General features: G+C 36.8%; 10 protein-coding genes, 2 long non-coding RNA genes and 2 other non-coding genes across 25 annotated transcripts; 9 read left to right on the forward strand and 5 right to left on the reverse strand.

The window, feature by feature from the left end:
* Nucleotides 1-3,540: 3,540 nt before the first annotated feature.
* Nucleotides 3,541-3,622, reverse strand: TRNAL-UAG (transfer RNA leucine (anticodon UAG)). Its single transcript has one exon. It is a non-coding gene; the product is annotated as a tRNA-Leu (tRNA).
* A 147-nt stretch (nucleotides 3,623-3,769) lies between these two features.
* On the forward strand, nucleotides 3,770-10,701 carry LOC141498313 (uncharacterized). Its single transcript, XR_012471604.1, has 2 exons — nucleotides 3,770-4,529; nucleotides 4,906-10,701. It is a non-coding gene; the product is annotated as an uncharacterized LOC141498313 (long non-coding RNA).
* A 15,597-nt stretch (nucleotides 10,702-26,298) lies between these two features.
* On the forward strand, nucleotides 26,299-110,674 carry EEF2K (eukaryotic elongation factor 2 kinase). The gene is made up of 18 exons (XM_074206153.1): nucleotides 26,299-26,452; nucleotides 40,972-41,290; nucleotides 55,181-55,281; nucleotides 67,429-67,489; nucleotides 67,929-67,966; nucleotides 69,820-69,991; nucleotides 70,908-71,057; nucleotides 71,672-71,804; nucleotides 73,509-73,636; nucleotides 74,600-74,798; nucleotides 75,822-75,889; nucleotides 78,246-78,323; nucleotides 82,702-82,767; nucleotides 84,101-84,235; nucleotides 84,495-84,683; nucleotides 88,096-88,220; nucleotides 98,061-98,239; nucleotides 108,517-110,674. Exons 2-18 carry the CDS (start codon nucleotides 41,045-41,047, stop codon nucleotides 108,624-108,626), a joined length of 2,178 nt encoding a protein of 725 aa, XP_074062254.1. The 5' UTR covers nucleotides 26,299-26,452; nucleotides 40,972-41,044; the 3' UTR covers nucleotides 108,627-110,674.
* Nucleotides 110,675-124,930: 14,256 nt separating this feature from the next.
* Nucleotides 124,931-125,012, forward strand: TRNAL-AAG (transfer RNA leucine (anticodon AAG)). The gene has a single exon. It is a non-coding gene; the product is annotated as a tRNA-Leu (tRNA).
* Nucleotides 125,013-125,348: 336 nt separating this feature from the next.
* On the forward strand, nucleotides 125,349-156,345 carry POLR3E (RNA polymerase III subunit E). 3 transcript variants are annotated; one of them, XM_074206187.1, is made up of 22 exons: nucleotides 125,352-125,423; nucleotides 128,140-128,223; nucleotides 132,876-132,954; nucleotides 133,234-133,284; nucleotides 134,336-134,413; nucleotides 137,451-137,566; nucleotides 138,067-138,149; nucleotides 138,896-139,003; nucleotides 139,923-139,972; nucleotides 141,303-141,422; nucleotides 142,650-142,735; nucleotides 143,104-143,148; nucleotides 143,262-143,353; nucleotides 143,884-144,004; nucleotides 144,445-144,526; nucleotides 145,946-146,005; nucleotides 147,058-147,215; nucleotides 147,797-147,858; nucleotides 148,777-149,297; nucleotides 151,324-151,401; nucleotides 152,309-152,434; nucleotides 153,137-156,345. In XM_074206187.1, the coding sequence occupies exons 3-22, from the start codon at nucleotides 132,919-132,921 to the stop codon at nucleotides 153,191-153,193; spliced, it is 2,130 nt and encodes a 709-aa protein (XP_074062288.1). In that variant the 5' UTR covers nucleotides 125,352-125,423; nucleotides 128,140-128,223; nucleotides 132,876-132,918; the 3' UTR covers nucleotides 153,194-156,345. The 3 variants fall into 3 exon arrangements, with proteins under 3 accessions (XP_074062289.1, XP_074062288.1, XP_074062286.1); XM_074206188.1 differs by lacking the exon at nucleotides 128,140-128,223 and having other exon boundaries at nucleotides 125,349-125,423; XM_074206185.1 differs by lacking the exon at nucleotides 125,352-125,423 and having other exon boundaries at nucleotides 127,139-128,223.
* Nucleotides 156,346-156,361: 16 nt separating this feature from the next.
* On the reverse strand, nucleotides 156,362-192,384 carry CDR2 (cerebellar degeneration related protein 2). 2 transcript variants are annotated; one of them, XM_074206190.1, is made up of 5 exons: nucleotides 192,154-192,384; nucleotides 180,467-180,579; nucleotides 161,877-162,025; nucleotides 161,480-161,599; nucleotides 156,362-158,300 (listed from the first exon to the last, which is right to left on the reverse strand). In XM_074206190.1, the coding sequence occupies exons 1-5, from the start codon at nucleotides 192,230-192,232 to the stop codon at nucleotides 157,439-157,441; spliced, it is 1,323 nt and encodes a 440-aa protein (XP_074062291.1). In that variant the 5' UTR covers nucleotides 192,233-192,384; the 3' UTR covers nucleotides 156,362-157,438. The 2 variants fall into 2 exon arrangements, with proteins under 2 accessions (XP_074062291.1, XP_074062290.1); XM_074206189.1 differs by having other exon boundaries at nucleotides 161,432-161,599; nucleotides 192,154-192,382.
* A 683-nt stretch (nucleotides 192,385-193,067) lies between these two features.
* On the forward strand, nucleotides 193,068-259,165 carry LOC141500025 (transmembrane protein 180-like). Of its 2 annotated transcripts, none has more exons than XM_074202885.1 (7): nucleotides 193,068-193,174; nucleotides 211,437-211,606; nucleotides 214,720-215,451; nucleotides 219,945-220,099; nucleotides 224,833-224,916; nucleotides 226,930-227,073; nucleotides 259,087-259,165. In XM_074202885.1, the coding sequence occupies exons 2-7, from the start codon at nucleotides 211,457-211,459 to the stop codon at nucleotides 259,127-259,129; spliced, it is 1,308 nt and encodes a 435-aa protein (XP_074058986.1). In that variant the 5' UTR covers nucleotides 193,068-193,174; nucleotides 211,437-211,456; the 3' UTR covers nucleotides 259,130-259,165. The 2 variants fall into 2 exon arrangements, with proteins under 2 accessions (XP_074058986.1, XP_074058984.1); XM_074202883.1 differs by lacking the exon at nucleotides 259,087-259,165 and adding an exon at nucleotides 242,777-244,725.
* LOC141500028 (uncharacterized) lies at nucleotides 219,278-273,878 on the reverse strand. The gene is made up of 5 exons (XR_012471825.1): nucleotides 273,705-273,878; nucleotides 246,286-246,401; nucleotides 236,368-236,470; nucleotides 221,096-221,187; nucleotides 219,278-219,481 (listed from the first exon to the last, which is right to left on the reverse strand). It is a non-coding gene; the product is annotated as an uncharacterized LOC141500028 (long non-coding RNA).
* On the forward strand, nucleotides 262,489-329,273 carry METTL9 (methyltransferase 9, His-X-His N1(pi)-histidine). Of its 5 annotated transcripts, none has more exons than XM_074202888.1 (5): nucleotides 262,489-262,592; nucleotides 287,591-287,781; nucleotides 295,099-295,308; nucleotides 301,444-301,628; nucleotides 328,544-329,273. In XM_074202888.1, exons 1-5 carry the CDS (start codon nucleotides 262,539-262,541, stop codon nucleotides 328,747-328,749), a joined length of 846 nt encoding a protein of 281 aa, XP_074058989.1. In that variant the 5' UTR covers nucleotides 262,489-262,538; the 3' UTR covers nucleotides 328,750-329,273. The 5 variants fall into 5 exon arrangements, with proteins under 5 accessions (XP_074058989.1, XP_074058987.1, XP_074058988.1 ...); XM_074202886.1 differs by lacking the exon at nucleotides 262,489-262,592 and adding an exon at nucleotides 273,108-273,370; XM_074202887.1 differs by lacking the exon at nucleotides 262,489-262,592 and adding an exon at nucleotides 273,108-273,370 and having other exon boundaries at nucleotides 328,547-329,273.
* Nucleotides 304,742-324,712, reverse strand: IGSF6 (immunoglobulin superfamily member 6). The gene is made up of 6 exons (XM_074202891.1): nucleotides 324,618-324,712; nucleotides 322,717-323,079; nucleotides 318,983-319,089; nucleotides 317,691-317,741; nucleotides 317,216-317,293; nucleotides 304,742-312,391 (listed from the first exon to the last, which is right to left on the reverse strand). Exons 1-6 carry the CDS (start codon nucleotides 324,679-324,681, stop codon nucleotides 312,332-312,334), a joined length of 723 nt encoding a protein of 240 aa, XP_074058992.1. The 5' UTR covers nucleotides 324,682-324,712; the 3' UTR covers nucleotides 304,742-312,331.
* A 4,118-nt stretch (nucleotides 329,274-333,391) lies between the features above and the next one.
* Nucleotides 333,392-413,791, forward strand: OTOA (otoancorin). 2 transcript variants are annotated; one of them, XM_074201276.1, is made up of 31 exons: nucleotides 333,392-333,462; nucleotides 338,870-339,040; nucleotides 339,541-339,588; nucleotides 339,841-339,942; nucleotides 340,257-340,285; nucleotides 340,380-340,410; nucleotides 340,532-340,559; nucleotides 341,019-341,106; nucleotides 343,153-343,284; nucleotides 347,911-348,146; nucleotides 351,045-351,148; nucleotides 352,463-352,563; nucleotides 353,343-353,482; nucleotides 355,887-356,010; nucleotides 361,932-362,147; nucleotides 363,808-363,975; nucleotides 364,918-365,058; nucleotides 367,648-367,706; nucleotides 367,858-367,975; nucleotides 369,009-369,082; nucleotides 370,247-370,382; nucleotides 373,055-373,245; nucleotides 374,794-374,887; nucleotides 376,520-376,649; nucleotides 384,597-384,784; nucleotides 386,172-386,327; nucleotides 392,905-393,047; nucleotides 396,371-396,507; nucleotides 397,752-397,849; nucleotides 400,616-400,811; nucleotides 412,690-413,791. In XM_074201276.1, the coding sequence occupies exons 4-31, from the start codon at nucleotides 339,855-339,857 to the stop codon at nucleotides 412,761-412,763; spliced, it is 3,420 nt and encodes a 1,139-aa protein (XP_074057377.1). In that variant the 5' UTR covers nucleotides 333,392-333,462; nucleotides 338,870-339,040; nucleotides 339,541-339,588; nucleotides 339,841-339,854; the 3' UTR covers nucleotides 412,764-413,791. The 2 variants fall into 2 exon arrangements, with proteins under 2 accessions (XP_074057377.1, XP_074057378.1); XM_074201277.1 differs by lacking the exons at nucleotides 333,392-333,462; nucleotides 338,870-339,040; nucleotides 339,541-339,588; ... (4 more) ...; nucleotides 341,019-341,106; nucleotides 343,153-343,284 and adding an exon at nucleotides 347,160-347,495.
* Nucleotides 413,792-432,714: 18,923 nt separating this feature from the next.
* Nucleotides 432,715-450,539, forward strand: KDELR2 (KDEL endoplasmic reticulum protein retention receptor 2). Its single transcript, XM_074208113.1, has 5 exons — nucleotides 432,715-433,006; nucleotides 444,797-444,897; nucleotides 448,175-448,333; nucleotides 449,327-449,579; nucleotides 450,328-450,539. The coding sequence occupies exons 1-5, from the start codon at nucleotides 432,916-432,918 to the stop codon at nucleotides 450,360-450,362; spliced, it is 639 nt and encodes a 212-aa protein (XP_074064214.1). The 5' UTR covers nucleotides 432,715-432,915; the 3' UTR covers nucleotides 450,363-450,539.
* Nucleotides 450,540-467,194: 16,655 nt separating this feature from the next.
* DAGLB (diacylglycerol lipase beta) lies at nucleotides 467,195-508,356 on the forward strand. Its single transcript, XM_074201734.1, has 15 exons — nucleotides 467,195-467,318; nucleotides 476,506-476,657; nucleotides 489,804-489,978; nucleotides 491,678-491,936; nucleotides 495,006-495,122; nucleotides 496,845-496,972; nucleotides 499,027-499,153; nucleotides 501,220-501,303; nucleotides 502,118-502,195; nucleotides 503,876-503,956; nucleotides 504,094-504,221; nucleotides 504,896-504,964; nucleotides 505,064-505,136; nucleotides 506,422-506,672; nucleotides 506,963-508,356. The coding sequence occupies exons 1-15, from the start codon at nucleotides 467,224-467,226 to the stop codon at nucleotides 507,159-507,161; spliced, it is 2,016 nt and encodes a 671-aa protein (XP_074057835.1). The 5' UTR covers nucleotides 467,195-467,223; the 3' UTR covers nucleotides 507,162-508,356.
* Nucleotides 508,357-518,699: 10,343 nt separating this feature from the next.
* Nucleotides 518,700-566,242, reverse strand: RAC1 (Rac family small GTPase 1). 3 transcript variants are annotated; one of them, XM_074201738.1, is made up of 7 exons: nucleotides 565,869-566,242; nucleotides 544,908-544,979; nucleotides 541,675-541,792; nucleotides 522,553-522,609; nucleotides 520,582-520,644; nucleotides 519,672-519,831; nucleotides 518,700-519,509 (listed from the first exon to the last, which is right to left on the reverse strand). In XM_074201738.1, exons 1-7 carry the CDS (start codon nucleotides 565,901-565,903, stop codon nucleotides 519,379-519,381), a joined length of 636 nt encoding a protein of 211 aa, XP_074057839.1. In that variant the 5' UTR covers nucleotides 565,904-566,242; the 3' UTR covers nucleotides 518,700-519,378. The 3 variants fall into 3 exon arrangements, with proteins under 3 accessions (XP_074057839.1, XP_074057836.1, XP_074057837.1); XM_074201735.1 differs by lacking the exon at nucleotides 522,553-522,609; XM_074201736.1 differs by lacking the exons at nucleotides 522,553-522,609; nucleotides 565,869-566,242 and adding an exon at nucleotides 565,334-565,528.
* Between the last annotated feature and the right edge of the window lie 10,474 nt (nucleotides 566,243-576,716).

Consider the following 576,716-nt stretch of genomic DNA (forward strand, 5'->3'; position numbering starts at 1 on the left):
ACAAATTATTTTCATAAAGATTTAGTAGAAATGAAAGAGCAGATGTGTGGTAAGAGACAACCACAGCAGCAATAGCATCTCTAATAGTCCTGTTTCCTATCAGTTCCTATCAATTAGACCCTGTCCTTTGATCAGATATCTATGTAATTTGTTATCAGGTCTTTCATAGTTTTTTCCATTTTTCCAATCGTTTGATCATATTTCTGTCTAATATTTTTAGTGTCTTTTGTTTGTTGATCTATTTTTGCTTTCAATGAATCAATTACTTAGGTAAAGTTTACCATTTTTTTTCAAGCCATTAATTGTCCTAATTATTTTTTAATCTCTTGTGGTATCTCTTCTAGGTATTCATGCAATCTTCATGGAAAATTCATTTTTTCCTTTGACTCTCTGCTTTCAATTGTTTTAGAATTACTCCTTCTTTGAGGGGTGGAGGATTTCTAGGTCTATAAAAATTTTTTTATACTGGTCAGCGTTTTCTTTGATTTACTCATCTCTCCAGCTTTAGTTCCAGAATTGGAGTTTTGTAACTACCCTAGGGCTTTATTAGCTTCCACTCTTTCAGTCTCTAGTCATAGAGCTTTACAGGCTCTAAGTGTTCTCTGGCCTTTTTTTTTTTTAATCACACTGGAAGTCTATATTTTCTTGGTAATGGCTTTGCTGAAGGCTACCTTTCCTATTGCTCTCAGGTTTTTTGGCTGACCTCTTCTGTAGTTTTAATTTTTTAGTTTCTCATTGGATCTCCTGATCAATATTTGGTCTGGTGGGAACTTAAAGATTTTACTAGAATTGGGCAGGTTGTGACCTGTTCAGTCAGAAATCTTTCCTCTTCTTTTCATAGTCAAACTGCTAGGGGGAAAAAAAAGAATTATACTCATTTGCCTCCATTTTTCTCACTTCCAACTCCTCTTCTTCCTTGAAGTGTTCTGTATATTTACTATTTTATAGCAAAATGTTCAACACATGATAACTATCAATTATTCAGTTTTGCAAAACAGAATATCTGTTTAAATGGGGATCATGATTCTAGGTGGTGCAGTGGATAAAGCACTGGCCTTGGAGTCAGGAGTACCTGAGTTCAAATTCGACCTCAGACACTTATAATTACCTAGCTGTTAAGTGGCCTTGGGCAAGCCACTTAACCCCATTGCCTTGCAAAAAATAAAAATAAAAAAATAAAAAGTACTTAAACTGGGGTGGCTAGGTGGCACAGTGGATGGAGCACCAGCCCCAGAGTCAGGAGTACCTGGGTTCAAATCTGAGATCAGAGACTTAATAATTACCTAGTTGCATGGCCTTGGGCAAGCCACTTAACCCCATTTGCCTTGCAAAAGCCTAAAAAAAAAACTGTATGTAAAATATTTGGTCTAAGTTGAGGAAAGAGTCAGATCACCAAAAGCAAGATTATCAGTCAAAAAACCTCTAGGATTCTCTGTTCTGGTCCGATTCTCCTTAAAATACCTGCTTCTAATTTATCCTTAAACCCCAAAAGAGCCCAAGTGTTGAAATACCTATTAGCATTTGCTTAGTTACCCCACCAATTGACTCTAAAACAGCTACCTCTATTTTGCACATAGCAGCAAAGGTATCATTGACCAGGAAGTCCTTAACAAAAGTGATGGCTCATTTCATCATGGTAGCCGGTGAGATAGAGCACCTATATAACCTTGTTATAGCTTGGGCCCAGATTCTCACTTAGTTCTCAATTCACTGCTATATGGATTTTGACCTTTCTGTTTAACTGAAACTGCTTTCTCTCAGATGATGAAGGATCTCCTCCTTGCAAGATCTGATTCTGTAGTTTCTTCTCAGTCCCCATTTTCCTTGACTGTCTTTGGCTTTGTATTGTTGACCAATCTCTCTTCATCTCTCTCCTTTGACTATTTTCACCTGGTTCTCTCCTAGTTCTCTTCCTACCTTTTTTTCTTAGCCTTCTTTGCTAACTCAAGGAGAAGAAAAATGCAAGGGAGTCTTCGGTATTTTGTACACAAACAAGTCAGAAATTGTGTTATTAATTAAATGAGTCAAAGAATCATTGCTTAGAGAAAAATTCAAAGAGACAGCAATCCATCCTGCAGTGATTTACAAGCTATAATTATTTCATAGCATTCCCAGAGACAAAATTCCACAAGATAAAATTTATTCACAGAGCTCAAAGTAAAAGTTCAGATAAGTCTCATTCATCAAACAGAATAGTTGCTTAAAATAGCAACACATCCTAGAGAAAAATTTTTCTAAACTAAATCAGTTACAAATTCACTAATAATGCACCACCCTAATCCACTTTCCAAGAGTTTAGAGTTCCTTCTAAAACTTTGTCCTCAATGCCTCTCAGAAAGTAACTGCCATTAATTCAAATTCGACTCTTTGTGACCCCATTTGGGGTTTTTTTTTTTTGGCAAATGTACTTGACTGGTTTGCCATTTCCTTCTCCAATTCATTTTCCAGATGAGGAAACTGAGGCAGTCAGGGTTTAGTGACTTGCCCAGGATCACACAGTAAGTATCTGAGGCTACATTTGAATTTGGGTCTTCCTGACTCCAGATGCAGTGTTGTATCCACTGAACCATCTGTTCTCCCTGGAAAATAACTAGGCCTCTATCTCCAGTCATCCTGATCCCTATCCGGCCAACCCAGAGGGTTCCAGAGAAGCCTTCCTCACTTATTCACTTGTGTGTGTTGGCATCACATCCTCTTTGAGAACAGAGGTCAGAAAACCTTTGGTAATAATAGCATAAAAAAGACTTCAAGGCAGGATATTGCTTAGTAGCTGAGGGTTGAATGAATGAATAAAGTGTTGAAGCTTACTATGTGTAAAGCCCCGGGGATACAAAGAGAAAGTTAAGACAAGTCTGCTCTTGAGGGCTCCCACTGTAATCGGGAGAGACAACACCTATGGAAGGTTTCAGCTGCCAATGAGAAGGAGAGGTCCCCAAGGTCCTTAGGGTACAACAGCGACTCTTCCCTGCAGTTTCTGCTGCTCGGCTACTTGACAATGCCAAGGACTGTGGTGGCAAGCACTTTCCTTTCTGGGTCTTTGGAAGCAGGAGGCAGCTGCACAGCTTTTCTTCAGAGCGCAGGGCTGGCATCGCTCTTCTCCCAAGGCCTCCGAAGGGTATGAGAGGAGACGGCCCACAAGCCAGTGTCTGGCATGTGCCTGCTGCCTCTCCGGGCTGTGCTTGCATCACGCGGGAGCGCTGGCCTGCCCTGGGAGCGAGCGACAGCGCACAGGCGCTGAGAGAAAGCTTTCCTAGAGTTGGAACGTGCTATTTGTGGTCAGTGTGGACAAGCATCTGTTCAGGCCGTCACCCACCTTCTGCCCGCTAAGAAAAGGGGCATCCTTACTCAGGAAACCCGCGCGTCCCCGGGGGTCCCTTACCTGATCCCGAGGCCCCACCTGCGGGTCGGAGCTGGGCCCTGCAGCCCCGGCCACATGCAGGGGGCAGCCAGGGCCGAGTCACTCCTGGGTGGGGTGTGGAAGTCGGGAGAATGTCGGGGAGGCTGCCAAGAAAAAAGCCGGGGGGACGAAAACTCCGACTCTGGCAGCGGTGGGATTCGAACCCACGCCATCGAAATGACTGGAGCCTAAATCCAGCGCCTTAGACCACTCGGCCACGCTACCACCCGCTCGGAAGCGCCGCCTTCTGACTATAAGAAGATGACGACATCCCCGCCCTGCCCCGCGCGTACTCGCGGCCCTCTGACTCGGAGCGAGCCCCGGAAGTAGCCCCCCCGGAAGCCGCGCGCAGCGCCGCCGTGGAGCCAGCGCTTCTGTAGGTGCGAGCCACTGAAGAAAGCTGGACTAAACGTATTGGCTCGTACGGAGGAGGCTCTGCAGACGCAGAGTTCATCTCAAATGCTCATTTTTCTGTTCGCGAGCACGCTCGTTTGACTCGGACCAGCAGGTGGCGCCGCCGCTTTACCGCCGGCGCGAGGGGGTGGGCGAGCCACGTGGGAGGTGAGGCGCGGAGGCCCCTCCCTCCCCGGCGCCTGCGCGCTGGGTACCTCCGCGGGGCAAGTCGGAGACTCCGGAGACGGCGCCGCCACGTGCGCCGGGGGGCGTGGCTCCCCTCCCCTCCCCCTCCCGGGACGTGCCGGGAAGGCGCCGTGCGGGACCGCCTCTCCCGGAAGCACCCCAGAACAGCCACGTCCGTCAGTATTGGGGGTCCCCGGGCTCCCCCAGCCCTGGCTGCAGGAGCGCGCCCCGCCGACAGCGCTAGCTTCCGGATTGCCCCGGCGCAGCCAGAAGCGGGCCTCCCCGCCCGGGCCAGTCCCCCGCGCCCGGGCCCCGCGTCGGAGGACTCTTCCCAGACGCATGAGCGGCCACGGAAGTGGTGCGGCTCGACCCAGCGCGGAACGTGAGGGAAAGGGGCGGCGGGCGCCGGGCGGAACCGGGCCGAGAAGCGCCACCTGCGGCGGAGGAGCCCCGCGGCCCACAGCCCGGCCCGCCCGGCCCGGAACGGGAGAAGGCCTCGGGGCCGACCCGCAGGCGTGACCCCCCGCCCCCGGCTGGAAGGGAGGCGCCTCTGGTTTGTCGCCTTTTCTTCTCTCTCTCCCTCCCTCACCCTTTCCTCCCTCCTTTCTCTCTCATTTCTTTTCCTTTTGTCTTCTGAAAAGACCTTCAGCCACTTCTCGACACACAGTTTAGCGCATTTTGATTTTTAACCTAATCAGTGCAAGATTTTCTAATCACCACGGGTCCACACTAGAACTACAGAAATAACTTAATTTCACTGGCTTTTCTGGAATTTCCTTTTATCCCTGTAGGAACCAAGTCTGTAGGTAAACTCCAGGCGACCATCTATAAAATGCCAAAGGGACAATAGATAGACTATTGTATATAACCAACCAGAGTTAGTATTCTCTGCAAGGAGTCTTTTCTAAAAAGAATGTCCATTCCATCAGGGACAATTTGAGGCTATCGTCGATGGAGAATGCCATCTGTATCCTGAGAAAGAACTGAGGAGTTTGAACAAAGACCAAAGACTATTACCTTTAATTTTGAAAAAACAACTGATATTGTCTGATCTTGCTATCTCTTATACTTAATGTTTCTTCCTTAAGGATATGATTTCTCTATCATCACATTCAATGTGAATCAATGGAAACAATCCAAAAACTAGCAAATTGCCATCTGTGGGGGGTGCGGGGAGGGAAGTAAGATTAGGAGAAAAATTGTAAAACTCAAATAAAATCTTTAAAAATAAAAAAAAAGAATGAAGGAAAAAAATGCCACACATTGTTAACTTTCAGAGAAAGTAGTTTGGTAAACTACTTCATTAGGTCACTTTGATGTTTGGACAGAAAATCATGGCAATATCTGACCCAGAAAATGTGGAAATTATCTCATCTGCCCCATAAATATTTCTGAAGCCCCCAGTTGTCTGGATCAAAGCTGTAGTATTGCTGGTCTACAGCAATTTTGGCCAGTCTTGGCCAAATTTTATGACTTTCCATGGGTGAAACTGCTGAGACAATCTATTTCCAATCCAGCCCAAGCAAATGTAAGAAATACTAAAACCAAAACAAACCAAAAAAAACACAAGCCCTGAAAAGAGGTGGGTCTTAAAAAAACAACTTTATGGAAAAATCAAAGTTAAGGTTTTTTTAGATAAGACCCCAGAATATGCTCCTTCCCAGCAATCTGTGCTGGGGTCAAACCTGGGAATCAGAGTTTTGGGACATAAAGCAGAAAAAGGAGTTGATTCCTACCTGCATGCCTAGTGGCGGATGGTCTGGCTTTGGATGAAAGATAAATGGAAAATAAGTCTTGTTTAAATCCTTCAGCCTTGAAGGAGAATTAAACTAATTTTCTCTAGTACTTGTAAGGCATTTTATACCTTTTCCCTAGTTTCTTGAGTTCCAATTTATATCAGCAGAAGCTGGCAAGCCTGTATAGGAACAAATTCATTCTCTGCTGACTTGCTATTATTCACAGTGGGTAAGGGTTAAAGGGATAGCATTGGGTAAGACTATATAGGCAAATTAAAAAATACTATTTGGGAGCTCTAGAAAGGGGTAGAATTAAAACTATCCCAAGGGTATGGTGAATCAGATCACTGCAAATACAAAGGTAATTTCACCACCTCCCATCCCCAACCCACCACAGGAAGGACCAGCTAGCTGCAGGATGACTTTGAACTTTAAGGGGTAAAAAAAAAACTAGAAACACATAATTTTAGATTTGGAAAGTATCCTAGAGATCTTTGGAACTCAGTTTCAGCCAAGATCCCATTGTAAGTATTAAGTTGGGTACTCTGTTAGGTTAAGTCAATAGGATTTACTAAGTATCTACTTTGTGCTTGGCTCTGAGCTAAACTTTGGGGCAAAAGAAGGGCAAAAACCAGTTCCCCTCCTTAAGGAGCTCAAAAATCTAATGCTCTATGCTGGGAATCCCTTCCAACTTAATGAGTAAACTGCTTCAGAGCAGAGTGACTTGTCCAATGTTTCATAGCACAACTGATCCTCAAATCCAGGTCTTCTGAATCCAAGTCTAGTACTTTTTCCAATAAAACTTTCTTGCTTCTCTAAGAATCTTAGGAGTCATCTAGCCCAGAGTGTGGGGATCCTCTGCAAAGTCAAAATTATAATAATACTAAATTGTTTTAATTTCTAATACAGTATCTATCAATATTTACCACACTAGATATATGATAGCCATAACCCTGATGAACAAAAGCTATTTGAGGTCCTCAATCATTTTTAAGAATTTAAAGAATTTAAGAATTTAAAAATTTGAGATTGGATCTGACAAGTTATGAAAGGGAAAAGAAATAAGGATACTCCATGTCCGGCAAACTGGCAAACTATTATTATTATTCCCATTTTTTTTTTTTACAAACAGTAAAGGAAACCCAGTTAAGTGACTTGTCCAGGAACACCCAGCTAGTGTCTCAGGATGGATTTGAACTCGTGCCTTCCGGAGCTCAGGACCAGCCCCACCTATCTACTATGCCTCCAGCTGCCTCTGAAATGAATCTTAGCTGTTGCTTAGATTCTTGTGAACACACATACACACATACACACACATTGCCCAAAAAAATCATGTTGTAAAACTTTTCACCCCCACCAAAGCAAAATTTAAATATTGTTCTTTTTGTCTTCTAAACAGACCTGTAAGGTTGCAGAATTGGAGGACAGGGTGAAAAGGAGCACTACTACAATGTGATCTGCCTAACACCTTTTAGGAATAGTGCTAATTCAATATAAGATTAGATTATGCCATTTATTTAATCCTTTACCTCCTTCACCCTTCTTGGAGTCCTAAAGGTAATTACCACTCACATTTCTGCTATATCTTCCTCCTGCCTCTGAAGTCTTGCCTTTACCTAATTATCACCTTCCTTTTGGCCCTGGACCATCTACAGTCTTGGGCGAGTTATAAATTGATCCTTTGTTGAGTTTTGACCAACAATGATAACTCTACATAAATTAATTTTAGTAGAACCTGTACAAAACAATCTGTTCTGTTCAGGGAGTTGCAAAATACAAATGTATTCTTACTTCTGTCTCCTAGATTTCCCATTGCCGTCTCTCTCTATTCTCAGAATTACTATCCTGGAACAGACCCTACCAACCTGAGGCTCTACCAGCGTATCTAGAATACTGCAAAAAGTCTTAACGAATATTCATATTCCTATCACTTCTAATTTATTAGAATAAGTAAGAAAATTAATTCTAATTATAGAGCAGAGTGAGTTTCCTAAATTGTTTCTACCATGTTTCTTGTTTGTTCAAAAACCTACAGTGGCCATATAAAATTAGATCAGCAGAACAGACCACATAGATTAAGACCCAGGAGGAAATGAAGTAGCCTGGGGTTTGATTAACTGAAGAATGCAAATTACCAGAGGAAGAACTCCATATTCAAAAGGAACTGCTAGTAAATCAGAAAGAGCACAGACAGAGCTAATGACTAAATTTGCTTTGCATGACTATAATAGATTTTATTTTTCTTACCTTCTAATTAAGTAGGGAGGCAATAAGGAGGCTGCAGAGAATTTGGAATTGACAAAAAAAAATTTAAGTAAAAAAAATTGTACCCCAGACAACGAAGTAATATATCAATAATAAACATATGCACCAAATGTTAAAAATTTTTAAAAGAAAAGTTAAATGAGTTACAGGAGGAAATAGACAATAAAACTATATAAGTGGGGTACCTCAACTTCCCCCCTGTAAAAACTAAATAACTCTAACCAAAAAAATAAACAAGAAGTTATGAAGATGAATAGAATTTCAGAAACATTAGATTTGATAGATGTCTAGAGAAAATTGAATGAGAATTCTCCAATTGATAAATGATCAAAGGATATGAACAAGCATTTCTTCAAATGAAATTAAAACTATAATAAAAAAGTTCTAAATCACTATTGATTAGTGAAATGCAAATTTAAACAATTCTGAGGCATCTCCTTACACCTATCAGATTGACTAATATGACAGAAAATTAAAATAACAAATACTATAAGGAATGTAGGAAAATAGGGACACTGATGCACTGTTGATGGTTGTGAACTAATGCAATTATTCTGGAGAACAATTTGTAACTATGTCTAAAGGGCTATAATACTATGCATACTCTTTGAACCAGCAATACTGGTTCAAATTCAGAGAGATAAAACCAAAAGAAAAACAGATCTACATGAACAAAAATATGTATGGCATCTATTTTTTGTGGTGGCAAAGAATTGGAAATTAAAGGATGCTCCTTAATTGAGAAATAACTGAACAAGTTGTGGTGAATAATTATAAGGGACTATTATTGTGCAATGAGAAATGATAAGCAGCCTAATTTCAGAAAAATCTGGAAAGACAAACTGATGCAAAGTGAAGGAAGCAGAACTAGGGGGATTTTGTGCATAGTAATAGATTACTGTTGATGATCAACTATGAATGACTTAGCTATTCTCAGCAATGTAAAGATTCAAGACAATTCTGAAGGATCTATGTTGAAAAATACTATTCAGTTCCAGAAAGAGAACTGATGAAATTTGAAAGCAAATTGAAGCATAATCTTTTTTTTACTTTTTAATTTTCTTAATTTTTTTGTCTGCATTTTCATTTGTAAGGATGATTAATATGAAAGATATATTTTGCATGAAGGCATATCAAATTATGTGACAGAAGGATAGTAAAGGAGAGAAAGAATTTGTAACTCAAAATTGTAAAAAATGAAGGTAAAAAATCATTTTGTATGTAATTGGGAAAAATAAAATATAATTTTTTAAAAAGTTAAAAAAAATGGGAAGCAGTTTTGGCAGAAAATAGGTTTAGGATAGATTATTGTTACATACTCTCTTATACTATCAACTTATACCATACAACACGAAAAGCAGAGGGACCCCAAATAAGGGCTACAGGAGAGAACAAAACATGAAACTGACAATTTTATCATAATATTTAATTAAAAAGCTTTAGGACAAATATGTTAACTCAACTTTATTATGCACTGGTTTGTGTGTAAGCAATAAATCAAGGCAAAAATCTGACTCCATGAAATCTTTTTTGCTTCACTCCTTCACTCCTTCACCCCTAGTCAAAGTCAATTTAAAGAAAATTAAGCACCTAGTAAGTGCCAATAATTGTGCTTGGAGTTAGAAATAGAAATAAGAAAGTAACAGCCCCTGAGTTCAAGGAACTTGATTCTCTCCTTCTGTCCTTTCTCCCTTCCCTCCTCTTTTTGAATTGAAGAATTTAAGACTAGGCTCTGCCCCCCACCCCTATTTTGCCCTGGTTAGAAGTACAGGAGCCACTCATAGGCCCAATCCCCACTGTGAATCTGCCTAGAATCTGACCGGAGTAAATTCTTTCCTCTTAGGGCAACCTACTCCCAAGGGTTCATCATATTAATACTGAACTTAGTGTAAACACTTATTCAGTTTAGTCAACCAAACTCCTGAACTCAAGAGATCCATTAGCCTCAGTCCCTCCAGTGGCTGAGATAGCACTCCCTTCAACAGAAAATTTTTTTTCATTTTAATCACAGTACCTATGTGCTTATGCCTCACACATAAGTAGGAACTTAACAAATGTTGAATGAATGAACTAGAAAAAGAAGAGAAACATTGAAGTGGGGGGAAAATAATTTGTCAAAAAAAAATCATCAACAGTCATGTGGAAAAAATGACTCAAGTCACCAATAATGAAAGAAACACAACTCTGTGGTGTCCCCTCATATCCATCATACTGATGGAGATGTTAAAAGCTTGAAAGAATCTATTTTGGAGGAATTGTGGTATAACCAGGACACTAACGTGCTTTTGGAGATCTATGAATTTCTTTGTTCTAAAAAAAAAATTCAGAATTATTTAAGAAAAGGAATTAAATTGTTCATTCCCTTTGGTTCTTCTATTGGACATATGCCCAAGAATATTAAGAGAGAAAGAAAGATCTCATGCATATAAAATCTTCACTGGGAACAAAGTTGGCTCCCATCAATTAGTAATGCCTGAACAAACAATTTGCATTCTAAGAAATGACAAGTATAAGGAATCCATGGAAGTCTTCAAAGGAAGACATAGGAATTGGTGGTGAGGTGAAGAAAGCAGATCTAGGGGGCGGCTAGGTGGAGCAGTGGATAAAGTACCACCCCTGGAGTCAGGAGTGCCTGGGTTCAGGTCCAGTCTCAGACACTTGGTAATTGCCTAGCTGTGTGGCCTTGGGCAAGCCACTTGACCCCATTTGCCTTGCAAAAACCTAGGAAGGAAGGAAGGAAGGAAGGAAGGAAGAAAGAAAGAAAGAAAGAAAGAAAGAAAGAAAGAAAGAAAGAAAGAGAAAGGAAGCAAATCTAGGAGAACAATATGTAAGGTTTCAGATTAATTGAAGAAATCAATTTACCCTACTGATAGGATTGTTGTGAGGGTCAAATGAGATAACATATGTAACACATTTCACTTGGTCTATCTTTAAATCCTGCATAAATAGGATAAGATGCAAAGCCCTGATACTTTTCATCCGACAAAAACTCATCTTGATTGTTCACTTGTTTTGAACCAGCCTTGAAAGCCTTCCTAGATGTGAAAAATTGGAAGGGACTCAACCATGCCCTCTGGGGTCTGTAAAACACCGTGGAATCAGAAAGTTAAGGGCATTCAACAGAGAAGAAAAGAAAAAATGTTCCAGCTAAACTCTTTTTTTTTTATTTTTATTTTTTTAGGTTTTTACAAGGCAAATGGGGTCAAGTGGCTTGCCCAAGGCCACACAGTCAGGTAATTATTAAGTGTCTGAGACAGGATTTGAACCCAGGTACTTCTGACTCCAAGGCCAGTGCTTTATCCACTACGCCACCTAGCCGCCCTTTTTAAATTTTTTTTATTCTCATTTTGTACAAATTTATTTTACATTAATAAAATATTCTTGTTTACAAGTAAACAAAATACCCCTCCCCCCATGAATATAGATAGACTTGCTTGGGCGAAAAAAGTAAAGGGGAGAGAAAAAAATTAAAATAAAAAAAAAATAATAGTAATAATTGTAGGTATGGCCAGGTGGCGCAATGGACGAGGCACCAGCCCTGGAGCCATGAGCACGGGAGCCCACATCCAGCCCCATAGACCCAACAATCACCCAGCTGTGTGACATGCAAGCCACCCCAACCCCACTGCCCTGCAAAAACCAAAAAGAAGGGGAAAAAAAAGACCCAAAATAAAATAAAATAGTAATAATAGTAGGGGTGGCTGGGTGGCAGACAGATCACTGGCCCTTGAGCCAGGAGCACCCGGGTCCAAATCCGGCCCCAGACACCCAAAGATCACCCTGCTATGTGGCCCCAGGCAAGCCGCCCAGCCCCACTTGTCCTGCACCCTCCCCCAAATAATAATAATAACAAAAAATGTGCTTCAGTCTTTGTTCCAACACCAACAACTCTGTCATGGGTGGATCACATTCTTTATAAGTCCATCACAAAAGTTACTTCCATATTTTCCCAACGTTGCCATTGCTGATCGCAACTCCCTCCTTTCTTATTTCTCCACTACCATGTACTATATTTTCTCTCTCCTTTCACTCTGTCTCTGCTGTAGGATCGCTGAGTGGCACAGCAGACAGATTCCTGGTCCTGGGGCCAAGAAGCGAGCCCCCATACCACCCCTTAGGCCCAGAATCCACCTGACCCTATGGTCTTGGGCAGGCCTTCCAATCCCAGCCCCTTGCAAGAAGTGAAAAAGAAAATGTGTTATATCTGACCACTTTCCCCCCATGGTCCATCCTCTCCTCCTTTATTCACATCCCCACCCCTTCCCCCTGCTCCCCCCTCCTTCTTACTCCAGATGTCTATACCCCATTGAGTATATTTGCTGTTTCCTCTCCTAGCCATCTCTGATGAGAGCAAAGGTTCCCTCATTCCCCCTTGCCTCCCCCCTTCCATATCATTGCAATAGCTCATTGTAATAAAAAAAATCTTATTATGTGAAATATCTTGGACTATTCCCCCTCTCCTTTTTCTTTCTCCCATTCCATTTCCCTTTTTTTCTATTGACTCCATTTTTACACCATATTTTATCTTCGAATTCAGCTTTCTCCTGTGCTTCAACTATAAAAGTTCCCTCTACCTGCTCTATTAACTGAGAAGGTTCATATGAGTATTATCAGTGTCATTTTTCTATGCAGGAATACATGCAGTTCATCCTCATTAAGTCCCTCATATTTCCCCCCTCTCCTCCAATCTCCATGCTTCACCTGAGTCCTGTATCTGAAGATCAAACCTTCTGTTCAGCTCTGGCCATTCCAAAAGGAACATTTGAAATTCCCCTGGTTCACTGAAAATCCATCTTTTTCCCTGGAAGAGGACATTCCTGGGTCATTCATTCTTGGCTGCATTCTAAGCTCTTTTGCCTTCTGGTATATTATATTCCAAGCCCTACGAGCTTCCAATGTAGTTGCTGCTAAGTCCTGAGTGATCCTGACTACAGCTCCACGATATTTGAACTGTGTCCTTCTGGCTACTTGTAATATTTTCTCTTTGACTTGGGGGTTCTGGAACTTGGCTATAATATTCCTAGGGGTTGGTTTTTTGGGATCTCTTTCTCAGGGGGATCGGTGGATTCTCTCCATTTCTATTTTGCCCTCTGCTTCTAGAATATCAGGGCAATTTTCCTGTAGTAATTCTTTGAAAATGATGTCAAGGCTCTTTTCCTGATCATGACTTTCAGGTATTCCAATAATTTTCAAATTATCTTTCCTAAATCTGTTTTCCATATCAGTTGTTTTTTCACTGAGATATTTCACATTTTCTTCTAATTTTTCATTTTTTTGGTTTTGAAGTATTGATTCCTGATTTCTGGTAAATTCATCAATCTCCCTGAATTCTATTCTTTGTCTGAAGGATTTGTTCTCCTCAGAGAGTTTTCTTATCTCTTTTTCCATCTGGCCAATTTTGCTTTTTAAAGCATTCTTCTCCTCAATAACTTTTTGAACTGTTTTATCCATTTGACCTAAGCTGTTTTTTAGCATGCTATTTTCTTCAGCATTTTTTTGGATTTCCTTGACTAAGCTGCTGACTTCATTTTCATGTTTTTCCTGCATCTCTCTCCTTTCTTTTCCCAGTTTTTCTTCCAACTCCCTCATTTGATTTTCAAAGTCTTTTTTGAGCTCTATCATAGCCTAAGCCCAATTTCTGTTTTTCTTGGAGTCTTTAGATGCAGGAGCTTGTGCTTCCTCATCTTCAGACTGAGTATTTTGATCCTTCTTGGGCTCATTTGCAAAATATTTCTCAATAGTCTTCCTTTTGTTTCTCTGCTTGCTCATTTTCCCAGCCTGGGCCTGGTTTTGGGCTGCTTCCTGAGCTTTTGGGACACTCCCACAAGGGTCTCAGTGTGTGAGGCTCTGTCCTCCCTCCTGGTCTGTGAATGACCATAAGCACCCCCTCTGCCATGGGGCCGAGTTGGGGGGGGGCTGTTGTTCTATGGGGGGGCCTAGACTGGGATCAGGATCTGAATGTGGTCAGAGCCCCAAAGTACTGTTCCAGGGGCAGAGGACAGAACTCTGCAGTCTCTCTTCACTCCCCTCCCTCAGCTCAATGGGCTCATGCCCTGGGGGCTCCTGCTTACTGGCTCTACCTGCTTCTGCAGAAAGACCAAGCTGCTGGCTGTGTGCCCTGAGGGCTGGGCTCCACATGCTGGCTCTGGCAGAGGTCCCCCCACTGTTCCCCCACTTTGTGCTCAGTGCTCCTGGGGGTGCAGCTCAGGAGACTCCCCCGCTGCTGTGAGCTGTGACTGCCAGCACACTGGTGCTGCCTCCGGGGGGGCTGAAGTTCTTTGGCTCTGGCAGGCCACCCCTCTGGCGGGCCGCCCCTCCGATCCCCGGGGGAGCAGAGCCTTTCTGCTCTTTTCCAGGTTACCTTGAGTAGGAGAACTGCCTCACTGGGTCCCTTTGTGGGTTTTGTCTCTCGAAAGTTTAGTTAGAGTCCTTAGCTTATGAGCTTTATCAGAGAGCTCCTAAGACTCGATCCTTTCTTGTTGCCATCTTAGGAACCTACCCCAGCTAAACTCTTGAGAAGAACTGGGGAAGAGGAGCAGAACCCTGGCCACAACTGTAGCCTTGGTCTTTTCTCCCATACCTCCTGAACTGGAAGAGCCTCATGAACTTCTAACAGTCCAGAGGATTTGGAATTTTTTTCCCCCAGAGTCCTAGAATAAATATCCATAATGTCTGGATTGGAAGCCAAGGTCAGATTAGATTTGATGAGGAAAGCAGATTCATGACTACCAAAAAACTCATTCCATACCTGAGGAATACACTTTGAAAATTTGGACAAGAGGACTTCTAGGAGCTGAAAGTTACCCTTTTGACATATGAACAGTCTAAGCTTGAGCTCAGTTTCCTCTTGGAGTCTATTAGTATTGGAAAGAAAATGTGTTTTACAGTTTTGGGCAAGAGGAGAGCTATTTTGTACCAACTGCTCTTATTCTACCACCTTAGGAAAAAAGTGTAGAAGAGTAAAAGTATCAGACTGCCTCCCAAACTGAAGGTCTACAGAGCCATTAGGCTGATCTCATTGTTATGTCTGTGAAACTTGGATAGTATTATCAGCATCATGCCAGAAAACTAAATTGCTTCCTTTTGAATTATCTTAGGAAGAGTTTGAAGATCACCTAGCAGAATAAAATGCCAGATACTGAGATCCTTTCTGGAATTAAACTGCAAAGCATTCAAACTCTACTACAGAGAGCACAATTCTAATGGGCTAGTCTCATTGTTCAAATGCCAAATGTACTCTTGCCAATAAGAATATTTAATGGAGAACTCACACAGGGCAAGGGCTCCTAGTGGGGTAGAAAAATTGACATAAGGACACTCTCACTGTCTCTTGAGAATTTTGGAATTGATTTTGCAACATGGCAGACACAGGACTGCCCAGCATGGTGTGCCCTCATCAAAGAGGGTGCTGTGCTCTATGAGCAATAATGAAGTAGCTCAAAGAAAAAGTGAGATATGCAAGTTTAGAGAATCCATCCCAGGTGTTCACATGAACTATTTGTGCCCAACCTGTGGTAGAACATTCTATGCTGATCATCCAGTCAGACACACTGCAATACTTTTTTTTTTCTTTTTTAGGTTTTTGCAAGGCAAAATGGGGTTAAGTGGCTTGCCCAAGGCCACACGGCTAGGTAATTATCAAGTGTCTGAGGCCAGATTTGAACCTCAGGTACTCCTGACTCCAGGGCTGGTGCTCTATCCACTGCGCCACCTAGCCACCCCTAACACTAATACTCAACATGGTGATGTTGTTTTACTCCTATTTGAGAATGAAGGATGACAACTAACCAATCAGTAAATATTCTTTTCTAAAAGCTAATTGTTTTGAACAATTTATAATTACAGTAGGAAATATACTGATTAGGGCTCTTGATCTACATATAGTAGGGCACAACAAACTATGGTCAGAGGTTAAATCAGGCAAGCATCCTATTTTTGTCCACCCTCTAAGCTAAAAAATGATTTTTATAGTTTTAAATATAATGAAACTTTATTTTAAAAAACATTTTGAGGGGCGGCTAGGTGGCGCAGTGGATAGAGCACCAGACTTGGAGTCAGGAATACCTGGGTTCAAATCTGACCTCAGACACTTGATAATTACCTAGCCGTGTGGCCTTGGGCAAGCCACTTAACCCCATTGCCTTGAAAAATCTAAAACAAAAAAACATTTTAGAATACTAAAAAATGGACAGAGTCTGAGTTTGGCCCACAGGCCATAGTTTGCTTACTCCTGAGTTATAGCACCCAACCCTTCAGCAACCCTAGATCCCTAAGGAGATTTAATAGTCATGAGACCTGACATATCAGTACTTTCCGGAGTTGTTTTGTTTAATTATACATACTTATTGCAAGGATTTGTTTTGTTATGCCTATCCTTTCCCCAAGAGGGAAAATAAATATTTGTTTTGTTGTTTCAGCAGGAACTGATTCTCTGTTACTTCATTTGGGTTTTTCTTGGCAAAGATAAGTGTCATTACCTTTTCTAGCTCAATTTATAGATGAGAAAACTGAGGCAAACAGGGTTAAATGACTTGCCCAGGGTCACACAGCTAATAAATATCTGAAGCCAAATTTGAACTTGAAAATGAGTTTTTCTGACTCCAGAACCAGCACTATTTATTGTACCACCTAGTTGTCCTAAATGCTTATTATAATTTTAAAAATAATAAGTTGCCCCAAAATTTTGTCACAATTTAAAAAAGAAAACAGGGGCGGCTAGGTGGCACAGTGGATAAAGCACCAGCCCTGGAGTCAGGAGTACCTGGGTTCAAATCTGGTCTCAGACACTTAATAATTACCTAGCTGTGTGGCCTTGGGCAAGCCACTTAACCCCATTTGCCTGGCAAAAACCAAAATAAATAAATAAAATAGAATGTGAACAGTAGCCCTTTCCTACTAGAGGGAAGAACTTTTTCTCTCTTTTTTATTAAAAAAAAGTAGATTAACAAAAATATGATTTTCCAGTGGATATTGCCTCTCATTCTCTCTGCCTTAAGGAATCAGAAGGCTTTGTGGAAAAGTAAGTTCCACTATTAAGCCATCTTCCTCAGTAGTGTGTTAAATACCACCATCCCATCAAGAGCTAGTTAGTTTTAATACAGGGTTTAAAGTAGTGATCCGGGATATGTTTAGATAATTTGATTATAATTTGCCTTCGTCTAAATTGACTGCCATGTTTCCCTCAAAGAATTTTCCATATTGCTTCTCTAGAAGCTGTTTTTCTGTTCCTCCTTCAGTCTATTTTGCATTTATTGTTAATGTTTTTTCCCCCTTCCCCACTTCATAGATTAAAGACCTGAGATATAGAGAGGCCAAAGAAGTCTGCTCAGACACACAGCCGCAAAATTGGGATAGAACCTTGGGCTTCTATAAAATCAGGCAATGTTCCAGGCTTATTCTCCTCTGCCACTGAAATGTATAGCAAAGTGGGATGAATGAAGTTGCTCTTAAGTTATCCTCCTTCTCCTCCTCCTTTTTCTCCTTCTCCTACTTCTCCTTTTCTTTCTCCTCCTCCTCCTCCCCCTCCTCCTCTTTTATCTTCAAACTATTATCAACAATCCTTTGAGGTAAGTTTGGCAACTACTCTTCTTCCCCATTTTAAAGGTAAGTAAATAGGCTCAGTGAAATGAAATTACTTACTTAGGGGTCACATGGCAAGAGCAAATGTTTTTAGCTCAGTCATGGGTCTTCTGATTCTAGACACTGCCAACTTGCTAGTACTTGATTTATTTGTTGCCTGGTGTCTTATTTCAGAAACCAAACATTTCCCCATCCTCTCCTTCTCCTCCTTTCCTCTTTCTTCTCCTTCTCCTCTTCCCCCTCCTCCTCATTTTTCTTTCTTCTCCTCTTTCTTCTCCTCCTTCTTCTCCTCATCCTACTCCCTCTTACTTCTCCTTCTTCTCCTCTTTTTTCTCCTCTTTCTTTTCTTCTTCTCTTCTCCTTTTCCTCTTTCTCCTCCTTCTCCTTCTCTTTGTCCTTTCTTCTCTTCCTCCTCATCTTCTTTTATCTAAAATCTACTCCTCTATTATCAACAATCCTGTGAGATAGGTCTGGCAACTACTCTTTTGCCCATGTTAGAGGTAAGTAAATAGGCTCAGTAAAATGAAATTACTTGCTTAGAGGTCACATGGCCAAGAACAAGTGTTTTTAGCTCAAACATAAAATCTTCTGATTCTAGACATTGCCAGTTTGCTAGTACTTGACTTATTTATTGCTGCTTGGTACCTTATTTCAGAAACTAAATGCCTCTTGTTGCTCTTTCCTGTATAACATAAAGTTATGCTTGGTAATTACAGTAGCCTCTTTGAGGGCAGGAGCTGCTTATTTTTGTTTTTTCTCTTTTTGTATTCCCAGTACTTGGCACAGAGTAGTCATGTAATAAGTGTTTATTGAATTAAATTGAAACCGACCCTATCTGCCAGTCAAATGCTTTTTCCAAAAGGGTCTGATATTATTACTGAGTCATTCTAACAGTGGTGGTACTGAGTATCCTGAGCCCCCAGGCAGAGGTCAATAACTCCTCCCGTTCTCTTAATTCATTCTGCTGGAGCCTCCCCTTGAATAATGTCAAGGAAAATGACTCTAGTGTATAAAAATATTCATAGCAGTTTTTTTTGTAGAGACAAAGAATTGGAAATTGAGAGGATACCCAACAACTGGGAATGACTGAACAAATTTTGAATATGAATATGATTGTTCTGTAAGAAATCATGAGCTGCCAGACTTTAGAAAAGTCTGACCATTACTATTCAATACTGCATTAGAAATGTTAACTTCAGGGACAGCTAGGTGATGCAGTGGATAGAGCACTGGCCCTGGAGTCAGGAGTACCTGAGTTCAAATCCAGCCTCAGACACTCAATAATTACCTAGCTGTGTGGCCTTGGGCAAGCCACTTAAGCCCATTGCCTTGCAAAAACCTAAAAAAAAAAAAAAAAAAAAAAAAAAAGTTAGCTTCAGCAGTGAGAGAAGAAAAAAGAAATTGAAGGAACTAGAATTTGGAAGGAAGAAGCAAAACTCTCACTCTTTGCAGATGACATAATAGTATACCTAGAGAACCCTAAAAAATCAACTAAAAAAACTACTAGCAACTTTAGCAGTCGCAGGATAACCCACATAAATCCTCAGCATTCCTATATATTACTAGTAAGATATAGCAGCAAGAGACAGCAGCAAGAGCTAGAAAGAGAAATGCCATTTAAAGTAACATCAAGCAATATAAAACACTTGGGATCTACCTGCCAAGGCAGACTCAGAAACTCTGTGAAAACAACTATAAAACACTTCTCACACAAATAAAATCAGATTTAAATAACTGGGAAAATATCAACTGCTCATGGATAGGCTGAGCTAATATAACAAAAATAACAATTCTACCTAAATTAAACTACTTATTTATTGCCTTAACAATCAAATTTCCAAAAAGTTACTTTACTGAGCTAGAAAAAATTGTAACTAAATTCATATGGAGAAACAAAAAGTCAAGAATATCTAGGGATTTAATGGAAAAAAAGTGCCTTACCAAATCTAAAATTATATTATAAAGCATCAGTCATCAAAACTGTCTGGTACTGGCTATAGAGTAGTAGATCAGTGGAATACATTAGGGGCAAAGGAGACAGTAGGCAATGATTATAGTAATCTGCTGTTTGATAAACCCAAAGTGTCCAGCTTCTGGGATAAGAACTCTCCCTTCGATAAAAACTGTTGGGAAAATTGGAAGTTAGTATGGCAGAATCTTGAATAGATCAAAATCTCACACCCTACATCAAGATCAAAATGGGTAGAGGATTTAGACATAAAAGACAATATTATAAGCAAACTAGGAGATCAAGGAATAGTTCACCTGTCAGACCTATGGAAAGGGAAGCAGTTTATGACCAAGAAAGAGATGGAGAACATCATTAAAAACAAATTAGATAATTTTGATTACATTAAATTTAAAAGCTTTTGCACACACAAAACCACTGTAACCAAGATCAAAAGAAATGTAGTAAATTGGGAAACAATCTTTACAACTAGTATTTCTGACAAAGCACTCATTTCTTAAAATATACAGAGAACTGAGTCAAATTTATGGAAAAAAAAAACCAAGCCATTCCCCAATTGACAAATGGTCAAAGGATATGCAAAGGCAATTTGTAGTTGAGGAAATCAAAGTTATCCACAGTCATGTGAAAACTTGCTCTAAATTATTTCTGATTAGAGAAATGCAAATTAAAGCATCTCTGAGGTACCATCTCACACCTCTCAGACTGACCAATATGACCAGAAAGAATAATGCTCACTGTTGGAAGGGATGTGGGAAATCTGGGACACTAATACATTGTTAGTGGAACTGTGAACTCATCCAACCTTTCTGGAAAGCAATTTGGAATTATGCTCAAAGGACAATAAAAATGTGCATACCTTTTGATCCAACCATACCACTACTGGATCTGTCTCCTGAAGAGATCATGAAAAAGGGTAAAAACATCACTTGTACAGAAATATACGTAGTAGCTCTGTTTGTGGTGGCAAAGAATTGGAAATTGAATGAATGTCCATCAATTTGGGAATGGCTGAACAAGTTTTGTATATGTATGTTATTGTTCTCTTAGAAACCAGGAGGGGGGTGGCGTAGTGGCGTAGTGGATAAAGTACCAGCCTTGGAGTCAGGAGTACCTGGGTTCAAATCCAGTCTCAGACACTTAATAATTACCTAGCTTTGTGGCCTTCTTGGGCAAGCCAATTAACTCCATTTGCCTTGAAAAAAAAAACACCTAAAAAAAAAAGAAAGAAACCAGGAGGGACAGGAATTCAGAGAAGTCTGGAAAGACTTGCATGAACTGATGCTGAGTGAGATGAGCAGAACCAGAAGACCATTATGCACCTTAGCAGCAACATAGGGACGATGATCAACCTTAATGGACTTGCTCATTCCCATCAATGCAATAATCAAGGATGATTTTAGAGCATCTGCATCAGAGAATACCATCTGTATCCAGAGAAAGAACTGTGGAGTTTAAACAAAGACCAAAGACTACTACCTTCAAATATTTTTTAAAGTGTCTTATGTACTACATATTTTGCTATCTCTAATATTGTATTTTCTCCTCAAGGATATGATTTCTCGCTCAACATATTCAATTTTGATCAATGTATAGCATAGAAGAAATTTTAAAGATAATCAGACTGCCTTCTGTGGGGGGGGGGAGGGAAGGGAGGGTGGGGGAAATATGTAAAATTCAAAACCTTACAAAAAATGATAGATAGAAACTACAATTGTATATCATTGAAAAACAAAATATTAACAAAAAAAAAGAAAAGTTTGGAAAGACTTGCATGAAGTGATGCTGAATGAAGTGAGCAGAACCAGGAGAACATTGTACACAGTAACAGTGTCATTGTGTGACCATCAACTATGATGGACTCAGCTTCACTTGGCAGTTCAGTGATCAAGGAGATTTCTAAAAGACTTGTGATGAAAAAAAATGCCATCCACATCCAGAGAAAAAACTGAAGACCAAAGCATATGATTTTCCCTTTGTAAAACTTGTTTTATGTTTTTTTTCTTTCTCATGGTTTTTTCCCCTTTAGTTCTGATTCTTCTTTTACAAACTGATTAATATGGAAAATATGTTAAACATGATTGTACATGTATAGCCTATATCGAAATACTCACTGTCGGGGGGGGAGGGAAGGGAGGCAGGTAGAAAAATGTGAAATCAAATGCATACAACAAAAAGATGAATGATGAAAACTGTCTGTAAAAAATTAAATAAAATTACATTAAGAAAATAAAAAATAAAACAATAAGCACCTAGCCTAGAGATCAGCAAAATGGTGTAGCTTTAAATCTCACTGTCTCGTTTTCTCTCTCTCTCTCTCTCTCTCTCTCTCTCTCTCTCTCTCTCTCTCTCCCCCCCCCACCCCTTCCCTTCTCTTCCAGACCTCCCAATTGCCCCTCTCAACACTGTATTTGGTGGGGCAGTGGATAGAGTCCTGGCTCTGGAGTCAGGAGGACATGAGTTCAAATACAGACTCAGACACAATACTTACTTAGCTGTGTGTCCTTGGGCAAGCCACTTTACCCCATTGCCTTGCAAAAACCAAAAAATAAAATAAAATAAAATAAAAACCTCACTACATTTGAACAATAGTTCATAGTTTAGTAATATCACTGGTTAAAATCTTTATCATATTTGCAAGCTTGAGATAAAATATTTAAATCCAAAAAGAGTGAACAAACTTTTAAGAAATAAAGATAAGCCAGGTAAGAGGAGGAAGAAACCTCAGATTCAAAAGAAAGGGGAAAGGGAGCAAACACACTTATCAAATGCCTTGTGGACCAAGTACTTTGCAAATATATTTATTTGATTTTTGCAACAACCTGGGATGAAGGAGCTATTTAATTTTCATTTTAAAGCTGAGGCAAGTAGATTGACTTGCCCAAGGTCACACAGCTAGAAAGTATGTGAGATTGGACTTGAACTCCCGACTTCCTGCCTCCAGGCCTTTCAATTAATCAATAAACTCTTATTAAGTGTCTTACTGTGAGTGTTAGACACTATGTTTTTTGTGAAAGATTTTATTTACTTTGGGTTTTACAATTTTCCCCCCCCATTCTTGTTTCCCTCTGCCCACCCCCCACAGAAGGCATTCTGTTAGTTTTTGCATTGTTTCCATGGTATACATTGATCTCAGCTAAATGTGATGAGAGAGAGATCATATCCTTAAGTATAAGAGCAAAATTACATAATGAGATAACGTTTTTTTTTAATTGAAGGTAATAGTCTTTGGTCTTTGTTTAACTCCACAATTCTTGCTCTGGATACAGTTGGTATTCTCCATTGCAGATACCCCAAAATTGTCTCTGGTTGTTGCACTGATGGAATGAGCGGGTCTATCAAGGTTGATCATCACCCCCATGTTGCTGTTAGGGTGTACAATGTTTTTCTGGTTCTGCTCATCTTGTTCAGCATCAGTTCATGCAAGTCCTTCCTGGCTTCCCTGAATTCCCCATCCCTCCTGGTTTCTAATAGAACAATAGAGTTCCATGACACATACATATATATATCACAGTTTGTTATTCCCCAATTGAAGGACATTTACCCAATTTCCAACTCTTTGCTTCCACAAATAGGGCTGTTATGAATTATTTTTGTACAAGTGATGTTTTTACCCTTTTTCACGATCTCTTCAGGGTATAGACCCAGTAGTAGTATTGCTAGTTCAAAAGGTGTGCATATTTTTGTTGCCCTTTGGATGTAATTCCAAATTTCTCTCCAGAAAGGTTGGATGAGTTCACAGATCCACCAACAATGTAATAGTGTCCCAGATTTCCTACATCCCTTCCAACACTGATCATTGTCCTTTCTGGTCACATTGGCCAGTCTGAGAGGTGTGAGGTGGTATCTCAGAGATACTTTAATTTGTATTTCTCTAATAAGTAATGATTTAGAGCAATTTTTCATATGACTATGGATCATTTTGATTTCCTCATCTGTAAATTGCCTTTGCATATCCTTTGACCATTTGTCAACTGGGGAATGGCTTGTTTCTTTGAGAATTTGACTCAGTTCTCTGTATATTTTAGAAATGAGTGCTTTGTCAGAAATACTAGTTGTAAAGATTGTTTCCCGATTTACTACATTTCTTTTGATCTTGGTTACAGTGGTTTTTAGACACTATATTATTAATCCACTGTGCCATCTAAAAAAGAAAAGGAAAGAAGAGAAGGAAAATTAATCATTGCCTTATGTCTTCATTGTATATCAGTTTCAGAAACTGTGCAATCTCTTCAATATAGCTAGTATAAAACTCACCCACACTCATTTGGATCCAAAGCTGGCTCTGGTGACCTTCATGGCTGCAGCCCCTCTCTCACTTCCATGGCAACCAGTCCTTTATCTCTCTTGGCTCTGATTTTTTTTCTCCTCCATCCTACAATTCCCCCAAAAAAGACAGAATAATTTTAAATCCAAATTGACCCCTCTGCCAGCATTCTCTACAAACTTGCAGGAGGTAGAATTTAAGTGAGGATATGTGGGACAAAGGACACTTGGAGATTTCTGCCCCAAACCAACAGCACTCACCTGTAGCATTCTGCTTTTGGAACCCGGACCTGGCCATTTATCAGAATTTCTGTGATGAACATAGTTAAGCTTTTGTCTTTCTGGTGGAATCATCTTGTCTTAAAGTGTGTCCAATCGTTCACTCATTTGTCACTAATTTATTAAGCATTGATAGGTATTGTACTAGATGGTAAGGTTATAAAGATTAAAAACAAACAAAAAAAATAGCCCCTGCTGTTCTAGAAGTTTACATTCCGTTGAGGTAAAAATGGAAAACAAAATACAGTAAGTAATTACAAAATGCACACAGAGATGAGTGGGACAAAATAACAATCATTGGTTGGATCTAGAAAGGTTTCCTGTAAGATGTAGCACTTGGAAAGAAATGCTGGGGTGACAAAACATCCGACATCAGGAAGAAAAGCATTTGAGCTGTGGGGAACTGAGAGCTGGTTCAAGATCCCATGGATGGTGGATGAAATATATTTGAGGTGGTGCAGACAGACTATTTAGACCAGAACATAGAAAGGGATGATAATAAACCTGGAAAAGTTGTCTGGAGCTAGGTTGTCTTATCAAGGGTTTGAAATTTAACAACCCAAAAACACCACAGGAAAAGTAAATACACCCTTTAGATTTTTCACTCCAAGACCTTTCACTTGATAACCTACAGTCTCATCAGAGAAAAGCTGTGGACTTAATCTTCAGTACCCACATCTAAAGGACCCAAGTCCATTCAATTCCACAAATTTATTAATTAAGGTCTACTTTGGTTAAGAATCATAGGTACACAGGTCCAGCAAAGCTGTTAGCTTATTATTGGTTATAGCACAGATTTCCTCAGTGGTATAAAGCATTTATTAATGCAGTTCAATAAGCATTTAACACCAACTGTGCTCCAAGAGGCAGCCTAGGTGGCATGTGGATAGAACACCCACCCTGGAATCAGGAGGACCTGAGTTCAGATTTGGCCTCCGACACCTGATCTGTACTAGCTCTGTGACCTTGAGCAAATCACAGCCCCATTGCCTGGCCAAAAAAACAACAAAAACAAACCAAGTGCCAGGAACTGTGCTAAGGCTGGGTATATAAAAAAGAGACAAAGAGTCTTATTCTTCTCAGAAGTTTACAGTAGGGGGGGTGGGGAGGCAACATATAAATATCAATAAATTGAAATTTATAAACTTATAAAAAGGAAATAATTCAAAGAAAGAGGAGTTGGGGAAGGCTTCCTGTAGAAGGTGGGATTTTAGTTGGAATTTAAAAGAAGCCAGAGAGGTAACTAGTGAGATCAGAGGAGGGAGGACATTCCAGGCAGTGGAGGAGTGGGGGTTGGGGAACACTATTAATATATATGTATATTTATGTATTAATTATGTAAAATATATAGGAAAAATATCTAAAATATATAGGAAAAAATCTACAACTCTCAAGAAGTGAATGGTTGCCATACCCAGAGAAGGAACTGTGGAGTTTAATGCAGACCAAAGCATACTGTCTTCCATTTTCATAGGTTGTTTTAAGGAGTAGGGTTTTTTTTTCGGTTTCGATCTGATGCTCCTTTGCCAACACGGTTATACATCTATAGCCCATATTAGATTGCTTTCTGCCGGCGGGGGAGGGGGGGAGAAAAATGTAAAACCTTAAAACCTAGCGAAAAAAATGATTGTTGACAACTGCCATTGCAGTAGTTTGAAAAATAAATAATAAAATATAATATATATTTTTAAACCGTGAATAGTGGATTTTCAGACTGCCTGGGATAGTCCTCCTGGAATGGATATTTTTTAATAGCTGAAGTTCCTCCCGTCACACCTTCCCTCTTCCTCTCCGCCCCCCACACCCCCCCAAATTGCATCACAAAGTCAACGGCCCGGGGCTCCTACACAGCGGGAGGGAGCAGCCCGCGGGGCTGGCAGGGACGGAGCCTCGGGGAATTCCGAGGACTGGCAGAGGGGGAGGGCAAAGGGGGCGGGGAGGTGTGCGCGGTGGCTCCGCCCCGGAGCCCGTTGGCCCCGCCCCCGGAGGAGCGGCCAATCGGAGGCTGAGGGAGGGCGCGCACGTGACGGCCCCGGCCCCGCCCACCCCGTGGCTCGGGACCGGGCTGGCGGCCAGGCGGCGGCAGTGGCACTTCCCCGTGGGCCGGAGCTCTGCAGCAGCCGGCGCGGGCTCCAGCTTCCAGCCGGTCGCCGCCGCCCTCTCTCCAGGCGCCCCTCGCCGGGCCCCGGGGCTCGAGCCTTCCCGGGATCCTTCCATCCCGGCCGCGTGCTCCACGCGCGAGCGCCCGGTCTGCGCCCCCCGGCCCCGAGACGTTTGGGGGCCCACCTGCCTGCACCCTGGAGCCCCCGGGCAGGAGAAGCCGCACACTGCTCTGCTTCCCGGCCGGGGCCCGGGGCCGCGGCGGCGGTTGGCCTGCGGAAGGTAGGTGGGCAGAGCGGAGGGCGCGGGGCTCGGGGCGTGGCGTGGGGCCGGCCTCCCACGGTCCCGCTGCTGCCCCGTCGGAGCGCCCAGTGCGGACCCCACCGCGGGGACCCCCCGCACCTGCCCGGCTGCCGGGGGCCGGAGAGCCTCGGGGGCGTCGCCCGCGCCGCGGGATGCTGAACGCGTGGCTGTCCCGCGGCGGGGGCCGGCCCCGGCCCGAGGGGGAGCCCCGGGAGCACACCGGCCCGCCTCCGGTTCCCCGGAGCCATTCAGGTCCCCCAGAGAGGGGGCTCCCCGGAGAGGGGGATCCCCGCGGTCCTCTAGCTGATTCAGGCCGAGGAAGGATCGTTGTGCTTTTTTTTTTTTGAGCGATCTGGACGCGATGCGGCCTGTTATCGCGGGTCGGGGGTCTTTCGTCGCGGGCCGGGGGTCTTTCGTCGCGGGCCGGGGGTCTTTCTGCAGCTGTTTTGTTCCCGCAGCTGTACTTTTGAAGGGGAGGAGGTGCTGGGTCTGTGGAGGCGGCTAATGAGGTCATTAGCATGCATGCTGCCCGCCGTGGGCGGAGGCGCCGGGGCTGACAGCTGGGGGGTTGCCCCCGAGAAGCCCCGCTCCGCCCCGCAGGCCCCAGGGAATTCAGGCCTGGCGGCGGGCTTGCCCCCGGGGGACGCGCCGCTCACTTCGGGAGGGAAGGTCCGGGCTGCTGAAGTGCTCCTCGTATCCTTGCCACCCCTGGAAAGAAGGCTGGAAAGAAGAGTCTTTGAAAGAGGGAAGGCCTCCAGGCAAGAGGAGTCAAGCATCTTGGGCTGCACAGCTTACTTCAGACTCGGGGGGCTGGATAGGAACTCTGGAGATTTTAGAGAAACAGGGAGGGGAAGTGACTTGTGTTCAGAGTCACTCAGTGAGTTACTGGTCAAGGCTAGAACCCTGACTCTCAATCCTTTGTTCACCCCGCTACTTTGATTCAGTAAAAACAGGGAAGTGGCTATCATGTGAAAAACAACTTAGTGTATTGAATTATGGATAGTGAGCAACATATTGATATAAGACTTCTTGGTCGGTCTCCTTAACCACTGTGGACCTCAGTTTTCATGGTGTGATGCAAAGATTCATGGGATTTGGCTCATTTAACTTTTCCGGTCCTCAGTTTCCTCATCTGTAAAATAGGAACAACAGCAATAATAATAATAACCATCTGTCACCTGGTTATCGTGAAGAAAGTGTTTTGCAAATAATGGAACTTATTTCCTGATCAGTAAAATCAGGATGTTGGAACATGTCTTACACAGATTTTTATAAAGGGTTTCAAGGGCATCCAGTAAATATTTACTGAATTAATTAATTATTAGACTCCATAGATTGCATCTACTCTAGTCTTATGACTTGAAGGAGACTTTAGTACATAGTCTTGCTCCTAGGACCTGTTAACAGTATAACTCATACAAAGAAAAGCAACTTGGCATTGTGCAGTTAGAAGATCTGGGTTCAGAGAAGTCATTGACCTGTTACTATTAGCAGATCATTTAATCTACTTTTACCTCTAGTTTCAGCATTTGTAAAATGGGGATAAATTATAAGAGCTGTGCCTCAAACATAATTTTGTTGTAAGACAAATCAGAATTATATATATATATATATATATATATATATATATAACTCTTTTCAAGACTTCAAAGAGCTATGTGAATATCTTATTGATAACAGAAGAAAAATACAATAGAAAATAGAATATATTAAGTTCACAGTGACTGGATAATAAGATTTTAGAGTCATCTGGAGCCTTAGAAATAATTTTCTAAAGAAACTGGGGCTAATGAAAGGATCTGGCCAGGGGTCACTCAGTTAGTGATAGACTATGATTCACTTCCCAAACTTTTTTCACTTTGACTCTTTTCTCAGACTAAGTCCCCCTCAGTGGGGAAAGGGAGTGGGGGAGGGGAGAAGGCAGGAAGGAAATGTGGCTTAGGATTCTAACTGAGCCTGGAAGGATAAAACAAATAAATGTCTGGAGTGGATTCTAGCATAAAATTAGGTGTGGAAAATGGAAGAGTACACAGGGTTTTCAGGGAACTGTCTGTTGACTGAATTGGCTGGAGCTGATGGAATGATGTGATACATTGGAAATTAATAACTCACATTTACTCAGCACTCTGAAGTTTCCCAAATGGTTTTTTGCTTTAAAGTAGATGGTGTAAATATTATATATCTCCATTTTACAGATGAGGAAATTTGGTTTTCACATTGTCATATTTTCCTCCAAAACCCATTCTCCCTCTTTCATAGAACCATCCCATATAACAAATAATATTTTTAAAGGGAAAAAAAAGGAGATTGCAGAGAGGGGGGAAATCAACAAGAACTATAGCTGCCTCAGAGAAGTCTGAAAAAAATATGCTATGCATTACATTACAATATGAAGGGTTAGGAATGGTGATATCAGATTTAGGTTCTCACCTTAATTCTGCCACAAAAGCATTTGGTATCAGACAAGTCATTTCACATCTCATTTTAAATTCTCTTAGATAACATTAGATAACATCTGTTCTAGGAGCCTCCTCCAGCTCTGACATTCTAAGATTTTGTTTTGTTTTGTTTTGTTTTTGAGGTTTTGTCCTCCTTTCTGTGTCTTAACTTTCTAGGCCCAGTTCAGGATTCATCCTTTCTAGGAATCCTTTCCTAACCTCTTACATTATAGATGATGATTTTTAGAGCTGGAGGGAACCTTCAAAGCCCATGAAATCAGCTCCTATCATTTTAAAGTTTGAAAAAACTGAGGTACAAGTGGCTTGTTCATGTTTAGATAGTAAACACCTCAGCAAGATTAAAATCCCAGGCTTCCTGACTTCAAATGAAGTGCTACTATATCAGACTGCTTCCCCTTCTTTCACCTTCTAGTAGTTACTGGTCCCTCTTTGCATTACCTCTCCTATTTATTTGTATTATGCTGTACCTGGTAATTAAATGGTAAGTTCCTTGAGGGCATTTACTGTTTTGTTTTTATCTTTGTTAACTCACACCACCTAGCCTGGTGCTTAACTTTTGTGAATTGAATTGTCTAAAAGAATACTGGGGAAAAAGTTTATATAAGCATGTGGGTTAGCATGGAAACTGGAGTACAGGATGATGTTTGGGTGGGGTCTGCATAATGAAATATGTTCATAGTCTACTTCTACAATTTTCCAAATAACTTTGTTCCTTTTCCTTCTGGGTAGTTAACACAAACTGGCCTTTACTGAGTCATTAAGTTATATAAAAGACTTTGTCCTATTTTTATGGGTGTGAGAGAAGAGATCTCTTTGGATTTCTTTGCTAGTAAATGGCATTCCCTTATCTCTTCTCCTTTTGCTTATAACTTTCTGGTCTTTTTAGAAATTGAGGATTTCACTGGTCCACATCAGAAAGGGAGACCTAGTAAGTGGTTGCCATAGCTACTTTTGTATCAGGGAAGGAGTTCAAATGTTGCCTTTAAGTCTTCTTGTTGTAATGACTGACAGTCAAGTACTATCATCAGTAAATAAATAAACTGGCAACTTGAATGCACCAATCTCTTCCTTTAAGAATATTAGATCTGAGCAAGTCAGTCTGGAAGCTTTTGTAATCACACATCGTTTCTAGGCAGAGAGAAAGAAAGGCTCTTTGGAGTTTTCCATTGGAGAAGATACCAGAAGAAAAATGCTTGCCTATCTAGGAGTCAATGGGAAGTATATGATGATTTAAGGGCCATATGACTCATGCTTTTCTATCATGGTTTAGCAATTTTTGGCCCTTAGTCTTTTCTTTCCTGGTTTCTTCAGTGCTGGTGGAGATAGTATAGTCTTGGGAACTTCTCAATAATTAGGAGTCAACAAAATAAGATCTAGATGAGATTAGGAGTAAATTGGCACTGGACCCAAGCTTCTGCATTTCAGCAGCATCTTGATTAACTCCTTTCTTTACCTAAATGCTCCCCTGAATTTTTTTTAACTAAGAAGTAACTATGAACTCTAATGGCAAGAGTTTGTTGCAACTAATAATAATAACTGACTTTTGGAGGGGAATTTATTATGTATTTAAAGTATGAAATGGAGATTCACAATTTCATGCTTGATCCTCCCCCATGCTCTTCCTAGTATATGAAAATTTAACTTTAAAAAATTCATTTTAAATGATAAAAGACATTCCAAATGATCAAAAAAGACCCCTTCTTCAGTTTTGTAAAAATAGCTTTTATGAGATTCAGTTATTTTTCCCTTTATGAATTTGTATGCTATGCCATTTGGTTAATGCATATTTTTAATATTAATATTAATTTCCTTTAAGTATAGTTTCTCTATCTCCCTTTGAATTTTTTCCCCTAATAGCATATTACAACTCCTGCCCTTTTTGTTTTGTGGAGGGAGGGAGAGGAGGGTTGGGAATCATCTAATGTATAGCTAGCACTTTATAGTTCCAGCTTTCAAATTATACATGAATAATTGACAATTATATAGCACTTTAAATGCATCTTTAGATCCAGATCTTATAAGTCTTGTAAATAATATACTATAAACTAGACTTCCCAAGTCCTGACTTTCTTAATATCCAAAAGGCATTAGTTCCCCATTAGAAAGGTTGAATGCTTCTGTCATTGTGGTGTTCTCAAAGTTATCTCTGGTGCCTTACAGCATCAGTTTTACATGAATGGATGGTAGTGACATGATGGTCAGAATTATTAATTGAGCCTGTATCTTTGTTGTGAACAGTCAGCATTTATTCATCATGTGTGCCCAGGTGCCATGGTAGCCAGAAGAGTATCATAGGCCTTCAGTTAACAAGCATCACTAATGTGTGAGACACTGCTATTTGTGTATTGGAAAGAGTAGTGGATTCATTGAGGCAGGTCAGATACAACTTCTTACTGATAGGCTCTGTGTATTATATGCAGATCACAATCTCTTAGAGCCACAGTTTTCTTATTTCTAAATAGTGAATGAAATCACTTGCACTGCCTGCCTCAGAGAGTTTTTGCAAAGCTTTTGAAAACTCTAAAATGTTACATTTATATGAGATTACTATATTATTATTTTCCCAGAGGATATAGCATAAACGATAATTAAATACTAACAATGGGGGGGGGGGAAACGGGGGGGGGGGTAGTGCATGGTGCATGGTGGTTGGGGAGAATGAGGTAGAGGACATGAGCCTGGAAGGAAGAGAAGGATTTTGTGAGACATAAATGAAGGAGGAGTTTATTTCCAGTTTTATATAGATGACCAGAGGTAGAGAACAGCTGGCAGTTCAGTTTGCTTGGAACCTGGGAATAGTGCCTGAGGGGAAAATGATATAAAATAGCACTGGAAAGGTAGGTTGTTGAGGAGTTTAACTGCTAAATGGTAGAGTTTTGTATTTTATTCTAGACTGCTTAAGTACCTAATTTTTATTCCTAATTCTGGTCCCAACCAGATATTTGACAATGAGTCATCTCATTCTCTGGGCCTTAATTTACCATGTTAAAGTTTAAAGGCTAATACTTGTCTTTACAACCTTAAAGGAATGGTGTAAAGATATAATCATTTAATCGTACATGTGAAAAATATGCCAAAGTAGGGGATGGCTGGGAATTGGGAATGATGGATGAGGGAAGGTAGTATAGTGGGAAAAATTCAACATGAATTCAAGTCTCACTCCGGAGACTTGAATTAGAATCCCAGCTCTGATCCTAAAGAGCTGTGTTAACTTGGGCACATTATCCTATCTCTCTGAGGCTCAGTTTCCTCTTCTTTAACTGAATATTGACAGCACTGGCTGTGTATCACAGAACTATGAGTCAGTCAATAAGTATTTATTAAGTGCCTACTATGTACCTAAGCACTATTTATACAAAGAAAGGTCAAAGACAATCCATGCCCTCAATGACTTCACCTCTCATGAGTAAAGTACACATTAACCTTGGAGGATTATAGATGTGTGGAGTATTGTTATTGGTTTGCAAGATAGCAACCCAAGTTGAGTTTATTGGGTGGGAAAGAGAGGAAAGGAATCTTTGGTTGGAGAATCCTGTTAGACAGACTGATCTATTCTAGAATTGCACCTACATCCTTCTGGTTCATATCCTTGGAGTCAAATTTGAATCTTTTCTCTTTCTCTTCCTCCATATCTAATCAGATGCCAAATCTTTTTTTGTTCCTGCCTCCACAACTTCTTTCACATCTTCCCCTCCCTTCTTTGTCTCTACTAGTAAAGACAACTCCCTATTTCAGACCTTCATCTTCTCTTACTTGATATTGCAATGGATTTCTGATTAGTCTTCCTTCAATCTTTCCTCTCTAATCCATCTTTCATACAACTGTCAAATCAATATTCCTAAAAAGGCACTCCCTTCCAACTTAGAAATCTTTTTTGTAATTTCACTTTTATTTTATGTTCACTTTCAAATTATCTCTCTCCTCATCTTCCTTTCCCACCCAATGAGAAGGCAAGAAAAATAAAATTCATTACAAATATGAATAGTCGTGTAAAATAAATTCCCACATTGGTTTTGTGTCCCCCAAAAGAAAAAAAAAGAGAATACACATATGAGTTATGATTGGTCATTGCCTAATTCAGAAATCTCCAATGGCCCTCTGTTGCCCCTAGGACAGTATCCTTAGTCTGACATTTGGGGCCCTCCATAGTCAGGCTATCCACCTAACCTTCAATGGAAACTGGATTGCTTGCATAACATTCATCTTCTCCAACATACCTTTGCACAAGTGGTACCTCATGTCTGAAATGCAACTCTTCTCCTAACTTCTTGAACCTGAGCTTTCTTTAAAGCAGGGGAAGGAAATTTCCAACCACATTAGTCTGGTTTTTGTCATGGCAAGTGAAAGTGGGACTTGAAATAAATTCAATAAATCTAGGTGCTTTTTAATGGGTGAATTAATTAAATGTTTGGCCATATATAGCCAGAAGATGATGTTATAAATTTCCAAATGACCCTTGGCAGAAAAAAAGGTTCCCTAACCCTGCTTTTCTTCTACTTGAGGCCTTTCTTAATTGTTTCAGTTTTTAAGGCTCTTTCTCTTTGATTGAAATTAATTACTTTTGTGATGATCAACTATGGTGGACTTAGCTCCTCTCAGTAGTTCAGTAATCAAGAACAGTTCTAAGACTTGTGAAACTATCTACATCCAGAGGAAAACACTATAGAGTCTGAATGCAAACCAAAGCATAATATTTTCCCTTTTTTAAAAAATTTTATATATTTTTTCATTTTCTCATTTTTCCCTTTAGTTCTGATTCTTCTTTCAGAGAATGATAATTACAGAAATGTTGAACATGATTGTACATTTATAACCTATATCAGATTACTTGCTGTCATAGGGAAGGGGGAGAGGAGGGATGAATGAAAAATGTGGAGCTCAAAAGCTTATAAAAAAGATGAATATTGAAAATTATCTTTGCATGGAATTGAAAAAATAAAATAACATTTAAAAAATAAGTTAATTACTTTCAACCAAAACTAATGCAAAGTGAAATGAACAGAAAATGAAATACTGTACATACAACATTGTATGATGATCATCTATGAATGACTTAGCTATTCTTAGCAATACTGTGATCCAAGTAATCCAAAAGGCTCATGATAAAAATTACTATCTACATCCAGAGAAAGAACTGATAGAGTCTGAATGAATATTGAAGCATACTATTTTCATTCCCCCCCCCCCATGGTTTTTCTGTTTTGTTTTGTTTCTTCTTTTATAACATAATTAATATGGAAATATGTTTTATATGATTGCACATATATAACATATATCAAATGGCTTACTGTCATCTTAGGGAGGTAGTAAGTGAGAGTGGGATGGACAGCATTTGGAACTCAAAATTTAAAAAAAAAGAATGTTAAAAATTGTCCTTACATGAAATTAGAAAAATAAAAAGCTATTTTAAGAAAATAAAAATGACAATCAATATACTTTGTACAGACTTAATTAAATATTCATATCTCCCTTCTCTAGAAGTGAATTCCTTGAGGGAAGGGACATTTTTCTTTTTTTTTTCCTTTTTGGGGAGGAGTCTTTGTATCCCCAGTGTTTCATGCAATGCCTTGCCTTAGCAGTCACTTGACTTGTCACAAGATGCTACTATACCTACTGATTATGGGCTGAACCCCCTAAAATTTGTTCCAGTATTTCATTTTCTCTGTGTTTCAGTTGACCTGTATTACTAGTACTACAGACTGAGACAGAACCATCCCAGGATTTTCAGGATTTATTTGTTTAACTCAGAGTAGGCCTAACTGCAGAGAATGTGCTTCACCCCATTCTGGGCCACTCATAATTAGCTTTGTACCTGCTGTTTCCTTTTTTCAGGATAGGCCATAAAAATCCACCCAGGATCACAGCTAGTAAGTATCTGAAACAGTATTTGAACACAGATTCTTTTTTTTTAATTCAGTTGATTTTTTTCTTTTTATATAAATATTTTGTTAATTACCTAGCTGTGTGGCCTTGGGCAAGCCACTTAACCCCATTTGCCTTGCAAAAAAACCCTAAAAATAAATAAATAAATATTTTGTTTTCCAATTATATATAATAGTAGTTTCTACCTATCATTTTGGTAAGGTTTTGAATTTTACACATTTCCCCCCTTCTGCCCCCCCCCGAAGGCAATCTGATAATCATTCATTGTTTTCATGTTATACCTTGATCAAAATTGAATGTTGAGGGAAAAATCATATCCTTGAGGAAAAAGTAAAATATTAGAGATAGTAAAATTATGTAGTACATTAGACTTTTTTTTAAATTGAAGGTAATAGTCTTTGGTCTTTGTTTAAACTTGACGGTTCTGGGGGGGGCAGCTAGGTGGTACAGTGGATAAAGCACTGCCCCTGGAGTCAAGAGTACTTGGGTTCAAATCCAGTCTCAGACACTTAGTAATTACCTAGCCGTGTGGCCTTGGGCAAGCCATTTAACCCCACTTGCCTTGCAAAAATAAATAAATAAATACATACATACATACATACATAAATAAATAAACTTGACAGTTCTTTCACTGTATACAGATGGTATTCTCCATCGCAGATACCCTAAAATTGTCTGTGATTATTGCACTGATGGAATGAGCAAGCCCATCAAAGTTGATCATCACCCCTATGTTGTTGTTAGGGTGTACAGTGTTCTTCTGGTTCTGTAACATCTTGTTCAGCATCATGAACACAGATTCTTGACTCCAGATCCCATATATTCTCTAATGTATCACACTGCCTCTTAAAAGAATATAGAGACAAATCAAGAAATAAAATTCAAAAGATTCAGGGATGGGTCATTTTCACTGCCATTTCTCCAGTCTAGGCCATCCGACATCTTTGAATTTTTACAGTCAACCATCTGCTGTCTTGCCTCAGTTTCTCTTCCCTCTAATTCATCCTACACATTATCACCAGTTTCTTCTTTTTTTTAAAGTGTTTGCAAGGCCATTAATGAGGTTAAGTGCTTGCCCAAGGCCACACGGCTAGGTAATTACTAAGTGTCTGAGGCCCGATTTGAACTCAGGTACTCCTGACTCCAGGGCCAGTGCTCTATCCACTGTGCGGACCTAGCCTCCCCCCACCAGTTTATTCTTATTAGGTATCACCCTGCATAGATCACCCTCATATTTTGCACTCTAAAGAAATTTAGACTTCTTAGCCCAGCATTCAAGGATTGTTCAAAATTAAAACCCTCTGGCCTTTCCAACTTAACTTCCACTACTGCAACTCAAATCCCACCATTCTAAGCCTCGCTGGTCTATTCCCTGTTTCCAGTGGTCCCAAACCTGTTCCTAATTTTATTCATGCCATTATAGCACCCTGTCCCCTCCTCTACTTCTCAACCCCCCCCAGGAATGAAGTGATTTTCCTCACAACTTTTCCACTTAGCTCCATCTTTCTCCTTTAACAAGACCCTGCTCAAGCTCCTCCATGAAGCTTCTTTCAGGTACTCCAATCCCTTTCCTTTCTCAGAATTCCTGTGACACTGTTCATATTCCACTTGATCTTTACTGTCTTATGTTGTTACAATTCTTTCCAAGTATATATATATATATATATATATATATATATATATATACACACACACACACACACACACACACACACATATATATATGTTCTGTTTTCTGGAGAAAATTGTAAGATTCTTGAGAGCAGGGACCTTTTTCTTTTCTTTTTTTTGATTTTTTTTATTTTTCTAAAACCAATTATACTTTAACATTCATATTTAAAAATTTTAAATTCCCAATTCCCTCTTTCCCTTCAACCTGTCTCTCATCCATTGTGAATGTAAGCAATATGATACCAATTTTACATGTGGAGTCACAGCAAACCTATTTCCGTAGAAGCCTTGTTGCATCCCTGTCCAAAATAAAAAAGACAAGAAAAAGAAAATGAAAAACGTTTGCTTCAATCTGTGCTTCAGTTCATCAGTTCTTTGGATGTAGATAGCATTTTTCATTATGAGTCCTTTGGAATTCTTTTAGATTATTTTATTAATTACAGTAGTTAAATCTTTAAATTGGTCATCACTGCAGTATTGTTACTGTGTGCAATGTTCTCTTGGTTCTGTTCATTTCACTTTGTATCAGTTCATATAAGTGTTCCCAGATTCTTCTGAAACCATCCTCATCGTTTCTCATTTAAAAAAAAACCAAACTACTATCACAATCATATAGAAGACCTTGGCTTGCTATCTCTTTGCAATGTCCTGTCCCTAGACTTTCAGTATGTGTTTGGTGATCTTGGTGATGACCTATTTCTTTTAAAAAGAAAGAACAGGCTTTGGGCAAATGCTTTTGATAGTCCCTATCTTGGCCTACAGTTATATCAATCCACTGAGGTTAAGTAAAAGCTAGTGATGAATCTACTGCTTCATATTCATTTCCTTAAAAAAAAGAGAAATAATGTTCCTTGGAGACCAAATAATTGCTTTTGGGGAAAAGGGGCTCTTTTCATGATTGGGAGGGGGTGTTTGCTTTTCTTAGCTTTAAAATACCCTAGAATTTAGTGAGTCCTCTCACCCTATTAGTTAGTGGTCCCTTGAGGATAATTGAGATGTTTGTGACCCTGGACCTGAAGTTCAGTACCATAAATAGTACTGGATTTGTAATTATTCTTACATATCATTTGGTGGGAAAGGGAAAGAAATTAGGTCAAAAATCTAGCTGGTAGTATTTATTCATCTCATGCCATGTACCAGCCTTGATGATTTTTATCTTTTTCTGTACTCTAGTTCCCCTACAGAGAGTACAGCTTTGAGACAGAGAACCAGGGACTGTTGAAAAGGAACCCCTTTTTGGAAGCAGCTCTGAAATAATATGGTTGAGGACTCAGGATAGAGCAGACACATCTTTTCTCTTCCTTTACCTTCTTGGGTATGAGGAAAAGGAGTAATTAGGATTTTTTTTTTAAAGTATCCCCTATGTGTTTAGCACTGGGCAAGACAGGTTGATCTCATAGAAGTTATTTGAGGCTAGGAAGTTGTTTCCAGTTAATGCTGTGAATAGGGAGAAGTGAGGGAATCCATCTCCTTTCTCCAAATTTTCCCATCAGTGGTACCATGGCAAAACATGAGAACAAGACGTGTTTTGGCTTTGGCTGTGATGAGCTCTGGTTAATCCACAAGACTCACACATTTTGAACATAGTTTTCCCGCTGTGAAAGCTGTCAGACATAGTTGTATTTATAGTTCAATGGTGATGAGTTAAATGGCCCCAGAGACAGATCTGGCAATGGCATATTCTCCTGGGGGCTCTTTTTTAAAATTTTGCTACTTAACAGACATCCATGTTACTAACCTTGTCATGACCCCAAATCCCTAACTCTCCATGGTGCCCTCTCTGTCTCTCATGTTCTCAAATTGTTGTGTTAGAAGGCAGAGATTTTCCATTCTGCTCCATTTTTTAGTCACCAGTCCCATTCTACCTCTAAGAACAGTGATCCCATGTTAGCCAGAGATAATCTAAGCCTGAAGATGACCTCTCTGAAGCTTCTGCATTTTGGTGGTCTCCAGGACCCAGATCAGAAAAGATGGAGCTAAAGCATTTTCCTTAGGAATAGAGGCTTTTAACCTTGGTCCATGAACTTTTCTTTTTAATTTTGATAGTTATATTTCTTTTGTTTTTGCCAGGCCAGTGGGTTTAAGTGACTTGCCCAAGGTCACACAGCTAGGTAATTATTAAGTATTTGAGGCTGGATTTGAATTCAGGTCCTCCTGACTCCAGGGCTGGTGCTTTATCCACTGTACCACCTAGCTGCCCTGATAATTATATTTCAATATGATTAGTTTATTTTGTAATCTTGTATGTTTTATTTTATATATTTAAAAACATTATTCTGAGAAAAGGTTCAAGGTTTCACCAGATAAACAAAGAGGTCAATGACACACAAAAAAATTAAGAACCATTTCCATTTACCCCTACTGCCTGTAGCCATATTTCAAGCTAGACATGACATTATTAATCTTCTTTTGAAGAAATTATAGGATAATTTTCTTATAAGATGCAGTCACAGGCAGGCAGTTATTTCTTGTGTAACACCTAAATACTGCAACACTCTGTAACTTGTTTGGGTGTGTAAAGCAAATGTTGTTGGATGAGGAGGGAGTGAAAAGCTGGAAGCTACTTAAGAACACCTATTCTTCTTAGAGTCTGGGAAGAGCCTCCTTAAGAGCCAAATTTGGAAAACACCCAGTGGGGCTGTCCCCTTTCCATGATAAATGAGTTTGGAGAGGGTGAAATCTCCCAGGGTGCCTGGGAAGTTGAAACTGGTGTTCTGGGAAGGGAGCCAGAGAACTAAAAGGTCAGGCAGCTGAGGGGACCCCTTGGACACACCCTGGATTTGTGGGTAGGACCAGTGGTCTAGAGCAGCTGACTATGCCAAGAATTTAGGGCCATGTCTTACCTTGGATTGTCATAGTCCACTAAGCTTGGTGTTTAATGATAGACAACTGACTTCATGATGAAATTACAGGTTTGCAATTGGGACTCCTTTCGAGAAAATATTTTCTAGGAAAAGCCAAGCTTATGAACAAATAAATTAGGTTGTGATTATTTGAATTCTGAAAGTGTCAATAGCAATCTTGGTCTCACATTTTGGAACCTGGGACCAATTCCACTTCAGATATTTACTAGTTATGTGACCCTGGGCAAACCTGTGCCTCAACTAGAAAGTGGACGGGATGTATCTGATGATCTCTAAGGGGAAAATCAGTCCTAAATTCACCCCTGTTGTGAAATACTCAGCAACACAACAGATATGTAGGGGATGATTTATGCTGCTTTCTGGTTTAGGTTTTCCTTTAAGTCCAAGGACCATCCTGTCCTGGATGAAATGTCAGCCTGGGGTCAGAATGTCCAAGGTTTCAGAAAAGATCCTCTAGAAATTGGAAACTCAATTCAAGGCAAGGATCACATAGTCCTAAAGACTTGAGTCTTCTAAAAGAAAACTTATCTTTCTCCTTTTAAGGAAACTCCAGAAAATACTTGAAAATTATTTCCCTGCTGATAAGGGTCATAAGATTATCCTCAGTAATACTTGGTTTACATTTTGTATCATAAAAGTTTAAGGGAATTTCACAAGTACATGTATTTTGTCTTTTAAAAAAAAAGACAGAGTGGAATTGCAATGAGGTAGAACTGGGAGTATTCTTCCCTTTTATAGATAAGGTAAACTGAAACAGGAGGAGATTAAATTTTGCCTAGACTCACATTACTGAATAGTGACCACCCCAAGACTAAGGATATTGGTTTATGTCACTCTCATGCTAAGTTAAAACTATACCTGGAAGGTGTTTCCTCTTTCTGTCCTGGTCACACCCTTCTTGACCTAATTATTCATGATAGACCTGACCTCAAGATACAAAAATATGATTATACATTTGTGCCTGGCAGAGAGGAAGCTCAGAAGAAATTCCAGAGTCTATGAAAAAAAGCACACAAAAATGTCTCAAGTCTAAGGGACTTGAGTATTATAGATTGGGGGAGGAGGTCCCAAGTTCTAGAACTGCCAGGATCAGCACAAAAATACTGTTCTTCCACACATCCAAGAATATCTAAGTATGGTCATATGTGGAAATGATCGTTTTTGTAAAGTTCAAGTCAAAGTTAAAGTTAAAGTCAAGTTCAGAATAACAAATTTAATTTTAAATTAAAAAATACTACCTTGATATAGAGTGCTGCTTTAGAGTAGGGGATTCTTAGCTGTGTGTGTATGTGTGTATGTGTGGTATGTATGGACCCCTTTGACTGTCTGGTGAAGATATGGTTCACCTTCTCAGTGGATAGAACATTGGGCCAAGAGTCGAAAAGACCTGAATTCAAATCCAGCCTCAAATCCTTATTAGATGTTTTATCTAGGGCTACTTAGTCTCTGTTCGCTTTAATTTCTTCTTCTGTAAAATGAGGATTCATCAACTTGATTCCTTTCAGAGCATTCTGACTTAGTAGGTATTGTTTGGTTGCAATCTTTCCTGAATGAAATCCCTAGAAAATGTGTATGCCTTTGATTGAATGGCAATCTCTTCTTTGTCTTGGTCTCTTGGCAGGCACCTCATCAAATTTGCCCTGTCATTCTGGCTGCTTCCGTCACCACGTGGGTAAAACGGGCACCCTACAAACATGGCAGACGAAGACCTTATTTTCCGCCTGGAAGGCATTGACAATGGCAGGTCACCTCATTCCCATCATACTGACTTTTCTGATGATGACAGTGATGGGGAGGATGGCTACTACATCTGCCCCATCACAGATGACCCTGGCTGTGACAAGATTGCTAATTCCAAGGTCTCTAACTACTACAGCAACTTAAGCAAGAATGAACAATATGGATCCAGTTGTTCTCCTGCGAGTTCCTTCCATTTTAAGGTGAGTATCTAGCTGGGAATAACCCATGTGGGAGGCCCTTGAGGTTATAGTGAAAAGAATGCTGTATGTAGCATCTGTCTCTACTACTTATTAACTCTGTGACCTCAATTGAGATTGGAGATTTGGGGGATTCTCTGTGTTTTGGAACTAAAGCTGTAATTATAATGAGTCTTGAAGACAATTAAGGTAATTTTATTTCTGGGTATAGGGTTCTTTCTCTTAAACCAGTTTGAGAGCTCTCTTGAGACATACTATACTCTCTCCTGCCCAAGCTTCTTTGGCTCAAGTAATGGCACTATAACAGGATCCAGGTCTCAACTTGTCTAGAGTTGCAAAGGCCTCTTCAAGTATTGGTATTAAAAATTAAATGCAACTTTATGACTGATTGTTGAATTTGAGGGCCAACTGAAAAAAAACCTGTTAATGGAAGGGAACTTAGCTGCCAAGATTCATCCATAAAAGCAATTCTGCCTTAATGTACTCAACAAGTGATCATGCCTTGTGTACTGCTTAGTCATTCAGAATCAGAAGGAGGAGTCCATGACTTCTCGAGACAAGATCATTTCACTTTTGGACAAGTCTAGTTGTTAGGACAGCAAACTTAAATTTGCTTCTTTTCAATTTGTACTCATTGCCCCTGGATTTGCTATCTAAGTAGATTCCCCCCCCCTTTCCATTGATGGTGATGGGCAAAATTGTTTTTTTACTTATAAAATGTGGTTTTAAATTCCCTTCTGGGAAAATGTCTGATAGAACCATTTCTTGTTTATTTGGAAGCTAATGAGCCAATTGTGAATGGCCCTGTTTTCTAACCATTTGTGCTTGTTGTATTCCTTGAGCACCTTTTGTAAAAACGATCCTTACAAGTTCTATTTCATGGATGCTATTCAGGGGCAGAAAGAAATTGTAAAATTCACTGCATCTTCAAGTTGTTATGGTCAGCAAATGACTGAATCGGAAGAAAAGATAATTATAGCCAGAAAGCCCACAAAATTTATATTGATAACTCTTAACATACAATTTCTTGAATTCCAATTGGATCAATGAGTTAAAAAAAACTATTATTATAAGAAAAAAGAATAAGGAATACTTCTACTGTAGGGCACAATTCTCCTGTTCTTCGCCCCCTTTTCCTTCCATTGCCCTCATTCTCATCCCTCTGCCATTCATTCCTTCCCTTCTGCCATTTGTTTTGTATAAAATCAAGGTGATTTATATAATTGGTGGTTTTTTCATTTTATAATATTTATTTATTTTGCTCTATGCTTTTCTTTTCAAAATAATAACAGGGGGGCAGGGACAAGAGAATGATCTCTATTTTGATATTGCCTCTATTTGGACCATTATCTTAGTTATGAATAGAATGGATTTTCTAGTTATGATAGAAAATAAATTCTTGATAAAAGTTATGAAATAAAATATTGTGAACAAAATATTTTAATCACTGCTGACAAATTCTCTTAACAAAAACTAAATATAATCGAAAGAGAAGCAACAGATTAGGGGAAAAAAATCTCCATAGTAAATGAATTCAAAGAAAGGTTGCAATCCAGGAATTATAAGGACAACACCCAGTCCACAGTAGATTAGTGGTCAAAGAACTTGAGCAAACAATTTACAAAAGAGGAAACACAAGTTAAAAATAATCCCTTGAAAGAATGTTCATTTTCCCTTGTACTCAGAGAAATGAATGCTAAAGTAACTACTTCACTCACAATCACCAAAAATAGTTTTAAAATGGATAAATATTGGGCAGGAGTGTGTTACAGGTTTAAACTTATAGTGATGGTGGAGTTGCAAACTGGTGAATAGCTTTTCCCCAATAATTCCACTAAAGTAATTTATTTCTTCCTGAAAGGAAAAACAGTTATTTATGCAAAAATTTTTATAACTGTTGTTTATAACAGTGAAAAATCTAGGAGCAATCCAAATTTGCAATGTTTAATTATTAGTTGAATAAATTGTGGTGTTTTAATCTAATTAATGGGTACATTATAGTGCTGTTAAAATGACAAAGTATGTTTTGATGAATCCATGATTTCATTTAATGTGACCTGTTCAAGGAAGTAGGGATGTATTTTTATGTGAACTAATGCAAAGCAAATAGAGTAGAATTAGTGAAATGAGAGTCATATTGACTAAAACTATTTTTTAGAAAAACTACCCATATGTACAAAGTACATATTTAAAGAGATGGGAATGGGGCATGATGGGATAACTGATCAGCTGTAATTAGTATGTTACATTATATTTTGTTTTGTAAAAAGTTTTGAATGTGTGCATTTTTATATTTAGTTTATAATTAAAACTATTTTTAAAAAATGATGATTAGGGGCGGCTAGGTGGCGTAGTGGATAAAGCACCGGCCTTGGAGTCAGGAGTACCTGGGTTCAAATCTGGTCTCAGACACTTAATAATTACCTAGCTGTGTGGCCTTGGGCAAGCCACTTAACCCCATTTGCCTTGCAAAAAAAAAAAACCTAAAAAAAATGATGATTGAATGGAAAGAGAAAGTTGAGACTAACTACTAGGATTGGATTCAGTTGAACATGGAATTTTTGTCCATGATGTAACTAACTTGTGAATAAAAATCTCATCAGCTCCCATGTTCAATTATCACTCTGTAAGCAAGCTTCTCAAGATCTATTTATCCAGCCCTAACATCTCTCCTGACTTCCAATCTCAAATCTTTCTGACTGCCTACTGGAAATTTTGAACTGAATGTCCAGTAGACATATCCAAAACTAAAATTATAATCTCCCCCTCCCACATCTTTCCTTCTTCCTAACTTCCCTATTTTTGTAAAGTGTTCCAATATCTCTCAGTCACTCAGACTCAAAACAGGGGTCATCTTGAACTCCACTCTTGCCCCCCGTATCCATTCTACTGTCAAGTCATCTCTTTTCTACCTTTTATGTATGCCAGTTTTCTCTAACCTTAGCAACACCTGAAGGCAGGCCTTTATCACTTCATACCTAGACTACTGAAATAACCTTCAGTTTTACTCCTTGCAGTCAACTACCTACCCAACAAATCCCATCTTCCATTCAGCTGGTAAATTGATTTCCTTAAAATGTCACCAACCTATTCTCTCTCTAGGATCAAATATAAAATCCTCCATTTGGTGTTCAGAACTTCCCCCTACTCTCCAGTTTTTTTACATTTTACTCTCCTCCATATACTCTTCAATCTGAAACCTTGAAGTTGTTCAAACAAGACAATCCCTATCTCTCCACTCTACATTTTTCACTGTTTAACACCCCAAGTTTGAAACACTCTTCTCACCTTTACCTCCAGTTTCCTTGGCTCAAACACAACATGAGTTCAAGACTCAGCTAAAGTCTCATCTTCAGGGACCTTTTCCATCTTCCTTAATTTTAGTATCTTCCTTCTGAGATTATCCCCAATGTATCCTAGACATGTGATTTGTATATAATTGTTGCGATGGGACTTGGATCTCCTTAAGAGCATATCTGATTTTTTACCTTTCTTGTATCTACACCACTTAAGCATGGAGCATAATAGATACTTAATAAATGTTTGTTGGCTGACTTAACTTGAAAGTAAAATGGAAATAATAGTTATAGGACCAACCTCTAGGTTGTCTTTGGGAAAATACTTCAGAAACCTTAAAGCATTATATAAGTAGGGGTTATTATTATTGTTATTAATAATTATATAGCCATAATGGCAAACTGACTTCTCCTCACAACTTTTTTTTTTCCAGGGCAAATGGGGTTAAGTGAGTTGTCCAAGTCCACACAACTAGGCAATTAAGTGTCTGAGGTTGGCTTTGAACTCAGGTACTCCTGCGTCCAGGACCAGTGCTCCATATACTGTGCCACCTAGCTGTCCCCCTACTCACAACTTCTAAAGCAAATGAAACTTGGGTTAAAATGCAGTGGTGTACTGGTTAACAATCGGCTATCTTTCTATTTATTTGTTTTTTCCAACTACATGTGACAGTAGTTTTTACCAGTCTTTTTTTTTTTTTGCAAAGTTTTGAGTTTTACAATCCCCCCCCACCTTTGACTAAAAGCAATCTAATATAGGCTCTATATTCATCACCATGCTAAAACATAGATCATATTGAATATGTTGTGAGAGAAGAATAGGATCCAAATGGAGAAAGAAAACATTAGCGAGAAAAACATGACATAATACATATGACTTAAAATGACATAATACATATGACTTATAAAAATTGAAGATTAATAAGCTTTAATATTCATATAAATCCACAGTTCCTTCTCAAGATATGGATGGTATTTTCCATCACAAGTCCCTTAAAATTGTTTTTGATTATTGTGCTGCTGAAATGAACAAGTCCATTATAGTTAATTGTTTCCCTATGTTGTTTTTAGTGTGTATAATGTTCTTCCTGGTTCTGCTTATTTCACTCATCATCAATTCATTCAAGTCTTTTCAGGCTTTTTGGAAATCCCATTTCCTCATGATTTCTTCTAGAACAATAATGTTCCATCATATTCATATACCACAATTTGTTCATCTGCTTTCCAGTTGATGGGCATTCTCTCAATTTTCATTTCTTTACCACTACAAAAAGAGCTTCTATGAATATTTTTGTACATGTGGGATTTTTGCCCTTTTTCATGATCTCCAGTAGTGGTATTGCTGAATCAGAGGGTATGCATATTTTTATTGCCCTTTGGGCATAATTCCAGATTGCTTTCCAGAAAGGTTGGATTAGTTTACAACTCCACCATCAATGCATTAGTGCCCCAGTTTTCCCACATCCCCTCCAAAAGTGAATATTTTCCTTTCTAGTCATATTGACCAATCTGAGAGGTATGAGATAGTCCTCAGAATTGCTTTAATTTGCATTTCTGTAATCAGTAATGATTCTAAGCAACTATAGATAGCTTTGATTTCTTCATCTGAGAATTAACTTTCCCTATCTTTGACCATTTATCAATTGGGGAATTACTTGTTTTTTTGTAAATTTGACTCAGTTCTCTAAATTTCTTATTCTTCATTATCGAAGAAGACCAAAATGACATCACTATGTTTAAGACAAATTACAGTGTGTCTGACTGTGGCTGATCAAATCAATACAAGCTTGGAATGATCTACTACAGATCAGGCACAAATAGTCCATGTGAACACCTGAGGTCAGTACTCTAGACTTACATATATCACATTTCCTTTGAGATGCAGTTCTCTATATATGTCAGAAATACTAGAACAACCAACTTTCTTTTTAAAAAAATATTTGTTGCTCAGTCATGTTGGTCATGACCCCATTTTGGGTTTTTCTTAGCAAAGATACTGGACTGGTTTGCCATTTCCTTCTCCAGCTCATTTATAGATGAGGAAACTAAGACAACTAGGGTTAGGTGACTTGCCCAGGGTTACATAGTCTGTGTTTGAGGCTGGATTTGAACTCAGGTCTTCCTGATTCCAGGCCAGGATTCTATCCTGACACTCTGTCCACTGCACCACCTAACTGCTCTTGTGTGTTTATATTTGTTTATTATAAATTTTATTGATATAAAGGGTGTATAACACAATTTACAAATAAGAAAACGTAAAATGCTCTTTATTGTAAATTTCATAAAGTCACTTGATTCTTCTAGTATGCTTTTGCCAAACTCATATCCATAGCCAATCATCTGGTTGCAATTCAATCATGATTTGATAAATGGAGTTGCATCCCAAACTTTTCTCGTCCCAATAAATTTATTGTACTTAATTCTGACATTTAAAATCTTACATTGTGCTTAAATCTGATCTACTGTTTAGTCTACTTTCTCACCCTCATGATTGTTACATTCATAAAATGAAACCTCTTTCTACTTTAGCATGACCAAATACAGTAGTATGAATGTTTTTGGGGGGTAGTTGCAAGAATTGGAACATTGTTTGATTCTACCTTATTATCTATAAAAATCCTGAAAATTGTTCAAATCAACTTCATGTTTTACAGTTTAAATTAAATGATATTTATTTTTTATCCTCTTTTCATTGTGAAGATAGTTCATAAAGCCAAGTAGATTGTTCTAATAAATCCAAATAATTAAAAAATGCATTCACTGTTTTTGTCCAATAAAAGAGGTGTTTATGTGTTTATATATATATATATATATACATATATATATATATATATTCTAGTAACTTAAACCCAAGAAGAGCATTATATTTATTATTTTTATAAAATGGAATGTCTTTAAACTTATTTGAATTAATGAAAATTTCAACTCAAGGCTTAAGCTTTCCAGTACCAATTTTCAAATTTTTCTGAAGTTTTTCTGATTGGGTTTTATTAGTTTTGAACTTTCTGAATGTTACTTGATTTTAACTACAATACATTTGAAAGTAATGAAAATTCTTCAAATATGGCAATAATTCAAGCAAGGTCTTACAAGAAATTAATGTTAACCTAATCTCTTTGCCAAGCCAGAATAAGAATGAGTAAAATGCAGGATTTGCCCACCATATAGCAATAGTGTCTTTTAAAGGACATGGCATTTATCACAATTTATATTTTAATAGTTCTTTTTTACCTATGAAGAACTATAAATTTAAAGTTCTTTATATTTTCTAGTTTGGTTTGTTTTTTTAATTATATTACTGATAAATAAAATGAACTTTATCCAGAAATGTTTCAAAATCATGAACTTGTGTTATTTCAGACATTGAACCATCAAGGGATAATTACAGCTGATAATAAACAGTGCCAAATGATGATTTGAGGAAAATTTTCTTACAGCTTCATAACTACTAAAGATTTTCTTTCCCACACCATATTAGCACCATCAGAACAAAATACAATTTGTTTTCAAATGTTTAAAATCGCATCCATTTAAAATAGACAATGTATTGAAAACACCTTTCACTGGTTGACACCAATTCTTCTAAAGCAACAAACATTACTTGGTATAGGAGCTGTTTGAACTGTGCACTGGCTGTGTTTTCAGGAGTGCAGTTGCAATGTTTAATAATTGGCTCTCAGAATTCCTACAGATTTAACAACTAGCTCTAGTACACCACTAAACCTGATGTAATCCCAATCACACTGGTATGTTGTATAAGCTGCAAAATAAAATTGTCTTCCTCCTTAGGACAAAACACTTTTGTTTTCTGCTTTTTCAGTCCAGGAAGAAGCTTCTCTTTTGCTTCCCTTTCTTATTTGCTAGTTACCATACCCAAGATGTATATGACTACTTTTGGTCAGAGTAGACCTTAGATTCCAGAAACAGGAGGAGAGGGGGTTAGAAAACCATTAAGAAAATGGTACTATCCAATCAGTTTATTTCTTCCTTTCTTAAAAACAGAATCCTAAAGTTTAAGATGAAATAATATTTGGTTAAAGGTAAATGAGTGGTATCAAAGTGATGAAAATGAGGAAGAGAATGAGAATTCATAGGATCTGTAGCATTAGAACTGAAAAGGGCTGTAGAATTAGAGCTAAATAATCTCATGATTTTATAGATGAGGAAACTCAAACCCAAGAACTGATATGAATTACTCAAGTTCTCACAGGCAGTACCAAAAGAGGGTTAGAATTTGAATCCAAATCCTCTGACATCAGATTCAGAGCTTTTACCATTCAATGGTCTCAGCATAAAACTGAAAAGCTCAAGATTATTGACTATAATTAGAAAGCACATGTATTCCTTAACACCAGTAATGATGGTAACAGCTTTATAGTGTAGGAGTCACAGAGCTAGAAAGTATCAAATCTAAGACATAAAATCCAAGTCTTCCAATTCAAGTTAAATTATTCATTCTACTAGGCAGTCTCTCATTTTCTAGCAGAGTAGAAATGGGGTTTCTGCCCCAGGTTGAGAAGCATGGGAATATCTTGTTAGCAGACAGAGGCAGAGAAATTCTCAAAAATTAATTTTTATTTTCTTTAAATGTATGTCTTCTATAATAGGTTGGGGAGATAGAGAGAAGTTAAATTGAAGGATAAGGTGCTACTGCCCCCTCATCCCCCAAATAATGAGAATTATAGAATAGATCCAGTTTTGACTCTGGTCTTGGGAGAAAGTGGAGGTTTGACAATGGTATAGACTTGGGCATTTCCTGGACATTTTTATCAGCGACTAGAGAGGGAAAGAATAGTGACAAGCAGACATGTAATACCTTGTTAAGCACATACATATGGAGACTTGGATTTGTCAGAATTTTCCTAGAGAAGAGGCATTAGAAGTGCAGTGGAGGGCAGTTAGGTAGCATAGTAATTAGAATGTCAGGGCTGACTTGAGAAAGACTTAAGTTCAGACTTGACCTTAGTTTTTCTAGCTGTGTCACTCTAGGCAAATCACTTAACCCTGTTTGTCTCAGTTTCCTCATCTGTAAAATGAGTTGAAGAAGGAAATGGCAAACCATTCCATTATTCACCAAGAGAGTCCCAAATGAGATCTCTAAGATTCCAATGTGACTGAAAAAATGACTGATCAACCACAAGTTCTGTGGGAAAAAATATGACTCTAAAGTCAAAAGAAAATATGTCTATTTGTAAGAGAAGTGCTGAATTTATTCTCAAGAAATTATTTGTGACCTTCAGTAAGTACTTTACCTATCTAGCAGTTTCCACCCCCCACATCCACCTCAGGTCCTTTTCAGTTCCAAATCTGTGACCTGTGAAGTTATCACAATTTACTTTATGGTAATATTGAATATATTGTTCTTCTCATTTAGTTTTCTTTGCCCTACTTCTGTTCACACCATCCCACCTGTCTCTGAATTTTTCAGTTTGTTGCATCTACAAGCAATGCTATTTCATTATTTTCAGTTTGTTCAGCCTTTCCCCAGTTAATAAGCACCCATCTTCACCCTGTATTTCACAGCACTCAAGGTCTCCCCATGTCTTCATGTCTCCCCAGATTTTCAAAACAAAAATTAAATTGTGATTTGAGATTCTTGGTTGAAAGTACTTCAAAAACCTTGGAAGAAAGAGGAAGAGAATCTCTAAGAGATTCTTTTCTCACACCTGGCTATTGCTTTGGATCTAATCTGATAAATAAGAGACAGCAAAAGGCTTAATTCACTCCTACAAAATTGCTTTCATTCAATTTTGAGACATTATCCAGACTCCTTCTGGGCTGGTGGTCAACACTCATTAAAATGCTTCTAGGTTCAGTTGACTTGTTTTCATCTGTGGAGCAAAAACAAATGGTTTTCCTCAGAGGAGAGGGTGAATTCCTGCCAGCAAGCAGGGAGGAAGGAAAAAAGGAAAGAAGAGAGCATCTTAGGTTCAAATATTTTTTTTTTATTATCTGAAGAACCAAGAGAAGTAGATTAGCTTGTTTAATTCTATATTTTAAAATTTCATCAAAATGATTTTTGAAAATTGTCTTTTTTCTCTTTTCTTTTATTACTTTCCCCTTCCTTCCCCCCTCCCCCACTATTCCCTTGGTGGAAGTTACAGTAGGGACATTACCTCACTGGGAAGCATTTATTTGTTGCCACCTGGCTGAGAGCAAAAGGCATCTTTCCAGGGGGTAAAGAGATGGGCTATAAGCCCGGGTACCAGAAAAGGGGGTAGTGGATTAGCAGGGGGGAGTGGTATGTTCTAGCTAGGGGAGATTGGCTGGTAAAGCCAATTTGTGGATTAATCCATTTGTGGATTCAGTAATGCTGCTGTGAACTTCTGTTGAGTTCCATATAGCTTGGTACATTTGATTCAGTCAATACAGGATATGTTTGCTGGTTTAGTGTTCTGGAATCTTGCCCAAGGAACAAAACGTTCAGAGGCTCAGTGAATTCTTGGGAAGATAAGGGTTTTATTTCAATCTATGCCCATATATTTATCCATTTTTCAAAAAAGCAATTTATGGAAAACAGTAACTACTAGCTCTGGTTTGTTTTTTAATTATTATTTCTTAGTTTTATTTTTATACTTGTTTATTTACCACAATCTTTTATTGATACTCCCTTCCCCTTTCTAAGAATGTCGTAAAAGAGAAAAAACAAGCGAAATGAAGGGACCAAAACTCACTGCACTTGAAAATACAACCTTCATTATATCCCCATCCCTGCTTCTGTACTGAGAGAAATGTGTTTCATATTCAGTAACTTCATGGTGAAAGGAATGGTTTCAGAGAAATTTGTGACAATTTGTATGAACTGACACAGTGAAATAAACACAAGGGGATCCATTCAAATAATAACAAGAATATCATAATGGTAAAAAAAAAACTTTAAAAGACTCTAGAATTCTAAGAAAATGATCACCATGATTCCAGAGGACTGATTTTGAATCTCGCTACCTACTTCCAAGGAGAAAGATGATGAAACTTTAGGGTGTAGATTGAGACATACAGTTTTGGACATGAACAAAATGTTAATTTTTTTTTGACTAAACATTTCTTTCAGTGAGGAGGGGAGAAGGAGAGAGAGAGAGAGGAGTCTAATTTTTGTTGGTTGAAAAAATAAAATTTAATTTTAAAAAGAGAAGAAAGTCCATCTATCACAGGCAGGACCACTCTTTTTAGTCCAAACCTACATTTCACTTTTACTGATAATTGTAAAGTATCTTGGTAAAGACTGGCTTGTTTCCTTCCTCAGAATAGAGAGGGAGAGGTATTACTGTAGATATACAGAATATAAAGTGATCATTATCCTGTTAATTAAATTTTATTTTATTTTCAAATTCAAATTCTTTCCCTCCTTAACTCCTCTTCTTTTCTCTAACCCAAATGAGAAAACAAGAGAAACATAGACCCCCCATTAAAAACATATAATTAAGTTGTAGGGCAGCTAGGTGGCCCAGTGGATACAGCACCAGCCCTGGAGTCAGGAGTACCTGATTTCGAATTTGGCCTCAGACACTTAATTATTATTACCTAGTTGTGTGGCCTTGGGCAAGCCACTTAACCCCACTGCCTTGCAAAAACCTAAAAAACAAAACAAAAGACATATAGTTAAGCAAAACAAAATCCCTCATTGGTCATGTACAAAAAATTTATAAGTCTCTGTCCTCCAAGTCCTAAGTGGTTAACAGTTTTTCCCTTGAGTTTTCTAGAATCATCGTTGGTCATTTGTGCTGATGTTCCTAAAATTCAAAGCTTTTCATCCTGACAATATTGTTCCTGGTTTTACTCCCTTTACCCTGCATCAGTTCTTACAAATCTCCCCAGGTTTCTCTGAAACTACCCTTTTCATTATTTTTTACTGCATAATATGTGAGCATTCATATGTCATAACTTGTTTGACCATTCCAATATTGACAGGCATTCCCTAGGTTTCTTAATCCTTTGTCATCACTAAAACCTATCAGTATTTTTTCATAGAGTAAGAGTTTTAAACAAAAAATGCTAAATAGAATGGAGAATTGATACTTATTACCAGCTTTGGGGGGGGGGACTAATAAAGGGAAGTTATTAAAAAAATAATTCCTAGAAAGAACATGAAGGACTTTTTAAAAACAGACTGAGAGGTTTTTGTGGAATCGTATTTTTTTCTCTTCAGCTTTGGAAAGATGCAATCAACGAATATTTCTCTAAAACCAATATAACATTGCAAATTAATTTCAGATTTGTGAGTCCTGGCTGCACTTAGATTAGATAATTATCACTAGAATCTACCTGACAATAGGTAAGCCCTGTTGACTTTTCTCCTTACATGGTAAAGTTTTCTTTGTGTGTATGTGATTTTATTTTATTGTGTTTTTGTTTTTTCTACTTAGTAGTAGTTTATTCTTTTACATGTAAAGATAGTTTTCAACATTCATTTTTACAATATTTTGAGTTTAAATTTTTTTCTTAAAAAAAACAAAAGTTAAAAAAATTAGAAAAAAAATTTTTTCTTCTTTTCCCTCCTGCCTCCCAAGACAGCAGGCAATCTTACATTAATATACATGTACAATCTTATCAGTTATGTTTCCACATTACTGTTGTAAAAGAAGAATCAGAACAAAAGGGGAAAACCACAAGAAAGACAAAACAAAACAAAAATAACAAAAATGAAAATAGTACACTGCAATCTGCATTCAGACTCCATAGTTCTTTTTTCTGGATTTGGATAGCATTTTCCATCACTAGTCTTTTGGAATTGTCTTGGATCTTTGTGTTTCTGAGAAGAGCTAAGTTTATCATAGTTGATGGCACATAGGACTCAAAGAACTAAAATTACTCATGGTGTACAATGTTCTCTTGGTTCTGCTTACTTCACTCAACATCATTTCATGTTACTCTTTCTAGGAATTTCTGAAAATCTCATTTCTGAATTCTAAATAATTATGAAATCATTTCTTAAAGCACAATAGTATTTCATTTCATTCATATAATATGGTAAAGTTTTCTTTGAAATCAAGAAAGTTAACCTTCATCAGTTAAGATTTTTCTTTTTAAATGTTTTATTGATGCCCTTTTTTTACTTTGCTTTCATTTGCCAAGGAACACCTATTTACCTTCTTGTAACCTTCCTTTGTAATAAAACACTACAGTTAAGAAAACACATTCTGGCTTGAGCCACGGATGCTCAACAAATCTGTACCTATAATTCATTGAATATCTTGTCAGAAGTAAGGGAGACTTGTTTACTGTAATTTCTTCAAGAGTTGCTATATTTAATCAACATTCTCATGTTTTTGAGTGTCATTCTCCTTTATGTTATTGTGGTCATTGTGTAAATTGTTCTTTTGTCTTCCTTCTTTCTATGTCACCTTTATAAAGTCTTCTCAAATTCTATCTTGTCCAGACTAGAAGTTCAGAGGGGCTACCCAAGGACCCTATTCCTCCTTACTGATCAGTATGAGAGCTTTGATCAGTTCAATTTTTGACCTGGGCAAGTTCATGCGTCCTCTGCTGTCCCTCCCTGTCCCTGGTGTCTGCCATACTAATATCAAAACTTAATTCATACACCCATTGGGCTTAGTCTACTGCAACTCATAATTCTCAAACTCAAGATCCACCAGTTCCAGCCTCCCCAGTAACTGAGACTGCAGGTTTGCACTACCCTACCCAACCTGGATTTTGTTTGTTGGTTTGGTTTTGGTTTTTTTTTTTTGGGGGGGGGGGTGCAAGGCAAATAGGGTTATGTGATTTGCCCAAGGTCATACAGCTAGGTAATCATTAAGTGTCTGAGGTCAGATTTGAACCCAGATCCTCCTGACTCCAGGGCTGGTGCTCTATCCACTTATCTGTTTTAAAGTGAAGGTAAGCGGAGAATTCTGGGTTGAATTCTATACTGGAATCACAAGCTGAGAATCTTGAAGGCACAAGTTGGATCAAAAATTGTTATTTATCACACCATAGGAGCATAATTCAAGAACTTAGAGGCACCCATCTCAAAGGCCATCAACTTCAATCCCCTCATTTTACAAATGAGAATTCTCAAGCTCAAGGATGTAAAACAAATTACCCAAGGTCAACATAGATCATGAGTTTTAGTGGTAGAATTTGAAATCAAGTCCTCTGACATAGTCAGCACTTTTTAATTCTACATCAGAAGTCTTATTGACATTTGGATCATATTTACTCAAGGATCAAATTTTTTGGCAAATTTTGACAATACAGCATGGAGGGGTACAGCCAATTCATAACTATAGGGAGTGAGGGACAGATGTTAACTATGAGGCAGTCTATACCAAGCTGACTATGTAGGGTTAATCTTATTGAATCCTATATTAATTAGCCATTTCTAATCATACCAGGAAATGTAAATTACTGAACTTGAAGTCCTGCATCTTTGGGCACTTTTTCAAAAACCTCATTTCTCCATCCAGGATTTGAAGGTGCTTTATAGTGAACTGTTCTTGAAAAGCATAATGAGTGAGACTATTTTCTTTTCCTGAACTAACACCTGGCCCAGAGAGGAACTCTGGGGGAGTAAGAAGTTCAGAAGGACAAAGGGCTACTCTGATTAAATTGGGCTGTGGTTTGGTTCTTTTCCTAACTTGCTGGTGTATGACTTATACAGGAAACTTGGAAACATGCCATTGAGAAAGCAAAACACATGCCTGATCCATGGGCCGAATTTCATCTTGAAGACATTGAAACAGAATGCGCCACTCGTCACAGGTCGGTACATTGTGTTTTTTTTTCCAAATTGGTATCAGGTGAACCCCCAAAAGAAGACTGAGAGACCAGTGCCCAACTTTTCTTTGGTTGAAACCAGGCAGAGGTTCAAGTGGGTTGGCCATTTAGGTTTTGTAAATCCCATCTATCCCAGTGAGAATTGGAAGCCTAGTTTAGTAAAAGTTTCCTGGGGATCTAGAAACCTGGATTCTAGTCTGGTGCTACTGACTCTGTGTGATTTTAGTTGGCTTATTTTCCCTAATCTGAATCTCAGTTTTCCTCTTTATAAAAAATGAGTGTGAATCTACTAATGCAATGAAAAAAAAAATACTAGATTTGGAGTTCAGGGACCTGGTTTCAAATTATGGGTTTTTTTTTTTTTATCATTTTTACTAGCTATATGACTTTGATCAAGTCTTTCATTCTCTCTATGCTTTAGTTTTCTGAAGAGTAAATAGAGGAGTTTGGAATATTTGACCAGGAAAAAGGTCCCTTCCATCTTAACCTATTTTTCTTTGAGCACTAATTGCTTCTCTCTCCCAACTTCAACTCATCCTACCCTCAGCAGCCAAAGTGATTTTTCTAAAAATAGGTTTGACTTTCCAGCTTGTTGAGTTCCAGTGACTCAGTTACCTCTAGAATTAAATGTAAACTCCTCTTTTGAATACCAAAAGTTCTTCATAACCTAGCCCTTCCTATTTTTCCTAGTCTTCTTTCATCTTATGCCCACCAGGATATTCATCCTATAATCTAGCTATACTAGTCTATTCACAATTCCTAGGAGTCCAAGTTCCATCTTCTGTCTCTCTGTCTTTGCCCTGGCTGTTCCTCAGGCCACTTCTGAGTTTTCTTCATCTCTTGATCACCACCTCTGGATTTCCCTGTCTTCCTTCAAGATTTAGCTAAAATCCATTTTATAATCCACTAATACCCCCAACTTCTAGTGTCTTTCTTTCTTTCTCAGTTTGCTTTTCAGCTTCACTATATGTGTCATAGTAATCTGCATGTTGTCTTACCCCATTAGAATTCAAACTCTTTGAGTATAAGAATTCTGTTTGCCTTTCTTTATATCTCAACATTGTGCTTATTAAACATTGGTTGATTGACTAGTTCTCAATGGTGGGGGGGGGTTTAAACCAAACCACTTTGCAAATCAATCGTGGTATTCTTTGAAATAACCTTTCTCCTCATTAAATCAGTCTTCAAAAATATTATTGAGGACCTACAATGTGTCCGTGTGAAACTAATAAACAGTGGAAAGTGTTCAGGACCTGGATTCAGGAAGACTCCTCTTCATGAGCTCAGATCATGTTGTCTCCCATTAGTCTTGGAGTTCCTTGAAGGTAGAGTCTATTTTTTTTAACTTTTCTTTGTATTACCTATGCTTGGCATAGTGACTGACATATAGTAATACATATTTATTGGCTGACTTTACTTCAACATTTCAAGGATCCATAACTTCATTGATAAAGATCAAAAACCTTTCTATGACTTCAGCTAGTCCTCAAGTTATGCTTAATTCCCATTGTCTGACAAATACTAGTCACTATGTAGATGTTAGGTATTATTAATACTACCTAGTTATTTACATATTATCTCTCCACTAGTCTGTGAACTCCTTGAGGGCAAGGACAGTTTTTTTTGCCTTTCTTTGTAACCCCCCCCCCCCCAGTGTTTAGCACAATGACAATAAATACTTGTTGACTTTACTTCAATATTTCAAGGATCAGCTATAACCTTACTGATGAAGATCAAAATCCTTCTATGGGGGTGGCTAGATGGCACAGTGGATAGAGCACTGGCCTTGGAGTCAGGAGTACCTAAGTTCAAATTTGATCTTAGACACTTAATAATTACCAACCATGTGGCCTTGGACAAGTCACTTAACCCCATTGCCTTGAAAAAAATCTAAAAAACAAAATAAAAAAACTCTTCTATGACTTGAATATGGTCTTTAAGTGATGGCCATCCTCACTGCCCACATAAGGGTCTAGCACATAATAGGAACTTAATAAATTCTTATCACTTGACTGAATGATCAAAAAAAGCTCAACTCTTTGCAACCAACCTGGTGATGAACATTTCATAACTTAAGTAGACCTCCCCTCAAATGATACAGAAGACAGAAACATCAATAACTTTACTATAAGTTTGAAAGTGATCCATGCAAAGAGCAGATATAGAATACAATGAGAAATCCAAGGAAAGAGAGATGACTTCTGGTTGTGAAGACAGGGGGAGAGAGTGCCTGAGCCAACCCTTAAAGGAGAGGAAAGAAAGAATTTCAGATGTAGAGATTGGAGTGAGGGAATACAAAGCATATTGGAGAGAATGAAGGATGGTACAGGGAACATAGTGAGTGAAGAAAAGGAAATGATAAAAGCTGTAATAAGTCTGAAGAATGGTCCATGAATTCATAGGATCGAGCTAGAAGAGATCCCAGAAACTATGCAGTATATTCTCCACTTAATTGTCGACATGATCTTCCTAAATCACAAGTTTGACCATGTCCCTTCCTTATTCAGTAAACTTCAGGGACTTCCTCTCATCTCTAGAGTCAAATTCAAAATCCAGTTTGGTGTTCAAAGCCCTTTATAACCTATCCTCCCCCAGCTTTCCAGTCTTCTTATACCTTACACTTCCCACTAATTCAGTGACTGACTTCCTTGGTGTTCCTCCTACAAGATACTCCATCTTCTGACTACCAGGAAATTTTCATTGATTATCTCCCACATCTGAGAGCAGCTGCATAAAGTTTTAGACCTGGAGTCAGAAAGACTTAGCTTTCTCTGTGTGACATACTAGCATACTGTGCCTCAGAGGCATACTAGCTGTGTGACCCTAAGCAAATCAGTTAACCCTATTTACCTCAATTTCTTCGTCTATAAAATTAACGGGGGGGGGGGGGGGGGGGGCTAGGTGGTGCAGTGGATAGAGCGCCGGCCCTGGAGTCAGGAGTACCTGAATTCAAATCCAGCCTCAGACACTTAATAATTTAACCTAGCTGTATGGCTTTGGGCAAGCCACTTAACCCCACTGCCTTGCAAAAATTAAAAACTATAAAATTAACTGGAGGAGGAACTAGTAAGCCACTGCTATGTCTTTGTCAGGAAAACCCCAAATGGGGTCATAAAGATAAAAAACAAAAACAATCTCATGCCTGAAATACTGTCCCTCTTCATCTAGCTTCTTGGTTTCCTTCAAGTCCCAGATAAATTTCACTTTCCTTAGGAAGCCTTCCCCAATTCCTCTTAATTCTAGTGCCTTCCCTCTAATTGATAATATCCAGTTAAATTTGTATGTATCTTGTTTGTCCATAGCTTTTATTTTTCTCAATTATATGAAAAAAATTTTAGCAATTTTAAAATTTGTATTACAGATTCTTTCCATCTTTCCCCTCCTTAAGAACACAATTTTACAAGATTTTAATGTGAAGTCATACAAAATATATTTCCATGTTACCTGTATTGCTAAAAACACAGATAAAAAACCCAATAAAAATAAAATAAAAAAGTATGCTCCTCTGCATTCAAACTCCAATAATCCTTTCTCTGGAAGTGTATGACATTTTTCATCATAAGGCCTTTGTAATTGTCTTAGATCATTATATTGTTCAGAATAGGTAAGTCATTCACATGATGATGGTAAATATTGCTGATCCTGTTGTACAAAAGCTTTTTGCATGTGGTCTCTAACATACTGTTAACTCCTTGAGAGCAGGGACTTTCTTTGTATCCTAGGGCTTAGCACAACATTTAGCTTATAATATGTGATTGATATGCATTTATTGACTGATACTCTCATTTTACTGATGAGGAAACTGAGGCCCAGGAAACTGAAGTGACTTGCCAAGGTCAGCCTTTGGGTTTACAACCCAGAGTCACATAGGTTGTTAACATTACAGGTGGAATTTTAATTCAAGTCCTCTGACTCCAGAGCCAGGCTTTTTTTTTTTTTTTTGCAAGGCAGTGTGACTTGCTCAAGGTCACACACCTAGGTAATTATTAAGTATTTGAGGCCAAATTTGAACTCAGGTCCTCCTGACTCCAGGGTGGTGCTCTATCTTCTATGCCACCTACCTGTCCCCAGAGCCAGGCTTTTCCATTGTACTTCAATTAGTTCCATTTGGATAGATTGTCAAATGGTGATTAACAGGGCTGGAAAGGTAGATATCCAAAGCTATATTGTAAAAGGACTCAAGTTCTTTATTAGTTTTTCTAATATTAGAACTGGATAGCTTTGTGACCCTGGCCAAGTCACTTATCCTTGACTGCCTCAAAAAAAAAAAGGAAAGAAAACACTTGGTCAAATCCCACCATTTCACAGATGCAGAAACTGAAACTTAGAAACTACTTGAGGGTAGGGACTGTCTTTTTCCTCCTTTTATATCCCCAGCACACCTTGCACATAGTAGGTTGCTTAATAAATATTGAGTGATTGATTAATGTCTAAGAACTCACAGTGAGTGAAAGAGTTAGGATTGGAACCCAAGTTTCCTTATTTCCAAGAGTATTTTTCCTTATACCATCCTATCTCCTTATCTCAAATGAAGCTCAAGGGAAAAATATCTGTCCTTTGAACTGGATAGGCTGCAGATTGTACCTGAGATTACTACTGCCCTGTAAGGTCAGTTTCTAAAACACACACACACACACACACACACACACACACACACACACACACACACACACTCTCTCACACTCTCTCTCTCTCTCTCTCTCTCTCTCTCTCTCTCTCTCTCTCTCTCCTGTGAGGGCTAAGCTCAGATTGTACTTCTTTCTATCTGAAATAATTGTTACTTGCCTGGAAGGGCAGCTCTTTCAGGCCTGGAAGTTAAGACCCTGGAGCCAGATTCTTTTAAAAGACCAGCCTAGGAGAATGTGATAAATGTGCCATGGCAGGTCTGTATGTGTCCTTTCTCTGGCTAGCACTGTCTGTCTCCTCTCTGCTGGACCAGCAAATGTTTACTTATTTTGTCATTTGAATAGCTGATCTTCCCTGACTCTGGTTGCTCTGGGTGTTGATCCCCTTGGATTTCTAAATTGGACAGATACCTTCCTTAAAATAGTTCTAGTGGAAGCCAAAGCCTTTGTGTAAGAGTTAGGTTTCCTCCACCAAAGCTAAGCTGCTTTGGCTCCTGGCCCCTATGAACCTCAAGCTCCCTCTCTACTTTTAGCTTCTTCTACTTCCTGTTATAAAGTGAGATACCCTGTTTGAGAGGCATGTCCCTCTTCTATCAAACTGAAATCTCCTCACCCTGGGTTCCCTATTGTGGCTAAGTTTGAATTATTTTTCTGTTACTAGAAGCCATAGACAAAAGGGGAGGCAAAGAAAAGAAGGAAAATTTCCCCTCCCACATTCAGTCCATTAAACCCCCCCCCCCATTGAGAACAGTCATCCAATGTTTAATAAGCACAATGTTGAGATATAAAAAAAGGCAAACAGAATCCCTATAACTCAAAGAGTTTGAATTCTGATGGGGTAAAACAACATGGAGATTACTATGACAGATACAGTGAAGCTGAAAAGTAAACTGAGAAAGAAAGACACTAGAAGTTAGGGGTATTGGGAAAGACCTGCAAATGGATTTTCCCCAAGTTATTAGCATGCCTTTCATTCTTGCCCAAACTCTATTTTTCTTATTTTTACCCCCCTGTTAAGGGAGGCCTTAAAGCATAAAGCTTAAAGATCACTCCTTGAGGGGTGGCTAGGTGGCACAGTGGATAAAGCACCGGCCCTGGAGTCAGGAGTACCTGGGTTCAAATCCGGTCTCAGACACTTAATAATTACCTAGCTGTGTGGCCTTGGGCAAGCCACTTAACTCCATTGTCTTGCAAAAAAAAAAAAAAAGATCTACGGGAGTGTAGTCCTTGTTTTGCCACCATCTTCCTCTTTGACATTTCTCTTGTTCTCAGTTTCCTCATCTATAAAGAAAGTGTTAAGACTAGTTCTCTTCAATTCCTTCCAGGTCTAAATTTCTCTGAGCCTGTAAATGATCGCTGAAAGCACACAATTACTGCCTGTCCTTTTTATGACTTCCCATTATAAGTTAGCCTTGTAACTGTTAGACTCACCTATGTATTAGTTCTTCCGCTATGAGTATAATGCCATCGATTTTAAGTTTCAGGTATCATTTTTGTTATGGGACTCTGAAAATTAATTTTTCTTATCTGGGGTTGCCTTTTTTCCTTCTTTCATTTTTTGGGGGGTTTGCTGTCCTCCCTATGAGCATGTAGTTGTTCAATTGTGTCCAACTCTTTTTTTTTTTTGCAAGGCAAATGGGGTTAAGTGGCTTGCCCAAGGCCACACAGCTACGTAATTATTAAGTGTCTGAGGCCGGATTTGAACCCAGATACTCCTGACTCCAGGGCCGGTGCTTTATCCACTGCGCCACCTAGCCACCCCTGTGTCCAACTCTTGGTGACTCTATAGACCTGTGTTTTCTTAGTAAACAAACTGCAGTGGCTTGCCATCTCATTCTCCAGTGGATCACTTTTTGTCAGATCTCCCCACTATGACCTGTTCACCTTGTGTAGGGATCTACACAACATAGTGAGCTGTGTTTCACTGAATTACACAAGTGTCCACCCCACCCCCCACTACCAATACAGAGCAGAGATCCAACGAGGGTATGAGATGTGCTCAGGATTAAGTTTTTCTGACCATTTCATTTTAAATTCAGATGGTTGTTGGAATCTCAAGAGACTGTTCCTGATATGTTACATCAAAATAAAAACATAATTTTTACTTTTTAAAATTTTCCTGCTTAGATAGACCCTGTGCATGGCATGATGTGATCCTTTATAATTTCAGCATAGTTTATGTCTCTTAGGGGTTTTTTTCCCTCTAAAAAGCACTTCCAATCTGTCACTTTCCTTTTAATTAATCATCAAAGTAACTTACCCAACCTTCCAGATATTCTCTTCCCTTTTCGGATGTCATCATGTCCCCTTCCAAGGGATTTACAATACTTCTAACATGTTAAATAATAGTTTCCACTTACATAATGTTTTGCAAACTTTAATATGGTATCAATTTTGAGATGTAGTTGAGAGGTAGCTTGGTGTAATCAGGCTCTTCTAAAATGTATGTAGAAATGCTAATTTATTTGTTTTTAAAGTTCAGAATGGGATGGCTAGACAGTGCACTGGATAGAGTGCTGGACCTGAAGTCAGGAAGATTTCATCTTCCGGAGTTCAAATCAGGCCTCAGTCACACATTAGCTGTGTGACCCTGGGCAAGTCATTTAAGCTTGATTGCTTCAGTACCTCATCTGAAAAATGAGCCAGAGGGGCAATTAGGCGGTGGAGTGGATAGATCATCGGCCCTAGAGTCAGGAGGACCTGAGTTCAAATTCGGCCCCAAACACGTAATAATTGCCTAGCTGTGTGGTAAATCATTTAACCCCCACTGCCTTAAATAAATTTTTTTAAAATGAAAAATAAAAAAAGAACATTGAGCCAGAGAAGGAAATAACAAACCACTCCAGTATGTTTGCCAAATGAGCCCCAAATGTTGTCACAAAGAGTTAGGCAACTGAAATAAAGACTGAACAAGTAGTTCAGAATAAAAAAAAAAATCCCCAAAAGTGATTATGGACTTTGGAAGAGATCTATTTTTAACATGTTCAGAGTTCAGCAGTTTAAAAAGGAGAATGTCAGAATAGTGATAGGCATCCTGGGCAGTGTTGCTTTGTGGATAGATTCTAGACTTGTAATTTAATCTCTCAGGGGTCTAAGCTACTCACAGAGATCTTTATGTTTCAGAGAAGTTGCTGACCTACCCTGGCAGAAGTTTTCCTTATTAGAGAGAGTTCATTATGCCACTGAAATCATAAGTCTTTTCCTTTTACCTATCTGATTGAACCCACTGAAATAAGCACTTCTTGTGTTGCTATCCTAATTTTAAAAATGTGGAAACATTGAGTCCTGACCAACTGACTTGCCCCAGGTCACACTGCCTCTGGGTGAAAATAATCATTTCCATATTCATTGTAGAACAGTAGGAGAAAGCTCTGGCCATGAAACTGAATCTGTTATGGAGAGCTTGCTCTTTTCAAACACAATATAATCAATATGTAACTTTCAGTGAACAAAAATCAATTTTCTCTTTCTCACTTCCCATTTAAAAAAAAGAAAGAAACCCTTGTAAAAAATATACATAATTAAGCAAAATAAGTTCCTGTTATTGGCCATGAGCCCCTCCCAAATTTAAGTTTCATTCTGTACCCTGAACTCTTCATTTCTCCATAGGTTGATATTTCATCATCCATCCTCTAGGATCATGGTTTTCGTTGCTCCATATGTAATTTTCAAAGCTATCTGGAATTCTTTCTGGCCTTCCTTCTGAGAACAGGAATATTTCTTCAGGCATCCTTGAAATTTGTTCTGGGTTTCTAGTAGATCTTTTTCTGGGTCCTTCTTAATGATTCGGGGAGTTTTCTCTAAATATTGTCAACCAATTTTTGGCTAAAATGGAGAAACCTATTTTATTAAAGATTTTATTTATTTTGAGTTTTACAATTCCGCCCCCCCCAATCTTACTTCCCTCTCCCCACATCTCCACAGAAAGCAATTTGTCAGTCTTTACTTTGTTTTCATGTTGTAAAAGAAACCTATTAAAAAAAAAAAACCCTAACTTCCCCTCACCCTCTATACACAAATTCTTAAGCTCTAATTCTGGCTAGTAATTCTCAATAATCAGCTCTTATTTAAGTGAAGAAAGGGGTGTTGTGGGTCTTCCCTGAGGGAAACAAGGGTGTGGTTTTTGAACTAGGTTTGGGAACAGTGAGTTCCTGGGGTGGTATTAGATGTTGTGAAGTTCTTTTTTAACCTGATCAACCTGTCTGGATGAAGTCCACATCAGGTTCCCAGCCAAAGTTAATTAGCATTTGAGGACTGAAGACTCCCCCAAAATTTGAAGGACCTGAGTCAGTGAGGGAATGGAAAAACTAAGCCCAGGAGATATGTCCTAATAACAATAATGATAAAATAATGTTTCTATACTATTTTAAGGTTTGCAAAGCACTATTATTTTGATCATCATATCAGCTTTGTAAGGTTTAGAGCACTCCTTTTACAGATGAAATAACTTTAGACTGAGCAAACAAAATTGATTTGCTTGGAATCAAACAAATACTGAAATTCAAACCTGTCTTCCTCACTCTGAATGTCTAGAGTCCCAGTCATTAAGTCACTTAGCTGTTTCATGTGCCTCCATATGATGCTTGTTTCTTTGTAAAATGATTTAACATAAATTGCAAGTAAGCATACATTATGCCTTATTATTTATGAAAAGAATCAGTGGTTGTGTGTGTGTGTGTGTGTGTGTGTGTGTGTGTGTGTATATTGTATATGTTGTCTTGTGTATAGAGTTTATGTTCAGAAAGAAATGATTCCCCCAGTTCTAAGGGGGGAAATTGGATGCCTGCTGGACACTTTTAAGTTTTATCTGTATTATTAATACTTTCTTAAGTTTAGAGAATCAACATACTAATCAAACCCTGATCTATGGATTTGCCAGTTTTTGAGATGCAAATAAATGCTTGCTCACACTAAAAATTTCACAGTTGGGCTCTCAGCTGTTTGAACTGGTCTCATCACATCCTTGCATTAGATCTCCTGGAGACAGCCTGGTTTTGTGGAAGGAGAATTATTTAGAATCAAGGATCTGGACTCAGTAAATTTCAGGTTTGAAACGGTCAAACAGAAGCTCCCAAATCCAATCTAGACCTCATGAGAATCCCTTCTGTAGTATCCCCAACAAAAAGTCATCCAGTCTCTGTTTGAAGACCTCTATGAGGTTGACCTCTCAAGAGAGCCAGTAATTTTGGGAGAGAGACTCTAGTTGTTAGGAAGTTGTTCTTTTCTTCAAACCTAAAACCACCTTTCTCTAGCTTCTACCCATTGCTCCTAATTTTGCTGCCTGGGACAAAGATATTTGAACCAATCAGTCAGTCAACTAGAATTTTATCAAGCAATTCCTAGTCTGTAAAATGAGCTGGAGAAGGAAATGGCAAACCTCTCCAGTATCTTTAACAAGAAAACCTCAAATGGGGTCACCAGCTGAAACAACAACAAATGTGCCCAGCATTGGACTGGAGCTACAAAAACAAAAACAAAAACAAAAAAATCCCAAAAGAAACTTACTTTCTTCAGGGTGAAGACAAAAGCAAATATAAAAATTATACAGAATAAATTTAAAGTGAATCAGTACAAAAGTGATAGCTTTTGTGTCTCTCTTCCCGCTATCCTGTAATCTGATCTCAAGTGAGCCCATCATGATGTCCTCCTTCTGTTTCTTTTCTCCATCTTATCAATGCCCTTCTTAAAATGTGGAACCTAGAATTGAGCTTCCTGGTTCAGGTATTATCTTTCTTGGGCTCGGGAGACAGCAGCAGCAGGGCTACCACCTCTCATGCTCTGGTCCCTTTGCTATTATTTTGTCTGGCTGCCATATCTCGTTGTTGGCCTAAATTGAGCTTGTAATCCATGAAAATATTTAGATTTTTTTTTTAAGATGAACTGTTTTGTAGACACAGCTCTCCATCATATAATTGCAAAATTGATTTTTTTTTACCCCAAGTGTAGGATTTTATAACCATTAAGGACTTTATTTATAACCATTAAATTTTATGTGTAGATCAGCTTGACATTTAGCCTACTGGATATATTGGAACCACTTAGTCTAAACTAATTTTGTCTTTCAGCATCCTTCAGAACTTTGTATCGCCCATAAAGTGATAAGCTTTCTTTCCATTCAAGAAACCAAATATAAATGGTAAACAGCACAGTGCCAAGGATAGATCCATTAGCCAGGAGAGCCAGTAGAGTAGTCCCTCCCAGCATTGTTCCATTAGTGTTTTCTCTTTGGGACTTGCAGTTATTCAGACAAGCCCTTAATCTTACTCCTTACTGACATGTGAACACCTTGGGCAAGGTTGCTCCTCTTGAGCAGCAGAGTCTCATTTCTGAAATTTTTTCCATGTTCCTGAAGATAAAATGTAAATCTTTGTAAAGTACTTTGAAATCTTTTGTCTTTTAAGATTTATATTAGTGAAAATCAGATATTAATATGAACTAGTTCCTAACTTGAATCATATAGTTTCTTTTAAATATATATCAACATTAAGCAGCCATTTTACTTTATCTCATTTGATACATAAAAATTTTTTATAAAGTAGACTATGTAGATATCATTTCCCCAATTTTCCAGATGAAGACTCCAAGGCTCAGAGAGAACCACTAATTGCCACTTTATTTATTTATTTGCTTGTTTGTTTATTTATTTGTTTATTTATTTATTTTAGGTTTTTGCAAGGCAAATGGGGTTAAGTGGCTTGCCCAAGGCCACACAGCTAGGTAATTATTAAGTGTCTGAGACCAGATTTGAACCCAGGTACTCCTGACTCCAGGGCTAGTGCTTTATCCACTGCACTACCTAGCCGCCCTCTAATTGTCACTTTATTGAGGCAGCTGTGAGGTCTCACAGTGGACCTGGAGTCAGGAAACTCTGAGTTCAAATTGCCCTCAGACATTAGCTATGACCTTGACAAGTCACTTAACTTTGTTTTCCTTATTTTTCTCATAGGTGAATTGGAGATAATGACTGCACTTACCTTACAGGGTTGTTGGAAATATCAAATAAGATGAGATTTGTAAAATATTTTATAAATTTTAATATAGAAATAATTATATGTGTTAATTTTTATTATTAGTGATTTTTAGCCTAGACCATACTCATCTCTCAAGGATATACTGCAGACTAGGTACATAAGACAGATTTTCAGTTTTGATAAAAATTTTTGTAAAGTCTGATATATATATTTTTAGACATGACCACTGGGGAATTTGTTTTACTTGACTAAGCATATTTGTTTCAAAGACTTTGTTTTCTTTCTGTGTCAAGGGACAGGGCAAGTAGGAGAAGGAAAAATATATTTTTTTTAATTAAAAAATTAAATTATAGAGAGATTAAAAAGAAAGTTTTATAGCCTATGAGAGTCTGATTTTGTTGCACTTCTACGGGTCCAGGTTCGTTTGTCTGACTTGGCTGGGGAGGACAAAGAAGAGAACCTAATCAAAGGATGATATACTTCCTGATGCTCTTTTAGTGATAGTCACTAAAGACATGGATATTCTATGTTCATAGGTACAATGCAGTCACTGGAGAATGGGTCGAAGATGAAGTTTTAATCAAGATGGCATCACAGGTAAGAGCCTTCAAGTGTTTATCTCCTTGCCTTCTATGGGAGCAGGCCTGGTCCTGGGTATTCATTGCCTTTCCTCCTTTCAACCTTTCCTTAAAGTAAGCCAGTAATAGCCCCTCTCTGCTCTCCTGACCTTCTCCCCAGAACTTAGCCTTCTCTATACCTTCTCTTTAATCCTCTGTGGTAGAGGTCAGATATCCATCTTCTTTTTGGGGAACACTCTACTGTATAATCATCAGCCCTTGAATTGATGCAAATGGAGAGGAGAGGTGATCTCAAGGGATTCTAGAGTTGTGTGGGAGGGTCTTTAATTGGGGTGGGGAAGAAAGGATGTGGATGATACTGAATCTCAGATCCTCTAGCATGACACACCAGGATTGATCCTGGGAAGAGGATAGTTGCTCCCACAATTAATAATGAACCTACTCTCTTTTGTCTGCAGCCCTTTGGACGTGGTGCTATGCGGGAGTGCTTCAGGACGTAAGTGGCTCAAACCTGATAATCTGCAACCACAGCAAAGCTGGTCCCTCCTCCTCTTGCCCCCACCCTAAAGGGCTCAACTGTGTATTGTCAGATTTTTTTCCAGTTGATGAAGTCATAAGGGCAGGATGTCATCTAGCCAGATCTCTTTCAGATTAGAGTTCCTCAGTGAAACTTACTCTGGTTAGGGATGGAGCAGGGGGCATGGGAAAAGGGATGAGAGCTTTGGGATATTGTTCTGGTCTCAGACTTTGTCACTTTTAGAGGTGGGGGATGTGGGACCTGTAATTTTTCTCAAAACTCTTAGTAACCTGTTTCTGTCCTAGCTTTACAATCTTCTTATATTCTCCTCTCCTTGAATACAGCACCCTCTCTCTCTTTGCTTTTGTATTCCATGACTGGAATGTTCTACTTCTCCTTACTCTACTTGCTCTACTATTTACCTCCACCCTCACTTCTACCTCTGAATTTGCCCTGGCTTCCTTTAAAGCTCAAATCCTGTCTTTTTTTTTAAATTTATTTTTATTAAAGATATTATTTGAGTTTTACAATTTTCCCCTAATCTTGCTTCCCTCCCCCCACCCCCCACAGATAGCACTCTGTCAAATCCTGTCTTTTTTAAAGAGTTCTTTCTAGGTCTCTCTCTCTTCCCTTTCTCTTCCCCCCCTTCCTTCCCTCCCCCCCCTTCCCCTTCCAGACTTCCTTCCTCCAATTCCCTATACATCTTGTATACCTTTAGTTATTTACTTTTTTTTTTACTCTATTAGAATGTAAACTGCCTGAGGGCAGGGACTACGTGTAGGGCCTTATCTCCTCCATTAAAATGCATATCTCCAGAATTTAACACACTACTTTCTTGACTCTGACTAACCTCAGATATTCTGGAGAACTTTGTGTCAGTTCCTGAAAAGAAAGGAACCTTAACAAAAATTGCCAGCCTCATAAAATAGCTCCATAGGAAGAGTGGGAGTGGGATTCCTCATCAGTTGACTGTGGAAGGAGAATTGAGCAAATAGGAGCAAACTTAATTCTGAAGAGTAAAATGGGTGACTAGGTGGTGCAGTAGATAGAACACCTGCCCTGGAGTCCAAATCCAGCCTCAGACACTTAATAATTACCTAGCTGTGTGGCCTTGGGCAAGCCACTTGCCTTGCTAAAACCTAATAAATGAATGAATGAATGAATGAATGAATGAATGAATGAATGAAGAGAAAAACACTAGCTCCTCTCCTTTTGTTCTTGTTAGGAAGCCCTGGAATCCACACCTTTTGGCCTTAAAAGTATAGCCAAGCCCTCATAGCCAAAAAAAGCTAATAGCTTTCTAACTCAGGCCCACTCACAATGTGTTCAAACAATCACTGCCAATGACAAAATGACTGGGAAGTTATAGTTGTGTTAAATTAATGCAAATAAGAAGGATTTTTAATTTTCTTTTATTTTTGGCAGTTTGGGCATCTTTGATCACTTAACCGTGCATTTGTGGGTTTCCTTTTTTCTCTTTTTTGGGTACAGATGTAAACTATTTGGATACAGAAATTATGTTCTTTCAACCTTGATATTTAGGGTGGATGGTAAAATATAAATTGTGTGAGATTTCAAAGATTAAGATTATTTTGATAACCACAGTCTTATCACATGGGTCTGTATAAGGGGAAAAACTACTCCTTCAGAAACAACTATCTTGGAATAAATATTTTGTATCAGTTTGCCAAGAAAGAAAGAAAGAAAGTACAGCCAAACTGGGCTGCTGATCTCAGTTTGAGAAAAGTTTGGGAAATGGTCCCTTACCAAACCATGGATTCAGCCAGGCCCTGGGGCTCCAGGCCACTTCCTTATCTGTTATTTGCCCTTAGGAAAAAGCTGTCTAATTTCCTGCACACTCAGCACTGGAAAGGTGCCTCCAACTATGTGGCAAAGAGATATATTGAACCTGTGAACCGAGACGTGTACTTTGAGGATGTGCGCCTGCAGATGGAAGCCAAACTCTGGGGCGAGGAATATAATCGACACAAGCCCCCCAAGCAGGTGTGCCGACTTACCCCAAACCACCAACTTCAGTGTGGGACTAGTGAATAAATTAAAAAATGGGGAGGGGGGGTGGAACACAAGACAGAGGTGAGAAGAGAGTAAAGAATAGGAGTGTGTTGTAAAAGAAAGGAAGAAAGAAGCAAGTGAATATTAAGTAAATGTTATGTGACAGACACTGTATCAAGCACTTTAAAAATATCTCATCTGATCCTTATAACTATCCCCACATTACAACTGAGGAAACTGAGGCAGAGGTTAAGTGACTTGCTAGAGTCACATAGCTCAAAAGTATATGAGACTGAATTCGAACTTGGATCTTGTTGACTGCAGACCCCATAGCTCTATCTACTACATCATGTAGCTGGACATGGAAACATAGGCCAAGGTTTAAGTCTGATTTCTGCCAATTACTAATCAGGTCACCTTCAGTTTCCTCATCTGTAGAATTAAAGGATGAGAAAAAGGATTAGATAATCTCTGCAATCCCTTTCAGCTCTAAAGCCATGACCCCTGGTACTAGAGTAGTACTGAACCTAGAGTCAGGAAGACCCAAGCCCCAATTTAGTTTTAGATATTTACTATTTCTGTGAGCCTGGACAAGTCATTTAATTCCTGTCTGCCTCAGTTTCCTTGACTGTCCCATGAGAATGATAAAAATAACACCTACCTTCCAGGGTTGTAATGAGTTAATATCTATAAAGTGCTCTATTAATGCTTTGTTTCTTTAAGAGGAATAGGAGTAGGTTGAATGTAATATTCATTTGTTTATGGAGAAAGGGAGGTCCTAGAGACACTGAAACCATTTTCCATCCCTGTCAGTAGTAAAGGCAAACCTGAGAACTCAGGCCTTACTCTAACATTTGAGAAGTTGGAAGGATGCTGATTTGTCTCCTTTCTCCACTCTGATTGCCAGGTGGATATTATGCAAATGTGCATTATTGAATTGAAGGACCGGGCAGACAAGCCCCTTTTTCACCTGGAGCACTATATTGAGGGCAAATACATCAAATATAATTCCAATTCAGGATTCGTCCGGGATGACAACATCCGCCTAACCCCACAGGTGAGATCGAAGTACATCTGATGTTTTATGCTCTGAGGGTTCTGAAGGATTTCATTAGGTAGTGTCTCTTCAGGTTGACTTTTGGTCAGGGAAGAGTCAAATTCTGTTTTAAGTGAAGAGACTACTGAGGATGAAGTTCTGTTTTGTTTTTCATTCAAATACTAAATCTGAGCTTGCTCACTCATAAAAATCCATGTTTATTTGTTCTAATGAAATTCAACTGAATTTATTTTTCAAGGTTAATGAGTAAAATCCTCCAAGAGAACTCTCTTAACTAGATTATCATGTTGGGGTCTTTCAGCTTTCATCATAAACTCATATCTAATCATTTTAAATATAGTGCTTTTCTCCATTTATGATATTTGACAAGCCATCAAGGGCTAAATATCAGGTTTCTTCCAAAGAGGCCTTTTAAAGTTGATAAACCCATCTGAAGTTCAGGGAGAGAGACCTTTATAGATCAGAACATTGGCACCTCTTATTATATTAAATTGGGCTATTTTATTTAAATGAACCATTCTGCCAAGGGCAGAGCCAGAGGAAATGAACAGAAATGTCATTGTGCCTGACTGCTTCTTACTTTTTTGTGTTGAAATTTTGTTCCCCTTTCCTAGGCCTTCAGTCACTTCACCTTTGAACGTTCTGGCCATCAGCTGATTGTGGTGGATATTCAGGGAGTGGGAGATCTCTACACTGACCCACAGATCCATACAGAGACTGGTTCAGATTTCGGAGATGGCAACTTAGGTAATTCAGGAAACTGTGTTAATTTCCACCAAACTTGGACTTCCCTGAACACTGTATACTGGGTTTGAGGTAAGAATTGTAGAATGTGAGAGTTAGAAGGGACTTTTAAAAATATTCAGCCCAGGCCTCTGATTTTATAGATTATAAATCTGAGCCCCAGTGGGTAAACATAGCTAATTCCAGTTCAAAGACCTCACATCTGACTCCACTGTCTCTATTTCTCCCATTATATCCTGATTTATTTCAATAATAATAATAACAATAATAATTATTATTATTAATAGTAATTATATTATAAAATATAACTAATAGGTCATATATAATCTATAATTGATTATAAATTCAATATAATAATGAAACTAATTATTGAAATACTACTACTAATAATAATAGCTCACTTTTACATATTGTTTATTGGGTTCTAGGCACTATACAATTTTTTTTTAATTAATCCTCACCATAGCCCTAGGAAATAGGTTCTGTGGATAGAAAACTGAGACAAACAGAGCTTGCCCGAGGTTTCAGTGTCTGAGATTGAATTTGAACTCAGATCCTTTCTGATTTCAGATTTGGAACTCTCCTTCCATTTACCCCTTGTACTCCAATCATTCATAACAGTATTCTATTTTAGAAAACAAATCAATTCAATTTACTATGTATTTAAATACTGAGGGGATACAAGTATACACAGATATGTAAATGCAAAAAACATAAAGTCATTTCAAGGAGGAGGGCATAAGTCTAAAATGACTGACAGTTTATTAACAATGGAATAGGGATTCCAGAAGGCATAGTGAAAATCAAGCAAAGAGAATAAGAGGGTCACTATTGTGGATGAGACTAATGTGAGTGAGCTTGAGAGAATTAAAAGTTTTGGCCTAAACAATATATGTCTTGGAATCATAAGGTGTCAAAGTGGGGTCACAGAACAGTAAATTGTCCTATCCTTCACAGGAGTAAAGATAACATAAATATGATTTTTCTTTCACTGAGAAAAATGGAAAGAATGTAGGCAAGGCCAGAGGGCTGAGATATGGAAGGGTTCAATCTTTTTTTTAAATTAAATATTTTATTTACTTTTCCAAATATATGCAAAGATAGTTCTCAACAATCATTTTTTGCAAGGTTTTTGAGTTTCACATTTTTCTCCCTCTCTCCCTTCAATCTAATATAGGTTATATGTGTTTAACTAGGTTAAACATGCATCCATATTAATCATGCTGTGAAAGAAGCTAATCAAAAAGGGGAAAAAAATTAGAGAGAAAAAACATAATACATAAGACAACTTTTATTGGAAATTGTCTTCCAGTTCCTTCCTTTGGATATAGATGATATTTTCCATCACAAGTTTTTTAGAATTGTCTTTGATTATAAACTACTGAAATGAGCAAGTCCATCACAGTATTGCTGTCAGTATGTACACTGTTCTAGATCTGCTCACTTCACTCAGCATCAGTTCATGTAAATCTTTCTATGAATTACCGTCTCTTATAAATGTTTTTTGTACAAGTGGGTTTTCTACTGAAAGGGTTCACTCTTAGCCATGTCAGCTCTGCCCCAGGATGCACTCCAAATGGAGTAAATTATTTAACCAAGGGTTGAAAAGAGGGAAAAGGAATGGCCTGTATTTGGAGTATGGGTAAAGGGTGGGTGGTAGGCCAGTTTTCTCTTTGGGAATCATGACTGTGGGTTTCCTACTCATAGGTGTGCGAGGTATGGCCTTGTTCTTCCACTCTCATGCCTGCAACCGGATTTGCAAGAGCATGGGCCTCACTCCCTTTGACCTCTCACCAAAGGAGAAGGATTCTGTCAATCAGAACACAAAGTTGTTGGTAGGTGCCCTCCTTTATATAACTTCTGGGACATTGTCAGCATGCTAAGCTTTTGGTATGTCATAGATCTGAGATCTCCTTTGAATTCTGTGCCAGCCAATCTGAAATTCCCTATTCCTGAGCAGTTTTTGACTGCAGGGATGGTAGATTTGGAATAATTGGGGAGGAGAGAGTATATCTTGAGTATGTTCATGTTGTATGTTTATAGTAGGCATAGGGTGGCTTGAGTAAATGGAGAAGGATGTAGAATTCTATCTGGTCTAATACTTCTCTTTAAATTATTCACAAATTTTATATAGCCTAGAAAATGTTGGAGAATCTTGGCTCAAGATTCTTTTAAGAATTAATAACTGCCTCTCTTCATGAATAAGATATACCCAGGATAAGGTGGTTGAAAAGCATTTGTTGTAAAACTTCAAGAAATTTAATTTAGAAAATTAATTTGGAGGGGTGGCTAGGTGGTGCAGTGGATAAAGCACTGGCCCTGGAGTCAGGAGTACCTGGGTTCAAATCTGGCTGCAGACATTTAATAATTATCTAGCTGTGTGGCCTTGGGCAAGCCACTTAACCTCATTTGCCTTGCAAAAACCTAAAAAAAAAAGTAGTCATTAAAAAAATCATTTGGGGTGGCTAGGTTGCACAATGGATAGAGCCCTGGAGTCAGGTGTACCTGAGTTCAAATCCAGCCTCAGACACTTTAATGATTACCTAGCTGTGTGGCCTTGGGCAAGCCACTTAATCCCATTGCCTTGCAAAAACACTAAAAAAAAAAAAAAAAAATTAATTTGGGGTCATTTCCCAGAAGCCAAGAATGAATTGACTTTTAAATTTGTCAATCACATCAAATAAAGGGAGCATCTGGGGATGTCAGTTGTTAGGGTTTTTAGTGTCATAGGTTTAAAGACCTTGAAAGTATTTCCAATTTTGTATGTTGATTTCCCCCCATTTACCATTTTTGCCAAGCAATCAGCCCAGACCCTTGTTCGGGGCACAGAGGAAAAGTGTGGCAGCCCAAGGGTGAGGACCTTCTCAGGGAGCCGTCCACCACTGCTCTCTCGCCTTTCTGAGAACTCTGGAGATGAAAATATGAGTGATGTGACATTTGACTCCCTCCCTTCCTCCCCTTCATTCACACCGCACAGTCAGAGAATAGACCACCTCCGTAAGTTACAATTCTGGCTGTGGGCTGTCTCTGTTTTGGGGATTTCCAGGTAGTGAGGGTGGCTGGGATGAGGTATTAATACAGAGTTTATACTAAATGAGTCTTGAAGGCTTTATTTAGTTATATGATGAGATTTTTAAAACTCCTATAAATAAAGATCAGAATTTTTTTCCTTTAAGCTCCTACAGTATCTAAGGACTTTGGGAAGGGGTAGGGGAGAAGGAACAAGACCTATGTTTTTGGAGTAGGGAACCCCTAATATGAAAATACATTCCACAGATGAAGATTGTTAACTCCTTCTGTAATTTATGGTTTTAGAGAATTGTCTGAAGCCCTTAGAGGTTGAATGACTTGACCATTATTTCACAGCTAACTTATATTAGAGACAACATTGGGAGTCAGGTCTTCCTAACTCTAAGACTAGCTCTTTCTACTGCAACAAACTGTCTTTCAATTCCAGTCTTTATCTGTTAAGGATTATCATAGTTTAAAAATTCTTTCAGAAGTGTTCATTAGAATTTTGCACCCTTGTGTAGCCTCTTAACACCCTGATCTTATTCTGGTTTACCATCACCACTTCCATCACACATGTGATTTCTATAGGAAGCTTAACTCCAGTTACTTGTCACTGGAAAGACTCTTTGGCTTTTCTATTTAACTTACAGCTGGAATCCTTCTAAATTTTCTCTCCTATAAGGGAGAGAATGGGGGCAGCTAGGTAGTGCAGTGGACAGAGCACCAGTCCTGGAGTCCAGAGGACCTGAGTTCAAATTCAGCTTCAAACACTTAATAATTACCTAGCTGTGTGAACTTGGGCAAATCATTTAGCCCAACTGCCTTGCAAAGAGAGAGAGAGAGAGAGAGAGAGAGAGAGAGAGAGAGAGAGAGAGAGAGAGAATGTGAATTCCCATGAGAGCAATGGAAATTCTCTTATTTCTGTATTTGTTTATCCATCACTTATTACAGTACTTTGCATATACCCAGCACATAATATTTTATGCTTATTCATTCTTCCCTTCTTAGACTGGCCACAATTCAGTGATGTTGATAACCTGGGGCACAAAGACCATGAACACCTGGATAACCGTCGAGTGAGTATGATCACTTGGCAAACAAGCAGCCAGAAACTGAGTAGTCTGTGAGAGCCATTGGTTTGGGGTTTTAAGGAGCAAGATGTTATCAGAATTATACATTTTCAGTTTATAATATTTTCTGTCTCTTGTGTGGTCATAAATTCTCCCCTCTTCATGTATCTGACAGACTATTCCTTGTTCTCCTATTTGGTGTATAGTATCACCCTTTAAATCAAAATCCTTTATCAGTGTTGACCTTATCTTGGTATAGGATATGAGATGTTGGTCAAGGCCTACTTTCTGCCATTCTCTTTCCAGTTTTTGTCAAATGAGTTCTTATCTCAGAGCCAGCCTTTGGATTTATCAAATAGTAGATAGTCCTTTACTACTGTTTCTTTTGTCCCTAATCTATTCTGCTGCTCCTCTTCTCTGTCTACAGACTGTTATAATTTAGTTTTAGATCTGATGCAGCTAGGCCTATTAATTCCCTTGATAGTCTTTGCCTTTTTGGTGTTTTTTCCCCTTGGTTCTAATTCTTTTTGGACAACCTGACTAATATGTTAGACACTATTGTACTTATACAACTTATATTAGATTGTTCACTACCATGGGGAGGGGGAAGGGAAAAAAGGGTAGAAAAAAAGTGGAGAACTCAAAAGCTTGCAAAGGGATGAATGTTGAAAACTATCTTTGTATGTAATTGTAAAAAAATAAAATAAAAGCTTTGGTTAAAAAAAAATAAAGAAGCCAGATGTTGTCTGATACCAGAGGTAGTGAGGAGCAGGAGTGGAGTAGAGAATGGACAAGGAATGAGGATAGAATAAGTCAAGTGAATCAAGAAACAGGTTATAACTCTTTCAGATGCAAAATTGGGCAACCTAGGTCTCGAAATTGAGTCTGAAAGGTCAGTTTTTAACATAAAGCAATGAACATCCATGTTCCATTAATGTATATGTATATTTTACTTGCTGTATCTGTGTATAGTAGAGAGGGAAGAATTGTGAAGAGGGAAAAAGGGGAGCTAAATCACCTCAAATTCTTGCAAAAATGGTGAAGGGTCTTTGTTGTTTCTCTCCCCCCATCCCCCCACCAAAGCAAGGGAATGGCAGTTTTACTGTATTCTGTGTATAGCCAAGAGTGGAGAATTAAGCCCTTTAGAAAAGGGCCAAAGATATGCTTCAAATCAGTAACAGTCTTTTTTTTTAATGTGTAAGATTCATACATACTGTATTTCCCAGTGTTTAAGACACCTTAATATGAGGGCTTGAAATTTGAAAAAAAAATACATTATATAAAGTTATTGAACTCAAGTTTTATTCATCATAAAATTCATACAACTCCTCATCACTGTCAAAACTCGCATCTATTAACTCGTCCTCATCTATGTTTGATGACAAATCAGTCTCAGGAGAGGCTCTGCCTGTACTCTGGTCTGTGGTTGACCCCCAGCACTCCCTGGGCAAGTCTGGTGCATGTACACCTGCCTAGTCCATTCTGTTTCATGAACCAGAAGCACCAGTTGTGTCCTCCTTTGAAATCAGTTGCTTCTTTTTCATTAGCAGTTCTTCTTGCCTCCTGCGGAACTATCTTTGTGGACACAGGAATTCCAATGGCCCTTTGCTCTTCCATCCATCTCTTGAATCCTCAAGTCATCTGGCTGACTTCTCTCTCATTACCTTCTTCTACCTGGCATTTTTCAGGAGGGTTTCTTCTTCCTGAAGCCAGTCTGGATTGTTTTCTCAGTTGGAGGAAGACCAAGCTGATGTTCAGCAGCATGATTTTCATTTACTTTTGCAAACTGTTCACTTGGAACTTGAATTCAGCTTTGGAAAAAAATCTTTTCTGAGCCATTTCTGGGCAGAACATGACAAAAAATAACCTAATATACTGGTAACAAATGTGAAACAATGAGTAAAAAAATAACAAGTACAAAAAAAGTGGAAAATGCAAGTAAAAAAGTACTACAATGAGCACAAAAACAAGGATGAAAAAGTGAGAAATGCACATATAAAAATCAACAAGGAGTGCAAAAACAAGGACAAAAAAGTGGAAAATGCAAGTAAAAAAACTACAACCACTGTATGACGCTCCCAGTTTTTAGACCCCAAATTTTTTCAAAAAAGGGTGTGTTTTATCCATGGGGGAAATATGATAATTTTAATTCAACTAAATATTACTTGATAATAATAATAACTAGCAGTGGATAAAATGGATAAAGATGGCCTTACTGTGTCACATACCAAGCCTTACTAGTGATGTACCAAGAGGAAGTGCACAATGCTAAGCCTACCCGAGATAGACTGTGCCCTTGGGTGTTTCATGGGGTTCCACCCTGAGAAGACTCACATGAATGCTTACCTCCCTGTATCCACAGGATTCTGAGAATGGTGGGGACAGTGGATACCCCAGTGAAAAGAGGAATGAACTGGAAGACATAGATTCCCGAGACAAGGTAAGGTAACCTGTTGGGGAATGGAATCATATACCTCATGGATTGCTATTTCCTTCTTATTCTGTGAATGGGAATAGAGAAATGGCTGCTTTTAGACGTTTTTCCATTTCCTAAAAGATGAGATTTTTGATGTGATTGATTGATTTCTGTTTTGTTTGGGGTGTGTTGGGGTTTTTTTTAGTATTTTTAAAATTTTAAACTTAATGAAAAAAGGAAAAGAAATTGCCTGCAAACTGATGATGTTTGTCTTTCGCTCTCAAAGAACACCTTGGTATCAGTGTGAATGATGCCATGACAAGCACATGAATTGAATTTGAGTGAGGGGGAAGCTGTGCTAAGTCACCAGTCTCACTTTCTTCTCCTCCAGAGTCATCTGGGTCCAGTGGCCAGATATGAATCAGGATGACTAAAGAAAGCCCTGGATGAGGCAGTCAGGGTTAAGTACCTTGCCCAAAGTCACACAGCTAGTAAGTGTCAAGTGTCTGAGGCTGGATTCTAACTCCTGGCTAGTGCTCTATTCACTGTGCCACCTGACTGCCCTTGACAGCAGACTATAGGAGAGGATTCACTATAAAATAATAAATTTCCCTTTCAAGAAAACTTATATAATAAATACTAGACTTTTTTTTCCAAAGCTGCCCAACTTTTCTTTGCTTCCTTGTTGGTTTTCTTTTGTTCTCTGCTATGCACTGTTTCACTTTGTTTTTTTCTCCCTCCATCACCCTAAAGAAGGTACAATTAAGCTTTATCTCTCTCTCTCTCTCTCTCTCTCTCTCTCTCTCTATATATATATATATATATATATATATATATATATATATATAGCTTTAACTTGCACATACATACACATTATCACTCATACATATATATGTGTAAGACCGTTTTTGCTTCTTTCCTCTTATCCTTTGTTTCTCTGAAAGTGGATAGTATCTTCATAAGTCTGTCTTTTCATGTTTTTCTAAATCAGCTCTTCCTATTCCAACCCAGGTACATCCTCTTTGAGAGATTGACTCTGAAAATGTTTTCCTCAATTTCTGCATTCCTTCTATTCTTGGCTATATGGTTTTATTTATAGAAGAATATTTCATTTTAAAATAATTGAAATTATCCTTTTTACATTTCAGCAGTCCTCCCACATTATAGTTTAACATCTGATACAATTGCATCTGCTTCCTTTACACCTTTTTTCCCTGGTTTTTGTCTTTTGTTTTTCCAAATGAACTTTGTTACAATTACTTTTTAACTCAGCAAAATAATTTTTAGTAATTTAATTAAGATGGCATTGAATAAATAGACATTAGGTAAAATTGTCATTTTAAAAAATTATATTGACTTTACCTGTCCATGAATAATAAATATTTTTTCAAATATTTAGATCTGAGTTTATTTGTGTAAAAAATGTATTATGTTCATATAGTTCCTATGTCAGTTTTGTAAGGTATACAATCAGGTATTTTATACTGTGTAGGTATTTTAAATGCTATAAAATAATATTGAATAATTTTGCTGACATATAATTTAGTGACTCTATTTTTCACTTTTGATTAAATCTATTTTAAGTTGAACTTTCTCCGGGATGATAATTACTAGCCCTGCTTTTTTTTACGTATTAAAATCTATTCTTGATCTTTATTTTATCTTTCTGTATCTCATTTTTATAATGCAACATATTGTTGAATTTAAAATTTAAAATTTTAATCTATCTGTTTGCATTTTATGAATAAATTCATCCTATTCATATTCTAAGGTACAATCTTCCTTCTCAGTTGTCCCAGTCTCCCCCACACACACAAACACACACACACAAGATAAAGTTTCTAAGGTTGAGGCAGCCTCTTCCAGCCAGCTGCACCCCCCAGGGCTTCTTGTTTATTGTTTCTGGCTTGGAGATATTTTGGAGATATTCGCATTTCACTCAGGCTGAATATCTGCCCCAGGAGGTCAGATCTTTCCTGGGGTCTTCTCAAATTGACTTACTGCTTTAACCCAAGGTTGATTTCTTCAGCTCTAGAATAACGTTCTGGCTTTTTTTGTGGAGGAAATTTGAAAAGCAGAAAATTTTCTGATTTACTCCATCATCTCCCTTAAACTAAAAAAAAATCTTAATGTTCTAGAAGAAACAATATCAATAGGTGGAGAGTTCCTTGCCCACCACTTTTTATAGATGGGAATATAATGCCTCTCCTTCATTAATCAGAACCTCCCTGTTCAAATACTCTTCTGACAAAACACTATCCTCTTCTCTTCTAGTGATGCATCTCTGTTACCGCACATAATGGGTAGAGACTAGGAAAAGGGACTATTTATTTCAGACTTAGCTTGCAGATCCATTTCCCTCTGAAATCTTTTGCTGACCCCAGTCAGAACACCTGGGAGCTTATGCTTTCAGCCTTTGTGTTTGAAGCATTAGGTCTGAGGACATGGAGGAGTGGTAGAAAGTGGCAGAAAGATAACAGGGGACTGAGGGTCAAGGGAACAACAGACTGCCATTCAGTCAGTGCAACTCAAAAAAAGGTTTTGATTAAATGGTCTCTGAGATTCCCTTTTAGTTTTAGGAGTTTGGGGTTTGAGTCACAGAAATGAGCAAGGCTATGGAAAGAAAAAGTTGGGAGTTATGTATATCAGTAGAGTTGCTGATATTCTGTCCCCTTATTTCCTAGTATATTTCGTTGCTTCCTCTTTTGGTAGGAAAATAAAAAATAGTGTCTTACGGGGGGGGGGGGGGGGGGCGGTGAGTAGATGTTTTTGTCCCAGGTAAAAGTTAAGTTTTGTGTTACAAATGGAGAACAGAGTGTAGAATCCAGAAGTCATTTATCTTTAGGCCTTGTTTTAGGATCTTGTTTTCACATAAAAAAAAAGCATTCTGAACTTAAACACCAAGTAAAACTAGCCTCTCCAAATGCATTGTTTGTATTTATTTTTTAATTTTTTTTTAGTTATCAAGTATTTATTTTTTTCTCTTCCCCATCTGCCCCCACTTCACTGAAAGAAAGAAAACCCAAAACTCTCATATCAAATACAGTCAAGCAAAATAAAATCCTATTTTGGTCATTTCCAAAAATACGTCTCATTATGTATTTTTAGTCAATCACCTCTCTGTCAAAAGATAAATAGCCTTTTTTCACTGCCTTATGCTTTGAAATTATGGTTGAGCATTGCATTGATTGTCCTCAAATCTTTCAAAACTGTTTGCTTTATGATACTTTTACAAATATTTGTAGATAGCTGTATGGTATGTACATTTATCTATATTTATCCATTTATATTTGGTTTTGGGTTTTTTTGTTTGTTTTTTTAGGGTTTTTTTGTAAGGCAAATGGGGTTAAGTGGTTTGCCCAAGGCCACACAGCTGGGTAATTATTAAGTGTCTGAGACCAGATTTGAACCCAGGTACTCCTGACTCCAGGGCCGGTGCTTTATCTACTGCGCCACCTAGCCACCCTATCCACTTATATTTATAAAGAGAGCAAAAAACAAAAGGAGAATATTTTATGAATATAAATCTCTATTATGTGAAGCTTGTTTTTTGGATCTGAGCTAGAACTAGAAGAGGGACCTCAGGTCTCTATCCCCTCCTTTTGCAACTGAGATCATCCAGAAAAGTTGGGCAGCTAAGCACAGTGGTTAGAGCACTGTAACTGGAGTCAGGAAGATTTATCTTTTAAGTTCAAATCGAGCCTCAGATACTTATTCCTGGTCAAACCACTTCACTCTGTTTGCTTCAGTTTCCTCATCTGTAAAATGATCTGGAAAAGAAAATGACAAACACTCCAGTATCTTTGCCAAGTAAATCACAAATGGGGTCAAGAAGAGTCAGACACAATTAGAAAAAATTGAACAGAGAAATCAAGTGACTTGCCTGAGGTCACACAAGTACTAATAAGTATCAATTATGATTTGAAACTAGATTCTCTGTAGAGTTGGTATTATTTGTACTGCACCATCCAATCCTATAAGTCCCTTCCAGATCTTATCTACAAACCTAGGTTGGCTATGCTAGCTTCTTATTACAATTCCAGAGGCATCCTGATAATAGGGCTTTGTCCTAGAATGGTTGCCATCTTGAGGGCAGTATCATTAGATGGGCCTGGGTTTCCAAGGTCTCACTTTAGAACTATGGGTGTGAGTTAAAACAATAACATAATGTTAGCCCTGGGTCAAGGAATAAATGTAGTTTACCTAGGGATGGTTTAGACAGAGTACCAGCTAATCTAGCTTTTTGAGGGATGGGAAGAAGTAAAAGGTATGACTTTTTTGAATAAGCCTCAGTCACGGATAGTTAATCCAATTCTAGGCCAAGTGGAACATTGAGGTTGGGAGGCAGGAGGGGGAGAAGAGATGTATGTTTTGATTTATTAAAATCTTTGCCTTTATCTAGGCCCATTCAAATGGCAACCGGAAACAGTATGAATCCGATGAAGATAGTCTGGGCAGTTATGGAAGGGTAAATAATAATATTTCTTCATAAAGAATTGTTCATTGTTATATATTGAAAAGTGCTTTGTAAACTGGAAGCTGCTATGTATCTGCTATGGTTATCCACTGGCCACTCCCTTTCACATGACCAGAATCATCTGGTTTACAGGGGCACCTTTCTGTCCTTTGGGTCTTTTTTCCTCCCATTAGTTCTTTTTCTGGAAGAAAAGGTACTATAACAAGTTTCTATTCATGCTTGCAGAGCGAGGCTCTGTGAAGGATACAAAGAGTTGTGACATGTTTGCTGTCCTCAAGGATGATAAGTCTAATTGGAGGAAGCAAGATAGATGGAAAAAATAACAGTACTGGACAGTAAATGCCTAAGAACTATGGGAGTTCAGAAGAGTTTAAGATGGTTTTCCACTTTGGAAAGAAAGGAAGGAGAGGTGAATTTTGAGGAATGGGTAGGATCTGAATGAGTGGCAAAGATAGGAAGGGCATTCCAGATGGAGAAAATATTATGAATAAAGGCACCTTTGAGGAGTAGTGAATAGACCAGTGGAGAATGTATATATGGGAATGATGAGAAATAAACCTAATCTTCTACAAGTTAATTTTTTAAGTCTGCCAGGGACTCATTGGCTAAAGCAGATCCTATCCTGAGATTTTCATTTCCTACGTTGCTTCCTACTTTTTGCACCTCATCCAACACATACTTAGCTGGCTAGTTCCATTTTAAAACTTGGCCTCTCCAGCTTGTTGACCTAGATCATAAACCTCTTCTTCCTTTCAAGTGTCCATCTTGTTTTTTAAATACTGGGCCAAAGAATAGCCAAGAAAAAAATGGGGTTGACTTCAATTGAGCTGATTACCTTGAAGATGGATTTGATAATTTTATTTTTACTGTTATTGCCTTTATGGTGATTTATTTATTTTTTTTAATGGAGTTCAAGAGAAATTAACTGAAAGTCACCAGTGGTTATAGAATTAAGACAACATGTTTGGTGTTGGTTTTTTGGGAGCTGTTCCCTGATTGGTCTTGTCCCAAGTCTAAAGACTTTTTATACAGTGGCTGCTTTCAGGATTGCCAAATGTTTTTGTCAATTGCTAAAATGTTCCATTTTTTCCATGTTAACTGAAGTGGTGTATTGGGGTGATTAGGAATGGAGTGGTGTAAGTTTGCAACAGCCCTATAAACTTAGTCCTTGCTTTTTTCCTCATACCAACCCAAGAGTTTGTGAAGAGGTGTCTTTTGTGCTGAGGTTTCACCAGCTCAGTGAGGGTAAAAGTGAAATGCATTAATTCCCAGAGCATCTCTCCTCTTTCAAATATAAATTTTGTATTATATTCTCTTCTTCCAGGTCAGTGTGGAGAAATGGAATCTCTATAACTCTGCCAGGCTTCACCTCCAGAGGCCATCTTGTGTTGCTGTGGAAATGCAGAGACTTAATGATCTAGACCTTGAAAAGAAAATCGGGAAGTCCATTTTGGGGAAGGTATTGGTGATATGCATTTGAGAGAAAAGAAAAAAGGTGTGTGGGGGGGGAATCTTTTGCTTCCTACCAAGGGGAATCTGTCCAGCTAGCACTAATCTGATCATAAACAGTTTCTCTAAAGATTCACACTGCTCCTTTGCTAATCATTTCCTCCTGCAGGTTAGCTTCCATGTGCTATCTGGGTAGGGATAAGTTCCCTTATTAGAAGTAGCAGCCAAACTGCATCCTCATAAGCCCTAAACACTGTGGTCTATGGCAGGTTCACCTGGCCATGGTGCGATACCATGAAGGGGGGCGCTTTTGTGAGAAGGACCAGCCCTGGGATCAGGAGTCAGCCATCTTCCATCTGGAGCATGCAGCAGATCTGGGGGAGCTTGAGGCCATTGTGGGGCTTGGGCTCATGTACTCTCAGCTTCCCCACCACATCCTGGCTGACGTCTTCTTAAAGGTAAGAGATGGCCAGTCCAGGACCAAGGGGATGATGCCTAAATGTTGCTGTTGCTAAGGTAACAACCCTATTGAATGATGGGTGGCAGTGTCACCTCTTTTATTATTTTTGGAGAGTTAATATCTCTGTTTCATCCTAGCTGGAAGTTCACTGGTCATCCATCAGCCCAATCTGGCTGATTATTGGTATGGATTCTTAGACCCGCTCTATTTCCAACCTGGGTCTATTTAGCCCTCTTTAATCAACTTAAATATCAGTTCTTTCCTCCCTTCTCCCCTTCCTCATCATATTAGTGTCAGACATAATTTACTTCATCCCAGTAGGCACCTATTTCAATCTCCCCCATGCATGGCATGGTTTACATGATTCACCCCTCTGTACCAGACTATTGATAAGATAATTTTTGATATGAAAACAATTACAATAATGACTTATAATTAAATAACACTTGAATATTTTCAGAGCACATTATCTCATTTGATCTTCCCAATCATACTGTAAGGTCCCAGTGAAATTGGTTACTATTATTCCTATTTTACATGTAAGGAAACTTAGGTTAAGCCTCAACTAATTTTTAAACTTTTATTTTTATTTATTTCATTAAACATTTCCTAATTACATGTAAAAAAATTTTAAAATTCATTTAAAAAATTTTTTTGAGTTCCAAATTCTCTCCCTCTCTTCTTCCCTTCCCCCTCTTTGAGAAGGCAAACAATTTTATATCAGTTATATATGTGAAGTCATGCAAAACTATTTCCATATTAGTCATATTGTGAAAGAACTATAACTCAGTATACCTTTGGAATTGTAATAAGAAGCTAGCATAGCCAACCTAGGCTGGTACATAAGATCTGGAAGGGACTATAGGATTGGATAGTGCAGTACAAAATAATACCAGCTCTACAGAGAATCTAGTTTACACAATAAAAATAAAGTAGAAAAAATTATGCTTCATTCTGCATTCAAGTTTCATCAATTCTCTCTGTAGGGGTATAGCATTTTTCATCCTGGGTCCTTTGGAATTGTTTTAGAATCATTGTATGTATCAGACAGAGTAGCTAAGTCTTTCACAGTTGATCATCCTCATAATATTGATATTACTGTGCATAATGTTCTCCTGGTTCTGCTCACTTCATTTTTCATCAGTTCATATGTCTTCCCAGATTTTTCTGAGACTATCCTGTTCATCATTTCTTATAGTACAACAGTAGTCTATCTTAATCATATAGCACATGTTCAGCTAATTCCCAATAGATGGGCATCCTCTCAATTTCCAATTCTTTACCACCACAAAAAGAGCTTCTCTAAATATCTTTATATAAATAGGTCATTTTTCCTTTTCTTTGGTCTTTTTGAAATGTAGACTTAGTATTGCTAATGCTTACACTGGATCAAAGGGTATAAATAATTTTTAGCTCTTTGGGCCTAATTCCAAATTGTTCTCCAGAATAGTTGGATCCATTCACAGCTCCACCAACAGTAGTTAGTCCCCATTTTTCCACACACCCCCTTCAACATGGCATTTTCCGTTTTTGGCATTAGCCAATCTGATAGGTATGAGGTTGTACTGATAGGTGCTTTAATTTATGTTTCTCTATTTAATACTATTAAGAACATTTTTTCATATGACTATTCATCGCTTTGATTTCTTCTTCTGAAAACTCCCCGTTCATATCCTTTGACCAGTAATTTAATTACCTGGGTAATTAAAACCATAGCTGTTTAAGTATCAGAGGCAAGATCTGTACCCAGGTTCCTCCTGACTATTAGGAAGTCTGGCACTCTCTCTGCCATTACCTCCTAAGGACATGCAAAATCCGGCCTTAGACATTTAATAATTACCTAACTGTGTGACCTTGGGCAAGTCACTTGATCCTGTTGCCTTGAAAAAAACAAAAAAGTTTAGGGGTATAATAAACCAAAAAAGATGATAATCATCACCTTTAATCTTCTTTCTTAGCCTTTTACATTCTGTGACATGCCTGTAAATTTTTTGATTTACCATGGGGAAAATTTACACATTTTATTGACCAAAAATTTGTGAATAAGGGAAGCCAAAGGTAGAATTATGAGGAAAAATGTAACTGGTTTTTATACACTACCAGGTACGATTGCAAAAGACCAATATGTTTTGGCATGCTAGTTGGGGAAACACTGTGGACTTCTGGATTACTTAAAAAAACAAAACAAAACCATGGGTCTCATCTAGACAACATCTTAATGAACACACAGAAAAAGTGAATGCAACTTCCAAAGGGGTCTCCTTTACAACTAGTGCCTTCTCAATCAATCATTCACCCATCAAGCATTCAGTACTTACTAAAGAATACAGAGGGAAGTTAAAGGCAAGAACAGGCCCTGCCTCTAAGGAGCTTACATTCTATTGGCAAACGACTTATATATAACTCAGTATATTCAAGATAAATGCTGAGCCAAGGGATGATAACTTTAGAATGGAAGACACTAGCAATTAGGAGGATTTATATTTTGCATTTCTCTCCACAAAGTCATAGGATTGGCCTGGCTTCTGAAACACTGCAAGCAAAAAGTCCTTTTGGCAGGAGAGAACTGAGTGAGAAGGAGGAATGGCAGCTTTAACAACATGAAGTCATCAGTTTTTAAGCCAGGGCCAGATGCTAGATGTGGAAAATCACTATTAATATTGTTTGTACTGAGGGAAGCCTGCTGGCTTGAATTTGGCTAGTTTCTTCTCAAGCATTTGCATGTCTTCTCTTTGTCTTAGCAATAAATAGATTGAGATTGCCATGGTCCCTGCTTAATGGAATCACCAAAATAGACATACTGTCATAAAAGGAGGGAACCTACTCTTCCAAACATGTATTCCTAGCAGCTTCAGCAAGGAGATTATCACCAGTGTCCAGCATGATCATAGCACCATAAATTTAGAACTGGAAAGGGATTCCTGTTTTGCAGTTTGGGAATTTGTTTTGTTTAATTATTCATATTTGTTGTAAGTACTTAGTTCTTTTTTTCTTTCCAGTGGAGGAATATGAGGGATGGGACAAAGGAAAGGGCATACAAAAAAAAGAAATGGAAAAGAAAGGAAAAAAGGGTCATTGAAACATTTGAAAAGCCATTGGGCCCATCCTCTTTCATTTTATAAATGAAGAAACTGAGGCCTATAAAAGTAAATGATTTATCCAGTTCCACACAGCTAGCAAATTCCTGATGCAAGATTCAAATTGAAGTCTTCTCTACTCCCAAATACAGTACTTGGAGTGGCTAATGAAATTTATTGAATTTAACTTAAAAAAAAAGAAAAAACTTAAGTTATTAGATTCCCTGAACTTCTTTTTAAAGCATGATAGAAAGAAAGAATGAAAAAGAGAAAAAGAAAGATCATAAAAAATATATATGTACACATAAATAATATTTTGGGTGTGTTTGATAGGAGTCGGAAGAGAACAGAACAAAAGGATTTGATTACTTACTGAAGGCTGCAGAAGCAGGTGACAGACATTCTATGATCCTGGTGGCAAGGGCCTATGACACAGGCCTGAATCTCAGCTCTGACAGGTAACAATAAAAATTTACATTTATATCGAGCTTGATACTTTTCTGATTACTAACCCTACAAGATAAATATTGTTCATCTGTCACCCCCATTTCACATGCATGAAGAGAGAGCCAGGAAGACCTGGGTTCAAATGGAAGCAAGTCATTTAACTCCCCAACCCCCCCCCATTCTCCCAAAGTCCTGGGTAACTCTAAAAGCTATAAGTTTCAAAGAAGATGCTCACCTGCATTAGTAGAGGGCATTTCCTGAGTTGTACTCTATTCCAATGGAATTACAGATATAGTCCCTATCCCTATATGTAATAGGAACTAGGCCTTCTTTAGTCCTGTGAGTGCTAAAACTCAAACCCAGATCTTCTGACTCCCAAGTCTGGCTCTCAGTCTACTGAACCACACTGCTTCTTCAGGAGAAATGTTGAACGTGTATAGTTACAGTTGCTGAAGAATCACCATAGATTTCAAAGATCCTGTCTTGCAGTTTGGGAATTTGTTTTGTTTAATTATTCATATATGTTGTAAGTACTTAGTTCTTTTTTTTCCAGTGGAGGAATATGAGGGATGGGATAAAGGAAAGGGCATCCAAAAAAAGAAATGGAAAAGAAAGAAAAAAAGGGTCATTGAAGCATTTTTGAAATACACACTAAGAAAGCTATAAAGAATCACAGACAGCTTTGAAAGTTACATGTTGATGATTAATATAGAAATATGTTTGATCTGATTATACACGTATAGCCTTTATCAGATTGCCTGCTGCCTTGGGGAGAGGGGAGGAAAGGGAAGGAAAAAGAAAAATTTGTGACTCAAAATTTTACAAAAATGAATGTTGAAAATTATCTTTACACATAGTTGAAAAAATACAATTAAAGTTACATATTAAATTTATTATATAGGTAAATATTTAAAAAGAAAAGCAAAGTACACATAATAGAGAACCACAATTTTATGTGCAATCCACAGGAAATACCTGTATTATTTGGTGTTTAAGTTTCAAATAAAAATTTGTTAAAAGAGAAAACATTGGTCTGAGAGTGAAAAGATCTAGATTCTAGTTATGAATTTGCTCTTAATCTGTGGGCCACTTGCCCTCTCTTTTCTTTCTTTTTTTTTTCTTATTCTGTTATTTTATTTTGTTTTCAACATTCATCTTTTTATAAGCTTTTGAGTTCCACATTTTTTGACCACCTTCTTTTTCCTCCCTCTCCCCATGGCAGTGAGTAATCTTATATCAATTGTACATGTCCAATCCTGCTTAATTTATATCCATATTAGTCATGTTATGAAAGAGGAATTAGAACTAAAGGGGATTGAGTGAAGTGAACAGAACCAAGAGAATATTGTACACATTACAACAACATTGTGGAAGATCAGCTATGATAGATGCAGCTTCTATTAACAGTTCAGAGATCAAGGACAATCCTGAGAGACCTGCTATGTACAGTGCCATCCACATGCAGAGGAAAAAACTATGAGGTCTGAATACAGAACAAAGCATACTATGTTCACTTTTTTAAAACTTCTTTTATGTTATTCCTTTCTTTCTCATAGTATTTTTCTTTCCCCTTAGTTCCAATTCCTCTTTCCTCACTTGACTAATATGCAAATGTTAAACTGATTGTACATATACATATACATATACATATACATATACATATACATATACATATACATATACATATACATGTACCAAGCTATTTGTGGCCATGAGGAGAGGGGAAGAAGGGAAGGTGGTAGAAAAATGTGGAACTCATGAATTTGCAAATGGACAAATGTTGAGAAACTACCATTGCAGGTAAATGGAAAAGCAAAATAAAATTTCAATTTAAAAAAAGAACTGAAGGAGGAAAAAACCATGAGAGAAAGAAGTGAACATAGTAGGCTTTGCTCTGCATCCAGACTCCATCTTTTTTTTTTTTTTTTTTTTTTTAGTTTTTGCAAGGCAATGGGGTTAAGTGGCTTGCCCAAGGCCACACAGCTAGTAATTATTAAGTGTCTGAGGCTGGATTTGAACTCAGGTACTACTGACTCCAAGGCCAGTGTTCAATCCACTGTGCCACCTCCCCCTCCATCATTTTTCTATGGATGTGGATGACATTTTGATCATTACACAAAGTTTTGCCTTCTTCAGGCAGCATCAGTTCATGTAATCTTCCCAGACTTTTCTGAAGTATTCCACTCATCATTTCTTCCATATCAATAGGACTCCATAATATTCATATACCATAATTTGTTCAACCATTCATCATTTGATGAACATCCCAATTTCCAATTCTTTGTCACTACAAAAAGAGCTGTTATAAATATTTTTGTACATATGGATTTTCCCCTGTTCTTAGTATCTCTTTGTTACTCTCATTTCTTTTCTTTTTTTTATTTTTGCAAGGCAATGAGATTAAGTGACTTGCCCAAGGCCACACAGCTAGGTAATTATTAAATGCCTGATATTGGATTTGAACTCAAGTCCTCCTGACTCCAGGGCCAGTGCTCTATCCACTGTGCCACCTAGCTGTCCCTGTTACCTTCTATTTTCCAGAAAAAATAATTTTCATTTGAAGGTAGTGGTATCACCTGTTTGACAGAATTTGGGATCTCTGTATGATCAGTAAGAATTTGTTAAAGCATGAACTTGTCTTTTTTGAGTTGCCATATTTTCCAGAAACTCTGGATCCAGTATAAATATGCAGAAGGTTCTAAATGTGTCAAGGACATCCCCAACCCTCATAGCTAACATAATGTGTATGAAGCTCTTATTGCCTATTGATGGCACATTATGCTGTTTTGCATAGCCATGATGTTTTTGATCTCCCATCCTCTGAGCAGACATTACAAAGTTATATCTTTAGTAATGATTGATGGATTTTTCATTGATACTTGTATTCTCTCTCACACCCATTTCCTCTCCTGCCCAAGGATGTTCAGTTTTGAAAACACAGGGTTTAAGGGACAATATGTGAGTGTATATACAAATTTATGTATATATATATATATATATATATATATATACATGCATTTATAAAATTTATATATTGTAACTATCACACACACACACACACACACACACACACACACACACACTCACACACACTCACACACTCACAGGGTATATACTAAAGCCAGCTCATACTCCTAGAGGCCAAAGATTAAATTTTCAGTTTGAATATTTTTATATTAGAAATCAGTAAAAGCTACAAATCAGGGCTTGATTTATTGTATTGTTGATTGTATAGACTTAGAAAGTGATCAAGTAAATGTTACTAGTGCAGATGAAACTTATGTTCCTTGCCCTCTCTATCTCCTCCCCCCATCCTGTTATTCAGTTTTTACTAGCAGACCGCTGTCTGTACCCAGAGAAGACAACAAAAAGATCCAGGCCACTCAGGGAGTGAAGTCTTGACCTGTTTTTCCTTGCTCTAATCTCTCCTCCCTATTGAGCTAAAGTGAGTAGGAAAGTTTTAGTAACAGTCCCCTCAAAGGCTGTAGGTGGTGATTTGATTGTGGGATGAGAAACTTGTTACCCACTAAAAGGCCTTAGAACTCAGATCAATGCATTGACTTACCTTAACTCCAGAAAAATGATAATGAAATATAATATAATTTTTAAAAATCTCTTTTTGGTGGGGTAGGGGGTAGACAGAAGGGGAAAAGCAGTTAGGGTTAAGTGACTTACCTAGGATCACACAACTGGTAAGTTTCTGAATCTAGATTTGAACTCAGATCCTTCTAACTACAGAATAAGTTCTCTACCCACTAACTGCCATCTCTACCATCTAACTGCCCCACCACATAATATAATTTAATATATATTAATATAATTTGATTAACAATTATAATATAGAAATATATTAAGAATATTAATATAATAATATAATTAATTCAAATGGAAATAATTAACTATATTTTTAATAAAATGTATTTACCACTAAAATCCTCACAAGGTATGTTGGATGCTATTTAATGTTTCGGGAGAATAATGTGTACAGTTAGCAAGTACTTGAGTGACCTCATTCATTTTGGCATCCTTACAAAAATTTGTCCTCACTTTTGGTAGAAGGACTATAGGTGCAGAGTTAGACCCATGCTGTCAGACATGGTTCATTTGTCCAGTTTGCTTCACAAAACTTTTTAGTTACAGAGGAGGGTTCTGATTTGCAACAGCAATATTTTTTTTTAAAGTCATCTTTTTATTTTTTATTTTATTTTGTTAGATTTTTCAAGGCAATGGGGTTAAGTGGCTTGCCCAAGGCCACACGGCTAGGTAATTACTAAGTGTCTGAGGTTAGATTTGAACCCAGGTACTCCTGACTCCAAGGGCAGTGCTCTATCCACTGCGCCACCTAGCCGCCCCAACAGCATTATTTTTAATGCCATCAGTTAAACTTTTAAAAAGAGATTTTCAAATATGAGTCTTCAAGATTAGGTTTAAAAAAAAAAAAAACAGTGACAAGTCCAGTGTCCTGAGTCCAGATTCTTTATGGGGGCATAGTGAGGATATAAAGGCAGAATAATACTGATTTCAGGTTTGAATTTGTTAAAACCTTTTTTACTAATACGTCTTATTTTTACATTTTACATTTACAACTTTAATTTCTATTTATACCTCTCCTATCAAGCTATTCCCTATAGTAATGAATAAAAAGGAGAGATTTTATAAAAATTATGCAAAGCAATTAACTCATAAATGAAGTCTTAATAGTATTTTCAATATCCTATGTCCACAGTCCCCTTCCCTCCCAAAAGAAAGTTACATTTTTTCTCAGTTCTTCAGTAGGGCCAAACTTGATCCCTATAAAATTATACATTATTTCTTTTTTTGTTTCATTTACATTGTTGCATTTACTTTGAATATCTTGTTTTACTGGTTTCATTTATTCCTTCTTTACTAATTCATAGATGTCCTGGTAGGATGATCTCCATTTATTCACTTGCTAATGGTAGAGGATGACTGAGTTTCAGAGCTGCAGTGTTCCATTAGGGTCAGTTAGTCAGCTTGCATTAACTGAACATCTAACATATTGTTAGGCATTGTGCTATCTGTTGGGAATATTAAAAAAAATGGGGTTCCTCCTCTCAGGGTCCATATTATCTTATGTCATGCAGACAATTATGTTCAAACAAGATATGGGGAGTGGTTTCCAAGAAAAGAAACTGAGGACTTGGGAAAGGCTTCTTGTAAGATGTAGGAATTTAGCTGAAACTTGAAGAAAGTTAGGAGACAGACAAAGAGAGAGCATTTGCTTCCAGGCTGGGAAATAAATAAGTGAAAACACTTGGAGAAAAGAGAATGATATGATAGCATTCAAATAGAACCCTAGAATTTTAGAGCCAAAAAGACTCTAATTCAAATCTCTCAATTTTGAGATAAAGAAACAGAAAGATGTAGCCCCTTTGCTCCACTTTCTCATTCTTGAGGGAAAATAGGGGAAGAGTGGTTTTTAAGTAGTTGTTAAAGGTCTTAATTAACTCATAAACCACTTTTGTAGATGTGGGGTTTTGGTGTTCTGGTTTTTTTTTTTTCCTTAATGGTGAGGTAGATATTCACTGGGAATCAAGCCAAGGAAACAGTTTTTCCACCCTCTGTTGGAGTACAGATATTCTGGAAGGCTGAGAAGCCATTCTGTCTGCTTACCACCTGGCTTCCTCTTATCTCTTCCAGAAGGCTCTTGGCTAATATTCCTCTTGGGCTAAAATTTCTCACATTTTCATGTCAGCCCTAAGGAAGAAATCTTGAATTCAAGCATACAAAAGATGTAGTCAACTCTCTTTTTCCATTGCAAACTAAGAAAAGGAATTAGATGAGGAGTGTTTGTTTCCATTATAAGGAAAGATATGAAGGAAATGAGGTAGAAGTTGGGGCTTTTGATACTCCAGCTTAATTGATCAACTTCCTTGCCCCAAAAGACCCCATTAGAAGATATTGAAGACTAAAGATGGCAGTGAAGTATGATCTCCTCTACCACCAAACTTAGAATAAGCTATTTCTTCTGTCTGAGAGACAATTGATCCGTCGGGTTTTCTGCTTAGATACCAGGAATACAAAAACAGCAAACAATACATTGTCTACTTCGAAAAAGTTTATATTCTATGGGAAGATATATAATTATATACATAATAAGTACAAAGTAATTATTGAGGGAAGGCACTAGTACTTGGGGATCAGAAAAAGCAAACTCTAAAATTGTGATATCAAATTCAAACAGAAAGGGATCCCTCAGGGTAGCCTGTTAACCTGGAAAACCACAAATTATCTTCTATTTTTATTTATTTGAAATATTTTAAATTATATTTTAATTTGACTCAGGTTACATTCAGTTTGATACATCTGTTCTAGAAGGAGTGAACTTTAGTCCTGGGGGAAAAGAGGAAGGACACAGAGAAGTTCAGTTTGGCTACTTGGTAATGTACTGATAGGGTAGTAATGTGTAATGAGGATGGCAAGATAGGATGGGACCAGATTATGAAAGACTTTAAATGTCAAATAGAAGGGTTGAATTCTTGTCCAAGAGTCAATAGGAAGATAGTACAAGATATTTCTTTTTGTTTTTTTAAAGATTTTATTTATTTTGAATTTTACAATTTTTCCCCTAATCTTGCTTCCCTCCCCTCACCCCCCCCCCACAGAAGGCAGTTTGTTAGTTTTTATGTTGTTTCCATGGTATGCATTGATCTAAGTTGAATGTGATAAGAAATCATATCCTTAAGGAAGGAATATAAAGTATGAGACATAGCAGAATTACATAATAGGATAACTTTTTTAAAATTAAAGGTAATAGTCTGGTCTTTGTTCAAACTCCACAATTCTGTCTCAGGATACAGATGTCATTCTCCATCGCAGATATCCCAAAATTGTGCCTGATTGTTGCCCCATTGGTATGAGCAAGTCCATTAAGGTTGATCATCACTCCTATGTTGCTGTTAGGGTGTACAGTGTTCTTCTGGTTCTGCTCATCTTGTTCAGCATCAGTTCATGCAAATCCCTCCAGGCTTCCCTGAATTCCCGTCCCTCCTGGTTTCTAATAGAACAATAGTGTTCCATGACATACCACAATTGGAGACTAGTTTGTCTTTAAATTAAAAGGCTTTTGCACAGACAAAACCACTATAACCAAGATCAAAAGAAATGTAGTAAACTGGGAAACAATCTTTACAACTAGTATTTCTGACAAAGGACTCATTTCTAAAATATACAGGGAACTGAGTCAAATTTTAAAAAAAAAGCCATTCCTCAATTGACAAATGGTCAAAGGATATGCAAAGGCAATTTACAGATGAGATAAAAGCAATCCATAGTCACATGAAAAATTGCTCTAAATCATTACTTATTAGAGAAATGCAAATTAAATCATCTCTGAGGTACCACCTCACACTTCTCAAATTGGGCAATATGATCAGAAAGGACAGTGATCATTATTGGAAGGGTTGTGGGAAATCTGGGACACTAATACATTGTTGGTGGAGCTGTGGAGCTTTCTGGAGAGCAGTCTGGAACTATGCCCAAAGGGCAACAAAAATGTGCATACCCTTTGATCCAACAATACCACTACTGGCCTATTCCCTGAAGAGATGATGAAAAAGGGTAAAAACATCACTTGTACAAAAATATTCATAGCAGCCCTGTTTGTGGTGGCAAAGAATTGGAAATCCAATAAATGTCCTTCAATTGGGAATAGCATAGCAAACTGTGGTATATGTATGTCATGGAACACTATTGTTCTATTAGAAACCAGGAGGGATGGGAATTCAGGGAAGCCTGGAGGGATTTGCATGAACTGATGCTGAACAAGATGAGCAGAACCAGAAGAACACTGTACATCCTAAGAGCAACATGGGGGTAATGATCAACCTTGATGGATTTGCTCATTCCATCAGTGCAACAATCAGGGACAATTTGGGGCTGTCTGCGATGGAGAATACCATCTGTATCCAGAGAAAGAACTGTGGAGTTTGAACAAAGACCAAGGACTATTAACTTTAATTTAGGAAAAAAACTGCAATCTTATTGTCTGATCTTGCTATCTCTTTTACCTTATGTTTCTTCCTTAAGGATATGATTTTTCTCTCATCACATTCAATTTGGATCAATGTGAACCATGAAAACAATGTAAAGACTGGCAAATTGCCTTCTGTGGGGGGAGGGAAGTAAGATTAGGGGGAAATTGTAAAACTCAAAATAAATAAAATCTTTATAAATAAATCTCTAAGAAAAGAAAAAAGACTATATCAAATTACCTTCTGCTGGGGGAAGGGGGAAGAAAGGGAAAAAGGGAGGAAGGAAATTGTAAAATTCAAAATCTTGCAAAAAAAAGATTGGTAGAAACTACCATTATATGTAATTGGAAAATAAATAAAATATTTATATAATTAAAAAAATAAATGCTTTTTGACTGACTGATAACTTTTCAGCCTATAGGAGTAGATAAACTTTTATGAAGTGACTCTCAAGTAACCATCACTGTCTTTAGGTACTGGTTGTGGCAAGCCAGGTAAAAACTGTCTCCTGTTTGAGCAGCCTGAAGATGAAAGGAATCCTCATTATACATAGATCACCAGTAGTTGTCCAATATCTGCTTGCAAACCTCTAAGAAAGACAGAAACCCTCCATCTCCTGAGGAAGTCTATGCCACTTTTGAACAGTTCCAATTATTTGGAAGATTTCTTGAGGCCGCACCTAACTCGACTTCTTTACAATTCCTCCCTTGGTTCTTGGTGCTTCCCTCTGAGGCCAATCCAAATGAGAGTGGTACTTTCTTCACATGCCTTCCCCTGATATTTGTCAAGCTAGCCAACATGTCCTCCCTTGCATCTTTTCTTCTCTAGATTAAACATTCCTCATTTCTTTCAGTTGATTCTTAGATCGTATCCTCAAGGCTGTGACACTATCCCTAGTGGTCCACTTCTGGTCACTCTTCAATTTGTTGTTGTCTTTCTTATACCATGGTTCCCAGAATGGAACACTGTACTCTACATGAGATTGGATAGGGAGTGAGTACAAGGATACTACCATATCCCTAATCCTAGAAACTATGCTTCTCTTTTAACAAAGCCCAAATTTGCATTAGATTTTTTTTGACTACTGTATCATACTGCTGACTCATATTAAGCTTTCAGTCCACTGAGACTTTTTTCAGAACAGTTGTTTCCCTGCAACTCCCCATCTTGTACTTGTGAAATTTGATTGTATCAACCTCCATGCAATGTTTTAAAATTCTCCATTTTGAATTGCATCTTCTTAGGTTCAATCAATTTCTTTGGTCCAGGGGTTCTTAAAATAGGTTTCAAGGGCCCCTGGGGGTCCCCAAGACCCTTTCAGGGATCCACAAATTATTATTTTCATAATAATAGATAATGCAGTTTGTCTATTAAAATACTCCTTTCTTTTCTAATCACATCTCTCTGACATACTTAAGCCAAAATGATATAAACAGTTGAATGCAGCAAAAAATGAAAATCTATTTGTCTTCTTTTAAGCCAAATATTAGAGATATTTGCCCAAAAGATGACTTCTTCCCATTAAATTTATTTGTTTTAGAAAATGGAAGGTTTTTTCATAAAATGATAATATGTAATGGGTTTATATTTAAGCAAATTAATAAATATTTTTTAAAATTTATCCATTTCAATTTCTAATATAGTAAATATAGACACAACTCATATAAACAAATCTCTTTGGAAAAGTTCTCAAAGATTTTAAGAGTATGTAAAGAGGTCCTGAGACCAAAAAGTTTGAGAAACTCCAATCTAGTACTATTATAATCTTCATGGAGCCTGTTTCCAGGAGCCTGTATCTTTCTATTATATAACTCTCCCTGATAAATATGCCTCTTTTGTTTCTACCCCATTTCCCAGAACCCAGAACTGGAAGGAGGCCCTTCGCTGGTATGACACTGCATTAAACACAACAGATTATGATGAAGGAGGTGAATATGATGGAATGCAGGATGAACCCCGGCACACACTCCTGGCAAGAGAGGCTGAAATGCTGTTTATAGGTGGCTTCCAGCTAGAGAAGGACCCAAAAAGATCAGGTAGAATGACTCTTTGCCTTGTTGGGTGGAATAAGTGGAGGGGAAGCTTTGATTTTATTCGGTGTTTAATTCATCAAGTCTCTTTTTTGATTTTGTACTTGATGCCCAGGACCATATTAGTTTTGGGGATAAGGTCCCAGCTTTCAATGAATTTATAATTCTTTTGAAAATTCTTTTGAAAAGATATAACTGAAATGCAAAAGAATGCAAGAAAGGGGGCAGCTAGGTGGCGCAGTGGATAGAGCACTGGCCCTGGAATCAGGAATACCTGAGTTCAAATCAGACACTTAATAATTACCTAGCTGTGTGGCCTTGGGCAAGCCACTTAACCCCATTGCCTAGCAAAAACCTAAAAAAAAAAAAAAAAAAAAAAATTGCAAGAAAAAAGTTATTGTTGAAGCCAAAAAGGAAAAAAAAATCTTTTTGCCTTGAATCATCTTAAAGGGCTTCATAGAAAATGAAAGAAAACTTTAAATGATGGGGTAGGGTTTTTAGAACCCCTTGCATAGTTTTTAAATTTTTTTTATTTATTTAAGGCAATGGGGTTAAATGACTTGCCCAAGGCCACACAGATAGGCAATTATTAAGTACCTGAGGCAGGATTTGAACTCAGGTCCTTCTGATTGCAGGACTAACTTTTATCATTTGTAAATGACATAATAATGAGAAGTGCTGTCTGTGTGATCACAACCAAGAAATTTAACAACTCCATGCTATAGGCACTGTATGAAAAAGTCCATATAGAGGGACTGCCTTATCCAGGTGTCCTTATATTGAGAGGGAGCTAGGTAGCTTAGTGGATAAAACTCTGGAGCTAAAATCAAGAATTCAAATAAAGCTTGAGATACCTCCTAGATGTATGACCCTGAACAAGTCAGTTATGCTCCAGTTTCCCCATCTATAAAATGAGGATAATAATAGCATCTACCTCTCAGGGTTGTGATAAGGTTCAAATGAGATAATTATTTTTCAGATTTTTGGTATATAATAAATGCTATATGAAGTATTAGCTACTGTTATTGTTATTATCATCAGTAAAAATCACAAATCCATTCTCTGTCTCTAGGAAGAATCCTAGTGATAAGACAAGTAAAAGAAATCAGGGGCATTAACATAGGAATGAAGGGGTCAAAAGAATTTTTTCTATAGATAACTTGATGGAATAATTAGAAAATCCAGAGCCCTCAACAAGAAAGACCAGACAAAATAAATGAATTGAGTTTGCAGATTATAAACACAGTTTTGAACTATTCAGTTATCTTTTTCTTTAACTTTGAGAAATTTATCATTTTATTTATACACTTAAAAAGAGAGACTTACAGTACTGTAAAAGCTACTCATCAGTGGAAGAACTGCCAGGGAAAACTTTTTCCAATTTATCAGAATAAACAAAAACACAGTACATTTTTTTATTTAAGGAACTTTGTCCAGGTACAAATTTTATAAATACAAAAACAAATTCAAAAATATTTGTCAATACTAAATTAATATTTACTTAATAAATGCTAACTAACTATATCCACCTAGCACTGGTACACACTTACTGGTATGCAAATAATTGTATTCATTTATGTGTACTGGTCAAAGGATATGCTCATAAAACAATTCTTACTCATTTACAATTTCTAAACTGTGCTCAAGTAGAAAATTTCATTTATACTGCTAAAACCCCCACTATGCCACAGAATCTAGAAAAAAGTAAAAGTTGACAAGCAAGTCAAGAAAAATTTATTTTTGGTAATCCTCTTACCCAGCTTCTTCATTCCAAGAAGCTGTGGTCTCATTCCTTCATTCAGGAAGTACTTATTTGCATTCTTATATGCTTCCAAGAAAGACTAATAAAATGTTATAAAAACATGAAACCCTATCCACACATTTAAAAATAATTAAATAGGGGTGGCTAGGTTGCATAGTGGATAAAGCACCGGCCCTGGAGTCAGGAGTACCTGGGTTCAAATCCGGTCTCAGATGCTTAATAATTACCTAGCCGTGTGGCCTTGGGCAAGCCACTTAACCCCATTTGCCTTGCAAAAAACTAAAAAAATTAAATATCTGAGAACTTACTTACTTTCTTTTTCTTAATATCTGAGAACTTACTTTGTTCTTTCTTTTTTAGATTTTTTGCAAGGCAATGGGGTCAAGGGACTTGCCCAAGGCCACACGGCTAAGTAATTATTAAGCGTCTGAGGCCGGATTTGAACTCAGGTACTCCTGACTCCAGGGCCTGTACTCTATCCACTGCACCACCTAGCTGCCCCTCTTACTTTGTTCTTAATATAGTCTTCCTAAAAGAAACTATAAACCAATATCTTCAGAAATGAAAGAAAATCTAAATAATTTAAGAGACATTAAATGCTCCTGGGTGAGTCTAATCAGCAAATAACAATCTTTTTCCAAATAAATTAAGAGGTTTAACATGATATCTATCAAATGGTGGGGTTTTTAAATAAAGACAAATGAAATTTCTTTTGAAAAGCAAATTGGCAAGAATATCAAGGGAGAAAACATGCTTGTTGTCTCAGTCTCTAAAACTTAGTAATAAAGTGGTTGTCAGCCAAACTATCTGGAATTGGACATAAAAAAGAAAGGCAAACAGAAAAATAATACTAACAAAATAGAATAGTGATACCAGAAATAGAAGTAATTATATATTAAGTATTTGTGGTTTACAAATCTATAGAAAATAAAAATTAGGGAAAAGATTCTTTAATAAATATTATTGAAATATAGCTTCTATTTATATTGATATATACACATATATGTATGTTTCTACACAGTGTATGTACATACACATAACACAAAAAGACCCATCAAAAAGTTGAATGAAAATGGAATAATATAGTTCTTTTAACTGTGGTGGCTTTATAAAATTTTATCTTTTGAGAAACTAGTAAAAAATTTAGGAGATAACATAGATTCAATTATATTAGATAAAATTATATAGAACAAAAAATCTATATAAAAAAGAAATAATCTGTATATGTAGTGAGGGTTTATGGCATATCTAGAAGACAAGAAGCAGATAATCTAAAATTTATAAGGAGCTAATACAAATACTCTTGGGAAAACATCCATTCTCTAATGAATAAATGGAAAAGGATATATACATAATTTTCTAAAGAATATACACTGAAATGGTGCAGTGGATAGAGCACCAGCCCTGGAGTCAGGAGTACCTGAGTTCAAATCCATCCTCAGACACTTAATAATTACCTAGTCGTGTGGCTTTGGGCAAGTCACTTAACCCCATTGCCTTGCAAAAACCTAAAAAAAAAAAAGAATATACACTGATTATAACTAATCACTTAAGGGCGAAATGTCCCATCTCCTTAATAATTACAAATACCCAGGTGGCAAAAAATAAGCAGAAAATATAACAAGTTTATGGAGTTGTGAAGAAACAGAAGTATGCTCATATATCTCTTGTAGAATTCCAGATTGGTGGCATCTTTTTGGAGAACAATATATTATTTCATATCCTTTGACTCAATAGTCACATAATTGGTAATATACTCAAAGGACATTACCAAAGAGCTTTATGGTGGTGTCTTTAGGAGCATTATTATATTATAGCATTATTATTTGAAATAAGGAAAAAAACTAGTAACAACTTTATACTTTAATTCTTTGAACTAGGAATAACATGTAAAAGGAATTTTAAACATACAAAAATATAAGAAATACAAAGTGAAGAAAGCAGAGCCAGATCCCCATTGACTGCAGCTCTACAAAAGAAAAAACAAGTATACAAATTCATGATGATGGTGATGATGATGTTGATGATATTGTTTTGCCCTTTGTTCTCAAAGAAGCCCGTGACAGCAGGGGAGGAGTTGCTGTACAGCCTCACTTTCTCCTCCAGAGCCATCTGGGTCTAGTGGCTAGATATGAATCAGGATGACCAGAGATGGAATTGGATGCAAGGCAGTCTGGCTGAAGTGATTTGCCCAAGGCCATACAATTAATAAGCTAGATGGGGTCCACTGACCTTGGAGTCAGGAGGATGGAAGTTGGAATATAAATTCAGGGGTGAAGTGGGACAAGTCCAGAGGACTAATGTTGAAACAACCACTTCCTTTCTGACAAAATCATGAAGAAGGAGACATACATTATCTAACATAGCTAATGTGTAGTTTTAAGTGTCTATGCTTATTTTTTTTTAATTTTTCTATTTTAATTCAGTTTTATTTATTTCAAGTTCCAAATTCTCTCCTTTTGGGTCTCCCCTTATTGAACAAGTCATGCAAATAAATACCTGCAATATCCATTCAGTTCATCCCATAAAATGTTATTTACAAAAAGAAGCCCCATTTACACATTTAAAAAAACTAGATATTTGAGAATTTACTTACTTGGCTTTTAATGTAATTTTCCTTAAGAAAACCTCAAATCTTCAGAAATGAAAGAAAATCTAAATAATTTAAAGGACATTAAGCGCTTATAGTTGAAGATAATCAGCAAATGACAATTTTTTTCCAAATAAATTAACAATTTAACATAATAACCACCAAATGGTGGCGTTTTAAAATAAAGTCATAATGAAATTTTTATTGGAAAGCACTCTTGAGACCATCCCTATTTGAAGTTGGTCACTTGTTTATTCATGAAGTTGAAGTTCTGATTGATTTGTGTTCCTAAGTCTTCAAAATTGTACTTTCAGGATTGTAATTTTCTTATAAATTGTTCTCCTAGTTCTGCTCACTTCACTTTGCATTAATCATACAAATCTTCCCAGACTTTTCTGAAACAATTCCCTTCATCATTTTTAATAGCACAATAGTATTTCATCACATACATATACCATAACTTGCTTAGCCATCCCCCAACTAAGATGCCTCCAATCATTTGGTTGGCTGGTTGTGTGGTCTTCTTTGTTCTTTGAAGGACTAGTAGTAGTAGTAGTAGTAGTAGTAGTAGTAGTAGTAGTAGTAGTAATGGGCATCCTCCCAATTCTTTGGGAATTTCCATAGGGAAAGGGCTGCTATAAATAATTTTGATTTTCTGGGTCCTTTTCCTCTTTCTTGGATTTTCTTGGAGTATAAACACAGTGATAGTATCACTGGGATAAAAGTTATGCATACTTTAATAACTTTTTGAGCATTGTTGCAGATTGCTTTCCAAAATGACTATACCACTTCAAACTTCATTAATGTGCCTTATTTTCCCACAATCCTCCAATATTTTCTATCAACTTTACCAATCTGATGGGTGTGAGTTGGTTATCTCAGAATTGTTTTAGGTAAATCTTCCCCCTCCAGGTGATGCCACTCAGTGATTGTTAATGGTGATCAGAGGTCTTCATCCTTTATTATCATTCCCATTTAAGGATGAGGAAATTAAAATTATGTGGTTGACCAGATGATTTCTAAGGTCCCCTCTTACTCCAAAATTCTATAATTTTTCCTATTTTTTCCATGATTCTGTTAGTTGCTAAAGGTCTCACAATGAATTATTGGCACACTTTAGAAATATGTAGTCTGAAGATGGCGACATGAAGGGATCGAGTCTTAGGAGCTCTCTGATAAAAACTCATAAATTAAGGACTCTAAATAAACTTTTGAGAGACAGAACCCACAAAGGGACCCAGTGAGGCAGTTCTCCTACTCAAGGTAACCTGGAAAAGAGCAGAAAGGCTCTGCTCCCCGGGGTCAGAGGGGCGGCCAGCTGGAGGGGTGGCCCACCAGAGCCAAAGAACTTCAGCCTCCTGGAGGCAGCCCCAAGGCGCTGGGAGCTGCAGCTCACAGCTGCCGGGGAGTCTCCTGAGCTGCACCCCGGGGAGCACCGGCACAAAGTGGGGGAACAGTGGCACAAAGTGGGGGAACAGCGGGAACAGCGGGGGACCTCTGCCAGAGTGAGCACGTGGAGCCCAGCCCTCAGGGCACACAGTCAGCAGCTTGGTCTTTCCTCAGCTCAAATCCAGGAAACAGAACCAGGAGCCGGTAAGCAGGAGCCCCCAGGGCATGAGCCCATTGAGCTGAGGGAGGAGAGTGAAGAGACACTGCTCTGTCCTCTGCCTCTGGAACTGGACTCTGGGGCTCTGACCACATTCAGATCCTGATTCCAGTCTAGGCCCCCCATAGAACAACAGGGCCCCCCCACCTTGGCCCTGTGGCAGAGGGGGGCGCTTATGTTCATTCACAGACCAGGAGGGAGGACAAAGCCTCACACACTGAGACCCTTGTGGGAGTGTCCCAAAAGCTCAGGAAGCACCCCAAAAAACAGGCTTAGGCTGGGAAAATGAATAAGCAAAGAAATAAGAGGAAGACTATTGAGAAGTATTTTGCAAATGAGCCCAAGAAGGATCAAAATACTCAGTCTGAAGATGAGGAAGCACAAGCTCCTGCATCTAAAGACTCCAAGAAAAAACAGAAATTGGGCTTAGGCTATGATAGAGCTCAAAAAAGACTTTGAAAATCAAATGAGGGAGTTGGAAGAAAAACTGGGAAAAGAAAGGAGAGAGATGCAGGAAAAACATGAAAATGAAGTCAGCAGCTTAGTCAAGGAAATCCAAAAAAATGCTGAAGAAAATAGCATGCTAAAAAACAGCTTAGGTCAAATGGATAAAACAGTTCAAAAAGTTATTGAGGAGAAGAATGCTTTAAAAAGCAAAATTGGCCAGATGGAAAAAGAGATAAGAAAACTCTCTGAGGAGAACAAATCCTTCAGACAAAGAATAGAATTCAGGGAGATTGATGAATTTACCAGAAATCAGGAATCAATACTTCAAAACCAAAAAAATGAAAAATTAGAAGAAAATGTGAAATATCTCAGTGAAAAAACAACTGATATGGAAAACAGACTTAGGAAAGATAATTTGAAAATTATTGTAATACCTGAAAGTCATGATCAGGAAAAGAGCCTTGACATCATTTTCAAAGAATTACTACAGGAAAATTGCCCTGATATTCTAGAAGCAGAGGGCAAAATAGAAATGGAGAGAATCCACCGATCCCCCCAGGGAAAGAGATCCCAAGAAACCAACCCCAGGAATATTATAGCCAAGTTCCAGAACTCCCAAGTCAAAGAGAAAATATTACAAGCAGCCAGAAGGACACAGTTCAAATATCATGGAGCTGCAGTCAGGATCACTCAGGACTTAGCAGCATCTACATTGGAAGCTCATAGGGCTTGGAATACAATATACCAGAAGGCAAAAGAGCTTAGAATGCAGCCAAGAATGAACTACCCAGCAAGGTTGAATGTCCTCTTCCAGGGGAAAAAGATGGATTTTCAATGAACCAGGGGAATTTCAAAGGTTCCTTTTGGAATGGCCAGAGCTAAACAGAAGGTTTGATCTTCAGATACAGGACTCAGGGGAAGCATGGAGACTGGAGGAGAGGGGGGGAAATATGAGGGACTTAATGAGGATGAACTACATGTATAGAAAAAAATGATACTGATAATATTCATATGAACCATTTCAGTTAATAGAGCAGGTAGAGGGAGCTTTTATAGTTTAAGCACAGGAGAAAGCTGAATTTGAAGATAAAATATGGTGTAAAAATGGAGTCAATAGGAAAAAAAAGGGAAATGGAAAGGGAGAAAGAAAAAGGAGAGGGGGAATAGTCCAAGATATTTCACATAATAAGATTTTTTTTATTACAATGAGCTATTGCAATGATATGGAAGGGGGGGAGGCAAGGGGGAATGAGGGAACCTTTGCTCTCATCAGAGATGGCTAGGAGAGGAAACAGCAAATATACTCAATGGGGTATAGACATCTGGAGTAAGAAGGAGGGGGGAGCAGGGGGAAGGGGTGGGGATGTGAATAAAGGAGGAGAGGATGGGCCATGGGGGGGAGAGTGGTCACATTTTCTTTGTTACTTCTTGCAAGGGGCTGGGATTGGAAGGCCTGCCCAGGACCATGGGGCCAGGTGGATTCTGGGCCTAAGGGGTGGTATGGGGGCTCAGGGCTTCTTGGCCCCAGGACCAGGGATCTGTCTGCTGTGCCACTCAGCAACCCTACAGAAGAGTCAGAGTGAAAGGAGAGAGAGAAAATGTAGTACACAGTAGTGGAGAAATAAGAAAGGAGGGAGTTGCGATCAGCAATGGCAACATTAGGAAAATATGGAAGTAACTTTTGTGATGGACTTATAAAGAATGTGATCCACTCACGAAAGAGTTGATGGTGTTGGAACAAAGACTGAAGCACATTTTTTGTTATTATTATTTGGGGGAGGGTGCAGGGCAAGTGGGGCTGGGTAGCCTGCCTGGAGCCACATAGCAGAATGATCTTTGGGTGTCTGAGGCCGGATTTGGACCTGGGTGCTCCTGGCTCAAGGGCCAATGCTCTGTCTGCCACCCAGCCACCCCTACTATTATTACTATTTTATTTTATTTTGGGTCTTTTTTTTTCTTTCTTATTTTTGGTTTTTGCAGGGTAGTGGGAATCGGGTGGCTTGCATGTCACATGGCTGGGTGATTATTGGGTTTACGAGGCTGGATATGGACTCAGGTGCTCGTGGCTCCAGGGCTGGTGCTTCGTCCATTGCGCCACCTGGCCATACCTACAATTATTACTATTATTTTTTTTTTAATTTTAATTTTTTTCTCTCCCCTTTACTTTTTTGCCCAAGCAAGTCTATCTATATTCATGGGGGGAGGGGTATCTTGTTTACTTGTAAACAAGGATATTTTATTAATGTAAAAAAAAATTTGTACGAAATGAGAATAAAAAAATTAGAAAATTAAAAAAAAGAATTGTTTTAACTTGATTTTCTCTAATTATTAGTGATGCAGAGCATTTTTCATATGACTCTTTAGAAGTTTGCATTTCTTATCCTAAATTTGCCTATTCCTGTTTTAGACATTTATCAGTTGAAGAATGGTTCTTATGAATTTGAATCAGCTACCTATATATCTTAGACATGAATTCTTCATCAGAGAAACTTGCTACAAAATCTTTTCCCCAGTTTACTATGTCACTCATAGAATTAAGTCATCAAGCACATCCTAGAAATCATAAAACTGGAAACCACCTACCAATCATCACTCTACTGCTACAATGTGCTTGAGCCATTCCTACATAGAAGGGCAATAAGGAAGGAGTAGATGTGTGTCTTATTGGAGCTCTTCAGGAAAAAAAGAAGCATTTATTAAACATCAGTGGCTATGTTAAGCTCTTTACAAATATTATTTGATTCCCACAGAAGAAAAGCCCTATGAATAATGTACTATTATTATCCCCATTGTACAGATAAGGAAATGAGGCAATTAGAAGTTATATGACTTGACTAAGGTCACACAGGTAGCAAAGTGTTTAAGACTGCATTTGACCTCTAACCCTGTCCAGAGCTTTATCCCACTGAGCCTACCTAGCAGTTCATGATTCTTCCTATTTCCATGTCTTAACAACCCTGAAAAAGAGAAACTTTTTTTAAATTAAAGATTTTATTTATTTTGAGTTTTACAAATTTCCCCCAATCTTACTTCCCTCCCCCCACCCCACCCCCAAAGAAAGCAATTTGTCAGCCTTTACATTGTTTCCATTGTTTCCATGTTGTACATTGATCCAAAATGAGTGTGATGAGAGAGAAATCATATCCTTAAGGAAGAAACATTAAAGTATAAGAGATAGCAGGATCAGACAGTAAGATTTCAGTTTTGTTTTGTTTTTTCCTAAACTAAAGGGAATAGTACTTGAACTTTGTTCAAACTCCACTGTTCTTTATCTGGATACAGATGGTATTCTCCATCACAGACAGCCCCAAATTATCCCTGATTGTTGCACTGATGGAATGAGCAAATCCATCAACATTGGTAATCACCCACACATTGCTGTTAGGGTGTCCAGTGTTTTTCTGGTTCTACTCATCTCATTCAGCATCAGTTCATGCATATCCCTCCAGGCTTTCCTGAATTCCCATCCCTCCTAGTTTCTAATAGTGTTCCATGACATACATATACCACAGTTTGCTAAGCCATTCCCCAATTGAAGGACATTTACTTGATTTCCAATTCTTTTGCCACCACAAACAGGGCTGCTATGAATATTTTTGTACAAGTGGTGTTTTTACCCTTTTTCATAATCTCTTCAGGGTACAGACCCAGTAGTGGTATTGCTGGATCAAAGGGTATGCACATTTTTGTTGTCCTTTGGGCATAGTTCCAAATTAAGAGAAACTCTTTTCTAATAAGTCTGACCTTAAATTCTTTCCTTTCCCCAGTGATTTTGACCCTTGGCAAATTGAATCTGATTTTCCTTGCCCACAGTTATCTTTGTAATCCCATTCATTCAGAAAAGTTTCATTCCTTTTTTTCTCTGCTTTCTCTTTCAGGTGACCTATATACTTCAGCTGCAGAGGCTGCCATGGAAGCCATGAAGGGCCGACTAGCCAATAAGTACTATGAGAAGGCTGAAGAAGCTTGGTCATTGATGGAGGAATAGGCCATTGAAGCTGTTATCACTGTTCTTGTACATATTGGGGGGGAGGGGATTTTTTTTAAGCTGGAAAAGAAAAAAGACTTTCTTCATTTGTCCCTAAAAATGCTTTTTTAATGTGTTGTGAAATGACTTTTGTAATTCACATTTGGACTTTTGGATTTCCCTTTGCTATGAGAAAAGAAATATATACGTGCCCGTGAAGGCAGTATATTTGTTGGTGTGAGGGAGGGAAGGGATAAACAGAAGTAGTGTCCTGAACTTAGACCTACTTTTTGAGGTTATATTATCAATGAACATAGCCTTTTAAATATATTTTTTAACTGTTAGATTTGAGTGACCTGCTTCCTTTACCTAGGGAAGAAGCTATATATGTTGAGCTGTATTCACTCCTTTCTGTTTTCTGTGGATAATCTTGGCCAAACAGAGGAGATAGACCTTAGATTTCATGGCTCCAAAGATTCTTTCATTGGCGGGGGGGTAAGAATAATCTTCAATTTTGGCTTTTGTGAAATGCAGTCTGATTGAGGAAACTATTAATTTTGGAAATGGTTTGGAATAAAGTTAGGAAGCCTCCAAGTCTCCTCCTATAGAATTATTCCTCCAGATTTCCATGGGTGACCATGGTCCCATAGTCCAAAGACCCTTCTATTCCTGGGAGTTGGAGGAGATATCTCCAAGTTGCCTTTTATGGCTAGCAAACTGATTCAGGAAACTATATTTGGAAACATTTTGGAGTGAAGTTAGTAAGTCTCTTAATATGGAATTATTCCTCCAGATTTCCATGGGTGCCCAAGTTAGGAGAGAATGTATCTCACCTAAACTCCTTCCACCATGGGGAGTTTTCTGCTGAATTCTCTCTATTCATTTAGCTCAGATGCCTTTATTTTTAGTGGTCTGATTATTACTATTACACAGCAAAAAAAAAATCTCTATATATCTATATCTATATCTATATACTATTTTGAATTATATTTCCTTCAGCAGGCTTTCAAATAAGAGGTTTGATAAAGTCATATGCAACATATTTCTACCTCCAAGTCTTAAATTGTCTAGTGGGGAGCAGATTAGTTATAAAGCTAACATTTGAGAAAGTGATCTTGTTGCATGTTTGAGCGTTTTTTTTTTCCATCCTAGTGGGAATTTATTCAGCTTCTTAATGTAAAAGCAAACACCACACCACTGAAGACTTTTATGTGGTATACCATTTGTAGTCTTCAACACTTTGTTCATTATTACTTTTTGTCTGAATCTCCATAGATTCAAATGTCATTTTCAGCTCCCTAGTTCCATTGACAGTTCGTTGGGATCTGTATTGCAAGTAGACTCATTCACTCATACTCAGCTAATTCAGTTTGTCCACAGGTGGCCAGACTGAAATTTATCTTTGCTTATCCATCTTCTCTTCTGAGACCGAAAATTAATAGTACAAATAAAATTTCAGGGCAAATGTTTTAAAAAATAGGTAAGAATAAACTGATCATTTAGCCTGAAGCACTTTAAGTAACATCCATCTCCTTTGGAAGTAAGTGAAATGTTAATTAGAAAGCATTTTTATTTGTTCATTGAAGAATGTCCTGTAAGGAATACTACTAGGCAGCACTTTTGTTGGTCTTGTTTGAATTACTGTATGTTCTTGAAAATAATAAAAATTCATTTCTTTTAAAAAAAGTATGTAATTCAAAATATTTGCTAATTAAGCCTACCACCACCAGATTATTGAAGTTTTCTAACTGTATTGGCCACTAGCTTGAGGAGTTTGTTCTTCCCCCCCCCCCCCCTTTCTGAAATGAAGTTATAAATGACTAGATTATAAGGTAATTTGGAGGCAGTCTGGTGTAGTGGGGAAAGAGTCAGGATGATATCACTTAACTTATGAGGATGCTAGGTGATAATGTACTTCACTTGGCTGTTTGACACTGGGTACATCACTTTCCCCTACTTATCTTAGTTTTTCTCATCTGGAAACATAAAGATCATAATAGCTCCTACCTCTTTGTTGTTGTGAGGATCAAATGAAATAAATATAAAGTACTTGCCCTACATAAATATTAGTTACTACTTTCTCTAAACCTCCACTTCCTTGTCTGTAAATTGAGGTTAATAACAGATGAATTTCAGGTAAAATAGGGTTATTATGAGTATTAAATTAGATAAAAGCCCTATATGGATTGATTATTATTATTATTTATTTTGGGTTTGTTTGTTTTTTTTAGTTTTTGCAAGGCAATGGGTTTAAGTGGCTTGCCCAAGGCCACACAGCTAGGTAATAGCCTTACATTTCCTGAATGCCTTAAAGACTAAGGGAGTTTAAGCAGAAGTTTCATTCCAAGTCCTTTTTTTTTTGCATTTTCTTTCAATTTTTCTGTGTTCAAGAGCTGTCTTTCTAAAAAGGAAGAAATTCCTCCACTTTAAAAATTCCAGTCTTCTGAGGTCAATGCCAATCCACCTGATCATTGCTTGTAGCCTGTCTGTAAAACTAGAAGAGCCACCTCCCACACTAGAACTTCTTATTAACATAATATTTGTTTTGTTTTTAATAAGGAATGGAACATTGGAATTGAAGGGTAATTTTACAGGTTACTTAATGAAAACCTCCTTATTTTACAAATGAGAGAACTAAAGTCCAGAATAGTCCTGATGCTGATTCATGGAAGAAGGGGAATATAACTTCTTTCTTCTAGGGTCAGTTGTATTGAAGAAAACTAGGAGGTTATTTGAGCCCATGAAGTAAATTGAGTCTACCATTCAATGTGGCAAGGTGAATAGAGTGGCATGCCTGAAGTCCAGAAGATAGATTCATCTTCCTGAAATTAAATTTGACCCCAGACATTTACTAGCTATATCACTCTGGGCAAGTCATTTTGCCCTGTTTGCTTCAATTTCCTCATGGAAATGTCAAGTCTCTTCAGTATTTTTGCCAAGAAAACTCCAAATGGGGTCATGAAGAATCAGACACAGAACAACAAAGGCATTCAATGATCTGACTTGGCTGAATGCTAAATAAATAAATGAGCTATTCAAATGCATCAAGAATAACAAAAATATAATGATTCAGGCTTTTGAAGTCTGCTTCTCCCCCAGGAGTCAGAGATAGTGAAGGAAGGAGAAAAAGATACACTAAATTAAATAACCAAATGAGCCTCAGCAAATCAAGGTAAGGATTGACCCATGTTAATATTTGCCATTTTATAGATAATTTCATCCTGAAACAATTTTCTTACATCACACAGGTTTGTTCAGTTTGTGTTGGTGTTAAGGGAGGAAAAACATGCCTCTGATATAAGGTCAACTGGTTCCTTCTATTTCTTACTTCTCTTAGGCAAACTTCTAAGATGGCTCATATTACCCTTTGTCCCTCAAAGTTCTAATTCATCCCTCTGAACAAAGTTACTTTCACTTCTCTCCTTGTGTTTTAAATTTGCTCCATTTTAACATGATTCCTTTCAGATCTGCTATGGGTCAGAATTAAATGAACCAAGTAAATAAAAACTGATTTTATTTTAATGGAAGTTTTCCATTTTATCCAATTTGTAAGGCTTCATTTTATATCTGAAATCTGCCCCAGAACACTTCTTCCTATTAGCATAAGAGATTTATCTGGCATGTCAGTCTTCAAAAACCCTCTGTGACTCCTTAGCACCCACAGAAGATAATACAAAACCACTTAAGGCCCTCACTAATCTGATCACCAGCCTACTTTCCAGGCTCATTTGACTTTGTTCCATCACAACAATTAATGGTTCTCAAAGTGTAGTCTGGAGGTCCCTGAGACCCTTTCAAGGAGTCAAAACTATTTTCATAATATTATGATGTTATATAATTCCTAATATGGTATATTTTGCTAGATAAAACCCACATAAACAAAAGCTGATGCTATTTGTCCTTTATTCTCTTTTTTTTTAAGGTTTTTTTGCAAGGCAAATGGGGTTAAGTGGCTTGCCCAAGGCCACACAGCTAGGTAATTATTAAGTGCCTGAGACAGAATTTGAACCCAGGTACTCCTGACTCCAAGGCCGATGCTTTATCCACTATGCCACCTAGCCGCCCCATCCTTTATTCTCGAAGAAGACCATGACATCAGGGAGGTGATGAGGAAACAAGCACATGAATTGGATTTGGGGGGGGGGGGGGGCTGTACTAATTCGCCAACCTCACTTTGTCCTCCAGACAAGAGATATGAATCAGAATGACTGGAGACTACCCTGGATATGAGGCGATCTCAGGGCTAGTAAGTGGCAAGTACATGAGGCTGGCTTTGAACTCCCACTCTCCTGACACCCAAAGTCAGTGCTCTATCTGCTGGTTCACCTAGTTGCCCCCAAACAAAACTAATTGTAAAGAGATTGCATTGGTAGTGTGGCCTGCTAAAGGCTTCAGGGATTTGAGTAAACACTGATAAATTCATTTAAAAGACTGACTCTTACCCAGAGGAATTTAAGGACCAAACAGATTTACATTTTGCTGTAGTTAGTAGCAGGAGAGAGGAAGAGATAGAATAGATGATCAGCAGCAGAAGCAGGAGCCAATATCAAGGTATAGACAGGTAAGGAAGGATATAGGGACATGACAGTTTATTTAGGGGGATCACACTCCCCAAGAGTGGGTTGGCTTCCCAATGGGAGGAGACCCAAAGCTCAGAGAACAAAGAAGAGGTAATTAGGGATATTGAGATAAGGAGTGTAGCTCAAAGAGCAAAAGTAAGGTACTTAAGAAACCAGATACTTAAATGTTACAAACTATCAACTAATTAAAATATTTTTTCCTCTTCCTCTTTAAAAATATGTAACTTTGTTACATAGAAAGAGGTACGCAGAGAAAAATTATAATGAGGCAAAAAAAAAATCTAACCTTAATGAAAACTTATTTTGGAAAAAAAAAAGCGTAGGGTTGTCCCCAAGACCAAAAAAGTTTGAAAAATGCTGTCTTACACAAATTCCACATTTAGTCAAATTGAACTACTAATTATGCCCCAAACATACTTCTGTGCATTTTTCTACACTTCTACTTCAATGCATTTTTCATGCAGACACTATGTGACCCTCAACAAGTCACTCAAGCTCCTCAATTTGAGTGCATCAGTTTCCTCATCTGTAAAAGCAATTGGGTTAAATGGCCTCTCAAGTTGCTCCCAGCTCTTTATGTATGGTTCTGTTAATGTAAGCTCTTCACATCTCAAACTCATTCAACTAAAATAATTCTACCCATTGAAATCTTTAAAGGAAGTCTCATAATACAGACTTCTCTGCTTCCCCTAACTCAAAGTGACCTTTCCTCAAACTCTTTTTGAGGTTACTGTCTGAATTTTCCCCATGACCTTATTGTAGTAGAGAAATTATGGGACAGAGACATATGTTCCCTCTGCATTGACCATATATCTTACATTAACACTGAACTCTATCCTATTGTACAAAGCAATGGAGATGAGGTTAAAGAACTTTAAAGTAGAGATGAACTCAATGAACTTTTAGTAAAGTTCCTTGCTCCTCCCCAGTAAATCTCCACCTCCCCCCAAATAATCCCCTATCAATAACATTTGTCCTTCATTTTCCAAGAAGACCACATCACAAGGAGGTGATGCCTTGACTAGACAAGCACATGAATTGGATTTGAGTAAGTGGGTGCTGTCCTAAGTAACCAGCCTCACATTCTTTTCCAGAGCTCTCTGGATCCAGTGACTAGATATGAATCAGTATATGACTGGAGATGGCTCTGGATGCAAAAGCAAACAGGGTTAAACCCAAGGTCACACACCTAGTTTCAAGTATCTGAAGCTGAATTCAAACTCCTATCCTCCCGACTCCAAGACTAGAGCTCTATCCACAGCACCCACCTAGCACCACCCTAGCCTGAAAGGATTAAGTCTCTGAGCTACTACCCCTTATGTCCCTAATTACCTCATCTCTGCTTTCTGAATTACTACTGCCTCTATCACAAAGCAGCTGGATCACTCAATGCATAGAGCACTGGCCCTGAAGTCAGGAGAACCTGAATTCAAATATGACTTTAGACACTATATCTGTGTGGCCTTGGACAAGTCACTTAACACTGACTGCAACCTGGGCCTTCTCTTGTCATCCTGATTCATATGTAGCCACTGGACCCAGATGGCTCTGGAGGAGAAAGTGAGGCTGGTGACTCAGCACAGCCCCCCCATCCAATTAACATGCATGTCATGGCATCACCTCCCTACTGTCATGGTCTTCTTCAAGAACAAAGGATGCAGCCCCATCTATGTATGCCTAATATATACCTCATCTTCCTGCCCCTTTAAAAGCTCACTCCAGGGGCGGCTACGTGGTGCAGTGGATAAAGTACCGGCCCTGGAGTCAGGAGTACCTGAGTTCAAATCCGGTCTCAGACACTTAATAATTACCTAGCTGTGTGGCCTTGGGCAAGCCACTTAACCCCATTTGTCTCTCAAAACAAAAAACTGAAAAAAAAAAAGCTCACTCCATGTAGTTGGATTTATGTTGATCTAAATTTTTCTTCTCTCCTCTGCCTGGCTCCTCATCATATCTTTCTCCCTTCCTTCTAAATTCCTTTCCTAGACCTATCTTAATCTAATCTAAATTTCTGTCTGTCTCTCTCTCTCTCTCTCTCTCTGTCTCTCTCTCTCTCTCTTTCTCTCACACATCTCCCTCAGCTGGGTGTGGCCATTCCTAGAATGGCCTCCCACCTTCATGTCTAACCTGATCTTTTAAGTGGTTGCTTTCATATTTGCTTGAACCCCTGAAACCTTTAGCCGTACACATTTTCCAGCAATATTATCCCATTCCAATAATTTTTATCATATTTCTAATCATCCTCAGGCCCTCATTATCTTTTCCTTGACCTTATCTTTTTTGCCTGAACATTAATTAGTCTTGGTCTCCTAATTTCCAGGATTTCCTCCTTTCCAATCCATCCTCCACAAAGCTGCCATTTGACTTCTGTTAGTGAAGTTTTAATGAATTCCTATTGCAGATAGTGCAAAATAAAAACTCATTAGTTTGGCATTTTTTTTTTTGTTGCTGCTCGATTGAGTAAGCCATGTCTTCCTCTTTGTGACTTCTCTTTTGGATTTCCTTGGCAGAGATACTGGAGTGGTTTGCCAATTCTTTCTCCAGTGTACCCTCATTTTACAGATGAAGAACTGAAGCAACTAAAGTTAAGTGATTTGTCAGGGATCTCGCAGCTAGAAAATGTGAGATAAGATTTGAACTGAGGAACTCCAGGTCTAGCATTCTTTTCCCTACCTGACCTAGCTTCCATAGTTTGACTCTTAAAGCTCTTCATATCTGACTGACTTATTTTTCTAGACCTATCTCACATTGCCTATGCCACACAGTCTCTGTTCCAGCCAGATTAATCCATTTGCAAATAGATCCCTGTTCAAGATAGCTAACATCTTAGGGACAGCTAGATGGCAGGGTGAATAGAGTACCAGTTCTGGAGTCAGGAGAACATGGGTTCAAATCTTATCTCAGACAATTAACATTACATGTATGTGATCGTGGACAAATCACCTAACCCCCATTGTCTTACAACAACAGCAAAAATCTGAAAGACTTCCTATTTCTCATACCTTGTTCCTTTGGCACAAGCTGTCTGGATTAATTTAAATATTTGCTGAAATGAACTTGTATTGGTACAGACAGGTAGTTCTCATAGTGAGGATAAACAAGTTCAGAAATCTTTCAATCTTATAAGTGCTATCATTCATTGAAAAGTCTTACTGATAACCAAGGAGCTCTTATCCTGGAATCTGTGAACATTTTAAGAATACTTTGAAAACTTAACTGAAAAAAAAAAATGGTTTCTTTTGTAATCCAGTGGGTTTCATATAAAACATTCTGAAAATGAATCCAAAAAGGGGTCCATGACACACAATCAAAAAAATATTAAGAACTTCTGCTTTATCTTTTTTCTGTTAGCAAATATTTGAAAATTGAAGACAAGCTTTTCAATTGGGAAATGGTTAAACAAATTACGGTATATAGTTGTAATGGGATGCTATTGTACTGTAAGAAATAATGTTCAAGGGGCAGCTAGGTGGCAAAGTGGATAGAGCACCAGCCCTGGAGTCAGGAATATCTGGGTTCAAATCATACCTCAGACACTTAATAATTACCTAGCTGTGTGGCCTTGGGCAAGCCACTTAACCCCATTTGCCTTGCAAAAACCTAAGGAAAAAAAAAGAAATAATGTTCAGGATGGTTTCAGAAAAACCTTGGCAGACTGTACATGGCTGATGAAAAGTGAAGTAAACGGAACCAGGAGAATATTATACACAGTAAAAGCAATACTATACAATAATCAAATGTGACTGACTTAGGTATTGTTAAGAATTAATAATTTCTCAAAACTATATCCAAGTAAAAAGACTGATTTCTCTAAAGAATACTCTGGTTTCATATCAGTCACCTTGTCTCCCTGGATAGAAATTAAGATTCCTAGGCATTTTTTCCTAATACAGGGAGTTATGAATATAGGAGATTTGTAATTGGAAATAGATTTTGTAATACTTTATCTGTTAAACTTTGTAAAAAATGTTATTTGCTCCTGTGAAGTAAATTGACTCCTATTGTTCCATTGCTAAATGTAAAATTTTTAAGGCCTCCTCATTCCCATTTACCAACTTTCAATCTTTTACCTGGTTTAGATCAAATAAGAGGGGGAGGGATTTCCCCTTTGCCCTCAGTCTCCAGCCTGCCAGCTCTCCCTAGCTGTTCTCTCTCTCTCTCTCTCTCTCTCTCTCTGTTTCCCAAACAAATCTCATCTACTATTTTATTACTCAGCCTTCTAGCTGATTACAAACTGCTTGCTACTTCTCCAGAATGTTGTAGGCTTCTAATAAATCCTGAGCAGTTTTAAATCCCAGGAATGTGCATGAATTCTTTCACCATTCAAAACTCTCAATCTTAAATTTGGCTACATCAAATCCCTAAAACATCCCTATATTAACTACAAACTTAGGAGAACAATGAGCAGGATGCTGAGAAACTATCCTACCAGGAAGAGACAACAAGAGTTTCAGATAATATTGTAAAAAAGATGATAATCTTTGAGGATCAGTTTTGGGCAGAGATATTGTGCAACTTCTATGGTTAGACCACTGTGGAAGTTAATGATTTTCCCTATTCTCTGTTTCTATATAAAGTCCAATTTCTTTCCCAGGTCCGAGTCATCATCTTGGATAGATTGTCTCCACCTTAAGGTTTAGAGGTAAGACCTTAAGAGAATAAAACTTAAAATGTCTAACCTATATTTACTGTCATTTTATTTTAACCCTATGTTTTTAAGGTTTTTTACAATTTTAGAGTTGGCAATATACACACTAATTCAATGATCCAAGGCTATTCCAAAGGATTTAGGATGAAAAAAAGCTATCTATTTTCAACAACCCTGAGGTAGGTGTCTTTTTTGGGTCTTAAATTATGTCAGAATCATATTTAAGGGTTTTCAGAGATGGCAGTAATGGGTGGCACTTTGTTTTGGCTGCTGGAGTTCATAGGTTCAGCTTATACTCAGAGACTCTTTAAGCCTCAATTTCCTTAATATATTAAATAATGAGATTGACTTAAATCATCTCTAAGGTGACTTCATGTGCAACTAGATAGTAGAGTGGATAAAGTAGCAGACTTGGAGGCAAGAAGACCTGATTTCAAATCAGACTTCAGATAACTTGCTAGCTGTGTTAACCTGGGACAAATCAATTATCCTCTATTTGCCTCAGTTCCTTACCATAAAATGGGAGCACACTGGACAAGGAAATGGCAAACCATTCCAGGATCTTTGACAAGAAAACTCCATGGACCTGACTGAACAATTACAACAAATGACCCTTTCTGCTCTATGATCCTTCACAAAACTAAGGTTTCATACCTGTGTACTTTCAATTGTTTACCCATTCCAATGCATCTTCCATTCTGTTGTTAAAATGATCTTCCAAAAGCACAGATTGGTGTATGAGAACCCCATACTCAGTAATCTCCAGTGGCACCCTCTTTCCTCCAGGATCAAATATAAAATAAAATCTCCTCTTTGTTATTTAAAGACCTTCACAACCTGACCTCAAGATCCAACAAAACTGTCCTACTTGCTGATCCTAACAGGTGATATTCCATTGTTGCCACTGGGATTTGGTGTAGCTAGAAAAGATAGGAATTTGGGGCCCACTGAAAGAAGAAAGACTTTGCATGCTCTCTGTGATTTTAAAACTGCTCAGGTGGGGTGGCTAGATGGCCCAGTAGATAGAGTACAGCCCTGAAGTCAGGAGTACTGAGTTCAAATCTGGCTTCAGACACTTAATAATTACCTAGCTGTGTGGCCTTAGGCAAGCCACTTAACCCCATTGCCTTGCAACCTCCCCCCCAAAAAAAACTGCTCAGGATTTTATTATGAAACATAGCAAAGTAAACAGGTTAAAAAAAAAACCTTTTCCTCCTTAAGGGTCAACAAGCACTTTAGGACAGGGTGAATAACAAAAGACTAGGCATGGTTGCTTGGTAGACAGAGACTGAGACAGAGAGGAGATCAGGATAGACAGAGAGAGCTGAATGGACCAGAGGGAGGGAGGAGCAGCCCAGAGCAGAGTTCCAGCCCAGGTGTCATAGTCTTGCCCCTTCTCTGGGCTCTGAGGACAACAGGGGAAAATCCCTCCTCCTTATGTGATCCAAACCAGGTAGAGCTTTGAAGGCTGGGGGTTTACAGGATACAAATTAGTCAATTTACATCTCAAGAGCAAAGATCCTTCCACACCCTTAACAAGATTCCCAGATTTTAACAGCATTAAAAGATTACAGAATTTGTTTCTGATTATAATTTTTCTACATTCATAATTCTCTGCATCACCATCAGATCTAGAATGCTCTCTTTCCTCCCCTCTGCCCCATGACTAGACTCAAAACTCAGCACAAATCTCACCTATATTCCTCAGGAAACCTCAGTTCTCTCCTTCCCCTATCCCAAGGAACTTTCCCTATTCAATTGAGTCTACCTGTAAGTGATTTGCTCAAAGTCACACAGGTAGTAAAATGTCTAAAACCAGATTTAAACTCAGGTCTTTCTGACTCCAGGCCAGGAATTCTTTCTATTGAGCTGATTAACTCCATGATTAACTTCCATTTATTCAAAATGTATCTTGTTTTATGTTGTGTCTCTATTAAAATGTAAGCTTCTTGAGGGAAGTGTTTTGCTTTTCTTTATTTCTTTTTTTTCCTTATTTCCTCAGTGCTTAGTATAATGCTTAACACACTGTAAAAGCTCAATAAACGCTTACTGACTGACTTTCCCCAAGTCTCTCTCTCTCTCTCTCTCTCTCTCTCTCTCTCTCTCTCTCTTTTTAAGAAAAGTCAGAATACTGCTTAGAAAACAGGCAAAATAATTAAAGCTAATGATCAATATTGGGTCCAGGAGATAAAAATGATGAACTATAGCCCTCCACTAAGTAGCTCTCAGGTTGGGGAATAGAGGAACAGCATACAAGCCCACACATTATTTTCTTGACAAGGCGATACAATAACCAACATCTGAAGAATGCTTTAAGGTTTACAAAGTAGGTTGTTGTTGCTACCTGGACAATATGGATTGTGTGATGAAAACATCTTTGAATTCCTTACCCCACAATCCTGGGTATTGCTTTCAATAGTAGCACATTAGTAAGTGTTCAAGAAATGTTTGTTGACCTTAAAAAGTATTTTTATCATCTAGGAAAGTGGTTCATAGCTTGTTTCTGTAATACTCAACTTGAAAGAAATTTAGAAGATAAGAGAACAGAGGAAAAAGCAGGGAAATTTAAAACGAAAGTGTTAAACTTAATCAGAAGTCAGAGAATTCAATTTTATTTACACAGCTTTTTTTAAAAGCAATATTCTTTCAAGTTTTTTATTTATTTAGAGCTTTGCATTTTTCCCTTAATCTTGCTTCCTTCCTCCCAACTCCCCACAGAAGGCAGTCTGTTAGTCTTTACATTGTTTCCATGGTATACACTGATCTAAGTTGAATATGATGAGAGAGAAATCATATCCTTAAGGAAGAAAAATAAAGTATAAGAGAGAGCAAAATTATATAATAAGATAATGTTTTTTTTTAATTAAATGATTGTTGCACTGATGGAATGAACAAGTCCATTAAGGTTGATCATCACCCCCATCTTGCTGTTAGGATGAACAATGTTCTTCTGGTTCTGCTCATCTGACTCAGCATCACTTCATGCACATCCTTCCAGGCTTCCCTGAATTCCCATCCCTCCTGGTTTCTAATAGAACAATAGTATTACATGACATACATATACCACAGTTTGTTAAGCCATTCCCCAATTGATGGACATCCCCTCGATTTCCAATTCTTTGCTACCACAAACAGAGCTGCTCTGAATATTTTTGTACAAGTGATGTTCTTACAATTTTTCATAATCTCTTCAGAGTAAAGACCCAATAGTGGTATTGCTGAATGAAAGGGCATAGACATTTTTGTTGCCCTTTGGGAGTAATTCCAAATTGCTCTTCAAAAAGGCTGGATGAGTTCACAGCTCCACCAACAATGTATTAGTGTCCCAGATTTCCCACATCCCTTCCAACATTGATCATTGTCCTTTCTGGTTATATTGGCCTATCTGAGAGGTGTGAGGTGGTACCTCAGAGATGTAAAGCAATATATTTTTTTTTAGGTTTTTGCAAGGCAAATGGGGTTAAGTAGCTTGCCCAAGGCCACACAGCTAGGTAATTATTAAGTGTTTGTGATTGGATTTGAACCCAGGTACTCCTGACTCCAGGGCCAGTGCTTTATCCAGTGTGCCACCTAGCTTCCCCAAAGCAATATTTCTTTCATGTAAATTCAGACATCCTGGTAAGAGCTACATGGATTGAACCTGAAGAGTTCAAATTAAGCCTCAGATACTTACTAGCTCTGTGACTGGGCAAGTCATTTAAGCTTTGTTTTCCTCAACTTTAAAATGGAAATAGTAATAACACTATCTCCTAAGGTAGCTGTGAGGATCAAATGACATATTTGCAAATCATTCAACACAGTGCCTGAACATGTAGTAACTTAATAAATGCCCATTTTTTATCTGAATAGCAAAATGACACCCACTGGGTTTTGCTTTACCATGGCTGGGATTTTGAACCATTTTAAGGTTGAGATGAAGCAGGTCATGTCTTTGCTGTGAGCATTCTTGCCTGCATGGTGACAGTGAATGTGATTTGTGTAATTATATATTTCTTGCTAATTCCAAAACAAGTAAATCAGGTCCTTGTCCTCTGTCACCACTCTTCTAGATATTCTTCTTCAATAAGAACAGTTTAGCAAAGACAGAGATTCTTGCCTCAACTGGCTCTACTAAGCAGAGGGAACTCTGTCTGGATCCCAAATTCATCTTAAGGAATGGAATCACCTTCCTACTGAGCTCTGCCTCATTGCTGGCTTGAAGACATTCAGCATGATGGTTTCTTTTTTTCTTTTTTTTTTGACCCATGACTTCATTCAGTATAATTATATCTTTTGTAAGTCATTGATTTACACACAAAAATATAAGTAGATAAACTATGCAAATAATGAGAAGGAATCAAGTAGGAAAGTCATTCTCCCCACCCCTATTCCTTTCCATCATCCCCACACTACACTCCAAGGTCATATAACTGTAGAATGTCCAAGGTAAAAGTTTGAGTTGACTTAGTCTACCTCTCATTTTTTTGTAGCTTAGGTGGCTCAGTGGATCTCTAGAACACTGGATTTGCAGGCAGGAAAACATTTTTTTTGGAGCTAGGTGGCTCAGTGGATCCCTAGAACACTGGATTTGCAGGCAGGAAAACATAATATTGTCTTACCTATGTCCTAGGCAAATCATTTAACCTTTTTCAACCTCAGCTTTCTCAACTGTAAAATGAAGATAATAGCCCTTTTCTTCCAGGTGAGGATGTAAGGATGTGATATAAGAATAAAATCAGCATGATAGCTTCAAGCAGGTTTGTGAAATTAGGGTGATGAAGTAGGTCAACTAGAGCTTACTCAGCTCTCTGGGAAGCTTGGCTGCTTTCAGGTAGGATGACTGTTTTTAACCAGGTTAAAATCTAGGCAAAATATGAGGATCATATGCGTATAGTATATAGTTTTCATTTATCAAGAATTTTCAGGCTTATAAGCTTCTTGAAGATAGGAATTTTTTTTTGGTGCTTGTATATATCTAGCACCCCATATACAGACTGAAACTTATTATAAGGAATTTAATGCAAACTTGTTGGATTGAACTGGAATTTGTGTGTGTGTGTGTGTGTGTGTGTGTAATAACTTCTCATTAATATATATATTAAACATTTATATATATTACTTAAACATTTATCAAGGATGTGATACCATTGTAATACCTCCTTATAATAATTAGCTCATTTTACATATAGGGGAAATATAATGTGTCCAACAAAAATGTCCACTTGGTGCCTTCTTTGATTTGTTACCTCCCCTTTAATACCAGGGAGTTTATTTTAGATGAAAAGTTTTGAGTATAGGTATAATTGCTCTTGAATTCCTAGTTAGGAAAATCCCTATCACTTAGGCAGAGGTTATATATCTCTCTGCCCAAACTTACATTTAAATCTGTCTTTAGTTAACCCCTGAGTTCTTTGTCAGTGAGGCAAAATTCAGTTTACTGAAAAATTTGGGTAATGAGACATTATAAGATATTATGGTGACGTGAATCTGCAGGTTTCAAGAAGCTTTCCTTTTTTCAGGACTTTCCTCAGCCTGGGCCCTCCTCTGGCTCTGTGAGGCCAATAGCTCTCTTCAATAATTTCTTTTTCTGGTATTGATCATTCCTCCCTTTGCCCTATTTGCTCTGAATTTATTTCTCTTTTTTGAGATTGCTGTTGCTCAAACAATCCATTCCACTTACTTGATGCCAAGTCTTCTATTGGTTGTCTCCTAAGCCTGGAATGCTCTACCTTCTCCTCTGCTTCCTGACTTTCTTCAAATTTCAGCTAAAAATCAAGACTTCTTTTCCTCATACTTCAATGCTAGTGTCTAAAGCTGAAGTTATGTTCAAGTCATCATATATAGCTCCATGAAAGCAAAATTTTACATTTCTTTATTTAGGCTTACACAGCAGCTCACACTTAATGATCAATATATATTTGTTTTCTTGATTTCTTCCTTTCAGACAAATTGCTTAAGGAATTCTCTATGATTGAATCAAGGAGGTTATACAGGTCCTATTCATTTTCTGTTCTGGTAGTTTGATTTCATCAAAAAGTAGTTTCACCTAATCAAGGAACCAGAGCTAACTAGGGTGGTTTCCACCTTATTCTTTCACACCTTTTCAAATCAAATTAAAAAATTTATAGAAGAAGTCCTTAGAAATAATTAAAAGGCTTTCAGATTCCCCTTTTTTAAAGACAATAATATTACACTGCTTTTACCTGGCACAATTCCATAAAACAGATTTCCAAACCATGATCTGTTTCCAATTCTTTCTTAAGGCAAAAAGTGCTATGAATATTTTGATATATGAAATTTTCCCCTCCTCAGTCACTTTGGAGTATCTGAGTCTTAGTATTTCGAGTTCAAAGGGAATGAAGATTCTGCTCACTTTTTCAGCATAATTCCAAATTGCTTTCTAGCATGATTAGACCAATCCACAGCTCCTTTATCAGTGTGTTTAGTGTTCCAGTTTTTTGTTATTGATGATTTGTAGCAACCTTAGTCTTAACAGTTTGCTATTTATTATCCTTTTGGTAATCATGGGAAGATTTGTATGCTTTGGGTTACTGTAAAGTTAAGTAGAAACCTGGAAAACCACATACGTGACCACAGTAATGTAAATGGGAAATGCAGTAAAAATGACGCTGAAAGTTGTGTAATTATGTCCCAAAGAAGAGATAAGAAAATATACCTCCTCTGTCTCCTTTCCTGAATCCCAGACTGGGCGACTATGGCTGTGAAATAATGCAAATACGTGTTGAATTGCACCCCCCCCCCTTTATTTCTTCATTTTTGTCTTGCTGGGTAAAGGGGGGATGGGAGGGGAAGAGAGAGAGATTTTTTTTAAAAGACATTCATAAAAATAAAATGTAATTTTTAAAAATAGGAAGAAATTTTTTTTTTAATTTAAAAAGAGGCACAATAGCCGGCGTCTTTGCGAGAGAGCGCGATTCACGGGTCCCTAGTCAGCAGGCTTCGGAGCCCGCCGGGGCAGCATGCCCTCCCGGACGCACGTGCTTGGGGCGGGGGCTGGGCGCTGCCCGGGCGCCCCGAGGTCCTACTCTGAAGCTGCAGAAAGTGAAAGCTCCTCGCCACACGTTGACGAGGTCCCAGGAAGCGGCGCCTCCCATCTGGGTAGCGTGGCCGAGCGGTCTAAGGCGCTGGATTAAGGCTCCAGTCTCTTCGGGGGCGTGGGTTCGAATCCCACCGCTGCCAGACGTTGGCTTTTTGGTCCTCCCCGGCCCATCGCGCTTGGGCGCCGCCTACGGTTTCGGGGCGGGAGTCGCGCGTTGGCGGGGGCGGGGGGGCTCTTCCTCCCCGGGCCGGAGGTGTCGGAAGAGAAGAAGGGGGCGGGGGGAGAGAGGAGGCCGCGGGGGCGGGGGGAGCCGTGTCTGCCGCCCCCTGCCGGTCCCGCCGCAAAGTGCCGCCTCTTCGGGGCGGGGCATTGTGGGTAAAAGGAAGAGCAGGGGGAGGGCCCGACTCCCCCCACGTGGCTGCTGGAGTTTTCTCGGCAACATGGCTGCTGCCTGAGGGAGCCGGGCCCGCCGCCGCCGCCGCCGCCGCCCCTGCCCCCGCCGCCGCCTCCCGCCCCGCGCCCCGCGGCCGCCCGCCCCGGCTCCTCGGCAGGTGAGTGAGAGCCGCCTCGGCGGCGCCGGCGCAGGGCGAGGCCGGGCCCGGGCCGCGGCCGAGGGAGGGGCCCGGGCCCGGGGCGCGGGCCGACCCGCAGCGCGGGGGGAGGGGGCGGCCGGGGCCCCCTCCGTGGAGCCGGGGGGCGGCGTTACCCATCGACCCCCGATGCCGGGCCCGGCGGGAAGCGGGCGGGGGGGCCCCGCAGGCACCTGTCCGGGGGCTCCGGCGCTGCCGAGCCGCGGGGGGGGGGGGGCGCGCTCCGCAGGCTGGGCCGGAAAGGAGGCGAGTCGGGGCCGGGACCTGGCAGCCCCCGGCCCCCGGGGGCAGGTAGAGCCGCGTCTGAGGGGGCGCAGCAGATGGCAGCAGCGAGAAGAAGCCGAGCGGGGCAGAAGACCCTGCAGGCCAACACCCGGCCACCCGAGAGAGCACAGAGATAGACACCTATCTGTCAGGGCATCTATGTATGCATCCATCATGTATACACGTATATAGATATCTCTGTATCTCTATATATGTATATGCTTATAGATACCTACATCTATCTAAATACGTGTATATACATATCTATCTGTATCTATATATCTATTATGTATATAGTTATCTATATGTATAGAGATATCCATATAGGTATATGTATATGTAGATACCTATATAGATATCTATGTATCTATATACCTATTATATATGTATATAGTTATCTACATGTCTATATATGTACATAGATATCCATATAGCTATATGTATATGTAGATATCTATACAGATATCTATGTATCTATATACCTATTATATATGTATATAGTTATCTACATGTCTATATATGTACATAGATATCCATATAGGTATACGTATATGTAGATATCTATACAGATATCTATGTATCTATATACCTATTATATATGTATATAGTTATCTACATGTCTCTATATGTACATAGATATCCATATAGCTATACGTATATGTAGATATCTATACAGATATCTATGTATCTATATACCTATTATATATGTATATAGTTATCTATATGTCTCTATATGTATATAGATATCCATATAGCTATGTGTATATGTATATGTAGATATCAGTGTATCTATATACCTATTATATGTATATAGTTATGTACATGTCTATATATGTATATAGATATACGTATATGTATATGCAGATATCTACATATATATAGATATCTACGTATTTGTATACCTATTATGTATGTTTATGGTTATCTATATGTTTGTATATGTATATAGATATCCATATATGTAGATATCTGTGTAAATAGATATCTCTGTATCTTTATACCTATTATATATGTTTATAGTTATCTATATGTATGTATATAGATATCCACATATCTATATGTATATGTAGATATCTACATGCATGTGTATATATATAGATATAGCATATATAGATACACATATAGCATATAGATATCTATGTATCTGTATACCTGTTATATATGTATATAGTTATCTATATGTCTGTATATGTATATATATCCATATATGTATATGTATATGTAGATATCTATATCTATATATAGATATGTATCTATATATCTATTATATATGTATATAGATATCTATATGTATTTGTATATAGATATCCACATATCTATATCTATATGTGTATGTATATAGATATCCATATATCTACCTATGTATATATATAGATATCTATATATGTATATAGAGAGATTATATAGTTTATACACATATATGTATATGTATGTGTACATATATACATACACATATACACACACACACACACACACACATATGTATCCTCTACAGAAGTGGGCTCTTTCACTTAGAGCTAAATTCAGTCCCTGCCCTTTCTTTGTCCTGATAGCAATTCTGCCATCTTATTCATTCCTTAAATTAGGATCAGCCTAGAATCACAAACTCTTAGATTTGGAAGTGACCTTGGAAGATCTAGTCTAAATCCCTCATTTTATTGAAACGGAAACAGTCACAGAGAAGAGACTTGTCTAAAGTCACATAGCTGATATGTTGCAGAACTGATAGCTTTCATTATTTCCTTTTGAACCCTTGAGGTTCTGTGACTGATGACCTCCCCACCTGTTCAGTAGGTCTGAAGCCAGTTCTTTGGTGCACAGTGAACACTAGATAATGATTTCATCATTTCTTGCTTCTCTTCCAAATATGCTTGTACTTTTAATCCTCAAGAACTTTTTTTCCCTCCAGTTTGGGATTTCTGACTATTCTAGTTCTCTGCACCCATTTCTATTTTGATGATTCCTTAAAAATTGCCTGGTCTTCAAATGTGATATGATAGCAGAAATTTCCCATTCTTTCCCCCTCTATAGCAAACAAAAGCATTTAGAAGTTGAGAGTCAGAGGAGACCAGGGTAAGATATAAAACAATCTGATCTCAGTACTGGATCCCTGATTTCTATGAGAATAGCAGGGAGAAAATCTCCTTCCTTTGTTGAGATCTCAGCATTACTAAACCATAAATTTGCTCTACCTTCGATATTATGCTGTAAATCCTCCATTTTCTGAGTGGATTATTCATAGTTGGAGTTGACTTAGTTTCATTGCCTGACTAGTCTAGGCCTAAAGCAATGGAGTGCAGACCAAAACTAGAAGGGTAATGGCCCCGGGGATGAATTTCTGTCAGTTACAGTGGACAGGATGTTCTTATTTTTTTTGTTTGTTTGTTTTCTTCATGCTGCCTTTTTCTTTCAGTTGGTTTTCACATTCCAGAGGAGAACCTGGCTATTGGTGTACTACTCTGAGGGCAAACCCACATCTGCCCATCTGGGCAGATAGGTATGTGCTCTCCAGGTCTTCCTTTGTTTCTTTAAGATACCCTTTGAGACTATAGTGTTCATGAGGGCTGGGAAGGAACTGTTTTCTTATGAATAAGGGGGAAAAACTTCAGAGGTGGTACAATGAGCAGGAGAAAGGTAGAAACATTCAAACATAAACCTCAGAAAACAGAAAGAGAGAAGAACAGAGGTAGGTAACTGAATATCAGATCTCTAGTCTACCTTTTTTTTCTTTTGAGCACTTTACTCCCTATGGAAGTGTGGGTACCATACAGTTAATGGTAATTTGCAGTTATGCATTTGATTTTATTTGGTCTTATATTCTCTAATTCATCCATTTTTTAAGTACCAACTGTGAAGAATAATTTCTTAGGCACTGAGGGAGATACTAAAAATAAAAAGACAAGTTCTCTGTTCTCAAGGAGAATGATGAGACCTATATATATAGATATGGATATAGATAGATATTTCATTGAGCAAGAATTTTTCCTATGTGGGTGCTCCCTCCACTTCAACAGATCTATAATAATCCCTCTTAGTAGATATGACCAAAAAGTTCATCATCAAATGGTCATCTTGGTGATGTACCTCTCAGAATTTAGCTAGCCTTCTTTAAACAATAACAGCCCATATATTTCTATTGATGTTTTTTCCATCACAGTCATTTCCTATCTCTCCACTCAGTAAGCCTTCCCTTATAACATTAAAAAGAAAAAAAATTAAATAAAACTGACACAAAAAACATGTTTGACAGCATTGCCAACATTCTTCACCTTTAGTCTCCCACTTTTCCAAAGTAAAGAGAGAGGTGTACTTCTTCACTCTTTATCAACACTGATTGAAGGGAAAAAATAATTCTGGCAAAACTATATTGTCAACCAAATATGTACATGGATTCACATGCCACACCCATCATCCCCAACCTCCACAAAGAAGCCATCTTCATTCTCTTCGGGTTTGGGTTATAACATTTAGTTATGATTTCATAGCATTCCCTTTCAATAATTCTTTTATATTGATATTTATTTTCTTGGTTTTGTTTATATTATTTTGCATTAGCTCCTTTTCCCATATTGCCATGCTTTTCTATATTCATGTTATTTACTTTTTCCAGCACCAATATTCCATTACAATCACATACTACAACTTCCTCAACAAAAGGGCATCTACTTCGTTTCCAGTTCTTTTGCTACAGTAAAAAAAAAAAAAAAATCTATGAATATTGGTGGATATAGGAACTGTCTTTTAGCTTTGGAATATCTTTTGAGTATCCTTTGAGGTACTCCTTGGAGTATCATTGACATCCTTGGAGTTTATGCCTAGCATTGAGATCGCTGGCAAAAGGTGTGAATAGTAATAGATCTTTTAGGGATAGCTTTCATTTTTATTGCATCAACATTCCCCTTCTCTTTTCCCCATCCCCAGAACCATCTGTAATACAAAGAATAAAGAGGATAGTTGGGGATGAGGAAGAGGAAGAAAAGGGGGGAAAAAATCAAAAAAGCAAATTACCACATGAAAGACTTTTGATGTTATATGAGGTTTTCCCTTCTCCTTACCCCTGGAGGAGTGGGGAGAGATGTCTTCTCATATCTGTTTTCTGAGGACATGATAATTTTAGAATATTCAATTGCCATTTTGTGATGGTAGTTCCTTACATTTATAGTTGTAGTTATAGTATTCATGTACATTGTTTGCCTGGCTCTGCTGCCTTCATTCTGTATAAGTTCACCTAAGTGTTACTGGCTTCTCTTTATCATGTTTGCTGTTTCTTGTGATGTAATATTTCTTCATGTTAATGTGTCATAATTTATTTAATTATCACTTATTGATGGACACCTGTTTAATTTCAGTTCTTTGCTATCACAAAAAATGCTTCTAGCAATATTTAAGAGCCTATGGAACCTTTTGTTACCTCGAGTATATGCTTAGGAGTAAATTCTCTGTGTCAAAGGTCTGAGCATTTTAGTCATTTTATTTGCATGATTCCATATTGCTTCTTGGAATAGTCAGACTAATTTAATTCATAGCTCTATCAACAGTATATTAGTGTACCTGAATTTTCACAGCCTCTCACATTGATTATTTTCATATTTTATCATCTTTGCCAATTTGCTGAGTATAATGTAAAATTTCAGAATTGTTTTGATTTGTGTTTCTCTTAATATTAGTAATTTAGAGAAATCCTTAATATGGTGGCTTATAATTTGTCATTTTTCTCTTGAGAACTAGCAATTTATTAAATACTTACTATGTCCCACTTATAAGAGATACAAATACAAAGAAACAATCTTTGACTAGGAAACAATAAATAAGCATATATGTATACAGTATAAATATAAAGATAAAATGTACAAAGTAGTTAAAGTTCAAGGTAGTTTGGGAGGGAAGAATGCTAATAGTTGAAAGGATCAGGAGAGGCTTCATTTGGAGGTTGGTTGTTGAGTTGCATTTTAAAGGAAGAAGGATTCTTTGAGGCAGAGAGGGGAAGAGCAAGTACATTCTAAGCTTGAAGAATCATCAGTATTAGCTCCCTGTGTAGCTTGAATATTAGATCCTTTTCAGAAATGAGTTGAAGACTTTTTTTTTAACAAGGCAATTGAATAAAGTGACTTGTCCAAGGGTCACACAGCTAGGTAATTGTTAAGTGTCTGAGGTCAGATTTGAACTTGGGTCCTCCTGACTCCAGGGCCAGTGTTCTATCCACCGCGCCACCTAGTTGCCCAGAGTTGAAACCTTTTTGAAGATGATTCATGAGGTAAAATAACTTTGTATTGTCTTCTCTTTCTATGTTTCTCTGAAATCATTATATTTGTAATTTGGTCCAGTTCAGAACTATTCCATTGAATTCATATGCCACAAATTATTCCATATTCCACACTCAGTTTTCTATTAATAGAAAGAGTACCATTATGAATATTTTGGTGTATATATATATCTTTAATTGTGTCTTTGCTGTCCTTGGGTTATCATGTCTAGAAGAGGGCTTTTTGTGTCTAGAGGTAGCTAACTTGTTTTTCATATGCCATACTGCATCTTTTCTCACAACTTGTCCAGCATGATAGGATCTTCCAGAGCTTATGCTTAGCTGCTGAGACCTTTGAAACTCAGTATGGTGCTCATGACATAATAAGGTGTACTAGAGCAGAGCTTTAATAGAAATACTAAATTAAGACAAATACATTTTGGGGGATTTATTGCTCAGTGATATCAGATGAAGGAGAGACATTTCTAGCTAGGAAAGAATCAGAAGATTTAAAGGAGAAGGTGAAAGCATTTGAGTTGGGTATTGAAGGATAGTTGAAAGGTTTTTCTTAATGTATGTCTTGTTTCTTCCATTGATCCTCATCACAGCTGTCAAAGTGATATTTTTTTAATGGTGATAATCTTCGAGTTGTTTTGTGGTTTTTTGGCATTACTTTCATTTACAAATATATCTATTTCCCCCTACCATCATCACCTGTGATTTTGTAAGCATAAAAAAGAAAGGCGGAGAAACAATTTAGCAAAGCAAACAAAAGATTGGCTATATCTGACAATATATGCATTCTTCTTTGAGGCCTTGTAATTATGGTTAGTATGTTTACACAACTTTCAGTTTCATTTTATTATTTCATCTATGTTGCAGTCCTGCTTTCTATGTTGATCCTGCTTTTTTCACCTTGTATCAGTTCACTGCCTTTTTTTTTCCCCAAGGCAATGGGGTTAAGTGGCTTGCCCAAGGCCACACAGCTAGGTAATTATTAAGTGTCTGAGGTCGGATTTGAACTCAGGTACTCCTGACTCCAGGGCCAGTGCTCTATCCACTGCGCCACCTAGCTACCCCTCTTGTATCAGTTCAAATAAAACTTCTCATTCTTCTGAATTCTTCACATTTCTTAGGGCATAGTTATATCCCAAGGCCACAATTTGCTTAGCCATTCTCTACTTAGTGGGCCGCTACTTCCAGTCCTTTTGCTGATATAAAAAGTTTGTACTTATGAATATTTTGATGGCACAGGACCTTTTTAATCCAGCAAAATAATCTTTCTGAAAATACATAGTTTATGTATGTATCTCTCTTGTACAATTCCTTTACCTCTAAATCACCTTCTGTTTATAGTGTGGATTCAACCTACTTTTCTAGCTGTATTGTATATTCTTCATTTACTGCTTCTTGCACAATATTTCATCTCCTGCCTCAGTTCCTTGTCTCTTGTACCTTTGCGTAGTATGTCCCCTGTACCTGGAATGCACTTATTCCTCATCTCACCTCTTAGCAGCCCTAGTTCCTTTAAAACTCAGCACAGGTGCTACCTCTTACATGAGGTCTTTCCTTATCTGTGCTGTTCTTCCCTTCCCTATTAGTTTGCATTTACTTAAACATGCAGTTTTCCTTGAAAGTATGTAAGCTTCCTGAAAGTAAAGACTGTTTCATTTTTGTGCCTGGTACATGATAGGGGATTATTCAGTGTTTGTGATTGTTGCTTCCCTAGCTAGCACATAAGATATTTAAGGGTAAAGATAATGTTGTGGTATCTGTGTGTTGTCTCCATTCCCAGCACAGTTCTGACGTACAGCAGAGCTTCTTGATTTGACTTGGTCAGACCCAAGTGAGTAGGAAGGAATACTTGAGCTCTGTCTAAAACTAAACAGTTTCCCTCTTTTTTTCAGTTTGTGCCCCCAGGAGGACTGACTTTTGTTTGCCCATCCTAGTATGGCCAATGAAGAAAATGATCCAGTCGTACAGGAGGTAAATGGAGCATGGTGCATGAAATATCCCTCCCTGCTTCTTTTTTTGTGTTTGTTTGTTTTCAAGGCAATGGGGTTAAGTGACTTGCTGAAGGGCACATTGCTAGGCCATTATTAAGTTGCTGGATTTGAACTCAGGTTCTCCTGATTCCAGGGCCTGTGCTCTATCCACTGTGCCACCTAGCTGCCCCCTTCCCTACTTCATTACCTTCATTTGAATTTGTTTGTTTTCTTGAGTGCCCTTGATTGGTAAAGTCTTTTGTTATGTTTCTCTCTTTAGATTGATGTATACCTGGCCAAAAGCCTTGCAGAGAAGCTCTACCTATTTCAGGTAATTATAGGAGGAAGGAAGTCATAAAAATGTTGCTTTAAAAGTGTGATCGGATACCAGCCTTGAGTAAAATTTTTATAATATTCAAAGCACACAGTGCTTTGAAATCTTAGACTTTTTTGGTGTGTCTTAGTGGCCAAAACTCCATTCTCTTTGGTTGAGATGGCCCAGCAGCAGTGCTCTAGCATGGTGATTGAGAGGTAGCTAAATAAAAAAGGTATAGGATTGGGAATGGAGATACTGAATTGGATGTTTAAAGAGAAAGGTACCCTTACTGGGAGCTACTTCTTACTATTTCTTCTATTCCTTTCTCTCTTCTTTTCCTTCTGGATTTCCAATGCTCAACCTGTTATTTGTGATGGTTATAGCTATGGGTTTAGGAAGTGGAAGCTTCTTGAAGCTTTAGGAATTAATTCTTGTTTGCTCATCCTGGGATTTAGTTGTCCTAAAATGTCTTCTGCTTTTGCTTCCATGTAGAGTAGTATGTTTATCAGACTAAATTTTTTAAGACCTCATCCAGCCTGGAAAAATTGAGGCGTAAACTGGAAATAATTTTTAATTAGTGCATATACTTTGATGGACTGTTCTGTATCATCACTTTGCAAACTTAAAAAAAAATAGACCCAGAAAGATTGTGTTATACCCAAGGTCATACTACCAGTTCATGATATTGTCAAAGTGAAAACCCAGGTCTTCTGATTTAAAAAAAACCCAAAACATCCCAGTGGTTCTTCCCAAAACTAGATCCCTCTGGTTATGAAAAGTTGGGAAGCACTTATTTGTGCCCTTTCATCTCCCTTCAAGGTCTCCTTGTGTGAATCGGGAATTCTGCCATCATTGAAGTAGTGGCTACAAGGGCCCTAATAGCAGTTCTCTGGGACTCTTGTCTGTCTTGACTTTCCCTTTTCCTTATTTAGTTTCATTAGTAATTTTCTAATTCCCCTAGTCTAAGTTTTTCAGCCTACTTTGGGGGTGGTAGGATGGTAGTGGTAGATGGTAAGTAAAAAGGAACTGGAGAAGTAACTCAGTGTTTGATACTTTCCTTCTACAGTACCCTGTCCGCCCAGCCTCGATGACCTATGATGACATCCCTCACCTGTCAGCCAAGATTAAACCAAAGCAACAAAAAGTAGGATTATGCTGTTTGGTTATATTTTGGGAAGATGGGGAGGAAATTGGAAAGGAGAGTGGAGGATCCAGATTTGGGAGAAGAGGATTCAGGAAAGAAAGACTAGGGTAGGACTCTGTCTTGGGGATTAGTAAGGGAGTGCATTAGTAAGACTCCCTAGCTCCAAATACTAGGGTCTTTAGGAATCAGGTTTTTTTTTTTGTGTGTGTGTGTTTTTTTTTTTTTTGCAAGGCAAATGGGGTTATAAGTGGCTTGCCCAAGGCCACACAACTAGGTCTGAGACTGGATTTGAACCCAGGTATTCCTGACTCCAAGGCTAGTGCTTTATCCACTACACCACCTCGCCACCCAGGAGTCAGGCTTAATGCTACTGGAAAATGTGAATTGAATTGGAAATACTGGACACTTGAAAAAATAAAATCGGTGATGGTAGAAGAGAAGGTTTGAATGTAAAGGGTTTCTAGGAAGGATCAGTAATGCAATGGGCACTTTGTTATCTGTTTTGGAGACACAGATAATTGCAACACAATCTTTAACTTCAAAAGATCTTACAATCTAATAAGTAAGTCCAGAGATTTAACTATGGACTATAATGCAAAGCTGAAAGTAATAAGTGCTACAAGAGTCCATGTGAAGTTACTTTTGGGAATATGGAGACCAGGGAAACTTTTCAAGAAAGAAAATATTTTAATTGAGTCTTGAAAGCATAATCTTCACACATAGTAGGTTTATGTAAATGTTAGCTTATTATAATTATAATAATGATTAATATTATTGAAATTGAGAGATGGGAAAAGTGAATAACTCAATTTGACTGGAGCATAGTTCTGTTTGTTAGCAAGTAATGAGATATAAGACTTGAAAATAAGATAATAGCTGGAATGTAGAGGGCCTTTCATGTCAGACTAAGGAGTTTGGGACTTTGCCATTGGGAAGCCAATGAAGATTTCAGCATGGAGTTAATGTTAATTAACTAACACTTAACAGTTCTATATAATGGAATATTGAATCTGAAGGAGGTAAATAGTGGAAAGGTACTGAACTAGGGAGGTGATAGTGGGAATAGAACAGCAAGGAGACATTGGTAGAAATAGAAGCAAGCAAGAGAACAAGTCCAGGGAAAAGAAGGCAAAATTGATGTCCATATTAGGAGATTGGCTGTGCAAAATGCTCAAAGAATGGAAGGTTAGAAAGAAGAACCAGTTTGGAGGGGAAGATAGATAAGTTGATAACAGAATCTATGTTGCTGATTCCAGTTGGGTTAGGTGAGAGAGAAGAAAGAATGTGAAGACCCAAAAGAAGAGAAAGGAGACTTTAGAGCAGCATTGTGGATGTCTAGAGAGACAGACTTTGTTTTTGTTTTTGCAAGGCAATGTGGTTAAGTGACTTTCCTAAAGTCATACAGCTAAGTTATTATTAAGTGTCTGAGACCTGACTTGAACTCGGGTCCTCTTGACTCCAGGGCCAGTGCTCTATCCAGAGAGATAGAATTTCAAGAAAGTTTTATGGTTGGTGTTTGTTATAGAGACAGCAAGAAGCAGGACTGAGAAAAGGGTCATTAGATTTGGCAAAGAGTTGACAGACTTCGAAGAGACCAGTTTCAGTAAAGGGGTTTGGATATGAAACTCTTTTGTAAGTATTTTAAGAAAAGTTAGTGAGTAAATAAGTGCACTCAGTTCATGTTGTCCCTGACTGTTTTCAAGATGTTCTTTCCCCTTGTTGAGGAACCTGAGGTCTCTTTCTGCAAGTATGTTGAAGGTTACTTACTGTAATCCTTCAAAGACCCAGAGGTTCTGTCAGGGACAAGTTCAGTCCTGAAGTTGTAGGTTAGGCTCTAGTTTTTCTGGGTCTGAGGAATAGGACTAGAAAAGACCTGAGACAGGGAAAAAAGACTGCTGAGAAAAGAGAAAGTCATAGTCTGAGAGGACATCTGTCCACAGTGGGTTCTTAGCATGTGAAAATAAGAACTATCTCTTCATCCTCCTACCCAAAGGATGATACATCCCACCTTTGGAATCATCTTTTTAAAAATTAGGACTTGAATTCCACATAGGAATTCCATTTCTATTTCAACCGATTTTCCCCTAATTACGTGTAAAAACAATTTTAAAAATACATTTAGGGGCAACTAGGTAGTGCAATGGATAGAGCACCAGCCCTGGAGTCAGGAGTACCTGGGTTCAAATGCAGCCTCAGACACTTAATAATTATCTAGCTGTATGGCTTTAGGCAAGCCACTTAAACCCATTGCCTTGCAAAAAATACATTTAAAAAAATTTTGAGTTAATAAATCTTTCCCCCCTTCCTTGAAGAAGGCAATCATTTTGATATGGATTATACATATACATCCATACAAGGCATTTCTTTATTAGCCATGTTGGGGAAGAAAATAGAAAACAAAAAAAAAGCAAAAATAAAGTAAAAAATTATGCTTCAATATGCATTCAGATTCCATCAGTTCTTTCTCTGAAGGTGGAGAGCATTTTTTCATGATAAATCTTTTTTGGTGGCCTTGAATCATTCTATTGCTGAGAATACTTGTCACTCTCACTTGATCATCCTATAGTATTTCTGTTTCTGTGCATAGTGTTCTGGTTCTGTTTACTTCACTTTGCATCAGTTTTATATAAATCTTTTCAGATTTTTTTGAAACTATCTTACTCATCATTTCTTTTTTGTTTTGTTTTTGTGAGACAATGGGGTTAAGTGATTTGTCCAAGGTCACACAGTATCAAGTGTCTGAGGTCACATTTGAACTCCTGTTCTCCTGACCCCAGGGCCAGAACTCTAACCACCTTGCCACCTAGCTGCCCCTATATTCATCACAGTCTTATACAAGAACTTGTTCAACCATTCCTCAGTTGATGAGAATCCCTTCAATTTCCAATTCTTTGATACCACAAAAAGAGATTCTTCCTCCTCCTCTTTGGGTTACAGGACTGGTAGTGATATTGCTGGGTCAAAGAGTATGCACAGTTTTATAGCCCTTTGGGCATAATCCTTGGAACCATTCTCAACCAGGAATGATTTCCTGCAGGTGGAGCTTGAAATGGCTATTGACACTCTCAATCCCAATTACTGCCGAAGCAAAGGAGAGCAGATCGCACTCAATGTGGATGGCACCTGTACAGATGAGACAAGCACCTATTCCACGTAGGTTCTCTTCCTGCCTTGGGGCATTATTCCCTGCTCTCCCTCTTGTCTCCAGGAACTTCCCAGGAGGTTGCTTGGAAGCTCCTTGGGCTCCATACTTGTTCAGTGTACACCACCTGCCCTCTAAACAAGATTTAGCAAGTCAGCAGTTTATTTCTTAGTCCTGCCTGACATTTCTTAGCTATATAACCCTGGGAAGTCACTCCAGTTCTCTGAACCCTTGCTTTTTCATCTGTAAAATGAGAATCTAAATAGTACTTACTTCCTAGGATTGTTGTAAGGACCAGATGAGATTATTTGTAAGATCCCAAACCTTAGCATTCTATAAAAATACTAGCATTTATTAAGTTTGGCCACCAGCCTGGATACTGTAGTGATTAAGAAGGGGGAAGGTTACTGCCTTCTAGGGAATTCTTCTATCTTGAACAAGAAAAGTTCTTATTCTCCTTGCCCTTTCCCATCTTCCTCCCTTTAACCATAGCTTTCTCCTGTATTTCCAGGAAGCTGATGGACAAGCAGACATTCTGTTCTTCACAGACCACAAGCAACACCTCCCGCTACGCTGCCGCACTCTACAGAAAAGGTGATTGGGCTTGGAAGCTGCTTCTTGGGCAGGGAGCGGGGGAAAGGCTGGAAGAAGTCTTTGTTCTGTAGGCAAAGGAGTTTACCCACTTGATTAGGTCCCATAAAAACTTTTTAATGTATAGCTAGTTCAGATCTCTTTCAGAACTTTAGAAAAAAGCAGGATTTGATTCTTCTCCAGAGCTCCTTTTTCATTAGACTTCTTGAATAAAGAACATGTATTTTCCTGTAAGTGTAGGATTTTTAAACTACCTGTCTAGGCTTCACTATGTTGTTTTATAAATGTAGGGGTGGGAACTAGCTGATGTCCTAGGGTCCTTTCAATTGTAACATTTTGTGATTATGTGGTCCTCTTAAGACCCAGCTTTTTAGGTCCTATGCGTGGACTCATTCAGTCAACTAACCAGTGCTTGTGGATTGTACATGTCCTGTGACCCTCCTTTCTCCCTGGACAGGCTGTCCTGGGGAAGTTAGGGCCAAATTTGGCATGAAAATTCCTCTTCTTAGGTTAGTCCTTCCTTAACTGAGCAGGGGACAGATGGGGATCCAGAGCAGGTTAATTTTAAAGGAGGAAGTGATCCAGGAATTGGAGCCTGGGAAGTTGGCTTTTGCTTCACCTTTACTCAGTCCATGGAGTTTGTTCTCCATGTCCTGTATGAGGTTCCCCTCAGCCTAAACTTGGGAATGGTTTGGGAGGGAGAGGCCAATCCCTAGAGAGCCCTGGGAGAGTCCCTCTTCCTCTGCCAGGCGAACTTCACTTGACCCCTCTGCACGGCATCCTGCAGCTTCGGCCCAGCTTCTCCTATCTGGATAAAGCCGACGCCAAGCACCGAGAGAGAGAGGCAGCCAATGAAGGTGAGCTCTCTTCCACCATTTTCTTCTGCCCCTCCCCCAACAAGATAGGCTGAAGGCTGGAGACCTGAGCATAGCATCACATGGGAGAATCAGAAATTCCTTTGGGGGGAGGAGTATAGGTTACTGAGGGGGGAAATGGAGCCAGCCACATAAAATTGCAATGAATTCTTAGTTATTCAGGAGCTGTTGTCTAATTTGTGTTTTTGTTTTTAAGCTGTCCTGCTCAATGGTGCAGGGATTTTGGATAGACCTGTAGTCAAGAAGACCTGAATTCAGTTAGGGCCTCAGACACTCAGTAGCTACGTGAATCTGGACAGGGCACTTAACTTTTTCTGACTCAGTTTCTTCATCTATAAAATGGGGAAAAGAATATCATCTACTTCCCAGAGTTTTTGTGAGGATCCAGTGAGATAAAGTTTGTAAAACACTTTGCACACCTTAAAATTCTATACAAATATCATTATTATTAAACATTGAAATATTAATATTTCTTTTGGAGCTAAGCCTGTCATTTAATCTCCCCCTGCCTCAGTATAGGCAATATCATCTCATTGAAAATCAGGGACTGATTCCTTACCAGAGATGATAGACCATTGATGAAAGCTTTGTCCTGAACCAAGTGATTTGGGTTCTGATCTGGCATTATCTATAACTTTCTATCTGACCATAGACTTCTCTTGTGCCCACTTTCTTCATCTGCAAAAACCAGAATGTTAGATCATTTCCCAACTGGTTTTGTACAAAAGGAATAGGAATTTCATGAGAATTTTGATACTAAAAGTATTTTTTCTTCTAAATGAAATGTAACAAAAATCCTGATGGTACATTGACCCTTAGATCACATTTAAGGAATACTTGAAAAATTGAATCAACTCTTTAAGATTCTTTTACAGCTCTAATATTCTGATTCTTTTTGCAGCTGGGGACTCTTCTCAAGATGAAGCTGAAGAAGATATCAAGCAAATCACGGTATAGCTGATGCCTCAGGGCTGCTGAAACTTCCTTCAATAATGTGAACTTTTGGGGGACCCAGAAGGCTAGGGCTGAGATGGGATAGGATTGTATTAGAATCATGGAGAAAGTTGGGTGGGAAGGGTTTGTCCAGAAAAAATGAATGCCAATAGAAAGAATTGAGGACTGAAGAAGACTTTGACTTTCACCTCTAACTTTCTGGGATACCCAGAGTGAATCCTTTGTCGTGTTCCCCACCACCACCACCAAATAAGGGTTTCTTAACCTTTTCCATGTCCTGTACCCTTCTGGCAGTTTGTCATTCTTAGGAGAATGGTTTTTAAGTGCATTAAATAAAATCAGTGAAATAACAAAGGAAACAATTATATTGAAGTGCAATTATCAAACCATTATATTAAAAGTGCAGTTGTTAGACAGGTAGGTGGCACAGTGGATAAAGAAACCAGCTTTATCAGGAGAGCATGAGCTCAAATCCGGGTTCTGACATTTGGCACTTGCTACCTTGTAACCCTGGGCAGATCACCTAAATTCATGGACCTCAGGTTAAAAACTCCTGTGCTAGATTAACTTTATAGTTATTTTTAGTGTAAAAGGAGGAGCTGTGCCCAAGGTTGAGATCCTGAGGGTGAATGGGAGTGAGTTAAGGGACAACTCCCAGCATGCAGGACCTCATGACAGACATTTATTGGTCTTTGTCACTTTGAATTGTGCACTTCTCTCTAAACTTCACTTTTCCTATATTTGAAAGGAGAATAATATGGTTGCTCCCTACCTCTCTCAGGTTGTCATAAGGACCAAAGGAGGCTTTGCTACTGCTGCTGGTAATTAAACAATAGACAGAGACATCTTTTCATAGGATTTGGACTTGTAGAGGCAGTAGAACCTTGGGATTTATCTAGTTGAATCCCTCTTTGCAGATGAGAAAACTGATTTACCTACAGTCCCAGGCAGGGTGTAGTGTGAAAGCTGAGATTTTGCCAATTCCTTCCTGTACAAAACATCTCTGCTCTTAAGTTTGTGGTATAATAGAAGAAATATTTTCTAGTAATTGTCGATTTTACAGCATGTCTACATGCTTTGAGAAGAAAAGGTAGGCTGGAGGCTGTGGTGGCAAATAAGAAAATAGGCTTAGTTGTAGAATTTTCCAGGACAGAGATAGGCTTTGAATTAGAATATTACTAGGAACCTATCAAAAAGAAGGAAGCTATGTCATACATTTGGCATTGGTTTATGTAGAGAAGAGAGTGGCAAGCAGTGGGCAACAGGGAGAGGGTTTTATGATAGGATTTTAAGCCTTTGCAATGCTCTCTGCCTTTCCCTATTACAGGTGCGTTTCTCTCGACCAGAGTCAGAGCAGGCTCGTCAGCGACGGGTTCAATCCTATGAATTTCTCCAAAAGAAGCATGCTGAAGAGCCATGGGTGCACCTACACTACTATGGCCTGCGGGTGAGGACTCTGCAGATGCTTGGTGACAGAGGGCTTCCTTGCCAAGGGCCAGAGCTTATGGCTAGAACTGAGTCCAGGGCTCACCTGGCCAACTTCCAGTCCAGTCCTTTGGTTTATGCTCTGTTTGTTAGAAAACTCACTGATTTCTGATGCGAATTAGCCTTTCTAGGGATCAGTTCTCCTACATAGGATTCTAGGGTAGGGAGTCCCAGTATATCCTGACAGTGAAAGGAGTACCACATTTGGTGTCAGAGCAGTACATGCAGAGTGCCCCTGTCACTCATGATTATTTCAACCTTAGGCAAGTCACTTAACTCCTTACTATTAAGGGGCTGTAGCAGTCATGTATGCATTAATGTGAATTAGTTTAATCAGATTGTCTTCTGATAACTAACTCAAAAAAATCAATGATTTTCTCTAGAAAAAAACAGTAATTTTAGAATATGATATTTTTCACTGGAGAGACAGGGTTAGGAGACTGAGTGAATGATAAAGTTTTTCTTAAGTATTTACTGGAAACTAAGTTTTGAGGGTACAAAGACAAAAACCTTGAAGATCACCTTCTAATGGAGGGACACAACACACACAGGAAAGGATACTTTTGTCTGCAAAGTTACGGAGATAGGGGAGATGACATACCATCCAGGAATGAGGGCAGAATTGATTTGATCATGGTTTCTGTTTCCAGAATTACAGAGGGGCAAGGGAAAGAGTTGGCTAAGAAAAGACACACCCATGAGATGGAGGCATTTAGAGAATAGGGAGGGAGTAGAGTTGGAGCATGGCAGGGCCTTCCTCAACTGGCCTGGCAGAGACAGCCAATCTGGATGGTGAGGCCCTATGGCTGAAATTTTTGCATGGTGGCAAGGCAGATGCAATGAGATGAATGAATGAATGAAAAAATACAACTCATTTGCAAAAGACATGGTACCGTGAACTTTGCCTGGGTCTCCTACCCACTTGGGTAGGAATTGCAGGGAGGTAGGAGCAATATAGCAATACAATGACTTATCTTCATATCACATTATGCTTTGTTAACCTTTAGTGTAGCAGAGGTCTGACAATGTGGGGGCTTTAATGGTCTCTTAGTGACTTGGAACATTGTAAAGAGAATCTCAGACTCAGTGCTCATCCCCCATCCCACTTCCTGAAAAAGTAAATTGAGCCAGGAAGTCTTAAATTGGATCTTCTCCAAGAGTTTAAGTTTTTGTTTGTTGTGCTCCCCAGGACAGCCGATCCGAGCATGAGCGTCAGTATCTTCTGTGCCAGGGCCCTGGAATGTCAGAGAATACAGAGCTCATCAAATCGCCAAGGTAAGAATACTACACCTCTGTGGGAGTGAGAAAGGGAGGAAGTCAGGATGACATGTGGAAAAAAATTCCAACTCCAACTTCCTGTGGTGAAATCTCCTTCAGGAGGCATATCCTGTGGGGGCAACTTCTTTCTGTATACCTGCTGCCATGAATTTTTACAGGGTCAAGTTGGGTTCATAGTCTCTCCAAAGCAGTGAGATAGGGAAGGTTTGGTGGCTCATGTATTTGGGCAGTCTAGTTGTTGCATTTTACCTTTGACCCTGAGCCTGTGCCTTGGATTGCAAACCTTGTGATTTTATGGTTTGGGAAGGTAAAGAGGAGGAGCAAACCCTTGAAGTAATTTCTCATCTGTGATTTTCTATTCACAGCGAGTACTTGATGATGTTGATGCCTCCAAACGTTGAAGAAGAGAAGTGAGTACTCCTGTGCCTGAATTGTGGTTCTGATGCAACATGACCTATGATATAATATCAGGACCATCCATAGCTCAATATGTCTCTGAAAGGTCCTATTATTTCTCCCTTAGAGAAAAACCTATGGCTCCCAGCAATGTCCTGTCGATGGCCCAGCTGAGGACTCTACCTTTGGCAGATCAGATTAAAATACTGATGAAGAATGGTTTGTGCCTTCCTACCACCCTCTTTCTGATCCTTGTCCCCACAGCCTGGGAGGTTATGCCAGTATTTTGTTGTTTTCCTTCTTCCCATCCTATTCTTTGTCCACACTAGTTACCAACTCTGTTCTTTCCTCAGTGGGCCCCTGAGGAGTCATCAGAACACAGAATAGTCTTTCTATGTTTTTTGGGTCCCCAATACTGAACTCCTTGCATCTAAAAACCAAAAGATCTGAAAGAACTTGACCTCTTCAGGGCTGGCTCATTGTTGGTGACTGTGGAGCCTGTGGATTATACAGGAGGCCTTTGCAGGTGCTAGAATCTTTCTGGTCTAAGAGCTAGAGAGAAGCAGCCCAGAAATCCCATGCCTTATGTGCCAACTGGCTTTTTTTTTTTTTTGGCTTGATGTTGACTAGGGTTCTTAGGCATAAAGCCTTCCCTTTGGATTTTCATTTTGGGGAATACTGTGCATCATGTATTGCTCCTGGCTTGCAGGTGGGTACTTTATGGAACCCATTGTCTTCTTCTGTCTCAGTTAAGGTTATGCCTTTTGCCAACTTGATGAGCCTTCTGGGCTTAGGGACAGACTCTACATCGGTTCTACGCTGCATCCAGCAGGTGGCGATGCTAGTACAGGGAAACTGGGTTGTCAAGAGGTATGTTCATGTTTTTTGGCTGCAAATATGTTGTGTTCTTTTGGGTCGTGCAGTGATGGGGTGTAGACCCTTTCCATGGTGGGGATTAGAGAAAGAGATGAGAATGAATATCTGAGATTAGGGCCAGTAATGCTGAAAAACTGTTGCTAGAAAGTGAAATTACCTTGAGCTGTTAAACAAGGCTATAGGAAATGAAGTGGGTGGGGGAATCTCTGTTCTACCTCCTCACCTGGTGTATATCCTTGACCCCAAGTAAAATAGTATTCCAGCCTGGGATGAAGAGTCGGGCTAACAAAGATGTAGGAAAGAGGGTTTTTGTACTATCCCAGGTGGGGTGATCAGGGGCTAGGATAGAGGTAGTTGTTTGCCAGTCCTTGCTGAAGTATCCTTTTGCCTTGAATTCATGTGACATCTGCTGTCATTTGGTTTCTTGTTGGCAGTGACATCCTGTACCCAAAGGATAGCTCCAGCCCTCACAGCGGCGTGCCTGCAGAAGTACTCTGTAGGGGTCGGGACTTTGTTGTAAGTAACAGAGGGGAAGATCTGCTAAAATAGAGCTACAAGGAGCCTCTTACCCCACGCTAGAGAGAGAGAGCAAACCTCTATTTCAGATTTACTGTTCTCTAACTGCATGATCCTCTATGATCCTGGAACTTCTTCACTGACCTTTACTTCATTTTTCCGGGCTACATTTTTATTCTAGAACTGGGATTCTTTTTTAGTTTTTTTGCAAGGGAATGGGGTTAAGTGACTTGCCCAAGGCCACACAGCTAGGTAATTATTAAGTGTCTGAGACCGGATTTGAACCCAGGTACTACTGACTCCAGGGCCAGTGCTTTATCCACTGCGCCACCTAGCTGCCCCGATTCTTTTTTTTAATTGATATTTTATTTTCCCAGTTATACATGTGATGGTTTTTCAAGATTCACATCCATTTGCCAATTTCTAAGCTACCCATTTTTCTACCACCTTCCCCATAGCAGTGTACAGTCTGATAAAAGTTAGGCATGTATATTTGTGTTTAATATACTTATATTTTGGTCATTTTGTGTAAGAGGTATTAGGACTGGGAGGAAAGAAAGAAAGCCATGACATAGGACGGAAAAACATGAGAAGTTTTAAAAAAGTGGACATATTATACATTCAGATTCTGTATAGTATACATATCAGATTTCCTTTGGATGTGACTGGCACTGTCCATAACAGGTCTTTTTGGGTGTCCTTGAACTCTTTGAACGGCTGAGAGGAGTTGCCTCCATCATAGCTGATCAACTCATAGTGTTGTTAATGTATACAGCATTCTCTTGCTTCTGCTTCCTTTGTAGATCATGAATTCTTAACCTTTTTCTGTGTGTGTGTCCAGGATCTCTTTGGCAATCTGCAAAAGCCCTGGGACCTAAAAGTAACCAATTTTATTGAAATATAGTTACCAGATTGCTCATCAGATTCATGAACTTAAGAATCCTTGTAGTAGAGAAATTCACACAGTTCTCTCCTTTCTTTCCCACTTCCTATTACATGAGTATACTTGACATTTATATAGCAATTTATGTCTTGCTTGATTTTCCCTACAAATCTTTGAGTTCATTACACAGGTATTACCCCATTTTACAGATATGGCAACTGTGGCTCCCAGAAATTAAATTACTGGTCCAAGATTATATAGTAAGTGATAGAGCTAAGACTTCACTCTAGGTTTTGCTCCTCTACATTTGTACTTTTTACCCTACCACATTACCTCACCAAAGATATGAATTGTTTAACTCAGGACTCTTTAGTTTTTACTAGGCAATGGGGTTAAGTGGCTTGCCCAAGGCCACATGGCTAAGTAATTATTAAGTGTCTGAGGCCGGATTTGAACTCAGGCCCTGGAGTCAGGAGTACCTGAGTTCATCCCAGAGCTTGTAGGACATGTGGAAACGCTGTCTTTCTTTTCTCCAGATGTGGAAGTTCACGCAGAGCCGCTGGGTAGTGAGGAAAGAAGTGGCAACAGTTACAAAAGTAAGTGTTTGTTTTTCTAAGCTCCCTCAGATTTGGGCCCAAAAAGTGGGAGAAAGGAAGAATGAGAGCACTAGACCTGGCAGGTAGAGAATATAAGAAATTTTTAGACTATTTTACTTCCACTGAGGAGACAAGTAGAGATGATTCTATCTTGGGTAAGCTGTCTACAGAACTAGTGACAGGATCCCTGAGATGATAGTCATCATAAGACCCATAGACTTTTTATATGGTTTAAGTTTGTAAAGCAATTGACATGCATTATCATAGAATCTTCACAACTAACTAAAATTTAGATCATTATCCCTAATTTTCAAGTAAGGAAATATCCTCAGAGAACTTGAGTACTTGCTCAAGATCCTTGCTTTTTACCCTTTGTCCTATATCCTAAGACCCTAACATCAGGGAAGCAATGCCATAATATGCACGTGAATTGGATTTAAGTGAAGGACAGCTGTGCAAAGTCCCTAGCCTCACTTTCTCCTCCTGAGCTAGCTACCTGGGACTGACCAGATATGAATCAGGATGACTTGATGATCTTTAACAGGTTTCAGTTTGATTGAGAGTAATGCCTGTTCAATGATAAAGACTTGGTAAGAAAGAAATTAAGCAGAGAATGAATTCTTTTACCTAGTCAAAAAAAAAATCCATCTGGGAGGAAAAGACCCTTGGATTTTCCAACTAACACAGAAACAAAAACTATTTGCATTAATTTTTAGCCAGTTTGGACCATGACCAATTGGGGCTTGGCTTGTTTCCTATTGTTGGGCAATAGATTAGCAGCTAATAAGTTTCTGGTAGTATTTGGTGAATCTATGGCTCCTAAGTCTATCTCTTCATCCCTTTTACCTCATAGCCAGCTTATTTTTGAGGCCCTCATTTAAATCTATTGGAGCAATTTGGGCAAAGAGGGGAATCAGTGTGATCTAGTCAGGGAAGAGCATCAGCTATCAAAAGCCTTGAGAGATCTAAGAGAGTGGGCTCACGAAGCCCATCCTGAGGCTAAATCTGCTATCCCAGTCTTTCTGCAAATATATTGTCCCTTTGGGTCCCAGCTCTGTGCAGAGGATGTGAAGGATTTTCTGGAGCACATGGCTGTGGTGAGGATCAACAAGGGCTGGGAGTTCTTGCTCCCTTATGATGAGGATTTCATCAAAAAGCATCCAGATGTCGTCCAGAGACAGCACATGCTGTGGATGGGCATCCAGGCCAAGTAAGTGACACTAAGGGTAGTAGTGATGTTGATGGGGGTGGGAAGGGGCAGTAGACTGTAGGAGACCTCCTCTCTCCCAACCTCCCACCACTACACCTGGCTGAAGGAAAATCTACTGATTTCTCCTGCTTAAAGTGACAACTTCATGGTCCAGGGGCAGAATAAACCATTTGTACTCTTAGAATCAAGGTTTAGGCTTTATATCTTCCCATAATAGTGATGTTATAGAAGAGGTATTGGCTGAGGTGTTGTAGATGAGGAATCAGGAACTTGAAGGTTAAGAAGCTTTGGCTTTTGGGAATTGATTGGGGGATCAGGAGTTGGAAAATGGCAAAGAGTGGAGGAAGGTGTGAGGCAAAGAGGACTGCAGGAAAATGACAAACAGGAGAGGTTGAGATGAGTGACAAGGGATTTATAGAGGAATGGGATGATGGGACTCTATTGTTGGAAGTCAGAGGCTGCTTTTTCCTAAATAACTTGAGGAATTTATTAGGAATCTGGTGGGGGAGGGGTTATAGTTTCTCTTAAAAACTTTAAGCAAAAAGGTCTTTTTTTAACATGATGCTTCTTTCCCATTTCAGGTTAGAGAAAGTCTATAGTCTTCTAAAAGAGACTGTGCCAAAGACTGCAGAAGGACAATCAGGTTTGTTTGGCGGAGATAGACACAGGGAATCTGGACTGAGAGAGTGAAGTTGTGAACTGATTTGAAGAAAGGCCTTTCTTTCTGAGGCTTGATACTACTACATGGGCAGTGCTTGGGGAAGATTTTGACCTTTTCCTCTACTTTTTTTTTTTCTTGTCTCTTCTGCCTCCTCTTCAAGAGGATATAAACCCTCCTGGTTGCTAAAATGAGGACTCATCATGAAAACTGGGTTGAGTTACTAGCCACAAGATCCCAGCACACAAAGAGGGTTTGGCATATGAATAATGAGCTAGAAGTCCTTGAGTGCCCTCTCTCCGACCTCCCTTTGGATGGATTGGCCAGGATGGTGTCAATAGGCTGCCCTGTCTAACAAGACAGAGTTGGAATGAGCTTCAGACCTACATCTAGTTCAGTTATAGATGAAGGAACTGAGACTTAAGCCTTAGGTCAAAGATTTGCCCTAGGGTCACATAGTATCTTCCCATGCCAGATTCAGTGCTCTTTGTCTTCTCCCTCTCTCCACATCTTGAGAACTGTGATTTTTTTTTCTCTGTCACCGATGCTGGCAGAAACCTGCTTCCACTGGTCTAGATGACAGAGGCCTTCATAGCTATGGAAGCTAGGAAGGACTAGACACACCTGACCTCTAGGTCTGACTCTCCCTCACTGAGTATTTCCTAGGGGTTTGTAGAATTCCATTGGGTTTCAGTTTTTGGGAGATGATGAGAAATGACCCTTCCTTTGTATTACTTCCTCAGGCTATCTTCCCTATAGCCAATACACACACTCTCACACACTCTCTCTCTCTCTCTCTCTCGATAGTTTTTTCAAATGAATTTGTAATTGAAACTGAAAGGCTCAACTTTTGGGTCTTGAAGTTTCTCATCCCCTAAACAGCATTCTGTCTTGTCCTTCCAGTGCCTGTTATGCTGGTCTCTGGGGATCAGCGAGTTCAAGCAGCCAAGGCCAAAGCTCAACAGAACCACCTGCTACTAGAACGGGAATTGCAGTGGAAGAAGGAGCAGCTGCATGCAATCCAGGCTTCATCCAGTGTGCGGATCAAGGAGGAGCCAGTGAGTGAAGAGGAAGAGGAGGAAGAGCAAGGTGACAAGGAGGAGGAACCCATGGACACCTCAACCTGTGGCAGCCTCAGAAATAAGTTGGCCAATGGGCTTCCCACTGGGAGAACCACAGGAGGCGATACCCTCAACGGGCACCCCCCGACAGGCTGTGGGGAAGCACCCATGGCTCGGGAACTGAGGGCCTTTGTGGAGACTACCTTTCAGAGGCAATTTGTGCTCACTTTGAGCGAACTGAAGCGCCTCTTCAACATGCACTTGGCTAGCCTGCCCCCTGGGCATACACTGTTCAGTGGCATTTCAGACAGGATGCTGCAGGACACGGTGCTGGCTGCTGGCTGCAAACAGATTTTGGTGCCTGTAAGTAACATTCCACAGTGGGGAGTAAGGAGCAGTAGGGATTACTGTTTAGGAGGGAGCCTTTGTTTGGACATAGATCTGAAGGAGAGCTTCTTCTAGTGGTGCACTATCAGGTTGTTTCTGACCCTACTTCTGCTGGCCCCATATTTGAGAGTGGCTTAGAACATGGGCTCAGTTAGGCAGAGGGAAGATGTTGGAGGATTTAAGGTGGAGAGCCTGCCTTTCTGACTGGCTGCTGGATAACCTGGATATGAAGAATGCTACAAAAGATGGGGGACTTTGGCTCTCCACTGAACTGTCATACAGTGATGCCTGGCCTTCTGACAGCCCCTCCACCCTACATGAACTTTTTATTTTAGGTTTTTTTTTTTTTTTTTTTTTTGCAAGGTAATGGGCTTAAGTGGCTTGCCCAAGGCCACACAGCTAGGTAATTATTAAGTGTTTAAGGCTGGATTTGAACTCAGGTACTCCTGATTCCAGGGCTGGTGCTCTATCTACTGCGCCACCAGGCCATCCCCTCCCCTACATGAAATCTTAAGAAGCCCCCAGCATCCTGTTATTCCACTAGAAGTCTCCTGGGGGGCAAAAGCAGAGTCTCATCAGTCCATGATACTCTTAAGATCCCATGATAGGGTGTGACTGCTTCCTAAGGGCTAAACTAACCAACACAAACCCATTTGACTTTTCATAATTGACTCAGTATGAGATATTTGAAGATTGGGGTTAACCATGACTCTCACATATCAAAAAGCTATTTCTTCAGATATTTCTGTGAAACTGACGTTTCATAGATATAAAAACCTGAGATGTGCCTTAGTCGAAATTATCTGGCTCCTAAGTGTCAGAGATGGCATTTACCCTCAGGGCACTGGCACTTTCCATGACTTCAGCAGCTTAGCACAGTGCCTTCATATCTCAGGCATCATATCAATGCTGTTAGCATCCCAGGAAGGAGAATTGAGAATGGGTTAAGGAGACTTCATTTACTAAGCACACCAGTTGGGTACTATGCATTATGGCTCTGGCCTTCTGGACAGGTTGCCTTTATCCTGCTTGCTCCAACTGATATAAGTGGAGGTGTGGGGGTAAAGGAGGGCTGAAGCTTTGACATCATTGGAGATGCCGGTGCCAGTGTCAGGCACATCTCATGTCTTGAGCAATGCTATGGCCTGTGTACAGGACTGGAAATGGAGATAGTGGTCTCTAATTCCGAAGACTTTTTCTCTACCAACCCCAGAGGCCTGGCTTTCACAAGGAATTGTGTCAGCTCCTTCAGCCATTCTTGGGCTCTGTGGCAGAGAACCAGGGCAAGGTGCTTCTTAGGGGAGATGCAGGAAAAGCCTCATGCTTGAGGGATAGATAACTAGGTCTCAGTAGAGATGTCTGTTTCTTACCTGTCCCTAGGAGAGCATTTCAGCATTCTTGTGACCACTTCCTCCTCTTGTCAAGTATTTGGGGGTTGGGGAAAGATATTCTCTTGTTTTTCCTTCTTTGCTTTCTCTTTAGGAATTAGATCTGCAGAGAATGAATGACTATGTCAGGAAAAAAGGGAAATAAATCCCTGTGTCAAGTCTCTTCCTGTCATGGAACTCACAATCTAGCAAGAAACAACATAAGAGTTATGTACTAACAAGAAGAGACAATAAGTAGGAGATAATCATCATGGGGAAGGCTTGAAAGTCTCTTTAGTTGATACTTGTAGGAAGCCAAGAACTGGAGATGAGTAAGAGTGATCCAGAACTGGAGCAAGACTGGTAAAGTGAGATCAAAATGGCCTTATTGATTATGTCTTATTCCAGGAAAGGCAGGAAGGCCAGTGTAATTGAATTGCAGAAAGTTATGAGAAGACTGGAAAGGTGGGAAGGGGCAGGTTGTAATGAACTTTTAAAGCCAAACAAGATATTATATTTTGGAGATCTTTAGGAGTTAACAGAATTTATTGAGTAGAGCGATGAAATAATAAGACCTGTGTTTTAGAAAAATCAAACCTAATTTAATCTCAGCTCATGATGTATGCCACAATTAGTTTCCCCCACAGACTGCTGCTTCTCCTGATGAGCAGAAGGTGTTTGCACTCTGGGAGTCTGGAGACATGAGTGATCAGGTAAAGGGACCTCTCAGACCTTTTCACTATTACTGGCTTTTGTGCTTGGTGAAAAGAGAGTTTCTTTTAAGTTTTTGCAAGGCAATGGGGTCAAGTGGCTTGCCCAAGGCCACACAGCTAGGTATAGTCTCTGAGGCCAGATTTGAACTCAGGTCCTCCTGACTCCAGGGCTGGTGCTCTATCCACTGCACCACCTAGCTGTCCCTAAAACTTTTATAAAGTGAGGGATATCTGCTCTGACCATTTGCAAGGAGCCCTGCTGAAGTGTGTAGCTGTGTACCCCACTTTTAGGAGGACATGGGATTTAAAAAAATACCATGGCCTCTTTTTCTTTTTTTTTTAAGTTTTTTTTTTTGCAAGGCAATGGGGTTAAGTGACTTGCCCAAGGCCACACAGCTAGGTAATTATTAAGTGTCTGAGACCAGATTTGAACTCAGGTACTCCTGACTTCAGGGCTGGTGCTTGATATCCACTGCGCCACCTAGCTGCCCCTCTTCTTCTTTTTATGTCATTAGTAGAGGCAGCATGATAAAGTGAACAGAGTGCTGGATCTGGAATCAGGGAGAACCAGATTCAAATCCCACCTCTGACCTTAATCTCTATTATTATTATAGTGTAGATTATTCCTGTAGTTGAGTAAGTTTTATGGATAGACTTTGCTTTTATTCTCTAGTAATTAGATTCTTTATATACCCCCTTCCTCTTCCTCATTGAGCCCATCCTTACACAAAGAAAAAAACAGGAAAGTGAGCCAGCACAGCATCTGTATCATCCCCTATTTCACTTCTAAGAGGTCTTCTGAACTCTTGGTTAATTCTGTCTCATGTTACATCTGAATTTTTTGTTTAGAAATTGTATTCCTTTCTCTGAGCATTACAAATGATTGTGTTTTTTGCTGCCTCTTAAGCATCGACAGGTTTTACTTGAAATATTTTCCAAAAATTACCGGGTACGTCGGAATCTGATCCAGGCTCGACTAAATCAAGAATGTGGAGAAGACCTCAGCAAACAGGAGGTGGATAAAGTGTTAAAGGTAATTGTCCACTTTGAGAGCATCAAATTAAAAAGGCCTCCCTTTAGATTGTTTTGAAGGAGTTCCAGCTATGTTAGGAACCCTGTTAGACTCATAGAGTTAGAGGCACACTCATTCAATTCCTTTATTTGACAGATGAGAAAAGTGAAGCTGAAAGAGTTAAATGATTTGCCTAAACTTATGCAGATATTCTCAGGACGATTTGAACCCAGGTCCTCTGAAAAAGCTGTCACTGAGCAGATACAGCTGTGCTTAGAATAGATCTTCTGATTCCCAGTCCAGGGTTCCATTATATCAGTTAACCTTTTTGAGAAAAATATGCATTACCTAGTAATTTAGATTTTTTTTAAAACTGTAGCATTCCTAAGAAACAATGAAGTGCAAAAAAAAAACCTGAAGTATTTTGTAAAGCACTTTTCACATAGTCTTTTCTCCCCACGATATCCCTCTGTAGTTAGAACAGTCTTCATTTTGCTTTTTCCATTTCATAGATAAAGAAACTTTAGGCTGGCCTGGTAAAGAGATTTGCCAGCATGTCCATATTGGGACTAGAACTGAGACCTCCTGACTCCTAGCTATTTATTAACCTCTGTTGCTTAAGTATTTCTTGGTGCCATCATTCAGGACATGAATGTGGCTGAGTGAAGTTATTTGTAATAATTTCTTACATCTGATTTCCCCTCATTTTCTTCTCATTCCCAGGATTGCTGTGTAAGCTATGGAGGCATGTGGTACCTTAAGGGAACAGTACAGTCCTGACAGTCATAGTGAACTGCTGAACCCCACAAGTGTAGGCCGGAGGATGGAGACCACAGTGAGTGAAGATGGAAGGAACACCTTGACTTGCTTCAGGGAATGGGGGGGCAGGAGCTGATCTTCATGTGGCTATGGAGCATTGCACGAGCCAATGGTCCAGAGGTCGCCACACTCAGTTTGCATGGCCAACCAGAGGCAGGATGCTCCCAGGAGAGATCAGCCAGGATCCTCTTCCAGTATCATTTGGGATTCCTAATGTATTTTGCTTCTCATTTGGTTCCATTCTAATAATAAAAAGAGTATATACTGATACAGGCAAGATGGAAAAATAATCATGGTTTAATATTTTATTTTGTAATTCAATGCCAACCAAGTTAAAAGTTTTGTTTACAAGATGAGAAAAGCTTAAGGTTTTTAATATTTAAAATGCCTAGAAGCTGATGCTCAGTCTTAGATTTTTCTGTCTATAAAAGCATCTACCAGTACCATTAAACAAGCCAAATTACAGTATAATACTGTTGGGTTTTTATAGCCATTTAAAAATTTTAAACAATGTTACTACCTTATGTAGCAACTTTCTCTTAATTGTTTACATGAAACAGCAAATAGAACAGATTTATGAAATTTATATATTCTTTTGACCTGTTTGCATATCTATGCAAATTAAGGTAAGTCCTGGACAACATGTAAGTGTAGTTATCACAGTTTGTGATGTACAGATCTCTATTTTGTGTATTTTAAAAATAAATGCTAACGTAAACTCTTGGCATCATTTTGGTGCCACATTTTTTTTATGATAAAAGAAAAGCAATGTTAACTAGCTTTTAAAGCAGTTGCACAAAAAGTAGAGGAAGATCCTTAAATAGAAGGGGAAAATGAGATTTTATTGTGTCAAAACTAGAGATATCTAAGCTCTGATGAACAGATATTTTGCAGGGGCATTACCAGTCCATCACAGTCAATAATTAGACCAAGTGAGATGCTGGGATGTTGACTGCAGGTGTGCAGTTCTTAATTCCTTATAAATTCTTTATAAATATTATATAGGAAGGTACTCGATTGCCAGTCTGCCTTATATGAAATCCAAGAGCACCCTTTACTCACCCTCTTGAAACCAACTACTTAGGTTGGAAAACTTTGGGAACTATGTAGAAATTCATCCTTTTTCATTAAAGGTTCATGTCCCCCTTCAATGTATAGCCATCACTTCCTAATTTAGTTTTGAGACAATCAGAATCTTAGAATCTCTGTCTCAGATTGGAGATTATTTTAGTCAACTTTTATCTGAACCTCACAACAGTCTTCTGCTTAAAGACTGTTGTGATGGGAACCCACTGCTTTTTGAACTTCCTTTACCCTTTTAGCCAGTTCTTTTTCTAGAGGTAAAGTGCTTTTTAGGTTGAAAAAATACAAGTAATCGTGTTTTGTTAAAGTCAAAAGACCAAGTTGAAAGAGTTAAGACTTTTAAAATAACAGTAACTTGTTTAAACTACAATTAATAAAAGTTCTTTAAGGACAGCCTCTGAAAATAATACCCTTGATTTTTTTGCTATGAGGAAGCTTTCTTCTAAGAAACTTGAGCCATCATTGGATATATGTGCTACTGGATCTAATTGTGGGAAAGCATCTCTTTGGCTTCCAAAAAAATGCTCATTCAAATGCAATAGATGACAGTGAATAACTTGGAAAGATGGAGAAGGGAATGATAGTGGGTGACAGAAAAAAGTGATGATAAAAATAAAACATTTGAAGTAAAAGAAATGTTAAGTCTTAAAAATATCTTAAGTTTTTCGCTGTATAGCCTTTCTTCCTTTTAAAGTGATCATATTTTAGGTGGATATCTATATTTGGACAAATATATGAAAGATGTGCAACATTTAGCAACACTTGTCTCCTAAAATAGTTTCTTAATATCTCTTCTTTTAGCTAGGTAGAACCAGGTTAATGGTTCCAACTTTTTTGATCATTCATCAAAGATCTTGAGTACAGATCTTTAGAAATTCACCTGTAATTAGAGCTTAAGTCCATTAGAAACTGACACAGAATAGCTTTTGTGCTCTTAGTTTCTTCTTCTAGGCTTCTGTGTCATGAGGAAGGTTATCTTCTAAGTTTATTAGGTTTCTAATACATTGATCATATATAGCTATCCCCTTTTCCATTAAAGGTCAGTGAAGTGCACATAACTGTCATCAACTTTTTACATAATATACAAGATCTTGAAAATGTTCCATCCATATATAGATAATCTGTTATCTATGAATTGATTTGCATCACACAACTTGCATATCAAGGGAATAAATTCTCACATCCTAATTTCTTACATATAGATCTAAATTTTATTTTGTTTTTCTGAAAGAGGGAACACAATTCCCTTGTCTTGGGTTTCTTTGGTACTAGTTTGGGATTGAGAGTCTTTGAACAAAGGTGGTTCTGCTTTAGAACAGTTTTGTTTTCCTCTACCTTTTGAGCAGCAACATGAACTGGGGGAAAGAGAATGGGGAGGGGAGAATACATTGTTAAGAGATTTTAGTAAAATCAAAACAAGCACTTATTAAGCATCCATGTGCCAAGTACTATTTGGGGTGCTAAGGATTTAATTATCAAATAAGATCCTTGGCTTCTGGGAGCTTGGCTTGTTAGTAGGCCTAAAGGATCAATCTCCTTATCTGTCAAATATATGGGGGTGGGGGAAGAGTGGGGGGTTTGAACCAGACTTCCAAGGTCTGATCAGTTCTACTATTTGATAATCTTCCATGGTTTCTACTTGTAGTAGGGTTTTATTATGAAGAAATGCAAATGAGAATACTCCTTATAATTAAGTATAAGCAACCTATAGTCTCGACTTGATTTTCAGGCTATTTTTAAAAAGTGGAATTAAAAATTTGAAAAAAGTACAGTGAAAACAAACAGCAGAAGTACAATGTTCAGCTTAATTCCCAGGGATGGGGGAGAGCACCTTTTATGCCATGTATGCCAGATGAAGTGAACCTTTTCAGTGATAAGTAGTTATGCTACTTACTTATATGCAGTGTCAATTGAGCATTTTGTGTCTGCTAAATAAACAGTGGTTTAAACTTGTTTCAAAGCAGGTGTGCAATTCTTAATTCCTTTATTTGCTACTTATTTAAAGGGGAGTTAAAGTTTGGTATGAGTAACAGACTTGTTTGCTCATTTCCATAGATTGCTTTTATTCTTAGAAAATTTTTTACAATAGTTAAGAACTCCAGTTCTTTTTAAATAGTCTTAATTTATAAGAATGTTTATAGATCATGTGGATGTTTCCATGCTGATAGAAACAAATAGCGTTTTAATAAGGAAACACAGGAAATAAGTTTTTACAACTTATGCAATTAGTGAGAAACATTGCCTGCAGCCAACTAACCCTCATATATTAAGACAGAATATACATATTAAACCCAAGTGGCTTTTGCAAAGAAAACCTTGGTCCTAACTCAAGTCTTTAGAACAATCCTCATGCTCCTCCTCCCCATCTTCCCATTTTTTCCCTTTCTAAATAGTTCTGAAAAACCTCTTGAAAACAGGTAGGCTATGTGAACAAGTGTAAGGATAACGATTCCTCCACATTTACAGCATGTGTGATTTGTGAATAATTTACCCTCCTCCTTTGGTTCTTTTTGACTGATGAGGAGTAACTTGTCTTCAACATTTAAAACCAATTCTAAGTAATACCAGATGCATTCAAATTAGAAAATAGTCTGCCCTATTACAAATTACATTACCAAATAAATGATTTATTCCCTGGTACATTTTCCATAGCTATTTCATTTCTAATTAATTTTCTTTATGTCATGTAAATACCTTATACACATTTCAGGATAGCTGTGATGATACTAAGCTACCTTGACCATGTGGCTAAGAATGACTTGCCCACTTTTTGACTACTACTAGTGTTTCCAGGTCCCACCCTCCCACCACAACACAAATATACATAAACCCTTCTACATACACCCTGTTCAGCTTTTGGGGGAAAATAAACTCTGTTCAAGTCCATGCACCAGCTCTTGATCTGCAGAACAGTCTGGTTTTGTCATAGATACTGACCCTAATGGCTACTCTGCTTTCTCTCCTTGCTCCATATGTTTGCGGGGTCAGCAAAGAGTGAGACTTCATTTGCAACATTTATAGCAGCCGCTGCATAACCTGGACCAACTAGAAACCCTGACTTTTAAGTGGTGAGATGAGAGAAAATGAATAACAGCAAGAGCTAGAGTACTACAAACAGGTTAGCTAAGAACGTGGTGATCGAGACTGATATTTTGTTCGTTGTTCATCTATTTCTTGCTTAGTTTTCTTGATGCAACTAAAGATCTCCTTGAAGAGAGCTTTATATTCTGGAGGAGGGGTGGTGGCAGAAGTACTTGAGTCTGGAATGATGCTGGCCAGTTCCTGACTGCTGGGGCCTGGCTCAACTTCCATGCTCCTCACATTTGGGATTGGGGCGGGACCCTTACAAGTCTGCACAGCCTTATGTTTCAGAGAGTCCTCTTCCTGCTGACACTTCTTTAGCAGCTCTTCATATTTGACCTTCAGAGCTCTGTACTGAGTGTCTACTTCATGCAACAGGGAAATACCTCTCTGCTTCATGGCCTCAGTTTTCCTAATGCAAGTCTCTTCATGGCCCTTAACGATGTCACTTCCAGCCAGATTACTCAGGACTATCTCACTGCTACTGCGTTTGAGAGGTTTCTTGCTCAGCTCTGACCCAGCCAGGAAAATTTCCTCAAGGAGGGTCTGACTGGGTTCTTTGACAGAAAGGAACAATGAATCTGACACCAACTTTTCAACACCATTCACAAAGGGATGTTGGGTCTGCAGCATCTGCCGCATTTCTGCCACCTCTGCCTCCAGCTCCAAAGCCCTGGCTTGGTAGGCATTGGAAACACCCAGCTGCTGTTCCAGATCACAGTTTTCCTTCAGTACAAGCCCATACTCCTCTTCCATAGTCATTCTCTTCTTCCGCTCTAGGTTCAGTTGGGCCTGCAACATTGTGACTGTCTTTTTCAAGTTCTCATTTTCTTCTTCATCAGGGGTTTGCTGATTATGCATAGAGGTTATCTTTTCAGCAAATATGTGATCATACACAAAGTGCCTGGAAGGAGGGGGAAAACAATGCACAAAATTAAGATTCTGTCACCAAACCCATCAATAGTTATAATGAAGTTACTCATACTTGAATATGAAAATACTCTGTTAAAGTATCTCAAAGAACTTCCATTCCCAGAGGAATCTATTCCTAGGTGGAGAGCAGTATGTTAACTTATAGCAAAAATAAGTGCCAAGTATTCCCCACTGTCACCTTCCTCTGCTGAAGGACAAGGGTGCTTATTAATAGAGGCAGCTGGGTGGCACAGAAGACCTAAGTTCAAATCCAGCCTTAATTATTTCCTAGCAGTGTGACCCTGGGCAATTCATTTAATCTCTCCCTGGCTCAGTTTCCTTAATTGTAAACTGGGCAAAATAATAGTACCTTCTTCCCAGGGTTGTTGTAAGGCTCAAATGAGATTATTTGTAAAACAATGCCTGGCAAATATAGAGGCTGAATAAATACTTGTTTTCTTACCCAAAAGCTAGGGAACAGCCTTTTCTTGCAGAAGTTAAAATTTACTTAATTGTAGACATAGGGAAGATGGTATAAAACTAAAAATGGAGTCTGAAAAAAGTGCTTCAATGAAGGCTAAGATCCCTCCTAAAAAAGAGGAAGGAATTAATGTTTTGTCCTTCATTTTTGAAGATCACAACATCAGAGAGTTGATGCCACTATAAGCACATGAACTGGATGGGGGGGTGGCTGTAATAACTCACCAGCCCCTCCTCGAGAATCATCTGTGGCCAGTGGCCAGATATGAATCAGGACAACTGGAGATGACTCTGGATGTGAGACAATCAGGGTTAAGTGACTTGCCCAAGGTCACACAGCTAGTAAGAGTCAAGTGCCTGAGGCTGGCTGGATTCTAACTTCCTTTCTCCTGACTCCAGGGCTGGTGCTCTGGCCATTGCACCACCTAGCTGTCCAAGGAGGGAACTAAGGGCTGAGAGAACAGACCTGGCAGCCTTCATAAGATTTAGGAAAAAATGAAGGAGGCATCAGATAAGACAAGATTTTAAAACTGTCCTAAATAGCCAGAGATTGATATGGATGGAAAGATGCTGTGGACAACTTTAGACAAGACTCGTCAGAGCTGGAATATGGATCTTTGGAAAAACCAAATAACCAAACACCTCCAAAGATCCCCTATCAGAATTAAGGTCTCTCAGAGAATTCAATAAAGATTAATGGTTCATAGTCTCAAAGATCCCTGGAGTAATCACATCTGCCAATTCTTTATGCTGGGGTAAGTGTGACCAAGCCATGTCCTTGTGACTCAAAACTAATAAAGGGTGGCAATTTGCCAATTTGTATCCTTTCCAGTACAAAAGTTATTTTCTCTGGTGGAGAAAAGCAAAACAAAAGTAAGAGTTGACCAATTGAACTTTTCTCCATTTTTCAATGACTGGTCCCATCAACAGCTACCCAGCAGCCCTGTCCTGGAGAAGATATATCAAGACATCAGAAGGAGATTGTTGGTTATCAGATCCTTGTGATAACAGACAACCTCCATATAATTCAAAAGACTTACTTTTAAGATACCACCATCCTACCAATAACTTCACAAGTTTGGAGTCATCTTTGACTCTCCTCCCTATTACCCCAACCCATCCATGCACTTGTCAAGTCTTGTTAATTCTACCTCTCTGATAACCTCTCCATAAAATATGTGTTCCCTGGCTCAGACTCTCATCACCTCTCAATCTAGGATATCACAATAGCTTTCAGTCTCTCCATTCTCCAATCTATTTTCTACGAAATGCAGATTTGCTTATATCATTCTCTTATTTTTCAGTGGACTGGCATTTAAAGCCATCTACAGGCTGACTCCCATCTTACCTTTCCAATCTTGGTTCACATTACTCACCTTAACCCATTCTCCCTTCTGGTCAAAGCAGCCTACCCAACCATTTCTCCTACTCATAATCTTCTATCTTTGCTGATTTACAAGTAGTTGCCTCATATATGGAGGCTTGCTTCAACCCTTTAGCAGAATCACTAGCTCCTTTCAAATTACAGCTCAAGTTCTCCCATGTCCTAATTCCAAGTGTCAGTGCACTTGAAATTATATTAAAATTTTTTTTTGATTTTACTGATCTATACATCTTTTGTACCCTCCTTATAAAGTATAGGCTACATAAGGGTAGAGACTCATTTTTGTCATATCTCCAGTATCAAATACAGTGCATTGCATACAATGGGTGCCTAATGTTATAAGAACATTTACTTTCAAAATGATCTGGCTTGGTCACTCACATATGGTTGTGATAAAGTTATGAACCAACATCATTTGCTTCTATATTATCAAGGATCTCACCCAAATTTGGACTTGGAGGCAACTATGACCCCAGTTCCTATGGGATAACTTGGATACCAGGCCTTTCCTGAGGTCATAAATTATTTTCTTGAAAAAGTTAGCACAGAGACACTCCTGCCTTGTCATTTACAATGTTTCCTGAGGGAACTCTCATGAATATCTATACTGCTTAGTTCAGAAATTGTTACCTGAACTATTACTTCTTCCCTCTTACATACTCTGGATCTTAGGTCAAAAGAACTTTAGTATTTCCACTTCTCCTTGGAGTTTGCTTTTGAAGATCTCATATTTTACTAATTAGCAATCAACTACTTTAGAACCTCATCAGCCAGAAGAATGTTATAACCAGTAGCTTTTTTCATAAAAATGTGTTTTCCATGATTTCAGAATAGCTATTTGCTCATTAGGAAACATTCTGGCTAATAAATTACCCATTAATTTCCTAATGTGAAAGTTCAGAAAAGGTATTTGTAGAAAATCTCTTAGAATATTTTCAGATAAATGAAGGTGTGTGTCTGAAATGAAATGAAAGAAGCTTTTATGAAGTAATTACAAAACCAGGTCTGTCCTCCTCAAATTTCTAGACCCAAGTGATGGGGATTTATACTGAATTGCAATTAATAAAAGAACCCATCATTTCTAAATGCAGAATCAAAGCTATAGTCTTTCTTCAGACCACTTTGTTAAAAATATGAAACTTTTCCAAGAAAGGTATATTTTGAAAAGTCTATTATATCTACTCGACTGAAACTGTATTTGCCAATATTGAAAAAAATGTCTTTGTAAATGCAAATGGAAGAGGCAAGTAGCAATTTACTTTCGTAGGTCATACAGCTCCTTCAGACATGAGAAGCTGTGCACTGACTTTCCTTGCTCGCTTCTCTCCTGGCTCCTCCTCCTCCTGCCACTAGAGGTCTTCAGCTCCTCCATCTGGTTCTGGAGGTGATCAACATGGCTCTGTAGGCATTCGATTGTTTCAGTCAGGCTGGAAGGAGAGAACATATACCAATTACAGCTTGTCACATTCAATCGAGGGCATGAGCTGTGAAGAAAGATTATTTACACTCAAAGAGGGATTTCTTAATTAGAAACGACTTCTGTTCAACCCACTCTCCTTTAATCAGGTCAAAGAAAACAAGCCAAAAATCTACCATGTTATCATTTCAATGGATCACACTTGACTTGCATCTGTCCTAACTACTAAATTTAACTGCTCCTTGGGGTCTTTCAACTTCCAGAACAAGAGACTGTAGGAATCTTACCTTAGTATCTTTTGCTGGGATGCCTTGCTGTCCGAAACTAGCTTCTGATTTGTCTCTTCCAGTTCCCGTGCGGTGACATCAAGCTGTTCATAAACTTTTGCATGTTGTTCATTCATCTGTCGAAGAAGCTCCACCTGTTTAGTCAGGTACTATAAAAGAAGAAAAATGTTTCTTACAAGCTTAACCAAGGAAGATATTATTAGCTTTTTTTGAAAAAGTGACTTTAAATCCAAAAGAGCACAGGACATCCTTGTGGTACCATCAATATATATTTCTGGGAAATTGATTATGCACGATAGACATTCAAAATGAATGTTCAAAAGAACTCAAGAACAAAATCTAAATGTAGCCCAGGGTAATCCCATGGGAAAGTATGTTTTAGAGGATATGATTTCTAATTAAGCATGTTATGAAAGCTTAAATATAAAATTCTTTTCAAAAAGCCATAACAACAAATAAAATTGGAAAACAATGCTTAATCAGGGAAATTAATTATTGTGGCAGAAAGTTATAAAAAGCACATTACCTTAACTACAAGGGGATATTTCAATTTAATACCAATCAACCTCCTCTCCCCCCCTTATTTTTAATTCTGTGTGAAATGTTCTCTCTGTAATCCTCTTTGTGTGAGAAACTTGCCACGTTATTTATTTTTTGTAAGATCTAAGACTGCTTTCAGGATAAAGGATTTTTACAGTGCAGAGGGAAAGACACCTTATATACTTAGCATGTAAAGTCACCTTGGACTATCCTGTTCATTTAGACCAGTATGTAGACATTATAGCATAGATTAAAAAACTTTATTTTAAATGCATATTTATTTTGGGACCTGAAATAGGAGAAGAAATTTTAAAGATGTGTTTAAGAATTGCTACTGATTAACTCACTATACACACACATATATAATGTATGACGGTCACAATGAGATAAGACAGGTTTTCTAAGATTACATAATACTCAGAAATGATATTAAGAGACTTAGGGAACATGGTGTCATTGAAACAACATTAGATAAACACATAAGACTTAAGGCTGAGTCCTGATTCTGCAATTTATTTACCATGTAGCAATCACAGACAAGTTACTTAATCTCTTTGACCAACCTCTCTATCTGGAGAGATGAAGAAAGTCATGCCTATCATACCAACCAGATGACAGTTTGGATCAAATGAAAATATGTAAAAAATGCTATCACCTGTCCAAGGCCTATTATCTGACGTTAAAGATCATGAGATTACAAAACAAACTTGTAACTTTAAGATTTAACTTATTTTTACTTGGTTGCCTTATATCAGGTCATACCAGCTGATTGTGGATACTTATTCAGACATTGAAAGCTTCACATAACTAGATTTTCCTAGTTAAAATTTACCTCAAACATATTTTTTAACATACCCCTGTATACAAGTCAAGAAAAAAGATTAAAGGAGGCAGCTAGGTGGTGCAGTGGATAAAGCACTGGCCCTGGAGTCTGGAAGACCTGAGTTCAAGAGATTAAATTTTAAATCAAGAATCTTAGCAGCAGATCAAGTAGCTATATATGCACATTCTCAGGAAGTGGTTTTTGGAAAGTCAACAAGTTATTTTTAGAGAGAATAATGCCTTTGTATCAAGGTGACAACTTGACAAGTGACACCTTTTCAAATTCATTTTCTTTTATCTCCTTCAAAGGTGGCTAGATTGTACAATGGGAATAGAATGTTAGCCCAAGAGTCAAAAAGACCTGAGTTCAGGTCCTGTCTAAGATACAAACTGTGTGACCCTGGGCAAGTCCTTAGCCTATCTGCTTCAATTTCCTAGTTTGTAAAACAATATCCACCTCATGGGTTTTTTGGTGACAAATAAATGAGGCAACATGTAAAACTAGCAATCTATTCCTGAGGCAGAGTTCTGCATGGTGGTTTTAGTATAGTCTAAAACATTTCAAGTCATATATCTAATGATAAAAATTTGGCCTTTTTTTCCAGATGAGATATTTAAACCTTAAAGCTTAAGTTCAAGAAGGGTACTATGTTATTCTCTAGATAGAAAAAAATAAGCAGAGCAGGCCATGGAGCAAATGTCATCACAATATATGCCATGCAAAAGTGAAATTTAAAGGACGATGCCTATGATAGATATGAACAATAAAAGCAATGAAGCCTTTCAGAGAATACCAGAGAGGCACAACACTTGGAAAATGAGGCTTTGATAAATTAGGTGGGGACACATAACTGGTTCTCACTTACATGAGTTTGCTTAACCTCTCATCTGAAGTCAAAACTAACAGACTTTGAATGGAACCTAATCTAAAAATTTCTCAAGAAATAATTTGCCATGAGCAAGCAAAAGTGGAAATGGTAACAAAGGTAATCAAGACAGGGCAGAACGTATTAGAATTTCAATCTGTTTCAACAACATTTTGATATGTATTAAATATCTAGGCAAATACTTGGCATAAGGGTTGAATACTAGTTGGTATATTGACAAAAGTTGCCATAAAATTTAGATACCAGTTAAAACATTTGGTATCTGGAAAGGAATGATATCAATTACTCCAATAAATCAAGAACATTCTTTTAATCTCTATAAATTACCTTAGAAGATAATTTGAAATCAGAAGTACTGATCAGACCTAGAGATGCAACCTCCCTTCCACCTCAAGAAGGGGAGGTAGGACAGTATTTCATCCTTCTTTATATAGCCATGAGACCAAGTATGATGGAGAAATTTGAGACTTCATTTTTAATCTCACTCCTAACAGTGCTATGAACAGAGGGAGGACCTCTCACAGTAAATAAACCCTTAAAACAAAGAACTATTCAGAAAGGTTACTTTCACAAATGACTAAAACATCAAGTCACCAAAAAATTGCATTAAATCCTAGAGCTGGGGGGCAGCTAGGTGGCACAGTGGATAGAGCACTGACTCTGAAGTCAGGAGGACCTGAGTTCAAATCTGACCTCAGACACTTAATTGCCTAGCTGTGTGACTTTAGGCAATTCATTTAACCCCACTGCCTTAAATAAAAATTTTAAAAAATCCTAGAGCTCCGGATAGGCAGTCTTTGAAATTAACTGTGGAAAAAGCAGAATTTATAGCATGATTAGAAAATTTGACCTTTCCTTTCAGCGTCGAGGAAAAGGTCAATGTACAGGTGGTAACGTGGAAGCTTACGTTCAAAGAACATGGGCCAATTGCTACAACTCAGCTAACAGTGCAAGGTTCAGGCAGAAAGCCAAAAAGAGCCAACACAGAAAGTTAAAATAAACCTTTGTTTCCCTCCCAAACTCTAAAACGAATAATGAATCCAGTAAATAAGATAGGAAAGGGGAATGGAAAGGAAAATAAGATAAAGAAGCAGATGGGTTTAGATTATTCCCATGCTTACTCTTCATGGTAAAAATCCTCTAGAATTTGTCCTCCTAGAGCAGTTTCTATAAGTGAAATAGTGCTTACTTATGGGTTGTTTCTAGGTTTACTTTCCAGCAGCTAAGAATTCTTTCTTGTTTTATTACTCTGAGACCAAAATCTCTTTTCTGAGGAACAATGGATTTGGAGCTCCAATGAACCTTAGTAATCATCTAACTTAGCAGGTCTCAAAGCACGATCCCCCAGGGCTTCAAAATACTCCCAGGGTTATGGAAGGTACTTGAAGTAAAACTATTTTCACAATATATTTTTTTGGTGACAATCATGGTCACTAGGGACAACCAAGGGTCACACAGCTAGTAAGTATGAGGCTAATTTTGAACTGATTCCAGGGCCAGTTCTCTTATCTACTGTGCCACTTACCTGCCCCACTATTTTCACAATAATATTACTAGCTGTGATCCTGTATAAGTCACTTCACCCTGTTTGCCTTAGTTTCCTCACCTATAAAATAAGCTGAAGGAAATGACAATCCCCTCTAGTAACCAAAAAAAAAACCCAAAGGGGCACATGAAAACACAACTAAAATCACTGAACTATTTTGCCTATTAAGAAAATCCTCTCTTTTCCAGCTTTATATCTGTATGTCTGGATTTTCTTCACAGACTTCAAAACAACATAATGCAAAAGAATGAATAAAGCAGCATTCTATTAAGCCAGTAAAGAAACTTGCAAAAACATGTAAAACAATGCCACTCCTTTTAGTAATTTTCTAGAAAACAGTTATCATAAAAATTCATTATCTATGTTAACATGTAATGGGATCTATTACTGTTATTAAATAATAAATATTTGAAAATTCCATCAGTTTTGATTTCTAATATGGTAACTATTATAAATATAACCAAGGGGCAGCTAGGTGGAACAGTGGATAGAGTACTGGCCCTGAAGTCAGGAGTTCCTGAGTTCAAATCTGGCCTCAGACACTTAATAATTACCTAGCCGTGTGGACTGGGCAAGCGACTTAACCCCATTGCCTTGCAAAATAAATAAATAAATATAACCAACCCATTAAAACAAAGACTCTTTGGAACCCTCAATACTTTTTAAAAGGGTAAAGGACAAAAAAGTCTGGTCACATTGTCTCAGAAAGATTTGGCCTAAATTCATACAAAGAATAAGGAGCAGAGAGAACTAGGATTCAAACCTAGGTCCTCTGACTAAATTCAAAGGAGGACTTATTGATTCTAAGATTTTTTTTTATTTAGTCATTCACATCAGACTCTTCATGATCACCACTTGGGTTTTCTTAGCAAAAATTTTGGAGTGGTTTGCCATTTCCTTCTCCAACTCATTTTTACAGATGAGGAGACTGAGGCAAACAGGGTAAGGTGACTTATCCAGCTAGTGTCTGAGACCAGATTTGAACCCAAAATAACAATGGTTAGTCTCCTTGCCTTAGGTCTTCCACTTCCAGTCTATCCTTCACTCAATTTTTCAAATTGATCTTCCTAACACCCAGATCTAACTCTCCCCACCAAGTCAACAAATTACAGCTTTCTATTACCTCCACCTGGATCAAATACAAAACCTTCCTTTTGACATTCAAAGCCCTTTCCAGGTTTTTTTATACCTTAATTCATGCATACTCTGGAACCTAAGGACAATAGATTCCTCATTTTTGCCCCTCATCTAAAGACACTCCCTCTCCTGGACTCCAGGGCATTTCCACAGGCTGTTCCCCAGGTCTGGAACTCTCTTCTCATTTCCATCTTCAGTACTAAAATCCTACCCTCCAGAAGATGCCTTTCCCAGGTTGCCTTAATGCTAGTGCCTTCCCTCTGCTGATTATCCTCACTTCATCCTGTATATATCTTGCTTCTACAGAGTTGTTTGCACATTATCTCTCCAATTAGACTGTGAGCTCCCTGAAAACAGAGACTATTAGTGTCTTACCTTTTTTTGTATCCTGAGCTTGTTACTTTTGTGTCTGGAATATCAGGAAGTGCTTAATAAAAGGCCTACTGATTTATCTTTTTTCATAACTAAATTTTCCAGGAAGACAGATCTTCAGGAGTAGACCTCTTGACATGGATAGTTCCTTAGTTCTGGTTTGATAAATCAAAAAATCCTTTACTGAAACTTATGGACCCTTATTTTTCTTTGTTAAGGAATTTTGTCTTTTTGTTTCTAGATTGCTATAAAAAAATCTAAGGAGCCATAGCTTGAGTAAGACAACAGCAATGAGGTGGAAACTCTGCCCTTTCCTTTTCTCTCTAAGTATAAATTAATAAATTTGTATCTGAAAGATTTGGCCAAAATGTAGAGTACTGAGATTTTTTCCCTTTTACTGAGGTTAAACCCAAATAAGTTAGTGGCAGAATCAGGAGAAGTCAGATCTTATCAATCTCCATACACTTAGGGTTACAGGCAAAAATGTCCAGGTGCTCAAGGAATGGGGGGTGGGGGGGATGTCCACACAAGATGTTTGTATACAGCAGATGCCTAATAAATTTGCTGAACTGAATTATAATTCCTAGTTCAATACCTTTTATACTCTACTATGCTGACTTAAAAGCAGAATGTGGTTCTCTAAACAGTTCAAATAATATTATGAATTAAGATACTTAACTACTCCATTAGCAACCACTTAAAATTGTGTGTGAATGAAGTGATAAAATTACCGTGTACTGTGTTCACATGTTGAAAACATGAACTTAAAAAGTACTTGTAGAATTGTGAAGGTTATCCACTAATCTAATTGTAACAGACTACAATGATGTTCAAAGTAATTTGCCCCATTAAATGTTTCCTCCTTTTCCCCATCCAGAACAGGAAAAACAGTCTTGGAATCCAGAAAAACTCGATGCTCAGGTGTCAGTACTGGCAAAAGAGCACACTCAGACAAGAAGTCTGAAATCAACAGGAATATGTCCAACTAGAGCAGAGATAACTTACACTACAAATCTCTTCCATGCTAGCAGAATGATGGCCAATCTTAGAAGTGTAAAAATACAGCTTTCCAAAGAAGAAATACCCTCTGGTAAAAGTTCCAGATGTCTCCCCACTTCCTTAATAGGTCCCAGGCTGCTCTAATTTATAATCATCCTTTCTTTCATTCCACTATACATGAAGCTTTCCATGTGTTAGAGATACAGTGACAAAAAAACCAAAACAAAACCTCAACCTCAGCCCTCAAGGAAATTCCATAGTTAGGGGACATGGGGTGAAGATGACAACATGTATACTAGAAAGGAAATTCAAGTATAGACAAATCAAAGTCATTTTTCATGGGAGGGCACTAGCAACCGAAACTGGGGTGATACAGAGAGAAGGAAAAAGACAGGTTTTTTGTAGAAGACAACGATTAACTGAGCTTTGTAATCTTCTCTGCTTGACTTGTAAAACCCTTTATCTTCTGATTCCAGACAACCTTTCTAGTGTTTTACAAATTTTATTTCATTTGATCTTCACAACAATCAGGAAATAGTGCTATGATGATCTTCTCTCTCCCCACACCCAGTCTTTTATTTTAGAACTGAGGAAAATGAAGCAGACTGGGCATACAAGTGTCTAAGCATTTGAACTCTGTTCTTCCTATGCCACATGGCTGCCTTTTCTTTTTCTTGAAGAAGCAAAGTACCATATTTACCCATATATAAGATGCACCCTTTTTGGGGAAATTTGGGGTCTAAAAATTGGGAGTGTCTTATACAGTGGTTGTAGATTTTTTTTACTTGAATTTCCTACTTTTTCACTCATCTTTGTGCTCAGTGGTTTGAGTTTCATACTGAGTTTGGTATAATTGGCTACATTTTGCCAAATTCTGCACAAGAATGACTTAGAAAAGATTTTTGTACGATGCTGAATTCAAGTTCAAAGAAAGATGGAAATCGTGCTGCTGAATGTCAGTTTGATCCTTCTAAAACTGAGAAAACAATCTGAGACTGACTACAGGAAGAAGAAATCTGACTGAAAACTCCCTGGCAGAAGGCCCTGAGAGGCAAGTCAACCAAATGGCTTGAGTTAGGGAGGGAACTGAAGAGAAGGATTGGAGAGCAAAGGGCCACTGGAATTCCTGTGTCCACATAGATGGTTCAGCAGAAGACAAGAAGAACTGCTGATGAAAAAGAAGTGACTGTATTCCGAAGGAGGACACAACTGGTGCTTCAGGTTCATGAAATGGAATGGACCAGACTTGCCCAAAAGATGCCTGAAAGCTATGAGCAGAAGGTTTCATGATGAATACAACTTAAGTTCAATAACTCTACATAATACATTTTTTCAAATTTTGGGCCCCAAAATTAAGGTGCAACTTTATACATGGGGAATTATGGTATTCTAAGAGGTAGCAGTGAAGAAAATATATTATTCCAGGGATTGGGAGATAGCTTTGGCAAAGACATGGACTTGGAAAATGGAATAAAAAAACATCAAGTAGCTTTATCCACACAGTATCATAACCTTATCTGTAGGTGCTCTGCCCAAAGAAATGTAAATTGTGGGCATTCCTCACAAGAAATCTTGGGATTTGTGGCTAGATTTCTTTTTAAGAACCATACCTTAAGATGGGAGGAGCCAAGATGGTGACAAGAGTGGGTCCTGTCCTAGGCGCTCTCTCATAAATCTTTGAAACTAAGGACTCTAACTAAACGTTCGAAAGACAGAACCCACAGAGGGACCCAATGAGGCAGTTCTCCTACTCAAGGTAACCTGGAAAAGAGCAGAAAGGCTCTGCTCCCCAGGGTTGGAGGGGCCGCCGGCCAGAGCAAAAGAACTTTAGACTCCTGGAGGCAGCCCCAGGGCACTGGGAGCCTCGGCTCACAGCAGCGGGGGAGTCTCCTGAGCTGCACCCCGGGAAACACCGGGCACAAAGTGGGGGAACAGCCAGGGTACCTCTGCCAGAGAGAGCACGTGAAGCCCAGCCCTCAGGGCACACAGTGAGCAGTGTGCCACTGCATTCCAGATCCGGAAACAGAAGCAGGCAGAGCCAGTAAGCAGGAGCCCCCAGGGCATGAGCCCATTGAACCTAGGGAGGGGAGCGAAGAGAGAGAGACTGCAGAGCTCTGTCCTCTGCCCCTGGAACAGGACTCTGGGGCTATGACCACATTCAGATCCTGATCGCAGTCTAGGCCCCCCCAATAGAAGAGCAGGGCCCCCCAACCTCAGCCCCATGGCAGAGGGGGGAGCTTATGGTCATTCACAGACCAGGAGGGAGGACAGAGCCTCACACACTGAGACCCTTGTGGGAGTGTCCCAAAAGCTCAGGAAGCACCTCAAAACCAGGTTCAGGCTGAGAAAATAAGCAAGTAGGGAAATAAGAGGAACACCATTGAGAAATATTCTGCATATGAGCCCAAGAAGGATCAAATTACTCAGTCTGAAGATGAGGAAGCACAAGCTCCTGCATCTAAGGATTCCAAGAAAAACAGAAATTGGGCTCAGGCTATGATAGAGCTCAAAAAAGACTTTGAAAATCAAATTAGGGAGTTAGAAGAAAAACTGGGAAAAGAAAGGAGATGCAGGAAAAACATGAAAATGAAATCAGCAGCCTAGTCAAGGAAATCCAAAAAAATTCTGAAGAAAATAGCATGCTAAAAACCAGCTTAGGTCAAATGAATAAAACAGTTCAAAAAGTTATTGAGGAGAAGAATACTTTAAAAAGCAAAATTGGCCAGATGGAAAAAGAGATAAGGAAACTCTCTGAGGAGAACAAATCCTTCAGACAAAGAATAGAATTCAGGGAGATTGATGAATTTAACAGAAATCAGGAATCAATACTTCAAAACCAAAAAAATGAAAAATTAGAAGAAAATGTGAAATATCTCAGTGAAAAAACAACTGATATGGAAAACAGACTTAGGAAAGATAATTTAAAAATTATTGGAATACCTGAAAGTCATGATCAGGAAAAGAGCCTTGACATCACTTTCAAAGAATTACTACAGGAAAATTGCCCTGATATTCTAGAAGCAGAGGGCAAAATAGAAATGGAGAGAATCCACCGATCCCCTCAAGAAAGAGATCCCAAAAAACCAACCCCTAGGAATATTATAGCCAAGTTCCAGAACTCCCAAGTCAAAGAGAAAATATTACAAGCAGCCAGAAGGACACAATTCAAATATCGTGGAGCTGCAGTCAGGATCACACAGGACTTAGCAGCAGCTACATTGGAAGCTCATAGGGCTTGGAATATAATATACCAGAAGGCAAAAGAGCTTAGAATGCAATCGAAAATCAACTACTCAGCAAAAATGAAATGTCCCCTTCCAGGGAAAAAAGATGGACTTTCAACGAACCAGGGAATTTCAAATGTTCCTTTTGGAATGGCCAGAGCTGAACAGAAGGTTTGATCTTCAGATACAGGACTCAGGTGAAGCATGGAGATTGGAGAAGGGGAAAATATGAGGGACTTAATGAGGATGAACTGCATGTATTCTTGCATAGAAAAATGACACTGATAATACTCATATAAACCTTCTCAGTTAATAGAGCAGGTAGAAGGAGCTTTTATAGTTAAAGCACAGGAGAAAACTGAATTCGAAGATAAAATATGGAATAAAAATGGAGTCAATAGAAAAAAGGGAAATGTAATGGGAGAAAGAAAAAGGAGAGGGGGAATAATAGGCCAAGATATTTCATATAATAAGATTTTTCTTTATTACAATGAGCTACTGCAATGATATGGAAGGGGGGAAAGCAAGGGGGAATGAGGGAATCTTTGCTCTCATCAGAGGTGGCTAGGAGAGGAAACAGCATATATATATATACTCAATGGGGTATAGGCATCTGGAGTAAGAAAGAGGGGGTAGACAGGGCGAAGTGGGGGTGATATGAGTGATGGAGGAGAGGATGGACCATTGGAGGAGAGTGGTCAGATATAACACATTTTCTTTTTTACTTCTTGCAAGGGGCTGGGATTAGATGGCCTGTCCAGGACTATGGGGGCCAGGTGGATGCTGGGCCTAAGGGGTGGTATGGGGGCTCAGGGCCTCTTGGCCCCAGAGCCGGGGATCTGTCTGCTGCGCCACTCAGCTACCCTACAGCAGAGTCAGAGTGAAAGGAGAGAGAAAAATATAGTACATGGTAGTGGAGAAATACGAAAGGAGGGAGTTGCAATCAGCAATGGCAACAGTGGAAAAATATGGAAGTAACTTTTGCCACAGACTTATCATAAAGAATGTGACCCACTCGCGACAGAGTTGTTGGTGTTGGAACAAAGACTCAAGCACATTTATTATTATTATTATTATTTTGGGGGGGGTGTAGGGCAAATGGGGCTGGGTGGCCCACCTGGGGCTGCATAACAGGGTAATCATTGGGTATCTGAGGCCGGATTTGGACCCAGGTGCTCCTGGCTCAAAAGACAATGCTCTCTCTGCCACCTAGCCACCCCTACAATTATTACTATTTTATTTTATTTTGTTTTTTTCTTTTTTTTGGTTTTTGCGGGGCAGTGGGGTTCGGGTGGCTTTCATGTCACACGGCTGGGTGATTGTTGGGTGTAAGGGGCCAGATGTGGGCTTGGGTGCTCATGACTCCAGGGTTGGTGCTCCGTCCACCGCGCCACCTGGCCATACCTACAATTACTGCTATTATTCTTTTTTTTAATTTTAATTTTTTTCTCTCCCCTTTATTGCTCAAGTGAGTCTATATTTTTTTTGGGGGAGGGGGTATTTTGTTTACTCTTAAACAAGAATATTTTATTAATGTATAAAAAACCATTTGTACAAAATGAGAATAAATAATATTTTTTAAAAAAAAAAAGAACCATACCTTAAACCCAAATGACATTAATTCTCAAGTTTTGGTCAACAACAGGACCCATAGTTTGGGTCCAAAAAAGTTAAGAGTGAATGTAAATAGCATTTGTTTTTTCTGTAGGTCAGAAACCCTGAGGGTTTTCTTGTTCCAGATTGATTTTTTTTTAAAATGGGCAAAAGAAGCCATTCTTTGTCCCATTTCTTACCTAGCCTTAATCCATTTATGGGCATTGCCTCAATCAAATTGAGACCTTCTAAGAAGCTTAGCCTTTTTTAAAGCTTGGTTTAAAAAGGCTAAAATCTCCCACTGTATCTCCAATCATCTTGATCTATTCTTGGCCACTGAATCCAGATAGATCAGGAAGAGAAAGTCGCTGGTGATTTTGCAGGATCCTCTGTCACTTAAATTCAATTTACTTGTATGTCATGATATCACCTTCCTGGTGTAATGGTCTTTTTTTTAAGGTTGTTGGGTTTTGTTTTTTTTTGTTTTCTTTTTTGCAAAGCAAATAGGGTTAAGTGGCTTGCCCAAGGCCACATAGCTGGGTCATTATTAAGTGTCTGAAGTATGATTTGAACCCAGATACTCCTGACTCCAGGGCTGGTGCTCTATCCACTGTGCCACCTAGCTGCCCCAAAGTAATGGTCTTCTTAAGAAGGAAGGACAAGGGGTGGCTAGGCAGTGCAGTGGATAAAGCACGGGCCCTGGAGTCAGGAGTACTTGGGTTCAAATACAGTCTCAGACACCTAATAATTACCTAGCTGTGTGGCCTTGGGCAAGCCACTTAACCCCATTTGCCTTGCAAAAACCTTTAAAAAAAAAGGAAGGACAAACAAGAATAATAATATGAAAATAGGATAAAACTAAGAATAAACCTAGAAAGGTTATCTGGAATCAGAAGATAAAGGGTTTTACAAGTCAAACAGAGATTACATTTTATCCAAAACACAAAAGGAGAGTCAACAAAGTGTCTAGTCCAATTGTCAAGCATATTGTTCTTCATATACTTTTCTTTTTTTGCAGTCATGAAAAACATTTTCCTCTTAGGTGAGTTGCTAAAGAAAACATATACCAAAAAAAAGAAAAAACAAAAACCCAAGAAAAATAAAAGTAAAAAAGCATATTTCAATCTGTATTCAGACTCCATCAGTTTGCAATGGTCTTGAACCTTTGCAATGCAGAGAAACTGATCATCTTATGATGTTGCTGTTATTGTGTACCATGTTCTCCAGGTTCTGCTCATCTCACTTTGCAACAGTTCATATGTCTTTTCAGGTTTTTCTGAAACTATCCTGCTTGTTCTTTTTTAAAGTAGTATTTCATCACAACCATATACCGCAACTTGTTCAACCATTGCCCAATTAATAAGCATCCCCTTAATTTTCAAATCTTTGCCATTACAGAAAAAGCTGCTATAAATACTTTTATACATATAGGTCCTTTTTATTCAATCTCTGAAACAGACCTAGTAGTGGTATTTCTGGGTCTGCAGTTTTTCATAGCACTTTGGGCATTTTAATTTTTCTAAAATTAGAGTTTAAAATTGACCTAAGGTCTTTCCTAATAGAGTAGATTAAACAATTAATCAACTAGAATTTAAAAATCAACTACTACTACATGGCAGGTATGGGAGTACAAGTACAAAACAAAATGGTCTTTGACCCTAAGGATCTAGATTCTGAAGCAGAGAAGACAATATAGCCATAGATAAGTATAGGTAAAATCCACACAAAATGAATAGTACATAAATTTGGGGGCAGGGATGAGGGCATTGGAGCTCTGAAGATTTTCTTCAGAGGGTTTCTAAGAGGTGAGATGAGAATGGAGATCATTCTAAATATAGACTACTGAAGTGCAAAAAGTATAGAGAAAGGGGACCACATCATGAGAGAAGAAGAGTAAGAAGGCCTGTTTGACTGAACTGTATGTAGGGTTTGGGTTGGGGAATCATGCATAATAAGATAGGTCTGAGCTAGTTTGTGAAGAACTTAAAAAGCCACAGGAACTTTATTTGATTCTAGTGCCAACAGGATACAGCTAATAAATGAGTTTATTGCTTACAGGGTGGGAAATGACTTTGTCAGTCCTGTATTTTAGGAAAACCAAGGGCTGCTGGGTGCTGGATGGATAGAAGAAGGAAAACTTGAGGCAAATAGAACAAACAGGAGGCTTTGCAAAAGTGCAGAAGAGGTAACGAAATCCTAAATTAGGGTTATGGACTTGTGACAGAAAGATATGAATGTAAAATATGTCACAATGGCAGAAACAACACTTGTTAACTGATTGGCTAGATGATATGATAGAGGATGACTCATGGTTAACCCTTGGGCTGTTGTTACTTGAGAAACTGGAAGGATGGTGGTAATCTTGGGGGAAGAAGGGAAAAGAAAATATACTTCAGTTTTGAACATGTTGAGTTTGAAATGCCTTCAGGACATCCAACTGGAGATGTCTAAGAGGCAGTTAGAGATAAATGACTAGAGCTCAGGAGAGAGACTAGGGCTACATAAATAGACTATTTCTACCTAGAGATCCTAATTAAGTCCATGGAGCTAATCAGGTCACCCAATAAGAATAGAGAGAGAGGAAGTAAGATGTAGCTTTAGAGAATACCTGTAGTTTGGGAAGGGTAGGTGGGTAAGCAGGGGATGGGACAGTGGAAGATCTTAGCCTTTTTAAACTAAGCTTTAAAAAAGGCTAAGCTTCTTGGAAGGTCTCAATTTGATTGAGGCAATGCCCATAAATGGATTAAGGCTAGGTAAGAAATGGGACAAAGAATGGCTTCTTTTGCCCATTTAAAAAAAAATCAATCTGGGACAAGAAGACCCTCAGGGTTTCTGACCTACAGAAAAAACAAATGCTATTTACATTCACTCTTAACCTTTTTGGACCTAAACTATGGCTTGACCTGTTGTTGACCAAAACTTGAGAATTAACGTCATTTGGATTTAAGGTATGGGTTTTTTTAATATTTAATATTTATTTATTCTCATTTTTACTGGTAAAAATAACTGAGAATGAACAGTCAAATAATCAAAACCAAGACAACAGGTAGTATGTCATGGAAAACCCATTAGGAGAAAGTATTCCACAGAGAGTTGTCAACAGTGTTGAATGCTTGAGAGATCAAAAAGAATGAGGATTAAGAAAAGGCAAGAAATGATGATGTGATAATGTCATATAGCTAAGGATTGGGATGTAAGAAGACAAGAAGTGAAAGTTAAAGGCAGAGATTACTTTTATTAGATAACATTTAAAGTTAAGGAAAGCAACAAGAATGAATATTCCTTTCAAAGAATATGTCTGTTTAGCTCACTCATAAATGGTCATCTTAATTAATAAAATTTTTTTTCATCTACATATTTTAACATTTAGTCTTTAAATTCAAAACTAGAACTTCTGATTGAAAAAATAATCTGTACTTTCTAGTCTGAATATGTGAGTAACTAGTTTAATTAACTTCCTTAACCAGATAAAGAAATGAAGAAAATTCACAGAGCAATTATTCTGGTAAAGTTCCTAAGATTACTAATCAACAGGCAAAGTCTGTTAATTATGTAGTAATTTGTGTTTATTTCTCTTCTATAATTATGCATTAATTTGTTTTGTTGTTGGAAGGGGTTACCTAATATATATAATTATGCTTATATAATATACATTCTCTTAAGACTGACTCTACCACGTCATAATGATTGAAAAAGATTTAATGATACTTTCCACCAAACTGAAATGTATTAGCCACAGGAAGCCCTTATACATAGACTCCTAAATCTATTATCTCTCAAACTCTGACTCTCTTTCTCATCCCAGACCTTAATCTCCAACTGCTGATAAAATATTGTTACCTGAATGTCCTTTCTACCAGCACCTCTAAGTCAACAGGTCTTAAAACCTACTTTTGCATTATCTTTCCTACTAAACCTTTCCTCTTTCTTCACATCCTTATTTTTGTCTATGGTACCACATTTATCCAGTCTCCTGTGTTCAAGACCCTGATGATCCATTAAACTCTCCTCTTTTACCTCCATAACACACATCTCCATTCAACCCCAGCTTCTTTATTCTCACTGTTACTGACAAAGTTCTTCACTGCTACTGGCTTGTGCCACGACTGAAAAAGGGCCTTGTCATGAAACCTCCCTACTCCATTCCATCCTCTGAACCTATCAGATATGAACACACCTTGCTCAAAGATTTTCAGGGGCTCCTTTAGATCTTGCCCTCACCTTGCCCTGGTGATCAAGGTCCTTCATTTTGAAGTGCTACTCCATCTTTCCTCTTTTATTTATTTATTTCATTTCATCTCCCTCAGTGCACACTAAACTGAATTGATTTGCTCCTTGCCCCTGCTTTGCTGTTTCCCATTCTAGGAATGTCTTCTCCCCTACCCCTAATCTATGGATTTCCTTCCCATCTTTTAAACCCAACTCACACCTTTCTCCATAACCTCCTGATCATTTTTAACTTTTACCCTTTGGAGTTTAAGGAGCACTTTGTTTTGTCTCTCTCCAAAGTACTTTCCATGTAGTCCTGCATATTACTGTCACTCACAAACATGGAAGGACTTTATAAGACAAGGTGACAAACTGCACTGTAATCTCCAGACTAAAGACAGTCTAAGCTAAACTCTGACCCTCTCCAAGCAGCCAAGACTGTGTGCCATGCACAGTTGTCATTCAATAATTAGAAATGAAATAGATAATTATTAGAGTTACTGTGGTATATGTATGTCATGGAACACTATTGTTCTATTAGAAACCAGGAGGGACAGGAATTCAGGGAAGCCTGGAGGGATTTGCATGAACTGATGCTGAGTGGGATGAGCAGAACCAGAAAAACATTTTACACCCTAACAGCAACATGGGGGTGATGATCAACCTTGATGGACTTACTCATTCCATCAGTGCAATAATCAGGGACAATTTGGGGCTGTCCTCGATGGAGAATATCATCTGTATCCAGAGAAAGAACTGTGGAGTTTGAACAAAGACCAAATAATGTAAAGACTGGCAAATTGCCTTCTGTGGGGGTGGTAAGATTAGGGGGAAAAATTGTAAAACTCAAAATAAATAAAATCTTTAAAAAAGAAAAAAAAAGCTTGGGTAAGCACTTGTAGCTATCTTGGCAAACTCTAAGCCTCATTAACTTCAATTTAGGGAACAGTATGTTCTACAGTCCTTGACTAACACATTTTTAAAGTCTTATTTGTTCTAGTTTCAAGACTTGCTTTCCCAAAAGTTTCAGAAAAATGTTTTGGGCAAGCTACATAGTTGTGTGAAAATATGGTTAAAGGGAGGGTCTATTGCATACACTATAAATATGGTAGAATAAATAAATGCCTTAAGTGAACAAGCAATGTTTCTTTTGTCAGTTCTTTTAGTTTTCTTTTAGTTAGAATCATTTCTGAGTAATGCCCTTCAGATAATAGTATAATAAAAGAGAGTCAGAAAGGGGGCTCAAGTTGTACCACACCTTCTACATTGTGTTGGGCATTAAGATCTCAAGTCCCTCTTTGTACTGACACTGGATTCCTGTGCTTCCCATCTTTATGAGGCCAGCACTGAATATATAAAAGGTGGTCCTCAAAAGATGTTGACTCCATGAGCATGGACAATTTGAAAATTTTCTATACAGTCACAAAAGCCCTGAATCCTCTATTGTCAAAATCTTTGGAGGTTTTATTTGCAATAATATTATTGATCCAGGTGTTTCTGGAAAAAAATAAAGTTTACTAGTAAAACAGTTAATATTATGGTTAAGGAACCATAAAACAGTCTTCAATTACCTGTGCTGCTTAAATGGCAGTATTTACCAGGAGACCATCTCATCATTAAATCAACTATGTTCATGGAAGGACTCACTAAACAAGAAGCTTTCTGCACCCCAGTGCCCCTCCCAGCCTCACTCCTTTCTGCATGTCTTCTTCACTTGAATGTAAATTCCTTGAGGGCAGAGACTGTCTTTGTTTTTTAATTTATATTCCCAGTGCCTGGCACAGACTAAGCCTATGATAATTGCCTTTCCTTACTAAAGAAATGGAGTTAGGTATCTCTCTTAGACTATTTTATTTCCTACAACAATCATTAAATTAAAAACACCTGTAAATGTAAATAGATTGAGATCTCAGTGGTAGAAAGAAATATGTTTTACTTTGAATTCATAGCATGGTACCACTCATGAGAAAACGAATAAAGTGAGCTACTTAGAATTTAGTCACCTTGGTCCTTTACCTTCAGAATATCTTATCATCATCTTCAAAATTTAGGAATCTAAAAAAATCTAAAAGTAGAAGCACAGCATTCCCATCATTATTTTGTACTTAAATACTGTCACATGCAATTTAACCTCAGTTAATTTCAGAGGGAGATATAGCAGGGCACAAAGAAAAACGCATTGTCCTAGTGTCAGAAGGCTAGTTCTGACTCTGACACAGCTCCACTAACTGTGATCAGAAGCCACCTTCTCATAAAGAGCTCAATCTCATATAGCGCTTAACTTTCCTTACAACTCTGTGGAAACCTAAAGAAGTATTATCCCAGGGGCAGGTAGGTGGGACAGTGGATAGAGCACTGGCCCTAGAGACAGGAGGCACTGAGTTCAAATCTGAACCGAGATATTTGATACTAGCTGAGTGATCTTGGGCAAATCACTTTACCCCACTGCCTCATACACACAAAAAAAGTATTATCCCAAATTTTGCAAATCAGGAAACTGGCCCAGAAAGGTAAAGTGACTTGCCCAAAGGAGTGGGGGTCTCAAGGTACTAAGAACAGGTTTATTCCATATTGCCTCTCCACCATGAGAGACTAGGTGCTTTTTAAGACTTTCCCTTCCTGCCCCTATAAAATATTCAATATATTAACAAGGCAGATTAAAATTATCTGTGCTGGGAGTCTGGGGATTCATTCTAACCCTGGCTCTCAGGCCAAATCACTTCATTTTTCTAGGTCTCATTTTATCATTTATGAAATGAGAATAGGATACAGGATATTTTAAGGTTTCAAGGAGCTTAAAAATTATATTATTCACAATACATTTTCCAAAAGAGAAGCCTAAAAGAGTCAATGTTTCTTGTCCATCTGCACATAATGCAAGTGGGCATTATTTGAGTAATCCTATAATTAATCAAGGTTTCTCACTATTGGTGAGGGCTACTGGAATTCAAATATTGACTTTCTTTGCAGCAACCAGTTTCAGTATACATTTGAAGGATATACAAATTCAACAAAAAAGACACATGCTGGGGCAGCTAGGTGGCGCAGTGGATAAAGCACCAGCCCTGGAGTCAGGAGTACCTGGGTTCAAATCCAGCCTCAGACACTTAATAATTACCTAGCTGTGTGGCCTTGGGCAAGCCACTTAACCCCATTTGCCTTGCAAAAAAACCCCAAACAAACAAACAAAACAGAAAAAAAAAAAGACACATGCTAGATTGAAAGCCTACAACAATATCTCAGGTAAGTAAATGAGTTTACCTCAATTTCCTGTAATTGCTCCTGATTGGTAGTGTACATGTGCTGAAGAGACTCCTCAAGCTCAGTATTCCGATCCAACAATGTCTTTCCAAGCTCAGCAGCAAGCTGCAGATCTAACAAAAATACATATCATAAATATGATACCCTAAACATAACAACAACAAAAAATGTATGTAGTGCCTTAAAGTTTACAGAGCACTTTACAAATGGTTGTTGGTTCTTGTCCTTCATTATCAAAAAAGACCAAAATGACATCACAATATTTGAGACAAGTTACAGTGTATCCAACTGTGGCTGATGAGACCAATACGAGCTGGGGATGCTCTATCACAGGTTGGGCATAAATAGCCCATGTGAACACCTGTGGTAGGTACTCTAAACTTAACAGATGTCATGTTTCCTTTGAGCTGTTTCAATTCTGCCTTCCCCTTAGAACTTAGCACCCTCACTGATGACGGTACTTCCATGCTGGACAGTCCAGTACCAGTGTCTCCCATGCTGTACAGTCTAATTCTAAAGTTCTTCAATGAAACCTTCATGGTGTCTTAGTATTGCTTCTTCTGACCCCCTTGTGAGCATTTGCCTTGTGTGAGTTCTCCATAAAATAATTTTTTTAGCAAGCATACTAATAATGTGTCCAGCCCATTGTAGTTGTATTCTCTGTAGTAATGTTGGAATGCTAGGCTGTTTAGTTCAAGAAAGGACCTCAGTGTCTGGTATATCTCCTGCCAGGTGACCTTCAGAATCTTCCTAAGAAAATTTAAATGTGAGGGATTCAGTTTCCTGACATGGTGCTGGGAGACTGCCAGGTTTCACAAGCATATAGTAATGAGGTCAACATCACAGCTTTGGAGACCTTCAGTTTGGCAGTCTAATACATCTTCTCTTCCATACTTTTTTTTGAAGTCTTCCAGAGCTAGCTAGCTCTGGCAATACATGTGTCAACCTCCTTGTCAATGTGTACGTCCTTGGAAAGGACACTGCGAAGGTAAGTAAACTTGTCCACAATACTCAAAACTTCTCCATTTGCTGTAATCGATAGTTGCACATATGGATGGTGTGGTGCTGGCTGATACAGCACCCGTGTTTTCTTAGTGTTAACTGTTAGATCAAAATTAACACAATCAGCAGAGAATTGATCTGTACTTTGTTTCATCTCAGCTTCAGAGGCCTGCATTGAGTACATAGTCATCTGCAAACAGAAGATCATTCACCAACATTCCCTCCACTCTGATCTTGACTTGTAGCCTTTTCAAGTTGAAGAGTTTGCCATCAGTATGATAGTTAATCTTTGAAGTCTTGTTCATCCTCAGTGAAGGCATTTGACAACATGGCTGGAAACATGCTAAAAAGTATGGGAGCAAGGACACATTCTTGTTTTACTCCACTGGTGACTGAGAAATATCAAGAGCATCTTCCACTATCCAGAACCCAGGCATGCATGCCATCATGAAATTGATGTGCAATACTGATGAACTTCTCTGGGCAACCAAATTTTGACATAATTTTCCATAAACCCTTGAAACTAATAGTATCAAAGGCCTTGGTCAGATCTACAAATGTTGTATACAGATTTCTGTTCTGTTCCTGGCATTTTTCCTGGAGTTGCTGGGCAGCAAACACAATATTGTGTTCCTCTACCCTTTCTGAAGCCACAATGGCTCTCAGGGAAATGACCATCTTCCAGGTGAAGGATCAGCCTATTGAGAAGGAGTCTGGCAGGAATCTTACCAACAATGACTAAAAGAGAAATATCCTTGTGATTGTCACAGATCAATCTATTCCCTTTACCTTTATAGAGATGGACAATGGAGGTAGCCTTGAATTCTTAGAGGATAACTTCGTCATGCCATATAACCTGGAAAATTTCACTTTTTGGATGAGCAATGGATCCCCCACCTTGTAGATCTCCGCTGGAATAGAATCAGCTCGATACTTTACCACTAGAAAAGAGTCTAATGGAATTTAAAATCACTTCTTCAGTTGGAACTTCAGCTAGGCACTAATTGACTTCAACTTGAGGTAAACAATCAATGGTTTCTGAAATGATAGCCTGTTAAAGAACACTATGGAAGTGTTCAGTCCATCTCTCTAGGATCATGTCCCTATTGTTAATTAATGTGGATCCATCAGCACTGACTAGTTGAGATGTTCTATATGATTTGGACTATAAATAGCCTTCAGGGCATCATAAAAGCATTTTGGTTTGTTACTATCTGCATAAAATCGAATTTCATCTGCCTTCTTACTGAGCCAAGAGTCCTGCATCTCTCTAAATTTCTCTTCTACTTTGCTTTTTGATGGAACTAAATGCAGCTTTCTTAGAAATGAATGAACCATCCTTTAGTTTGCCAGTGTTCTGACCCAGATGAGCAAATGCAGTGCTGTACACCAGATCTCTGAAAGCTGTCCACTCTTTTTCTGCTCAGAGAGAGACACTTTAATCTCTTGACATTAATTCCTCTGGTACCCATTTTGCCTTGGGGCTTGCAGCTTTGGTTGAATGTGAATATTTAGCTTAAAAATGGATGAATCTGTGATCAGTACAGCACTCTGCACCACACTGTGCCTTTGTCACTCTCACATCCTGTCTCTTCTCCTTACAATCACATGGTCTAATAGATGCCACTGTTTGGTATGAGGGTGCATCCAGGAAGTTTTATTGTGTTTAGGTAAATGGAAATCAGTGTTTGTGATGAGAAAATCACGAGATGCACAAGTCTTCAGTAGAAGATGACTATTGCTGTTGCTGTTTCCAACTCCATTCCTCCCAAGGATTTCTTGCCATGTCTGAGTCTACTTTAGCAGTAAAGTCATCAGAATTATAAGCTTGTTCTCTTTTGGTACATTGATGATAAGGGTCTCCAGATCTTCATAAAATTTTTCTTTAATTTCTTCAGTGTTCATCACAGCATAGGTACTGATGATGGTGGCGCAACATTTCCTGGAAGTGGCAATCTCATTATCATGAGTCTGTCATTCACTCTTTTTGGTAGACATTCAAGAGTGTTGACTAGATTAGTTTTGATTGCAAAACCTACCCAAGCTTCACAGCATACTCTTTCACTGCGGAAGAACGATATCCAGCTCTGACTTCATTAAGCTGGGCTTCATTTGCCAGCCTTGTTTCACTCAGGGTTGCTATTTGAATACCATGCCTGCTGAGTTCTCTTGCAATAAAAGGTGTTTGTATTTAAGGCCTATTGGATCTTGTATTGTCTACAAGTGTGTGCACATTCCATGCATTGATGATGAGTGATAGCTTCTTTAAAGAAGTTCTTGTAGATTTTTTTTTGTCTTGATCTCACAGTGGGTCCCCACCTGTGGCAGTAATCAGGCCAGCAGACAATTTTTAGGGCACCTTTTCTAGCCCCTTCCTCATATCAGGAAGTGAGCAGTGTGATCCTTAAAAGGGCTGCTCATGGGGCGGCTAGGTGGCGTAGTGGATAAAGCACCGACCCTGGAGTCAGGAGGAGTACCACCTGGGTTCAAATCTGGTCTCAGACACTTAATAATTACCTAGCTGTGTGGCCTTGGGCAAGCCACTTAACCCCATTTGCCTTGCAAAAACCTTTAAAAAAAAAAAAGGTCTGCTCAGTCACCCAGGGGGCTGCCAAATCCCACTGTTGCTTTCAGTGGAGAAATGATCCTATGGCCTGGGTCACCTACATGCAGGGTTGTGACGACAGCTCACATTGTATCGGCACCTGCTGCTTCATCACTTGCCTGTCTCCACAGGATTTTGAGGAATGGTTATGAGTGGTCTTTTGTTATCATCATGATCCAGCGTGGCAAGACAGAGTCAAGACAACTGGTGATGGCTTTAGATGCAGTAGATGACCTTGGTGTCTTTAATGTCTAACCAAGCTCAAAGTTTTCCACAGCACCTGCTTCAGTTGGCTTCATGACCACTGAAATGAATTGTTCTCTTCCACCCATTCCACCAGTGGAAGACTTCACATGCTTGGAATAGGCACTCCCCACTACTCACTGATGAATTTGAGAATCCCTTGATTACCCTCAGCTTGGTTTAGCCCTGCTGCCAAAATGGGGTGTGGTCACTGAGCATGCTACAGCTTCTTGGAGTCACAGGTGAGAGTTAGGTGGCTCAGGTGGACATCAAAGGTGGAAAGAAGTCCTGAAAAGGGCTTGGCAGCTCTCCCACCAAGGTATTAGTCTTCCTCAAACACCCTATATCCCTACAAATATTACAAATATTTTCTAGCTCGATCTTCACAATAACCATGGGACATAGGTATTATTATTATTATTATTATTATTATTACCATCTCTGCTTTACAATGAATTAACCAATAAATAAAAATAGCTAACATGAATATAGCATCTTCTTTGTGCCAGTCACTGTGCTAAGACCTTTACAAATATTATTTCATTTGATCCACACATCAAATGTAGGAGGGGGATGCTATTGTTTCCTTCATTTCATAGATGAGGAAATTGAGGTTTAGGGAAGTTAAGTGCTTTGCTGAGAGTCACATTGCTGGTAAGTATCTAAGTTAGAATTTGAACTCAAGTCTTCCTAGCACTCTATCCACTAGGCCCTTTAGATCATATCAGAAACTATAATTGATCTAATGAAACTACCAGTTTCTGACTAATTAGCCATGTAACTTTGAGAAAGTCACTTCATATTTCTGAAAGTGAATTTCTTCATTTCTGGATTAAGGTTTGAACCCAATGATCTCAAAAATCTTCTTTCTTTATGTTAATCTAGAGGTTTACAGTAATTGGCCAGTGTTTTTCTAGAGGTTAAAATAACTATGACATATTCACTCTCTATGTAGAATTCCAGAATGCAATTACTCTATTTCTACTGGTATATTTTAAGACAAAGGGAAGAAATTATTGAGTAAATTTTTAAAGGCTTAGTAAACTTTTTTATTGTGATAAGGCTAATTTAATTGAGTTTTTTTTCCCTTCGGCTTAGAAAACCTGAATTTCTTCCCGTTATAAACACTTTTTTGATGAGAGGGTGGTGATAACAAGGACTTTTGTGATTGAGAATTTATTTTGTTTATAAGACAGTGGGGATTTATTTATGATATTAAAACACATTTTACACTAACTTAGTTTTGATAAATTCCAATTTTAATAGGATTTTTTTCCCTTTAAAGTTGAATAAGAAAAGTAGCTGTCAGTCTAGAGATTTCCAAGCATTTTACTTCATGAAAGTTTAGTGATTATCTGTTTAACATCAGGATAAATTTTAAACTGTTTTTACAAAAGAAAAAGACTTTTAGGAAGAAATGCCTAAGTAAATATCTTATGCTTAATTAAACTTTTTCAGGATTTTTTTCAGGTCTACTAAATTTTATTTGTAAGTTAATTTATTGTAATAATTCCATGGTATTTTATGTCCAAACCTATTTTGATTAGTGAGACTTTATTGTTTGAGAAAAAAGCTTTTGTGGAACTCTGAATATTCTTTTTGGATTTCAATCTTAAATTTGTTGTATCCCTGGACCTGTTCTTAAAAGGGTGCTTAAAAAAAGCAAAATCAGCAAACAGCAGCTCAATGGAGCCTCATCTGAGATACAAGGCCTAATGAATATCTGTTCATAGATGTCCCTGGGAATAAAGTATGAATTTTATATATATATATATATATTAATATGACAACCGGCCACCCTAAAATCATAAACAATCATGAGAAAAGTTACTTTTAAATATTTATGATTCCTTAAAATAAAATCATTGAGAGATAACATGACAGTGGATAGTGAGCCTGAGTCAGGATGACCTAGGATCAAGTTCTGTTTATACACAAAATAACTCTGTGACCCTTTGCCCAAAGTTGTAGAATAGTTAACAGATTTTCTTTGGTGGAAGAAATACATTTGCTGGAAGTTTCCTGCATCAATCATCGATGCAGGACCAAAAATAAAGAAGCAAAATCTTTATAGTACTAGCAAATCTGGTGCTAAAATACATTTTCTATTAATTTATTTACAATAAATGTTAATACTGTATGTATTTCATTGATACCAGGCCTCAACTCGCTGGAATATCACCAGTGTATGTACACAATGACACCTTTCTCTCAAATAAACAGCAATCATTTAATATTAATCTTCATTACATTTAGTCTTATTTTTCAGATGAGACAACAGAGGCACAAAAGATGGTTATGTGGTCTAAAAAAAACCTTCACTTAGTCTGGGGCAAGACAGAGATCATAGTTCAGTTCTCTGAATTTACAGGATATACTTATTTACAAACTCCACAATCACTTCCTTCATCATTCAGACCAGTATCACTTTACATTTATAAAAAATAAAAATTCCTGCAGGAAAAAAGTTGCCCATTTAACACTACTTATTCTTGCAGAAGAAAAATACTTATTTCCTGGGTAGAAGTAGCTCACTCTTTTTGGTTTAGTTTAATACACAGAACTATAGAAATGGAATTAAAGAACTCAAATTGTTATTGCCAGTACTGTGGATGAGTCACAGCCTCAAGCAAGTCTACATCCTGGTTTTTTTCCCAACTGGAAAATAAATTGCTGCTACCCAATAATATTCATTAAATTCTTTTCAGTCTTTGGACTGAGATATTACAGAAAATAGTTTATACAAATAGGGTGTGTAAAAACTACACAGACATTACCATGCTGTAACGGAGGCCAAAGGCTGCCATGACATCATTACTTAGATATTACTTCAACTTCTCCTTCCTGGGCCCTGGCCTGTTTGTCACATAGTATAATAGCCAGAGGCAGGATAAAGACATCCTAAATTAGTCATCTGAAAGGAAAACTTTCCCAGAATAGGCCTCTAGTTGGAGACTACTTTACTTTTCTTTTCAGTTATATAGAGTCATCTGGAATACTTTTTTTTTGAGGGGGAAAATACTTTTATTTAAGCAACCAGCTTCATTTTTAATATAATCTTAACCACTTTTGTCTATTTTCCTACTGTTTAAAGTAATACAAAGTATAGAACACTACAAGTGGAAAAACAACAGCATAGAATTTAAGATATATTCTTTTCACAAACTCTATGTTTCCTTACACAAGATCCTAACAACCTAAGAAACCTTAAGCTATATAGGCTCTTAAATTATTTGACAACATAGGATTTTTGGCAAGACCAGTGACAACCACAAAAGCATGCCCTTATCTTTGTGAAATAGAAAACCACTCATGAAGTCACCATGGAGTAAACTACTAGTATTTCTGTTATCTTAAGGAAAAATTTTGTTGTGGTAGCAGTGGTGGTTGTTGTTTTTTTGGCAAAACTATTCTTTTCCGGTTATGAAAGATCTGGCTCCTACTAGTAGACAAAAATTGGCAAGGCACCCAAAAAGGCTTTCTTGAGTGCGGATAGATTAGATAAGAGAATTTTTAGTAACTTTATTTGGCATTTTCAATTAAGGCGAATGTGAAAAGGAAACAAAGTAAAACAAAGTTTAGAAGATCCTATTCATTTCTCATTAAATAATTATTAAGGTATCTTGACTTAAGGAGTTCTCTTTTCTCAACTGTTTAAATGGTAAAATCACCCATATGAGGAATCAAATGACCTGGATTCTAGTCTTAATTTTGTCACTAATTCCCTATGTATCTTGCCCATATGACAAATTCTCTTGGCCTCAGTTTCTTTAACTATAAAATGAAAGGATTATAGAGGACTTCAATGGGTCCTTCCAGTCCTTACTGAGAATTTGCTGCAAGAATCCCTGAGTTATTCTCTATTCACTGCAGGCTCAGAAATTCCAACATAGAAATGCCTTTAGATATTTTAGGTTTCAACAAGTTAAAGTTTATTTTAACTGTATATAACAGGAAGCTATATGGGTGTTCAAACATCAGTACAATACAATTCCTCCTATTCAGAACACTGGGATGCATCAATGGGTGAGAAAAACATAAAAATTGATGCTGATGCAAAAAGTTGTCAGTGAATTTTAAGTTTTTAAAACTCACAGCTATTAAATTTCCCTCAGATAAAACAGTTAGGTCAGATGATAGTGTGAAGCAACAACTCTGCATCAGTATGAGAGCTGAAAGTTTTTGCCACCATAAAGTAATAAAGCAATACACGTCACTGAATGACGCTATGGCGTTAACACCTGTTGCTAAACTTTTAGGATAGCAAAAAGCCCTTGCATAAATATAAAGTAAAATGTTGGTATCTCTTTTAATGACTTCAGAAACACAGTGAAAGATTCAGCAAAGAAGTGAACATAAGGCAGATGTTATCAATTTCAGAAGATACTGAGGTTTTATAAAGCAATAACACATACCTGGTATTCTTATAAAGACCAACCTGTAGCTTTTTGACGCATACAACAGAAACCTGAATCCTTATCCTGGGCTTTTGCCTGGCTCACAAAGGTAGATGTAATAGCAGCTGCCCTAAAAGAAAACTGGAGTGCTAAACTCTCTTCACTTTGTTCTCAGGGGCACATTTCAAAGAGTAAGCCATCATTACCCTGTACTGAAGGCTCCTGTCCCAGAAAAGCACTTACTCAAATATATCACTGTCAATATTTTTACATTAACCCCTCTGACAAAAGGCAGTCTCTCTCTCTTGTATCAAAGTAGTTTATAAAAGTGGAGAATTTCTCCATCCTGTACTTGCAGATAGCCTCTGAGAAAAGATCCACATTGACCATTATTATAATTCTAATTGAGATTATTATGAGATAGCAGATTAGTGTCTCAGTTTTAAAAATGTGTTCATTATTCTCAATTTTTAAAAAAGTACAACAAATCTTCAGCTAAATATTTGATCTAGTTAAAAATCACAGATTGCTAGAGAGAGATGATTGTATAGTTTGAAGCTCTTCCTTCAGATTTTCTCCAAGACTGATAGATATCTTTGAGATTAATAAAAGACTAATTTTAAAAACTGCAGGGGAGAGGGAGCTGGAGGTGGTTGAATTTTGTTTAAAGGTAACATGTCTTGCTGTTTCCAAAACCTTCTTACTGAGAAAATGGAAAAGGAAACAACAACAAAAGTAAATACATGGAGTAGAATACAAGGGAAACCACCGAATTAATAGGACAACAGAATATTTCTCTCACAGAATGAGAAAAATACCTTCTGACATTTTAAGCACTACATGAAGGCAGATTAAAAAGTCAGTAAAGAAGTTGTTTGACAAATATTTAGCACTTCAATTTCCACTTTTTTTTTACAAAGCACTTGGGCAGGTTATACACATGAAAAAAAACGCCCCATCTCCCATTCTTAATATGTTGATATCTGTCTTACTTTCTTTGTGGGAATCAAATGAAGTAAAAGGTATGAAAGCACTATGAAAATTATACCTTGAGGTAGGTGGCATTTAAGGTCCCTTCCAACTCAAAGATTCTTGATTATTACACCACATTAAAGTCTAAAAAAGTTTAAAAGAATTCTTCACATAACTCTAACATTTGTTTTCATTTCAGAGTAGGTGAAACATTAATGGTGGCTATCCACAACAAATTCTTAAGAATTACAAAGGGCAAAGGCAGACATTCACATTGTAGAAAAAAGCTCTGAAAGAGCAATTCTAGTATAATACACAATTGTGAGTTTGGATTTATACTTGTGAAAAGCAAAAGAACATATCTGAGAATAAATGATCTAATACATACAGGGAAAGCTACAATATAAACTCAATGCTGAATTCAAGTCAGTGAAGCAGGCAGCTAAGTGGCACAGTGGATAGAGCACCAGCCTTTGAGTTAGGAGACCCGGAATTCAAATCCAACTTCAGACACATAATAATTACCTAGCTGTGTGACCTTGGGCAAATCACTTAACCCCATTGCCTTGCAAAAACCAAAAGAAAACAAAAATAAAAGTCAGTGAAGCTAAGTAACTTGAGAAAAAAAATTTTTCCCCCAATAGTCAACTAGCCTGGATTACACAGAAAACAGAAGGCTTGACTACTTTGATTACATGATTTTTCAAGGCAAATTAGTCTGGAAGAAACCATCTCAAAGAACAGATGTATATTGTTTTCATCTACTCCAGAAAGGTTACAAGTCATTAAGAGCATATTCCTTAAAGAGGAAGTTTAATGCTCTAATGCCCTTCATTAATCTCATTTGGAATTTAAAGGGTGAGTTAAACTCTTAGTCCTGCTAAGATGTGCCTATTCATAGTAATCCTAAAAATGATCTATATTTTTTCAAAAACTCCAGATCTATGACTTCACTGATATATCATAAAGAATGGGCACCTAATCTTGGGAGAGTTGTGTGAGGCGTGAGGTTAAATGACTTGCCCTGAGTCTAAAAGCCACTATGTTTCTGACCAGAGTCAAAAAACCCCTTCTGAATGAGGCTTGGCTGTATTCTATCCACTCACTGTACCTCACTGCCATTGAATATTTAATTTCATAAAAAAAACTAACTATCATTAAGTTTTTTTGTTTTGTTTTTTAGGTTTTTGCAAGGCAAACGGGGTTAAGTGGCTTGCCCAAGGCCACACAGCTAGGTCATTATTAAGTGTCTGAGACTGGATTTGAACCCAGGTACTCCTGACTCCAAAGCCGGTGCTTTATACACTACGCCACCTAGCCGGCCCTATCATTAAGTTTTGTGCTACAAATAAAAGCAAGATAACCGTTTAAGGTTAAACTAAATGTGGGAATTATCCATAGTTTAGAAATAAGAACTTCCTTAAAATGTCGAAAGGCAATATAGTTCAAACATGCAGAATTCCTAGGATCTGTTCAATAAGCTGTAAGCCGATCAGAAAAAGTATTTATTTTGAAGCAGATCTGCCAAATAGAGAAATCTGCCTCAGGCAAGCGCTGGTACAGGGGTGCGGAGGAGCTTTTAGAGGTCAGCTAATAGGTGGGGTGGTACGGACTTGGGCATTTCAATTCAACAACGTTGAACCGCTTAACGCATCCGAAGCAACAGCGCCCAGGTGCCTTAGGGCAGAGAGAGCCTCCCTGATCCATCGCGACCACCCATCCCCGCCCCGGCTCGGCTGGGCACACATCAGCCTCCACCAGCTACCCAAGAAGGCAGTGCACTGCCCAGGAGCGGGACCAGCATCACCCCCGCTTGGAGTCACAGACCCAGTCTCTACCGCAGAGAAGGGGAGGGGCGGGAAGGGGAGAATCATCTCTGGGTTGGGACTAGCAAGAGCAGGCAAAACACCGGCTCAGGGATGGCTTCTCCCGCCCACCACCCCTTTCTTCTCCAATCCCTCCACCTCTTTCTTTCTTCTGTCACACCACCTCCCTTCTTTCTTCTTCAGTCCCACCACCACCTTTCTTCTCCAGTCCCACCACCTTTCTTCTCCAGTCCCATCACCACCTTTCTTCTCTCGTCCCACCACCTCCCTTCTTTCTTCTCCAGTCCCACCACCTTTCTTCTCCAGTCCCACCACCTTTCTTCTCCAGTCCCACCACCTTTCTTCTCCAGTCCCACCTCCTTTCTTCTCCAGTCCCACCACCTCCCTTCTTTCTTCTCCAGTCCCACCACCTTTCTTCTCCAGTCCCACCACCTCCCTTCTTTCTTCTCCAGTCCCACCAGCTCCTTTCTTCTCGAGTCCCACCACGTTTCTTCTCCCGTCCCACCACGTTTCTTCTCCCGTCCCACCACCCCCTCCTTCCCCAGTCCACTGCAGCAGTTTCTCATCTGTGCAATTACACAGAGCCGGGGTGAGGTTTGTCCCCGAGCGCCCGGGGCGGGCTGGGCGGGGGTCGCCCCTCACCTTGCTGCAGGTCCTGCTGGTCGTACCACGGCTCGTCCTCCTTCATCTCAAACTCCTCCATCAGGTTTTCCGCCAACATCGCGGCGGGCTATCGGGGAGGCAGCCCCGGTCCCGCCGCCGCCCCGGCCGCTGCCCCCGGCTCTCCTCCGGCCGGGGCTGTCCCCCGGCCGCTGTCCCCCGGCCGGGGCTCCGCCGACGCCCACACAGCCTCGGGGCCCGGACACCGAGCCGGCTCCGGCCCCGCTCGGGCTTCCCGGCTGGCCGCCGACGTGCGGCGCCCGGGTGCCGGCGCCCCCGAGGCAGCCCGGAGCCGGCTCTGCCCGGCCCGCGGCCCCAAACGTGGCACTTTCCGAAAGTAGCCCTCCCCAACCGGGGAGCGATTCAAAACCCAGGCCGCATTCCCACCAATCCCAGGCCGTCACCCTGACGAGGGGCGGGCGCTTTCGCCAATCACACCCTTCGGGAAGATTCGATTCGTCTGGGCTCCCGGGGAACAGACCAATGAAGACCCTAGAGAGGACTAAGGAGGCGGAGAAAGGATCTCGGAGCTCTGCAAAACTAGTCCAACCACGCCTAGAGCCCTGAAATGGAGAGCGTGGCGCACGCGCAGTGCGCATCTCCCCACCCGGCTTCGCTCTCCGGGGTACACCCCGCAGCGGTCCGAGAGGGAGCCCGAGCTGCGGAGGAGGAGGAGGCGGAGGAGGAGGAGGAGGAGGTAAAGGGGTGCGTTTTAGTGACCGAGGCGTGCGTGGAGCGGAGGCCGGAGAAGCGCCCGGGCGGCAGAGGGTGTGAGAGCTGTGCAAGTGCGGGGTCCGGTGACACCCCGGAGGCTGGCACCCGGGGCGCTGACGTCACCGGGGGGTGAGGAGGAGGAGGAGGATGAGGGGCGTGCGGCGTCACATGTGGCTTGGCGGTGCCATGCACCGAGCGCTGGCTGGAGTCCGAGGGCCTGGGTTCTGATCGCACCATGGCATTTCCCTTGTCCGGTCGGGCTGGTGGGTCGCAGTTGTGGGAGGCCGAGGTGAGGAATGGGCACCAGAGGGCACTGCCCTGTGCAGCCTGGGAGAGGGAAGGCAGCTGAGGAATGTACGACACGGGGAAGGGGGAAAGGAGATGAAGGGTGGGCAGTATGGAGAAAGGGGAGGGAGGTGGTTGGTGTTGCGTGAGCCCAGAGAGAGGTGACGGGTGCGAATGCGAATGGAGGGATGTGCAACACCTGGACTGGTTGGATGTGCAGGAATCCGGTTGGATGGGGAAGATCCAGGTGTGACCTTGGACAAGTCACTTCATTCTCTGGGCCACCTTTTTTTTGAAGGTTCGATCTGAAGCACTTTGCGTTTGTAAATATATGATTTCTTTAAGGATGAAATGAGGTTGCATAAAGGATGCATACATATACAAACATATATAAATTCATATAGCATAAAGGGCAGGGAGAGAAGTGACTTGTTGACTGACAATGGTGTATAGTATAAGTGGAGGATGGGGAAGGAGCCTAGAGCCACCTGAGATCAGGTTTCCTTGGGGAGAAGAGAGCTGTCTTTGCAGTTCCAATCACCTGTTCCTATGAACTCTGAGAGGTGGAGCTGCTGTTGAATAACTTTCCCTTTGCTGTTCCTTATCCAATCATGAGGGTATAGAGTTGGAAGGATCCTTGGAAATCATCTAGTCCAATGTGCTCATTTTACACATTAGGAAACTGAGGTTAAAAGAAAGAAAGAAAGAAACTGAGGCGGGGAGAAGTTAAATGATTTACCCCCGGTCTTATTGGCACCCCCACTTCCCCTACTGATTCATAGTTGACTTGAGAATTTAGCAGGACACACTCTTCACTCATCCTCAACCAGCAAGGAGTTAAGCTGGTCATAATCAAATGTTAATGAGTCCATGAAGGGTTGATATAACACATATTGCAGTATCTTTTCCTGCCTTAGGGCAAGTATCAAGAAGTGCTGAAAAAAGCCTTTACCCTTGGAGACAAAAAAAAACTTTCCTGGTGCTCTTGTACCAGAAATTTTTACTATTAAAGCTCCATTAATCTATTTAAGGAAAAACAAAGATGCTCCTAGGAATAATTAAACTTTTAGGCTATTATTAGTTATTCACATTTCAATCTTTAACTTGGCAAAGTTGTTAAAGTGGTTTGTCATTTCCTTCTCCAGTTCATTTTATGGAGGAGGGGGAATTGAGGGAAATAGGGTTAAGTGACTTACCCAGGGTCACATAAGTCTCTGAGACCTGATTTGAACCCAGGTCTTCCTGATTCAAATATTAAAAGAAGCAAATTCACAGACCTCAGATGAAGGACCCTTGAAGTCCAATACTTCTCTGCCCCCCCCCCCCCCCAGCATCCAGAGGTAGTTACTGCAAGACAGCTAGGTGTCACAGTGGACTGAGCACCAATCCTGGAGTCAGGAGGGCCTGAGTTCAAATGGGGTCTCAGACACTTAACACTTCTGTAGCCGAATGACCTTGGGCAAATCTGTTAATCCCATTGTTTTGCAAAAAAAAAAAAAAAAAGAGGTAGTTACTGAAGTTTACATAGTTTAATAACAGAGTCAGGCTCTCACTAGCCATTAAATAAGTTTTTGCCAATAAATTGTAACATATATATATATATATATAAAATATATATGGAGATAAATGTAACCGATTAAAGCAGATTTCTTGAAGCCTAAATCTTATTATATTAGTCATACTTGGGTGTTTGTAAAAATTTCATGGGATACAACATAGCACCCAGTTAACATTACCATTACTGTAGATTCCTAAAGAATTGTCCCATCTTCATCACTCCAATCATATCAAATAGTTTTCATTTGGTTCTATGGTTGGGATCAGGAAAAGTCAAATATATTGTATTTCCTAGCTAACACATTTGAACCTCTATCAAATGTTGAGAAACTGATGATTGCATTGGAATATCAAAGAACATGTAGATAATTGAAATCTACAAATTTATTTTAGCTACCATACACTTCTCTCTTAAATTTTTACTGGAGCAGAGCAACTAAAATAAAAATTGGCTGATTTATTTCACATCTTTCTTCTCTCCTCTGCCAAAAATGTCTAATGAAGGTTCTGTTAATCAGTGAAACACAGTCTACTCAAAACCCCAAGTGTTCCCAGGGTTTGACTTAGGCATTGAAAAAGTAGGCTACTTTTCAGGGGTACTGGACAGGATTATCACTTTTTGCCAAATTCTTCCCCTATTTGATTATTGCTTGAAATTTTACTCTTAAACCTCATATATTTCTGGAAATATAATGTATATAACCCAACAAAACTTTTATCTTAATACAAATGAGTTTCAGATTTTCCTTAGAAAAGATTTGACATCTCTAAATCAGTGACATGTTAGAAAAGGAGGAAATAATCCCTGAAAAGAAGCTATATGTTAAAGGTTATAGTCACCATAGACACTGTTAACCCTAAGTGAAGTGGACAAAAGGCATGGTATGACAACACACTGGCTCCTCCAAACTCTAAGAGGAAAAAATTGAGGAAACTTGAAATGGTCCATAACACTAATAGTGTTCATTTAATTCTGTAAGAAATATCAAATTTTCTCTGTCTCACTCTAAAAGTATACTTACTAATGGTAAATAATGTCACTTGAAATTTTTTTTATTTTTTTGCAACTGAAATAGTAGCATATAAGATTGAATTTTTGGAGATTTGTTGCTTTTTGTCTCTTTCATTCAGACTTTCAGAGATGCAGTCAATAAGATCACATGAACTTGTAGTCTGTACAGAAAAAATACTAACTGGGCTCTTTTTTTTCTTGCTTTGAAAAATAGCTAAGTTGATTCAGAAATTCCTCCACGTCTTCAAAGATCCAGATGGAAAAAGCTAATCCTAGACTCCATGAGCTCTACCATAGTAAATATTTTTCAGACTAAAGCTAGTACATTTTTCTTGCCAGGTTTGTTAAAAACAAACTTCTCTTTTAAAAGAGGAATAACAAATCTGTCTCTGAGTTCTGACATTGTGGAAGAAAAATCTACTGATCTTTCCATTTTTTTATTGCATTAGTAAAGAATCTATCTCTGTAGTGTTCTTTTCTTTCTTTAGTTGGCAGCATTCAGACAGAAATTAGACCATAGTAAAAATAAAAATAAAAAAGATGATCGCAGAAACCCTTTGGAGTAGAGATGAATGAATTTATAATTTGTTAATAATAGTTTATGAAAATTGAAAGAATACTAAGATATCTAAGGCTTACAAGTTCAACTTCTGAATCTGTGATTCTCAAACCTTTTGAGACTTTTTTTATACTCTTAAAAATTATTAAGTTGATTGGCCAATATAACTAGAAAGAATAATGATCAGTGTTGGAGGGGATGTGGGAAAACTGGAATACTAATGCTTTGCTGGAGTGGTGAATTGATCCAGCTTTTCTGAAGAGCAATTTGGAATTTTGGTCAAAGGGCAATAAAAATGTACATACCCTTTGATCTAGCAATTCCACTACTGGGCCTGTATCCTGAAGAGATCTTGAAAAAAGGGTAAAAATCTCAATTAGCAGCTCTTTTTGTAGTGGCAAAGAATTAGAAATTGAGGGGATACTGGAAAGACTTGCACGAATTGATGCTGAGTGAAATGAGCAGAAGCACATTATATCTGTGTGACACTGGGCAAGCCACTTAACCCCATTTGCCTTGCAAAAAAAAAAAAAACCTAAAAAAAAATAGAAGATAATTGTTTTCTGATATCTACTTCTACATTGCTTTTGTTGAAATATTGTTTTGTTTGAAGTCCATGAAGGAATCACAACTTTACATGGATATGAATTTGGAAAGGGGGGGGAGTATTTTAATAGGAATATAGTATCTTGGTATTATTTTGAAAATTGTTTAGACCAAGTACACCTTCTGAAAATGTCTCAAGGACCTCTAGGGATTCCTTAAACCATACTCCTGTATAGTCACTGTATTCCCCTAAAATATATCCATTATACAAGATGGAAAGAATGACCAATTTTACTTTTGTAAAAGTAAGCTTATTGGGAACCATATAAAGGAAGGATATCTTGAATTTTTTTTTTATACAATACAAAGCCTGGAAAATTCAAGTTGCTTGATTGCTCAGAATTGTTTCTTTTCTGCTGTATCTTTTGAGTTCAGGAATTCTGAGCTATAGTTATAGTTGAGTGTGTGCACTTAGGTCAATACCAGTGTGGTAAGTTCCTGAGAAAGATGGATCACCAGGTTCCTTTTATGTGTCTTTTCCCATTAAATTATTTCCCTTAAAGGCAGGAATTATCTCTTGCCTCTTTTTTGTATAGTAAAACTGTTACATATTAGGCACTTAATTTAGTATAGCATCTGTCATATATTAGGTATTTAATAAATGTTTATTAATATTGATAAATTTTTTGCTAATATTTTATTTGAAATTTTTCATCAGTATTCATTAGGAATGTTGTGCTATAGTTCCTCCATTTCAACTCTCTCTAATCAAGACTATTGGCATAACTGAAAACATTTGATAGGAGTCTTTCTTTTGCTATATTTGCAAACATTTTATGTACTATTAAAATGAATTATTCTTTGAATATCTGATATATTGTGAATCCCTCTGGTCTTGGTTCTTTTTTCCTGAATGAAAGGAATATTCCCAATAAAACCTTTTTAGGGTTAATATTCCTAGTGAAGGGTTAAGAAATATTATGAAAAACCAAACAATTCATCACCTGTTTTCATGATAAGGATATTTTTGCTAACTGGGAGGATTGTAGACTGTTCCTAGACCTTGCTTTCCAAGACAAGTTACATTACTTCAATAAGATGGTTATAATCGTGAAGGTTATTCTCACCATCTGGATGGTAAGGTAATATTTACTGAAAACCTTTCATTCTTTTTTCTTTGTTGCTGGGACAGGCCTTCGAGAGTAGCATGCAACTGAAGACTAACCAGAGTCGACAGAGAGAGAGAGGATAGGGAGTAGGAGGGGATCCTGTAAAGACATATAATCTTGCTTGACTGTCAATTTGGGGCAGCTCCTTGATCTTTACTACCTTTGTGAGACTTGAAGTGTGCCCTTCTCTCAAGAAAAGCAAATAAAAAACTTTCTTTTGCTCAGACCAGTCCCTGAAAATTTTGTTTAGTATATTTTTTATCATACACAGTAAGAGTTCATTTATGACTTATTTGATGTCTTTTTCTGAGATTAGATTATTTAAATTCTCTATTTCTCAGTCCATTAATCTGAGTATTTTATATTTTTGCTATTTATGTTTTCATTCATTTGTCAGTTTTATTGTCAGATAATTGAACAAATAACTTTCTTCTTTATTTGCAGTGAATTCTTTTTCAATTTTAATAGTAGTATCTTGATTTTCTTTTTTATCAAATTGTTTATACATTTATGAATTCAATGGTTCTTTTACTTTTAACTTTATTAATGTCTTTGTTTTTCAGATGTCTATTTTGTTGTTTAATTGAAGTTTTAAAATTTATTGGTTTTCTAGGGTTTTTTTAAGTAGCTTGTTCAATTCATTAATCTGTTCTTTCTTTTGTTGATGAAAGGGTTTATAGACATCAGTTTTTTTCCTAAGGACTGCTTTGGCTGCATCCTCAAAACTTTGGTATAATATTTCATTATTATTATTATCTTTAATGAACTTATCTATTGTTTCTTTGAGCCAGCCATTATTAAGTATCATTTTTATTATATTGTGGTCAGTAAATGATGTGTTTAATATTACTGTTTTTCAGCCTTTGTGAGTTGTTAATGTTCTACCATAACAATTCTCAAACTTTTTGATCTCAGGATTCCTTTTAAAAATTTCCAAGGACCCTTCCCTAAAGAATTTTTACTTATGTGAATTATTCTACCAATATTAGAAATTAAGATTGACTGGTATTACAATGAAAATATTTTTGACTTAAGGATATACAGAGTCAATTTGCAGATGAGAAAATCAAAGCAATCCATAGTCATATGAAAAATTGCTCTAAATCATTACTGACTAGAGAAATGCAACTTAAAGCATCTCTGAGGTACCACCTCACACCTCTCAGACTGACCAGAAAGGACAATGATCAGTGTTGGAAGGGATGTGGGAAATCTGGGACACTAATACATTGTTGGTGGAGCTGTGAATTCATCCAACCTTTCTGGAGAGCAATTTGGAATTATGCCCAAAGGGCAATAAAAATGTGCATACCCTTTGATCCAGCAATATCACTACTGAATCTATACCTTGAAGAGATCATGAAAAAGGGTAAAAACATCAGTTGTACAAAAATATTCATAGCAGCCCTGTTTGTGGTGGAAAAGAATTGGAAGTTAAGTGAATGTCCGTCAATTGGGGGATGGCTGAACAAATTGTGGTATATGTATGATATGGAACACTATTGTTCTAGTAGAAACCAGAAGGGATGGGAATTCAGGGAAGCCTGGAAGGATTTGCATGAACTGATACTGAACAAGATGAGCAGAACCAGAATCTGCAATGGAGAATGCCATCTGTATCCAGAGAAAGAATTATGGAGTTTAAACAAAGACCAAAGACTTATTACTTTTAACTTAAAAAAGGTATCTTATTATGTAATTTTGCTATCTCTTATATTTTATTTTTTCCTTAAGGATATGATTTCTTTCTCAATACATTCAGTTTTGATCAATGTATTGCATGGAAACAATGTAAAGACTATCAGATTGCCTTCTGTGGGGGGTGAGAGAGAGAAGCGAGATTGGGGGAAAAATTGTAAAATTAAAAAAAAACAATTCAAAAAAAGAAAATAATTTTGATTTGACAGACCTCCAAAGGATATCAGGCTGCCTCAAGATCTCTTTACCATACCTTTAAGTAATCCTTAAAACATAATCAGGTTTTAGAAAAGTGACATACATTGCTGAGAAATACGTATCCTTTCTGTTCCCATTCAATAATCACCAGAGATCAATCACATCAGCTTAACTACAATTCTACCAGGGTCCTTAACTTCTTTCTTATTTATTTTTTAATTAGATTGGTCTAACATTTTGAACCTCAGAAGAATGAGTTTACCATCTTTTGCCTAATATTAAAGGTACTATGACTTCTGAGTCAGATTTTATAGAGTAGAATAGGGCTTATTTCATAATTCTTGGGGAGGCTAGGTGGCGCAGTGGATAGAGTACCAGCCCTAGAATCAGGAGTACCTGAGTTCAAATCTGACTTCAGACACTTAATAATTGCCTAGCTGTGTGAACTTGGGCAAGTCACTTAACCCCATTGCCTTGCCAAAAAAAAACAAAGCAAACAAACATAATTCTTCATGCCTAATATAAAACCAAGAAAAAAAACAGTACTTCTTTTAAAGTTTAGTCTTTGATGACTTGAATCCAGCTTGCAAATTCTAGCTTCCTGACTTTTCAACTTCCCCAAATTCTTGGAAAGATTATCTCCTTGATAAATAAATAGTAAATTGGAATTATAGCCTGAGTTTATATTCTCTCTATTGACAAAAATATCTCTATGGTGTGATATCTACAAGCGTAAAATTAAAGAGAAGATTAAGTGAAAGTCTTAGTAATTCAAGTGAAATCCATATTCTTTACCCTCGCAATTATCTGAGTTATTTAGGCAAAAAAGACTTTTGAGTCCAAATCTCCTGAATTGTTCTGTCTGTGAATAGCCTGTGATTATCTTCAAAGTCAGAACAGAGAATAGGGCTTTTTTTCTTGTGGAGATATTTGGATAATTGACTGTTATCTTCAGCTAGACAGTAGAGACATAATCTACCATAACAACTACATAGTTTACTAAGTTAAAGGAGAAATTGAGAAAGAAGTATGCACAACTTTCTTTAAAGTGATAGTTAAGGTTAAAAGTAAAAATTATAAAGTACATTTAAAAGAGCTTTTAAATAATGAATCCATATTCAAACTGCATGAGCTAGTTTAACATTAATTTGTTTTGTATATGTTTAACATTAAGTACATAAGTGATTTGATCAAAGTCACAAAGGATATCTCGATGAGAGCCAAGTTCAGAACTCAAGAATTTAGTCACTGAGTTCATACCATTCATCAAGAGTTAATATTGAAATCTATAGCATCGAATGGATGGAGCTTTGAATTCCAATAAGAGACTAGTATTTACTATAAGCTTTATCAGACTTGGGTGAAAGAAAGGGTACCATTTTCCTACGTGTATCAAATAAGATAATTAAATCACTTTGTAATCATTCATAAGATGTCTACACAGTATTCTAGAGGTCTTCCTCTGGATCTCTTGACATTGCATGGATAATACTGAGCTGGCATTGTTTTGCTCTTGTTTGTTAATCAAATAACTTCCTTTTCCCCTTATATATCTATCCACTGATCTTTATTGTCCTTTCTCCTATACATCTTTTTATTGATCATAAGCTACAGCTTCCTTGTGCTCAACAAATACCCAGCTATTGTTCTTTGGGTCATTGGATTATACAGCCATGACTGGAAATGACCTCAGAAGTCATCTAGTATAATATATTTGTTTCACAATGGAAGAAACTAAAGCCCAGAGTAACAGTTAACTTTCATCCTTAGAAAATTGATTTTTCATGATTCACAAACTGCCTCACTCACTGGAAAAATATTGCTAAAGAGCTATATATGCCTCTCCTTCAAGAAGCATCTCTTTTCTATTAGGCAGGAAGGTTACAGGCAAAAAAAATAAAAAAGTCTGCCCTCAAGAAGCTTACATTTTTGAAGAGTGAAAGAAACTGGATGTGTATAGGTAATCTAAGTACTTTCAGGGAATAACACTGAACCTGAGGGGATCGGGAAAGGCCTTATATTTGAGGTAGCAATCAATTGGAGGGAAAATCAGAGTATATTTCAGACCCTGGGAATGTCATGGAACTTGGGTTAAAGGTGAAAGTGGTACATCATGGACAAAAAACAGTTAAATAGACCGACAGACTGAAACATAGGGTATGCAAAGATGGGTGATGTGAAAAGGTAAGCATGAGTCAGGTTAATTTACATGCTTTAAATGACAAAGAGAAAGAATTATTATTTTAATTTAGAGGGGGAGAAGGAACTAGCAGGGTTTTTGAGAAAGGGATGACATGATGAGGCTGTTTAAAGATTATCACTGAATGGGGCAGCTGGGATAGAGCACTGGCCCTGGAGTGAGGAGGACCCGGGTTAAAATATGGCCTTAGACACTTAATAATTACCTAGCTGTGTGACCTTGGGCAAGCCACTGAACCCCATTGTCTTGGAAAACAAAACAACAACAAAAAAAAAGAATATCACTGACTGCTGTATGGAGAAGGGATTAGAAAATAGAGAGAGAGGTAGGGAAACTAGTTAGGGAATCATTTACAATCATTCCTAGTAACATATGACAAAGTTCTGAAATAATGTGCTGACACAGTCAGGATATGTGCTTGATGTTATGGAGGTAGACTTGACAAAACTTGGAAACCGATTGGCAATGGGGGAAAGGTGAAGACAGAGAGTGAAGAGTTGAGAATTACTTCAAAATTTGTGAAACTTGGTATCCTGAAGGATAAAGAAACCCTCCAAAAATTTAGGAAGTTTAGAAGAGGGATAGATTTTGGAGGGAAAGAAGGTGAGTTCTGTTTTGAATATATTGACTTTTTGAAATGCTTGCAGGATATTCATTTGGTAATGTTCAATAAGCAGTTGGTAATATGGGACTGGAGCTCTGGAGAGAAATTAAGGTTGGATATATAGATACATCTGTAAAGAAATCATTGAACTCACAGGAGCTCTCTTCAAAATATCCAGTGATTTCCAAATCCAATGACCTTTTCTCAATGTTCATCCTTCTTTACTTCTCTATAGCCTTTGATACTATCAGTCACCCTCTTCTATTGGTACTCTCTTCTCTCTAGGTTTTTAGGATATCACTGTCTCCTGATTTTACTACTGCTCCTTCAGAGTTTCCTTTGCTGAATCTTCATCCAGGTTACAACCACTAACCCTGGAGATACTAGAGGGCTCTGTCCTGTGTCCCCTTCTGTCTATATACTCTTTGATAATCTTATCAGTTCCCTTGAATTTAAATTATTATCTTTATGTTGGTGATTCTCAAAATTACATATCCTTCCCTGCGGACCTTCAAAGTTGCATCTTCAACTGCCTTTCAAACATTTTGACCTGGATGCCCATTAGACTCAACATGTCCAATATTTAATTCATTACCTTCCCCAACCCCCAAACCATTCTGCCTTCTAAACTTTCCTGTTATTGTAAAGGACACCACCTCCCTCCTAGTTTCTTAGGCTCCTAATTTAAGAGTTATCCTGGATTCCTCACTCTCAGTCACCCCTCCCCCCCCAATATCTAATCTGTTCCCAAGGGCCTTTTGATTTCATCTTTGCAATTCCTCTGATAAAGTTACCACCTTGCTGTAGGCCCTCATCACTTCATGCTATTGCAGTAGCTGTCTGGTCTTTTTCCTGCCACAAGTCTCTCCCCACCTAAATCCATGGTTTATTCAACAGCTAAAGTCATTTCCCTAAAGCTCAGATCCCTCTATTCAGTGAACTATCACCTCCAGAATAAAATATAAAAATCTCTGTTTGCTGGAAGTTTTTCCCCATTCATTATTGTTTGCAACCCAGTGATGTCAAACTAAATGAAAAGTAAACCATATACATGGATCTTTGTGGGGAAAACCACTTAGAAAACCACATATTAACATCATCTATATTAATATTCTATTTTTTATAGTTTTCCCATTTCCATTTTAATCAGGTTTGTATGTGGCAGCTTGATAACCTGAAAACTTAGAGAGAAGAGAATATCAAGGAGAAGAGGGTAACAGTATCAAGAGCTGTAGAGAAGTCAAGTATTACAGCACAATAATATTTCATTACATTTCTGAACTAAAACTTACTTAACCATTCCCCAATCAGTGAACAGTAGTAGGCTAATGTTTTGAGGCAATGGTAAAGGGAAGGGGAGATTTGACAATGTTTATAGGTAGCAAGAAAAGATCTATGAATGGTAAGAGATTGAAAATTAAAAGTGGAGAGTAGGTTTGGGGACATTATTGGAGAAGATCAACTAGAAACATATAGAGATTGAATTTGGTGAGAAGGGTCCACCATTATCAGAGAGTAAAAGAAGGAAAGAGAGGAGTGATGTCCAGGGTTTTTGAGATATAGAGGAGAATAGGAAGTTCATCAAAAATGTCTTCATCCTTTAGTAAATAGAATATGATGGAGGGCCTTTTGCTGAGAGGCAGGGGAGAGGTGATATCATAGGCTCAAAAAGAGAAGGTTCAGAACAGTATTTTTTGGGAATGAGAAACAATAGAGAAGAACAAAAACATTGCCTTGTTGCAGAAAAGCACTTATTGAGATTGAATGACAGATTTGTCTTTGATTCATTCATCATAGTCCTGTATCCCCTTCTCTGTATGTATATGTGTACAAACACACACACACACACACACACACACACACACATATTTTGTCCCTGTCACAGAGAACATCCAGAACAAAGTCCAAATATAAGGAGAATTCCAATATGTTATGAAGTCTTCCAGACTTCAAAGACACAGGACACCAACACCTTTCAGTAGGAATGTGGAAAGGAAGTAAGAATGAAGGAGTCAGATGGTAAAAGAATTAATTATAGGGTTGAAGTCTGATTAGGATTGAACATTGAGATAGGACAAGGTGACAGGGGTTTTTGTCCTTTGTGACAAGGAAACATTTGCAGCAATTAAAAGTACTACCAAATATTGGAAATAAATTAACTATTAAATAGCGACTATCTAAAATGCATACACACTTTAATGCACTAATTCTCTTAATTGGTTTTTCACTTGTATATCATAGTTAGGACAATTATTTAATTTTAGAAACTTAGTTTTTTATGTGACTAGTTAAACCAAACTCTTTTGAGTGATTATACATCGCTCTACAATTTTCCAGGGCTTAATATAATTAGAAAAATAACATTGCCAAAATAGCCAGTCTGGAAGACTTTATAACGTATTGGAATTCTCCTTATATTTGAACTTTGTTCTGGATGTTCTCTGACAGAGACAAAATATGTGCATGCGTTTGTACACGTATACATAAACAGATATATTATATATATATACATACATATATACATATATCAATCATGTATTTCCCTATTTTATGCTTTGCCTCATGTTAATAATATTAGTTATTATTATTTTTATTGTGAACCTAGACCCTTTACCTTCTAGAATATTATATTCTAAGTTTTCTGTTCTTTTAAAATGGTGATTACTAAGTCTTATATGATCCTGACTATGATTCTATAGTATTTGAATTTTTTCTTTATAGCTAATTGCTGGATTTTTTCCCAAGATCTAGGAGCTCTAGATTTTGAATATAATATCCCTGAGAATTTTCATTTGGAGTTTCTTTTAGGAAGTAAAGAGTTGATTCATTCTATTTTTCCCTCTGATTCTTTTTCAAAATTCAAGTTTATTTTTTTTAATTTCCAAATTATCTTTCCCATACTCATTGAGAAGGCAAGAAAAGCAAAATCCATTAAAGATATGTATCATCATGCAAAATAAATTCCTAAATTAGCAAATACAAAAAATGAAAGAAAGAAAGAGAAGAAAATAGGCGCTTTGAATACTCTCTGACTGAAAGTGAATGAAATATATATCACCATGGATTCTTCAGAATTATAATTGATCATTATGTTGATCATAGTAAGTCTTCCAAAGTTGATTGTCTTTACAATATTGCTGTCATTGTATAGATTATTCTTCTGGTTCTACTCACTTCACTTTACATCACTAAATGTCTTCCCAAGTTTTTCTAAAACCATTCTCTCCATCATTTCTTAAAACTCATCAGTATGCTATCACATTTATATACCACAACTTGTTCAGCTATTCCCTAGTTGATAGTAATCCTTATGGTTTCTAATTCTCTCCCCTTACAAAAAACTGCTATAAATATTTTTTGTACGTAGGAATTGATCTCTGGAGAATAGATCTAGAAGTGGAATTGCTGGGTCAAAGAATAAGTATGGTTTATTAACTTTTTGTTACCCTCTGGTTCTAAGATAAATCTTGGCATTTTTCTTTCATTATTTCTTTTTTTAAATTTATTTTTATTAAAGATATTATTTGAGTTTTACATTTTTCCCCCAATCGTGCTTCCCTCCCCCCTCCCCCCCCACAGAAAGCACTCTGTCAGTCTTTACTTTGTTTCCATGTTGTACCTTGTTCCAAATTGGGTGTGATGAGAGAGAAATCATATCCTTAAAGAGAAGAGAAGTCTAAGAGGTAACAAGATCAGACAATAAGCTATCTGGTTTTTTTTTCTAAATTAAAGGGAATAGTCCTTGTACTTTGTTCAAACTCCACAGCTCCTTATCTGGATACAGATGGTACGCTCCTTTGCAGACAGCCCAAAATTGTTCATGATTGTTGCACTGATGGAATGAGCAAGTCCTTCAAGGTTGAACATCACTCCCATGTTGCTGTTAGGGTGTACAGTGTTTTTCTGGTTCTGCTCATCTCACTCAGCATCAGTTCATGCAAATCCATCCAGGTTTCCCTGAAATCCCGTCCCTCCTGGTTTCTAATTGAACAATAGTGTTCCATGACATACATATACCACAGTTTGCTAAGCCATTCCCCAATTGAAGGACATTTACTGGATTTCCAATTCTTTGCCAGCACAAACAGGGCTGCTATAAATATTTTTGTACAAGTAATGTTTTTACCCTTTTTCCTCATCTCTTCAGGGTATAGACCCAATAGTGGTATTGCTGGGTCAAAGGGTATGCACATTTTTGTTGCCCTTTGGGCATAGTTCCAAATAGTTCTCCAGAAGGGTTGGATGAATTCACAGCTCCACCAGCAGTGTAATAGTGTCCCAGATTTCCCACATCCCTTCCAACAATGATCATTATCCTTCCTGGTCATATTGGCCAATCTGAGAGGTGTGAGGTGGTACCTCAGAGAAGCTTTAATTTGCATTTCTCTAATAATAATGATTTAGAGCATTTTTTCATATGGCTATGGATTACTTTGATCTCCTCATCTGTAAATTGCCTTTGCATATCCTTTGACCATTTGTCAATTGGGGAATGGCTTTTTGTTTTAAAAATATGTCTCAGTTCTCTGTATATTTTAGAAATGAGTCCTTTGTCAGAATCATTAGTTGTAAAGATTGTTTCCCAATTTACTACATTTCTTTTAATCTTGGTTACATTGGTTTTATCTGTGCAAAAGCTTTTTAATTTAATGTAATCAAAATCATCTAATTGGTTTTTGGTGATGTTCTCCAACTCTTCCTTAGTCATAAACTGTTCCCCTTTCCATAGATCTGACAGGTAGACTAGTCCTTGATCTTCTAATTTGCTTATAGTATTGTTTTTTATGTCTATGTCCTGTAACCATTTGGATCTTATCTTGGTAAAGGGTGTGAGGTGTTGGTCTAATCTAAGTTTCTTCCATACTAACTTCCAATTTTCCCAGCAATTTTTATCAAAGAGGGAGTTTTTATCCCAATAGCCAGACTCTTTGGGTTTATCAAACAGAAGATTACTATAATCATCTCCTGCTTTTAGACCTAGTCTATTCCACTGGTCCACCACTCTATTTCTTAGCCAATACCAAATAGTTTTCATGACTGATGCTTTATAATATAATTTTAGATCGGGTAGGGCTAAGCCACCTTCTTTTGCACTTTTTTTCATTAAGCTCCTGGCAATTCTTGACTTTTTATTTCTCCATATGAATTTACTTACAATTTTTATCTAACTCGTTAGGGCACTAAACAGATAGTTTAGTTTTGGTAGAATTGTCATTTTTATTATATTAGCTCTACCTATCCACGAGCAGTTGATATTTGCCCAGTTATTTAAATCTAATTTAATTTTTGTGAGAAGTGTTTTATAATTGTTTTCAAAAAGATTCTGAGTCTGTCTTGGCAAATAGACTCCCAAATATTTTATATTGTCTGAGGTTACTTTGAATGGGATTTCTCTTTCTAGCTCTTCCTGCTGTTTCTTGCTAGATATATATAGAAAAGTTGAGGATTTATGAGGGTTTATTTTATAACCTGAAACTTTGCTAAAATTGCTAATTGTTTCCAGTAGTTTTTTAGATGATTTCTTGGGATTTTCTAGGTAGAGCATCATGTCATCTGCAAAGAGTGAGAGTTTTGTCTCTTCCTTCCCAATTCTAATTCCTTTAATTTCTTTTTCTTCTCTAATTGCTGATGCTAACATTTCTAATACAATATTGAATAGTAGTGGTGATAATGGGCACCCTTGTTTCACCCCTGATCTTATTGGGAATGCCTCTAGCCTCTCTCCATTGAGTATAATGCTTGTTGATGGTTTCAGATAGATACTGCTTATTATTTTAAGGAACAGTCCATTTATTCCTACACCCTCTAGTGTTTTTAATAGGAATGGATGCTGTATTTTGTCAAAAGCTTTTTCAGCATCTATTGATATCATCATTTGATTTCTGATAGGTTTGTTATTGATATAATTGAGTATACTAACAGTTTTCCTAATATTGAACTAACCCTGCATTCCTGGAATAAATCCTACTTGATCATAATGTATTATCCTAGTGATGGCTTGTTGTAGTCGTTTTGCTAAGATTTTATTTAGGATTTTTGCATCTATATTCATCAGGGAGATAGGTCTATAATTTTCTTTCTCTGTTTTAACTCTTCCTGGTTTAGGTAACAGTACCATATTGGTTTCATAGAAAGAGTTAGGCAGAGTTCCATCTTTCCCTATTTTTCCAAAGAGTTTATATAGGATTGGAACCAATTGTTCCTTAAATGTTTGGTAGAATTCACTTGTGAATCCATCAGGCCCTGGAGATTTTTTTTTTAGGGAGTTCAGCAATGGCTTGTTGAATCATTATTTCTTGAAATAAGTTGTCTAGACTTTTGTTGTTGTTCATGACTTTTGGGTAATCCAGTAATTCTTAAATGGTCTTCCAGGTCAGTTGCTTTTCCTATGAGATAGTTCACATTTTCTTCTATTTTTGTTCACCCTTTTGGACTTTATTATTTCTGTATATCTCACAGAATTATTCACTACCTTCTATTTGACCAATTCTATTTTTCAAGAAATTATTTTCTTCAGTAGTTTTTGTACCTCTTGATCTTCCAAAGTGGGATTCCCTGGTTCTTCCTATTCTAATGCTCTTTCTGGGCCTTTTTTCAATCTCTGCATGCTAGAAAGCTTTCCCGTCCATTGCTGCTTTGCCTGCTTCTGACCAGCCCACATTACCTGTCCACAGACATCACAGCTCTGTTTCCCTAAGTTGTCCCAGGCTGAAAAAAATTATTCACTATGATTTTTTTCTTGACTTCACCATTCAGAATTTGGCCTGGTGCATTTTCTAGGTAACTGTGGATCTGAGAGAACCAGGCAAATTGCTTTTTCTCACTCCATCATCTTGACTCTGCATCCACAATGGGATCTTAAGTTTTTGACATCTTTCAGTCTATTATGTGACTGTAAAGATGTCTACAAAATAATATATAATACTTGGGGAAAACCTGCCTGCCTGTTCTCTTCCCAGTAATTTCAAGGATGCAGTTCATATCTTTTTTCTTTTTTAGGTTTTTGCAAGGCAAACAGGGTTAAGTGGTTTGCCCAAGGCTACAGAGCTAGGTAATTATTAAGTGTCTGAGACCAGATTTGAACCCAGGTACTCCTGACTCCAGGGCCAGTGCTTTATCCACTACACTACCTAGCTGCCCCTCAGTTCATATCTTTATAGGTAATTTTCATAAAGATTTTGTAGGGGGGCAGCTAGGTGTCACAGTGGATAGAGCACCAGCCCTGGAGTCAGAGGACCTGAATTCAAATGTCCCCCCATTTAATAATTACCTAGCTGTGTGACCTTGGGCGAGTCACTTAAACCCCATTGCCTTGCAAAAATAAAAGGAATAAAGTCCTTGATTTTTCCAAATATTTTTGTATCCTTTCCTCTTGAGAATCAGCATTATAGCAGTCTCAAAATTTTGTCACATCTAATGTTGGACTCCTTGTGTATGTATAATTGATCTATTTTAACTGTTCTTTCCATCTTTATTTTCCTTTATACCATTTCTGTTCATCATGTAGTACATTCAAATTAATATTAGAGTTCAACATTGACTCTATTGCCATTGATGAAAACAAATATTTGTTAGAGAAAATTTAACATTTGGAGTATAAAGTGTGATGTGTTTGTGGTCCTCCAGTTTTCATCCTTATGAGCTCTGAAGATGGTTTTATTGAATTGACTCTCTTGCCAAACTTTCTGAAAATATTTTTCCGTTTGCTAATAATCCCTATTTTATGAGGGAGTACTGTTGACAATCTTTTGTCATCATCATTCATAAGATTTTACAATAGAGTTTATATTCTAAGCTGATATTACTCTTGGCTTACACATTTATTTGATTAGCAAGTGGATCAGATGTTTATTGACTAAAATGTTTTCAAGGCAGGCTGATTTGATTTTTCTCCTTTTGTTGACTGATTTACATGAGTTGAATTTCCTTTGCAAATAGTGAGAGTCTTTGTCAGCATTTGCTGTAAAAATGTCAGCTTGTATATTACTACAAACATACCATGTATCACGCATTACCAATACTAGTTAGATATTATAAACATGAAAAGTAATTTCAAGATATATTCTTCCAGAGTTAGCAATATGCAAATTGAGATGCTAAAACTTTTTTTTAAAGTAAGTTTTTATTAATGTGTTGGCATTTCTTATATACTCCTCCCCCTCTTAGGGAACCATCTCATATAAATAATTATTTTTAAGACAAATAAAAAAATGAAGCTGAAAAATCAAAATTATTGATCAGTACAATTGATCAATACAATAAATCAATTGAAGAAATCTGAAAATATGTGCAGTATACACTTGCAGATATCCAACCTCTGTAACCAGACTGGGAGTGGGTGTGAGTGACTTTTCATGTCCCTTCTTTTGAATTGTGTTGGGTCTTTGCATTTACATAGCTGTTATCTTTGTATACTGTATGTTATTTTGTTGACTGCTTATTTTACTTTGTAGCACTTCATGTTGATCTCTATGCTTTTCTATATTCATCACTTTTCTGAGTAAAAACTAGTCAGTTTCAACCTATTGTAGGTTGTTCATATTAAATTTTTCTTTAAATATTGTATCAGTGTGATATTATATTGTCATTCAAAATTATTTGGTTTTATTTAACCACACATTCTCAGTATAATTAAATACCCTGGAATCCGAGAGGTTTTTGTTTCTCTCAAACTTTGTGATAGTTTTAGTGACACTCTTTTTGCTTTTGTTTATAAAAAAAAGGGGAGTCCTCTGCATGGAAAATGAAGCTTGTAAGAATTCATGCCAATGCCCTGGCATATTCCATGACTACACTAGGGACTGGAATGATGAACACGGTTTTTAATTTTTACTACATGCAACTTTTTTTGAAGCAATACAAGATTTCAGAAGCTGCTTTTCACCGGTCTCAGGTAAGAGAGTTCTCTCATGGTCCTTTGCTTTTGGTCAAAAATGCTTCTTCTCCATAGCAATGCAATGAATACTGGGACACATCTGTGAGCTATTCTCTCAAAGTCTGTAGGAGTTTGTGTACACTATGGAAAGCAGTTTAGAATCTTTTGGCTGTGAAATCTTCAAGTTATCAAATGTTAATTCTATAACTGCTAGTGTAATGCAGTCTTTTTAAAAACTAATTACCCATTTGTGTAGGATGAACAAAGATATTTGACAAGTGAGTAGTAGAGTTCATTATACATCCAACAGGAGGTTGGAATTAGTTGGCATAAACACACAAACATTTACAAATGATAATAACTCATCTGTCAACCAGTAAGTCATCTAACAATTTCATTCCTTTGGTAAGATATGAAACCAAAAATTTGAAAGAAAAAGGCTGCCAATCAATAGAAACAACTCTTACAAAGTACCAGAATTAAAAATTTCATTCATTTAATGATCACAAGACCAGGGCATCAAGGTGGCAAATATGATATCAGGCACTTACTAATTGTATGACCCTGGGCAAATCACTTAACTGGATTGTTTCCTCCCCCCCCAAAAAAAAATTAATCACAAGACCAAAGTTCGTAAACTGGGATACAAGAACTTAGTTTTAAAATATTTTTCTAACTGTATTTCAATATAATTTGTAAGTATATATAATTTATATATACTTATATAATATATTATATATATATAAAAATATATAATTTGTAAGTAAGTTTTAGTGACTTGTAGAATGACACTCTTTTTGGGGTGGCTAGTTGGCACAGTGGATAAAGCACCAGCCCTGGAGTCAGGAGTACCTCAGTTCAAATCCGGTCTCAGACACTTAATAATTACCTAGCTGTGTGGCCTTGGGCAAGCCACTTAACCCCATTTGCCTTGCAAAAAACTTAAAAAAAAAAAGAGAATGACATTCTTTTTACTTTTGTTTATAAAAAAAGGGGAGTCATCTGTATGGAAAATGAAGCTTATCAGATAGCGAACTTGTGTGGTGCCCCTTTCTATGCATTTCCATTAGAACCTTGTGTTTTTTCTTTTTTGTATTTTATACAGTTAAAAGCATTATTCTGACAAGGTGGTCACACCAGTCTGCCAAAAGGGCTTATGATACAAAGGAGGTTAAGAACCCCTGACTTAGAGCCTTATTAACTCTTATGTAGTATATATTTTTTAAAAAGTTTGATTAATTATATGTTAATTTATTATATGTAGTATATTAGAAACATCAAAGTAGAAGGCATTGGATTTAGGGATTGGTTTCAGGCAGAGAGCAAGGGAAAATGGCAAAAAAATACTATATAGAATATAATATTACCCTATATAATAATATATGTCTATAATAATTAGGTTTAATAATCAAGAGGGCAGCTAGGTGGCGTAGTGGATAAAGCACCAGCCTTGGCGTCAGGAGTACCTGGGTTCAAATCCGGTCTCAGACACTTAATAATTACTTAGCTGTGTGGCCTTAGGCAAGCCACTTAACCCCATTTGCCTTGCAAAAACCTAAAAACAAAACAAAAGAATCTTTTGGGCGGCTAGGTGGCGCAGTGGATAAAGCACCGGCCTTGGAGTCAGGAGTACCTGGGTTCAAATCTGATCTCATACACTTAATAATTACCTAGCTGTGTGGCCTTGGGCAAGCCACTTAACCCCATTTGCCTTGCAAAAACCTAAAATAATAATAATAACAATAATAATAATCAAGAAAAGGTTGAATTATGTTCAATATATATTGTTTGAGAGGCAGTCTGGTATAGTGATTAGAGAACTGGATTCTGAATTAATTCTGAATTCAAATCCTGACTCTGGAAAATGCTGATTCTGTGACCCTCAAGTCACTTAAATTCCCAGTACCCTAGGCAGAATTGAAGAATACTTGCTGTTCTGCAATAATTGAGAAAATTTCTTCACTGGAAGTTTCCTATGCCAATGAGAAGTCAAAATCAAAAAATCTATTATCTAAGCAGAAGGGAAATAATACAGTGAATTTTTTTCAGAAATGTCTAAAATGAAAAATTTTAATACCTAGTGGAATATCATTTATGTAAAGTTCGTTCTCTGATAAGGCTAGATAATTAAGGTCTTATTATATTTACAAAATCATAAAATATTGACATTGACTTCCTTTATAGGACTATTTGTAGATATTTATAAGTTGAGTGAATAGCAAAAGATGTTAAGAGCATAAATAAAACCAACAAAAAATCTGTTAATAGCTATTGAACATTCATCAGAAGATACATAAAATATATGAGGAAAAGACCCTTAAAATTTATGTGACATGGGATGGCTAGGTGGCGCAGTGGATAGAGCACCGGCCCTGGAGTAAGGAGTACCTGAGTTCAAATCCGACCTCAGACACTTAATAATTACCTAGCTGTGTGGCCTTAGGCAAGTCACTTAACCCCATTTGCCTTGCAAAAAAAAAAACCTAAAAAAAATTTGTGTGACAGAAACTATCAGAAATTCTTGCATTCATTTCTGATAATAGTATCTTGATTTCTGAAAAGATTTGGGTCTTAATTTTCCTGGTGGGGTTATATTAGAACAAGCCAAGTTATTTTTGCCTTAGTTATATCATTTCAAATCTCAAATGGATCTTACATTTTTAATATACATGCCCCCTGCTGGTTCTGAAAAAAAAAAAACCTGATAAATTATAGAGTTACTTTGATTTGTTGAAATTGCAGAGTTATAGGAGCCTTAGGGATCATCCAGCTCAGCCTCTTCTGGTTCTAGCTGAGGAAATTGAGAAACAAAAAAAATTCTGTTTCTCTTCCAAGGTCACCCATTTAGTATCAGGGTTGTGATTAGAGAATGTTTTTGGTTAAGGGCTCTTTCTACTATAAGTGCCTTTCCCAGTTTACTTGTTTCCCAGAGGCTCAGTCAGTAGAAGTAGCCTGGTCTGAATCACAGTTCTGGGAAAAAACCTTTTACCTTACTAATCAATCCATAAGACAACTGAGACTACTTAGTTTAAACACTAAATATCTCATTACATTAAAAAAAAAAATTGGTTTTCGGCTACTTTTATTTCTGCATTGATCAAACAACTTTGCATGTTTTTTTTTTCTTCTAGGTAATTTTTATGATCTGGAATGCTCTTAATGACCCTCTTTTGGGATATATTCAAGACAACGCCAAGGCATCTTATTGTTCAGGTCGTCAGATTGCGATCTTGTATGGTGCCCCGTTCTATGCATTGGCTTTTCTGATTCCTTGGTTCCCTTGGAGAAATTACCATCAAGGTGATTGGCTTAGCGGGCTTCACCTTATGGTATCCTTATGCGCTTTTGATGGCATGTTGACATTTGTACAGCTAGCCCAGTGTGCTCTGTTTGCAGAGATTTCTACTCAACATGAGAGCCGACTTCAGCTTGTTAAATATAACCAAGTGGCATCACTAGTGGGATCTACCAGCATACTTTTCTGTGGCCTTATCTCTGATAACATGGAAAATTTACCCCGTTTCCAGACTTTTTCCATTGTCATTGCTGTTCTTGCTACTGCCTGCCTTTTTTATACTGGTATTTACAGTATGAGTCACTATGAACTTAAAGGAAGCCCCGGAGAAAACAATATTTTGGAAAGTAAATCTGAACTCTCCTGGGCCTCAGTCATTTTGTTGACCAAACAGATATTAACCCAGAAAAACTTTTTGCTTTTTTTGGCAATGAATTTCTTCCAAGTCTTCCATTTAACCTTCTTCAGCAACTTCATGATGATCTTTGCAGATAACCTCATCCCCAAAGATGCTTTTTCTTCTTCTATGAGGAGCATCATGTATGGGGCAGGGTTTATTTGTCCACAGGTATGTAATAGCATTTTTAATCTTTCCTACAGGGATGAAACAAGATTTAACTGTGTGCTGACTTTAAAATCAGCACTACCCCAAACTAGCCATTGTCAAGAGACCAGAGAAAGGAAGAAATAAAACAAATGCAAGTAAATATCTGATCTTTGTAATTTGTTATACAAACTAACATGGGTCTTTTAAATATGAAGCTCCATTAATTCTGGCAAACTGAGAGCACATCTAGACAAACACCGAAACTCATACATAAGCAGAAATATATTCATTCCATCATGCATCCATATTTTATATATATATATATATATATATATATATATATATATATATATATATATATATATATATATATATATGTATTTTCCATAGTTATCTTACCCTCAATATTGGGAGCAGGCATGTAGAGAAGCAAAAACTTTGATGACATCATGGAGAATCAAAAAGTCTTCAGGGAGCTTTTGTTGTGATATAATGAACCACTTTTTACCAAGTCATTCTATAAAACAATCAGTAGGTATGACTCACTTCTTTTTAGGTAACAATCTTGCCTTTCCCTGTCCAATCAACCCCCTTTTGTTCCCAGAAGTTTCTCAATAAGATAGTCTTCAGGGGCGGCTAGGTGGCACAGTGGATAAAGCACCGGCCCTGGAGTCAGGAGTACCTGGGTTCAAATCCAGTCTCAGACACTTAATAATTACCTAGCTGTGTGGCCTTGGGCAAGCCACTTAACCCTATTTGCCTTGCAAAAAAAAAATAAGATAGTCTTCAGTTAACTCAGGTGATGAGGGTTAGGCAGTCAAGGAGATCAGATGAAACCCCACTATCATAGAACTTAGTGTCTTGGCTCATAGATGTAGACCAAGAAAGGACAGTCATCCAGTTCTGCTTCCTCTTCTTACAGATGAGTAAGCAGGTTTAAGTAAAGTAACAGGTTATACTTGTGCATAGGTGCACAAACAGTGGTAGAGTATTCAAAGTCCTTACTCCAGATCCAGGGTACTTTCTGTTGTTCCATCTTGTTTAGGAGATGATAAGATAGAAATATATTTGTAATATACAGTGTTTTATAATGAACGAATTAGGGGCGGCTAGGTGGTGCAGTAGATACAGCACCAGCCCTGGAGTCAGGAGTACCTGGGTTCAAATCCAACCTCAGACACTTAATAATTACCTAGCTGTGTGGCCTTGGGCAAGCCACTTAACCCCATTTGCCTTGCAAAAACCTAAAAAAATATATATAATGAATGAATTAAATTCAAAACAAAATGCTCCATGAGGTTTAAGGGGGGGGGGAGCCATTCCCAAAAGAATCAAGAAAGTTTCCTTGAAAAGATGGCATTTAAGTTGGTTTTAAAGGACTAATAGACCTTCAGCCAACAAGAGAAAAGTAGTACATTCTAAGATTTGAAAGGATCTGATCAAAAGCAAGAAGGAAAGTAACTGATGAGCATGTTTGGGAACAGATTATGATTGAACTTGATTGATCAATGAATTGTCAGCAAATATAAGATACTTTTTAATAGCTAAAATGATTAGAAAAAAGAATCTTGTTTTAACATGAACTATTAAAAGTTATTCATGTATGAAGAGACAGCTTTCAGATGCTATTTGGACAGTTTTGAAGAGAAAATGATCTGCAGTGTAGATTTGAAGACTTGAATCCCTTAACTCTTATGTGGGAGTGATGCCTCACCTATATGGGAACTGTTTAATGTTAGGAAGAGTGTGCTTAATTTATACACTAAAGCTTAAAAACTTTACTCCAAGTCCAACCCCCTTATTTGAAACTCCTCCAACCTCCTTTCTGTCTGGTGGATCTAAATTCTCAGAGAGAAAAATCAACACTGCCCCAGAAACAGGGGCATTTTAGCAAGAGTAAAATGCAATTGCATTTTTTCCATCAAACTCTTATGGTCCTAGGAGTAACCCTGTTGAAGGGAGATAGATTTTCCCTGTTCACCACTTGTAGCCCTTGAGATCACAATGTATGTGTTCTTTAGCTCTACTATTAGCCATTACAAATAATCACACTTTTTAGATCTTAAAAATAACTGTTGGGGTGGCTAGGTGGCACAGTGGATAAAGCACCAGCCCTGGAGTCAGGAGTTACCTGAGTTCAAATCCGGCCTCAGACACTTAATAATTAATTACCTAGCTGTGGCCTTGGGTAAGCCACTTAACCCCCATTGCCTTGTAAAAACTAAAAAAAAAAATTATTTTAATTTTTATAATTACATGTAAAGATAGTGTTCAATATTCATTTTTTGTAAGATAGAATTCCACATTTTTCTTCCTCCTCCCCTTTCACTTCCCCTTGACAGTGAATAATTTGATATCAGCTATACACATACAACTATGTTAAACATAATTCCAAACTAGAGACTGCAGACTTCAATGTTATTGATCTTTTCAGGTTGGTGGAGTGAGTCCAACCTAGATAGCAACGAGGTGTCTCAAAGGCCTAGGTGAGATATTGAGTCATTGATGTAGAACTTATAACACCATCAGATGAGATCACCCCATTTATCCCTGTTTTATACACACACACACACACACACACACATACAAACACACACACGGACTAAAATAAAGTGTTAGCTTGTTCCTGAAAGAGCTATATTATCTTTAATATACACAAGCACCTTTGTTTCCTGCCCTTATTAAATGTTTAGAAAGTCATAAGACACATAGAGGAAAGGAATGTCAAAATCTTTTGGTCAAATTTCTCTTAAATTTTAAGGGCACAAGAATGAGAAATATATTATCAGACTGAGTCATTGTGGAAATTTGTTATGTGTAACATTCTTCTTTACAATCCGAAAAGGTTTCTTTTGATAATTTTTTTAAAAGTTTTTTGCAAGGCAAATGGGGTTAAGTGGCTTGCCCAAGGCCACACAGCTAGATAATTATTAAGTGTCTGAGGCCGGATTTGAACTCAGGTACTCCTGACTCCAGGGCCGGTGCTCTATCCACTGTGCCACCTAGCCACTCCTGATGATTGTTTTTTGAGCTTAATTTTGAATTATAAAATCCCTCCACATTGTACATTTTTACTTAATAAGTGAATGTAATGCAACCTCACTTAAAAGAGTAAATCTCATTCCCATAAAATTATTACAAGGATAAACACAATAGAGTCATAATTTTTTTATTACAATAGAACTATATATACACACACACACACACACACACACACACACACACACACACACACACACACACAATAGGATAGAATAGAACTATATAGATCAGTAAGTTGCTGTTTCAAGTATTCCCCCAAAAAAGAACTATTATGTCTTTTTTTTTAGGTTTTTTCAAGGCAAATGGGGTTAAGTGGCTTGTCCAAGGCCACACAGCTAGGTAATTATTAAGTGTTTGAGACCTGATTTGAATCCAGGTACTCCTGACTCCAGGGCCGGTGCTTTATCCACTGCACCACCTAGCCACCCCAAGAACTATTATGTCTTAAAAGAAAATGTCAGACTTAGAAATAAAGCAGAAAAATATATAATGTAGAATAACAAACATTTTGTTGATTTGAATTTAGGAAATACAATAAATGCAAAAGTGCCTAGAAAGTAATAGTTACTTATTATTTATTGAATTAAATTACATATTCTGAAAACTAGTGAGGTGATAAGAGATGGATTGTGAAATAAACCCTTCATATATGGATTATGACCTTAGATTTGTATCAGTCAGACCATACCATACCATTACCCCTTCTTTTTTTTTTAAGCAGTGTGTTCTTTTTCATGATTGATTAAATTCTACAAGAATTTTTATATTTATATAAAAATGAAATTATAGGGAACCATTTGTAATTTTTCATAGGAATAAAACAATAAATCATTAGTTGCAGGATATCTTTATTCTTTGATGGATTTTTTTAGATTGGCTATGCATAAGCAAGACAACTCTCATGGGATAGAAAGAGCCTGGATATGTTGTCAGAAAATCTTCTAAGTACTGGCTCTGCCATTTTTATGACTTTGGGCAAATCATTTAACCTCTCAGCCTGCTTCTTCATCTGTGAAAAAATCAGGAAAGTTACATTTTTACCTCCGACTTCACACTTGGGTTGTTGTGAATATCATATGGGAGACATGATATATGTAAAATACTTTGTCTACAGACCAGCTACATAATAAACAATTTTATTAGACAATCAATAGCAGCAGTTCTTTCTGCTTGTGTGCTAAGAGATATAATGAGATGTAGCCATCTTACTAGGCTGAAAATTCACACCTGGAAAAAATATTATCTAAACTATAAGGCATTATGTTAATGAGAATTATTATCTGTAGGCAACAATTTAATTAATTATTAATAATGAATGATTATTTCATTAATATTTATTTTAGCTATTTGATATATAAATTATATTAATAGTTAATAGCAGATAATGAGAATTATTATCTCACTTTCCATAAATAAGAATTGTGAAAGAGTCTGGCCCTTCTAAACCCAGTGTCATTCTCCTTTTCTTTTAGTTTCTTGTGCTCATTAGCCACTCCTGGCTCAAGAAGTTTGGATACTACAAGGTCATTTTAATTTCCTTCTATATAGAGGGAGCAGCTGCAATTGTGATGCTTTTCCTGGGACAGGAACACTATTACATTTTGGCTTTTTATCTCACAGCTAACATGTAAGTATAATTTTACTGATCTTAAATTCATAACTATTTGCCAATTAGGAAGGAAAAATTTTGAAAATTGCAATAGTTCTTTTCATTCCCCCTTTCTAAGGTAAAAATGTGCTTTGACTGAAGTCTCTGAATTTGTCTACAGAAGATGAACAGCTAAGTGGCAAGTGGATATAGCACTGGCCTTGGAGCCAGGAGGACAAGAATGTGAACCCAGCCTCAGACACTTGACTCTTACTAACTGTGTGATCTTGGGCAAGTCACTTAAAACCCTGATTGCCTCTCATCCAGAATCATCTCTAGTCATCCTGATTAATATCTGGCCACTGGACCCAGATGACTCCAGAGGGAAAAGTGAGGTTGGTGACTTAGCACAGCCTCCCCTCACTCAAATTCAGTTCACTTGCTTGTCACAGCATTACCTTCCTGATGACATGATGTCCTTCGAGAATGAAGGACAAACATTACTTATTATAGAAGAGGTTAGTTTCAGAGCAATAAGAAGTTGATTTGTGCAAAGAAAGGACATATTGGATTGTATGTCTCCTTTTGGGTTTTAATTGCTAAATACTTGAGGCAGAACTCTAAACAATTCTAAAGTTAAAATAATCCCTCACCCTTCCTTTCTTTACTTCCTCTTTTTTTTTTTTTACTTCCTTCTTCTTTTCCCCTAGAATTTATACTGCTACCTCAGGTCCATTTTGCCATTGACGCTCTTTCAGATTAATTCATATTAGTGACACATTTTTGTTTTAAAGATAACACAGTAAGGATAATGGGTAACCCAAACTGATCTCTGATGGTAAGGATTAGATGGGATTCCTCTCACCTCATACCATATCTTTGTCTACCTATTTCATCTATAAAAATTAGGAATGATTTTCATTAAAAATAATTTCTATAGATTTTAAAAATTAAAGCATATTTATTTTACTTTAACTTAGACTTTTCCCCATCCCTTAACATAATTGATTTTATATTTCCCATTTAGTACTTTACCTGTCCTTGTCTTCATGCAAGGAGAAAAATTTCAGATGTGTTTCAGTGGTATATTAGAGCTCATATCAGCAGTGTGAGTCAAGTTCATTAATCTGGTAATGAATATTGGGAATTTTAGCAAGAGTAAAATACAATTGCATTTTTTCCATCCAAAAGAAAAATAATTGTTTATTTTTTCTTAGAAATTGCTTTGTATATTCTTTTTTTCTTTCTTTTTTGCAGGGCAGTGGGGTTAAGTGACTTGCCAAGGTCACACAGCTAAGTATTAAGTATCTGAAATCACATTTGAACTCAGGTCCTCCTGACATCAGGACCAGTGCTCTATCTGCTTTGCCACTTAGCTGCCCCTGTTTCATATTTTCAAGACTTTTTTTTTAATCCAGAAGACAAATTAGAGTTTATTACTTTCTTAGAAAGCAGCTAAGTGACTCTGTGGTTAGAGTGCTGTGCCTGGAGTCAGGAAAACTTGAGTTCAAATCTAACCTTAGACTCTTACTATGTGTGCCCTGGGAAAATCAGTTAACCTTTTCCTTAATCTACTGGAAAAGTAAATGGCAAGCCACTCCAGCATCTTTACCAAGAAAATCTCACAGACACACATGCCCCAACTGTCCATGGAATATGGTCCATGTAAGTCACAAAGAGTAAGACACAACTGATCAACTGAAAAACAAAAATTTTCCTAAAGAAGTTATCTCCCTAAGGTTATGGGGTTTTCTGTTGAAAACTATGGTTATTACATATTCAATTGGGGCATGTGTGTACCTTTATTTCTTTTTTTTTTTTTAGGTTTTTTTGCAAGGTAAATGGGGTTAAGTGGCTTGCCTAAGGCCACACAGCCAGGTAATTATTAAATGTCCGAGACCAGATTTGAACCCAGGTACTCCTGACTCCAGGGCCAGTGCTTTATCCACTAGGCCACCTAGCCGCCCCTACCTTTATTTCTTGTAACCAGTGTTAGAACATTCTTAGTGGCAGGAGACCCTAGGTGCCATTTTGTGGATACCTCAGGAAACTTCTTTGGCTTATACACACATATCAGGAAACCCAGAGAACATCATTAAGAAGCTTCCTCAGCTTCTTAAAATCACTCAACACAGATATCAGATATAGAAAAGATTTTCTTGCTGGTATTCTGTGTGACTATGGTTTACTCATCACCCTTTCCTGCCCAAACATACACATTCCTATGACTCACAGAACCAAAAAAATAAGTAAGATCTAGGTTCCTTTCTCCAGATTATACCTCTTTGTTTTATTACTTTTTTTGTTCTGACTTTTCCTATGATTCTTGTTCCTGTAGTTTTCTGCCAGTCTTTTTTTTTCTTTCTTAATGTTTTTTTCTGCTATTGGCTTCCAATTTTTTTTCTGATAAAGGTCTCATTTTCATGATATAAGGAAATCATTCAAACTTAAAAGACTAAGAGCCATTTCCCAGTCGATAAATGGTCTAACATTATGAGCAGTTTTCAATGGAAGAAACCCTGATACCAATAAACATATGAAAAAATACTGCTAATTAGAGAAATGCAAATTAAAACAGTTTTGAGATTCTACCTCACACCCATCAAAGTGACAAAACTGACAAAAAAAGAAAATGAGAAATGTTTCTGGGGAAGCAGGCATATTGATATACTATTTGTAGACTTGTGGATGATATAGCTGTTCTGAAAAGCAGTTTGCATTATCCATAAAAAGTTACTAATAGTACATGCCCTTTGATCCAGTATGCCACTTATATGTTTGTTCCATTCAAAAATCAAAGAAACAAAAAAGGGTTTTATGTGTGTGTGTATACATATATATATATATATATATATTCATGTAGATGTACAAATATATATTTTTGTGTATGCATATTGCATGTATATGTATATACATATTTTAGCTCATTTTGTCATAGCAAAAAAAAGCCAGAAACTAAGGGAATGACCATTAATTGAGGAATAGTGGAATAAATTATGGTTTATGAATGTTCTATAATACTGTATGAAGGTTCTATAATACTGTAAGAAATAGAGGATTTAAAAGAAATATTGGGGGCGGCTAGGTGGCGCAGTGAATAAAGCACTGGCCCTGGAGTCAGGAGTACCTGGGTTCAAATCTGGTCTCAGACACCTAATAATTACCTAGCTGTGTGGCCATGGGCAAGCCACTTAAACCCCATTTGCCTTGCAAAAACCTAAAAACAAAATATTGAAAGACTGAAACAGTAAAATAAGCAGAACTAGGAAACATTTTATAATAACATCAATATTCAAAAAATCAATTTCAAGGAATTTTATAAACGGATTAAGAATGAAATGAGCAGAACAAGGGGAAGAATTTTATACAATGGCAATACTATAAAGAGGAGCAACTTTGAAAACTATAAAACTTATGATTTATACAAGAACCATCCATAATTCCAAAGGACTGATGATAGGAGAAGTGATAGATTTAAAGTGTGGCAGAATAAGACCATGTTTCTGTATACAGGCAAGGAGAGAATCTGTTTTACTAGACTGTGCATATTTGTTAGGAGGAGTTTGTTTTGTTTTTGTTTCTGTAAGGTATAGCCTTACAAAAGTGACCTACCCAAGGTCACACAACTAGGTAAGTATTATGTGTCTGAGGTCAAATTTGAACTCAGGTCCGGACTCTAGGGCCAGTGCTCTATCCACTGCACCACCTAACTGCCTCACTCTTCTCTCTTTTTTTCAGTGGCATGAGAGTTGAGAGGGAGAGGAAAGTTGTTCACTTATGTTAGTTGTGTCCAACTCTTTGTGACTTCTTTGGTTTCTTGTATTTGTTTTTGATTTTGGTTTTTTTTTTTTAGGTGGGGGTTTAGCAATGATACAGGAGTGGTTTGTCATTTCCTTTTCCAATTCATTTGACAAGTGAGGAAACCGAGGCAAACAGGATTAAGTGACTTGCCCAAGTTCACACAGCTAGTAAGTGTCTGAAGTCAGGTTTCAACTCATGAAGATGAGTCTTCCTGACTTCAGGTCTACCATTCTTACCATTGCACTAACTAACTGCCTTTAGAAGAGAATATAGATTTCTGTTATTTTTTTTTTTAAATAGAGGTGGGAGCAGTACTATGAATGTGTATGAAATGTTGCCTGTACTTTCAGATGAGGTCACTATATTGTTAGTTTTGCTTAATTGTTTAACTTTATTGTAAGATACTTCTCATGGATTGAAACATCATTAAAACTATTTTTAAAAAATGAAGTCTCCATCTGACACTAGCGTCCTACCTCCAGGGGCTGCCTTAATGTCAGTATGGACAATCTTACAGCTTTGTGTATAGCCTGTGTCTATCTGAGCTAACAACTTCTCATGTCTGAATCTTTGTTTCTGAGTGATCTTCCTTTCTCAGGAGCAGTCTCCATCTTGCAAATTGGCCTTGGAATCTTCTGTTCATGAGAGGGGGAAAAAATATTAGCCAAGAGGGCAGTGTGGATAGAGCACCTGCCCTGGAGTCAGGAGTACCTGAGTTCAAATACAGCCTCAGACACTTAATAATTACTTAGCTGTGTAGCCTTGGACAAGCCACTTCACCCCATTTGCCTTGCAATAACCTAAATAAAAATATTAGCCAATTCTTCTTGGTATATGCCTTCTATATTTTCTCTTTCTTTTATTTTTAAACCAAATAAAGACTTTTACTTGATTTGTTTCTTTAAAAAAAAAAAAGCAAAAACCTATGGTTTTGATAATCCTCCTTATGTATATATATTTTCTTTTCCTAGGGTAATAGTTCAAGCCTCATTTAGTTTGTTCAATCTGCCTCTGGCTGACATCATTGATGCAGATGTACTGAAATTCAAACGGAAGTAAGTTCCTTTATTGTAAAACTCAGCATGTATAGATTATAAAATTACTGCATTTCAATTATGTTTTCATCTGCAAAACATCTTCAGTCATAGATTTAGAACTGGAAGGGAGTTCAGAGGTCATCTGATCCATCCTCCTCAATTGTCAGATCAAGATACTAGGGCTCATGGCCAAAGTGGAATAACTTATTTATAGATAGACACATGTCCTTGAAGAAGACCATAAAATAGCCTTTTTTTTAAAAAAAAATTCTATTGCTCTTAAAAGTTGTCACTTTGAGAGAGCTCATAGGACCAGGATAAAAACCAAATATTGACATTGGTCATTTTCTCCCCTTTCCTGAAGTGATATTATAATTTCTAAGGTGCATGGAATCAAATACATCTATTACTAAGAAAGATTTACTTTGCACCTTGAGAGAACAAAAGTAAAGTTCAACAGTAAGTGTTGTACCATACTAATAAAATTAAAAGACAAATTTTACCTTTCTGTTGACAATCAATAAAAGCCAAAAGGAAAAAATAGTAGCAGTAGCTGACATTTATATATTAATTTAGGGATTACCAAATTTTTTTTTTAAACAAATAATATACTGTGTTATTATTGGAGACTGTAACTTGTTTAAGAATCACATAGTTGGGGCAGCTAGGTGGCGCAGTGGATAAAGCACTGGCCCTGGAGTCAGGAGTACCTGGGTTCAAATCCGGTCTCAAACACTTAATAATTACCTAGCTGTGTGGCCTTGGGCAAGCCACTTAACCCCATTTGCCTTGCCAAAAAAAAAAAAAAGAATCACATAGTTAATACATGACTGAGCCAGAATTTGTACTTTCTGACTCCCAAGTTCATGCTCTAGTCTAGACATTCTCTTTAAGAAACAGGTGCTATCAATGGCAGTCACAGTTGGGTGGTTTTTTGAGGCTGTTTGGAGGAATGTACTTTGTTGGGAAGCACTTGTTTCACCAAAACAACATATATAAGTGAAATTTTTTTAAAAAATAAAGATGTCCTTCCCAGAAAATAAAAAATATATACTTCTCAGAAACTTTTGAAATCATTTACCAACTAGTACATGTTTGACACAAAACTCAAATTCACTCTTCCTGTAAAAGAAGAGATTGAACTTTTGTTCCATGACATCTCAAGAACAAAATTCAAAGTCCATCTTTGTTGCTATTTAATTGCCTACCAGACATTTTAAAAATTAATGAGAAAAAAATTTTTGGCTTGTTGTAAAGAAGTTATTCATCATTCAGACTTACTTTAAAGTTCCAGGTGATTCCCTTATTGAAACACAAGACTCTACATTTTTATTTGATTTCTTTTGTCAAGGAGCAAAACCACACTCACCACTCAATTGATCAAGGCTATTTATTGGCAAAGATACTCAACAGGAGCACATCACTTAATCCTTACCTCCAGATTCCAAATTCCTGAATACACTGAGTTAGTTTGGGAGTGGTCCACAAGGATTATAACTCTGGGCCTTGTTACAGCTCTCTGTGATGGTTTAATTTCAGGCAAAAACTTCAGGCAATTTAGTCTGTATTTTCAAACTCAATACAATTTCAGTATTATTAACTGTCTTTATTCCATAAGATATTCTTTAGTTGATTAAAACTAATGGGATAACCAGGTAACAGGATTCTCTCTTAGGTTATATCCAGCAGTAGCTGGGCTATGTCACCATGGCTTCAAACCCCATAGTCCCATGAGACATAAAGATTGAATCAAAAAACCATTTGGTAATTATTTTGCTTTGAACCATAAATTTATCAATACCTCAGATTTATGCAAACTTGTTTTTGTTATTAATATATATAAAATACTTAAGAATCATCTCATTTGAGTACTACAGGTGGGTATGTAAATATTCATCCTTTTAGTTGGCTTTTCTGATTTTATTTATCTGTTTTTAAACAGTGCTTCCATTTCAGATTCCATATATGAATAAATAAATGTTAGTAATAGTTGAGTATGAAATTAATTTATTCTGACCTTATCCATTATAGATCACCCCTTTCCTCAATGGTTTTTGGGACCAATGCTTTGTTTACTAAACCTGCTCAGTCTTTAGCGCCTATGATTATAGTCACTGTGTTAAACCAGTTTGGATACGAGCAGCTAAACAAGAAGATCATACAGATTGATCCCAGGTAAAGTACCTTAAAATTGTGAAGAATCAGTGAAAAAGTTGCTTGAATTTGTGTTCAATTCAACAAACATTTATGGGAAAAAGCATGGCATAGTAGATAGAAAACCACCTCAGAGTCAGAATGACCTGGGTTCAAATCTTAACTCTGATATGTACTATTTTTTTTAAAGTTTTTACAAGTCAATGGGGTTAAGTGGCTTGCCCAAGGCCACACAGCTAGGTAATTATTAAGTGTCTGAGGTATGATTTGAACCCAGATACTCCTGACTCCAGAGCTGGTGCTCTATCCACTGTGCCACCTAGCCACCCCTGATATGTATTTTCTATATTACCCTGGGAAACTAAGTGTCCTAGAAAACTCTGACATTTAAAGTTGTTGGATAGTTGTTCTGAGGCATTAATATAGTTTCCTCACCTTAGAACTTATTTTACCAATAAAATCACAAGTCTAAGAAAAGAAAAATGACAAATATTAAAGAAGATGTGGGAAAATTGAGACACTGATATACTGTTGATGGAGCTGTGAACTGATTCAGCCTTTGTGTAGAGTGGTTTGGAACTGTCCCCAGATATTTATAGCAGCTCTTATCTGGTGGCAAGGAATTGGAAATTGAAGAATGCCCATCAGTTGGGGAATGACTAAATAATTTGTGATGTATAGATGATTGTCATGAAATGCTCCTGTGCTACAAGAAATGATAAGCTCTGGAAAGACTTATGTGAACTGATGCAAAGTGAAATGAGTAGAACCTGTAATACATAGTACCAGCAAAATTGGAAGATGATCAAGTGTGAATGACTTAGCTATTCTCAGCAAAACAACTCTGAAGAATTTATGAAAAATGCTATCCATCTCCAGAGAAAGACCTGATAGAGTCTGAATATAGATCAAAGAATACTTATTTACTTTCATGGTTTTTCTTGGGTTTTTATTTTGGTTTATGCTTTTTTTACAATATGACTAATATGGAAACATGTTTTACATGACTATACATGTATAATCTAGATCAAATTATTTTCCTTCTCAATAAGGGGAGTGGGGAAATAGGGGAGGGAATTTAGATTTAAAATCAAATGGTAAAAATTATTTTTATATACTAAATTAAAAGTAATAATAAAAAGTGAAAATATAAATAAAATCTTAGGTCTAGATCCCCTCTTCCCTTCCAAAAAAAATACACAGGGCATTGTGCTACATGCTAAAAATGTAAAGATTAAAAAAAAAGAGAGAAAAGAAATTTCATGTAGCAGGGAAGGAAAGAAACCTTGTTCTCATTCCTGGCTCCATTGTCATCTCCAAATGTATGGTTAAGAGTGAGAGAGGGAAGTGGAAGAAGGTATACTTCCCCATATGAAAAACAGGAAAATTGATTTGGTAGTTGCTACTACTTGGGGAAATTGTTTAGGAATCCTTTAACACTGAAGGACCCAAGTGATGGATGAGAGAGAATATAGATCATCAGGGGCATAGGAAGCCCATGAAATCCTGCCTGTGCATTAAAACACCTTCATGAATTCATTCAATTAGCAAGATACAATGCTAAATACTGGCAATGACGAGGTATAAAATGATGGCCCTTGCCTTCACAGAACTTACATTTTATTGGTGGAAAGTAGATACAAGAAATTTCATTGTGAAGGTACTAACCATAGGGATCAGTATAGGCTTCCTGTAAGTGATGACACTTGAGCTGAACCCAAGAAAGCCTGGGATTATGAGAAGTGGAGGTAATAGGGGAGTATATTTTCTATATAGTATATTCCATGGATCACTAATATTTATTGCTTTACCTTAAACTGACCACATAAAATCTGGGAGGACAGAGATAGTATAGTATAGTATATACATGTAAACAAGTAGCATGTCTGTCAGAAAAATGCATGAAGAAATATAATATAGAGCAAGTTGAAAAAGTTTGCAGAGACAGATTTTGAAAATTTTAAAAAGTCCTAGTTGAGTTTGTATTTTTTTTTTTAATGATAAAGGCAAGAGGGAGCAACTAGAGTTTATTGAGCAGTTTCTTCCTGTTTTAGGAATATCAGTTTAGTAACTATGTGTATGGTGATTGGAAAAAGCAGACTGGGAAAACTTTCTATTCTACTATTATTCTTTGTTCTTTGATGTCTGGTAGATTACTAAAAAGATGGACGAAAAGATTTGTTGTTGTTGTTGTTTTTTAATTGAATAAAAGTGTTGGAATGTAAAGCCAAAAAAAAATTGATTATTACAGTTGTTCATGTGAAAAATGGTAAGTACCTGAACTGGGGCAGTAGAAATATTAAAGAGCTAATAAGTGATCCTTCAAGGAAATGTATATTAACAAATTAGCAAGCTGATCTCAAGATATAGAACTGTTTTTAGAGATCTGTTCATTCAGGTATATTGGTGGGAAAAATCTGTGATAAGTGACTGGAGGTTTTGCCTTAGGAGCTTGTTACTTCTTAAGTAGGTAGAAACAACTGAGCTCAGCAGGTCATTAGCAAGGATAATTAGTTAATATTGGAAGTTACTGATTTTCTACTCCTTCCTCTAACCCTGCTTGTCTTCTGCATCATTATCAGTTGAATTCATTTTAAAGGTTCATTTCTGGGGGCTTTTCCTGCTTCTTGCCCTTGGTGAATTTTTTTTTTTTGGTTTTATTTGTGGGGGGAGGGACAGGAAGCAAAGTAGGGTGACTGCCAGAATTACCAGTTAAATTGTCCTGTCATTTAATGCCCTAGAATAATTTAACATTTGGTTTTCCAATGGCCCAGATGGATAATGTATTTCTGACAACGATCCAGCATGATGTCCATAAAATGCGTTAAAATCCTCCATGGTAAAATTGCTTAGCAAAATATACAAATATAAATAACTCACATCATCTTTGCATATGTTTTTATTGTTTTACCTCTATAATTTATACAATTGCAGCCTGGACATGTTGCCCTTTATTGGACTGTTTTTGAGAGCTATGACTAACTGTGTGAACTGTTTCTCTGATACCAGTCAGAAGGCATTGTCTCAGCGGACAGATCATTGTGATTAGCCCTAAATTTAGTGATTTCCATTTACTTCCTAGTGATAATAGGACTTAGTTTCTAGCTACCCCCATATGCTGAATGGTAGGACATTATGGATCTTCATGTCTGGGTACTGAGCCAGAAAATCAAAGTGTAATTTCTCTTCATTTCAGTAAGAATCAAGTCCTTAGTTCAGGGGTTAGCAGACTGTTTCTCCCCCAACCCAGGACTAGGTGACTGTAATGTGGACTAAGAATGGTTATAAAAAATTCTTAGTTCATGGAACACTAGAAAAGCAGAGTACAATATTAAATGATGCTAAACTATTCTTAGCTTATGGGTTGTTAAACCAGACAGATAGTAGACTGGATTTGATCCATAGGCTATAATTTTCTGACCCCTGCATCAGTGGAATGACGTCAGATACTGTATAGTATAGTTGTTCTCACATCTGTAACCTAACTTAAAAAATCATACTGAAAATTCAGTTTTATTTGCCTGTTTACAGAAAGACTGCAAACTCTAATGTTTAATCATATGATAGATAGAAAAAGGCCTAATTACCCCCTTGACCAACAAATCTTTTCTGATTAGCAGCTACTTGTAATATAGATGCTAAATAGTACAGTAATTTAAGGAAGTGATATCATTTTAGGGATATGAAATCTAATATAGAACACTGGAACTCTGCATATTTTTATCCTGGCTCAATTCAAGTTGCTTTTTAGTTTATGTTGGGATGAGGAGGGGAGAGGGGAAATTGAGATCAGTATTTTTTAAAAAGTACCACAAATTAATATTTATTCCATACAATATATTCTGTAGCTTTGCAACCTAAATAAAATAGAATGTGTTCATCAGGGAATGAATTTATGTGAAAACTTAATCTGTTGTTTTAGCATATGCTCAAAGATCAAATATATGGCACTTCATTTGCTTTTTCTCTTTTGTATGAGTGTTTCATAGTAAAAGCTCTCCAAAATTATACTTTTAAGAACAGTTTGGAAAGTGATTTATCTCCAAATGACAAAATAAGCAATACTTTATTGAGCTTTATCCAAAGAAATGCTCTAGGGTAAATGGCCTAATATAATTGAAAATAACTAAAAGGCTTAGTCTTTATGTAATGAAAGAGTTCTTGGTATTTAATTTTTATATAGCTAATCATTAAAATCAGTTTAAGAACTATTCATTGAAAACAAGTGATCTCCATAAAAATTTATTATAGCAACATACTCTATAATAACTGGAGAACCCTCTGTTGTTTATTTAAAGGCCTTTGTTTCTTGTGAAGGTATAATTCACTATTTTGTTCAGTGGTAAAGATCAAATTACCTAAGAAGGAAAGAGCTTTTCTAGTGTATTATACTTGACTATAGCATATTTCATTCTTATATTTCATTCCTGTGCTGTGTGGTTTCTTATACTGTATTTTTGAATTATATTTTTTATTTGCACCTTTTAATCTTTTTCTTATTAACCTTTGAGAGGACATTGGAGTTTTATCTTGCAATAGAAAAAATATCACCCCTTTTAGAAAACAAATGCATGTGTAATGGGTATCATACTCATTCAAATCTGTAATCAGATTTCTTAGGTTCACTGTCATGGAGAAAAATAATGACTTGAGCCCCACTTTAGTATCTATTTAACAAGTGAGTAGTAGATGAATCCAGAACTATAACTTGGGATAGCAAAACATTTAATTAGAACAGAATAGCAAAGCAAATAACTAGGAGAAATCTTGCCATTGGCTCATTCTTTGATCCTTGTACAAAAATTTCCCACATACACATAAACTGATGGGGAAGGGAAATTTCTTAGAAAGTTTATGTTTTTCAGTGTTGTTTACTTTTCACTGTGACTGGGAAAGCTTCCTCTCCTTTTCTTCTCACAGTTCAGTGAATCAGTATCCTCTGTTTCCTAGTTGCTATTGACCTCACATCTTCAGCTGTCTCTGGAAGTTCCATTCTCTTCCAGTGCCACCCAAACTGCCCCGAGGACCAATACTCTGCCTCCCAAATGGCTTGTTCAGTGTTCCTCTACCACATCACACCACACCACTATATTGGTAAAGGAGCAGCTTCCAACTTCTTAACCTAGAGATCATCAAGGCTAATTTCTAGCTCACTCTCTACTCCTTAAGGTCTCACCTTTGGAGAATTGTCTGTGTTCTCTCAGAGACATTGAGTATTGCCTTTGATTGTACTTTTTTTCTGTCCTAGATCCATTTGGCAATCGGGTAAAACCAGATTGGTTACCTAGCTGTGTGGCCTTGGGAAAGCCACTTAACCCCATTGCCTTGAAAAAAAAAATCTAAAAAAAAAAAACCAAACCAGATTGGTGAGCCCCCTTCTCAGAATAATCTAAAATGTATAATAAAATAAAATACATAGGATTACAAGAAAAAAAGTATATTGAAGTGCAATTATCAAAATATATCATCTTATAGAGAGAATAGTTTTATATTTTGACTGCTCAGTCTAAGCCAGAAAGGACTTTCTCCCTAGTTTTGCCTTATTCTCTGTTGGGATGAGTTAAAGCAGGTCAATAGATGAAAGCAAATTTTATCTGTCTTGGTAGTAGTCAACATATTTTTCATCTAACTTATAGGGAGACCTAATTGGAGAACAAAAGGTCAGAGAGAGAATTTGTAGGACTCTTTTTACCTTATCCTGCTCAGTGATCCCAGTTCTTACTCCTAGCTGAATTCTTTTTATCCCTTCTCTAAGGATATAAATAATGTGTTCCAACTGTGTTGAGTCTTTCTTCTTCCCTCCCCTCTCTTCTTTCCTTACTCCCCTTTTCAGTACTGGAAGCATGATGAAAGGCAGACTTTCACTGCTTCTAGAAATGGTTAGACTACTTAGTATGAGTTTATTCACAATGCCACTAACCTTCCAAACAGGAATACTCCCACAGACCAGAACTCCTGCATGTATGTTGTGCTTCTGGATGGTAAAGACCCTGTTTCGACTTTTGGTTTTGTATCTCTAGCAGCACAGTGTTTGACACATAGTATGCATTTAGTATGCTTTTTTTCACTTATTCATTTTTAATGAACTTAGTAGCTTTTTAGCTTATTCTTTGCAAAGAAAATTGTTTTTCTTTAAAAAACGGGAAACAAAAGAAATTTTTGGTTTATGAAATTCCTTGGGCCTCTTCAATGTCTCTTTTCATCAATTCAACAAAAGTCATTATTATTATACATTATTTTATACATTTTCCTTTTCAAATGATATTATATCTGTGCCCCTTGTAAAAAAATATAGTTTAATTCCTATTTGGTGAAAATTTGATACAAATCCATATGGAGAAGCAACTAAACAGTGCAATGTATAAAGTGTAGGCTCCAGAGTCAGATGATTTATCTTCCAGAGTTCAAATCTGGCTTTAGACACACTGATTGTGTGACTTTGAACAAGTTACTTAATCCAATTGAGCTGGAGAGGGAAATAACAAACTACTCCAGTATTTTTGCCAAGAAAACCCCAGAGGGGTCAGGAAAAGTCAAATACAACTGAAACAACTGAATAGCAACAGTAACCACATGGGGATTCATTGTAGTGATACTGGTGGTAGCTCATATTTTTTTATTCATTCATTTTAAATCTTATTATTATCTTTTGTGTTTACAGTCATTTCCACTTCTTCCATCTCACCCTCATTGAATCCTTTCTTGTTACAAAAAAAAAATATGAACAAAGCCAACTCTCATAGAAACCTTTCTAACAGTGTATTCTAACTATATTAGGTTGGTTGGTAGTATTTATTTATTTTTTAAATGTTATTTTATTTATTTTTTCCAATCATGTGCAAAATTTTTGACATTCATCTTTTTTTTAGATTTAGAGTTCCACATTTTTCTACCTTCCTTCTACACTTTCCACTATCCATAACAGTGAGTCATCTTATTTATTTATTTATTTATTTATTTTTAGGTTTTTGCAAGGCAAATGGGGTTAAGTGGTTTGCCCAAGGCCACACAGCTAGGTAATTATTAAGTGTCTGAGGTCAGATTTGAACCCAGGTACTCCTGACTCCAGGGCCAGTGCTTTATCCACTGTGCCACCTAGCCGCCCTAGTCATCTTATATGTTATACATGTACAATCATGTTTAATATAGTTCCATATTGACCATATTGTTTATCCACTGTGCCACCTAGCCGCCCTAGTCATCTTATATGTTATACATGTACAATCATGTTTAATATAGTTCCATATTGACCATATTGTGAGAAAAGAAGCACAACTAAAGAGAAAAAACCATGAGAAAAAAAAACAAGTTTTAAAAAGTGAGAATGTTTGAGCTGCATTCAGATTGCAGATTTTTCTCAGGATATAAGATGGCATTTTCTATCACAAGTCTTTTCAAATTATCTTTGATCAGTAGTTTTGTTTTGTTTTGTTTTGTTAGGTTTTTGCAAGGCAAATGGGGTTAAGTGACTTGCCCAAGGACACACAGCTAGGTAATTATTAAGTGTCTGAGGCTTGAACCCAGGTACTCCTGACCCCAGGGCAGGTGCTTTATCCATTACACCACCTAGCCACCCCAGTTTTTATTTTTTAATGTATTTTTATTTATTTCATTAAATATTCCCAATTACATCTAAATTTTTTAACATTCATTTTAAAAATTTTGAGTTCCAGGGCAGCTAGGTGGCACAGTGGATAAAGCACTGGCCCTGGAGTCAGGAGTACCTGAGTTCAAATCTGGCCTCAGACACTTAATAATTCCCTAGCTGTGTGGCCTTGGGCAAGCCACTTAACCCCATTTGCCTTACAAAACTAAAACAAAAAAAAAAATTTGAATTCCCAATACTCTCTCTTCTTCTTGTCTCTCATCATAAAGGTAAGCAATTTTATATCAATTATAATAGGAAGTCATGCATATTTTCATGTTAGCATAAGAAAACACTGACAAAAATAATAGAAAAATGGAGAAAATTAAAAGAAAAATAAAGAAAATAAAAAAGTATTCTTCAGTCTTCATTCAGAATTAATCAGTTCTCTCTGAAGATAAATAGCACTTTTCATCATAAGTCTTTTGTAATTGTCTTGGATTATTGACTTGCTTAGAGTAGCTAAGTCTTTCAAAGACTTCTTTACAATATTGCTGGGTAACAAGAATTTATTAAAGCTAAATATTGAGGATATAAATTTAAAATAAAAAGTAAGTCAGCCCTCAAGAAAATTAATGGGTAGAAGGGAAGAAGTGCCAAAGTTCCTAGAGTAGAAGTACATCTGGGCTAGTATTAAAACAGTCATACTGAACTCTGTTTCCAAAATGGAGACCCTGAATGGAACTCATTGATGGAAGAAGACATCAGCATAACTTCTTTGACAAGGATACCTGTTTCTGTATTGAAAATCACCAATATTCCTAGGCTATAAGTAGTGGTTGTTGTTGCTGAGAACTTAGAGAAGTGAGTATGGTGAATAATTCTGAAAAAAAGTGAAGTTTTGGTTGACCTTGAGAAAGGCATAGGCAGTTTTTAAACATTCCACAAAATGATAAAGTAGGAGAGTTATGAGGGTTTTGGTAAGAACTGAGATTTAATCAGTGTTTATAATGTTTATAAATATAGAATACTATTTAGTTTAAGAGAAAATAATTCATGTAATGATATTTTCATACTGTTTTTATAGTACTAAATCTAAATCTATAACTGTTATAATCTAAATCTATAACTGCTACATCTATAACTGCTATAACTAATGGAACAGAAGCGAGATGAGAGACATCTGGATCGTAGTGACTTGGAATATTGCTGCATAAAGGAAAATTTAATAAAAAAATAGAGCATCATGGAAAAATGAGGGGAAAATACTATGATGATTAGGGAGATATTGTGAAATTGTATGGTTAAGCAGGATTAGAGATTGCATTTATACTCAAGGATTAGACAGATATGATTTGGAGGGAGATTTAGAGTATTACAGTGAAATCAAGAAGTAGTCATTCTGAAAACTAAAAAGAAAAATGGATCAATGCAATCATTTCCATATCAACAGAAGTAAAGTAGAAAGAGAAAAAAATAACTTTTAAAACCATGAAGACCTATCCTCCAAATAGAAGGTGAAATAAAAATAAAGGAGACCCCTGAAAAGAAAGGAAACCCTTATTGACTACATTGTCATTCATTAAAATTGTAGGAAAATACCTGTTCTCTGGGGAGACTGAAGTTGAATTGATTGGCAACTTCAGTAATAATAACCCAAGCCTGAGAAGACTGGATCATATATGACAAAATGGTAGCTATCAGATTGCCCTATTCATTGGAGTACTCACCCTTTTCCTGCTCTTGAATTTAGATCTAATGACTCATTCTCCTTTTGCTTTGCTGTCCTTGTGCTCAGTGAGGCCTATTCTTCTGCAAATTGTCACAGGTGCTCTGTTACCAAGGGAAAAAAAAAAAGAGGAAAAAGACAAACCTATTCTTAGAGATTAAAAAGCTCACTGAGAGGAACCATTGGCAGCTGGAGTCCAATTTCTGGATATTACTGTAGCTGGAACCTAATATTCAGAGAATGACAACAAATAATGGGCTCCTTGGGCTGCTAGGTGGCGTAGTGGATAAAGCACCAGCCCTGGAGTCAGGAGTACCTGGGTTCAAATCTGGTCTCAGACACTTAATAATTACCTAGCTGTGTGGCCTTGGGCAAGCCACTTAACCCCGTTTGCCTTGCAAAAATCTAAAAAAAATAAAAAAATAAATAATGGGCTCCTTGCTACTAACTAAATAGATAATGCATGCCTCAAACAGAAACCATAAATCATTTTTTCCTTAAACATATATTGTAATTATTGGGTGATTCACAATGGATAATTGTGTATTTATAATTTTCCTTTAAAAGATTTCTTTTCATTCAGTCTTGAAACATCATTTTAATGATGTGGAACTTTGGCTTCCATTAGCCCTTTGGTATATTGGCTTTTATAGATGCCCCTATATTTAGTGCATCCTTCTACTCTTAACTTAAGGGAACAGGTAAGGATAAAAGTAGACTCATGCTGATGAGCAACCATAGTAAGAGGCTGTAGAGAGCTTGTGCTCCTTACACTTGATATTTATGACTGACTGCCTTCAGACACTAATATTTCCCTGTTCAGTTAACTATTATGAAGGCAATGAATCCATCCCTTCCTATGATCAGATGGTGTACTATAGGATGGTTCTATGATTCTAAGTTGAAAGATCAGAATTGGAGTGGCAGTGCCATTCTAGGTCAGACACTAGATCAAACTGACACTCATTTCTCTGATTCTGTGTGAGAATGTGTCTGCCTCTTTCTCCTTTTCCCTTTGTCTGGCTGTCCCTCATCACCTCAGGAATCAATTGGCCTAGTAGGACCAAAAAGGTGATAGCAGCTAGGGAACTATCATAAACCGAGAAATGGTTTAGAAAGGACTGAGAAATGGTAAGTTTTCTGATTGTAACAAGGTCTTTGTGTTAGAATGACAGATTGAAAAACAATAATAGTCAGTGACCAATGATATCCAAAGTCCCTTTAAGGACTATACATGTATTTCGGCCTGGATCATCCTAACTAGTTTCAGAAGAAGGAAGAAATTGCAAGGATTTCTGGAAGTGGCTATATCTTTAGAATACATTCCTAATTATGGAACTTGGGTCAAGATACAGTCAAAGTACTCTCCAGAAACAGTATAAAAATCTCATTATATGAATTATCTCCTCTTAACCTAAAAAGTATACTACATTTTGCCTTTACACCAATGTAGAAATGTGTTCTAACACAACTGACTGAATGACTGGTTCTTTATTCTATAGATTATATTTGTTGTCTCAGTAAACTTATGGAGAACCTTTGAAATGTTCAGTAGATGCCAATTTATTATTTATTCTTAATAAGTAAAGTTTTCACTTTTTTTCATTTTCAACAATTCTATATAAAAGTACTTTATTCTGTCTTTATCTCCTATGTTCTCTCATATTGAGAGAAATGATTATTAATAAGCCAATAAATTTGAAAGATCCAGATTTCCCTCTTTTTTTCTAAAGTCCTGGTTTTAAAAAATAAAAAGATCAGTCTCTTGAAGGACATTATTCAAAGTCTATTTATTTATTGATGAAATTTTATTATCTCTCAGTCATGGTTAGACCCCACCCAACCTTAAAGGAGAGAAAGCTTATTATATTCTATCCAAGCTTGGGTAGATCCCTTTTGTAAATAGCCCGAAGCTGGAAATGGTCTGACTTTAGAGGTTGTTTCTCTGGTGACATAATGTCACTCTTAGCCCCTCATTTTAATATATAGCCCACTTCCCATTGTGTTATCCAATCAGAGTTGGTTGGGATCCCTTTTTGAAGGATATATAAACTACAGACCCACTACCTTGATTGTCTTTGTTCTAAAAGGAACACCCAAATGATCATCCTTTATTAATAAAATGATTAAATTACCCAGAAATATGACTCCAACTTTTTTAATAAGCCCAATATTTATTTTTATAATTTTCATATCCTTAGCATTTTCATCTCCTGGCCAATTAGATAACTTTCATTTTTTTAATTAAGAAAAGAATTCTTTAAAAAGGGAATTCTCAACTGGGTGTGTGGTGTATCAATAATGTGCTTCTGGAGAGGCTAAGGCTTTATGGATTGAGTTTAGTAGTTCCAGCCTGCAGAAGGGCTAAAACCACTTAGCTATCCACATTGAGTACAATACAAGTATGGTGAACCCAGATGAAAATGAAAGACTATGAAAGCTTACCTAAACAGAGCATGCTTACGTGGATCATTATTAGAATTGGACCCAAGGGGCTACTGCACTTTGTGTTTATTAAAAATGACTCCTGGGGATTGTTATCTCTCTCTGTTAAACTAAATGTGTGGCTCAGACTCCTCAGCCTGTTTGTGCTAGCCAACTCAGAGTGGTTTTACAAACCTTCAATAATTTAAATCTCCCTCCTTCTAGATTGCCCCTGCTTTTTAAATCTACCCACATGTATTCAAAGTAGTAGACAGCATAGATTATTTTTTTAAATAAATATTTTATTTGCTTTTTTCTACTACATATAATGATAGTTTTTACCCATTTTTTGGCAAGGTTTTGAATTTTACAGTTTTTCTCCCTTCCTCTTCCTCCTGACAGAAAGCAATCCAATGTAGGCTTTACATTTGTAGCCATGCTAAACATGGATTGATATTGAACTAATCTTGAGAGAAGAATCAGAGACAAAAGGATGGAGAGTGAACAAAATGACACAGTACATAAGAAAGCTTTTAAAAATTGAAGATAATTAGCTTTGGTCTTCATTTAAACTCCATGGTTCCTTCTCTGGTTATGGATGGTATTTTCCATCTTAATAAGTCTTTTAAAATTGTCTCTGATTATTGTGCTACTGAAATGAACAAGTCCATCAAAGTTGATTGTCACCCCATGTTGTTGTTAATATGTATAATGTTCTTTTGGTTCTGCTTATTTCACTCCACATCCATTCATATAAGTCTTCCAGGCTATTCCGAAATCCCTCATGATTTCTAATGGAACAATAGTGTTCCATCACATACATACATACACCACAATTTGTTCAGACATTCCTTAATTGATGGACATCCCCTCAATTTCTAATTCTTTGCCAATGCAAAAAGAGCTACTTTGAATATTTTTGTAGATGTGGGATTCTTACCCTTTTTTTCATGATCTCTTCAGGATACTGACCTATTGCTGGATGAAAAGGTATGCACATTTTTATTGCCCTTTGGACACAATTCTAAATTGCTCTCCAGAAAATCAGTTCACAACTCCACCAACAATGCATTAGTGTTCCAGTTTTCCCACATTGTCTCCAACATTGATCATTATCCTTTAAACTTAGCATAGATTCAATAGCTATTTGGGTTTTTTAAATTTTTTTTTTAGGCAATGGGGTTAAGTGACTTGCCCAAGGTCACACAGGCAATCACTGTGTCTGAAGCCAGACCTGACCTCAGGTCCTCTTGACTCCAGGGTCAGTGCTCTATCCACTGTGCCACCCAGCTGTCCCAGCTATTTGGTTTTAATACAGATGCATAAAAGGTGATCCAAAATACCACAAAAAGAGATAAAGATTTTAAATAGTGACCATTCAATCTGAGCCAGAAAGGATTTTCTTCCCATTTTGTCTTATTCTCTGTTGGAATGAGTAATAGCAGGGAAACTAAAACAAATCAGAGAAAATCGAACCTTGAATATTATATCAGCACTTGGCCTTTCCCTTTTCTTGCTGTCAGTGCCTATGACCCTTAGAGGTATATGGCAGCTAGGTGGTACAATGGATAGAGCACTGACCTTGGAGACAGGAGAACAGGAGTTTGAATCTGGTCTCATACACTTGCTGCTAACTACCTTGTGTGACCCTGGGCAAGTCACTTAACCTTGATAGCCTCACATTTAGAGCCATCTCCAGTCATCCTGATTCATATCTGGCCACTGGACCCAGATGAATGTGGAGAAAAAAATGAGGCTGATGACTTAGCACAGCACACCCTCACTCAAATCCAGTCCACATGCTTGTCATGGCTTTACCTTCCTGATGTCACAGTCTTCTTTGAGAACGAAGGACAGACATTATTAACCTGAATAGGGAAATTTGGCAGCTCATCCTGAAGATCACCTTCAACATAAGGGACCTCAGCTAGGGAGCTACTATGGCCACATTGTCTTTGTTCTTCATTGACTTCAAGGTTAAGCTCTGTCACCTTGGGCAAGCAAGGGTTCTGATAGAATTCTTATCCCTCTTTCCAACCCAGTGACAATCTCATATTCTTATTGGTCTCTGGAAGGAATAGAGAGATTCTACATCTGTGACTAAACCTGGCCCCAGACAACAGTTGTAGAGGTGGGGGGGGATTATTGATATGGAATATTTTGACTATATTGTTAGATATGGTTGATAAATGGGTCGTGTTTTACTGAAATTGCTTTAATCTTTTGAATAATTGTTATAAATATGGCTCATTGGGTGGCAGAATTGGGAGGGAGTTGTCAGAACAAAATTAACATGACAATATAAGCTATCAATAAAAATAAAATTAAAAAATAAAAAGGGAAGTCATCAGCCTCATGGAGAATCAAGAGCACCTAAGATCAGTTTAACATTTTAGCTTAAATGTTCTCTCCAACCAAACTTTTTTATCAACTGCTGAGATGTAGCAAAATCAACTGATTACTTTCTTCTATCCCCCCCCACACACACATATGTCCTGAAAGCCTAATTAACAATACAGTGTCAGCAAAAGGATGCCTGTTACTTATGAACTAGACAATCAGTTTGTAAATAAATTGTATGTGACTCATATATCTATTTTTTTTAAGTTTTTGCAAGGAAAATGGGGTTAAGTGGCTGGATTTGAACTCAGGTACTCCTGACTCCAGGGCCGTTACTCTATCCACTGCACCACCTAGCCACCCCATATATTTCTATTTAAACTAAAACTATGGGTACCGTATCTCTTTTTAAAAATATAAATTTTAATCATCAGTAAATACCACATGAAGAATAAAGATCTTTTATGGAATCCTTAGGATCTAACAAAATAGAACCAATCATATTAACAGACAACAAAGATCATAATGGCTTTCTTTTCTGTTTTAGAATTTAAGTTCATTGTGAGTGGGCCCATTTTAATTTTTTATACTTATATATTTAAAACCTAGCAGAGTGCATAGCATATAAGAAGTGCTTAGTAAATAAATTGACCTATTTCAAGTTCATTTCTTTGACTTTGTTTTCTTTTATTTAAATACTTTATTTCTTAGTGGGAAGAGCACACAGGAAATTAAATAACTTTTCTATTCAATCAATCAAGCATTTGTTAAGTGCTTCATGTCTGCTGTACACTGTGTGAAGCGGAATAAGTAATAAAACCTAAAAAACAAAACCTTCAAGAAACTTTTAATATTATTGTATGAAAAATGAACATAGACAAAATATTTAATGAAGTAGATAAAAGGTAGCAGTTGGGAGGAGTGGGAAAGCATTCTCACAGAAGGTGGCATCAGAGCTGAATCTTGAAGGAAGACAGGAATTCTAAGAAGCAGGGGTGGGAAGCAATTAGGTGACCCAGTGGATAAAGCAGGTGACCCAGTAAAGAGAATACTAACCTTGGAGTCAGGACCTCAGACACTTATTAGCTATGGGACTCTGGGTTAGTCACTTAACCTATTTGCCTCATCTGTAAAATGAGTTGGAGAAGGAAATGATAAACCACTGCTGTACCTTTGCCAAGAAAACCCCAAATGGGGTTACAAAGAATTGGACCCAACAGAAACAATTAAATAGCATAAGCAGCAAAGTATAAACAAAGAAGAGGAATGATAGGAAAGCAAAGCACTTACATAATAGAAGAGTGCATTTAAGCACTTCTCGATCATAATATGAAGTGTTATACATATTATCAATAATAAAATACTGTTGATCTATGTTTATTGCAGAGTCAAGCATAGTTTTATATAAAAAGTTGGGAGTCAAATCTTGTTTCTTCCAGTTTTGCAACAAACTGACAATATTAAATCTAGGAAAAGTAAATCTCAGGACTTGGTTTTCTCATCAGTACAAAGCAGGGATTAGACCAGATTATCTCTAAGATTTCCCCCAGCTTTAATAATCTTTGATTTTATAATTTGCTAAAAAACATTGAATCCAAAGGAAAAATTGTTACTGAAATAGATACTGTTTTCTATCCCTTCTCTAGTTTATCAACAGGTCTTCATGATGCAATGTTCACCTTAATTTGTCTGATTCCCTTGGGCATCGCAGTAATCCAGATTCTGTCTTGGACTCCCTTCTCTATCAGGAGTAGTCATCATTCAAACTGGGTAGTGACTCCCCAACAAGATCATATTCTATCATGGAATTCAAATGCGGTTTGAGATTTTGTATTTTTTTAATTAATACTTTTTTCAATCAACAAAAATCTGCCATCTCTCCCTCTCCTTTCCTCCCCATTGAGAAAGAATGAGAAACAAAATCACTGTAACTTTTGTATCTTTTTTTTTATATTGAATTTATACTGTGCCAGAAGGAAAAACTGCTCATTATCATCTCTTATCTGTTAACAACTACTTCAAGGGCTCTCTTGTTTTCCTCTAAATATTTCCTACTAAATTTATTTGTTATTAAATAACAGCCTGCTTCTGTTGGCTGTAGATTATCATATTATAGTCTCAGTACAGCCTACAGCTCTAAGTAATGGAATTATTACATGAATTGGTTAGATGAATTTTCTGAGAGTTGGGGAGAGGCCCTAGAATATACATGTCTATATACATTACTTCCAGAATCTCTGACACAATATTGTTCTAAATTTATTTTTAGAAACTGATTGGTTCTTCAGTCTGGAAGAATGCCTATGTATGCATTTGGGTTTGCTGTAAAACATTATTGTACCAAGATCAGCAAGTTTTTTAGAAGACTGGTGGACCTTTGAAAAGTTTAGAGACCAGGATGAGAGGATTGATGTGCTTCTCAGATTTTAATGTGGCCAATCAGTATCTGAGAGTTGAAGTGAAAGATGGTGAGCAAAAATAAGAATAGTGCTATTTTCTTTAGTTTAGTTTGTTGAATTTGTCTTTAATTAATAAAATGTGAAACCAGCTACATTTACTTTGGTGAGCCCTAGAGCCCCATGAGTGTGACTAAAAATGGGGATAATAAGTTCACTTTCCTCCAAGGGGACTCATGTCCTCCATTTTATCTTTGGTATGAAGAATTAAAGACACAGATCTCACTTAATTGAAATATTTAAGTTTTTTAAAATTTAGCCCACTCATTTGGAATGTAGTTTTTGATTAAGCCATCTGTGGCTGAAGTCATGGACCTGCCATTGATAATTCCTTTTTCTTTATGATACTATTTTAGACTTTGAATGAAGATTTTACTAATGCAGCCTCACTAGCAATCCTTTTGTCTATGAGATACCTCAATGTAAATAGTTTTAATTTTTTTTATTTTTTAATGAAGTCTTGAAAAATGCACATTCTCAATTAAGTTTATTTTGAAAAGTCCTTTAAACTCTTATTGAGTATATGAATGTGAATTGTGATTATTATTTGAATAATATGAACTCAGCAGAATAAAACTTAATGAATCTGGGGTACTGTGGAGTAACAGTCAAATAAGGGTTACATTAACCTTTTTAGCTATTATTTCTTAAGAAGTCTGATCAGAGAGTGTGTCTTACACTTACCTATTTGTTGTACAAAATACTAGTTTTCTCTGTTTACATTGAATGGACTTAGTAGGCAGAGACATATTTGTTTTGTTCCTGGCACATTCAGGAAATGTGAAAAAATTCCAGCTCTCTTCATATTTTATATATTGTAATACTGTATACAAAATGAGAATTTTCTTAGAAAATATATCTTTTGGTGGGAAATTTCTCGAGATTCTTAAATTGCATTTTAAAAAGAATATATTTAATAGGGAACTATGTGCCTTCTGTCTTGCCAGTACTATCTTTAAAAGAAGTAAATTAATTTCTATATCATGAAAATTATTAACGTTATTTGGAAAGATTATGCTGAATTTTTAAGAAAGTGTGATTTAATTCTAATCTTTGACTTTTAGAATGGTACTCTTTTAGATTATCCTTTTTTGTGATGTTTATTAATAATAAATCCAACTCATTTTAATATTTTTCATGTGGTTTCTTTGGCATTCTTTTGTCCTTTTTTCTTATGTCTTTTATTATTTTATTAAAGGAGATATTTCTGTGGCATGGGACACACTTTTCCTCCTACCCCAGCTTATCTTGAACATTTTATATTTATTAACCAATTAACTTGTAACAGTTTGCATAATAAGCTGCTATAAGCAAAGGTCCTGATTACATATGTGCTTTCTGTACAAAACTTCCAGAGAAGGTCCTCACTCTTGAATTTAATCTGTGGCCCTTATTGTCTTTGGTTACATACCAATTGATGAGTATTGTCTCATTAAAAAGAGTAGGCATTTGTGCAAACTACTCATCAAAAATATAGCTATCTCTTTAATAACATATAAATGATTTGATGTCACTCTTATTTTCCAGTTGGCAACTTCTCATTTTAACAGATGCTAGTACTGGAATGTGGAGGTGGGAAGGTAGAAACTTTTTATCCATATTTTTCATTCCTAGAGCTTTTTCCATTAAAAATATTTCACATTGACAATTCCTTCAGGAGTCTCATAATCTAGGAAATGCTTCTTTTTTTTCAGTATGGATGGCTAGGCTGATTTCTCTTATTTGGCCCTGGATCACATAGAAGCTCTCCAGAACTTGTACTATAAGGGTAAGAATGATGAAATAGATAGGGCATGGAAAAAGAACAGGGCAGTAATTAAGGCATTGATGCTTAGGGAGTAGGAAGCCAATCTTGAAGTACATACATGCTTCAAAACAGAAAAACAATTTAGATACTGCAGATAAACTTGACCAGAAGATCTGCGAAATTCTGGTTTTGTGAGATATTCACTTGAATCATATTTAAAAACTGTCATACTTTACATATATATATATATGATATTTGTAAAATTTGTAAAAATTTGAAAAAAATTGACAAGAAGGAAATTTGTCATTTATAAATGGGCTAAACTAGATAGACTAAAATGTCATCATGGCCATGTCCAATGATGTTCAACAACATGGAAAATGTCCATCATAAAATTTCAAATGAAGAGGGACTTATTGAAGGCATTGTGCTTTTATATTACAAGTCATAGAATACTCAAGGACTTCCTTGATGAGATCCATGGTCTATAAAAAAAATTGACTTAGAAAGATAGAACAATACCAAGCACTTCCTAAGTTGTAAGATTTAGTTGATAAGAGAGCCCTTTGAACTAGTCTGTCCATATATATATATATATATATGTGTGTGTGTGTGTGTGTGTGTGTGTGTGTGTGTGTGTCTTGGAAGGGCACTACTAATGGATGGTGAACTAGGTGTAGAATTGAATAGGAGGAGGTCAGTTTGGTTTTTCATTTGGGAAATAAGCAACCACTTTGAGTAATTCTAAGTTACTTGCTGCTGAAAACCCCCCCCCTTTTTTTAAACATCAATAACTTCATGATGATGCTATATGATTAAGAATCAGGAAACTTATTTCAAAGAAACAAAATTGTAGGAGGTCAAATGGAAAAAATATGGTAGAAATAAATATATTGTTATTATGATACTTTGGAAAAGAAAGTAGACCAGTCTTAGAACTGAACAGTTTTACCTTTATCACTATATCTAATTGTCCCTCAGTAGATGGAAGCTTCCCATTCCATCCCATTTGTATAGCAGATGCCTCCTCATCTTCCTTGCTACTGCAGACTGTTCCACACTTTGTTCCTAGAACAATAATCAAATCAATATTACCAGAGTCAGTGGAAAAGTTGGATATCCTTCTGCTCTACTCCTTATTCCTGTAACTTCCCAGATCAAAACCCCTTTCCTTGGCTTCATTCTCTTTTCAATTTGTGCAGCCTCTCACATTTAGAATGGTAAACATCTTGTGGGCAGGTCTGTCTCATATTGTATTTATTTTATTTCATTTTAATTTTTTTGCACTGTTATTCATTTTGGAGGTTTGGTTTTTTTTTTTAGAAATTTATCTTTTTTTTATTTTTCCCCAGTTACATGCAAAACCAAATCTCATCCTTCACTTTCAAAACCTTGAGTTCCAAATTCTTTCCCTCCCTCTCACCCCACTTCTCCTCATTGAGATAGCAAGTTACTTGAAAATGTATAGTCACATACTCAAAGGGTTATAAAACCATGCTTACCCTTTGGTCTAGCAGTGCCACTGCTAGGTCTATATTCTAGAAGAGATGATATCCTGGAAGAAAAGAATCCATAGATATGGGGATATTTATATAGCTCTTTTCCAGTGGCAGGGAGCTAAAGATGGAGAGAATGTCCATTCCCATGGGGAATGGCTGAACAAATTGTGGTATGTGTGTGAGATGAAATGCTCTTCTGTTCTAAGAAATGATGAACAGGATGCTCTCAGTAAAAAACTTGAAAGGAGCAGATGCAATGGGACATGTACCTCATACAAAGTAACAGCAGATGATCAACTGTGAATGACCTACCTCTTCTCAGCAATGTGGGACTCAAGAGAACTCTGAAGGACTTATGATAAAGAATTCTATCCACCCCAAAGACAGAGAGAATTGATGATGTCTGAATACAGCCAGAAGCATCCTTTTTTTTTCTTTTTACTTTATTTTTCTTGAGTTTTCTTTTTTTTTTTTTAATGTGGGAGGGTTATGTTTACTTTTATAACATGACTATTGCAGTAATGTTAAAAATAAATAAATAAATGTTAAAAATCTAAAAAAAAAATGTGTAGTCATCACCTTATATTTATCTCCTTAATACCTAACACAGTGTCTGACACATAACAGGAACCTAAATTTTTTTCTTCTATTTATTCATCTTTAATTTCACCTTTACTTGTATCCATACCACTTCAATGGTCTTGAGTTCTGAAATTCTTTTTTTTTTAATTATAACTGATCATTCCATCACACTTTCTGCCTGTTCTTTGTTCCCACCTGAACCTCCAATCCCTTTATGTCTCTAGGTACATCATCTTTGTTTAGGTCTCATTTTCTTCCTTTTTTAGTCTTACCTCTATTCTTTTTATATTTTTATTAATTTTTCCAACTACATGCAATGGTAGTTTTCAATGACTATTTTTTGCAAAGTTTTGAGATCTAATATAGGCTATATTTGAAGAAGAATCAAATCAGAAACAAAAAAAACATTAGAGAGAAAAAAAATTGCATAATACAATTTTTAAAAATTAAAGATAGTAAACTTTGGTCTGCATTTAAACTCCACAATAATTCTTGAGGAAATAATTTACAGTCATGTTGACTAGATTCCTAAAGTTTCATAGCAGCATACCATCTTTTTATTCTTCCCTGATTTATTCTATCACACTTTTCCAAACTTTTTCTTATCTCTCAATCCTAACTAACATCTTCTGATTCTTTCTCAGCAGAATTTGCCTCCTATTTGTCTGAGAAAATGAAAGTTGTCATTACCTTCCTTTTTTTCTCCATTTTACATATCACAAAACCTCAATGTCGGGGCAGCTAGGTGGCACAGTGGATAGAGCACAGACCCTGGAGTCAGGAGTACCTGAGTTGAAATCCAACCTCAGACACTTAATAATTACCTAGCTGTGTGGCCTTGGGCAAGCCACTTAACCCCATTTGCCTTGCAAAAAATCTAAAAAAAAAAATAAAATAAAAGATTTTAAAAACTTCACTGTCATTCCTCATTCTCTCCTCCTTTGCTTCAGTTTCTGAGAAACAGATAACTCTTCTTCTTCTTGCCAAAAGCAACCCCTGCTAACCTGCCCCTTGATTTCATTTCTTCCTATCTCTTTCATCTTCAGTCTCTTTTGCATTGACTTCTTCCTTTCTACCTACAAACATGCCAAAATCTCCTATGTCCTTATAAAACCTCCCAGTATTTCTTTGTATTGTTCAACTAAAGACTATCTCAAAGATTACCAATGACTTCAGTGGCTAAATCTGTTGCCCTTACAGTTCTCATCATGGTTGACCTCTTCAGTTTTTGACCTTACTTCTATATATTCTTTTGACACTGTGGTCTCTTGTTTCTCCTCATACTATTTGAATACTCTTAAATTCTTTTGCCAGATTATTATGCAACTCCCACCACCTAAAAATGGGCAGTTCCCTGAATCCTATCCTGGGAGAGAGGGAATGAGCACCTACTATGTGGCAGATACTGCTAAGTGCTTTATAGATATCTCCTGTGAGACAACAACCTTGTGAGGTAGGGGCTATTACTATTCCCATTTCATAGTTGAAGAAACTGAGACAAATAGAAGTTTAAGTAATTTGGTCAACATCACTCAACCGGATATGAACTCAGGTCTTCCTGACTTAAGCTTCAGCACCCTATCTAGTGTATGATTGAGTTTTCTCTTTTTCCTGAAAAATGAATCTTATTAGTTACCATGTGTTCCAGATATCCCCTCCAAAATCTATACAGGCATCCCAAATTTCTGTTTTATGTTCTAGTTCTCTATCACCAACTGCTTGTGAGACCTGGTTGTCCCTTTGGCATATTACCTAAAATAGAACTCATAGAGTTTATATTCCCTACAAACACATCCTTCTATTTCTGTAGAAGGTACCAATAGTCTTACAGTCACCCAGGTTCTTAATCTTAGAGATATCTTCATCTCTTCCTTTCCCCTTATTCCCTATATTCATTCAGCTTTCAAGTCTTGTTTAGTCTACCTTAACATCTCTTATATTCTTTCCCTTCTCTCCATCTATAATGCAATTCACCTAGTTCAGGCTGGACTACTGTAATAGCTCCCTAATTGGTTTTCCTGTTTCCAAGCTCTCTCTTTTCCACTCCATTTCTATATTTTTGCGAGATTAAACTTTTTAAGCATAGGTATGAACATGTTACCTTTTTCTATGATTACCTCTAGGATTAAATGTTGTTCAATCATGTCCAGTTTTTTTTGTTGACTGCATTTGGGGTTTTCTAGGCAAAGATACTGAAGTGGCTTGCCATTTCATTCTCCAGCTCTTTTAACAGGTAAATAAGATTAAGTGATTTGTCCAGTGTCTGAGACTAAATTTGAACTCAGATCTTCATGTTGAAGGAGAAATGTTTGTTTAGCCCTTGTAATTTTATGAAAATATTATTTGTTCTGATATTTTCTGAGGGCTTCTGACTTCCTTTCCATTGTTCAGTATAAACTTTGACTTCCATTGTTCAGCATAATCCCCTCTCTCCATTGTTAAATGTATATTCTCCAAAATGAGAGAAAGCAACCTTAGCCCATTCCTCTACCCCTCCTCCACCTTTCTGAATCTCAACCTTGCAAGGTGAATCCTGACCCCAGACATTTAAAAGGGGGATCATTCTTTGATCCCCTTTCTCCTGATTCCTCCCTGCACAGATTGTGGGCAAAACCCAATAAAAGTTTGGCCAATTTCCTCCTCCTGGCTGGACCCATGCATATCTAAGCCCAATCATTTCTTATGGCTGTTTTCCTATTCCTTTCCTCTTTCCCCTCAAACATTTTAGCTTCAACCTTTTGTTATTCAGCCTGTCCTTAAGTAACTAGCTATTTCCAGTAACTGCTTGTGGTCTGTAATAAATATGAATTTTGGTGGCCTGTGAATTAAAGTCTGAGCTTTTGTACCTCTGGGATTAATCTATTAGTTTTTCTCTTATACCAAACTCTGGTCTATAAATCCTTTCTCTGAGGGCACCATCCATTCCACCACCACTACCCCCAACCTCCCCCATAATTCTGACTCCAGGCCCATCATTATCTACTTCATCATCTAGCTGCCCCTCAAATTAAATGTTAGTTACTTAGTCTCACTGCATTTGGAGGTTCCCCCCCCATTCAGGTTCAATAAGAACTTAATAAATATCTACTATGCACTAGACACTGCTAGAACTGGAGGATACAGAATCTCCCTGCCCTCAAGGAGCTTACATTTTCCATAACTTAACTCCAACCTACTTTTACATCATTTTTCTTTCATATTACTTTTTTTCATTTACTTTACAATTCAGCCTAATTGAACTACTAGCTTTTTCCCAAGCTAAACGTTTAATTTCATTTCATGATTTTTGTCCAGCCATTCATTCCCTCTGCATATTTACTTCTTAGAATCTTTAGCTTTCATCAGAGCTCAATTTATGGCACTTCTTTTAGAAAACCTGTTATGGTCCCCGCAGTGGTTAATGTGCATCAGTAATGTTTTTGAAGCAGCTCTGCTTTAAAGCAGCTATTATAAAATTATAGTTTGAGAATCCTCAGGGGTCCCCAAGACCCTTTCAGGAGGTCCCTGAAGTTAAAACTTTTACTATAATAATACTAAAATGTTATATGTCTATTACAATACTCTTCCTTTTTCAGTTACATAACTATTTGAGGTTGGATTTTCTTCATATATCCCAAAAGATTGAATTTAGAAGCAGCTATATGAATCTAATCTGAACCAGACAAAAGATTTACCAAAAAATATGGGAAATAATCCTATTCTTCTCACTAATTTGTTCTTAAAAATACTAATTTTTTATTTTAAAATGTTATTTATTAGTGAGACACTATGCATTATTTGTGGAGTTGTGAACTGATCCAATCATTCTGGAGAGTAATTTGGAACTATGCCCAAAGGGCAATCAAACTGTGCATATCCTTTGATCCAGCAATACCACTACTGGGTCTGTATCCCAAAGAGATCATAAGTAAGGGTAAAAAGCCCATATGTATAAAAATAATTATAGCAGCTCTTTTTTGTAGTGGCAAAGAACAGAAAATTGAGGGGATGCCCATCAATTGGGGAATGACTGAACAAAGTGTGATATATAATGTGATGGAACGTTATTGTTCTATAAGAAATCATGGGGGTGGCTAGGTGGCACAGTGGATAGAGCACCGACCTTGGAGTCAGGAGTACCTGGGTTCAAATCCAACCTCAGACACTTAATAATTACCTAGCCGTGTGGCCTTGGGCAAGCCACTTAACCCCATTGCCTTGAAAAAATCTTAAAAGAAAAAGAAAGAAAAGAAAAGAAACCATGAAGGATAGTACCTCAGAAAAGCCTGGAAAGATTTGAAAGAACTGATACTGAGTGAAGTGAGCAGAACCAAGAAGAGCATTGTACACATTAATTGTATGGTGATCAACTATGATGGACTTGCTCTTCTCATCAGTACAATAATCAAACACAATTCTAAAGGACTTGTGATGGAAAATATCATCCACATCCAGAGAAGGAACTATGGAGTCTTAATGCAGATAAAAGAATACTATTTTCAATTTTTAAAATTGGTTTTATGTTTTATGATTTTTATTCTCTCATAGTCTTTTTTCTTTTAGCTCTGATTCTTCTTTCACAATATGATTAATGTAGAACTATATTTAACATAGTTTTATATGTGTTACCTATATTAGATTTCTCTTTATTTAGCAGAGGGGAGAGGGTAGGAGGGAGCAAAAAGTGAAATTTCAAATCTTACCCAAAAAATGACTGTTGAAAATTCTCCTTACATATAGTTGGAAAAGTAAATGATTAAATTTATTTTTTATGTTATTTATGTTAATGTATGATAGTTTATTATTTTTTAAACAGTAAATATAGTAAATCACAATAGCTATAACTCACATAAACAAAAACTTTCTTTTAAAATTTTTAATTAAATTTTTGAATAAATTTGTAAACTTTAAGTAATTTTTAAGGGTAAATAGGTGTCCTAAGACCAAAAAGACTGAAAATTGCTAATATAAAGAACACTAAATTTGAGTCAAGGGACCAAAGTTCAAATCCTGGTTCTGTCACCTCCTATGCCGCCCTAGGAAAGTCACAGAAATTCCCTGAGTCTTAGTGTCCTCATTTGTAAAATGAGAGTGTTTGAAGAGATCACCACTGAGATCCATTCCAGCTCTAAATCTAAGGTCTTAGAATCCCCAAGGCAGGGAAGTTCCTCAGTTGTTTTACTTTTTTGTATTTCCAGTATTTAGTGCAGGGTCATGCACATCAAGGCACTTAATACATACTTGTTGATTTGAAATATAAAGTGGTTGAAAATGAAAATATTCCCATTGTATATGTTGCTACTTAGCATAGAAAAATGGAGAAATTCAGGCACATGCATCTAACAGTGGGTTGAACATTCTAAAAGAACCTCATTGTATTCCAAAACCCTACAGGCATAGCTTAAATTTTTCTAAAGTTTATTCCTTTCAAATTATGATGAACTTGGTAGATGTGGTGAAAATTACCCTTCATATATGTTTCCTTGTGAAACTGAAGAGCTTCATGTGATTAACCTGAAGCAATTTGTCAGCTATTTGTTTATACATTGCAAACAGATGTCTGTTTGAAAAGCAGCAAATTTGGCCTCAATGTCATTTATTGTTTTTTTGGCTGTAAAACTTTTTTTTCCTGGAGGGAGAACAGCCTGTTCAATATTCATAGACAAGAGATGATAATACAATTGAAGTTTCTGATCCCAAAACTGGGTCAGGAAAAGAAATGGAGAAAGTATCTGAGTCCTATTAGCTAAGAACAGAATATTCATTTGGCAAAAATCCCACCAGCTTCTATTGCCTAGTGACATCACATTTAAAGCATTTCTGAGTACTAAAAATTAATTATCTTAAAATTAGATTTGATAGCTTTTAAAAAAGGAATTTCTTATCTCATCAACTTTCACTCCTGAAACCAAATAGTGATAAATTAGGAAGAATTTTTAATTGTGTTGTGACATATCTTTATAGAAAACAAAAGCAAAATGTTTTTATCTGAGTTATCCCCAGCTTTCTTTTTATATGTAATATGTAGTCTTAGTTCTCTCTCTCTCAGAGTTGAGTCTGCCTCTTAGAATTTTAGGATTAACTCTGAGGGATAAGGTGTTTTTCCTCTAATACCAATGAATTGAACCCCTATCATCTATAATACACACAAATACTCTCTCTCTCTCTCTCTCTCTCTCTCTCTCTCTCTCTCTGTCTCTCCCTCTCCCTGTCTGTCTGTCTGTCTGTCTCTCTCTCTCTCCCCCCCCCCATCCTTAGGGGCCAGCAACTAGCACAACAGTTCCATTTAACCATTTGCAGAGGCGGCTAGGTGGCTCAGTGGCTAGAGCATGGGCCCTGGAGTCAGGAGTACCTGAGTTCAAATCCGGGCCTTAGACACTTAATAATTACCTAGCTGTGTGGCATTGGGCACTTAACCCCATTGCCTTGCAAAAATCTAAAAATAAAAAAATAAAATAAAATAAATGACCATTTACAAAGGGATATTTCCAATTAGCTTTTAGAAAGGGATATTTATTTCAAGGCATAACAAGACAAATGTATAAACATTTCTCTACCTCATTCCCAACACTTCAGGGGGCATACACTTTCAAAACTACCTCCATCCCCAATGAAGGCAGGAAATTCTGTCATTTCTCCCCTAGATCACTCCAAGTACTTCTAAATAATGACTCAAACCAAATTCTAAAGTGGTAGAACCCACAGAAAGACTGAATGAAACAATTTTTCAGCCCAAGACAACTGGGAAGATCCCCAGGAAAGGTTTGTTACACTAGGGCTAGAAAGGGCTGCAATGCAGCCCAAGCCATGCCAGAATAGAGAGCAAACCAACTCCAGGGCACCTGGGTCATTGGCAGTGGGTGGTTTTCAGACCTCTCAGTCCAGGAATTGCCAAGGAATTTGGAAGGAATGGAGCCCAGTCCAGCACAGACCTCAGCACAGACCCAGCTCTGGGAACCAGGAACAGGTTTGTAGAGTCACTCAGAAGGGAACCAACCACCTGGCAGCTGCTTCCAGAGTGCTTAGCCCCAGATGGTAAGGGGATCAGGGGAGACTACAGAGGTCACTTTGTTATCTCTGAGGCAAGACTCTGTTGTTTAACCTATACTCAGAACCAGGTCGAAATCTGGACCCCAATCTCAGAAAAAGGAGTTTATTCCCATAGCAGAGCAGAGAACCTCTTCATAGTGACCTAGTGCAGAGGAGAGTGCTTGTGGTCATCCACAGATCAGAGCACAGAGCAGGAGAGCAGGCAGAGTCTCTCATAAGACCTTGGAGGAATTGAGGTCCTTGTGAGGAGTCTCTGAAAAGAGTTGCAAAAACCCTCAAAAGCTTGGGAAAGTGTGTCCTCCACCCTAGAAGCAAAGAATTAACAAAGTTTACAAAGAGTTGAAATCAAGTTATAGACTGGGGAAATGAGAAAAACAACAGAAGAAAAAAAAATCTGACCATAGACAATTACTTTGGTTCGATGGAAGATCAAAAATACACACTCAGAAGAAAAGAAAGTCAAAGCTTTTTAATCCAAAGCCTTCAAGAAAAATATGAAGTGGAATCAGGCAATGGAAGAGCCCCCCAAAAAGTTTTGAAAATCAAGAAAGGGAGGTAGAGGGGCAACTAGGTGGCACAGTGGCTAGAGCATGGGCCCTGGAGTCAGGAGTACCTGAGTTCAAATGTGGCCTCAGACACTTAATAATTACCTAGCTGTGTGGCCTTGGACAAGCCACCTAACCCTCATTGCCTTGCAAAAAAAAAGGGAGGTAGAGGGAAGAGAAAGGTGTGGGAAAATCATGAAAACCAACTCAGCAACTTGGTGAAGGAATTACAAAAAAAAATTTAAGAAAATAACAACTTAAAAACCAGTTTAGGGCAAGTGGAAAAAGCAGTCCAAAAAGTCATTGAGGAGAAAAATGTCTTAAAAAGAAGACTTGGTCAGATGGAAAAGGAGATATGAAAGTTCTCTGAAGAAAATAATTCCTTCAAGTATAGAATGAAGCTAAGGGAAGTTGATGAATGAGAAATCAAGAAACAATCAAACAAAACCAAAAGAATGAAAAACTAGAAGAAAATGTGAAATGTCTCATTGGAAAAACAACTCACCTGGAAAATAGATCCAGAAGAGATAATTTCAAAACTATTGGGCTACCTGAAAGTCATGACTAGAAAAAGAGCCAAGACTTCATTTTTCAAGAAACCAGGAAAATTGTCCTGACATATAGAAGCAGAGGGTAAAATAGAAATTGATGGAATTCATAAATCACCTGAAAGAGATCCCAAAAGAAAAACCCCCAGGAATATTATAGCCAAATTCCAGAACTCTCAAGTAAAAGAGAAAATATTACAAGCAGTCAGAAGGAAACAATTCAAGAATGGAGCTACAGTCAGGATATCACAAGATTAGCAGCTTCCTCATTAAGGGCTGGTATGGTTTGGAATATGTTATTCTGGAAAGTAAAGAACTTGGTACAACCAAGAATCAATTACCCAGCAAACCTGAACATCCTCTTTCAGAGGAAAAAAATGGTCATTCAGTAAAATAGAAGATTTTCAAACTTTCCTGTTGAAATGATGAGAGCTGGGGCAGCTAGATGGCACAGTGGATAGAGCACCAGCCCTGGAGTCAGGAGGACCTGAGTTCAAATCTGTCCTCCAAGTACAGGATTCAAGTGGAGTATAGAGAGGGTGGATGGGAAGGGCAAATTATGAGGGACTTAATGATGTTGAAGTACTTGTGTTCCTTCATAGGAAGATGATCCTTTTAACTCATATGAACCTTCTCATTTATTAGGGCAGTAAGAAGGAGCACATATACACAAAGCACAGGAGGGAGTTGAATTTGAAGGTCTAATATATTTAAAAAATGGAATTAATAGGGAAGAAAGGTATGTATTTGGAGAAGATGAAGAATGAGATAAGTTATTTCCACATAAAAGAGTCAAGAAAAAACTTTTGCAATGGAGTGGAAAGGGGGGAAGGTGAGGGGAATGAGTGAGTCTTCACTCTCATTGGAAGTGAGTTAGAGAGGAAATAACATACACACTCAATTGGATATATAGAAATCTATCTTACCCTAGAGGAAAATAGGAGAGGAAAGGGATGGGAGAAAGAATGCTATCCCTCCCAAAGACAGAGCTGATGATATCTGAATAGACTGAAGCATACTTTTTTTTTCCCCTCTCACTTTATTTGATTTGAAATTTCTCATTCTTTCTTGGGGGGGCGTGGATTATGTTTGCTTTTACAACATGACTATTTTAGTAATGTGAAAAAAATAAATAAAAGGGAAGCACATTATAAAACAAACAAACCAAAAAAACTACCTCCATACCTAAAAGAATATGAAAAAACTTAGCTCAGTACCTACATAACTATGGTCTCAACAAGTTCATGTTCATATGTGAAATCTCTTCAGATGTGACATTCCTTTCCAAAAACCCAAGATCAGAGATTGCCCTCCCTTCACCTAGAACTGGAAAAAAAAAAAAAACCAAAAAGGCCTAGTTAAGAGGCCTATCTCTTAGGGTATATAACCTCAGAGAGTAAAGCATGGTCTCTCACCAGATGCTGTATATGAAAGTCACTAAATGAAGTTAAATAAAAGATGGCCAAAGTTCATTCATATGGATTTGAAAGTTCCAACACTTTTGGTTACACAGCCAATAAAAAAAGGCTCTTCCCAATTATGTGATTAGCCAACTGTATCCAGTTACAAAATGTCCACATATTCCCCAGAGTCTCTCCAAGGCATTTCAGTTATCCTGAAAGTAAACTCTTCAGCAATGACCACATGGACAGGCTGCATCAACTGAATAAACTAATGCAGTCTGTGCACATACTAGTGCCCAGTTACCTATAATACAAGACAATTTTAAATTTTCTTTTTTTTTTAATTATTTTGTTTTTTTAGGTTTTCAGTTCCAAATTCTCTTCTTTCCTCTACTTTATCCACTGAGAAAGCAAGAAACAACTTTATAGTTTCAATAAAAACTATAATCTTACCTGCATTTTAGATTCAAAAGGAGATTTTAGTATCTCAGAAACAAATTATGAAAGACAGTAATATAAAATTATATGGGAAGGGGATAAAAAGGATTTCTTCATAAGATCAGTAAACACTGGAGAGAGCAATTAAGAGGCCACTGCCTGGAGAGTGATTTAAATGTAATAGATTTTAAATGAAATGGAAGGGTCTTCAAGGCTAAAAAAGATACTGAAAATATTTCTAGATATTAGCCCATGATTCCTGTGATGAATCTGAAAATTAGACAAGTTATTAATGATTCTGTTTTAAGATACTATTTTAGTATCTTTTATGTACCCTATTTCCAAACTGAAGAGAAAACAATAGCTTCCCCATACTTAATAGAGTACTCCAGTCAAACCTGTTATTAGTGGAATTATAATAATCATAGCTAGAATTTACATAGTGGATCTTTAAGGTCTATAGAGCAATTTACATAGGTTCCTTGCAATTCTGTGAGGCCTCACCTAACAAATGAGGAAACTGAGCTCAGGAAAAGAGACCTGGCTTGCCCTAGGATACACAGTCAGGTTGTGTCTGGGATGGAATTTGAATTCAAGTTTTCCTGATTTTTTCCTGATTTCCTGATTCTGAGGTTTTTCTGTCTCTCTCATTTTATAACAGTCACTTACAATTTTTTTGTTTTCTTTCTATTTATGTTGTTGTCCTTAAGGCTTATATTGTTTTCCTGGGCTCTGCTACCTCACTTTGTATCAGTTCATGTATCTTCCCATGATTCTTTACATTCATATTTGTCATTTCTTGGAGCACAGTAATATTTCTTCACATTCACATGCCACAATTTGTTTAGCCATTCCTCAATTGATAGGCCTCTACTTAGCTACCACAAAAAGTGATGTTATCAATATTTTAACATCTATGGAGACTTTTTTTGGTCAATGATATCCTTAGTATATGCATAGCAGTGGAAACTCTGGGTCAAAGGGAATAGATATTTTTTTAATCATTCTGTTGAAGCAGACTAACACAGATACCACTTTTAGCCTTTTTTTGTTTTTGCAAAGCAGTAGGGTTAAGTGACTTGCCCAAAGTCACACAGCTAGGTAATTATTAAGTGTCTGAGGCTGGATTTGAATTCAGGTTCTCCTGAGTCCAGGACCAATGCTCTATCTACTGTGCCAACTAGCTGCCTCTACATATACCACTTTTTTTTGAAAGATTTTAATTTATTTTGAGTTTTACAATTTTTTTTCCTCTATTCTTGCTTCCCTCCCCCCCACTCCCCCCACAGAAGGCAGTCTGTTAGTCTTTACATGGTGTACATTGATCTAAGTTGAATGTGATGACAGAGAAATCATATCCTTAAGGAAGAAACATAAAGTATAAGAGAGATAAAAATTATATAATAAGATAATTTTTTTTTAATTAAAGGTAATAGTCTTTGGTCTTTGTTCAAAGTGCACAATTCTTTCTCTGGATGCAGATGGTATTCTCCATTGCAGACAGCCCCAAATTGTCCCTGATTGTTGCACTGATGGAATGAACAAGTCCATCAAGGTTGCTCAACACAGATACCACTTTTAAAAATATTTTAAAAGCACTTAAAAATCTGTCTTAGAAGATTTTTAATAATTTGAAAAGGAAATCTTATCACATTATCTTTAACTATCAAATTCAAAGCAATGATCTTGTTCTCCTTTCTCCAATTTAGCCCAAGAAAGGACTCCTTGATGAAGAGCAAAACACTAGAATGATCCACTTTGACCAGTTTAAGGTAATGATTAGAATAAGGGAAGGAAGGAGTCTCTTTGATTACTTCATTTAATGGTAGTTATTTCTTGATTTTGCCTTTAACCAGCTGGAAAGGACAATACTAAATGATAATGATCAAAGAAAGAGTGAATAGTTTTAGGAAAATGACTTTACAAGTGTATGTTGAAAGTTAAGTGACCATTGTTCTGTTTGATGAGGCAGAATGTTCATGGAACTTTACTGAGATTGCCATAATTATGTTTTAATTTATGGAAGTTGTTTTGAGTATAGCATAAATTGTAACCAGAAAATGGTTTGTTAAAGGGAGACTTTTCAGAGTTATGGAGTGTTTTTGTCCAATTTTATTTCTCTTCCATTCTAAGCAAAAATGCTTATGATGGTAATTTAAATTAATAAAAATTGTTTCTGACAGGCTTGTAACTAAAACAGAAGTGCAGAATTTTTCTGCACAATTTCAAATTGCTTTTCACAATGGTTATTCCAATTCACAGATATATTATCAATGTCTTAGTATGCCTAGCTTTCTACAATCCATCCTTCATTGATAATTCCTATCTTTTATCATCTTTGCCAGTTTTCTAGGTGTGAGGATTGTTTTGACTTACACTGTTCTTATGTAAGAGTATTTTTTGTATGGTTGTTGATAATTTATAATTCTTTTGAAAACTATTTGCTCATATCCTTTAACAACTTATCTATTGGGGCATTGTTCTTAACATGTATTTTAACTTGTACCATTGACCTCAAATCTTATGCTAATAACTTGCTTGGTAGCTAGTGTAATTAATATTTTGCAGATTGAGAAACTAAGGTACAGAAAGTTAACATATAACAGTGGATTTCTTTCTCTTCATCTTCAGAGAGAACATCTAAATAAATTGTATCACTACTAATTATCAACACTTGGAATTAATTGAGCACTCATAAAATTCAAGGAAGTTAATAGAACATAAAAGTTCATTCCTTCTAAGAGAGTAACATTTTTGAGAAGAAAAATTGGTGTAGTATGGATGTCTAAACACAAAAACACAACAAAGATTGCCCTCTGCCCCAATCCGATCCCTCTCATATTATCTCCTTGAGGTTTAGTCATGTTCTAGGATAATATGCATAGTCCTCTTCATATAATGAAGGATCTGAATTTAAATCCTGCCTCATTTATTAGCTGTGTGACCCCGGGCAAGTCATTTAAGCCCAATCATTGCTTCCCCCCCCCCAAAAAAAACATATGCGTGTTGGTTTGAGGGATTATTTTCTATGCTTTCTGGGTGAGGCTATGGATCTAATAAAAAAAATAAAAGTATGTTAATTAATCCTAGGTATAGGGCAAGACTCACAAAAGAGTGATAACTGTCTTTTGAGGGAAAATATCAGCAGAAACCTCAGCAATGGTCACAGTTTGGTAGAGAAGATATCTAGTAGCAGAGGATAACATTTCATCACAAGTAAAAAATTCTAGCAGTAGCTCTAGGGAGCAAGAGGGTTAGAGTCAGGCAGAGAGGGACAGAAGCTAGAGAGGATATAGTAGGACAAAATGGAGGCGTGAGAAGTGTTCTGGTTGAGGTTTAACCCTAAGAATGTGAACTGTCTGTTTAGTATTTGGTATCTGTGGGAAATTGAAAGGAGCGTTTCCTTGTTATTTTCTTTGCTATTTTGTCCCAGTTAAAGACTTTGCTATTTGTTCTAAGAGAATGCACTAGATGGGGCTTAAATCATATTTACATAACCCCTCTTATTCAAAAAGTTCTATGTCAGACCTGAGATCTGCTAGTATTGTTGGCTAATTTGTCATGGCTAAGTCATTTATTTATTTCTTAGTCTCAGAAAACAATTTATATTAGTGGTCACTGAAACTCTGGTAAGGCAGGAAGGTAAGAGGTTGAAAGATACCTTAAACTATTTGGTAGTTATTGAATGCCCATGATAACCAGATATGTACTTCATAAAATCCTGTTTAGATACCCCATCAAGAAAGATGATTCTGGGTTCTCAAATGCTATGCAAAAAACAGTGGCACATTGATGGAAAACAAGGCAGAAGGCAGGAAGAAACTGTCTTTAGACCACCTATAAAGAGGAATTTGATTGTTGGTACTTTATATGTGAACACCTTTTCTGTTGACCAACAAGTGGACATACAACCAAAGGAAATGATTGTATTTTTTTGACATTGTCACAATAAGCAAAAAAAATTGTGACATTGTCACAATAAGCAAGCACTTCAGAAGGAAGTTGCAGCTAAATAGCTTGCAATTTCTCATTGGAGAGGCAAGTAAAGAATTGGGAAGAATTCCTTTTACCATATGTCCAAATTTAATTTCATAGAATACTTGATTATCTTGTAGCGCTCACAAAGCCATTTAAATTTTTTCACAGCTAACTACTTTTAAAATTTGAGCTTTTATGTGATTTAATTCAGTTAATGAGGTTTTATTTTCTCTCCCAATTTAAAAGAAAAAAAAAGAAAAGTGATATACATAGTCAAGTAAAAAAATTCCTGAGTCAGGCTGGTTTACCACAACAGTAGATCTTACCAGAACACACCTGATTGAAATAACTGGACTTACTATTATTGAATCTTAAAAAAGCCAACCAAACAAAAACAAAACAAACAGCTACTGGGTTTGGTTGTAACCAGAACTGATGTTCTGGGACCGAGGAATACTGCTTGAGTTTACCTGCCCATAAGTGATTATTGATTGCCAGTTGATAGTGGGGCCACTTTTCTTCCTGCCAGTCTCATCAATGAAATAACCTATGCCTGATCAGGTTGGTCTGGTACTCCAGTACTGGTATTCTAAGGGTGATTCAAGGATGTTAATTTGGCAATTAACAAAGGAGCTTTACTTAGACATAACATGGAAATGATATTCAAGGATACAGCCTTGATTCAGTTGAGCACAACTTTCTTGCCTGTGTTGTCAAGGGTGGGCCAAGGTCAGAAGCATTTGGGAGTAATTGGAGTTCCTCATGCTTTTGACTCTTTTTGTATTCAGACGCCTAGGAAGCTACATCAGTGGTTGGAGTTGCAGTCCTTGGAACCAATCATCTTTTCAGGACAATTTCAGTGACTTTTAAGGAAAAGCTAGCCTAAATTGCAAAAGAGTATAAATTTAGGAATAGTTATCCCAGTCTATGTGGCAGGAACCTTAGCATAATAAAATGACCTGATTATCCTTGAGTTTTTATGTATTTTTCATCTTTTTTGCCTTCCATTACTGTGAATAATGGAGATTTGATTGTACAGTAGCAGCACTTCTAATCTTTGAGGTCAGGGGGCAGTCCTAGAGATCTCTCTAAACAGTTGCTCAGGGTTATTTATTCTTCCTAGCTTACTTCCTCATCATTCGTGATTGAGAAGACTCAGAGGAGAGGTAGCAAGGCGTTGTTGATGGAGCAAGAAACTGAAAATAGGTCCATCAGATTCTCCAGGCTCGTTACAAAGGTCTGCAAATCATTTCCTTTTGCTGTGCTTTGGTTTCTTCCTTTCTTTATATTTGCAAATAATATACATGAAGTATTTTTTTAATATTTTTATGGAATATTTCTAAACATTTGGATGGTCTGGGTGACCCAGTTTTAATTCAGTGCTCTTGTCACAATGCTCTTGTTGGTCAGTTGGTTCAAGTTCTCAAGGTACAGAAACATGGTATGAAGGGCAGCTAGGTGGTACAGAGGATAAAGCACCGGCTTGGGAGTTCAAATTTCGCCCCAGAACCTTAACATTTACTTAGTTCTGTGACCTTGGGCAAGTTATTTAACCCCAGTGCCTTGCAAAAAGAAAAAAAAAAAGAAAAAGAGAAAGAAAAAAAAATATGGTATGGATTCTCTGATCATCTGGGACATTTTACTGGAATGTAGTATTGTTTTGCAGTTTGGCAGGATTCCTCTAGAATGAGGGAGGAGAAAAGAGGAAAGGAAAGGCTTATTTGTCTTCAGGAACTAGTTTTTATCCAATCTTGCTAATTTCTCTCATTTTGAAAAGAGGATGACCTTTTGGCATAGTGTTACTTACAGGAGACAGATTGACACAGTAAATAAACTTAATTTGTACTTGGTGCTTTAATTCTATCTAGATAATTATAAAAAAAAATTAAGGAATAGGATCTAACTATTGATTTGGTGAAGAGACAGTGATAGTAATATTCTCCACAGGGAAAAAAAGTAGTAGTTTCCTAGGATAGACTATTATGACATTAATTAGGTAATCAGATATTCCTTGCACAATGCAAAACCATTATGAAAGAGGACAGAGCAGAGGGCAGCTAGGTGGCACAGTGAATAGGTCCTGCAGTCAGAAGGACCTTAATTCAAATCTTGCTCAGACATTTTCTAGCTGGACAAGTCCTAAACCCTGCTTGTCTCCAAAATAAAAAAAAAAAAATTGGGACAGATTTAAGAGATTAAATAAAATCTTTATCAATAAGACAAATTTGGTTATCATAATAGAAGTACTTCCTTGCATATCACTTCCTCTATTACAAATAGGTAAAATTAAAAGGAGTATTCCAGGTTTTAAAAATATTTTATCATTTTTTTCTGTTATCAAGCAAATGTTTTTCTTTCTTCCCCCATCTCTCCTAGCCACTTAAAAGAAAAAAGGCAGAAATATAGAAGCTTTATATCATAAAGAAATAATTAAAGAAAACAAATTCCCACGTTGGCCACTTGTGAAAATGTTTCTTTTTCTGGGGGGCAGCTAGGTGGCACAGTGGGTAGAGCACCGACCCTGGAGTCAGGAGTACCTGAGTTCAAATCTGGCCTCAGACACTTAATAGTTACCTAGCTGTGTAGTCTTGGGCAAGCCACTTAACCCCACTGCCTTGCAAGAACTAAAAAGAAAAGTGTTTCTTTTTCTGCGTATCAGTCCAATATTTTTCTGTCATGAGGTGAATATCATCCTTCTTAATCAATCATATGGAATAACAGTTGAAAATTTATTTGTAAAAAGTTCTTCAGCCAATCATTCAACTTTAAAATATTGATATTATAGTTTCAATTATTCTTCTAGTTCTGTTCACTTTCCCCCAAATCAATTTACACAATTCTTCCTACATCTCTCTGAAACCATCTCCTTCTTCATTTCTTACAGCACAATAGTATCAATATTACAATGGTAAACTATAATTTGTTCAGTCTTTCCACAAATGATAGGCACTTCCTTAGTTTCTAGTTTTTTTTGCCACAACCAAAAAATGGTTACAAATATTTTTGTACATATAGGATCTATTCTTTCTTTCATAGGTCTAGAGGTAGTATTACTGGGTTAAAGGATATGTAACATTTAGCAAATTTTTGTATAAAATTCCAAATTATTTTCCAGAATGGTTCCAGAATAACTCCCAAAACAACATATCAGCTTACCTGTTTTCTTACATTTTCTCCAAATTTATCATCTTTTTTTTTTTGTCAACTTTGCCAATCCAGTGGGTATGAATGGAACCTCAGAGTAATTTTTCATTTATTAGTTATTTGAAGCATTCTTTTTTTTAATTAGGGTATAGAGAGCTTGGATTTCTTCTCTTGAGAACTGTCTATTGATATCCTTGGACCCTTTGGATTAGTTCTTTACATATCCTGGAAATTTGACCATTTCTAGGGAAACTTGATGCAAAGATTTTTCCTCCCAGTTAACTATTTCCCTTCTGATCTTAATTGTACTGTATTCTTTGTAGAAAAACTTATAAATTTTATGTAATCAAAATTATTTTATTTTCTATTATACTTTCTGTTCCTTGTTTGGTGATGAACTCTTTCCTTACCCTTACATCTGAAAAAATAATTTCTTCCTTGTTTCTCTAATTTTTGTATGATAAAACCTTTCAAATTAGGGGCATGTATTCACTTGAAATTTGTCTTGGTATAAGGTGGTATAACATATAAGGTATAAGGTATACTGTATGCTAGTTCCCTTTCCTTCCCACTTTTTTTCCTTTGAGATTTTTGGATTTTGTTATTGAATTTCATTATTTCTTTTTCTAGTTCTATAAAGCAATCATTTGGTGGTTTGGTATAGCACTGAATAAATTAATTTAGGTAGTATTGTTATTTTTATTATACTGACTCAGCTTATCAATGAGCAATTAATATTTCTCCAGTTATTTAAGTCTGCTTTATTCATATAAAGACTGTTTTGAAGTTGTATTCCTATGTGTGTGTTAGTAAATAACTCAAGTATTTTATACATTTTGCAGTTATTTTCCTTTTATTTCTACCTACTGAGTTTCATTGGTATTATACAGAGAAATTGATGACTTATATCATTGTTTTTATACTTCTGCAATTTTGCTAAAGTTGTTTCAATTACGTTTTTAGTTAACTCATTAGGATATTCTAACTACATCATCACATTGATCTGTGAAGTGACAATTTTGCTTTTTCTTTATCTAATATTTCCAGCATTATGCCAAATAGAATTAGTGAAAATGGACTTACTGGCTTTACTGCTGATCTTATTAGAAAAGACTCTAGTTTATTACATGTAATTCTGTCTCTTGGTTTTAGATATATATTATTTACCATGTTTAAGATCTATTTAATCTTATATTTCCTTGGGCACCAGGGCACTTGTTTTTAACAAAAATAGGTGTTTCATTTAGTCAAAAGTTGGTTGGGTTTTTTTTTTGAGAAAATGATTTTTTTGTTGATTTTGTTATTAATATGATCAAATACTGTTTATAGTTTTACTATGTTATACCAGCCCTCAATTCTTGGTATAATTCAACTTGTTCAAAGCGAGTGATCTTTGTGATATGTTGCTGTGGCTTCTTTGCTAATTAAAAAAAAAATTTTAGCACCAATATTTTAAAAGATATTTATAGTTTTCTTTCCTCTGCTTTGACTCTGCATGGATTAAGTATCAAGATCATATTTATCATCATAGAAGAAATTTGTTGAGATACTTTTGTTTTTTTTACAATTTGTGTAATATTGGACTTAATTGGTTTTTGAATGTTTGAAGGAATTCATTTGTCAATCTATCTGATCCAGAGTTGTTTTTACCACCTTGGGAGTTGATTTATGGCCTGATAATTTTTTTTGTTATATAACATTTTAATATATCTTCTTTTCCCCTAATTACATATTAAAACAAAATGTTAAAACATTTTTAAAAAGTTTTGAGTTCCAAATTCTATCCCTATTTCCCTTCCCCTCCTTCCTGAGATGAGATGATTTTATTTTTTCTAAGTATTCATCTATTTCATTTATTGTCAGTTTTATTGACATATAGTTGGCTTCTAATAATGTCCTTCATTTCTTCTTCATTTGTTGGGAATAATCTTTTTTCATTTAAATACTAATAATTTTGACTCCCTTTATTCTTATTAATCAAGTTAGCTGATGGTTTAACTATTTTGTTGCTCTCCCAACAAAGTGAAAAAAATCTTCATTTTATTTATTCATTTAGTGATTTTTTTTTTACTTTTTGTTTTGTTAATTTATTCCTTGATTTTCAATATTTTTATTTGAGTGTTTTGGGCAGCTATGTGGGAAAGCAGACAGAACATCAGCACTGGAATCAGGAAGACCTGAATTCAAATCTTACTTCAGATATGTGACCCTAGTTGTGTGAGCCTGGCCAAGTCACTTGCTTCATAAAAAAAAAGAATTATATTTTAGTGTTTAATTTTTAAAAATTTATTTTAAAAATTCCTTATTCTCTAAACCAATAATTTTTTTTCTAGTTGTGTATTCAAGTCATTCATCTGCTCCTTTGAAAGGGGGGGAGGTGGGGCAGCTAGGTGTCACAGTGGATAGAGCACCGGCCCTGGAGTCAGGAGTCCCTGAGTTCAAAACTGGCCTCAGACAATAATTACCTAGCTGTGTGGCCTTGGGTAAGTCACTTAACCCCATTAGCCTTGCAAAAAAAAACCTCCTAAAAAAAAAAGAAAGGAGGGGAGGCAATCAGGATTAAGTGACTTGTCCATAGTTCCACAGAGGGTAAATGTCTGAGGTCAAATTTGAATTCATGGCCTCTTGACTTCAAGGTTCAGTGCCCAACCTACTGCTATAGCTAGCTATCTTCTTTTGTTGATGATGGTACTAGAAGATATACATTTTCCTCTAAGACACTTTGAGTGTATTCCAAAATTTGTGCTGTATCTTCTCATTGTTGCCCGTCATCTTTTATTGAACTATCTATTGTTTCTGTGTTTTGTTCTTTGATCTACATCTTTTTTTTTTAAACAAGGCAATGGGGTTAAGTGGCTTGCCCAAGGTCACACAGCTAGGTAATTATTAAGTGTCTGAGGTCGGATTTGAACCCAGGTACTCCTGACTCCAGGGCTGGTGCTTTATCCACTACGCCACCTAGCTGCCCCAGCAAAAAGGTTTGAACTCTAGTCCTCCTGACTCAAGGACTGGCACTTATCCACTGTGCCACCTTGCTGCCCCGATTTATCTATTCTTTAGAATTATTTAGTCTCCAGTTAATTTTTAATACGTTATTTTTTTTTAACAAGGCAATGGGAGTAACTTGCCCAAGATCACATAGCTAAGTAATTATTAAGTGTCTGAGGCTGGGTTTGAGCTCATGTCCTCCAGGGCTGATCCTCTGTCCACTGCATCACCTAGCTACTTCTTTTTAAAATTTTATTGACCCTTTATTGAATTCAAGTTTTATTGCAATTTATAAAATCCTTTGTATCATTAAAGGATGAACTTAACATTATTGCTTTCTGCATTTTTGTTTAGTTTTTATGTTTTAATACATTTTAGATTTTTATAAAAGTGTCATGAAAAGCTAAGGAAATATTTGGACTTCATTCTATTCTTATTCCATTATCACCAGATATTTATCATATCTAACTTTTCTATTTTTTGCTATTTTGGGGGATAGATTTGTATAACTCTAGGGATGTGCACATTGAGGATCTCACTATCAAATTTTACTAACTTTTCCTGCATTTATTTAGATGTTATTAAATTTAATATCTGTATTTTTTATTTTAATTTAATTTAATTTATTTATTTTTGCAAGGCAGTGGGGTTAAGTGGCTTGCCCAGTGGCTACACAGCTAGGTGTCTGAGGCCGGATTTGAACGCAGGTACTCCTGACTCCAGGGCTGGTGCTCTATCCACTGCATCACCTAGTTGCCCTTAATATCTGTATTTTAAAGTTGAATTCCAGCAAAATGTTATTTTCTTGTTTATGTCTTCTAAAAAGTTATTTTTGTTGCTGACTTATCTAAATATAATTGTCATTCTTTCTTTTTTCAGTTTAGTTTCAGCAAAATTGATTTTACTGCAGTCTCTTAATTCTTTTAAACCCTTAAGCTTCAAGTATATCTCTTATAAACAACAATGTCATTTTTTGCTTTTTAAACCATTATTGCTCCACTTCTATTTTGTGGGTGAGTTCATCTCTCAATTCACAGCTATGATAGTTAATTGTGCATTTCCTTATTCTCTAAAACTTTTCCCTTTCTTTGTTCCCTATCCCCTCTTTATTATAGGTTTTTACCCTCTGTTTCAACTCTCTTCATTATCCCCTCTCCAAGTTTAGATTTGTTTTGCTAAGGATTAATCATGATTCTGATTAAGCCTATGACTATGCTCCTTCTTATGTCCCCATTTTCCTCTTCTCCTGTTATCTTCCATATCTATGCTGAGCTGAATGTTATTTCTCTACTAAATCTTTTATGTGGATGTATATTTGTTTTTGTGTGTGTGTGTGTGTGTGTGTGTGTGTGTGTGTGTGTGTGTGTGTGTGTGTGTGTGTTCTACTCTTTTTAACCAGTTCTAATGAAAATGAATTTCAAATGACATATTTTCCTTATACCTCTTCCACATTTGTATAAACTTTTACTGAACATTTCAGTTATATAAGTGTCTCCAAGCTTGTCCCTTTCTCCCTCCCAATGCATTCTTCCCTACTTCTCTTCTTTCAAAATTGTCAAAATATAAACTACTTCTAGATACTTTCATTTGATTCTATCACACCTCCAATTAGAATAAAAGGGTTTATCCATATAAATTCCCTTACAATTATCTATTTGTGTTAACCTTTTATGTTTCTCTTGACTACTGTATTAGTGTTTCAAAGTTCCTATTCTGTTAAGGTTTCTTCAGAAATTCTTGGAGGACTTCTTTTCCTTTGAAGATCCACTTTTTTCCCTTTGGAGCATTTTTCTTGGTAAATTCTTCTATAGGTTTTATTTTTTTGCTTTTTGGAATGTTGCATTCCATATTCTATCCTTCTTTAAAAATGGTAGCTTCCAAATCTCATTTGATCCTGAATATGGTACTTGACTTCTTTTGGGCTGCTTGCATTTCTTTTTTTCTTTGACCTGAAAGCACTGGATTTGGACAGTTATAGTGGGAGTCTCATCTTGCAAATGATAAATGGATTCTTTCTATTTTCATTTTGCCTTATTCTGTTTGGTCAGTTTTCTTTTATATGTTCTTGAGACATATGTATTTTTGGTGATAGCTTTCAGGTAGTCTCTTGATTCATAAATTATCTTTCCTTGATTTGTTTGTCAAATCAATTGTTTTTAAAATGAGAGAACTCATTTTCTCCAATTTTTTCAATCTTTTCAACATTTTTTATTGTTTCCTAGAGTCATTAATTTCTGATACATTCCAATTTTTAGGGCAGTCTGGTATTCGAGCAAGGTTTTATACTTCTTATGTTATGCTGCAATTGTTTTTCAAAATCTTCCATAGCTCTTATTTCTTTTCCAACTTTTTTCTCTATTGCATTCAACTAATTTATACTATTTTAATACTTTTGAATTGTTTCTTCTAAGAATACCAATTGATCTTATGGGCAACCTGAATTTTTCATTGTGGCTTTATTTATATATGTTTTTGAGTTATTGTTTCTTCAGGGTTTGTGTCTCAGACATCTTGGTCATCATAATTGTTCTTTCCTTTTTTTTTGGTTATTCATTTTTCAGTACAAATGTGTTTTTTGGCAGTCCAACCATCCTTGTTAAGACCCTTTTCTTTATCTCAGGGGTCTTTCCTTTACTGCCTGGTTTTCTTGGTCTTTGCCTGGCCTCCCCTTTCTTCTAAATTTGGACCCATCCTTCACTCTGGCCTTTCCTTTATCTCAGAAACTGAGGTTTCACTTTCCTCTGGTATTTAGCTTTATTTCATGGAGAGGGATTTTTCTTTAATCCCTCTCTCCTTTCTGAAGATTGAAGGTACAAGCTTTCCTCTAATCAATGGTTGAATATGATGTCTTCCCTCTTATTAAGGCCCTTTTCTTCCTCAATCAGCTAAGGCTCCCCCTTTCTTTTCTCTAAGCAACCAGTGCTGTGACTTTTTTCTTTCTGCTGATGTGTTGAAACCTTTTAAAAATATATATATTCTCTTTTATTTTTTATTTAAGGCAATGGAGTTAAGTGACTTGCCCAAGGTCACACACATTACTTTTGTTTCCTCCACCATCTTGGCCTTCTATTACATTTATTTAGGTTTTTGCAAGGCAAATGGGGTTAAGTGGCTTGCCCAAGGCCACACAGCTAGGTAATTATTAAGTGTCTGAGACCGGATTTGAACCCAGGTACTCCTGACTCCGGGGCTGGTGCTTTATCCACTGAGCCACCCAGCCGCCCCTTATATTTATTTTTAATTAAAATTAAATGTTTTTTTAATTCAAACTAAATATTTAGGGTAGCTAGAGGTATTCAAGTGGACAGAGTACCAGACCTGAAGTGCATCCGAATTAAAATATAGCCTCAGACACTTACTAGCTGTGTGACCCTGGGCAAATCTGTAAAATGGGAAGATTCTGGAAAAGGAAATAGCAAACCACTCCAGTATCTTTGCCCTGAAAATGTTGTGGAGGTAACAGAGTTGGACACTATTGAATAACATGAAAATATTAAGTAGGAAAATGTCTTTAAAAACGTGGATATTCTTATTAAAGTGTCATAGCCCAGTAAATTGGGGTACCTCTCCTGACATGAGGTAATGGAATCAAGGGGTAAAATGAGAAATCTTTTTGGATATGGCCTTTGTAAGAATTTGTTTTGCTTAAGTGTATTTTTTACAAGGACTTAAGTTTTTCTTTTTCTTTTTTCTCCCAATGGAGTGGGTAATATGGAAGGAAATGAAAAGAAACTTTTATTTAAAAAAATAGTTTTTAAAAAGTTGTAGAGATGCTCTTTTGCTGGGAGAACTTTCTACTAGTGTTTTAATGTTATTGTCTTCTGAGACATCTCCCATATACCTCCCTCTCCCATCATCAGACAAAGAGCTCCTTAACGGGCAGGGACTTTTAAAAATGGTTTTGTTTTGCCATTGCACAGTTGACTGAAGCATTTTCGGTTCAGTTGTGTTTTAGTCTGTTTGATCTTCATGACCCTATATTTGGGTTTTTCTTGGCAAAGATACAGAAGTGGTTTGCCATTTCCTTCTCCAGCTCATCTTACATGTGAGAAAACTTCGATAAACAGGGTTAAATAATTTGTGAAGGGTGGCCCAGCTAAAAGTGTCAAGTCAGATTTGAACTTAAGTAACTGCTGTTAAATATCACATACCTGCTCAACTCTTAGTGATGCCTGGGAAGATGAAGAGGGTTTGAATATATCAGAAAGAATTTGAGTGGAGATGTAAATTGACTTGGAAGTAGAGAATTAAGGTTGTAACAATAATTGTGATCTTGGGTGGGGTGGGGACCCTCCCCATTCTTAATTTAAGTACCACTGATTGTTTGATGTAAAATGCATAACCTGATCTCCTTAGGCTTTACCCTCCATCTAATTCCTGGTCTAGTAAGTTCACCTTTTGCCTCTGGATGAGAGGCAAGACTTAAAACCTTGGGGTCGGGCAGAAGCTCCAGGAGCCTCTGTCTCCTCGGACCAGGCCCAGGCAACAGCACTGCTCGGCCCTTCTGTGTCTCTGTCTCTCCCCAGCCCTTCTCCTCACAGGCAGAACCGAACCCACGTCAGCTGCTGCATGAGTAGGTGCTTAAAGCTGGGTGGACCTGACTTTAGAAACTCAAACACCTTTTGATCCATTAGGGAAATTAGTATTATTACTTGTTAAACAGATGGAGAGGAATAGGGATAAATACACAGGGCCATTTCACACACAAGCCTATGCGGCCGCAACGTCTGGTTTCCTGTCTTTATCTTGAAGTGGAGGTCCGAGGTTTAGCAGCCCGGAGGGTGGGGGGCGAGGGGCGCTGATTTGCACAAAGGCAAGGCTTGGCCGCTGCGGCTTTCAAGTCTCGGGCAGAGGCAGGTGAGGGCATTCTCGACGTCCGTCCCATGCCAACTCTAGACCCCCTGCCATCCTCGTGGAACTTGGGGGGGTGAAAGCTTTGGTTTGCTTGGCCCCTGGCCTGCAAGGCCAGAAGCAGGCGACGCCCCCAAGGGCAGACCATCTGGAAAAGGGCAAAGTGGAAAGGCCAGCGCCCAAAGCCCGGGCCGGACCGGTTTCTGGGGGTTCGGGAGCCGGGCCAGGGGCCCGCTGTGGCCCGGCCCGGCCCGCCGCCGCCTCCTCCGCCCCGCACAATGGGCCCAAGCGGGGTCCCGCCGGGCCAGCGAGCGTGCACGAGCCCGTGAGCGAGGATGGGCTGAGGTGGCGCTCCCGGGGCGCGCGCGCGCTGCGTCCGGCGCTGCGTCCGCCGCCGCGTCCGCCGCCGCTACGTCCGCCGCCGCGTCCGCCCGCCTAAGCGCCCGAGGCGGAACGCGTCCGAGCGGCCGCCGCCGAGCGCCCGGCGCGTGCTTCGCCAAATACGCTCCGGGCGGAAACCGCCCGCGCCGGAAACGACGTTCCGCCCGAGGGAAGGAAGAGGTGCGGGGGGGGGGGGGACGGAGGGGAGGGCCAAGAGAGGGAGGGGGAGGCGGGCTGGCGCGCTCGCCGGCCGCCTCTCCCCACCCCCCACCAGAGCCGCGGAGGGGCTGCACGGCGAAGTTGGGCGCGATGGAGAGAGTCGCCGCGGCGGGCGGCGGCGGCGGCGGCCACGGCGGGGGCAGCGGCGGCGGCGGCGGCGCCTCCTTCTCTTCCTCGCCTCCTCCTCCTCCTCCTCCTCCTCGGCGGGGCTGAGCCGCGGAGACACCCCGACCCGCCGGGCCGCGGCCCCCCATGAGACTGTTCCTGGGCCGGCTGGGCTTGGCGCTGCTGGCGCTGTGGCTGGCGAGGAGGATGTGGCCGGGCAGCGGCCGGTCCCTGCGGAGCCCCCTCGCCCGCTCCCTCTACGTGAGCATGCTGAGCGGCGGCCCCGGGGAGCCGGCCGCCTCGGCCAGCGGCAAGGACAACCACCAGGTGCGGCGGGCGGCCGGGCGGGCGGGCGGGCGGGCTATTGTGAGGCCGGCGGCCCCGCCCTCGGCCCCTCTCCCCCTCCCCAAAAGTTTGGGAGCGGACGCGGGACCCCCGGGCGCCCCTCCCCCAACTCTGCCCCGGGCCCGGGGGCCTTCCTTCGGTTAAGGAAGAAAAGTGGCTGCTTCTCCCACTGGAGACATTGGCCGTGTTTGGAGGAAGAAAAATGGCCTTTTCTTCTCGTCTCTTCCCCCCCTCCTCCCCTTTTCCTTTCCTGGGCTTTCCTCACTCCCCCCCCACACCCTCCAGACTAACAAATGCCCCCCCCCCGTGCCCTAACCTTGGTTTCCAGGGCCGGGAAGCGGGGCTAGGTGGCATTGTTCTGCCCTGGGCGACTTGGTTGTTAGGGCTTTGCCACCTCTTCACTTCAGGGGAGCCGAGCCGAGCCTCCCGCCTCCCGCCTCCCGCCTCCCGCACTGCGCTCAGGTGGCAGCGCTGCAGGTGAAGGGCCGGCGGGGCCGAAAGGAACGCACCTGGCGCGGGACACTGACATCCTAGGACGCAGAAAACAAAACCCGAACTTCTCCGGCCTTTGCTTGTTCATGCAGTATGCTTCTTAGAGAATGACTCCTGAGAAGCTGAAAACGTAAAACGTTTAAAGAAATTTCAAAGGTGTATGGTATAAGCCTCAGAAGGCAACAGTTACTCCCCGATGGACACTTTGATATCCTATACGTTCTAAAGTACGTGTAAAGGGGACGGTAGTACCACTCAGTCATCTTCTCTGGAAAAATGAGAACTCATTTAAACTTTATTATACCTATTTGCCAGAGTCACTGTGAGAAGCAGAAAGGTGAAGTTATTTCAATAAGAACTCTTAAAAAAATCTTTTATCAAGTGCATTTTTCGGATTTTGTGGTATTTAGTAGATCTAGTATTATCACTTACTGGTGTCCTTTCACTGAACTAAATCTGATTTAATTCTCTCTAAATAAATAGTATTCGGGGCAGTAGTAAAATGGTGGACATTGAGTATTGAAAGTCAGCTGAAATTTTTGAGATTTGCCTGGATAATGGTTAGAAGTTAAAAATCACTCCCATTTTCAAAAGAATTGTAGACTCTTAGCACCCTTCCAGAGAGGTTGCTGATACTTATTAGGTGGCTACCTTTTTATCTTTTAAAAAGTTTTTAAATTACCGGTATAATAAGACCTGTCTCTTAGATCATAGTTTTATGTTCTAATTTTTTATATTGTCCTTCCTTGTCACCCCAGGGAAAGAGTGTAAATAATTAATTCTTCTTATTATTTTCAAATTTAAATACATGATTTATATTTATGTATTTAAGAATCTTCAGAAAAATTAGACTGTGGTCCCTAAATGGTGAAACAACTTTCTTCAGAAATATGTGGATCTTTGAATTCTTAGCATTTGATTTATAAGTGTTTATAATGATTATTACTTTTATTTTTATCTAAATTCTCAATTTCTTTTAAATTTTATATATCCCATGTTAGGTGCTACAGGGCAGAAAAATGTTGGAAGAGATCCTTCTTAAATTGCAAAAGCATAATAATCATTGTTAGTGACTGACTTTTCTAAAAAAAGGATGATCCACTGACTATATAAAAATTAAAACTATTAAGTACTGTATTGATAACTGCTCAAGAAATAAGGATAAACAGTAAAAGGTAGAGTGTTATGAAATAGAAATGACAGACATTTCCAAACTTATTAAAAAATGATAAAGCAATTCTTCTTTTATGGGGCATAGATGTATAACTTCAAAGCAAAACAAAAAACCAACCTGTCAGTAGATGCTTGTTCCGCAGTAAAGTGTTTTCAGAGCTGGAATATTACAGGAACAGTTGTTGCTCATTTCAGGTACTACACATTTAAATATGATTCTCAAGTTTAAAGTTATTTTCACTATAATTGCTCTTAAATTTTTACCGATTATTTCTCTACTGAGAAATGATATAGTGCCATCTGATTGTTCAGGGAGAATATTGATTTAATATAATCTTGTGAGAGGGATAAACACATAAGCAATTCTAACTTTTAATGCTTTCAGGAATAAAAATTAAAATGAATCAGGGAAATGGCTGTGTAGAAACTGGATCAAAAATGAAGGGGAGAATCCTTTAAGAATTTCAGGGTACTGTTCACCTTTCATACTTAATGCTGAGACTTGCTTTTAGTTGATATTGATATATGACTCATTCTGCACATAATTTTGAAATGTTGCCTCATCAACTTTTGGATTCTGAGTATTCATGTTAGCTTTTTGCACATGTAATTACTGATTGTGAGGGGTTGTGTTTTTCCCCTTTTCACAAGTTAGTTTTCATGAAATTTTATACTTACCCCCAGTTCACAAAATTTCAAAGAAAGGGTTAATTATATCTATACATGATCTTTTTTTCCTGATTCTTTTAAGATTCATTGCCAAAGATATAAGAAAAATTTTATACAGGGTTTGTCATTAAAAAAATGGACTGCAGGTTCAAGATAAACTATAACACTTCTAAAACAATAACACTAAAACCAACCAAGTGTGCTGATATCAAAAACTGGAATCTTGAGGGTTTTTGTTTTTTACAAGGATAAATTTATAAAGAAAGGGTATCGAAGGTGTTCATAGTTGTCCCTTCCCCTGAGACTTTTGCTGCATAGGTGTTCTGCTCTGTTTATAAACTAACTTTTTCAGTCAGCAGCTCATTCTTAATTATAAGCTTCAGTTGTCTCTGAAACAGCAAACTGTGGGATATTAAATAGATTGAGCATGTCAATCTAGCCAGTTTAAACCCGAACAAACCCTTTGATATGGATCTTTTTGATGACTTGCCTGAGGAAGAGCTTAGTATTTAAAATTAATACAACTGTCTTGGAGCTTCTGGATTTTTAGAGCCAGTAAGCCTCAGGGACCTGGCTATTTTGTAATAGTCATTTAATGACATACTCTTTTGGAACAAAATTGTGACAGATCTGGGTTAAATCTTCTAACTTTACCCATTTCTTAAAGATGAGTATTTTCTTTAAGTATTTTTTTATTTAAATATTTAATTTGTTTTAAAATTACAATGGTAGTTTCTGCCAATCTTTTTTTTTGCAAGGCTTTGAGTTTTACAGTTTTTCCTCCCTCCCTCCCTTCCCTCCCCCCTCCCCCAACAAAAGGCTTTACATTTGCATCCATGATAAGCATTAGATTGAAATTGTATGTGTTGTGAGATAAGAATCTGATTCAAAAGGAAGAAAGAAAACATTAGAGATAGCAAAATTACATGATATCTGACAACTTTCATAAATTGAAGATAATAATCTTTGGTCTTTGTTTAAACTCCTCAGTTCTTCTCTGGATACAGGTGGTAATCAGGGACAATTTTAGGGGATCTGCAATGGACATTACCACCTGTAAATTAAAGGTAATAGTCCTTGGTCTTTATTCAAACTCCACGATTCTTTGGACACAGTGGCATTCTCCATCGCAGATATTCCAAAATTGTGCCTGATTGTTGCACTGATGAAATGAGCAAGTCCATTAAGGTTGATCATTACCCCCATGCTGCTGTTAAGGTGTACAGTGTTCTTCTGGTTCTGCTCATCTTGCTCAACATCAGTTCATGCAAATCCTTCAATGCTTCCCTGAATTCTCTGGTTTCTAATAGACCAATAGTGTTCCATGACATACATATACCACAGTTTGTTAAACCATTCCCCAATTGAAGGACATTCACTTAATTTCCAATTCTTTGAGACCACAAGCAGGGCTGCTATGAATATTTTTGTACAAGTGCACATCATTATTTTTTAAGATAGTATTTTTCGGGGGGGGGTGGAGGGAGGGAAGTAAGATTGGGAGAAAAATTGTAAAACTCAAAAATCTTTAAAAATTAAAAAAAAAGATAGTATTTTCCCATAATTTAAGCCCATACAATCTATAAATGAGTAGAGTATCATAGATTTAGAGCTGGAAATAGCTTAGATATTCAGGTCCAAGCCTCTCATTTTATAGATGAGGAAACTGATATTTTGAAAAGTTAACAATTTTCCTAAGGTTCATAGTTACTATTAAGTGACAGAGAGAGAGAATTTGAATATAAGTCCTGGGGCTCTAAATTTAGCATTTTTCCTGCTGTACCAGGCTGCATTTCAAGCATTTTCAAGAGTGAGAACATCTTGGTACTTGATGTACTGAAATTGCAGGATGCAAAAACATAACTAAGCTTTTTCACTTTCAATATTGGTCTTTTTACATTATTTAGCAAGCATTAATTGCCTATGTATTCTGAGCATTGGACATAAAAAAGACAAAAATATAGTAATGCCTGACCTTAAGAAGCTTATAATATATTAGGGGAAACAATTATGTGGATATAAAAATAAATATAAAATATATAGATGAAGTAAATACCTTGTAGCTTGGCCTGTGTGATTAGGAAAATTTGAATTCCTGTTCTAGTTGACTCTAACTGTGCCCCCGGGCAAGTAAGTCATTTAATTTAGGCAAGTTAACTTTGTAAAGTTGGAAAGTTTCTACCTACAGATTTAATATAAAAGAACAATAAAGGTATTTTTTTTTGGAGTGGGAAAGAGTTGGGAGATCTGAAAAGGCCTCATGTAAAGAATGCTAGAGAGATCCAGGTTGGAGTGGTAACTCTTTTCTGAATTGATAAGTCCAGAAGACAGTACTATTGCTTGCAGTAGTGTGGCTTAGATAATATGTATGGTATGTATGTTGGATCCAGATCTGGCTTATATAGCTAAAGCCAGACAAAGAACTAGGAAGGAAAAGTAAACTCTTTTGGACTTGATGGTTAAGGTATTGTTTCAAGTCAACAAACATTTGTTTAAGCTTGCTTACAACTGAGTCTTAAGCTCTAAAAAAAGACAATCTTTGACTTCTTGGAGCTTACTGTCTATGGAGGGGAGGACTACACTTCTAGGGAAGCATTCTGGGGGAAGGCTTTGGGAGGAATTTAGTGCTCCACCCTCCAGCCCTTCTATCTGAAGCAGCTAAAGGTTGAACTGGGAGGTTCTTTGAAGAGTTACCAAACCTGAGTATTTCTTCCAGAGGTGAGGGTTAAAAAGATTGGGGGTGGGGTGGGAGGGATACATTGGAGTGGAATAAAAGCTTCTAGGGCTGTTGATGAAGAATGGTGAAAAGGCAAAGCTACTCAATTTGGTGTTTTGCTTATGTTTTTGGGACATGGAGAATGAGTATATGAAAGAACAAAAATGAATTAATTGTGAGTTTAAGCCCAAAATAAGTAAAGAAAGCACCGGTTGCTCTTAGTGAGTTCAAGCCATAATATCACAGGTCTAGAGTATCAAAATTATTGGTAGATGATTGTTGAGCCACTGTCATTGATCTTTGAAATATTATAGACTGGAAAAGACTTAGAATCCTGCCTGGAACATAATAGCTGCTTAATAAATGCTTTTTTTTTTAATTAAAATTTTTTTGAATGTTATTTTTTCTATTTCAAATATAGTTTTCAACATTCATTTTTTAAAATAAACTTTTTAATTTCCAGTTTTCATCTCCTTCCCCCCATCAACATGATGGAGTAATCAGATAAAACTTATATATGTACAGTGACATTTAACATTTGACAAATGCTTTTTAACTAAATCCTGCAGGACTAGAGAAGGATAAAGGTCTTGGGTGGTTTTTTTTATTATATTTTAAGAATTTTTTCCCAATTGCACGTAAAGATAGTTTTCAACAATTTTTTGGTAAGATTTTGAGTTTCATATTTTTCTGCCTCCCTTCCTTTTCTCATCATGACAGCAAGTAATTTGATATGGGTTATATATTATTCACATGAAAGCGACTATACGGTAGTAAACTTGACTTTGATTCCACAAAGTGCTAAAACACATTAGAAAGATAGCTCCTGATCAGCTAATTCTCCCAGATGTTTAGCCTGGATTTAGCAGAAAGTTGATAATTGTCTTTGAAGGACTGTCATCTGGATGAAAGATTAGGTTAATTCTGCTTGGCCCCAGAGCAAATGGCTGAGAAGTTACAAAGAAGCAGATTTTTGCTTCATATGAGGAAGAGCTTCTAAATAAAAAGTGGAATGTCTCCTAGGAGGTGCTTTTCCTTCAGTAGAGGGAAGTTGCATGTGCAGCAGTGACTGCTTGTTGGGGATGAAGGTCAGATATAAGGATACTTTCAGCTCTGTGATTCTCTGAAAAAAGGTGTTAGATTTCTGAATTAGGATTATACTACTAACACTTGATAAAATAATTATGTTGTATAGTTTTTCCAATGCCATAATTTTCTAGAATTCCTAAATATGGTACATTGATCAGATCACAAGTAAAAAGATGAGAATGGTAGGAAACCCATGTATGTTTTTGAACCCACAGGTTTACAACTGACATTCCTTGAACTACCATTTTTGACATGGTATCTAGAGGTTCTAGTAGACTAGTGCTTCCCAACCATTGTCAATTTCTATGGAAATTTTACATAATAATTTCTGTATAATAGCTAATATTTGTGTATCATTTTAAGTTTAGCAAAGTGTCTTTAATTTATTAGGTCATTTGGTTTTTAAAACAAGCCTATAGTACATACAAATTTTTTTTGCATTGTTCAAATCAGAGGTAGTAAGGATATGAGGTAGAATTCAACCCCATGTCTTCCTGACTCCCAAGTCCAGTGCTTAACTCATAGCCTCTGCTTAGTTGCCTTCCTCATTTGAGCTATGTCTCCTACTAGAGCTCTGAGGCTTCTTAGCAGTTTCCTTTTGATTTTACTGTTCTAAATCTTTAGTGTGGACCTGATACAACCCATAGAAACCCAAGAGTGTCTGAAGTTCTTCGTTACAGCGTGTTGCATCTGTTTAGTGGCCCAGGGCAGCTTGTGGACACAATGGATAGAGCACTGTCCTTGGAGTAAGGAGGATAGAAGTTCGAATCCAGCCACTTAATAGCTATGTGACCTTGAATGAGGCACTTAACCCTGACTGCCTCACATCCAGGGCCATCTCCAGTTGTCCTGATTCATATCTCGCCACTGGACCCAGATGGAGCTGAAGGAAATCTAATTCATGTGCTTTTCATGGTATCACCTCCCTGCTGTCATGGTCTTCCTCGAGAATGAAGGACAAACAACCCCTGCCTACACACTGTCATGAGGCCTTGCATAGACACTTCTATTATGTATCAATTTAAAAACTCCTTTTGAAGTTTTTACTTCTGTGCATCACTCCTATGTCTGAGATGTTCTTCTGCAGAAGTCTTGGTATATGGAATTTTGGCGAATATTTATTATTTTTAAAAAATTTTTATTTTTGAATTTTACAATTTTCCCCCTAATCTTGCTTCCCCCCTCACAGAAGGCAGTCTTTAGTCTTTACATTGTTTCCATACTATAAATTGATCTAAGTTGAATAGAAGTCATATCCTTAAAAAAAAAAAATAAGAGATAGCAAAATTACATAAGATAACAGTTTTTTTAATTAAAGGTAATAATGTTATTTGTTTTAATTAATAATTTTTAAAAACATTCATTTTGATATTTTATAGACTTAATTCTCCTACCAGTATTACTGCCCAACCTTTTCTCTAGGGAAAGAAGAAGCTTTCAGGAAGCATATTTTGATAACTAGTTGGGGTATTTCAGGAAACAAATTGGGGTATAATTTTTAGCTATCAGTTATTTTCCTTATCCTAGGGCAATCCAGTTTTATGGAGAGGAGAAGGGAAAATGACATTACCCCTTATGAAAAGGAGGTTTATTTCATCTGCAGGGACAGAAGAAATGTCTTAAGGACATTGAATAAACATTTTTTAAGCACCTACTATGTAAAAAACAAGCTTTGTATTTGGGGAAGATAATTAAGTTTAAGTAAGATATAGTCCCTATTTTCAATGACCTTTCCACTTAATGGAGGGATAAGACAAACATAGGTATTGTAGGATAAGTATATTAGATATATAATTAAAAAAAGGCTATATGCACTTTGGTGAAGGAAGACATTACTAAGGGGGGGGACTAGAGAAGGCTTCATGGTGGGATGGCATCTGACAAGTTGAGGTGGGTTTTTTTTTCACTATTCCAAATATTTTAATAAGAGTTCTCTGCAAGGCATTTAGAACACCAATTTGTGAGGATAAACTCCATTGGAGAGAGAGAATACAGAACGCAGGTAACCACGGAGCTGAGGAATTTTCTTGATTTGGGGCAGGAGCTGAGAGTCCACTGCTTTCTGATCAGCCTTGCGCTGCTCTGTAATCTCATATTTCTCTTTCTCTGTGTCAAAAATCTCTCCTTGGTGTCTGGGCTTTCGGAGCCTCTTCTTAAAGTAAGCACCAGTGAGCAGAATCAGAACTGCCTGGGGTGATGCTAGACCCAAGTTTGCTCACATGCTGGCTGAAGGGCTTTTTGCCATGACTTAGGAGTTTTCTGGGCACATCTTCAGTAGGGTAATACCTGGGCATTTTGCGAATCTTTACCACTCGGTTTCCTCCATTTTTATCCCCACCAACTGGCTTTGAGATAGTAGCAGGCACCCTGTCTTTCTTTTTCCTTTCAGTCCGGGTTTTTGGTGCAGCATATTTCGGCTTGTACATGGCTCTGCGGGAATACGTTGCAGACCTGGAGCATCTCCCGATCCCTCGGGCCAAGACTGGCTTTCGACTGCAGTGCTTTCGAGGTTTTTTCACCACCTTTTCAGCCCCGTCTTCCTTTTTGGCCTTCCTTTCCTTTTTTTTTCCTTTCTGACCTTCTTTTCCTTTGGAGGCTTTGGGGGGGTTTTGTCCGCCATCTTGAGAGAAGGGGAAAGAGAATCCAGCTCCGAACTTCCAACTTCCGGTCTATAAGGAGGGGCGAGAGGTGGGTTTTTTTTTTGTAAATCAATGGGGTTAAGTGACTTGCTCAAGGGCACACAGCTAGGTAATTATTAAGTGCCTGAGATCAAATTTAAACTCAGGTCCTCCTGACTCTAGGGCCAGTGCTCTATCCATAGCATCATCTAGCTGTCCTCCCAGTTGAGTTTAATGGATAGGGAGGGACTTCCAAAACAATGTTAGCAAAGACTAGGAGACTCTCAAGGACAATATGTGTTCAGAGGAAAAAGATTATGTAATTTTGATTATAATGGTGAGAGTGACCATGGTAAAAACATGACAAAGTTGTGTTCCAGATGAGTTTGGTGGGCAATAGGGAACCACTGAAGATTTTATAATGAAGAGTGAAGATGTGACCAGATTTGATTTTTTTTCCCCAGATTTCATTTTTTAAAAATGTAGTGTATGTATGCATACAAATATATATTTAATTTTTTTCCTCTAGCAGTGGTATGAAGGTTAGATTGGTTAGGGTAAGGTGGAGGGTAGAAGTGGAGATAAAAAAGCCTATTATGTGTCTGAAGCCATTATGTGGCCAGGCTCTTGATTGATAGGATCTTCAGGGTACAATGTAGCAATCTAATACTAGGAACCAAGTGGATAGGTTAGGAGACTAGATGTGAAGAGGCAGTATCATGTCAGAAGCAGGGTAAAAATAAGAAATTCACAATAAGATGGGGTGGAGTGGGGGGACAGTGGGAAACCAGGTTCTGATTTCAAGCTGTAAAATCATAGATGATAGATAAAGTAAGGGACATCTCCACAGGACTTCATTCCCTGTGGTACTTCAAGTTGAGAGAGAGCACTTCTCTTTGGAAGAGGGAAGAGAGATTGTCTGAGGAACCTTGGGACAGTGCTGACCTGACTGTACCCTTATGGGAAGAACATGACAGTTGTACCAGTCTACTCCATTATGGATGGCTGTATTCCAAAACCTCATGATTCTGAGTTTCTGGTTGCCTAGAGTGAAGCTCCTTTACCTGGTCACTTCTGTGTCAGCTCTGCTATGTTCCTATCCACTTCTTTCCTGACTCTGCCCCTGTCCATTCTGCTTTTTTTGAAACTTCTGTCTTTGATATTTCACATATGCGCTCTACTTGAAAATTTTTTATTTAATTTTCTTATATATGTAAGCTCTTTGAGAGCTTATGTCTGTACCCTTTGATCACTAGTATTTAACACAGTGTTTACATATAATAGATGCTTATTGAATTTTCTGGACTCTTGCTTCCCAGAAAACTATGCATGAGTTTTTGAGCAGTAAAAGGGAGGAGAGAGGTGGAATATAGCTAAATTGAGTAGGGTTTAGTGAACTTTTTTTTTTTTTTTTTTTTTAGTCTTGGGGACGGTATGAATATGGGCAAATTCATTAAGGTGAGAAAAATAATCCAACTCCAACATGTGGAATATATTGGTCTTAGAAAATTATAATTGAATCAACTTTTTAGTGCTCTGCTTTACAAATTGATGGTGAAGGAATGTTTCAATTGTCCTCTCATTAATTCTAAGCATCTATAATATGGTAGGTGGAGGGAGATAAAAATGAAGAGGAAGGGGGGGGTGAAATAAAAATGATATAAAGAAGAGGGGCTGACTGCTGGAACAAACTCCTAGAATATGTTGTTCTAGAGTTTGGTCCTAAAGGAAGGAATAGGATCAAATGCATAGTGATTATGACTTGATGAGGACCATTCCACTCCTTCGGTTTAATGGGAAATAGGAAAATGAGTGGATAGTAATATTAAGAAGTTTTGAGAAATGGGGAAGGTAAAATGAAGGTACTCAGTTATGGGCTTAAATCTCAGAGAACTATATTGGAGTTGTCATCTGATGTAAATGTAGGCTACCATATAAAGGGTGGTAGAGGGAATGGTTAGGGGCTAGAAAAGAGAAGAAGTTTTGAAACATTTGCCAAAGAGAATGTTAGGAACTTGAATAGTGGTAAATTAGGCTTATTGAACAAAAGGGAGAGAGACAATTGAGTGAATCATACATTTTTAGTGTTTGAAAGCTCAGATTCATGATTTTCTCCAGGCAGCCCTGGAGCAGTAAAAGAGAATTTAGATGGTAGAGCTATTTCATATATGAAAATTTGTAAGTCAGGACTAGTAGAAGCTGGTAGTGCTCAAAGGAGGAATTTTCAGGTAGAAACTAGGGAAATATTAAAGAGTGACACGTGGTTGGGTTTGGGTTATAGAGATAAATGAAGGTGTGGGAGGTGAAGACTGCATGAGAGAATATGATTGTACCAAAAGACTAGAATAAGAACAAATAATAGACAGTGTGAGTGAGACACTGGAGAAGTGAAAAGATAATGGCAATGTTAGTGGATTGAATGCTGGACTCGGAAACAGGAGATTGAGGTTTACATAGCATCTGAAACACATTCCTTTTTTTCTGTAAAACAAATAACACCCACTTCATAGGATTTTGTGAGGTTAAAATGAAATAATGTGCTTAACATAAATAAATGTGAGCAAATGGGGTTAAATGACTTGCCCAAGGCCACACAGCTAGGTAATTAAGTGTCTTGAGGTCACATTTGAACTCAGGTACTCCTGACTCCAGGGCAAGTGCTCTATCCACTGCGCCACCTAGCCTCTCCCGACTTACAAGATAATTTGTGGATTCTTTTTACACAGGTGCTGACTCATATGACAAAGCAATTAGCAAATATTTATTGTAAGACATAATATGTTTGCATGCTTACATAGTTTTTCCCCCTACCACCTTGTTAACAAAACTATCAAAACTTAATGTCAGTTGGAAATAACAAGACTTATGTTCAATCAGAATGCTAAAGCTAGAAGACAAATATTTATCCCAACCTCTTTTTTTTTTTGGTTGAGGAAACTAAGACCTGAATGTTTAGCTAATATCATTAATTAAATAAATAAAAATCTTGAAGGGTTGTCTTTGCCAGTGAAGACAATATAAAACCTAGTTACCTGACCTAATTCTAAAGATTTATCTACCTTTTTACATTTAAACAATTTAAACTGAGTAAGATATTGCTTTCTCTTATAGTACACTATACCCAATTTCCTAACCAGACAATTGTAGTGTGATATGATATGTAGTGTACATGCTTCTTTAGGCATTTTGTAAGGAAATATCAAATATCAAAAAAGTTCTAATGTTGAAGAACTTGGACTTCTTAAAAGTATTAAGAAAACCTTGAAAAAGAAAAACTACAGATATTTAGATTTGGGGTGTTTTTGTTTTTTAATTTTATGTCTGTCTTTCTGCTGTTGTGTTTGCAGATTTTGGGGGTGGGGTCTTTGCTTTGAGTGCCTTGTTAGATTTTTCAGCAATTTAGGATAGACAGATTATAACATGGATGGGGGAAGGACTTGGGTTTAAACCTTTGTTTCAGTGAGAGAATTTTCTTTCTCAGTGTCCCATTTCTTTTTCTCCCATCTCTCCAATCCCATTTGGTTTGAAGCTTTCTTTACAAAACATTGTTTAGTCAGTCAAGAAAGGCTGACTTGGGTGTTGTTAATGTTAATTTTAATGAGTAAAATGAGTTGCAGTTGAGCAATACCAGCATCTGAAAGTATCACATGTTATTAAGAGGGCCAGTTCTTGATGGTTTGGAGATTCAGTCTATTGTTTGAATTGTTATTCTTTAACTGTTTACCCTTCTGCTCCCCTAACTCCCCTGAATGGTTTCATTTCTTTTTTTTAATTAAAAAAATATTTTATTTATTTTTCTAATTACATGCAAAGATAGTTTTCAACAATCTTTTTTTTAATAAGGTTTTGAATTTCTCATTTTTCTCCCTCCCTACCTTCTCTCCCCCTTCCCCCTGACAGTTTCATTTCTATATTAGTAGAGTGTTTGATTATATGTTGTGAGGAGATTAAAAAATGGTTTGTAATAAGCCCAAGACTATAGTATAATGTGGTGTATATTGGGGGATTAGAAACTGATGAGCAAGAAAAATATTTAGTACACAATAAGTAAAAATAAGGGGAAAATTGCATAAGTATAAAGGTCTATGAAATGTAAAAATAGTTCATAATTTTAGCATAGAGAAATAATATTTCAATGTACCATCCTAGTGAATTGGTTTGAGAATAATAACTGATCTTTATATTATGCTTTATGATTTGCAAAAACCTCCCAGTTTTTCACTTTTTTGAGAATAGCTGTGGAAGCTAAGTTTGAGAGTGATTGAGTAACTTCCTTAATGATCACAAAAATGAGAAATTAAGGGATTTGAACCTAGGTCTCTCCTGAGCATAAATGCAGAATTATTTCTAATATACTTCCAAACCATAATTAGATACTATATCTAGTTTAAAAGGAAAAGTCTCATCAGGGTTCACTAAATAAAAAGGAATAACTAACCCTTTTTTGTCAGATACTTGTCTACATTTTTCTGTGAAACTGATCTGTCATATTTTTTTTTTAAATACCAGGGTTGGGAGTAAGTTACACAATATTTTACTTAGTATTTAGCAAGGCTGGTGTGACAGTAAAATTGCTACACCAATTGTGCAAATGATTATATTACCTTTTGTAGAGACAGGAAATACCTTACAACTTACAAAATTGTTGAGAAATTTGGTCATACTTTTTATGGAGAAGTAGTTAGAAGTTACTATTTGAAAGGAAATAAAAGGAAAAACTAATACTTTCTTAGCCAAAAAAACAGACTAAGGAATATCAATCCTCCCTAGTTTCAGAGGGTAGTCTATTAATTCATTTATCAGACCTGTAAAGAAGTTCATTTTTGTACATGAAAAAAATAGGGTAATTAAATACTAGAAGTCAAAATTGAAAATCATCATGTTGTTTTTGGATTTAGTGTACTGGCATTTAAAATTTGTGAAACCATTAGAGTAGAGGAATTTTTCGCTTGAGCTTTGCTTGAGAATCTTATTCTTGGAATGTCATTCCCTGTTTGCCATTGACTGACTGTGACATTGACTAAGTCCTTAACCTTTCCATGGTTCAATTTTTTTTCTGTCCTTTTGTAAGAATGGGTAACAATCTATTTGTGAAGTGTTTTTTGAGAATTTTTTTAGACATGTTTATTTAACCAATAAGTAGAAACAAAGCTTAATCAGATTGAAACATTAATCTGAGTTGATTTGATTAGACAAAGTATTATAATACATACCTTGTTTTCTCCTCTGAAAAGCAGAGTTAATAACACTATAATCTAACTGGAGGCATATGAAAGAGTGGTAATTGTTTTATAGATTTATTTTAAAGATACTATAGTTATATATTATAATATTTAGACACTCAGGGCTAAGGTCTAGTCTTCATCTGCTGATTTTGGTTTTGTATTACTACACTTTTTTTAGATGATACCTCTGATGTCTATTTTTTTTCTCCTCTCTCTTTAGTGGTATGTGTGCAACAGAGAGCAGTTATGTGAATCACTTCAGCCGGTCTTTGTCCAGAGTTACCTTGATCAAGGAACACAGATCTTCTTAAACAACAGTATTGAGAAATCGGGCTGGTTGTTTATTCAACTGTATCACTCTTTTGTATCATCTGTTTTTAGCCTTTTTATGTCTAGAACATCAATCAATGGGTAAGTGAAATGATGGCACTTTTTCATTGAGGTAAAATAAAAATAGTTCCTTTATGAAAAAAAATTTCTCCCTCTTCAGATTTCTAATGAAATAGTTATAGTGTATTAACTAGTCAGAATCTAATCATTAGACCCTTTTATTGGCAAGTAGATATAAATGTTCCTACCCTTCTTAATATTTGTAGTTTGTGTCTTTGTCAGAATTGATTTCTTACCTGTTCATCACTTATTCCAGTGGCAATAATCACCAGGGTACTTTGGCTCTTCAATACAGGCATTAACCACTGAAAGGCTGAAGTAGAATGGAAAAATTTGATCATTTTTATCTTGACTTTTAAACTATATAATTGAGTATACTAACAGTTTTCCTAATATTGAACCAACCCTGCATTCCTGGGATAAATCCTACTTGATCATAAAGTAGTATCCCAGTGATAACTTGTTGTAATCATTTTGCTAAGATTTTATTTAAGCTTTTTGCATCTATATTCATTAGGGAGATAGGTCTATAATTTTCTTTCTCTGTTTTAACTCTTCCTGGTTTAGGTATCAGCACCATATTGGTTTCATAGAAAGAGTTAGGCAGAGTTCCATCTTTCCCTATTTTTCCGAAGAGTTTATATAGAATTGGAACCAATTGTTCCTTAAATGTTTGGTAGAATTCACTTGTGAATCCATCAGGCCCTGGAGATTTTTTCTTAGGGAGTTCAATGATGGCTTGTTGAATTACTTTAATTTCTTCCTCATTGGTGGTGAGTTCACCTTTTTCATTTATGATACTAGCAATTTGGTTTTCTTCTTTTTTTAATCAAATTGACCAGAGGTTTATCAATTTTATTGTTGTTTTTTTTCATAAAACCAACTTTTGGTTTTATTTATTAATTCAGTAGGTTTTTTGTTTTTGCTTTTATTAATTTCTCCTTTAATTTTTAGAATTTCTAAATTGGGGATTTTTAATTTGTTCTTTCTCTAATTTTTTTAGTTGCATGTTTAGTTCATTGATTTCCTCTTTCTCTTAATCTATTCATGTAAGCATTTAAAGCTATAATATATCCCCTAACAGCCACCCTTGAGTGTATCCCATAGGTTTTGGTATTTGTCATTATCTAGGATAAAATGATTAATTCTTTCTATAATTTGTTTTTTGGTTCATGCATTCTTTAAAATTAGGTTATTCAGTTTCCAATTGGTTCTGGGTCTATATCTCCTTGACCCAGTATTGCATATGACTTTTACTGCATTGTGATCTGAGAAAGATATATTCACTATTTCTGCCTTTCTGCAGTTGATCATTAGGTTTTTATGCCCTAGTACATAGTCAATTTTTGTATAAGCTCCATGTACTGCAGAGAAAAAGGTATATTCCTTTCTATCCCCATTCAATTTCCTCCATAAGTCTACCATATCTAGTTTTTCTAACAATCTATGTACCTCCTTAACTTCTTTCTTGTTTATGATTCGATTTACCTAGATCTGAGAGCAGGAGGTTGAGGTCTCCCAATAGTAGAGTTTTGCTGTCTATGTCTTCCTGTAGTTCCTTCAGCTTCTCTAAGAATTTGGATGCTATCCCATTGGGTGCATATATATTCAGTATTGAAATAGCTTTATTGTCTATGGTACCTTTTAGGAGGTTAAAGTTTCCTTCCTTATCTCTTTTAATGCCATCTATTTTGCAGCTGCTTTGTCTGAGATAAGGATTGCTACCGCTGTCAGCTGAAGCAAAATATATATTTTGCTCCAACCTTTTACCTTTACTCTATATGTATCTCTTTGCTTCAAATGAGTTTCTTGTAAGCAGCATATTGTAGGATTCTGATTTTTAATCCACTCTGCTATCCGCTTACGTTTTAAGGGAGAGTTCCTATATCACCCCCTTCCCTTTCTTTCCCCTTTCCCTTTATTTTCTTTTCCCTTCCTTTCTTTTTGTTAGTTCCCCTTTTTCCCCCCCTCCCCTTCCCTTTCTCCATTCCCTTTTCCCCTTTTAATACTTGAAAAGTTAGATGTTTTTTAAGTTAACTGAGTATGTGTAAGTTGACTTTGAGCCAAGTCTGATGTGAAGAAGATTCAGGTATTTAACCGTGCCTGTCTTCTCTCTGCCATCTTGGCCGGAAGTTGTCTTTTAAACTATAAAACCAAGTCTTCAGAAATCTAGTGATCAGTTAAAGATTGGAAAGTAGGGGCAGCTAGGTGGCGTAGTGGATAAAGCACCAGCCTTGGAGTCAGGAGTACCTGGGTTCAAATCCGGTCTCAGACACTTAATAATTACCTAGCTGTGTGGCCTTGGGCAAGCCACTTAACCCCGTTTGCCTTGCAAAAAAAAAACCTAAAAAAAAAAGATTGGAAAGCCAAGGAGAAAAAAATAATTTTTAGTGCTGAAAAATACTGTTATAGATCATTTCACTCCTGTGTTAGTGCTCATATACTTTGTTGCTACATAAATCTTAGAAACAAGCTCTAATGGTTTATATCTGTTTTCCTATCTGATCCTTGAATATGATCCTAGGCACAATAACTCATCTTCCAGGATCCTTTACTTGATTTTCTTGAGTGTTTTCAATGAATTGCCTGATGAGTACGACCTCAGTAGTTGAGCTGTAAAGTTTATTTTTTTAATTAGCCTATTGTTAGTGTGCGCTGTGTAAGATTTCTGTTCCAAGGAGGTTTTTCTTTCTTTTCAAAGCAGAACTTCATAAGCTTTGGCAATTAGTCAAAATCCCTATAGCCCAGGAGAGAACAATCTCAGTTTTAAGAATGTGAAGAATTGTAGATGTTGAGAAATCCCTTAGATTTCCCCAGCCCCTCAGATTCTTGATATGATCCTTTTCAAAATCACTTGCTTTAGTTACTGCTTCCTTAATTAAAGACTCAATTTAGACCTTCTTTGTAGTATTGTTTCTAGAGAATATCTTTTAAGTATCACCAAGCACTCCCTCTAGGATTTACTCCAGAAATAAAGACTATCTCTACATAAGGGTTTCTGTGGCACATTCTTGAAGCCGTCAAAGAACTATATGGACACTGATGATTCCAGAAAAAAGAAAACTTAAGAAAAAAAGAAATAATTTAGTCTTTTAAGCATATGAAGAGAGATTACAAAGAAAAAGCAAAAGATAACAAGAAATCAAGACTTTTTCTTTAATCTTAAATTGTGACAAGAGTTTGTCAAGAGAATTTGTCATTTCAAGGGTGGTACGATACTGGAATAAGAATCAATTGTGTTCTTTTGAGTCATCGACTAGCTGGAAGTAGAAATTGAATCTTTGAAACTGAAGTCATAGGATAACCATCCTCTTCTATTCATCTGTTGTTATTACTATCAGAAAGAGAATACTGGACTGAATTAGCCACAGGCTAACATGGCAGTGATATTTTTGAGAACCAAAAACACCAGGAAAAGAACATAAGGGATCTGCATTGTGGAGAGCTTTGAAAACAGATCTGCAATCATTTTTCTTGAATAATTTAAATATAGATCCATCAGGTGTCCCTTCTAGCTTTGATTCTGTGATTAGCTAATTAATTTATATGTTATCCTTTTGTGTGGCTAAGAGTGATATTAAGCCTCCTTAGAAAATTAATGCACTGCGCCACCTAACTGCCTACCAGCCTTTATTTTCCAAACTAAAGTAGTGGAATGATAATTCTATCAGGGCAGAGAGGTGCAAAAAATCATAATAGAATTTAGATTTTTCTCTAAGGAATTTCACTTTTGATTCTCGTTGTGTGATCTTTGTTCAACAACCATTTAGTCACTAGAGCAACTGAACCACATCCGTCTTGACATTCTCTTTATAAAAGAAATAAGAGGACCTCAAGAAGTTACAGTTAAAACAGGAGAGTTCATGGGTTTTCATTGGAGAGTAGGATAAAGGAAAGTTGGTTACATCATACATCCAAGGTCAAGAAATATAATTTTATGGGATACTTGGTTATCTTGCAGTGTTCCCAATAACATAAGTAAATAGACTGCCATGAAGTGATCATGGCAACATTTGTTGCCGAGCTTGATAACAGAGACATTTTAAAAAGAATTTGATAAGAACCTCCAAACTTAATCAGCATGTATACTTTGATTTTTGGTAATTTCATTATGAAAGTGGGAGCAGTAGAGAATGGTACATAGTCAAAATTGCCAGCTACTTTGTAAAAATAGAACTTAGTTCATGAAATGAAACATACCAAAGATTTGCAGTAGAAGTGGAAGCTTCATGCCTGTATACCTTAAGTTCTTTTTTTCAGGGAGAATTCAGAAAACAGTGGATGTAGGGAGTCCTGGAAAAAACATCATAAAAGATGAAATTAAAGATTGGTTGCCATCTTGGGAGTCAGAATCAGCTAACTGTATTGTCAACTGAACCAAACCAGCCTCTAACCTGTGGATGGCCAGAGCTGAAAAGAACAGGTTAGAGACAGGAGAGTCAGAAATCAAGCAGAAATTTAATTTCAAAAGGAAGGAAATGACTTGCAAGCAAGGATACCCTTAGTGCCAGGGCCCAAAGGGAGATCTCAATACTTATACCAATGGCTTTGCAGTGAGCTGAAGCCCTGTTAATGAGGGGTAATAGCAACAATGAGACAAGTTTGATTCATAGCAGAGCTTTGTAACTCTGGAACATAGGCATTTGTCTAGTGCTTGTCTGAGCTTAGAGAATACCTATTGCAGGTCAAAACAGTACAATAATTATGTGATTTTTGCCAGAGGGTGAGTTCATACAGAGGGTGAGCACAGAGGATTGTTGTTAATGCCAAACTTAGGATACAACTTTGCTTGCTTTATTTTAGTTCTGGAAAACAAGGTGTCTCCTAATATCTTAATATTTTCCCCTTTTGGCTAAAAAGAAGAGGTCTGAATGAACCCCTCCCCTTTATGGTCAATAAAGGAGAGTCAGGTATAAGTCAAAGTACCATGGGAGTCAGTTGGGCCAGAATGAGATTTTTATCCCACAAGGTCAGTACCTTGAGGGAACCTATTGGGGAAATGTGTTCCGGGTATCATTGCTAATCATTGTTTGCTTGCAAGCAGAAAGGGGTTGGGGTGGGATAAGAATGTAGAGGGAGAAAATGCCAACACATCCTTGAATCAGGACCTTGGTGTCTGGTCATAGAACAAAAGGGAAGAGAGGGAAAAAAGCAAAACTAGGACAAATATACTCAGTCCTTGAAATTTGAGATTGTTGAGTTTTCTTTCTTCCTTACCCTATATTTGTGTATCCTTTCTTATTGTCTCTAGCTTTGTTTTCTAGACTTTTTAGACTTGTACTTTTCCTAAATATTTTTTGCTGTGTAGATTTTTGTAATTTCTTTGTTTTCTCTTGGTTCTCTCCCTATATTCTTGCCACCACTTTAATGGATCATCATTCATGTACTATCCCTTTTTGCATGGGTTAGAGTTCTGCCCTGGACCCTAATTTCTTTTCTCTCTAGGTAATTGTATATGCTTTATGGATTCACTTATCATCTCTGTGTGAATGATGCTCAATTTACATAATCCAGCTCTAGTCTCTTTCATGAGTTCTAGTTTGCATTACCTACTGCTGTTCCTGCTCCATCTGGTTGTCTCATAGGACAACCCGAATGAAGTATCTGGTGTTGAAGAGAGGTGGTGTAGTAGTATAGTAGAAATGGACTCTTGACTCAGCAGTCAGAAAATCTGCCTTAAACATTTATTCACCTATTTGACCATAAGCAAGTCATTTAGCCTTCCTGGGACTCAATTTCTTCAGCTATCAAATTAAGTGGATTGCTATTATTATTGTTATTGTTATTATTTATTGCCATAAAGTTCTAAGAGCTCTGATACTATTTGTCTTTTTAAAAATTAAATATTTATTTATTTTTCCAACTATATGCTCTCTGATACTATTTTTCAAAGAGATTTTATTATCTTTTCCCCTAAACCTAACCTTCTTCCTGATTTCCCATTTTCCCCCCATTTTTCTTAAGGTCATCACATTTTTCCAGTCATCCATGTTTCCAACCTAACAGCTCTTTCTTTGTCCTCAATTTTGCCTAATGTGCTTATATTTCATCTCTCACATATACCAGTCTCTTTCCTTTCATGGTGCTACTTATCTTGGTCTTGGTCTAGTCTCTTACTTTTCCAGGCCAGCATATATACAACCACCAAATTAAAGTACAATTCAGACTATGTCACTGCTCTGTTAAGAACGTTTCAATAACTGTTCTTGTGAGAATGAAATGCTAACTCAGTATGGTACAGTGGAAGGAAAACTTAATTTGCAATCAGAGTTCCTGGTTTCAAATGCTGCTTCTGTCATTAATGCATGTATGACCTTAGACAGGCCTCCCTTCTTTTTTTTTTTTTAATTTTATTTACTTAAGTCACTAGGTTTAAGTGACTTGCTCAAGGTCACACAGCTAGGTAATTATTGTCTGAGGCTGGATTTAAACTCAGGAACTCCTGGCTCCAGGGCTAGCACTCTATCTGTGCACTACCTAGCTGCTCTGGGCCTACATTGCTTCACCTGCAAAATGGACAAGATGGTTGCTAATGTCCTTTTCAAGCACAAAATTCATCATCCATGATCTTCTTTTCAACATTTGAGCCTTTTATAATCTGTCTCCATTTACCTTCCCATATTTATTTTGCATTTCTTTTCATGTACTCTATGTTCCATCCAAACATGCTTACTTAGTCTATCTCCATGCTTCAGCCAAGACTGCCGCATGATAGGGATGCTTTCCCTCTTCAAATATATTTTCTATTCAAAGTTCAACTCTAGAATTACGTTCTACAAAAGATCTTTCCTGATTCCTCTTAATGCTCTCATCTGATCCACCTAAGGAAACACCTGTCTGTATTTATATTAATGTTAATTATGTATGTTATTTCCCTTAGTAGAACTACCTTCCTGGAGAACAGGAATTGCTGTTAATTTTTTTAGTATTTGTATATCCAGTATACTAGAGCAGTGCCTTACACATATAATCAATACTGAATAAATATTTGTTTTGTTGTTTTTAAAATTTTGATTATATTTATCTTTTTATCTTAACAATATTCTGTTTATGATCTCCATTCTGTCATTGATTTAAATTTTTATACACCTAGACTCATTTTCTCTTACTCATTACACCTTTCCTTTTTTATTTTTGAGATTCTGTTAGAGCCACCTTAATCTGCCTATTATGTATTCTATTTTATTCACTTTAGAATTTATTATTATTTATTAGTATTTTTTAAATTTATAACTAGTTCCAGTAGGCTTCCACAGATGGATCAGTGGGTCACATATTCATTGTTTTTTTTAATTTAATTTTCACAAATTCTATCATTTTTTTATCTTTGTATTTCAGGTTACTAGGAAGAGGCTCAATGTTTGTGTTTTCACCAGATCAGTTTCAGAGACTGCTTAAAATAAATCCAGACTGGAAAACACATAGACTCCTTGATTTAGGTGCTGGAGATGGAGAAGTCACTAAAATCATGAGCCCTCATTTTGAAGAAATCTATGCCACTGAGTTATCTGAAACTATGATATGGCAGCTTCAGAAAAAGAAATACAGGTATATTTTTAGGAAGTGCTATTTGGTATATTTGTCCTTGAAAGATGTGTTGTTGTTTTTTTAAATACAAGAACTAGGAGTAATATTTCATAACTGGCAATTTTTCATCCTCACTTATAAATTAAGTAGAAATGTAAAGATGGAATTTTTCTTAGTGTGTTTTTGATTTCCCTTATTTTAATTTAAGGAGGCATTCATATAGCAGAAAGAGGTTATGGTTCTAGCGTCAGAGGATCTGGGTCCAAATCTCACCTCATGCTCACTATTATGTGGATGACTTTTAGGCAAGGAACTTAACTTTCTGAGCCTGAGATTTCTCGTCTGTAAAATAGGGAGTTTGACTAAGTTTGACTAGGAACTAAAGTTACTTTCAGCTTTGAATCTGTGATTCTATGAAGTTTAATATGTAACTTTATAGTAGCATCATCTAGAATGTTAATATTAAAATAAGACATATAAAAACTTCAGATCACTAACTTTAAAAATATCTAAACACAGATATTTTAAAAAATCCTGAAGATTTTCTTCTATCCTTGACAGTCTGTCTTAGAAGATCTTTTATTCTGAAAATCTAGTTTAGTTTTACTACAGTGTTGCCTTGGACAGACAGGATAAATGAAGAGACACCCGTGAGGATTTCCTGCAAGTTTCAACTAAAAGTAAGTCATAAGGGGCAGAGTGAAGATGACAAGTGTGAGAGGAAGCAATTAAATGTAGCTTGCTCCTGTTTCTTTTCCACAATGTTCTAAAACATGTACCTGTAGGAATTTTGATTGGGAAGTCTAAGAAAAAGTTAGAGTGAATAATGTTTCCAACCCCGGGCAGTTTATGGAAACAAGACAAAGTGGTCTGTAAGACACTGGAAACAGCATCTGGTCAGAAACACATGCAGTGGTGGTGACTGAAAGGAGCATTCCAGAGCCCAGGGACAGAAACTCAAGAAGGGTACCTTAGGATTGAGGGAAGAAAGAGATCCCAGGAGAACTTTGAACTAGCATAAGATGCAAGAATCAGTGCTCTCTGGGAGTACTGTTGCCCACCACTAGGTCCTAATCCTTCTGATATTTGAGGAAGGAGAATGAGCTTTGGTGGGAGTAAAAACAGATAGACCAGGTAACCCTTGTTGTGCCAGAAAATTCTAATAGAGATTAAACTGCTTTGGGTTTTAAAAAATATAGCTTATAAAAAACTATTGATTTCATAAATGAGAGCTATAGTGGGGGTTTTTTGGTAATAAGCCATAAATTTTATTGCAATGTGACCAATTTTGTGGGGGTGGGGAGGGTTTTTTTTTTTAGGTTTTTGCAAGGCAGACGGGGTTAAGTGGCTTGCCCAAGGCCACACAGCTAGGTAATTATTAAGTGTCTGAGACCGGATTTGAACCCAGGTACTCCTGACTCCAGGGCCTGTGCTTTATCCACTATGTCACCTAGCCACCCCAGGTGGGGAGTTTGATTTCAAAAACAGTGTTCCATTTAAGGATCTTTTCATACAGAAATTGTCATTATAACTACATTATTCAAAATATCTTTAGTGTTGCAAGACTTTACAGTAAACACTTAACTCCTATTCCTGTTTTGTAGTGTGGAAAATAAAAAGGCAATAACTACTACTTCATTTAGGAAAATAAGTAGATAACAGGAATGAAATCGAGGTACTACAATAATTCGATGATGATGATATAACTTAATTGGCATTCCTTTTTTTAGGGGGGGGATCCAATTAGCTAAAAAAGTGCTTTCAATGCATAGTTACACATATAAATATATACTTTATGTGTGTGTCTACATATATGTGTGTATATATAAATATACATTTATATATGAATATGCTGCCATGTCACAAAAGGCATGTTAAAGGCAGGAGAGAGCTATAGTTTTGAATCTATATAAATCTATAGATTAGATTCCTTACTGGTTTTGCTGTATTAAGTTTTTAGGAAATGTTTATTTTAAATAATATATTTGATTAGAAAGGTTATCAAAGGAGACTTAAAAGGATTTATCATTCTATTTAAAATTTGTAAATCTCATTGCAAACATTAAGAAGATTTCCAAAATTCCAAGACAAATATATTTTTTTAAATAAAGAATTTTGGGACTATAATCTTAGAAAGGAGGCAGAATGGTTAATAATCACAAACTTGAAATATAAATATTTTTAGAACATATATTTTTGTTGTTGCAAAGTAGTATGTTCTCTTCCCTAGTGTATTTGTCTTCCTAGGTATACCTTATGTAATAGAATTAGTTTATATTCCTTTGAGTATTACTCATCTGGACAGTGGTGATAAATGCCAGATGGGGCTTTATATTCCCTGCAGATAATCTTAAAAGTAAATTGTTCAGGGACTGCTAGATGGTGCAGTGGATAGAGCCCTGGCCCTGGAGTCAGGAATACCTGAGTTCAAATGTAACCTCAGACACTTAATAATTACCTAGCTGTGTGGCCTTGGGCAAGCCACTTAACTCCATTGCCTTGCAAAAAAAAAAGTAAATTGTTCATATTATTAGAATGGGATGTCATTTTAGACCTATAATTTCATTTGTATACAGAACTCTATGAGAGAGCCATTCTAATACTGATTAGCAAGTAAAAGAAGCAACTCAAATAATTTTAATCTACTAATTTAAATCCAGTAATGCAGATTAGCAACTCAATTTAATCTAGTAAATATATAGAATTGGCATTTTTTAAACTAAAAAAAGATAAAACTGTGTTTAAGTGAAATCAGTTTCTAAGATGAATAGTCTCCCCCCGCCCCCAACAAAAGGATCATTTAGCATTCAACTATAGGTATTCAACCATTTTCACTCATCATGATCAGATATTTATTAACAGGGTGCTTGCCCTGTTTTCCTAAGTGCAGAGATATAATTCATTGGTCTGAATAATAAGATTAGCTTCTGAGTTATAATTTCCATTCTGCCACTGTTTTCAGGGTGACCTGGACAAATCACTTTTCCCATTTCCTAAAAAAAGAACTAATATGCTTTAATAGATTACCTGATAAATATTTTGTTTTTGGAATGGAGAAAATAATACATTTGGCTATACCACTGGAATTGACCTATCAGATAAAAATCTTAAGATCAGGGCCAGGTAAATGGCACAGTGAATTACCAGCCCTGATGTCAGAAGGACTTGAGTTCAAATTTGGCCTCAAACATTTAATGTTTACTTAGTTGTGTGACTTCGAGCAAGTCCCTTTATCCTGTTGCCTTGCAAAAAAACAACAAAAATCTTGAGGTTACAGTTGTAACTAAAATGACGTTGAGTTTGTTTAACTTTTTTTTTTTTTTTTTTTTTTTTTTTTTTGGCAAGGCGCATTGGGTTAAGTGGCTAGCACAAAGCCACACAGCTAGGTAATTTATTAAGTGTCTGAGTCCAGATCTGAACTCAGGTACTCCTGACTCCAGGGCCTGTGCTCTGTCCATTGAGCCACCTAGCCACCCTTGTTTAAGTTCTTACCTTATTTCACTAAAGATCTAGTTTTAAGAATATTTCATTTATCAAAACTACCAGTTTGAAAGTTCTCTATTTTCATAATTTGATTTGCATAATTTGCATCTATTTGATAAATTTTTAAGACTGTTCTGCATTGATGGATGATAATATTTGTCAGATGCTATATTGCACATAAAACTAGAATTTTGTTTTTACCAAAAAAAATTAATTCTGTTCTTTACATTTTGAAATATTTTGGCTAGAGAACTAATAAACTTAGTCCTAGGTTTTTGACTTTTATTTGAAATAGAAGCTTGATGAAACCAATAAAAATAGTCTTTAAAATTGAATCAACTGCATAGCAGTTTGACAAAGTTCCTTGTCTATATTTAATTCATTTATGACAAATGTATCTATTATGTGGCAAAATTATCCTTAAGTCTCACTTGATACCACTTATTTCAAGCAAATCTGGAACTGAAATTCCAATACAACTACATAATCAATTTAGTCCTTGGAAATCAGATTTTTTATTTGGTAGGATTATGGAATGTTGAAAGGGATTTTAGTGGTCATCAAATTCAATCCCCTAATTTTAGAGATCATGGATTAAGACCCAGGAAGAAAAATGACTTTAAAAGCATTTGAAAAACTAAACAAATGATTTTTTTAACCAAAAAAAAAAGAACTTTTTATTATAATGTATTTGGAAAACGTGAACATTTCTCCATGCAAAAATGAATGGAAAAAGAGTAATACATGTGAAATTGGAATTATACACTACATGAAGCTTCATTTTTTTGAGAATCTTAATTTTTTAGAAATTGTATTTTATTATTTTTCCCAATTAAAACAATTTTTAGTGTTCATTTTTACAAGATTTTGAGTTCCAAATTTTTATCCCTTCCTCCCTCCCCCTCCCCTCTTCCTAAAATGATAGGCAATTTGATATAGGTTATATATAGGTTATCATGTAAAACATATTTCCATATTAGTCATATTTGTGAAAGAAACAAATCAAAAGGGAAAAAACCCCCAGAAGAATAAAGTAAATGAAAAAAGTATGCTTCTATATCTACATTTAGAACCCATCAATCAGATCTCTGTTTGTGTGGATAGCATTTTCCTTTGTGATTTCTTTTTCCTTGTCTGGCATTATTGTGTTGTCTTGGATCCTTACACAGTTATTAATATTGTGTATATTTCATATTTTGTTGGGTCATACTGATTCAAGTTTTTCTGAAATCTGCCTGTTCACCATTTCTTAGTGTACAATATTCCACTATAATCAGTTACCACATTTTGTTCAACCATTCTGCAGTTGATTTACATCCCCTTAATTTCCAACATTTTCCCACTGCATAAAGTACTACTATAAGTATTTTTGCCTTTTTTATGATCTTTTTGGAAGACAAACTTAATAATGTTATTGCTGGATCAAAGGGTATGATCTTTTGGGCATAGTTCCAAATTGCTCTTCTTAATAGTTGGTTGGATGAGTTCACAACTTCACCATGAGTGCATTAGTGTCCTAATTTTCCCCATATCCTCTTCAACATATATTATTTTCCTTTGTTTTCATATTAGCTAATCTAATGGGTGTGAGATAGCTTTTTTTAAAGGCTGTTTCAAATTTTATATGATAACTCATCTGTGTTCCCTTTTAAACTTTATTCTACATTCCTACATGTATTTTTAAAAATATTTAAATGAATTTTCAGAACCTAGATGGAAAATAAGATATAAATTAATGATTTCATTTCTTTTTCATTCTTTTTTTCCTTTCCTGGAAATATTGCAAAAATCACTGGTTAAAGATATTTATAAGAAATACACTGTTTAATATCTTAAAGACTTAATTCACTGCAGATGCTTTTTTATTTATTTATCCTTACTTAACCTGTTTTACTCATGCTGTGACTTATGTACCATTATCATACGAACCATGAAACAAGAGTAAGTAATTTTATGGAATAATCTGAATGATATTAGTAACTCAGAACCCTTTTTATAAAAAATTTGTTAGAAATGTTACCAAACATTTGGAAATGTGTGTAACTTTATTGAAGTATGATCCTACCCTTCACTGAACAATCATCATACTCTATAATGACTTTTTATGAAACATAGCACCTTTCTTCAGGGAACAAAGATTTGCTTGATAGGTTATACATCTACAGTGTATAGAGGACCTTGTAAATGGGAAACATGAATGTCATGTTTTCTATTATTTAATCCTAATAAATGTTTTTATAAACAGATCTCATTGCTTTAAGTACAATATGTAAGTGATATTTAGAATTATGTGATGCACTAGTTTCATAACCATTTTATAATGTTCTGTTCTCATATCTATTACATATATAATGATTATAAACCATAGGCATTATTTATGCTTTAGATTTTTAGTTACTTTGCATATCTTGATATAGGCCTTAATTTCTTCTGTTGCTTGAAAATTAATAAAATTGTGTAGTAGAGGAAACACTATATTCCCTGTTAGCCTTGGCTTATTGATTTTATTACTGTAAATAGCAGTTATAAACAAATATTTCAAATGTTTTGGACTTGCTTTGTTATAAAAAACAAAAATAGGATTATATTAAAATAGGATTTTAGCTATTTTAAAATATTTATTTAATGAGGTGTATGTGTTGAGTTTATTATTTCTGCGTTTTTTTTCCTCAGAGTGCTTGGCATAAATGAATGGCAGAACACAGGATTCCAGTATGATGTTATCAGCTGCTTGAATCTGCTTGATCGTTGTGATCAGCCATTGACTTTATTAAAAGATATTAGAAGTGTACTAGAACCAACTAGGGGCAGGGTCATCCTTGCATTGGTTCTGCCTTTTCATCCATATGTAGAAAATGGTAAGTATGTTCTGACTGAAGTATTGGGAAACCATGGGATTTTAACTCTTGATGTTCTATTTTCTTTTTTTTCCCCTCATCTTCTACTTCCAACAAGAATTGAGCATTGTATTGTTTAGGTCACCAGATATTTGTTCTTTATTTTGTCTGTTGATATTTTTGTTTTTCTATTACCTTGATTTCTTAATTTATTCCTTTTCTTCTGTTCCAAAAATTATCCTTTGAAGAAAAAATTAAAGAAAGGAAGGATTGATCATCACCATTTAACCATGCTATACTGTCTTGTATGTCTGATAATATAGCTAGTTTTCCACATTGACTTCCCGGCCTCTGCTAAGAGGGGAGGGAGATGAAAAAGTTACCTTTTAAAATATTTTTTTATTGACCCATGTGTTTTTGTAAAAACTTTGTCTAACATAAACTTGATTAGTATTTATCTTATAGATTTTACTGTGATCTATGTAGTGGCCTCACTCAATCTTAGAATTATATGGTTATCCCATTTTGTTTCTATCTGAAGTTTCAAAAGGGACCTTAGAGGTCATAGAGTTCAACTAATTTCTCAGTTCATGAATCTCTCCAACATTTTCTCTTAAATAAGTGGATTTACAGTTTTGGCTAAATATTTCCAGTTGTGGGAAACCTGTTAGAATGTACAAATAAACTGCTGATCTCTAATTACTTAATTTTGAAGGATCTAAAGTCATGTTCTATAACTTTTTGGAGATTTTTGAGATCCAAAATAAAGCATTTATATTAAACTTTTAAATTGTCAGTTGTTAATGATTCTAATACACTTAGTGATTGTCCTATCTGTTGTTTTGTGTTGTACATTTCTTGGCATAGACTCTAAAAGATTACTTTCTCTCTTATTTTTCTATAAGAAGACATTAGTGTTCTGACATGTATCATTTATTCCTGTAACATACTATTTTAATTACGTAATTATTCTTCAGAAGCATTAATATTTCTACTCCTATAAAGTATATATCAAAAAATGTAGTTTGATTTGATATCACTCCATGATGAATGTGACATCTAGCTGCAACTTGATTAATCCCCAGTCAGGTTGTCAGCTGTATATCATTTGCATTTCAGTATCTGCTGAAGAAAGTAATAATTCTAAGTAAAATTTTTTTCAAAAAAGTTTAATTTTTAAGGTTTTTTCCCCTGAACTGCATGCAAAAACAAATTTCAACATTTACTTCCAAAACCTTGAGTTCCAAATTCTCTCCTTTCCTCCCACCCCATTCCCCCCTTTGAAAAATCAAGTTTACTTGGTGTAGATTAAAAATGTGTAACCATGAAAAACATTACTACAATAGTCATATTGTAAAAGTAAACATAACTCCGACTCCAAAGAAAGAGAAACTTTTTTTTTTTAGGTTTTTGCAAGGCAATGGGGTTAAGTGGCTTGCCCAAGGCCACCCAGCTAGGTAATTATTAAATGTCTGAGGTTGGATTTGAACTCAGGTCCTCCTGACTCCAGGGCTGGTGCTCTATCCACTGTGCCACTTGGCTGCCGGAAACCTTTTTTTTAATTAATTTTTTTTTTTTAGTTTTTGCAAGGTAATGGGGTTATGTGACTTGCCCAAGGTCAAACAACAAAACAATTAAGACTGAGGCCATATTTAAACTAGTTCTTAATGGGGTTATGTGACTTGCCCAAGGTCACACAACAAAACAATTAAGACTGAGGCCATATTTAAACTAGTTCTTCCTGACTCCAGGGCTGGTGCTTTATCCACTGTGCCACCTAGTTGCCCCAAAAAGAGAACCTCAAGAGAAACAAGTATGCTTCAGGCTGTTTTTAGACACCAACATGTCTGACTTGGGCATGGTTAACATTCTTTAACTAACAAATCCATCAGAGAAATTGCTTCAGTATTTTTTCTATTATTATTGCTAACTGATTTCCCTGCATCCTATTCCCCCCCCCCCCCAATTTATTCTAGTCTCCTTTCACTCTATCCTTCCTCAGAAATATGTTGTATCTGACTACCCTCTCCTATGGTTCCTTCACTTCTATCATCTATACCACTCTCCCCCTCCCTCTGACCCCCTTTTTCTTATCCTTTTCTTCTCCTATTTTCTTTTAGGGTAAGATAGATTTCTATATGCAATTATGTTATTCCTTCTCTGAGCCACTTCCAATGAGAGTAAAGGCTCACTCACTCCCCCCTTCCACTACACTGCAAAAGCTTTTTCTTGTCTCTTTTATGAGAAATAACTTAGCCCATTCTATCTCTTCTTTCCTTCTCTCTCAGGACATTCCTTTTTCCTCTATTAAGTCCGTCATTTTAATATACTAGATCTTCAGATTCAACTCCTTGTACCTTATCTTTATATGCTCTTTATAACTGCCCTAATAAATGAGAACGTTCATGTGAGTTATCAGTGTCATCTTCCCATGCAGGAATACACACAGTTCAACATCATTAAGTCTCTCATAACTAGCTCTTTCCATCCACCTTCTCTATGCTTCACCTAAGTCCTGTACTTAAAGATCAAACTTTCTATTCAGATCTTGTCATTTCATTAGAAAAGTTTGAAATTACCCTCTTTCACTGAATGACCATTTTTCCACTGAAAGAGGATGTTCAATTTTGCCTGGGTAGTTGATTCTTGTTTATAATCCAAGCCTTTTGCCTTCCAGAACTTTACTTGTCTTTAATGTAGAAACTGCTAAATTTTGTATTATCCTGACTGTAACACCACGATATTTTGAATTTCTTTCTGACTGCTTTTGATGATTTTCTCCTTGACTTGGGAGTTCTGAAATTTGGCTATAATATTCCTGGGAGTTTTCAATTCGGGATCTCTTTTAGGAGGTATTCAGTGGATTCTTTCAATTTCTATTTTATCCTTTGCTTCTCAAATATCAGAGCAGTTTTCCTGGATAATTTTTTTTTAAATTTTAAAGATTTTATTTATTTTTGAGTTTTACTATTTTCCCCCAATCTTACTTCCCTCCCCCCACCCACCACAGAAGGCAATTTGCTAGTCTTTACATTATTTCCATGGTATACATTGCTCCAAATTGAATGTGATGAGAGAGAAATCATATTATTAAGGAAGAAAAATAAAGAATAAGAGATAGCCAGATTACATAATAAGATACCAGTTTGTTTTTTTTCCTAAATTAAAGGTAATAGTTCTTGGTCTTTGTTCACACTCCACAGTTCTTTCTCTGGATACAGATGGTATTCTTCATCACAGATAGCCCCAAATTGTCCCTGGTTGTTGTACCGAGGGAATGAGCAAGTCCATCAAAGTTGATGATCACCCCCATGTTGCTGTTAGGGTGCACAGTGTTTTTCTGGTTCTGCTCGTCTCACTCCAGTTCATGCAAATCCCTCCAGGCTTCCCTGAATTCCCATCCCTCCTGGTTTCTAATAGAACAATAGTATTCCATGACATATATCTCAGTTTGTTAAGCCATTCCCCAATTGAAGGACATTTACTTGATTTCCAATTCTTTGCCACCACAACCAGGGCTGCCAATTTTTTGTACAAGTGATATGTCCTCCTTTTTCATCATCTCTTCAGGGTATAGACCCAGTAGTGGTATTGCTGGATCAAAGGGTATGCACATTTTTGTTGCCCTTTGGGCATAGTTCCAGACTGTTATCCAGAAAGGTTGGATGAGTTCACAGCTCCACCAACAATGTATTCATGTCCCATATTTCCCACATCCCTTGACTGTGGATCGCTTTGATTTCCTCATCTGTAAATTGCCTTTGCATATCCTTTGACCATTTGTCAATTGAGGAATGGCTTGTTTTTTTAAAAAATTTGACTCAGGTTCTCTGTATATTTTAGAAATGAGTCCTTTGTCAGAAATACTAGTTGCAAAAATTGTTTCCCAATTTACTAAATTTCTTTTGATCTTGGTTATATCTCCTCCTTGGTCACAAACTGTTTCCTTTTGCATAGATCTGACAGGTAAACTACTCCTTGATCTTCTACTTTGCTCATAATATTGTCTAAAAATCCTACATCTATTTATATCTTATCTTGGTATAGGGTAAGAGGTGTTGGTGTAATCTAAGTTTCTTCCCTACTAACTTCCAATTTTCCCAGCATTTTTTATCGAAGAGGGAGTTTTTAATCCCAATAGCTGAACTCTTTGAGTTTATCAAACAGCATATTACTATAATCATTTCCTGCTATTGCATCTAGTCTGTTCTGCTGGTCTGCCACTCTGTTTCTTAGCCAATACCAGACAGTTTTGATGACTCATGCTTTATAATATAATTTTAGATCTAGTAGGGTTAAACTGCCTTCTTTTGTACTTTTTTCTTTGAATCCCTGGAAATTCTTGACTTTTTTATTTCTCCTGGATAATTTCTTAAAAATTTATATCTTGGCTCTTTTTTGGTCATGAGACTTTGAGGTAGTCCAATAATTTTCATATTATCTTTCCTGGATCTGTTAGTTTTTCTATTGAGATAGTTCACATTTTCTTCTATCTTTTTTCACCAAGCTGCTGACTTGGTTTTCATGATTTTCCCTCATCACTCTCATTTATCTTACCAATTTTTTCCTTGATTTTCAAAAAAATTTTTGAGCTCTTTCATAGCCTGAGCCCAATTCATAATTTCTTGGGAGGCTTTGGTTATAGAAGCTTTGACTTTGTTATGTTCTATGTGTGTATTTCGATCCTCCATAGGACCAGATTAATTGTCTATGGTGGGCTTTTTTTCCTTCTGTTGTTTGCTTATTTCCCCAGTCTATGACTTGATTTTGGCTCTGTTAAAGTGGGTCTCTGCTTCCAGAGTGGAGGATACACCGTCCTATACTTTTGAGGGTTTTTGCAGCTGTTTTCAGGGACACCCAACCAAGGATGTGCCAGTTCTTAATTCCTTCAAGGTCTTAGGAGAGGTTCTGATTGCTCTCTGGGCCTGTGCTCCATTCTGTGGATAACCACAAGCATTCCTTTCTTCCTCTGACCGTGAGGAGGTTCTCTGCTTTGCTGCAGACCATGAGTTCTGTTGTACTTCTGTCCCTTTTCCTGAGACTGGGGCCCCAGACTGTGACCAGATCTGAGTATGGGCAAAGCAATAGAGTCATAAAAGTGCTTATGCAATCTGCCTAGACCCCTTTACTGTCCGTGGGCTGATCACTCTGGAAGCAGTTACTAGTTGGCTTCCCAGGCTTGCTCCTGGTCCCTGGGGGTGGGCTGAGGGGAAGCAGATCTGGGCTGAGTCCTGCCCTGCCTGAGTGTCCTTTCTTACTGTGGTGCAGCAGAGTTTTTCCTCTGACCTTCCAAGTTCTCCTTGGCAGTTCCTGGACTGAGAGGTCTGCAAACTGTCCCCACTGCAGTGGACCCAGATGCCCCTTAATCTGTTCCTGGATGACTGGAGCAATTTTGCTTCAGTGCAGCTATGCTACAGGCTCTTTCTTATATATGTAAAACAGACACACTTCCTGCATCTCTTCCAAGTTGTCTTGGGCTAGAAAATTGTTCCCTCAGTCTTTTTGTGGGTTCTGCCACTCCAGAATTTGGTTAGAGTCATTATTTAAAGGTATTTGGTGTGGTTTGAAGAAGAGGTCCTGGGAGTCCCTGCCTCTTCTCTGCCATCTTGACTCTGCCCCCCCCCCCCATGAACTATTTTTAACAGTCACTTCCTTAATATACTGCCTTTTTTAGTCTTGGATGTAAAACCTTTACCAACTTAAAAACATTTTCTCCAGTTCTAATAGTATTTGCCCATGATACTATAATTACGGAAAATGTGCCCAACAACAGTGCCCAGTTGCAGACTTTGAATTGCAATTGACTTTTATTACTTAATTATCTCTTCCCATTGATCTGCTTTGATTTTGATTTTGATTATGATTTTCCAGTCTTGGTCTCTCCAGTTTTCATGGTTGGGAACATTTATGAAATGCTTTAAAATTTTTCTGTATTTGAGAGAACAGGGAAATCTTTGCTAGTAACAAGGAAGAAAACCATACATATAAAGAGTCACCAAATCTCCATCTTATCCTGCCTTTTGTTATAACGTTATTATCTGTTGAAAGACTAGATGTAGTTGATATTTAACATACCACAGGGGAATGCAGTCTAGCATATATTCTTGGTGAGAATGACCTTATTTTAATTCTAATAGTTGATATAATTAGACTACAATTCCTTTTCTCTGTATTTGTGATTATGCTTCTAGGGATCTTGTCTTCCTGTGTCCCATTGAGGGTGATATACTAGAACTTTAATGCTACTTCCTCACATACCAGTAAGTGGAAAAACAGGGAAAAGAGACATGAATCTAAAACAAGGATCTCAATTCATGCTTCCTAAATCTTCTAGAATCTAGAGAAAATAGAATTGAATTAGAGGGCAATGTATCCTATCAATCCTATCAAGCTCTTTTTAATGGATTCATAGGATTTTGCTTGTTGAGTGTAAGGAATCTGGTGTAGATATTGTAAACCTAGAATTCTTGTTGGGGTATCAGACCTGTGTTCCAAAAATCTTGCTACCTGTTCTGCTGCCTTCTTTTTAGTATCACTTCTTTATGCTAAATCACTAATTTAGATCCTGCAGATTTCTTTGTGAAACTTTCAAAGCCAGTTGAGGTAGACTACTTTAATGGATATCTGAGTGAGGAAGAGTAGTTTTGGGGTCTTGTTTCAATTCAATTTTGTCTTCTAATCGACATGATCCTTAGAGCATTCATTTCAAATACCCCTATGAATAAAGATGAAAATTTAACAAATCACTTCCAGAAAGGCATATAATAAAATAAATCAACTTGACTTCTTTTTTACTCAGTGAGCTTGTGCTGTATTATGTCTTACTTAATTTTTGTTTCATTTAAGCCCTTCTTGCAATGTTGTTCCCTAAATAGTTTTATTCTTTTTTTTTGCTTTTTTTGCAAGGCTATGGGGTTACATGACTTGAACTTAAGGTCACACAGCTAGGTGATTATTAAGTGTCTAAGGCTGGATTTGAACTCAGGGCCTGTTGACTCCATGGCCTGTGTTCACCACCTAACTGCCTACCAACACTTACTTTCAAAATTTAAATAAGATTTGAACCCAAGTCTTCCTCCCTCAGAGACTGGTTCTCTCTTTCCTTTCTTTCTGTTTTCTTAGAAGTCCCATGTTCTATATAAAATAAATACAAGTATATCTGGCAGACGGTTGCCCTGAATGTTTCTTTTTGGCAATGATGAACTTTTAAAACTTTTTTGCAAGATGTTTTCCATTAACTCAAATCTTGGTGCCTAAGACCTTGCTTCTTTTTGCCTCAATAGAGACAAAATTTAATACTAGAATATTTGTAGTAAAATCTCTAGTGATCTGCTCATGTATCTATATGGAGATATGGTTCAGTTCTGACTCAGGTGAACCCTCCTTATTAGATATTAGATGAAAGGCTGTAGGAAAGACACTTGACTCTTTATCCCATGCTGGGATATAGCCAGTTTAATCTTATTGGATAGCAGGTTTTTTCCCTTTATCCCCCACTTTTTTTAAACCTTTTCATGTGTCTCTTAAACCTCCTGTTTGATGTCCAAATTTTCTATTTAGCTCTGTTTTTTTCATCAGGAATTGTTGGAAGTCTTCCATTTCGTTAAATGTCTATCTTTTCCCCTGAAAGAGAAGGCTTGGCTTTGCCGGGTAATGGATTCTTGGTTGCATTCTAAGCTCCCTTGCGCTTTGGAAGGAATATCTCCTTCCAGGCCCTTCAATCCCTTATTGTTGATGCAGCCAGGTCCTACCTAATCCTTATTGTGACTCCTTGGTATCTAAATTGTTTCTTTCTCTTTTATCTGGTAGTTCTGGAATTTGGCCACAACTTTCCTTGGTGTTTTCATTTTAGGATCTCTTTAGGAAAGACTTTTGAGCCTGTGCTTTCTTTGGTGTAGGGAATGCAAATTAGTAACTTTCCTGCAATTAACAGTCTTAGCAAGTTGTCTGAGGCATAGAGAAATCTAACTCCTTTCTCAGAGTTGTTAGATAGGTATCTAGGTTGCACAGTAGGTGGAGTACCAGCCCTGAAGTCAGGAGGACCTGAGTTCAAATGCAGCCTCACACTCTTACTAGCTGTCTGCCTTTGACAAGTTACTTAAACCTAATTGGCCTCACATACAAGGCTATTTCCAGTCATCCTAATCCATATCTGGCCACTGGACCCAGATGACTCCGGAGGAGAAAGTGAGGGCAAGTATCTTTATACAACATCCCCCTCTCTCAAATACAATTTGCTTAACTGTCATGGCATCACCTTCCTGATGTCATGGTGTTCTTCAAGAACAAAGTTCAGACATCATTATCAGAGTCAAGCTAGTACTTATCAAAGTAAGATTTCAACCTGAATCTTCCTGCCTAAGAGACTGGTTCTCTCCTTTCTTTCTGTCTTCCTAGAAGTCCCATGTTCTATATAAAATAAATACAAGTATATCTGGCAGAAGGTTGCCCTGAATGTTTCTTTTTGGCAATTATATAGTTAATACTTTGAAGGATTCCCCCTCCCCAATAAAAATATAAAACCCTACTATAATATTTATTGTTCACTCACAACCTTGACACCCTGTGCTATATTGTTTCACCTAGTATTTCATTTTCTTGAAATGTATTTGGGGGGCGTCTAGGTGGCGCGCACAGTGGATAGAGCACCGGCCCTGGAGTCAGGAGTAGCTGAGTTCAAATCCAGCTTCAGATACTTAATAATTACCTAGCTGTGTGGCTTTGGGCAAGCTACTTAACCCCATTGCCTTGCAAAAAGAAAAAAAGAAAAAAGAAATGTATTTGGGTAAAATGCATGAAATGCAAGAAATTTAATTTATAAATGGACTTCTTTTTGAAAAAAAATTTCTTAGAATTTTCTATGAATAAATTCATGGTAGAAAATATTTTTTTCCCAGTTTTTCTAGTTTACTTTTCACTTATTCTTCATATTTTTTTCCATCATCCAAATATTTATTTACATGTCAGATTGGTATTTTATAATTAGGTTTGTTTGGAATATTCATAAAATCCCTGATCATCTGAGGTTGCTTTACTGTAGTCATAGCTTCCGGAGTAAAATTTTCAGTGACTTTGTTCACAAACTAGTGCTTTGAAAGGGGAAAATATATGGGCGGCTAGGTGGCGTAGTAGATAAGGCACCGGCCTTGGAATCAGGAGTATCTGGGTTCAAATCTGGTCTCAGACACTAAATAATTAGCTAGCTGTGTGGCTTGGACAAGCCACTTAACCCCATTTACCTGGCAAAAACCTAAAAAAAAGGGGGGGGGAGAATGTTCTCTTTGGTCTTCGTCTTTTAAATAAAAAGTATTTTATTTTTTTCCATTTACATGAAATATAGTTTTTGATAATTTTTTTAAAAAAAATTTTATTTAAGGCAGTGGGGTGAAGTGATTTGCCCAAGATCACATGGCTAGGCAATTATTAAGTATCTGAGGCCAGATTTGACTCAGGTCCTCATGACTCCACAGCCAAGTGCTCTATCCACTGCACCACCTAACTGCCCCAAGACAATTTTTAACATTCATTTTTTTATGTAGCTGTGCCTGTCTTCTCTCTTCCATCTTGGCCAGAAGTTCTCATTTTTTATATAAAATTTTAAGTTCTAAATTTTCTACCACCCACCCCCCCAAGACAATAAGCAATTTACAGAGGTTATATATGTGCAATCATGAAAAATATATTTCTATATTAGTCATGACGGGAGAAAAAGAAACAAAACAAGGAAAAACCCACAACAAAGTGAAGAAAGTGCAAATAATTTGCTTTAGACTGCCATCAGTTCTTTCTTAGGATGTGACTGTCATTTTCCATCATGAGTCTTTTGGATCTGTCTTAGATTATTAATTGCTGAAAAGAGCTAAGTCAATTATAGCTGATTCTTGCTCAGTGTTGCTATTGCTATACAATCTTCTCCTGGTTCTGCTCATTTCACTTTCTGAAATCTGCCTGCATGTCATTTCTAATAGATTAATATTCTATTATATTCATATACTATTACTTGTGAAGCCATTCCCATTTGGTGAGCATCCTCTCAGTTTTTAATTCTTTGCCACCACAAAATAGGTTCTTTAAATATTTTTGTATTTGGAGGTCTATTTCCCTTTTTTTTATACTCTCTTTGGGATATAAACCTGGTAGTGGGCTTGCTAGATAAAAGACTATACTCCGTTTCATTGCCATTTGGGCATTGTTTCAAATTGCTCTCCAGAAGAATTGTAAACAGTAGACAGTGATAAGTATCAACCTTAGGATCAGTAGACAACTCTGTCCACAGTGCATTAGTGTTCCAATTTTCCCACATCTTTAGCATTCTTCATTTTCCTTTTCTGTCATTAGCTAATTTCATGGATGTGAGGTGGTACCTCAGGTTGTTTTAATCAGTATTACTCTAATCAATAGTGAGTTAGAGCATTTTGTCGTATCACTGTAGATAACTTTGATTTGCTTATCTGAAAAACTGCCTGTTCAAATCCTTTGACCATTTATCAGTTGGGGAATAACTTGCATTCTTCAAAAATTTGACTCAGTTCTCTGTGTATTTGAGAAATGAAACCTTTATCAGAGACACTTGCTATAAAGATCATTTTCTAGCTTTCTACTTTTCTTCTAATATTGCTTGCATTGGTTTTGTTTGTGCAAATCCTTTTTAATCAAAATTATCCAGGTTACATTTTATATCACTCTCTAATTCTTGTTTCATAATAAATTTCTCCCTTCTCTCTCTATGGTCTTTCAAAATTGCAATGTGCTCTTCTGTTTTCATAGATACGGTCGTCTCTGTCCTAAAGAAAAATAAGCCACAGTTAAGTTGATATAATCACTTCTTATAGTTAAGCAGGGTCTAAATATTGCTAATAATGGGAAATGACCATCTTTACAATGGAACTGAGGACATAGTTTTTCCATTTGATAGAATGGGACTTCGAAGCAGAAACATTCTTAACTTGTTCAGGTATACTCATCATACTAGACCATAAGAAATCTTTATTTCTAGTTGTTTCCCACCTTCCCCCTTCCTTTGAAAAAAACAATTTTTGGTAAGAAAAGACTATGAATTACATTTTGTACTTGTTTTATCTTTGAGCATTGAAATGTCTTCATTTCTGTTGCTCTAAATTACTCAGTTATATCATTATATAGAAGGATAAGTTCATGTATTAATTGACATCAGTAGCACAACAATTTTTCCTGATTTAAAACTGCTATTTTCTACTGCATCTTATAGCATTTTGTGGTGAGACAGACAAGCTGTCTTGACTCCAAAAAGAACAAGGTTAAGCATATAAATGTGAGGGGGTTAGTTGTCATTTAAAGTGAAATATTCTTGCCAGAATTATAGTTACAGAGAGTCATTCATAATATTGCATCCTGTTCAAGTGCAAAGATTATCTCTGAATATATCTGCTCTATCAGTTTTAAAGTTGCACCTTGTTTGAAAGACCTTATTTCTTCTATGTATTCTTACTTAGAATTGTTAGAATTTATATGGATCTGATGCTTAAAGAGCGGCAAATCCACATCTGTAAATTATCTGATTTTTTTTTTAAATAGCTTGACTTTCTTCTCCCTTGATTGAAAAACTCCTTAATTTCCCAGTTATATGAATCCATCCAGGTCCTTTCTTATGAGAATCTAAGACTGCCTTTCTTCTAGGAATTTTTTTGTTTCCCATTCTACACATATGCTAATCTTTGAATCCTTTCCTTCTGCCCATAACAGTTCGTTTTTTTTACAGTTAAAGAAATTATTTCATTATACTGGATTTTCCTCTTTGAAAATAAAGCAGGGGGTGGCTAGGTGGTGCAGTGGATAGAGCACCAGCCTTGGAGTCAGGATTACCTGGGTTCAAATGTGACCTCAGACACTTAATAATTACCTAGCTGTGTGGCCTTGGGCAAGCCACCTTAGCCCCATTACCTTGAAAAACCAAAAAGAAAGAAAGAAAGAAAGAAAGAAAGAAAAAGAAAATAAAGCAGAAATCAATATAACTACTAGTGAGCATCTGCTTCTTGCTTTTTCATTCTATGAATTCATTTTATCTCTTGGTCTATTGACAATTTATTATTAAAAGCCCAAAGGGGGGGGACAGCTAGGTGGCTTAGTGGATAGAGCACTGGCCCTGGAGTCAGGAGGACCTGAGTTCAAACCTGACCTCAGACACTTAATAATTACCTAGCTGTATGACCTTGGGCAAATCACTTAACTCCATTGCCTTGAAAAAAACAAAAAATAACAATTAAAAAAATAAAATCATAAAGGGAACATCCTTCAAAAGTTCCATATAATAAACCTCGTTTGGTCATAATCCTTTATTTTATGAAGAGATCTTTCAACTTCTGAATTTTTGTTTTCAAATTTGGATTCTATTAAAACAAAATTCTTTCCCTTATGAGGGCATAAATTTTTATTTTTTTATTTTATTGAATTTCTATTTATCTTGTTAAATATTTATCAATTATATTTTTTTCTAAGGAAATGGGGTTAAGATCACACAGCTGTTCAGTGTCTGAGATTGGATTTGAACTCAGGCCCTCCTGACTTGAGGTGCTCTATCCACAGCACCACCTAAGCTGCCCTCTTTTTTTTTCTTTTTAAAGATTTTACTTATTTTGAGTTTTGCAATTTTCCCCCTCATCTTACTTCCCTCCCCCCACTGCACCCCCCACAGAAGGCAGTTTACCAGTCTTTACATTGTTTCCATGGTATACATTGATCCAAATTGAATGTAATGAGAAAAAAATCATATCCCTTAAGGAAGAAACATAAAGTAAAAGAGATAACAAGATCAGACAATGAGATATTAGGGATTTTTTTTCTAAATTAAAGGGAATAGCTGTTTGATAAACCCAAAGAGTCCAGCCATTGGGATAAAAACTCCCTTTTTGATAAAAACTTCTGGGATAATTGGAAGTTAGTATGGAAGAAGCTTAGATTAGACCAACACCTCACACCCTTTACCAAGATAAGATCCAAATGGTTACAGGACATAGACATAAAAAACAATACTATAAGCAAATTAGAAGATCGAGGACTAGTCTACCTGTCAGATCTATGGAAAGGGGAACAGTTTATGACTAAGGAAGAGTTGGAGAACATCACCAAAAACCAATTAGATGATTATGATTACATTAAATTAAAAAGCTTTTGCACAGATAAAACCAATGTAACCAAGATCAAAAATGTAATAAATTGGGACAATCTTTACAACTAATGATTCTGACAAAGGACTCATTTCTAAAATATACAGAGAATTGAGTCATATTTTTAAAACAAAAAGCCATTCCCCAATTGACAAATGGTCAAAGGATATGCAAAGGCAATTTACAGATGAGGAGATCAAAGTAATCCACAGCCATGTGAAAAAATGCTCTAAATCATTAATTATTAGAGAAATGCAAATTAAAGCTTCTCTGAGGTACCACCTCACACCTCTCAGATTGGCCAGTATGACCAGGAAGGATAATGATCATTGTTGGAAGGGATGTGGGAAATCTGGGACACTATTACACTGTTGGTGGAGCTGTGAACTCATCCAACCCTTCTGGAGAGCTATTTGGAACTATGCCCAAAAGGCAACAAAAATGTGCATACCCTTTGACCCAGCAATACCACTACTGGGTCTATACCCTGAAGAGATGATGAAAAAGGGTAAAATCATCACTTGTACAGAAATATTCATAGCAGCCCTGTTTGTGGTGGCAAAGAATTGGAAATTAAGTAATTCTCCTTCAGCTAAGGAATGGCTTAGCTAAGTGTGGTATATGTATGTCATGGAACACTATTGTTCTATTAGAAACCAGGAGGGACGGGATTTCAGGGAAGCCTGGAGGGATTTGCATGAACTGATGCTGAGCGAGATGAGCAGAACCAGAAAAACACTGTACACCCTAACAGCAACATGGGAGCGATGTTCAACCTTGAAGGACTCGCTCGTTCCATCAGTGCAACAATAGGGAATAATTTTGGGCTGTCTGCAAAGGAGAGTGCCATCTGTATCCAGATAAGGAGTTGTAGAGTTTGAACAAAGTTCAAGGACTATTCCCTTTTATTTAGAAAAAAACATATCTTATTGTCTGATCTTGTTACCTCTTAGACTTCTTGTCTCTTCTTTAAGGATATGATTTCTCTTTCATCACACCCAATTTGGATCAAGGTACAACATGGAAACAAAGTAAAGACTGACAAATTGCTTTTAATGGGGGGGGGGGAGTAAGATTGGGGTGGAAATTTGTAAAACTCAAATAATATCTTTAATAAAAAATAAATTAAAAAAAAATAATTAAAGGGAATAGTCCTTGGTCTTTGTTCAAACTCCACAGTTCTTTCTCTGGATATAGATGGTATTCTCCATTGCAGACAACCCCAAATTGTCCCTGACTGTTGCACTGAGGGAATGAGCGAGTCCGTCAAGGTTGAACATCGCCCCTATGTTGCTGTTGGGTGCACATTGTTTTCTGGTTCTGCTCATCTCGCTCAGCATCAGTTCATGCAAATCCCTCCAGGCTACCCAGAATTCCCATCTCCCTTGGTGTCTAATAGAACAGTAGTGTTCCATGACATACATATACCACAGTTTGCTAAGCCATTCCCCAATTGAAGAGCATTTACTTGATTTCAAACTCTGCCACCACAAACAGGGCTGCTATGAGTATTTTTGTACAAGCAATGTTTTTCCCTTTTTCATAATCTCTTCAGGGTTTAGATCCAGGAGTGGTATTGCTATATCAAATGGTATTCATATTTTTGTTGCCCTTTGGGGAGGGCACAGATTTTTAATGAATACTCTTCACAATTATTAGTTCAGAGGGTTACTTTTTAAAAAAATTTCTTTCTCTTTAGTTCTTCCAGTTGAGGGCAATCTTAGCATGCTATGATGAAAATCAATCTGAGGTTAATTATATTAATATAGGATATATTAATTCAAACCTTTTCTGTATAATACGTTATTTTTTATCGATTCACTGAATATTTATTGAGCATTTATTCTGTGTAATGCATAGTATGTTTTAGGGAATATATATATATATATATATATATATATATATATATTTGCAAGGCAACAGGGTTAAGTGGCTTGCCCAAGGCCACACAGCTAGGTAATTATTAAGTGTCTGAGACCGGATTTGAACCCAGGTACTCCTGACTCCAGGGCCGGTGCTTTATCCACTATGCCACCTAGCCGCCCCTGGAATATATTTTTTTTAAAAGAAGTCGTAATCCCAGATATTTTTGGAGTTTGCAGTCTAATCTATTGAAAAACCCATAATTACCTATATTCCAGTGGTTCTATTAAAGGTTATATTTATAATATTAATTATTCCATATTACTTGCTACCTGAGAAAGTTAATTCACTCCTATTTGTCTTTTTTTGTTTTGTTTTGTTTTTGCAAGGCAATGGGGTTAAGTGGCTTGCCCAAGACCACACAGCTAGGTAATTATTAAGTGTCTGAGGCTGGATTTTTACTCAGGTACTCCCTGACTCCAGGGCCAGTGCTCTATCCACTGTGCCACCTAGCAGCCCTTATTTTTAATCTTTTTTTTAAAGAAAGCATAATTATTTAAGTTTTCATAAAATAAGACATTGTAAGTGATAGCACATACTTACTCCTTGTTTTCTTTCCACATATCTCTTATGATATAATTCTTGTGCAATTTCCTGAAAAATATGTCTAGCACTCCTCTTCTGTAAAGAAGAATGAGAAAGTTTTCTTTTTTTTTTGTAGCTTAATTAGGACAGAGAAAGTTAGTTTTCTCTTTTTTTTAATCAATGCTTTCCCCCTCCCCAAGAAGTTAACTTTATTGTATGTTTTCTGTAAGAACATAAAATGAAAGTTATAACTGCATATTGTAAAATTAAATGACATTTTGTGGATAAAGAGTGACTTCTGAGTTGTCTAATCTTTTGTTTCTAGTGGCAGGAATGCTTTTTTTCCCCATAAGTCTTAAATATTGAGATAATAACACTGATTGCGGAAGGGAGAGATAAATACTGCTTTTGAAATATTTTGTATTTGAACTCATTCTGTATAAATAACCATACTTATAAAAATATTGTATAAGCATTGATATATATTCTGTACCTTCTGTGGTGCTTCATCAGTTCCTGTTTTCTTTGGTATTTTCCATTTTAACTGTTAAGAAAGGAAGATATTTATAAAAGCATTGTTATATATTTCTAAAGAATTATGAGGATTTTCTTTTGCCCTAGCACAGAAATTCTTAACCAGGGGACTATGAACTTTTAAAAACATTGATATATATATTTCAATATAAGTCCTTTGAAATCTTAATATTTTATGCATTAAAAGCATTTTGAGGAGTCTGCAGACTTTACCAGACTACCAGAGATATCTGCTACACAAAAGCATTAAGAATCCTCATATGAGCCACATCTTTTCATAATATTCACATATTTAGTTAATAAAACAAAGGATGCTGTTCACATCATTTTACACATGTATTTTTTAAATCATTAGTAAATTGAACACAGGTCAGGTTGACTTTAATTGTAAGAATAATACCAACAGAAAGTATAATAAATACACTAAGACATATGCTATCACAAGTACTTTGGGCTTAATTGTTTGAAAGTAGTTTCTAATTCTTTTATCAGCACTGTCTTTGTTAGTAGACTTTTTTTTTTGCAAGGTAATGGCATTTAGTGACTTGCCCAAGGTTACATAGCTAATAAGTATCAAGTGTATGAAACCACAGTTGAACTCAGGTCCTCCTGACTCAAAGACAGGTGTTCTATTCACTGTGCCAATTAGCTTCCCCTTGTTAATAGACTTTTTTCTTTTTTAATTTTCTTTTTTTGTTTAAGGATTAAGTGACTAGCTTGAGGTCCCACAGCTAAGTAAGTATTAAGTGTCTGAATTTGAACTCAGGCCCTCCTGACTCCAGTGCTTTATCTACTGCATCACCTAGCTGCCCTTCCCCCCTTTTTCAGTCAATAGACTTTTACTAGGACACTAATATGTCTGTGGACTTTATTTAAGATCATGCGCTTATGAAATTGTAAGAATGGAAGGTAAAAGGTCAGCTACGTGATGCAATGGATAGAGCACTAGCCCTGGAATCAAGGAGGACCTGACGTCAAAACCAACCTCAGACACTAAATGATTGCCTAGCTATGTGACCTTGGGCAAGTCATTTAATCCCATTGCTTTAAATAAATTTTAAAAAACTTTTTAAAAGATTGGAAGGTAAATAAATAAGTGGTGTGTGTGTGTGTGTGTTTGTGTGTGTGTTTAGATTATGTATAGTTGCTGAGATTTATTAAAAAAAACCTTACAAATAAATTCCAGTTAATAATATATATAACATTAAAACTTAAAAGGAAATCCAAAGGAAATAAGTTAGTTTTACTTACTTTGGAGATGATTATGAAGATCACACTTAAAGCAGCAATATAGAAAGATAGCAAAGATAAGAGGACTATCAGGAGATTCTCTGCTTCATGACTGAGAAGTTTAAACCCTTTATTAATAATAAAAACAAAATCAGCTATAATTACAGTTGAAAATTTTTTTTATACAAAACTATAAATTAAGTATAACTTAAGTTCCATGCCTAAAGGACAAAGCTCTGTTTGAACACTTACATAAAAGCTATTCCAGAGGGGCGGTTAGGTGGCACAGTGGATAGAGCACCGGCCCTGGAGTCAGGAGTACCTGGGTTCAAATCCAGTCTCAGACATTTAATAATTACCTAACTGTGTGGCCTTAGGCAAGCCACTTAACCCCGTTTGCCTTGCAAAAAAAAAAAAAAGCTATTGCAGGTCTTTTGCCTCAGTGGACACCCAAACATTGAAAGAGAATTTATTATTTCCTTAACTTGTTTGACCTGAAATTAAATTTGCCTGAAAAATTAGAGTAATCATTTGTTACAAATTTTTTAAAAATCATTGTTATACAAAGAATAACAACACAAAATTAACATTTCAGGACAATTTACTAATGTATATTTAACAGTAGTTTGATTTATTGTTTAGAAGTAATATAAAAGTATCATTTCTAAGGTTTTGTATTTTTTACAAAGTTCATTCTTCACAACAACTCTGAGAGTTAGGTGGTCTAAACAACTATTATTTCCACTTGGTAATCAAGAATACTGAGACTCAAGAGAGCATGTGTGACTTTTCCATAGTCACCATTATTAGTAAGTGGCAGATATAAAACTTGATCAAAGTCCAGGGCTCTTCCCACAATGTCCAGAGACCTTCTACTTTGGTTTTATTCTTGTCATATGTGTGTGTTTTAAATGATATTTCAAGAATCTGGGATTTTGTCCCATTCTTTTTCTACCTATGCTGATCACACCCTTTCTGTGACTTGGTAGAGTTTAAATATTTATGTTACAAAAATTATATTAATGGAATCGAAATTGTTAAATAAGATATTGACATGTTTAATCTGAATATTGACCCACTATTGTTTCTTGTAGAATCAGAGATTTCAAATCCTCATTTCTGTTCTCCAAAAAAGATTTCTTTTTTTAATAAGATAATCTGCTTATTTTTTTCTATTAGTGAATATTTTGCTAAAATGTAGCTTTTATATACACAATGGAATGGTAGGAGTCTGAAGCAGAGGATAAATATAATAAATAGTTTTAAACTCTTGTCATGGCTTAGAAGACTGAGACATCACAAAAATGTACATTATTTGTATTAGTGAAATTCTGAAATCAGTAATATAGCCTGTTTCACCTACTATTTATTTCCCTCTTCCAAGAAAAAGGGTCCTTAACCAGTAAAATAAGCCAAAAAAAATCTGTGATAAGAAGTCTCTAAAATAGGAATCTGAATTTAAGGCTTTTGAGGAATCCACACATGCCTATTCAGGTAAAGAAATAAGTTAGAAAACTTCCATTTCTGTTTTCCAAGAAACCTTTTTGTCTTCCTGTGTTTTAATGTTCATCTCTTTAAAAACTTTTCTTCTTGTAAGCAGGTATTAATAAGTTAGTGCAGAATAGTGAAATGCACAAACTTCCAGTTTGATATTACTTTTGTCATTTCATAAGAGATGTATAGATTTAAATCATCCATTAAAAATCTGGAGTTTAATCCCATACTACTACTGTCATGGAGATTTCAATCTCACCTTGTGACTTGGGGGAATGGGAGGGGAAGGGAACATACATTTAAAATAATTTTTTAATTTATTTTATTTTTAATTTATGGAATAAAACAACCATTTCTGTACCATAGTATAATAAAAAGGTCACTGTATATGAAACTACAAATCTATTATGTATAACTAATAAAGTTAAGAAGTAAATTCCACTTTGTCACCTAGCTGCCTCTTGGTAGAGTTCATAATTGCTGTGCTCAAAAATATTCATCAATATTTGACCATCCTAATGATTCACTTCTTTAAATTTATTTGGACTGATTTTCAGATGACAGACCTATTTTTATGGCTTGTGATTGAGAACTTAGGTTATCTCCTACTACTTTAGTATAAGCAACAATAATATACATCAAATAAAAAGGAACAAGGGATCTTTGTAGAAATTCTTTGGGGAAAAGTAATCAAGGGAATTGGGGGGAGGAGTTTCTTGGTTGTCCAGAGCAGAGGTCAAAGAAAAATCCTTATCTGGACTGAAATAAATTAATTAAAAAATGTTGTCAATATCTCTTTTAAAAAGCCACAAATAATTTAATGTAAAATTTATCATTAAGATATATTTCTGGGGCAACTAGGTGGCACAGTGGATAAAGCACCAGCCCTGGAGTCTGGAGTACCTGAGTTCAAATCCAGTCTCAGACACTTAATAATTACCTAGCTGTGTGGCCTTGGGCAAGCCACTTAACCCTATTTGCCTTACAAAAACCTAAATATATATATATACGTACTTGTGGCTTTTTAAATTGGTGAAAATAATTTTGATTTTATGACTTGATGTTTTCAACACCTATGTCCATTCAGCAAGAAGAATCAAGGAAAATAGAGAAATTTACCCCCAGTCTCTTAACTCAGAACATAGCAATCTTTTCTTTCAGAAAAGGACCCCAACAGACTACTTGAGGTAGTAGGAGTAGACCAGAGAATTTGGGATGTTACTTTCAGAATCCCAGATTGTTAATAATGGAATAGGACAGTAGTCAGCATTTTCTAATTCCAACCTGGATTACTAAAGTTAAGAAGACGTCCTGCCTGTTTCCCTTATACAAGTTCAGAAAGGGCCAGAGATCCTTCACTGCTATTTTCCCCAAATTCAGGCTTGATAATCTATATGTTATTTTTTTTGGCCTGGCAATGTGAAACAACTTCAGGAAAAAGCTAGTCTTTTGTTTACTGAGTATCCCTTTTTATTTGATGTAGTGTATTGGACTGATTCTCACCTTCTCTGCCATTTTATGGTCTGGGGGAGACTTGGATTCTTAGCCTTAATTAGTAGGCCTGAACAAGCTGGAAAGGCTTCTAGTACCAGTCAGGTAATAAATATATCTCTTGTCCAGAGTCCAGTCTTGAGTTGGGGAAGGTTCTTGCAATTTGACCATAGGATGATGAGTTTTTCCTGCCCAGCAGCCCTCAGAAATGATTTACTATGTAACATTAGGGTTACTATCCACATCAGTAGAGTAAGTACCCAGAATTACAGATCCACAAAAGTTTGTTACTTTTATTATTGACAATGTTATAACTACTATTTATACAGTACTTGGAGGTTTGACAAATGTTTTCCATGTAACAACTTCAAAAGATTGGTAGTATAAATAGTAAGAATCACCTTCCTTTTATAGATAAGAAAACTGAATCTCTGAGAGGTTCAATGACTTGGTCTGTGATCACACAGTTGAACCCAGACTACCTGATTTTCAAGTCCTATACCCTTTCCATTGTCATCTCACTACCTTTATTTTTACATATAGAAGTCATGGTTGTAAAAGGGTTTGGTGATTTTTAACTAGTAACATTTATAAATACCTACTAAAAATGTATGTCAGATTAAATTTTCAGAGGGGAATGGTAGGGGGAGGGAGAAAGAAAATGGAGGCCTATATATTATTAGTAACAGCAAGTCTAAAACACTTTATTTTTAAATGTTAAACAAAATGAGATATTCTGGAGTTTTAAAGTAAAATTATAAAGAACCTACCTCTCACCACCAGCATTGTTCCTGGTCCAGTTTGTTTAGACCTTGGTTCAGTTGAATCTGAAAATGCTATTCCACAGAAGTAAATTGCATTGTCATTTGAAGTTACTGTATTTAGGGTGAGAGAAACTTGATTTTGGGTCAGTGATCTAGTCATTGTAAATTTGTCTACCCTATGTAGGCATTGATCTGTACACAACTTTTCAACTTGGTAGTGAGCATTTTGGAGAAACCATATAACTTGAGGCTGGGATTTAGGGCAATTGACAGCAGAGAAATCACATTGTAGAGTAATTGTCTCGTAAGTATAGTCAACTTCTAGAAGGGAAGGCTGTGTTATATTAACAGTACAGGTTTGGATAGCACCTGTTGGAAAGAGAGAGAGATGAGAAAATTTAGATTTGGTATTTTTCCCCTAACTTAATGATATTTCAGATTTTCTTCTGGTATTGAGAACCCTGTGATCCTCTTTATGATGACTCCTTTTTCTTTTTAATTCTTGCAACCATAGTTAAAAATCACTTTTAACTTGTTATTTAACATAGCTCAGATTTACATGGTGCTTTTATAAATCACTTTAATGCACAAGAGCTCAGAAGTAGAGTGGAGCAGAATTCCATTTTATAGTTAAACTGAAACCAGTTTATGCTTTTATCAGTCACGGAGTATTTGGTAACAAGTCTGAGATTAGAGTCCAGTATGCATTCTGTCTCTCAATTTCTCTTTCTCTCTCTATCTTTGTCTCTCTCTCCTTCCCCCTTTTTCTCTCTTGCTTCCTTCCTTTTTTAAATAAGGCAATGGGGTTAAGTGGCTTGCCCAAAGCCACACAACTAGGTAATTATTAAATGTCTGAGGCTGGATTTGAACTCGGGTACTCCTGACTCCAGGACTGGTGCTGTATCTACACTGTGCCACCTAACCGCCCCTGCTTCCATCCTTCTCTCTTTTCTTTCTCTTTTTCTCATCTCTCTTTTCCCTCAACAAAATGACAGATGGTACAAATTAAGTACTTTACATCTCTGGGTTTTAAGAGAACAGTTCCCTTTTACTGAAGGAGAAACTTGGGAGAAAGAAGAAAATGAATTTCAGTGGTTTCCTGTTATCTCACTGTTAAACATGTTAAGCAATACATTAACAAAAAAGGGAAGTTTATTCAAACTCACATAATCTGTTCACATGAAAGGTCTTCATGAAGTCACATGTATTTAAATCAGCATTTTAATTGTTAAATGTTATGTTTTTAAAGGACACTTTATGTAAGTTAAAATTTTAAAAAGATGGAGGAATCTACTTTCAAAGATAAGATTGAGAAAAAACTTAATTTTAAACTGTAGTTTTTCCTCCCTCTCTTTGTGAGTAGATCTGAGATTTTTTTTCAGGTGTTAGAAATGGTTTTTCTGCATTGTTGAAAAGTTGACATATAAAATTTTGAGTGTAAATTTGTAAAAGTGAATTATATTTACATTAGAGAATGGTTTTTAAATCATAACTCTTTTGAATTTAAAATAACCTAATTTCATTTTATATACACAATTCTCAGTAACAGCTATAACATATTTACTGAGTACTTGCTTGCTGTGTATTTAAAAAAACTCAAAAACTTGATTAATGCCTAAATTGCGGTTACCACTACAAGTTAACTTATCAAAATTAGACTTATTAAAATTATGCTTCAGGTTTCTTGATCTGTTAAATATTTCTATTTAAAAATGAAAGAAAGCAATTTTAAATAGAAATAGAAAACTCACTTATACCATTTTTGAACTTTTGAACTTTATCTCTCTAGTGAAAAATGGGCATACTTTAGACAGTTTCCTTTATGCTATGCATTTTAAATTAACACATAGGAGCTTAGAAGCTAAATACATTAAAAGAAAGAGTTAAAGTAGGGAGAAGAAACTTACCAATGTATAGTAGAATCAAGTTGAATTCCAGAGTGGCAATGATAACTCTGTTTGTGGTTGCCATCTTGTTTGAAAAAGGAATCTGAACTTTTTTTTTAAAGGAGGAGTTAGGGAGAGGAACTATTAACTAGGAACTATAGTCAAGAAACTTTCAAAATTGCATCAGCTTTTTCTGCAGCCATAGAATTCATCCTTCAGAATAGAAATTTTGGTGTTTATTTCCAAGTTATAAAATTTTTTTCATGGTGTCACATCTTTTGGTAAGGGATTTTGACTTAATTTTAATTAAATATGAAAGAATCAAGTATTCAATCAGTAGCCTCAGATACATTCAGCACTGTGCCAGACATGGTGGGATGGTCATGGAATATAGAAGACTGGTACAGTCATTTTCTGTGAAATTGTACAGGGTGATATCCTTTTTTTGTTTTGTTTTGTTTTTGCTAGGCAGTGGGGTTAAGCGATTTGCCCAAGGTCACACAAGTAGGTAATTAATATTTTTTTTGGTTTACTTAATTTTATATTATTGCAATAATCTTGTTGTGAGAGTAAACATAAACCTCCCTCCCCCTCAGAAAGATGAGAAACCTCAAGAATAGTGAGAGAAAAAAATGTGCTTCATTCTGTGTTCAGATTCCAGTGCCTTTGTCTCTGGGATGAATTGCCTTCCTTATCATGAGACCACCAAAGAAGTTGCTTCAATATTTTCCCCACAGTTGCTATTACTAGCTGTATTTCCCTCTACTCTATTCCTTCCTACTCTCACTTATTCTATTCTCTCTCTCCTTTCACCCCATTTAAAAGTGTTGTATCTGAATACCCTCTCCCACGATCTTCCCTCTCTTCTGTCATCTATTCCCCCCATTCCCCATTATCCCATCCCTTTCCTCTCATTTTTCTCTAGGATAAGATATACTTCTATACCCTATTAAGTGTGTATGTTATTTCCTCACTGAGCCATTTCTGAGAATGAAAGGTCCCTCATTTCCCCTCACCTTCCTTCCCCCCATTCCACTCCATTGAAAATGCTTTTTCTTGACTGTTATGTGAAATATCTTAGCCCCTTCTTCCTCTCCTTTCTCTCCCTTCCAGTACTTTCCTTTATCACCCATTGACGCCATCTTTTTACTATATCATATCATACTATTATATTCAGCTCCTTCCTGTGCCTCATCTATATATGCTCCTTCTAACAGCTCTTATAAATGAGAAAGTTCATATGAGTTATCAATATCTTCTTCCCATGCAGGAATACAAACAGTTCAATATCATTAAGTTCCTCATAGTTAGTGCTTCTCATCCACCCCCTCTATGGTTCACCAGAGTCCTGTACTTGGAGATCAAACTTTCTGTTCAGCTCTGGTTGTTTCAATAGGAAAGTTGGAAATCCCCTGTTTCCATCTTTTCCCCTGAAAGAGGATGTTCACTTTTGCTGGGTAGTTGATTCTCTGTTGTAAACCAAGATCTTTTGCCTTCTGGAATATCATATTCCAAACCCTTTGAGCCCTTAATGTAGATGCTGTCAGATCCTATGTAATCCTGACTATAGAGCCACAGTAGTTGAATTGTTTGTTTCTGGCAGCTTTTGCTATTTTCTCTTTGACTCAGGAGTTTGGAAATTTGGCTATAATATTCCTGGGCATTTTGGAATCTCAGGAGGTGATTGGTGAATTCCCTCAATTTCTATTTTACCTTCTGCTTCTAGGATCTCAGTGCAATTTTGCTGTATTATTTCTTGAAAAATGAAGTCTAGGCTCTTTTCCTGGTCATGACTTTTCAGGTAGTGCAATAATGTTTAATTTATCTCTCCTGAACCTGTTTTTGAGGTTGGTTTTTCCAATGAGATATTTCACATTTTCTTCTAGTTTTTGTATTTTTTGGAATAGTTTTATTTCTTCCTGATTTATTTTTTATTAAAGATACTATTTGAGTTTTACAATTCCCCCCCATCTTAGTTCCCTTCCCCCACAGAAAGCAATCTGTCAGTCTTTACTTTGTTTCCATGTTGTACATTGATCCAGATTGAGTGTGATGATAGCGAAATCATATCCTTAAGGAAGAGACAAGAAGTCTAAGAGGTAACAAGATCAGACAATAAGTTATCTGGGTTTTTTTTTCTAAATTAAAGGGAATGGTCCTTGAACTGTGTTCAAACTCCACAGCTCCTTATTTGGATACAGATGGCACTCTCCTTTGCAGACAGCCCAAAATTGTTCCCGATTGTTGCACTGATGGAATGAGCAAGTCCTTCAAGGTTGAACATCACTCCCATGTTGCTGTTAGGGTGTACAGCATCAGTTCATGCAAATCCCTGCAGGCTTCCCTGAATTCCCATCCCTCCTGGTTTCTAATAGACCAATAGTGTTCCATGACATGCATATACCACAGTTTGCTAAGCAATTCCCCAATTGAAGGACATTTACTTGATTTCCAATTCTTTGCCACCACAAACAGGGCTGCTATAAATATTTTTGTACAAGTGATGTTTTTACCCCCTTTTCATCATCTCTTCAGGGTATAGACCCAGTAGTGGTGTTGCTGGGTCAAAGGGTATGCACATTTTTGTTGCCCTTTGTGCTTAGTTCCAAATAGCTCTCCAGGAAAGGTTGGATGAGTTCACAGCTCCACCAACAGTGTAATGGTGTCCCAGATTTCCCCCAACACTTCCAACAATGATCATTATCTTTTCTGGTCATATTGGCCAGTCTGAGAGGTGTGAGGTGGTACCTCAAAGAAGCTTTAATTTGCATTTCTCTAATAATTAATGATTTAGAGCCATTTTTCATATGGCTATGGATTACTTTGATCTCCTCATCTGTAAATTGTCTTTGCATATCCTTTGACCACTAAACTGGTTTTTAACATATTATTTTCTTCACTATTTTTTTTGTATTTGTTTCACCAAGCTGCTGATTTGGCTTTCATAATTTATCTGCATCACTCTCATTTCTCCTTCAAATTTTTCCTCAACTTCCTTTAATTGCTTTTCAAAGTCTTTTTTGAGTTCATTCATAATCTGAGTCCATTTTCTATTTTTCTTGGAGGTTTTGGGTTACAGAAGCTTCGATTTTGTCATCTTTTTTTAAGGTTTTTTTTTTTTTTGCAAGGCAAATGGGGTTAAGTGGCTTGCCCAAGGCCACACGGCTAGGTAATTATTAAATGTCTGAGACTGGATTTGAACCCAGGTACTCCTGACTCCAGGGCCGGTGCTTTTTCCACTATGCCATCTAGCCACCCTGATTTTGTCATCTTCTGAGTCTTCCATGGGACCAAAGTAATTTTCTATGGTCAGGTTCTTCTTTTTCTTTTTTTTGCTCATTTCCTCAACCTATGACTGATTTGCTGTACTTCCAAGACTTTGGGGGTGGGGTTTGGGACAACCCATGGGGACCTTAATTCCTGCAAGGTCTATAAATCCTACTGGTAATAAATTCTACAAGTTTATTAAATAATAATGGGAAAATAGCATTTTTCATTTGTGTTTATACTAACTAGTACATTTTATAGTCTGTCTCATCATGTTTACAGATGGGGATCAAATTCATGTTGCTGTTTATTATATAATATTGGCAAATTTGAAAGAATGTTTATGAAAGATAAATTCAGAGACAGATTTTGAAATGAAATGCAGTAAGAGGTAGAACAGTATAGTAAATAATAATAATAATAATAATAATAATAATAATAATAATGGAGCAGAGGAAAGGGGTAGATCTTTTTCAGATCTTGGCCAGACTTTTTACTGCTTATATGACTGTATGCAAGTCCCTTCACAAGCCAAGAGTGTGCTCATCTATAAAATAAGGATGTAGACTTTCAAACTCTAGTGCAAAGGTCCTAAGAATCTAGAAACTGAAAGAAATACTACTATTAAAGAAATGAGATTTAGTCAAGAATTTAACTTCTTTATTTCCATTCTGTTTCAGTAGGAGGCAAATGGGAGAAGCCCTCTGAAATTTTGGAAATCAAAGGACAGAACTGGGAAGAACAGGTGAACAGCCTGCCTGAAGTTTTCAGAAAAGCTGGTTTTGTTATTGAAGCTTTTACCAGACTGCCGTACTTATGTGAAGGTGACATGTATAATGACTACTATGTATTAGATGATGCTGTCTTCGTTCTCAAACCAGTATAATCATGAAGTAAAAAAGTCTCCAGAGTCAGACCCAAGAAGCCACCTCTGGAAGAAGTGTTGATTTGATGATAATAAAAAGGGAGGGAGTTTGGGGATTGCCATTCTAAGTATCATGTAAAAATTTTAAGACCAAAATACTAATGTATTTCTTTGTAGTATGTTTAGAAGGACAGTCGTGGTTTTTGTTTTTTTAAGACTCTTCATTTGAGAATAATTTTTACCAGTTCTTAACTCTAACATTGCAGTCCATAATTCAACCATGATGATAGATATTTTTTATACTTAACTGCCATAGGGACTCATATCCAGACAAAGCAATAGTCACAGTTTCTTACTACCAGTGTATGGACTATTCTCAGTCAAGTGAAGACTGGCAATAAAGCTGTCTATTCAATTCCATACATAGTTTATAGTGTTGCAACTGATATTCTTCCATGTTAAGAAGTTACTTTCTTTCTGACTGTCGTTCTTCAAAAAATGTTTTTAATCATGCTAATAATAAAAAAACCTTTTTTTGAGATTGACCTTGGTGTTATGTTTGAGTTTTGTTGAAATTTAGCCAGAATCTAGGAAACCATTTGTTAATGACTTCTTCATTTGCTTGGCCCCAAGATGAATGGATGTCTTCCCTGAAAGACACTGTCACATATCTTCAGTGATTGACCTTTGGATCAGTCATAGGTCAGGGTGATCATGCCTTGGGGGAAAGCCCTTCATGAATTCCTTTAGGGAAGAGAAAATCAGTCAAGTTTCTCTTGACACAGGATATTCCCTTTGGCTTTTGAGTTTATTAGAAGGATGGGTTCAGACTGAAATGTTTATGTAGTACAACTATTAAAGAAAAAAGAAAGGAAGAAAGAAATTTGAATATTCCATTCCATTGGAGTAAAGACCAAGATTCTTTAAAAAAAAAAAAAAGAAATTCACTCCTCTATCCTTGAGCTTTGTGTCAAACTCAGCAATCCTGGCAAAGAATGAGAAAGTGGTAAAAGCTTTTCTGATCGAAGGATCCTTGTTGAGAAATCAAAACTAGGTTTCTTAATACTGGCCCTGTGAAAATTTTTTAAGTTCACAGGTTGGGGGGGGGTGGTATAAGGCAGAAGTTAAGGTTGCTGAAAGAGGCAAATCAGGTCTGAAATAGCCCTGCACTTCCATCCTGGATGTGATAAACTCATTATTTTTGTTGCTTAGGATGCAAATTTGTATTTGTCTGCAACAATCAAATTCTGAATTTCCTCATTTTATTTTTCTTTCTTTTGTACTTGATCCCCATTCTGTTTGGCCATTCATTCCCATCCCTTTCAGAAATCCTTTCAACAACACCTATTATGATTGACAAAGAACAGGGTTGGTTGTGTATTTTTTATAACAGATTATGTTTCACTCCTATATTCTCTAAAATGTAAGCACCTCCAATTATATATACTTCAAAAGGTTATTGAGGCAGGGAGATCATTAGATAGAAGAAGAAATCAAGGAGCTATTGTGGATAACTCAAAAAGGCACAACTGCTTAACTCAAATCCCATTATAATTCTGAAATATTGGAAATGCCTATTTGAGAATTTAGATAGTAACATGAATTTATTCTTTTCACAACTTTATTTTTTTATCCAGGTGTTTGTGTTTTTTTCTGTTTATGTTCATGTATGTCTGCAAATTAAAATAGTTACAGCAACACCTAGATAAAAAGGAGAACAAAATCATGAGAAAAACTTTATTATACATTAAGGACTGCATTCTCTCCTCTCCAATATGCTCCTCCATTATCATGGAACCATAACCAGAGATGGGTTATGTGACTGTTATGCAAAATTGTTATTAGTCCATACTCATGTTTTATGTTTAATTTTTCAGGTATTCAGATGAATGAAATGCAAATACTTCGCACATTAAAAATTTGAGAGAAAAGTAAACTTAATTTCAGTTGCTCAAGGATTGTCTGTTTCTTTATGAGCTCTTTTTTGTGTATTGCTGCTCTATATATTGAATATGGATAAAGTTGAAGGGTCAAAGGCATTAGTATAAATTTTTTGAGTTTACTCCAATGAGGATTCATAGCTTCCAAATCAAGAATAAATTTAAGATGTAATTTTTTATTCTCACAATTCTTAATGACAAAACATGTAATTAACTTACAAATTTACAAACCATGTTTAAAATATTCCATTTAGTAAAGAATATATAAGAGAGTCCCTCCGAAGGCTGGCTTTTAAGGAGATTTATGATGAACATTGAAAAAATGGTTGTTCAAATAGTTAAAAAAACTTTCTTGCAGGTTGGAAGAAGCATCCTTCCACTAGATGGCATTATAGTTTAGCTGTGGTCTGATAAATTCACCATATCTTCCAAAGGAATTAATACCAGCTTCATGATTCATTTAAAGCTGTTCAACTTTTGGTCATACCATCACTAGCACCATTCCCTTGTGCCTAGCAGAGTGCCCTGTATGGAGTAGATGCTTAATAATATTTGTTGAAATGACTTCTGATATATACCTTTTATATTCAACCAAGAGAGCTTCTTTATTAGTAAAAGTAAATGAAGTATTGTAAGGATATAGTCTTCATTATTGAACATACAATAATTCTTATCATGTGTTTGGCAGGTACAAAGATGAAATAAAATAAATTATGCCTTCTGGAAGTTTACTATCCAATAAGGAGAAATAAAATAAATTTATACAAAGTTGAAAATGAGATATGGGGAGGGATTTCATGGATGTGGTGTTACCACAGATAAGTATAAAGAAAGAGAAATAGAATTGTTTCAGCAGATGGCCAGTAAAGCCTGTTGGATTGGGAGAGTCATCTTAACCTCTGTTTGCTTCAATTCCTTCATTTGTAAAGTGTGACCTTTGTTGTTATCTAATCTTTCTTGGTCTCACTAAATGTCTTCATCTATAAAATGAGAGAATTGAATTAAAGGGCCCTTTTAAACTACATCATTAACCCTATTGGGAATAACAGATTTATTTACATTAGGTTATAAGGCAGTGAACATGGATGCATTCTTTACCAGAAGGAATAAGACAATAATCAAAACAGCTTTAAAAATTATGTTTGGGGGCAGCTAGGTGGCAAAGTAAATAGAGTACTGTCTTAGAGTCAGGAGGACCTGAGTTCAAATCCTTAATTATCTAGCTTACCTTGGGTAAGTCACTTAAACCCCATTGCCTTGAAAAAAAATACATTTAATATATACTTTAAGAGAAGGGCAAGGTCTACATAATAAATATGGTTTCATGCACAATCATCTTTTTCTGTTCTGTGTATCTATGGAAATGCTTATTTCAATTGATGTTTGTTACATCAAAATAAAATGAACAAATAAAAAACAGAAACTTCACTGATTTACTTAAGCCCTAACAGGCATTCTATTTTAAAGCCAAATATGTAGGCTTTAATGTTTACAAACTTTACCATAATTTATTTCGTTTGAACTATGTAAGCAACCTATGAGGTTGATAGAGATGAGGAAACTGAGGAGCAGCCAAGTTAAATGACTTCCCAGGGATCACAGAGGTAGTTAATGTTAGTGATAAGATTTATACACATGTATTCCTGACTTCAAGTCCAGTCTCGCCATGTATACCAGAACTTCATGCTGATGAGGGTTGTTTGACCACCCGGGGAGTGATCTCACCAATGTTTGGTGTAGGGGTTATTTCAAGACAGGTGGTACAGTGGATAAAGTGTCAGGACTAAAGTCAGAGAGACTCATGTTCATGAGTTCAAATTCAGCCTCAGACACATAGCTGTGTAAGTTATTTAGATTTGCCTCAGTTTCCTCATCTGTAAAAGGTAGAAAAGAAAACTGGCAAATCACATCTTTACCAAGAAAATCTCAAATGGGATCACAAATAGTTGGACATGACTGAATGAATACTAAACCAAAAGAAAGCCTCTTTAAGTTGAGAATTTTTGAGAATTCAGCACAACCCAGTATTTTTATGTGGGTCTCCTGAAGCTTTAGTTAAAACATAAACTATGACTGCAGGATGTATATGGGGAAAGAACTAGGAACTGGGAAGAAGGAACTTAAATATTTCCCTAGATCTGTGTAAAAAAAAAGCATGACCATAGCCACAGCTTTTGAAAATTAGACTGCACCTCTCTGCTACAATAGAAAACTAGGAGAATGTCTATAATGGACTCAGCATTTCTCTTGCCTTGTATAATTGAATACATCCGTAACTATTTTATATTTACATTTACCCATTTATATTTTATTCCAGTTGAGCAAAGTTGTAATTTATATCCATTTAAGTGAACTTTTTTTTTAATCTACAGGAGAGATACATAGTTATGGAGGTCTAACAAAGCACCCAAGTAGGAGCATGATCTCAGATGTGTATTCTCAAAGTGCCTCATTCTCAGAATTTCTGAATCTGTGACGGAGGAAGAATAATTCGGGTTGGGGATGTTCCGAGGGATGGTTCAGACTACAGTCCCATATGGAGTATTTAAGATTAAGGAGGAAAGTTGGTTCATTCTTGGGTCGGTCCCCCAGCCCCGGTGGGAATAGGTGTTGGGCTTCTCTCAGGCCCCCCCTGCAGAGGGCAGGAGTGGGGATGGGGTGGGGGGCGGGGATGATTCGGAGCCGGAGTTGCGAGGGGCGGGGTGGGGGGAAGCTCTAGGTGTGTCCAGGGCTGCTGAGGTCCATCCCGGCCCTGCTCTGGGCTGGCGGGTTCAGTGCGGCCACGTAGAGCCAGGTGAGACACGGGGACGGGCGGGGATGGAAATTTCTGGGGTGGGGGGGGGGTCTGAGAAAAAAGTTTAAATTCAACCAAAGTTGGCACCTAGCTCCGATCGGGGGAGGGGGACTCCGAAAGAGCGGTCAGGGGACATGAGTCCTCCCAGGGGACACAGGAGTTTAGCATCCTAGATTTCTTTCCACACCTGGACTCCTAAGGGTCAGCAGGAAGAAGTGAGAAATGCAGGAGAGACTGACCTGTTTAATCCACAGAACCAGGAGTTAGGTGAGTTTGGGGAAGGATAGTAGGGGAGAGAGCCCAACTGGAAAGAAACCGAGCTCCCTTATGGGAGCCTTTAATTTCCTTTCGAATTTGTGAAAGCTATGGAAGAGATTTGTAAGGTTATGTAGTGACTAATGTTCTATTTGGGGGATAGTGATGGGAGGTCATGACCTGTGATTTCATTTGTATGGGGGAACTCTTTGTGACCACTACCTCCAAAGATGCAGCTCTGCATCTTCCTGTCCTTAATTTAGGATCTTAGGGAGCTGCCTGAGACCCTAAAAGAGATTGGGTGACATGTCTTCATGATCATGCATATGTGTTAGAAATACCCTTGACCCGAAGTTCCCTGATCCCAAAGCTGGGCAGAGCTCCCTCTGCTATGGCTAACTGTCCCTTGGTAAATAATAGCATTTTGGTGAGAGGTGTTTTTCTGGGAACTTGAGGGAACTGCTATTTGGAGGGAGGGGGAAAGGGGGGGATTATTTCAGTCTGGAATCTGCATCACCTGGAAGGTCAGGTTAGGTTAGAACCAGACCATTGACTGGTGGGAAGTTGTTCTGGTTTATGGGATTGAGTTCAAATATTGTCTGCTTAGGTAATAACTTCTCTACACTTCAGTTTTCTTTTTCCAATGTGGAATGACAGGATTGGACTAAAATGGCTTCAGAATCCATGATTTTATGAAAAACGAACAAGCACTTTTTTGAATTTCATTAGGTCCAACTTCTGATTTTCTTTGATCCTTTAGCAGCATTTGATTAGGTTTAAAATAAAAGTTAAATATACTTTAGCCCCCTGATAATCTAATCAGATATTCTGTTTTAATGCATTCTTTATTTCTTTTTTTTTTTTTTTTTGCAAGGCAAATGGGGTTGAGTGGCTTGCCCAAGGCCACACAGGTAATTAAGTGTCTGAGGCTGGATTTGATTTCAGGTACTCCTGATGCCAGGACCAGTGCTCTATCCACTGTGCTACCTAGCCTCCCCTCTTTCTTTATTTCTTATGGCATTCTAAAACCCCATGATTCTGAGAAAACCCTAAGGGAAAAAATTTAGAACATTAATAGAAATATATATATGAGTACTGGGGAATGTTCCCTTTTCTCAAGATTCTTCCTTCAGTTTGTTTTCAAGTATAATAGAAATTAAGTTTTCTCTTTGGCTCTACATTCTGTAATAAGGATATGTAATATAGAAAAGTCTTTCTCAAAACTCTCCCCTCCCCTCCCAGTACTACTCTTTGGCTTTGGGTTCTCTATTGAAAGGCACTTTTTTTATGTAATCATAATCAAATGTACAAGGTAAAGAAAGGCATGGAAATTATAGGCTCTTCAATTCTAAATTGTCATATATATAATAACTTGCATTTACATTGCATTTCAAGGTTTGTAAAATGTTTTCTCTCATCACCCTAATAAGATAATTCAAGAATTTTGTTCATTTTACAGATAAATAAACTGCTTCTTTGGGATGCTAAGGAATTTATAGTCTCACTGGATAGCTAGAGAATTAGGAAGAATTCAAGCCCAAGTCTTCTGACACATTCTACTAAAACATTTATTAATAAAATGTGCTGCATTTTGAAGAAAGTTATTTAAGTCCTGCATGTATTTTTGTTATTTATTTGTTTGATAAAGATGTAAGTCATAGTTATGAAGATCCTATAAAGACCTATACATCTGAAGTCCATGTTCTGTTTGTAAAATTCCCTGATATTAATTATAAATACTTAAACCTTTTTCCTGCTATTTCCATTAAATTCCATATTAAAGCAAATTTCAAATGTGAAAAACTAATAGGTATATGGGTGCTTCATTGATTACATTTTATTTTAAAGTATCCTCTGAAGGGATGACTAGGTGGCACAGTGGATAGAGCACTGGCCCTGAAATCAGGAGTACCTGGATTCAAATCCAGCCTCAGACACTCAATAATTATCTAGCTGTGTGGCCTTGGGCAAGCCACTTAACCCCATTGCCTAGCAAAAACCTAAAAAAAAAAGTATCCTTTGATATTTTTTCCAATTCAAACTAATATTGACTGAATGCCATAAACATTGCTCTTTGTAATAGTAAATAGAATAATATTTGAGATTCCTATGTTTTCTTAAAGTCCTTATTCTGAAAGGGTAGTGTTCTTTACCAATGTTTACTACTTTCATTGAAACAAACTTTAGGTGACATGTAGAAAAGTCCAGTATCTGAATATTGATGACTGTTTGAAAACTCATCTTTGCAGGAAAGTAATACAAATAAGAAACATCCTGCACCTACTTCCATTCCTTTTATATTGGATTTTTCATTCCTTCCATGGGAAATTCCCACAATAACTCATCTACAGTACTGTACAAGGGATAACAACATCACAGCCTTCCCTATGCAACTGGAAAAGGAGACAAACAGTTATAGTTATGGCTCCAGTTTGGCAATGTGCTAATTGCAAGGAGAAGATTGATTGGTTATCTTTCCAAATAGAACTTATGGAACTTTATAAAGCCCATTTTATATAAGTGTGTACAAAAGGAGAAAGAGACAGGTAACTCTGTAACCAGTTGTATGCATTTTCCTTGTTTTATTAAATGAGAATTTCAGAATGCACACACTCTCTCATCTACCCACAGAATGATTTTTTTTTAGTTTAGTTTTGTTTTTGGTAAGGAAGGAATGGGGAAGGGCTGATGGAGAAAACTATCAATTTTCAAACAACCATTTTCCTCAGGGTTTTTTTTTTTTTTGGTCTGTTTGCTAATTTCTTAAAAATAGAGTGACCTGAAATGCTTTGAATCAAAACCAGATCCTACACTGGTAATCTGTTGGAGTGTAGTTTGAATGAATAAATTATCCCTGGTAGAAAGCAGTAGAAGCACTTGTTAGTGTAATTTTAAACTCTCTCAGTGAAGTTAATAGGGAGAAAGCAACTAACACAAGAAACCTCATTGTCTGGGAAACTAGATCTTTCTGAATGAGGCCAGTATCCTGTCAGGCACCCACTAGAACAGCTGCCCAGGGGATTCTGTGAAATAGAGGGTCAAAAGCAAAAGTTTCATTCTTTTTTTTTTAAGGGTAGGTTTCCCCATCTCATTCAGTTTAGAAATACAGCTGCTCCTCATGGACTCAATCCCACTGCTTATTGACAACAAAGCCAGGATCTGCTCAATTTCTGATCTGAGCTGGTTCACCCTTCCTTAGACATCCTGGTGGTCCCCTGCTACTGGGGAATCACTATGTTGATTCATACTTAATGTGGACACCTGATCAGGTTTAGAGAAGAAATTTCCCATTCATTTTTGCATTTGGCACTTTCAATTTTAGGGTTAACTTCCAAGTGCAATAAAATTAAAATAATTGTTTCCAAACCAGTAAGTAGAGAAGAGCAAATGAGGCAATATGATCAAATTCTGTTCTAAAATCTTGCATCTTCTGTAAGAATCATTTAAAAATACTTAAAATACATGTAGACATTATGTATCAGTCTTCAAGGCCAGGTAGGGTTATCACACAGAAGGCTGGTAGCCAACTTTTTTTTTTTCTACTTGGTGAAACTAAAGAAGATAAGCTTAAGTTGCAGTATGGAGGAATTAGGTCAGTCTTAAGGAAGAACTTTATACTTGTGAGGGTTGTTAGACCCCACAGTGGGTGAGAAAAAAAGAATTGGGGTTCTCCTGAAGGTCATTAAAAAGAAAAACTTTATAAAGAGGACATCCTGGTACCTCCCCAGTAGTACCTTGATGCTTGGCTCTAGCTTTGTTTTTATAATGAAAACACAAGGTACCAGGATCCTCTTCTTGACAATTTCCTAGGAAGAGTTAGATAAGAACCTGTAGTAGACTGTTGAGGTGATCTCTCAAGGCTATAGCCCTGAGATTCTATCCATTAAATTATCATTTAGTTCCCCCAGTAAGGTAAAAACATAATTTCTAATGAGGTAGTATAGTATGATTAGAAAGGTAGCTCAGGAAAACTGAGTTCAGCATTTGTTTCTGATGTTTATTGATTGTGTGACTCGGGCAAGTCACTGAACTTTTCATTGTACCCTGACTCCTTTTTAACAATGTTTAATCTACAGAGAAGCCACTAGTATACATTTGTAAGCTTCTTTTTGAAAGAAAGTTTATTTCCAGGAAAATACTATTCCAATGAAGTTATACATTTTTTGAGAGAAAGAAAAAGACAGACAGGCAGACAGACAGATACACACACACACACACACACAAACACACGCGCGCAGTCAGAGAAACCAAGACAGAGATAGAGAGGGAGAGACAAAGAAAGAGATTAAGTCAGAGGGAGAGAGTGTGTGTGTCCTTTTTAAAATGTAGTAACCATGTATCAATTATACATGTGAATTCATGCAAAAATTTCCATATTAACTATGTCACAAAAACATCCAAAAAATAAAGTGAAAAAATTATACTTCAATTTGACCTCAGAGTTCATCAGTTCTAGGAGAAATTTCTAATTGATTGAGGGGACAATAATAGCTTTTTTTATATACTTGAAATTGTAATGGAAGATTCAGGGAGCAAGCAAGGATTTGAGCTGAGCTCCTCTGGCCACTTCAGGAGAGATATGCTCAGAGCTGAAGGACTTTGGAGTGATATAAGCAAATTTTAGTCCCAAAAGGCAGCATACTTCATCTTGGAGGATGGGGTAGGACAGCAATCCTGTGATGTATATTTTCAGCATTTGAGATAACTTCATGTGTTAGAGAAGTCCAGGGCTCTTAGAGAAATCCAGGGCTCTTGAGTGTCTCAGTCAGAGCTGATAGGCTGCAGGTGGTGCTTTCTGCCTTCTCAGAGAAGATGAGCACTCACAGAGGGATGAGCCAAATCATAACTCCAAAAGATTTTGGGAATCCATCTCCAGATAGCTGTTTAGTCTCGTATGCTTGGAAAAACAAATACAAGTGGCAGAGGTCTTTGTCAATGTACTGTTATAAGTTTTTAGCAAAGGATCCCTGCAGGGGAATATTGGGAAATAAGATTGTCAATCTGACAATGTTTTTGTTCATTTCATCCTGCAGATGACAGGAAAACTGAAAGATTCTGAGCAGGGGATTGAAATCATGTCTTTTAGGCAGATTAATGTTGCAGCAGTGTTCAGATCTTCCACAAATGTAGTTTTATTTGCTTCTCTCTGCAGTTCTCAGGTCTGGCAGACTTCAGCTCCACAGCCTAAAGTATACAAGAAGCTTCTCTAGGCTCAAACGTCATGTCCCCACTCAAATGGAAGGCAAATTCAGAGAACCACATTGATGGATGAGAACTTATCTATTGCTAGCAGCAGATTCCATTGGTTCTACTCATTTAATAGGTTGGTATCCTTTCTAGACATTAGTTTCTTCATGTGTAAAATAAGGAAGTTAGACTAGATCATCTCTAAGGTCTCCTCCTACTTTAAATCCTGTGAATCCATGAAAATTCAAGGAGACTTGATGTGATATAAAAGGACATTACAGTCATAACACTTATTGGTGATCATTCCTTGAGAGTAGTTGAGCCTCACTGTAAACTGAGGGAAGGATTACTATGAGATAGAGAGCATAATTGTAGTGGTCACTTATTTATTGAGCACATTTATTGAACTTTGGGAATAACACATTTAGTTCTTTGGTAATTTTATATAACTTATGAAGAAACAGCCCCTACCTTCAAGATCCCCAAGGGAAACTTGGATTATCCATCTGATACCCTAATGTATTCATTAAAAACTAAATTGCTGAATATTTAAAAACTTTGTATAGGCTATCAGAGATCATAGGAATTAGAATTAATCAGAGACATTAAAGATTCTCTAATTCTCTCATTTTGCAGATAAGAAAAACTAAGGCCTTGAAAGGACTGCTCAAAATCACAAAGCAGGTAACTAGCCAAGCTGGGATTTGAACCTGGAGTTGGATGACTCCAAAAACCAGCATTTTTTTTCCTCGTATCTATATAATGCATAAACATTAATGCTGTACATGTAAGTGTGACTATGTTAAAAATAAAAAATCTCACTATTTATTATTATAAAAGTTTAAAAGGTATCTAGCCTTTTGAATTCTTTCCTTTGTCTTCATAATTAATTTTTTTTGTTTCTTCTTTCAAACCTAAATATCTTTTTTATTTGAGTCAATCACAGGATAATGTTTGGTGAACCCAGAATTTATTTCCTGCTTCTTTTCTTGATGGGCCATTCAGTGGCAGCTTTGAAATCTCCAAATTCTAGACAGGGTAAGTCCTGAATGAGAAGTGATTTTCCATGCGTTGGAAAAGTTCTATGGAATGTAGTGTAATAAGTTAGATCAACTTAGATACATGATATTCTAAGATGAGGGAGAAATTTATGTCTAGCCCAGTGGTTACATTTCAAGTTTTCAGAGCTTTTCTAAATGTCTCATCCTATGTTAAGGTTTATATTCATGGTGCTAATTCATCAAGAATTGTCTTTTTATGACACTTCTTGCTCTTCACTTACGTTATACTTGTATTTTAGAAGATAGGATAATTCAACTTCAGTTACATGCTCACTGGATTTTTTTAAACAGATTTGCATCCATTGTTGCAGAAAATGGCAGTGAGTATTCAATCTTCTTTTAATCAAAATTCCTTCTACCATACCATACTAACATTGGGGGATAATGCTTGACTTTATCTCTTGTGCCTTCTAGGAAGAAATAATAGAGGGAAGATATCTGAATGGTAATATGTTCCATGGGATCTTGCTTGCTTCTCATTATGGTTTCAAACATAATTGCAACATTGATCTCTCTGTGGTGATTCAGTTTTAAGCTGTCTTTTTCTGTTTTATTTCCCCATGCAGCTTTTCTGGATTTGATCCAGTTTCAAAGGTAATACAAAGAATACAAGGTTCTTTAGATTTCAGAACATTCCTCTAAGAATTGTAGTACTGGGAGAGCAGAATGAGGTTATAGTGGGTTAATGCCCTTCACACGATATGGAATATCATGGAAGCTTAATACATTTTTAATAATAGTCACAAATAGTATCATAGACTTGGGGCTAAAATGAACCCACAAACAAGTTTTCAATTAAGTTGTAATTTTGGTAAATTATTATATTATTGAATATTTGGTGAGTTATTATATTATTGAATATTTGGTGAATTATTATTATTATTATTATCATTTTTATCATCATCATTAATACCTCTTATGATATTCTACTACTAACTTAATTATTTTCATTGCCCGTATTTACCACATCCCTGCTTCCTATTAACCCAGGCAATTAGTAATTGACCACAACAGATCCTTTGACCTGTGTTTACTCTCTGTTTCCAATTAAAGTTCTAATGTGTGGACTTCAGACCTATCCCAAAGACTCATGGCCTATTTCCATTCACGAAACGTTGCCTTTACTGTGAGCAGTCTTCAGGTTTGTGCAATCTTATTTTCAATGTCAAGTAATATCGCTGGACCCATTTCTTTGACCTGGATCCTTGAAAATTTTGTAACTGCTGCTGCCATTAGAATTGTCTCCTGGATTCTCAGACTGGCTTCCCCACAACCAGTTTTCAGTTCTAGAATATTCTTCTAGAATTGTTTATGGCTGTAACGTTTTCCAATGAAATCAGTTAATCAAATGCAGAAATTGTGCCAAAGTGTAGTGATACAAATACAGAAGTGAGATATTCTCTGTTCTCAAGAAACTTTCATTCTGTTTTTTTTATTAAAGATTTTATTTGAGTTTTTGAGTTTTACAATTTTTCACCCAATCTTACTTCCCTCCCCCCACCCCCCACGGAAAGCAATCTGTCAGTCTTTACTTTGTTTCCATGTTGTACATTGATCCAAATTGAGTGTGATGAGAAAGAAATCATATCCTTAAGGAAGAGACAGAAAGTCTTAGAGATAGGGGTGGCTAGGTAGCACAGTGGATAAAGCACTGGCCCTGGAGTCTGGAGTACCTGAGTTCAAATCTGGTCTCAGACACTTAATAATTACCTAGCTGTGTGGCCTTGGGCAAGCCACTTCACCCCATTTGCCTTGCAAAAACATAAAAAAAAAGTCTTAAAGATAACAAGATCAGACAATAAGCTATCTGGTTTTTTTCCTCAATTAAAGGGAATAGTCCTTGAACTTTGTTCAAACTCCACAATTCTTTATCTGGATACAGATGGTATTCTCCATTGTAGACAGCCCAAAATTGTCCCTGATTGTTGCACTGATGGAATGAGTGAGTCCATTAAGGTTGATCATCACCCCCATGTTGCTGTTAGTGTGTACAGTGTTTTTCTGGTTCTGCTCATCTCATTCAGCATCAGTTCATGCAAATCCCTTCAGGCTTCCCTGAATTCCATACCTCCTGGTTTCTAATAGAACAATAGTGTTCCATGACATATATGTGTGTGTGTGTGTGTGTGTGTGTGTGTGTATGAATATTTTTGTGCAAGTGATGTTTTTACCCTTTTTCAACATCTCTTCAGGGTATAGAACCAGTAGTGGTATTGCTGGGTCAAAGGGTATGCTCATTTTTGTTGCCCTTTGGGCATAGTTCCAAATTTCTCTCCAGAAAGGTTGGATGAGTTCACGGCTCCACCAACAGTGTAATAGTGAAGGAACTTTCATTCTAATTGGAGAATATAACACATAGCATCTCCTTCTCTCTGCTAACCTTTTCCTGCAGTGACCCAAATGTGTCCAGGGAAAAATAGCTGCTAGGCTTAGGAAGGATCTTCTGGGAGCTCCCTTTGAGAGTAGTATTTCTCATTAGATGAGTAAACTGAACCAATAAGTTCACCCAAAAAGTGAGGTGTTAAACATGACTTTTTTAGTAGTTGTTATATGTGCATACATTTTAAGATGTGTTTTGATGGTAAACTCTCTAAGGCATGGAGGCTTGTTTTCTATTTCATTTGTACTCATTCTTTGGGGATTGGGGAGCAGGGAAAAACAACCTGAAAAAGAGTATGCTCGAAGGGCAATTTTCTCTGTGTTGTATCCTGACTGATTTTAACACTTGTGAGTAGCACAACTAGTTTTCTTGGCTGTTGTCAACATCTCTGTAGGAAGGAATCCAAAACAGAAACCTCTGCAATATGAACCTCCCTCTCCAGAAAGCTCAGGAAAAATGAGGTGCCCTGTATAAACAATATTCAAAACAGTTTCCAAAGAAGTAAGTGCCCATGTCAATTAGAAAGATCATTGTATCGATGCCTCCTTGTCCCAAGGAAAAGAGATCCATGTTTGCTCTCTCCAGCTCTCCACATCTCTTGTTGGGGGCATATGAGGGGTTATGAGACAGGCTTCTAAGCTAGACCTGATTCTGAGCCCTGCAATACTTGGCAGGGCACAATGGTTTGTTCTTTCTTTAAATGGGGGCCTCTAGGGAAACTGAAAAGCATAGCAACTAGTCAAATGATCTGAAAGACATCCTTGCATCCGTCCTAGGTCAATTTGCTTTTATCCCCTTCATTCTCAGGCTACCATGGAAAATTACCTGAAGAACCTTCTGTACCAACCTCAGAAGCTAATGGCAGATTTCCAACAAACTGATGACCAACAATTCCGGACTGCCATGAAATGCCTATTTGAAGAGAAAAAGAGCAGATTGGTAAGGGGGTTGTAGTGGACCTAGAGATAAAAAGGAACTAGGTTCTTAAAATTACTGAGTCTGACTCAGTATGGATGCTACAGACAATCAATAAGTTTTTATTATTAAGCTTCTACTATGGATCAACCATTGTGCTAGATAGTTGGGATACAACCTTCAACTAAAACAATTCTTGTCCTATCCCTTGAGGGAAAAATACATAGCATCTAATTTCTCCTTTTTCTACCATTACCCATGTGCGTCCAAGAGAAATAGTTACTAGCTTTAATAAAAGGGTTTTCTCCCTCTTTTCCTTGTACTCAGGAACTAAGAAAAACACCTGAGGAGGCTCTGATAATAGCATAAGGAAAGAAAAAGGAAGGAAGGAGAAGCTAGGTGGCACAGTGTATAGAGCACCTACCCTGGAGTCAGGAGGACCTGAGTTCAAATCAAGTTTCAGACACTTAATAATTACCTAGCTGTGTGACCTTGGGCAAGTCACTTGACTCCATTGCCTTGCAAATAATGAAAAAAGAAAAGGAAAACTTCACCAGCTCTAATTTATTCAAAAACAAATTGTATATAATTTTCTAACAGGCACTAAGGAGTGAGTGAGTGTGAGAGTTCTTGGGTCTCAGAAAGACAGAAATTTTGAATGATTGCCTATTTTGAAGGCAGGTATTATAAAGAGGATGATTGGTCAATCAGATTTTTGAAAAGTATCTATAAGATCTCCCTGACTGGGGCAGCTAGGTGGTGCAGTGGATAGAGCACTGTCCTTGGAGTCAGGAGTACCTGAGTTCAAATCTGACCTCAGACACTTAGTAATTATCTAGCCGTGTGTCCTTGGGCAAGCCACTTAACCCCATTGCCTTGAAAAATCTAACCTAAAAAAAAAATCTCCCTGATTTGCTTTGTAATGAAGGCTACCTTCATCAAAGACAGATCACCTAGAAGTGAGTTAGCTGAAAATTATTAAGTTTTTATTTAAATATGTTGTGGTGATAATTGTGTAAGACTAATGCTTAGTAACCATTTAATTATTTTGATCAGATAAACAAAAGATGAAATAAAGTTTTCATACAAGGTAAAATTAGTTGACTTCAAAACTGACTAAAGAGAAGATACTATGAGGTGTTCTAAAGTTCAGAATGTATTTTCTTAAAAGTTCTTGAATACTAATATCAGAAGTTTACATAGAAGCAGATATCATTTAACAAAGCAAAATATCATGTCTATAAACAACACTCTGTCACCTTAGAAATAAACTGAGGTACAAAGTTCTGAGCAAGATCAATTTGTTAGCAAAGCATGAATTTGCCAATAAATAGAGTCTCAGTCTCCTCAGCAAGCTAAGACCCAGAATGAGAGCTGACAGATCATTTTTACAGGCAAAAGGAGCATCCAAGAACTAGAAGGCAACATCATAAATGGGGAAACAAAATGAGTAACTGGAAATCAGGAATGTGGTCCTAATAGCAACCTCTCTTTTCATCTTGTTACTAGGAAATGCTGATTAGTTGAGTTCACCTGCAAGAATAACTAATAGTATTTAGATAACAGAATTACTCTAATGGTACAAGGATAGCTAGTGGTATAAAGATAACAGATTTTGTTTTAATGAAAGTGATTTAAAGAGAAAACAGACTTTTAAACTTCATTCAGAAAGGAAAAACTGAACTTCTGAACCTAAGAACTTCTGAACTTAGCCCAAAGACAAAGAAATATGACTTTTGGCATTTAAACAAAATGGCGACATGATACAGAATAGAATCAATAACAAAACTAGAATAAGAAGAATCAATTTGATCTTCTCAAATTTCTCAACCTTTAATCATCAATCAATAAGCATTTAATTTCCTATTTAATGCTAGACATTGCTCTAGGTGATAGAGATAAAAAGACAAAAATGAAAGAAGTCCCCCAAAGAGTTTACATTCTGTAGAGGAAAAATAGTTGCAGATTAATGTTAGCCATCCAGTGAAACATGGGATAGGCTTTCTCCCTGGTTCCTTCTGGTGATCCTCCTGATAAAAAGCTGTTGAATCTCAAGCCACATACTCAAAAGACAGAGGAAGAAGTGAGTGTGAATAGAAATTTTTTCTCCCTTTAAAGTACACCAAATGAGGGGCAGCTAGGTGGTGCAGTGGATAGAGCACCGGCCCTGGAATCAGGAGTACCTGAGTTCAAATCTGGTCTCAGACACTTAATAATTACCTAGCTGTGTGGCCTTGGGCAAGCCACTTAACCCCTAATTGCTTTACAAAAAACTTAAAAAAAAAAGTCCAAAAAAAAAATAAAGTACACCAAATGACGCAGTATTCTTTTTACTAAAGAAGCTGCAGGAAGAGACAGGGAAAAAACTTACTTATTTACTCCATTCTTACTCCATGAAGTAATTTTTATGCTATATATAAATCCATGAGCAGTGATGTGCTAAAGGTGACTTGTACTGGCTTGAGAGCTCATTATCATATTTTTCAGTTTTAGTATTTACACCTCAAAAAAATCAGCAAACTGCAAACAAGAGCCTGATTTATTGTTTTACTGATTTTCTAGATTGAAGAAGGTGATGGCAAAATAATAATGCAAATCAAACTTAAAAAGTATGTTGTGTGGGGAGAACTGGTTATAAATATTTAGTAGTATCTGAAAGCCTATGAAAAGGCCTTAGAAAAGTTACACATGGAGGCAGCTAGGTGGTGCAGTGGATAGAGCACCGGCCCTGGAGTCAGGAGTACCTGAGTTCAAATCCAAATTAATAATTACCTAGCTGTGTGGCCTTGGGCACTTTACCCCATTGCCTTGCAAAAACTAAAAAATAAAAAAAAAAAGTTATACATGGGACAAGACATTTGAGCTGAGGTTGGAAGGAAGTCAAGTATTTCTTTTTTTTTTCTTTAGATGCCAGTTTTAAATAGATTTTATTCTTCAGGACAAGAATTTCATTTCCACTTGTTTACAGTACTGATAAAGTGCAATGTTGTTCACTTCTCTCCCTCTGCACACATTCAAGTATTCAGAATGCCCAGATTTATACAGTAGCTTAAATGTTAATTTTAAACTGGCTACTGCCTTGGTTAAAATTTGGGTCCTTCAATTTTTGGAAAGTTGTGTGGAATGCTCTTTCTTCTGCTTTATTTAGTCAATCTCTTCAATGGTGGGTCCATTCCTCCTGGCATTGCTCCTTCGTGCTGGCACAGTTTAGTAATAATGGGGTTGCAGACCTCCTCCAATTGTTTTTTGCTGATGCTCAAATTCTTCCTTCTCAGCAGTCTGGTTCCTATCCATCCAGTTGATTATTTCATTACATTTGTCAAGAACTTTATGTTTGTCTTTCATTGCGAAGTTTGCCTTGTATTTTTTCATCCCCCATGGTAGCCTGCATGTTGAAAGCATAAGATTCAAAGGAATTCTTGGAGGACACCTTGTCTCTTTGGGAAGGCAAGTATTTCAAGAGGCAGAAATGAAGATGGAATTTCCAGGCTTGAAAGACAGTCAAAACAAAAGCTGGAAGATAGAAAATAGATACAATCAGATAACATATATGTGGGGTTTTTTTTGGTTATTTTTATTTTTTTGTGAGGCAATGGGATAAGTGACTTACCCAAGATCACAAGTTAGTAAGTATCAAGTCTGAAGCCAGATTTGTTAAGTTGTGGACATACAAAAAAGAGGCAAATGACAACCTTTGCCCTCAAGGAGCTCACAACCTAATATGGGAGACAACAAGCAAACAAATATGGTCAAACAAGCTGTACACAAGATAAAGGAAATGATTAACTAAGAGATTGTACTAGAATTTAGTGCAGTTGGGAAAGATTTCCTGAAAATGATGTTATTTTGTTGGGATTTAAAGGAAGCCAGGGAGGTCAGAAGATGGAGATAAGGAGGAAGAGCATCCTAGGCATAGGGGACAGCCAGAGAATATGGGAGAGTATCTTGTTCAAGGAACAACCAGGAGGCCAATATCACTAGACAGAAGAGTGTGTAGTGATGAGTGAGGCGTAGGAAGTCTTGAATAGCAGAGAGGTCTAAGTTATGAAGAGTTTTAAATATTGAACAAAGTATTGGAGTCAATAGGGAGCCACTGGAGTTTATTGGGGGGAGGGGGTGACATAATGATTTTTGCTTTAGGAAAATCACTTTAGTGACTGAATGGAGAATGGATTTGGGTTCAAAGAAGATAAGGCAGGCATATTCACCTGAAGACTATTGCATAAATTGAGAAGGTAAGGAAGGTTTATACTAGAGTGCTGTAAAGTACACAAAGAGGAATTATTAAATAATAAATCTACAAGGTTAGATGGCTCCAGGTTCTGAAGAACTTCAAATGACTCTTTTGTGCTACTCTCTCTCTTTGGTTTTTGCAAGGCAATGGGATTAAGTGACTTGCCCAAGGTCATACAGCTAGGTAATTATTAAGTGTCTGAGGCTGTATTTGAATTCAGGTCCTCCTGACTCCAGGGCGGTGCTCTATCCACTGCAGCACCACACCTTTTGTGTTACTCTTTAGAATAAAGGCTGCTAGAACTAAGATAGCTCTAAGTCAAGTTGCATTGATTTCCCCAAAGGTTCTTATCCAACTAATCAGAAACAACAAAAACCAACAGGCTGTATCTCTCTCTCCTCTCTTGGTTTCTGCAGGAGCTGGATGACATCGTGATTGATTTGGAGGAAATCCAGGACCATGCCTTGCAGACACCTGGGGTGAACCGAACTGTGTTCCTCATCACACTGGAGAAATGCTTCCTGGTCATGAGCTCCATTGAATGTGTGGACATACTAGGCCGAGTGCTAAGGGTTTCTCCTGGGAGCTTTCTCCAGCCAGAGATTATTGGGAACCTTCCCAGAAACCTTCAAGAAGATTCCTTTAAAAATTTGTGAGTTCCTCCTAGTTTTTTTCAGCTGTGGTTTTGGGAAGTGAAAGAAAGATAAACATCTATATGAAACACTTACTGTTGATTTGTAGGCATTGTGTTAAATTACTAAATGCAAGTAAACAATATACCTGTCCTCAAGGAGCTCAATGGAGGAAGATAATGTATAAAAATGGGATTGGGGGGGGTAACAATATGTAAATAGCTGAAAAGAGATTATGGTGGGGAGTATAGGTTAGGCAGGAAGTATTTTTTGGAGGATAGATTGTGAATTAGGATTAAAAGGGGTTCTGGATCTTCCTTTGATTTCAGTAGAATCTTTAAGCTGAAATATAGTATAGTTTTGGGGTTTTTTGCAAGGCAATGGGATTAAGTAGCTTACCCAAGGCCACACAGCTAGGTTATTATTAAGTGTCTGAGGCCAAATTTGAACTCAGGTACTCCTGACTCCAGGGCTGGTGCTCTATCCACTGCACCACCTAGCCACCCCTATAGTATAATTTTAATGGAAGGCTCCCATCCATATATAAACCTAATGCAACTGACATCATTTGTAGATATCTTTGTAGTTCTTTTCATGGTGGTGATGATCTACCGTCTATTGTCAGTGCTCATTTATCAGGTAAATGAATGAAACTGGATATTCAAACCAGACATTGAACGTAATATGAGTCTGGTCTTATTAGCATGATCCTTTAACAGAGCAGGCAGTACCTTCATTAAATCTATGCAAAGCATATTCTTTCTTTACTAGGAACAATGACATTTAAGACATTGTTGTTAAGTCATTTTTCAGTCATGTCCAACTCTTTGTGACACCTTTTGGGATTTTCTTGGTAAAGATACTGGCTTGGTTTGCCTTTCTTTCTCCAACTCATTTTTACAGATGAGGAACTGAGGCATAACTACTAAATGTCTAAAGTCAAATTAGAACTCACAAATTTGAGTTTTCCTAACTCCAAGCCTAGAACTCTGTCCGTGGTCTCCATCTTTAGGAAACTTACAATTTAGGGAAGAAGGGAAAATACATAATAATTGCCTAAGCAAAGTCCAAACAATTTGTTATTAGGCAACAAAGGATTTACAAAAGTACTGAAAATCAGGTTATTTTTTGTTAGACTCAGCAGTTCATGAGCAGATTAATCCTTCCAGTTTACTTGATCCAAATGATTGCTGCTTCTGGGCTTCTGTCAGTGATGGGAGAGGTTAGGAGTTAGATAACTCCAAACAGCCTTGTTCTGGGACCCTGTCATCCTTAGCAGGTTCCTGATACTTTGCGTTTTTTTTTTTTAATTTTTCAAGGCAATGGGGTTAAGTGGCTTGCCCAAGGCCTCATGGCTAGGTAATTATTAAGTGTATGAGGTCGGATTTGAACCTAGGTACTCTTGACTCCAAGGCCAGCGCTCTATTCACTTTGCCACCTAGCCACCCCTACTTGGCGTTTTCTAAGGTTTAAATAGAAGCCTGTGGGAGAAGTGTAATTTTTCATTATTTGCTTAACAAACTCAAACTTAAATTATCTTGAATTTTAAGAGCTGAATAAACTAAGTTTTATTGCATTTAGAATAGGTTTGGGGTTTGTTTGTTTTTTGTTGTTATGAGAAAACATAGAGAAAAACCAGTTTATACCATAGTGTCCTGTCAAGAGTAGGGACTCAGGAACTATTTGTTGATGATGATTTGAGTTCAAGTAAAACTAACAAAGTAATGTAATTAATCCAGAACTCACAGAATGTTACAGCTCTCTTAGATCTTAAAGATCATCCTGTCCAATAATGTTACCTCCCTGTCTCATTGTATAAGTGAAGAAACTGAGACCCAGAATAGTGAAGTGATTTTTCTGTGGACATATAGCTAATAACTGATGGAATATAGATTTTAAACCAGCTTTTCTGCCTTTTTCCATTTTTTTTCCTACATTGACTTTTCTAGCCATGTTATTCTGTTCCTTTTTCCTTTTCCCTCCCTATTTCCCCTTAAGTGGTCAGTGCCTTTATAAATCCCTCTCCTCTAGTCAAAGTCTAATTTCAGTAAAGGATCTGAAAACTCACCTTACATTGGAGGCATAAATAACTGATGACAGTTTGAAGAGTTCCTCTAGGAGGAGAAAATTGATTCTTTTTGTGGAGGCTGATTTTTATATTTTCCCTTATCTGTTTACATACCTGCTTTCTTCTCCCATTAAGATATCATATAATCTTGGGCAAGTCATTTTCCCTCTGAGTCTCAGTTTCTTAAACAATATAATGAGGGGGGCAGTTAGGTGGTACAGTGGATAGAGCACTGGCTCAGGAGTCAAGAGGATCTGAGTTCAAATCCAACTTCAGACATTTAAATCACTTGACCACATTGCCTTGCAAAAAAAAAATTCCTTAATATAATAAGAGAATTGGACTAGCCTATCTATAAAATCCCTTCCTACTTTATAATCAATGAACTTATGTAGATAGTCTGTCAATAAATAAAAATTTATTAAGAGCTGCTATGTGCCAGACACTGCTAAAACCTAGGGATACAAAGAAAGGCAAAAGATAGTTCTTGTCCTCAAGGAACTTCTAGTCTATTGTGGGATGACACATGATAGAGGGGTGAAGGATAGTCAGCATGGCAGTCATAATACAGGCCTGCAGCAGATGGAAAATGATGAGATGACTGCCTTGGGCACAATCCTTAAGTGAATGATCTTCAAGGAACTCTCTAATATCCAATATCCACTCTCTACCTTTTCTAATCAGAAGGAGTCTAGGGAGTATTGAGGGAGGTATGAGTTTTTGAGTTGATGTGATCTTGCAGTGATCATGAGTTTCTAGAGATCATGATGAGGTCCAGGAGAGCAACCTGATGAGAAATGCATCTCCATCTTTTTTTTTCCCCTAGTTGACATTTGTTTCTGTCATTTAGGTCCTCAGTGTTTAAAGATCTCTATGACAAGACCTCTGCCCATTCACAAAGGGCATTGTACTCCTGGATGACTCAAATTTTGCATAAATCTGCCAACTCAACAGGTGAGACCGGAAGTCTCTTGAACATTACCATGGGATTTATCTTTGTTTGTGCTAGGAAGAGGGAAGACTTTCTAAATAGCAGCTCTAAATTCCATCTTTGTGGAAGGGGGGGGGAATACTTGCTTAGCTCTTTGTCCATTTGTATGGACAGCTATTAGCTATCCAAAGTCAAGAACATCCATTAGATCCAAATATTTTTGGACTTTCCACTAGAAATCAGAAAGCTTTCTATTAGTGATTAAACAAAATTCTCAATAGTTATTGAGACCATTCAAAAGGTATGGATTTCTGCTACAACAAAAATGTCATAGTTCATTTGTATGTCATGTATCATTTGTAAATTAACTAAACCTACTTATAACCTGAACTGCTTTAAAGAAGATGGTTTGAACATCTTTCCTCAGAAATTTTGACAACTCATTTTGTGTCTAAACCAGAAATTTCAAAACTTCTTGGAATTGTGACACTTTACTGATGATTTCAGGAGATCTTGGCACCTTCCCTTTTTTTTTTTGCAAGGTAATGGGGTTAAGTGGCTTGCCCAAGGCTTCACAGCTAGGTAATTATTAAGTGTCTGAGGCCAGATTTGAATTCAGGTACTCCTGACTCCAGGGCTGGTGCTCTATCCACTGTGCCACCTAGCTACCCCTGGTACCTTCCTTTTAAGAGTCCTATAGGGAATGTATTTTATCTTTAACCAAAGTTAATTTAAAATAATTTACTTTGGGCATTTGAGTCCTGGTTCTGCCACCTACAAGCTGTGAAATAATGAGCAAATTATTTTTCCTTTCTTACTCTCTATTTCCTCATATGTAAAGTGAGGATATTAATAGTTGCACTACCTATCTCAAAGGGTCATTGTAATAATAAAATGAGATGAATGTAAGATGTTCTGTAATTGTAAAGCAATATTATGGATTTATAGGTATCACTATTTAAAAAAAATATTTTATAACATCCCTGAGATAAGCTTAAAGAGTCACAAAATTGGTCTCTATGAAGATAACCTAGAATTGATGTTAATTCCAATTAATGGACAGTTTACTTTGGATACACAGGCAGTAACAATGGAATCTGGGAATCTGCTGGCCTACATTTCAGGTCTGAAACTAGAGGCCCCCCAAAAAGGAGGCAACTTACCCCAATAGTTAAGTGGCAGAGCTGTGTCTTGAACCCTTTTCACTCCTAGGGCAATGTTCTACTATGGCTCACTATCCCCTGCTGAGTGCATCCAGTAGACTCTTTTAATTGAATAAATTCCTGGTAGCAAAGATGCCTGTGTGAATAGTTCTAGTATTTTCTTTTATTGAACAGGTGATTCTGTGTCATGGGTTAGTGCAGAAAACCTATGGATTTTGGGAAGATACATGGTTCACCTCCCATTTGAAGAAATTACAAAAATTAGTCCTGTTGAGGTAAGTGTAAAATTCATGCTTAAACCCCTCAATTCTCTATCATTAGAAGATCTAAATTGAGGAAAAAATCCCTGGAATCGACCTTGTCCAATTGCCTTATTTTATAGATGAAGAAGGTTGGGTTTATAAAAGGTAAACATCTCAACCAAGATAGCTCAAATACTAAGCGGCTGAGTCCAAGAGAGGCAGCATGAGAGTGTAGAAATAGCAGTCAATCTCAGAACATTAATTAAGCCCTTGTGCTAAGTGGCAAGGATACAAAAAAAGACAAAAGATAGTCCCTGCCCTCAAAAAGTTTAATATCTAATAGGGGAGAGAACATGTAAACAAATATATATAAAGCAAGCTAGATACTGAATGAATAAGAAATAATTATCAGAGGAAAGACAATGGAATTAAGAGGTACTGGGGAAAGCTTCCAGAAACATAAGGTTTTTAGTTGAGACTTAAAGGAAACCAGGAAAGTCAGTAGTTAGAGTGGAGGAGGGAGAGTATACCAGGGACATCTTGCTTCCAAGATTTAATTGATATATGGCCTTGGGGAAGTCACTTCACCCTTCTAAGCTTCAGTTTCCATAGCTGCAAAAATGGGAATACTTATTCTTTTTTATACTTACCTCTTTGGGTTGTTGTGATGATCTAATGAGATACTTTGAGTAAGGGATTTTGTGAGTGATAAATAAGCATTATATAAATGTCATCAATCATTATTATTAATGTTATTTTTATTTTTATGGTATTAGGGATTTCTGACCTGCTTTGTTATCTCTCTCCATTAGATTGGGCTGTTCATCAGCTATGACAATGCCACCAAGCAGCTAGATACAGTTTATGACATCACACCAAAGCTGGCCCATGCTTTTCTGGAAAGGATCAACTCTTCCAGCTTTGACATGAGGAATATCTCTACCATTCATAGGTAAAAATCAACATTTTTCTAGTTCTCTAAAAGTACTAACTTCTCACAGTCTATGAGCACAAAACAATGTTTTTCTTTGTAAATAAGGGTTTTCCCCTTGACATAAAAGAGAACACTTGTGGTTTTATTCTTTTAACTTGCCCACAAATTATTTTGCTGATGAAGATAGTATCACTTTTTCCCTCCCTTTCCCCAAGCATTGCTTTTTGGAAGTGACATGAAGGTGATGTAGTTTGCTAGAGGAAAGAAGACAAAATGTTTAAGAATCAGCAAGAACAAACAAACAAACAGAAATACCTGAATGCCATATGATTGTAATGATCTACATTGACCCTGGAAAAAAATAAAGAAAATTCACTTACCTCTTCTTTTTTCTAGGGGCTGGAGAATATTGAGAAGGAATGTGGCTTATAGTGTCATAAACAGTTGATGTTTTGTTTTGCTGAACTATATTTACCCTCTGTCCCTCTTTCTTTGTTATAATGAAAGGCATGTTGAGTAAGGGAGGTAAAGGAATATATTCAGAAATGAAGTTGATATTTAAAAAAGATGTCAATAAAAATAAGATCACTTATTCATTCATTTGCTTCTTTGCTTATCCATTCACATTCATTCATTCATTTATTGCAGAGAGAGAGAGAGAGAGAGAGAGAGAGAGAGAGAGAAAACATTTATTTGGACATCAAAATTACTCAGTTCTATTCCTTATTGTCACTAGCTGACTGTATAACCGACCTTCAGCAAATCATTTAACCTCTTTGGACTTCAATTTCCTTATCTATAAAATGAAAGAAATGGGCTAGATCAAAGGTTCTTAATGTTTTTATGTGTGTGATGGATCCCTTTGGCAGTCAAATGAAGTCTGTGAACCCTTTTTCAAAATAATATTTTTATTTTTATTTTTTTATTTTATTTTATTTTTTGGAGTAAAAAAGGAAAGTTTATTTAGACTTTTCTCAAGAAAAGGGCATACTCCAAGTCTCACAAAGGTAGTGAAGATCAAGGAGCTGCCCCAAGGTGACAGTCAAGCAAGATTAAATGGCCTAGCTCAATTCTCCCCTCCCTAACCCCCTCTCTTCCAACTGGATTGGTTGAGGCAAAATAATATTTTTAAATGCATGAAATAATATACATAGGATTATAAAGGAAACCAATTATGTTGAAATATAGTTAACAAATAAAGAATAAAAAAATTAGAAAAAAGAAATATAGTTAACAAATATATTTTTTAAAAGTTCATGGACCCCAAGGCTAACTGATCATTAAATTTCCTTCCAGAATGAAAATTTTGTTAGCTATTTTACCCAGTGAGCTCATTTTATGTCAGAGAAATCAGAAGTTGTGAGTGAACAGAGGGTATATGATAGAGAGGTCAGTTACTGGCCTAACATTGGTTAGCCTAATAAGTGGTCAGCCTAATAAGACCTGTTGGCTGCTATTCTTGGAGCCAGGAACTCATAAGTGATAAGAGTAGCTTCTACTTTGTAATCTAAGAAATGGCCTTTGGCATGTTACTGAAGCTAAATTCCTCCTCAGTTTAGCCATAGGTTTGGAAAGATCATCCTTTCATTGAACTAAGGAGACTACCTTGAGGGCAAGGCCTTCTTCCCCTTTATTCTTTTATATTTTCTCTGGAGTTTAGATTAAGCTGCTGAAAAATATAGCAAATTATCTGAGTTAAGTAGGAGAAGCAATTTCATGGAAATCCTCTAAAAGCAGATGAAAAACAGAAGACAGGTGTACAAAGTATTTATTAAGCTTTAATAGAAAGCCTGTGGGTAGGGAGGAAGGTGAGGAGACTTTAAGAATTAGGAATATAATTTGAAGATCTGATTCCCAGAAAAATAATGAAAAAACATCATCAATTAGAGGAGTGAAATCTAAATTTCTGATGATATGGAGCTGGTCATGGCAACACGTGACAAGGAGACCACATATGACCTCCAGATCATTTATGTCTGTAGTGAAACTATGGTTTTCATTTTTTGTGTGTGTGAGATTTTTCCTTCCCCTAACAAGACGGAATGTGTTGTGATCAAATTATAGAACTTGTGGAGAACCTAATGTGGATGGAGAGTTTTTAGTCTCCTTGGAAAAATAACTAAGTTAATGCAGAGACTAAATTTATCTTTCAAAGTATTTGGCTTGGTCTCTTTATACTACTTGGCACTTCCTGATTACATATTGACTGAAGGTGTGAAGAGGGGAACTCCAGGTGATAGGTATGACTGACCCCTAATAAAATATTGCCCAGATAATCTACAAAGTGGATAACTTTGTTGTGGTTAATGGAGAGTTATACTGTAATTGAGCTATTTTTAAAACATGATGGCCACATCCTGTTTCCTGTGTCCCTTCAATTCTTTTGAATTATTGGTCAACCCATTCTCATTTCTTTACCTAGGTTGGGGCTGCTTGTTTGTTTCTATGGTGACCTGGAGGAGCTGGAAGCCACAGTGGCTCAAGTCTTACTACATCAAATGATTAAGTGCAACCAACTTAGAGGCTTCCAGGCTGATGTTCAGAAGGTGAAAAAGACTGGCTATCTTCTTTTTCAGATCATGATAGCTTGTATTTCAAACCAGTAGGGAAAGAGAAGATTCAAAAGGTTTTGACTGATGAAGAAAGGGCAGGATCTTTTTGTAGGATTAGGGAGGAGGGCTGATTTGTGAGGAACCTGGGATTTGGAATGAAGAAGAATGCTAGATTAGAGAAAGAGAATATAATCCAGGAATCAAATCAAGAAAAATTGGATGAGGTGGGGCAGTCCCTTCCTGGAAAACAGGAGGTTGCATCAGGGACCTGATAAAGAGGATTCAGAGCTTGGGAAAAACAAGAGCTGGAGATGATAAATATAACCTAGCAGATTCACTCAAATCATGGCTTCAGCAATGCCTGTGGTCACTCCGTGTACCCTCTATTTAGCCATCTACTGGTCATTATGCCTTATAGTCTTATGCCTATAAAAGTGCCACCTGCCCAATCCTCTGCATATGTTGATGGTAGGATCCAGGCTTATCTCTTTTACAGAATCAGATGTTTGATGCCCCTCCAGCAATATTTGTCTCTCTTTATTGCTCATTCCTTTTTTCCCCATGTCAGCTTCCTTTCTCTCTCTTCTCCTTCATTTTCTTTTTGTCTTCCTTCTTTCCAATTCAGTTCAACCAAATAAACATTTATCAAGCACCTGTAATACTGTGTAAAAGTGCTGGGGATACAAAAGCAAAAACAGAAAAAGAAATTAAATATCCTAGAAATGTGCCGATAAATGTTTAACAATTGGTTTATTGGGGGAGAATATGTGTACAACACATTTTTAAGTTTAATTTGCATTATTACCATTTCTCCATTACTGTCCTAAATCTAGACTATCAATAGATGAATAAATCAAACCCTGATATTTGCCAACCAGGAGCAGGCTCAAGAATATCCCTAAAAAAGTTCTTACCTTCACAGACCTTATCTCCTACTGGGAGGCTATGACTTGTACACAGATAAGTACAGTATAATGGAGAGAGTTAAAGGGACAGATAACATGTTCTAGGAGTAATTGATGATGGAGGAAAAACCTTTTCATCTATGGTAATTGGAAAAGTTTATATGGAGGAGGGAACACTGATTGAATTCTGAACAAGAGAAGAAATTTGAAACGTAGGATAAAGAAGAATTACATACCAGACCTATGACATACACTATATAATTATAAGAAGCAAGAAATGACTGGTTGCTTTCAGGAAATAGCAAGTAATTCAGGTACTATAAAAAGAAGTGATGGAAATGAGATAAAAATGAGGTGAAAAAATATAGCTGTAGTCATATGGACTTTAAATGCTAATCTAAGAAGTATGAATTTTATTTTAGAGACAATAGGGAACTACTAAATATTTTCTAATGTTTCAGATCTTTCCAATGCTTATTTCTCTTAAACACACTCCGAATTCCTGGTCTTCTTGCACTCCCGGGGATACACTCTTTTCCTATGAAAAGACTACTGAGGACTCAGACTTGTAGCATTCAAATTGAGTATTTGTTAAATCTCAGTTTTTTGCTCCTTAAATATAGTCATCATTTTCTAAAAGGGAGACTAGGGCCCCCAACATGCATACTATCTTGCTGGCTAGTTCAGGTGGGGGGCATTTATCTATGCTTTTCTCTTTGTTCCCTAAATGAAGTTTCATATTAAGAGCAAACTCAACTCTCTGGGAATCCACACCCACATACACCCTGTAAATGCACACAATCCATATGCCCACTCAATAACATGCAAGTTTTTCTTCTTCTAACGTGTCTTTAGTGTCTGCATTAATTTAGTCATTTTTTCCCAGGAGACTAAAAATTCTCCATCCCCATTAGGTTCTCCACAGGTTCTATAAACAACACACTCTGTCATGAATACTCAGGGCCTCGTTAACCTGACAAAATGATTACCAGGATCAAAAGGATGTTTTGATGCTGCCTAAGTAAATAGGCAGCTACATGGTATAGTGGATAGTGTGCCAAACCTGGAGCCAGGAAGATTCATCTTTCTGAGTTCATATCTAGCCTCTGACACTAACTAGCTGTGTGACCCTGGGCAATTCATTCAACCCTGTTTGCCTCAGTACCCTCATCTGTAAAATGAGTTGGAGAAGAAAATGAAAAACAACTCGAGTATCTTTGCCTAGAAAATTCCAAATGGGATCATGAAGGGTCAGACATGATTGAATGAAAAAACAAATGGGGAATTTGCAGAGCTATTTGCTAACTTCCCTTCCCTAAGACCTGAGTTCAAATCTAGCCTTAAATACTCAGTAATTGTATGATCCTGAACAAGTTAACTTAATCTCTGTTTACCTCTGTTTCCTGAACTAGATATAATAATATAATATAACTTGCAGTGTGTTGTGAGGATCAAATGAGATAATATTGGCATATAGTGAGCATTATATAAATGTTGCTTCTCTGCCCTTCCCTATCTTCACCTTCTGTTTTTCAACTTCAAGATCCCCAGATTTAACATTCAATAGTAGAATGGTAGGGTTAGCCCTAAGCTAAAGGAAGATTAATTTGTCAACTGTGGAAAAGATAAATTGGAAAGAGGAAAGAGTAAAGGCAGAGAGATCAATTAAGTCCAAGTCTATAATTTTATCAACACTGCTGTATTTCTTTAGTGCCCACTATGGGGTATTCAGAGTTAGACTTGGAATAAGGTAAGCAGATACCTAGGATACAACATGTTAAGATCAGAGCATTCTATAATATCAACCAGGGAAGGAATGGAAATCACAAAAGATACTTTTTAAAATGATTTTTATAAATGTCCAAAATTTAATGAAAGGCAGCATGTCAAACAAAGGTGAGCTGGCCTTAAAGTCAGTGGTGTCAAATTCAAAGAGAAAGAGGGACCCCTATACTGTACATCCCTGTGGTCCTTATAGTGACTTGGAAAATAACTTATTAGCATTATCTATGTTCTGTTGTCTGGATGTGGGGGGTGCAAAGCTAAATAGTGTGGTGGATAGATGTCAAGTCTGGAGTTAGGAAAACTCATCTTCCTGAATTTAAATCTGACTGCAGTCACTTCTTAGTTGTGTAATCCTAGGCAAGTCACATAACCCTGTTTGCCCCAGCTTCCTCATCTATAAAAAAAAAAAAAACTGGAAACCACTCCAGTATCTTTGCCAAGGAAATCCCAAATAGAGTCATAAAGAATCAGCCATGACTGATTAAAAACAAATTGTATTTTTATTTATCTTGCTAATGTTTCCCAAATACATTTTTTTTTGTGCAAGGCAATGAGGTTAAGTGGCTTGCCCAAGGCCACACAGCTAAGTAATTATTAAGTGTTTGAGGCTGGATTTGAACTCAGGTACTCCTGACTCCAGGGCCAGTGCTCTATCCACTGTGCCATGTAGCTGCCCCTCTCAATTACATTTTAATCTAATTGGGCCACACTCCTTAATGGCCTGTGTTTGACAGTTTTGATCTAAGGTACTCTGAAATTATAAATTGCAGAAAAGATTCAGATCCACACAAGTAGAAAAGTTATCTAACTGGAGAATATCACTAGTTCCATCCTAATCTTCACGTTTTAATGTCATAAGATTCAATTCTCTGTATCATTAAGATATATTTATTTGGTATAAGTTATATACATAATAAGAAAAGTTTAAAGCTCTAGAGGACAATAGTAATAGTAACTGACATTTATGTGTTAACTGGAAGCTGGCAAAGTGTTTTAATAAGTTATGCAATTTGAGCTTCACAAAAAATCTCTGAGGTATTATGGTTATTGCTATTCCCATTTTATAGATGAGAAAACTGAGACTTATAGAAGCTAAATGACTTGTTCATGGTCACAGTGAATAGAAATTGGGGCCTTCATTCAGGAAAATATGAATTCAAATCTGGTTTTTTACACTTACCAGCTATATGTCACTTAATCTCTATCTCCCTAAAATTATTCATCTATAAAAATAGAGATAAAAGTAAGCACCTACTTTTCAGGGTTGTTGTGGGGATCAAAATAATTGGAACATGCTTAAGGTATAGGACCTCGCACATTATAAGTACTATATACATTTTAGCTATTATATAGGTATTATTGTTATTAAAATGAGATTTGAACAGGTTTGCATTAATCTAAACATAGCACTTTATCTACTACATCTCAAAGAAGGTATAATTTTTAAATTCAAAGAGTGTGACTGGGAGAGAAGTATAATTTAAAAAACCTGAATCAAGATCTAATAATGCTTTTTTTTTCCCTACATGGAGTACAGGATCAGTACTAGGCTTATCTTCTATTTTCAAATAAGAGGTATTATTGTATTGATTTTTTCCCCACCCCAACCAGCAGAAAGAGACAACTGTAGAGAGCATTACCTTGTCAAGGCAGTATCTGCTGAATTAAATCTAGGAAATAAAGGTCAGCAGAAATCTTCAGTCTGACACAAGGGCAGCTCACCACTGCAGATCTGAATGGGTCTCAATGAACAGACATTGTCTTTGCTGTTGAGTGCTCAAATAACTTCTAGCTTTTCTAAGTGGGTCTTTTTTTTAATTCTTGATGCCTTTTCGGTTTCCCTTCTCCTCCCACTTCCTCCCACCCCACTGTGGAATTGTCAGATAGTAGAGTCTGCCTGGCTTAGACAAAATATTAAGGATCTGAAGAACTGTCAATTAGCATGGATGGAAGGCATGACTTCTGGGAAGGGCTTATGAGTCAAGGGAATTGCTTTCACTTAAAGGTTTGATAGCAGGGTCCTACCTAAAATCAAATTCTTCCCATTTCAGCTATGGTGTTACAAAAAAGGTGTAGCTCTGTTTTTTTTTCCTTTTTTTGATTGTGTGTCCATTTTTCATAGGTGGAGTCCTGATCAGGAATTATAAGCAAGAGACTAGTCATAAAATATCACAGAACTGGAAGGACTCTGTGTTCTATTCCAGCTCCTTTATTTTGCAAATGAAGAAACTGAGACCCAAAGAGGATTTACCCTGGGTCACACAGTTAGTGAATGGCAGAGTCATCTTCTGATATCCAGACTAGTAATCTTTCTATTAGATCTCATTGCCTTTCAGCTACCATCCAGACATCATCCAAAGTATGTACATGTACTATATAAAATGAATTTTAGATATAGATAAATAGATAGAAAGAAATATACAAGGTCCCAAAAATCTTGTTGCAGTTTTAAGCAAATAAAGCTCTGTGTGTGTATGTAGATGTAGATATAGAAAGAGATGACTTGCCAGATGAATGTAATGTTAAAAGATGTAAAAATGATTTAAAAAAATTTTAAAAACACATATAAATCTATATTTTCTTCTCTTTCCTTTTCAAAGATGAAATGGTCAAATCCTCCCTTTCTCTGCCAAAATTATTTGTAAAAAAAAAAAATTCGGAGTAAATTATGACAAAAAAAAGCAAAAGCAGAAAAAAGTATTTTTTGTAGCACCTAATTTGCTGTACTTAAAACCCTTCCTTCAGCCTTCAATTTCTAGACATCAACATTTGATTGAGTATGCTACAGGTTATGCTGTAGGAATTTACTAGAAAGTGAGCAAATCAGAGGCAGTCTGGCTAAAGGAGGCAGGAAGATGTAAATTTAAATATTACAACTGATAGTTACTAGCTATATGATTCTGGACTGCTCACTTAACACCTATTTGCCTTGGGACACCTCCATAAGACTTAACTATTAGACATAATATGTCAGGAAATCACACAATGACAATCTCAGCAAATCTGCACAAAAGGACAAATTTTGGGGGCGGCTAGGTGGTACAGTGGATCGAACACCGACCCTGGAGTCAGGAGTACCTGAGTTCAAATCCAGCCTCAGATACTTAATAATTACCTAGCTGTGTGGCCTTGGGCAAGTCACTTAACCCCATTGCCTTGCAAAAAAAAAAAAAGGACAAATTTTTGGTTTCTGCTTTATTCATTCTGTGATTTCTTTTGTTTCAGCTCAAAGCAGAACTTTTGGACATTGCTATGGAGAACCAAACACTGAATGATACCCTTGGCTCTTTGTCTGATGCAGTGGTGGGTCTGACATGCAGCCAGCTAGAGGCCCTGTCTCCAGAGGCAGTACACAATGCGATCTCAACTCTCAACCAGGTCTCAGGATGGACCAAGAGCCAGATAATTATCTTGTCCACCAAGTACTTGACCCATGAGAAGGTCAGTTCTGTTCATGACTTCTTTTTTGTTTGTTTGTTTTTGCATGGCAATGGGGTAAAGTGAATTGCCCAAGATCACACAGCGAGGTAATTATTAAGTGTCTGAGACCGGATTTGAACTCAGGTCCTCGCAGCTCCAGGGCCGGTGCTCTATCCACTGAACCATCTAATCACCCTTTAATTATATTTTCAATGAAGATATTCAAAGATCTATATCTCTAACCACAGAATATCCCCTTAGTTTCAGTTCTGCATCACTGGATGAAATGCCCACTGGACATTTTATAATGGATATTTTAAGTTATCCTCAATGTCTTTCTTCTTCATCCCACATATCCAATAAATTATCAAAATCATACTATTCAGACCTCCAAAAACATCTCTTGCATCAACTTCCTTGTTATTAATAGTCACTACCTTAGGGGCGACTAGGTGGTGCAGTGGATAAAGCACCGGCCCTGGAGTCAGGAGTACCTGAGTTCAAACTGACCTCAGACACTTCACCTAGCTGTGTGGTCTTGGGCAAGCCACTAAACCCTATTTGCCTTGCAAAAACCTAAAAAAAAAAAGTCACTACCTTAGTTCAGGCCCTTATCATCTCTTGTTTTAGATCAGTGTAATAGCTATCCTAATTGAGCTTTGTGTCTTGAATCTATCCTCTTTCCAATCTATTTTTTTAAGTTTTGTTTTTGTTTTGTTTTTTGCAAGGCAAACGGGGTTAAGTGGTTTGCCCAAGGCCACACAGCTAGGTAATTTATTAAATGTCTGAGGTCGCATTTGAACTCAGGTACACCTGACTCCAGGGCCAGTGCTCTATCCATTGCGCCACCTAGCTGCTCCTCCAATCTATTGCTGACATAGCTTCCAGAGAGTTTTTCCTTAAGAGCAGGTCTGACTTTGTCTCTACCTAATTCTCCCCTATGGCTCCCTACTATGTGATTTCTTTTTGTCACAGAGAGACTCTGTAATCTGGACCCAAACTGCCCTTCTAGCCTCTTGAAACATTATTGCCTTCCCACATGCTACAGTCTAGACAGATTGACCTTCCTCATGTATGTATGTATATATATATATATATATATATATATATATATATATATATATATATATCTTTATTTCCTATCTCTCTTTCATGAAATATACTCCTCTCTTCTACCTCCTGGAATCTCTTCATCTACTCTCAAGTACCACCTTTACCTTTTCTGAATTATCTTCCTCCTCTCCACCTCCCACTCTCCCACTCCCAACTACTTTGCATTATAAAAATATATTCTGTATATATTTAGATACAAATTTTTGTCTCTGCTAGTAGAATGTAAATTTCTTAAAAGCAGAACTATCTGTTTTTTTGTCTTTGAATCTTCAGTATCTAACACAGCGTTTGGCATATAATAGTCACTTAATAAATGTTCTTTGATTTATTGATTTCTATGAAAACTATGAAACCCTATAGAAATACAAGGGGCTGTTACTTTTTTGTCCATTATGTTCCATTGACACAATCCCACCTATTCAGAACTAATGAGAACCATTTTCCTTTGCTGTATTTCCTATCCTAAAGTCTAGAGAAGTTTCAATGAAAAAAAAAAAGACCTAAATCCTGAACTGTTTTCAAATCTTTTTTGTTTCTGTTCCACATAACTTGTTCTTCTCTCTCCTAGGTCATATCATTCTACAACGTCAGTCAGATGGGTGCATTGCTGGCTGGTATCAGTACCCAAGCTTTCTACAGCATGGATCCAAAGGAGCTCTCACATATCATTAAAGGTACCATCTCCCAGCATGTATCTGATTTGTCACCTGCCCAGCAACAAGGTATCCTCAGCAAGGTAAGGAGAAACTATCTGATAAATAGTAACTTCAAACCAGAGCTCTTGCTTTCAAAATACCTGTTGCTGAAATGTGATTTTGACTATGAGCTTAGTTCTGGGTTAAATTGTCTCATAAGCACAGAACAAAACCAAAACCAAAACAACCTAAAAAATTCCTTTGCTTGAAACCTCTCCTAACTCTTTAGTAAGTGGAATCTTTGAATCTTAGGAATCTTTCTTGATTCCTCCCTTTATTAGTACCATCCTCCATAAGCTTGTATTTATTTTATATGTTTCCTATATTTACTGATTTATCTCTGATCCTGTGATTTCTTAACATCTCTCCTCCCTAGGAGTATGTAAATTCCTTGAGGGTTGGAACTGTTTGTCTCCAGTGCTTTGCATATTAGTAGATATTTAATGAATGCTGATAGATTAGTAATATTATCATAGAATACTAGGAGCTAGAAAGGACCTTGGTGTGACCAATAAAATTTCCTCCATCTCTTCTTATGCTTTCCTGCCACCCAACACAAGATGGTGCTTTGTAAATCTTCCCTGATTCTCCCCCATTGCCTAAAATGCACATCAGTGTTTTAACTAGGATTCTAAGATCATAATTTTAGAGATGGAAGAATGTTCAAGGCAAATCTAGTCATCACAAATATTATGTACAATTGCAGAAATTGTCAAGAAGATATATAAAAAAAGCCTCCAAAAGCCTTCAAAGCTTTAAACTTCCAAATAATTAGAGGTATCCAAAAATGGGGAAGGCTAGTTCAACTGGTACTGAGTCTCTTTTCAAAAGAAATGTTGAAGTAGAGGCTCCCTGGTTACTTATTGGCATGTAGGTTATAAAACTCCTGTTCAGGTATTGGTCGTACTAAATAATTTCTGAGTATAAAAGCCTCATTCTATTACTTACATGCTATGCCCCATCTTTTTCTTGTTTTTGATTAGATGCTTGAAGCAGATGATGTTTCCTCAACAATCATGGATATACAAGGAGTTTTCTTTAAGGAAGTATCTCTCTTTGATTTATGGAAGGAGCCAAGCTTTAATTCTACAGTTGTCAAAGAAAAGGAACTTAGGAGAAGTCAGGTAATTTCTAGTCATTACATGAGTTTTCTCCTTTAGAGAAGAGGTTCGTGCTGGCAAAGCTAACTGTAAGTTAGCCTTCTGAAAGATAACACTATTTTACTGTTATACATGATCAAACAATGTGGTGTAATGGATAAAAAGATGGTGCTGAAGCCAGGAAGACTCTGGGAAACAAGTCTAGTCTCTGATAATACTGGCCATATGACTAGCTCTTCAACCTCCCAGTAGTTGAAGCAATTTCCTAAAATTATCAAGTCGCAATTCTTTGTAATTTTGGCACTTGTGGTGCCAACTTACAGGTAAAATAGTCTCTTCACCTGGGAATTACTTATCCCTACATGATCAGATCAAATATATGAGTCACCACAACAAAGTTAGTTGGATATTTATAATGAGAAGAGTGTTAATCAACACTATGGCCAAAGTGGGTATAGAAGTATTAAGAATACCAAAGCAATATGAGGAGAATGCTATCCATATCTAAAGAGAAAACCATGGAGTCTGAATGCAGATCAATCATACAGTTTTCACTTTTAAAAATTTGTTTTATGTTTTTTTCTTTCTCACAGTTTCTTTCCCCCTTTTTGTTCTGATTCTTCTTTTCCAACATGACTAATGCAGAAATGTTTTAAACATGATTGTACATGTATAAGATATATCAGATTACTTTCTATCATGGGGAAGGGAGACAGGTAGAAAAATGTAGAATTCAAAATCTTACAAACAATGAATGTCAAGAATTAGCTTTACATGTAATCAGAAAAAAAGAATGCCAAGGCAAAATCTTGTCATATTTCCTTGACTTTAGGAACCCCACTGTAAAATATACAATATGATATATATATATCATATTACATATGACTATATTTACATTACTATTATTATATTATATATAATATTAAACTTAAATAGTTCTTGAAATATTTGTTGTTCATTTGTTCCAGTTGTGTCCAACTCTTTGTGACCCCTTTTGGGGTTTTCTTGGCAGAGATAGTGGAATGGTTTGTAGTTTCCTTCTCTAGTTTATTTTACAAATGAGAAAACTTAGCAAATAGGATTAAATAATCATGTAGCTAGTAAATACCTGGGGCTGGATTTGAACTCAGGAAGCTAACTTTTCCTGACTTCAGATCTGGTATCATTGCAGCTCTCTTGCATTTCTTTTTGTCTGGTTATTTATAATAATGTTTAGTCAGCATAAGAAAAATTTAGAAGGGACATATATGGCAATAGTTCACACTAATATGATAGTTCCAGGTTTGCAGTTTCAAAGATATTATCTCCTAACTGCATTGCCTCGCCAAAAAAAAGATATAATCTCATTTGATCCTGGCAAAAATCCTCTGAGATAAGTCCCTGTTTATAGACAAAGAAACTGAGACCCAGTGAAATTTGGTAGTGGACAGTACACGGGAATATATGGAGAGTAAGAGTCTAGGATAAGATTCTAATACAGGTCTTCCTCACTGTTCATACTCACTGCATAAGCCTGACATGAGAATTCATATAGAAACTGGAGAGCATTTGCTTGACTTAACCCCAGAGGGTAATGAGTAGAAGTCACCAAGAGGCAGATGTCAGCTCCATTTATGATGATCATATTGATAATGATGATGATGATGATAATGATAACTAATATTTATATAGCTCATTAAGGTTTTGCATAATATTTTACATAGTATAACTCATTTGATCCTCATAAGAACTCTATGAGGTAGGGAATAATGTATTATCTCCATTTGACAGTTGAGGAACTGAAGTATAGAGAGGTTAGAGGTTTGTCCAGGGTCTCACAGCTAAGGAGTGTATAAGGTAGAATTCAAACTCAGGTCTTTCTCACTCTGAGACCTGGGTTCCATCCACCTTACTACCCAGATGTCTTTTGTGGGGGGGGACCCCACAAAACCCCAAAACTTGCAAATAATTAGAGGTATCCAAAAATGGGGAAGGCTAGTTCAACTGGTACTGAGTCTCTTTTCAAAAGAAATGTTGAAGTAGAGGCTCACTGGTTCCTTATTGGCATGTAGGTTATAAAACTCCTGTTCAGGTATTGGTTGTATTAAATAATTTTTGAGTTCCTTTCCATCTTTAAAATTTCTGTGTCAAATAGAGCTGGAAGCTCTCCACCCATTACATGAATTACTTGCCTCTGGAAATTACTTTGGGTTAAATAGATGCCCTTAGACTATGAGTTAAAAATTCTTCAAATGTATTTTTACCTTGAAATAGGAGCCAAATGAATGTATATTTTCTTCTTTGAAAATGCTGACTGGAGAAGTCAGTCCCTTGGGAGACAGGAATACCTTAGAGTTACTTTCCTTAGAGCTCTCTTTCAGTTAATTCTATCCAAATTCCTTGATTTTTCCTCTAAACTTTTCTTCCTTAGTTGGGGTAGAAATTGAGGATTATGTTCAAGATCAGTGGAATATATATATTGAACCTCAGAGAAAAACAACCTGATTTACTCCCTTTTCAGTTTATAAGTAGGATATGAAAAACACAGGGAACAGAATTTCAGACTTATTTTTCAGCATTTTGCTTCATGGCAAACATATACACAAAACTTACTTTTCATTATTTTTACCATAGGCCTTATTTCTGTATGATTTTTTGTCAAGAACAATGAGAAAGCCTGATGACCTCCTAAGGTAAGAAAAAATAACTACCCAATGTCAGTGAGATCCTCCACCAGGGTCTCAGAGTGATATGAAAGGACTTCTGCATCCTTTTTTTCCCTCTTATCTCTAATTTGATTCTCTTCCTACCTCCCCAACCCTCCTTCCCCATCTTTCTTTTCAGAGTAGGGCAATTGGTTAAAGGAATAACATGCCAGCAGATTGAGAGCATGAACTCTGACTCGTTTTTGGCCCATTTCAAGTATTTTGAAAACAATCTCCACCTGCTTTCTCCATATCAGGTACCATTAGCAGCTTTTATTCCCAATTCTAATTCTGTTTCTGCCCATCCCCCATAAGTGGGTTAATGTTGATTACTCTTATTGAGCACTTTGTCTAAGGGTTTACAGATGCCAGTGATAGTTTGGGGCCAACTATTTGACTCAAGCCAAGTTTTCTCTAGTTTCATATTTATAAAGGGGGCAAAGAATCTGGAGTTGGTGATCTTTATATCTTGGCAACCAAAAACCAGTATGGCATGATCATTCCAAATTCCAAATTGAACCAAGAAATAGATTTATAAGTGTGTAAGGGGGGAGGGAATAATAATGATTATTTGAATTAAAAATGTCTTCTATCCACACACTTTGCTGTCCTCTATTATTGGAGTATTTGATTTAAAAAATGCTCTGAGAATATTTTTCATAAAAATCTTTATCTTTCAAACAAGTGTGAGACTATTTGATGCCAAGAATAAGATTGTAATCAGTGTACTTTAGTTGTTATAGATTTTAAGAGTGCAAATTTGCCTAGAAGTAATAGTATATATGTCATGAACTTGCAATATTTGCAGAACAGGTAAATATGAAGAACATTTTTCTTCCTTTTACTTAAGTATGTTTAAAATTGGAATTAAAGAATTTTTATACTATTGATTCATTAAATTCTTTCTTTGAGGGATGATGGAAGAGCAAGATCATTATTTGTTATAGAACAACTATAAAACTATTAGAAGAGGTTGATTTGATGAAAGACCTGGCATCTGTTTCTTAGATGTATGAAAGGCTCTGCTCTGCCCAGTTAAATTGGTGGAGATTGGACATTCTGAGACTATGCTTTATCTGTAAAATGGGGATATCACCTAACTCTTAGGAGTAGTTGAGAGGCTCAAATGAGTTAACATAATTAAAGTGCTTTGAAAACTTTAAAGCTCAATATAAATGCAAGCTGTCATTATTAACATTGTTATTATTTTGAAGAAGTCAAGGTCATCTTAAATCACTTGTAACAAGTTAGACAACTCATTCAGATCTCATAAAACTTTTATTCTTTCAGGTTAATTGTTTAGCTTGGAAGTACTGGAAGGTGTCTCGCTCGTCTCTGCCTCTCTTTCTCCTAACAGCACTCCCGTAAGTAATCGGTGTCAGGATCCTAATCCTGCAGCTACACTGATAGGAATTTACCATAATGCTTCTTTATCTACATGAAACACTTCAAAATTTAAATGTATTAACTCTATGAATTCTACCTTAGATACTTACTTGCTGTGTAACTATGGGAAAGTCATTTAACCTTTCTTAACCTCAGTTTCCTCACTTGTAAAATGGGGATAATAATAGTACCTACCTCATAAAGCTGTTTTATGGATCAAACAACATAACAAATATTAAGCATTTTGTAAAACTAAAGACTTTATATAAATAAATACAAATTGTTATTATTATTAAGTGGGAGCAGGCTTGGTTTGTACCCTCCTTCTCCTTGCAATAGCTTTAACACCTCAGCACCTTAGAAAGCTCCTTTTGAGTATCAGGATAGAAGTGTTAATTAACTAATTAATTAAGCATTAATTAACTAATGATGGCCTTTTATTAATCTTTTGATGAGAAAAATTAATGTGGTTTTACTGTACAACATTTAAATTCCAGAAAAACAAAAGCAAGTTACATTTACACTTAGAAATCTAGGATTAATATTTAAATTTTGAGTCCCTGGGCAAAAAAAAATATGAAATACAGATCCTTCATTCCTTATGAACTGAAGAATTAACAAATGCCTCTTAATTTTGGGTAGAATTTACAACACCACTCACAAGTCTGGTGGAATTACAGATGCTTTAAGTAAAGATTCTCCATGTTAATTCATGGATATATTTTACTTTCAGCATTTCAGGGCAAGCTTCAAAAGAAATACAGTCTAGCTTTGCAAGGCCTGCTTGGATACTATTCCTACGTCTCTTCTTCCCCTCCTCACTTTCTCAGTCCTCCTTTCTTCTCCATCCCCTTCCCCTTCTTTCCCTCTTTAATAATAATAGCAAACTTGCATGTATATAACAGTTTAAGGTTTGCAAAGTGTTTACATATGGTCATTCAGTTAACCCATCAATCAACAAGCATTTATTGAGTTCACTTGATATGCCAATGACTATACTAGGCATTGTGGGTATCAAATATGTTCTCTGACTGATAGGAGTTACTAATCAACTTGAGAACAACTGAGTACAAAACTGTGATATAACTGATAAAGACAGCTAAAAAATTGTACTTCCTCACTTTCCCTTGCTCTCTTTCCAGGGCCCGTTATCTGGAACTGGTCTCAGCCTCTCAGTGTGTTCCCTTTTTGATTAGCCTAGGAAAGATCCAGTTGAACACTCTCGTTTTAGATTCTCACAAAAAGAATTCAATTATCAGAAAAGTACAGCAATGCTTGGTAAGAAAAGGTTCTTCCTGTTCTGAAAGAGGCTTGTGTTTAACTTCTTCTGCAGCATGATGCCTCCACTTCTCCAAGTATTCTCTTTTATACAAATAAACATTGAATATCCCTTCTGTGGCCAATTCCTATCTTGAAGTCTCAGTAAAAACTCTTAACCTACACAATGGGGGAAGGAATAGAAGGCAATAGTTTGTCAAAAATTCCTGGGTTATTCAGACCTTGAGTTTTATGAAACCCTGTGGGAATCTGGAGTGTCCTAGAATAAGTATGGGGGGGTTGTGTTCTGAAGCAGCATTTTTTTAAAAGAAAGATTTTATTTATTTTGAGTTTTACAATTTTTCCCCCATTCTTGCTTCCCTCCCTCCCACCCCCTACAGAAGGCATTCTGTTAGTGTTTACATTGGTTCCATGTTATACATTAATCTCAGTTGAATATGATGACAGAGAAATCATATCCTTAAGGAAGAAAAATGAAGTATGAGATAGTAAAATGACATAATAATATAACTTTTTTTCCTTATTTGACAATAATAGTCTTTGATCTTTTATCAAAGTCCATAATTCTTGGGACAGCTAGGTGGCACAGTGGATAGAGCACCAGCTCTGAAGTCAGGAGTACCTGAGTTCAAATGTGTCCTCAGACACTTAATTACCTACCTGTGTGGCCTTGGGCAAGCCACTTAACCCCATTGCCTTACAAAAAGCCAAAAACAAACAGTCCATAATTCTTTCTCTGGATACAGATGGTATTCTCCATTGCAGATAGCTCAAGATTGTCCCTGGTTGTTGCACTGAAGGGATGAGCAAGTCCATCAGGATTGATCATCACCCCTATATTGCTGTTAGGGTGTACAATCTTTTTCTAGTTCTGCTCATCTCACTCAGCATCAGTTCATGCAAATCCTTCCAGGCTTCCCTGAAATCCCATCCCTCCTGGTTTCTAATAGAACAGTAGTGTTCCATGACATACATATACCACAGTTTGTTAGGCCATTCCCCAATTGAAGGACATTTATTTGATTTTCAATTCTTTACCACCACAAACAGGGCTGCTATAAATATTTTTGTACAAGTGATTTTTTTTTTACCCTTTCTTATCATCTCTTCAGGATACAGACCCAGTAGTGGTATTGCTGAGTCAAAGGATATGCACATTTTTGTTGCCCTTTGGCTGTAGTCCCAAATTGCTCTCCAGAAAGGTTGGATGAGTTCACAGCTCTACCAACAATGTATCAGTGTCCTAGATTTCCTGCATCCCTTTCAACATTGATCATTGTCCTTTCTGGTCATATTGGCCAGTCTGAGAGGTATGAGGTGGTATCTCAGAGATGTGAAGCCCCATACTTTAAAAAAAAAATCATTCTTTTTTTGGTTTCATGTTGCCTACCTTCCAAATACATATCTTTTCCATCCCCTCTCCCTCAAAGTTATGTCTTGTGACAAAGAATAAAAATTAAAGAGAAAAAATTAACTTAGCAAAATTAACTCACACATCAATCTAGTCTGATCATATATACAGACCTATATGATACAAACTTATAGTCTCTCATCACTTCAAAGGAAAAAAAACTATGCAAAGGGAGAAAGGTAGGTATATTTTGTTATCCCTTCTCTGGATTTAAGATTGATAATTGTAGTTATTATATTTATTTGTATATTTATAAAATTGTATTCTATATTATATTTATATTTAAATATAATTACCTAGTGTTCCATTTCATTTTTCTTGTTCTTTCCAAATACATTATTGTTAAACTTTGTACATCTTGTAAGGATGGTTCTGTTTACTTCACTTTGCGTTAGATCATGTAAGTTTTCCTATACTTTTTTGAGTTCTTCACAAATCATCCTTTCTGGGGGTGAAGTGATATTCTTTTACACTGAAGCATCAGCATCCTAGAGAAAAATGACCCTATCTGGCTGATATCAAACAAAATTGTAGAGGCAACAAAATTTGTATTCAACACTCTCTGCCTCCTTATTTCTCTCCCACCTCCCCTGTACCTTTTGGCTTATTCTTTTGCCCTAGGATTCCTTCACTTCTCATACTGTCCCAATCTCTTCTGTGAGAAAGGAAAGTAATTTGATAGATTCATTTAAAAAGAAGATTGCATGCTGAGTATAATGTTCAACACTAAAGAATGAGTCACTAATGACGGAATGTCAGATCTCAGTGGGGAAGAGTTTGGGGAAGCACTCATCAAATTACAGGATGTTGGCTGCTTCCCACTCCCTGGATGTATGTATAAGACCAACTATAACCATTTAATTCCCTAGAGGGCTTGAAGTAGCCCATTTTCAAGGAACAATATATTTAAGTTGTAGTAGAAGGGAGATTCTTTTTTTTTAATAATTGTCTAAGTACATCTATGAAGCACCTTCTATTTATTTCCTAGACATCTCCTCATACACAATTCTAATGCTTGGAGATTTTGTGTTTTATGATGCCAGGCCCACAGTGCAGTTTTCCAAATCCTAGTGCTTGCATCACTGGGATAAATTCAGGTCATGTTCCATTTCTGCCTAATCCAAGAGACTAAAGATCTTGAACAACTAAAGCATTTGATAGGGTTGTAAGTAAAACCACTTCATGTCAAGTGATTATAACAAAACATTCTTCTGGATGTGACTGGGAGAGAGTTTTCCCAGCTCTGGCCTCTTGGTTTCAGAATGATTCTATTACTGATGAATACGACATTGACATCATTGGAAACCTCATCTGCCATTTGCCTCCAGCCATTCTCCAAAGTGGGATTCACCCCAGGGCCTTGGCCACAGCAATGGAAAGACTCAAATTCTGCACCAGCCTCAGCCTTGAGCAAAAGACAGAATTGAAATACAGACTCCTGGAGCTGCATGGGTGAGATGATCAGCCTTTTGTTTTACCCAAGACCCAGGTCACCCTGTGTTTGTTTTTCTCAGTTAATGCTTCTCCATCTTCAATGGAAAGACTTGAATTGATTCAGAAGTCAGATTCCCCCAATATTAGATATTTATATACTTTTATTGCACAATATTCAGGAGTCTTTGCCTTGTCTCTGACTCAGATTCATTATGTGATCTTAGGGATTCATTTAGCTTGATTGGGCTAGTTTCCTCATCTGTAAAAATTGGGTTTAGAATTCCTGCTCTGTTCTGGGTTAAAGGGTTATGATGAGGACAAGACAGGATAGGTTGTGATGAAGACTGGAAATTGTTTTCCAACTTTGAAAAATGTTAAAGGTGATAATACAAAAACTGGCATTATTGTTTCTCTTAATGATGGAGAGGAATAGGGACTGGACCAAGATTTCAAAGGTAAAGGGAGGTTCCACTTAACAGTACAGGTCAAGATCTTCTCTTCAACTTACTTTCTAAACTCAAGTCCCAAAATCCATTTGGCATTGGACTCTCTCTCTCTGCATTGGTACATTTCAATGGACTCAAAAGTTTGTAGAGACTCAGGAGTTTAAAGAGAACTGAAAGTTCTCTCTTACTCTCATCTACTCTACCCCCTCCCTCATGCAGGCTCAGGACATTAGTTTCCACCAGTGGGGGAGAAAGTCTCATACCAGTGGAATTAGGATCTCAGGTTAGTACCTAGAGCACTAAGAAGTCAAGTGACTTGACCAAGATCACACAGCTAACATCTTCCTGGCTTGGACATTAGTTTTATTCACTATGCTAAGCTTCTTCCTCTCTAAAAAAGGAAAATTAATAATGTTAATTATACAACTATTAATGAGAGAAATCAAAATTTGAAGCTAAGAAAAATTTCTGAGTGTTTTCTACCAGTTTCAGTGTTGTGGGCAGCTAGGTGGCACAGTGAATAGAGTGCCAAACCTGGAGTCAGGGAAGCTCATCTTCCTTAGTTCAAATGAGGCCTTAAAATGTTTACTCTGGGTAAGTTGCTTCACCTTGTTTGCCTCAGTTTCCTCATCTGTAAAATGAACTGGAGAAAGAAATGACAAAAATCACTCCAGTATCTCTGCCAAAAAAAATCCAAAATGAAGTCAGTCACAATTGAGAACAACAGCAATAACAATCACAATCAAGATAGTACTTCCATTTTTCATCAATCTGAATAATAAGGATTATTTTATCTAAAGGATCCCATCTTTCCCTACCACAGAAGGAGAAGACAAACTATCAATATGGTAGGTGCTTTGAAAAGACTCTCCCAAATGCTGTGGTTTTAAAATACCTCTCTCTCATTTTAAATGGATTGTCCTGAAGAGTTAATTATAAGGAAATAATAATATCCTATATTTCACTGTGGGTTTCTTCCTATCAAATATGAAAGGAAGCTATTTTTGAATCAATAAAATTCTAATCAAAATCTCTGTTGCTAATAAAGACAAAATATGTGATTTTCCTCTTATATTCTTATAATTCCTTATGATTTTCAGCTTCTCTCCTTCCTCTGCAGACTCCCTCAAAATTGGACCACTGAAACAACAAAGGACATAGGACCATTTCTGGTTCTCTTTTCAGGAGATGAATTAAGGGTCCTTACTGCTAAGGTATCTCTCAATCTTCAGTTTCAGAGATTTTAGGATATTGGGTTGAATGATTAGAGATAGGACATGACATAATAAAACAGAGGGGGCTTACAGTTAGTGAGGATGGTAGTACCTCTGCCCCATTTTAGAAGGCCCAGCTTCTCACTGAATTATTGGAATGGACTTTGCCTTTATATCAGGCAAGCAGAGACCCAGGAAATAGTAAAATAATAACTCAATTAAATTTGACTTCTCCACCAGGGTTTCTGGAGGGATATGGATACAGTTAATGGTCCCATCTATACTGTATGCAAAAATCTGTCCCCATATAATTGCATGTACCATGTGTACATGCATAGATATATTGAATAAACATGTACATGCCAAACATTGTATACTCACAACTACACAACCCATGTGGATCGCATGTATTCTTATTGTGAATAGCATGCATTCTTATACATAAGCACAATACACATTTGCACATTTTTCCAGGTTCACACATTCACATATACATATGAAAAAGATACATATTTCCAGATATATTTACATATACTCCTACTCAGAAGTACCCAAATCTTATTTATTGAACCAGGGATTAGATTTTATACAGTATAAATGGGACTAAATGACAACCTATTAATTACACATATTTCTAGATATTTACACATACTTTTACCCACAGATACTTAAATAGTATTTGTTGATCTAGGAGTTAGATTTTGTGTCTATTGTGATAGGAAGAAAAATATCACTTGAATGCCATCTTCTTTTTGTGAGAAGTTATAAGAGAGCATAATTAATTCTCTGGGTTAATCAGAGAGAGACAGACAGACAACAAGAAAAATGTGCATGATGTAAAACCAAAAAATGTTAATACTGTATTAATTTACTTTTGAAAAAAGAAAAGTGAGGTAGTTAGGTGGTGCAGTGGATAGAGCACCAGTCCTGGAGACCTAAGTTTAAATCCAACCTCAGAAAATAATTATCTAGCTGTGTGATCTTGAGCAAGTCACTTAACCCCATTGCCTTATAGAAACAAAAACAAAAAAGAAAAGCAAATTTCTCAAACCTCAATGATGTTACCAATGACCATAGATCTAATAAGTATCAGAGGTAGAATTCAAAATAAGGTCTCCCCGACTCCAAGTCTGACACTCTATTGACTATTATTACTATTACTACCCTACTAGACAGGGATAGTGTGCTGGGCCTGGAACCTAGAATCCAAGTCAAGACTTATCTTCCTGAGTTCAAATCCAGCCTCAGGCATTTACTAGCTATGTGACTGTGAGCAAATCACTTTCTCTTGCCTCAGTTTCCTCACCTGTAAAAGGAGATGAAGAAGGAAACGGAAAACCACTCTGGTATCTTTGCCAAGAGAACACTAAATGGTGTCACAAAAAGTTGAACTAGACTAAAAGAACTCCTGAACAACTCTTTGGGAGTCTATTGCCTCAGTAAATCCCAGTGCCCACACTTACAATCTGACTGGGATTGATTATATGGTGAATTTAATCAATAGGAAAAACTATTGTGGGGGGAAAGCAATAGGGGTACAAGTTCAAATAAAGATTAATATGATCCTTGTTGTAATTATTTTCTTTAATACATATGTTTCACTTTCTCCTTCATGCCCCCCCCCCCCCCCAGTTCCCTGATATCCTTCAGCAAACAGCTTCCAAAATGGTAGGAACCCAACTCCCTAAAGAATTTCTCTGGACTGTTTTTGCATCCATCCAGAACAACAGCAGAAATGTTCACACATCTGATTTCAGAGATGGTGAGTTTTTGGTACCTGTGCCATTTCTATAGTAGTACCATTTCTGGCTGAGTTCCCAGAAGTTTGGGGGCCTCTTGTTTTCACAGGGCTTGATTGAATGTCTATCAAATGACAAAATTACAAAAGTCAAATTCAGACATCAAATAATTTCAACTTTTTAAAAGACATTTCAGTCAGGTCTCAGAATTGATTACCAGAGCTGGTAGAATCTAGAGATAAAGAAGTTTCACACAGTGTTATTTATTTTCTAAAAATCCTCCTCTGGGGGTCAGCTAGGTGGTGCAGTGGATAGAGCACGGGCCCTGGAGTCAGAAGTACCTGAGTTCAAATCCAACCTCAGACACTTAATAATTACCTAGCTGTGTGGCCTTGGGCAAGCCACTTAACCCTATTCCTTGCAAAAACCTAAAAAAAAAAAAAATGAAAAAATCCTTCTCTGCATATGAAAAAAAATGCTTTTGTTTCAATAGGGAATAAATTTACAATTGAAACTGATCAAGTGATCAGATGATATAGTTCTCCAAGTTTCTAACATTCTCACCTAGACTGATCCTAAGGAAAACTGTGAAATCTGGAAAGTTTGTCTTTAGCACCACTGGTTTTCCTCTTCTGTACTATTCTTTTCCCATTTAGGTCATCCAGTTCCAACTCCTCCTTTCCTAACTCTCTCCTCTTTTAAGCCCAGTTGAAACCTGTTCTCAGGAAAAGATCTGAGACTCATTTTTGCTAAGGTAAAAAAGACTCATGCAAACCATTCCAGTTTCTTTGCTGAGAAAATCCCAATTGGGGTCACAAAGAATCAGACACAATTGAAACTACTGAGCAGAGAAGATTCATTATAAAATGTCTCCCCTAATCTGGAATTTTAGCAAATGAAGATAATATTTTAAGAGTGTATCAGGGTTATCCTAAAATCAGCATCCTTTTATGAGTACGACTGACCTATGTGCCAGATGCATCATTACCATGACCCTGGAGACTATGAAAAAAGCAAAGAAAGAATTTTTCAGGATAAAAATCAATCAACCCACAGTATTTATTAAATGCCCACTATGAACAGACACTGTATTGGATGGAATCTTTTCAAAAGTGAACCTATATCGAACATATAGAACAATAGGGATTGAAATAATAGGGTATAGAAATGTATATGCTACATCTCATTCACAACTTCAGGAGTCATCTAGTCCAAACTGGACTTCAATAGGAATCCATTCTATAATATGTCTAAGAAATGATTGCCTGTATTTTTGAGAGAAATTTTGCTATCTTTTAGGGCCCATCATCTATTTAGATAAGTATATTCTTGTAGAAATATGATTTGAATGGCTTCATATGTATAATGAGTGTCATTTCTTGCCTTCTCAATAGGTGGGGGAGGGGTGGAGAAAGGGAGAGTATTTGTAACTGAAATGAATTTTAAAAAATTAATTAATTTTATTTTTCTCTTAAATTCAAAGATAGTTTTCTTTTTCTTTTTTTTTTTTTAAGATTTTTTCAAGGCAATGGGGTTAAGTGGCTTGCCCAAGGCCACACGGCTAGGTAACTATTAAGTGTCTGAGACTGGATTTGAACCCAGGTACTCCTGACTCCAAGGCCCGTGCTCTATTCACTGCGCCACCTAGCCACCCCTCAAAGATAGTTTTCAACATTCATCATTTTGTAAGATTTTGAGTTCCACATTTTTCTCCCTTCTCCCTTCTCATGGCAACAAATGATCTGATATAGTTTGTACATGTTTGTTTAAATAATAAACAATTATATTTAATATTTTCCATAGTAGTTATATTATAAAAGAAAAATTAGAACTAAGGGGGGGAAACCATGAGAAAGAAAGAAAAAACATAAAAGAATGAACCTAGTATGCTTTACTGAGAAAATAAATTGTTTTCTAATTGTATCCCTTAGGAAACTTTTTTAGATAGGAAGATTTCTTAAGAACTTATTTAGGGGGCGGCTAGGTGTCCTAGAGGATAAAGCACTGGCCCTGGAGTCAGGAGTATCTGGGTTCAAATCAGGTCTCAGACACTTAATAGTTACCTAGCCGTGTGGCCTTGGGCAAGCCACTTAACCCCATTTGCCTTACAAAAACCTAAAAAAAGAAAAGTTATTTAGATAACTATATATTAGAAAATATTTTCTTATAAGGACTTCCTGTGTACCTTAGCAATACCTTACTGCAATTTGGACCCTTAACTGGGAGATAAATGTTAGGCTTCAATGGTCTGAGAAACCTATATTCTCAGTATCTTCCAAATTTGTGCATTTAGCACCAGTACCTTGTCTTGATATTCACTATCTTCATAGAGCTCTTAACTGCTTTCCTCAAACCCCAAATCTGAGAAGATGGTATTTCATTTGCTATTCTTTCTTCCTTAGTTTACAAGCCATCCTTGATATGATTTAGTTTTAGCATTATATATCCTGTCATGGTATGCCAATAGCTGAACATCATGTATAGCTATTCCAGTTTAGCATTATGTATAACTATCACTAACCAGTCAAGTTGAATTGAAGAGAAATTCTTTTAGACTCCTCAGGAAGGGACCTACTTTCCATCTGTAAAAATAACCACAGGTATCTGTTAGAGGATGACATTTCTAGTTGACAGTACCCAGGAAATAAATGCAGATTTTCTCTAAAGACAGAACTTGTTGGTTGACCTTCATACAAACCATAGCTGGGACCAGCTTACCTAGTGTCTCATTTGCATTTTAAAAAATGGAGCTCCTTTGACAAAGGAAACCTGAGATTACCAACTATATAGGGAATTACTTGGCTTTTCCAGTTACTTAGATAAAGCCAAGGAGGTCTGCTGGCCCTACCTGCCTGAAAGGAGAAGCAGATTTGTTCATTATCTCCTTTCTTAGACTTTATAAAAGTTAAACAATTCCTCTATTACTTTGTTTATCTGAGGACTCTCCTTAAATCTAAAGGTTTAGTTTGTAGGTTAGTTTGAACTACTTTTGAAGCATAGAATTTTAGAACTGGAAAAGACTTTTGAATTCATCCGATCCAGAAACCTTGTGTTTTTATATGAGAACACTCAAGCCTAAAGAGAGATAAAATGACTTATTGAAGGTCACATTACTAATAACAAAGTCAAATCTAGAACTCAAGGCTAATTTAGCACTTTCTTATATGGCTTCTATTTGGTCTTATTTTGGGTCAGGATGCTAATTGATCATTCAGTAACTATGTATTTGTTAAACAGATATAAAGAGAGATCAAAGAAAAAGAAAAAAGAAAAGAAAATTAGACAGTTTTGCTCTTAAGCTCACAGTTGTCTCAAAGTGAGACAACATGAAAACAACTCTGTATAAACAAGTTATATACAAGATAAGTTATAAATAATCAAGAGGGAAGAAAGTAGAATAAAGAGGAATTGGGAAGTACTTTCTGTAGAAGGTGGGATTTTAGTTGGAACTTAAAGGAAGACAGGAAGCAGAGATGAAAAGAGAGCATCCCAGTCATGGAGGACAATCATTGAAAAGCACAGTTGGAATATGAAGGCTCCTGCTTAGGACCCGAGTGCATAAGGGGGAGTAAGGTATAGGAAGACCAGAAAAGTAGGAAGAGACCAGGTTATGAAGGGCTTTGAATACCAAATAGAAGTTATTAATTTGTTCTTGGAGTTAATTGGGATATAGAGGAATTTAATAAATGATGTGTGTATGTGTGATAGTCATATATATGCTTTAGGAAGATCAAGCCAACAGTTGAATAGAGGATAAACTGGAGTAGGGAGTACATAAGTAGATGAACTTGTGTCAAGGAGACCAACCATTATTTCAACAGGCCAGGTGTGAAGTGATAAGGGCAGCAGAGTGGTGGTAGTTTCAGACAAAAGAAGAAAGAATTTACAAGAGATGTTCCCAAGGTAAAATCAGTAGTCCTTGCTAACAAACTGGATATGAGAAAGGGGGTGAGAAAGAATTAGGAGTTGAGAAGATGACACCTAAGTTTTGAACCTGGGGGACTAGGAGGATAATAGTGTCCTCAATAGTAATAGAAAAGTTTGAAAGGGAGGAAGGGTTTGGGGGGAAAGATAATGAGTTTTGGAAATGTTGAGTATAAGATGTCTGTGGGACATCTAGTTTGATATGTCTAATGAGCAATTGGAAAATGGAGTCTGGAGGTTAAGAGTGAGGTTTATGGGAGCAGCTAGGTGGCTTAGTGAATAGATCACCAGCCCTGGAGTCAGGAGAACCAGCCTCAGTTACTTAATAATTGTCTAGCTGTGTGATCCTGGGCAAGTTACTTAACCCCATTGCCTTGCAAAAACCTAAAAAAAAAAAGAGTGAACTTATGAATAAATATGTAGATCTGAGAAGAGAATAGTCAGTGTAGAGATGATAATTGACTCCAAAGAAGTTGATGAGACTATCAAGTGAAATAGTATAAGGAGAGAAGAGAAGAAGGCAGGAAAGGAGAGGGATGGGGAAAGAAGGGAAGGGGGAATGCAGAGTCAGGACAAAGTCCTGGGGAAGACTGACAGTAGCAAAAGCTGTGACTTGGATGAAAATCTCTAGCAAATTGACTAAAAAGAATAAGTTAGTCAAGTAACAGGAGAACCAAGATAGAATATTGTCTTAAAGAGAAGAGGAGGAATTGAAGAAGAAGGGAACTGGCAATATGAAAGATAGTAAAGAGGTGAATAAGGATTTGGCAGTTTTGAGATCATGGCAACTTTGGAGAAAACAGCTTCAGTTGAATGATGAAATTGAAGCCAAATTTTAGAGAGTTAAAAAGAGAATGAAAAGAAAGAAGTAGAGACATTAGTTAGAGATGATCTCAATGCATTTATTCACAAAATTAGAGGATCTGGGGAGGCAGGAGTTAACACCTCACAGTCCCAAAACAACACTTGGAATTGTAATGAGCAAAGAGGTTGTGTGCAGATCTGGAGCTGTGAGGGTTAACTCTGCCACTATATAGATTGATAGGCACCCAGATTTATGGATTTTTTTGAGTAAGTAGAATATAAAAGCAGTTTTTAGGACATGGGCAGGAGTTCCTAATTCTCCAGTGAAACTTCCTGCCTACTCCATGCTAGAAGCTTTTATTTGCTTTATCTTCCCCATCAACTACCTTGAGAATTATTTTTTTTTGCCAGGGTCATTTAAATATGTTTTTATTAAATAGATTGTTTGTTTGAATTCTCAGACTCTAAGTAACCCTCTACAGTGATGTCAAATTTAAATAGAAAAAGGGCCACTAAGTCGTACATAAGGACATATAAGGATCACTGCCAACTCATCTTGTCTTAGGAAAACCTCATATGAAATGTCCTTCAGAAAGTTTTTTTTGTCACCTCTGAACTACTCAATCAAATGTGGGACTGAAACATGTCAAGCCCTATTAGTCAACATATATTTATCAAGTCAACAAGCATTCATTAAACTACCTTGTGACAATTAGATTTGGATGATTTTTCTCCAGAGAATGAGGGACATATTAAAAATGAGAAAGTATAGCTAAAGCTGTGAGACTGGCTAGAATGAGTTCAGTTCAATTTAACCATAATTTATTAGATACCTTCTGTATACAGAACACTATGTTAGTAGCTGGGGGGCGAATTATAGTTCATATTGTATTTGTAGTCCAAAAGGGTCATAATCCTTTCCCTTACGGAGCTTTAACATACACTATAGTTAGAGGGTATAAATAAGTTTACCAAGCCTGCACTTGAACTAAAGGAACGTTTGGAACAATTTGCTTATTTATTCATATGAACCTGGATTTTTTTTTTGGGGGGGGGAGAGTTCATTTATTCATTGAACAATTAAGTTCATTTATACAAGACTAGATCCTCTGAATCTCAATGTTTATCATTGGATTAAGTGGAGCAAGTCCTGGTGGTGGTAGTTGGAACTGTCACAGAGAAGGAAGCTTAGGAATAGTTCTTTTTTTAGCATTCATTTAAAAAAATTTATTTAGTATTTTATTTTTCCCAAGTTACATGTAAAAACAATTTTTAATGTTCATTTTTAACTCTGAAGGAAGAATTCTTAGAAACCTAACCATACTCCTGATCCTATTCTCCTCATCCCATTTTTCTCTGCCTCATATCAGGAGGCTTCATTTTAAAAATTCCTAGGAAAACTGTATGGTATTTAATTGGCCATATATCAATAAGTCATTAATAGTTGAACTGAATTATCTTTAAAAGGGATCCTAATATCTATGAAATCACTTTTCTTGACCTCAGTTTCCTTTTCTGATATGCAGGGTTTCTTTCAACTTCACTTTTCAGTTGTGTCTGGCTCTCTATGATCTCATTTGGAATTTTCTTGGCAAAGATACTGAAATGGTTATTAGCTTATTGTACAGATGAGGAAACTGAGACAAACAGAGTGAAGTGACTTTTCCAGGATCACACAGAAAGTAACTGTCTGAGGCCAGATTTGAACTTAGAAGGATAAATCTTATTGCCCCCAGGCTAACAAGAACAGCAACAAAAAAATTAGAGGGCCTTATGTGCCCTCTAATAGCCTATGAATTTATAATTTTGTGAAATCTCTCAGTTTCATGATAGAGTTAAGAGCCCATGCTTGTTTTCTTAACCTAGACTCTATGAACTTGGTTTTTAATAACTGTATTTTTAATAATTGGTTGATTTGTAATCCTACATATTTTATCTTATGCATTTGAAAATATTATTCTGAGAAGAATTCCATTGCCTTCACCAGAAGGATGAATCAAAGGGGTTCATGGCTCACAAAAAAGGTTAATAATGTGAAGAAAATGTTATTTCTTTTACTTTTTAGGAAAATGGAATATCAGTGACCTACTCTCCCTTCAGTCTTTTGAATGGTCTGACATCATAGTAATGGTGTAGGCTTCCCTTATAGGAAGAGGAAGGTCATTCTTACTTGTTGATATTTGTGATCTAAGAGTTGTGTCCCTGCACCCATAGCTGATGTTATGTAACACTTCCGTTTGCAAAGCATTCAAGATATGTGACAGGTTGTTGAAAATCTGTGTCTAACTTCTTCACATTTAGCAAAGTTAAATGGAATTTTGAGTCAGACTGCCACTTGCTTCATTGTGATATGTTTAATTTTATCCTTCCAAACTCTGTAATCATCTAGGTGTGAAGTCATAATTTATTTCTCATGAATCAATTTGCCATCTTGTTCACCAGTAACAACAATAACTAGCATTTAGTGTTGCAATGTTCATAAAGCTTTGTACTTATTATTTCACAACAAACAAATTAATCCATTTGACAGTTGAGGAAACTAAAGTAGTTAGACGTTTAGTAGCTTATCCAGGTAACACAACTAATAAACATCTGATGTAGGATTTGAATTCAAGTCTTCTTATTTCTTGGAACACTGTTCTAGCTACTGTATCATCTAACTGCCATTAATTGATTAGCTTGAGCCCTTTCCACGGTTCTTTAATATTTAATTATGTAAGTAAATTAATAAACCTTTTTTCCAAGTAGTAATTGTTTTTACTTGACAGATATAATTTATTAATGAATGAAAGCAATACTAAACATATAGAGATATGTAACTATCTGCAATATTTTGGCTGACTAATCACAGCCAGAGTCACTTCAAACCCTCAATGTCACAATAGTTAATGCCTCTTTACTTGTCTAAAAATTCAGTCTCACAATTCATTTCACTTGAAATACTGATTAAAGTCCTTTAAAAATCTCAGTATTTACTCTCAGGATTAATGTTTTTCTTTTTTCTACTCTTCAATAATCACAGAAAACAAAACAGTCTATAGTCCTTAGCTTCTTCATCCAAGCTATTTTAGTTGCAAAGGGGAAGAAAATATCTATGAAACTGTCATCTTTCTGATATGTTCCCTGCTCTGCTTCTTTGCCACAAAACCTGGAAGGATGACCACTGTCAGAGCCCCTTCCAGCACTTAAAAAAATCTTCTAAAATGATCCCTCTTGAGTATTTTTTTTCTCTCTCCTTCTAGAATGCCGAGGAGTCACAATTCCAAGTTCAGATGACATTTTAAAGTTAGCAGAGGCCAATGCCTGCTGGTCCCCTCAAGAATTGCTGTGTATGGAAGAAGACACATTTACCAGGAATGTTGAGACACTAGGGACCATCTTGGGTTTTAGCCAGCTGCAGCTGATGGCCCTGAAGGAGAAAGCAAAACAGGTCAACCTTGCCTCAGAGAAGCAATAATATAAGTTCTCATTTGCTACAGACAAGTTTTAGCCCGGGAAAAAAAAAAATGAGAAGCTATTGCTGCCTCATCACAAAACTATTCACAAACTCCGTATTTATTACAAAAAACCTGTTTCAGAAGTATGTAGTATCTGTATAATCTATATCAGATTACTTGCTATCCTAGGGTGAAAGGAGGGAAAGAAGGGTGTAAGGGAGAAAACTTTACAAAAGTGAATGTTGAAAATTATCTTTATATATAATTGGAAAAATTAATTAATAAATTAAAAAATAAAATTAAATGTTATTGGAAAATATTTAACAAATAGAAATGAAAATGCAACATAAAAAGTATGTAGGATCATAGCTTTAGAGGTCATTCAGTCCAACTCCTTTTAAAGAGGAGGAAACTTAAGCTCAAAGATGTGACTTTTTCCATGGTCAAAAAGACAATAAGAGAGGGATTTAAACCCTGGTCCCAGTTTAAGGTTTCATTTTCTTTTCTTTTTTCATATTTTACCTTTTGGGAGAGATGATATATGTAACTGCTTAGAAGAAAAATGCATCAGTTTCCTCATCTGAAAGACACATGGTTTTTCAAGAAAATCTAGTAATCCACAGATTGGACAGTTAATTGGTGGGTTTTCCAAACCTGCCCTGAGCTCCAGTTTTACAGAAAAGGTGTCCACCTTCTTCATCAGTCTTCAAAATTAACATTAATAGCCTCTGGACAGATGCCTGTATTTCTTAGGGTTACCTTTCTTTCTTTCTCTCTCTCTTCTCTATTCCTTAGCAATCAAGAAGCATTAAGCCCCAATTTTGTGCCGTAGGGCTGGTCCAAAGAAAAGAGCAAAATAGTCCCTGTCCTTAAGGAGCTTATGCTCTATCTATTATGAATTTAGATTCAAGGTAGGACACTAGGGAAGTAACCCCTGTGGGGGAGGCACTAGCAACTAGAGGTACTAATAAAGGTTCTTGATCTGAATTTTAAAAGAACTCAGGGTTTCTACGAAGCATATGGAAAACAAGAGTTGACTTAGATGACCTTTAAATTCTCTTCTAGCTATGCACTGAGAATTCCATGATTTTTGTTAAACTAAAAGAATAAAGTTCCTGCTCACAGCAAATGTCTAGATTCCTACCCCATCTATTTAAAATCTGGCAGAAAGGTAGCAGAAAGGGGAGAGAGAGAGAGAGAGGCAGAGATGACTTAAATGCCTTTAAGGACTTATTTTAGAGTTTATTTTAAGTCCTAAATATAAATACTGTGCAATAGATAGTAACATAGTTAAAGTTCTGGGAACCAAGGCTGGTGAACTTTGAGAGAATATAGCACATATTATACCAGTTCACTTTGAATCTGGATTTGTTTTCCAAGGTCTGGGATGAGCCGTCTTATTGGAAAAATCATCACATTGTCTCCTTGGGTCGCATTGCTCTGGCTCTGAATGAGAATGAGCTAAAACAGTTGGATCTTGGCTCGATTGACACAGTGGCCTCCCTGAGCCAGCAGACAGAGTGGACTCCGGGACAGGTAAGCAAGGTTTTTTGGGGTTTTTTTTTTTTTTTTTGGTTTTTGCAAGGCAAATGGGGTTAAGTGGCTTGCCCAAGGCCACACAGCTAGGTAATTATTAAGTGTCTGAGACCAGATTTGAACCCAGGTACTCCTGACTCCAGGGCAGGTGTTTTATCCACCGCTCCACCTAGCCGCCCCCAGGTAAGCAAGTTCTACCAGGAATCTAGGATTCTCATAGATCTATAGATGGAAGGGACCTTGAAAGTCATCATGGCTAATGCTTTCATTTCACAGATGAGGAAACTGAAGTATAGAGCAGTGAAGTGATTTGGCATGGTCACACAACTCTAACTAGTGTCTGAGGTGTTCTTTAGTTCTGTGTGTGTGTGTGTGTGTGAGAGAGAGAGAGAGAGAGAGAGAGAGAGAGAGAGAGAGAGAGAATAGGAGCATGCAAGCTAGCTCTAGTTTAGTTTTTAGAAGAAAAGATCCAGCCTTGAAACAGAGGCTTCTTCCTACTTTCCTTGGATTTTTAGACCAAGATTTTGGTTTGCTTTCATTACTGATGAGGATCAAATGCTAATTTCCCTAGAAGTATATATATATATATATATATATATTCATTCTGGATTCCTCACTATCTCTCAACTCCCATATTCAATCTTTTGCCAAGGTCTACTGATTTAACACTTGTTAGCATCTCATAATTGTTTCTCCTCTCCTCTGACATTGACACTACTCTAGTGCAGACCCTCATCACTTCCAGCCTTAATTTCTGCAATGGTTTAAACCTCAAGTCTCTCTGCAATCCAATCCATTTTCCAACAGCTTCCTACTCAGTAAACTCCAGTAGCTCCCTATTGCTTTGAAGACCTTGTTTGGCATTCAGAACCCTCCTAGTTCTTCCTACCTCAGTAGTCTTCTTACACCTTACTTTTCAACACATACTCTTTGATATAGTGACACTGGCCTTCTGATTATTCCATCTAAGCATTCTCTCTGACTGTCTTCCATTCCTGGAAGATTCTCTCTCATGTTTTCCAATGACTGACCTCCCTGACTTCCTTTAAGTCTCAACTAAAATCCCACCTTCTATAGTAACCCTTTTTTAACTACTCATAATTCCAGTACTTTCCCTCTGTTAATTAATTTCTTTTTATCACATATATATGCATATATTTATACATATTTTGATACATGCACATACATATATATGTATGTATGTATTTGTTTGCAAGTTTTCTTTCCCATTAGCTTATAAACTCCTCCAGGACAGGGACTGTCTTTTGTCTTTTTTTCTGTATCCCCAGCAGTTAGCACTTAGCATGCACATAATGAATGTTTATTGAATTAATTAATTAAATGTAGAGAGTCTCCATCTCTCTCTCTGCCTCTCTATCTCTGTCTCTAACTCTCTCTGGAAGAGTGAAATGTTAGCAATGCAATTCTGACATTCTCTTCAACTCTCCCTTTTCCATGAGTAGAGTAGAGTGTATACAACTTGGAATCAGCAAAGACCCCGTTCCAGTCTCGTCTCAGAAACTTCCTAGCTATGTCAACAAGGGTAAGCTGGTAGACATCTCTTAGACTCCAGAAAACCTTTGAGGCTGATTGAGACTGGGGTTTGTTGGCTCTGCTTGGGAGGGCTGAGTTTTCACATCAATAAAATCACCAATAAAATTCTTGATTTGTTGATATTGACTTTCCTTCTATATTAATTAGAAGCAGCAAATTACAGGGAAAAAAGGTCATATTGGAGACAAGGAAAAAATATAAAACTAACTCTAATAACTTTACATGTGAATGGAATAAATAATTCAATAAAACAAAAGTTACAGATTGAATAAGAAAACTAAACCCCATAATCTGTTGCTTATCAGTTTTTTAGAGATTTTTTCTTTAAAAGTTAGACTTTAGGAGAGGCTAGGTGGTGCAGTGGATAGAGCACTGGTCCTGGAGTCAGGAGTACCTGAGTTCAAATCTGGCCTCAGACACTTAATAATTACCTAGCTGTGTGGACTTGGGCAAGACACTTAACCCCATTGCCTTGCAAAAAAACTAAAAAAAAAAAAGATTAGAATTTGTTTTATGGAATGACTCTCATGAAGGAAGAGGAGTACTAGAAGAAATTAAGCAATGTAACAAAAAATTATATCATTAAAAATTTTAAAGGAAAAAAGAAGCAGTGAATTACACTCAAGTACTGTCGAGGGTAAGCTACAGTTTCAATGAGAGGTCTTTCTAAATACAAACCACATATAAGTTGATAATTAACAAGTATCTGGCATAGATATGGAATCCACCTTTTCTCAGTTTGAAAGAGAAATCTGCTTTTCTCTTCTTGGTTTCACTCTGCTCCCACTTTAAACCAGTTAGGCTTTCTCATTCCCATGGTTCTTGAAGAAGAAAAAAGTTCTTTTTGATTGTTGTTTCAGACAGAATCCCTGAATTTCAGCAAATATTATTGACCCAACAACCCAGAGTTGGCTGCTTTTTTTCTCCTTGGTTCCTATGCCCAGAAATTTTATTTTAATTGTACTTTCTCTAGCGGTCTGAGTTATTCAACTCTTCAATCTACATTCTTACTTCCTGATTGTTAATGCAATTTTTTTTCTTCCTGTCACACCTCAAAGGACCTTCTACATTCTTTTATTCTTCCTTTCTACCCTATGTATTTGGGTCCATGCCAGAAGTTTTCTGTCACTGATAAATCTGTTGTCCACTTTAAAATAGATGCTTAATAGATGCATGTCAAATTCTGTTTTGATTTTTATTATTGTTTTTTTGTTGATGCCTTTTGGTTTTTAATATCACATTCACTTCCAAACATATCCCTCGCCCTTGCCCTTTTCTACACAGCAAGTTGTCCCTTGTAACAATTTTAAAAGGAAAAAAAATTCAAAAAAAGCCAACACAAGAACATGTACAATAATGCACACCTGTTGTCCTTCACCCCTGCAGTGACAAGGAGGTACATTTTCTCATCTTGGATTTTAATTACCCAGTGTTTAGCTGCCTTTTAGTCTTAGGATTTACATTATTATAGTTTCTCTCTCTCTCTCTCTCTCTCTCTCTCTCTCTCTCTCTCTCTCTCTCCTTCCATATATATATATATATATATGTATATACATAAATATATATGACCACATATGTATATATATCTATATAGACACAAACATATATATGTATATAAAATTTTCTGATTCTGTTTACTTCACTCTACCTCAATTTATATGCTTTACCATGTTTCTCTGAATTATTCTTACTCCTTGTTTCTTTTAGTACAATTTCTTAGGATCTGACACATTCACATATCACAATTTGTTTAGCCATTCTACAATCCATGCATCCCTATTTTCCAGTTGTTTGTTCCCACAAAAGGACCACAATGAATATTTTTATATACACGGGACCTTTCTGTTTTTGATCTCTTTGGGGTAAATACCTAGAATAGGACCTTGGGGATCAAAATATGTGTATGAATGTATATTTTAGGCATAAATTTAAAAAAATTTTTTAAAAAGCATAATTTCAAATTGTTTTACAAAGTGGGCTAATTCAGGGCAGCTAGGTGGTGCAGTGGATAAAGCACCAGCCCTGGAGTCAGGAGTACCTGGGTTCAAATCTTCTCTCAAACACTTAATAATTACCTAGCTTTGAGGCTGTGGGCAAGCCACTTAACCCCATCTGCCTTGCAAAAACCAAAAAAAAAAAAAAACCAAACAAACAAAGTGGGCTAATTCTCAATTGGAAGGACAAACATCATCACCACCTTCAACTAGAAAAGAAGCAAAGTGGAGTGGAGGAGGAATCTTCCTTTCTTAAATTAAAACTTTGTTAAATTCTTACTAATCAGTTGCTAAGTTCTGTCTTTGTACAAGATCAGAGTAAGCAATGACCTAGTTGTCATTCCACCCACTCCCCCAGTCCCCTTATGGCTATGGTTAGGAGCCTCAGATTGCTCCCCTTAAGTGGAGGATTCTACTAGATGAACTTTAAGAATACATTCAGATTCCTCTTCCTCCTTCCCTTCTCCTCTTCCCTTTTCTTCCTCCTTTTCCCCTTCCCTTTCCTTCCCCTCCTGTCCTGTCCCCTTCCTCTTGAATTCTTGTATCATCTTTGCCACCACCTGACCTTGGGCAAGTTATTTGACCTTTTTCTTTGTCTGTAAAATGAAGAGTTGGACTAGGTGATTACATTCCTTGCAGTAGTAAGTTCTGTGGTGATGTGACATCACTTAAATGGATGCTGTTAGAGAAATAGTCAGCTTTCCTGAAATTCTATTAATTCAGCCAAAGAATCATTATAAGAAATAGCAAAAAAAGTACAGTTGCGAACAGAGTGATGGAAATCTTATAATTATGCACTTCTTAGTCTTCAGTATTGCTTTCAAGGTGTTGACATTAATTGCCTTAGAATCATTAGGAAAAGGCTATGAAGTCACATAAGGGAATACATTCTGATTTATCTCTCATGCTGACTTTCATTCTTAGGGGCATTAGTGGAAAGAACAATTTAATGCTGTCTAGCAAGAAAATAATTTAACTTTGAAATGTATTGTTTGTATTCACTTTTAATTACAGGTCTGTCCGATACCCAGGGAAGTTGAGTCATTAACAAGAAAATAATGGAGCTACACTATCATGTCCTGTCTTAGGTTAGGAACAGGAAAGGGAAGGATTTCTGTCAACACTTCTTGAATTCCATTCTAGAACAGACAAGGACATTGATGACAAAATTATTCAGGCTCTGTAAAAAGCTGGGTTCTAGATAATTCATGTTTAAAATGGTTGGGTGTCAATTGAGGTCTTTTAAATTAATTAATTAATTTGTATTTTTTTCTTTGTTTCAATAAAAAAGTCCCAAATGAGTGTGCCCTATTTGTATTAAATAGAAGGAATGTTTGGTTTTCATCTTAACCACAATCATAACTTGAATCCATGTAAAAAAGCATAATTACAAACATACTCAAAAAATACAGGCGCTCAGAGGCTATAATGGCTATAAATTTTTATTTTAAAATTCAATTTTATTTTATTTTCAGCTCCGAATTCTTTCTCTCTTTCCCCTTCTTTACCAATTGAGAAGGCAAGACAATTAAACTCATTAAAATATAAATAATCATGCAAAACAATTTTCCACAATAGCTATGTCCAAAAAAAAGAAAGAAAGAAAAAAAGGAAAAAGAGAAGAAAATATGCTTCAGTTTGTATTCTAAGTCCATCAGCTCTCTCTCTGGAGTTGGATACCATGATTTATCATGAATCTTTTGGATTTGTGGTTGGTCATTGTGTTGATCAGAGTTACTAAGTCTTTTAAAGTAGATTATTTCTATAATATTACTGTTACTGTATAAGTTATGCCCCTGGTTCTGCTTATTTTGATTTACATCAATCATACAAGTATTCTCAGTTTTTTTCCTGAAACCATACCTTTCATCATTTCTTACAGAACATTCCATCACTTGTTCAGCCAATGCTCAATTGATGGGTCTCTCCTCAATTTCCAATTCTCTGCTCCCATTAAAAAAAACACTATTTTTGATATTTTTATACTTAAGATCCTTTTCCTCTTAAAAAAACCCTGCAGTATTGTTGGTAAAAGGGTTTGCACAGTTCAATAACTTTTCAAGGATACTTTCAAGTTGCTTTTTTTTTTTTTAGGTTTTTACAAGGCAAATGGGGTTAAGTGGCTTGCCCAAGACCACACAGCTAGGTCTGAGACTAGATTTGAACCCAGGTACTCCTGACTCCAGGGCCGGTTCAAGTTGCTTTCTAAAACGATTGGAACAGCTCACAATTTTACCAACAATGCATTAGTAGTGTATCTGTTTTCCCAAAGTCCTTCCAATATTTGTCATTTTCATTTTTGACATCTTAGTCAATCTGCTGGGTATGAGGTAGTACTTAAGAGTTATTTTAATTTGCATTTCTCTATTAATAAATTTAGAGAATTTTTTCATATGGTTATATTTAAAGCTTTGATTTCTTCCTCTGAAAGCTGCCTATTCATATCCTTTGATCATTTCTCAATTGAGAAATATTCATTTGTATTAAAAATAAAACTAATTTTATTTGGTTTAAAATGAAAAGTTAACTTACTCTTTGAAGAAACCACCTTAATTGTTAATACTATTAAGGGAAGTATAGTAGAATGAATTGTGATTTTGGGTAGGTTGAGTCACCTCTATTGGCCTTGGTTTCCTCATCTGTAAAATGAGTAACATTGAACTAATCTATGAGGCACCTTCCTCATCTAAACTCTTATTTATTTAAGGTAGTTTCATGATGACTCAAAGTATAGTCAATTTGCTTTCTCCTTTAAAAACAACTTGATGGGGGTGGCGTAGTGGCGTAGTGGATAGAGCACTAGCCCTGGAATCAGGAGTACCTGGGTTCAAATCTGGTCTCAGACACTTAATAATTACCTAGCTGTGTGGCCTTGGGCAAGACACTTAACCCCATTTGCCTTGCAAAAATAAAAACACCTTAAAAAAACCAACTTGAATAGCGATCCTGGAAAGGTTCATTTTTCTGTCATTCCCACTCATGCCTGAATATTTATTTTACCTTTTTCTCTGATTGTTTTGTTGTTACAGGCTAGCACCATTCTTCGAGGCTTTCTGGAAGACTCAGGCCTTCGAATACAGGAACTAAAGAGCTTTGATTTAGTAGGGCTTGGTGCAAACTTGTGTGCTATCAGCATTAATGAAGTTCCATTGATAAGTATCTCAGAATTTAGGTAAGAAGTGATCTAAATAATAGTATCCTTAATTGGATCAAATCTTCCAAATGTCATTTAGTGTAAAATTCTGGCCCCAGAGAGGTTTATCAAATCACCAATATTTGAATAAATGAATGAAATCAATTTTTTAAAAAAAAGTACTTATATGTGCTATGTAACATTTTAAGCTCTGGGGAAATTGATGTTAAAATAAAGACAAGTCATGCCCCCAAGGGGGTTGCAATTTAATAATCAAAGACAACATATAAAAAGAAGAGGTAACCAGAGAAGGTAGTTTTGTTCTGGGAAGGTAGAAGAAGGGAAGGAGAGATATAACCCCAGTACTGGCTTGAATGGATGTCTGCATGGTATTAATGTGCTAAAGCATGGTCTGGTATTAGGGCTAGTCAGTGTTTAGTAGACTAATTGGATTAGATTACATACACACAGTGTCACATGGGCCCTATGGAGCTCCAAAAATGACTGAGTTAACTTTGACAGGGAGTGAATTCTAGTCTAGAAAGCACTGGTTCAGATGGGAAGAAGTAGGCCTATGGCTGAGATGATGTCCAACCCATGGCCCAGAAGAGCTTAAAGGTTGTATACCCATGAGTTAGATGTTCTAATGTCTATGTAATATCTTTTCTCTGCTATAAAGTACTCTTTTTTTTATCTAAGCTATGTGCTTTTTCTAAAAATTTTTTTTTAAGTTTTATTAAAAACTTAATGTTGAACTTCACTACAATTAAACATATTTAGTGCTTTTTCATTTAGATTCCTAATACTATTTGGGGCACTGCCTCAAAGCCATCAGGATTCTTGATCCTATTATTGAGGTTTGATTATAAGTAAAGTAATTTTTAAAAACATACAACTTAAGAATTCAAATACATATTGCACTCTTCATAGTACTTAGTCACCTTGGAAGGCCTTGCACTTATTCTTATCCTTTGAAGAACAATATTCATTTAAATATGTAAATAAATGATTTGGCATAGTAACATAGCAAAAGAATCATGGTTATAGTAACAATTCTTATGAGCCACTCTTCGTTTTCATTGCTTTTTTAGAAGCTGTTTTGATATTTTTTGTTTTTTAAATTAGTCATTTCCTAAAATACTCCTTCCCTTCCTCTGTAATTGCATCTAATTAACAAAGAAAATGTTAGTCAAAATCACATACAGCGGAAGCTAGGTGGCATAGTGGATAAAGCACCGGCCTTGGAGTCAGGAGTACCTGGGTTCAAATCTGGTCTCAGACACTTAATACTTACCTAGCTGTGTGGCCTTGGGCAAGCCACTTAACCCCCTTTGCCTTGCAAAAACCTAAAAAAAAAATCACATACAAAGCAACTGAGTCCATACCCACAGTCCTCTACTTCTCTACAGAGAAGAGGGAAGCATTATTTTATTATTTATTCTATAGATTAAGATTCCATACTGTTCTTTTAAAAATAGGGGCACATTTGGCAAGTGAACTGATCTTTTAACTTCTTGGTTCAAAAATCTTCAATGGCCTCCTATCTAACTGAGTAAAACTCAAACTCTTGGGCCTATCATTTAAGGCCCTCCTCAATCTGTTTCTATTCTTTCTAGCTTAATAATATATTATTGCCCTCCAAACAAGCTATACTTTGGACACATTGGACCTCTCTCAATCTCTCAAATAAATGTACTTCCCTACCTTCCCTCTTTTAATCAACTATTACTCAAATTTTTTTTTTCTGTGAAAGGCTTCCCTGATAAATCTCTTCTCTCTCACAATTAGTAAAAACCTTTCCTCCTTCAGATCTCATCTATATATTTACAATGCAATTTTGTATTTATAATTGTATTCTGTGTGTGTGTCTTACCACCCTGTTGGATGGTAAACCTTATGAGGATAGGAAGCATTTTTTATCTAAATTTTATATTTCTCCTGGATTCTAACAGCTCTTTTGTTGTTTTTCATTTGTTTTAGTCATTTCCAGCTCTTTGTGTCCCACTTTGGGTTTTCTTGGTAAACATACTAGAATGTTTTGTCATTTCCTTCTCCAGTTCATTTTACAAATGAGGAAATTGAGGTAAACAGGGTTAAGTGATTTTCCCAGGGGTTTATATAGGTAAACTAGTGTCTGAGGTTTTCTGACTCCAGGTCAGGTATTCTATACACTGTTCCATCTAGCTGCCTGTAACAAACTCTTACACTGAACAAATGCTTAATCGACATTTCTTGAATGAATAAATGAAGAAAGTAACATTTCCCCAATGCTTTAAGAATTATCTATTTACTGGGCGGCTAGGTTGGGCAGCTAGGTGGTGCAGTGGATAAAGCACTAGCCCTGGAGTCAGCAGTACCTGGGTTCAAATCTGGTCTCAAACACTTAATAATTACCTAGCTGTGTGGCCTTGAGCAAGCCACTTAACCCCATTGCCTAGCAAAATAAATAAATAAATAATGAAGAATTATCTATATAGGGCAGGCAGGTGGCACAGTGGATAGTGCACCAGCCCTGGAGTCAGGAGGACCTGAATTCAAATCCAGCCTCAGACATTTAATAATTGCCTAGCTGTGGGACCCTAGACAAGTCACCCATTGCCTTAAGTTAAAAAATATTTAAAAAGAATTATATATTTTTAATTAAATGAAATTCATTAATATAATAAATTCTTGAAAGCCAACTTGGCATAGTGGTTAGAGAGCTTGAAGTCAGGAAGACCTTGGTTCAAGTCTTGCCTCTCTCAACTGCAGGTTGGGAAATCCACTATACCACCTAACTACTAATCTTATTCATTTGCTTCCTTTTGGGATCTGAAATACAATAGATTTTCTTGTTCTGATTAATACCATATTTAGAGAAAAGGTGCAACTCAAGACTAGTGCATATATTAACCTTTGTGATCCTGGGAAAGTCACTTGGTGGTGTCTCACCAACTCTAAAACTATAAACTGGAGAGGAGCTTGCATTGGTAGAGAGAGTTTCCTCACCTGGGACATCTTTATACTAATGAAATCCCAGAGTCATTCCTTACTCTTAGTGAAATTCTTAATATTCTTAGATATCCAATCTTCTATTGGAGTTTTGTTTTGTTTTTGGTAAGAAATTTGTGAATATCTTAGTGGTTCCTGAGAGGACACATATCCCATGAGATGTTGTCATTTTCTAGTTAATAAAGAAAATACAAAATCAAAGACATCAATTATCAATCCTAGATATTTCCCATTTCTTGATCTACTTCCAGATCTCTAGCTGAGACAAGAAATGAGGTTCAGTCAAATCCATCCTAGGAAGTGAGACCCCATTTGAAATATTTTCCTGCAAGATACACCAAGGTAACTCTATAACTCTTCTCTTTTCATAGCACTGTCACTGCCAGAATTGGTACTCTGCTCTGCAGCACTCCTATCCTGGGAGCTTTCAAGAGGAAGGCAGAGGCTGTATTTGGGGATCCTACTGAGTGGAGCAGTTCAGTGATGCAGGAGCTGGGCACCATTGCAGGTAATAGGTTGTTCTGTGATCAGAGTCAAGCATTACCTTGCCAGTTCTCATCCCACTCCATCTCAACATTACTGTTAGGTATAAAAATAAAAATAGAATTCTATTATAACACAGCTTGCACTAGCCCTGGGTTGCACTTTTCCTCTAAAACAGGTATTAATCAGAACAAGAAAATCTATTGTATTTCAGATCACAACTGGAAGTAAATGAATAAGATTAGTAGTTAGGTGGTACAGTGCATTTCCTAGACTGGAATTCAGAAGTCCCAAGGTCAAATCGTGTCACATTAGTTGTGTGACCCTAGGCAAGTCACTTAACCCCCGAGTGCCCCCTCTACTTCCCCCCCCTCTGCTTTGGCAAAGGGAATTTACACCCCAGGAGTTTCCTATAGTTGTAAAATCACAGATAAAACCCTCTGTATGTGCAAATGTATGTAAACTTATATACATGTGCATATGTATGCATATACATACATTTATACATAATTTCCAATATGTTCTCATTCTCTGATTCTAAAATTGATGAGAATGTCTGGCCATTAAAGTATTATATTATTGTTCAGTTATTTTTTATTCATATCTGACTTTCAAGACCTTGTCAAAGACACTGGAGTAATTTGCCATTTCCTTCTCCAGCTTATTGTACAGGTCAGGAAACTGAGGTAAACAGAGTTAAGTGCCTTACCCCATGATCATCTAGTAAGTGTCTGAGATTGGAATTTGATGTTAGGGGGATGACTCTTCCTGGCCTCTCTATCTATTGTGCCATCTAGCTGCCCATTATATTATTAATTATAATATATATTATATCAGTGATAATAATAGCTAACATTTATAGAATGCCACCAGGTACTGTTCTAAGTGCTTTATAAATATTCATTTGATTCTCACAACAACTCTGGGAGGTTGTAGGAACAGATACTATAATTGTCCATGCTTTACAGATGAGGAAACTGAGGCAAGGAAAGGTTAAGTAACTTGCCCAGGGTCACCCAGCTAGTCAACATCTGAGGCTAGATTTGAATGTGCATCATATGCAAAACATTAGTGAAATGATTGAGGTTTACAGTGTGTCCCTTCTTTTTTAGTGAGTTGTTGCAGAGAATTGTTTTCCTATTGTAATATTGGAGAATTTTTTAGGAGTGATTATTGTGTGGGAAAAGTGAATCTCTACATTGCATTGCATTTTGAATAAAACTTGTGTAATGAGGGAAGAAAACCATCTAAATTTTTTTTCTTCCCTAGCTGGATTAACAAAGGAAGAATTAAGGATGCTTGATAAAGATTTAATGCCTTATTTTCAACCATCAGCAATAAAATGTATTCCTGAGGACATCTTCAAAGTAAGTGCTCTGTTCCTAAAGGACAAATTTGAGTAAAAGACATTTTTCCTCCTACAAGAAAGTGATGAGGAATAGATTCTTAGCTTGGAGACAATCTTCATTGTTCTTTGAACTTTCTAATAGAGCCCAGTAGTGTTATCCTCACCATCTTTAAGTGTGAGATTTTTTCTTTTTCAAGGGGCTAAGTGGCTTGCCCAAGGCCACACAGTTAGGTCATTATTAAGTGTCTGAGGCCAGATCTGAACTCAGGTACTCCTGACTCTAGGGCCAGTGCTCTATCCACTGCACCACCTAGCTACCCCGAAGTATGAGATTTTTTAAAAAAACAACTGGCCTGGGTCGTGTGTGTGTGTGTGTGTGTGTGTGTGTAATGTGCGAAATTAGTAAACTGTTAATATGGAGATGCTATTATGGGAAGATAAAGATAGTGCTTATTGATGGGCTGGTTATTGAATTTAGGATGTAGAGCTGAAAGAGACCTTAGAGATCATCTAGTTCAAATCTTTCATTTTATTTTATTTTTTAGGTTTTTTTTTTTCTTTGCAAGGCAAATGGGGTTAAGTGGCTTGCCCAAGGCCACACAGCTAGGTAATTAGTAAGTGTCTGAGACCGGATTTGAACCCAGATACTGCTGACTCTGGGGCCGGTGCTTTATCCACTGTGCCACCTAGCTGCCCCCAAATCTTTCATTTTAAAGATGAAGAAACTGAGTGCCAGAAAAATTAGATAGCTTTCCATACTCACACAGGTAGTAAATGGTAAAGACAAAATTCCAGTTTAGGTCTTCCATTCTTATCACTATCAACTGGATTTGAGATAGTAGCAGGCATCCTGTCTTTCTTTTTCCTTTCAATCCAGGTTTTTGGTGTATTTTTGTTTGTACATGGCTTAGCAGGAATACATTGCTGACCTCGAAGATCTACCAATCTTTCAGGCCAGATTTGGCTTCTGACAGCAATGCTTTGGAGACTTTTTCACCACCTTTTCAGCTACAACTTCCTTTTTCACTCCTCTTTTCCTTTGTTTTTTTTTTTCCTTTTTGACCTTCTTTTCCTTTGGTTCCTTTGCAGGGGGGGGGGGGGGTGTCTGCCATCTTGAGAGAAAAAAAAAGAGAATAAAATTGCTCCCCATGATTGCCTTTTTTATCTTTAATTTTGTCCATGACTTTTTCCATTTGTTTGTATATGTCTCTTTCCTTAACTTATTTATATATGTATATCATATATATGCATGTATGTGTGTATATATATATATATATATATTTAAAAATTGATCTCTGGGTTCCTTTTAAATTGTCTCCTTTAGGATGAATTTTATTTTCTCTATATGTATTTGATCATGTCTAGTTGCTTTTCCTAAATTTATTTCCTTGAGTACCATGTCCAGTTCCTTACTAGTACAAGTATTCTACGTTGCTAGACTCCAAATGTGCCTCTTTTCTGCCATGTTTATTGACTGACTGCCACTATTACTTAGAAGTTGATGGTGATTTCACATGATTAAGGATTGCGTTGTATTTTTGTCAATTTCATGGACTAAAATACAAAGCAATTCTTAATCAAATATCTGAGGCTCAATTTGAATTCAGGACTCCAAGGCTGTTGCTCTATACACGTCACCACCTAGCTACCTCCAGTCAACCTATTGTTGATGTGCATTTTCATTTTTTTTAGACTGATACTCAGGCAAAAGATGCAGTCTATTTCTAGGACCATATTAGAAGCCTTTCCTGTTTAGTAGAACTTAGATTCTTGGTAGAATTCTTGTCTTTGTTGCAATAGCATTATAGAACCCAGAATCATTTCCATACTACAATAAGGTATCAGAATAAGAATTTTATGGGGGTTATTTGAAATAATAATAATTACATATCTAAAAATGTCTCATTAGGCATCCTGAGTCCATTATTTCTTTGTCAGAAACTGAGTAGCATTCTTCATCATCCCTTCTCTGAAGTTGTAGTATAGCTTAATTTCTGTGACATCTTTTAAAAAAGTGTTTTTAAACATTATTTTATTTGAACCTCACAACAACCCTGTGAAAGAAAGTACCAGTAATATTACCCCCTTTTGTAGATGAAAAAATGGAAATTTTCCCTTGTAGTAGTTATTTGTATATATGGTATGTATATTGAAGTTCTCTGAAAGCAGTTGTTTTTGATATACCTGTCTTTGTATTTCCAGTACCTTGAACATCGTGGGCAATTAATAAATAAATATTTGTTGAATTTAAGTGCCTTGCTCAAAGTTTCTAAGATTATATAGAACAGGAGTTCTTAATTTTTTTTGTCTTGGATCCTTTGGCAGTCTAGTGGGACCTCTTCTCAGAAGAATGTTGTTAAATCAATAAAATAAAATCCATAGGCTTACCAAGGAAATCAATTTTATTGAATGCAATTATTTATTTTTTTAAAAAATTCACAAAAGCCAGGGAATAACACAGCTTAGATCGTGAACTGAGTATTAAGTAGAGCAAAGAAAGAGTATGGGGTTTGGTAAGGGAGTGGAGTGAAGTGATTTGCCTAAGGTCACACAGCTACATCAAGTATACGATGTCATATTTGAACTCAGGTCCTCCTGATTCCAGGACCGGTGCTCTATCCACTGTACCACCTAGCTGACCCAAGATATGGGTTTGGAAAGAAGTTATTTGCAAGGGTCTACATAACAACTGATAGAAAACAATGTGACACAAAAGACCTCTAGTTTTTTTAAGTTTTTGAGGTGATATGTTCTGAAGGTGTTTTTCTTCCTTATCATCCTGTAGGAACTGTCTCCAGAACAGATCTCCAGTTTGGGCCCTGAGAATGCTGCTTGGGTGACGGAGCCCCAGCGGAGACACCTCAACATGCTGCAGCTGCAGAGTCTCCAGTTGGCACTAGATGGCGCCAAGACCAGCTTCCAGCAAGAGGCACCCCTGAATACGGGCACCATCAGCATTACACATTCCCCTTCATCTGACTGTGAGCAAACACTTCTGTCTCTATTTTCTCTTCTCTAACTTCTTAAGTATACATTCAAACCAAATTTTACATAATATCCTTACAATAGAAATATTTATGTGAACAGAAATATTTCAAAACCCCATCCAATAACCTACTTATTTAAAACAATGGTTAATAAAGCAAGATTCTAATATAGACCAAAAGTCAAGCTTCCCTCACAGAAAGCGTACTGAATATGACCTGTGGGGTACAATTTAAGTGGAAACAATGGAGTAGATAGAAGAAAATAGTCAGTCAAGAGTGAGGGGCAGCTAGGTGGTACAGTGGATAGAGCACTGGTACTGGAGTCATTTGGACCTGAGTTCAAATGTGACATTAATTTTTTAATAATTACCTGACTGTGGACCTTGGACAAATCACTTAACCCTGCTGTCCCCTGCAGAAAAAGAAAAAAGGAGACAAGGATGAGTCAAAAATTCCAGAGAAATTTTTAGATTGTGGTAACTGAGTTTTTCAATGGTCTTGATAGATTCTGGAAGACAAGTTGAGCAGAACATAGTTCTCTTTAATAATGGGATGGTATATGTCCCTTTCTGGGTTCTTAAAAAGACAACCCAGTCAAAAATTGGGATGCATGTAATGTCCATTTTCATTCCTTCAAGTTCTTGGAGAGTAAGTATTATTTTGCATTTCTAAAACATAATACATATTACTATATTTAATAATTTGTCAAAGAAATAAGTGATGTGATGTTGGGGGAAATGATGAAGGTGGAGGGGTAGAGGTTGGTTTATATATTTCTTTGCAGAAATCTAAGATCTATAAAAACTCAGACTTGATGTTTTTCAGGCTAGCCCTGCATTTTGATGAGGAAAAAAATGGGTTTGTACATTGTCCACACTGCAGGATAAAGAGGCAGATATATATCTGAGCCAGAGTTATTCTGTTGTTCCATTTCCTGCTTGTCTTGCTTCAGGACGTTAATAATTTACATGATCTGTTATTTACATAGTACAAATCTCCAAGCATTAAATAGACAGGAGTCACCTCCATTCATTGGTTATATTGGAATTTGGTTGCACAACTGTTTCAGCCAAGAGGGTCATTGATAGGGTTAATTAGATTTTTGTTTAGGAGTAACTGAGTGGCACAGTGGATGGAGCACCAACCCTGAAGTTTGGTAGGACCTGAGTTCAAATCCAGCCTCAGAAACTTAATAATTGCCTGGTTGTGTGACCTGGGGCAGGTTTGATCCCTGTGCCTTGCAAAAACCAAAAAAAAAGTTTTTTGTTTATAGAATTTTTATCATAATTGAATTTGATTTATAAGATGATGACTTTGGAAACTAGCTTTTGGATCTCAATGGGTTATTTCCTTTAGAAAAGAGAAGGTTCATGGGGAATGGTTTAACATGATAGGATGAATACACACACACACACACACACACACACACACACACACACACACACACACAGATTCAGAATTGGTTGGATGATCCAAATGTCTTGATGGACCAATGTCAACTTGAAGGAAGTTTCCACTGGAGGGCTCCAGGGATCTGAACTCAGTCTTCCAATATTTTTATCCATGACAAATGAAAAGAGAGGCATTATATTTGTCAGATTTGTAGCTGTTATGAAGCTGGAAGGGGAGAACCAATGTTTGATGACAATAAAGATACAAAAAAGGTCAATAAGCTAGTACAATGATGTGGATCAAATAAATGGAAATTTCATAGGAATAAATGTAAAACATTTAGGATAAAAAATTTTCTTTACAGATTCAACAATTCATGTTTTAAAAAAGGTTTTGAAGTTTTAGTAGACTATGAGCTCAAAATGATTTAACAGTGGATTAGGGCAGAAAACAAAACAAACTAGGGCCGCTAGGTGGCACAGCGTATAGAGCACTGGCCTTGGAGTCAGGAGTACCTGGGTTCAAAATCCGGTCTCAGACACTTAATAATTACCTAGCTGTATGGCCTTGGGTAAGCCACTTAACCCCATTTGCCTTGCAAAAAAAAAAAAGAAGAAGAATTATGAACCAGAAAACAAAACAAAATCACACACATTCTGCATTGAAAAGACTTGGTTTTTATTTTGTAAGGCAATGGGATTAAATGACTTGCCTAAGGTCACACAACTAGGTAATTATTCAATTTTTTTTCAGCTAGGTAATTATTAATTATTGAAATCAGGTACTCTTGACTCCAGGGATGGTACTCTATCCACTGCACCATCTAACTGCCCCTGGAAAGACCTGTTTTGCCAAACAAGGGAGATGAGATTCATGTTAACTTTTCCCCTGATAAAAATGCACATCTGAATTGTTATGTCTACTTGATGCATTATGATTTTTAAGAATGGAGGGCAGCCAGGGGACTACAAATAATATTATACAAACAGAACCATAACTGACATTTTTCATATCCTTGGTCAAGGATGAGTTCTTCAAACTCATGCCCTACCCTCAATTTTTTTTTTAATGACAAATTCAGTTAGGGATTAGGGAAAGCTCTCTCCCCCAGAGTTTGTTTGAGGATTCCAGCAGGGCATGCTGCCACCTAGTGATATCTTTCTGTTTTACTCTTTTTTTTTTTTGATAACTAGGTGCTAAACTCAGTTGTGCTGCTGTGCTATGCTGTCAGGGTTTCCTGTATTTCAACAATCTGAGTAAAAGTTCTGATCACACCAACTTAGTTTCAGTTTTGCACATATCCTTTGAAGGAACTGGGATTGTTTATACTTGTGGAAAAAGTAAGAGGAACAAGAAAGCTATCATGTGAAAAGGATTAGCCTTCTGCTTGTATGGAACTGGAAACAAAGGGTAAAAGGCAAATTTGGTCCATTTCCTTCCTTTTTTCCTTCCTCCCTTTCTTTCCCCCATTTCTTCAATTTTCTTTCTTACTGCCTTCCTTTCTCTTCCTTATCATCTCTTCCTTCTTTCCTTCCTTCTTTTCTTCCTTTCTCTTTCTGGAAGTTTCAGGTGGAAGCTGGATAATCATTTGTTAGAAGAATTGAAGAGTAGATTCTTGGTCAGATTCTTGTTGTTTGTTCTTCTTTCTTGAAGAAGACCAATGATATCAAGAGTGAGATGTCTTAACTTGCTATTGAAATGGATTTAAATGAGACAAAAATGTGAAGTCATCAGTCTCATTATCTTCTCCTGAGTTACTGAAGTCCTACGGCAAGACAAAAGTCAAGATGACTAGTAATGGCTTGAGATGATCTTATATTTTGTCAGATAGTTTGAGGTTTGAGGGCTATATTTTTAAAAATTTTAAGCATTCATTCATTTATTATTTGAATTGATAACCTCTACAATACTTTTTAATTCTGAAATTCTGTGATTATTTTCTCATAGAAACATTATGAGGAATATAGCACGAGTTATTTTACCTATTTTATTGATGAAGAAATAGAGACTCGGAGATTTAAACGAACTCAATCAAGGTATCCTAGTTATTAAATCTTGGTGACTGTCCCTGAATCCAGGTTTCCTGAGGATCATAGGAGTTAGAAAAATATAACATCAGCAATTATCTATATATTTTTTTCATATTTATGGATGAGGAAAGTAAAACCTAAAGAGGTTACAACTGAAGTCACTTCCAACTGAGTTGAAAAGGGCTTCAGAGGCCAACAAGTTTAACTTATACCTGAAACTATGACTTGCCCAAAGTCACTAGCCCCAAGTGATTATTAGCCAAACTAAAATTTAGATCTAGGTCTTATTATCCAATTTCAGTATTCTTTCCACTATACCATACTGCCTCTCCTAAGTCAGATCTTATTATAATTTTCTATCTACTCCTTTAGCTTTGATATCCCAGTTTTTCCTCCCATCCTCCAAACATTGGATTTTATATTTTGTCCAGGACAGATCTCCAAACCTACCAACCAACCTATTGTAATTGACTGTTAACCCTCAGCTTCTTCTAAGCACTTGAAAGAATTGACTTGCTTAATAGTGATTTACTGCCAACTAAAATGGAAACCTGATGAAAAAGAAATAAACTGATATTTCTGATAAATGGACCTCTAGCTTTAGAAGACTTTCAGGAAAGGGTAACTTTACCTCTCAAGGTAGCCCATTCCATTTGTGAACAGGTTTGATTTCTAGGATGTTTTTCTAACCTTCGACCTAAATCTGCCACTTTGTAACTTTCACTTGCTACTTTGGTCTCAGACCAAGTAGAATATGGGATTCCTTTTCCCCTTGAAGGGAACTAGACTGAGACATTAGTCTGAGCTTTTTGAGAGCCAAGACTGAGGGTTTTTGTCTTTTTTTGTATCCTTAGAACTTAGCACAACTAACACATAGAAATCATTTAATAAATGTCTGTTAATTTTATTTGAGATTGCTGAATCAATGTTCTGAATATTTGAGGTCAGAGTTTAGTTAAAATGTTAGTAGTTAAAAGTTGTCATAGGATCAAAGGTTCAGGTTATGTGTGGTAATACCTTCACACTGACATGAATGAAACCAGTTTCCCAACTTCCTTCAGAGATATCTTGTATCTATACTATAGATAAATTTAATTTCCAGAGCTAGACCTAGTAAGTAATATTGCCTGGTGTTTATTTTATCTACCCTTTCACCCTGAAACTCAACAAATAACAATAAAATGATGAACAACGAATTCAAGGAGGAGGAGAAACAAATAAGCTAAAATAATTCCCACAATGAATTAGCAGTTTCTTAGTAACCAAGAATCTGTCTGAATGCCTACTGAGTCTGCAAGATACATCTTTTAGAGGAGTAAATTTGGGCTGGAGAGTTTTTTTCCCTCCCACAAAAAAAAACACTTCTTAAGAGAAATATTCTTGTAGGTTTATTTTTCTGGTAAAGAAAATGTTCTATCAATTACCAGGGTAATTCTGGTTACCTAGTGCTCATTCTTCTGCCACTCTTTCTTCTTCTTCTTCTTCTTTTAAAAAAAAAGCTGATCTGTCAGCAAGATTACAAAGCTGGGGAGAACAATATTGTAAAGAATGGGAACTGGTGAAGCTTCAGTTCTCTAAATTTTCCTTCTATCTCTTCTTTAATGAATTGAGCATCTTCTATGTGCCAGAAACTATGCTATGTGCTGGGAAGTAGGATATAAAACCAAAAATGAGACAGTACCTTGTCCTCAGGGAGCTTACCTTCTAATAAAGGGAGACAACATATATGAGATAGGGTTAAACATAGAAGGTAGTTTTGGCTTGATGAGTCACAAGGATGGTGAATGGAGCCATGGGAAATAAATTGTCATAATTCTCCAGAAATAATGGAAGTACTTTTTATTTATTAATATCCCCAGAGCAAGTGGTAGAAATATAAGAAATGGTGAGAATCCCTGTGCATTGTGATGTGGCAGATAGCAAAATGACTGGGTTACATGAATATGAAGCATGATTTGAGCCTGGATATGGTGTTTGTCAGTTGTGTGGGATAGTAGGTACTTGTGGTTGGAACTAGTTACACCTTCTTGATGGGCCCCCCCTCCTTTTATGTTAGTGTCACCCCTCATTCTCAGCTTCTTCATCAAGTATTGGGTGTGTTTCTCTCTAGTCTCTTCCCTCTTTCCCCGCATTAGGAAAAGAGTCTCATTAAACCTTTGTAGTTGGAATTCAGTCAACAAGTCTTTATAACCACTTGCCACATATCAAGAACCATGCCATGAACTGGGGGTATACAGAAAGATGAAAACACAATCTCTGCCCTCAGATAGAAGTAGCCAACTTACAACCAATTATATATATATATATATATATATATATATATATATATATATATATATATATATATATATAACTTGTGAAGAGAAGATGGAAGGTAATCTTAAAGAGAAGGTTCTAGCAGTGGGAAATGAGGGAAGAAATGGTTTGGTAGAGGCCTCCTGCAGAGAGTGGAATTTGAGAGAATTCTTAAAGGAATGCAGGGAAACCAATGGACCAAAATGAAGAGGGAGCACTTTCCAAGGATAGTGATTTTTTAGTCAAAAGGTACAGTCAAAAGATGAAGAGAGGAACAAGAAGGAAGGTATTGCTGAATTGTAAAGGATATTAAGAGGAGTAAAGAGTAAGAAAACTGGAAAGACAGGATGGGGTGTGAAGTGTTTTGAAAGTCAAACAGATCATTTTAGATTTCATCCTGGAGTTAATATGGAGCCACTAGAGTTTACTGAGTGCAAAAGACTCAAAGATACATGAGGCAATAAGCTTCAAAAGAGCTTAAATGGATTCCAGATGTCTCTTCCCCTCTTCCATATGTGCTATTTTAGGCTCAGACTATTCCTAGATTCATATGGTCCACATTCATGTGGCATTTTTCTCTTTTGTTGGAGAGTTATAAAATAAAGTTTGGAAATATCTCTTTATATTGATTCTCTGTATTTTTGCCAAGTAATACCTCCCAGCTATAATTATGTCTAATCTTCCCCTACAGATACTTTATCACACAATTGCTTCCCTCTCAGATGTGTTTAACCTCATATGAAACATGTACAAGCTACCCTAAGAAGACACAGTAGTTAACAAAAGCTAATTTATTCAAAGAAAAACTATTTTAAAAACCCAACCTAATAAACCCAGAAATCAATTAGACTTAATGGGACAAAAATTGGGAATACAATTCAACATTATACTCCTCAAAGTGTAGAGAGGTAGTGAAGAAGAGTGTGAATGTTACTATATTTCCCCTTTGGCAACAGAGATGACAAAACTGTAGCTACTCAACCATCCTTTTTAATCTCATCATTCTTTTTGCCAGTTCAGTCATAGTAGTAGTGCCAACAACAGTAGCATTCAGCATGGCATCTCTCTCTGGTCATCCCTAGCAGCCTTTCTGACAACACCCCTCTTATGAAACTTCTTTTCATTCTTCTTATCCCCTTCAGAATGAATAATGGGTAAGTCTTTTCAGACTCGGAAGATAAATAAAGAATACCAGTTTCTGGTATCCCACTTACTTTATTCCCAAAGGTCAAAATTTTGCATTCCCTTGCAAAATCAACCATGTCACACTTGACATGTAAAATTGAACATCAGAACATCCAAAATCAGCTCTTAATGGAGGAAGGAACATCATCTCAGAGTATTAGTCACAACAAATATAAATAAAAAATACATGCAATATACATACATATACATACAATATACATACTTGAGAGACAGTTTTAGTGATGGAGATTTAAATTTTGTGCAGAACACATTACATGCACATATTACAGAAATACATGCATATTCATGCATAATATCACTAGTACATGAATATATACAAAGGATATGTTAAGTTGGTAAACATTAATCATGTAATTTGACTGTTGTAACCATTTCTCCAGTTTCTCCTTCAAATTAGTTTTTTTAATTTTTCAAGGCAATGGGGTTAAGTGGCTTGCCCAAGGCCACACGGCTAGGTAATTACTAAGTGTCTAAGGTCAGATTTGAACCCAGGTACTCCTGACTCCAAGGCTACTTAACCCCATTTGCCTTGCAAAAATCTAAAAAAAACCCCAAAGAAATCAGGTACTCTTGACTCCAGGACCAGTGCTCTATCTACTGCACCACCTAGCCGCCCCTCTAGTACTATTTTGTAAAAAATGCACACTGCCCAATCTTTCCACATCCAGAAATAGAGTATCTTTCCATTTATTTGCTAACTTCAAGATTTCTCAGCAAAACGGGTTCTTTGTTGAAGATCTTGACAATGAGATTTGAATATCATTTGCTCATTTGTTTCTTAAAACAGTCTTCTGATATGAAGGTGTAAGGAGGTATTAAGCTTCTTTCAACTTCTCTCTCAACCAAGAAGTGTGCTGATTGTGAGTATCTATAGTCTCATCATTCTCAATTTCCAAAACACATGTCAGTAGGTAGGCTTGGCACTCACCCAAAAATCGTTAGGTAGGATATGGAGCCTCTGTCACTATTCCTGGTGGAGTTGTACTTGTTTTTAAGAAGGCCACAAGTTGATTCTACTGAGATCATTCCATCTGTATTTGTTTTTTGTTCATCAGTATACAACTGGAAACTCAGGTTATGGTCCCCTTGAGGGACAGTAAAGTGTGGATGGTTTTAGAAGATTCTATCCAATGCTAACATCAACTTGAGCCCTTGTTTTCAGGATCAGTGCCTTGGTCTATGGATCTTCATAGGAAATCTAGGCATTGAGAAATATTTTTCCCCCAACCCTTTAATAACCGTAGAAGCTTTCTAGTTCTTAGTTGACTATGTTTGTGCATATCTTACAAAATGTATTTATGTATTAATGATCTCCTTCCAGAGATAGGATGTCAGTGATGATAAAATCCAAAGGTTTGCTAATGTTTATATTTTCCAAAGATGCAGTATGAATTGGTAGTACTTGCCTTAGTACACAAAAGGCAAAATCTCATACTTCATAGTGATAGCAGCAGCTTATCTTGGTCCACTAAAATCTCTTTATTACTAGTGCTAGGGTCCTCTCCTGACCCACACATCCAAAATATTCATGTAAATATTTCATGACCATAGACTGATATGTGCCAGGTACCTCCAAATGCTTCTATACCTGGGTGGAATTAGGGACAGTCTAATATAGGAATCAATTACACAGCTCCAACTTTTGCCATTGTTCCAACAGAAGATGCCTCTAAGGTCTGGAGCCTTTTAGCTCCTTTGTATATTGTATATTTTAACCTTTCTCTCTCTCGCTTCTTGAATTGTGTCATTTCTCTCAGTCCCTCATCAGACATCTATTCTCACTGTCACTCATCCAGGTAAGTGAGGGGAAGAACTGATTCAGTGAAGCAAGTTTCATATAAACTGCTGTCATGCTGTCTGATAGAAGTTTATTGCTTGGTTTGTATATGCATATATACTTGTATGTGCATGTGTAAATATATGTATGTTATGTATATTCATCTTTCACTCTTTTAGATATTACTATAGCTTTGGTATTACATGGCCTTTGGGATAGGGCATCTGTCCCATCACCAAACATCATTCATCTAGCATCATCAATCATCATTCTTCTCATAAGTTCACCCAGTCAGCTTATGGTCATATTGTAAGAGAATCTTTTGGTTAAAAACTTCAACCTCATACTCCAAATATCAGTACTTAATGCTCATTAGAAAATAATTCATTTCACATTTAGCTCTTATTCTTCACAATATTGATTCATAATAACAATATTCGCTGTGTTATATAATAATGATACAGCAAAGCAGTACTTTCAACAAATAATTGTAGAAAATAACAGTAAAGCAGACAGACAAATTACAGTAACAATAGGGAGAGTACAGCAGCAAAGACAGTAATAGTATTCCATTTTCACCAACAAGCATCAAAATAATATGCAGTGTCATTGTGGGCACCATTAAATGCATGCTTTCTAATGTAAATTAACCACAGGATTGCTTCAAATTGAATGCAAGGAAGGAGGTACAAATACAGCTTCATATACCAGCTGTTTGCCTGAATCCACTGGAGAAGGAAATAGCACATCTTCACAAGAAAAACCCTTGAACAGTATGGTCCAATATGGTCAGAAGAAGTTAGAGACAACTGAATGAATGAATACTACCACAGCTCTGGATCAGATATAAGGAGGAAACTATAGGACCAAATACACAAATAAAAGAAAAAAAACAGAATTCAAAACAAAAATTAAGCTACAAACTTCAGTTAAAAAGAGGAAAGAAAAAAGACTTTTAAAGAAATTATGTATTAAAATGATAAAATATAACAAAAACAAATTAAAATTATAAAATTCAATAAGCAATTAAACTTTCCAGTATTAAAATTATTGAACTAAATTCAATTCAAAATGCAAAACTTCAAAGGAAAATAAAATAACAAGCATAAAAATGGAAAAAGCAAAAGGAAAATATTCATTGCATAGGTGTCTCCATGACTTGTAACACTTGTGCTGCCTAAAAGAAATAGCGAGGAAGAATTAAAATAGTATTTGTTACTGTACAAATGCATATGATAAATAAGGAGAAGTTTGGAAAGACTCATGTGAACTAATATAGAATGAAGTAAGCAGAGTCAATAAAACAGTATATACAATGACTACAACAAAGGAAATGGAAAGATAAAACAATGACAAAATAATTTCAAGTGAATGTTGCAAAATTACAAAGAACAAGAATGATTCTAAAGAAGAGTTATGAAAAACATATCCCTCCACTCCTTTACAAAGATATCTATCTTTGCCCACAAGTGTGGAACTTTGCATATTTTTTCAATGTATTGTTTGGTTTTGGTTTTGTTCATTTTTTTATTTTCTTCTCTTTCTTCCCATCCCCCCAATCCCACACTATTCTTTGTTATATAGGATGACTCTCTGGGAGGGGGGAAAAAGAGGGATATAGGAAATTTTAGGCAATATAAAACTAAAAAATGTCAAAAATGATTTTTTTAAATTAGTCAAATTTCCAAAGCAGGGGTAAAATTTTTTAACAATTGAATTTATTTATTCACTTATCAATTACTATAACTAGGTTTGTCCCAGGAGGGAGTTCCAAAACTGGGGAGATTTTACTATGGTGGGAAATGTGGTCTCTGGAGGTCTGGTCTGGAGTGATTAAAAAAAAAGGCAGAGATGAAGGATTTAAATATTCATTACTGTGCTGATGAATATGATGAATACAGAAAAGCATGGAAAGACATGAAATGACATAAAATAAACAAAAAGAAGAAAACAATAGGACCTGATTTTTAAATTCTAGATGTTCTACTTACTATTATTTGACCTTGGTTATTCTATTTTTCAAGCATCTATTAGGGATCAGGAAAAACCTCATGTAAATGAGTGAGAGTTGTTTCCATATTTCCTTCTCATCTAGACTAGAGTTGTTGGAGAGCAGAACCTGTCTCTCTTTGTCTCTCCCAAAAATCAGCACAATCTCTGATACATAGTAAGCAATTAATCAGTACTTTTTGACTGACTAAAAGTGAGAAGCCAGAATAATGCAGTTATGAGGGTGTTGTTATTATTGTTGTTTCATTTCTGTCTGATCCTTCATGACCTATTTGGAGTTTTCTTGGTAAATGTACTGGAGTGGTTTGACATTTCTTTTTTTTTTTTAATTTTATTTATTTAAGGCAATGGGGTTAAGAATGACTTGCCCAAGGTCACACAGCTAGGCAATTATTAAGTGTTTGAGACCAGATTTGAACTCAGGTACTCTTGACTCCAGAACTGGCACTCTATCTACTGTGCCACCTAGTTGCCTGGTTTGGCATTTCTTTCTCCAGTTTATTTTGCAGATGAGTAATCTGAGACAAACAGGGTCACGTGATTTGCCCAGGTCATAGAGCTAGTAAGTATTTGAGAGAAGGTTTGAACTCAGGAAGATCAGTCTTCCTGGCTCCAGGTCTTGTGCTCTATCTCCTGTACCACCTATCTGTCCAGCTATGAGGTACAGTCAGTGTAAAGACATGGACAGGAGATAGAATGTCATATGTGAGTAAGAGTAATTTATCTAATATCGCTGAACCACACCTTTCAAGGAATTAAATAATGTGTTTGAAATTTGAAAAGGTAGGATGGAATCAGATTGTGAATAGCTGAGTTACTTAAAGATAAGTCACTTAATCTTCCTGGTCATCAGTTTCCTCATCCATAGAATGAAGGAATTGACCTCTGAGGTTCTTTTGAAAACTTTAGCTATAATTTAACACAGTAATGAATACTATTTTAATTCTTTCTTGCCACTTCTTTTAGACAGAATTAGACGCCTATACAATGAATATTTTTCTTTTGGTTGGGGAGAGAGTAGAATTATGTAAGATTCTCTGAATTATTTTATTATTGCTTTTCATGTTTTGGTTCTGTCAGTTTGTGAGTTTGATAGGCTTCACATCCAGTCAGTTGTGATTGCCATAATACATTGTTCTTTGTATCTCTTTTTTTTTTTTAGGTGCTCCAGTCCTCAGTGGTTCTGGTCTTTGGCTATGTTGGCCTTTATTGATCCTGTTGGAACAGCATCGGTGAGCTTACTATGAACATAAAATCTTCCTTCTGCAGCAAACCAACAAGGGAGTCAAGAGCCAAAAGAATCTGTAGAATAAAAAAAGAGTTTAGTATATGAAAAAGTTCAAGATCATTTCTTTTGTTATAAACTTTTATCATATGTTTCTTTTAGGCATTTCATAGCTCCCCTAAATCACCTTTTTCCTCCTCTTTTTCCTTTTGTCCTTTCTCTGTGGTCCTGGATAATCCAAAAATAACCAAATATTGGAAAAGTTACATTATAGAGTGTTGTTGAAGAGCTAAAAAATGGAAATTATAGATTATTAGAAAGTATCCATAATCTCAAGCTTGCAATCACATTATCCTTCTTGACACTTCTTTCCACCCTATATATTCATTCTCTTGACAATTTTTGTCATTTCTACCTTCACAACATTTCTTGTATATTTCCCTTTCTCTACTCACACCACTGCCACTTCAGTTCAGGCCCTCATCCCCTTATACTACAACAGTTTTGTGGTTGTTCTCTTGGATGCTAGTCCCTCCCTACTCAAATCTATCCTCTATTTGGATGCCAAAGTGATCTTCTTAAAGTACAAGTTTGTGCAAATCATCATTAGATTCTAAAGGCTCTCTATTACTTCTAGTATCAAATTTAAAATCTTCTGTTTGCCTTGGAAAGCCCTTCACAATTTGTCCCCTTCCTACCTTTTCCAGTCTTTTTTTTTTATACTACTCCCTTCTCCAGCTTGCATGATCCAGTGACACTGGTCTTGTTCATTTCTTTCTGCTTTTTACTGCTATCTCCCAAGCCTGGAATTTTTCTCCTTACCTCTATCTCCTGATTTCTCTTACTTCCTATGCAAATCATCTTCAATCCTACGTTGTCTCACTGCTGGTGCGTTCCCCCTCTGAGATGCCTCTGTTTTATACATTGTATATATCTTGTATGTACATAGCTATTTGCATGTGGTCTCCTAAATTAGAATGTTATTTCTTTAAAGACTTGCTTTTTGCTTTTCTTTGTATCCCCAGCACTTAGCACAATGTCTGGCTTGTAATGTATTTAATAAATGTTTGCTGATTCATTGTTGATTGATTGATATAGTATGAGTTATCTACCCATTCTCTTGTTATTTTTTAGTCCATGTTTTTTTGGGGGGGGGTAAAACAATGGGGTTAAAGTGACTTTCACAAGGTCACATAGCTAGGTAATTATTAAGTGACTGAGGTTGGATTTGAACTCAGGTACTCCTGACTCCAAAGCCAGTGCTCTATCCACTGAGCACCTAGCTGACCCCGTCCATGTATTTTTACTAGAATATTTATCTAATGCACTAGAAGTCTTTCTCTGTTTTTCTTAATATTTAATAGATGAATATGCCACACTCAAGCTTTTCACCATTATTCTTCTCCCTCAAGACCTGATTGACCCATCTCCTTTTCAGTTTGTGTATGTCTCCATATGCATAAGTCGTCATTGGCAATATGCTGCAGCCCACTTATACCCACTAAGAATCTTTTTATTTTTTTGCCTTCTGAGCAAAACCTGTAATTATGGTTCTACTGAAATGAAAATATTCTGCCATTTGAAGCCACATAACATCAGTGGTAGAATATTGATGTTAAAAATAGAATCTCTTGAGTCAGCAGATGAACTATTTGGGATCATTAAAAGCAGTGAATACATTTCCTATTGGGTATCTGGTTCAAGCTCCTATTCAGTTGTGGATCTAGATCACTGTTCCAATAGATGAAATTATTGCACTGCTTGCTATAATCTGGGCAAACAAGACTGAGCTCTTTTTAGGAACTATAAGTCTCATAAAGAAAGTTCCATTGTCTTCTGGGACTCAGTGCAATAAAAATAGTATCCCATCCAATCCAATCAGCATTTATTTAACACCTACAAGGTCTAGGGGATATCTTCTACAAGGGGTCTTCCCATTCCCCTAGCTGCTAGAGTTTCCCCCTCTAAAGTTAACTTCTATTTATTCTATATGCATTTTTATGTACCACTTTATGTTCATTTCATCTTCCCCCATCAGAATGTTCATTCCTCGAGGTCATAGACAGCACTGCCTTTCTTTATATTCTTGGTACTTAAAATATAGTAAGAATATTTGTAAATGCTTGTTAATTGATGAAATTGTTAAATATGAAATGAAAAATGGTCCATTACCTCAAGGACTTTATATTCTATTGTAGTGCAGATATGATACAGAAAACAGATAATCAAATGTAGAGGAAGAAATTTGATCATTGATCAACTAGGGAAACCAGAAAAGGATTTCCATAAGAGATGGCACCTGAGTAAGGCCTAAAGGTGTTAAGACACAAGGGTGAGAAGGGAGTTCATTCCAGGCACAGGGCTATACAAAGACAAAAGCATAATAATTCCTGCCCTCAAGTACATGGTAGGAAAAAGCAGAAGTTGGAATGTTGAGTTCACAGAGCAGCAAATAGACCAGTTTGCTGAATGTAGCAGAAAGAAAAGCAGGGATGTTCAACTGTGAAGGTTTTAATTACCAAACAAAGGACTTTGTATTTTATGGGTTTCATTATCATCTCTGGGCAGATGAATCCCATAGCCATGTATCTATACAGTCCTGATCTCCAGAGCTCAAGGACCACATCACTAAATGCCTATTGAACATTTAAATGGAATATCCTAGGCATCTCAAACTTGTTCAGTTACTGTTCAGTCATGTCTGGTTCTCATGATTCCATTTGGGGTTTTCTTGGCAAAGATATTAGAGTGATTTGCCACTTCTTTTTCAGCTCATTTATTTTGATGAGGAAACTGAGGCAAACACAAATAAGTGATTTGCCCAGGGTCACATAGCTAATAAGTGTCTGTGGCAGGATTTGACTTCTGATCTTCCAGAATCCAGGTCCTGTGTTCTATTCATGGTATCATCTAGCTGCTCATCTCAACCTTAGCATATCTAAAACTGAGCTCATCGTCTTTCCCTCAACCCATCTCTCTGTGGAGCTTCCTTACTATTGTAGATGGCATCATTATAATTCTAGTTACCCTGGTTCAGATTCTCAATATCATTTTCTCACTCTCATTCACCATTCATATCCATTCAGGTGCCAAATCTTGTTATTTTCACTTTCACAAGCTCTCTCATACATTTCTTTCATTCTTCTTCCATTTGTTGCTATTTAGTCACATCTGACTCTTCCAGATTGCCCTTTCTTGGCAAAGATGCTGGACTGGTTTGTCATTTCCTTCTCTAGCTCATATCCACAGATGAAGAACTGAGATAAACAGAGTTAAATGATTTACTTAAGATCACACAGACAGTGAATATCTGAGGCAGGATTTGAACCCAGGAAGAAAAATCTTCCTGATTTCAGATTGTTCATTTTATTCACTTGTCTACCATCACACTAATTCAGGTCATCACCTCTCGATTGTATTATACCAATAACTTCTCAATTGATCTCCCTGCCTCACGGGTCTCTCCCTCCATACCATCCTCCATATATCTGCCAATGTGGTTTTCCTAAAGCTCATGTAACTAACTCCCTTATTCAGTAAACCCCGTTTGCTTCCAATTGCTTTTGAACTAATACATAGTCCTTTGTTGACATTGTAAGGCTCATTATAGCCTAAGTCCCAACTCCACCTTGCTGGATTGTAGAAATCTCAAACTCATTTTACCCAAAGCAGAAATGTCCCTTCCCATAGCAAACATCTTTCCTCCAAACTGACATTGCTGTTGAGATTACCTCCAGGGTTATTCTTGACTTCTTCCCTATCCTAATGCTCCACTATACAAACAAAAGTCAAATGTTAGCAACTCTAATGCATTATCTCTCATGTCCACCCTTCTCTGAATTCATACCACCACAAGACTAGTTTGTGCCTTCATCATAAATTTCCTGAACTCTGACAAAAGTAGAATTGGTATCCCTTTCTCAGTCTCTATCCTTGCCAAATACATCACTACATTGCTGTCAAATAATGGTCTAGTCCCATCCTACATTTCTAGCCTTCTTGCATGTGACTCTCCTCTACACCCCACTGTGGTGGAGCCAAATTGAAATTTTTTTTTTTTTGCTGTTCCTCACATATTAAGTAGTGTTTCCATTCTTCTGTTCTCTATATTTGGAATACACTCCCTTCTTACTTCCTCCTCATATAATCCCTTATTTCTTTTAATACTCACATCAAATATCACTCCCACTGAGCCTTTTCTTAATTCCCCTGCCTGCTATTATCTTCCTTCTGTCTCTTAAGATTACTTAAGATTATTTTAAATAAATATATTGTATATTGTCTTCCTCTTTAGAAGGATACTTAAGGTCAGGAAAATTTTCCTTTTTTTTATCCCCTGCACTTGGAACAGTTTATGACCAATAGTAGTCACTTGTTGATTATCTAAAAACAAAAAAAGAGCCAAAACTAATTTTAAGTCTTAAGAAGACTAATTATTTGTCAGTTGTGTAGAGGATGTATTTACAAGAAGAAGAGAGACTGAGATAGGGATACCAATACTACTATTGTGTAGTCCAGGTAATTTTTGATGAAGGCATGAGCTAGTTTTGTCTTTATATGAGTTCAGAAAAGGGTGGATATGAGAGATAATGCATTAAAGTTGGTAACATTTGACTTTTGTTTAGATACTGAGGCATTAGGAAAGGGAAGAAGTCAAGAATAACTCTGGTAGTAGTCTCAACAGCAATGCTAGTTTGGAGGAAAGATATTTTCTATGGGAAGGGACATTTCTGCTTTGGGTAAATTGAAATTGAGATTCCTACAATCCAGCAAGGTAGAGTTGGGACTAAAGCTGTAGTGAGCAAAGGGAGGAAAACCAGGAGAGAGAATTGTCATAATAGTCCAGGAAGGAAAGAGTTTCTCTAAGGGGAGACCGTGGGTCAATAAGGGAATGGAATATGCATTATTAAGGACCTGTTATGTGCCAAGCATTGTATTAAATGCTTTACAAATATATCATTTGATCCTCACAACAACCCTGAAAGGCAGGTACTATTATTATCCCGGTTTCAGACACTGAGGCAAACAGAGGTTAAGCGATTTGACCCCAGTCACAGCTATTAAAAGTCTGAGACCATATTTGAACTCAGGTCTTTTTGACTCAGGCCTGGCTCTCTGTCCATTGTTCCATCTAACTGCCTCTGGTCAATCAGCAAACCTTTATTAAATTAACTAGTTACTATGCTAGGTCCTGAGGATATAAAGCCAAAGGCAACTCAGTCCCTGTACCCTGTGTTTTTATTCTGCAAAGGGGATAAAGCATGTTCTTATGCTAATGTCCCTAGAATAAAGCAATAATAGTTGGTTAATAAATGTTTGTCAAATGGATTGAATTGAAAATGCTGCAAGAACATCAAATATGTTAATCTATTTTATAAATGTAAATTTCAAGCAGTTCTGCATTTCACAAACCTAGCTACTGATTTTCTAAACATGGAGGTTATAAGAGTGTGTTTAAAGAGATGATAATATATTCTATAGATTTTTCTTTATAAAAATTCCATGAATTTAGCAAAGTAAACTATGACTTGGATTAGATTTATGTTGAACTCTCTGGGAGTCAGTTCTGCTTAACATTTATATAACAGTTACTTTATTAAGGCAATGAGACAGTTACAACAAGAAATATGCTTCTTCTCAGTTCAGATCAAGTCCCCTAAGACTCTACTGTCTCTTGTCTTTTCTGGATATACTGTTTCTTGTTAATCTGATCAGTTCCCATGGGTTCAACTATCATAGGAAAGGTGAAGACTAAAAAAAGACATTGGATTCATCTGTAAAGAGGATTATCTGTCAAATATTTTAATCAATACAGTGTCTTCTTTCTACTTGAACTTTGCACAGGGCATCTTCCAACTTTATGTTGAGCAATTGCCTTCCTATTTGATGCATTAATTGAAGTTGAAGCCCAGTGACTGATCATTGCCCATGATCACTTCTGTCATGAAATCTTTTATGATGTTAACTTTCATGTGAAAGAAACTTTGTTTAAGGAGCATCTTTAAGGCTTCTTTTTATTCTTCTGAATTAAATATGTTTTGGTGATCAATAAATAAGGTTTTTGCTTCTAGAATTTTATATTTCCTTTTTTAAAATTTTTTTGGTGATACCGTTAAGTGACTTGCCCAGCTAGGTAATTATTAAGTGTCTGAGATCAAGAATTTTATATATTCTATATATCTCACTTGTCAGACTGTGAAAATGAGAGCTGCCATAATTACTTGAGAAAATCTGTGTAGGGGAATTATTCAACTCAGTAGTCCTAATATTCATCGAGAATCTAATTCCTCCCACCTTGGTTCATTTGACTGGAGGTCAATGAATCAGGAGTCAGGGTTAGAAGATAAAAGACATTACACATAGCAAAAGGAGCCTATCAAAGGACAGCTCAATCACTTGGGGGGGGGATTGAATAATAGGGACTGTAGGTGAGGAAATTTGGGGGGGAATGTATTAGCCACAGGGTTGAAACACATCAACTTTGGAATGTCAAGAGTTATCAAAGATCAGATTTATTCTGGTAGAGATGTTTTATCTGTAATTAATTTCATCAGAACATCCTGGTGGGTCAGAATAGTGGAGGTCTACTTTAAGAGTGAAATCAATGGGAGCAGCTAGGTGGCACAGTGGATAAAGCACTGGTCCTGGAGTCAGGAGAACCCAAGTTAAAATCCAGCCTCAGACACTTAATAATTACCTTGCTGTGTGACCTTGGGCAAGTCACCCCCATTGCCCTGCGAACCTTGCCCCCCCCCCAAAAAAAGACAGAAATCAATAAAGTTTACCTTGCCCTTGCTTGTCTGAGTCTCTCTATTAGCACAACCTTGTGGATCTGTTTTTTTTTTAATTTCTAAGGTTATTTTGGAGGCAAGAATCAATATCTACATCTTCCAAAATTCCTCTCTTTGATACTTCCTTATCAAATCTGGACTATTTAATTCTACTATTCAATCATGCAATAGAATTCCACCTTGTTCAAAAGTTCTCAGAACAAGACAATTATTTGTACAGGAAAATAGGTTAGTTAGTCTAAAGAAAGTTATGATGGAGGTGAAAGAAACATATAGTTAACAAATAATACAGAATCCAGAACATTCTTGTAAAGACTAAATAACAAACAAATCAATCAATTGTCCTGCAGTAAATCTGGGAAGGAATAAAAAGGTAGCTTGAACAAAACCTCTTAGCAAAAAATGGAAGATGATAATAATTTTTAAAACTCAGTCTTTTCTCACCTAGCTTCTGGAGAAAGAAAAATGGACCTTTTGTGTGATCCAAGGGTATTCCCAGCTACAGACTGCGACATTGTTACTAGTAATTTTACAAGAAAAATGGGAAGATTTTTTTAAGAGTTAAAAGTTTTTATTTTAAATCTGACACTTATGCACCTTTCCAAAAGGATAGGATACTTTAAAATAAGTAATAAATATAACTATAATTTAGAAGGATAAAAAGGAACAGAAAATGTACCTTGAGGTCCATTTAGACAAGAGGTTTCTTGTTCCATTGTCTTTATTTTAGCTGTCTGCTTATAAAGTCTTCCACTTCTGAGAAATACTTTCCCCTGGGAATTCTGTCTTTCCCAGACCATTAGCCATAAATTGTCCAGCTTGGTCTACTTTCATTAGGATGGATCTTTCTCTCTTGTTTCCAGGCCAGATATATTTCTTCTAGTAGATCCATTTGTCAGATTCCAAGTCTTGCAATACCCATTGTGGAGGTTCCTTAGTTAATGTTGTTCAAACTTACTAGTGTTGAGATTTAGTATAATTTAGTAAAACCTGACAAAGTGTAATTACATTAGCTTTCCCATAATTAGCTCATATGGTGAAAGCCAGTGTAATTTTTATGACAGTAACCTTATTAAAATCAGAGGTATAGGAAGAACATCAGACTAGGCTATGTACATTGGAAAATTTTGAGAATTTCAATTTTCACATGTCATTTGTTTTTTTCTCCCTACCTTACCTAAACTCTATAGGTGAAATGAACAATGCAGTTTTTGGCTTTGGCCCATAAAATGAGTCCTTCTCTCTCTCCCTTTTTTTTTTTTTTATTTAGATTTTTCAAGGCAATGGGGTTAAGTGGCTTGCCCAAGGCCACATGGCTAGGTAATTATCAAGTGTCTGAGGTCGGATTTGAACCCAGTACTCTTGACTCCAAGGCTGGTGCTCTATTCACTGCACCACCTAGCTGCCCCAGTCCTTCTCTTTCTTGATATTTTCAGAGTGATCCCATCAGGAAAAAACATGATTAAAAATTTTCTTTTCATTTTTCTTCTTATAGGGAAATATCTTTTATATAATAGCACACTATAAACTGAATCAAACTGTCTATGATTGTCACAAGGGAGGGGAGGCCAGTAAGCGTGAAAAATTTGAAACTTAAAATCTTGTAAAAAATGTATGCTAAAATTTTCTTCATATGTAATTGTGGGGGAAAAAATCCTATCCAAATGTTTAAAAAAATAAAGTTTTTGCCCAACTGATAAGAAAAATAAATTTATTGTTGGCTATTAAAGCAAGTCTATATGTAAAAACTTCATTCTGACTTGAAAACTTATAGACAATTATGAAAACAATAAAAATCCGTATTTTTTAAGCACTTATATGACTTGGCATCTATAAATCTTTAAATGGAACTAACTTAGGAGGTTCAGTACCTTGTTCTACCCTTTTCAGTTATATTTACCAATCAAGCCTTTTGTGTTTTTTCTTTTATCAATTGGAAAACTTTAAGAAATCAACTACATTTATTCTAGTCTAATCAATTAAGAATTAGAGCTTTTACACCTTTATCATTTCCCCCTTTTGAGGATATGTTTTATACTCAAATCATTAGAAGAGAAGGGCTTTTTAAAACACAAGGAATATGAAAATGTAAGAATGTAATCTTATATCCTAAAATATAGCTATTAAACCAATAAGCAAAGAAATGCCAAGTCCTAGTTACTTAGGTTAAGGAACTTGAGATAAGTAATGATCACAAAATCAGATTAGTAAAAATACAAACAATAGAGTTCTATATATATATATATATATATATACATTCCATGATAGTAGACTCAGTAATGTTAGGAGATTCTAACAATGAGATTTAGTATAAAACATTTATAGTTTTCCTGTTATGTTTAGAGAAATTTGCTATGAAAAGAGGCGTGACATGGTTTTACAAAACTTCTTTGATTCTATTTGATTTTAGGTAACCTTTTGGAACAGTCAATCATGCAGTAGAATTTCACATTGTTCAAAAGTTCTCATAGCCAGACAAATTATCTGTGATGGGAAATATTCATATTTTAAAAAGGAAATAGTATAGAGTCAAGAGGATCCCACCATTGCCTTCATAAGATCATCTTCTCAATCTTCCTAGGCATCTACATTTTTTGGAATTATAAAGATTTTATTTATTTTGAGTTTTACAATTTTTCCCCTAACTTACTCCCCCCACCCCACAGAAGACAATTTGCCAGGCTTTACATTGTTTCTATGGTATACAGTGATCTAAATTGAATGTAATGAGAGAGAAATCATATCCTTAATGAAGAATCAGATCAGACAATAAGATAGCAGGGGTTTTTTTTCTAAATTAAAGATAATAGTCCTTGGTCTTTGTTCAAACTCTTCAGTTCTTTCTCCGAATACAGATGGTATTCTCCCTTGCAGACAGCTCCCCTGATTGTTGCACTGATGGAATAAGCAAGTTCATCAAGGTTGATCATCGCCCCCATGTTGCTGTTAGGGTGTACAATGTTTTTCTGGTTCTGCTCATCTCACTCAGCATCAGTTCATGCAAATCCCTCCAGGCTTCCCTAAATTTCCATCCCTTCTGGTTTCTAACAGAACAATAGTGTTCCATGATATACATATACCACAGTTTGCTAAGCCATTCCCCAATTGAAGGACATTTACTTGGTTTCCAATTCTTTGCCACCACAAACAGGGCTGCTATGAATAATTTTGTACAAGTGGTGTTTTTACCCTTTTCCATTATCTCTTCAGGGTATAGACCCAGTAGTGTTATTGCTGGATCAAAAGGTGGCATCTACATTTTCAATGCATTATTTTAAGTAGCCCTTGACATCTTTTCTTGAATGGTGAACAACTAATAAGTTTAAAAATAATGCAAAGATATATCTGGATTCATACTCCAGGTATATAAAATCATAGTCCCAAAAATGTTCCACCTCACATGACAAATTCCAGAGCTTACAATTTAAGAATATGATACAATTATTTCCCAAATTAACAGCAATATCACAATAAAGTATAAATTGCTACAATAAGTAACAATTAGTAGAAACATTTATCTATAGTACTTATTAAATATGTACAAGGACTTTCCAATTTTAAGTTTCTTTTTCTCAGTTTAGCACATCTTTTGCAAAAATCAGTAATTAGACATAAAGAAAAGTCACATTTGGGGTTCTACACATAAAGTTAATACATGATAATTCATTCAAAATCTAAAAAGATACTGGCTAGAGTATACTGCTAAATGCCCTAGTGTCAAAGTCAAATGGAAAATTCCATATATAAGAATCCCCAAGGGCAACATCTTGAATTCGTTTTTGTTTTTGTTTTTTGTTTTTTGCAAGCAATGGGGTTAAGTGGCTTGCCCAAGGCCACACAGCTAGGTAATTATTAAGTGTCTGAGTCTGGATTTGAACTCAGGTACTTCTGACTCCAGGGCCGGTGCTTTATCCACTGCGCTACCTAGCTGCCCCTTGAATTCGTTTTAAAATTTTTTTCTGTCTCAATTTTTTTTTTAATCTGGGTCTGTATTTGACACCTTTGACTCAATTCCTAGGCCAAAGGGGAATAAATTTTGATCTCATGATTCAAAGTTGACTCACACACTGAGCGGTGTGTTTGCATGTGTGTGTGTGTGTGTGTGTGTGTGTGTGTGTGTGTGTGTTTCAATTGAATAACAAGTTAGTTTACATATATTTCCTAATCATAGGTCAGACAATTCACCATATTTATAATTTCTTTGCCATAATGAAAACTTTAAGGAATCCCTCATCACTTTTTTTTTTCAATTATTTTTGCAAGGCAATGCTCATCACTCTTTTTTTTTTTAAGGTTTTTGCAAGGCAAATGGGGTTAAGTGGCTTGCCCAAGGCCACACAGCTAGGTAATTATTAAGTGTCTGAGGTCGGATTTGAACCCAGGTACTTCTGACTCCAGGGCCGGTGCTTTATTCACTACGCCACCTAGCCACCACCTAGCCACCCCACCCCCATCACTCTTTAAATCCACTCCTTTGCCTCTGAATGTGTGTTTGTGTTGGGGAAGGGGATCTTAATTCTATAAACCAATGTATTCCTTTCTTTAAATTCTGATGAGAGCAAAATTAAAGTATTTGCTGCTCTCTTCACCCCTTCCTTCTTGCGTATTATATTATTGTGCATTCTAAATATGTGAAATAATTTGAACTTTCTTTTCCTCCCCACTCTGGTTCCCAAGTATATCCCTCTTCCCTTCTCTTTCCATTATTCTCTTAAGATCATTAAGATATAACATTCAGTATTTTTTCTTTAATCTGGAAACTCTGGATTTTGTCTAAGAGTTTTGTTTTTTTTTTTGTCCTGGGAGTTTTCATTTTGAGGTTCCCCTCAGAAAATGATTGAGGGGTTCTTTCTATTTCTGCTTTGCTCTCTGGTTCCAAAAAATTTGAATGGTTTTAAAATTTCTTGAAGAATAGTGTCTATGCTTTTGGGGGGGGGGGTGTTGTATTTTAATAGTCTAATGATTCTTGAATTTTTCCTCCATGATCTGTTTTGCAGGTCAGTTGTTTCTGCTTATACTCACCTTATATTTATACTTCATTCTTCCTTCTTTTTCTTCTTCCTTCTTCTACTTTCTTCTTTTTTTCTAGTCTTTTGAAACAATTTTAAAAACCCAAAACAATCATTTCTTCTTGTCTCATGGAATCATTGGTTTCTTTTTGGTCCATTCCAGTTTTGAGGGAACTTGTTGCTTGAGCAAGGTATTGTACCTTTTGTGCTAACCTGTTAATTTTCTTTCCAGTTCTTTCTTCCATAGCTATCATTTCTTTTCAAATTTTTCCATAAGTACTCATTTCATTTATAAAAATATTTTTCAACTCTTACAATTCTTGCTTCATGTCTTCCAAGAATTCTAAGTGAGCTTTTCTCTAAGGCATTGCTTGCCAATGTTTTGGAATTATTAACTTCTTCCTTTTGTAGGTTGAGGGTTCCAGGTCATCAGATTTGATATTAAGTGATATTAAGGCTAGGTTCTACTATACTTTTGGAGGAAAGGTCTGGTTTGGTCCTATTGCTACTTTTTCTCAGGTATTGAGTATTGTGTTTTTATAGGATCTCAAGAATAAGCTAGAGTTCTACAAGACTTTGGTGCTCCAGGACAAAGTCTGATTGTTGCCCCACCCCTCCACCATTCTAAACTCTGAGAGTTCCTGATCTGGATTTTGGTCAGAAGAGAATGCTGTCAGACTGAGTTCGTATCAATCAGCTAGGAAACTTTGCTAGTTCAGAGTGACAGAACTTCAGAGTCCCTTTTAGTCTGGAAGTCCTAACCTAACTATTCTTCTATAGACTGGGCTAGGTGATACAAATGAGACTACACTCTGCTTCTGGGGTCTGAGATGTTAAAACTACTATTGTTTGTTTCTGAACTTCTTCCTAACTTATAATAACACCTCTGTAAGTTCCCTTTACAATTCACTTTGGATGTGATCAGAACTGGGGAGTGACTAAAGCTATGAGTCTAAGGATACCTTATATTGGTTTAGAATCTTCTTTTGTCCTGGTGCACAGTCTCTCCCTTATTGTTCAATCAATAGTGTTGCTTCCCCAACCTAGTGCCCACTTTTAGCTTCTTTGTCTCTATATAGTGATGTGGGCTAGACAAAGAAATCATTGGGCTTTTTCTGGATTTTCCCATCAAGGTTGAGATTGGTGCATTTTCTAGATCTATTTGAATGAATTTTGTGAAACGTAGCTCTACATTACTTCCTGCTAGTCTGCCATCATGGTTCTACCTGACTAAAATAGTATTGTTCTTGACAGCTATGTCTCTTGCCTTGGGCTTATCTCAACTGTTAGAAAATCCCTCCAATCTTTGTCCTTATGACAGTTTCATTTTCTTGTTCAGACATAGGAAAGAAAAGAGTTTCTATTGATATGAGATATAACCTATGATAGATCCACACTTATAAGTTAAATCTCAATGTGATGTGAGCAGAGAAGTAGACACAATTCAAGTGGATTGTTATTACCAGGAAAGGATAGTATTTCCATTCTGATTTTATTTTAACTTATGGCTAAAATTTTTTACTATTTCCTGAAGGGATAGTTGTTGAACAGCATGAAATCAAGTGAAATTTCAAAAAATTAGAGATTAATTAATGAATTGATGATCATTAAACTATTCAGAAGTGAAAACCCATCACTGTGCAACATTAAATTGATTTCTCAAATTTTTCAGGTGCCTAGGATGTTCATGGGAGTGAGCAGAGAAGTTGCCTTGAAGTTACTTAGGTTTTTTTCCCTATCTTTCCTTTCTTAGTTTTGTGCTCCTGTGACCCTTGGAATTAAAAACATTGTTGTAAATGGTTATTCATTTCTTACCAAGCAGCAAACCAATCATTCATCTTTCAGCAGGGTAAGATGCAGATCACCAAATAAAGCCTTTGTAGCCACTGTAATGAAGTCATTTCTGGAAATTTGCAGGTTGCCTCTGGCCCCATGGCAACCAGAACATGCCCGGGCTCAGGAAAAGACTGAAACAGAGCTGCTTTTCTAATGAAAATTGCTGAAAGTAATTTCAACAAAGTCAGATTCTCATTCTGTTATGTGATCTGAGGTCCCCTCTCCACCTGCCTTTTTAAAAAAAGACTTCACTCAGTTCCCATAGCTTTACTCAGATGATTCATTAGCAATTTTGTGTTAAATGTCACACTACTGAAAAATCACACCTTTCCCAACTAGCATAAAGGAGAATTTTTAGCCAAAGAAGAGATAAAGGTGATCATAAAAAGATAAAAGGCATTTTGACTACATAAAATTAAAAAGGTTTTCATTTATAAAGTCAATGGAGGCAGAATTAGAAGATAAATTATAATATGGGAGAAATATTTGCATCAAATTTCACCAATAAAAGTCTGAGATCCAAAACACCCAGAGGATTAACATAAATATTTAATAACAAAACCATTTCCCAGTGTATAAGTGGTTGTGGGATATAAACAGTTTTCAAAAGAAGAATTGCAAATTATGAATGTCTCCTGAAAACATGTTCTAATCACCAATACTAAGAGAAAAACAGATGAAAACAACTCTGAGGTTTCACATCACACCATGTATATTGACAAAGATTAAAAAAAGGAGATAAAGACAGTAAATGCTGAAGAAACTGCAAGAAGAGAGGCATGTTAATACACTGTTGATGAACCTGGTGAAGTGGGCCAAAGGTTTGGGATTTTCATCTGTAATTATTCAAGTAAAGTGAATCTCATCCTTTTGACCTAGCAGCCACACTATTGAGCATATATCCCAAGGTTGTCAAAGACATGAATAAACATCTGTTATGTATTAAAATACTTTGTGGAGTCTTGTCTCTACCTCCTGACTTTCCTGACTTACTTCTGAGTCAAAATCCTACCTTCTTCAAGAAACCTGTCCTGGCCCTCCTTAATGCTTGTGTATTTCCTCTGCGGCTACCTCCAGTTTAACCTGAATAGATCTTGTTTATTGATAATTGTTTGAATATTGTCTCCATCTTTAGGTTGTGAGCAATCTTGAGGGAAAGGACAATTTTTTCTTTTCATTGTATGTCCAGCACTTAATATATTAATAAATGTCTTTTGATTTGACTTGACCCTTTATTGACATTTGACTGAAAAAAATTAGGAATGAGAATATCATGGAATATTATTGTGCAAGAAAAATGACAAATATGAAGAATTCACAGAAATATGAGAAAATTTGTATACACTAATCCAGAGCAAAAGAAGCAGATCCATAAGAACCATTTACACAATGACTCTAAAACAATATGTTAGATCACTAAAAAATTCCTCTGATAAGAGAAAAAAAACCCAGTAAAGGTGTCAGAGAAGAGACACCGAAATTTCCTTTCTCAAGAAACGGATGTGGGGGACTATTGGAATCAACTATTATATACCTTATCAGTCCCAGAATCAGATGTTTCCACTTAATTGTTTCTGTAACCAAAAGGGGCTCATAGAGGAGAGTGAAATTTCTGATACAAAAATTAAAGGCTATAATAAATGATATTTTTAAAAGAAAAAATTCCATGCTACATTCTTCTCTCTTAAATGCTAGAGCTTCTGCTCTGCATTCATAGGTACTCAAGAGATACTCTTTTTAAAAAAAATAAAGCAAGGTTTATGGGTTGTTTTTTTTTATAAAAAACAGTTTTAAATGTGTTCAGAGAGAGAGGGAGATCAATGTGTTTCAAAAAATATTGGGTTTTCTTTTCAAGGATGATATGGTAACAAAATTTTAAAATTTAAATTTTAAAGTGTCTTTTAAATAGGTCTAATTTCTCTAATTTGGCATCACTGTTAAATTGATTGACCTTTTTATTTTGTCAAAATTAGTAACAATGATAATACTTACACTTTGGGGGTAGAGGGAAGGAAGCCAAAGTAGGCACTTTATTTCTCAGCTCATCTTAACAGTGCTTTATGAAGACAATGTATTTTTACATTGGAAAAATGTAGGAAAAGGAACACTTTGTCACCTGTGTAATATACAGGTCTTTGATTTTCCTGGTCATTGAAAGAGAGAATACATCAGTTGTTTATATACAAAGGATTATCCACATACCTCTTTCATTGAGGGGAAAATAGTAGTTATTTAAAATCCTCCAATTAGACCAAGTTCTGATAAAGCAGTTTCATCTTAAACTTTTTTTCTCCTAGTGCCTTCTATAATGCTCTGCATATAGTAGATATTTAAAAATCAGTTCTGTAAGATGCACTCAAAAATTAATTGACCATTGAAATGTTTATACAAAATTAATATTTTGTTGATGTTAATGTATAAAAATTAAATGTACTCTGTTGTATATACACCATTAAAATTCTGTTTTTTCTTAGATTATGGAAGGGAAATCTGTCCTCTCAAATGTTAGGACCGCTAAATCGTATCCATCTCTAAGTGCTCAGGAGTTTTTTCATAAAAAAAAAAAGGGAAAAAAAACAGACAATATTTTAAGGAATAGATTTTTAAAAATGGATTTGGGGGATAAAGGTAGGTCCTGACCCATAATTTTCATCCACATTGAAAAAAAATTCAAGTATCAAAATTCCCTCCACTGATACAATAAGGAATGCAGCTGTGGTACAATTGATTGATCACTATCATTAGAGTTCCAGAGAATCTGAATTCAAATCCCCATTCAGACACTGCTTTTGTAGAACTGGGCACTTAAGTCACTTACCCTCCCTGGACCTTAGCATCTATAAAATGGAGAGAATGGATGTGATGGTCTCCTGACTCTAGACCTCTAATCCTAAGAAATCATCTTTAATGACTGTCCTAGAGAATCTCCTTTAGCAATGAAGGGCTAACAGAAGCACATTGCTAGTATGTGACCAGAGACAGGATGTGAACTTAGAGAGTTTGGGGTAAAATCCTGCCTTTGACATCTACTAGTGATTAAACAACTCTGGACCTCTGTTAGTTTGTCTCAATTGTAAAAATGAGGAAAGTTGATCTAGATAACGAATTTTTAACTTTTTTGTGTGCTATGTATTGCTTTGGCGGACTGGTGAAGTTCATAGACCTTTTCTCAGAGTGAGTTTTTAAAAATCCCTTATTGAAGAAAATAGTTTTTTTTTTGTTTGCTGTTTGTTGTTAGCATATTGTATCTCCCCTTTAGGCTACTTGAGAGCAGGGACCATCTTTTAACTTTCTTTGTATCTCTACCTCTTAGCACAATGCCTGGCAAATAAAAAGGGTCTTAAAAATGTTTATTGAAGTTAATAAAAGGACAGATGTATTTTCTGCTACCCAAGTTCACAGACCATCTGAAATATATCCCTGAACTCAGTGGTCTGATTAGGAAGTTGAGCTCAGACCTAGATCTTCTGACTCAATGCCAGTCCTCTATGCCAGGCTTCCTTTTAAAATGAATATTACCTGTATTTTATGTTTTTCTTTTAAAAGAACTTTATATTTATAGTAACATGCTGTTTGATAAACCCAAAGAGTCTGGCCATTGGGATAAAAACTCTCTCTTTGATAAAAATTGCTGGGATAATTGGAAGTTAGTATGGAAGAAACTTAGATTAGACCAACACCTCACACCCTTTACCAAGATAAGATCCAAATGGTTACAGGACATGGACATAAAAAAAATACTATAAGCAAATTAGAAGATCAAGGACTAGTCTACCTGTCAGATCTATGGAAAGGGGAACAGTTTATGATTAAGGAAGAATTGGAGAACATAACCAAAAACCAATTAGATGATTTCGATTACATTAAATTAAAAAGCTTTTGCACAGATAAAACCAGTGTAACCAAGATCAAAAGAAATGTAATAAATTGGGAAACAATCTTTACAACTAATGATTCTGACAAAGGACTCATTTCTAAAATATACAGAGAACTGAGTCATATTTTTAAAACAAAAAGCCATTCCCCAATTGACAAATGGTCAAAGGATATGTAAAGGCAATTTACAGATGAGGAGATCAAAGTAATCCATAGCCATATGAAAAAATGCTCTAAATCATTAATTATTAGAGAAATGCAAATTGAAGCTTCTCTGAGGTACCACCTCACACCTCTCAGATTGGCCAGTACGACTAGGAAGGATAATGATCATTGTTGGAAGGGATGTGGGAAATCTGGGACACTATTGCACTGTTGGTGGAGCTGTGAGCTCATCCAACCCTTCTGGAGAGCTATTTGGAACTATGCCCAAAGGGCAACAAAAATGTGCATACCCTTTGACCCAGCAATACCACACTGGGTCTGTACCCTGAAGAGATGAGGAAAAAGGATTAAAAACATTACTTGTACAAAACTATTTATAGCAGCCCTGTTTGTGCTGGCAAAGAATTGGAAATTAAGTAATTCTCCTTCAGCTAGGGAATGGCTTAGCTAAGTGTGGTATATGTATGTCATGGAACACTATTGTTCTATTAGAAACCAGGAGGGACGGGATTTCAGGGAAACCTGGAGGGATTTGCATAAACTGATGCTGAGTGAGATGAGCAGAACCAGAAAAACACTGTACACCCTAACAGCAACATGGGAGTGATGATCAACCTTGATGGACTTGCTTGTTCCATCAGTGCAACAACCAGGGACAATTCTGGGCTGTCTGCAAAGGAGAGTACCATCTGTATCCAGATAAGGAGCTGGGGAGTTTGAACAAAGTGCAAGGACTATTCCCCTTAATTTAGGAAAAAAAAACCAGATATCTTATTGTCTGATCTTGTTACCTCCTAGACTTCGCTTCTCTTTAAGGATATGATTTCTCTCTCATCACACCCAATTTGGATCAAGGTACAACATGGAAACAAAGTAAAGACTGACAGAGTGCTTTCTGTGGGGGGGGGGAAGCAAGATTGGGGGAAAATTGTAAAACTCAAATAATATCTTTAATAAAAATAAATTTAAAAAAATAAAAAAAAACTTTATTTGACATTGATTTTTTTTAAAGTTTTGAATTCCAAATCCTCTCCCTTCCTCTAGACCCTTCCTAGTCGTTGAGGTGAGCAATTTATCAAGGATACCAAACTTTCTTTTAAAATTAGTATTCCCTGTATTTTATTTTTTCTTAAAACATACTACTTAATATTGATATTTTAAAGTTTTGAATTCCAAATTCTCTCCCTTCCTCTAGACCCATCCTACTCATTGAGAAAGTGACACATCAAGCACACCACGCTTCCTTGCTTCCTTTTAAAATGAATACTGCCTGTATTTTATTTTTTCTACAAAAAAACTATTTAACATTGATTTTGTTTTCTATTATTAAAGATTTTATTTGAGTTTCACAATTTTTCCCCAATCTTACTTCCCTCCCCCCACCCCCCACAGAAAGCAATTTGTCAGTCTTTCCATTGTTTCCATGGTATGCATCGATCCAAATTGAATGTGATGAGAGAGAAATCATATCCTTAAGGAAGAAACAAAAAGTATAAGAGATAGCAAGAAACATTGATTTTTTTTTAAAGTTTTGAATTCCAAATCTTCTCTCTTCCTCCACACCCTCCCCATCCATTGAGAAGATAAACAATATATCAAGTATGCCAGGCTTTCTTTTAAAATTAATATTGCCTGTGTTCTATTTTTTCCTTTAAAAAAAAACAACTTTATTTCACCTTGATTTTTTTAAAGTTTTGAATTCCAAATCCTCTCCCTTCCTCTAAGACCCTCCTTACCCCTCGAGAAGGCAAACATATGTATATATATACATATATTTATATACATATGTTTGTGCATATATATAAAGTATAGGTGTTTTCTGCGCTGCTACCGCCGGCAGCGCCGAGGGGTCACTTTGTAGCGCGCCCCACAGTCCTGTAGGTGTCCGCCCCAGGGCCAGGTCCGGAGAAGTCGCCCGCCCCGGGGAGCTTACCACGGAGCCTAGAATCCTAAACCACCCTTGGAGACTCCTTTCTCACCATGCTAGAATACAAGCGAGAAAGTTCTGGGGCCATTTCTCCCCATTTCTGGGCCCATTTCTCCCCATTTCTGGGCCGAATCACGTCGGATTGAAACGGATGGAAAGACAATGCAGGGAATTCAAAATCCTCCTAAAAAGGCCGTGGGCGATCCGGGAGAAGCCCGAGGGGGGAGGCGAGGCGGCGGGCTCGCCGCGCATGTGCGGTCTCCACGGGAGAGGGCCCTTTAAGGGGCGTGGCGGGCGGCGGGGCGGGGCGGGGCCGGCGGCGGGGGCGCGGCCCGGGGCGGGGCCGGCTCTCCCTTCCCAGACGCCACCGGGCGCGGCGCTGGCTGTTCGGCCACGTCCCCGGGCCACGTCGCTCGCTCTTCTCGCCATCTTCGCCGCTCTCTCCAGGGGCGGCAGCTGAGCCGCCGCCGCCGCCGCGTCCCGTCCCCCGTCGCCGGCCGCCGCCGCGCTCGCTCGAAGCCCTGCCCCGGCCGTGCCCGCCGCCGCCGCCGCCGCCGCCATGAACATCTTCCGGCTGACCGGGGACCTGTCCCACCTGGCGGCCATCATCATCCTGCTGCTCAAGATCTGGAAGACCCGCTCGTGCGCCGGTGAGGAGGCCGCGGCCGCCCGGAGCCCCTGCCCCAGGCCGAGGAAAAGCCGCGGCGCCCCGAGGCCGCGGCCGCCGGGCTCAGCTTCGGGGGGCGGGAAGCGCCGGGTCCGTGCGCCCCGGGGTGCCCGAGCGCCCCCGGGGTGCCCGGGCCGGCTTGTAGGGGGAAGGAGCGTCGGAGAGCGGCAGAGGCCCGGGTGCGGGCCGGGGCCGGGGCCAGTTTGTGAGGGAAGGGCGGGCACGGCGAACCCGGGGCTCGCCTACCCCGAGGCTGCGCGCGGTGACAGGTATTGCTGACCCCGCACTCTGCAGGCCCCGGCGGGCAGAAACCTCGGCAGCCGCCCCGCCCCCACCCCGAGCGCTCCTGCACGCGAGTGACCGCGGAGCGTGTCCCCGGGGACCTTCCAGCCGCCCAGGGCTGCCCTAGTTGAGTTGGAAAAGTGGGAATCAATGAATCGGGTTGGAAGGAGGATGGGCGCTCGACTGCGCCGCCTGGCCCTTGTGACGTGGCGGCTCGGCCGAGGTGCGCTGGCAGGGGGGCCCTCCCTGGGTGCTGCTGGGAGGGCTTGTCCGCAGGGCCCACACAAAAGCGAATAAACAAGGTTTCAGCATTTCTGGGGAGAAACCTTGAAGATTGTGTTCCAAAAGACCCAGTTAGCTTTTGTGGGTGGGGGAGCCGACAGACCCTGAGGGAATTTGCTGCTGCCCTGTTTGTGTTTTATGAATGAAACTAGATTTTTATATGCGCCCTTCATTAATAACTAACTTCATTAAAGCCACTTTTTATATTTTAACTAATAGTACATATTGCTCTGTTAGTGTCATTTTTGATTCCAAGTCTCCCAGTCTCTAAACTTGTACCTTAAGCTTGGGAAATATTGCGAAGAAGAAGACATTCTTTGAAAATACTTATTCCCTGCCATACTGATTGAGATGAGAGGAAATTTGGAATTCTATTAAGCTCCAGAAACTGAAAAGGGCTCTCCTTGTCTTTAAAAAATGCTTTTTTTTACAAAAAAAAAGTGTTTTTGTATCACATAATTATCAGCACATAGTTATAAAAGAGTCTCTGAGCTTTTGACAAATACTGAACTTTTGTTTTCAGAAATCGTTTTTCCTGAACATGGATAGTTTAAATGAGAAATGAAAAGTGGACTTCAATGTGATCTTCAGGACCACTGCTTTTCTTTAAGAGCCACTTTAACTTATTTTCCCTCTAAAAATCCCACAACTGCACTAATAATTCATTCATCTGAAATTCTTCTATGAATATCTTCATCAAATAAAAAAGGGTCATGAATCAGGAAATGCACTAAAAAAAGTATATGACTAACCAAAATAGATTTTACAAAGTCCATGAACAAAAATTTGTCCAGCTTATTCATAGGACAGCTCCTTCAACTACCATATAAAAACCACTTCCATTTATAGATAATTCCAGTAAGATTCATCTAATTTCCAGCCTCTCAAAAGAATAGAAGCCACAATTTAAAAATGAGGAAACAGTTCCTCAATTAATCATGTCCATTGAAGGCAGCGATAATTGAAAATTGATAAGGAGAAAAAACAAGAAAAATTGCAGTGGTTGGGGGAGCCTTTTATTTAGGGAAAGATGGAGTTATACACTTCAATAATTAGCAGATATTTTAATGTAACACAGTAGAGGGATACATATATATATTTGCAACAAATCTTAAATCACCAAGAAATGATTGCTTTATTTGGTTTTTTTTTTGGCTAGGTAATTATTAAGTGTCTGAGGTTGGATTTGAACCCAGGTACTCCTGGTGCTCTATACACTGTGCCACCTAGCCACCCCCATTTGGTATATTCTGAACATAATTCTTGCAAGTTTGCAATGAATTTTGGAAAGGTTTCCATCCAATATAATTAAAATAAAAAAGTTTTCCTGGTTTCAGTTATCCAGAATATTAGGCTATCCATAATGACTCTGGTTTTGTTTTGGTTTTGTTTAAGTTTTTTTTTACAAGGCAGTGGGGTTAAGTGACTTGCCCCAAGGTCACACAGCTAGGTAATTATTAAGTGTCTGAGGTAGGATTTGAACTCAAGTCCTCCTGACTCTAGGGCCCATGCTCTTTTCACTATAACACCTAGCTGCCCCTATAATGACTCTTAATGTTTAAATTAATACATTGGTATAATTCCTTTTGAGTCATAAAAATGTTAGCTTAAGCATTAGACCTTAAGAGATTTTGCTTAGTTCATTTTTGTTGATCCATAAAGTGTAGAGTTAGCCTTCTGTTTCATTTGAAAATTGGACCCTTGTCATTAACTCTCACACACTTTAGGTTCCCCCAAAATACAGAAGAGTCTTTGAAGTTAGTATATTTCATAAATAATGGGGGCTTATTTGTGAATGTGAATGTTAGATTAAAAAAATAATAAAGCAGGAGCTTTTGGCATAGAAGAATTACAGGGGTCAAGAAATTTGAAGCTACTTTATAGTTTTTAAAGAAACCTTGTATTGGTTTAAAAGATTCAGATATTTTTCCCCCCTTCCTCCTAGTGTTCAGTGTTCATTTAAAGGGTTGGGAAATTTAGGAAAATGTCATATATTTTAGCAACTGCTAGGTTAGTCAGAAGGGGAAAGAATTAAGTGAATGTTTTTTGTTGTTTTTGTCAGTAAATAACAGTGTTAAGAACTAAGCCATTTTCTAGTAATCATTTTTAAAGACTCAAGTTGTAATAGGGATTCTCACATGAAGCATCATAGTCTTCAGATCATTTTAGTTCCTTATTGTGTGTTTTTTGGTTGATTTAAAAATATCAAATTATGTTACAGGGTTTATTTTGTGAACAAAAAGTTGAATTGCTATTTTTTGTTATCCTAATTATGAAAGTTTAAAAATTGTTTAGGTTCTCTTTAAAAGTATAAGTATTTTACACAGTATATTTTTCAGTAAAGACAGTTATGCATTTTGGTTCTCTAAAAGTTCTGATGTCCAGGCTCATGTTGGAATTCTGGCATTTTCTCAATGCTAGACATGAATTAGCTACTCTGGTTGCTTCAAAAACCACTATTTTCACAAGTACTATAAAAAAAAGTACTGCTTTCACAAGTGTTAGAGTAAACTAAACCTTTCTTTATTTTTCTTTCATAAACAGCCCTACTACTGTTGATACTGTTTTCTTTTTTGCTTTTTTTTCCTTGTGGGTGTGCCTATCATTGCTCTATTAAAAATGGAAGCAAAAGTTCATCATTATTATAAAATTTTAGTATCTCAAAATGTTGAATTTAAATTTATTATGTGTTAAAGGGCTTATAATAAATGAACATAGGTCATTGAAATATCTTTGAGATGTTAACCTGTTCTATCAATCTGTGTCCATTTAATGACAGATGGTTGAGACTTATTTTCTATAATGTACCTGAGCTTCTATGGATTGAGGTGTGCAATTTTAGGAGTCAGTCTTGATTCTTGTATTATCTCACAGAATATCAGAGTTGGATGAGACCCCAGAGATCATCTAGTCCAACCTATACCTGAACCAGAAAAATTTGTACAATATACACAAGTAGTCACCCAGCTTTTGCTTTGAAGATGCCCAGTGTTATTTGGAGTTAGCTTCCAAGATAGCATATTCATTTCTTGGATAACTAGTCATTAGGCAGTTTTTCCTTAAGTGAAGATTAAAAAAGTTTTTAAAACCAATATCTATTTTTTTAGTTAAACATTCCCAGTTCTTTCGGCAGTTCCTCATGTACCATGTGGCTGCCCTCTCCTAGAATCTTATCAATGTCCTTTCTAAAATGTTCAGAACTGAATTCATTCCAGATATGTTCTCACTGAGCAGAGGATTGTATTAATTTTCTTAGGTCATATTAAACTTGAAGTCTACCAAGACTCCAAGATTGCCCTGGAGACTGAATCTATCAAAAGGCCACTTCTTTCTCCATAAGGAAATTCCCTTAATAATTTTGGTTAGCACTTTTCTTAGCAATTTACAATAAAAGATCCCTGGAGTTTTCATATTGATTTAAAAAAAAACACAAATTAACATTACCTATATTGCATTTTTCCAGTTACTTTTTCATCTGCTTCTAAACCTCAAAATTTGACACCTCTGCCCTAGAATCCTGAAAAATTAAGTGACTTGACCAGATCCACATAGGCAAGTCTGTATTCAAAAAGTGTCACTTGAACCCAGGTCCTCATTACTTTGAGATTGGCTGTTTTCCATTCCACTTTGCTAAACTGATCTCTAATCATACTTCCTTCATCCTATACTTAGGAATAGATTTTTAAAAAAATTCAGCTGGATTTGAACTCAGGTCCTCCTGACTCCAGGGCTGGTACTCCACCCACTGTGCTACCTAGCTGCCCCAGGAATAGTTTTTTGAACCTAAAAGGTCATACTTTAAATTTATTCCTATCATGTTATTAAATTTATCCTGTGGTTCTAACTAGTCAAGATATTGAATTGTCATCCATAGTGGGCTAATCCCTCCTGATTTCATGTTCTCTAAATTAGATGAATATGCCATCAGTGTGTTTAAGTCATTCATTAAAATGTTAAACTACATAGACAAATATAGATTCCTCCAGTGTTATCTAAAGTTTCTTGAAGCTTGACATGAAACCCTTAATGAATGACTGCTTTTTGGGTCCAGTCATTTAACCAATTCCAAATCTTATATTTTTGTCCAATATCTCTTCTCCGTGTTTTCACAAGATTAACATGAAAGACTTTGTCATATATTTTGTACTCCCAAGCAATCTTTGTGTAAAATTCACATTAAAAAACAGTTTAGCTGAGCATAGGAGGAGGTACCTTTCTGACCTGTTATTAGAAAGAATTCATAACAAAGCATGAAATCTCTGGTTAAAATTTACTTTCATTTCTAGGTAGATTTGGTAGTGCTCTGAGGCTCCAGATTTAAGAAAGATGTGTGGTATAGTAGCGAGAGCTCAAACTTTTTTTTTTTTTACTGAAGTTTCTTATGTATATGGTGGTCCTAGTAATTCTTCTGGTTCTGTCTTTTATTTATTTGTTTATTTTTTTTAAAATTCATATCTGTCTTCTTACAGCCCCTCCAAGATTAACCATTTCTATCTTTTGTCATCTTTGGCAGTTTGATGGGTATGAGGTGAAACATTTTAATATGTTTCTCTCATTGATTTAGAGCCTTGGCAGCTTTTCTTAGAAAAGTTTTTATCCCTTTTTTCCTTATCTCGTTCCACCTTGCAGGATATCTGTATGCATACTGTGCCTAAACCTCTAAGTAAGAAAATCGAAAAATAAATAATAACACTATATAGTGTTTTAAGGTTTACAAAATGCCTTACATATGTTGTTTAATCCTCACAAAAACACCGAAGTAGGTAGATGTTCTTAATATCCGCATTTTTAATGATAGGGCAGTTAGATGGCGTAGTAGATAGAGCACTGGCCTTGTAGTCGGGAGGATAGTTTGAATCCAGCCTCAGACATTTGACTCTTAATAGCTGTGTGACTGGGCAAGGCATTTTACTTAACTGATTGCCTCGAATCCAAGCCACTGGACTCAGATGGCTCTGGTGGAGAAAGTGAGACTGGTGACTTAGCACAGTCCCCTCCCACTCAGTTCCAGTTCACATGTTTGTCATGGCATCACCTTCCTGATGTTGTGGTCTTCTTTAAAAAAAAAGCAACATATTGAATATTTTACTGATAGTAACTTGATTAGGATTATACAGTTTGTATGCATCAAGATTTAAAATTAAATCAACTAACTCTTAAGTTTAACTCTCTGCCCACTGTTTCTTTTCTTTCTTTCTTTCTTTCTTTCTTTTTTTTTGCAAGGCAAGTGGGGTTAAGTGGCTTGCCCAAGGCCATGCAGCTAGGTAATTATTAAGTGTCTGAGACCAGATTTGAACCCAGGTCCTCCTGACTCCAGGGCCGGTGCTTTATCCACTGCGCCACCTAGCCACCCCATTACACCACCAAGTCGCCCTGGCATAATGTTTTTAGAAAGAGCTTTCTTGAGTAGTCATAGGCCTTTGGTTTGTTTTATTTCTTGGTCCTGAAACACTGTTTTCCAATATAGTTTTCTTCAAATTGTACTATGCTTCCAGTATTGTCATGTATGTAAAAAATGTAGCTGTGGCACTGAACTTCTATTATGTAAACTAGAGGATCATCTCCATCTAGCCTGAACCAGATTAAAAGATACTTGGGAAATAAATAAAAATATAATATCAATAATGTTGATTTGTAATATTCTAAATCAAGTAAGGATCTTTGATGAAAACTATTACTGTTAGAGTCATAGAAGATATGTGGAGTAGCCGCTTTTATCGTGTACTCTATAGCTTCTTTTTTATAATCCTCTGGATATTTTACCCTTAATTAAACTTTTTCCATATTGGTAAAAGACATTGCAATAGCTTGAAGTTTATCAGTCAAATGCCCACTCCAGCCTTGTAGCTGTTATTCATTACCTTTCCCATATGGGTCATGCTAAAATTAGTTAGAATCCCATTCAGTTACTGCTTAGAACGAGAGTGGTTTGGTCTGCAAATTGATTCCCATATAAATGGTCCTAAATAAATGGTAAACTTTTCAGAGAAGAAATCCTTTTCCCTAGCTTTTGTACCTTCTTTCTCTATTTTGGAGTAATGATTTCTCTGGGTATTTTCATCACAATTATAAATTTGCTGAATATTTTGTGATTGCTATTAAGGATAATGCCCTTTGGAGTTGCTGTCAGACCACCAACACATGAGATTGAACAAATCATCAATTTTAGCCTGTACAGCATACCATAAGTTAATAAATAACGTAAACATTTTCTATACTTAACGTTCAAAGTACAAGTATTGTTATGGAAACTAGTTTCCTTACTGTTATATAAAGGATGTTATTCATGTTCTGAAGATATGATAATCTTATGTTCTACCTGTCATATTGGGAACATAATTTAATGTAGAAAACATAGCCAAAGTAGTACTGCTGAATTAGACTTGACCTCAAAAAAGAATACTGGTTTTTTAAGTTTCAAAATTGATTTAGATTTGACAAGATAATTGCACCTTAATATGGAAAATGAATTAAAGTTCACATAAACATTGTAAACAGGAAGTTTAGTTTAATTTTATCTACTAAATTTTCGTGGTTTGTATGAAATTATAATTATTTTCTGTTATCTTTGGCATGTCTCATTGATAGAAAACTTTTATTAGGAACTACTCTAACCTGATACATTCATTCTCTAGAGAGAGGTTCTTTGATGGTATCCTTCCAAAGAATCTCAGTTATGTCCTAGGCTTGTTATGACTGCTTTTTTTTTTTAATGAAAAATTTACTGTTAGCCATCACCCATTTAGTATTTTGGGCAGATGATGAAATCCAAACAAAATTTTCTATTGTTTTATGAGCTCCTTAGAGAACATTACCTATTGCAGAATCTACCTCTTCCCAGTCATTATTTAATCATATCATCACTATTACTGCTACTACCACAATTAGTTCCTTCTTCTATATTCTAGCAGCTCCACTCTAGCTTCTTATTAATTCTTTGCCTCAGAAAGTAAGGAAACTACTTTCATGATCCGCTGATAGTTGTTAAAAACATGCAAAACAGGGGCGGCTAGGTGGCGCAGTGGATAAAGCACTGTCCCTGGAGTCAGGAGTACCTGGGTTCAAATCCGGTCTCAGACACTTAATAATTACCTAGCTGCGTGGCCTTGGGCAAGCCACTTAACTCCATTTGCCTTGCAAAAAAAACTAAAAAAAAACCCACACAAAATATAAGAGTACAACTGGTACTTTTTTCAGAAGTAATTTGACGTTGTTTTCTCTAGAAAATGATGTTTTGGGGTGGCTTGGCTAGGTGGCGCAGTGGATAGAGCACTGGCCATGGAGTGAGGAGTTCAAATCCGCCCTCAGACACTTAGTAATTACCTAGCTGTGTGGCCTTTCTTTTCTTTGTTTCCTTTTTTTTTTTGCAAGGCTAATGGGTTAAGTGGCTTGCCCAAGGCCACACAGCTAGGGAATTGTGTCTGAAGCCAGATTTGAACTCATGTACTCCTGACTCCATGGCCCCCTGTCCTTTGTTTTCAATGAAGACCTTGGAATCAGGGAGGTGAAGCCATGATATGCATGTAAATTGGATTTGAAAGAGGTGCTCATTTTCCTCCAGAGCCACCTGGGTCCAGTGACCAATATGAATCAGGATAACTGGAGATGACTTGGGATGAGAAGCAATCAAGGTTAAGTGACTTGTCCAAGTCACATAGCTAGTGAATGTTAAGTGTCTGGGTCTGGATTTGAACTCATATCCTCCTGACTCTGGGATGTACACTATCTACTTCACCATCCAGCTGCCTGATAGAAGGAAAAAATAAATGAGAATCAGTAAACAAAGGATTGTGAATAGGATTGAAGAGAAATTGAAAAAGAATCATCTAATACTTTATGTGTTATAATTAGTTTAGATGTAAATAATTATTAAGCAACTATAGCTTTTAATAAACCATGTAATTTTTTAAAGTAAATGAGTGGTAAATATTACATTTTTCTTTCTCCTGCTCTCAGATGCTTTCATTCTGAATTTTTGCTCTCTATTCTGTTGTTAACAGACTGCCCTTCATAAAGATTATTCTGTAGTTAATTTTCTAGGTTCTCACAAATACTGTGTAAGCTTTCTGAGGGCAAGGTCTATTTCATTTTCTCTTGATGTCCCCACTGCCTAGCACCATACCTTTAAACTTTAAAAATGTTTATTGAATGAGAAATTTGAGGAAGGAAAAAAATTATTGGATAGGACAGGAATATTTAAATGTCACCTGAGTTGACCCTAGAAAGAAAGTAGGAAATTCATCAGATGAAAAAAGTTTAATGACTGGAATTCAATTCTAGACTTGAGATAAAGCAATGATTTGATGTTTGGGGGGATGGGACAGGGAATTTTAGCTTTCTCCTGTTCTTAGTCATTCTGTGACTAACAATTCAGTTAGTTGCTTTGTCTTTTCTCTTCAGCTGCCAGTTTCAAACTTTGTGACTTATTTTTTTTTTTACCAAGGAAGGAAATAACTGAATTTCTAAATCCCTTATGAAAAAAAATGACAATGTGCAAAATGGTTTTATTGTTAGGAAGTGGTATCCAAAATACTTGTTAGCAGTGCCCTTTACTAAGGAATCAATAAATAATGTCCAGTGAAGATTATTTATATATATAGAGAAATCTAAAACATAATGATAGTATTGTATTTATGTCAAAGCTTCATATGTTGATAATATTTATCATGTAGCGTAGGCAATATTTTCTGACTCCCTAGGCCTTAGCACATCAATTGATACATTCAATTGGTTCCTTTGAAGGGAGAAAGGAAAATAATGGACTGGGTAGAAATATCTCCTTTTCCTCACTTATAAAATAAACATGTGCCAATTCACTGGAGACTGGGCATTGATCTTTTCATTATTGGTTTCTGAGGTTTGAAAAAGAATGTGGGGGGCAGCTAGGTGGTGCAGTGGATAGAGCACCAGCCCTGGAGTCAGGAGGACCTGAGTTCAAATTCGGTCTCAGACACTTAATAATTACCTAGCCGTATGCAAGCCACTTAACCCCATTGCCTTGCAAAAACTTAAAAAAATAAAAATAAAAAAAAGGAAAAGAATGTAGTATCAAGGAAATAAAACCAAATATGTCATTGAGTTGTACAAGTCAAGCTTCTCTGTTTTAACTTCTTTCTCCATAAAATAAGGGAAATGATTTCTTGATTTCTAAGTTTCCTTTTTGTTCTGATTCTCCAATAAATGATTCTTGTAAATGAGGTAGCTCTAGTATTGTGCTTTTTCTAATACTACTCTACAATAGAATTGTTTGGTTGTTTTTTGTTTGGTTTTTTTTTTGGCAAGGCAATGGGGTTAAGTGGCTTGCCCAAGGCCACACACAGCTAGGTAATTATTAAGTGTCTGAGGCCAGATTTGAACTCAGGTGCTCCTGACTCCATGGCCGGTGCTCTATTCACTGTGACACCTAGGTGCTCCTACAATAGATTGTTTGGATGTCCTATTACATTTATACTAGGATTTTACATGTAATTTTCTTTGTCACATAAATGTCAAATTATAGGTGTCTAATGATCATAATGAACTGCTAATATCTTACATTTACAAAGCAGTCAAGGTATGTTATGGGCTCTTCTCACAATAGTTCTCTTTGGTAGGGACAGCAAACATCTTCATTTTGCAGAAGGAAACATTCTGAGATAATTTGTCCAGGATCATAATAACTAGTGAAAGCTTCAGATAGCATTCATGCTTGAGTTTCCTGATATCAAGTCTGATATTCTTTCCTTCCACCATGCTTATTCTGAAGTTACCACCAATATAAAGGATGTACTATTTTCATATCGCAAACCTTGTTTTAGCAAGCAGCTTAGGTAATTGACACAACTACTACCCTTCAGTTCTGAATAACACTGTTCCTTCTTTTTACTTGGCCTGGCATTACGTTGTTATAGGGAACTCTCTCTGAGAACTCTTTGTCTACCATGGCAGCCACACAACTGCCCTGCAATTTAAAGTCTTAGAGAGCTATCTAGGTGAGATGTTTATTTAAGGCAATGGGGTTAAGTAATTTGCCCAAGGTCACACAGCTAGACAATTATTAAGTGTCTGAGCTTAGATTTGAACTCAGGTCTTCTTGACTCCAGGGCCAGTGATCTAGCCACTGTGCCACCCTAGCTGCCCCATACCTAGGTGAGATTTAAGAGATTAAATGATTTGCCTAGTAGGATCCCATAGCCAATATATGTCAGAAGGTGAACTTGATCCCGTGTCTTTCTAACTTGAGGCCTACTTTCTCCCCGCTATATAATGCTGCCTTTCTGGCTTACCTGGTTATCACTTAGATCTTGCTGTTTCTAATGTCTAACAGTCTCTTTGGCTCAATAGGACTATAAGATGATCACTAGGGTTCTGGAGATAGGAACAAAAAGCAGAATTTAACTTTACTCTATTTTAAAATCACATCTCATTTTTCTTTTTTTATCTTCCTCATTTATCAAACTTGATTCCAGTTGATTTCTTGTTCTGAAAATAAAATTTAGCTTTTAGGAGCAAAATTTGCTATCATTACAAAAGAAAATATCCAAAAATATTCTTTTTTTTTTTTTTTTTTTTTTTTGCAAGGCAGTGGGGTTAAGTGGCTTGCCCAAGGCCACACGGCTAGGTAATTATTAAGTGTCTGAGGCCGGATTTGAACTCAGGTACTCCTGACTCCAGGGCCGGTGCTCTATCTACTGCTCCACCTAGCTGCCCCCCAAAATAATGAAAGCATTATTTGAAATAAGTATATCATTTCCTATTTTGACTTGTTTGAAGAAGCAGATTCTCATTTGGAGTTATAGTATTATATCAAACACAAGCTAAGTGAGACAGTGGATAAAAAACTGATTCTGAAGTCAGGGAGTCCCGAGTTCAAATTAGCCTCACACAGATACTGTATGATCCTTAGGAACCTCTCTTTGCCTCAGTTTCCTAAACTGTAAAATGGGGATAATATGGTAGTGAACTGCTCAGCATAGTGCCTGGCATAAAGTAGATTCTATTTATAAATGCACATTCTCTTCTCCCTCCTCCCATCTATACACATGTTCTAGTATGTCAGGGGTTTTTTAAGTCATTTTTCTTTGTATATTTTTTATACTCGGGAATGTCACTTAATACCAGTAAATTCAGTTTTTTTGTTTCTGTTCTTATGCAAAACCACCTCAGTTTCACCTGAAGATATTTTAAAGCCTGTGTATTCTTATAATAATACTTCCTTCTACTTCTTTAGGTATTTCTGGGAAGAGCCAGCTTCTATTTGCACTTGTCTTCACTACACGTTACCTGGATCTCTTCACTTCATTTATTTCACTGTATAATACATCTATGAAGGTATAATATGCCAGTAATAATGCTTATTGCAACCATAACTTTTTGTATTTTTTGTTTAACTCTATTGTCTACCTAATGGGGTAGTTGAGAAGAAAATATTTTTGTAAACTGTATTTATATAAATGTATGTTGTTAATTGTCTGTTTAGGAAAAAAGCTACAAGCATATGGCCATACTTAGATATGTTTTCATTACTTGGACAAAATATAACTGGAAACTGATATACTTATTATAGATATTGGATTTCTATTTCAGAGAAACTAGGCAATAGTTAAAATGAATTGAACTTTTCCATTCCAGTTTTCAAAAGATTATACACCTTTTTTAAGTTTCAAGTTGCCCTTTTTTCCCCCAAGTTTGACTGCCATGGTTTAGCATTGCAAGGTTTGCAGCATATGTAAAATAAATTTTAATTATCTGTGATTTGTTAATTCTTAACCATTAATTTATATAATCCTACTGTCAGTGACTTCTTTCCTTTCAAAAAAATCTATAGGTTGACTTTCTAAATATAAATTCTTTGCAGGTTTACATGAATATGGATTAGATTATTTTTGTGCCAAAGATACTAGTTTAAATTAAAATTCTCTTTGATAGAAAAAAATAAGATTCTAATTCCCATCCAAAGAATATAAGGAATTCAAAAGAGTAAAATGAATACTGTGTAAATATCAGTACATCAAGTAAGACATAGTTTTATTTTTTCTATTCGCTAAAGCTTTTGGCTCTTAATAAACTTATATTAGAAACTCCAGATAACTGTGGTCAGTGCTTTTATGACTGAAAAAGCTTACTATCCCCATGCCATGCTCAGTCATTTGGAATTGCCATCTTTCAATAGAATAAGAGAACAGATCCACCAGATACCAGAATTCATAATCTTATGCTAGTGGTTTATATTTCCATCCAGACAACACCAGTGGCCTGCCTCTTCCAGTCTGCCATTTGTTGTTGCCTAGTATACAAAAATTCTCATGTAGTTCCTTAGGTAGTGTAGTTCCATTTTAAACACCATAATATGGGGCAGCTAGGTTGCACAATGGATAGCGCACTGTCCCTGGAGTCAGGAGTACATAACTGAGTTCAAATCAGGCCTCAGACACTTAATAATTACCTAGCTGTGTGGCCTTGGGCAAGCAACTTAACCCCACTGCCTTGCAAAAAAAAAAAAAATGAACACCATAATAATTTTTTTAAAAAATAACTAACAGTAGTTGATATTTATATTTCATTTCAAGGTTTACAGTGCTTTGCATACATTTTTTTTTGTTTGTATATACATCCTTCAAAGTAAGAACAAATTATGATGGTCCCCATTTTATAAAAAGTTACCTAAGAACTTTAAAAATAGGGGCAGCTAGGTGGCGCAATGGTTAGAGCACCGGCCTTGGAGTCAGGACTACCTGAGTTCAAGTCTGACCTCAGACACTTAATAATTACCTAGCTGTGTGGCCTTGGGCAAGCCGCTTAACCCCATTGCCTTGCAAAAAAAAAAAGTTAAAGTCACTTGGAGGTAGGATTCAAATTCAGGTTTCTCTTGACTCTCTAGTCTAGCACTTTTTCTGCCACATGCTATTATTTCCTAGTATAATCGTATTGTTTATTCTGCCCTGCCTATGTTGTCCCAAATTTAAATCACAGAATAGTCAAATTTTTGTCCGGCTTAACCAATTTGAGTATATTTTATTTTGTAAGTAAGAGAAATTTGAATTTGTTCTTAGTATTTAAAAATATTAAAAGTTAGGTTCACTGAATTTTTTATATGAGGCCTTATTTTAACATGCCTCATGTGAGAAATTCAGTGAACCTAATACAGGTGATCCTAGATTTTTCAAAAGCTAATCACAAAGCTAAGATCTAATAGCTACTACAGAATGGGAAAAAAAGACTGGGTAAAGGTCCAGTGATAGATTGTGTGTCTCTTGTCTAACCAAGAACAACCCAGTTAAATTCATAAAAGTTCACCATTACCGCAGCAACTCTAACTCATAGAGAAGTACAATCCCCCTCTAGAAGGGGGCACTTACATTGATAAAGTCTCATATTGTTGGAATATTAAAGATAATTCTGTAAAGTTTTAATATCTTGTTCTTTCCAAGAGGGCTTCTTAACTCCTTCCCTTTCTCTAAAACCTCAGTCAGATAGAGGACAAAGGGGAAAAAAGTTTCATTCCACCCAGAAAGAATATAAATTAAAAGATAAACATAATCATTTTCATCATTTTCTCTTGATAGCTTTAGAAAGTAAACAGATTTCAGCCGACCAAAAAATATTGGACATATACCCCCTTCAATTATTATTCTGTGGTCCAAATAACTTTTCAACATAAAGCAAAAATATTATTGTAGATAATCCCAGCCTGTAATAATTTGGGAGTTGATGACCTCTAGAATTTCCAGATATATTTATTTTGAACTTAAATACATAAAGTAGAATTGTTTTTTAACCTCTTAACATTTTAATACAGGAAGATTTAATATATTCTTGTTTAAGCCTGACATATATAAACTCAAGGGGAGAACCTGCTAAAATGACAAGAAATTAATATGTTCTTGTTCTTAATAGTTCTTTGATATGTAATCTAATAGTTTTTTTAAATAATGTTAACTACTCATTAGCACATACAACTTAATATGTAGCTATATTAATTGAATGTTTCACTATGTGAAAGGCTAGTTGTTGTTACAAAATATCCTCCTCTAATGTTTTCTTGGTGAATCAATATTTGCTTTGCAGTCTTTTCAGGAATAAACTTTTCCAGTGAATAGGTAAATATCAGATACTTGACTTTTTGTGTGTGTGTGTGTGTGTGTGTGTGTGTGTGTGTGCATATATATGAGAACAAGCAAACTGAATTTTCAGAAAAGTAGGCAACTATATAGATGTATGGAGGTGTACATAAATTATACCTTTAAGAGCAACAATAGTTATTTCATACTATTCACTTATATGATTTAATGTTACCAAATCACTGTTCTCATCGAAAAAGAGTGGTGTTATCAACGAATCCATATCTTATTGGATATTATTTAATATTATAAAGTTTAATTTGTAAATTGTTACCCATACCTAGAAAAGGGCAAGCCAGGAAATACTTTCTACTCATTTAAGAATAGTTTCTAAAGTGAATTCAATTTAAATTTTTTTCTTATATTTTATGGATTCAAATGATAAGAAAAAAATACATTTCCTTATACATATATTTTGTGAAGTGAAGAGTTGGGAGACTTAGAGAACAAAATAATGACATTTCTGATTTTTACTTTGTATTTATTAGCTTATCTACATTGCTTGTGCATATGCCACTGTGTACTTAATCTACATGAAGTTCAAGGCTACATATGATGGAAACCATGACACATTCCGAGTAGAGTTTCTGGTAGTCCCTGTTGGAGGGCTGTCATTTCTAGTCAATCACGATTTCTCTCCACTTGAGGTGAGTTAAGAGGTGGTTGGGGACTTTGAAAGGAATACTGAGGGAAGATGGGCTAAAGAGCAGAGTGATTTTAAGGTGATACAAATAATTTTCTCTGATTGTGAGAATCTGTCATTGAATAAGATTATATGTTATATTCAAATATATAAATCTTGCTTTTTTCTTTAAATTACTTCCTTTTGTTTTATATTATTAATTTCAGAATATATATTTCCTTTACCCTTTATTCAGCCAGTCTTCTATTGCAACAAAGATTTAAGAAGAAAAATTCCTTTGTTTTCTTTTATAAAGAGAACAAAAACAGAATCTCATTATCTTGACTCATATGCCACTTATTGTGATATAATACACACTTGGTTACTACTTGAAAGTCACAGTCTCTTACCAATCATCTAATGCCATCCTTTAATACAGTTAATCCTGCATGCTGATATTCTGTAAATCAGTCATCCTTTTTTTCTACCTGTTCAAAGTATTAGAATTTTTTATATTGCTAGACTTCCATTGTTTGATATGAACTTTGATTCTGTTAATAGTTTAAGAACAGTATTAAGACTTTTTGATTGTCATGGTATATGAAATACCATATTTTTGTGCATAAAATTCATGTAAGAGAATTATACCAGTTTTTTAATCTTAAAGATTAAAAAAAGATAATGAATTTGGGTTGTCTTGGTTAAAAAAAGAAAATCTGGGCAGATTCTTGTGGAAAAGTCATGAGAGAAGTTTTAGAGACAATGTGATCAAGAATAGGGGAAGCCATTAACAAATTTCATATTGCTTACATAAAGGACTGACTTCCTCCAACAGATCCATTAAGAAAAGAAAATTGTTGTGTTTCTTTTAAGAAGATAGAGCATTTAGTCCAAAGAAAAGTAGTTGGATTATTGTAATTCTTCCTTTGGGACAGAAATTTATAAAAACCATGGGTACCTTTCCTGTTTGGTGGTATTAATTCATCTACTAACTGTAGCTGCCTAACTTATTTTACAGATCTTGTGGACCTTCTCAATCTACCTTGAATCAGTTGCCATCCTCCCACAACTTTTTATGATCAGCAAAACTGGGGAAGCTGAGACCATCACCACTCATTATCTTTTCTTCCTTGGTCTATACCGTGCCTTGTATCTAATTAATTGGATTTGGCGTTACTATTTTGAGGGTTTCTTCGATCTCATAGCAGTTGTTGCTGGCGTGGTCCAAACTATTCTCTACTGTGACTTCTTCTATTTGTATGTTACAAAAGGTAAGACTTGTGGAGCATCTCATAGGGTATTTAAACCTTATTTATAAATGCATTCTGAGGGAATAAGGTTTAGCTTATGGATGGAACAATGGACTATCCTCTTGGGGAAAACCTGGATTCATTTTGCATTTCTGAAACCTACTGACTTTGTGACCCTCTGAAGTCATTTAACCTCTCAGAACCTGAGACATCTCTAAGACAACAATGTGCAAAAAACTTGCTGATCTGAATTAGTAGGCAAAAGTTTCCTCCTCAGTAGTTCCTACCTCATTGAGATCACAGATTTGATTCTCTCCTTTTGGAATAGGATTGTTTAGTATCTCTAACAGATAATCTCACTCTGAATGCTTGTAAATTCACAAAGCTGGACAAGTTTTGGGCTAGTTTGAAAGAGAGAGTATTTTTGGTGAATCAGTCTATTAGATTTTAAATAGGATTCCAATCCTTCTGAAAATTGACATATGATAAAAAAAAAAAATAAGTTATTTTGAACAAAAGAAGACTGTTATGCAGAGTCGGTGTGTAGCCAGATAGTTCTTATTTCATACTCTGATAGTCAAAAGTTAATTGACTTTACTTTTCACTTGTAATCAGCCTGTTTTTCTGCCTTTCGCTCTATTAGGTGTAATCAATATGTGATACATTCTCAAATATTAAGGAATGAAAAGAGAGATGAAATTAGAGAATGATATCATCTCAATGTTGTAATGTGTTCTTATTATTTCTTTTTTCTTCTCTCTCTTCTTAGTACTCAAGGGAAAGAAGCTCAGTTTGCCAGCGTAAGTGCCAAAGACCATCGCCAGCATCTGTCCTTCAGGATGTTTGGACAGAATTCTTATCACAAAAAAAGGCATAAGATGCTTGAGACAGAAAATCAGAAACTCAACTTTTTTATTGCAGATAGTCATCAGCGGCTCTGTAAGAATACAGAGGAAAGTAAACCAGCGGATTTCTGTTTTATGCATCTTGCCTTATCTTTTTTTTATTACTATGTACAAAGATTTTTTTACATAAAGAAACTTAATGCTGTATTAATAAATTCAGTGTGTAGTTTCAATTGGGGTAGTTCCAAAAGTGAGGTTTTTTTTGTGAGGTTGTTTACAACCAGGAATAAGTGCAAACTTTTTTATTTTCAAGAATTCTTTGAAATTGCTAACTTTGTGTCTACAATGAAATTGTGCTATTTGGCAGTTGGTAGATCATATATTTTTCCTTCAATTCCATTTGCATTCCACTATATTTATTTTTTTGCCAAAAGATGAATTATATTTGTTAATTGAAGTCTGAGACACCACATGGGAAGTGTGAAGTGTTATGTTCATTATCTATTACCATCTAATATGGAAATGACCCTTGGAAATCACAACTATACCATTTAAAGTTGACAGGAATGATTTATCTTTTAGATCTATATTTTTCATTACCAAAAAAAAGATTTTTAGGTTGTGATTAGAGAGAACAATCTAGTATTAAGACCATCAAAGGCACATGCCTTCTATCCTTATTTAAATTTCATTTGGAGGGCTGTTTTGATGAGAAAAGAATATTCAGTCCCTAGATTTAAATGGGCTGTGGTTCTTAATTATTTGATTTGTGATACTTATTTCTGTTCTTCACTTAGTGGGTTGGAATAGGAGGCATATTAATTATATTGAATATAGAATCCTCCTAAACTTTGTTATTGCACCTCTATATAATGGGCTATAAGTTGTTGATTGCAATAATCCACAGGCAGCCCATTTTAAATGCTCTCCATGTTTATAAAAAAGCAAAAATCAACAAGTATTCAAAAATGAATACTTTCACAAGTAATGTCCATACTCAGATTCATTTGATGTCACTTTTGGGGGATTAGTTACGATTTACAGTTGTGTTTTTAAATTGACAGCATCAATTATCATTCTTTATATTCTTTAATGACTTTTTTTTACTGAGCTGTTGCATGATTTATCCTGTGTTACCATCCAAAATAAACATTTTATGAAACTTAGAATAATCTGTCTTTGTCTATGAATTAAACTTATGACGTATCCTGTTTATATGAGTTTTGTTTTAAACTTAAATTTTAAAATTTGCAACAAAAGCTTTCATGATGTAAACACTTAAAAGTCCATTTAATTATTATACTTGCTTTTTCTATTTTGTAAAAATCCAAGATTTCTTTCCTTCTTATTTGCTGTTATATTTTGACATTGCTTCATTTTGAGTTATGTAAAAGTTGATGTTAGGTTTTTATGTGATGCATCACAAATGTTAAAATATTGAATACTAACAGTAACAAGAAGGATATAGTCTTGCCTTCTGCACTAAAATTATTTAGGGGAATGTGCTGAATGGGTTTTACTTTTGCAGAGTAACCCTTTTAGTGTCAATAAACTAGCAGGGCAACTGCTTAATTATGAATCTCATACCTTTTTGCTCCTCCATGGTTTTTTTTCCCCGGTCCCTTTCCCTGCATTGTCCCCTTTTGTATGCCAGTTCCTCTTTTTTCTTGATTCCAGCTTTTTTTTTTCCTCCTATGTTTCTATTTCCATCTTCCTTGGAGTGATTCTGAGAAGATAGGAAAGAAGTGGAAGAATATGATATATATTTGACAGAATGTCCATAATTATAAAAGATTGCATCTATTTTCTTCTGTTGAAGTAAAAAAAAGAAATGGAAATAAGCAAAAATAAAAAGATTTGAAACTAATTAGTAAATGAACTTATTTTGAAAAAATTCCAATTTTGTGATTTATTATAATGGAGTGATTGCATTTTAGTTCTTGTTCCCAGACTGTAATGAAATTAGCTAAGATTGAAATTACATTTTTCAAATAAATTTGTTTTAGTTGGGGTGAGAACTGGGGAAGAATTCACATTCTCATTGGAAATTCAGTGCATCTTCTGTGGCATTGTCTTCTTAAACACTATGTTAAAGTAGCTACCTTGACCTATTGAATAAAGTTTATCAGGTAATGTAATACACTCTTATTGCTAAAATGTTTTTGTGTCTTCTTTTAAATTCACAGAATAAACAAAATATGATAGTTTTATTTTTACACTTTGCTAAGATTTATGGAATACTTAATCTAATGAGTTAGGTGTATCTAACATAGCTAATACTGTAACTATGTAAATTTTGATGTTTTGTTATCAGGGAAGTAATGCCATGACAAGCACATGAATTGGATTTCAGTGAAGAAGTGCTTTGCTAAGTCAGTCATTGGTTCCAGTGGTCAGATATGAATCAGGACAACTGGAAATGGCCTGGATGGGGGGCAATCAGGGTTAAGTGACTTGCTCAAGGTCACACAGCTAGTGATGTCCAAGGCTGTATTCAAACTCTGTCCTATTGACTCCAAGGGCAGTGCTCTATCCACTGCACCACCTAACTGATGATTGCTATCCATTTAAGTATGTAGAAATTAATCCTGATCTCTCCAAGTAAATTTTTTTATTGTTTTTTGAATTTTACAATTTCCCCCCCCAATATCCACCCCCACAGAACATAGTCTGATAGTCTTTACATTGTTTCCATGCTATACATTGATCAAAATTGAATGTGTTGAGAGAGAAATGATATCCTTAAGGAAAAAATAAAATATAAGAGAACAAAATTACATAGTAAGATACCTTTTTTAAAAAGTTAAAGGTAACAGTCTTTGGTCTTTGTTCAAACTTCACAATTCATTCTTTGGATACAGATGGTATTCTCCATCGCAGATACCCCAAAATTGTCCCTGATTGTTGCACTGATGGAATGAGCAAGTCCATGAAGATTGGTTATCAACCCCATGTTGCTCTTAGGGTGAATTAGAGGATGAGAAATGTTGACCAATAAAGGCCATCCAGATATTTCTTTCCTAAAGAAAGTCAAACCTAAATTTTACAACAAGAAAAGGAGATAGGTAGAAGATAATGTGATGCTTGTTTCTCCTGGGTTTCTAAATTGTTCTCTGTAGTTAAATATGGAGGTCTTGAGAATTAAAACATAACACTACTGAGGAAGTAAGAACTGAATTAGGAGAGAAGAAAAGTAACAAAAGATTTAATCTATGTCCTAAGAAGAAGGGATTGCTAGGTGGCGCGGTGGATAGAGCACCACCCCTGGAGTCAGGAGTACCTGGGTTCAAATCCGGCCTCAGACAATAATTACCCAGCTGTGTGGCCTTGGGCAAGCCACTTAACCCCATTTACCTTGCAAATCCTCCCCCAAAAAGGGACAAAAATAGATAAATGAAAGGAAGGGTGCAGTGCCTAACTCCTCTATCATAATGGATTGATACCCCTTCCTTTTCCTGATGGGTTCTGTTTTGCCATGCAACCATACAAGTAATACCGGTCTTGTCATATTTATGTGGTGGGACACTGGAAGATCATAAATTAGGGATAAATTCAGGGCAGTCAAACATTTGTAGGGAGTAACATTGGCAGCTTCTTGGGAGAATTTTCTTGAAGGAATCTGAGTGATCATTTACTTTAACCCTGTTATATAAAATAACTAACCAGTAAATGACTTGGGCTTACGGACTATAGGTATAAAAATAATGACAATTTTTTACATCAGTGAACTATGAAACGGCTATGCAGGGTATTGCATATTGCTTTATTTGGTATGCCCTTGCCCTCTACTGACTGAAATAATGGAACTCTGGGAGAGATTCAGTTCTATACCAGTATGTGTAGGTAGCTGGTTAGTGACTTGTCACTATGGGATTATAGTTTATATATGCATGTCATATTTTCATTTTGTGTTCCTTCCTTGCCTGTCTCCCACTAATTATGAAATAAATTGTAGTGTATTTTGAAATAACTTTTTTTTAATAATGATGCAGCCACTTTAAGCTAGGAATTCCATGAAAATTCTTATCTTTTGTAAATTTGTACTCTTATTCCAGAATAGAACAAGTAATTTATGCCTATTTCCTTTTCTTCTAGGAAGCTGCATTATTTAACAAAAATATTTGGGTGTCATTAAAAAAATACTACTTACTAACTGATGATGGAACTTAGAATATCAAAAAGTTGTTTACAGCCTTTGATAAAATCTCAGTTTAATAATTGATTTAGTATTTTTTTGAAAAATGAGCTCTCATTTTGAGTATACTGTTTTCTCTAAGGACTTGCTGGTTGCTGGTTTAGAGACATCAGTTAATTGTTGGTATATTGTTTATATATGCAAGTAATTCTGTAGGTGTGTGTGTACAGAAAGTTGGGTAAGATGTTAATCTTTGTAACCAAATTTTTTTTATTATTGTAACCAAATTAAAAAAATTCTTTTTAACCCCATATCAACCTAGTTTTTACTTGATATTATTGAATATTTGCATTATGAGTGTTTTCAGCTTTGGATTGTCTCCATATAATTTTAACTTTATTCTTATTTCCATAGCTGTACATAATTGCTACTGACTCAAATCTTACAACCTTCAATTCCCTATCTGTTCCTTTTCAATTTTTGCTTATTCATGTCAGATTATGCCTCTTCTCTTTTCTCTCTGTATTCTCTTTTTGGGTAATTTCATTAGTTCCCAAGGATTCAATAACTGTCTCTATGTAAATGATTTCTAGATTTATATACTGAGCCCAGGTTGTTGTTTCTAAGGTCTAAATCTTGTTTCACCAACTGCACATTAGAAATTTCGATTTGAATGTCTTAGAGACATCTCACACTCACCATATCTAAAAGAAAATATTGTCGTTCGCCCCAACAATCCTTTTCTGAACTTCTCTATTACTGTATTCAACAGTTTGCAACTTCGGTGTCATTCGTTTTTTTGGGGGGGGTGTTGCAAGGCATTGGGGTAAAGTGACTTGCCCAAGGTCATACAGCTAGGCAGTTATTAAGTGTCTGAGGCTGAATTTGAACTCAGGTCCTTCTAACTCTAGGACCAGTGCTCTCTGCTCTATCCACTGTGGGACTTAGCTGCCCACATTTGGTGTCATTCTTGATCCTTCATTGACCTCCATATTCAATCACTTGCCAAATTTTGTCCCTACTATCTTCACAACACTTCTCACATATGATTTGACCAGTTGTCATCTTAGTTCAAGATTTCTTTATCTTTTCACATGCTATCCTCCACATTGCTTTGGAAATAATTTTCAGAGTTTACTTGTGATCATTTCACCTCCGGTCACCAAACTCTAGTGTCTGTTATCTCTAAAATCAAATATAAGCTCTATTTGGCATTTGTAATTTTTTGCAGCCTACCTCCTTCCTATCTTTCTAATCTTGGCTTACTCATTTTTCTACAACCAACACTTCAACTTCTATCTCCTTATGAGTGGTATGCACTCCTTTATTCATCCCTTCCACTTGGAATCTCCAGTTGTCTTTAATAGCTCAAAAGTCACTTTCTATATGAAATCTTCCCTACTTCCCTTGGGATCTATTACCATAACCACTTTATATTTATTTTGTATAATGTATGTAATTATATTGTTTGTCCTATCAAATTGTAAGCTCCTTAAGGATAGGTACTGGTTTACTTTTGTCTTTCTATTCACAGGGCTTTTTCCAGCTAGGTGATTAGTGGGTAGAGTGCTGGCCTAGATTCAGTGAAGTTCAAGTTTAGCCTCAGCCACTTACTGGCTCTGTGATCCTGACCAAGTGACCTAACTTCTTTTGATCTGTTTGCCATCATACAGTTGAGGCTATTAGCAGCATCTACCTCTTGGGGTTGTAAGTTTCATATGAGATGATATTTATAATTGTAAGTGAACTTTTTTTTTTTTTTTTTGGCAAGGCAGTGGAGTTAAGTAGCTTGCCCAAGGCCACACAGCTAGGTAATTTTTGTGTCTGAGGCCAGATTTGAACTGAGGTACCCCTGACTCCAGGGTCAGTGCTCTATCCACTGGGCAACCTAGCCGCCCCAATAAGTGAACTTTAAAAGTTGAAGAGGTCTGAATGGGAATAGTCTGCTGGTGAATTACAGGAAAAGCTGGGAGTTTTGGATCCAACTTCATTCTTAGTGTGATGGAGTTAGAAAAAATGCTTCCTCCAATTATTATCATTAACTTCCTATTTGTTTTATCACATTCAATATCAATGTGGAGCAGAGCTGGACATAAATATACCACATTCTTCCAGATTTAGAGGCTAGAAACTTTGAAGTTGCCATTGAGTTTTTCTTTTTGATATCCTATATCCAGTCTGTCATTAGATCTAGTAATTTTTTCCTTGTGTTTACATTTTCTTTCTTCATTCCCACTACTAATAATTCAATTAATTCAAATGTTTATTACATGTTTAATTGTGTACAAACTATTGTCCTGGGCACTAGAGATATACAAGTTTAAAATAAAAATCTCTCTTAGAAATTCAAATACACAAGTGATACATATAAAATGTAAGATAATAAATAAGGTTTAGCATAATGTAGGAGAAAAGGAAAGCTAGAGGCAAAAATAAGTTTTCTCATGAAGTCACTAGATGCAACATTGACTTTGGAGTCAGAGAGCTTGGGTTTCAATCTGTTCTTTATGTGATTAATTTACCTACAAGAGCCTCAGTTGTCTCATCTGAAAAATTAGGGTGCTAGCATAGTTCTCTAAGGTCCTTTCCAACTCTAAATCTCTGTCAGATGTCTATGACATTCTTCTGCCAGTCTAAGGCCTTCAACATCTCTTGAATGTTTTCTAATCTTGACTTATTTGCTTTCAGTCTTTCCCTCAGCATTTCATTTTGCGTGCTCTTAGTATTTCAGCAATTCAGCAAACTTGTAACTAAGTCATCAACACAGACTGAACTTCTGTGACTTAAAAGAAAGTCTTTGAGAAACACTAAAACTGAAAATTTCATCATTCCACAGCCTTTCCAAATTAAGCTAGGCTTGTCTTCAAACCATTATACTTCCTAGGTTCCAAACTTTCCATCCTAACAGTAGGGCCTAATACTTAACACTGGCAAAATAATCTCTGATAATCCAAGCTTGTTTCCATGCCACAATGAGTCATTCAAAGTAGAACTTGAGTGGAGTATGTAAACCCCACCAGTTTTCCTAGAATACTCCTTTAACATGTCACTTCTATCTTCAAAAACCTCTGCTACTGTCATCATACTTGTAAGAACCTGCACAGTTTTCAATATAAACTTTCAGGTTAAAAAGTGAGACTTAAGGTCTATATTCAAGAAAGCTAGTTTATTCAATGTACATTTATCAATGTGCCAAGCTGTCCTAATCTAATCATCAGCTGACTAATTTTAACCCTGTCTTAATTCTGGATAGATTTCTATCTACTTATCACACTAAAAAAGCAAACCTAGGGGTGGCTAGGTGGCGCAGTGGATAAAGCACCGGCTCTGGAGTCAGGAATACCTGGGTTCAAATCCAGTCTCAGACACTTAATAATTACCTAGCTGTGTGGCCTTGGGCAAGCCACTTAACCCTGTTTGCGTTGCAAAAGAAAAAAGAAAAAAGTCCTGGCTCAAATAAGTTACAAAGAGATAAGGAAGAGACACCCTCCTGGCTTCCATGGTTTCATTCTTATTTCCTGTCCTTAGTTTTACAGTCACTATATAGTAAAATTTCAGACCACTAGCAATGGCAGTCTGGAATCACTGAAATCACCCTTTTTAACTTCCTTTTCTGACTTCATCCCTTTTCTTAAAGAGAAAATATGATTCTACTGCCAATTGGGATCAGTAACTTAAATTCTCTGAATTAAATTGGAACATTCTTTTACTTACAGCTCCAACCACCTCCACATTAATAAAAATCATCATCATCATCATCATCATCATCATCATCATCATCACTGATATAGTACTATGTGTTAGGCTTTTTACAGTTTTCTCATTTGATTGTCACAACACCCCTAGGAAGCAGGTTATTATTCCCCTTTTGTAGATGGGGAAATTGAGGTAAAGATGTCAAATGGCCAGTGTCCTATAGCTAAAGTCTGAGATTGGATTTGAATGAGAATTTGATTCCAGGTTCAATTCACTCTAACCACTGTGCCACTAAATTAATCTACTCATTAGAGCAAACCATCAATGCATTCAGCTAAATTCAAAATCCTGAGGGAGTAAAATCCAGAATTATTAGCCCACCATCAAGGTATAGCCTTCTTTATTATTTTAAGTCCTATTCTATTCTACTTTCCTATGCAGAAGTTTTCATGTTATCAAGCAGTATTCAATCCAATAGTTTCAATAAGGAACACACACTTCCAGAGTTGATTTTAACAAGATTTTGATTTGCCCTATTAGAATTCATTTTACTTCTTCTGGAGAGCTACCTCTAAGAAATGAGAACACATTTTTTCCTCTTTTTTTTGCAAGTCTTTCCCCCCATTCCTTCCCACAAAAACAAAAATAAAAAAGATCAGTAGGCAATAACTCTGATGTAAACCAGAAGTTTCCTCCCATAGCCTAGTGTTTTCTCTCCCACACTAACAAGAAACATCAAGGGAAAAATAAAAACAAAAAGAATACAATACTAGTGAGACACACCTATAGGGAACACTTGACCAAAGAAGCTCATGACTTTGGTACTAATGAACTCCATGTCCTTTTTCCATTCCTGAGGTTCTCATGCTGCTCCCCTCCAGGCAGAACATTTTGGATTTTGTTGTTGAGTTGTGGCTGAATCTTCGTGATTCCATTTGAGGTTTTTTTTTAGCAAAAATACAGGAGTGATTTGCTATTTCCTTCTCCAGTTCATTTTACAAATAGGAAAAACTGAGGCAAACAAGGTGAAGTGACTTGTCCAGGATCACACAGCTGGTAATCTGAGGCCAGATTTGAACTCAGGAAGATGAGTCTCTGACTCCAGGCCCAGCACTAGACATTATGTCACCTAGCTGCCCCATCATCTCTATGGGCTAGGTCATTCAGCTGATCTCCCTGGTTCTATTCCTTCCTATAATTTGACTTGCAACTGCTGGGACTATTTTTCTTTTGAATCTATAGTTTGTTCTCTGCTTTGCTGAGGTCCTTGGAACCACCTTCACTGATGGTCTTTTATTCTCTGGTCCTACTTCTTGATACAAGTATTATCTCTCTCCTGGATCAGTAACTATTGTAAAGCATCATATTGATGGGGAAAGGGGAAGAAGAAAGAAAAAACATCCTCTGTTGACCTCTAAATTAAGTACTAAGTGAATGGCAAATTGATACTACCTCAAGAGCTAGGTTTTTCCTCCACTGAAGGTTCTATTCTAGATTTCCAGGGATTACCTCTATGAAGTTTTGCAAAGTATACTCTATTTAGGGGTGGCTACATGGCACAGTGGATAGAGCACTGACCCTGGAGTCAGGAGGACCTGAGTTCAAATCCTTAATTTAATAATTACTTAGCTGTGTGGCCTTGGGCAAACCAGTTAACCCAACTTGCCTTGCAAAAACATAAATGTGTATATATATATATATATATATATATATATATATATATATATATACATATATATGTATATATGTATATATGGAGAGAGAGAGAAAGAGATACATATATACTCTATTTAGAATTGGTACGCTAGTTTTTAAAAGACCATCCAGAATTATAGGAATATGATGATATTCTAGAATACAGAAAAGTGAAGTCCCCTACTGAATTACCCTAGCAAGACTTAAAAATGTGCCAGTCTAAAAAAAAAACAAAAAAAACACTTACTAATCCAAGAAATCACAGAGGGATTTCTGAAATCCTGTAGAACTCTAGGATAGGCAAACTAGAGTGGGCAGAGCTTAGAGAAGCCTCTGGGAGGCCTAGTTCAGTATTCCCTGCCTAAGGCTTCCCACCCTTCATGGCTGAAGTAGCTTCTGGGTACTCAGCAAAATTTAGCCAGAGCAGTCACTGAAGTCTGTGGGAGAAACTCTGAATTTCCCAGGAATAGAAGACTCTTAGGCAGAGTTCACAACTTTGGTGGAGGCCCATTGGCAAGAGGGATGTCCAGATGGAACCCAGAGCACCAGAACAACCCCAGAATTCCTTATAGAAGAGACCAATAAACTTAGGACAGGGAAAGCCCCGACTATCTATACAGTTGTGGATAAACTCTACCACCTCACCCCCATCATGTGGTAGATGAAATGAGCAAACCAAGAGACTCTGGATATTGTGTATAAATACCTTGGTTTGACAGGCCCCTAAGAAATGAATCACGAGGAGAATGTGAACCTTAAAACTGTAAAAACCTAGAAAACCTAGGGTTAAAACAATATTACAGAAAAACATAGATTACATATGATGTTTTATTCTCTGGGATTTACCAAATAAACCTATAGATGATGGAGAACATCCCATGATGGTCACAAGGGACCAGAATAGAAGTGTATTCTTATACCATTTGGGAAATGGGGGGAAAATCATTAACCTCCTTAGTGGCCTGTACATAAGAACTTGCACAACATCTTTACCCTAAAATGATTTACAAAGATTATCATCTCTGTATCTCTTTCTTTTTTAAAAAAAAAAATTCATTTATTTAAGGCAATGGGGTTAAGTGACTTGCCCAAGGTCACCCAGCTAGGCATTTATTAAGTGACTGAGGTTATATTTGAACTCAGGTCTTCCTGAGTCCAGGGTCAGTGTTGTATCCACTGCACCACCTAGCTGTCCCCTGTATCTCTTTCTGAATTCTTCTCTTGTCTCTTCCTGGGTGGATGGTCTCCTTATATCCTAAGCATTGTTCTCCTGGATTTATAATTAAATACAGAGAGCTTAATTTCTAACTAGGGAGGCAAGGTGATCTGATATGCACCATATTGTTATGAGAAATTCTTATTGCTTTCATAAGAGCTACCCCAAAACAAGTCAGTAAAGCCTTGAAGAAAAATAAAATGTTCTGGACCTACAAACCATAGAGTACTTGGAAGAAATTAAGTAAGAGATACAGAATGGAAAGTTAGGGAGGAGAGAATGGCAAGGGAAAATAACTCCTCAGAAAAGAAGATGGAGAGTCTCACTGAAGAAGTTAGTGCTCTGAAAGTAGAATGGGCCAGAAAGAAAATGACTCAGTATGATAAGAAATATGAAGATAAAATCAAAAAATTAAAAAAGAAATAAGTTATCACAAAGTAGTTTAACTTAAATAGCAAGAAGAAAATATGTGAAATATACTATCAAAAATAACTAAGCTATAAGATAGTCAAGAGAATCTAAGAATTAACAGACTATTGAAATCTATGATCATTAAATTGAGATGCCATAATTCATGAAATTGTAAATGAAGACTACCCAGAATGCTTAGAACAATTTGGTAATGTAGAAATAGAAAGAATCCCCCAGTCATCCCAGGAAGAAAACTTCAAAATGAAAACAAGGAATGTTTTCTTGCTCAAAGAAGAAGTAAAGACCAATGAAAAAAAATTCTACAAGCAGCCAAAAAAAGAATAACTTCGAGCATGAAGGAATAAGATCACACACAAAAAATAAAAAATAAAAAAATAAGATCACACAAGATTTACAGTTACCACATAAAGAAGAGTGTTTTTAGTACAATATTTCAAAAGTTAAAAGATAAAATTTTTCAACCAAGGATCAGTTATCCAGCTAAACTAAGTGTAGTTATGATATTTGTCCTTTGTTATAAAAGAAGACCAGAATGACATCACTATATTTGAGACTAATTACAGTGTGTCTGACTGTGGCTGATCAGACTAATATGAGCTCCCCAGCTCCATGACAGGTTGGGCATAAATAGCCCAAGTGAACACCTGGGGTGGGTACTCTAAACTTACGGATGTCACATTTCCTTTGGACTGTTTCATTTCTGCCTTCCTCATAGAATGCAGCAACCTCACTGATAAGACCTGGCCATACTGGATGGTCCTGTGCCAATGTCTCCCATGCTGGACAATCAATTCCAAAGTTCTTAAGAGAGACCTTCAGGGTGTGTCAGTATTGCTTCTTCTGACTCCCTTGTGAGCTCTTGCCCTGTTTTGAGTTCTCCATAAAATAGTTTTTTTTTGGCAAGCATAAGACTGGCATTCTACCAACATATCTAGACCATTGTAATTTCACTCTCATAGTAATATTGGAATGCTAGGCAGTTTAGTTCAAGAAAGGACTTGTGTCTGGTATCTTCTCCTGCCAGGTGACCTTCAGAATCTTCCTAAGACAGTTTAAATGGAAGCGATTGAATTTCCTCATATGGCTCTGGTGGATTGTCCAAGTTTCACAGACATATAGCAATGAGGTCAGCACAATGGCCCTGTAGACCTTCAATTTGGTAGTTAGTATAATAGCTCTTCTCTCCCCTACTTTCTTCCAGAGTCACCCAAATACTGAACTAGTTCTGGCAAAGTATAGTTCTACAGAAGAAAGAATAGACTTTTAAAAATTCCTATAAAAGACCAATTCTGGGGCAGCTAGGTGGTGCAGTGGATAGAGCACTGGCCTTGGAGTCAGGAGTACCTGAGTTCAAATCCGGCCTCAGACACTTAATAATTACCTAGCTGTGTGGCCTTGGGCAAGTCACTTAACCCCATTGCCTTGAAAAATCTAAAAAAAAAGAATTCATATAAAAGACCAACTCTGACCCAGAAGTTTTAGGTATAAAAAGGTTTATTTAAGTATTGCTGTGACTAGTAGAAGCTAAGGAGAAAGAGAGACTAAAGGCAGGAATACACTGATCCTTAAGCAACTTTTAAACACCCTTAGCAACCAAAACCATTATGAAAGTTTGAGCACTAAGGAAAGGTATAGAAATAATATCAATGACATAAGCTATCATGAGAATGAGCAATAAGGAAAAGTATAGGAGCAAAAGAGGTTATGTGAAGAAATACTTTCCTCCAAAGATAAGCAAGTCAACCAAGGAGTGAGTCAGATTTTTAAGGAGAATATAGATGGAGAGATGAAGCAATGAGAGATTTGTTGATGAGGGGTAGTAGCTAAAAGAATCCTTTCAGGTTAGGGCAGGGATCATGGTTTTCTTGTTCAGAGAGGGGCAAGTTATTTAAAGTTCACTATTGAACAGTGAGATGGAGGTAGAAGAAGATACATGGTTAGTAGAGAGGGTACAGATGAATAATTATAAAATATAATTTCTCTGTCCAATATTTCCTGTATTTCATTAAAATCCTTTTATACTCTTAAAATTATTGAGGACTCTTATACATTCTTAAAATTATGGGCCCACCCCAGGTTTGTGTATTTTTACTGCTAATTATAATGCTGGAAATTAAAACTGTTAAATTTAAAATATTTATTAGTTCATTAAAATAATAACAAATCCATTACATGTTAACATATTTTATGAAAAATAAGTAAATTTTCCCAAACAAAAATTAACTGAGAAGAGTAGCATCATTTTACATATTTTGCAAATCTCTTTAATGTCTGACAGTTTCAAATCTGAATCTGCATTCAATCTGTTAAAGTATGTAATTTTTTTTGAAATATGAAGAAAATGCATCCTAATTCAGATAGGTAGTTGGAAAGAGTTTTTAATAAGCAAATAACATCTAATTACTATTACACAAATAGTTTTGGTGGATGCCCTGAGGTTTTAGAGAGCTACAGGGGTCCATGGATCACACTTTGAAAATAAAAGAGTTCCAAGCATTCCTGATCAAAAGCACCAGAACTTGGTGAAGAAGACTTGGAAAGGAAATGAAGGAACCAAGAGAAACATAGAAAGGAACACTTTTTATTTAATTGAAAGGGATGAATTGTTTAGGTCTTAATAAGTAAACAAGAAACAAAAGTTCTCAGAACCCTAATATTTTAAGGGTCATAGAAATGTTAAAATGATTAAGGTTGTGCTAGTTGCTTTATTCTGTTTTAATCTTCTTAGGAGAAACAAATATTGGAGTTATCAGGGGACCAGATAGAAGAAAGAAAGAAGGGCAAGAAATCACTTGTATAACAAGAATGCATAAGATGAAGAGTTAAGAAACAGGTAAACCAATGGAAGAGTAGGAATACAGCCTATACAAGCAAAAGAACTAGAGAAAGTAGTAACAACATTCATATGGAGGAACAACAGGACAAGAAGCTCAAGGGAAAGAATGAAATGAAAAAAGTGAGAAGGAAGGATATCAAACTGTACTAAATCAAGATATTAGGAGACACCTTGTTTGACAGAGCTAAGACCCAGAAGGTTGGCTGTGCCCTGAGCTTGGCATAAGAACAATCTTTGTACTCACCCTCTGGCAAAATCATATAATTATTGTATTGCTTTGACTTGCTATGAATCAAACATCTCTCATTCTCATGGCTTCAGTTTACTGCATAGCCATTGGCATAAGTACTGAGATTTCCTCACACTGCCTTGGGTCCCCCCACCCCAAGCTAGGATCTAGCTTGAAAACTACAAAACATTACTGTTAAAATAATTAAAATAATTTTAGTCCTAGTTAAAAAATATAGAGAAGCCAGTAAGCAAAACAAATTTGGGATATAACATACAGAAATCAACTTAGCAACCAAATAGTCAATAATCCCAATGGTCCTATTTATTGGGGGGGGGGAAGACTATCTGAAGAAAACTTCCTGGAAAACAAGATAGCTGTCTGGTAGAAATTAGCTTTAGATCAACACCTCACCAAGTGAAACTCCAAATGATTATATAACCTAAATAAAAAAGATCACATCATAAATTAGAAGAGCAAGGAAGAAATTATCTTTCATATCTATGAATAGAAGGATATTATATAATCTAGTAAAATATAGAGGATTGTAAAAGCTCAACAATTTTGATTATGTAAAAAATCAAAATATCTCTGTATTAAATAAATTCGAATATAGTAAAAGTTAGAAGAAAAATAGGTATTTCAATATATATTATTATATATTAAATGTTATTTTCAAAATAGATAAAAAATAGATTCAAATTACTAACAATAAGAGCCATTCCCCAAAGGGTCAATGGATATGAACAAATAATTTTTATATGATCAGGTAAGAAAAGAAAAAAATCTAAGGAAGAAAGGAAGAAATCTAATCTATCAAGAACCATTTGAAAAAATGCACATTGGAGCAACTTTGAATTTCTATTTCATACCTATCAGAGTGGCAAAGATAACAAAAAGGATGAGAATGACAAATATTAGAAAGTGTGTGGGAAAAGTGGTGAAGGATTGATCTAAACTTTTTCACTAGGTCTACACTCCAAAGTAATCAGAGAAAAAGGAAAACAATCTTTATATTCACAACTATTTATAAAGGCTCTTTTAGAGGTAGCCCCAAAATTTATAAACTAAGGGAGTTTCTCTTCCTTTTGGGGAGTGACTAAGCAAATTATAGTATAGGAATGCAATGGAATATTATTGTTCCATAAAAAATAATGAAATGGATAGCTTCAAAGGAAAGTGAGACCTCTGTGAATGGATGCAAAATAAAATGAAGCAGAACTAGAACAAATTATGCAATGCTGACAACAATGAGAAAAAACTTTGAAAGATTTTAGAGCTTTGGACAATGCACATTCATACTGCCAGTTTTAATTTTTTTATGCCCTTTGCCGCAAATGCAGTAGTATTTGAAGCAGAATTCAAACTTGTGTCTTTATGACTTTATTCACTATACAACCTAAGAAAGTTATTAGATTATTCTGAGCTCTAAGGAGCTTTATAAACAAGAGTCTCCTAGATCAGGAGTGGAGTCCTAGATAGACTAGATGAGTAGAAACTATCACGGTTTGCCAGAGCTCTTTAGGGACTATAGAAAACTGTTGTTTTACACTGCCCAAGTCTCTGTGCAGTTTTAAGCATATAGTTTGTGTGTGTGTGTGTGTGTGTGTGTGTGTGTGTGTGTGTATGTATTTATTTATACAGTTGTACCTTGTCCCCCATTAGAAGGTGAACTCCTGGAGAGCAAGGACCCTGTTTTTCTTAGCTCTTAGCACAATGCCTAGAACATTGTTGTTCCTGTTCATTCTCTGAAATACCGTGGTTTCTTGGCGAAGATACCGGAGTAGCTTGCCACTTCCTATTCCTGTGATTTAAGGTAAACAAAGGCTGAGTGACGCTCAGGAGCACACGGTAGTAAGTGGATGAACTGCGTGTGCGCGCACGTGCGCACACAGACACACAGACACACAGACACAGGAATGGGGAATGGAAACTTGAGGAACAGCTGTCTAAAACGGCTTCGTTATTTTACATTCCCTTTTCTGCTTCAGTAAGACTGACAGAGTAAGAGAGGGAGGAAGAGAGACAGAGCCAGAGCCAGAGAGAGACAGAGAGGTTAGAAGAGAGATAGAGACAGAAAGAGAGTGAGAGTGAGAGAGAGAGGGAGGAAGAGAGCCAGAGCCAGAGCCAGAGAGAGACAGAGAGGTTAGAGAGGGAGGGAGGGAGTGGGGTTAACAAGAGGAAAGCCAGCCGGGTTATAAAAATTATTTGTTCATATCCATTGACCCTTTATCTATTGGGGAATGGCTCTTATTGTTAGTAATTTGAATCTATTTATCTATTCCCGGCCGGGATTAGCGGAAAGTCAGCCGCAGCAGGCGGGAGATAACATCGAGGTGCGTGTGTCTGGGAGGCGGGGCGGGGCGAGGAGGTGCGCCAGGGAGCATGCGCGCGCGGGCTCCTCAGGTCCCGGATCTCCATCCCTCAGGACTCGGGGAGACCCGCTGGATCCGGAAGTCGGGCGGCGGGGGGCTTCCGGCCTTGGGGGCGGACGCGCTTCGCGGCGCTCCGTAGCCGGGGGAAGCCGGAAGGCCGGGAGGGGCGGGCGCCTGCGCGTGCCCGTGCGCGGCGCGCTCCCACCATGCCGGGGATGGTGCTGTTCGGCCGGCGCTGGGCCATAGGCAGCGACGACCTGGTCTTCCCGGGCGCCTTCGAGCTCTCCCTTCGGGTGGCCTGGTGAGTGCCGCGGGGCCCGCTCCCCTTCCCCCCTTCGCTGGGGGGTTACATTTTCCACGCCCCCGCCCCCTGGCCGGCCGCCCCCGGGGAGGAAGGACCCTTTTCTCCGCTCTTCCCTCCTCGCCCTGGGCCAGAGCCCCTGGGACTTGCCCGATCTCGGCCTTTTTCCCTGTTGAGGTCTCCGGGGCCTCGAATCGGGAGCGCGGGGAGTGAGCGAAAGCCGGGCCCCCACCCGCCGGGCCCTCGTATTGCCCGGGAGACCTTGAGCCGGTCTGGTGACCGCGGGCTGCCCCTCGCGCCCCGGGCACCGACCGGGCGCCTTCCAGCCCCCCGGCACGCTGCACCCAGTGCCGCCTCGGGCCAGAAGCCGTCCTCCCTCCACACCAGTCAGCATTTAAACTCCTGCTGTGTGACAGGCTTTGGGTCACAGAAGAGGCCTAAGACAGGCCCTGCCTTCCAGACCGCACATTTCACCCTTTGCAAGCCTAAGGCCACTTGGGGCTTCAGGAAGCCTTTCCTGTACTCCCTTTATTTTTCCTGGGATTACCTCCCTTTAATCAGTTAATAATCAGTCAGACAACAACCATTTCTTCCGTACCTGCTGTGTAGCTGGCTCAGTGCTAAGCTATGGGGACACAAAAGAAATTCAAAAAGAGTCCTGCTCTCCCGGAACCGGGATTCCTATGGTGCAGACAATTTACAAGCACCTGTGTATTTTATGGGGCCTCCAGGTGATAGAGCTTAACCTAGAGTTAGGAAGTCCTGAGTTAAAATTCGGTCTTAGTTGCTTAACTATGTCCCTCACTCCCAGGCCATTTAACCCTGTTTGTTTCAGTTTCCTCTTCTATAAAATGAGCTGAAGGAGGAAATGGCAAATTAATCCAGTGTAAGAAACTAGTCCAAGACAGAAGCCAAGAAAACCCCAAACAAGTGTCCTGAAGAGTTGAACATGAAAAGTACATACCAGATAAAAACTGGTTCCATAGTCTATGATTATAGCTTATAAAGGTCCAGGAACTATTTATTTCCCATGAGAGAGCAGATTGTGTGTGTGTGTGTGTGTGTGTGAGAGAGAGAGAGAGAGAGAGAGAGAGAGAGAGAGAGAGTGAGAGAGAGTGTACTTTATTGGGTGCTTAAGAAATTCTACTTAACCTGTCACTTTGGATGGCACTACCAGTAGGGAATATGGGGAAAGTCCTTTACAGAAGGTAGGATTTGAGTTGAGTCTTTCAGGAAATCAGAAGGCAACCAGCACAAACATGCACTTAAATATCATAGAACATAAATGGGAGGTGATCTCATAAGAAAGGCAAGAGCAAAGGAGAGATGAAGTGAACCACTCAAGAAGACTTCTTGCAGAAAGTGGGATTTAAGACTTGAAGGAGGCAGAACAAAACATACATACAACAAACATACACATACTTAAGTATGTATATATATGTGGAACATGATGGGATGGGAAGGTACACTCTTGCATAAGTAAGATTTGAGCTGCCTTAAAGAAAATCTGAAGACATGTAAAAACTTTGTATCAGGGCAGCTAGGTGGCCAGTGAATAGAGCACTAGCCCTGGAGTCAGAAGGACCTGAGTTCAAATTCGACTTCAGACACTTAATAATTACATAGTTGTGTGACCTTGGGCAAATCATTTAACCCCATTGCCTTGCAAAACAAACAAACAAACTTGTGTCTTCAGGATATACAAAGTATAAGCTCCTTGAAGCAGGTTCTGCCTTTACCTCCTTTTGTAGTTTATATAATTTTATTATTAATTATATTTACTCCTGAACAATTCAGTGAGGTAGGTATTGATGATATTGTTATCCTGATTTTATAGATGAGTAATTTGTTTCTGATTCATAAACTTAGAGCTGGAAGGAATGTGAAACTTGTATTATTCAATTCCCTCATTTACTAAAACTCAGAGGTGTTAAGTGACTTGCTTAATAGGCATTTTTTTAGAAATGGCTTTATAACGAATCTTTTTGTTTTCTTATTAGATATTTCATTTTTCCCCAACTACATGTAAAAATAATTTTAACATTCCTTTTTTGAAATTTTGAGTTCCAAATTTTCTCCCTCTTTTTCTCCCCCCATTGAGAAAACAAGCAATTTCTCATAGGTTATACACATGTAATCATGTAAAACCTATTTCCACGTGAGTCATTCTGTGACAGTAAACAAACAAACCTTCCCCTCAAATAAAGAAAAATTTACTGATCTGCATTCAGGCTCTACGAGTTCTTTCTCTGGAGTTGGACTGCACTTTTCTTCATAAGTCCTAGAGAATTGTCTTAGATACAGTGGTCTTGTTGAGAATAACTATGTTACTCATAGTACATTATCATACAGTATTACTGTTTGCAAATGTTCTCCTGGTTCTGCTCATTTCACTTTGCATCAGTTCATATAAGTCCTGCCATGTTTTTCTGAAAGCATCCTGCTCATTTCTTTTCCTTTTTTTTTTTTTTTTTTTTAAGTTTTTACAAGGCAATGGGTTAAATGGCTTACCCAAAGCTACACAGCTAGGTAATTATTAAGTGTCTGAGGCCAGATTTGAACTCAGGTACTCCTGACTCCAGGGCCGGTGCTCTATCCACTGCACCACCTAGCCATCCCTATCCTGCTCATTACTTAAAGCATAGTAATATTCCATCACAATCATATAAAACACATTCTTCAACCATTCTCCAATTAAAGGGACATCCCCTCCACTTCCAATGCTTTTCCACTTGCTATAAAAATTTTGGGACATTTAGGTCCTTTATCTTGTTTTTTAATTTCTTTGTAATATGTACCAAGTTGTGTTATTGCTTGGTCAAAGGGTATGCATGATTTTATAGCCCTTTGAGAATATTTTTTTTTTAGGTTTTGTTTTTGGTTTTTTTGTAAGGCAATGGGGTTAAGTGGCTTGCCCAAGGCCACACAGCTAGGTAATCATGAAGTGTCTGAAACCGGATTTGAACTCAGGTACTCCTGACTCCAGGGCCGGTGTTCCATCCACTGTGCCACCTAGCTGCCCCTGAGAATATTTTCAAATTATTCTCCAGAATAGTTGAATCTTATACAACTACACTATTAATACATTTGTATTTTAGTTTTCCTACATCCTCTTCAGCATTTGTCATATTAGCCAATTTGACAGATGTGAGATAGTAGCTCAGAGAAATTTTCATTTCTCTCAGTAGTGATTTAGGGCATTTTTTTCATATAACTATAGATAACTTTGATTATTTTGAATAAAACTGCCTCTAAATATCTTTTGACCATTTATTAATTGGGGAATGGCTTTTATTTTTTTTTTAATTTGAGTCCATTTTCTCTGTTTGAGAAATGAAGTCTTTCTCAGAGAAATTCACTGTAAATGTTTTTCAAGGTAATGAGTACCAACTATGTATTTCCCTCTATCCTATTTTCCTCCATTTAAATTACTCTCTCTCTCTCTCTTATTTATTTATTTTTTAGATTTTTCAAGGAAGTGGGGTTAAGTGGCTTGCCCAAGGCCACATGGCTAAGTAATTATTAAGTGTCTGACTCAGGTCGAATTGAACCCAGGTACTCCTGACTCCAAGGCCAGTGCTCTATCCACTGCTCCACCTAGCCGCCCCTCTCTCTCCTTTTACCCTGTCCATTCTCAAAAGTGTTTTTATTCCTGACTTTTGCCACCCCCAAACTGTCTTCCCTTCTATCCGTTCCTACCACCATAACCCACTTCTCCTTATCCCTTTCCCATTTTTTTCTTTAATGATAAGGTAGATTTCTATACCTGAATGTGTGTCTTATTCTCTCTTTGAATCAGTTCAGATGATTGTAAGATTCTTGTGCTCCTCTCCCCAATTCCTCCATTTTTCCTCTCCAATGTAAAATATCTTTCAGGTCAGATAATTTATTCCATTTTAGCTCTCACTTTCCCCTTCTCTCATTCTTCCTTCTCATCCCTTAATTTTAGTTTTTTAGATTATTGTACCATCACATTTAACTCAGACCTTTGCTTTCTGTCTACGTATACTCCTTTTAACTTCTTTAACCTTATTTAAGCCCCCTATGATTTCCCTTTCCTGTTTATCTTTTTATGCTTTGCTTGATCACATTTTCTATTCAGTTCAGGTCTTTTCATGAGGAATGCTTGAAAGTTCTCTATTTTCATTGAATGTCTATTTTTTTTCCCCTAAAGAATTACATTCAATTTTGCTGGATGGGTCATTTTTTGTTGTAATCCTTTCTTTTTTACCCTCCCAAATATAGTCGAAGCCTTCAGTTTCTTATATAGAAACTGCTAAATCTTGTGTTATCTGTAACTACCTACTTGATATTTGAATTTTTTTCTTTTTGACTGCTTGCAGTCATAGTTTTAGAATTTGGTTATAGTATTCCTGAAGTTTTTATTTTGGAATCTCTTTCAGGAGGGATTTGTTGGATTCTTTTAATTTCTTTAGAGCAGTTTTCCTTGATAATTTTGTGTGGGGGATAAAAAAAGTGGATAAAGTATATAAAAATCCACTTAAAAAAATATAGACTCCTAGGCAAAAAACCAAAAGTTTATTTTGGCTTTTCTCAAGAAAAGGGCACAGTCCAAGTCTCACAAAGGTAGTGAAGATCAAGGAGCTACCTGAATTGACAGTCAAGCAAGATTATATGGCCTAATGCAATCCCTTCCTCCTCCTTAAATTCCCTCTCTGTCGACTCATTGTTTAGTCTTCAGAGTTAAATTCTACTTGTGAAAATCTACCCCAGCAACAAAGAAAAGAATGGAAGGTTTTCATAAAATATTACCTCAGATTCATAAAATATTACCTCATCATTCAGATGATGAGAATAACCTTTAGGATTATAACTATCTTACTGAAGTAATGTAACTTGTCTAGGAACAGTCTACCTATCATCAAACAAAAGGAGTCTTATGAGCTTCATTGGAATGCAAGGTTTTTCTCATAGGAACAGTCTACTGTTCTCCCAATTAAGATAGTTTTATCATCAAATAGGTGTCTAAAAATACAAGGTGTCTCTGGAAATAGTCCACTGTCCCGTCCCCCCCCCCCCCCAACAGAATTGGGAGGGTGCCTGTCTTGGAAAGCAAGGTCTCTCTCCCTCTTTCTTCTAAGAATAGTCTAAGAGTAACAGTCTGTCTTTGTTTTAATGATTTTTAACCCTGAGAGGACTTTACTAGGAATACTAACTTTTTGTTTTGTTTTGTTTTTGCAAGGTAATGGGGTTAAGTGGCTTGCCCAAGACCATGCAGCTAGGTAATTATTAAGTATCTGAGGCTGGATGGAATATTAACACACTCTCTCTCTCTCTCTCTCTCTCTCTCTCTCTCTCTCTCTCTCTCTCTCTCTCTCTCTTTTTAGGTTTTTGCAAGGCAAATGGGGTTAAGTGGCTTGGCCAAGGCCACACAGCTAGGTAATTATTAAGTGTCTGAGACCAGATTTGAACCCAGGTACTCCTGACTCCAAGGCTGGTGCTTTATCCACTAAGCCACCTAGCCGCCCCTTAACTCTTTTTTTTTTTTGGAATATTAACTCTTAAGAGGGAATATCCCACTCAATTTCTTGAAAGATACTTTTTTTTGATCATGACTTTCAGTTAGTCCAATAATTTTTACATTATCCCTCCTGGATCTATTTCCAGGTCAGTTGTTTTTTTTTTCCATTGAGATAGTTTACATTTTCTTTTGTTTTTTTCTTTTTCTTTTGTTTGATTGTTTCTTGATGTTTCATAAAGTCAATAGCTTCTACTTGCCCAATTCTAACTTTTAAGGAATTATTTTCTTCACTGAGCTTTTATACCTCCTTTTCTAATTGCCCAATTCTAACTTTTTAAGAAGTTCTTCCCTTCAGTGAATTTTTGTATATATTTTACAAGTTGACTTACTCTGTTTTTTTTGTTTTTGTTTTTGTTTTTTAGGTTTTTGCAAGGCAAACGGGGTTAAGTGGCTTGCCCAAGGCCGCACAGCTAGGTAATTATTAAGTGTCTGGGACTGGATTTGAACCCAGGTACTCCTGACTCCAGGGCCGATGCTTTATCCACTATGCCACCTAGCCTCCCCAGTTTTTTTTTTCTAGTATGGTTTTTTAAGGCATTATTTTCTTCAGCAGTTTTTCGTGCCTTCTTTACTAAGCTGTTAATTCTTTTTTTCAAGATTTTCTTAAATCATTCTCATTCCCCTTCAATTTTTTCCTCTATCTCTCTTACTTGGTTTTTAAAATATTTTTTGAGGGGTGGCTGGGTGGCATAGTGGATAAAGCACCGGCCCTGGAGTCAGGAGTACCTGGGTTCAAATCCAGTCCCAGACACTTAATAATTACCTAGCTGTGCGGCCTTGGGCAAGCCACTTAACCCTGTTTGCCTTACAAAAAAAAAAACTAAAAAAAATGAAATACTTTTTGAGCTTTTCTATGTCCTTAGACCAATTAATTTATTTTTCTTTGAGGCTTTTGGATGCAGCAATTTTCACTTTGTTGTTTTCTTTTCTTTTCTTTTCTTTTTTGTTTTTGCAAGTCAGTGGGGTTAAATGGCTTGACCAAGGCCACACAGCTAGGTAATTATTAAGTGTCTTGAGGTCAGATTTGAACCCAGGTACTCCTGACTCCAGGGCCAGTGCTCTATCCAGTGCACCACCTAGCTGCCCCCACTTTGTTGTTTTCTTCAGTGTATGTTTTGATCTGTAAGTTGTTGGCCTATGATCTAGGGAGAGAGGTGTGTTTGCTACTCTTCTGTTCTGTTCTGTTCTGGATTGTGAAGAATAACAAGCACTCTTTTCAGCTTTGCTATGCTAATGCTTGAACTGGTACTAAGACCCAGGATTGCAACCCAAATTCAAGTGTAGGCAATCCAGCACAACCAGCAAAGGCACCTTTTGACCTATTGTCCATTCCCCTTATGATCTGCAGGTTTGAGAGGTCTGGAAATCATCACCGCTACCACTCATTGTTGTCCCAAGACGGTATTGCACTCCTCTGTCATCCTGGTGCAGCAGACCGTTCCTGCTGACCTTCTAAATTATCTTGGACTGGAAAATTGTTTCAGTTCATATTTTTGTGAATTCTACTACTCTAGAATTTGTTTGAGACATTATTTAAAGGTATTTAGAAGGTTTGGGAGAAAGCCCAAGTGAATCCTGCCTTTTACCTGGGCTCTACCTCTTGTTCCATTTCTAATTTACCATATTACTTACTACAAAGCTAGTAAATGGTAGGAAGGGTATTGGAACCTAGGTTAGCCTCAGTCCAAATCCAGCATTTTATCCCCTAGTCCTACTTTGTCTGTTTTCTAGGACATTGGTTTAATTTAGACTCCTGATAGGATGATTGCTGCTCAGTAATAAATCAGTAGATTGAAGGCAGTAGGAAGATGAGTAAGAGAATGTACTAGTTCTAGAAGGTTGAGACCCTTTTTTCACTCTACCTTGAAAATTATAATCTTTCCTCAGAAACTACTCCCCCTAAAAATCAGAAATCTAGACTTTAGAGGACAATTCCCCTTTAATGGATGAGGAACCTGAGGCTTCAGAGAATGGTGTTGATCTAATCAAGTTCAGCTAGTTATTTTTTAACTTCTCATTTTTAAATTCAGTTTGTAATGATATATCTTAAGAGGTGTCTGAATTTTTGCTGCTAAGGGAAAGAATACCTCAGTTGTAAAATTAGAATATTTTTTGTAACTTTTATTTAAAAATATATCCAAATGACTTAGATTCACCATTACTAAGTAACTTTCTACTACAATTCAGCTATAAGGTTGGAACTTTTCTTGGTATTTTTAAAAAAATCATTTTGTCCAAATAGTCCATACATACATTAACTAATTAGTTTGCCACAAAATTTTCTAGTTACAGGATAAATGGTAAATAAAAACTTAAGGACTGATAAAATGAATGTTGAAAAATGTGTTCCTGGAAGCAGCTAGGTGGTATAATGGATATAGAGCAGTGGCCCTAGTCAGGAGGATCCAAGTTCAAATGTGGCCTCAGACACTTAATAATTGTTTAGCTGTGTGACCTTGGGCAAGTCACTTAACCGCATTGCCCTAAATAAATAAATTTTAAAAAAAAGGAAAAATGTGTTCATGATGTACTTTTAAGCTACCAAGTTACTGCTGAATTATTTTTTACTCTAGTAATATATTTTACTTGAAATCTGATGAGACTTAAAAAAAAAGACTTGGGTTACTTTTTTTGCCTTTGAAAGTTTTGGATAAATTATTGTTATTTTGGTTCCTGAAAATGAGGAACAAATGTTTGAACAGCTTTGGGAAAGCCATTTGCTCCATGAGATTTGACCAGGAGACCCAGATAATGGAAGTACAGGAAGATAAAAGCTATCTCATTTTATTGAAGTAAAATACCAAGAAAAGATTGAAAAATTTCTCAAATTTTTTTTTTGTTCATTGCCCATCTTGCTACCTTTACTAAATGATTTCTTTGGAATCAGAAGACCTGGGTTTGATTCCAAGTCAGACACTTAGAAGGTTAGAACTAGAAAGCACAGTAAAGACTATCTCCTCCAATCTTTTCACTTTATAGATGAAGAAATTGAGGCCCATAGTGGAAAAGTGCCTTTGCCAAAGGTCAAGTAAATAACAGGACTGTTCTTTGAATCCAAGTCCTTAACACTTTTTATTACATCATGATACCTTTTTTCCCATTTGTAAATTGGGGATGATAATACTTGAAATACATAATCTTAGAGGGTTGTTGTAAGGATCAAATGAAATAATATATTAAAAAAGTGTTATGCCACAAAAGTCCTGTCCATTATTACTTGTTGGTTAGTAGAATTTTAGGAATTAGTACTTGAAATGAAAATAACAAGAAAAAGACACTAAAAATTATTGCACTGTTAATGAAAAATGCCTTCCAAACTTGAAAATATTGTGTAAATAACAATTAACTATTTGTTATGGACTCTTTTTTAGTCAAGTGTTTTATGGAATAAGGACAATTACATAAGAATTGACAAAGTAAAGCTAATTAAGAGAAAATAAGAATAATGTTTCTCACTGATTTAATTGTTAATAAAAACTCTTAAGTTCCCCTTGGTTTGTTTTGAACAAATGCTAACAAATATGGTATTGATAAACCGCTTATTTGATTCATATGTGTACTGTTTCATACTATGCTGATTGATTTTTCAAAATAAAACGTTTTGTACTAATTCATTTTTCTGAATCTCCTGTTGTTTCCCTGCAGGTGGATTGGAATTCTTATTTTGTATCTTAAACAGAAAGGAAAGCTTAATTGTGTTGGGGGACCTTTATTGAACAGCTATCTGATTGTACTCATTATTCTTCTGGCTGTTATAATATGTGTTGTATCAGCAGTTGTATATGTCAGCATGAAAGGTAAATATTGAAATTCAGTGTTTAATTTTTTGCCACAATTTTTAAATCTGTTTCTTATATTCCATGAAATTTTTAAAAAACAAAACTTTTTTTTGCAAGGATAAAAAACCTGTCTCTTGTTTTACATTATGAATAATCATGTAATTGCTGTTGTGCTTTCTTCCCCTTGATAGGGACTATGGGGAGATACAGAAGTAAAAGGATTTATTTATATAGGGGAGATACAGAAGTAAAAGGATTTATTTATATACATCAGCTAAAAGAGAGAGGCTCTAGCCTGCTTAAAATTTTTATGTTGGACTTTTTGATAGATTTGGATTTTTTTCTTTCATTAGTAATATATTTTTCATCTTTAGAAATAAAGACCTGATTTTTATGTATTTTTATTTTTATACTTTATTCATTTTAAACTTGAATAAAAAATAAAAGAAAAAAGAACATTTCCATGTTTATGGTAGAATATGAGAGCATTCAATATAAAACAACAGATTTCCATTTCATGAAAACCCTTGTAATAAATCCTACACATTTTTATTTTTTAAATGTATTTATTTTTCTATATAATTGTATATTTTTACAGTATTAATATTTTTCAATATTATATAATTTTCAATATTTTTGTAAATTTTTCCTCACTCCTATCCTTCTCTTCCCCCTCCTTAGATATCAAGTAAACTGGGGTGGCTAAGTGGCGTATGGGGTGGCTAAGTGGCGCAGTGGATAGAGCACTGATCCTGGAGTCAGGAGTACCTGAGTTCAAATCCGGGCTCAAACACTTAATAATTACCTAGCTGTGTGGCCTTGGGCAAGCCACTTAACCCCATTGCCTTGCAAAAAAAAAAAAGATATCAAGTAAACTGATATAGGTTATACAAGAAAAAACAAATTAAAAAATGAAAATAATATGCTTTGATCTGCTTTCAGATTCCAAATTTATTTCTTAGGATGTGGATAGTATTTTCCATCACATGTCTTTTAAAATTGTCTTTGGTTACTGTCTTTACTTTGTCTTTGCTCATCTCACAATATTGTTTTTTTGTTGTTGTTTAGTTTTTTTTTAATAAGGCAGTGGGGTAAAGTGGCTTGCCCAAGGCCACACAGCTAGGTAATTATTAAGTGTCTGAGGCCGGATTTGAACTCAAGGTACTCCTGACTCCAGGGCTGGTGCTCTATCCACTGCGCCACCTAGCCACCCTACACATTGTTTTTAAAATGACAGCTTTTCTGTGCTTTCCTCTAGGTTTTGTTTTCAGTTTTGGTTCTCTTTGTTGTGCACCTATTTTATTTTATTTTAATCTCCCCCTCCCCCACTACAATTAAACTCTAATATATATACATACATATATAAATATAAATAAATAAATATATATATATATATATATATATATATATAAAACTCTGCACTTCTTTCTCTGGAGGTGTATTATATCTTCATAAGTACAAGTCTTTGCATCTTTTTCTAAATCAACCAGGTTATCATTTCTTATCTCACAGTAGTATTCTATCACAATCATAATCTGAGAGATTGTGAATTTTTTTTCCCTTAATTATCTGCTTTCTTTCTAATCTTGGCTACATTGGTTTTATTTATATAAGAAATTTTTAGTTTGAATTAATTGGAATTATCCATTTTAAACTTCCAACATGCTCTTGCCTTATAATGTAGTTTAAGGTCTGGTGCTACTGAATCTTCTATTACCTTTTTCCCCCCAGTTTCTTGAAAAGATTTGATTTTTAATATTACTTAACAATATGTTGGAAAAGTAGCCAGTCAGCTTTCAGAGTTAGTAACAGGTTTGATAATGTAAGTATTTTCCTTTTTTAAAATAATGTTTTCATTTTGCAGATGTTCTTAGAAAAGCTGGCTACAAGTTAGGGTTGGAGGTGGGGCGTCAAACACAAACAGCACAATCTCTGTACTTTGAAGTAGTAAGTTGTGAAAGAGATACTCAAGAAATGTTTGTTCCATATGAATCTCCTTTTCTGTGAAGGGAGAATATTTCTGGAACAGGTGAAAGCTACACTGGTGAAGGCTTCAATCTTTAGTCATGGATCAGTAGAATAAGAAAACAGACCTAGAACTGCAGGTGCTACTCACTGTAAATGTTACAAACTATTATTTTTGTTTCAATGCCTATGGGGCAGGATCAAGTATCTGAGACCAATCCAAGAAGAACTGGGGGGGGGACCCATCATTCTAACCCCAAAAGCATAGCCCTCCAGTGAAATAAATCTCACTTTATAGATTACAAGAACACAAACCAACAAATTCAGGTAGAAAGTGCTATAAGTCCATAAAAATAATTAATTTAGGAATTCAGAGCAGATCCATATAACACTGGGAACCTAGGTAAGGCAACCTTGACCCAGCCCAGAGAAGCTTTCAGTGCACAATGGCTATAATTTAGAATTTCTATTCATTAGAAATCATATTTGTCAAATACATAATGACACAGTAGTTAGTATGCTGGGGTGACTGTAATGCCAGTGAGCAAAATTTTAAGATGAACAACTTGTAATGGGGGTGTTTGATTCTTGTACTAGGAAGGAGATTAGACAGATTTATCTTTATGGTCCCTCTTAACTTTTGTAGTTCTGGAATATAGAATACAGTACTGGGTTATTTATTTCCATTAACATTTGAAGAGTAAAATTAGTTAAATTTCCATATGATTCTTGATGATCTGAATGATATAGAGCAGAAAGTGATGGATTTAAAAATTAGGAGCTCTTGTTTTCAAATACACATTACCTGTATGACCCTACTCAAACTACATTAATTCATTTAACCCTCACAACAGCCCTGCAAAGCATACTGTTTTTACTTCCGTTTTAGCAAACTGATGCTCAGAGGGATTGAATAAACTCTGATGATTGCCATATGAATAGAGAAAAGTAGATGGATCAGAAAGATGTTGAGGAGGTGGAATGGACAAAATTTGGCAACTGATTGGTTTCAAGGAAAGAAAGATACATAAAAGATTGATGGATGACTCTGGTGTTATGAACCTGAATAAATGAAAGTATAATGGAGCTCTTAACAGAAATTAGGGATATTAGGAAGAAAGGTATATTTGGGAAGAAAGTTAATGAATTTTGTTTTGGATTTGAGGGGTTATGTAAGCTATTCCATTGAAACCTCCAGGAGACATCTGATGATTTAGAACTGGAGGTTGGTAGAGAATGGTGGGATGAGGATAAATCAACCTGGGAATCATCTGAGATTAGGTCAACTTTGTTATTCTGGAATCTTTAATATTTAATCTGGAATCCTTAATATTTTGTAAATATTTATTACATTCATAAGTTTTATTTCCTTATAATTGGGAAAAATAATTTACTACATTCATTCATAATGTTTTCCTCTTTCCATTTTATGTTAGAAACTAGGTTTTCTTTTCTTTCAAGAAGACTAATGGCAAGTTTATTTTATGCTTTTTAAAAAGGCCCTTCACTTTATCACTTTCATTGTATTTTTTGCTTTCCTTTAAATGTTTTTATTCATTTTGAACATAAATACAAAAAAACAAAAAAAGAACATTTTTAAATACACAGTGCAACATAAAGAGAAGATTCAATATAAAACCATGAATTTCTATTTCAGACTGTTAACTTAAAAAAATTATGAATATATCTACTTGTTTTCAGAATTATACTGCTTCTTTGTGCTTCCTTCTAAGTTTTCTTTTGTCCTCTGTTGTGCACTTTTTATTTATTTTCTCTCTCCTTCCCCACCACACCTTAGTGAAGGTGTTAATTAAATGCATATATATGCATTAGTGTGTGTGTGTGTGTGTAAAACCATACTATACACATTTCTCATTTCTTTTCTTGGAGGTGTATAGCATCTTCATAAATCCTCTGTAATTGATTTTAGGTATTTATGATATGCAATATGAATTAGTCAAAATTGTTCTTAGGACAAAATTTCTGTTACTTTATTACACATTTCACTTTTCATTATTTTATGCAAATCTTTCCATGTTTCTCTAAATGTAACCAGCTTATTATTTCTTATAGCACAGGTGTATTCTGTCCCAATCCTATACCACAATTTGTTTAGCCATTCCCCAACTGAAATGCAACTATCACTTCACACCTGCCAGATTGGCCAATATGACCAGAAAGGAAAATGATCAATGTTGAAGAGTATGTGGAGAAACTGGGAAACTTAATATATTGTTGGTGGAGTTGTGAACTGATCCATCTTTTCTGGAGATTGATTTGGAATTATGCTCAAAGGACTATAAAACTGTGCATATCCTTTGATCAGCAATACCAATTGGTTTTGTATCCTGAAGAGATCTTGAAAAAGGGTAAAAATTCCACATATACAAAAATATTCATGGCAGTTCTTTTTATAGTGGCAAAGAATTGGAAATTGAGGGGATGTCCATCAGTTGGAGAATGACTGAACAAATTGTAGTATATGTATGTGATGGAACACTAAAGAATCATGAGGGATGGGATTTCAGAAAAGCCTGGAACAAATTGCATGAATTGATGTGGAGCGAAATGAGCAAAACCAGAAGAACATTATGTATGCTAGCAACAGCTAGGGTGATTATCAGTCTTGATGGACTTGTTCATTTCATTGTATCTTTGTTTTTTTTTTTTTTAATTATTCTTCTAGTAAAGTTTAGATTTTTATTGTTTTTGTGGGAGATCTGGTGTCCTCTCAGACTTAGCACACCACCATCTTAACTGAAAATTCACATACTTGTGTTTTTAATTTAGCTATTACTGCCATTAGTTTTGATATACTTATACTTTTAGTTCTGAAATCAAATTAGTTTTGAATACACTGAACAGAAAACTTTAGGATCATGTACCTTCCATGAAGGTTATTTACTGTCTTTGTTTATTTAATAGGGTTTATCATTAGACTATTCTAGTAATTAACTGAGTCATTTGAGTCAAAAGGCAATCCTTAATATAGTGACTTCACTTCTCCAAATCAGATATCTGTGATAAATTTGTAAGCATGAATATTAAAAACAACAAGACAGAATTTCATTTTGTGGCAAAGTACCTTTTGGAGTAATTACCAGGAGTCTCATGTTTAAGATTCTCTGTCTTGTCCACTTATTAAAAATTCAATCTATATATGGTTCTCAAAAAAGGTACAACCTGGTTTGTGTTTTGGATAGAAGGAAACTCAGATGTTATTCTGTCTTGCTGACTGTAAAGTTTTAATTGAAAAAATCTAAAGTTGAGGTAAAAGGGAAAAAATGCCATATTTTATTTCCTACATTTAAATATGGAATCCTGACCTTGGAAGAGAGAATTATTATTATTATTATTATTTTTAGTTTTTTTTGCAAGGCAATAGGGTTAAGTGACTTGCCCATGGTCACACAGCTAGGTTTAAGTGTCTGAAGCTGGATTTGAATTCAGATTCTCCTGACTCCAGGGCTGGTGCTGTATCCACTGTACCACCTAGCTGCCCCCAGAGAGAAGAATTTTTTATAAAAAATTTTTCTTTTTTTTTTTTAGATTTCTTTTTTGCAAGGCAAATGGGGTTAAGTGGCTTGCCCAAGGCCACACGGCTAGGTAATTATCAAGTGTCTGAGGCCGGATTTGAACCCAGGTACTCCTGACTCCAGGGCTGTTGCTCTATCCACTGCGCCACCTAGCTGCCCCTAATTTTTTCTATTTTATATCATGCCTCAAGCATTTGTTCTTAAGCCTATGCTGATAAATATTGATGCAATTATAAGCATTTGTTAAATGCCAACTATATGTCAGGCATTGTGGCATACAAATAATAATGAAATAATTTTTTATAAATTTTTTTTATTAAAGATATTTGGGGCGGCTAGGTGGCACAGTGGATAGAGCAACAGCCCTGGAGTCAGGAGTACCTGGGTTCAAATCCGGCCTCAGACACTTGATAATTACCTAGCCGTGTGGCCTTGGGCAAGCCACTTAACCCCGTTTGCCTTGCAAAAAAGAAATCTAAAAAAATATTATTTGAGTTTTACAATTTTCCCCCCCAATCTTACTTTCCTCCCCCCACCCCATGGAAAGCAATCTGTCCATCTTTACATGAAATAATTTTTTTAAAAATACATTTAAAGATAGAGACAAACACACTCACACACATTTAAGTAATTTCAAAATAAGTAGAGAGGACAATGAAAAAGCAAAGGCTTCTTGTCATAATTCTTCACCTGTATCTAGAAGAAGGGGATTGTATGAAGCAAATGGGAGAAGGGAAGTACTTTAGACACTGGCCAGCTTAAAGGGATAAAGAATCTTGTGTGAGGAACAAGAGAGAAGACCAATTTGTCTGGATCACAGATTATGGAATAGAGAATAATATATAATGAACCTGGAAAAGTAAGTTGAGTCCAGGTGTCAAGGATTTTAAAAGCCAAACAGATGTCTATTTAATTGAAGAGGCTTTTTAGGTAGGTGAAAGAGTTTATTGAGTAGGGGAATGGCATGGTCAGATGTACTAGCAAGGAAAAATCATTTTGACAGCTAGTGTGAAGGATAGACTGAAGGGGGAGCAACTTAAGGCAGAGAGAATAGTTAGGAGGTTGTCACAATAGTTTGGGCTAGATCTGAGGATTTGAAATAAGGGGTTGGCTGTTTGAGAAGAATTGGGTAAGAGATGATTGCCTCTGGGGTGAGGGAGAATGAAATGTCAAAGATAATTCTGAGAATGTGAACCTGATAGTTTGGAAATATGGCGGGACCTCTGACAGAAATAGGGAAATTTGGAAGAGGAGATGAGGGTTTAATTGAGAAGGAGGAAGATATTGATTTCATTTTTGGACCTGTTAAGTTTTGAAATATCTCCAGGACTTCTAGTTTATGATGTCCAATAGGCAACTTGTGATGCAGGAGTGAAAACTAGATAATATAGCTGCATGTCTGTTGAGTTATCAGCAGAGATGATAACTCATGGAATGTGATGAAGGCACTATGAAAGAATGTAGATCAAGAAGAGAAGAGGACCCAGGACAAAGCCTTAAGTAATGTTGACCATAGGTGTGATGTGAATGAAGTGTTGACAAAGAAGACCAAAAACCAGTCACATAAGTAAGAAGAATATAAAAAAAAAGTTGTGACACAAAAACCAGAGAGGCTATTGAATATTGGGGAGGTCAGCAGTGTCAAATGTAGTTGGGAGATTAAGAATGAGAAGAGTATAAAGTATGTCGATTAATTGGTCATTTTGGAGAGAGGTTGGAAGTCAGATTGCAAAGGGTTGAGGAGTAAGAGAAAGGACAATGTGGAAGCAACTAGTGTAGATTGTTTTTCTAGAAGTCTAGTTGGGAAAGGGAAGATAATACAGCTTAAGGATTGTAGAGTGTAGTGAATGTTTTGTTGGTTTGGTGTTTTTTTTTAAAGATTGAAGAACCTCACTCAGTTATATTGGAGAGCAGTAGGGAAGGATAATTAATTAGGGAACCTGGATATTGAAGTTGGTGGGCAGCTAGGTGGCGCAGTGGATGAAGCACCGGCCCTGGAATCAGGAGAACCTGGGTTCAAATTCGGTTTCAGATACTTAATAATTACCTAGCTGTGTGGCCTTGAGCATGCTACTTAACTCCATTTGCCTTGCAAAAACCTAAAAAAAAAAAATTGGTGAGGGGGGAGTTATAAATGAGTAGTCAATCTGGAGAAAATAGAGTGATATATTTAATTAAAGAGGCTTGTTTGGAATTGGTCTTGTTAAGGGTAAGGATCTTGTTTCCTTGTTAGAAGCTAGATCAAGAGAAGAGAAAGTAGAAGATTTCAGAGGTTTTTTTGAGATGAAGAACAGGGGAATGGAAGGGAGTTCACAGAGAATCAGTCACCACATTTTTCTCAGCCCATTAAGAGACCAAATCATTAGTTGAGAGTATGGAAAGAGAGAGAGATATTGGGAAGCTTGAGTTGAGAGATCTGGCATAGCTTTTTTGGAAAATGAAACAGAGAATCAGTTACAGAGAAATAGTGCTGTAGTTTGGGTTCCAAGGATGTGATTAACATGAATTAGTAGTGTGCCTAGTCAGTAGAATTGTTTTGCTTTCACTGACTTTCAAAAGCATGTGAATGGAAGCCTAGGAACTAGATGATTGAAAACATGACTGTAGTTTGATAAAGAATGAGTGGCCAAGAGTAGAGAATTGTGTGGAGTTAAATTATTTCTTTTAGTGGGGAGAACAGTAATGTCAGAGCAGAAATGATTGAGAAAGTACTGAGAAGTAGAGGGATTTTCATACCATCACTCCCTCAATTCTTAATGCAGCAACTTCTTAACCTCTCTGCCTCAAGTCTTTCCCTGCTCCATTTCATTCTCCTCATAGCTCTTACATTGTTTCACCCATGAGTACCTCAGACCATTTCACTCCTCTACTTAATAACTCCCCAGGCTTCCTTTTGCTTCAAGGATGAACTAGAAACTCTTCTGGTTAGATTTTAACCCTTTCTTCTTTTTTTAAATTAATTTTTATTAAAGATATTATTTGAGTTTTACAATTTTTCCCCCCCAATCTTACTTCCCTCCCCCCCCCCCCCCACACAGAAAGCAATCTGTCAGTCTTTACTTTGTTTCCATGTTGTACCTTGATCCAAATTGGGTGTGATGAGAGAGAAATCATATCCTTAAAAGAAGAGACAAGTCTAAGAGGTAACAAGATCAGACAGTAAGATATCTGTTCTTTTCTAAATTAAAGGGAATAGCCCTTGAACTTTGTTCAAACTCCACAGCTCCTTATCTGGATACAGAAGGTATTCTCCTTTGCAGACAGCCCAAAATTGTTCCCGATTGTTGCACTGATGGGATGAGCAAGTCCTTCAAGGTTGATCATCACCCCAATGTTGCTGTTAGTAACCCTTTCTTTCTTGACCCAGTCTATCTTTGTAGCCTCATTGAACAGCTTTCTTTTGATCCCACCATACTGGTCTCCCATCTCCCAGCCCTGTGCTTTTCTTTCTTTCTTTTTTTTTTTTTTTTTGTTAGGTTTTTGCAAGGCAATGGGGTTAAGTGGCTTGCCCAAGGCCACACAGCTAGGTAATTATTAAGTGTCTGAGGTCTGATTTGAACTCAGGTACTCCTGACTCCATGGCTGGTGCCCTGTCCACTTTGCCACCCAGCCGCCCCCTAGCCCTGTGGTTTTGCACTGACCACCCCCCATCCTTGGAATGCATCTACTGTCCTTGACCTCACAGAATTCCTCTTCCTTCAAATCTCAAGTTCCACCTTTACACAAAGCCTTTGCTGACCTGCTTCCTCCTTCCCTCAAAGGTTAATGCTTTCTCTTGTGTACATTTATTAGAATTTATTCTTTTATTTCTTCTCTGTATGCTTATATACAGAGGCAACAAGACATAGTGGATAGAGAGCTAGCCTTAAACCAGGAAGATACCTATTGGCTATGTTATCTTAAGCAAGTATCTCCCCCTTTCATTGCTCTGGGTCATTACTCTCTTAAATCATAAGATGTAGAAAGGGTATAGGTTGCTCATTTTGTTTCTTTACTATGGCCAGTCCCCTTCTCTTACCCTTATACTATAGATCTTTGAGAATAGGGCTCATTTCATTCTTTGAATTTGTTCCCCTTAGAGCTTTGCATTGTGCCAGCATTTAGGCTAATCCTTTTCATTTATGAGTGTGAAAATGAAATTTATTTTTAAATTTTCCCCTTGACTATGATACTTAAACATCCCTCCCCAACCTTAATCAACAAATACTTCTCATGTTTTCGAATTTGCTAATTATCTCACTAACATAATACTAGTAGTAGTATTATGGGGTGTTAGGTGGCACAGTGGATAGAGAACTGGGCCTAGAATTAGAAAGGTCTAAGTTTGAATCCAGCCCCAAGACATTTACTTGCTCTGTGACCCTGGACAAATCACTTAACTTTGCCTCAGTTTCCTCATCTGTAAAAATGATTTGGAGAAGGAAATGGTAAACCATCCCAAATCTTTGGCAAACTCCAAAGAGATGGACACAGTTGAAATGACTGAGTAACAGATAGTAGTATTAATTTTCCTTCAAATTCATTGTGCTGTTGAATTTATTTCCTAAGATGCCACTTAGTTTCTTTGTGTGTGGGGGGGGAATCTCTTTACTGAATAAATATTACCTTCTGCTTCCCCCTAGTGGCTAGCAAGGTAAATATACGTAGAGCAGTATCTGATTTTTACAAACTCTCTCTCTCATTTGTCTGTGTATGTATCGATGTATGCATCAATACAACTGAGGTCTCTTGAACAAAAATTTTTGCACTTCTGAACATGAGCAAGTAAAATGGAATGGAAACCTTGATGGAAGGCTTTTCAGTTATTCAACAAACGTTTGTACAAGCTATTTTGCTCTGTGTCGAAGATAAAGACAAAAGAGAGCATCCATTTAACTGTAGGATACAGCATGTAATTTAATTTAAGAAAGGAGCAGGAAAAGTTTTTCCTAGAAAGTAGTACTAGGGCTAAACCTTAAAAAGAAACTGAGAATTATAAGAAGTAGAGATGACTAGAGAGTACATTGAAAGCATAAGGGACAGTCTTTGCAAAGCCACAGAAGCATTAAATGTAATGCCTAGTTTGGGAAACTAGTAGGCTGTGGAAAGTAGAGGGTGTTAGGGGGTAATAATGGAAATATAAAACTGCTTGGGAATAGGTGGCTTGATGAAGTACTACCCTATTTCAGTTTTCTTTAACCACAACATATTCAAAAAAGGACTCCCCAGTCAAAGTTTTATAAACTTTTTTCCTCCATTATTTTAACAAGTTTTGTTTGACCAAATAAAGCAGGTTAATTTTTTTTTTTGTAAGGTAAAGGGGGTTAAGTGGCTTGCCTAAGGCCACACAGCTAGGTAATTATTAAGTGTCTGAGCCTGGATTTGAACCCGGGTACTCCTGACTCCAGGGACGGTGCTTTAACCACTACACCACCTAGCTGCCCCAAGCAGGTTAATTTTTAAGTTGATAATTTTGTATGGTCCTGGAATGATGTTGTAAATAAAAGGCCCTTGGCAGAAATGATTCCCTATTCCTGCTCTAAATGTATGAGTTCCTTGGGTTTCTGTCCTAGGTTCTCTTTTCTTCTCCCTCTATACTACTTCACCCATCAGCTCCTATAGATTTTAATTACCATCTCTTTTTTTTTTTTGGTTTTTTTTGCAAGGCAAATGGGGGTTAAGTGGCTTGCCCCAGGCCACCCAGCTAGGTAATTATTAAGTGTCTGAGGCCAGATTTGAACTCAGGTACTCCTGACTCCAGGGCTGGCGTACTATCCACTGCGCCACCTAGCCGCCCCAATTACCATCTCTTTACTGATGAGTCTCAAATCTACCTTTCCTACCTCTGTATCCCTGCTGACTTTCAATCTTGCATCTGCAAACTCATTTCAGACATCTCAAACTGGGATGTCCAGTAGACATCTTAAAATCAACATATCCAAAACAGAACTCATTGTCTTCCCAGAACTCCCTCCATCTTTACTTCTGACTGCCTCGTCCAACTTTATTTTCTAGAGGATCATATATCATCTCCCAGTCCCTTAACCATATATCATATATGTCCCTTAAAGTTCTGTCCTGGTCCCTCTTTTCTTTTTTCAATCTTATATTTTATGAACTCATCAACTTTTATTGATTCAATTATAATTTCTAAGCAAATGAGTCCCAAATTTTAATATTCATCCCTAAGCTTTTTCCTCAACTCCAGTTTCACATCATAAATTGTTTTATGGTCATCTCCATCTAAACAAATAGTCACTGCACCAGAAAGAATGAATAAAAACCAATAGGAATTCTAAAAATCATCTAATCCAATCTCATTTACAGATAAAGATGCTAGAAGGGTAACATGATTTGCTCAAGATTACATATGTAGTAAGTGGCAGGGATAATATTTTAAATGAGTTTTTCCAATCCCAAATTTTTATGTACACACATTATACACACACATACACAATACATAAACACATGTGTGTGTGAATGTATTTATGTATATACATATTATATTGTGTATAAAATATAAATTATATATATACACAACAATACTATATATGTTAAAAAACTAGATAAGTTCATAAAAATTTTAAGTAAGTTGGTTTATTGATCTTTTTATTATTATATTTTATTATCTTTTTTTTGAAGATACTTTTGTGGAAGTAAAGCCCTGTCACTAAATATTCTGTAATATAAAGAGACTGCAGGTTGCATGAATCAATGACTTGACCCAATATAGTATTTATGTGATACTGTAATCAAAAGATAGTTTCATACACTAAAATTCTAGTTAATTTGAGCAAAAAATACTAAAAATAAACTTGTTAAAATAACGAAGGAAAAAAGTTTATAAAACTAACTTTGACTGGGGAGTCCTTTTTGAATATGCCGAGGAATAAGGCCACTTCATTATGTGATACAGGGTGGACTGGCCAAAGGCACCAAAATAATAAGATGGAGGGGTGGCTAGGTGGCGCAGTGGATAGAGCACTGGCCCTGGAGTACCTGAGTTCAAATCTGGCCTCAGACACTTATAATTACCTAGCTGTGTGGCCTTGGGCAAGCTACTTAACCCCATTTGCCTTGCAAAAACCTAAAAAAAAAAATAATGAGATGGGAAAGAAGGAAACAGGAAGAAAGATTTTCAGGTAAGAGAATGGGAGGGAGGGGATGTTTGAGGAGAGATGAAAAGGTTTGGAAAAGCCACAGTGCAGAGTGGCCTGTGAGGTACAGTATAATTGCCTAGCAGTAGTGAGGACCCAGTGGGGGTTCTATAACAAAGTTGTAATGGACCCAGTCAACATCATATGTGTAGGAGCCAAGATGATGAATGGATGAGTAATAGTAATACATTTCCCAAACTGTTTATGTTAATGTTTAAGTACAATGTACAGTATGCTTGTAATATAATTAATAAATTGAATTATTTCATAAAAAGAGACCAGTTAAAGCTTTATGAGTAAAATGTTAGGCATTTTTTGGATACTGGTTAGAAGATGAAGATCATATGTTTAATGATATTAAGGACTGTGTAACTGCAAGGGATTTCTCTTTCCTCATGATTTTGACCCAGAGGTATTTTTAAAATATAATTATTGTATGTGTTAACATGTGCTTACATTTATATAAAAATATATTTAGTTTTTTGGAAGTTGATTGAGTTAATTTTTTAAACATCTCTCTATTTCAGGAACCATTTGTAATCCTGGACCTCGGAAGTCTATGCCCAAACTGGTTTATATTCGCCTAGCACTGTTTTTGCCAGAGATGGTCTGGGCTTCTCTGGGAGTAGCCTGGATAGCAGACAGTGGAGTTCAATGTGATAAGACAGTTGTGAATGCCATAATTGCAACAGTCATTGTCAGGTGAGGTTCTTTATCTTCTATTTTTGTTTCTTGTTGAAAGAAATATATTTGAAACTTTTGTAAATGAGCCTTCCTGGTTAATATTGAAGTTTTGTTACATCACAGCTAAAAACAGAACCTTCTTTAGTAAATCATAAGTTCAGAAAGAATTACTTGGTTTTAGAAGGTTCACATGTGTTTGTAACATATATGGGCCATTTTCCATTTATTAATATAGTTTTATTCTCCTTGCTTATTTTCACGGCTTTGTGTGCCTTATGCACTGATTTGGATGCCTTCTTTTTTCTTGTAATAAGGGGAAAAAACGGGGTGGCTAGGTGGTGCAGTGGATAAAGCACTGGCCCTGGAGTAAAGGGTATCTGAGTTCAAATCCAGCCTCAGACACTTAATAATTACCTAACTGTGTGGCCTTGGGCAAGCCACTTAACCCCATTTGCCTTGCAAAAAACTAAAGAAGGGGGGGGGAATACATCAATTATGTAATCATAATAAAGATATACTAAAGCAGAACAAAACAAAAAATATCAAATAATTGAATATAATGACTTGGACACAGTAGTAGAATACATCATAATTAATATCCTACAGAAGTGTTTTTTCTGGGAGTGACCTGGAGAGGAGCTAGTTTAATATCCTTGTTGTTGTAAAGATTTTTTTAAAAATGTGCTGGGGGAAAAAAAGAAATTACAAAAATGTTCTGGGCATGGTGAGACAGAGGTTATTGGACTAGCTGAGTTGGGAAAATCTGAGATGCAAAGAAGGCTAAAGGCAATCAAATGATAATACTGGGATCTATATCAATATGTAGAATGGAGGGCCATCAGACTACCCAAGGGACAAATCAACCCAGATAAGAAAAATGGAGCAGATTATAGTTTACATGCTGAACAGTATTAACATCAGCCCCTTGAATAGTCACTGCATTTCCATCCTTGGCATGATAAGGAGACTGAGCTTTCATTCTCCCTTATTCTTTGTTTTCCCCTACCCCCCAAAAAAAAAATTTCGAAAAAATGTCTAGCAGCCCATAGCTAGTTAGAAGTGACAGTCATTTTGTACTATGTTGCCTTCTAAAGTGATCAAAGCCAGTACTGTCTGGATTTTCAAGCTATTTTATGAGATACCTAGTTAGACTCTCTGCTTTATTCTTGTATGTGTTTCTTTGTAAAGTGTCTCAACCAAGGCATGTAGAAAGTAAGTAGTGAAATTAGAACTGAGAACAACTTGAAGATTGGGATAAAGCTAAATCCATTACTTTCTTCATCTTACCACATATTTCTTACTGGAATATTTTTGTTTGTTTTAACTTAGCTTTTGTTTCAAATTTGGTTTTGGTTAATGTAAAACTGATTTTTTTTTAAGTTTTTGCAAGGCAAGGGGGTTAAGTGGCTTGCCCAAGGCCACACAGCTAGGCAATTATTAAGTGTCTAAGGTCTAATTTGAACTCAGGTCCTCCTGACTCCAGGGGCCGGTGCTCTATCCACTGTGCCACCTAGCTTCCCCCTAAACTGATAATTTTCAATGCAATTACTTGCTCGTTTCAACCCACATTCTCGAAACATCCTATATTAAAGAATAATCTTTACAGTTGGAATTACCTGTATATAAATGGAGATTGATTTTTCCTAAGAGTCTAAACTATAAGTTTATTTGAATGTCAGACTCATAGGCACCAAACTTTTTCCTTTTTGTTTTGCAGTTGGATAATCATCGCTTCCACTGTCGTTACCGTTATTATTGTCTTTGATCCCCTGGGGGGGAAAATGTCTCCTTATTCTACTTCTGATACAGATCCCCTGGATACTAATGATTCAAGCCAACTATTGAATGGCCTCAGGACAGCAGCAAGAAGTGTGTGGGAAACCAGGATCAAGTTAATGTGCTGTTGCATTGGGAAAGATGACCATACTCGTGTTGCTTTTTCCAGTACGGCAGAGCTTTTCTCAACCTACTTTTCAGTAAGCTGAAGGGATTTGATTTGTTCTTCTCTTCTGTTTGATTAAATATTTCTTGTATTAAAAGCTGAACTCTGTGATGAGAGCCATTTTTCTATTCATATTAAAAAATTCTTTGAGAATATACTTTCTTTTTGGGAGAAAAGTAGCTTAACTCAGCTTAAGATAATTGTAGGAAATCATTGATTTCAGGAACAATTTTATCACTTTTAGATAATAGAATTTCTTACCTAGTGACAGCTGTTGATTCAGTACAATTTTGATCAATTTTTTCCCAAGGTATGAAAACATTTGTAGAGTGTGAGATAAAATAACTAAGCGTATCCTTTATTTATATTCATGTATTCATTCAAGAAACAAGTTTCTTTCACATATATAATCCACTCCACTATCTCTTTGTGGGAAAAATGTTTTTTTTTACTTTAGGGTTCCAGGATAAATAAGACAATCATATACTACTTGCTTTTTAGTATAATATGATAAGGAGGAAAAACTTTTGAAAGAAAAGCTTATGTTGGCTGTGGTATTGGAGACTAGTATTATTGTAAATTTTTCCAGAGCTGTTTAGTTAGCCATTTAGGCATATTTATTTTCTTTTCACATCAGACTGGCATTTTAAAATTTCATATAATTTGCCCCCCCCCCAAGAAAAACCTAGCTACTATAGTCAGTATAAAGGAGATATCACTCCATATACATTTGTGTTAATTGGGGGTGGGGAGGAAGGAAAGAAATTTCTCCAGAGATCACAGAGCAGCTGCCAGTAAACAGGGTTTTCATGTGTAATAATGATTCTACTGTGTTGAGATGATTCAGTATTTATCTTGTGGCCTAACCACATGCAGTAGCCTTAGCAGCAGTGACTAAAGGAATCTATTTTCTTTCTTTTTTTTTTCTTTTTACTTCTAACGTACACATTTTTAAATTTTGAGTTCCAAATTCTTTTTCCAATCTCTCCCCCACCCATTGAGAAGACAAGCAAGATATCTTTTATACATGAGGTCATGCAAAACATATTTCCATACCATCTAGGTTGCAAAAATGAAAAATGATAAATGTTTTCATCTGTACTGATGGTTCATTAATTCTCTCTCTGAATAATTTTCTGTTTGGTTTTTTTTTTAGGTTTTTTCAAGGCAAACAGGGTTAAGTGGTTTGCCCAAGGCCACACAGCTAGGTAATTATTAAGTGTCTGAGACCGGATTTGAACCCAGGTACTCCTGATTCCAGGGCCAGTGCTTTATCCACTGCACCACCTAGCCGCCCCCTCTGAATAATTTTCATTTGAATTTCATTTCCAAATAATTTTTTATTCCAATTCCTTTGGGATTGTCAGGGATCATTGTATTGATCAGAGTAGCCTTCATAATTGATTATCATTTCAGTATTGCTGTTACTATGTACACTGTTCTCCTGTTTCTGCTCACTTTTTTTTTTTTTTTTTAGTTTTTGCAAGGCAATGGGGTTAAGTGGCTTGCCTAAGGCCACACAGCTAGGTAATTATTAAGTGTCTGAGACCAGATTTGAACCCAGGTACTCCTGACTCCAAGGCTGGTGCTTTATCCACTACGCCACCTAGCCGCCCCTGCTCACTTATTTTTGCAACAGTTCATTTAAGTCTTCCCAGGTTTTTCTGAAACTGTTTCCCTTACCATTTCTTATAGCACAATATTTTTTATTACAAATCAAAATACACTTGTATGTCCAATTGATGGCCTTCCCCTCTTTAAATACTTTTGTACAAATAGGTCTTTTGTTTTTCTTTGATCTTTTTGGACTACAGATCTAGTAGTTTTTCTGGGTCATGGGGTACAGTAGAATGGTTGTATAGCTCTAGTAGCCATGCATTAATTTCTGTATTTTTCACATCCCTTCCAGCATTTGTCTTCTTCGGGGTTTTTTTTTGTCATGTTAGCCAATTTTATAAGTGTGAGTTGGTTACTTCATAGTAGTTTTAATCTGCATTTCTAAAATTATCAGTGATATAAAGTATTTTTCATGTAACTATTGATAATTTCTTCTGAAAACTGCCTGTTCTTGTACTGTGACCATTATCATTTGGGGAAAGGAATATTATTTTCTTCAACAGTGTCCTTGAAGTATGTTTCCCAGTTAGTCTGCAAGAGTTTTAATACTTCTCTGTTCTAGAATTTGGGGTCCATTTCACTTATTCTACTATACGATGTTGCTTATTTGACTGCAACAGAAGGCTTTATGTAGACAGATAGAGGTAGTTAAGTGTGGAAATATATGTCAAGTTACACTGTGGAGAGCCTTAGATGTTATGTGTTTGGGCTAGGCAATGGGGAACAATTGAAAGTATGTTATGTATGATATTTGGTTCTTTTGTGCAGGCTACAACAAAGTGGGGAGAGATGGGCATTAGAGACTCAGGGTAAGATTAATTGTGCTGTTGGGTGTCTCAGAGCATAGAAGTTCTTTAGGGAATTTTAAATTACCTCTGTCTTTTCTTCAAGATAAAGCTAAGTTTCAGACAAGATCTGACACAAGGAATAAAGTTTTCTAATCTAGCTTTTAGTTCTTCATGGAGGAAAAGTTCATTTTTATAGAAATTTCCCTTAAAGTCTATTTCTATCGAAGAAAGTCTTATATGTTGTCTAGATTGGGATTTAGATTAAACAAGGTAAATATAAAAATAATTAACATTTGGTTATTAAAATAAAGATTAGAATATCTTCTTTGCTTTCAAGACATAAGAGTTCAAGATTTTTCTTGGGGCAGAGGGAGCAGTATTTTTGCTCTTAGAAGATTTGATATATTCCTTACTTTTGACTATGTATAGAAGAAGATATAATTTTAAAAAGTATAGTAATTGGGGCAGCTAGGTGGCAAAGTGGATAGAGCACCGGCCTTGGAGTCAGGAGTACCTGGGTTCAAATCTGACCTCAGACACTTAATAATTACCTAGCCGTGTGGCCTTGGGCAAGCCACTTAGCCCCATTGCCTTGAAAAAAAATCTAAAAAAAAAAAGTACAGTAATTTACATATGGATTTTAATGATTTATTCTAGAGTTTTTATGCAAAGCATTTTTATTTGTTCTGTGTATACAGGATACGGATCTCGTGCCTAGCGATATAGCTGCAGGTTTAACTCTTCTCCATCAACAGCAGGATAAGAAAAGAAAGGATCCTGAGGAAGTTATAAGCCATTCTCTAGTGACCCCTCAGGTAACTCTTCATTGGATAAAGTGTCTTTCCTGAGCAGACTTATAAATCTGCTGAAGTTAATAGGAAATACTTTTTTGCATTATTTCAATCAGGAAACCAAAGAATATTTTCTGTAATATTTTTACTGCAATGTATTTTTTTAACTGAAAGATGTTATTTTGCACATTTGCATATGTGTATACATTCTTTGGCAACTTAAGTAAAAATTTTTTAAAATTAAAAATTAAATTTTTTTATTTTCAGTTGATTACACAGTCCAAGGAAGACTTATGTGGCAGAATTGACAGCTAACAGAGAATTTTCCCGTTTTATTTTATTTATAAATTTTATTTTATTTAAGGCAATAAAGTTAAGTGATTTACCTGAGGTCACACAGTTAAGTAATTATTAAGTGTCTGAGGTCGGATTTGAACTCAGGTCCTCCTGACTCCAGGGCCGGTGCTCTATCCACTATGCCACCTAGCTTCCCTGGTACAATTTGAGTGAAAGTAAATGTAGTGTAATAGAAAAAAACACTGGGGTAGGAGGAACAGAGTTCTAGTTTCGTCTCTACTATGAGGTGGTTTTTTTTTTAGTTGTTTTTTTTTAAAGTTTTTACAAGGCAATGGGGTTAAGTGGCTTGCCTAAGGCCACAGGGCTAGGTAATTATTAAGTATCTGAGGCCACATTTGAACTCAGGTACTCCTGACTCCAAGGCCAGTGCTCTATCCACTGCACCACCTAGCCGCCCTACTGTGAGTTTTTTGACATGTTTTCTAATTTACTGAAGAAAGGGGAATGACTGTGATTTGAATTAGTATCCTAAAAAGATGACAGCAAGTTTTAGTTTTCTCTGTGCTGTCTCTATTGTTTCCTTGATTTATGGAATAGATAAACAGTTAGCAAAGTTGGTTGAACCGTTTAGGCATGAAGGGTTTAATATATTGACTATTCTTAATTTATATATTGGAGTGGTGAAGTGGCTAGAGTACTGGGCCTGGAGTCAGAAAACCTGAGTTCAAATGTGACCTTAGACACACCAGTTGTATAACCCTGGGCTTCTCATTTAACCTATTTGCTGCCTCAGTTTCCTTATCTGTAAAAAAGGGGATAATATTATTGATAATGATTGTGAATTGCTTAGCAACAATACCTGGTACGTATTAAGTGCTATGTGAATTATAGCTGTTGTTATTATTATTATTGTTATTGTTATTATTATTATTATTATTATTATTATTATTATTGGTTTGTTGTAGTCATCTTTCTTCCCTTTCTCTTTCTGAGACATTATTGATTTCCTACATCTTTGGTATCATCAGACTCTACTTAGAGCTCCCAGTACCTTTCCCTTTCTTCTCCTTTAATTGATGTAAACATAGCAAAAAAATTTTTTTATTATTATCTTTTACTTTTATATTACCATAATCATCTCATATAACAAATAATTTTTTTAATAAAAAAGAGGAATAAGGAGAAAATTGGCAAAAATAGCAATAATAATGATCCCTGAAAATATATTAAAGGCTTAATACAGTACTATATTGAAAAAAAAATCTGAAAAAATAATAACCTTAGACTTTCTTTGAGGGCTACTTTGCTTGTTCATATCATTTTTATGTATTTTTAGCTTAACGTTGTTTTAAAAGAAACTGTAGGGGTTTGACATGAGTCTCAAGTCTTCTGTATGTTGAAATTTTCTGTATTTGACTGAACTAAATAGAAAAATTTTTTCCTCTTTAGGAAGCTGATTTGGATATAGAATTGGAAAATTGTCACCATTATGTACAGTTTGCAGCAGCTGCTTATGGGTGGCCTCTCTATATTTATACAAATCCATTTACAGGTTTCTGCAAGATTGGTGGTGATTGGTAGGTTAACATATTTTTGTCATCATTGTCCAGTTTGTCATCATTGTTCAGTTCTGTCCAATTCTCCATGACCCTGTTTGAAATTTTCTTGGCAAAGATACTGGAGTGGTTTGCCATTTCCTTCTCCAAGTCATTTTATAGATGAACAGTTGAGGCACACAGGGTTAAATGTCTTGCCCAATTAATAAGTATCTGAGGTCTGATTTTAATTCCAGTTCTTCTGAATCCAGGGCCAATGGGACTGAACCATCTACCTGCCTCCAGGTTAGCATATTCTTGAGTATTTAATTTCTATTTCCTAGATTCTATTGAAACTATGAAGAGAATATATATGACCTTTTAATTCTCTTTTTAGGTGTCTTTTTTTATTTCCAAACAAAAGTATCCAATAAGTAATAGCTCAACTTTATAAAATCAAAGCATTTGGATCAAAAGAGAAGCTAACTTTCTGAGGATACAAATATATCAACAGTATTTCTATATAGTATTTTTTTCTAAATTCACAATGTAAGAAACTATAACACAAAATAGTATCTTAGATTTAAAACATGAAAACTTATTGCTAGTCAAATAACATTAATGCAGTTGGAATGCTTTTCCAAATCTTATCTTACATGGAAAAGCCACTCTATTTATCTCTTAATTTTAGCATTCTAGGGGCAGCTAGGTGGTGCAGTGACTAGAGTACTGTCCTGGAGTCAGGAGTACCTGAGTTCATATCTGGCCTCAGACACTTAATAATTACCTAGCTGTGTGCTTGGGCAAGCCACTTAACCCCATTTGCCTTGCAAAAACCTAAAAAAATAAAAAAATTAGCATTCTATACTAGTTGTATTTGGAAACCAATATAGAGTTGTGATCCATTTTGCTCTTTTTTTGGTGAAATCTTTATTGGATAAATAAGGTAGGCAGGTTGACAGGGTCCAGTTTAGGCCTTCTTAGCAGCAGCCTTCTTTTTGGTAGCTACAATATAGCTAAGCTCTTCTTTGTTCCTCTTGCTCTGGATGTGAGTTCCCAGCATTTTTTTGATGAACTTAAGAGCTCGCTTATTCTTAGAGACCTTTAGCAATTCTATGATCCATCTTTCATAAGGGGCAAACCCATATACCTCCTGGTGTGTTCGGTAAGAAGTCCATGGCACAGAAATGCCATGGCTTGGCAGCATTTTTGGCAACTTTGTGATCGTGTTAAAGCTCACAATGACAGGGTATCAGATGACTATAGCTGCAGCACTCTTGTAGCCCCAATGGCAACCATGGAAGTAAGGAGGTGAGCAAACTGCAAACTGTGTTATGTCGTTTCTCTCCCTTTTTCTCCTAAAGCTGCAAAGGTGTGACACCAACAGTTACATTCAGAGAACAGATCAAATATGATGTGAATAATAACTTTACCCAATTTATCAAGTCAAATATAAATCTAAATTTTAAAATTACATTAAGATTGCTACATGAATCTAACTACTTTTCCATATTCACAGAATACCAGAATCTGAGAAATTAAACTTGGAAATAATGAGAAACATCAAAATTAACTCTCAACTGCCTGAGAAAGAAAGAAACATTTCTCTAACTGAAATTCACAGCTTTACAGTGTGTGTGTGTGTGTGTGTGTGTGTGTGTGTGTATTTATAGTATTTATATTTTCCTCTTATCTCAATGAGATCTAAAACGACCTCAAACTTTTACACTACTTTGCAAAACCCTGGGCTTTTCCTTTGGGCCAGTTCTGGAGATTTTGATAGCTGGCAAAGATGAAGTGCTCATATGATCCCTGTTTAAGTGAAAAGTCATTGTTGGAGAATTATAATTGGATTGATTTTTTAAAATTGTATACTTTTAAGAGCAAGTTTATGTTCTTCCTCATTGCTTTTCAGAAAACCTTTTGTTCTTAAATAATTGCTTTATCTTCTAAAAGCTCTCATACATGTTAGTCAAACTTCTGCGAACTATAAACTCCAGTTCTTTTTTTTTTACTTTTCTAGACACTGACAGTGAAGTTATTTTCTTGATTTGTAACTCAGATTGCCCTAATAACTTATTTTTAACTTTTCTTAGTTGCAGAAACAGAACAACAGAATATGATTTTATTGGAGGTGATCATCTTAATTGTCATTTTGGATCCATCCTGCATACAACTGGGCTACAGTACAGGGATTTCATTCACATCAGCTTTCATGATAAGGTAGGCTAGCAAATTCTTTTGCTGATTTTTCTATAAAGCTTAAAATAAGATGGGAGGAAAGAAGATACCAAATCTATAAATTTTTTGTCTATCCCATTCTTTAAAAATTTTCTCTTGGCCCTGCTGTTTCCTGAACATATGATTCTAAATTTAATCCTTTTCATTGCCAAGCTCCTGGAAAGCATTATCTTTATTCACTGTCTCCATAACCTCTCACCACCTTCCATTCTCATCCCATGACCAAGTGGCTTAATGTCTCTGGCCTTGTTTTCACATCTAAAAATAAAATGGTTGAACTAGATGATCCATAAGGTCTTTTTCAATTCTAAATATATGATCCTATGATCCTTAAAAACTGACTTCTGACTCCATTGAATTAACTTTTTTCCAAAGCTCACTAATATTCTCTAAATCTACTGACTTATTCTTAGTTCTTATCTTACTTGATCCCTCTGCAGTTTTTTACATTATTGACCATCTTCTTTTCTGGATGCTCTCTTCACCTTTTGTAACGCTACTTTTTTCTTTTCCTTTTATTTCTTTTCCTTTTTTAAAAAAAATTAAAGATAATATTCTGTGGTCTTTGTCTAAACTCTGCAATTCTTTATTTGGATACAGATGGTATTCTCCATCGCAGATACCCTAAAATAGTCTCTGAATTCCCATCCCTCCTGGTTTCTAATAGAACAGTAGTGTTCCATAACATACATATACCACAGTTCAGCCATTCCCCAATTGATGAACATCCACTCAATTTCCAATTCTTTGCCACCAAAAACAAGGCCGCTATGAATATTTTTGTACAAATGATGTTTTTACCTTTTTTTTCATGATCTCTTCAGGGTATAAACCCAGTTAGTGGTATTGCTGGATCAAAGGGTATGCACATTTTTATTGCCATTTGGGCATAATTCCAAATTACTCTCCAGAAAGGTTGGATGACTTCACAGTTCCACCACCAATGTATTAGTGTCCCAGATTTCCCACATCCCTTATACAACATTGATCATGACACTACTTTCTTTCCTTGTTCTTATTTCTGTCTATACCATCTCAGTTTTGCTGATTCTTTATTCATTTCTTGTGTGGATGTTCCATAAAATTCTTTCTTGAGCCCTCCCCTCTTCTTTCATTTGTAGTCTTACTCAGAAAGCTCATTTGCTTCCAATGGATCAAGAATCATCTTCACACATGACTCTCAGAGCTCTCTTGAGCTCTAGTCCCACATCATTAGCTTCATATTGCACATTTCCTTCTGGATGTTTTGTAGGCAATTATAAATATTCTCCTCTTCCAAACTTCCTTATTTATTTTTAGAATACCAGTCTCTTTCCAGACTTTTCATAACCATTTGTGCTTATGTCCTCAGTTATCCAAGGCTCTTACCTTTCCCCTACCAATTCTTTTGTATTTCCTGTCCCTCTCCAAATCTTATTAATTTTTATCCATTTATCTCCTATCCATTCTGTCTTCTAATATGTCTTACGTAATTCTTGTTCTTTCTTGGACTGCTTTAATTGCTCCCAAATTATTCTCCCTGCTACTGGTTTCTCCCTTTATTCCATTATGTCATGTTACTCCTCTGCTCAGAAATTTTCAGGACTTCGTTGTTGCCTCTAGATTTAAATATAAATTCCTCATCCATTTATCTAAGGCCCTCTACAGCTTGTTTCTCATGTTCCAACCACCTTATTTTCATAGGTTCCAACCATACTGGACAATTTACTAGCTCTTCCCCAAACATGATATTCCATTTCCCACCACTGTGCATTTTTATAAGTGGTACTTTATCTATGGAATGCATTCCTCCTGCACCTCCTCCACATTCTCACATCTAAGAAAAATTTTCTTCCTCCTGAATTCAGTGTTGAACTTTCTTCTTTCTCCTTTTACACTTGTTTATCCCCTTCAATAGACTATATAAACTTCTTTACTTATACAGCAAGAATATGTTGTATCTCTGGAACAACACCTTGCACTTAAGTACTTAATGATTGCTTACTAAACTGAATTGAATGTATTTTATATTATTATTATTATTATTATTATTATTATTTGATCCTCAGGTGTTTGAAATTCCATTTTTAGTTGCATTGGATCATAGGAAAGAAACTATTGTCGTAGCTGTAAGAGGAACCATGTCTCTTCAGGTAATAAATCTAACATGTTAGATCTGGAAATGAGGGGAACAGAGGATGGAAGGTAAATAGTAATATTCAGAGTGATAAAATGTGATAAACTAATGGTGTTATAAAACCATTTTCTTGCAGGGTTGGGGGTGGTCATGGGGATGCTTCTTAGTCTGAAAGAGCTGTGGGGAATGCAGGAGAACTTTAGAAAATTAAAACAAGAAAATGAATTGAATATTCATGTAGAAAATGGAATAAATTGTTGCACTTTAACTGAAAGGTGATAGAAATATGGTCTCCCTAACTTGATTTTAAATTGTTGGGATAGGGACAGTGTCTCTTCTATTCCCTATAGGAGGCATTGGTTTCAATATTCTGTTGGCTGGTGATTTTTTTTTTTAATGATTAAATTGCTCTGGAAAATTATGACATAGTAAACTCTTTTTGCCCGCTCTGACTGTGGACACATGTTACATTTACACATTTGTTATATAAAACATTAGTTTTTTTAAAACTAATCTTTCCTTTAGTATTTAGAAACTCAGTTGTCACAGAAAGATTTTTTAAAGTTTTTTTTAAGTTTTTTTTTTTTTTGCAAGGCAATGGGATTAAGTGGCTTGCCCATGGCCACACAGCTAGGTAATTATTAGGTGTCTGAGGCTGGATTTGAACTCAGGTACTCCTGACTCCTGGGGTGGTGCTCTGTCCACTGGGCCACCTAGCTGCCCCCCACAGAAAGTTTGAGTTACATTCTTTTCTTTTTTTTTATTTTAAAGATTTTATTTATTTTGAGTTTTACAAGAGTAACATTCTTTTCAATGTATTTTCTCTGCAGGACATCCTCACTGATCTGTCAGCTGAGAGTGAGAGCCTGAATTTAGAATTTGAGGTGCAAGATTGTTTTGCACATAAGGTATATGCATTGTGATTTGTGGTCTGGCATATCTCTCCCATTAAAGAGATACTCAAAAGGTCAGTTTATGTAAGAACACTTGCTTCCAGCCCAAGGGGTTTTGACTAAATTCAGATCCCCTCCTAAGGAAATGGGCAACTACCTAGAGATTAAGTCGGTTGAATTGAGCAGGGTGGAAGATGTACACAACAGAACTATATTTTTGGTGGTGTTGGCCAAAAAAAATGTGTGATCCTAGAGGACTTCAACATTTTATGAGTTAATGAAAGAAGTTAGACATTTTGATGTAAATAAGCCCCTAGTCAGTTGCTCAGAATTATAAGATGGAATCTTGTATAAATTACAGTAGTCTTCATCTGACTCAGTTTATATTTCCTTTTGCAAAATGTTTTCAATATGATTAACAATTTTATACTTATTTTGAAAAATCTTAATTCCAGTTTGTAGTCATAAGGAAAAATGGATAGTTTTCCTTTGAATCATTTCAAATCCTTCAAGATTTAATTGCAAAAGGGAATACAATTGCTGGTTCAAGAAAAATTATAACTGAAATGTCATACCTTGATGCTTACATTAACATTGACAATATTCCATATCTATCAAAATATAGCCTTTCTCAAAATAAAAGCCTTTCTTTGTAACCAAAAAGTAAGAACAAGCAAAACAAATATCTACATTCAGTCATAACTAAGAAGAAAATGCATGTTTTATTCTGTGTCTCCAGTCCATTACCTCTATTCCAATCAGTGGGAAGCATGCTTCAATATATCAGCCTTCTGGAATTATGATTGGTTATTGAAATGATCAGAGATCTTTACATTTTCAGTTTTTTTCTTTTACATTATTTTAGTCATATGAATTGCTCTACTGATCTGTATACTTCACTCTGCAGTAATTTTTACAAGTCTTTTTCAAGTTTGTCATTATTTTTACACCACAAATATAATTTCATTGCATTAATACACTATTTTTTTTAGCCATTCCTTATTTGGTCAGCACCTACTTTTTTTTCTAGTTCTTTGCTACAACCAAAGGTGCTACTATAATTTTTTTTGTGTGTGGGTGTAGGCCTCCTCTGCAAACATAGGATTTTCTATAGCTCCTTAGTCTGTGTTTACTGTTTTATTCAAAGCATTATTAAGCTATAAAATCTTAAGAGTTGTAAAGAACTTAGAAATCATCTACTGAAATCTCAAATTCTCTTTATAACATCTCCCATTAGTCTATTTTAACACTTACTGTGATGAGGAGCTCATTCCCACTTGCCAGTACATATAGAAGGCACTCAATAAATGTTGATTTACTTTAAGTGCTGTATTTTCATTTTACTTCAAGTAAAATGAAGTTTCATTTCCAGTGTTTGTTTTCATAATATATATATATATATATATATATATATACATACATGGAGCCAGCTGCAGGATAGATTTGAGAACATAATGTTTTTTAAAATTGAATCATAAGGGGTGGCTAGGTGGATAAAGCACCGGCCTTGGAGTCAGGAGTACCTGGGTTCAAATCTGGTCTCAGACACTTAATAATGACCTAGCTGTGTAGCCTTGGGCAAGCCACTTAACCCCATTTGCCTTGCAAAAACCTAAAAAAAAAAAAAAATCGAATCATAGCTGAATCTTCCTCCTTTTAAGATTGCAAACTTTTCTTCTCTTCTTGAATTTCTAGGGGATTTCTCAGGCTGCTAAATATGTTTACCAGAGACTGATCAATGATGGAATTTTGAGTCAAGCATTCAGCATTGCACCAGTGAGATTTATTTTTTAATAACCAGATGTAATTGAGCCCCACTATGGTGCTATCTTTTGATCATAAATTTTATTTTAGTAAAAATGTGTGTAATACTTGCTCACTTAGATTCTGCTTATTTTTGTGTGTGTGTGTAGGAATACCAGCTTGTGTTAGTAGGTCACAGCTTGGGGGCAGGAGCAGCTTCTCTGTTAGCCATCATGCTAAAAAATTCCTATCCAGAAGTCAAGTGTTATGCCTTTTCCCCCCCCAGGGGACTGCTAAGGTAATTTATTGCCTGATATATTAAGTGTAGAAACAACCTAGTTGCTATAATCATACTAAGGTGACTTATTTTACCTTTGGACTTCACATCCAGGATGGCAAGTGGATTAAAACAAGAAAAATTTAGTGGGGTGGGGAAATTTGAATAGACCTGAGATCTGACCATATAGTTCATTTTTTTAAATAACTAATACAATTAGTATGAGTTAAATTTTGTAAAAGAAGATATAAGTAATTGAAAGAAGACTTTTCTTCAAAATAAATAAATTCTTTACACTGGGTTTTTAATTAATCTGAGGGGTTATTTAGTGAAGAAATTATTTTGTTATTGTTGTTGCCAAGTAGTACATTTCATTGGGCACTCCATGAAGGATAATTAAGGATGTCTAATTAGTTCACAGACTTACAGATAAAAACATTAAATAAAATGATTAAGTTGGAAGAATCCCTTTAGAGGAAGATTTTACATTTACTTTTAAATAGTTCAATATTATTGACATTATATGTTGCTTTATTGAAATATATCCACTCCCTTGTGTAGGCTTACCTTTAGAAACTGGTCGTCTTCTCAAGTTTTTATGGAAACTGAATTCTCATTGTCCTTATAAAGTTTATCAGTCTTAGGTTGGATATGCTAATCAGAATGAAACTAACTTTGTGTATTTATTTTTAAAGCAAATCCCTTTCTGAATATTCCAAAAGCTTTATTGTTTCACTTGTTCTTGGAAAGGATGTAATTCCAAGGTAAGGCTATTGACTGGTTTATAATTACATGGATACTTCTGGACCCAGATTTTTGTAGAACTGAGTGTCAGAGTTATTCTAGTCTTCTTTGCCTAACAGGTTAAGTGTGACCAACTTGGAAGATTTAAAGAGAAGAATATTGAGAGTGATAGCTCATTGTAATAAGCCTAAGGTAATGTGGTAATGTAATTTTTGAATCTTCCCTCTATTTTCAACAAACATAATTTTTAGCCTGGATATGATGGTACATAGAGATGTTAGAGGAAAATTTTCAACTTAAAATCGAAAGATATTTCTATCTTGAAAAATCTTTCCTACCCTTGCCCTTTTCATTGACAGTCAAATGATTGTCCTCTGTTTCCTTATCTAGAAAATGAATGGATTGGACTAGATAAGCTCAAAGACCTTTTCTAGTTAGTAGTATTCTATGATCATAACCAAATTATTTACTTGACTTTATTTTGGTCTGGGTGTTAGAGTAGCATGAAAATATGTGAATGATTAGTATTCAAATGAGTGATCAGGGACATGTAGTGAGGGGAGGCAGAGAAGGCAGAGTCTCCCCTGATATTATAAAAAGTAAAAAAATAATAATGATAAAATATGATAAATATTAATACTGGCTAATTGGTCTGTAATTTCTTTATAATTCATTATTTTCCTAGACAAAAACAATTGAATTTGCATATTTTAGTCTCAAATATGGGGAAATATGCAAGGTGAGGCAGCTGCAAACTGGCTTCGTCTGAGATTGTGCAGTCCCTCACAAATTGGGTTGAGTGGGTGTTTACATTAAGTATGTGTCTGTTGCTATTTCTCTCTCTGTCCCTAGTGTAATATTTGTAGACCCTTTTATTTTATGAGCTCATTTTCCACAGTCTAGATGATGTATTTCACATATATCTTTATAAGATATTTATTATTGCTCATCTTGATTTTAAACACTGGAAAAAACCACCAGATGAGGCAGTCAGTACATCTGCCTCACTGAAGGGAATGTCCGTGTGTGACTTCTAATGGACTCATACATACATACATACATACATAGACTCTGATATTATTTGTGCCTCCCTAGTCATGGACCCTGCTGTATGTCACTGGGTGAGATGATTGGTATGGATTTGATTTCAGTTCACTAGTAACTTTTGCCTTTTATGAAATTATTTAGCCAAGTATTATGATTGATTTGTAGGATTCAGAATCTTCAAAAGTTTTCATTTAACAAGACATAAAGGGGCGGCTAGGTGGCACAGTGAATAGAGCACCAGCCCTGGACTCAGGAGTACCAGAGTTCAAATCCGGCCTCAGACATGTAATAATTACCTAGCTGTGTGGCCTTGGGCAAGCCACTTAACCCCATCGCTTTGCAAAAACTAAAAAAAAAAACCAAACAAAAAAAAGACATAAATTTAAGGTCTCACCTAATAACCTTTCTCCTGGTTTTGTTTATAACTCAGTATAAGATCCTGTTACATGGATGCTGGTATGAACTATTTGGAGGCGATCCAGATAACTTCCCAACAGAGTTGGAAGGGGGAAACCAGGTAGACCTGACTCAGCCTCTGCTGGGAGAGCAAAGTCTGTTGATACATGGGTCACCTTCATATGATGTTTTTGATGAATCTCCTAGAGAATCCCCAACTAGGTATCCTCATTTGTATCCTCCTGGAAGAATTATACACCTTGTTGAGGATGACAGTCCAAGGAGGTGAGTATAGAAAACAGCTTTATGAAAACATTAATTTATACTATATGCAAAAATATACAAAGTAATGAATGGTATTTGCCATGATTACACTGATTGCCATACAGTCTATTTCAGGTGAGAGAGGCAGGTGGTTTTAATATATCTGGTAAATGGTTTCAGACTTTACACAGCATTCCTATATTGTCTATTGTCTCCTGAAAAAGGGCCAGGTTCTCAAGTTTTGTTTCTGTTTTGAGGTTAGCTCCAAACAAAGTGTATTTGAAAGCTTATTTTATTTTTCTTATTTTCAGGTCTTGCTGCTGTTCTCCTTCCATATATAGGGCAAAGTGGGCAACTGAAGCAGAATTCAACAAAATTCTTATAGGTCCCAAAATGTTAACAGACCACATGCCAGACATCCTCATTAGAGCTTTGAATAGTGTAGTCTCTGAGAGAGCAACTTGTATTTCTTGTCCATCAGAAGGAGATTTTAATACTAATGTAGCATAATCATAGCTACTGGAAAGCAACAGTATTTTGGATACTCTAAGAGATACCTGACTTATTTACATGTGAATAACTTATGAAGAAATTAGAGATTGGGTCATTTGAAAGTGACTAGTTATTGGCATTTTCAAACTATTCTATGAAGAAGGATGACAAGTAGAGTGAACCTTAATGGTATTTTTAACAAAATCAGGTATAAGAGGAGAAAGCACTGGGAGTAAGATAGAAACTAAGCACCTCCAGATTTGAAAGAAATCTCAGAAGAGCCTGCAGAAACCTATTTTCGGAGACTTAAAGAAGGATGTTGCCACTTTATCTGCCAGCCATGGAATAAATTGCTTCTCTCCAACAACCATCTTGGAAAGGGTTTATTATAATCACGACTGAAATTTAGAGCAAGTAGTAGAGGTTGGTATCCTTATTATCATATCTAACAGCCATTCTTAAGTCTTGAAATTTATCTGCAGGAATTAATTACCTCAGATTCAACCCCTTCACTAGCAAAGCCTGTAACTGTCTCAGAAATTTAAATTTCTTTGATCCTTTCTTCCCAGGATTCCAAATATGCAATACATTTTTAATCATGGATTCTCCTAACTCAGTCAAATCTAAATATATTCAGTCATGAAAGGACAAAAAAAAATTTCCAAAGGAATGTTAAAAGATGCAATTAAAAGCTTATCCTCAGGGAGAAGTGAGGCAAAATATTGTCAGTAGCCCCTTAGATAAATATGTAGAAAATTCTTGCTGAGAACCCTTTTTGTAGGTCCTCTTGCCACAGATTTCTACTGAGGTGAACTTCCACCCTAAGCTGTGGAAGAACAGGAAAGGATGGAGTCCTAGTCTCTCAAGGTGCATTTTCTGACCTCAGCTATCTTTTTATGGGAACTTTTCTACATTGTTCCACAGTTGCTTTTCACTTTTAGGGCCTCCTCCCCCCAGTACTGAATTTCTAAATCTTTCTTCACTTAAAACTTCTTTGTAGTTAGCCGATCTTCCTTCTCCTCCTTCAGAGACCCATAAAAAACAAAGCACTTCCACACATTACTACAGAACTCACATAATGAGGCACTTTTCCTATGGAATTTGTTTCCAAGAAGTTGGAACTAATGTTTTACTCTGTGATCAAAAAGCAATCATGTTTTGCATGTGTTTTCACTGTGCAATTGTAAATAGAAATAAAATTTTAAGAATTTTGTGACTATGATAATATCTTCAGAAGCAGACTAGGAATGGGGTAGAGGCTTTAGATTTAGTAAGAGAACATTTCATCAACATTTGGAGTGTTCCAGAACGACAGTGTTGTCATTGTGGTTTATTTATAATCTCTACCCTTCCTTCTGCTGCTTGATCCTGAAGTAAAATTTTTGCTCTTTATGATTTGTTTACTTTTAAAGGTGGTGTTTTTAATATTGGGTTTATTGTATAGGTAGTAGGGTTAACTTAAGTGCATCCACATTTCCTTCATGAGAATCACAGAGTTTTAGTATTAAAAGGGAGATTAATGACCATCTAGTACAACTCCTACCAAAAAGGAAATTTCCATTAAGAAATGGAAAAGCATCTATGCTTGAAGGCATTAAAATAAGGAGGAACTAGTTACTTTTTGAAACATTTAATTTTTGGATAGAACAAACTATTGGAAGTTCTCCTGATATAAATCAACAAGTTCTTATTAAACACCTACTTTGTGTCAGACACTGCGAAGCACAGAAGATGAAAAAACAAATGAAAGAAGTCATGTCCTCAAGGAATTTACGTTTTAATGGGGGAAACACACACTTTTATTAATATGTGCAGAATATATAAAAAATGAATGGGAGGTAGATTTGTGAGGAAGAGATCCTGGAGGCTTCATGTAGAAGGTAGTGCTTGAGCTGAGGCTTAAAGCAAACAGATTTCAGGAGATGAGTAAGGCAGGTATGGAAGTAAGGCATGGAATCAAGAATTTGCAAAAATAGAAGGCAAATAGTGTGTGAAGATCATTGAGGAAGTCATGATGGCATATGATACACATGGATCCTCAGTACCCTGGAGGGTGACCGGAACTACATTAAAAAGTAATTGTGAAATATTTAACTAAAAAAATACAAGTCAATATGTGTTTATTAGGGATTGTTATATATGGTTTAGTGTCCCCTTTTGTTCCTTATTTGAGTTTGACTATCTCAGGAAGGAGAATAACACATCATGAGGATGGATAAACCAAGGTTGGGACCAGGTTATGAAGGATTTTAAATGCCAATAGAAGAGTTTATTTTATCCACTTGGAGCCACTAGAATTTGAGTAGGGAGAACTGTAATTAAAAAAAAATCACTTGGACAGCTTTGTAGAGAATGGATTGCAATAGGGAGAGATTTATAAGACTAATCAAGCTATAGGAAATATCTAGGAAATAGGTGTTGAGGACCTAAGCCAAAGAGATGGTGACTCTGAGTAGTAAAGGGGTCAGATGTGAGAAACTGGAAGTAGAAATGACATTTGGCAAATGATTGAGTTTGTGGAGGTGAACGTGGAGTTAATGACATTGTGGGGGAATGGGGCTGAGTTTCCAAGTGGAGAAGTAGAATGAGGACAGTCTTGGACATAGGTTGAAGTGTCAGCCGTCTTGAAATGCTCATTAGGCAATCCATGATGTGGAGAGGTGGAAAGATGGCTAAATATGTAGATCAAACTGGGAGTCATCCACAGAGAAGTGATAATTGAGCTCATAGGAAACAAATGAGATTACGAAGTGTAGAAAGAAGCCTAAATTTCTCTTTATAATTTATTTCCATTGTTTCTTGACTAAGCAAAATGTTTAAAAACTTCCTAATATGGGGTGGTAAGGTGATGCAGTGGATAGAGCACTGGCCTTGGAGTCAGGAGTACCTGAGATCAAATCCAGCCTCAGACACTTAATAATTACCTAGCTGTGTGGCCTTGGGCAAGCCACTTAACCCCATTGCCTTGAAAAAACAAAACCCAAAACAAACCAAAAAAACTTCCTAACAGCTATTCAAAAGATTGTCTTATTGTAGTTTGCCTAGCAAAAGCCTAATGATCACTTTTTCTCCATATTCTAAATTACTTAAGTTAAAGTACCCACACTTTCTGTTAATGATATCCTGTAAAAATTAAAAATGACATGGCCCATCAGTCAAACTGATGCTAAGATGGTTTTGCTTAAACTTTTTTGGTAGGAAGATACTTTGGGAATGGGGTGGTATTAATTGGTAAGTTATTGGTGTTAAGCAAAAAAATCTTGGAGGATGGGTTGACTGCTTAACTGTTAAGAAAGAATGAAAAACAAATCATGTTTCTTCATTTTGGGAATTTGTTAAGACATCAAGTGCTTGATTTCACAAAAACTTTAGATCCTAATTCATAGAATTCTAGAGTTAAAGTGGACCTTAACAGTTGTCTGCATGATGAATGAATTTTCTTTACCTTACATAAAGTAGTTACAGTTGGAACATTTCTTAGTAATACAAAGCTGATTCCCTGATATGGTCACTTACTCCAATTTTGAATTGCTCTAGTTCTTAGAGATCTGCCTCCTACTAACATACCATACCTATTGGTCTTGTGTAACTCTGGAATCCTTTAGATTCTTAAATACAAGGGGTGCTTAGATTCTAGACCTGGTTTTGTTAGGTTTTGGATACTAGTGGGAACTACCTGGATATCCCTTGGACAAATCCTAACATCTCTAGCCCTATTTCATCTGCAAAAAAAGAGTTATAGACATGATTTTAAATCCTTAGCCTATCAATGCCTCCTTAAAATGTGGCATACAGATATAGTCTGACAGTAGAGTGAGACTATATCTTCCTTGCTTTTGATAATCTATTTTAAATAAGATGTTCCAAAAAAAGTCTAGTTTTAGGCTATTAAAACCTAAAGCTTAAAACTACACAAAGACTTGGAACACCCTGTACTCGAATTGAGAGGTATTGAGTCATAGTTGATAGATGTCAGATCTGAGTGAGGAAAACAGTATGGAATGACTGGTATGGCAAACTCTTAGTTTCCATTCAGCTCTTCAAGACCAGTCTATAAACTGCAGAAGTTACTGATTTGTATTGGTAGTGGGAATTTCCTTGCTGGTAGTGACACTCATCTGCTAGAAATGATCTCCTTAGCTGAAAGGGAGCCCCCACATTTACTCCTTGTTTGAGTAAACAATTTTTTTTTGTTGGGGGGAGGATGATAGCATTCATGTATCCATTGATTTCCTGATAAATTCCCTTCTGCGTCTTTTTAGAAATATATATCTATATGCATTACTGTCTAGCTATTTTTATTCTAACATAAGAGTTTAGGTTGTGCTAGACATTAAGTGAAGTTTTCATTGTACAGGAATATTCTTCTGGGATAGGAAGGCATGTGCCTGCTTCTGAATTGAATATTTTGGAGAAAGGGTTATATAAGCAGGTGCCACTTCATTGGTTTTCTGCAATCAAATGCAAGCCGTTGTTGTTTTTCATAATAGACCATGTTCTAAATATAGCTCTAAATGGTTTACAGAGAACATTACTGACAGTACCTTGTGAAGTTAATAATGCAAGTAGTAATGTCTGTGTTTTGTGAGAAAACTGAGATTCAAAGAAGTGATATATGCCTAGGATCATACACTTAGGCATTAGTCTGAATTTGAACCCAGACCCTTTCTGATATCAAGCCCAACAGTCTATCCAGTCTGACAATGTTAGTCCTATTACAGCAGAAGACAGTGATGGTAAAAATCACTTTTTGCCAATCAGTGTTTTGGTTTTATGTTAACTAATAGGTAAATAAGCCAGACCCATTTTATAATTTTGATGAACAAATATGAAAGGTCAAAATCTTTTTTAAGGTTTTTGCAAGCAGTGGGCTTAAGTGGCTTGCCCAAGGCCACACAGCTAGGTAATTATTAAGTGTCTGAGGTTGGAATTGAACTCATGTCCTTACTCCAGGGCTGATGCTCTCTCCACTGCGCTACCTTAGCTGCCCCAAGTCTTTTTTTTAAAAGATCAGTTTAACTAGTTTTATTTTGGCCTGAATCCTTATGCTCTAGGCTATGTTAGAAATTAGGCCATGGACCAAAACTTTTTAAAAATTGAAAAATAGGGGTGGCTAGGTGGCATAGTGAATAGAGCACCAATCCTGGAGCCAGGAGTACCTAAGTTCAAATCCGCCCTCAGACACTTAATAATTTGCCTAGCTGTGTGGCCTTGGGCAAGCCACTTAACCCCATTGCCTTGCAAAAGACCTAAAAATAAACATCAAAAAAAATAATAAAAAATAACTTGAAAAATAAAATTTGCTCAAATGCTATTTCTTGCATTTTCTGTTATAACAACCATTTCCTGTAGTTTATTAAAATGTTTCCAAGTGGGGCGGCTAGGTGGCGCAGTGGACAAAGCACCGGCCCTGGAGTCAGGAGTACCTGGGTTCAAATGTGGTCTCAGACACTTAATAATTACCTGGCTGTGTGGCCTTGGGCAAGCCACTTAACCCCATTTGCCTTGCAAAAAACCTAAAAAAAAAATGTTTCCAAGTTAAAAGCTTAATAATGTATCAGTTTAAGTTACCTTTTCATGTGACAGTCATGCACTAGAAATAATGTGAGTTAAAAGGCAGCCCTAGGAATATATTGGAGATATTGTGACTCTTCTATGTGAAGACAAACCCTGTTGCACAAATTACTTTATTAAAATGCCACATATTATTTGCCCTGGAGTGAGTTAATTCAGTTCAAGCCACTGGGAGATAAAAATGAAAGCAACCATTTTGGGGAGTTTGCATTATATTGAAAGATGAATTATATATGTTGATAAGTAAAAGGTGATTAGAAAACAGGATTTAAACATCAGGCAAAACTTACTTAAGGGAGGCAATTGGCTCAATCTTATAGGAAAATAAGGCTTCTGAGAGGAGTTAAGAGCAAATTCTGGTTGATAAATAACCTGGGGGAAGGCACAGAGAAGAGATAGCATGCTTTTAGGGAGCAGTTATAAGTCTTCATTTGGAATGTAGAGGTGAAGTTAATTTAAAAAGGCAGGTTGGAACCAGATAGCTTAATATGAAGGCTGAGGAGTTTCTATTTTATTCTGGAAGCCCTTGGGGATTTTTATACATTTTTAAGTAGCATGATCAGGTCTGGTTTTAAGATTATCTTTGCAGGGGGCACTGCCCTGGAGACTTAATAATAATTGCCTAGCTGTGTGACTTTGAACAAGTCACTCAAAGCCCATTGCCTTAAATAAATTTTAAAAAATAAAATAAAATTTTTAAAAAAGGTTACCTTTGCAGCTGTATGGATATGGAACTACTAGAGATTGGAAGACTATCAGAGTTAACTAGAATATTGTTTTAGATAACTCTATGACTTAAAGTAGAGCCTAAATGATGTGAGATTGTGAAGGAAGAATCCAAAGGAAGCCAACCAGAATGATGAAGAGTCTGAGACCATGTTGTGTAAAGGGTCTTTTGAAGAAAGTAAGGATATTTGACCTAAAAAATCATAGATGGGGATTTTGATTGCTATTTTCAAGATTTTGAAGACTTACTCTACTAGGCCTTGACAGTCAACAAGCACTGTGCTGGAACCCAAAGATAAACCATTTTTTAATCTGCCCTCAAAAAGTTTAATATTAATCAGGATAATCAAAAGGTACATACAATTATGATACATACAAAATTAGTTTTTTATGGGGACACACTAGCAGAGGGGTATGGTAGCAAAGGATTCCCATAGGAGGTAGTATTTGAGCTGAACTTTGAAGAAAAGGAAGAAATTCTGGAAGGTGGAAATGAGGGGAAGATGCAAGCCAGGAATGAGGATAACATAAGCAAAGGCCAGTTGGTCTGGAAGTCAAGTGAAAGGAAGTCAGGAAAAGTAGTTTGTGAGATTTTAATTGCCAAACTAGAGTATATTTAAATCTAGATAATAGGGCAGATATAACAGTAATGAATAATGGGTGGAAAATGTGAGACAGATTTTAAGTTGATAGAAAAACTTACAATTAAAACCATCTAAAAGTGGAATTATTTGTAAAATCATTTCCTGGAGGGCCTCAAATGAAGGCAATATGACCATTTGTTGATGTTGTTATGTAGGTAGGATTCTAGGATAAGGACAGATTGGATTTGCTGACCTTTTAAGTCCCTTTAAAATGAAATACTATAATTAGATATGGAAACCCGGGAGAAGGAAATCATCATGCCAAAGTTATGAATCCAGGTTGAATTAAGATGTTTTCCAGTGTCAGTTGGGAAGAAATGTGCTATCTATCTATCTATCTATCTCTATATATATACACACACATATACATATATATACATATATATACATACACATATATATAAAATATATGTATATATTGATCGTAAAACTAGAAGTTTAAATGAACTAAAGTCCCTTCATTGTAGATGAGAAAACGGGCCCAGATAGATTAATTTGCCCCCAGACTTGGAATTTGTTTTTTGTTTGTTTTGTAAACAATGGTGTTAAGTGACTTGACTAAAGTCATACAAGTAAGTGAGAAGGCCACATTTGAATTCAAGTCCTCCTGATTCCAGGGCTGTTGGAAATCATGGAAACCACCTAGATTCTTAGGTGGTAGGAGATGAAAGTTGACTGAAAGATGGGCAGCTAGACAGTATACAGGAGCATTAACCCCTTGACCAATGCATTTTTCCCACGCTAAATTTCAGATTTATTCCTTTCTAACAGTAATGCTGGGCTTTCATATACTTACTGACCCAAAGGAAGGTATATAGTCAAGTTGTTTTTTTAGTAGTGGCTTTGAGATTCAAGGCATTTATGTGGAAGGGAGTATTATCTTAAACTTAACAAAGGTAAAAAGGGAATCAAAGTGAGCTTGGCCTCATCATGCTACTAATGATGTTTGCCTGCCCTTAAGTTATGCTTAAGTATTACTTACCAAAAACTATTTATAAAAACCACAAATCTAAGAAGCAAAGAATTTCAATACAAAACTTGCTTTTGCTGAGTTTTCAAACAAAAAAACCTTGCAGAGAATCTACTTCATTAATTATAAAATTAAGGGAGCAGAGTAAGATGTAATCAACTATTCCATTTAAGTGCCTGTTTTTCAGTCGCAATGAATTTGGCTGGTCCAAATGAGAGTACAATTGAGTCTACTTAAGGAAAATGAAGGTCAACTATAATTAGGCTTCTGAATTCATACATTTGATTTCAGAATAAGGCCTAAATCAGGAAGGTTTAAAACTTCTTGGATACCAATCTCCAGGGGCAGCTAGGTGGCACAGAGGATAGAGCACTTGGAGTCAGGAGTACCTGAATTCAAATCTGACCTCAAACACTTGATATAATTACCTAGCTGTGTGGCCTTGGGCAAGCCACTTAACCCCATTGCCTTAAAAAATCTAAATAAATAAATCTCCTTATAATAATCCTCTCTACTTCACGTTTGTTGTTTTCCTGATAGGATAAATTTAAAACAAATTTAAAACATTTCCAATATTTTTCATCTCTCATAATGGTGTGGCACTGCCAATGAAACTGCAGGTGGGACTTGAAATTCCATAAACAGCAGCTTTTCAGGAGAATTGTTTGACCAAATATAGCTCATAAATGATACAAATATCCAAATGGACCTTAGCAGAAAAAAAGATTTACCGTCTTTGCCTTAAGGAATAATTCAGGAGTTGGAGGCCAGTAGTGGTGAACAGTATTGATTAAAAAAGGACAAAAATCACAAAACCACATTGGATCTAGCAATTGAGGGGGAGACTAGCAGGCTTAAGAAGCTTCAAGGGCAAAAGAAACCCTAACAGGCAGAAAGGGTTCAGTAGATAAAGAGATTTATATGATAGAGAAATGGTCAGAGGGTCCAGAGAAAGCAAATGCTAAGAGTGGATGTGAGACAACAGGCAAGACCTTGTCTATCCGTATTAGAAAACATAAGGCCTATGTGCCAAGAAGGGTCAGAAAATAGAGAGGAGGTTCCATTTGAGCAAAAATATTTAGAGTAGTAAAGAGCTATAAGGAAACCTATTGGACAGTGGATGAACAAATAATGGTATTTGAATAATGGAAATATCACTGATTCATAAAAAAACATGAATTATTAGAAATTTGATAAGCTTGTATGGACTGATACAAAACTAACCAAGTAGAACAAGTCATTGTCAAGACTTCAGGACTCTAATGCAGTGCTAATCATGACTCGAGATTACTGATACACGCTTTCTCCTGTAATGCAACAGCATGATATACAATTGAAGGATGAAGTATGCATTTTCATACATACCTAGCTAACAGGCTCATTTATTGCTTGATTGTACTTTGGGAAATAAGTATTAGGGAAATTACAGACATGAAAATGATACAGTAAAGAACAGAACATTAGAAATATAACTTTCTGTAGAGAGCCAAGTTGGCACTGTTTTAAGTGTTCAGCTCAAGTTTTGGTGATTTGACAACCCATGGTGAAGGTCTGGCAGGGTATGAACAGCAGTTACAAATGACACTATAAAGAAATGCCTAGGGGGCAGCCAGGTGGCACAGTGGATAAAGCACCAGCCCTGGAGTTAGGAGTACCTGGGTTCAAATCCAGTCTCAGACACTTAATAATTACCTAGTCCCGTGGCCTTGGGCAAGCTACTTAACCCCGTTGCCTTGAAAAAATCTTAAAAAAAAAATTAAAAATGCCTATCACATAAGCTTTGCTTATCTTGCTCTTTCCCCAGAATTCTTAAGTTATCTTACGTTGCTAGGAATTCATTATCTATTTCAAACGTTTTCTGATTTCCTTGTGTAAGGGGGGGGGGGGGAGAAAGGCTGGAAAAACAAGTCACTTGGCTCCCAGTTTTATGCTGTTCATCTTGAATATATATATTCACTTTCAGAATTTATAAAAGTCTCCAGGTGGTATGTACAGTGGAAAGAGTATTGGTTTTGAAGTCAAGAATATATTCCAACTGTCTTTGCCACTTGACTAGTTTATGAAAATGCTAGAACTTGGGCTGAGTCTGTAATGCAAAAAAGAACTTCAGACACTTCTTGTCTTTGCTACACTTAAAATTCTCAAGGTTAGCCGCTTAAATAGGGGCTTCTGCCTTTAAAGCAAACAAGTATTTCTTGTGGTGAGGATTCTAAGACTAGTTGTTGGATGTGTATGTGCACAGAATGTAAATACTTGTCAAAATACTTTTTGAAACAAAAGCACAATACAACTTCCCAAACTCTTTTCCCTTAACTGCTGTTAACCAATCTATAGCTTCAACATGCAGACTAATCTTAACAAACCACAATCTTAAAAACCAGAAGTCTGGTTCTTTGCAAGTATTTTTAAGAAAATGTGACTACAGAATTGGTATTCACTGTATTAGATGTGATAGCTGGCACACTTCTGAAAAAAACTAGTTTTAAAAAATCATTTTAACTTTAGTCTATTACATGTATTATACTATAAATGTACTAAAGGATTGGATTTTGAATGAAATCCTAGGACTTGAACCTTGAGTGTTCCCATTTGTAAAGCAGGGATAATATTTATTGCCTACTCCATGAAATGGTTAAGTGAGATGATGCATATGAAAACACTAGCTGTTTTACAGTAAGCAACAGAAAACCAGTGGTGATATTTCCAGAAATTTTAACCCCAAAACAATTATCAAAAGAATGGCAAATAAGAACATTTATTAAAGACCATTCACAAAATTCTCAAAAATGCAAGCATTAACCAGTAACGTGATTCAAGGATTTATTAAGTCATACATGCAAAAACATACTGCTAATTGCATTAGCAAAAGATCAATGTAAAAACACTCCACAATTTTGCAACTTCTGCATCTTTAAAATTTTGTTCTAGTGGTTGAAAGGTTGTAGTTCAATATTGTGTATTCTTGCCAGTGTTTAGGATGTATAGAACATTGTTAGCATTAGCACTAAGCTGACAGAACCTCACAGGCCCGAGGTCACGTTACTAGGAAAAGCAATAGAAAGCATGTGTACATGTAAGTGAGGTCAAGAACAGGGTCAACATTAGTAGTGTTACAGTGTTGGTAACCTGGCAATACAGTGATGTTTAAGAAGGTTCATATTTTAATAGCTAAAGTATATTTAAAAAAAAAGGTTTTTTTAAAGCTGCATCACATGATTTTTACACCTAGTCACTAGAAGACTAAAAGAAAGCAGGTAATTAAGTAGTATGAACAAAGTTAACATGAAAAGAATGCGCTTTTTCTAAACTACAAAAATGCAAAGTTCTAATACATAATCAGAAAGATTTTAAAATACAAGTAGAATAATATTGCTCAGTAAGAAAGGGGTTGATGAAAATAGCATTTACTAAGTTCATAACTGAATGATAAGTTCAGAAGAATGAATGCCCTACTTGGGGGAAGAAAGAAGAAAAAGGAAAAGCTTAGAAACAAAACACTTAACCTAGAACATCAACCTTTCTTATCTACTGCATTTGACAGATGTTCATTAATTGTTCTGCTTTTTAAACTTTATCCGTGACAAAATTTATTTAGTTTTCCACTCTACGATGTAGTGTAAATTAATCCTAGTTTCCAGGGTATGTCAAAATACTGTCTTTATTCCTTGATGAAATCAGATCCCAAAACATTGTTGTTCAAGAGGAGACACTCCATTAACAATAACACACATGGGACTTCTGTTTGAAATCACAGCAAGAGCTTGATTCTTGAAAGAATCTTTACTGTGAAAGCAAAAGATTGATAGTTTTATACACAATCCATTCTGATATACAGTACAATGTTATAATGAACATGGGTTGATAAATTATTCAATGCATTAAACATTTTTTACTAAGTATACTGTATACTGTTTTACATATCTGAAAAATGAGTTAGAAAGTGTTTTTGCATTTTCCTACACCAGAAATTAAACAGTCTTCTTAAAGACAAAAGTCTTTAAAACACAGTTTAGTGCTTAGTGTTCATAGCACAACAATGCAACTTAGTTCAGTGGATATTTTGGCAACAATCTGAGCAAGAACAGGGCTTTCAAAAAATAAGGCTTTAAGTAGGTTTGTCTTTTTAAGGATTTAGTTGTAATAATAATGTGAAAAAAATCACTAACACTTTTTAAACAAAACCATTGAAATTATTGATTGGTTCGTAAGATTTTTATGGAAAGAAACTAATTTATAACAAAAACTTGGCATTGAGTGAATGCTCCACTGTTTAAGCAAAGTTTACAAAGGTTCAAAGGGGAATAGGGCAGGGCTGTAACATTTACAACAGCAGACATTTTCTCTTCCTCTTCTTGACAGGGGGTGGGCAAAGAACTGCTCTAATAGCTTCATCAAACACTGTCTTGAGGCCTCGCTGTGTGAGTGCTGAACATTCCAGATACTTTACAGCACCTGTAAAGAAACACAGGAAGTTAACAACAAAAAGAATGACATATGATGAATATTGATAAGCTTCTCAAAGTTCCAAATATGATCAGCTACATTTAAAGGCTCCCTCCTGTTTATGAAACTATGCAAAGTAGTCAGAAAATGTGAACAGTTAAGATCTCATACCAATCTCCTTTGCCATGGCTAAGCCTTGTGGGTAGGTAATTGGAGTCAGTTTCTTCTCCTTTAGTTTCTCAATCGTGTCTTTATCATCTCTAAGGTCAAGTTTGGTGCCCACCAAAATTATGGGAGTGTTAGGACAATGGTGTCGCACTTCAGGATACCACTAGACAATTGAAAAAAAGAAATGAATACTATTATATTATGCAGTTTAATTTTCCTTTGCTATTAAACTAGCACAGCAGTCTGATGAAGCTAGGTTTCCAAATGCTAACGATACTACCACCCAGCCCCCCCACCCCGCTTCAAAGAATGAATTACTACAAAGAAAATCTGCAAAATATGTCCTCTTAAAATCAGGGATTTTTTTTCCTTAAGGAAAATGTATCTTATTTTTTCCTACATCAGAAACATTGCATGCTATTGGATTTAGTTTTTTAACACTTCCAAAATTTAGTGAAATAAAGGATTCTACAGTATCAGGTTGTCAGTGAAATATGACTAACAGTAGTAAAATAAGGGGTGGTTTAGGATGAAGGGAACCTGCCACTCAACATAATCCATCTAGGTCAGCTATTGACTGGAATAATCCAGGAAAGAAATACCCCCCTTAAGTTTTGAAGAACACACACCTATCTACCCAGTAGTCTCTTAAGGATGGAAATATAAATTTCTCTTTCTACAATATGAAGGAAGGACAGACATCTTATCAACCCACTAGGTCCTCTCAACAGGAATTTCTTTAAGCAGACAATGGTCTTACAACTTTCAAAATCTATAGGCTGTAGTCATACAGCTAACCTTTCATGATGAAACAACATTCCTCTTAAAGACTTCTAAAAAAATGATGTTATAACTCATAATAGCACTAGTTTCAAAAATGTTTCTTCCCGAAATTACTATCTTAAAATATTACCTTTGCACGAACATTTTCAAATGATGCAGGACTCACAAGGGAAAAGCAAATTAAGAATACATCCTATTAAAAAAAAAGAAAAAGGGGTTTAGAAAAAAGATTTAGCAATTAGTAACAACTCTTCAATAGCACAGAAAGCCATCAAAAGTTGTGTGTGCAGTGTGCACCATTAATTTGTATTCTGGTAAATAGTTTTGTAAACTGGAACGTTGTACATCTTATAAAACTGCTCATTAACCTAAAAAAGAGGAAAAGATAGAACAAATCTTAGGAGAGGCAAAGTTAACCAAATATATCCCAAAGGAAATACCTCTTCTCCTTAGTTTACTTTTCATGTGTACCATTTTCATAACCTGGAACATCACCAAATGAGTAGCCATTTGATTCTTTTATAGCCAAAGGTCCTTTCAAACTAAAGTTCAACATCCATCATTTCTGAAAGCAAACAAAATTAGGAATATGAAGGACAAGGGAAAGTTCTAATAATAACATTTGTCCTTCATTCTTAAAGAGGACCATAACATCAGGGACGTGATGCCAGGACAAGCATATGAACTGGATTTGAGTGAGGGGGAGCTATGCTAAGTCACCAGCCTCACTTTCTTCTCCAGAACTATCTGGTCTGGATCCAATGGCCAGATATGAATCAAAGCGACAGGAGATGGTTCTGGATGAGAGTCAGGGTTAAAGCTGAATTGCCCAAGGTCATAAATTAGTTGTCAAGAGTCTGAGGCTGGATTCAAACTCCTGACTCTAAGGCCAGTGTTCTATCCACTGCACCATCTAGCACCTCACTTGGTACAATTTGATATTTAAAGTTCTAGGGAATCTGTCTTTCTCTTAAAAGTTCAGTCCACTTATTAGTTGTTCATACAGCTTGCTGTCTTTCTACAAATAATATTAAACTCCCACATATGCATGCTGGGTAAGTTTAGTTTTTAGATTTTTGCCCTAATTCTTCTGGGCAATCATGTAACGTTTTCTTGTCCTATAAAATACAGAGGTAACAAAAGAGAAAAGCATAGGAAAAGTTATAAATCTAAAAATAGGATTTTCCTTCATTATCTTATTCACTTAATTACAAAACTCTTTGAAAATCAATGGGGATTTGAAGAATTCAAACCCTTAGCCATTTTAAATGCAAATTCCATAAGAAACATGGTGCCAGAAAAATTTTCATTACTTATAAAACAGGCAGGACCTTACTATTTAAATGGTAACTTCTACAATGTAGGCATTAAATGAAAAGGGAGGAAACCACTATATGTACTTATTAAGGCATTGAAATTCTCAAAACCATCCAAGTGAAATCTCGTACCTGAAAGGAAAAGGAAGATCCCATACAACTATGATTTTCTGCAAGTCATTAAAAAGAAATCAGGGCATGCACAAGCTCTCAAAGAATCCAAGCATGTTTCAGCATTCAGGTGGACTGGGTGTCATTTCAAAGCAGAGCAAAGTTAGGTTAGTTTCCCACACCTGCATGGCTTAAGCTCTTAATACAACATCATTCATAAACAGACCAATGTATCACCCAGACCAGGATCCCAGAGGAGAAAAGAGGGTAAAGCAAGAATGTGTTAATATGAGCTATGCTCCAAGCTTTTCATTCTTAAATTCTAGGGCCATCTTGAGGTTTCACAGTTTGCTTAAGTCACTTGCCATTCCCTGTACTTCCCTCCCCCCACACCCATATTAGAATCCTCAATAGAGAGGGAGGTACAGGTTATTCAATAACTCTTCAAATTCCTTTTATTATGAAGAAATTAAAGCAACAAATGCTTTAAGGATTATTCCTCAAGGAAAGTTTTAATAGAGAAGACTGGTTTCTTTTTTTTTTATTTCAAGAAGCAATAGCCCTCGAATAAATTAAGTAAAAAAACGCTCAAGGGGCTTGAAGCTCAGGAAGCTATCCTAAGTGAAACAAGGGAGGAGATAAAGCTTGAAACTTAAATGGAAAGTTTTACATACAGCGATTGGTTCCTCTTTCACCCTGGAGCTTATATCCTTACCATAGGTGCCTCCAACCTATTAACAGCATGAGAATTTGGTTTAAGTTTAATAATAATCTAAAGGAAATTTCTTACCTGTTGTTCCTCCTTAGAACTTTTCTCTCCTGACCTCAAGTCTCTGATATAAAACACTGGGCCTTGAGTGAGGAGGCCCTAGGGTCTGGCTGACACTAGGAGCTGTGTGACCCTAAGCTAGTCACTTCAAACATCTCTGAACCTCAGTTTCTTTCATCTATAAAGTGGGTGATGCTCACTAAGCTCCTTTACATGGTTCTAAAAATTTAAAGTAGATGCTTATCTAAAGCTAATTTTTTAAAACTCTACTTTAGCTACTAAAGCTAAGTTATCTGAACCTCCCAACTTAAGAGTGATTTGATTTTTTTTATTAATCTTCACTAGTGACCTTCCCCTGTAAGGTAGGTACTGTTATTATCCTCATTTTAAAATTGAGACAACTGAGGCCAAAGGAAGGTAAGTGACTTTTCCAGGGTCACGCTGAAGCCCCCTTCCGAATTCGGGTGTTCCTCCTGGCCCCAGCACTAGCAGCTGCTTACAGCAAGAGGCTGAGAAGATGAACAAACAAAGGAGAGGAGTTAGGAAGCTGCATCTGCTCCAGCAGGAGACCTTCTCTGAAGTGTTGTCCATTACTTTATGTGATCTCACTTGTTCCAAACATATCCAAAGTACTCCCTTCACAGGCACACACCCTGGTCTTAAGATAGGCCCAGGGTAAGACTTTTCAGACTTAAATATGGATTTTATTTATCTTCTTTAACCATACTCTTTGGCCCTTACAGACTATTCTGAATAAAGTAAATAAATATGCTTTTAATTTAATGGGGGGAGAAGAAATGCAATAATGGAAAGGAATAACTTTGCCCACTATGAATTCAACTTTATTTGCTAAACTATTTTTTAGCTACAAATAATCAGAAGGCCACCTCCAGGGAGGAGAAAATAACTAAACAGAGAAAGTCAACTTACTTAATGAGAAGTTAAAGAATTTTACCAAGCCTTCCGTGCATCTTTATCTAGTTTGTGAGTAGTGTATTCAAAAAGTACTGTATATCTTAGGTTGGTGTATTTGTAGGAGATGAAAATGTACTTCTAAGTACAACACACTTGGTTGTTAGAAACACAACCATCAGAGGACAACTCTCATGTAGCCCCCAATGAGAGATGTGAGTGGCTTTATCATAGAATGCCATATGTCTGCTCTACATCCTCTTATTTTAACAGAAATACTGATAGAGACTTAACTTCCCTAGCTATAATGAGCTCTCCTCCTTAAATCTAAACAGACTGTAATACTAAGACTTTTTCAAATGTCTACTAAAGTGGATTCAAGTTATTTTCGTGTAAAGAGAATCTTTTACCTTACAATAAGTGCTCTTGTCCCAGGAGTAGGATCAAGTTTGAAGAATACTGTTGACCTCTGTTGGCTAAACTCTGCTCTTTTTTTCTATTCAAGAATCCTTACAGAACCCTGACTCATTTGGAAGATCCCTTTAAAAAGGGAGGCAGACAAAAGAAAATAATTTTCCTATTGCTAATTATACTCAGCCTTCAAAGCTGTGAAAATATTCTTTGTAGCCAATGGTACAATGCTCTTTTTGGTTATTTTTCAATCTTAGGCACTGCTGAAAGCACTTCTCACAAATATTCTCACAAGGCAGGTGCTGTTATTGCCCCCATCTTTATAACTGAGGAAATGGAGGCAAAGAATTCAGTGACTTGTTCAGGTTCACATGACTATTATCCAAGGTCACATTTGAATTCAGGTTTTCTGGATTCAATATTCCTCTAAGCAACTGGGAAAATATGGTCTATTTTGAAAGGTTATATTCCGAGAGAGAGAGAGAGAGAGAGAGAGAGAGAGAGAGAGAGAGAGAGAGAGTGTGTGTGTGTGTGTGTGTGTGTGTGTGTGTGTGTGAATAATCTGAGTAATATCAGTCCATATACATTAGGTCAATGGTTCAACACTTTTTACCAGTGACTTTACCTAGTTCTTCTTAAAGAATGATCTGAAAATCATTGGAATCTTGAGCCAGTAAAGTGAAATTAGTCTTTTTGAGACAAGTGACTTAAGGAAACAGGATGGAACAATAGCACTGACTTATTTTATTATAATATGGAAACAAATTATATAAAACTAAAATGGGGGGGGCAGCTAGGTGGTGCAGTGGATAGAGCACTGGCCCTGGAGTCAGGAGGACCTGAGTTTAAATCTGGCCTCAGACACTTAGGCACTTAACTCTTGCAAAAGCCAAAAAAAAAAAAACCAACCCTAAAATGAACAGATGAGTAGACCACTCCTTAACAGATACTCTTATGTTAGAGGATCCCATTGAGGTCATTTTTTACTTCTAAAACCAGAACCTTACATTATTTCAATCTTTCTTAACATAATAAAGGATTATTCTTTGCGGAAAGATAAATGCTACACAAATAGGATCAGAAAACATAAGATTTTAAGGAAAGAGATGTATGCTCAATTGTAAACTCTATATGGATAGAGTCCCATGTGTCTTATCTAAACTGACCTTTGACCTCCCACAATACTCCTGAACCCAGAACATTTAATATGAATATACATGTGGGGCACTGAGAAAGAATCTGATTAAAATGGAAAACAATAGAAATTGAGTACAAAACTCAACAAGGAAAAGAGCTAGTAGTAAAGATACTCAAGTATTCAAAAACCTAGAAGTCATCTAAGGACTACATTCAGCTAAAATCACAATATTTTTGTGTAGACCCCTGTGGCATCTAGTGAAGCCTAAGCACCTCTTAAAACAATATTTTAAATGTATAAATTAAAATGCAGTTACTGAGGAACTTGAAATATAATTATCAATATAAAAAACTTGGTCAAGAATCCCTGACCTAGCTCAACATCTACAATGACAGAATCTCATGACAACTTTCAAATTCAACATTTAGGAATTGCAGCATTTAGAAGGAACCTTAAGGAACCCATTTTATAAAAAAAGCAAAGCCTGGACAAGTTAAGTGACTCATCCCAAATTACAAACCTGGTAAAGAGCAGAGCAAGAATTCACACTGCTCTTCTGATAAGACTCTAGCTAGAGTGGGGGGCCATAGGCACTTTGCCTGGAATTGGCCACTTAAGCCGCCAACTTCAACTGACTGTGGAACCCACCTGCTGGTCCTTCAGTTCTCTGGGCTGCATTGCCACATCTCTTCCCTGAGCAGAAGACTAGGTACTCCTCAGTGAGTCTCTATGTACTGATCCTGTCTTGATTCCTCAATTGCCCTCCTTCATCCCTTTTCCACCCTACTACTTATCTACTCATGCCTTCCACTTGGTCCTATGGAATTTCTGTCTATAAAAAAGAGATCTCCTTTCTTCCATCCATTTATTTGTCTCCTTCTCTCCCTCCTATCTTCTAGAACTTACTCAGTCCTAACTTACACCCAGAAGAAGCTAACCTGACCTTGCTTTCCAGTACTGTTATTCCTTCTTTTACATCTCCAAAGTCCAAACTGGTCCTGAAACTGGAATATTCTTTGCTTTTCAATGCCACTTAAAAATACTCCTTCTACTGCCTGTTAATTTTTTAGTTTTATCTCATGGCTCCATTCTGTGTCACCTATCTTTCCATAGCCCCTCTAACACCCATTTTGTCATTTTTTTACAAATTTGCCAATAAAGCAAAAATCTCATAGCCCTTTTGAATAGAAACATTTTTTTAGAAGTAAATATTGTATGGGCATGATGATCAACCTTAATGGACTTGCTCATTTCATCAGTGCAATAATCACGGACAATTTTAGGGTATTTGCAATGGAGAATACCATCTGTATCCAAAGAAAGAATTGTGAAGTTTGAACAAAGACCAAAGACTATTGCCTTTAATTTATTTTTTTAAAAAGTATCTTATGTAATTTTTTAATCATATATATATTTTTCCCTTAAGGATATGATTTCTCTCTCAACACATCCAATTTCAATCAATGGATGGAAAGCAGCTAAATTGATGATGCTGGATAGTCTCAAAATTGTGATTCTGAGCACTTCCTTGAGGGATTCTCTATCACTCACACAGACAATGTACATGGAGGTTTGGAAACAATGTAAAGACTATTAGACTGCCTTCTGTGGGGAGTTGAGGGGAAAGAAACGAGACTGGGAGGAAAACTGTAAAATTCAAAAAACAATTTAAAAAATGCACCTAAGGGGTGTCTAGGTGGCACAGTGGATAGAGTACTAACCCTGGAGTCAGCAGTACCCGAATTCAAATCCAGTCTCAGACACTTAATAATTACCTAGCTGTGTGGCTTTGGGCAAGCCACTTAACCCCAATGCCTTGCAAAAAAAAAGAAAGGCACCTAAAAATATTGTGATGGGGTAGATAACATTTTAGCATCTATAAAAGCTGAGTACCATGCAAATGTTAGGTTATTTATACAAAAGTAGCAAAGCAAAACAGATTAACAGAACAGTAGCATGAGAAACCCCTGTATTTGAAGACAGAGGACTTAAATTCAAACCTGGATTCTTTGATTTTCTACCTGTGTGACATTAGGCAAGTCATTTCTCTTCTCCAGACCTCAATTAGTTCATCTGTGAAATGATGGGCTTGGACTACATCAGGTCTTCTTAACAAAGGGTCCATGAACTAGTTTTTAATATTTTGAAAACTGCATTTCTATATAATTGGTTTCTTTTGTAATCAAATGCAGATTTTATTTCATGCATCAAAAATATTCTGAGATGGGTTTTACTAGACTAGAAAAGGAATTCATGACACAAAGAAAGCTTAAGAACTCTTGGCCTAAATGATCTTTAACGTTCTTTCCAGCTTTCAATCATTATTCATTAAACACAGTCTAATTAGACACAATGGGCTCAGAAGACTTGGAACTCTTATTTGACTGAGGTGTTACTCATGACAAGTCACTTAACCATTCTATCTCTCAGTTTTCCCAATATTCAAATAATATCATTTATTAATTTAAGAGGCCTGAAAGAGCTTTTAAAAGATTAAAATTTAGAGCAACAAGATGAAGGATCAGCCATTTTCACCAATCTCCATAACCTCTCAAACTTCCCAAAAGAGAAATTATGTGCCACAGGTAAAGCAAGCAACTGCAGCTATTTTCATGGTCTGTGACACTTAGAATTCAAAAGAAGGTTTAAAACTAAAACTTCCCTCCTCCTTTATGGTGCTGCAGAGACTTTGGCTTCAAGCTGTGTAAGTCAGTTCAAGCCTCAATGGGGTAGGTTGTATATGACTGCACCAGGCCTGGATCAGGAGGACCTGAGTTCAAATCCAGCTTCAGACATTTAGAAATAGTTAAGGATCATGGTTCTCCCAGAGGAACATGACAAAACAAAAAAGCCTTAACACCGTAATGACAGAAATAATAAAAGACACCCATGAAGAACTTTTGAACACAGGAAATGAAATTACAATTGAAAGAATTTAAAAATCACCTGGGGATAAAATCCAAGACTGAAAAATCACAAAATTCCCAGTGATTAAATTCAAAAATTCAATCCCAAAACAAGTTCTACCAGTCAACAGGAAAAAATTATTCTGCACCCCCTAGAAAAAAGAGTGAGTGGAATAATGTCATCCTAAGAGCATTGGAGCTCACGGTGCAGTCCAGGTTCACTTAGTCTACAAATCTGAGCCTAAGTATCCTAGATTAAAAAAAAAAGTGTATTTGAAGAATTGGAAACATTTTTAGAAATAAAACCAAAATTAGGGGAGAACAGCTATGTGGCACAGTGGATAGAGCATCTGTCCTGGAGTCAGGAGGATCTGAGTTCAAATTTGACCTCAGACACTTAATAATTACTTAGCTGTGCAACCTTGGTCAACTCACTTATCTTGCAAAACCAAAAACCAAAGAAAGAAAAAAGAAAACCAAAACTGAACAGATTATTTCCCTCTCCAACATCCCAAACAACAAAAACGAATAAATGCAATAGTAGGAAAGGACAGGGAACAACAGAAAAACCAAAACCAGTAAGGGACTTCTTGTGTACATTTGCACACAAGGAGACAGGGGTAAAGAGTGAAAGTTGATGAAGGTTAAGTGTGAAGAAGCAGACAGGGCATTATGTTTTGGGTTTTTTGTTTTGTTTTTAGGTTTTTGCAAGGCAATGGGTTAAGTGGCTAGCCCAAGGCCACACAGCTAGGGAATTATTAAGTGTCTGAGACTGGATTTGAACTCAGGTCCTCCTGATTCCAGGGCCGGTGTTCTATCCACTGTACCACCACCTAGCCTCCCCATTATGGGCAGTATGGAGAAAAACTGGTAACACCTTGCCTACAGAATGCTTCTTATGTAGGACTATATTACTTTCAAGGGACTGTAAATTAAAGTTAGAATAGGGGAATAGAGAGAAGTGATGAACTGGAGTCAAATTAAGGGCTAGAAATGAGAGGATGCTGGTCTCTGTCTCAGAAAGAGAAGAACCTTACAGGGGGTGGGGGGCAGGGTAGAGAAAGAACTGAAAAAGGGAGGAAAGGCCTTTACTTTAAGAGCAAGTTCCAATGATGAATACTCCCATGGGTGAAAGAGGACGAGGACCTTAACATTGGATAAGGCTTGGGGAAGATTTGATTCCTGAAAAGTCTAACTGGGATAGGGAGTGGTACCACTGAGTTGGAACCCCTGGGTACAACTGGCACCTAAAGGAGTGGGAGAGTATGGATCAAGGGAGGAAATTTCAGGCAAACATAGAAAAAAAATCATTGGGGAAGGAGAAGGGGCCCTACCAAGGAACAATTTCTCCTCTGATATCTGCAATAATTGGAATTCTGAGTGAGATACATACAATGGAAAAGGGGATTCCATGGAGCGAATTCTAAAAGGCATCTAGAGGGAAAGCCTAGAGTGGATACTTTGGAAGCTTTGATTGTATGAAAAATACAGAGAAAAGAGAGAGACCAGATGAGTTTAAGGTCATGAATCAGAGATTGAAGTCCAGGATAAATAGAAAGATGGATAATTAAGATTTTTTTTCAAAGTGGCAAAAAAAAAAAAATTAAAAAACAACAATAATTAACAGGACTAGCTGGAACTGAGAATCTTCCTGAATGAGAGGCAAAAAGAGGGAAATGAAATAACCAGATAAAGTGCAAGAGATGAACTAAGAAAATACAGAATGAAGGAATCAGGAATGAAGGAAAGAGAGCCGATGGGAACAAAGCCATTTTTAAAAGCTGTCATCACTTATACAAAAATATACATAGCAGCCCTGTTTGTAGTGGCAAAAAATTGGAAATTGAGCGAATGTCATCCATCAATTGGGGAATGACTTAATATACTGTGGTGTATATATGTGATGGAACACTATTGTTCTATTAGAAACCAGGAGGGATGAGAATTCAGGGAAGCCTGGAGGGATTTGCATGAACTGATGCTGAGTGAGATGAGCAGAACCAGAAAAACACTGTACATCCCAACAGCAAAGGTGCTGATCATCCTTAATGGACTTGCTCATTCTATTCAGTGGACAATTAGGCACAATTGGGCTATCTGTGATGGAGAATACCATCTGTATCCAGAGAAAGAATTGTGGAGTTTGAGCAAAGACCAAAGACTACTACCTTTAATTAAAAAAGAAAAAAAAAAAACAAAAAACAAAACCCGTTGTCTTATTATCTAATTTTGCCATCTCTTATACTTTATTTTTTTCCCTTAAAGGTATGATTTCTCTCATCACATTCAATTTAGCTCAATGTATAGCATGGAAGCAACGTAAAAACTAACACTTCTGTGGGGGATGGGGAGAGGGAAGCCAGATTAAGGGGGAAAATTGTAAAATTCAAAATAAATAAATTTTTAAATAGATGTCAAAGTAAAGTAACTGAAGGAACATGATTCTGGATCTAAAATGGGGCTGTCCAACCTCACTTTTAAAAGTTTATATTGGGGCAACTAGGTGGCCTGGGAGTCAGGAGTACCTGAGTTCAAATCCAGCCTCAGATACTTAATAATTACCTAGTTGTGTTAACCTCGGTTAAGTCACCTAACCCCATTGCCTTGCAAAAACCACAAAGAAGTGTTTATTGAAATATACAATACATTTTGATTTGCCATTTTAGTGAGAACTCTGTGGTAGCTCAGTTTGTTTACTAAAGCAGGAGGCCCCATAAATCAGTGCTGTGGCTGGTTAACATTTTGTATAGTCCTGGTCTATACCCCCAGAAAAGGGAAAATAAAATAAAGAATTTTTTAAAAACTCCAATTTTAGAGACTGATAGAGAAAAATACAAAAATTAAGCCAGAACTTTTAAATTATGACTAGTTTAATCTAATTAAAATGAAAAAGAATGATAGATTGGACATGAAAAGAAAACCACAAATCGATTATAAGATTTTAAAAACAAACACATACATAAAAATGAGAAAAAATTTCACTATATAGCAAATGAATTCAAAAAAGCAGTAGTGGACATCATGCTATACAAATTTCATGTTTTTAGATTTTGAATAATAATTGCTGACTTTTTCTCCCTTTTCATAAACAAAACCAAACAAAAAAACAACCTCAAAAACAAAAAACCTCAAAACTATTTGTCATGAGATAGCATAGTGACAGAATAGAAAACATTAAAAAGATAATCTACCCACATTTAAGACATTTTTAAAGGAATTTACTACATAACAGACTGAGAAAGACTAAACAAAATTTATAGGAGATAAACTAGAATTAGTTTGGAAAAAAGAAAAGCAGCAAAGTATAGAGAATAAAGTACAAAAGCTGAGTCAGTAGGGCTTCTGATAAAACTAGCTGGAAAATTCTGGAAAGTTAACTTTAGTCTCTCAATAAAATGAAGTAATTGGAATAAATGGTTTCTAAGATCCTTTCTGGTTCTACATCTTCAGTCCTGAGACCCTGTTTTTTTAGGAATAACCAAATATATAAAAAAAAACCAGATTCTTTTCAAAGAACATAAAAAGACAGGGATTTAAACAGAAACATGAAAGAGTTGAGTTGAATTTAAATTAGATATCTAAGAAGAATAAACTCTAGTATGAATTAATATATATTATAAAAAAATATGTTGGGGCAGCTAGGTGGCACAGTGGATAGAGCACTGGCCTTGGAGTCAGGAGTACCTGAGTTCAAATCTGATCTCACTTAATAATTATCTAGCTGTGTGGCCTTGGGCAAGCCACTTAACCCCATTGCCTTGCAAAAACCTTAAAAAAAAATGTTGGAGGGGATTTCTGTTATTAAGATTTCTAATCATTTGTTCTTTCAGAAATAGTCCTAACTACAAAGAGATAAGTGGACTACAATAGAAATATCAAACTCACTCTCACAACTACATTAAAATGTAACTGGGAAATGTTTAACAAAATAAATATAAATACAATATAGGATGTAATTCTGTGGTTTTCTAAGTCCATATGCTAGTCAGGGATATTTCTATTTGAGTTTGACAACACTGTTTGAACTAAAAGGACCTCAAAACATCTAATCCTTTTATTCAAGCACAACAAATTATCAAGCTCACACAAAAATTTGTTGACACACATCCTATAAATTAAGGTTCAAAGTACTCCATTTAATAAAAAATTTTGATCTTTACTTTGAAATCTTTAATCCATATTGTCTTTGGCATCTTTTGTTCACTTTGGTCACTCAAAATAAATGGACAATTATTAAATATTTCATTTTGTTACTCCAATTTAATTATTTTTTCTAAATAAGGCATGAAGTGTCTTTAATGTCTTAAATACAAACATATGTGTATGTATATGTCTATAAATAAGAGAATCTCCAAAGAAAATTCTTGAAATGAGCCAACCACCATGATTCAACTATTACCAAATTATATCCCCTCCTTAGGAAATTATCTAGTTCCTTAGGAAATGCAGACTTTATCAGAAGACAGTATGTCAAATCCTGCCTTTAACATTTACTGGTGGATCTAACCTTGTATAATTTACTTAATTCCTCTGAACTCTCACTTCATCTATAAAACTCATGACCTATTTTTACTAGATTGTTGAGAATATGGTGAAATAATATTATTTGTGAATTGATAAAAGCAATCACTTATAAGTTTATAACACAATCTGTCTATATTTTATGCTTTATTTTACAGCAACAATAAATTAGAAATGTATGATTAACTATGCAGTCAATATAATTAGAGTGAATGTTCACAGAGAATGGGTCCATAGAATTTTATCCACCTGTTGTATCTGAATTACAAAGTTTCTGAATGGAGAAAGGGAAAAACCTTTCTCCACAGAATAAAAAACAATTCTATGGGTTTCTTTCTTTTAAATATTATGTTTGCTTTCTTGAAAATAAGAGTTTCAGTGGTGGAGCCAAGATGGCAACAGGAGAAAAGCTTCTCTTAAGAGCTCTTTCTATAATATTTCAAAACTCATAAAATAATGACTCTAAATTTTATAGAGAAAGAACACATAGAGGAATTCAGTGAGGCAATTCTCCAGAAACAAGGTAACCTGGAAAATAGTGGAAAGGCTGTGTTCCATGGGGTTGGAGGGGCGGCCTGCCAGAGTGAAGGAACTTCAGCCTCCTGGAGGCAGCTCCAGGGCGCCTGGGAGCGGGGCTCATGGCAGCAGGGGCAGTTTCCTGACCTACACCCTGGGGAGTACTGGGTACAACTTGGAAGATGGGGGGGTGGGGAAAGAACTCTGCCAGAGGGAGTACATGAAGCCCAGCCCTCAGGGCATTCAGCAAGCAGAGGTGGCCGAGGCAGCCCAGATCCAGGAAACAGAAGCAGGCAGAGCTGGTAAGCAGGAGCCCCAGCCCCCAAGCAACTGAAGCTTGAGTGCTCAGCCTACCAAAAGTAGGGGAGTAAAGAGAGACTTCTGAGGTCTGTCCTCATACCTGGAACAGGACTCTGAGGCTCTGACCACATTCAGATCCTGACTGCAGTCTAGGACCCTCATAGAACAGGCCTCCCCGAGCTCAGCCCCTTAGCAGAGGGGTGTACTTGTGTTAATTCACAGACCAGGAGGGAAGACAGAGCCTTACACATAGAGATCCTTTTGGTTTGGGGTTGTCCCAATAATAATCAAAAGCTCAGGAAGCACCCCAAAACCAAGCACAGACTGGGGAAATGAATAAACAGAAAAAGGAGGAACATCATTGAGAAATACATTGTCTATGATCCCAAGAAGGCTCAAAATACTCGATCTGAAGATGAGGAAATACAAATTCCTGCATCTAAAGACTGCTAGAAAAGCAAAAATTGGGCTCAGGCTATAATAGAGCTCAAAAAAGATTTTGAAAATCAAGTGAGGGAGATAGAAGAAAAATTGAGAAAAGAAATGAGAGAGATGCAGGAAAAACATGAAAAAGAAATCAGTAGCTTAGTCAAAGAGATCCAAAAAAATGTTGAAGAAAATTAAAAAGTTATTGAGAAGAATGCTTTAAAAAGCAGAATTGGCCAGAAGGAAAAGGAGATAAGAAAGCTATCTGAGGAAAACAAATCCTTCAGAAGTAGAATGGAGCTGAAGGAAGCTGATGATTTTATGAGAAGTCAAGACACAATACTTCAAAAACCAAAAGAATGAAAAATTAGAAGAAAATGTAAAACATCTCATTGAAAAAAACAACTGATATGGAAAACAGATTAAGGAAAGATAATTTAAAAATTATTCGGATACCTGAAAGTCATGATCAGGAAAAGAGTTGACCTATTTTAAAAGAATTCTTACAGGAAAATTGCCCAGATATCCTAGAAGCAGAGGGAAAAATAGAAATTCAGAGAATCCACTGATCTCCCCTGGAAAGAGACCCAAAAAAACCAACCCCCCAGGAATATTATAGCCAAGTTCCAGAACTCCCAAGTCAAAGAGAAAATATTACAAGCAGCCAGAAGGACACAATTCAAATATCATGGAGCTGTGGTCAGGATCACACAGGAATTAGCAGCAACTACATTAAAAGCTCATAGGGCTTGGAATATAATATTCCAGAAGGCAAGAGCTCAGAATGCAACCAGCAAAACTGAACATCCTCTTCCAGGGAAAAAGATGGACTTTCAAATGAACCAGGAGAATTTCAAATGTTCCTGTTGAAATGGCCAGAGCTGAACAGAAGGTTTGATTTTCAAATACAGAAGCATAGAATGGAGAAGGGTAAAATATGAAGGACTTAATGATGATGAACTGCATGTATTTCTGCATAGAAAAATGATACTGATAATACTCATAAGAAACTTCTCATTTAATAGAGCAGGTAGAAGGAGCTTTTAAAGATGAAGCACATGAGAGAGTTGAATTTGAAGATATAATATTGTAAAAATGGGGTCAATGGCAAAATGGGAAATGTAATGGGAGTAAGAGAAAGGAGAGGTGGAGTAGGCTAAGATATTTCATATAATAAGATTGTTTTTCATTACAATGAGCTATTGCAATGATATGGAAGGGGGAAGCGAGGGGGAATGAGGAAACCCTTGCTCTCATCAGAGGTGGCTCAAAGAGGAAACAGCATATATACTCAATGGGGTATAGATGTCTGGAGTAAGAAGGAGAGAAGGGGGACGGGGGGAGGGGAGGGTGGACCATGTGGGGAGAGTGGTCAGATATAACACATTCTCTTTTTTACTTCTTGCAAGGGGCTGGGATTGGATGGCCTGTTCTGGACCACAGGGCTGGGTGTTGCTGGGCCTTAGGGCTGGTATGTGGGCTCAGGGCCTCTTGGCACCAGGGCCAGTGATCAGTCTGCTGCGCCACTCAGCTACCCTACAGCACATTTAAGAAGAGGGACAGAGTGAAAGGAGAGAGAAAATATAGTATGTGGTAGTGGGGAAGTACGAATGGAGGGAGTTGCGATCAGCAATGGTGGAAAAATATGTACTTTTGTGATGGACTTACCCTAAAGAATGTGATCCACCTGCAACAGAGCTGGTGGTGGTGGAACACAGACTGAAGCACATTTTTTTTTATTATTTTTATCTCTTTCCTTTCCTTTATTGCTCATGAGGGGGTATCACGCTTACTCTTAAATGAGAATATTTTAGTATTGTATAAAAAAACATCATTTGTACAAAATAAAGATAGGGAAAAAAAATAAAGAGTTTCTCTTCTGTCCTGAGTCAGACGTGTAATTTTTGGGAAAACTGAGAATAAAACATTTGAGAAACAACTTTCTAAAAGGACTCCATCAACTTCCTTTTTCTGTTCTATATATCCTTATTTTCTATACATTTAGAATAACTGCAGACAGCCTGAAAAGGAGGGAAAGATACTGCAAACAAGTTCTGCTTCTGATATTGCTTACCTGTATATTCTATCCAAGTTGAGAGGCTACCTACCAGCTTACCTTTAACTTAAAAGAGAATTTCCCAGAAAAGGAAGTTCTCACCCTATGCAGCATATCTGAGTCATAGGACAATTGTTCTTACTTCCCAAAAGTGTTATGCCCCTACAGAGTTACAGAGTACTTACCTATCTTTCCTTCTTTTTGATAGTATTATACCAAATCATAGGAGCTTATGTTTGAAAGCAATATAAGCTAAAGAAATGGCGTTTAACTCAAATAGAAACAGGAGTCACTAAATTTTTTTTTTTTGCAAGGCAATGTGGTTATGTGGCTTGCCCAAGGCCACACAGCTAGGTAATTATTAAGTGTCTGAGGTCTGATTTGAACTCAGGTCCTCCTGACTCCAAGGCCGGTGCTCTATCTACTGCACCACCTAGACGCCCCTGGGGTCACTAAATTTTGAGAATCTACTTAGTTTTAAAAAAACACGTTATCTTCGTTTCCTTGCATCTTTGTTAAATATTTACCAATGACATTTTAACCTAGGTTCAGGCTGTACTTGAGAATGCACTTGTGAGCCCAAGACACCAGGGTCCATGCTTGCAGAAGTCAAACACTTAAATAGGTGATGACTTCACTATAAGTGAAATTATAGTGTAATGAAGACCAGGATAATCTATGCTAAACACTATGTTCTAGGTGCAGTGATTTCCTGATTCTGGATCTGATCTCTCCAAAAGTTTCCAAGGAAATAAAAATAAAATGAATAATTTAAAATATGCCAATATTTTTAGAAAGGACATGAAAAAATCAAATAGAAACAGGCTGCTGTAGCAACCCCAAAAGTATGAGTAATGGCACCACAAGAGGGGCATGCAGTAAGGTCACAACAAAAAAAGAAATGTTGAACAAAAAGTGAAATAAAATCAAGAATCCAGGGCAGGTCTTTTTAGGTAGCAAAGATCTAGAAATTGGGGGGATACCCATCAACTGGGGAAATATGCTATAAGCGATGAGAAGAGTTTCAGAGATACCTGGGAAATTCAGATAGTCCAAGTGAAATGATAAAAATCAGAACATTGTACACAGTAACAGCAATATTATAAACATGATCAACTGTGAAGGATTAGCAACTCTGGTTAAGACAATAATCTAAAATAATTCCAAAGGACCCATGATGCAAAAATGCTATTCACCTCTAGAAAGAATGGATGAACTCAATGAAGGTTGAAGCATGCTTAAAAAAAAGAAAATCACCTCTTTACTTTCATCTTATTTGGGAGTTTTTTTTGCAACATGGTTAATATGGAAATGCTTTATATGACTTCACATGTATGACTGATATAAAATTGCTTCCCTCTTAAAGAGGGAAGGAGCAGAAGAGAGAGAAGCAACTTTGGAACTCAAAATTTTAAAAAATTGTTAAAATTTTTTTTACATGTAATTGGGTAATATTTAACAAAATAAAAATAATTTATTAAAAAAGTACCTTAGTGCAGGGGTTGGTAAAACGGAGACTGAAGAGTTAAGTCTGATTTTGCATTTTAAAATTAAGCTTCAATGAATTTTAAGAAGGTTAAAAAACCATACTTAGGTAGTCCTCTGGTTTGGCAGACCCCTAGGATAACATATTTTAGAGTTGAACTGAGTCTCAGGGACATATTTTTCATTTTTTCCTATTTTATATAACATTTTCTAATCAATTATAATATTTGGAAAGATAGGAATGATTATGGTTTGCTAAATTATCTTTGATTATGTGAGTGGTTGTCTTAAAGGAACGCATTCTACCCAGGATGTCTGAATCACAGTACACACTAATTTTTCTTACTTTTCCCTTTCAGGATTATAGAGTAGTGATTTGAGCTTTACAAAATTCTTAAGAGACACATGAATGTAAGAGCAAAATAATTTCATCATTGCCAAAATTAAAGGTTTTTATTCACTCTGCTAAATGTATGTATGTATGTTTCTAATAATGCATATATATTTAATAACTGAGGTTAGTAGCCTGGCAATAGATTTATAAGGAAAGAAGAATCCTTCATAGTGACAGAAATTTGCAGCCGATAAAACATAAAACAGTATCTTCCTTCTGCCAGTGGCAACAAATTAAGAAGAGGAATGAATGATTCTTTCGTTAATTGTGGAAAGCTCCAAGGCATTAGAGTTGTAGCTAGGAAAACAAAGTTGTCTCTGACAGTCCCAAAACACTTGGTACCAGCTATTCTTTGACTCCAGTTTCTTAACCCTCCACTTGAGAAGGTACCAATTACTCTCTCAAAGAGAATTCAGTATCAATGCTCCTTTTTAAGTTCGAAAAGGTGTCCGTTAAGAAGATTTGCCTTTAGTTGGCCACAGTGAAACAAGCAGCCTATTTTTTAGTTTTCATAGCATATTTCTAGCTCACTAATATGGAACTTGTAGTACCTTTGCTAAATGTTTTTCAGATGAAATGCTCTAGCTATGCCTTCTACAACCCTATACCTGTATAGTTGATTTTTGAACACAAGTTCACTAGAGGAATTTCTAGAATTTTGGCTGCTTTATTAAAATTAATTTTAAAAAATCAATAGGATAAATTCCCCAAGAATAATTTTAATATGAAGGACACTTAAGATACATTTTTCTTATCATTTCTTTCAAGGGTAAAATTTTATACACTTCTCCAACTTTCAAGGAAAAACAACAAATACTTAATTATTTAATAATTAAACCTATTAAAACCATTTAGGTAATTCCCATAATATGCACAGCACTTTACAAATGATTCTGAGAAAATGTTAACCATTTAATTCTTTTTTTCAATGCTTTGATCAAAATAGATACATAAAGGTTATGTCAATGAAAAGTGTTACATCTCAGAGATCCTATCAAATGGACTTTGACAGAGTTGATCTCAATATTGTCTCACCACCAGCCTAACAACAAGATAACAAAAGGGCTTTAGTCAACCCTCAAAAACCATCTAAATAAGTTATAGAGGGTTAGGAATTTGTGTCAATTGAGAGAAAACCTATACTAATTCAATGATACATTCTTGAAATATCTTAGAGTTATTCATTGACATATCCAGGACACTGTTTAGTGAAATCACAAACCCCTCTCTTTAAATGATTGCTTAAAAAAAGAGAGGTTTCAGGTTGGATGGTACAAAAAAGTTATGTTTAACAGTCTAGACTTCTTCAAAAGGAAACATTAAGACCTGGAAATACGTGTAACATGATCGTACATGTACACTATACACCTGTATCAGATTGCTTGCTGTTTTGGGAAAGGGGGAAGGAATTGAAAATTTTATAAAAATGAATGCTGGAAATATTCTTTTTGTTTTGTTTTTACAAGGCAATGGGATTAAGTGACTTGCCTAAGATCACATAGCTGGGTAGTTATTAAGTGTCTGAGGTCATATTTGAACTCAGGTCCTCCTGACTCCAGGGCCAGTGCTCTATCCACTGTGCCACCTAGCTGCCCTGATGGAAATATTCTTAATATATAATTGGAAGAAATAAAATATTATTAAGATTTTTAAAAAAGAGATTATTATTTTATGAGAAACAGTGCCACCAAAATTTAAACTAACTTCTCTAAAAAGGAAATTCACAGAATACAAAGCTTGAGTATATTTTGACAACTAATTATATATTTATATGCTTTACTAGATCTCTTTTACTTAAGTACTACATTATTACACACAAGTAATAACTTAAACATAAATATTTTGAAATCTAGTACATTGCCAAAAAAAGAAAGAGAATGCCTCAACTTTTTGAAATATACGAATTCTGCTAAGAAAAATTATTTGGAGTCTATTAAAAACCAATCCATCGAATTTATTTTGCTTGACAATACTCATATTTGAACAAGTATTTCCTCCCACTGCCCTTGGTTTCTTAATGGCAGCAGTTGTGAGGGGAGGGGGAGGGAAAGAATATGGATTTGAATTTTAGTATATTCCATCCATATTTCAAGACCCAACATAAACCTTCTATATTAAAATTTTACTAATCATTTTAGGACAACATGAGCTCCCATTCTCTGAACACCTACTGTCCTTAATTGACCAATATCAATCACATCTCTTAGTATAGTTTGTCACTTCTGTCTTTTTTTTTTGGCATTTCACTTCCTAACTAGATTGTAAACTCAGGGTTGAAAACCAAATTTCTATGTTGTTCCCTGAGAAATTAGGACATAATGCCATACACCTTACAGGCAATTCAAATATCTGATTGGTAGAAGATGAAAATACTGCTTTTGTAATAAACTAAATTAAATCTATGCTGTCAAGTTTCTATAGTACCACAGTACCTGTGGCAACAGTGATATAACTAAAATTTTATAATTAGGGTTTTTTTTGTGCTTGTCGGGGGTCGGCCCTGACCGCCTGAGTGGATAGGACCTCCCCGAGAGTGAGGTCAGGCCAATCTAAAGAAGACACGGCTCCTTAAGGGGAGCAGTGGCTTCACCTGGTTGGCCTGTGTCGCTTGCTCCAATCGGGTGGTAGGTTCAGCCCTCCGGGCGGATCGGGGTGGCAGCCCAGAACAAACTCCCTATATTAGCCATCACCCTGAGCTATTCGGGGGATCCCTCTGCACCTAATAAAACATATGCCTCCTGAAGAAGTGTCTGCCTGAGTCCCTCCTCGCTGATCCCCGGGGGAGGGAAATACCAGGGATGCCTGAAGCAGTGCCCACTGAGGAGCTCACTCGGGAGTCCGGGGAAGAAGACCCCGGACATGTGCTGATTTATATTTTTAATCAATAGTAAATTCCAAGATCTACTTTTACACATCCCATTCAGAAGCTTCCCTCCAATAAAAACAGCAAGTCAAAGGGCAACTAATTTTTTAAAATTGCACAAGGTTTTAGAAAATTTCCCAACAAAGAGGGGTTAGTCACTTAAGTACCTGCTTTCATTATTAACTAATAAAATGGCAATCTAGTTCTTAATAGCAATAACTTCTGCTATTGTAGAATGTTTTGATATAAAAAAGCAGGTAAACTATTTATGATTAATTTATAAATAATAGGAGGAAAAGATAAACACTGAGCTAGCAGTAAATTACAGAAGTTTGAGTTTTGTGTGAGACTTGGCTGATGTTTGAAATAAATTAAAAATTAAATATGCACAACAAAAATAGTTAAATTATACATAGCTCATACTTCCCCAAATTTCGAGATTTAAATAAAATACAATTTCATTTTAAAAGCAAAATTCCAATTTTGTGGTGTTACATCAATTCAATCTAAATGCAATCAACTAAAATACTTGCCCAAACCAGCATCTTCTAAGCTACAACAAAGCAAAGACCCATATGTCAAGTTATCACTGAGTCCATATTGCTCTCTGACCATTACTGAAAGAAACTTTCTGGAAGACTTTAAGACAGAAACAATAACAACAGTTCTATGCCTCTGAAGCCAAGTCAGCTATGGCCAGTCTGCCCAGAATGATAAACTGTGGGATCCCTTTCAGATAAACAGAACATCCTCTCTCCATAGTCCTCACATTCTCAAGCCCTCCTGCTGTTCCCTTCCTCTTCCCATGCCACTCCCATTTGAGAGGAGAGTGTCCTCTATTCCTCTCATAAAACCTCCTGTTTTTCTTGTTATCCCATAAATAATTATGGTATTATCTACAGAGTGGGCTGCTTGGTATGAGGCATGGGCTGTTTTTCTAGTAATAAACCATCAAGTTACTACCAATCTCTTATAGAATTCTGACTTTTGTTTAACACAATATAATCAATTCACAGGGAATGAGAAAACTTTTGTTAGCTTCATCTGCTATTCAAAGAATTAATACATATAAAAATATATATATATATATAATTCTTACTGTTTGCGGATAGGATAAGGGACGTAATCGGTCATAGTCTTCTTGGCCTGCTGTATCCCATAAACCTAAATTCACAGGTTTTCCATCTACCATAACATTGGCAGAATAGTTATCAAAGCTGTAGAATAAAAAGAAAATGTTTAGTAGTGTGATTTAAAATAAGCAAAAAAAAAAAAACGACAAAAAAAAAACCCCAAAAGCAGAAAATTCACGTGAGGATTAAAACAAGGAAAACAGACAATACAGGAGACCTAGGTGCACAAAATACATGGAAAAAACAAGAGGAAAACATACATATTCAATTCAAAGATGACAAGGAAAGAAAATTTTGCCTTCAATTAATAGTATTAAAGAGGGGCAGCTAGGTGGCGCAGTGAATAGAGCACCGGCCCCAGAGTCAGGAGGACCTGAGTTCAAATCTTGATCTCAGACACATAATAATTATCTAGCTGCATGACCATGGGCAAGTCACTTAACCCCACTGCCTTGTAAAAGCTAAAATAAAAAAAGCAATTGAAATAATATGAGATACTTTTCCCTAAGAGGCAATTATTATCATTTTCACTAAATTGACAATTATAGCAGTATGCATTGAATAAGCTACTGGGCAAAGAACAATATACAATAAAATCCTGATTATCTGTGCTAATGAAAGGAAGCAGTGATGCAGATAAAGAAAACTTTGGATAATCCAAAAGCAGTTTGTAATTAATTTCAGAACTCTTTATGTTCAATTAGAGCAAACATTTCTAATAATACTTTATTCATACTAACATGAAATTAGTTTGCATTTTCTGAGTGAACGTCAACTGGAAAGCTCAAGCTTTTAAAACTGCTACAGAGAGTCTGTGTAAATGATATTTTAATGGCATGAAGTCGAATAGGAAAAAGCATCAAGTCTGAACATAAGTTTCAACCTTAAAACAAAATTCAACCATAACATTTATTTTTTTTCAACCTTAACATTTAAACAGAAATAAATTAATCAATCTTCAGTACTTAAGGGTTCTTATTGTCAAATGTGCTACGAGTAAGATTTATGGTTTTTTGGATTTTTTAAAAACTTAACAAAGTCTTCTTGACAGAATGTCTAAAAGCAATAGTGGCAAATAATTTCTAGTAGCCTACATTTTACAAAACTTTCTTCAGAACATCTGGTGAGGCAAGGTTGTATAATGACTATTATCCCATGGCTATAAAAAAACAGTCCACAAAGATAAAAGAATGGGCAGAAAGATTAAGGGGTCTTAAAGAGAGTTCCCAGCCAAAGTCCTACAAACTACTTTTTTATACTTTTTGCCCAAAGAGGGCCATAGCTGGGTTCCATATCAACTTACCTATAGGTAAACATTAAACCACACTATCCCAGATCTGTATACCACTTCCTTGCTCATTTGGAGGGAAGATGGGGCATTAACTCATGCCTCTTCAGATCTAAAGTATCTTGGTCCACAACAGACCCGGAGGACTTTCACCAGATTGGTAGTACGCAAAAGAAAGGGAATTTGAAGTCAGATCTCCTCTGACTTCAAATTCAATACTATTTTCCTTACATACCACTATTGTTATGGTTAGTTTTTACTGCTTATCTAAGATTATCTGCTGAATTTTTCTGTAGTAAAATGAAAAAACATAAAACATAATATAAGTAACCCTTTTTTGAAGACAAAAGAGATAGAAAATTACAATAAAAAGTCTGGTAACTTAGACATCTCCAAAAGGAAGGGAAGGGACAAAGAAAATGGAAGTTCCATCAGTTACCTCAGTGTGACAAAACTTTTCAGAAGAATATCTACATAAAGTCAATTGACAATTAGAATGGCTTAAGAAATCATCTAAATTTCTTAAATACATAAAAAACAAGATTCTACACAGACTAAATGTGGTAGAAATCTTAGTAGTCATCTGCTTCAAGAGTGGTGCCAGTGAACCTTCTAATGTCATTCTGGTAGTAAGGGGCAGGAATTATATTTCTGGTATTTGAAATTAGGTCTTATGGCTTTAAGTTCAGTGCTCCCTCTATTGTACACTGATTCTAATGTAAAAAGTCAAACTTTTTTTCAGTTAAACTTCTTTCCCCACCCCAATTTTTCTTTTAGCAATCTTAGTAGATTTTTAAAATTCCTTTTGAGCTCTTCTAGGAATTCTTCTTAGGTCTGAGATCAATTCACATTTTTCTTTGAGCTCTGAATGTGGCAGTTTTGACTTTTTGTCTTTTTTCTAAGTTTGGAGTTGGCATTCCTGTCACCTTAGTACCTTTCTATGATCAGGTTTTTTTTTTTGGCCATTTTTTCATTTTTTTCCAAATCACTTTTTGACACTTTATGTTACTGGATTCTGCTCCCAAGGTGGAGGGGGCATTTCCCCAAGCATCAGTCTGCTTTCCCTTTACAGTGGAATTAAGTGATTTGCTCAAGTTCACACAGCTGGTAAGTTTCAAGTGTCTGAGGCCACACTTGAAATCAGGTCCTCCTGACTCCAGGCCTAGTGCTCTAACCTCTATGCAACCCAGCTGCAGCTGCACCAAACATCAGATTTTTTTATGCTACTGTTTTCAGAACTGGGGGGGGGGGGGGGGGTTATGGCAGGGTGGGTGAGTGTCTTCTCAGTTCTTCCAAGGTGGCATGATGTTAGGAAATGTGTGATCATTGTTCTCCCGGCTTGTACTGACCTGTGTTGAACCATAAGTACTCTTTTCTGCCTTGGATCTGTAACCAGAGGCCGTACTACAGGTAGTACTCCATTGAGCCCTGGGACTACAACCCAGAACTACTTATGGGCAATGCAACAGAGTCCTGCTCCCACCCCTCACTCCTACCCTTGAACTCTCCTTCTAACCAGTTGTTAGCTCCCATACCATCTGTGGGCTGAAAACTCCAGATGCTGTTGCAACCAAATTATTCCCATCTCTGCACTTTCAACTAAGTGAGATAGACCTTTCTTGTCAACTTTCTTGTCTTGGGATAGAAAATTGTTTTTACCTCATCTTTTTGTTGCTTCTGTGGCCTCAGAATTCATTGAGAGGTCATTTTAACGTTTTTGGAAGGAAATTTGGGTTAACTCAGGTGAGTCTCTGCCTTTATTCTGGCACCTTGGTCTATACTCCCCTAATAGTTGCAATGAAACTTCAGTGAAGAAGGAAAGGAGCATCCTGATTTGTAGCAAAACTTATAATGAGTAAAATATTCAATGTCACAGTAGTTATCTCACAAGTTTTAACTGAGAATACTCACACAGTAGGGATGTATTCACCCGGAAAGGCATTGGTCGTATAACTGATCAGTAGGCAAGTTTTACCTACAGCTCTAAGAGGGAGGGGAAAAAAAAGACAAAAATTAGTCAATATGAAGAATGCAAGTTATCTTTTATTACTGATTCATAATAAGTAATATCATATACAATACAAAACTGAAAATTAATTTCTACTACTTTAAGATAACCTAAAGGTATTTTTTTAGCAATATAGATGTATATATGTGTATGTCAATTTCAAAATTAAAGGAGGAAAAACTAGCATTACATAGGTAATATTAAATTTTCTCATATTTTAAGATTAATACATAACTTTTCAATGGGATTCTTAGCAATTACTTGGTGAAAGGACAAGTGTTACTATATTCAAAAGAAATGTTTTGGCATAGTAAATAGATAAGTCCTACACCTAAGCATTTGGAGATGAAGTATTTGAATGACTTGTATGACTTCAATGCCATTTTCAATTTATTTTATGATTAATAGGGACAAATTATGATAACATATTTCTACAGTTCCCCAGTTATTATGTTACTTTTGTAATTAAGGACATTATTTTAGGGTTGCTAAAACTTAACTCAAAATCTCATCCTCCTAAAACCTGTACTTCCTTCTAAATGATTCTAATTCAATTATTGGTACCCACCAAATCTTACTCAGGCTTGAAAATCTGGAGTTAATTTTGGGAGAATTAAAATTTTAATTTTAATTTTCAGTTACAGGTATTCAAATACAACAACAAAATTAAAATTAAAATAAATAAACCAAAATAGCAATTGCACATGTAACCCTAATCTTGCTATTTCTCAATTACTTAAAAGAAAATAAAATGACCCTGCTGGTTTCATTCTATTCTTTTTTACTGTTCTCTGTCCCTGATCCTCCACATCCAATTCATATTAAAATGCATCTTTTTATATCTTTTCACCTTCACTTCACATGAACCTTCACTCCTCTAATTCAGACTATCATTAGCTCCCACTAGAATCATGACTTCCTGACTGATGCTTCTCCTAATACATAGATAGTTCTGATCATATCACTCCTCTAACTCTAAGCTTTCATTTGTTTTCCAATGACCTCTGAAAAAATTAGAGCCTGGAATTTAATACTCTCAACATTCTGGCTTCAACCTTCTTTTAAGCACTTCCTCTCACTATTCTTGCTCATATCCAACATCTCAAATCTGACAACCACAAGTTATTTCTAATCTTAAAATATGCCTTCTACTTCCAAATCCATAGCTCACACATCTCCTTGCTTTAAATGAATTCCTCCTTCCATCTAGTTGCTGAAACCTTATCTATACTTCAAGGTTCAGCTCCCATCTGTTACATGAACCAACAGTATACCACTTTAACTCTAACTCTCAAGGGAGGTCTCTTTCCTCAGATTTTTTCCAGCATTATATGAACATCTCCTAAGTATTTATTACTAGAATAAGAGATTATAATTTCTGATATTCCAGTCCTATGACTCCTATTAAATAAATTCTTTGAGGCCATGGATTATGTTTTTTCATTTTTGTGTCCCCAATGCCTTATCCATAACAGGTGGTTAATAAATATGCATGAATGAACTGATGCTGAGTGAGATGAGCAGAACCAGAAAAACACTGTATACCCTAAACAAGAACATGGGTGACGATCAACCTTGATGGCTCATTCCATCAGTGCAACAATCAGGGACAATTTGGGGCTCTCTGCAATGGAGAGTACCATCTGTATCCAGAGAAAGAACTATGGAGTTTGAACAAAGACCAAGGACTATTAACTTTAATTTAGAAAAAAAACTGCAATCTTATTATCTGATCTTGCTTATCTCTTTTACCTTTCTTCTTCTTTAAGGATATGATTTCTCTCTAGTCACATTCAATTTGGATCAATGTATACCATGGAAACAATGTAGAGACTGACAAATTGCCTTCTGTGGGGAGGTGGGGGGAAGGGAAGTAAGATTAGGGGGAAAATTGTAAAAACTCAAAATAAATAAAATCTTTAATTAAAAAAATAAATATGCATGTATAGTAAATTGAACTCATCAAGCAAAAATGTCAAGTTATTCTTTCCCCATAAAAACCTAATTACTTTCCGTATATCTTCAACCACAAATAAGAGATTATAATAGTACATCTAGGAACATTAAAGAGATCTTGACCAAAAAAGGGACCCTAGAACTTTCTGATTAAAACAATCAATTATGAGCACAAAATCTTGATTAAAAATATTTTCCACTTCATCTTTGGAGAGGTGAAAGACCAAAGCAAAAATTTTACATTCTTGGGGTGATGGGGGGGGGCGGCGGCGGATTATAGACCCCTTTGGCAGTCTAGTGAACCCATCTCAGAAGAATGCTTTAAATACATAAAAATACATAGAACTGCAAAGGAAATAATAAATTGTATTGAAAGCTATCAAAATATTTTGACTAGAGGTACAGAATCAGACATGGCTATTATGTCCCTATGTTTTGAATGAGTATAAATATTTGTTAAAAGTGTTTCTACTTTGAGATAAGGAGGATTGTGATTTGGTGGGTAGGACCATGGAAATTCAAGTTATATGGTACTCAATGGAATTAATGAAGTTAACTGTAAATAGCATTAAAAAGTTTTAAAAAGCACACATTTAAAGGGAGGGGGTAAAGTTTTGGGCTACCAAATATTATTCCTAATGTTTATAAGCTGTACCCATGGAGAAATATAATACTCAAAAAACCTGATAGTGCTGGCTCAAGAGACCCTGTGTAATTCTAAATGATTCTGATATAATCTGTAAATGTTCAGTTTTTGAAAGAGTCAATCTTCTTGATTAACTTCACATACTTAAGAATTTAGGAATTACAAAGTCTTTGTTTTGTTACTGAACTTCAACTAAAGTCCTTCAAAGAATCATTTTATATATTATTTTCCTAATATTATAACCAAAGGAATATAAAATAAGAAGCACATGTTGGTAAAGTCCTCATAATTTGCTTTCTGAAAGCAAGAAACATTTATTCATACTACTAACATATCACAGACCAATGAGATCCTGCCAACCTCTGTTTTCACTTAGGATTATTAAGTGTTTAAGGAAAAGTTGGAACTTAGTCCAAAAAACTGAGTCAAACATTACACCATCAGTTTGGTAACACCCAGATCCTCAAAAGTTTTACTAAAATGGGCAAAGATTATTAGATATAACTTATGTCAAAAACTTTTTTTAAAAATTTCAACAAGTCCCTTAGAGAATATATACTGTTCTCCAAATTCATTGTTTGATGACCCTCCCCAGAATTGAGCCCTATTGTCTTAACTATGTCCAACTCCTTCTACAATACTAATCAGTCAGTACTCATCATCCCAAATCTCCCTCCAGACCTGTTCCACACCCAGAAATCTATCCCAATTATCTCATCATCAAAGTTCACTCCTCCTCTACTCATTGTCCAAGCAAAATCTTATTTCTTTTTTTGAACTATATTTCTTAGGTTCAACTATTCAGTTAAGTTTCAGTTCTTTTCTGACTGGCCAAGATATAACCCTCATTATTCATCATCATTAATTTAAACTCAATTCAGTTCTTAAGCTTTCCCCATCAAGTCACTATTTGTTAACATATTTTAATTTTAAAGTTTTCAACTGGCTGTATATGAAAAAAACTCACTCCTAAAGAGCGTCTATCTCACAAAAATCCTGTGAGGAAAAGGAGGCTCAGAAAAATAAAATGATACGAAATTAGTCATAATTTGAACTCAGATCTTTCCTGACTTCAAGTGAACTACTGGCTCCATTACAGCAGAAGAGGTGGAATATTTTCCCTGCAAATTTTTTTTTTAAATCTTAAATATTTGGATAAAAGGACTATGAAGGGTTTTTTGGTTGTTTTTTTTTTTAGGTTTTTGCTAGGCAATGGGGTTAAGCAGCTTGCCCAAGGCCACACAGCTAGGTAATTATGAAGTGTCTGAGGTCGAATTTGAACTCAGGTACTCCTGACTCCAGGGCCAGTGCTTTATCCACTGCGCCACCTAGCTGCCCCTCTATGAAGGGTTTTTAAAAAACCTATTATGAGGTGATGAAATTTCCTCCTTAAAGGAAAAACTAAGCACCCAGGGCAGCTAGGTGGCACAGTGGATAGAGCACTTAAGTCAGGAGGACCTGAGTTCAAATTTGACCTCAGACACTTGATACTTACTAGCTTATGTGAACTTGGGCAAGTCACTTAATTCCATTACACCACAAAAATCAAAACCAAAAAAGCTAAGCAACCAGTAAGAGACGTTCTGCTGAGATGTACTCTGCTTATTTTTAAACTATGGGGAACAAAGACTTACTATGGTTAGAATCAAGAAGCTTCAGTTCATAGGATAACAAATCATTTAGTGCCACCCTCATTTATTTTTAGCTGTGAAATTTAATTTTAGTGAATATCATGCCAGAAGCACTATGTACTTGTGCACGTGCACACACACACACACACACACACAATATCACATTATAAATGCTGCTACTAAAGACATCAGCACGAATTCTCTGGAGAGTCAGTGTTTATGAACCAGTGCTTTGGACAACAACTACCAAAATAAATTTAAAATTTCACTTTTGACTGCTGCAGATGTAAGAAAAAGCTCCAGAAGAAAATGACTGCAGGGATCTAAAATTTTTTATACCAGCAGCCAGTTATAATTAGAGTTAATAAGAAACATTTATTAATTTAACTTTTTGAAAGTAAATATCTTAAAAGCCAATCAATAAATCAATAAGTATTCAAGAGCGTACTATGTGTAAAGCACTGTTTGGTTATTACAAGGTTGGAGGTGGGATTAAGAGTTCTTCTAGAATGGCTTTTTTTCCTCTTTTAGTTTTCCAATGGGTTTCTTTCTTCACTCCTCCCATTCCAGAAGGTGCAGATCATAACCCCAAGTGATCTTAAATTCTAGCAGAATTTTGTCATTCATGTTAGCAATCCCTTTCTAGAACTATACCACTGTCTGATTTGTTCAATCAAAACAGAAGGAACGAAAGCAAACTTCCACTGCTCCCTTCTCTCCATCATTTTATTTTGAAGGGTTGAATCCTAGATTGATTAGGAAAGCATTTTTATAATAAAGGAAGAGAAACTCAGGTCCTCTAGAAATACAGTGCTTTCCCTAGAGAAACTGCTTTGGAATTTCTGCTCTTGATTCCAAGTCTTTATCTGAAACACAAGCTTCTTAACCTTATTCTTAACTCTTACCACAGAAATTAAAACATTCTGACATAATCTGATCAAATCACTTGTGGTTTATTGAAGTAGGATTTGGGAATCAAGAAGATCTGGCCACAAACTTATTAAGTGTTTATTATATGATTGTCAAAATCACTTCACAACTATGGGACTCAATTTCTTCCTCTCCAAAACTAGGAGTCACTTCCAGCTCTATATGATTCAGGCTACTTAAAAAATATTTGCTACATCTCTACTGTTTTATAAAACAATAATCATCCAACTGAAATATGGTATATAAATAAGTTCTAGTAGCTAAGTGCCAATATATGACCTAGAAAGAGTCATTTTCTATAAAGAACTGGGAACCATATTTGATAACAACATCCAATATTGGTTGCTACCCTTTTAGAATTAGTATTTTCTTTCTCTTTTCCTTCACATAGTCAATAACTCAATTCAGTCCCTCCAATCAGTGAGATGATTTAATATGGAAAAGTCAAAGTAACTGGCTTGGAATTAAGTTCTTCTATTCCTGCGTTGCTGCTAACTCAATAATATGCCTTATTAAAACAAAGAGAACTGTTCCAATAATTCAGGAAACAAGTTGGAATTATGCTAAAAAATGTGATCAAAATGTCCAAACTCCTTCTATAAATAATTCATTATTAGATGTATACCTAAGGTCACTGATATTACAGCACATTGTAGCAATTAAGAAGCAAAAACTAAGAGAATGCTAATCAAATGGGGAAAGGCTAAAGATTGGGATACATTAATGTAATGGAATATAAGCAATGATGTATGTGAAAGATACAGAAAGAATGGAAGACATGTGAAATGGGCAGAATCATGAGAAAACTTTATAATGACTATAGTAATATAGCAAGAATGATTAACAAAATATCTGAAATGGAATGCTGTACAAGAGTAAATTTCTTAACCAACAAGGAATAGAGAAAATTACACAAGAGATAATTTGATTAAATGAAACAAATCATATATAAAATTAATGTATATGAGGTAAAAGTAGGCATGTGGGGGGGGGGATCCTCTTATATCTTCTTTTTATTTCAAATTTCACAAAGGTTTGGCATTTAAGACACATAAAAGACCAAAAGTCATTCCCCTGACCACTACACCTCCCTCACCCTCCCCTCCCTCTCGTCCATCAACCCCCTCTCCTTGACAATTCTCATCCCTTCCTTTCTTTTTCTCTACTCTTGACAGGTCTTTTGTGCTTCTTCACATGATATAATTTACCCCTTTGTTTCCCCCTTCCTAGCATTCTAGTACAATTCCTTTTTTAAGATGTCTTAGTTTTTATATCATCCCATCAAAATCAACTTATGCCCATATCCTCTAAGCATACTCCCTTTAAGAGAGATACAGTTCAAGAGTTATAAAAAACATTCTCCCTTGTAACCAGTTTAATCTTATTGGGTGACATTCATTTTCTTTTCCCGTTTGTCTTTTTATGTATCTCTTAAGTTTCATGCTGAAGGATCAAATTTTCTCTTCAGCTCTGGTCTTCTCAACAGGAAAATTAAAAAGTCACTTATTTTGTTAAATGTCCATCTTTTTTTTCCCCCTGAAAGAATATGCTCACTGTTGCTGGGAAGTTGATTCTTGGTTGTAATCTAGGCTTCTTTGCTCTGTGGAATGATTCCAGGCCCTTTGATCTTTTAAAGATGATGCTGTCAAATGGCTCCTAACTGTGACTCCTTGGTATCTGAATTATTTCTTTCTGGCTGCCTGCCATACTTTATCCTTGACCTGATAATTCTAGAATTTGGTTACACTATTCCTTGGCATTTTCATTTTGGAACCTCTTTCTGGAGGTGATCAATGGATTCTTGCAGAGACTATTTTACCTTCTGATTCTAGGATATCAGAGCAGTTTTCCTTGATGATTTCTTTATTTCTTTCTTTTTTACATTTTTGCAAGGTAAATGGGGTTAAGTGACTTTGCCCAAGGCCACACAGCTAAGTAATTATTAAGTGTCTGAGGACAGATTTGAACTCAGGTACACCTGACTCCAGTGGCCGGTGTTCTATCCACTGCGCCACCATCTTGATGATTTCTTGAAATCACTGATTTCAGGAAGTCCAATAATTCCTAAGTTATCTCTCCTGGATCTATTTTCTTTTTTAATTTTTTACCTTTTTAAGGCATTGGGGGTTTAAGTGACTTGTCCAGGGTCACACATCTAGGCAATTATTAAGTGTCTGAGACCATATTTCAACTTGGGCCCTCCTGACTCTAAGGCTGGTGCTATCCACTGCACCACCTAGCTGGCTCCTAGATCTATTTTCCAGGTGAGTTTTTTCACCAATGGTTCTTATAAGTTTTGTCCTAATTTTTTCCTTTTTTTAAAAATTTTGCTTGACTGAATGTCTTATACAGTCACTAACTCCCACATATCCAATTCTATTTTTTCAAGCAATTATTTTCTTCAGCTGACTTTTTCAAAAGGACATTTCTTCTATCCATTTGCCCAATTGTATTTTTAAAAGAGTTATTTTCTTTGTCTATCTCCCCAATTATATTTTTAAAGGAGTTGTTTCTAGTAATTTTTGTGTTCACATTTGCAAAATGTTAAATTTCTCTTGCATTTCTTTTCCAATTACTTGATTTTTAAAGTCCTTTTAGAGCTCTTCCAAGAGGTCTTTTGAGGCAGGAAATCAATTCATATTCCTCTCTGGAGCTTTGCATGTTAAAACTGTACAGCTAAAATGATTAAAATGTCCACAGCTTCTGATCCAGAGATTCCAGTAAAGATGTTATATCCCAAGAAGACTGCTTATAATAAAAAAAGTGTATACCACAAAATATTTATAAAGCAGCAGTTTTTTGGAGACCAAACAACTAAAAATGAGAATATCAATCAAATGAGGGATAGCTAAAGAAACTGTAGGTCACAAATAATGGATTCTTACTGTACTGTAGGAAATGATGAATATTATGAATATAGAGAAGCATGGAAATAGCTATATGAACTGATGTACAATAAACTAAGCAAAGAAATATACACATAAATATACACAAAAATATAATTAGGAAGAATCAGCAAAAAGAATCAAGTGTATGTTGCAAAATTATAAAGAACAAACATGTCTCTTTGCAGACATAGAAAGTTCCACAAGTATAGCACACTGAATACATTTTCAGAATTTTTCCAATCTACTAACTGGTTATCCTGATTTCTTTTTCCCATCTCTTTTCTCCTTTGTTCTTAAAAAATGATTTGTTCTATGAGATGCTTTTCTGGAAGGAGAAAATGATTCTGGAGGGAACCTATGATGTAAAAAAGACAGTAGTAAAAAGTTATTAAAAAAAAAATTTGAATGCCATGAAATTATAAATGACCAAGACTTGCTCCAAAGAAGAAACATAACATACCTTCCTTGTCCCATACATATCTGAAAAAGTGGCAGCAAACTAAAGAGTAAGGAATTCTGTAAATAATGACAGACTTGGTGGGAGTGTTGGTTAATTTTGCTGAAATGGTCCCCCCCCTTTTGTATTCTTTGCTAAAAGGGGACACCTCTGGGAGGTGGAGGGCAGACATATATTGGGAAATGGTGATGTAAAAACAAAGATACTAACTAAAAAAGATGTATTCATAGTAAAGTATTTTAGACTTATAATTTGAGAAAATTACTCAGTTCATTTTATAGAAATACCAAAAATTACAAATAAAAAATGCCACATAAATAAAAAAGAAATCCTCATAAGATCAAAAATTAGAATGTATTCTTCCCTATTCAACCATGATGGATCTTTCCTCCTGTAAATTAGATAAATCTATTCATTTGAGATCGAAAAACAACTACATGTCATTAAGTCTATTAATAGTGGCAAATAAACATTAGTCCTCATAGGACAAGTATTAAAGGCTTTAGGAAATATTACTCAAAATTGAGAACTAAAGCACATTAGACTGATTTTTAATAAAGTAAGGAGGGAAACTAAAACCACTTAAGACTTCAAATGGTCCTGACTCAAAACAAATGTTTTAGGGGAGAAGTCAGTCAACTTACTTTGGATCTAAATGTCTGCAAATTTCAAGTCAACAAGTATTACTAAGTTCCAAGGGCAGTTAGATGGTTCAGTGGATACTAGCCTTGGAGTTCGAATCCAGCTACTTACTAGCTGTGACTTGGGCAAGTCACTTAACCCTGATTACTCAAATCCAGGGTCCTCCCCAGTCTTCCTGATTCATATCTGGCCACTGTATCCAGATGCTCTGGAGGAGAAAGTGAGGCTGGTGACTAAGCACAGCAGCCCCTCACTCAAATCCAATTCATGTGTTTGTCATGGCATCATCCCCCTGATGTCATGGTTTTCTTTGAGAATGAAGGACAAACATAATCACTAAGTTCCAATATTAAGGAATCAAAGAAAAGCAAAAATACCTTCTACCCTCTCAAGGAGTTTTCAATATAAAGGGGAAGACAACATACAAAACAACTGTATACAAACAGGGGCAGCTAGGTGGCACAGTGAACTAAGCACCACAGAAAGACTTGAGTTCAAATCCAGCCCCCCCCCCCCCGCAGATACTTACTAGTTGTGTGACCCTGGGCAAATCACTTAACCTGGTTTACCTCAAAGCCCACATCTGTAAAATAAAGGCAAACCACTCCAGTATTTTGTCAAGAAAACACCAAATGAGAGTGAGTGGGTATGTGTGTGTGTGTATTAAATTGGAGATAAATTCATAGGAAAAGCATTAGTACAAAACAGGATTTTAACAAACATCTAAATGAAGCCAGGTAAAGATAAGGAAGAAGATTTGGGCCATGGGGTTAGGAAGGAATGCTGTCTTGTGTAAGAAAGAGGTAAGTCAGTGTCACTGGATCTTAAGATTATATGAAGAGGAATAAGAACTAAAAAGTCTGAAAAGATAGGAAGTACATTATGAAAGGTTTTAAAAGTCAAATGGAAAATTTTATATTTATTCTGGAGGTAAAAACGGCAGTTAGGATTCATATAGCTAAGTTTTGCAAACCACTTTACAATGATCATCTCAATTTGAGTCTCTCTGAGGAAGATACTATTCCCACCCTACAGATGGTGAACCTGGGGCACACAGAGATAGAAGTGATTTACCCAGTCATGCCACAAAGCAGTTGAAGTCACCTTTGCCACAAGTTTCCCTGACTCCACATCCAGACAATACATCAGCTAGCTGTAAGAGAGAGCCACGGGGAGTTGATTATCAAGATGATATGGGGGCGGCTAGGTGGCACAGTGGATAGAGCACCAGCCCTGAAGTCAGGAGTACCTGAGTTCAAATCCGACCTCAGACACTTGGGCCTTGGGCAAGCCACTTAACTCCATTAATGGCCTTGCAAAAACTTAAAAAAAAAAGATGATATGGTCAGACGTGTTTAAGAAGATCACTTTGATACCTGAAAAGGTGAATGGACTTGAATCAGGGAGACAAAACAGAAAATTATTACAACAGTTCAACTGTGGGGTGACAAGAGCCATCAAGAAGGTGCTAACAATAAAAAGGAGGGGGCAAATAATCAAAAGATGATACCTAAGTTTCAAGTCCAGGTGACTAGGACATTGACTATTTTGATATTCTTCTCTCCCTATATAGTAAAAATGGTAAAAACTTTAACTTCCCCAAAACTAGTTTTGTGAAGGACTTCCCACCAAGATGGCTCCCTGAACAGGAGGTAAACCACTCAGCTCAGCTCTCCGCTACCCAAGCTAGCAAAAACCCAAATTCCAAACCAAGAAATCCAGTCAAAAATTATACTGACAACTTCCATCCCAAAATTGCCCCCCCCAAATCCATCATGGCAACAGGAATAGGGTTTTTCAACAAAATCAATGTCAGAAGAGGTTAGTTTTTCAATGCAGCAAGAACAGAGACTTTATCCTGTGAACCCCTCTGCTCACAAAGCCACAGGAAAATCCAGGATGAAGGAAGACCTTGGAACAAGCCCCAGAGTGACCAGTGAGAGGCAAAGGTTAGTAACCAACACTCAAACTCAACAACCCAGGCTAAGGACTCAGCTCTAAGCTTCTGGGAAGGCCCTTAAGATTCACCACTCTGAACCTTGAGCTTAGGGAGGAAGACGAGACAAGGACACAAAATACTACAAGTCAATAAGGAAACACCTCAACCAAAAGTTCACCAAAAATAAAGAGTCTGGCCATGGCACAAAACCCCCATTCACAAACTAAAGCTGGAGAGAAGAAATAACACACCCACACCCACCCTCCTAAAGGTGTGATCAACTTCTTCCCAACTGCAAGCAAAGAGAAAGGAAAAAATACATTTTTCACAAAGATCCAGAATACCTAGAAGAAATAAAATAAGCAAGGCATTTTTAGAAATGAAATAAAAAACTCTAGAGAAAAAAACTAGAAGTAATTAGAAGAGAAAGTGGTAAACCTTAAAATTCTTTAAGTAAAGTTGAATTTGGGTAGTTCTAGAAAATTGTCTGCAATATACAAGTAATAGGAAAAGGCACTGGAAATAAAATGAGTTAGGGAAAGCTTTCCATAGAAGACAGTTTGCACCTTTTTCCTCAAGGGAAGAGACTCTTCCAAATCTGCTTGAGTAATTAATTGGCAGAACTCTTGGAAATTTTAAAGCAAAATGAGATAGGCCCCTTAGGGCTTTCCCAAGCTTTTCTCAGGAAGCAGATTGAAAAGGGGGTGGAATATGGACACCTAATATAAACTCTTCAATATTGGTTTGGCTTCTAGTAGATTGAAATGATCAGAATTATGAGCTGTATGTGTGACTGTTCATTTAGTTGGGAGTGTGGAGAACAGGAAAACTATCTAGAAAGGATGATATATGATCTATAACTTGTTTTAATGGAGCCAAGATGTTACAAGTCTGATAGTTTGAAGTTAGTGATTCTGTTTCTTGTATGAAAAACCGCTTTCACAATTCTCAGACTAAGAAATCAAAGTTATTTATAGTCATATGAAATAATATTGCTCTAAATCACTGATTAGAGAAATGCAAATTAAAACATCTTGGAGGTATCATCTCACACCTCTCAGATTGGCCAATATGACTAGAAAGGAAAATGATCAATGTTGGAGGAGATGTGAGAAAACTGGAATACAAATGCATTGCTGGTGGAGTTGTGAACTGATTCAACCTTATTTGAAATTATGCCCAAAGGGCAATAAAAAACATACATACCCTTTGATCCAGCAATATCACTACCTGAAAAGATTATGAAAAAGGGTAAAAATTCCACATGTACAAAAATATTCATAGCAGTTCATTTTGAAGGGGCAAAGAATTGATGGGGATGCCCATTGACTGAAGAATGGCTGAAAAAATTGTGGAATTGTATATGTGATGGAACATTACTGTTTTGAAAGAAATCAAGGATGGGATTTCAGAAAAGCCTGGAAAAGAATGAAATGAACATTATACACATTAATAATAACATGGAGGGATGATCAACCTTGATGGATTTGTTCATTTCAGCAGTACATTAATCAAAGACAATTTGAAATGATTTGTGATGGAAAAATACCATTCATATCCAGAGGAGGAGGAATTATGGAGTTTAAATGAAGACTAAAGCTTATCAATAAAATCTTCCATTTTTAAAAGTTGTCATGTATTATGTAATTGTTTTCTTCTGTTTGGATTTGATTCTTCTCTTACAACATAATCAATATTGATTTATGTTTACCATGGTTGTAAATGTAGAGTCTATATCAAACTGCTTTCTGTCCCCATGAAGAGAGGGGAGAAAGGAGAAAAATTGTAAAACAAGTCCCTTTCCCTTTAACAGGCTACAACATGTCTAGTTCCTTCAAGATATTTCTATGTAGACTAATAATTAAGAGCCAACTGAACTAGCACTAGGAATTTTGGAAGGTACTAACATTTCAGAAACACCTTAGAATTTGCTTAGCAAAAACAGGTAATAAAGGAAGCTGCCAGATGTCTTCCTCCCAAAAACAAACAAAAAAATCACTGTCAAACCTAGATGAATTACCTCAATAAAACTGAATTTGACTTTTTTTAAAAAAAGACTTAAGGGCAAAGTATGCATTTTATGAAACTTCCACAGGTACAAAAACTGCTCTATCTGAATTGAACAGTACTTCCTAAGTTATTTCAACAGTATAAAGGATAGTAACCTTCATTCTGAATAGTAAGTATACCTACCCAATTAGCATTAGATGGTATTTGGAGGCTTAGTTTATCAAAACAGTGCTTCTAAAATCCCAAGATTATTTCCTAACATAAACTATTTACCTAGTCATGTCCCAGTAGCATGTGATTTTTGAAATTTACTTTTTTTGTCCTTAAGTGGAGAACTTTACATTTATCCTTATCCAACTTCATCTGGTCACAGCAGTCTTCAAATCCTTTTTCTAACATATATAGGCAATGATTGTAACCAAATGATTTAACCTCTCAGTGCTCCTCCAACTCAACTGTCTAATGATATCTATTTTTTATATTTGATCCATCATCATTTTTGCCTTTGACATCTTTTGAAGCCTGACTAGCATCAACTATTAATCTTCCCAGTTGCATGCCAAATGCAAATCTGATGAGTATGGTATTTATATCTTCATTTAAGTCAACAATCTTTCTAAAAAATATAGATCCAAAGATCATTACATTAGGGTGATAGTAACACACCGATAATTGATTACTCTTGAGGTATATTCATTCAACCAGCTCACTAACCAATATACATTTATCCTGTATCTCTCCATCTCTCTAAAGAACCAGAAAACTCTCAAATGTACTGTTGAAATTCAGGTCTAGGAGCAGCTAGGTGGCAGTGGATAAGTCGTGGAGTTAGGAGGACCTGAGTTCAAGTCCAGCCTTAGACACTTAATATTCAATTGTGTGCCCTTGGACAAATCACAACCCCACTGAAAAAAACAAAAAAGAAATTTAGGTGTAAAAATGTTCACAGAATTCCCTTTAGTTATCAATCTAATCACTTTATCAAAAAGTAAATTAGGTATGTTTAGTATGATCTGCTCTTGATAGAACCATATTGACTCTAATTAATCATTGTTTTCTTTTTAGTTGGCAGAATTAGGAGGCATACCTTAATAGTCTTAACCAAAATATTCCAATGATAGATATCCCCTTTAGCTGCTACAGATGAGTTGGAATCAGCAAAAATGTTTATATGTTCAATCAGAATACTAATGCACAAAGTTTTACTATTAAAACTCACATCTGTATTCATTATCTTATTATTAAATTGTTATCATACAGTCTGAAAGAGCTTCAGAAAGAGGCATACAATGTTGGTAGAGCTGTAAATTACTCCAACTGTTCTGAAAAATAATTTGACTAAATTGTTCATACCCATTTATCCAGCATCTCATTTGTGGGACATACTCCAAGAACTAATATATCAATATATATCTCTATATATATGCCAAAATATTCATAGCAGTATGATATGATGATAAAGAACAAGAAACAGCACAAGCACCTATTTACTGGGGATAAGCTAAAAAAAACTCTAAAGTTTATGAATATTACCTTTTAGTAAGAAATGATTAAAGAATTCAAAGAAATGGGAGAATTTGTATGAAAAGTAAAACAGAATAATATATCCAATAACTACTGAGTAATTATAATGATCAACTTTGTTTCCAGAGAGCAGATAAGGAAACAACATGCCTCCTTCCTCTTTTTTTTTTTTTGGCTAGGCAATGGGGTTAAGTGATTTGCCCAAGGTCACACGGCTAAGTAATTATTAAGTGTCTGAGGCCGAATTTGAACTCAGGTTCTCCTGACTCTAGGGTCAATACTCTATCCACTGCTCCTTCCTCTTTCTAGGGGTGGGGGGCTATAGGAGCAAAATGATGGTATTAGATATATCTAGAAATTACTAATATAAAAAAAAGGTGTCGACTAAACCCTTTAAAATATTTAAATACTGTCCAAATGTTTAATGTTCAAATCCAATAATCTACTAGCTGAAACAGTCACTTCATTACTCTGGACTCTCACATTTCATGTTCAAAATGGGGAGCATAGAAGTACCACCTACCTTACTGGGTTGTGAGAAAAATAATTTGCAAACTTTGAAATCTTGCTATACATGTAAATACCTATCACACCAGATATCTACATTAGAGAGGTATTTATTTCATGCTACAGTGGAAATGTATACATATTATACTTTCTTTATTCAGTTCTATGTAATTATAAACTAGTAAGGAGGATAGAACAAAAAAATCAGGAAGAATTGAATTTTATTACCAACAGTAACCCTAGACATCAAAGTCCACATTTCAAAAAATAAAAAGCTAAATGATTACTTTCACTATTTGCCTTATAGGAAGGTTGTTAAAATAAGACAACACCTATGTAAATTTCTTTTAGCATACATTTCAGGATAAAGATACTGTACTAAAAAAAATCTTAAAATTTTTCAGATAGCTCGCTTATTTATGCAACTATAACACTCTCAATCTTAAAATAGATAAAATGTTAAAAAAACACTTGCACTCCTATTCCATACTGTAACATGCCTTTTTAGGCAACTTATTGTTTTTATATTCTTAAGAATTACCATAATGGAATGTGCTATATAAAAATCTGACCTATGGAAAGAACACACTACTAAATGTTTAAGAAATTATCTAATAACTTACTTTCATATACTTCATTTTCCAGGTATGATTATATAACACCAAACATTTCATCAAATAGCATGTGTTTATCCTTTCAAATTAGAACATGAATCCTTTTCTCTACCATAATGATACTCTTAGGTCTCATATAATATTTTTAAGCAACCTTATAAATGTACCAATTGTAAAGTCCCAGATTCTGTACCAATTTTTTGATTCTGAAACAAAATACTGAGTCAATTCACATGTGACCTCACATGATATGAAACATTTAATGTAAACACTATACGAAGCTAGGAAAAATAATTTTTTTAAAAAAGAGGCAGCTAAGTGATGAAGGAGGTAAGGAGCACTGGGCCTGGAGTCAGGAAGATCTGGGTTCAAATCTGAATTCAGACACTATTAGCTGTGTGACTCAACTTGCCTCAGTTCCTCATCTGAATAATGGGGACTCAATAGAGAAGGAAATTACAAAGCACTTCACTGTATTTGCTAAAAAAAAAAGTTCCAATAGCACTTATAGTGTCATGCTTTGATTCACAGGGTCAATCTAGAATCAGTCACAACTGCAGAACAAGCATTAAACCCAATGCAAGTACCACTATGTAATTCACTACAAAATCTATAATTTCCTGTTTCTCCACAGTTCAAATTCAATTCATATTCAAAATATTATTTAGAAGATACACATAAAATAAGAAAAACATTACTATTAACCACTGATATTTGATTGAGTGGGTTTGGGACCTGTTCAAACCTATTTTTAATGTTTATTGAGAAACTGCAAGGTACTAGGAGAAAGCCTGATTGGGGGGGAGGGGCAGGGGGAGAAGTGTGAGAAGACACTATGACAGGGAACTCTTCTGTCATTTAGAGTCTTAGAGAGTTGCCCAGGGACACCGAGAGACAAAGTGGCTTTTTTGGTCCCACCACTAGAGATCAGGACTTAATGCCATGTCTTCTCAACTCCACTAGACATTTCTTTTATAATCACACTACAATTTCTCTCAATACCTAATGGCAGGTCCATAGATGAAGTACTTCTATCTTAACTGCCCACTAATCATTCTACTTAATTTCCAACCCCTAGATTTCCTCCTTAGATAATCCCTTCTTACATTTCCCTTGGAAAGTCCTTCAAGTAGGGATTATTACATTCCACGACGAATTAATTAGATGGCAAAAGGCATTTGTGGATGCAGAGACAGAAAACTAAAAATTATTAACAAAGTAAACAGTAAAATTTAAACATAAGACTCTATAAAAAATATATAGTACATTCTCATTCTAAGAATGAAGCAATGACTTATCAACCCAATTCCCAACAGCCCACTTTTTTTTTTAAAGAGGAAACAAGCATTTATTGACTTGTGCAAAATTTTAGTTTGATTTGGAGCTCAAAGAGTCCTTAGAGATCATCTAGTTCAAATCTATTTAATTGATAAACAAACTGAACAAACCAGAGATTAAATGACTTGCCTCAGGAAGGGGTGCAACAAATAAATGGTAGAGGCAGTATCTGAATTCAGGTCTTCTGACTCCAAAATCAAAGTCCAAGTCCTAATTATATATACAGGTAAATTTAAGGAGTGCTTCATAAAAAATTAAATGGAAGATAGAGATATCTGAGGTCATCCATTTGAGGATGACTCCATGAAAGACAAAGTCCTTTTAATTGCTAATTTACCAAAAATAAACATGAACCATTGGCCTTGTCAAATATAGTATTTTATGTTATCAAAATATTCCAATTTACATATTTATTGCATCCTCCAGTTAATTCAAATAAAAAATAATGAAAATCAGCTTGGTTAGGTATTCATGTATTATTCAAAATAATGACTCTTAATCTGACTTTAGCTGAGACCTGAGTCCTTCTTAGGTGTGCTTTGTGACTTAGCAAAACTACATTATTGAGGTTCATCAAATCAAGGTGATGGGCAGGATTATCAAAGGAGAAGATCAAAAAACTTAATTTTATTGTATCTAATCAGATTAAAATCAACTGATTCTAGTACAAAGGGAATTATGTAGTATAACTTTTAAATATCCTGGAAAATTAATATTTTGTTTTTAAAAACTAGAGGCTATACTTTATTACAAAACATAATATCTGCAACAGGAGGCTTTCAATTCACTACACCAATTGCTGACACATTTCAGGGCATAAATACCCTTTCACAAAATAAAAAGTCAGTTGTTTGTGAAATTTCAGGGCTGTTTTTTTTTTTAGTGCTGAATTAATTATTAAGTACAAGATTCCACACTAAATTTCTTATAAGAGTCAGGGGCAGCTAGGTGTCTCTGAAGTCAAGAGGACCTGAATTCAAATTCGATCTCAGACAATAATTACCTAGCTGTGTGACCTTCATCAAGTCACTTAACCCCACTGGCTTGCAAAAAACAAACAAAAAAGTCTACACGAGAAAAATTCTGCAAAAAGTGTCAACAATTTAAATATTCTAATAACCTCAGACACATTATTTCATAAATATTTGAATTCAAAAATAGTTTTTCAGCTGAACAAAGGATCTTTTTGAAAGGAATATTTGCTACATTACTTTTCTTAAAAGTAACAAAAATTTATCTGAACGGGATATCAAGATGACATTTCTAAAAAGCATTATTTCTATGGCACCTAGTCCAAATCAAATTAAGATCACAAAAAAATACTAAATTAAAGAGTAAGGGGAATAAAATTCCTAACACACACACACACACACACACACACACACACACACACACACACACACACAGACAAAATCAATTAACTGATCCTTAGCGACACAACAATACTGTGAAGTAGGTGATATTATCCATTTTGCAGAAAAACTGAAGTCAAGGGGTGGAATGAATTAGGTGACCTGCCCAGGGTAGGAAGTGAAGTCAGATCTTCCTGTCTCTCCAGGATAGTCATATTAGAATTCAATCTTTGACTTTCTAGCTATCTCTAGTATCTAGCAACATATTGCAAGTAACAGGCATTCAATATTTTATTTCAAAAACAACATAAAAGCATTAAAAAACCATTGACTTATATTAGGTTTAAATAAACCAATCTAAAACCTGTAGTTTTAATTTTTAAAGAATCTTAAATTACTTCCTCCTCTAGTAAAGTGCTACTCTGATGCCTAATCTTGGCAGGTAAGTAATGCTGGGTTTTAAGGGCTATGCCAGGGAAAGCAAGTTCTGGCAAGCTAAGTTTTAAGTAGCAGGCCTATCGAGGAACTAAGCTGTACAAGATTTTTTCCAATTATTTTCTAGAGGCTCAAGGCTCATCACCAGAAAGTTGATGACAAGGTTTTCTGGCCTTAGTCAGCTTATGAAAACTTTTTAAGTATGAAGGGAGCTTATTTCAGTGGAGGGAGTACATATACCACCGAAATGATAAATCTTTTGAAGTCAAATTACTCATTCTGACTAAATGTGGAACTGACCACAACCAATTGGTTTTAAAAAACTAAAACTATGCCACTTATTAATCTATCACAATAAACCTGTTTTTAATAGTAAAAATAAATTGAGTTAGTTAAAAAAAACTATGCAAGATTAGTGAAAACTTAATCAAATGAGGATCCCAACTTCATGATTAAGATAAACATTTTATTGTACCCAGTTTTCCAGAACTACTTTTCTTTTAAAGGTTAAAAGTATCTTACCAAGTTCCTAGTTCTGTTTTAATATTTGACTAGTTCTAGTCCTTCAGAAACATGCTTTAAAATTGATCATGAAATATTATATTTCAACTAGAAATGTTAAGCAATTTCAAGATACTAGAAAGCTGGGATTTAGTAAAAATATCACTAATAATCTTAATCAAAAAGTCAAAAGCTAAATATAGATCTCAAAAACGCTCACTAAGGTAGCAGCAATTAGTATTGATATTATTAAACCACAAAAACATTCAGATACCAAGGAAAATGTATCCATTTATTGCAAAAATTTCATGAGGCTAATAGTAATTTTTCAGGCATTCTGGCCAACTCTAAATTACACAAGCAATACTGTGATATACAATTTTGTTCAGATTACACTGGGATATTTGTTTCTTGGGTGGGGGTGTGTGGAAGGGGAAGAAATAAGTTGTATAAGGCAAGTCTTGTTTTCCAATAGGCCCAGCAACACGACTACAAATGAAATAAGATGCCTTGAGTCACAGAGAGCAATTTTTTCCTCAGGAAGCCTGTTCTATTACCTCCCAGATTGGGGGGGGGGGGGACACTTTTTGGACACATTGTGTATTCAGGAAAAATTCAGTCTCACCTTCTTTACAAGAACATTAAGAGCTTCCCAAAAGAATAGCACAAAAATCAAAGGTTCCTTGAAGCAAACCAGCAACTGACACTAAAAATCCTCGTAGTTAAAAATTTTAGACCACAAAACCAGTCCCAATACATCACCTTCACTGCAGTCTAAACCCAAGATTACAAAACATTGTTAATCTTAATGAGTTACAATACTAAAGCACTCAATAAGGTATACGGACTTACATTAACTAGAGTTAATATTAAAAGCTAAAAAAGACATTTTTTAAAAAAAATGCCAAATTCGCTACAAGCAAACACAGAGGAAGGGAGGAAGGGTATTAGACACCCACCCTAAGAGATGCATTACATGAAGTTCAAGTTCTGCTTAAAACCAAACTGGGTTTCTGAAGTGAGTAAAAGGGTGGTGCCCACTTTTTTCCTTTGAGCTGGGTAAATCGATCCCTCGCTTTTTAAAAAAAAAAAGGGAGGGGGGGCAGGACCCCAGCGCACCAACAGACCATCCCAGGGGGAAAAGTGAAGTGGGCGAGGCTGGTGGTCTCCCACCCAGCCCTCGGGAGGGCACCGGGGGCAGCCTAAGTAGCGGGGGAGGGGAGTGGAAACTGCCCCCTCTAGAGGCCGGGCTTCTTCAAGGCCAGCCCCGAGACCACGCAGCCCGGGCCCCGCGGGCGCCGCACGGGGCTGCGGCCACCCCACCCCGGCCAGGCCGGCCCCCCGCGCCCCCCGGGGCCCCCCGCGCCGGGCGCCCGCAGCTTCGCCCCACCCAAGCGGCCCGCCGAACCCCGCCCCCGCACGCCGCGGAGGCCGGCCCGGGCCCGGGGAGCGGGCGCGCGGAGGGGCGCGGGGCGGCCTGGGGCAGGCACTCACCCGTCTCCGACCACCACACACTTGATGGCCTGCATCGGGGCGGCTGGCGGGGCTGCCGCGGAGGCGGCGAGGCGGGCGGCGGGAGAGGCGGCGGCTGCCGGGGGCGCCCGGGGCGGAACGGGAGGCCCGACGAGCTCCGAGCGGGCCGCGCCGCGACCGGGACGGGGGAGCCGCGGGGGCGCCGGAACCTGGATGGAGGGGGGGCCCGGGACCGCAGCCCGCGCCGCCTCGCCCCTGAGCCGACGAGCAGCCGATCCCAGGCAGCAGCCACCACCCAAAGCTGGAGGAAAACTGCAGAGAAACAGGAAATGGCCGCTCCACTCACATCCGGCCTCCCCTCCCCCTGCTCCCCGCCGCGCCGCGCCGCGCCGCGGCCGCTCCCTCCGCCCTCCCCGTCTGGGCGGGGCCCGCGCCGCGCTCCCGGGGGGCCCCGCCCCGCCCGCTGCCGCTCTTCCGGGTCCCGACTCCGCCCCCAACTCCGGCTTCCGCTTCGGAAATGCTCGGAAGCGCTCGCCTCCCGCGCGACGCCAGGTGGGCGCGCGCGGCCGACGGGAAGGAGGCTGGGGCGGGGGGCCGAGCGAGGAGGAGGCGCCATGTTTGTGCTCCTGACCCAGTCGGAGCAAACGAGGCTTCCTTGCTTCCTTCCCCACCCGCCGCCGGCGTCCTGGGCCCCACTCACACCCCGACCCCCGCGGGCCTCCGGCAGCCTCGCCGGCGTTTTGCCCCCCCCCCGCGGGGCTGGGGCCGCCAGAATTTTAAGAATGAGACGGTGGCGGCCGGACGCGCCGATGCGGATGTCCTAGCTAAAACAGGCGCGCCGGGGCAGGCGGGCGGGCCCGGCCCACGGTGGCGCGGCGGCCGGCGGAGGCCTCTGCCCCTCACTGCGGCTTGGCCGTGTGACAACCCTCCCCGGCCTCGGTGTCCTCTTGTGTAAAACGGGGTCGGACCCTCGGAGGAACCTTGCCAGCTCCGGAGCCCCGGCCCTGGGAGGAGGCTTCCTGACTCGGGGCCAAGGAGTGCCTGTCTCTGACTGAAAGTAAAATAGGAAAAACACACATATCTACATATATGTGTGTGTGTGTGTGTGTATCTTGATATCTTGCTCCACCGAAGAGTTAAATATATCCAAGACATTTCAAGATTGTAGAAATGAGCGCGTTTTGAAAGACTCCACGCGGGACAAATGCGGAGAGGCGGTGCGAGCCCCGGGGAAATGTAGGGAAGAAAATAAAACGAGGCCTTGCTTACAAAGAGCTAGAATTTTAACCAGTCACCTGACATGAAGTTCTCAATCTGTAAGGCACTGTGCTGGCTTCTCTAGCCACACTGTCCTGGTTGGGGGAATTGGACTACTTAATTACTGCTCCTTTGCAGTTGATTAAACCCAAACTTAGCACCCAATCAGAATTCTGGTAACTTGGGAGCTGACACCCCTGCCTTCTCCCCCTACTTCCCCTGCCTCCCTTTTTTTTTTTAAATTAGGACTTTTTTTTTTTTGCAAGACAGTGGGGTTAAGTGGCTTGCCCAAAGCCGCACAGCCAGGTAAATTATTAAGTGTCTGAGGTCGCATTTGAACTCAGGTCCTCCTGACTCCAGGGCCGGCGCTCTATCCACCTAGCTGCCCCTCCCCCCGCCTTCCCTACGGAATACAGCATTTATTAGCAGGCTTTCCATTCCAACTCCGTCCAGGACTTTAACTTACCCCTAGATTCTCTCTCCAACCCTGTAACTTCCACTTCCTCAATCTTATTCACCTCCCAAGGCTTACTTCTCCATTCCACTTCAACCAAACACAGAGCTGGGAATACCCTTGATGTTGTTATCACCCACAAGTGTTCCACTTCCATGTTTGTGAATTCTGGCATTCTTTTATCTGATAATAATCTTTTTAATCATTCTGTATTTCCTTCTGCCTTCCCTAAACCTGTTCTTTGAAAAGAACTCTTTCTTTCCATAAGACCACAGTCCTGCCAGGGCAAAATCACTTGACCATTATTGTACTTCTCAGACCATCTTCCTTTTTTTTTTTTAACACTTCATGTTAAACACTTCAACTCTAAATTATCCTCTTTGCTCTACTCTTTTACTCCCTTTTCCTTTCACTGTTCATTCCTGGCCAAGACCCAACTCATAACCGTTCCCATTGTCTGCTACTTCTATTCTTAGACAAGAGTTGTCAAACAAAACTGGAGAAAATCCCTACTATGGTGACTGGATTGAATGCAAATTTATATTACATAATCTTAAATGGTTCCTCAGTGCAGCAAGGCCATTTACACCTCCCTAACGGATTCATTATCACATCCACTACAGTGCCTATTCTAAACCTTTTCATCCCTATTCAAACCTCCCACAGTACTTTTCCCCTGAACCACTTAGCTGGAACTTGAACAGATTCAAGTAGAAATCCCTCTCTCCTCCTAAGTTAATATCATTCAGATGTCTTCCCTAACTACGTCTTCCATCTGTCTTACTTGAAGAGGAGGTGCCTTTAACTCACTTGAGGAAGTTGTTTAGTTGATTACTCATGTTCGACTCCTCATAACCTCATTTGGGACTTTCCTGGCAAAGATACTGGAATAGTTTGCCATTTCCTTCTCTAAATCATTTTACAGGTGAGGAAACTGAGTTAAGTGACTTGCCCAGGATCATTCAACTAGTGTCTGAAGCTGGATTTTAACTCTGATCACCTGGACTCTAGGGCCAGCAGTCTATGTGCCATCTGACTGCTCCCTTGAGATTATCAGATTCTTCTATATGAATCCTTGATTCCATTCAATCCCATCTTCTCCAGCAAATTGCCCCTTTCAATCATTCTATCTACTATAGGTATCTCCACTTTATCTCTTCTCACTCCCTGCATAACCCCTTACAATCTTAGCTTCTGGCCTTATCATTCCTCTGAAACTGCTTATTCCAAAATTGTTAATTGCCAAATCTAAATGCCTTTTTCTCAGTTTGCTTTCTCCTTGACCATTCTGTAGCCTTTGACACTATTTATCACCCTCTTCTCCTTGACATTCTATCTTCTGTAAGTTTCTAGGACACAGCTCTCCCTTCTCCTTCCACCCATCAAGCCACCCTCAGTCTCATTTGCTGTTTCCTCATCCAGATCAAGCCTTCTAACTGTAGGTGTCCCTCAAGAGTTCTGTCCTGGGCCCTCTTCTCTCCTCTCTCTATACCTTTTCATTTGATGATCTCAATCAGCTCTCATGGATTAATTACCAACTCTGTGCTGATGATTCTCAGTTCTATCTATCCTGCCCCAATCTTTGTTGACCATCAGTCTCACATCTCTAACTCTCGGATATCTTAAACTGGATGTGTAGTAGATATCTTAAATACATACCCAAAACATAACTTAGTATCTCTCCCCCTAAAACCTCCCCTGCTTATACCTGAGAACACACCATCCTCCCAGTTCCTCAAAACCCAGGACAATGTAAGAGATGTCCTTGATTCCTTACTGTTTCACCTCCCCCCCCCCCATATTTAATCTGTTGACAAGGCCTATTGATTTCACCTTTTCAATCTCTTTTGTATATGTTTCCTTCTTCTGATACTACCTCCCCCCACACATTTTAAGTGCAGGTTCTCATCACTTCTTGTCTAGACTGCTGCAGGTAGTAGCAGTATCTAGCTAGCCTTAGTATCACCCCTGCTAGTGGGTCTACCTACCTTAAGTCTCTATTTTCTCCAACCCATCCTCCTGAATTCAGTCACCAAAATGATTTTCCTAAAGCACAGATTCGATTATGTTCCTTCCACCCACCCAATAAAATCCAATGACTCCCCTACTAACTCCAGAATCAAGTATAAAATGTTTTGTTTGGAATTCAAACCTACTCTTCTATCTTCCCAGTCTCCTTATGCTTTATTCCCCAACATGCACTCTTCAATACAGTGACACTGGCCTTCAGTCTCTTCCAGAAACAAGATGTTCCCCATCTCTCAGCTCCAGGCAGTGTCTTTGGCTGTCCTTCATGCCTGGAATGTTCTCCCTCCTGAATTCTGCCTTTTGATTTCTCTGGCCTTCTCTGAGTCCCAGTTGAAATCTCATTTTTTACAGAAAGCCTTTCCCAACCCCTCTTAATTTTAATGCCTTCCCTCTCTAATTATTTCCCATTTATTTTTTATATAGCTTGTTGTATATGTTTGCATATTGTCTCAGTTAAATTGTGAAATCCGTGATAGAACTGTCTTTTGCCTCTTTCTGCATCCACAGCACTTAGCACAGAGTACCTCTTATATAGTAAGTCGGTGCTTAATAAATATTGCTTGCTTGCTTGAATAATGGGAGAAAACCCTTAAGAGAGATGAAATGTAAGTTTGGGCCATAGCTAGTAGGCCAGTTCTGGCAGGAGATTAAGCGTATGAAAGAGATTAGTATGGAATAAGGCTGAAAAGGTAGATAGAAACCAGAATGTGAAAGGTTTAAATGCTGAGACATTATTATAGAACAAAAATCAGGAGCTGCTGAAGATTTTTTGAGCAGGGAAGTGATATAGGCAGACTTACGTTTTGGGTATGTTAATTTGGCCATATTCATTTAGCCACATATGCTTTGGAGTATGTATTAGACAGGGGAGAGTCTAAAAAGTAGGAATACTTGTTAGGAAAGTTATTACAGTAGTAGTAGAAGAGAGGTTGTGACTGTAAGGAGAGAAAAAGGGATGGAAACATAAGAGATCTTGTAGAGGTAGAAGCCACACAAGTGCTAGAGGCATGGAAGTTAACTGAGTTCATTGATTTTTGGTGTTTCTTTTTTCATCATTTTCTTTTTTCCTCAGTATAGCTACAATTATTCTAATTAGGAGAATTGGAAAAAAAGAAATTAGGGCAGCTACATTGTGCAGTGGATAGAGTCCTAGGCCTTGAGTCAGGAAGATTCATCTTACGGAATTCAAATTTGGCCTTAGAAACTTATTAGCTGTGTGACCTTGGGCAAGTCACTTAATCCTGTTTGTCTCAGTTTTTTCATCTGTAAAATGAGCTGGAGAAGAAAATGGCAAACCCCTTCAGTATCTCTGCCAAGAAAATCTCAAATGGGGTTCCAGATTGGACAAGTCTGAAGAATGATTGACAATAATTTTTTAAATAAAATGAATCAAGGATTTAGCAGTCTCTTTTAGGTGATACAAAGAGTAAGAATGAAACAAATTTTACTCCCAATGAACTTGTGATTTTTTTTAAATTCAATTTGATTTAAAATTCCAAATTCCCTTATTTCTCCTCACCCCTACTTATGGAGCAGGCAAGGAAAAAATAAAATTCATTGCAAATATATAATTTTCTACATTAGCCATGTTTAAAAAAAAAGAAAAGTAAGCATATTTTGTAATGGTAGAGATAGTGCATACATATGAGATATAACATGATTGTAAAATGTGTCAAATCTGAAAATAAATGATCAAAAAATCACAGAGACTATCACAACCTCAGTTAACTCTGAAAATTATAAAAACTCACAGAAATTATCTCACAGTTATTCTTAATAAAACAAAAATAAAGAGCTAAGAGTGGTGATTAAAGCTTTCTTTATTCTTTTGGAGGAGGAAATTAGACACATGATGGTACCTCCCCTAGGAGGACACCTATGGACAAACCTTGATACATGTAGCCGTGACTATGCAGTGAGCTGTAACTGTGATAATCAGTAACAGCAACAATAAGATGGGCTTGATTTATTGTAGCTTCATGACTGGAACATGAGTCATACAGGTGCTTGTCTGAGTTCAGGGACCACCTGGGGCTGGTGCAGAAATAGTTCTGGGATTTTGCTTTGGCACGAGTTCATCCAGAGGATGAGTGTAAAAGATTGTTGTGCCAAGCTCAGGGCACAGCTTGCTTGCCTGGCATTAGCTCTAAAAACCAGCGTTTCAGATAGTAAAAAAGTGAAAAAAAAAAAAAGAGGGGTGGCCTTGGCATGGGAAGCCTGACAAGTGAAGTACAAATACACAAATAATTAAATACTAGTTTGGGAGGGAGGGAAGGAAACATACCTTTTCACATCCAACTGAAATTTGGGCCTTATTTATATTTGATAGAAGCTGAAAGAATGAAGGATCAGAGACACTTTTTTGGTAGCAAGCTTCAAGGGAGAATTTGTTTTGGAAGTTGCTGAGACAGATTGGTCATACTCCTGTGGTTTGATTTTAACATAAAGAGCTAAACAAGTTGCATTCAATTATTTGCCTTTTGACACATTTGCCAGAATGCATATTTGACCTGGGATCACTCTAGGCTCTGATAAGACTATATCTGAGTCTCCATATCACTTACCCCTTCCTGGCCTTTCCTAATCTTGAAGCCTCCCCCTCACCCCACCCCTTTTAATTGCCCCTTTATATATTGAATCCCCTGTCAGTAAATTCCTTCAGGTTAGGGATGAATTAAGCACTATGTCTACAACCTAGAGCTTAATGCTATATCATTCGTTCATAGTGATCTTTATTTGTTTGACAGGAAGTATGCTAAACACACAAACTGAAACATTTTATTTCTTGCTAGTGGGTCTCTTTACATGGTATTCTAGCAAATAAACAAATCTCCCTTCTCCCCTTCCACATTTCTCTTCACATGTTTCTGTTTCAGTGTATTCCTCAGTTTTTCACTCTGTACCTAGCTATGAGATTCTATCATAATTCCTTTTTGTTCCTGACAGCTGAGATTCTTCAGAAGCCAGTGTAGCATAGAGGTATGATTAAATGATGAAATGAATGGATGAATGAATAAAGCATTAAACACTGTATGCAAAGTGCTAGGGATACAAATAGAAAAGCAAGACAGTTCCTGCTCTTAAGGAGCTCATAGCTAATGAGGGAGATTCATGAGAAAAGTTTCAGCTGATGGAACAGGCACATGTTTCTGAGAGTGTCACAGCACAGCAGATGTCGATGCCTCTTTTTTAATGTCATTTTCTCAGACAAGATGATAACCATTTCTGATATTGAACCATTTGACAATGCAAGGACTTTGGATAAAATCTTTCCTTTCTGGGTCTTCAGGAATTGTGGCTGAAGGACCTTTAAGAGCAGTTGCCAGGCTGTATCTCCACAGGACTTACTTCCTAGGATAATGGCTCTGGGCTGAAAGTACTCAAGGCTCTTGGATTCAGGGTCCTAGTGCATCTCTGTCAGAGTTTGAGGGAAGATGTTGGTGGTCAAGGTAGTAGTTGTGCTTTGAGTTGCTTGGACCATACTGCCTCCAGTCTTTACCTCTGCTGCTTTCCTGCCCCTTGTGTATTGGCTACTTGGTAGACTAGACCCTTTTCTACAGCAATTGGTTCCCCAGACAATAGCTGTGAGTGCTAGTCTGGAAGTAGAGGGGTCTGTGCCCATCAGTCTTCCAGTGGTTATTGGTTAGTTGTTGCTAATGGAATGGTGGTAAGACCCATCTCCACAGTCATTTCTCTTCTCAATCTCACTGGATTGTTTTAGCTGGAAGCAGGTAGTTTATAAAAACAGCCTGGGATTCAGGAAGCCTGGTTTTTAGCTTATTTCTGCCCTCTTGATTTGTGACTCTCTGGCCACATCATTCAAGCTCAATGGGCCTTGGTTTTCTCACTTATTTAGTACAAAGGTGGTACAATGAAAAGAGCATTAGCACTTAGAATCTGAGAATCTTGTACTTGTGTTCCCTCTCTGCCACTTACTGTCAGTGTGGCCTTGGGCAAGTCACTCTTCCTCTCTGGGCACCAATTTCCACATCAGTATAAGGCTTGAATTGTTAGGATCTTGAGAGTGCTCCTCTCTCTTTTCCTCCCATGGCTTCTTTCAATAGCCAGAAACAGGAAGTTGGGTCCCCTCTTGTTACATCAGGAAAAGGGGGAAGGGAGCTGATAGAAAACTAATCGCCTGGGAATCTGGAGAGTGGCAATGGGCTACAATGAAAAAGGACATTATCTTTGAAGTCAGAGAACCTGGTTTCTTATCTCAATCATTGCTCTTGTTACATTAGGCAAGTCACTTAAATTCTCCAGACCTCAGTTTCTGTATTTATAAAATGAGGTTTATGATCTCCTAGAAACTCAATCTTTTTTTGTAACCGATGATTTTTGTGATTATAGAACATTCATTTCGGAGATGTATTTCCTCCTATTCCCTACCATTGAACCTTCCTTTATAACAAGAATTAAGAAAGAAATATATATAATTTGGCAAAATCACCCAACCCAATGACTGTACAAGATACTGTATACAGTTTTTTACACCCATAATCCGTAGCTGTACAATGGAAAAGGGGAAGTACATTTCTGAAACTTTATTCTGGAGCTAAACTTGATCATTATAATAACAATAATAAAGCATTCAGTTTTGTTTAGTTTTCCATTATCTTGTTGAAACTGTGAATATTGTTTTCTTGACTTTGCTTATTTCATTCTCTTTCAATTCAGAAAAGCCTTCTCAGGTTTTCAGAATTCTTCATATAGATTGTGTTTTATATTATCATAATTTCATTTATATCATGTACCATGAATTCTTTAGTTGTTTCCCATTTGATGGACACCCATTTTATTTTCAAATTTTTTGCTACCACAAAAGCTGCTACAATAAATGTTTTGGATATTTCTTTTCTTTCTATGACCTTCTTGGGGTTTATGCTATTCAGTGAGATCTCTTGGTTCAATCATTTGGCCACTCTGTTAGCTTAATGCTGAATTGTTTTCCAGGATTATATTATTATAGATTGGCAACATTTTTAAAAATTTATTTTTATTAAAGATATTATTTGAGTTTTGCAATTTTATAATTTTATCCCAGTCTTGCTTCTCCCCCCCCCCCAGAAAGCACTCTGTCAGTCTTTACTTTGTTTCCATGTTGTACCTTGATCCAAATTGTGTGTGATGAGAGAGAAATCATATCCTTAAAGAAGAGAAGAGAAGTCTAAGAGGTAATAAGATCAGACAATAAGATACCTGTTTTTTTCTAAATTAAAGGGAATAGTCCTTGCACTTTGTTCAAACTCCACAACTCCTTATCTGGATACAGATGGCACTCTCCTTTGCAGACAGCCCAAAATTGTCCCCGATTGTTGCACTGATGAAATGAGCGAGTCCTTCAAGGTTGATCATCACTCCCATGTTGCTGTTAGGGTGTACAGTGTTTTTCTGGTTCTGCTCATCTCATTCAGCATCAGTTCATGCAAATCCCTCCAGGCTTCCCTGAAATCCTGTCCCTCCTGGTTTCTAATAGAACAATAGTGTTCCATGACATACATATACCACAGTTTGCTAAGCCATTCCCCAATTGAAGGACATTTATTTGATTTCCAATTCTTTGCCACCACAAACAGGGCTGCTATAAATATTTTTGTGCAAGTAATGTTTTTACCCTTTTTCAACATCTCTTCAGGATATGGACCCAGTAGTGGTGTTGCTGGGTCAAAGGGTATACACATTTTTGTTGCTCTTTGGGCATAGTTCCAAATAGCTCTCCAGAAGGGTTGAATGAGTTCACACACATTGGCAACTTTCAAGGGAACTTAAAGGGCGCCTAGTTCAACCTCTTTATTTTACAGATGAAGGAATGGAGGCTCAGAAAGATCAAACTGACTCAGCTAATACAATACAAATAGTGGCAGATCCAGAATTTGAACCTAAAACCTCTGATTCCAAAGCCAGTTTTTTAATTGAAATAATTAGCAGCTTTAGCAAAGTTGCAGGATTTAAAATAAATCCACACAAATCAGCATTTCTATATATTACCAACAAATTACCAACAGTGCTATGCTGTTTCCCCACAGTTCCACTTGCTGTATCAGACAGATTTAGAGGAATTAGGGCTGAGAAAATACTATCAGATTTGGCAATTAAAAAAATCAGCAGGGGACAGCTAGGTAGTGAATGGGGGCAGCTAGGTAGTGAAGTGGATGGAACACTGGCCTTGGAGTCGGGAGTACCTGAGTTCAAATCCAGCCTCAGACACTTAATAATTACCTAGCTGTGTGGCCTTGGGCAAGCCACTTAACCCCATTGCCTTGCAAAAACTAAAAAAAAAAAAATCACCAGTAACTTTATAAGAGGGGTTTCATTTCACAGATGAGGTGGAAATTCATATTTCATGGGGTTAAGGAGAGGAAATGAAGGCAATGATGATTGTCTTTTTTTTAAGGATCATAGCTAAGAAATGGAGAACTAGGGTTATAACTTGGAATAGTAGAATCTAGTAAATGTTTATTGAGTTTAAAGGGAGACATGAGTAGGTTTAACATTAGGGAAAGAACTGAGGAAGTTTGAAGAATCAGGAAAGCGGGGAAAGGTAAACAATAATTTATTAAAGAGAATGACAACAATAAGACTACATAACAAAATTTATGGGAAGCAGTCAAGTAATACTTAAGAGGAAAATTTAAATCTCTAAACACATCAAGAAAATAGAGAAAGAGAAAAATCAGTAAATTGGTTCTACAACTAAAAAAACTAGAGAAAGAAAAAATTATAAATCCCCAATTAAACACCAAATTAGAAATTTTGAAAAATCAAAGAAGATATTAGTAAAACTGAAGGAAAGAAGACCAATGAACTAATAAAACTTGGAGTTGGTTTTATGGGGGAAAAACCCGGTAAAATAAACAATTAGTTGATTTGATTAAAAAGAAGAAAACCAAATTAACATTATCAAAAATGAAAAGGATGAATTCATCTCCAAGGAAGAACAAATTAAAACAACTAGTAGCTATTTAGTCCAATTACATGCCAATGAATGGAATATTCCCAATAAAACCATTTCAGGGATAATATTCCTAGTGAAATACTCTCAGGATTAAGAAATATTAAAGAAAGAACAAACTATTATTCTTAAACTATTTCTGGAATACCCTTGTATTCCAAACAGGTGGCTCACTCTC

Source organism: Macrotis lagotis, chromosome X, assembly GCF_037893015.1.
Source record: "Macrotis lagotis isolate mMagLag1 chromosome X, bilby.v1.9.chrom.fasta, whole genome shotgun sequence".
NCBI lineage: Eukaryota > Metazoa > Chordata > Mammalia > Peramelemorphia > Peramelidae > Macrotis > Macrotis lagotis.

Bases quoted from the DNA above. Each gene is read 5' to 3' on its own strand.
- EEF2K (XM_074206153.1), top strand. From the start codon at position 41,045: ATGGCAGACGAAGACCTTATTTTCCGCCTGGAAGGCATTGACAATGGC. The intron at 69,992-70,907 runs GTGTGCCGACTT...TCTGATTGCCAG, and splicing joins GACACAAGCCCCCCAAGCAG to GTGGATATTATGCAAATGTG. The intron at 88,221-98,060 runs GTAACAATAAAA...CCCATTTCCCAG, and splicing joins CTGAATCTCAGCTCTGACAG to AACCCAGAACTGGAAGGAGG.
- POLR3E (XM_074206188.1), top strand. From the start codon at position 132,919: ATGGCCAATGAAGAAAATGATCCAGTCGTACAGGAG. The intron at 144,527-145,945 runs GTAAGTAACAGA...TCTTTTCTCCAG, and splicing joins GTAGGGGTCGGGACTTTGTT to ATGTGGAAGTTCACGCAGAG. The intron at 146,006-147,057 runs GTAAGTGTTTGT...TTTGGGTCCCAG, and splicing joins AAGTGGCAACAGTTACAAAA to CTCTGTGCAGAGGATGTGAA.
- CDR2 (XM_074206189.1), bottom strand. From the start codon at position 192,232: ATGTTGGCGGAAAACCTGATGGAGGAGTTTGAGATGAAGGAGGACGAG. The intron at 180,580-192,153 runs GTGAGGGGCGAC...TATTTTTGTTAG, and splicing joins CCAGCAGGACCTGCAGCAAG to ATCTGCAGCTTGCTGCTGAG. The intron at 158,301-161,431 runs GTAAATTGCTAC...CCCTCCTTCCAG, and splicing joins GAGCTGTATGACCTACGAAA to GCACTTTGTGTATGATCACA.
- LOC141500025 (XM_074202883.1), top strand. From the start codon at position 211,457: ATGAAGCTTGTAAGAATTCATGCCAATGCCCTGGCATATTCCATGACT. The intron at 220,100-224,832 runs GTAAGTATAATT...TTCTTTTCCTAG, and splicing joins TTTTATCTCACAGCTAACAT to GGTAATAGTTCAAGCCTCAT. The intron at 227,074-242,776 runs GTAAAGTACCTT...TCCCTTCTCTAG, and splicing joins ATCATACAGATTGATCCCAG to TTTATCAACAGGTCTTCATG.
- METTL9 (XM_074202886.1), top strand. From the start codon at position 273,191: ATGAGACTGTTCCTGGGCCGGCTGGGCTTGGCGCTGCTGGCGCTGTGG. The intron at 295,309-301,443 runs GTATATTTTTAG...TTTTTTCCTCAG, and splicing joins CTTCAGAAAAAGAAATACAG to AGTGCTTGGCATAAATGAAT. The intron at 301,629-328,543 runs GTAAGTATGTTC...ATTCTGTTTCAG, and splicing joins TCATCCATATGTAGAAAATG to TAGGAGGCAAATGGGAGAAG.
- IGSF6 (XM_074202891.1), bottom strand. From the start codon at position 324,681: ATGGCAACCACAAACAGAGTTATCATTGCCACTCTGGAATTCAACTTG. The intron at 323,080-324,617 runs GTAAGTTTCTTC...TCTTTCCAACAG, and splicing joins CTTGATTCTACTATACATTG to GTGCTATCCAAACCTGTACT. The intron at 317,294-317,690 runs GTACAGAATATA...TCTTCTTTACAG, and splicing joins CTGATGAAGCACCACAGAAG to AAGAGGAGTGCTAGACATAT.
- OTOA (XM_074201276.1), top strand. From the start codon at position 339,855: ATGTTTGGTGAACCCAGAATTTATTTCCTGCTTCTTTTCTTGATGGGC. The intron at 356,011-361,931 runs GTGAAAAAGACT...CTTTTGTTTCAG, and splicing joins TCCAGGCTGATGTTCAGAAG to CTCAAAGCAGAACTTTTGGA. The intron at 376,650-384,596 runs GTGAGTTTTTGG...CTCTCCTTCTAG, and splicing joins CACATCTGATTTCAGAGATG to AATGCCGAGGAGTCACAATT.
- KDELR2 (XM_074208113.1), top strand. From the start codon at position 432,916: ATGAACATCTTCCGGCTGACCGGGGACCTGTCCCACCTGGCGGCCATC. The intron at 444,898-448,174 runs GTATAATATGCC...TGTATTTATTAG, and splicing joins TGTATAATACATCTATGAAG to CTTATCTACATTGCTTGTGC. The intron at 449,580-450,327 runs GTAAGACTTGTG...CTCTCTTCTTAG, and splicing joins CTATTTGTATGTTACAAAAG to TACTCAAGGGAAAGAAGCTC.
- DAGLB (XM_074201734.1), top strand. From the start codon at position 467,224: ATGCCGGGGATGGTGCTGTTCGGCCGGCGCTGGGCCATAGGCAGCGAC. The intron at 467,319-476,505 runs GTGAGTGCCGCG...GTTTCCCTGCAG, and splicing joins CTCTCCCTTCGGGTGGCCTG to GTGGATTGGAATTCTTATTT. The intron at 503,957-504,093 runs GTGAGATTTATT...GTGTGTGTGTAG, and splicing joins AAGCATTCAGCATTGCACCA to GAATACCAGCTTGTGTTAGT.
- RAC1 (XM_074201738.1), bottom strand. From the start codon at position 565,903: ATGCAGGCCATCAAGTGTGTGGTGGTCGGAGACGG. The intron at 522,610-541,674 runs GTAAGAATTATA...TGCTGTTAATAG, and splicing joins CCTTATCCTATCCGCAAACA to GTTGGAGGCACCTATGGTAA. The intron at 520,645-522,552 runs GTATGTAAAACT...TTTTTTTAATAG, and splicing joins TGAAAGAGGAACCAATCGCT to GATGTATTCTTAATTTGCTT.